At 35.8% G+C, this 576716-nt stretch overlaps 2 protein-coding genes across 2 annotated transcripts in view; one reads left to right on the forward strand and one right to left on the reverse strand.

The window, feature by feature from the left end:
- Positions 1–30220, forward strand: part of CLVS2 (clavesin 2) — a 63915-nt gene extending 33695 nt beyond the window's left edge. Inside the window, exons 3-5 of the mRNA XM_008691141.1 lie at positions 16524–16634; positions 22777–22997; positions 30133–30220. Coding sequence (XP_008689363.1) covers positions 16524–16634; positions 22777–22997; positions 30133–30220 — 420 coding nt within the window. The remainder of the gene's footprint in view (positions 1–16523; positions 16635–22776; positions 22998–30132) is intronic.
- A 153828-nt stretch (positions 30221–184048) lies between these two features.
- TRDN (triadin) lies at positions 184049–460885 on the reverse strand. The gene is given in 31 exon segments (XM_040627484.1): positions 184049–184403; positions 184405–184447; positions 184449–184512; positions 186273–186302; positions 190082–190111; positions 190600–190626; positions 216516–216554; positions 233601–233651; positions 239332–239382; positions 257293–257340; positions 267323–267370; positions 275597–275623; positions 277940–277966; positions 278084–278116; positions 281830–281847; positions 282574–282603; positions 291503–291532; positions 295646–295699; positions 343568–343627; positions 344466–344519; positions 353517–353521; positions 365175–365256; positions 389359–389418; positions 395374–395544; positions 402453–402512; positions 404695–404748; positions 418202–418261; positions 437670–437702; positions 438773–438937; positions 460396–460605; positions 460849–460885. Coding segments are annotated over 31 exon segments (1785 nt in total). The 3' UTR covers positions 184049–184319.
- Positions 460886–576716: the final 115831 nt, after the last annotated feature.

Below are 576716 nucleotides of genomic sequence, written 5' to 3' on the forward strand. Positions count from 1 at the left end.
ACACACACAGAGACACACACACGAACATGAATACAGATAAGACCCATATTGAAGGAATGGGAAGCAGATGGTAGGAAAAAAGGATTATCATCAAGATCTGATCTAATGGCAAACTATATAGATGGGATTGGGGGAGTATTGAAGATAAGATGTAACCGTGTGTTTTGCCTAAAAATTTCTAGAATCCACCTAAATTATAACTCACAGGTGAACCACGGTCTATTTTAAAAAGTAGAGTGAATTTTTAGAAAATTATATAAATCAACATAGCAGCCTAAATATGTCACATACTTCAATGTCTACAATGACAGGCTTTGCCCTAGCCAGATTCACATGCTATGTAAAACAGATATTTACCAGCTTTGTCACTAATTCAGAATTGTTGTGTTCACTTAGGTTTCAAGGATGGGTGAAGGCAAGGAATGTAATCTCTTGCTTATACTCATGATTGCAGGGAGGAGGTCAAAGCTAGGGAGCTCTCTCAATCACACAAGCCCGCATCCACACACAGCAATAGTTGGAAATATCTCTTTATTCAGAAAAATCTGTGTTTCTTTGAGATCTTATGCAACTTTATGGGGCTGGGCTGGAAATTTTGTTTTTATATTTACACTCCATTACTGAGATTATGGAAAGAAAGATCGCAGATGTGTGTGGTTGCTCTGATGTGAATGCTTGATCAGATGGAGATGCTCACACATCTTGTTTTACAAATTGGCAGACCAGAAACTAACATGAACTCTCCAATTACATTGCAAGATTCCAGAATGAATGGAGACCTTAAGTGCACAGTACTACTATGGGGAGACAGTAAAGGCTAATCTTTGACATTGCTATTCCAGTGAAGTACACCATGGGTCAAGGACTTGTTGAACATTACTTCCTAAGGAACTTTATTTGTAGGAAGACTTTACAGTAATGGGAAGGAAAACTTCTAAGGAATAGCTCTGGATCATTATTATTTGCCAATAAAGTAACAGAGGATAAAGCAAAAGGAAAAATAATCTTTCGGAGGCCACATGAATTTCCTGGTGGTTTAATGAAAATATTCTCAAATTAACCAAAATTGCTAAGTAGCCATAGAATTTTGTGATCAACACAATAAGAGCAAAGCGAAATCCTTGAAGCACTGACTTAAAAGTTCTTTTTGTAGTTAGAGTTACACTCATTAAGTATTTTTGAATTTTGGAGAGGGGATGATGATCCGGATCTGAACACTTGCTTCCTTCCTGTTGTAAAACTAACAAATAAGAGAAGGTAAATATTCCAAGATTAGCTAAACTGAGACATCATCTTCCTTACCCCCGGCCTTGCAGGAGGTATTCAGAGACTGAATGGGAATTCCTCATTAGCAGTCACGCAGAGGCATGAGCCCTAGTCGTGCTGTTTTTCATGTGTGCTTCTTTGAAGGACACGTGCCTGAAACATCTTTAGACTCTCTCAAGCTGTCTTTATAATCCACTGCCTCACAATCCATATGGACATCACACAGTCTTGGAAGGCACTGGTAGAGCTAAAAGTGTTCTGGCAAATGACTGGAAAACATCATTCTGGCTTCAGTGACCTCTTCTCTCCAGCTCCTTACCCAAGCCAGCTCCATGGTATTGGTCAGGAACTTAAATTAGGGAGAAAAATCTGTATTGTTTTTATTTTAATAGTATACAGATTACTGTAGCCTTTAAATGTAGTCAGGTATCTTAATTCTTTTGCTGTTTCTGCTTTTCTATATCTTTACTTCAGTGTGAGCTGTCCAAGCTTCAGGATATCTTCACATGTACGGCTACTAACACTGAAATCTCAATATATCAGACTTCCTCTTAAATCTGATCCTTTTCTTCTATCTGTTTCTAATACAATTAGTGGTGAACGAACCAAGATTAAAAAGTAGCAACCTACTTTCAGCCATTCTGTGGTAGGTCCTCTCTGCTTCTAACCGTTTGTTAAACTGTATCTTCCCCATATTTTAAAAATGTATAACTTGTTTTCCTTTTATTGTTTCAGACCTTGATAGGACTCAAATTCAGGCTCTAGTTACCTATATATTGCTAATAGATTTGACTGCATGTCTCCATCTTCCTGAAATCAGGTAAACCAGGCCATTTTGCAAACGTTCATCAAACAAACTGGGCAAGTCAAAACATCAAATCACCATTTTCTATTTTAAGAAATATGCATCAGAGACACCCATAACCCTTATTCCATCTTTATCTCTAACAGTTCCCTAGTCGAACTCCAGCCCTATCCCATCCTTAACCCTCACCGCCTCCTCCCTGCTGCCCCGTGGTACATAGCTCTGATGAAGGACCCGGAAGATGGTGGCTCACACATTACTTGGTCATTTAAAAACTAATTAAACTAAAACTCTGGCTGTTTTATTATTATTATTTTTAACCTGAGATAAAATGTCTCCACAACAAAGTGGTTGCACTAAAACATAAATATTAAAATGTCAGATTTGCATAACAAACTACACACCACGGCTAGACTAATGTTCTGACAGCGCAACTGTAACATACCACTCTGTTCTCAGGAATGCCCAGTACAAGCCCTTTGGCAAGACAACCTGGACAGTCCAAGTAGACTCCACAACTGTCTTCTTAGGCATGCTGCCAACATTTCCTCACACTTACCCTCAACTCCTGACAAACGCTCCTGGCAACTGTATCTTAAAGGTGGCCCAATCTTCCCATCTCTGGTCCTACTGCTCCTTCTCCCCAGGACACTCTTAGACTTGCCCCATTGCCTCATCCACAACTACCAGATTCTCTTTGACACCCCAAAGTCTATTCCATAGACTACTTCTTTTGGGAGTACTTTCATCATCATTCTAATTTTTCTCTTTGGTCTCTGGCATCGTTTCTCTCCTTTAAACCTAAACACACCTTGTGGAAATTATTTCTTCTTGATTTATGTTACTTATTCTCTTTACCAGTAGTATATAAATTCCTTCAAGTTAAGGCCTCTGCTTCGTTCACATCCCCCGTACGCTTCCCAGGCTAGAGTACTGTTCAATAAATATTAGCTAAATTCAGTAGATGCTTAGAGGGTTATATTGTCCTTATGCTCATATTTTTTAAGTATATGATGTTTTCACCATTAGACATACTTACAAGTATGTGAGTGTGTGTGTATTCGTGTGTGGTACGTGGTCATATAAGAACATTTGAAAAATATAAAATTTACAAAGCATAAAATAAAAGTCATCTATTATACAATTACACAGAATTAACCAGGCTAATATTTTGATGTGTGTTTCTAAATCTTTCGTATTCCTTTTTAAAATAAATTAATGCTTTTTCCAGATTTATTAACCTAGTATCATATTTTTATTATTTTCTGTCATTTAGAATTCTTTGAAAATGTCATTTTAATTGCTCTTGAACATTATATATTATAAACACATTCTTCATTTATTCACTGTTTTGTCAAAGTAACTTTAAATTGATCCCAATGTTTTCCCCATTACAAAATATGTATAAAACATTGTTGTACATAAAATTTTACTCTAATTAACGATGATTTCCTTATAATTGGTTTCTAGAACTGGGACTAGGGGACAAAAGGAGTGTATTTTGAGGTTTCTTTCAAGAATGTTTTACCAATTTATATTCCCTCAAAAGAATCTGGTGGCTCCTGTCTTGCCAAACCCTTGCAGCATTGAGTTTCATCATTAAAAGCAATCTGGTCTAGTTTCACATGCCTGATGTAGGCAGGAGTGTCCTGAAATATCCACTTAAGGACTTCTGCCTAATTCTTTTTATAATTTGCTCTTCTCAATTCCTCTAGCCGAAGTTCTGCAGCTTAACTTCCCTTTGGCAATTTTGAATATGAGAATGTCAGCACTTCTGAATGTGTGTTACTAAAGTAGTTTAAAAGTCTAGGGAGAGACCTAATCCATTATTAATATACTGGCTGGGGTAATAGTAAGGTCTGTTGCAGTTGACTTATAGATTGGAGCCAGAGGCCTCAAGATACGGGTCACAGAAAATTACTACATATTCTATTTTGATCAGAAATGGCACAATTATTTGTTACCCTTGCTACGCATTCACTTTTAATAGACAAGCCTGACTTAGGAACATGGTGATGTAACAATTTTATAAGTTGGTAATTTTTACTTTGGGCTCTCTCCTGCTGTTAGACTTGATTGAAATTGGTATTTCACGGATTGGGAAAAGGTGTGAGAATGGCTTTGTGTCATGTTCTCCCGGCTGTCTTGCCTCCTGCGTGTACCAGGCACACATCAGCAGCGACTAACTTAAATAAGCCTTGTGTCTTCATGTTAAGGCTCTGTGGCTGTGATTCGCTTCAATCTGTTATCAATCTTCTCCGACAGAAAAAGTAACTGGGGAGAATACCACACTTACTTTGCTCACAAAAGAAAGTTCTTCCCTCCCATTCAGTTATACGATGACTAAACATGGTCCAATTAGTTTTCTGTGTTGGTTTTACTTTAAGAAATAGTTTGAGGTAGGAAGAGCTCTTTTGAGGAGGAGTATTTTATATAATACCCCACTAAGTTGCCTCTAGACTCAGATATTCCTCTCTCCATGCAAAGTTGATGCCACTGAGTCATGAGTGTCATTTGAGAGTTTTATACAGGTGTAGGGATTTATCTAAACTGATAAACCAGCATTTGTGTTCCAGGGACCCTTGCAGGGTAAGGAGGGTCGTGTTTGAAGCAAAGTTAGCCACCACCAACTGATTAATGGTGGGCGCAGGAAAAAAAAATAACAAAATGATTTGTTTAGAATTAGAGTACACTTAAGATTTTGAGATAGATTAGTCAGTTCTAGCCCACAAATTTCAGAGGCCCTGACCATATAGTCATAGTGAACTCTAAGAGACTTTCTCTCCATAATAGTCCCTCTGTTCTATTTAGTAATTCTGTATATGTGGCAGGGATTCTTTTGCTGACAGAGGCGCATTTATCTTATGGGTAAGTAGGTTTATCACTGGAAACTAGAAGCCAAGAATGTATGGATTACTTCAATACATGTGTTCAAAACTAGCAGGAAAAGAAAGAAAAAATGGAATTACATTGTGTTTTGTCTGTGGCAGCAGTGTTTAACAAGTTATTATGTTGTTATTTACAATATATTTGTATGTTGTTTACAAGTGATTGTTATATTTACTTGTTATTTACAAATGATAATTTACTGGTCAAAAAGGAATTGGGGAAATTAAAAATTTAGAAATGATTGTCCACATTAAGATTACGGCAATGACAAGGACATCACAAAACACTCATTTTCACTTGAGCAGATGATAATCATATGCTATCCTGGACGAGGAAAGGGTAACTCCTTGCTTTTCTCTGGGCCTGTGGCTTTGTAAACTGGAGAAGCCCTTGACCAGTCACCACTGTGTTCTGAGTGACCTGAGAAGATTCCTCCTGGTATTTTTGAGTGAAAGTTAAAAGACTCTCTTAGTCCAAACAATAAATTCTGAATGTAGAATCATGAAAGCAATGCAATAAAATCCTTCTGCATTCAAAATGTTGATGTGAGACCTGAGCTTCCTACAGCATATATCCACTCACAATTAAAGGTCGTGATTATTCAACACCTTAGAATCCTATGGCAGGTTTCCTAGTAATTTGCGTTGAGAACATACAGCCCTTCAGTAAGTCCCTCTATGCTTTCTTTTATGCACCCTATGAAGGAGAATATCAGGCAACATCATTGTACACGGGCATCATTCCTAATTAAAAAATTAAGTCAGAGAACACCCTCAGACAAAACTGAAAAAGAGCAAATCTAGCACATCTCTATAATAGGAACTGAATTTCATAAAAGGAGAGTGACAGAGTAAAAGAGACTTATTAGGAGTCACAGAGTCTGAAATCTTCATTAGCTAAATATTGATGTATATAGGATGGGGGAAAACGGCTCTTTTTTAAAAAGAAATGTCAGAAATGATGTGTATTTGCCTTGGGTAGAGCACATTCTGTTGACCACCCTTAAGAGAAATACATGTTGACACACACATATTCATGATACACAATTTAAACAATAGCTGACATTTTGCCAAAGGTCTTAGAACAAACAGATATTGTGTGAAGTGTGCAAATGTAAATCTAGGGACATTAAATTTAAAAATTGAATCTATAAAGTTATCTATATTTTAGTGCATATTTAGATTAGGATTTTAATATTTGGGAGGGCAAAGTCATTTCAAAATACATTCATATCTTAAAAATTTTTGATTCTAAAAAGAATTTTTACCTCCAACACCACATATTAATGGGACATTAATGTATACTATTAATTACTCTCTTCGATGACCCCTCATGGTTAATCTATGTTTCTTAAAACACTTATTAAAATTAAGGCATTGTTTTTTCTGAGGAATCATTAAAATTTAAGTCTGTAATTTATGTGCATTTTGTTTCAAAGATTGCTCATCAAATAGAAAATCTTGCTAAGTGCTTATTTTGAAATACAATGCGATATATCTTTGAAGGCTGACTTGCTTCCTCTAACAAGAATTGACTACTCATTTTTCAACCATTTAATTATTTTTTTCTCTTTTCTCAAACTCCCAAGTGTTAAGTAAACTTTAGAAAATGTTAATAATTATTGTTNNNNTACATGTGGGAAAAATTACCTATTTTGGTGAACTTTTGTTTCTACACAATTCTTTGCATCTAATCCAGTTCCTCCACTGTCTGCTTATCTGGATAGCATGAGGTTATAACAGGATGTTAGAAGTTAAGAGGTTGCAGGTGAAGCATCCTCCTGCATTTGTACAACCCCAGTTTAAAAACTTATCTCTGTACCAGGTCGAGAGCCTTTGTTTTCAATCTGTTAGTTGCATCCATTTACACATGGCTCATTACCAGTTATGAGGCAGGCATAGAAAAAGACATTCCAATTAGCTGGTCATTAAATAGTTTCCTGGCTGTTTTCTCTCAATTTGGCAAAATACACTAGTTAGAACATTTTGGTAAAAATCCTTGTTTTCCTCCTGAAAGCAGTGGAATGACTTGCCTAGATCTGCCGGTCCAGTATTAATGAGACTACATAGATGTGATTACAGCTGTAGCTCCATTCTGTTTAGTTCCAAACACTGCACAGAATACTAGAGGTGGGCAATGGAAGCAGAGCTTTGGAACTAGGACAAACATGATTTCCTTCAGAAATCTTAATCTTTTAGAAGATGGGTAAGGTGCGTATACAAATAGCTTACACAACATTCGAAAAGATAGATATGAGTATACAAATGCTATTATACCAGCTAGGAAGAATAACTCCAAAAGACATATTTAGGAAAATATGGTGTGGTTAATATGTCAAGACACATCAGTTTTTTCTTTTCCTTTTTTTTCTTTCTCTTTTTTTGTCATGTCCGAATTTTATTAGATTGACTAAGAGAACTCTTTAATAAGATTTTCTGAATTCTCTATTAACAGAACTCTTAAATGAGGCTTTCCTACAACCATCCAGAATATTAAATCTGTATTCTCCACATTGGCAACACTTCACTAGGTTTTCTTGCATTTCCACTCCATTCTCTTCAGTGTTCTGGACTCCATTTTAGATCTGCCCTTCCGAGGGATGACTTCCCCATCTTCCTTCCCTTCTTCCTAACACTTCTTTGTAAAGCAGACCAATCTTAAGTTTAATCATATCTGAAGGAAACTAATATTGATGCAATCTACGGAACTAGTAGTACCAACTGCTGTAATAGTCACCTTCTACTTTCTATACATAGGCATACTTTTAGAGAGCATATTATTACATATGCTTTATACCTATGAAGCATTGGAAAAATTATTCTCATAATTCTGAACTTTTATATAGAATTTCATGTCATCTATATAAAACTTAACTGAAAAAAAAATTAGAAGCATCCCCTAAGATTGCTTTTGTCTCTGTTGGTAAGGTTATGAGTAACTTTTTTGTGTTATTTTTTTTTTTTGATGTTCAAAATTTCTACAATAATCATGTCCAATAACTATACTAAAATCATCATAAAAGAATAGTGCAATATTTTTAATCTTAGTATAATTTTAGGGATAGAGCTATGAAATTAAAAGTATAATTTCTAGGTGTTGTATGCTATGACTTATCATTATATGCCCTTTGCCATAGTGCATATAATAGTTGAAATTATATGCTTCAAAAAAGTGCAGTCAAGGTATAAAAGAAAAACAAACATTAAAAAAAGGCTAACAGGGGTATCACTGTGGTGCAATCACTTAACCGTCTGACTCTTGGTTTCAGCTCAGGTTGTGATCCCAGGGTCATGAGGTTGAGCCCTGCATTGGGCTCTGAGCTCAGTGGGGAGTCTGCTTGGGAGTCTCTCTCCCTCTCCCTCTGCCCTCCCTTTCTCTCTAGAATAAATAAATGAATAAATCTTTAAAAAGGCCAATGAATTTAATTTGAATGAGTGAGTTACACATACAATTTTTGCCTATGTTTATGCTGAGGTCACTTCTTAACACTCTTGATCATTTTAGGAACCCTAGACAGTCTTGTGAAACAAGACCAAAGTTGTGTTTTTAATTCTCATAAAAAACTTCATTTTGTTCATTTATGGCTGCAAAATTGTACCCCGATTGTACCAGAAATTATATTGATTTATGTTGTTCTCAAATCTGACAATTTACTTGTAATAGTATTATCCTAACACATAATTTTGGTATTTCACCAAAATCAATGAAAGAATTGAATGATATATTAATAATTCATTCTCCAATTTTTCTTCTTGAATAGCTAGACCTCTGAAACAAACAATTTTTTCTAGAAATATATGACTAACTTACCTATGTATATTTGATACAGATACATATATTTATCTCTCTATGGGGTGTCCATAATGCAATATCTATAGTGTCTTTACAGTTTTTATGCCAAGGAGGACAAGGTAGAGGTTTTGCTTTGATTGATAACATTTTGTAATTGTTGGCAATACCAATCAAGTTTTAAGGAAACTCATGTATTGCATAAAGGGAATACTTCCAAATCCATCTTCTCCCAAAGAAGGATATTCACTTGAGTATATGGTCAACAAAGGCTTGGAGAGATGTTGAATTCCACTAGAGCTTTGGCAGGCCAAGTTTCCATTAACTCAAGTGTTCAGTCAAGACAATCTGTACATCCAGCACAAAGTGTACCACTCAAGAAGAACACGAATCGAAGCAGGTGAATTGCCAGAAATTTTTAAAAGGTAGAAATTCTATTAACTTTCTTCCACCCGTCTTGGCTGTACTATCACTAATTGCAAGGTACATCGTACTTCATCGTCTCCAATGAAGAGCTTTGCGGACAGCGGAGTCAATGATCAGCATATTGCATGTTGTTATTCCCTTCCCTTCCCTTCCCTTCCCTTCCCTTCCCTTCCCTTCCCTTCCCTTCCCTTCCCTTCCCTTCCCTTCCCTTCCCTTCCCTTCCCTTCCCTTCCCTTCCCTTCCCTTCCCTTCCCTTCCCTTCCCTTCCCTTCCCTTCCCTTCCCTTCCCTTCCCTTCCCTTCCCTTCCCTTCCCTTCCCTGAGAGGGAGAGAGAGAAAGAGAGAGAGAAAGGAGAGAGAGAGAGAGTGCATGAGAGTGCACAGGAGCAGGGGGGAGGGGCAGAGGGAGAGGGAGAAGCAGAATCTCCACTGAGCAGGGCAGCCTGATGTGGGGCTTGATTCCAGGACCCCGAGATCATGACCTGAGCCAAAGGCAGATGCTTATATGACTGAGCCACCCAGGCACCCCTGTAAGCTGTTATTTTAATTATTATTTTGTACTATGTAGTGTTTTAGGACCAAACAACTTCCCATTAAACCACGTTATAAAATTACCTCCATGGTCATTTCCATATGTGTAAAGTAAAAATTGATATTTGATATGGTAGCCCAGTACTTAGGAGGTGTGCTTAATGACTAACAGCTATGGTTGGCCATTAACAGTTCTATTAAATGTTTCCATTTTGCAGATAAGGAAATTGTGGCTCAGTTTACTTAAATAGTTTACTTAAGTGATAAATATCAGAATCTATTCTATTCAAGAAACATTCACCTGGCTCTGCTCTGGAACGTACACACACACACACACACACACACACACACACACACACAAGTTTTCAAAATGTTGAGAATGTGAAGATGAATCACACACAGTCTGGCTCTGAGTTCAGTGCACAAAACAGAAATCTCTCTGGATAGTTCAAGGACAAATGGATTTAAATACAGAGAGCTCCTGCTTTAAAACCTCATTGGAAACATAGGAAGAATTACAATGTCATTAGGGGACTGTGTCTGTTTTCTTGATTTTGAGTTTCCAAACCTGCAGATGTGATCCAGAGGTCAAGAAAATGCTGTCTCCACCCTCTCACTACTGCCATCCCAGCAGCCTCTCACTTAGTGATACCTAGAAAGTAGAAGGTAGTATTCAGACACTGCCACAAACAGTTGCCCCCCTGGAGTTTGCCTAGCAGCTGCCACTGCAGCAAAAAAAATGTGACTGTGGCCTTCAGTTGGTCCTTTAAATCTTGCGCACATGTCTCTCATTGACAGAACTCTCTTATTTAGAATCCCAGCTGTAAGATTCTTATGATTAGCCTTCCATCCCCTGCCCTATCGGGTGGAGCATGAAGTGGGTGGAAACGGTTGCAGGGCCAGCACCAATAGACCATATAAAACACACAATCAAGCACTCAAAGAGCTCACAGTTTAATTGTGGAGGCAAACAAATGCAGAGACAATTTCAGGATCATATGGCAAGTGCGGTGAGAGACTTAGGCACTGTGTTCATGATGGCAGAAAGTGGACTTTCAAGGGAGAGCAAGGCATGGAAAAGTGAGAGAAGGGATCAAGAAGAGTTTCCTGGAGATGGTGTCACCTGAGCTAGGTCTTAAAAGATCAACTTGAGAAGACAGTGCGAAAAGGGAGCAGAAGCCATGCAGGCGCATGGGAGAGAACAAAGTCAACAAGCCATGAAACTGCACGTGGACATCAACAGACATGAAGAGGGTGCAGGGAAGTGACGTGGTGCCAAGCAGGGGAGTGGACACAGTGCATCTGGTGTTTTCCCGGGATCGTGAGGGTGAATATAAAAATAGGAATCTATACAGAACTGAGGATCTAAATATTGCAGGGCTTGGGGCATGATTGGAGGTGAGAGGATCAGACTTCTGGTTTCTAGTTCTGCTTGGAAGAAGCTTGGAAGACGCCACTTTGTCCTAACAACAGATAAACAACTGGACAGACTGAAAAATCAACAACTCTTCTTAGATTCACAGAGAGGTGAGGTAACAAAGACAACGACTGTCACCAAGACTGGAGGGACAGACAGATGAACACAGGGAGTCTTGGCTTACTGAAGCCGAGATTCATAAGGGGAAACAAAGCATGGTGGGAACAAATGTCAGGGCAGGACATCGTGAAGGTTAAATGACAAATTGCTGGAGGCTCATTGGGAATGAGGCTGAGAGTTAAAAATTCCAGGGGTCCCAGTCATAGGGGGCCCTCCACACTTTTGTGAGATTTACTTCCAGGAGCTGGACCAGGTTTTCAGTAAATATTAGAGAAAAATCCCCTTGTGTTTCTGTCAGAGGGAAAGGAAAAGAAGCCATTTTGAAATATGCCAGAGCATTCTGTTGTTGTTGTTGTTGTTGTTGTTGTTGTTGTTTTTCTTCAAGTTTTTACTTAAATTCCACTTAGTTCACATACAGTGTATTATTAGTTTCAGGTATAGAATTTAGTAATTCAACAGTTACATACAACACCTGGTGCTCATCACAAGTGCCCTCCTCTGTTCTTAACAGGGCCTGCTCACAGAGGAAACTAGTAACCAGAGCCTAATCTCCTGGGGTATTATTAGAACCTAACTGGCCTAGAGGTAGGAAGATACTCAACTCTAGCCTTCCACATGGGAGAAGGGAAATACCCAATTCTAGGCTACCTGTCCCACCCAAGGGAAGAAAAAAAACTGAGAAACACTTGGGTGTTCACAGTCCAGAGGCACAGACTCACGAAAAGACCAAGACCTAATCATGGGACTGTGGAACACTTCCCCCCACCACACCTCACCACCGCATTACAGTTGGCCGATTTACAGCAGTTCCTTTTATCTGGTACATCAAGTCTGGCTATCAAGAAACAAATTATAAAGCATACTAAAAAGTAAAAAAACACAAACCGAAGAGACAGAGCGAGCATCAGAACCAGACATGGCAGGGATGTTAGAATTATCAGACTGGGGATTTTAAACAACTTTAATTGATATGCTAACCTCTCTAATGGATAAAGTAGACAACATGTAAAAACAGATGGACAGTATAAACAGAGAGATGGAAAGTCTAAGAAAGAAAAAGAAGATATCTAGAGATCAGAAACACTGTAACGGAAATGAATGCCTTTGATGGACTTAGTAGACTGGACATGACTAAAGAAAGAATCTCTGAGCTTGAGAATATATGAATAGAAACCTCCAAAACTGAAAAGCAAAAAGAAAGAACACTGAACAAAAAGCTGGAACAGAGTATCCAAGGACTGGAGGACAGCTTCAGAAGACATAACATGCGAGTCATTGTAATACCACAAGGAGAAGAGAAAGGAAGGAAACATGGGCATCACAGTGAGGAAAAGGAAGGAATCAAAGATTATATTGTCCTTGTTTTGGACTTTGATGCCTGAGAGGTGGCCCTGAATCTGAATTTTAACCTAGATGAATTTCATTGCAAAGTTGGTGCTTTCCCTTCTCTTTCCTCCTGTCTCCACTGTGATTTGGTGCCGATCAAGTCATTCTTTACATAGAGATATAGCCAAGAAAGCCCATGAACTCCTGTGTAAGTTTTGTGTGTATATGTGCATATTCATTTTTTAATAGAAGATGCATGGTCTTCACGTGATTGTCAGTTTAAAAGTCACTGAGCTAGGACATTTAGCTTCACAACTTGATAGCTGATGTTTGTTCAGTTTTCTTCTGGAGATTAAATGCCCATTAGGGAGTGTTTTTTAAAAGCATTCCAAGTAGTTCTGCTTCAGGTAGCACACAAGATCTTCTTGAAGATCTTCCTGCCATGAAACACAGAGGTGTTAGATAAATCACAACAAAAATATTTTCAGATTCTTTGCTGAACTCCAGGCCACATGAGAGAAGTCACCACCCCTCACCTGCCCTTGAACCGTGAGGCAAGAACACAAAGCCTTCTGGAAAAACAAAACAAAACAAAAAACAGGAGAATAAGTGAAGCCTAAGTGGTTTTGGAGGCAAGTGTTGACTGTGGGAACCTACAGCTTCAGAGGGTAATGATTGCCTGGGGTCTGGGGTGGGCAGAAGCCAAGACCGGGTTTGCATACATTGAGGGCAAATGGGGGACTAAATTGAGACTGCAATCCTCCAGGTGCTACACCCTTAGGAAAGGTTTGTGCTAAGAAAATCCCTGCTGGCTAGGAAAACTTTAAATAAATCTTTCTGCCTCTGCCATAAGCAGGTAGAAAAATAATAGTAACAATAAGATTATTATTAATAATAATGATAATAGTCTCCTCTGATAATCTGATACCATAATTGTCTCCTATGAGTTTGAGATTTGAATACGCACTGTACAATCAGAGAAATCCCAAAATGGGAAATTAAAGCCAAACCAGGTTGATAGCACCTAGTAGGAGCTGGTACACACCTTCTCTGGAGAAAGTCATCCTCAAGCCAGCTACTTCACGATTCCCAATGATTAATGTTAGCCAAATATGAGTTAACCATAAACAGGATACCATAAACAATGTCAGCAGAGACAGCAACCAAATTCAGGTGCTCAAGGACTAAGAAACAAAACACCTATGTATTAAATGGTTGTGTTATTAAATAATGTTTCTAATGATGGAATTAAAATAAGCAAAGACCAATTAACTAGAGAATTAAAGTTACATGATAGGGGCGCCTGGGTGGCACAGCGGTTAAGCGTCTGCCTTCGGCTCAGGGCGTGATCCCGGCGTTATGGGATCGAGCCCCACATCAGGCTCCTCCGCTATGAGCCTGCTTCTTCCTCTCCCACTCCCCTGCTTGTGTTCCCTCTCTCGCTGGCTGTCTCTATCTCTGTCAAATAAATAAATAAAATCTTAAAAATAAATAAATAAATAAATATAAATAAAGTTACATGATAATCTATCTCATAACCCATAAATTGGCAAAAATTAAACAGATTGACAATACCAAGTGTGGTATGTGGAACCAATACCAAGTGTGGTATATGCTGGAACTTTCCTTATTGCTGGGGGAAGGAGGGGTATAAGTTGATATAATTGCATTACCAATCATGTAAAGTTGAAGTATTACACTCTGTGACTCAACGTTAACACGTTAGCTGTATACCCCCCCACACACACACTTGAACATGCCCAAGAGAAACGTCCAAGAATGAAGTCTGCAGAACAGCAGTGCCGGTGATGGGAAAGCAGACAAAATATTTGGAAAACAATATGCTCTGACAAGAGAAAATAAATTATGATGTACCGTACAATAGTAGACTACACAACATTGACAATGAGCTACATCGACACATGTATAAAACTCAAACAGGAGGAACCTCAAAGACAATATAATGTGACAACAGAAGAATACATTCAGTATGATGACATATTTATAAAGTTCAAGTACTTAGAAAACCTAACAGCATATTTTAGGGGTGTATGTAAATATATTCAGAAAAAATATAAACTATAAAAATGAATAAAACATACAAACTATAAAGAAATAACAAGTAAAATATATTTATACATTTATAATATTTATAAAATAAAAGCAAGAGGATTACGATATGAAATTTTAAAATGTGGGAGAGAGTCAGAGAATATGAATACAGTTAACTCCAAGTTTACCAACCGTGTTCTATTCCTTAAGTTGAGTGGAGGGCACATGGATGTTTATCTTAGCATTCTCTTTATTGAATATACACTATTTTCTTTTTTATATATACACTATTTTTTATGTATAAAAATGTCATGACTTAAAAAATACTATGTCTGCATTTCTATCTGATTCATTTCTATTATTCTAATAACCTCTGGAGGAATGAAAAATACATGTTTATGAATGAAGCAAGGCACTGACATAAAAGGAGACATATTTTTCCATTAATTAATTAATTAATTAATTTTTTAAGTACTGTTGTTTTTTTGTGGTGTGTTACTCTCCGAGGTAGAAATTGCTTTGCAAAAACAAAAGTGCTTATTGGCTCTGAAAATCAACATAGAAAACCATGACTTAATCATTAATGCTCCTAAGTGTTCCCCCAAATCTAAAACATTTTAATGGGGTTATGCCATGCATGTTTTTGACTAGGCAATCTTATATAAGAAAAAGTTGAAATTTAAAAAATGCATCTGTGATTATCACAGTTCCTTTACTTCTCCTTTGTTCCCATTCATGCTCGAAATAGAATCCAGAAGAGTGCCAGTTATCATGATACCTCTTGAGAGACACCTCTAGTGGTGGAGTTTGTTTATTTTATTTTGTTTTGAAATAAGGCTTTCGTAGTCAGTTCAATGTGGGATTTTGAACTAGTAGGAACAATCAGGCCATGCATGTGGATTCCGTAGCGTACTCAAGTGATGTCAGATGTTGGAATTCATTCAGAAGGATTTCCTTCATAGTAGGGAGTGAAGTGGGAGGCACCTGTTCAGTCGCAGGCAGGAGGAAAACGCCTCTCTACATCACGTCAGATGCAAACCTTACACAAGTGAGTCCTTGCTGAAGAGGAAGCCGGCTTTACGGTAGGCCCGTTTTCTTCCTGTGGGGTGAGCTCAGAGGGTTTTGACTTAATTTAACCTAGCAAAATGCATCCCCACATTTCTTACACTACAACACGAAGCTGTTATTTTGCTTACGCATGTTTTCCCCCACCTCCTTTTTTATGGCTGAAATAAGGGAAGGACTTCATTATAATGAAGTCGATAAAATAAGGTAGAATAAAGTGAGGGTTTTTTTAAAGATTTTATTTATTCATTTTGAGAGAGAGAGACAGAGAGCCCTCTGAGCCTAGAGCTCAATTGCGGGGCTCGATTCCAGAACCCTGGGATCATGACCTGAGCTGAAGGCAGATGCTTAATCATCTGAGCCACTCAGGCGCCCCTACAGTGAGTTTTGATATATGACAGTGCTCACATTGTGGATGACTATAGTGAGATTTTAAAAAATATTTTAATTTAAATACACTTTAATATAAATAATTTAAATAAAACTCTTACCTAACATAGATTCGGTATTTGACAGATCCCTAATGTCTTTTCTTGGCCTATAATGACTGTTAACATTTTGTAGGCTAAAAATGTGGCACTTCCTAAAAATGCTGAGTTCTTATCAACAAACTGCTCTTCAGAAGGACTTGCTTTATTACATATTGTTTCAGTTTAGGTCTGAAAGTTACAATGTTTCATGCGGTAAGTTTCTTCCTTCTTTCTTAGTCATTTTAGCTATACAAATCTTTTCATTTAAGTGTGTGGAATAACAAATGTATATCCCATGTGACCTTCCTCAAGCCTTCTCAATATACTAAAGCATGTGTTGATTTTCTCCCCACTCCGTGTTCCTCTAGGATAGTTTCCCAGCGCGATTTGGAGGAATTCATTTTGTCAATCAACCATGGTATATCCACGCCTTGTACACCGTGATCCGGCCTTTTCTAAAGGAGAAGACTCGGAAAAGGGTATTTGTTTGTTTCTTTGTGTTTTATTCTTTCTCCTCCCACATTCAATGAATTATACTGCTTAATGTGTATATAATATTGGCTGTGGTCAAATGTGCCTCTCTATTGCATATAAATATTCAACATACAAGACATTTAAAAATTCTCAAAGACCTTATGATTAATTCTGATCGGTGTATGTGTGAAAGAATACTTAAAATCCTGCTCGTCTACTTTCCCATAAATTGGGAGAACATTTCAGTATATTCATTATATATTAAAGCCTCAATTTAAAAGTAAAAAAAAAAAATCATGCCATGTTACTAGATTGTTATTAGTACACTTAATTCCAAGTAATACCTAGAGAAAAGTTATAACTCTATAAGCTGATATATGAATGCTAGTTATTTCACGATATGTATCACATTGAATATAGTGAATTTTGTAATATCTAATAGAACTTTGTAGTGATTGTCATGATCAGTCACACATTTCAGAAAGAATGCTGCTGTGTAGAAATATTAATATTTCTTTAAATGGCGAGTCATTTGAGTTCTAAGATTGATATTCATCTAACAATGAGGATATTCAAAGCACATACAACAAAATAATCATTTTTTTCTGTGAACAAGGCAATTTATATAAAGCATTTAGCACAGTGCATGGTACGTGGCAAATGCTGAACACAGTTATCGTTGTTATTAGGAATATGGATTTTAAAATGCATTTTAATGCCCTTTATTTCATTTTATCCTCCAAAAGGCTCTGAAGCGTAAATTTAGTAAGCCTTATCTCTTATTTCAGAGCTGAGAAAACTAAGTCTTAAGATGGGTAAGGAACTTGCTTACTCATTTACACAGCTGTAGAGTTGTAGAGCTAATGTATGAATCCAAATATCTCCAGATTTAGAGTTATTTTTACCACCGTGCTGTGACCAATTTCCAAATGATTAGTTCCAAAGTAAAATATACTTTACTTCTAAATGTGTATTGAAGGTAATTTTCCATGTTTCTCAATGAATGAGAAGGCACTTCAGGTATTTCTGAGCAATGCTGTAGAGGCCTCATTGTGAGCATAGAGGAGAAGTAATTGTTAAGTATGTGTTTATATCAAACATTGAACAGAAGGTCTTCTGAATATGAATGTGTTGAAAATGTTCCGGTAGTATAGGAGGAAGGTTTCTGTAAACAATTGCAATTTGTATCAGGAATTGTTTCTACTGGTGAGAATCAAATTAATTTACATGTTAGAATTCAGGAAACTATTGATGTACTTCACAAAATAACACTTTCAAACTTTATGAGATGATCAGGTGATCCGAAACACCTGCTGGGGATTTTAGTACATATCATACTAGGGAAGGCTTCTGTAGTATTCACTCTAAGCCACATGCTGGTCTAAGTGCTTTACATATGTTAACTCATTTAATCCTTACAAGGATGGCTCTAGGGGAAGCATTGTTATTTTTCTCCTTCTATAGGTGGGAAAATGAGGCACAGAAGGTTAAGCAAATTGCTCTAAATCACAGCTAGGAGGTTGTAGAGCTGAATATGTGGATTTATTGGGAAGACAGTTTCAGACAGAGGACATAGCAAAGACAAAGGCCCTCAGGTAGAAACATGGTAAACAGGTAGTAGTAACTTGGCAAACAGCAAGAAGGTGCAGAAAGCTGGAGCAGAATGAGCTGCTGAGGAGGGTAATAGACGACAGGATACAAGGGAAGATGGTGTCCCAGATCACAGGGGGCCTTGTATTCCATTGCAAGGGTCTGGGCTTTTAGTCAGAGTGAAATGAGATATACTTGAAAGACTGAATACAGGGGTGACTTGTTCTGAGAACAGTGTTCCGCTCTGTTGAAAAAGACGAAGGAGGATCAAGTCTAACCCCGAGCTCCAGGTCTGGGGTTATTTGATTGAATTGAATAATTTTGACAATGCCTAGAAAAATTCATGGCTAGCATTATTCTAGATGGAAGTGAGGTGTCTGAGGTTTACCATTTTAATTAAAACTATATGACTTGTAAATATTGTAAAAAAATCTTGTAAAAATCTTGTAAAAAAAAAAGAGAAAGCAGTTATAGGTTAAAACACTTTTGATTTCTATTTATATAATCAATATAAAGTGCAAAGCTATTATGTTTCTTTACAGGTATTCCAAGTGATTCAGCATCATAATATTACTCAAACACTGTATACCTCAGATACTATAAATCTGTGCTCTGAAAAACTGGCAAAAGAATAATTGTGAATCTTCCATCACAAAAAGGAAACACCTGGTTCTCTCTTTATTTTATTATTTTTTTTAATTAAATGAAATCTGACTTTGAGTCTCCAACATACTGGACTGATGGAAATATCAACTCTGGGTGGTATAGGTGTCCCTTCTTCTCAAAATCTCATCAGTATCTGGAATCTTTAATGCAGAGCCAAACTTCCCATCCAGTATGGCCACTTCTGACATCCTCACTATTCAAGCTAGTATTAGTTCCTTGAATTAAGGTCTCTTTCTGCTTCCAAGTTGTCTGTGAAAAAAATAGCATCTTTGCTAAAGCTGGAACCCAATGCCTAGGCTTCAACCTCCACGCACTCTTAAGGTATTTCAGGGTTGTGGTCTTGCCACTCTCAAGAGCTGACAAGAAACAGGCTTCCCCACTGATTGGTTCAACTTTCTACCTGTTCCTCAATATGGTGGACTCTCTCTTCCATTCCTTGCTAATTCCCAAACATATTTCACTTTTCTCCCTTCCACTCAAGTCACCTATCATTATCTCTTTAATGGGACAGTGTAGAGAAATAAAATAAAAGTATTATTTAGGCTAATTCTTAGAATAGTAAGGTACTCTGAGGCAAGGGAGCCCACAAGGACAAGACTTCTTGCATGAAATGGTGGAAGGGAAAAAATGTAAGGAGAAAAGAACAGCAAAACTTTAATAAATGGAAGGCTTACAGAATATGGGAGGATAAACCATGGGAATATCTAAAGGCAAAAATCTTCAGACAGAAGAAACGTCCACTGCAAAAGTCCTGAGACAAATGTGTGCATGGTGTGCTTCAACGGGGAGGAAGTAGTAGATGTGTTCAAAGAAGGAGTTTATGGAGGACCTTACAGGATTTACTCTAAGAAAAAGGAGAAGCCAATGGGGAATTGTGAGCAGAATAACATGAGCTGACTAATGTTGTGACATGGTCATTCTGGCTTCTGTGTGGAGAACAGAGTGTAGGTGGCAAGAGTGGAAGTGGGGAGAGCAGTTAGAAAGTTAGTGTAGTAATACAGTTTGTAGGATGACGGTTTGACTTAGGGTTGTAGGGGTGGAATTCATCAGATGTTCAAATTCATGATATATTTTGAATGAAGAACCAGAAGGATTTACTGACAACTTAGAGAGGAATTAAGGATGAGTCAAAGGTTTTAGCCTGAGAAACTAGAATCAGTCATACCAATAACTGACGTTGAAAACAGGGAGAAGCTGATTTGGGGAAGAAAGCTGTGAGTTCAGTTTTGGACATATTAAGTTCCAAGGTGCCCATTGATGTCTAAAGTGGAGATGTCAAGTAGAAAGAGGAAATAGCAATCTGAAGTTTAAAGGAATGGTTTGGATGCAAAATCTAAATGTTCAGGGTGTGAACAATATTTAGGGCCCTGGACTGAATGAGATCACCAAGGACTAAGTACACTTAGAGAAGAGAATAAATCCAAGAACTGAAGCCTGGAGCTCTGTGACATTAAGATGTTGGGGTGATGAGGAATCATCAGCAAAAGAGACTGAAAGGAAGCATCCGTCAAAGTAGGAGAAAATCAAGAGATGCTGGGAATAAATGTTGCAAGGACGAGAGTCATTTATATCCAATGCTGCTGAGAGTTCAAGAAAAATGAGTGCTGAGAATTGGACACTGAATTTAGCAACGAGAAAGAGTCTGAGAAGAACTATCTTAATACTATAGTGGGAAGCAAAGCCTGTTTGGACTGGATTCAGGGAAAATGGGACTAGAGTATTTGGACAGTGAAACAACTCTTTTGATGAGTTTTGTAATAAAGGGAAGGAGAGAAATAGGATAATAACTGGAAGTAGAAGTCTGGCCGAGAGAGGTTTTGTGCATCTGTTTGAGGGGGGATGGAAAGAGAGAGGTTGGCGAATTTGTCCTCTGTTGGGAAAGTTCCCCAGCCAGAGGAAATTTGATGATGTGAGAGAGACAGAAGAGAATTGCTTGAGCAATATAACCGAGCAGAGGAGAGAGGATGGCTTCTAGTGCACAGGTGGAGAGGTTGGCCTTTGTAGAGTTTATCTTTCCATTGTACTAGGAGCAGAGGCACAGCATATGGACACAGATGCTGGTGGGTGGGTCTCATCTGGTTGCCCTATTTTTCAGTGGAAGAGGAAACAAGGCCAAAGCTGAAAGTGATGTTGAGGGAGGAGGTAGCAGAATGTTAGCAAAGAGAGAGGAAGTAGTGTGCTAGGATTTCATTTGCTTCTCTAAGGATTTATTATAATAACTTGTGCATGACTTGAGGAGGTTTCTTACATGAAGAAACACATCTAATGAAATAAGGTTGTGTAACTAATAAAATAAGAGTTTCAGGTTCTAAAACTTACCCCCCCCCCCGCCAAATTATTTTGATTTCTTATGAGAAGAACTTAAGTGTGTGTTGAGGGGGGTATAGGGGGGCTGTTGTGCTCTGCGAAGAGGAGTGAGAAGGTATAAAGTTTGCAGTTAACCTAATGTGCTTTGGAGCAGACGGCACCTTCCGCCTCTGTCGGCTCCGTATCAGGTAGTTCAGGCAGCTGTTTGCTCTGCCTATTTTGGCCAGTGACCTGCTCTCATCTGTTTTTACTGGTCTATAATCTGTTGAAATTACTTGTTGATTTATAGTTCCCATCCCTATAATTTTGTTGGATGTCATAGACTAGTTTTTCTTTGTTTTCCTATATATTTACTTCAGTGGACTCTAAAATTACAGAAAGCAGAGGTACTTATGTTAGCCCGTTCATCATAAACCTGAAGTATGAGTCACTTAGAAACTATGAGTGACTAATTCTAAGTTACTTATAAACTGTAATCCTTAAACAAATATTATATAAATTATATCAGGTGGCACAAATGCTCTTTCAGAGAAGATCAATCTACAGTTTTGAGATTGAAATAAAAGAAAAGAGGTAGCAATTTATGGAGAAACAAATCTTGAGTATGTACCTTGACAATTTTTTCAGTTTAAAGATTTATTTATTTATGAGAGAGAGAGAGAGAGAGAGCAGGGGGAGGGGCAGAGGGAGAAGGAGAGAGTGAATCCCAAGCAAACTCCATGATGAGCGAGGAACCCAACATGGGGCTCAATCACATGACCCTAAAATCATGACCTAAGCCAAAAACAAGAGTCCAATGTTCAACCGATGGACCTACCCAGGTGCCCCAATAATTTTTTAGTTTAAAAAAATGTTCTAGGTAATACCAATAATTAATGTATACATACAGCTTTACATTTTCACTCCATATTCCATTTATATTTGAACAATAAGCATGGAATCCTCCAGTAGAGAAGATACTGGCAACATTATAGAACATAATTCCTTTGGGATGTGAACCTTCACTCAACCTTTCATTATGATGATGCTAGTCTACTTTTATTTACATCACACACTTTGCATTACAAAGCAGTGATTTGGTGGTTACAGTGCTCTTATTTTTATTAATGATAAAAGAGAAAGCCATACTGGTAACAGCTTTTGAGCTTAATAACTTGGATGGGCTCTATAGTTGATGAGTCCCTTATGAGAATGGTGTATTTTAACAGTATTCATTAGGCACATCATTAGCTTTGCACAACTAACATCAAGATGATGTATAGATCAATGTGCCCATTGGATTCTGCTCATGTCCTCAACTATAAAATAGGAAACCAAATTTCAGGTTCCAGCTCTTTAACCCAACCACTATCTGACTTTCTAGAAACTACTTAGGATTCCTATGCCTCAGGATTTTTATATGAAATATTAGGATAATAGTACATCCCTGTCTGTTTCACAGAGTTGATGAAAGACTTAAATATTTTAACAGACATGGAAAACTCTCATTTTTGCTTTTCCTAGCCTCACTCCCTCCTCCTAGCATTTGGATAGTATTTATTCTCCTGTGTGTGTTTCTCCTCACCCTTCTTCTTGCATTTGTAGATATTTTTGCATGGTAACAACCTGAACAGTCTACACCAACTAATTCATCCTGAGATCTTGCCTTCCGAGTTTGGAGGAATGCTGCCCCCTTATGACATGGGAACATGGGCAAGAACACTGCTAGACCACGAGTATGATGATGACAGTGAATACAACGTAGACTCCTACAGCATGCCCGTGAAGGAGGTGGAAAAGGAACTCTCCCCCAAGTCCATGAAGAGGTATGCCGGAGGTGGGTGGGAAGTGGGCTGCAGCCAGTGTGGGGATGCCCCCAGTGAATTCCAGAGCTTATACTTTTGGGGAGTATATATTCAGTGGGATTTTAAATCCTTTTATGCCCCCATGATTAGACATCTGGGAATTTTGAGTCAAAGATAAAGTCATTCAAGGCAATGTCAACTCAGTTTTGTTCCATGGTCACAGACAATCCAACAAGGCTGTTAGGGGACCCTAAATCCAGAACTTTTTCAAACTATACCCCCAGAGTTCTGGGGGAGTACCTTAGGCCGAGCAGGTGGGGTGGGGAGAGTGCCCATCTCCACAATGAGAACAACTCTCCTTCTATCTAAGCAATTTACTGGACTTTTGTAAAAGATTTCATTTGAAGAAAGGAATCCATGACAAAGTCACGCACACACGCACGTGCGTGTGCTCACAGATACATTTCAAATATTACATTTAAAACTTATATTCTCTCTTTAGTATCTCTGTCCTGTTTCTGATTTAAAGGTCTTCCTGGGACAAAACATTCTATTTTCCTACAGCTTTACTCTTTATAAAGTTCATTCTTGAGTGAGATTCTGATTCCTTGCTTTGACTCTCATGGTATTTTATGCCTATTTTCTTTCAGTCAGTGCAGGTTTATTGAAACATGCTCTGTAATAGGCACTTTCCTAGGTGTTTTGGATTCACTGTGAATATACACACGTCCAGCCATAGTTTAGTGGTGATGGAGGATGGGGAGTTGCTGAACATGCCCAAATACATAGCTGCCTCTGAGTTTGCCTTCTGCTGCAAACCAGAAGATACCTAATTCTCAGGCTTCCCCAGGCCACAGCAACCCAGAGTTCACTTAGATAATAGTAATGAATATTATTTCTCTGCGCATTTCCCATCACAGAAATATAAGAACCACAGCCCCTGCAAGTCTTTTCACCTAGCTCAGGGAGGACCAAGGCACTGCCCCTGTCATCCCTCACACCATCTTTCATCTTTCTCTGAGGAAAACCTATGGTCCTTTGGTCATAGTTATGTTCACACAGGGGTATCGATGTTCTCAGAGGCGGGTCTTCTTGTGCTGCTGCTGCTGTTGTTGCTACTATTGTTGGTGTGTGTGATGTCCTCCTATCCCCAGGCTGCTCAACAATGCCTTGGAGAGAAAGGAAAGGCTGGAGACACCTCCAGCTTTAATTTCTCCACCAATCAACAAGCTTAGGTGTCAGCCAAGTCTGGGCTTCTCAACTCCTTTCTCTTAAAACAGGGTTTCTTACTGTGATTCTATGCTCCCCTATCAAATCGGTCCACGGATGGGCTCTCAGAGGTGTCTGTTAAGTGCTAAACGTTATATTCAAAATTATATGTGTATGTGTGTCTAGGCATAGATATTTTGTGCATTTTTCTGGAGGAAAGGCATATATTTCATCAAATTCTCAAAAAAGTTTTCTAAAACAAGCAAACAAAAAATTAAAAGCCAGTTGTCTAAGAATAACTTCCTTCTTCTTTTTCTTTCTTTTTTTTTTTTTTTAAGATTTTTATTTATTTATTTGACAGAGAGGGAGAGAGAAAGAAAGCACGGGGAGGGGCAGAGGGAAAAGCAGGCTCCCCACCAAGCAGGGAGCCTGATGTGGGACGTGATCCCAGGATCCTGGGATCATGACCTGAGCTGAAAGCAGGCACTTAACCGACTGAGCCACCCAGGTGCCCCAGAATAACTTCCTTCTAATAAAAATAATAATTCTAACTGTTGTTGCAATCTGCCATTTACTATGTACTTATCATGAGTCAGGCCTTTTCTAGGTATCTTTTTTGTAACATTAATATATTTTATCCTCACAGCAACCCTGTTAAACAGATGTTCTATCCTCAAAGTCACATAGTCTATATGTAGTGGACTGGGGTTCCAGTCCATGAGGTATAGAGTCTAACATGTTGTTGACATAAACCTTCCTTGTCTACCCTCTGAGATAGCATGATGTAGGGCTGTCACTCTGGAATTGAGTTACACAAGGATTTGGAAACAGCTGTCATAGGTGATCCCTGGTCTTTGCCTTTACCAGCTAATGATGCTAATATCCTTCAACCACTTCTGTGACATGTTCTCTAATGTGGTGCCCTCCTTGGAGCACATATCTCTCCATATCCTCCACATTCTGGGTGTATCCTATCACCTGCAGTCTGCGTGTCCGTACTCTTCCCAAACTTCCTACCTGGTGTCTTTGCCTCTACCCTAACCCTGCTCCCCGGGCTCCCATTTATTATCCACATGGCAATCTAAAAGATCTTTTAAAATCTAAGTCAGATCATTTCACTTCTATGCTTTAAATTTTTTAATGACTGCTGATTATATGGTGAATAAAATCAATTCTGTAACGTGGCTTACAAGTGCTGTATGATCTGATCCTGCCCCCCTCACCCTTCTAAGTGTATCCCACCTTCTCTTTCCTCCCTCTCTTTCAGCCACAATATCCTTCTTTCTGCTCCTGCAGCCTCCTTCTCCAGCTTGTTCCTTTCTAAAGTCCTTTCCACTTGTCACTGCTGCTTTGGATGCTCTTTTCCTGCATCTCCTAATCGAAGGTCATCTCCCTAAGGGAGTGGTTAGGTCTTTATCAACCACTAGGTCTTAATCAACTCTACTTCCTCCTCATTCTGGTCACTCCCTATCAGTCACCTCCTTTATTTTCTGCTTGTCAAATAAATGACTCATTTTATTTAACGTTATGTCCCCTCCCCAAATTTAAGCTTCATGAAGACTTCAGTGGCTTTGTCTATCCTGTTCTCTGAATCTCCAGCACCTGGAGTAGGGCATGGAACAAACATGGAGGGTGCTCACTGGGGACCAGTGGAGTGAATGTGCTCTGCTGTCAGTGGTCCCTTTCAAGTGCCGTGTTCAGAACTGAATAGGTGACTCTGATGCTATTACTACTTGCATCTAAGTTCCAGAACCCTAGCTTTGCCCTCACTGGCTTCCTTTGGTTTCTGTTGTTGACTCTGTTGCTGTGGTTCAGGCAGCCAAGGCGCATTGCTGATTCATATTGAGCTCCCTAGCACTAGAAGGCTCTTGACTTACAGATCCATATCCTCATAATTCTCTCTTTTCGTGTTTAGCTTTTTCCTCCAAGCAGATAATTTTAATTGATTAACACCATCTTGTTAGATTTGGCTCAGTCTGTCCACCTTTTGAAGTCTTTTTGGATCCTGATTTTCTTCCCCAATTAATTAGGCCATTCTGTCCTCTGCAGACTTGGCTCACAGCACGTCGACCTCCCCAACCCTGAGTTTCTTGCTTCTGACGTGGATTGATTAGAATTTCAGACATCCTTTGTTTGGTGTAGGTTTTGTATCATGTGAAGATTTTGGGGTTCTATCTGAAAACTTAGAAGAATGAGCTTAAGAAAGTTATTTCAGGGCGCCTGGGTGGCGCAGTCGTTAAACGTCTGCCTTCGGCTCAGGGCGTGATCCCGGCGTTCTGGGATCAAGTCCCACATCGGGCTCCTCGGCTGGGAGCCTGTTTCTTCCTCTCTCTCTCCCCCTGCTGTGTTCCCTCTCTCCCTGGCTGTTTCTCTGTCACATAAATAAATAAAATCTTAAAAAAGAAAAAAAGAAAGTTATTTCATTTGATTCTCACCTTCTGTGTGTCAGGGAGTGGCAGTTCCCCATCAAGGATGGGAGACAATTGTTCCTAGAATCCCCCCTGCTCTCCTCTCCCCCATTTTTTTTTCCAGTTTTGTAATATCATTAGACTGAGAGGAAAAAAATCATACCTTCATCAGAGACTTGTAGATATTTCCTCCTTCAGGGGAGTTTAGCTAGATGTATAGGAAGAAGACTTTGTTTTCCTATGTTGATTTGTGGAGGAATAGCATGGTCACGTGAAAAGATACAAAGTTCAGTAGATTGTGGGGGCCTTATACTAGGGGCACATCTTTTACCTTATATCTCTAGTACCCAGGATAGTGCCCAGGATAGGCACATAACAGCTGCAGTGAGCAGCAATATTAACATTGCCAATGTAATATGATCTCCAATTTTATCAAATAATATTCAACATCTATTGTTACTACCTGTCAAACTCCATCTAATGCTTTGTATATATCGACTCCTTTGCTTCTGTCAACAAATAATCAGGTAGTGCTATGCCCCTTTCATTGGTGAGGAGACCCAGATACAGAGGAGGTAACTTCCACATGTCACTGCTAGTGTTGGAAAACAGGCCATAGGATACCATAAGTCATCTCCCTAACTGCTACCATTTGCTATCTGCCAGAATTTGTGCTGTGATTTATGCATGCATTATTGAATTTGATCCTCAGTACATCTGTAGGGGTAGGTGTTATTATTCTCCATCCTACAGTTAAAAGAACAAAATCCAGGAAGTTTAAATAGCCTCCTTCTGGTCATAAGAGCTAGCAAATAGCAGAACTGGAATCAGAATCCCCTTCTGTTCAAAATCTATCCTCTTAAACACTAAGGTACAGCACCATATTGTGGATGCACAATAAATGATACCTGAATAATTAAACGTAAATGATTGGGTTTCATGAAAAAAAAATACAAGTTATTCATTGCAAAGACAGCAGAGGCTATGTGGCGACTGCTGAGATATGCTATGAGTTAATGATAAACAACTCCTTTCATTGCAGTGGAAACAGACCAATGCACTAACAAGTCGTGGTCCTGCACAAATACCCCTGTAGTTTTGGATGGGACAGAAAAAAAAAACCTATACTAAAATAACAGTACATTTAGGACAATCCCAAAAACAAAAAAAAATCGTAATCAGAAATCATTTCTGCATGGCTTGTTTTATTGAGGAATTATTCTACATATGGAGCCAGCATTCATCATCCAACACTTCTGATACCGGTTGTGCATAATAAAAGCAAACTAGGAATTTAATCGCAGGTTGTAGTGCACTGTAATTTAAAATATTTCATCAAAATCACCATACCCTCTAATCATTTTTTTTTAATAGTCAAGGAACATAAGGATTTAAAAGATTATGTGTGGGGGTGTGTGCCTATGTGTGTGCATGATATATGTTTTAATAGAACCTTATGGCAAATGCTTAAATTGTGCACCTTGTGCTGTCTAAAAAGCTTTGTTGTGTTCTGATTGATATTATTAGGATATGCATCAGCATTTATAGAATAAACCTAACTTTGTGAGATTTTTAAAATGTGTTTTCTGTTAAGAATTTCTTTTTTATAGGATAAATTGCTTTATCTTTATTATTCTTGGTTTTAAATGCTTAATACCAAACTTCTTTTAGTACAGAAATTATTTCTTGGGTAGAATAAAGACACTGAGATTCGGTTATATAGCAGACTGTAATACACGTTGTGTTCACTGAAAGGAGAGAAACTGATGAAGTCCCTGCTCGTGGAAATTGTAGTTAAGTGGGTACCAGTTGTCAAGTTAATACTTCAGTACAGGACGTTAAATGAACTTTTTTTGTGTTTTAACATGGATTTTTCTTAGGAAACAATTTTTTTTTTAGTTGAACCTAAGTAAAATAGTGGTAAACGTCTAATTCCTAAGTGTTTTGTGCAATTGTCTGCTGTGTTAAAATGTATTTTATTCACAAGATAAATGATTTTTCCTATGATAAATTATTACTACATTTAAAAGTGATACGAAATCTTTTATTCCCTCTTCTCTTCTTTCCCTCCCCCACTTCTCTCTCTCTCACTCACTCTCACTCATTTGCTAATTCAACTTTAGTTGATCTCCTTTCTGACATAGCCATATATAACCTATTATTGAGATAAAATAGTGAAAATGACTGAGGAAATAAAACATTCCTGTTTTAATGCCCTCACCTTCCTTTTTGTTCCCCCTTTAGAAAAGAATTTAAGTTTATTTAAATGAATGAGTCAATTAATCAGTTAATCCTATAATTATTTTTGCTTTGATAATTAGTTCCATTGCTGTTCTTTTTCATTAGCATGTGCAGTTGTATTTTAGCTTATAGTCTTTCTTTTTTGAGAGTTAATGAGGTTTGCTAAGAGGCATATTGCCACAGCAATAGCCAATTGGCTGGAATGCAGCAGCAGGGAGAAAATTCATTACCGAGGAGAATTTTAAAAGGGCAGCTGCTTCTTTAATGCCATAGCTATTAAGAATGCAGTTTCCTGCCATAACAGTAGCATGTTTCATTGACTTTCCTCCTTCCCAGTTTCATGTTGTTTCCTAATGATGAATTGAGATATAATTCCCACCTACTATCAAAAGCGGGTGTAAGGAGTTCAAATTCCTTGCTCTCCTAATCAGAAAGTAGTGCCTCTGCCTATACAAGAAGGTCTTTTTTTTTTTAAAGTCTTAAGTTGTTTCATGAAACTTTCCAAAGTAAGACTGATTTTATTCAGATGTTCTAGTGGGAAATTTAACAAAAACTCTCAAATTTTGATTTTTTTTTCTAATGTGGTCATTGGGAATAAAAAATGATGGTTAAAAAAATGCACGTTCATGTTAAATTTGTTTCATCAAGATTTTTTTAAAAAGATTGATTTATTTATTTGAGAGAGATAGAGCTTGCACAAGAGCTGGGGGAGGGGCAGAGTGAGAGGGAGAGAGAGAGAGAGAATCTCAAGCAGGCTCCATATCCAGCGTGGAACCCAGCTCGGGGCTCGATCTCATCAACCTGCAATCATGACCTGAGCCAAAATCAAGAGTCCTGGCTTAACCAATTGAGTCATTCAGGCACTCCTCACAGAACTCTTTAAGACAGGAATCAAGGCTCCTATCATTTCTATTTCATTTCTCATAACAATAGTTTCACTGTAATAATTTCCCATTTGGACATGTTCTATTATCACACATCTGTCCTATAAATTCTCATTCTCAAAGAAAAGACTCTTGATCAATTGTGAAGAGGAGAACTTAAGCCTATTATGGTACATTTAGAATCCTTTGCTGCTCGTTATTCTATTTAGAGCTCAAAGGGGATTGTTTTCTCCCTCTGATACAAAACCCACTGTAAGCATGTCCTTCTCTAAATGTGAGCATTCTCAGTTCATAAATCCCTTGATGTAGGGAAGATAATCCGCATCCACGAGAGAAGGAATAATGGAGAAAAGACAGAGAAGGGAACGGGATTATTTGGTAATAACTCACTGACATTGGCCTTTTCATTTCCAGATCCCAATCGGTAGTGGATCCTACAGTATTAAAACGCATGGATAAAAATGAGGAAGAAAACATGCAACCTTTGCTCTCTCTGGACTGATAACTTCTCTGCACTCCCCATGGATTAGAAACGGAAGGTACTGTTTTCAGCAACAGGGACAGCACTGTGGAGGAATGACCAGCTGGAAACTTATTTATTCATGTTAATGTAGCATAATATAAAATAAGGCATTGGGCTTTCCCATTCGCTTGAACCATGGGTGCCCTGGTCTGGAGTTAAAGAAAAAAGTCAATAATTTATTCTGTAAGTGCCAAGTTCTTTGTAAATATAATGTAATCTTCACATCAAGTTTGTAAACTTTGGTAGTAACTGAAATTGGAAAAGATTGGCTCATGAGTCCATGCCAGTGATATGAACTATAACAAAAACCAGAAAAGACACATACACAATGGAAGCTAATTAAATGTAGCCCTGTTTCCTATGAAGCCATATTTCAGCTCTCATAGTGATTGTTTCAATGTTTTTCTCTGAAATTGTCATATTCCAATGTACTTTTAATGGACACAGGTAACTAGATGATTCTAGGAAATGAATATGATAAATGTATTTTCCTGTCTAGTGATTTTCATTTCACAGAAAATGTGTCCTAGTGACTATCACTGGCCTCGAATTTTGGAGACAAGGAATGGCAGAGGAGCTGGTAAACTAAACACTTGAACTCTTCTATGTTGTTTAATTCCCGGAGTCTTGTGAAAAGATATGTTTTCCAAATTAAGATGTGGAATTCTGAAAGAGAGTGGATTTTTTTTTAAACTGCTGTTTTCACATTGTGTCTTTTATTTGAGATCCCCTTGTATCCATGTCTGATGTACTTTAAGAACAATTTCCCCCAAAAACTCTTTGACCAAGAGAAAGAGAACTCATACATGAATAGTGTTTTGACAACTAATTTTGGACATAAATTTGCCGTGTACAGATAAGGGGCTAATTTCTAATTCTTGTTCACTGGTTGGATATATATATATATATATATATACACACACATATATATATATATTCACATGCACACATATATTTTTATTGAGCTCTAATAAATCCTTGATGTGACAGGCTTATAAAATAAATCATACATATTCAATGGTCTTAGAGATGTTATAAATGATTACATGAAATGCTAACTCCGGAAAACTACTTCCACTAAAGTTAATGAAAATGAGATATAGTGAAACAGACTTTTAGTGAACCTGCTTTAAGGAAATTCTAATTTAATTTGTAATGCAATCTTGAATCTGTGCCATTTTAGTGAAATATATTTTTCCTTCACAAAACAACAAGTCTCAACATAATGTAGGCAGTATCAGGTGACCAAGAGTAATAAAATTTCTCTCAAATTCAAGTTAATTATCTTAATGATCCTATAACTACAGATTTTCTTTTCAGAAAAGATTGAAAGAACATATTGCATCCATAAGACATAATGAAAGCATCTGAGATAGCATATTATATTTTAAATCTAGTTGTGAAATCCTTATGTTATTTAGTTTTATTTCATAAAAATTCTGTAATTATAACACATTTTAAAAATCTTACTTTAAATTTCAAATTTCAATGTGAAAAAGCAAGATTTTTACCACCTTTCAGAGTGGTAATTTTTGAGATTGAAAATTTACCACTAAAATATTCTTTTGAACAAAAAATATCTCAAGGAACTCTTGGAAACCAACTGAAATAAAGACATGGAGCAGCCTTCATATTCTTTTTAGTTGAAAGCTTCAAAAATTCCACTTACAATTCTATACCAAAAGTCTTAAAATCCAGATCAGTACACCAATCTGCAGTATCACGAATGGACTATCCAGTGTTTGTAAAAATACATAAATATACATAAATAATATGATTGAAATATACCTTAAAAATGCCAACCTCAAATCAAGTCTGGAAGAATAAAAACTGTCAGGTCCTCTGCTCTACCCATAAATATTATAGAGATTGGAATGAATTGGGGATAAAAAGCCACAGCAACTCTTATCTTTGTAAGAACCTAACCACAGGATTCTTATATTTTTGCCTACCTGACATACATTTTATAATCTTGGACCTTATATACTGTAGAAGCAAGTGTTAGCAAGATGATGCATTAGGATAAAATAGAAACAAAGTACAGAAGGATGGTCAAGTTTTCATTCTCATGTGTTTCTCTTGATATACACTGTTTATTGCCAGTTGTTAGAATTCTGCCGGCTTCAGATGTCAACTAGCATAGCCAGCTTCTTTCCCCTCTCATAAGGCTAGTGTCATATATAAGAAATAACCAGAAGGGCATATTGTACGTGAATTATACCTATCTAATTATAAGTAAGATTCCCCCTCTCCCCCTTACCCAGCATTGGAAACTGCACCCTATTGCTGTGCGTCTGCTCTTCTTCAAATGAGCAATTGAGAGTTGGCTGCATTGTGTAAAATATGTTTAAATGAATGAACAAATTACAACAATGATGCCTTTTGAAATTGCTTTATCTAGTTCAATCGATGAGTAAACTCATTGTCCAGGAATGTTTTGGGAGCTGCTTAGTCAAGGGATATTTGGTCAACTTTATAAATTTTCCTTTTAGCATCCGCTAACTAGCACCATTTAGGGATTTTTTCCCCCTAATGTAATTTCCTGTAGTGTAGCTACGTCTGTTGTCACATAACTTAGTAAATAAGCACTCCTATATGTCAATTTAATTGTGATTGTGCTCTCTCTCTCTTTTGTGCGTGCATATGTGCGCGCGTGCACGCACACACACACGCACACACACACACACACCTGGCTGTTTGCCCTAATGAATTTGCCTATTTTGAAATCTATGCTTTCCTTTTGTAGCTTGTCTTGTTACCGAAAATATGTAGACATCAAAGGATTACCACGTTTGGCTTGGAGCAGGCCAGTAGTTCCTGCTTCTCTCACCCTGCCTGTTCCGTCAGCTCTTTCTTATATCCTTTCTTTCTTCCATTGTTTCAGGGGCAGCTGCTTCCAAAGCTGGTTTAAAAATAAATAACTTTCCTTTTATTGTCAGTGATATTTGCACACATTTTTGCCTGATATCGTAAAAGGAAGAGATTATCGTGAAAATACACTCTAGGAAATATGAAGAAGTGCCTCTTTAAAAATAAGATAAAGCAGTGATACTAGAATATGGATTCTATTTGTAGTCTCTTCTGAAAAGTAAATACACGCATTTAGATCATAAGGGTGAAATAGGAATAGCATTTGAAGAAGGGTAGTTGAGGCCTTGCTTTGAACGTTCCCGTACAGCATTAAGTCTTTATTTTGTCAATTCAATACCATAACTCGAACACATTATTTACAAATCTGGCATTACGCTAAAACAATATACGAGTCTTTGCAAGGAAGTTTTTGAAGTGGGCACACGTGATTTCTTTTATTTCAATAATAGTTTTCATAGTGTAGGCAGACATTCCTTAAGTCTTTTCACAGAAAATGCTTGTTTACTTTACAGGACTGAAAATTCATACATTCATAAGCAGGAAAGCCAAGCAGCTAGGTTCTCTTTAATATTGTTAACTAGGTCACATTATTAAATTAAACATTTGAAGTTTCTGTAATATTCCTGAGGGAGCAGAGGTCCCTCTAATGCATCAAGAAAATGGAGCACTGTTCTAGACCTCGGGGAACATGTTTATCACTCACAAAAAGAAACCCTTAGAGCCACGGCAGTTATCTTCAGAAACTGACTTCCTTTCCTTCGCCAAACAACCTAAAGGTTTATGGATATATCTATGGTCCTTTAGAGAAATTATATCAAGAAAACCTGCTGTGAGGCTATGTACTCTTCCAATGTTTTATCTAAATGTCTAACTGGTCTGGTTAATATCTTTTTTGATTACTTTGCGCGTATTTATTAATGGTTACTTGAAAAGTTGCTATCAGCCATGAGGACTTTTTAGAATGATTTTCAACACACAAAATAAAAGGAGCAGAGCTCTGGCATGATATTTGAATTTTCAGATATAGTATCCACATTTTTACATCAAAAAGCTCATAGGCATATATTCCATTTAAATATGCTATATAGATATATGGCCTAAAAAATAATGGTGCATTTTAAATTTATGAGGCCGTTAGATCATGTAAGAATCAGCAAGTTGTATAAAATATATTGGCACAAAAATAGAAGATTGACTAAATATTCAGGACATATAATTATCTTCAGTAGTGAAAAGGATTTGTTTTCTTCTTTGTTTTATTTGAAAAAAACTAATTTTCAGTAAGCAATTGGAACTATTTAGCACTACTTACTATTTAAAAGGTGAAAATTAGTAAAAACACAAAAGAAAGCTTGACTTTGAAACATATATTGTGATCTTAATGGCTTAGAGAACATAATTTTTCACAAATTCAAGTTTGGTAAACATCCATAGGTTAAGCCCACACATGAAGATACTGTTATGGAGTCTATTCTGTGATAAGTGTGGAAATTTATTCCTTTGGATTGTGGGGAAAAAATGTACAAGAGCAATTTTGTGGATTGAAATAGCCAAATGGTACTATTTTTCAAAGATGGAGGATGAAATGATACTGTTGAAATTAAGACAAAAAAATAAGCATAGATTATGCACTTTTATAGTAGATAGTGGACATTGTTACAATGAAGAAGGTGTTTGGTCAGTATTGGAGTTAGTTTCAAGTTTCGATACAAAAATTTGTGTCCTTAAAGATATCAATATCAATGCATTTATTCTGTCAAAATTTTTTTTGTGGTGAATGAGAGGGACCTAGATGAAAATTGAAATCAATGTTAATGGAACTTTTAAGAGTGAACCAATCTGCAATAATTTTTAAAAATTGCAATGGATAATAACTGGTTTACATACAACAGAGATTCAAAGCATTGTCTTATTTCTAATCCAGTTTTCAGTTTTCAAACTTATTTTAAAAAAGAAAAATAAAATTCCAAAACCAAGTAGTTTTTGTTTTCAAAACTGTTCAGAAAAAAACAAGATGTCTAAGAGGTAATTATACAAGTCCTTGATAAGAACCCTAAGCACACTGGTTACTATTTGAGGAAGCTATTTATTCCAATACAATAGTATAGTTGGTATGATATAATTTTTGAATATATACACATTTCTGCTTTTAAAAAAGCATTCATTTTGCATATGGTGAACGTTGAATTTGGTAGTATTGGCTCTGTTGCACCTATGAAATGTAAATTTCTAAAATGTCATCTAAAATGGACAATAACTTTATTTTTTAAAGAAATTTTAGTTAGCTATTTAGGTTAGAATATCTGAGATTTTCTGACACTTCTTTGTTTGGAGCTTTTAAAGGGGAAACAGAATTCATTCAATCAAAATGTAATTTTTAGTATTCTATAACTTTCAGAAAAGATTTCAAAGGATAGCTTGAATGAAGCAAATCAACATTTATGTTGCATATAACAATAGGAATGATCAGTATGTAACATTTCAGTCTTTGTGTAAAGAGTGGCATTAAAAAAAATTGAAGTTATGGCATTAGACATAAATTCAAAATTATAAAAAAAATTGATTTAAATAAGTTCTATTAAAAATACCCCATTTCAAAATGTTAAATAAAATGAAATTATTCAGTCTGGCTTGAAAAAAAATGATAAATACACATTTGTATCTTCTGTGATTTTCCCTCATTTAACCTACCTATAGATGAAAAGTCATCTAATGAAAGAAAAGAGACATTTACCTAGAACCCTCTTCAGTAGACTTTATGATTTTCTCTGGCTCAAATGCAGATGACTTCCCTGCATACAGCTTTTGAGGTTATCAAGAATCATTATTGCTGCCTCTTTGTGACACCATGTCAGGAGGAGGCCATGTTTCTAGCAGCTACTGAAGAAGCATCTTGATTGGGAATAAACCAGGGCTACCAAAGCATGCATAAAAAGCTGGAGATATGGAATTCTCCTCACTAAAAAGTGCATTCAAGTGTATTAAAGTGTACATGCAGAAAATGATTTCAAAATGCCAAGGGTTTCTGATAACAAGAGTTAAATACTTGGCCAATAAAAAGAGTCCATGAGGACACAATGGTCAGGGCTCTGATGTGTATTCTGTCTTCACACAGCAACAACATCAGAAACCCTGTCTCCGAATATCACTTCTCTCTGAAAATAAAGATGACTACGCTCTCTTCTTCCCCCTTTTTTTCTAACTGGAATCATAAAAGTATCAGACAGAAACCATAAACACTTTGTTGCCTTTTAAGAAAAAAACGTTGACATTATACACATATAAACATAATTCATTCAGTTGCATAGGATTGAATGTTTGCGTGTTGATCTATACATTTTTACCTAAACATTTTTCAAAACTATATTAAGATTTTAGTGCTGGAAAATTATGAAATATTTTTTGGATCTGCCATTCATGGAGAAGACCAGTAATATCTTTCCTTTGAATTCATGTATCTAAACATTTCTCTGTGGATGTCTAATAAACATCTCACATTTAATGTTTACAAAAAACCAAACTTCTCTTCTTTTGCCCTGAACCTGCTTCTCCTTTAACCTTTCCATCTCCCTAAGTGTCAACTCAACCTTCTGGGCTCCAGGGCTCAAAACTTTCCAATCATCCTCTTTCTGCTATCTCTCTCTCTCTCTCTCTCAAAACCACATCCAAAATCAGCTAGCTCATACTGTGGGCTCTCCTTCAAAATGTAATATCCACACTCTGACCACTTCTCTAACCATGACATCATTACCCCATTTCCAGACTTCAACATTTCCACCTGGAGTATTTTAATAATCTGAAAATTAATTTCTTTGCTTCTGCCCTTGACCCCTGGAGTGGATTTATAACACATTAGCAAGAGTGAGCTCAGGTCATTTCACTCTTCTAAAACCTGCAAGAATAAAAACCAATGTCCTTATAGTGAAGAATGAGGAGGGTTGACAGGAACTCTGTAAGCACCAGCAGAGCAGAAGAGCATATTTTCTGATTGGGTTGGGTTTTCACCCATATAATGCAAAAGTAATTGTTAAATACTTTAATTTCTTGCTTCTAAAGTTCTACATAATATACCCTCTCACCTCTGACCTTGACTTTTCTTAGAGATTTATTAAGAATATTTCTTCTACTTTTTCTTCTCTTGCCAAATTATCATCCTTGCTGTGCCAAGAGTTTGCCAAGCATTCCTCCAGCCCAGAACCTTTGCACTTTTGTTCCTTCTTGCCTCTTTCTACGCCCCCCCATATCCACATAGTTTAGTCCCTCATTTCCTTCATCTTTGCTAAAATGTCACCTTCTTAGAGAAAACTCTCTAAGTTTTCCTATTTAAAGTTAAAATTACATGGCCCTATGGTTCTTCTTACTTCCCTTTTCTGCTCTTTTTCTTCCTCATAGCTTTTATCACCTTGTAATACACCATATAGCTTATTTATTTTGTTTATTTTGTACTTTTTCCCAATAGAATATGAACACACAAGCAGGGAATGTGTCTGTCTTGTTTGCTATTGCATTACTGGTGCCTTAATAGTGCCTGGAATTTAGTAGCAAGTCCAAAAGGATTGCGTGAAGATCTTCATTTGTTTCAGCATGTTATGTTACGTAGTAGCTGGTAGTATGCATTTAAGGAGAGGTTTTTTTCTTTTTCTTAATAAGAAACATCATTTTGTTATTCATCTTCAAAAGAGGAATTTTCCCCTCTCTGATGATGATGGAAACATGAACCAATAATTATATCCCACTCTCCCTCAAATCTGGTCTCTACCCCAGGGCCCAAGTTTTATATTAGTGTTTGAACTTTGTCTTTGGAAGTTACTCTAAGTTCTTCGGACCCCTTATCTATAATATGCATGGCTTACCCTTACTTTTGGAGAGACTACAAGATAGCTCAGATGAAAAGTCATTTTGAACTCGAAACCATAGTAAATTGTTCTTTGTTGATTATCCTAGTTAGTTCCAATTTAAAATTTGCAGGAAGTTGAAAGACCATAACTCTTCCAATATTGGAAACCAGAGTAAGGGAAAACGCTAAGATTGTTACCATAGCTGGAAAGGAGAAAGAAGAGAAGAGGAGGAGGAAAAGAAATTATGATCACTCCTTCTCTGAAACAATTACAACATAAATAAAGTTTTTTGGTGTTTCTAAAGTCTTCCCATGATCTTAGAAATATATTTTACAACCATTTAGTCTGGGAACACTTTAACAGAAGTCATATCAGTTACGTTTTATATTTGATATCTCTGTATAGTTTTTTAAATAATGTTTTATTATGTTATGTTAGTCACCATACAGTATTGATATCTCTGTATATTTTTAACTTTGGAGGTTTATAGTTCTGATACCACATGACAGGAACTGCTCATGTTCATATATTCTGACTGGTTTTCTCCCTTCTCCTCTGCATTTTAATAACAGCTATTATTTTCTGAACCTTACGATCACATTTGTTATCCTTGACTATATCCATACTTTTCCCCCCTACAATTTGGACTGACTTCACCATAATTTTTATAACTGAATATCTTAGGTATTTGTTCTTGGTGTGATGGGTTGCTGATTTTTATCCTTTGCAATTTATCTTCTCATTCTTACCAAATCTATATTATTTCCTTCCCTCCACAACCCTGTGTGCCTTTCTCCATATTGTAATAATTCAAGCTTCCAGTTTTACCATCTCCTACCAGGTCTTCTATTAAGAAGACACTGAAAATAAACGTGGTGTTGAAGGTGAAATTGAAGAAGGAACTATAACCTGAAGAATAAGAATAGATGTTTGAAAATGGTTTCGGAAGACAATCAGTCTTTTAGTGGCTTTATAATGGGTACTGTGTAGCATATCGGTAATCAATGTAGATTATGTTTCTTGCCAATTACATAAATATATTGCAGTCAGGGTTAATGGGTAATTTGGAAAAACTTCTATAGAGAAGAGGCTAAATGGCCCATGCTCGGGAAAAAGACAGAATTTTCTTGTGTTTCTTACTTTTTGATCTTTAGCCATCTGGACAGTGGAAGGCATTGGCCTCTGTGACATCTTTTTGCCGGTCTTCAAGAATGTGTTTAGCATCACTTCAGAAATAAAGAGTTCAAGTTCAAGCACACGCAGTGCATGGAAGATACTGTAGTTCATGTCATCTTCTACCAAATTTTGTTGCGTTTTTTTAATGCATTATTTTTATGATGAAATCCTAGGAATATATTCATTGTTAAATTTTATTAATTCTGTCTAGAAATTTTACAAGTCCTCTATTCTTAAAACCATAGTATTGTTTCACATCATGTCGAGGTTATTTCATGTCCCTTTTGATCTCTGAGGATGAATGTTGTTCTGCTAAATAAAATGTCACTAAATGAAATTTTGGATTCAGGAATGTGAATGTGCATATATCCCTTTCAATCTTTTTATCATAAACTAAATTTCTGTAAATTTAGAAAATATATCATATTAAATAGCTATGAATAAATATGTCATTAAAATATGGAGACATGACAGTGGTGTTAGTATTTAGGAGTATATAATGCTTTCAAATGGATTTTAAACATGTGTGGGCATACTGTAATGTTATTTTGATTTGCTGATTTGATCCAATATATTTGATAAAACTGGTATAATTCGAAATCACTATAAAGTCACTTCTTGACTTCTAGAATGACAGGATGGAGATACAAGCCAGTGTTAGTTATAAAGTCTACCCCTTGAAACAGTGCAGTGGGTTGAATGATGATTTCAGTTTATTTCATTTCAACATTAACAAACATTTATTGAGCACTTGTTCCACCCCAGATACTGTTCTAAGTTCTAGGGGTATGGCAGTAAAACAAAGCCCCTGCTCTTCTGAAAGTCACATTCTAGTGGAAAAGACAAACAAACAGCTGATAAGCGAAGTTGTATACTGTCGCTTGGTGCTTTCAGTGCGATGAAAACTTGCCTAGTTTAATTTGTGTGACCTCTGGCACTCTGTTTCTTCATCTGTGAAATGGGGCAATAATTGTATCAACAGTGTGAGCTAATTTTTGATACCTGGCCCCATCCTTTTCATGGACAAATGCAATATCATCTTCTTGTATCCATGCTGTTTTGGGCATGACTACAGGGGTTTTTAGTTCCTTCCTTTCTGCTGGGGCTGGGCGTAGTTGCTAGGGCTGTTGACACTCAGGGGTAATGCAGCTCACAATCTGGCTTTGGGGGTGGTCCAGAGGTGCCAGCTCTTGTGCAATTTTGTCCCTTTTAAGGTAGATTCCTTATTGCTCTAACTCATTATAACTGAAAAACAAACATTGATTTTCATCAGAAAAGACAAAGAGGAACCAAAAATAAGCAAATTCTAATAGACTATATGATTTAATCTTTCCATTTCATCTGTTATTTTCCCCTATCCACAGAGAACCACAAACCCATTGTTTTCCGGGACAGGTTTGGGTATATTCTATGTACCACAGTTAAAGAAAGCTCTGACCATTGTACCTCCAGAGGTGCTAATTTAGGTAGTATTAAAAGGATTATTTCCTGCTGGTATGTGAAACTTAAAAGAAAAGTCATAGTATAAACTACCTACAGAAACTCAGCATGGGAAAGTTTCAAAATATGGGTAGAGTAGAAGACACCATGATTATTGATTATAATTCATCTGGGAGGAGCCGTGAGTAAATAAAAGTTTCTCTTATGAAATATAAGGGGGAAAAAAAGCAGCAAATGGCTTCCATCTTAAGGAAACAGGGAGCTTCTCTATTTCTGTTCATATAGAAAATCACTAAAGGGAAATGTCTATGTTAGGGTAGGCTAGATGGCATGTTAATCAATACACAGAAATACACAGAAAAACTGAGTTATTTCACATACTGACTTTTATAAAGAAATATTTAAGAACATCAACAATTGACTTATTACATTTATGAAGGAAAAGACAGTTTATTATTGTCATAATAAAGCATCTTGATTCTAGAAGCAAGAAGGTATAGACACCCTTCAGATGGCCTATTTTGGTGAACTTATTTGTTTATGAAGTCTCTGTAAATTTATTTCCCTCATAGATTATGTACTGAAGATTTTAGTTGGTCTCAGAAAAAAATAGTGATTTTTACACAAATTATTTACTAAATGGTAATTGAAAGCATTTTTCTAGAGCAAAGGATTTTAAACCTGATTTTGCCACAATTGCTCTTTTGTCATTTAATGGGCATTATAAACATGTGTTAACAAACTTTTCTCAAGAGTAGTAAACCAAACTGTATACTTCTAGATTTAAACAAACCTAAAAATATTTTAACTCGGAATAATTATGAGAATATTTACTAATTATATTTGATTAATGGAGACTGACAGATTATTATTAACACTTCAGTAAAAAAAAGCAAAAGAAGTTTTATTACTATCCCTCAGGTATGGCCCCCTCACCTCGACAAAAACTACCTCTGTTCTTACATTCCTTGAGAATAATAGATGCCACTACTGGAAGATCTGTTAGAGATGAAATAATCCAAATTGCTAATTTTATTAGTATATAAATGGAGACCTATAAATAGTCTGTCTTGCTAGAAGTCATACAACAAATTAGAGTAGAACCAAAGCTCAACCAGTCCAGTGATACCATTGTTGCTTTTAATAACTATCCCCTTGTTCTCCTAAACCTTTTTCTATTTAACTCTGTTCTGCCTGCGTATGAACCTGTTTCATTTTCTCCATCTTATTTACTGTGTTTGGGATTCTCCACCAGTATTACATTAGGTAAAATTTACCCATTCAAAGAGGGCAATACTCAGGGATTTTCAAATTCGAGACAAACTGTGCATATCCACTATTCCCAGCCTTTTAGGATCTTAGCAATCAATAACTTCAGGATAAGCCCAGTCCTACAGGAAGATGAAACTTTATCAGACTTATCTCTAAATGAAATGGTCATTTAATAAAGCCAACTATTGTGTTTAGAAGCATGTGTTCCTTGATTTTAAGAAGAAAATGGGATGTGCATCATCTCAGGACAGCTACTCCATTTAGCTCTTGACCATCTTGTCTACATTTGTCAGTGAGTTAAGGCAAATAGGACAGGATGTTGTTCCGTGATGGCTGCCAAGCCACTGTGCGGATACACAGGAGAGCTGTGGTACTGTTCAGGACAGCTTTCCATGAGTCGATTCAGGTGTTTCCCCTACTGTATTTATTTATGATGAGCAGTTCTCATAGGACTTACTACAGGGATTTTGTGGACTGGAGTATTTAACAGATTGGATTTTCTGAAATCCTTAAAAAAATGGAGAAAAGTGTGGATCTTAATAAATTGGCTAATCTAAGCATAAAAATATTTAAGTCAGTTCACTAAAAGGGAGTAAAAGAGCTCTGCATCAGATCTTACTTGAGATTATTTGAGCATTGCTACTGTTGAGTTTGGAAAGGGTGGCTTTGTAATTACTTGGCCACTATCATTTTATGTGACTTTTTAACTGCTTTTTTATGGCTTTTAAAGTAATGTGTGAAGACATTGTATTAGACGCACACTGAGAATATAAATGATACACAGAGTCATGCTCTCTTAAATAAATGTTTAAAATAAAGCATTTTAAAAAGATGTGCTTATGATACTATTGTATTCTAAGTTGAGAGTGATTTATTTTAGATATGATTTCTCTTTGGAAAAAGAAATTATGATTAAAAACACCATAGCTCCATACATCATATCATATGTTATGATAAATTTCAAATATATTAAAAATTTCAAATTAAAAAAAGGGAACCACAGAAGTATTGGTAGAAAGCATGGAAGAATGCCTTGATAATCTTGGAATAGGGGCCTTTATGCTATGATTCAAGTTCCAATAAGTTAAAAAAAAAAAAAGGATACGTTTGACTAAATGAAAAAAATGAAATTCAAAAATTTTTGAATGAAAAAATCATAAGCAAAGTCAAAAGGCAAATGAGAAAATGAAAATTTTCGACTTATATTGCAGACATAGAGTTAAGCTTTCTAATATAGTAAGAGGTTTCTAGAAATTGGTAAGAAAAGAAAAAGCCCAATAGAAAAATGGGCAGTTGATATGAACAGATGGTTCACAGAAAAGAAAATATAGTATCTTTTAAAATATGGAAAAATGCTATGCCATACTCAAAATGAGAGAAATAGAAATTCAAACTATAGAGTAGTTTGATAACATACTCTTTCTCAAGGAAGCGATGAAGAAATAAGCTCTCCTTATATTGCTTATAGGAAGGATGACAATTTGGCAATATCTATCAAAATTACAAATGGGACTATACTCTGATCCAGCTACTCTTTTGGGAATTTACCCTTCAGACATACTTGCACACATGAGAAATATTTCATAAGATATATTCAAATATATTTCCAAGGATAGATATCTCCAAAGATATTTATAGAATAATTGTCAAAAACTTGGGAAGAAAAAACTTAAAAATATATGATATATCCATGGAAAGGGTACTATGCAGATCTGATATAATCTGCTTAAATAAACAAGAACACTATACAAATCTAAAAAAAAATGAGAAAACACTTTATGCGCTGACATAGATCTCGAAATATATTGTTGAGAAAAAACAGCAAGGGACAGAATATTGTACAGAATGTATTATGGTTAACGTAAAAAAGTGGGGTGGAAATAAAACAGTCATGTTTGCTTGTATATTAAGAAAATGCAGAAGAACATAAGGGATTAATAATCTTTGTTGTATGTTGGGGGAGTTGGAAATTGGGTGGATTAAGACAAGGGCAAGAAGGAAAATTTTCATTTTTCAGCTTTCTACATTTTTTTTTATTGTTGAATTTTGTGAATGTATTCTTTATTGAGAAATCAAATAAAAAAGCTTAAGAATTTTTTATTGTCTTAAAGCATTTTGACATTACTGAGAGTTAAAAAGTTTGTAGTACAGTATACGAACAAGGTAACGGAAGAAACACCCATGGGTCAACTTCTCAGCCTAAGATACAGACCATTACTAAAAGTTTAAATCCTCCTCTATGTCTCTACATGATGCCCTCTGATTTCTGCTTAAAGGTAACTATCTCAAATTATATTGACTATTTACATTCTCTATAGTTTACCATTTATGTGTATATCTCTGAGAAACATTGTTTTACAAATAGTTGATGTAAGATTGGGTCATCTCTTATTTGAATGTCTGGCAGAATTTAGTCAAAATGATTTGGGACTGGTATTTTCCTCATGTAAATATTTCAACTCTTAATCCTATATCCTCAATGATTTTAGGACTATTGAAGTTTCCAGTTTATAGTTGTCAGTTTCAGTTACTGTATTTCTTTTTCTAGGCATTTGACCATTTTCAATGATATTTTCAAATTGATTTGCATAGATTTTATAATAATCTCTACTTTTTAACATACATAGGCGGTATTTATATTTATCTCCCCTTTCTACTCATCAGATTATTCATATATGCCTTTTTTAGTACTGTCATAAACCTTCTTTCTATAGCTTTATGAGTTTATGTAGCTCAGTTGAAACTATTGTACCTTTGCTTCCTATTTCATTAATTTCACCATATTCTTTTTTTTTTTTTGCCTTGTCCTTTGTGTTAAATTTTGTGAATCTTGTCTTTTTAATATAAATTCCTAATTTGGGTTTTAAACTAATATCTTTCCTATTATCTAATAAAAATTGTTAAAGCTATGGATTTTTCCTATAGGAAATTATTTTTTTCCTCTTTTTTTTTTCAAAATGTTTTACATATTTGCTTTTGACATTTAATCCTTAACCTCGGAGGTATTGATGCTTCCATGTAGTGAATGATGGAGATATTGTTCCCCCCATCAGGTGTCTAACAGTCTTAGGTAGTCCTACCTTCATTCGTTGTTCTGTGTTTCAAATGCTCCAGCCTTGTAAGGGTCCCCTTATTTATCTCCTATATCTTCAGTAACTATTCAAACCAAAACCTTTGGAGAAATAGGATTTGTAAAAGATCCCAGGTCAATGGTTATCATCAATCTTTGAAAGATATTTTTAAGTAATCTCTGTCATCAATCTTTGATACACTTCCTTGGATTCTCACACCTGTGTTTATCATCTGAGGATTTCCCTTATTTTATTGCCTGTTTAGCATTATTTTAAATAGTTTCTTTTTAGACATAGTCTTTCTATTTGTTCTCTAGAGGGAGGACTTGCCAGAGTATTTACATATCAATAGTGCAGTCTTTTAAATTGATTGCCATTTTAAGAACTTTGAACTCTAACAGAATAAGGTCATTGAAACAAAAGCCTAATCTAGGTTTTTAAGAAATGTACATTGTAGGAACTTTGTTATTCCCTTTGTGATGCGTTTTTTATCACTAACACTTTTGACATGTGCTTCAATGCAATGTGTTATTTATTATAATTAAAGAAAGAAAAGAAAATGCTACGGTCCTAGGAAGCTAAGTGCCTACTGATCTAATAATAAATGTTCTAGACGTTATTGATGCACATCAAGCAAGGTATTCCATATTGGTTGGAAGTGACAGTAAGTTTTCTTATAATAACAATTGCTTTGTCATTTATTTTTCTCTTGCAGATAATTTATGTATTAGCCTGGACAAAAAGCTCTCAGATTTTACCTGCAGCCTATGCACTTTTCCACAATGTTAGGCGGGATTTTTTGAGGTCATGGATACACAGAAAGTGTCTTTCAGAAAGCATTACTTCCCTTAGATTCCTTCTCTTGAAATAGTCATATAGCCAGACGAAATCCTTACAGGATTATGGGAGGAAATGTTATGGTAACCAAGATATCAAGTGGGATTCTATCTCTTTTTTAGTGTTTAAAACAGTTTTTAACAAAATCATTTTATACCTTTCAGAGTGGGTGATCCAGAATCAAGGGCAGTTTCTCTAAGATTCATCATTTGTGAACCAACGTGAAACCTGAAGTTTCTGAAGTTACTCAGAACCTAAGGTGACTTTTATTCCTAAATAGCTCTCTACAATTATATGCATAAATTAGAACAACACATACATATTTAGAAACTGGGAACAAAGAAAAATAACCATGTAAGCCATGATGCTCTAGAGTAGTGATTAGCACTGTGGTCTCTCAGGTCAGACTGTTTGAGTTTAAGTCCTTTGTAGTAGGTGACGAAGGCTGCCTTAACAAAATACCATAGATTGGGTAGCTTAAACAACACATTTATTTTCTTGCCATTCTGGAGGCAGAAGTCCGAGATCAAGATGTCGGCGTGTTTTGTTTCTTCATGAGGCCTCTCTCTTTGACTTGCAGGTAGTTGCCTTCTTGCTGTGACCTCACATGGTCTTTCCTCTGTGCACACATGCCCTGGTGTTTCTCTGTGTCCAAATTTCCTCCTCTTACAAGACAGGAGTCAGACTGGATTAGAACTCACCCTAAGAGTCTCATTTTTCACTTAATTACCACTTTAAAGGCACTATCTCCAAATGCAGTCACATTCTTTGGTACTGGGGATTAGGGTTTCAATATAAGAATTTGGGAGTGGGGGGGACATAATTCACACTATAACATCCTTGCTTATCATTCATCAGCTGTGAAACATCAGGATAATTTTTTAAAATCTTCTTCATACTTATTAGGATTGTTGTGGCTATTAAAAATAAGAAACATGCAAAACACTTAGGATAGTGCCTGGTAAATAGCAAATGTTAACAATTAGTATTTATTATACAATAGAAACTTTCTATTTTTACATCTAGGTAAAACATTATAAAATATGAAGTGTTCTGGGGTGCCTGGGTGGCGCAGTCGTTAAGCGTCTGCCTTCGGCTCAGGGCATGATCCCAGCGTTCTGGGATCGAGCCCCATGTCAGGCTTCACTAGGAGCCTGCTTCTTCCTCTCCCACTCCCTCTGCTTGTGTTCCCTCTCTCGCTGGCTGTCTCTCTCTGTCAAATAAATAAATAAAATCTTAAAAAAATATATCAAGTGTTTTGAAGGTATCAATTAAGTATAGTGGGTTTCTAGTGTTCGTGTATTCCATTTCCTGATTGATCTTCTGGTTAGTTGTTTTATCCATTATTGAAAATGTAATATTGAAGACTCCAATGATTATTGTTGAATTGTTTCTTCTATTACTTCCTTCAATTCTGTCAGTTTTTACTTCATGTATTTGGCACTCTACTCTTAGGTATTTAAAGGTTTATAACTGGCATGTCTTCTTGAAGGATTGACCATTTTATCATTGTAAACTGATCTTAGTATAAAGGAGAACATCTATAAAAGGAAATCATAAACTCAGTGCCTATTTTCCTCCAAATGCTTTTTTATCTTTTATATTTCTATATGTAGCAGCCCTTTTCCAGACCTCCAGACCCCTTCTGAAGAAAGATCAAACTGCTACAGTGCTTTTGACCAATGTTTCCTGCCTTATAGACCAACTATCCTTATGTGCTCTTACCACTAAGCAACTCATGCCCTATCAATGGAGAATGCAACCTACCAAGGGTGAATGGGGAGTTGGGAAATAGCAACAGTGTCATGAAACTGAACTGGAAGCCAGAGAACACCAAAGCTTTTCTGTTTGAGATGGGTATTATTAAACAACATTGAAAATTCTGACAAAGTCTCAAAATACTGATAAATGTTAGATAATGTTCATTAATCTGTTCATTATCAATATTATTTTTTAAAGTTTTTATTTAGATTCCACTTAGTTAACATAAAGTGTAATATTAGTTTTGGGTGTACGTATAGTGATTCAAAACTTCCATACATCACTTGGTGCTCATCACAAGTGCCCTCCTTAATACCTATCACCTATTTCACCACCCCCCAACTCATCTCCCTTCTGGTAACCATCAGTTTGTTCTTTACAGTTTAGAGTCTGTTTTTTGGTTTCTCTCTCTCTCTCTCTCTCTCTCCCCACACACCCTCTTTTTTCCCCTTTGCTCATTTTATTTCTTAAATTCCTTATGTGAGTGAAATCATATGGTATTTCTCTTTTTCTGACTTATTTCATTTAGCATAATACTGTCTAGTTCCATCCATGTTGTTGCAAATGGCAAGATTTCATTCTTTCTTAAGGCTGAGTAATATTCTATTGTGTGATATATATATATATCACCGCCTCTTTTTTATCCATTCATCAATTGATGGATACTGGGCAGTTTTCATAATTTGGCTATAGTAGATAATGCTGCTATAAACATCAGAGTGCATGTATTTCTTCGAATTAGTATTTTTTTTTCCTTTGGTAAATACTTAGCAGTGTGATTGCTGGATCATGGTTCTATTTTTAACTTTTTTATGAGGCTCCATACTGTTTTCCAGAGTGGCAGCACCAGTTTGCATTCCCACCAACAATGCAAGAGAGTTCCCCTTTCTCTACATTCTTGCCAACACCTGTTGTTTCTTGTGTTGTTGATTTTAGCCATTCTGACAGGTGTGAGGTGATATCTCATTGTAGTTTTGATTTGCATTTCCTTAATAACAAGTGATATTGAACATGTTTTCATGTGTGTGTTGGCCATCTGTATGCCTTCTTTGGGAAAAAAATGTCTATTCATGTTTTCTGCCCATTTTTAATTGGATTATTTGTTTTTGGAGTGTTGAGTTTTATAAGTTCTTTATATATTTCAGATACCAATCCTTTATCAGATATGTCATTTGCAACTATCTTCTCCCATTCTGTAGGTTGCCTTTTAGTTTTGTTGATTGTTTCTTTCACTGTGAGAGGCTTTTTATTTTGATGTAGTCCCAATAGTTTATTTTTGCTTTCAATATTATCAGCAGTACAGAAAATGAAATTAGACGAAAGGGACAGAATTATATTACTTTACCTTAACTATTATTTAATACATAGCTTATTCTACTTTTTAAGTGTTCTTGATAAACATGGAAGAAGAGAACATATTATGCGCCAAGTAGATTTTTAGTGGAAAGAAGATATTTTTAACCCATGCTTCACTTTGATGAAAGTAAAGATTTTTGTGAAGATGAGTTAAGAGTAGTAAGTAGAAGGAGCAGGATTCTAAAACATGGTCGTCTAGTGCAGAAGTTATTGCTTCTACAACTTTCTGCTATTTAAAGATATCTTGAAATTATCAGAAATTAATCAGGATATTCTGCCTTTTAAGGAGTTCTAATTAATAGAAATTTTGTAGCATAACCTGTTATAATGTGCAGCTTATCAGGCATGTCATAAGTAACAAGTATTATATAATACAAACAACTGGATGAATTGTTTAATTGCTATTGAAATTGATTTTTGTCATTTTATAGTAATAAAAAGCCCTTCTCTGTTATGTTTATTTAATGAAATGTGGTTTTCACTATTGGCATATTTGCTAAATGTGTCAATAAAAAGAAGATCCAAGATATACAGAAGATCTTATAAAACAATATTATCTATGTATATTGAAGTAATTTCCATGCAATGTAGTGACTGATGATGTGAAAGGTCTGGAGGGCAAATGTCACTATTTCTATGTCAAAGACAAAAGCCAATGGAAAAATATAAGTTGAAAATAAGAATGGACATTCTCAAAAAGAAGACTCATACTGGAAACATATTATCTAAAGCTACTTGGAAATGATCATCAGAAGTGGCTTCTAATGTTCCTGACAACTGAGAAAAAATGTGGCATGTATTACATGTTAGAGTTTTTTTAAAGACTTATTTTTAAGTCTTTTTATAAAAAGTCATTTTATAAAAGAAGAAAAATGTGAGAAACCTACTTTCTGATGACTTACTCTTCATGAACAAGTATGTTTGCTTAAGATATATTACAATCTCCATTGAATAGAAAATGGGGACACTGGAAGGGTCTCTTGCTCTCTTTCTTCACAGGACAGGTTTGTTGAATGAACATGAGAAGCACTTAAATGCTTATTCTTACCTTTTTTAAATTTTGGAAAATCTGTTATATTGGCTCTATTAGTCTGATCTTACCATATTACTCCTTAAAATGACATAGAAAAAAGAAAAGATGTTGAACAGATTTCTGGGAATACTAACAATCAAAGCAGAACTTTACTTTGTTAATTATATTAACCATATGGCATCTACCAGTCTTCCAAGAGCAAACAAGAACAGGAGTTTTGAAAAGAAAAAGCAGCAAAAATAGATGAGATAAGTAAAATAATTTTGGTTGATTTTTAATTTTTTTTTCCTGAATGGTCTCTCTCCAGAATGAGAAAGTGAGAAATTCCATAGACTGAATCCTTTGATTCTGGGTATAGCTAGATAAGTGATATTAGGAGCAAATCAGCTGGAAAAGTGCCTAGAAAGATGTACTGTATGGGACACCACAACATTACTGACATAAATTGAAAAAATTTAAATTGTCCCTGCTCCCAGTTTCAAGTGCTGGAGATAAGGAATATTTCTTGTTACACAATATGTCAGTTGGGCTTTATTTATTGTATTTATTTTGCAATTTGCATGACAGCAGAAATTTGGCAGCCAGGCATAGCCAGTTGAAATTCTGAAAATAAATAATTCATGATGCCGTACTGTTTATGGGAAATTAATCTGAATTTTAAACCCTTTGCTATACTTCCCAAGTGATTTCTGAATAGAAAAAAAAATGTATAAAAATGCTGAAAAGAAAATGGAAACTATAGAATTTATTTATTAAATTTTTTAGAATATAAATCCTGCTTTGCCCAATTAAAGTGAATCACTAAGTAGATCTATTTGATATACAATATTTATAAATAGAAAAACAGAACATTAACTTATAGCAACACTTAACAGCAACAAAATAACTAGAATGACCACAATATTTTTTTTATCCTTTTAAATGCATTAGCTGAACATGTAAGAAAACAAGGGAAATATTCAAGATCAGAAAGTAAAAGTACTGAAGCTTTAGAATCATACTGGGTGGTGGGTTTGTGGAATGGGGGAGGGGGTAAGAAGTGAGTGGAGGAGGTTTCTATTTTATTTTGCTCAGGTTTTTAAAAGTTGAATGAGGGTTGGGTCCACGAAAGAGATGGTAAATCAGAAATAAGATCCTACACTTGACTAGGCCCCCTAGAGGGATATACTCTCATTAAAAGAATACAATAGCTACCTAGTAGGGAAAGTTATCCTCATAAGGAAACTTAGAAGTATTACTCTGGGCCCAGATGGAAAATAAGTGTCTCTGCTGAAAATTCATAACCATGTGGAATTAGGGTTCTGATTTAAACTACATGAGTGGTCTAGAAAATCATAATCAGAAATAATATTTAAAAGGAAGTCTTAGGTATGGTACCTCTAGAATGCTTGGCAGAAGCAAAAGCACAACCACTCTGGAGGCATGTGCCAAACCTATGTTTCCCAAGACTTCCACTTACAAAGGAATCTTGAAAACAAGTCATAATACACATTTTAAAATCCATGAGGAACAAATTTACCATGAGCAACAATCATCAGATACAACAAACAGTAACAAGGATATCACCTCCCTTAAAGTTTCAGGTATTAGAACTATCAGATAAAGAGTGTAAGTATGCATGCCTACTTTTAAAATTTATTATTTAGTATTCTTAGTAGATTCACACACCTTTTTAAAAAATTTAGTAGACTAAGAATTTAAATGTGAAAATAAAGCTTCAATATTTCAGAAGAAAAATATAGATGAACATCTTGATGCTAGGGTCGGGAAGGATTTCTTAGCTCTCTCCCCCCAAATTTTAAAGAAAGATGTATATCTGATTATATTAAAATTTAAATTCTCTCTATAACAAAAGATAAACTTATTTAATAATAAGCCATAAATGAATTTATTTATGATGAGTTAGAGACTAACAAAACCTATTTGCAATCAATATATCCAACAAAGGATTTGAATCTAGAATATATGAACTCCTGAAAATCAATAAGAAAGGGCAGATAATGCCACTGAAAAATGAGCAAAGGATTTAAGAGAAACAGAAGAAACCTGGGAACCTAGAAACCTGGGAAAACTTTTTCCTCCCCTACAGTTTCTAGAGAGAGTTTTGAACATGCACACAAGATTAGATACAAAAATTGTCCTTCAAGTGTTACTTGTAACAACCAACAAATTGAAAACAATGTAAATGTCTATCAAGAAGAATAAATAGTTACACTGTGACACATTCTACCCTGAAATGCCATACAACAATTAAAATAGCAGCAGCTACAGGTATAAAAGAAATTTTGGGACTGATACCTATATTCTGATGCCACTTATATGAAATTTCATAATGAGAAAAAACAAGTCTATTCATATGAAGCAAAAGTATAAAAATATCATACAGGAGGGTGAAAATCACCAAATTCAAAATAATGATTACCTCTAAAAAGAAAAAAAGGGACTGTGATCAAGTAGGGATTCACAGGGTCTTCAAATATATCTGTAATATATTTCTTTAAAAAGAACTATGTTTCTTTTAAAAGAGTTATCTTAGAATTTCTTCTAAGTTTTAAGTTGGATGAGTGCGTTAAGTTCCATTTTATTGTTCTTTACATTTTCCTGTACATTTGAAATATTATTTCATTATAAAAAAGAAAAAAAGTGTTTTTTTAATCCAACTCACTAAATAAACATTGGTTTTATAATCAATTGATGTGTCTCAGCGTTTTCCAGGCCCTGTGTAATTTGATTACATTAGGCCCAGGTCTACCTTTGGGATGAATGTCATACTTCTTGGAAGCTACCTACAGAATAATGTCCAGCTATTTCAGTGTTCCACTAGACAAGGTCAGGGAGGTTGATCTTTATCAAATGACTAATCTGCAAGGCTGAAATGTATTCCTCCAGATTTCTTATGTTGAAGCCTTAACCCCTGATATAACTGTATTTGGAGATAAGACCTTCAAAGAAGTAATTAAGGTTAATAAATGAGATTGTAAATATGGGCATGTTAGGACTCGTGTCCTTATAAGAAGAGGAAAGACCACCAAAGAAGAGGCCGTGTGAGGACATTGCAAGAAGGAGGCTGTTTGCAAGCCAAGGTGGAAAGGCCTTAGAAAAAACCAAACATACGAGCACTTTGATCTGGGACATCCAGCCTCCAGGACTGTGAGAAGATTAATTTTTGTTGCTTAAGTCATGTGATCTGTAGTATTTTTGCTATGGCAGCCTTAGCAAACTAATACAGCTGTTAAAACATGGGAATATATGAGATTGTAAACCTGGAAATAGATTGAAGGCCAGAGGTAGAAAATTTAGTTAATCTCAGAAACTTAAAAGGCCAGAAGAATAGCAAGTGACCACTCCAGCAAAGTTGTTAGCAGTACTGGATTGGCTAAGATAGAGATCGACAGAGACATCCAGATGGGCCATGGCCTTGTTCAAGCATCAAGTGAACATGGCTGAAAACCCAAGTGTAAATGCCTTCTACAGGGAGAAATAGATTTTGTTTCAACTATTGTATGAATTGGGGCTTTCTTTGACTTTTGCACTGTATTTGTATAATTTCTAACATAATGCCCCATGAATTTCAGCATATTAATAAATATTCTGTGGTTTCGTACTCAATGACCTAATTTGGAGCCCATTCATATTTTTAGAAATCACCAACAAGAGCAAAAGACAAACGAATAAACAAAAGCAAACACCACGCCCAGATTTTAGATAGGACGTGGGTCCGGTTAACGTCAAAGAAGTTAGTGTTTGAGTTTTAAAGTAATATTTGTATTTTTCATTTACTGCCTCTTCTTAGACATGAGTAGTTTCTTGTCTTTATTCCTTTGGATGAGTGGATTGTTCTGAGGTGAAAGGGAAGATAAGGTGTAAAAGTTTGTGCTATGGAGAGTTAAGTCAAAGGAATGGCTAAATAAAAAGAAATAAATGATGCTAGCAATAGCTAAAAGAACATAGAATTATTATGGAAACAGACAACGTATAGAATATTCTTAATAATATTACTGGTTTTTGAACTCTCATCCTGTGCCTGGTTCTATGTTTTACCTTTTATATACTATATTCCATTTAATTCTTAAAACCACTCTATAGTGTAGATACTAAGATTAGACAAAATTCTCAGATGAGGAATCTGATTTTGTGACATTAATTAATGAGCCCAAGCACACTTACCTAGTAAGTGTCAGGATCTGAATCCAGTTCTGTCTGATACATAAACCGAAGTCTTTAATTACCACAAAACTGCTTCACAAAGGGCAGATATTACTTTTAAGGAATTACAATGTGAACCTTTATATTCTGAATCTCTTGTGCACTGTCAGCAGTCAGGAGAGAATGAACCCGAAGACTGACTCTGTTCTGCCCTGCATCACTGCAGGACAATTTGTACTCCAACTTCTGCTTGCTGATGACTCAGAGTGGCTGACATCTCCATAACACCCCAATTAGAGCAGAGCAGCAGGCTTCTCACCAGCTGACGCTGGTCCTCAAGGTAGTGTACACCAATCAGACCTATCCTCAGGGGACTCCAGAATCACATTTGGGGAGTCTGGAAGGAGGCCAGGCTTTCTATTCAGTAGGAGTGGGCTGAGATTCAGATGTAAATAGGAGAGAAAGTCTGCTGGAGCAGTGGAAAATAACTATGAAGCCCTGGATTGTCGATTTAGCATAAATGCTGCAATGATTCATCTCTGAGTTGATAAACATGTTTTCCAAAGTGAGAGGCAGACAGACAGGACGCAGTTCCCAGCTAGAAGGGCTTCATTACTGGAAGGTTTGTAGATAGAAGCCACTCTGCCCACACCTCCACCATGCTGGAAATGGATTGGTGCTAGGGGCACAGTTTTTCTTTTCAATGAAACACAGACAAGAGGAACTCTAGCAGGTTATTTTTCATAGAATAGTTTGAGGTGGGTCCTTAGACTTACTTTTCTTGTAGTTCATATAGTGACCTAGCTTCCGTGTCATATTAGGGCCTGCACTGATGATAGGCATTCAGGAAATGTTCACCAACTCACTGGCATGGTCACCAATGTATTCTCAACTCTCAAAGGAAAAAAAAGGACCATGGATTCTGAATTTGAAAATAGCGCTGGCATTGTTTACTCATGATCTACATGCACGAAGAAATTAGGCACCTAGCTGTCAGGTAGATATAGGGAAACTACCATACCTGAGTTGTTAACACATCAAGTTTACTCTACAGGTTCTCATTTATATGTTAGTGCAACCCAAGCTCACCACCACTACCACCCCCAGGCTTTCAAGAACTGCTTTGTAATTCATGGGGGAGAAAGAACCTTGTGCTCACAAGTAAATAAACTTACAAAGTGTCTTTGAAAGGGAAAGCTAGCAATATGCATTTGAAAGGTCAATTACATTTGAAAATAATGACAAGCAGAGTATTTTTCAGAGGAACAAAGAGTAGTATACATTGAAGAACTCTACAGGGGGCCTGATAGTGGTTCAGGGAAATAAAACAAATATTAAGAATATTTTGTTAATGTAGTTTTTAACTGTCAAATTTGTGACATGAAATTCTATTGATTATGCATGAGCTAATTGCTTTTTCATTACCTAACAATGACAGGCAGATTGAGGTGAATTGTTAAGTTAAATAAATAAATAATTTAATTGTGAAATATCCAAATGGCATATCATTTAGGCATTTGGCTATAGGTAAGGCTTAGAAGAGAGGTCAAGATATAAATGTGCTTTATATTCATGATATAAAAAAAATTGGAGGAGATGGGGTGCCTGGGTGGCTCAGTCAGTTAAGCATCTGCTTTCAGCTCAGATCATGAACCTAAGGTCCTGGAATCCAGCCCCACATTGGGTTTCCTACTCAGCAGAAGAGCCTGCTTCTACCTCTCTCTCTGCAGCTCCCCCACTCATGCTCTCTCTCTCTCTCTCTCTCTCTCAAATAAATAAATTTAAAAAAATAGGAGATATAAACACTCAAGGAATGAGGATAAATTCAATTATGTACATAGCCTAGATCTGAGCCTACAAAATTCTGACATTTAAAAGGTCTTGCAGCAGAGAAGGAGTGGATGAGTGCCACTAGAAGGGGCTGTCTGAGAAATAAGAGGAAAACTAGGAGAATGTCTTGTTAAGGAAGAAAAGAAAAGGGGGTGTTTCAAGAACTGTATGTTGGTGGTCAGCTTGTGGAATCCTAGGAAAGTCAAATAAGTTTTCCTGTGATTTAGCCATTTGGTGCCATTAGTTTCCTTCACAAGAGCAATTTTTTTCAGCTGTAGGGCCAGAAACCAGACTAAACTGAAGAGTGAGGTGAAGGTGAATAACTAAAGAAACATTTGCAGAAAGATTTGTTAAGAGAAAGTTTATAGTGAGGTTCATCCGGGGATGTGGTTCACTATACACTGAAAATGTGTAGCAAAAGACATTAGGACAGAAAGGCTGCCAGATATGGTAAAAATGGGTTACTGGGTTGCTGATCTAAGAGTTATATGAACAACTGCTTCAGGAGATAGAGGGAGTGCTTGGCAAGTAACTGGAAGAATGGAAGAACAGGATGTTTTGGTCAGAGTAACTGGAAGAATGGAAGAACAGGATGTTTTGGTCAGAGTGGGATATTTGAAATGGGTACTTTGAGAGTAATTTGAGTTTCTTGAGTTAGCAGAATTCGAGTTGTGATTGAGGGAATTGGTGGCTTCGGTGAAGCGGATGAGAGCTTACGAAGTTCAGTGAACACAGTCAAGATTGTTGAATGGTTCATCCATGTGGCTATTGTAGTCACTGGGATGATTACAGCAGCTAAGGTGAAGACGGAGATTGTGCACAGGAGTTGAAGTCATTAAGAAGGACCTGGAGTTTGGGGTTGGGGAGAGTGGTGAAGCTGGGTGATACAAATCACAAAGTTCTAGAACTTTGGATTTGGATGTTTCCTGATGAAAACCTGGAAGACACTAATCCCACTTCTTAGCCCAACACTTAAGCTTTGGGGGTGTGGGAGGGAAACAAACAAAAACACCTTGCCTGAGAAGGATAAAGAGGAAATTTTGTTTTCTGGGAATACCTAGGTTTCAGTTAAAGTAATTTTAAATAAGAAATAATTTAGGGGAATATCAGTAGTAAGTGTGAAAAGTTTAGGAAAGAATGTTAGAATGAGAAATTAGGTTAGGAGAAAATATGTTGACAGCATTGTGGAAATGAGAATTGAGGAAATGATTGAATGATCTGAGAGGTTTGGACTCTGGGCAATGACTCATATAAATAGGGAAGAGAGATATCATATGCTTGGTCCTGATCTTGATCTTATGAACTGATGGACTTAGCTGCAGTCTAGAAGTAAGCCTTGCAATCACTATGTAGTGCTGGCTGTTGTCAGTGCCCTGGGAATATCAGTGCTGGCAACAGTGGGCAGTGATGCTGGAGTCAAGTGAGTCTTCACTGGGGGAAAGTTTGGGGTTATAGTTGGCAGCAGGTTATAGTTGGCAGCAGGTCCAGCTAAATTTCTGCATTGTGTGAACATCCTCAAGGATTGGTCAGAATTTTCCATGGCTTTTGAATGGCTAGGGCCAAATATGCTTGAGACAGCCTGTGGGGTCCCACCTCATCTGGTTGTGGTGATTGTTTTCTGGCATTTCCAGCAGTGTGTGGGTCAACAAACACAGGCTTAGCACTATGATAAAGCAATACTTTAATTTTATATGCTGCAAATCATGATTTTTTGTTATATACTGGATAGAGGTTGCAGAGACTTTGTTTAATACCTAGAACATAAATTTTGTTTGAGTTTGAAATCTAGCTGCATTACTTATTTAGAGAATGACATGGAGAAAGTTACTATCTTTTCTCAGGTTCACTCTCCCTATCTTAAAACGAGAAAAAAAGAATTAACCTGCAGGGATGATCTAAGAAATCTACACATTTCTGTGCACGTACACATAAATATATATACACATACATATGCATGTATGCATAACCTTACACAACTTGTGATAAATATGGGACAAATATAAGTCTTATTTTAACAGGATACTATTTAGAGGTAATATTAAAATTATTTAACAATTAGTGAGGCAGAGGGAGAGAGGCTGCCTGACCAATGAGAATGCATATTGGCCAGTTTGTGGGGTCAAAGCCTATCATGATGAACATTGGTTCTGACACTAAGTGCATTGAAATAGCAAGAACAGCAGACAGCAGTCTATTCTGTCTTGGCCATGTGGTCTCGTGACTTTACTCAAAATGATCTGGCTTCTCATTTTCACCCACTGAATTAGTAATGACATAAAATGCAAGAGTCAGTTTTCTGTATTGAAAATTAGAGTCATTATTTCAAATGTATGTTGCAGTAGTATTTAAACAGTACTTCTTAAACTAGTCTTTGTAAGTGAGGAAATAGTACTTCACCTTCTACTAACAAGTTAAAATTACCTAAAACAAGTAATGATTAAAAGCAATTGCTTTCGATATCCTCTTTGGAGAGGTCAATATGTTGAAGCACAGATGACATGTATTTTCCTAAGATCTCTTTTAAAAATATACTTGTTTCAATTTATAACAATTTAGCTTTTTTCAATGAGTTAGTATTTGAACAGGTCTGTCAAACTACTGTGTTATTAAACTGAGAAGACAGTCCTTATTCAAAATTCAAATGTTATTGTGTTATGTTGTATTTATGTTATATTAAAATAAGAAATTCAGACAATTAAAAAAATCTAGGCCTCCCATTTGCCCCAAACTCAACTTTATCCAAAGAAAAGTACATAGAAAATTGAATTCAAAGGTCAGATTTAGACTTAGGTAAATCATTGGTTCTCCATAGCAGCTTGAGTATAAAAACAACACACATCTACATCATCCCTGGAAATATTGGAAGGATTTGAAAGAGTTTCTCTCCAGACTTTGGTAAAATTTTGTTAAGATTTATCCAGAGCATTATTTAATCAGAACATGATTTTCATTTATATTGTTCAAATAATTTGTCAAGAATGCCATAGAGAGGTATGTTGGTTTATCCTTTTGTATATGAATTCTCAGAGTTCATGATCCTTGACCTTGAAACATAGGAAATTTTTGTCTCCACCTCCCAATTCTCAAATCCATTCATTTTTCTATATCTTCTTCCTTAATCCTAGCTACATGGACTGCTTCAATAACCTTTTAATTGGTTTCCTGTATTTAACCCATTCTTTTAAAGTACAAAAGTGGATGAACTTGATCAGATTCAAATGTTATATAGAAAGCTTATGTATTTTAGTATATGTACAGAGAAGACATACATATGTGAATAATATATGTATGTATATGTGTATTTATGTATATATGTGTATCTATAACTATGTGTGTGTATATATACATACACACACACGCACACTTGTATATAGTCATATGTCAAAGGCTGATGTGTTTTGGTTAAGAGAAGAGAAACGCAAAAGTATATTTCATGGGCCTTGGCAGGGAAACTAGGGAGCAGGGAAAGGTATTTGCCAAAGGAGAATGAGGGAATAATGATATCATATACAGAGCCCCTTCTTTGCCTCCCACACAAAAAGTATGGAAAAGGAGCTACTCCCTATAACCAATAAATATTTTTAAAGGAAATGAAACCCAATTTGTTTCTAAGTGCTATATTCCATAAATGTTAACAGGAAGGGAAATCTTTATTGTGCATGAGGATGAATTAAATTCTGGGTTTTAGTACTATGCTTTTTCCAGGACTAGTTATAAGCATTATTTATAAACAGACAATTATAGATAGCTTATAATTTATTATTAAAGGGTGATAAAATGTAGATATAAAATAGAAAACCTGTGTCCTCCTTTAAGATAATGAATTTTTTGGTTAAAATGGTAAGATAAACCCACATTAGGAAAGAGAAAAAAAGCTACAGAAGCAGCCCTGCAGAAAGATCACTCCAGCATTTTATAAATACCCAATGTTATTTTCCTTATTTCATTTTTTAGGCTTCTATTTTGTCTACAATGAAAGCTATTTTATTTTGTTGTACATTAGAAGGAGACGAGAATGTGCTTAAGGGAATTTGATCCAATTAGTATTACATTGCTGACCTATAGTAAAGAATGCACAGAATGAATTCAGGAGTAGGATTGAAATGGATAGGTTATACACTGCATATATTCTAAGGGTTCTAAAGTGTAAAAAATCTTACTTTGTGATTACAAGCAACTGCATTATAAGATTTTATAATCTGAATTGTTCATAGCTGTAGGACATCATTTCAATAAACTATTCTTAGGGGAGAAATACAGTCAAATGAAGCTGAACCATGTAACAAAATTAACAATATGCATTTGGTAACTACTTCCTTCTAAATGTATTAATACCATCAAGCCTGATCTCCCCTTCCATCTGTAGAAGCAGTTAAAACCTAAAAGAGCAAATTACTTCCACAGTTCTCCAGTTTGCCTTATTACAAAACTTGTGAAATTATTTTATAAATCACTTCATAAGACATATCTTCATAGTCATTGTTACATTGCTATCTGGTGTATTTTTTTTAAATAAAATTTTAAGCGTAGAGTAAGCAAAAAAAAATCTGGCTGCAAAATAGAGCAAAATAAATTTCTACTTCCTATTTTTCTCAAGGTCATGACAATTCAATTTTTGTCACTTGGGAGTACTGCACTTGAACTAGGTCATGAAAAATAATTTTGAGTACCTCAAAAAAGGCAGATCTGGAATTAAGAGATGCAGAGTTTAACAAAAGTGGACTTTATTTTACCTAGTAAATGCATTTCCAAAATTATTTATGCAAATAGGGAATGATTTCTGCATGTAAGTGGTAGCTGAACTTTTCTAAGTGAATGATGTTGCCCAGGGAATAATCGTATTCATCCTCACTCCAACCAACGTGTCCAAATTAATCCCATAGTCAGTATAAGAAGATGTAACTACAATGGCCCTTGCTTTACTCTTAACGTCTTTCCATGTGTGCTATAGATCCTGGCGTCTATTGCTCTACTCAACAACTTCACTCCAACCGTTCTCTCTTCTTCTTGCTTCATCATCTTTGCCTCTTTACTGGATCATTAACATCAAAAACATATATGTTATAGTTTTCCCCATTTTTAAAAAAAAGATTTTATTTATTTATTTGAGAGAGAGATGATGAGGGAACCGAAGGCAAGCTGAGGACAAAGCAGAAGCCGACACCCCACAAACCACCCCCCATGGGATATATGTGACATTCCTCTTGCACCCCTGGCTGCCCAAAAGCTAAGGAGAGGAAAAACAAATAGTTAACTTATAGAGCTAGCAATCCTGCAAGACATGAGTCTCCCTCAGTTTACAAAAGTCTTACCAATTTACAAGAACAAAGCATTTCTATCAATAGCTTAGCTTCCAGAGGTAAATGAAGATAAAATTAAATGTCCTTATAACCTGTAGCCCATTGACAGATACTTCAAGGGGACAGAGCGTAAAGTTCATCCAGGAAGCTCCCAACCATCTGCATGTTAATGCCTTGCTAGAGGGAAAAACAAGTTAACACAATGGCAAGGCCAACGGTATTCTGTGAGTCTTCTTCAACAAAAGAAAATTCTTTTGAAAACCTCCCTTTTCCTTACCTCCCCCAATCCCATAGCATATAATCAGCCACCCCTCATAACCCCCGGGCAGCAGCCTGCTACCCCTCATAACCCTGGGGCAGTAGCTCTGCCCATGGGTCCTGTCCCCTGCTTTAATAAACCACCATTTTGCACGTCTCAAGAATTTTTTGGTCGTCAGCTCCAGACCTCACCCTACCAAAACTCACCTATATTCCAAAACCCTATCAGAGAGAGGGAGAGAGAGAAAGAGCTGGAGCAGGGGGAGGAGCAGAGGCAGAGGGAGAAGCTGACACCCCATTGAGCAGGGAGCCCCATGCAGGGCTTGATCCCAGGACCCTAGGATCATGACCTGTGCCGAAAGCACTTAACCAACTGAGCCACGCGGGCAGTTTTCCCCATTTTTATTTTTATTTTATTATTTTTTTTTAAAGATTTTATTTATTTATTCGACAGAGAGAGACAGCCAGCGAGAGAGGGAACGCAAGCAGGGGGAGTGGGAGAGGAAGAAGCAGGCTCATAGCGGAAGAGCCTGATGTGGGACTCGATCCCGCAACACCGGAATCACGCCCTGAGCCGAAGGCAGACGATTAACCGCTGTGCCACCCAGGCGTCCCAGTTTTCCCCATTTTTAAAACAAAACAAAAGAAAACAAAAGCAAAAAGCCTCCCTTGACCTCACGTTTCCCTTCCAGCTACTGCCCAATTCTTTGCTCTCTGTCTAGCAAATCCATACATTTCTTTGAAGTATTCTTTGTTTTAGTGGTTGCCACTTCTTTACCTCCATTATCTCTTGACCTTATTCCAGTTCTTCAGTCTTCACCTCTCTACAAAAACTGCTCTTATCTAGGTCGCCAATAACCTTCACAGTAATAAATCCCATATCCGACCTTCATCATTCTAGACTTGTCAGCAACATTTAAAGCAGTCTTCCTCTCTGTTTTTAAACACTGTCTTGTCTTCTGGAATACCATTCTTGCTTACTTTCAGTTATTTTTACCTGGATCTGATTCATCTTCCCCACAGCTAAACACGGCATGTTCCAGGTTCAGTTCCCAGTCATCTTCTTTTCTGTAGCTGCAAAGCCTCTTCATTCTTCCAGAGTCTTAATCTCATTTATATGCTGATGGCTCTCCCATTTTCATTTTCAGCCCTGATTTTCTCCTAATTTACATATTTGTGCCTGCAAATTCCAACTGGATATCTGCTTTAGAATGTGTAAGAATCATCCCAGATTAGTATATTTTAAAACAAAGTTTTTCTTTTTTTAAAAAAGATTTTATTTATTTATTTGACAGAGAGAGACAGCCAGCGAGAGAGGGAACACAAGCAGGGGGAGTGGGAGAGGAAGAAGAAGGCTCCCAGCAGAGGAGCCTGATACGAGGCTCGATCCCAGAAAGCTGGGATCACTCCCTGAGCCGAAGGCAGAGACTTAATGACTCCGCCACCCAGACACCCCTAAAACAAAGTTTTGATAATTCCCTTTTGAATCTATTCCTTCTTTATTCTAATACAGTGGGTCTCAACTGGAGGTCATTTTGTCCCCAAGAAGACATTTGGCAAAGTCTGGAAGCATTTTTGGATGTTCCAACTAGGGTATTTATGCTACTGGCATCTATAATGCTTGGATGGTCACACACAACAAAGAGTTGCTTAAAGTGTTTACCTTCATCTTTCCCCTCTTTCATTTTCATACCCAATCCATCAGCACACCTTGTCAACTCTGCTTTCAGAAAATATCTGCAACTTCTCCTCAATTCCTGTGCTTTTCTCCAGTTTACACAACCATCACCTTTCACCCAGAATAACTCACCTCCTGCACTAGTTCATCTCTTCTCTTCTGCTAATACAGATGAAAATTCTACACATCAGCTACAGTAATCCTTTTAAAACAAAGTTAGAGGCCTTTGAACACTTCTCTACCTTAGAATAAAATCCAAAGCTTTTACTTTTATTTGTAGTCTATTTATATTTGTTTCTCATTTATCTGTCTCACTCTGCTAAAGATAAGCTCTAAGAGAGTAGTCTGTTTTGTTTATTGCAGAATTCCAGAGCCAAGAGAGTATAGTGTACACAATAGTTGCATAATACATGTTTATGAATTGAGTGAATGACCACAAGTTTAGTCTTGATGACCCAACCAGCCAGTATGGATCTTTTAAGTATGACTGTGTGGACAATATTAACTGCAGAGTAGGTCATGATGTTGATGAGGTTGTGGGATATAGGTGAGGTTCAGTGGGGTGGAGTCCGGAGCCGACGACCAAGAAAGAATTCTTGAGATGTCTTTGGTGCAAAATGGTGGTTTATTAAAGCATGGAGGCAGGACCAGTGGGCAGAAAGAGCTGCTGCCCCGGGTTGTGAGAGGTGGCTGATTATATACTATGGGGTTGGGGGAGGTAAGGAAAAAGGGAGGTTGAGAAAGTACTTTCATATGTTAAAGACGACTCACAGGATGCCCGAGGTCTTGGGTGTCAAGTTAAGGTTGTTTACCCCTCTAGTAAGGCATTAACATGAAGATAGTCTGGAGCTTCCTTGATTGCTAGAAGTATCTGTCTATGGTCTGCAGGTTATAAAGACATTTAATTGCATTTGCATTCCCTTCTGGAAGCTAGGTTATTGATAGAAATGCTTTGTTCTTGTAAACTGCTAAGACATTTGTAATATGAGGGAAACTCAAGTCTTGCAGGATTGTGGTCTCTATAGGTTAACTATTTCTTTGTCCTTTAGGGCAGCCAGGAGTGCCTGAGAAATGTTACATACATCCCATGGGGGGAGGGATTGCAGGGTATCTGTTTCTGCTTTGTCCTCAGCCCACCTTCTGTTCCCTCATCAATGTTATATCAGAACATACTTTTTTTTTAAGGAGGCTCAATGCCAAACATGAAGCTCCCAACTCCTGACCTCGAGATCAAGAGTCACTTGCTCTACCAACTGAGCCAGACAAGTGCCCCCAGTACATACATTTAAAATGTCCTTTTTTAGCCCAATAGAATGTTGGTAGTCCTATGTTGTTCTCCAAAAAAAGAAGTCATGAGTGGCTTAATGAAATCAGATTCCCGTTTCCTTTCCCAGCGCACTGAATTAGGACCAAATTTTTTCCTGTCTGAGCTACTACAAGATCCCCTGACTCATCATAAGCTCCCGTCTTTTCTTATTCAGGTTCGCCTTTGCCTGCATAAAAATTATTTGAAGGTAACTCATTGTTTACCAAACTAAGGAAAAGTTTTTCTCTTCTTGGTATTTATGTCATTGACGATATAGGTTCAAATAATTTTTCCAGTTTTAGGTTTAACTTCTCCTTCATAGAGATTCTAAATTTCAGACCCTGAGCAATTCTACATTGGCTTTTTAGTCCATGTTTCTGCAACTCCCTGCTTTCACTTATCTTGTACTAGGTGGGATGGTAGGATTCCTTCCTCATTTGCCACAACATCCCACGCTTTGCTATTCTCCTCAGTCCTTGAGGCCCATCTCAAATGGCGCTCTCCCTCAGAAACACCCTCCTCTCCACCCTGAAAAGTAATTCCTCTTTCCCTTGGGTGCCATCAAGCTCTGTTAGTGCCTCTTTCATGCTCTTATCTTCTTCTACCAGGTGTTCAAATTATTTATATATTTGTCTTTTCTCTTCTCTTAGATGACAAATTCTTAAGGAAAATGATGAATTTTTTTTTAAAAAAATGTATAACTTTTATAAAACTTACCAATATATATTTTTTGTGGAAAAATAAGAATCAGACCGGTGAGAGACCAAGTGACACTCGGAGAAGTAGGAGAACTCGGATTTATTTTACACCAGCGGACCCAGATGAGCTCCTCCTCCAAATTCTGGGCCCCGAGTAGCGGTGTTACAGGGCTTTTATAGGGGACTGTGGGCAGTCAGCCTCCAAGGGCCATGCTGACTGCTGGTAGGTGGGTTTGAACTGGGGGCATGGGGACTGCTTTAGGTGGGAACAGTAGTTCAGGGAGCCTGTGGTGGGAAGTCTGTTTACAGAAGCAGAAAAGGCTGGTTACCTCTTGCTCCCAGTAGGGCTTCTGGTTATCTCTAGATTATTGTTAGTAACTTTCCATATTCTGGAGCCTCTTGCCTGAGCCTGCTCTGGGCAGTTTCCCTCTTATATTTAGACTTAACATAACCATATACAATGTGTGTAAGCTTTGTGTTTTTAATAGTATTTAAGTTCCTTGAGGTCTACAACTGTGTCTGTTTTCTATGGGGTGTTTTGCATTATATAAAATATATTTTGACTACCATCTTTCCTAGATCCATAATAAAAGCTCAAAAGTAGTTATTGAACAACACTTCATCTGAAAGTTTTTAAATGTATGATTAAAATAATTGTGCTACAAATATATGTTCTTAAATTATGCCGAAGTAAATTTTAAGCATTATTTTTAAAGAAAGACCTAGCAAATACATTAGCTTACTGTCTTTACATCTGAAAACAATTTAAAATAACATGCAATTTTGATAGTACTAGTTTTCCTTGTAATATAGCCAAACAAAACTCCTTCCTGGACTCAAAAGTTATCATTATCCTGATGAATATATATAGATTTTTATCCTTCTCATATCTTCCATTCCCCTCTACCTGCTGAGATAACTTCTATATGTTTTTAAGAACAATCTAAAATGTTCCCTGCGGGTAACTTTTCCTGACCTTCCCAGTGTAATTCTGATTGAAGACTTTTCCTACCTGTAATTACAATGATCATAAAATGCTGTGTTTTCTAATTTTTCTTTGTATCAAATCATCACTGAATTTCTTATATAACTGACAAAGTTAGCACATTACAAAACCAGCAGAAGTCACGGCTTAATTATATTTTACGTTTAAGATATTAAAACTGTGTATCTGGGGGGGGCACCTGGGTGGCTTAGTTGATTAAGCCTCTGACTCTTGGTTTTCAGCTCAGGTCACAATCTCATGGGTGGTGAGATGGAGCTCGAGATGGGCTCCACAGTCAGCGGGGAGTCTGCTTGAAGATTCTCTCCCTCTGCTCCTCCCCCCCTCCCCCCCCCACCCCGCACATGCTATATTAGCTTTTCTCTTTCTCAAATAAATAAATAAATCTTAAAAACAAAGCAAAAACAAAACAAAACAAAAAACCCTGTGTATCTGAGCTGTGAAAAAGTGTGCTGATTTCCTGTTCAAAAGCGGAGTAATCCTTATTCTCCAGTCTCAGGGTCTCATTCCTGCCTGAGGCGTCTGCTCCCATAACACATACCCTTACTCTGATATCACTAATCTTTCTCTTTACTAAATATTCTCTCCTGAATATGCATATGCCAAGTCTCTCCTATTTTAAGCAACATACTACTTTTATACACAATTGTCTTATAACCTTATTGTTCTTGCTTGCTTTCCCCTCTTTTCATAGCCAAACTTTCTGAAAGAATAGTTAAAACTTCCTGTTCTACTTCCCTAATGCTCCTCAAACCAAGACATTCTGACTTTGGTCTCTGTGATAATTAATTTTATTTGTCAATCTGGCTAAGCCTTCTGTAAAGGTATAATTTTTGAAGATCAGACTAACATTTGAGTAGTAGACTTTGAGTAAAGCAGATTATCCTCCATAATATAGATGCACCTCCAATCAGTTGATGACCTTAACTAAAAGAAAAAAAAAAAAAAAAAAAGACTGACCTCCTATCTGGGAGGGAAAAAAAAGGAACTCTGTCAGCAGACTGCCTTCAGACTCAAACAGCAACTCTTCCCTGGGTCTCCAGCTTGCCCGTCTACCCTGCAGATTTTGGACTTGCTAGCTTTTACAATTGTGTGAGCCAATTCCTTAAAATAAATCTCTCTAAATAGTTAGATTATAGGCAGACAGATAGATACAGAGATATGGATATACATACACACACATCCTATTGGTTCTATTTTTCTGGAAAACTCTGACTCACACAGACCTACCTTGTTCCTCAAATGGCTCTACTATGCCTACCAGTGATCTACTCTCTACCTAGTCCTTTCAGACTATTTTAAACTTCTCCTACCATTTAAGTGTTTCTAGACCTTGTTATCTTTTACTTTCCATGTTTTCCATCAAGTCTCATAACTTCAATTGATACGTGCACATGGACAATTCCAAGATTCATCTTAAATCTCTTTCCTCAAACATATGCATCTATTTATACGCCTTGTTGTCAAATTGAGCTCTTAATCTTTCTTCTCTTTGTGTCCTTTCTATTTAAAGAAATGCTCTCAACATCTATTTCAAAATTGAAGTGGGAAACCTGTTAGACACCCACAATTCTTCATCAACATCTACCTCCAGATACCAAATTCATTTGAGTGTGCGTATGTGAGTGTGTGTGTGTGTGTGTGTGTGTGTGCGCGTGTGTGTTAGGAGAATTCCAGGTTTATAGTTGTTTCCTCCCAGTACTCTAAAGATATCATTCCATTATTTTCTGGCTTCCATTATTTCTGTTGAGAGGTTAACTTCTATTCCTATTATTTCTATTGAAAATAGTTCAATAATTCTCAGGCTACTTTGAAGATTTTTTTCGTTGCCTTTGGCTTGAAGCAGTTTTCCTCAGATTCTTTTAAGTATAGGCTTTCTTCTGAACAAAACTACTGTCCCATTATCTGCCCCATTCTCTCTCTTTCTACAACCTATTAATATGGATCTTAGACATTTTCATGAAATCCCATCTATACCTTTTATAGGCTCTTTCCCACATGTTGTCACTGTTTCCTCTTCATGCTTCAGATTGAATATTGTCTATTGACCTGTATTTTCACTTATTATTCCCTACCTAGCAAGCTGTAACACCCATCTGCTGAATCCTTAATTTCTGTGATTGTATTTTTGCTGGTTTAGAATTTATTGCATCTTGATTCCAGGTTTCTGATGACATTTTCCATTTTATTCTCTAGTTACTTGAAAATATTAATCACATTCATTGTCAAGTTTGTGTCTGATGACTCTAAGTATTTTCCCTTGTGATTGTTGTTCTGTTGTCTGGTCTTTTCCCCTGTTTTTTTTTTTTTTTTTTAAATTGGTTTTCCTGATAGATTTTTATTGACTGCTAGTGACTGTGTGAAAAATTAGGGTCTCTGGATGATTTACAGATGATTTTCTTTTAATTCTGGCAGAAAGGTAGGGTCGATTACATTAATCCGATCTGAAGCTGAAGTGATTAAATTCTGGGTGGTTTGTTTTTGTGGAGATTGATCTAGTTCCAGTTTTCCCTTGCTCCCATAATTCATTTTTTTCAAGTGACCCTACTGATAGTTCAAGACTGCCCCCCGCCCCCCAGGAATCTCTTGAATTAAATTTTTACTTTTAACAAATTGGAAGAGTGGTGTTAGAAGATGTTTTTCAGAATAGTGAGTTGAGAATGACTGTAATGATTATTAATGCCTTCTTTGAAGACAGCCGTGAAAATAAGGAGCAAACAATCAAGTAGGGGCAGTAAATCAAAAGGTTTTTTATTTTCTCCTGAGAATAAGTAAGATTACGTGGGGTTGTGAGCAGAAGGCAAAGGACTCAGAGGAGATGCTTTGATGGATTATTTATTTATTTATTTATTTATTTATTTATTTATTTTTAAGATTTTTTATTTATTTATTTGACAGAGAGACAGCCAGCGAGAGAGGGAACACAGCAGGGAGAGTGAGAGAGGAAGAAGCAGGCTCCCAGCAGAGGAGCCTGATGTGGGACTCGATCCCGGAACGCCAGGATCACACCCTGAGCCGAAGGCAGACGCTTAACGACTGCGCTACCCAGGCGCCCCTTGATGGATAATTTAAATACAGGTTAAAGATAAAGATGATAACTTTCATGTTCAAATTTTGGATTACCACTATATTTCCCCCAAGATACCTTTTGAGACTTTTCTCTTCTTTTGATTGCCAGAACACTCCCAGGAAAACAAATTTCCTACACTGCATTATTTTAGAAGTAGTACAGAGATGTCTCCAGGTCTTGTAGAGCAAGTGACAGCTTGTTTATAGGGTATCTCTTTTTTAGACATGAGCCTATTATTCTGTCTTCTTTCATAAAAATGTGTGTGTGTTGTCTGTTTAGGATGTAAAGTAAGCTAAATATATGAAAAAAATGATACTATTAGACATGGCTTTATAGTATCTATATTGTATGATTTCAGTGATACTAAGAAAGTTTCTCTGCTCAAAAATACATACATAAGCATTCATGATAATGCTAACTTGCACTTCTAGAAATGTTTTTCTTTGGAAATTGAAGATCCTTTTGGTCAGCAAGAATCTTTATAATACTCCTGGGAGAGGTTACTATTGAACAGTTGACATTTTAAGGGGAATTATCTTACTTTCTCAATTAGTGACAGTAAAGAGAGCCTGTTCTACTGGGACTAGAAAGAAATATGCCTCAGGTAGAGAGTGGAATTATTAGGAAGGAGGGGAAAGTAGCAAAGATAACTTGATCTATTTCACAATTTTGCTTAGGGCTGCCTCTGAAGAATGGTCCGCTATTGACACATAATAATTCTTCAGCTTTAAAGTACAGTTCTGGAAAGAGGACTATCATACATCTAAGAAAGCACCATTCCTGTATTTACACAGCAGAGGTAGAGGGCGGGTTCTGTCCTTTCTTCTGTAAGAGTTTGGGCTCATCTTTCCCAACCCTCTGACTCTCAAATTCCTCATGCTTCTCACAAAAGGGGTGATTCCCTGGTAAAGGACCAGGGTGCCAAGAACCTTGCCATAATGTTCTCTACATTTTGTATAAAAAAAGAATATAAATATTAAAGTGACTGTGATAGACAACACTCTTCTTATATCCAGTAAATACAATCTCTTCTGTGATTTACTTAATATTTTTCTTAGATTTGATCTTAAGTTGTCTCAGTTTCTTTACATGGTCTCACCTTAAAAATTAAAGCCTTAGTGATTTCCATAAAATTATTGTGATAAGCCATATATAATAATATATAACTAGAGATAATTAAAATACATAACATATATAAACTAAGAAATGTTCTCCTATGAAAGCATAGAATATGTCATACTGTGTCCTTCAGCAAACATTGTGGTACAATAGAATACATTAAAATATTTTGAACTTCTTCATCCTTTAAACTTTTAGAAATTAACATTTTCTTTAAAATATGTGTTGCCCTTGACTGGTATTTATGGGTTACTTAGCTAAATTGAATTAGTAATTCAAACTGTGCATCCAAGCAATTGGAGTTTTTGGGAGTAACTGCAACCAATCTTCACCACCACTGCTTCCATCATTCTATTTAGCACAGTAAGCTAGATGCTGTGTCAAATGCTTCAAATACTTTATTAACATATTATTTTATCTACGCAATAATCCTACAGCCTAGGTCATATATCACCTATTTTAGGTGAGGAAATGAGTCCCAGAGAATTTCAGTAAATTGCCCAAAGTCATGCAAATAACCAAAAGCAGAGCAAAATTTCTACTCTAGATTTGTCTAATTTCAAAATTCATGCTCTTAACTATATTATCCTTTACACCGTAGAACTTAATGAATATCAGATAATTTGTTTTTATTTACTTGCAAGGAGTTTTCTTCTCATCACACAGAATAACCTCAAAATAATATGAAAAGTCTTCTCTCACAAACATAAAGTGATGAAAAGAATGTATTAAACATATGTTCTTAACCAGAAGTTTTTTTGTTTGCCTGACAGAATGAGCTAACATTCATACTCACTCACTTAGAAAAATAAAAGTGACTGAAGTAAAGAGAAACTTTGTAAAGTGGTATTATCACCAGGTGAAAATTCTCTTCAGCGCACTTAGTTATTTCTACTTAATTTTACTAAGAAAAGTAATTTCATGAATTTAGTACTCTATAATTAATGGCCAACATTTTTCTCAAGGTGCTAATTTCCTATTAATGAGCAACTGCTCTGCTTGACTTCTTTATAAACTGAAGTATAGTCTTTTAAATAATTAGCTAAAATATCTAATTACAATCCTACCAGAAGGTAACATTAGACACCCATCGTAATGATCCATAATTTTTGTACGAATCACCGAGTCATAGTATACATATCTTCTACTCAGTAGACAAAATCTGTGACTATAGGTGGCTTTTTGTTGCTAGGAACTCTCTTTGCAAATTAATAGATTTTTCAATGCGGAATTTAATGTAATGAGTCTGATTCTTGTATGTTTTTACAGACTGAAAACGATTTCAGGCCATTTTTTGAAAATATTTCTATATCATATTCAAGCTTTGGAAAGCATAAACCACAGCTATGAGCATATCTGCTCTATTAGAACACAAAGCAAAAGTAATTTCCTGATTTAACGTTTCCTTCCAGATGGAGCTCTTACACTGTCTGTCTTTAACTTTTCCATTTAGTATGGCTGAAATTAATAGTGACCAGATTGGAATCTTAGAGGTTATAAGAATCTCAGATTCATGCTTCAGTCCATGAAATATGGTTAATTCTCCTCTGCTTCAAGTCCCTCTTGATGTGGTGGTATTCGATTCTCAAAGGTTTCTTCTTCCCATATAGAATCATTACTGAAGACTGTAATGATCCATTGTAGGAACATCCCTTCTTATACGATGTTGGAATAAAGTAGAGATTGGTACTCCATATCCTTTTGGGGGAGGTTGGGGAAGGAAAATTCCCTATGTTGAGCTTCTCTATATGTAGAGTATCTCTGGGGCTTTCCCTGCCCAGGCTCACTAACTCCTCTCCTGTTAATATTACATCAATTTACTTGGTATTACTTGGGTAGGGTGAAGTCCCCGTTCCCACTTCCTCCACTTGAGAAGTGAGCACAGGCCGGGCCTAGAAAACAGATGTTTGGCAGATAAGCTCATAAATGGAGGATTCCACATTTGGAGGATTCCAGATCTCACAACTTTGACCATTGTCCACCCCAGGGGCCTAGACTTTAGTTACATGCCACCTTCAGAATATTCTCTGCAGTGAAATACCACCTGTTCTGCAACTCACTTGCTTTTCTAATTGATATTATTAAGCAAACTTTTTATTTTGAAATTATTTTAAATTCACATGCATTTATAAGAAATAATACAGAGATCCTGTGTACCCTTTACCCAGTTTTGCCCATGGTAACATATTGCAAAACTATAGTATAATATCACAACCGGGATTTTAACATTGAAACAATCCATCGATCTTATTCAGATTTCCTTGGTCTTACTTTTGTATGTGTATATGTATTTAGTTCTATGCAATTTAATCACACACATAAGTTTATATATCCACCCCCACAGTCAAGAGACAGAACATTTCCAAAATTATGAGGATCCTCTGTATTTCCTTTTTATAACCACCCTTACCTTCACCTTGCCTCTAAACCTTGACAGCCACTAATCTGTTCTCCATCCCTACAATTTTATCATTTTAAAATGTTACATAAATGGAATCATACAGTAGTACCTTTTGCAGTTGGCTTTTCTTTTCTCAGCCTAATTCTCTGGAGGTTCATCCAGGTTGATGCATGTACCAATAATTCATTCTTCTTATTGCTGAATAGTATTCCATGCCTTGGATATATTACAATTTATTTAACCATTCCCCCATTGAAAGACATCTGCCTTCCTGTGAGTAACTTGAACATTTTCAAGGTTTCATTATGATTTGTTTATGGTGTTTTTGATTGTATCATTTTGTATAGTTTTCTTAGTGGTTACTCTGAACATTATATGTATGTGATTTATCATAGTCTACTAGGTACCAACATTTTACAGTTTTGAGTAAAGTGTGGAAATCTTATTTCCATTTTTGTCCCATTAACTTAATCATTTTAAAATATTACTGTCTTTAGTATTAGAAGGTATTATAAATTTTAATCATCAAATATGATTTAGAAATTTCATGAAGGTAGTTTATTATATATCCTCATATTTCTGCTCTTTCTAGTCCTCTTTCTTCCTTCCTAATGCTCCAAGTTTTCTTCTTTTATCATTTCCTTTCTGTCTGAAGAAACTCCTCTAGCCATTCTTTAAAGTTTGGTCTGCTAATGACAAATTCTTTAATTTTCCTTTATCTGAGAATGCTTTTATTTTCCCTTCCTCTCTGATGTATACTATGGCTGAGTATAGAATTAATGGTTGACAATACTCATCTTTCAGCACTTGAAAAAAGTGATACTTCCTTCTTGCCTCAATGCCTTCAGATGAGGAAATGCGCAGTCACTCAAATTAGTGTTTCCCTATATGTAATGTATCAGTTCTCTCTTCTTTTGTGATCTTTTCTTTGTCTTCAGGTTTCAGAAGTTTAATCATGATGTGTCTTAGTGCAGCTTTGTTTAGATTTATCCTGTTTGGATTTACTCAGCTCCTTGACCCTATATTTTCTGACAAATTTTTCCTGAAACTGGGAAATTTTCAGGCTTCATTTCTTTGGATATTCTTTTAACCCTTCTTTTTGGATTTTTAGTTATTGTGCCACAGGTTCCTGGGGTTCTGTTCACTATCTATCTATGATCTATCTATCTATCTATCTATCTATCTATCTATCTATCTATCATCTATCTATAGATATATAGATTGATATCTATAGATATATATATCTATAGATATATTTAAGATTTATTTATTTATTTTAGAGAGAGAGAGCATACACATGTGTGTGTGAGTTGGGGGGTTGGGGGAAGAGGCAAAGAGAGGAAGAGAGAGAATCTCAAGCAGACTCTCTGCTGAGTGGGGAGCCCAACATGGGGCTTGATCCCATGACCCTGAGATCATGACCTGAGCTGAAATCAAAAGTCAGCTGCTCAACCAGCTGAGCCACTCAGGTACCCCTCACTATATTTTTTCAATTTTTTTTTCTCTCTGTTTTTCAGATTGGTAAATTCTATTTGTCTTTCCTCAAGTTCACTGCTCCTATCCTCCATCATCTACATTCTACTACCAAACTCATTAAGCAGTTTCTTATTACAGTTACTGTGTTTTTCAGTTCCAAAATTTCAATTTAGGTATTTATTATATCTTCTATTTCTTTGTTGAGATTTATTACTTCTTTAATTTGTTTCAAGAGAATGCTTGTTGAAGTATTTTTATGATGACCAAAGCTTTGTCAGATAATTCCAACATCTGATTTGTCTTGGCATTGGCATCATTCTCACTCAGGTTGTGATTGTCCTGGTTCTTGGTATGATGGGTGATTCTCAGCTAAGTAGGTGAAAGGAGTCTCACAACTGGTAGGGAAGGAGACTATTTCCTTTGGCTACTTATTGTCAGTAGGTCTCCCAATTGATTCTCTCTTGCTGGTGTCATTTGTTGGTAGTGGTGGAATTCCAGTTTGAGCTGGAGGAAAATTTGCATACCTGAAATGCCTTCAGTTGCTATGTTGGAAGTCAAGAGACACTACCATTTTTTTCCCTCCAGTTTTGGAGTCTTCCTCCTTTCATCTTTGAGAATCCTCATGTGGTTGCTTCTTGTATTATTTCCAGGAGCTATAGTTGTACTTAGTGAGAAGTAGCAGGGAGAAACAAATCTATGCCATCTTTTCTGCACCAGAAATCTCTAATTTTATTTTAAATTAATTCAATTTATTTACACAGAATCATCCTGAGTTACACCCTCAGCGATTTCTATAAAATTATCAGTGTGTTATCATTGACATTATACATATGGTATCATATATATAATTTTATATACATAAAAAATGATAGAATAAGAATTGTAAACTGTAGTATGCATACCACATTAAGAAATATTGTGCTATAATATTATGCATCTAAAGTATTTTAGAACTTTCCTACTTTATATATTTAAGAGATTAATATCTCCTCTATAATATGTGCATTACTTTCCATTGATATTTACGAGATATTTTATTAAAAATCAATTAGTGTTTGAAATTGCCAAGGCAAGCAGTTAGGTCTTCTGGGTAAATACATACTAGTTGGGGATGCCTGGGTGGCTCAGTCAGTTAAGTGTCTGCCTTTGGCTCAGGTCATGATCCCAGGGTCCTGGGATCAAGTCCCACATTGGGCTCCTTGCTTAGCAGGGAGCCTGCTTCTCCATCTGCCTGCTTCTCCCTCTGCCTGCCTGCTTCTCCCTCTGCTTGTGCTCTCTCTCTCTCTTTCTGACAAATAGGTAAATAAAATCTTTTAAAAAATACATACTAGGTGGCTACAAGAAACAATTTTCTCATATGACATTGGACATATGAGACATTAGACATTTCTCATATGACATATGACATTGATTTTTGAAATATCTCAGAAGGAATCTTGGAGTTTAGATACAAAAGTTTGCCTTCAAGTACCTTTCCTTTTCAAAAGAAAAGCAAGTCACAGAATTTTAGAATTAGAATTTTCCCTGAAGATCATATAATTAGGAGATCTCCTGATATAGATGAGGAAAGTGAGAATAAGTTAGATAAAGTTACTAGACCAAAATAACATCTAGTAAGTTCAAATTACATTTTAACTGCAGTGCAGTTTTACACAAGCTTTAGATACTAGATACAAAATTAATGTTGTCATTTGCATAAAATTAAGATTTATTTGTCACAAACCTAGAAGTTTTGCTCATGTGTATCCATTTCTTTTTCTATGTCAGCTCAATGTATTGTACATTTTTAGTTCTAGATTTCTGATTTCCAAGTGCTAGTCCAAACGGTTATCCTTTTCATTTATTTGCAACTTGGTAATTATTGATCAGCCCATAAATGGTAACTTTGCAAAACATTAAAAAAACAAAACAAAACAAAACAAAACATTTCCCCTCTAGTCAAGAGTAGGGACAAGGTGTGGCTAGCAGAGAGTGACTGGATTTCAGCCCCTCTTTGCCTCCTCAGCCTGTTAGCCTTATACTGAGCATAGTTTTCACAATTCTATGTGACAATAGTGGGGTCAATTCTGTTTAGTTGACTTTGTCTTGTTTCCTACACATTTTAGTATGTAGCGTCTCTTTTTTTTTTTTTTACTAAATTCAATTCTAAGTATTTCAATTTTCATTGTGATCTTTGACTCGTCAGTTGCTAAACAGTAATAATTTTAAACTTCCAACTATATAAAGTTAATTTTTTTGTTAGCAAAGGTTTCTAACTTAATTAAATTGTGTCAGAGAACCTGCTTGGTATAATACTAATTCTTGAAAAGTAGTTTAGTTTTGAAATATTACAGTACATTCCATTCTCTTCCTTTTTTATGGTCAAATAATATTTGTGTGTCTGTATATACCACATTTCCTTTATCCATTCATCCATCAAAGGACACTTAGGTTGTTTCTGCATCTTAGCTATTATAAATATATTGCAATGAACATGAGGGTACATATATCTTTTTGAGTTAGTGTTTTTGTTTTCTTTGGATAAATACACAGAAGTGGCATATTTTTTTGAAGACTTCAACAGCTTATTAGAAAACACGTAGCCATTTAAAAAAATTTCCACCATTGAGATTTTCAAGCACTGGTATAAGCTGTTAAAAAAAAGATATAAGAGGGGGGTGCATGGGTGGCTCAGTCAATTAAGTGGCAGACTCTTGATTTTAGCTCAGGTCGTGATCTCAGGGTCATGACATCGAGCCCCATGTCAGGCTCCATGCTCAGCATGGAGTCTACTTGTCTATCTCCCTCAGATCTTCCCCTTGCTGTCTCTTTCTCTCACTTCCTCTCTCTCAAATGAATACATAAAGTCTTTAAAAAAGAAGAACTTAAAAAAATTAAAAATTAGGTACTGTATTACTGTTTTTTTCACTTACTTGCCATAGTGGCAGTGCAAACACAAATTTGGTTTAAATGAACATACTCTCAAGCAACAATGCATGGCCTTTCTTCATCCTCCATACTAAGATATAAAAAAGTTTAAGGGTCAAACAATACCAAATGATTAGGCTTCAAAAACTATCTGAGTTAAAGTATTCACTAATTTTAGCTAAGATATATCTGAAACACAGACTAGTGATCTCATTGTGCAATAATGTGAAGTACATTTTTTGAAAAATATAACTTTAGTGGAATAATCCTGAAGGATATAGAACAATAGGTTACCAGTTTAAAATATCAACCGATTTAGTTTAGCCATTAGTCCATGTTCTAGACTCTAAAATTTAGCAATTTTTCCCTAAGGCAAGAGCTTGTTATCTCTGAGAATGTTTTTAAATTTCAAATCCTTATATCTCCTATTTATTTCCCTTAGTTTATTGCATTAGCCAGTTCTTCTAGTTTGATGTGACGTTAAAAACAATGAATGCAGCTATCCTTTTTGTTGTTGTTCTTATTTAAAGAGAATTCTCACTTCTTTCACTAGGTATGCTGATTATTATTATTGTTATTCTGCAGATACTTTCCATTTCCTATTTGCAATGAGTTATTTAAAAAATGAATGGGTATTGAATTTTACTCACATTTTACTGCATATCTTTTTACCTATTGAGATAAACATATCCTTTTTACATCTGTTGATACATTTGATTACGTGAATAGATTTCAAGAAAAAGTTGTAGTTGTAGATGGTGGTGGTGGTGGTGGTGGCATGTGTGTGTGTTTTGATCTCGTTCTTTAATTCCACTGTATGGATTTCCTGTCAGTTATTTTCTATTTTCTATTAGTGATTGTTTGTTCTCTTTCATATTGTCTTATTTCCTTTTGTGTCTTTTATTTTATGCTGAACTTTTATCTTTTATTAAAAATTTGTTAAATTTATTATTTTATTATGCTGAATTTTCCTTGATAATTTGTATAAATTATTTGATGCTAGTATTATTTTTCTGCACTGAGGATTTTCTTTTCCTTCTACCAATTCTGACGGCCATTAGTAACCAAAGATCACCATAATTCAGTGTTAGGACCTGAGTTTATGGGGGCCACCCAGCTGACTCAAAACTCAACTGTGGTACATATGAAGCTGGGCAGCTTCCAGTTATTTTTCAATCCTTGGGATGCAGCCTTGCACTTTTAAATTAACCTTTAAAGTTCTTTTTAATATAATTAAAAACTTTTTTCCTTTAGAGAAATGAAGTTCATGATTTATACTCATTTTCTTTTTCTTTCTTTCTTTTTTTCTTTCTTTCTTTCTTTCTTTTCTTTCTTTCTTTCTTTCTTTCTTTCTTTCTTTCTTTCTTTCTTTCTTTCTTTCTTCCTTCCTTCCTTCCTTCCTTCCTTCCTTCCTTCCTTCCTTCCTTTCTTTCTTTCTTTCTTTTTTGCCATTTTGACATATAATACTTCCTTTTTTCTTACACAATATACATTTGACTTCAGGTAAAAAGAGAAAATTCATATTTAAATTGTGTTGATTGTAAATAGTTTGGAAATGTCAATTTGCAATTAATTGGAAAGAACATATACATCCTTAATGGTGTCAGGTTAATATGGATAGGAAAAAACTCTACTCAAATTGAAAGACAAAGGTAAGCTGTGGCAGCTCAAACACTTTCTAATAGTAATATATGTTGTAAAATTTTCCCTATTAACAGATTTCATTATGGTAAAAATTCTTAAAGTACTCATATCTAGTAAAAGTCACTTAAAAACTATATTTTGTTAAATGTTTGTATCCACACACAGAGCCCCTTGTTTCTTTCATGATATTTTTATAAAGAAGTTTTGTTTTTTTATTTAACACAAAATTTTGTGATGATTGTCATCATGTGTTGATGTTAATAGTTAAATTACATGTACTACCCTCTGTACTGACTTATTTGTTCACCATTGTTGCTGCACACAAAACTTTTCCTGGAGCCCTTTCTCTTACTGAGGTTAATCCTTTTCAGGAAGGGTAAACTCTCTCTGAAATTGTTTGTCTGAAATCGTCTCTAAGAACATGCCGTTATGTTATGTGAAAGCCAAGTACACACAGAAACAGCAAGTTGACACCCCGGTCAACAGCCTCAGCTAAGCCTGGATTTAGAGTCATTCCAGCTTGGGCATCAAGTAAGACAATGAGGAAGCTGCTAGCCCAAAGCCAGGGGAGGACCAAATCACTGTGGAGCAGACCCAAGCTACCTGAACTCTGCCCCATCTGAACTCCTGGCCCACAAATCTGTAAGCATAATAAAATGACCAGTTTTTATGCTACTGATATTGATGTAGCTTATTATACAGCAGATAACAGGAGGAGTAATGCTGTGCATTTGTATTCCTCTAATGATCTTGATGAGATTTAGGAAAAATGGTATGAATTATCCTTTAATTACATTTGGCTGTTGAACAGTGCTTTTGAAAGTTTTGTAGCTTGGAGGTTGCACCACTCAAACTGGATGTTAACGTAGAGAACTTGATTTTTAGCTCAGTTCAGCTAGCATTTTTTAGTGATAAGCATGTAAAAAGCATTCTCCAAGCACTCTAATCTTGATATTATCATCTATTTAAAGGGCAAGACTCTAGCCAAGCAATGTTATTCAAATAATGGTCCTTAAAAGGCTGCCTTTGAACTTTAAAAAATTTTAATTTCTACAAAAAAATGCTTTATGATCACACAGATATCCTTTTGATGCAAACTCATTTTCAAAGCCTGTGACAAATTATTGATGGAAGAATAATTCTAAATATATCTCAGAAATTTTTAACAACTTTGATCCTCCTCATTATGCATGGAAGTGTAATTTGTGAAAATATAAGTGACTATGAAAAAACACCTTGTATTTTCATCTGAATGCTAAGCTTTTATTAAAATATATTTGTGATATTAACAGCATTTTCCCATAGCTCTTTGACTTTATCGGCACACACTTTATTTCCCCACGGCTTGCTGTTTATACTTTCTAGCAGTTGGTCTTCTGCTCTCATTGAACTTCCAGAAGTGAACTTCCAGAGAACCTCCTTCATTGCCTTCTATAAGAAGGTTGTCATCCATGTCTAATGGAATTCTGATTGAGGAAGTTTGTCCTGATCATAAGCCTAAATTGGACTTTATTTTTGCAGAAACTCAGAGGGCATTTGGCATGTCACAATAAATTCTGAAAGTCCTGTTAAACCCAAGGGCCTCATAAATAAAATTTTCCAGTAGTATACTCAAAGAATAAATGGTATATTACTACATTTTAATATATCCCAACAGGCACATCAAGAACTAAATATGAAATCACTTTATTCTGCCTGAGAACATCAAGACGAATCAGGAACTAGTCTTATATGACCTTGGAGACTGTTAAAGAAAATTCTTTCTTCAAATGAAAACATACTTTTTATCTGTATTGTAAAGTCAAATATTCTATGGAATATAAGCTACTTTCAAATGATACTTAGAGAAATACAAAACTCCTTCATCAAGTAAATTTAGTTATTTCCTCCAAAGTTTGTGTAAAGCAAGTTATAACAACTCTGAAAGCAGGGTTCATGACATTACTTCAAGGGAGCTCAAAATCTTCCCCTCACATGGCACATAGTAAACATCAAATAATTTTTACCTTGAAATGAATTAAATTTCACATAGAATTAAATCCTGAGATCTACACATATCCCAATCCAATAACAATATTAATTAATAGAGGAGCCAAGATACTGCCCCAAATATAAATGAATAAATCCTTCTTTTACAAGAACTTATCAAACTATAAGCATCTGACTGAGTACCCATCAGTTTACATAGAAGAATCTACCTACACTGCAGTAGGAACTTGAAAGATCCCTAAAATTACACTGTTAATACAACTAATTTGGGAGAAGAAAAGAGACAGTCTTTTGAAAAGTTCATAGAGATCAGTACAAAACCAGTCTGATGTGAGTATGGCCCAGCATTTGTAGTCATGAGAGTGGCACTAACGGTTTCTGAGAATGGGACTAATAAGATAAAGACCTAGGGTCATCTATGCATCCATTCATTCACAAATATTTCTTTAAAAAAAAAAAGATTTTATTTATTTATTTTAGAGGGGGGTGGGGGAAGAGCAGAAGGAGAGGAACAAGCAGAATCTGTGTTGAGCGGGGACCCCAATTTGGGGCTCGATCTCATGATCCTGAGATCATGACCTGAGCTGAAATCAAGAGTTGTTTGCTTAACCACCTGAGCCACCCAGGTGTCCCCATTCACAAATATATCTTAACCATCTACTATATATCTATGTTGTACTGGGGTAGGGTGAGTAACATTGGAGATGTGGCCTGTCCCTCACAGGCTTGAAATCACAATTATGATCCGGTGGGGTAACAGATACCCTACAAACAAGGAAGCAAATAAATACAATAGTGAGGTGATTAAGACCTAAATTTTGGTAAGGGCACAAGGAAAGCCTCTGTGATAAAGGATAAGAAGTAGCTGATCATGGAGCATGCCATGAAGAGGAAACAGCATGTGCAAAGTGCTTGAGTACCTTTTAAAAGATTTAAAGATTTGGAAAAAGATTTCACAGCACAAGTTTTAAAGAAGGGTTAAAAATATAATACCTTAATAGAGTTTAGATTAGAATATAGTCTCTCTCTTTTTTACCACTGAAAGTTTTGATTATTATGCTTAGACAATCTCTTCTCAAATTATTCCCACCACATGGCATCATCAAATGCCAGTGAGCTGGGAGCCAGAAGACCCTATTTGTTCTTTTGTCTTATGTGAGTTGGTTTTTATGGAATACAGTCAATATTGTGAAAATAAATAGACCTAAAGAATTTATTCTGTGTAACTCATTTGGTGGGGGTTTTCAAATTACAATATATAGTATATCTGTATTCATATATATGAATATATTTGTAATTCTTGATATTAATTTAAATATATTTTGTGATACTCTTGAATAGTTTGAGAGTCTCTCAAGCAATAACATACCGCTATATTAAAGGGAGTTCAGAACTAAATTGTCTGTAACAAAAAGATAATGGTACTAAAAATGATGATACAAAACAAAGGAAAATTATGAAAAAAATGAACTGAAATAGAGGGAATGAATTAGACAAAGATACATTGGGATTTCAAATAAAATCTTAAAAGCCAAGTCCAGTTTACATTTCTCTGCTTTTCATTAGTATTTTCATTAACATTCTGTGTAGAGGGAATCTTTTAATGCTTTATAATTTCTTTTTTTTTAAATCAATGGAATTTTTTAAAGAGATTTTATTTACTTATTTGTCAGAGAAAGAGAGAGCACAGGCAGGGGGAGTGACAGGCAGAGGGAGAAGCAGACTCCCTGCTGAGCAGGGAGCCTGATGTGGGACTCTATCCCAGGACCTCAGGGTTATGACCTGAGCCGAACGCAGATGCTTAACCGACTGTGCCATCCAGGTGTCCCTGCCTTATAAATTCTTAGAGTTATTTCTACTGGGGAAATAGAAATGTGTGTGTGTGTGTGTGTGTGTGTTTGTGATCTCAGACAGTTGGTTATGTTCTCAGGTGGTACAGATGACAAAGATCATCAGGATTTGTACAATTTTGAATCAATTTCAGGAATCTTGGAGAGGGAGAAAAATAGAAACAAAAATTGCACTGTGAAAATTAGGGTTCAATATTAGAATTTAATAACATCATTATGTGTAACAATATGTAGCATGTTCAGTCATAAAATATTCCGAGCAGGAAAGATTATTTTGAAAATATCATATTAGATCAAGTAAAAAGAGAATTTTTAAAAGTAAAGGTCAAATGGAAACATCAACATGAACTCATGACCTTTACAATAAAAAAGGATTTCTCACTTCATTAATAAAGTAACTTAAGTTTTCCCTCCTCTAAGGTCACTTGCCTAACATCAGGAAATCTAGTTCCTAGATTTGGATCTCTAACACTCTCTTCTGACAGCCACTTGGAGAATAATTGGTCCCATGTCTTGGCACATGAAAAATAAAGATCATGCTGGAACATTTTGTTTTCAGAAACAGGGAGACTTTCAGTAATTTCTGGGTTAGAGTTAAAATGGACAATTTGGTCAACTTGAAAAAAGGGCTTTTAGTGGACAAATTTTGACCATTAGAACATCAAGAGAAAACAATGATTATTGCCAGTTGAAACGTTACCAGTACATAAAACAAGCTATATTGTTGAAACAAAAATGCAGATTTCCAAAGTATGAATGAAAAGTTATTTTGCCCATATAAGTTTCCAACATTGTCTCCCAAAGTCCATAAAAAGACCCATAAAGGTTATGAGTTCAAGAGTGGAGTTCTGGTTAACCACCTAGATATAAAAGATATAAAAATACAGCAGAAGAAGAGATGTAGATAGACATGTAGGGGAAGGCTGTGCAATATATCTTGCTTTGTTGTGTTTTCTCGACTGAAGCTGTGGTAGCTTCAGTAGGGAAATGGGATATGAGTAATGGGATATGGAATTGGATTAACAAGGAGTTAACTCATAAGGACAGAGAACTACCCATGAAAGAGATATCAGATTGATCACTTGGGCAGGAGAGCTTTGGAGGTGGAAGAAAGTATAGCAATTTGATTTGAAAAATGCTATGTGAAAGAACCCAGTAATCTGAGGGTTTCCTAAAATATAATAATTCCTTGATAATATATTATATTAAAGAATTACTAAAATGTTATATTGATAACTGGGCCTAAGTGGAGGTGGGACAAGATGCTACTTAGTTTGGAAGGCAATTATTAGGGAGATGTATCTGTCATTAAATTTTTCTTTAGGCTAGAGACAAATTCTTCCTTTAGCTCATCTATCAAGTGGGATGTTGACCCTAAAGAATAGATTTCAGGTGATTCCAAAAAGGGATCAATACTCCTAAAAACACATTATGAAAGCCCCTTGGTCTGAACGGGTGTATAAAGTAAGCTGCTTTGTCCTGTAATGCTTTGAATATGAACTGTGTTTCAAAGGAAGGAATGGGTAACAGGTATATTAAAAACATCATTCTGCTGATAGCATAGCTATATTTATGCAAGTCACAAAATATGCAAGTCACAAACTATGAGTAATATTTGCAACATTAAATTCAAAGAATTAATGTCCAAAATGAATTAAGACTTCTTTAAATCAACAAGTAAACCACAGACATTCCAACAGAAAAAGGAGAAGATAAAAACATAAGTTTGTGAAAGAAACACAAATGCCTGATAAAACATGAAAAATAATCAGGGAAATGCCAATTCAAAAGATATTTTTTTTCTCATAATGTTAGGAAAAAGAAGAGCTTGTTAGTACCTATTGACTGTTATGGTGCGAGAGAGGAAATTGGTAGGAATTTGTGTAGCTTTATTCAGGGTCAGTGGGTAGTATTACAACTGAAATGCGCCTATCTTTCAACCCAACATTTAACTTTAAGATACTGACCTCAAAGAAATGCATGGGAACCTATGGAAGCAGACACAAAGATGTTCGTTGCTAAAGTGAATATAAAGTTTAATATGTAGTCTCATCCTTGTGAGTTTATTTTGCTGGGGAGTTAAGACAGGTATCTAAGAAAGATGTAAAGCCAGCATAATTGAATGTTCTAATTCAAACAATGTGTAAAGGTTTAGAAGGAAAAAGATACGATCCAGGTTTCTCAAGAAAGAATTTATGGAGAAGGTAAACTTCTGGCTGATAAAATTGTGTCTCTAATTATTACTAAGAAGTGAGCATTTATTAAGTAGAACACAAGTTCTATGAAGGCAGTTTTTTGTTGGTTTTACTTATTGCTGTTCCCCAACACCCACAACAGTGACAAGCATAGAGGGTTCAATGAGTACATGTTCGTTAAAGAAATTAGTTTATATAAAACCAGGTAAAATAATAGGAAACTTCTGAATAAGAAGTTTCTAGATGTATAGCTGAATAGAATGACAATAAAAGTGGGAAGAAAATAGCCTCATCAGTCCCATTATAATATAGGCAGGCAAGGGTAATAATATCAGCTGAAAAATAACAGTATATCATTTTGTTTTATTTTAAGTGAAATATGCCACTAAAATAATTTAAAATGAGAGAATTTTGACATTCTAAAAACAACGAAACTCAAAATAATCCTCAAGAGATCCCTCAAGGTACTATGTCTATGCATTAAAATAATGTTCATCCCTCCACATTCTAAATTAAATTAATTATTTGCTCTTTTCATAAATAGCACTATCAAAGCTGTCAGTTTACTGAATGAAACACATAATCATTTTGATTATATCCAAAAATCAAACTTTGCTGGAAAATTTAAGTCCATTTTTGCTCTGTCAAAAGGTGGTTCAGATTTCTTTTCTGTGTTTGTAAAAGTATAGATTAAAGATCTAGTATGCGCTGAATAGAAAGAGCATTAATGAATTCAAATATTGAAGTCCTTATAAATTGTTTACTCCTCCCCATTTTTATTTATCTTATAAATGGGGAAGCTGAGGTCTAGCAAGGATGATTCACAGAGACTTTCAATGAACCAAGGCTTGTCTATGAACTAGCTCTGAACATTAACTCTTGGAACCTGCAGAAGTTTATAACTTCTCTGGGCCTCAGTTTTCCCAACAGTAATTAGCTTTCCCTCAGTAATGTTAATTACTATGGTTTGTAGCAGCGATGGTCAAGGTGACACACCTTGAATTGAGTGACTAGTACAGTTGGAGGTTGAGCCTGAGTTAACAACCCAGCAACATTTAGTCCACTCATTTCTTCAGTGATTAATGATATTAACAAAATATTTATAAATGGAATAAATGCTTATTGTCCCAGGATAAATATTAATAATACCTCCTATTAGTCTCAAAGTTTCCAGATTAAATAATGAACTGTAGAGTCATTTTAAGTTTAAAGCAAATATATACTCTCTGACATATAAGTTTTTATTTTATTTTATTTTTAAAATTTCTATTCAGAAGCATGTCACAAGGAAGAAGGTGCATTAATACAGCCTTAGGATGAGCTATCAAATTTTGTCTACTATGTTAGCCCACTTTCAAAGCCAAATCTCCATTGAATGGAAAAAGTCTGAGAAAATGTAACAAGTCATTTACAACAAACTATGGGAAATTTACTAATGACAGAACACCCCGAACCATCAAAGCTTAAGTGATATTCTTGAATAAAAAGAACTCTTTAAAATCAGATGGTTCATTGCTATGTAGACACCATGTGCCCAAATGTCAACTGAACAAGGATTTTTATTTCCTGTTAGAATGGGAGTTTACTGGTTGCATAGTAATATTGCTGAAAGCTATAGAAATTGCCTAAACATACCTTAGGGATATACATTTTTAAATGAGATGCTGTCAAACCAAGATAACCTGCCATTATCAAGTTGGCTTTCTTAAATAAATATTGCTTCTATATGTCAGTGGTCAGGGAGATAAAACCATTTTTTTTTTCTGAGAAATTAGAGCCCCGTGTCCTGCCAGGCACAAGTTCATAACTTTGAACAAGTTTCAGTGGTCTTCTGTATGTGGAAAAGTGAATACATATTTGTAGAAGGTCTTTGAAGGGATTTTGTGGTAATTATTCTGTTAGTAGTCTAGATTTTTAAAATCATCTAAAGAAAACTTTCACCTTTAACCTTCAAAAAGCCATTTTTCAAAAGCAACTTTGTCCTGTTAGATTTTTTCTTCTTCATTCTCAAGTTCATACTCTGCTATATGGGTAATGAATAATGACATACACAAAAGTCAAAAGACAAATGAAGACAAGCAGAAGTTTTAAATTTTCTACAAATTAGATCCCTGTGAAATCAGGTGGTAATAGAATAAACAGTAGAATGACATATTTTACATACAGAAAAAAGTCAAGAGAAATAGTGTAGAAAATAGATTGGTGATCTTTTTCTTTCTTTTTCAAAGCAAAGCAAATTTCAGGGTTATAGAGTTAATAATAATAATAATAATAATTATTATTATTATTACAATAACTAATACCACAGGTTAGATGCTGGAACAACATTGCATTATTGAAGAGGTTTTCATAGTCAATAGTCATTTCTTACAAACTCTTAAGCAATAGGTCAGCTTTCAGAATTTAATTTCCTAGCAGAGGCTGAAGCTCACAGGCACAGAGCAATAAAGGTGGAGACTAATAACACAACTCTTGGTTCGTATGGGGCTCACTGGATATCCACAGTGAAGGTATTTCCTCATTCTCTTCCCAGAACTGGCTAGAATAAGCCTATTTTTTTGCACACAAGGATTGTGCAGCTACATTTCCAACCTCTTTGCAAAATGTCAAAGCTCTCTGTGTCTGTAAGCTTCTTAGTCCCCTTCATTTATTTAGGATTCTATGCCTCTCAGCAGAGCTGTCAGAAGAAGTTAGTTGTTAAAAGACGACACAGAAATGAAAAAGCAAGAAGCCAAAACAATCAAGTTACCATCAGTTTTTATGCAACCACGTGAGGTAGTGATATCGCTAAGGATCTTAAAATGCATTGACTAGAAAAAGAGAGAGAAAAGCATTAGAATCTGCTGAATCATTAAAAAAGGAGGCATTACCCCCTTATTCCAGCTAAGGGATTCATCTACACATATTTTATAACTAAAACTTGTTTTGCATTGACAGATTTTTAATGGTAGTGTAATTAAATAATGCACATTATTTAAATAATGACTGAAATAAGTATGCATGCATAACCTGGGAATTCTCTTAATAAATCCTATGTGGTAAGGGTCAACTGTGAACACTGTAGTTGTAAATCTTTTGTGTTCCTCTCTTCTTTAATTGTCACTCCCATCTTTGGAATCTCTGTTCTTTTTCACAAATCTCATTTTTCTCTGGTCGGAGCCATGTCCTAATCAGAGGAAGGGTCGGCAAGTCCAACTCACATTTAAGGGATGCCCTTGAAGTGTCAAAGAGGGTTGATGAGAGAATTTCAGCCAACTCCCCTGAGGAGAACAGGCAGCAGGCAAGCCTTTTCTTTTTGAAGTCTTCTCTGACTTCCCCAGCTTCCTTCAGGTGATTGTTCTCGAAGCCTTCCAGGACATATTTCTGTCCTGTACTTCTTGGGTAATATTGTAGTTGTTGGGTTATCCATCCCTCTTCCTATTAGATTTGTGGTCCACGAGGGTAAAGACTGTATATTTTCTTCACTAGAATATTTGAAATCCTGGTACCTATTTGTGTGTAACACATATTTGATCTCTACAAATATTTGTTGAGGTATAAAAATACTAATGAATCAACTCACTAATAAACTATTGAAGATGGAACCTCTGGTACTTTTATTCTCTCCTGAAGTATAATTAGGGACCAGTTGAAACTATTACTGGATGATTTTATTTGCTCATTAACATTTCAAGGTATAACATTCTACTGTACGTTGATAAGAAAAGCTATTTATTGAGTGACTATCATGTATCAGGCTCCATTTTAGATACTGGAGAAAGAATAGTCAACAAAAATTCCCTAATGTCAGGGGCCTATGAAATGATAGGAAAAAAAGAAAATCAGGATAATAGTATGAGGGATGACAGAATATGCTATTTTGCATTGTGAGTGGAGAGGAGTTGTCTCAGAAAAGCTAACTACTAAGTAGGGCCTGAAATGAAGGAGCACACTGTGTGGCCATCTCAGGCAAGAGAGTTATTAGCTTTTATTCAGAGGATAAAATGGGGAATTGTAGAGTTTTAACTGAAGGCTACTGTAATATGACTTCCAGTTAAATGCTATGGAGAATAGAACAAGAGAGGGACCAGGAAGACCAAAAAGGGCTACTATAGTCCTTCAGAAGAAATCTGATGGTGGCTAGAGGAAGGTGGCAGTGGTGAAGGTAGCAAAATATTGTCAGAGTTAAAATGTATTTTGAGCGTAGAACTAACAGAATGGACTGGATATGCAGTGTGAAAAAAAAGTGAAGAGTTAATAATGCCTCTAGTCCCCACCACTGCGGAGGATTTGGGTAGATTTTATCACAGTTTTATTGTGATGACCAGTGCTGAGGAGATAGGAGTTTGGTTACTTTCTGCTTACGTTCAAGGTGCAGATTAGACATCATAGCAAAGATGTTGAATAGGAAGTTGATTATGAGGCTTGAGTTAAAAATTTAAAAATTTGGTCTGAAGATATAATTCCTGGTATCATCGGTATGCTAGTATTATTGGACCAGAAAGATCAGCACCTAGGAAATGAGTGGATAGAAGGAAAAAGTCAAAGCACTGAAGACTGAAGTCATACGCATGGCAATAGAAACATCATTTCCCCTGGTCATTTCTGGCCTCCTATTAAATGCTCTGTTTTGTCTTTGGATATTTTCAATTCTTTTTCTTAGCACTGCTTTCCAAATCCTACTTACTTAATCACAGCCTAAATATCAATTCCTCATGGAGGCTTTCCATGACCCTTTAGAGAGATCAAACATCATCACTATAAACTCCAGGACCACTCTTGTTACTACTTAGTCCTTGTAATACACATAATATTTCTAGAATTTGATAAATGGTATTATATTGCATGACGATGAGGTCATATTTGTCTTATTTTTAGCGCACCCAATTCCCAATCCAGTGCAAGCATATAATGGATTCTCAATATCTTATTTGTTAAACTCTATTGAAATGTTAACCAGAAACCAATCTTTTCTGACTTCTGAGTAAGTGGTCCATTATGACACTAGATTATCATCAAATAGCGGTAATTGCAGATCTTATGTGTGAATCTTTAACAGAAACTGCAGTTGTCACATTCACACTTCCATTCTATTGCCATTCCATTCCATTGCCATCCTGATTGAACAGTGCAATTACGTAGAGTGTTAATTGTCTGCTAATAGGAGGAATAATGATAAAATTACATAGTACATTCATGTAATAACACTCAAATTACTGTTTTAGATTCCTTCCCAATTTATAACCAAGTAAAGTGATGCTGATCTAATTTTTCACAAGCACATTAGCAAATAGTGCTGGTAAAAATATTGTATTCAAATGGTGAATTTAAAATATAGTTAGAATTCAGCAAAGTAACAGGATACCAAGTTAACACACAAAAGTCAGTTGCAAAACGAGGCAGTTCAAGATGGCAGTGCAGGAAGATGCGGAAGTCACTTCCTCATAACAACGCAGCTACAGCTACATGTGAAGTAATTCCCTTGAAAAAAGACCTGAAAACTAGCTGGCCAGCTCCTTCCCAGTGATGGATAAAAGGGCAATGTGGGGACAGGTGGGACAGGCAAGACATAGTCCAGCTAAAAGCCCCATACCCCCCCACAGCACAAGTATGGAGTTTCTCTTGGAGGAGTGAGGGGTTTGTGCCCCGCATCAGGCATATCAACCCTTAGGACCTGCACCAGAGAGACAAGCCTCCAAAATGTCTGGCTTTGAAAAACAATGGGGCTTCCATCCAGGAGAACCAAGAGGCGTAGGGAACTGAGATTCCACTCTTAAAGGGCTCGCGCACAGGACTGACTTGCCTCCCAGGACTCAGCACATAAGCAGCAGTTTGAAAAGTGCCTGGACAATCCGTGAAGAGATTCCTGTGCAAATCTTAAAGTATCTGCAGGAAGGGAGGAGCCTGTTAGTACTCTCCTTCCAAGGGGGCTGGTGACACAGGCAGTTGCCACTTTTGCACTATCCCTCTAACTCGCATGTCCCACCCTTATACCTCACAGTGGTCTTGCTTGTTGAGCGCCTGGCTCTGGTGGCCAGGGAGGATTACATTTCCGGACTCCACAGATCTGAAAAAAACTGGAGAGAAAGCTCTTGGTAGGCTACCGCCCCCAGGGTATTGCAAAGACAGGTGACCAAAACACACCCCCATTCGGTGAAAAGGCCTATTTACTTGTCTAGTGTTTTAGCCTGAGGGGCATGCTTCGGAATTTTCACACAGATAGAGGCTATGGAGGTGCTCTCAGGGAATGTAGATGTAGAGATGCCATCTTTGTGCTCTCCCTTGCTCTGGCTCCTTGGAATCTCACAGAGTAAAGATCATACACTCATTTGCAGCCCCAATTTTGCAGCTGTTGCCAAAAGTCTCTGAAAGGCAGCAGGGTTTACTACTGTGGTCCCACAGGACGGTGTCCATCTGCTTCTTTAAAAGTCGCTGCCTGACGGTCTACGCGCCCATCAGCCTCAAACCAGGGGCTGACTGAGATTCTTTGGAACATTCACAGGATTTGGCAATCCCTCAACAACCAGGACCTATCAAGAATAAATAAAGCTGTTTAGACCATCACAAAGGTGAGAGAAACAACAAAAAGGTAAGGGAAAGTGAAACAAGTTTCATCTTCTTCATAATTCCAGGCCTTCAAGACTGGGAAAGACAGCTCTTTTGCTTAATGCCCAGAAACACAATCAAGCAAAATTAAGAAATAGAGGATATACAAAATACACTCCTCTATTTCCATGTGTGACAAGCCCACCAATAACATACTCAGTGGTACAAAGCTGAGCTTTTCCTTTAAGATCAAGAAAAAAAAACAAAAACAAAGATGCCACTCTCACCACTATTATTCAGCATAGTATTGGAAGTCCTAGGCAGAGCAATTAGGCTGAAAATAGAAATAAAAGTCATCCAAATTGGATAGGAGGAAGTAAAACTGTATATTGTTTGTAGATAGCATGATTTTATATATAGAACACCCTAAAGACTCCATCAAAAAAAGTCTGTTAAAACTAATAAAATCAATAAACCCTAAAGTACTATTAAAAGTTTTTATGTGGTTGTCGTGTGTAAAAAGAGAAATGAAGCAAGCAGATCTCGAATCTCCTATTGAAATTGCAGATGTGCTGTGCCCAAACATTACGATAAAGAGTTGAAGGTGAACTAAGGACAACCATTTTCTTCCAAGCCCCCAAACTTTGGAAAATGATGTTCTATTTATTTCAACTGCTAAATGACACCAGCTTTTCAAATACCACATTCTTTTTGCGCTTATTCTGATGCTGTTTCTGAATCCTGCAATTCCTGTTTTGGCAAACTCACTAATAAAGTCAACAAAAAATGGAATATAAAGAGAAATGCAGTGCAAGAAAAAAATGATGAAATATTAAAGTTCAAAACATGTGTTTGCCTGAGGGCAGGAAAGCTTAAATATGTAAAATCCAAACCTGCTCTAAGGTTCAACTGTATTTTGTAACATCACAAATCGATAACTCTGATTTGCATTACGCATTTTCTGCCATACTCTTAAAAAGTAGCATAATTCACCAATAGATGATCGATCTTATCTTGGAAACAGAAGAAACCTATCATTTACTTATAGTAAAACTAGGGACTTTGTGAAGTCATTTAACCCCTCCTCTGCTTTCTGGCAGAAAATGCCTGAGTATATTATACTCAAAGTATAATTATTTATTTACTCACAGGTGTTTCCATTTCTACTTCAAAATATTCCCATAGGTGTGCATTCCATAGTCTTCCCCTGTAATTTATATGCTGAGGTCGTTAAAAATGTAAGGGGCTACTTTGATTATTTTTGTCTTCTTTAATTAAGTTTACGATTGTGATTGTTAACACATTGATACATTGGTGTAATAGAAACCAAATTTGTTTTATCTCTTCACATAATTACCAATGATTTCATTACATTATATAATTTTTAATATTTAATATATTTAATATTTAATAGAAATATCAAATAATTATATAATATATGGTGTAGTTTTATGCTTAAAATTATACTGTATATAGTCAAATTAAAATGCCATCAGTATAGGAATAAACAACATAAGTCAGTTGCTAAATATTCACATTTGAAACCAATTTGATAAAAAGTTCTTTAAATAAAAGATAATATTTAATGTTTATTTTGTGTAATGTAGCCACATACACTCTAAGATTTACAAATACCTGTCACGGTCTTCAGATTGTGAGCCCCTTGAGGTTGAATGCTGTCTCATTCATTTTGGGGTTTTTCCTGCCTCACCATGCCTGGCACATAGCAGGTGCCAAATGAATGTATGGTAAATAGATGAAGGAATCTTAAATGTTGTAGCAAACCTTCCTGTACAATAGGCGTTGCAATCAGAACTTAATTTTTTCTGAATGCCATTTTTCCCTACACTTGATCTAAATCGAATTTGGCTATAGATTTTCCCTTCTGACACTGATTGCTTTACTGCTGTTCCCGTCAGTAAGTTACGAAGGAGACTCTACTGGGATTCTTTGAGGGGAGATTTTCTTTCCTAATGAAAGAGATAGCCATATAAGCAGACTGCAATTTGTTCCACTTGGTTCTTCCTTGAGCTTGGGGAAATGACAGGTGAAAATGTTAAACTTGGGGCGCCAGGGTGGCTCAGCCAGATAATCAGCTGCCTGTGGCTCAGGTCATGATCCTGGAGTCCTGGCAGCGAGCTCCACATGGCGCTCCCTGCTCAGAGGGAAGCCTGCTTCTCCCTCTTCCTCTGCTTCTCCCCCTGCTCATGCTCACTCTCTCTCTCTCTCAAATAAATAAATAAAATCTTTAAAAAAAGAAAAGAAAAGAAAAGGTGAAACTTACAACTCTGGTGACCCAGAGGCCGCGAGCTCCCTGATTCTCTGAGGATGACAGAGGAGCAAGCAGATAGGGTGTTTGAGACAGTAAACTGAGTCACTCCATGACCACTTCACCTTCCTGCACAGGCTGGGTCTTAGGAATGAATGGTGAAGAAACTACAGACTGAATTGCTCTGGAGAGATTTAAGAGACTTACCTCATTTGCTCACATTTTAGGATAATAAAACCCAGGGACACTACCCTCCCCTTCCTAGGGAAGGTGTGCTTCTCTCCTGATGCAAACCGTCACTGTGCACACTGGTGGCAGCAGGTCTCACTGTGTTGCCTCGTGAGGAACTGGGACACGGGGAGCTCATGACAGATGCTCTGTGAGTCAGCAGTGTGTTGTCTCATCCAGAACGCCCACATTTCCTGTAAGGATAAATAAATGTATATAGACATAGAACGCCTAATACTGGCTCTTTGAGAATATTGCTAGTATATACCAGGATTGGCATACCAAGGCTGGAGTCTCTTATGTGAGAGATGCCTTTATTTTAAAGACATTTTTAGAAGGTGTTCTGTTACTTTCAGTTAAAGACATTCTAACTAAAACAATAAATCTACTTCTCACTTAGAGTCATACGGCAGGGCGGTTTTCTTAAACTCTTCCTGTAGTTACTTTAAAAGGACTTCTACCTAATTTATACCTTGTTTCAATAGTTAGAAAATCCATAATATTCAGCCAAACTGTACCCTGTTTATCCTGCCTTTGGCATAATGTTTACAAGTGTAAGGTTTGTATTCAGATAGCTCCAAGTTTTCATTCTAATTCTAGAATTTATTGGCTGTAAGATATTAAATCTTTTCTAAGCTTCAGCGCCACCATTTGCAAAGTGAGCAAAACAATACGTACATTGTAGGGTTTTATGATGAAATGAGATAATTTACGTGAAGTGCTCAGCAGAATGCTTGGCATAGAATAAGCTCTTAAAACAGATAATCTTAGTGAGTGAAATAGAAATTACACCACCACTATAATCACTGAGAACAATGTGTCAGGGTGTAATTTAGTTGTGTTTTTCCAACTATAAATGCTTAGGCCCACCCCAATTGTGCCAACAAGCAGAGATTCTAAAGGAATCCTTCAGGTGGTAATTTCCACCAACAGAAGTCTCGGTAACTGGTGGAAATGTGACATCCAGCTTAGATATCCTGGGCCAAGACACAAGGGAAAGAATCACAGCATTAGGAAGTCTACTTATTATTTCTAGTTCTTCTTCAGCATGATGACCTTTAGCTATGTGGTAATAACTGTCATGCTCCCATGAGGTCATTCTTGTCATGTTTCTTCTTCCAGTACCTCTCCCGTTTGACTTCGTTTCTAGACTTTTCAGTTTTCCTGTAATCTAACTGTGGTGCATCCAGTTTGTTAATATACTTTCAAAATATAGTAGAGAACTAAAACCAACAATTCTTCTCCAGGCATCATAAACAGTGAAGATCATAAAACTTAGAATTTTTCTTCATCTGAATGTCATGTTTTTGGAAATATGCCTACAACTTTAGGCACTCTTTTAATACACTGTATAGACACCACTGGCTCATACTATGGTTGTATATATGCCTTGTTTAAGACAAGATCCCATAAAGCACTTTAGGAATAAATGTAGGAATTTACTTTTATTTTTATTATGATTAATATTACTAGTCATTATCCTATCTTATTGAGGTATCTTGTTATGTTTCTTTTTCAAAAACATATCTCTGATTACATAGATAATTCTTGTGTAGTAGAAAATTTGTGGGAAATACAAATATAGTAAAGTAAGAAAATGTATTTTTTCTCAGAATACAGTGATGAAACACACATTGCTTTGTACATCTTTCCCTGTTTTATGCTCATATATGTATATGCAATTGACTTAAAAGGTCACATAATTTTATTATTTTCTCTTTTTAACATAACTTTTAAAATACTTTTTGGTACTAAGTATGGTTATGTTCCAGCTCTGTATTAAATCAGCCCTTGCTTTAAAGGCAAACCATCCTTAATTTATCACGTTCAAAGTTAAGAAATGTTGAGAAAACAGAATCACATACAGTGACTATAACACACACTAGATTCCTCTCTTCCAAGGTGACATTACTCTATTAATCAACACTGTTTGAACACAGGTGTGCTTTCACATAATTAAGCTATCTTTCAACATGTACATCTCCATCATGTCCACAAGAGAGGTTTTTTGTCCAATCTCTTATTTGTTGATTAAATTGGTTTATCAAAATGGAATCTAAGAAAAGTCTATGTATAATGTGAGGCATTGTACTCAGGTCCCCAAATACTAATTTAATAAACAACATTCTATACCTTGCAACCTCACAGTCCACTGAGAAAGAGGGATATTTAAACAAATATCTCTGTTGTATACTAAATTCTGAATGTACAAAAAGTTAGGGGGATTAAGAGAAAAGAAAATTATTATTCCTAAAAGGAATCAAATTTCAGACTGAATTCTGGATATAACTTGGGAGCAAAGCAATGGCTAAGTATACTATTTTTAACTATTATCTTTGATGCCAACTGAAAGCAAAAAGAAAATGAAACATAAAGTTTAAAAACTCTACCTTTTTTTTTAAAAGATTTTATTTATTTATTTAACAGAGATAAAGACAGCCAGCGAGAGAGGGAACACAAGGAGGGGGAGTGGGAGAGGAAGAAGCAGGCTCCTAGCGGAGGAGCCTGATGTGGGGCTCGATCCCATAATGCCGGGATCACGCCCTGAGCTGAAGGCGACGCTTAACGACTGCACCACCCAGGCGCCCCTAAAAACTCTATCTTTAATGTAACTTTAACCCTAACCTTTGAAGAATCGTTGCTTTAAAAAAATCAGATTTGGTTCAAATTGAGGACACTGCAATCTGCATGTATCTGACTCTATCTCTGCAAATTTTGGTCAACAGAGAGAGGTTTCCAAAATCAAGTAGCAAGCTCTAGCTGGCCAGACCAATGACGACTGACTTACAATGTCCAGGTCTGGGCTATAGGTAGGCTAAAAAGAACATCTGAACTCTTTTAGCTGCCCAGGCAGGGCTGAAAAATAGCAACATGGTTATACCATTTTGCAAAATGTGGGCCTTTATTTACACAGGGTGAAAGATACATGGGATTTAAAATTTCCTTCGCAGATGTTGATCACTATTAGTGAAAGAGACGTTTCTGCTAATTTATGCAGACTTCCGTTAGGAATCTAGTAGACTTTCTGGTACCCTGGAAATGAAATATACCTACATGTTAGAATTTTGTTAAGGAGGTCTGAGATAAAACAATTACAACTAAGCTGACGAGACTCTCTAATACCCCACAGTTTAGCAATGAAGAGTCTAAAAAAGAATTGCCTTCATTCAAACATAATCAGCAGAAAGCAGATAAAACAGATATTTACAAAAGTATTTCAAGAAAAAAAAAAGTAGAACTCAACTTTAAAACCAGAGCAAAAGGGACATGAGGAAACTTCTGGAGGCGTAGAAATGTTCTGAATCTTGTTTGTAGTGTTGATGGCTTCGGGTGGGTATACATATGTCAAAACCATTTCCTACTTACACAGAGTGTCAAAGTCAGTCAGTAGTAAGAGTTAGGGTCTTATTTTTGGAGCTCACGACCCTGGACATGTGCCCAGGCCTACACCTGTTTGTGGCTGTCAGGGCTTAACCAAAGAAACGTAACTAGTAGGAAATACACATATATATCATATATATGCATACATATATACACACATATATATGAATAGAACATGTACCACTCCCTATGTTGAGTGATTCACTTACATTACTTTATATAATTCTCACTACAGCATAGTGAAAACTCACTCTTGAGGAAACTAACATGTATAGTGATGAAGTTACTTGCCCATTGCTACATAGCTACTAAGAAACAGATTTGGGATCTAAAGCCAGCCTCTCTGATGATGGCAAGTACCCCCTATACATGACACCCTGTCCTACTTAACAGCCACATTGTAACTAGAAACAGTCTAAACTCACTGAGGAAAGAAACAACGTAAGCCTTGGTCATATCTAGTTTGCTTTCTGACAAAAAAGAAATACTTACACAGTTATTATTTTCTCTGATGTTATAGTTGAGAACTCTTGTGAAGATTAATTCTTGGTTTTATCTCTAGGGACCTAGGCTGTTTGGACATTCTTAAGAATAATCTTCCTCAAAAGATATTCTAGAAGCCTGAGAGTCATATATAATACATTTGTCATTTCTAGAGCTTTCACTGCATGGTCCTTCTCTGCTAAAATATTTGCAGCTCAGTTGCAATTCCAAATGGACTCTTAGGCAAACAGAACGTGCTGAATGTCACCATAAATCTCACTGCTTGGCACTGTCATGGGACTGGGGGATATGCCAAGATTGTTAAATGCATTTCTTTTTCTTTTTTTTGAAGAGAATGTGTGGTCTTTGATCAATTGTGGTAGGAATAGAAGAGAAAACAACAGGGTTTAGAAAAGGAAAGAGCTGTAATCCTCTCCTTTGGGAAAGGTGACTAAGCTTGTGGGAAGGAGGGGTTTAGACTGGGACCCCAGGAAAAACCAGCTGCTTTTAACATTCAGCGCTTTTGGCAATGGTGACCGTAGACTGCTCTGCAGACAAAATAATCAAATTTGATCAGCTCTCTTGTGACAGGACTAGATCAGATAGGTGACAACAAATAGCAGACTTGTCTTTAGCAGAAAGTACCTTGGTGTTTCAATAAGCAAGGAACCCAGCACCGGAAGACATGGGTTCAAACCTAGTTCTCCTGATTTAGCAGCCTTGTGGCCTTGAAATGGAAGCGTGCTTGCTCTGAGCCTCAGTGTGGTCCTCTGAGCAATGATACTACTTTCCTACCTCACATGATCTAATGAGATGAGGTATGTGAGAACACAAGGCTGTAAATGACGGCATAAATTCTAATTGTCAATATGCTTATGAAGGGTATCTATTTGGAATGCTAATACATCTCTAGCTCTCTCCTAGATCTACAACATGAAACTTGGATGTTGGATTCCAGATCAGTATTCAAAGTTACAAGCTGAAGGCCAGACTTTATTCTATAATATACTTTTTTCATCCGATTTAAAATTTTATAAAATTGCATCAAATAACTGCATATTTCATAGCTTGTGAAAATAGTTTAATGACTGGACTAGAGGTTTTTTTTTTTCCTACTCATTATTACAACAAATAAATTAAAACTTGCTAATGGTCTTTGGATTCTGTATGGAGAAGGACACTGAGGACCAGTCAAAGATCAGCTTTGTTGTATGATTAAAGCTCAATCGTACACTGAAGATGACAAAAGCTGCTTTCCTTTCTCAGGGAAATTTATGTACAACATCTGAGAATGAGTCACGGACAGATGCCTTGATGAAAACTTGGACCCATTTGCTCATTACTTAAAGATCGACTAATTGTTTCCTATGTAACAGGCCTTAGAAATTTCCTTGATTATTAAAAAGTTGGTTTCATCGATGGTCACTAATAGATTTTACAATTAATTTTCCTTTCCCTCAGGAATTGTGAGGCCCCCAAACCGTGTGGAATCTGAGCTACTTAGTTTTGCCGAAGTCAGTCTGTAAAATAGCACTACAAATCAAAGTCCTGTACGTTTAGATCTCGTGTCCTGATCTGTTACCAGCAATAATAATAATGATAAATAGCAATTGTAGCTTTTAGAAACCTATGAATTCTTCAAAGTATGTGGAATCATGATGCATAAATTAGGAAATTCAGTTTATGATTCTATTTGTACTGAGATTGCTTGTATCTTCTATGAAGATAGGAAAAAAGACAAGCTACGAGTGCTCCGGTAAATGTAGTTGATTGCACTACACCTGTCAGGGCTTCTCTCCCAGCGGGTGTCCTGCGTGGCCAGGTGCGTGCACAGGATACATGTGTCAGATACTGAGGAAATAGTGTCTGCCAGAAACTCCTCGAGGTACTAAGAATGCAGCAAAAACCCGTCAAAATGGTTCTGATGCTTAAGGGAATTATATTTTGGGGGATTAACAGACAATAAACTAATTCCAACAGCTGGTTCAGATTTCAATTATTTAGGAAAATCAGCTAGTTTTGGGAGGGACAGTTATTACATGAACAGTAATGATATGCAAACACTTTTTTTTCCCCCTGCCTGGAAATTTCTCAGTGGCTATATAATTTCGAAAGTCTTTGTCTATTTATCTTTTGTCTTTTATTCTCTGCTTTCTTGGTTTCTTTCCCACTACATTTCCCTCTCATATTTTTCAGAACATCTAGAAGCTATGAGCTATTTCTGGAGTAGGAAGAGGACAGAGAACTTGCTCAAGTCAACACAAACACATCCATGTTTCGTGTCTTAGCTGGTGCTCTAATGTCAGGTGAGTGCAAACCTAAAAGGGCGACCAGAGATCTGTGTGGTGTAAGGTAGAAGAGAAATCTTTCCTCCCACACGGGGAAGATTCAGTGCTCCATGGTCCTGAGGCCCCCGTGCACACCACTAATGCCTTGATAAAGTGTAGTGAATACATAAGTCCGCGTAGAATGAACAGACCTCCACTAAGAAAAATGAAATGAAACAAAAAACTCAGTAAAATCAGTGAATACATTTCAAGGAGAGAAGTAACACGATTATTGAATTATAGGAACACTGAGACACTGATAACCCCGCCCTTTAACTGTAGAATGTTTTCTGAGATATCTCTGTGTAATTCTGGTGAATACAGAAAATCACTGGCTCCATTGCTGAAGTGGTGATAGTCGAGGAGAAATCAGTCCTTCCTTTGCTTTGTGGACTTGGTAAACACTCAAAGGCAGACTGAAAAAAAAAAAAAGTCGACACCAGATGGCTCCTAGCAGAGATGTTCCTAATCATTGAATTGTCTCAAGGAGAAACCCAAGGAGAAACACTGTTGAAGGAGATTGTTACTGAGATTCCAACACCCCATCTGTTCTCTGAGTCTTTATATGACACAAGCTTCATGACTTCAGTTATAATAGCTAGAACCTAGAAATCTGTAGTCCAGCTCAGCATCTTGGTTCTATCACAGTCAAGTTTAAGGCTGTGCCTTAAGAGTGTATATGTGTGTGTGTACGGTGTGTGCACTCTACATTACCTATGGGAGAGGAGAATAAATGAAGCAGCTTGTATGCATGAACATATGAAATGCCGGGTTATGGGTGATAGTTGTAGTCTTATTATCTCTGCAACAAGATCATTTCTTAGTATAAGAAAATCCTGAGTCAGGCAGATCTGTAGCAGCAAACAATAATTGCTTTTTAGCAGTTTACTCTGCTGCTTTAGGAGAATTCTGTCTAAAAGTGACCCAGAAACTTTAAAGATGAGTAATAGCAAATATTTATTTCAAACTATAGGGATGCCTATTTATATTCAGTCCCCAAATTAAAAATGTCACTCAAGAAGCACTCAAAATATGCAGCAAGGACGAAAACTATCTAATTTAATATCGTCCTGCGGTCTAATGTCACATGTCTGCATGAGATGGTGTGGTTGGCCCACTGGAGCATGGCCAAAACATGCTGAACAAACGGCCCTGATTCTTGCCAGTTTTAGGGGAGGGTGGCCTACATGTACTATAAAGTAGCAGTGTCCTCAGTAACATGAGGAACTGCAAACTTTGTAATGAATTAACCTTGGCGGTAATAATGAAAATAAATCTGAACCTCACTAATTATTTACTCTGCCAGGGCTATGCTAGAGATTTACACCCATTTTTAAATGTAATCCCAACAATAACCCCATAAAATGGCTTTTGTTGTTATCCACATGTTTAGATGAGGAAATTGAGAATGAAACTAAGCACCTTCCTCTTAGCTACACAGCTGGCAAGTGGCATGATAACATAGCTCCTGAGCAAATGCCCGAACCATTGCCAAACTGCTCCATCAGTTAGCATATTGATCATCTCAAGTGCTGGTCAATTTATTCACGTGTATTTAATCCTATTATTTTTTAAATGTTAGACATTAGTTTTTAAGAAGGAACTTTGAATCAGAGTTATACCCTACCTCTAACGTACACCCACTCTCCTACAGTTCATGTAACTGTAAAGCAACACACAGCATAGCTTCTTTGTGTAATATATATATATATTTTTTAACTTTTGGAACAAATGACTTTGTTGTGTTTTCATTCAAGAAAATTTTATTGAGTGCCTATTCTGTGTATGGAAATATAGGATGAAAAGATGAACTAGACACAGATCAGCTCTGCAGAATCTTTTGATCCAACAATGGAGCTAACACAAACACAAAACAATTTAGAAAGCAGGTGTAAAAGAGAAGTACCAATAAAGTGCCATAGGGTTTTAGAAGATGAAGAAATTCCTTTCATAGGAGGGATTTAGAGATCAGCTGATGAGGAAAGAAGGCATTTGGATTAAGATTAATAGTGGATCAGATTTAAAGAGACAATGATGGGGAGAGTCTTTCTATGCAACACTAACATAGGCAAAAATATAGAGGCTGAAAGGTAGGACTCTTTTATGGGTTTATCAATGTTAGCAATAGTCATCACTCACGAGTACTTCTGTGATACAGACCATGCTATTCACTATATACACTCATTGCTCCTAAACCACACCTTGTAAGATAGATATTAAGGATGTGGAATTAGAGTTTAGGTTGCTTAAGAGATTTCCCCATGGTAGTAGTATTCAGCCTTAGTCTGGATTCCAATCCAACTCTGATTGGCCTGCTATATTACACTGTTTTCCACAAATTACAAATAAGTAATTTCACTATTGTGGATAGAATAGTTGAAGGGGAATAATGAAACACATTTTTGAAAAGGTACATTAGGTCCAGGAAATCATAGCAAGTATTTATATGCTAAGAATTGCTGGGAGCTCTTTCCTCATTTAATAACTCTAAGAAGTAGATATTATTATGGCTATTATGACAATCGCATTTCCAGATGAGAATTCTGAAGTTATCATGGAGAGAGTAAATAAATTTTTCAAGGTTTCAGAGCTAGGATTCAAACCTAGGACTCTAGAATCAATGTTTTAGCTCTTAACTACTAAGATTAGCTGCCTCTTCAATGATGGAGCATAGAAAATGCTGAAAGGCTGAGTAAGGAATTGTATTTCCTTTCAAAATTATAGGAAGCCCGTAAAGACGTTTGACAAGAAAGGTAACAAAGTCAAAATTTATGCTTCAGATAAGTTAATCTATTATCTCTCTCTATATATAAAGTGATTGAATGTTGAATTACAATGGAGTTTTTGCATGAAAAGAAATTAATTTGAAGGACTATTTATATATAAAATAATTTCAATATAATACATATTTATACATTTTATATGATTTATATATATATTATGTGATTTTATATTTTTATAAATATGCCTATGATCTTTTTTTATTGTTATGTTAGTTACCATACAGTACATCATTAGTTCTTGATATAGTGTTCCATGATATATGCCCATGATCTATCTCATAGGTATGTATCTATATATCTATCTAGAAAGAGACTTTACCCAAATATGATCCAGGGAAATACCATATCCAATATTATTGCTATGTTTCCACACTGCTGTATTAGCCACCTAGCAAAAACTAGATACCACGAGTAAGTCAGAATAATATAAAAACCTAGAATCTGCTGTGAGGCAAAATCATATTCAGTAACGATAAAGCAAATGCATGTTAGTTGATTAAGAGGACATGAAGCATATTAGAAATAAGACCAGAATTTCCAGTGACCCAGAGACTGAGAATTCTTAATAGATGATGTGACTACCCGGAAGGCCGCACAAACCTTGAGATGATACCTGGGGCCCAAAGAAGAAATGCCCTTCTAATTCATGGCAGAGAAACCATGGCACAACTCAAGGGATTAAGGTCACTGCTGATACTTGCTAGATTTTTTTTTTTTTTTTTTTACCTATTTCACATTAACACAATGATGATTTAAATTTATAACACTACAATTTTACAGTCACTGTAAACTCAAGGAATGCATAGTGGCATAAAAAAATAAAACTGGCAAAATATGTTAGAAGAAAATGCAGTAAAGAATATACTCATTAATCATTTCTGCTCCACACATGAAATTAACTAGAATGAAACAATCACCCATCAAGAATTCTTAAAAATTCTAATGCATTTATCTTGGACTTATGAGTATAGTACAGAAATAACCCAGAGAACAGAATGCTAAGTATTAAGAATGACCACAAAATACCCTGGGCTTCGTGCTGATAAATTCTGAGTACTTTATTCCCTCTAATTACTTTCTTTCCATGCAATAAGTGCACTCTAATTCACTATTCAACATGCAGAGCAGAAGTGATGAAAAAAGTAGACTCTGCATGCCTTATGTTCTACTAACCCAGTTGGAAATAATCTTTTGTTTGAATTTCTAAACAGACAAAAATAAATGAATTGAAAAATGGCAAGAGAAAGAGAAAGAGAAAGCAAAGGTGGGACTGAATTATGCAAACCAGAATGTAGTTATATACAAAACACAAGCCATGAAGTCTGTGTTCCTGTTAAGGATAGTTACCAAATTTAATTACAAGTTTTTCAACAGTCAATGTGAAGAGAGAAATACTACCAGCTATGCAATGCATGGTGACCAAAAGATAAAAAGTATCCTATTGCTTCAGAGAAGTATAACCAAAACTTATACAACGTCCAGAGGAATTTCTCATAGGAATCATCACACAAAAGGTATCGGATAGACTAACATAAAAACCTTAACATCATCTTTATAAGTGGAAATATATTACAAACTCTCCTTGTCACATTTCAAGTCAAGGAACGTAGGAATCATATTAGATAAAGCCTTTTATTGGCCTGCCTCAAAGATATTTAATATACTAGAAGCCGCTTAAAACATTTACCAAGAAAGCAAATATAAGGTTATTGTGAAACATGTAACCTTTAAAACCCTGAAATCTCACAGCTGAGACAGATGTCACAGCTCTGGGATATCTGCAGCAAGGCCAACACAGGGCACTTGATTTTTTTTTAATGAAAATACAATTTCATGACAATGACAATCACTGTTGGTGAAAATGCCTTTGTTTAGTCCTCTTCAGCAGTGACAGAATCTAGGGTGCCAAATGTAGAGACTCAAAAGAAATTTTTTTTTTAACACAGCAGGGTTTACTACTTTATTGCTATATAGTAAAATGAAATAAAGGAGCGGACTGTCTAGTATTTTATTCATGCAGGCTGCTTGGTTCCAAGTTGTCCTCTCTCCCTTTCTCCCTCTTTCTCTCCCTCCCTTCCTTCCTCCTTTCCTTCCTCCCTTCTTCTCTTCCTCACTTCCTCCCTTTCTCCCTTCTTCCCTTCCTCACTTCTTTCCTTCCTTCCTTCCTCCCTTGTCACATCATTCAACTAACATGATTTGAATGTTTAGCTTGTTTCAAGTAAGTCTTAAGCAAAGTAACCCATCAGAATATCATGTGTTATATGCCGAAAAAAAACTACATTTTGTAAAAGGAAGGAAAGTGGGATTTTCTAGCTTTTTCTGGGGCCATCAAGGAAAACATGACAGATGCATCTTCAAAGATAAATAATGGCTCACCAGGATAATCAGATGGAAGAAGAAACAGGATGTGATAACTCAAGAGGTTTGAAAGAGCGCAGGATGTACTGGGAACTGCAAGTATTTTCAGTGTCTGGAGAAAAAGAGGCATATGCGTGATTGCAAATGATGAAACATCATTTACATATTACTGACCTTCAAATTTGGTTTGTTAATAATAGAGGGTGATTAAAATGCTTAAAGCAGGGTATTGACATAATTATATTTGTGTTTTCGATGGTGGGAAAGTGTAGGGCAATTAGAGGGATCACATCTGGAGCGGGTAAATTCAGATAACAAGCAAACATAGAAATGGCTTGTGATGGAATGGAAGGAGCTTGGGCGTTAAAGCAGATGCTTAATTATAAATCCAGCAGATAAAAATAATAATGAAGGTTGCTATGGCACTTCAGAAATTATGAAATATTTTACATATATTATCTTACTTAATTAAATTATTCAACTATATTTAAGAGGTTCTCAGCATCTATGGGATGTGCTACGATCCAGCTATTACCTTCAATATACTGTAAAAGTCTATGTTCCAGCCAGACAAGATCCTTTAGAAGAATTTTTTATTTCTTAATAGTTCAACCAGGAAAGGGTATTAGCTTTGTTTTCTTGGACAAGAATAAAAATATCAATCTGATGAATAAAAGTTAATGTATTGATTTCCTTTTAATATACAGTATAAATACATGAGAAATAACAAATGTAGAGTTTAGCCTTTTTATGATACTTGAAGATCTTTGTATTCTCCCTAGAACCTTAGTTAACTCTTGAAAGTAAGTACATCTTTAGAAACCTCATATATTAGTATAGGAGTTCTACAAGGGAAGATAACTTATACCAAAAGTTTCCTTAGTGAGCAAAGAACAAAATCAAGGAAAACTTGTATGCTTCAATTTCTTTATGCTGTTGTATAAAAGTAATCTGCTAAATCCTTCTTTAAAAGAGAGACTCACCCAACACTGGGCTAAAATATGTGCTTTCTTATGATTTTATTTTCATGTAAATTAAGATTTGGCTTTTCATGAGACTTACAGAATAGGTTTTAGAATACATAGTTTGTGGGGAAAAGATTTTAAGGATTTGAAGTTAAAATGAGGGTCTCCCATGACCGTAAAATTTTAGAACTGACCTATTTATTCAGCGAGGAGTGACTTTGTTGTTAAAGAACAAGAGATCTGGATTTCAGGTTCCAACTAAGGTGGAAGAAGCCCATGGCAGCCTGTTGCTCTTCCTGATTGCAATTTAAGATTCTGAAAGAAAAAAAAAAGTTCTGAGAATTTGGAAAAGTGAGTAATAGCAGGCAGATTAGGGCATGAAGGCAAAACTTTAAGAATAACCCATATAGCAGCAAACAGTTTCCTGTTTTTTTATTTTTCCACTTTTTTTTATCCCCCTGCTTTAATGCAGGAAAGGGCAAGCTGAGGAATTGCTTAGCAGGGGGGCGCCTGGGTGGCACAGTCGTTAAGTGTCTGCCTTTGGCTCAGGGCGTTATCCTGGTGTTCTGGGATCAAGCCTGGCATCAGGCTCCACTGCTGGGAGCCTGCTTCTCCCTCTCCCACAACCCCTGCTTGTGTTCCCTCTCTCGCTGGCTGTCGCTCTCTGTCAAATAAATAAATAAAATATTAAAAGAAAAAAAAAAAGAATTGTTTAACAGGTGCACAGAGCAAACTCCAAGAGAAATTTTCTTTCTGGCTGAAGGTCTAGGGGATAGAGGGCTGCTGTGAACTAGAGAATGTGGGGGAGAATTCTTGTTTTTTCTCCACTTTTTTTTTTTTTTTTTTTTTTTTTTTTTTGCAGCCCTGCCCGGAGGTCAGCCTCACTTGTGGAACAATCATGCTGTGTTGCTGTGTGAAAGATGAAGGCAAAACCCTGAAGAAAACCCTTCCCCCTTCAGAGAGAAACTTGGAAAAGTGATCCCTGTTGTGCAGAACATGAGGGACCCACATTAATTATTTTCTTTTTCACTCATTGCTGCACTCCAAAGGCTGACTCATTTCTACACAATTGTCTTACAAAGTGGGAGGGCTGAGAAAAACCTATATATCTGGCCACTGGAACTAGCAAGGAGGTCTCTCCCTAGGAGCCAGAGAGCAGGGGGGAGATTGTGTGTGATCTGATACAAGTCCTGGGCTCACTTGCAGGCTGTGCTACGGAACACACGCAAGGAGTCACAGTACAAAATTTGGAAATGAACTAAAACGTAAATTACTGTCCAACAAGAATTGAGTTGCAAGGCAAGATCCAAATAGCATAGTAAAGGTTTCAAAAACTGATTTGACATTGGAAGCACTGCCCTTAGGAAGTGCAACAGAATTGGGTGTCTGTATATCACTGGGTTGATTGCCTGCTAAACAAACAGATGATCTATGTTCTACAGATGTTTCAACGGGATCCAAAGTTCTATTAGTATATTATTCAAAATGTCTAGTATAAAGTTTCTCAATACACACAAAAGTATGAAAATATGACCAATCCTCAAGAGAAAAGTCAATCAAAATACACTAACCTCAAAATAAGCAGATGTTCAAATGATTAAATAAACACCTTAAAGCATCTATTATTACTATGCTCCAGGATGTAGAAAACTATAAAAAAGAACCCAATGGGGATTTTAAAGCTGAAAAAATATGAAATAAAAAGTTTACTAGCTAGGTTCAATGGCAGAATAGAGATGAATGAGGAAAAAGTCAGTGACCTTGAAGGTGGATCAATAGAATTTATCAAATTTGAAGACCAGAAAGAAAAAAAGAATAATAATGAAAAGAGCTTCAGGGACCTGTGGGAAATAGTAAAATGTTTAACATTTGTGTCATTTGATTCTCTGAAGGACAAGATAGAGAAGTGGATGCAGAAAATATAATTGAAGAAACAATAGCTAGAGGTACCTTGAATTTGGTAAAAAAACAAACAAACAAACTACACTTATAGATTCAAGAAGCTTAGTGAATATAAAATAGGATAAACTCAAAACCATATCCATATACATGATAATCAAATTTCTGAAAACTAAAATGAAAAAAAAAATCTTAGAAGCAGCCAGAGGATAATGACACATTATGTACCAGGGAACAACATATAGAATTGATGGGTATTTTTCACCAGAAGCCATGAAGATCAGAATATAGTAAAAAAATATAGTGCTGGAAAACATAATTTTCAATCTGTATCCTATATCCATTGAAAATATCCTTCAGAAATAAAAGAGAAATGAACTTATTCTTAGACTAAGGAAAACCAAACAAGTCTGTCATCAGTATACTTTCTTTAAAAGAAATACTAAAGGAAATTTTTATGCTGATGGTAAATATTCCCAGAGGGAACTTGGAGCATTAGAAATAAAGAAAGAGTAACAGGATTGGTAAATATCTGGGTAAATGTAATGGGGAATTTTTCTCTCTTGAATTTTTAAACATATCAATGACTGTTGAAAATAAAACTTACAGCATTGTCTGGGTCATTTATAAAAATATAGATGTAATACATATAACAAATATAACACAAATGAAGGAGGGTAAAGGCAGAGATGACATTAAATAAAAAACAGAGAATTTGCACCCCAGTAGCTATAGATGTTTAAGAACAAATTGCAATTAGTGCAGCTTTAAATTCAACCAATTATGATGGGTATTAAGCAGGGTACTTGTGATAAGCACTGAGTATTATATGTAAGGGATGAATCACTAAATTCTACACTCGAAACCAATTTCACCATGTATGTTAACTAACTAGAATATAAATAAAAACTTGAAATAAGAAAAAGCCAAAAAATACATAAATAAATTCAACCAATTAAATTGTGCAGAATATCTGCATATCTCTGGGGGGACATGGATGCTAAGCCACTAGAATTTGGTTTTGGTTAGACTATACTGACTGGTTATGTGGACATTTTATGTTTTTGGCTATAAACTAGATATCTTAATATTTGAAAGCGCAGTGACTGTGTAACTGAATGTAATTATTCCTAATCCATAATATTTTAAACATTTCCTCTGTGTGAATAATTATTCCCTCATTGTCATTTCTAGTGTTTATGCCCATACTCTCTCCTTCTTTTCCCCTTTGATAAGTCGCTATTGGTTTGTCCCTAATTGTTAAATAGCATTTTGATTTACTTATTAGTTCTGTTTTCTGCTTGATGTCTGCTTTTAACTTTGTTTCTTTTGTTCTGCTTTCCTTTACTGTTCTTTTTCTAGTTTTGAGTTTGAATACAAATGGTTATTTTAAGTCTTTCTTTTTTAATTGATAGAAACGTTTGAGGACTAGAACACTTCTTCGATCATTGCTTTGCTATATCCCACAAATAGTGTCTTCTTTTCTTTTTTATCATTTTGAGACTGAAATACTCTATATTTTCTCTGTAGTTAAACTTTTTAAAAGAATTTTTGTTAATTTAGGAAGAGCCTTTCCAGATATTTTTATTGTTAATTTCTAATTTTATTGTACCGTGATTAGAGAATGCTGTTATTATTTCTGCTTCATGAAACATAGAGGTTTTTTTGTCAATTTAATATATAGCCAATTTTCTGAATGTTCCAGGTGCACCTGAAAATAAAAGGTATTCTCTATTTTTAGTGTAACAGTTTGATATATATTTGTAAGATCTACCTGAATTATTATGTTTATGTTTTCCACATTTCATAGTATTATGTTCTCTTTTCCTAAATGACCTGTCTTAAATTGAGAGTCATGTGTTAATATCTCCCATTTTACGTGGGTACCTGTCTAGTTCTTGGACTTCCCAAATTTCTGCTTCATGAAGGTGACTGCTATGTTACTTTATAGATATGTATTCATAACAAATATGACTTTATTGCAAATTATCAAGTGTTCCTGATTCTGCCCTGTTAAATAATTTTAGTCCTGAATTCTACTTTTCCTCTACTGGGGACATTTTAAAGGATTGCTACTCCGACTTTCTTGTTATTGAACTGGTATAGCCTCCTTGTCTCTATTTTTAACCCTTCTGAATCACTTTGTTTTAGGTCTGCCTCATATATACAGAACTGAGTTCAAGTTTATTTTGTGAGCCAGTCTGAAAATGTTTCTTTGACTAGTGAGTTATACCTGTATATATTTATTGATATAATAACGGCTAGCTTTAATTCTCATATTAACTTGTTATATTTACTGCATTACATTATGTTTAGTGTTTTTTCCTCCACATGGTCTTTAATTATTTGATTTTTCCTTACTGTTTGATTTGTTAACTTTATATTGTTAGACATCTACCTTTGTGCAATGATCAAAGTGGTTATTCTATTGTTTCCTTTCTGTTTTTCTCCAGTTGAGTTATATTATTTTTACTTATCAGAACACATACTATATACTATTTGTCTGCCCATGTTCTATTTTTTTAAGCTGTATTTCTACCTTAAAATATATTAAATTTAAGCTGTATTTCTACCTTAAAATATATTCAAGGCTTACTTTTTTTTGGCTTAATTTTTTGCCATCATTTCTTGATCAGAGCCTGTCCATTCAGAAAGCACTCAAGAGTACTGTATTCCCTAACTATTTTTCCGTAGTCTTTATTCCTCAAATACAGTTTGTCTAGATATAAAAGTTTTCCCTTGTGCTGTTTTCCTGGAGTTTCTTTTAGATAATATTATATTATTTTCTTGCCATCTTGTTTAGTCTGATGCCAATCAACCTGATTTTTCTTTATTTGTAACTGAGTTTATCTTTTCATTTCAAGTCCCAGAGGATTATTTGCATTTTTAAAGTCAGTCAGTTTTCCTAGGATAAGTCTTAGAGTTGATTATTCTGAATCAATTAACTAAGGTATATGGCAAGTCTTTCAATTAGTAGATTCTGGTTTTCTTTTATTTCCAGAAAATTTTCTTAGTGTATAATACTAAGATAGCTGTGTTTCATTGTTTTATTTTAAATTTTCAAAACTCTACATGGACATTAGATCTTTGCCTGCTTCTCTATATATCAATTGCTCCCTGATAATATTGCCTCTTACATTTTCTTTCTTTTTATCCCCTGTGGGTTCTTTTTCCTTTTTTTTTTTTTAATAAAAGAACTTTAATAGTTTTTTTATTTTGTCATTTTCCTTGGGCATTTTATAATTGAGTCTTCATTTCTAAAATAATGTTTCATGTCCTTTAGTCTCCTTTATGAGTTCACTCTAGTCTTATTTAAAAATTTTTATTCTGATTTTTGAATTTTTGATTTAAACTTATTTTCATATTTTCCAATGTCTGCTTAAGGGTATTTATTTCAGATTAAATTGTGGTATTATAGTTTCTTGTACTTTATGATTGTTTTGGGGAAGGCAATTTTCAGCAACTGAAAATTCGATTTTTTTGTTTGTTTTCTTCTTTTAGTAACTATGAGTGGATGTTATATGTCGTTTTCTGTTTTCTATTTTCCTGTACTAGCTATAATAGATGACGTACACAGAAGAGAAGTGTTTGGTTGGCTTACCAGGTGCCCTCGTTCATGAGTACACATTTGGTCTGTATATAGCAGCGCAATTTCTTTACTTGACAGGGTTTGTTTGTTTGCAGAGTAAAGGTTTGGCGTGTTTTCTGATATTGTGATTCTGGTTTTTGCCTCTTAAATTTTACACTTTCCCCTGTCAAGCTAGTGCTAAGGGATGCCTTCTCTTCCTAACTCACACCTCTTTCCTCCAGGGGCAGTGCCTTCGAGAGCAGTGTCTTGTCTAGTTCCACATACTTTTATTCATGTCTTTTCAATTCTCCAGTAACTGGTTCTCTGGTTTACCAAGTGTCAGACATGTTCTCAATAGCTAGGCCATTAGGGTGGAACTTTCTCTTTCTGGGTGACTGATATGTGTTCCAGCACTTTTGTGGCCACCTCTTCTCTCTTGTTTTCTCTGCAATATTATCCTGACTCTCTACTCTGATGTGGTTAAGAGACTGGCTCTACTCCCTTCTGATACTTACTTCTAAATTTTCACACAATTTGGCTTTGTGCCATTTTCTGTCTCCTGGTTATTCCAGTGTGAAGATTAAGGTTGGTTTTATTTCTTCCACTTATTTATGTATTTGATTTATTTTTTTGGAAGATGTGTAGAGAATCCACTTAGACAGTTGCTATTATATTATAAAGGTGCTGTTTGTGTAGTGATGTTTTTAACATCTTTAAAACTCAGTAATTTTCTCTTACATAAAAGAGTGCTAAAACTGTAAATCTGGAGGAAAAGAATGAAGAGTACAAATGGAATATTTGCATTTCATTCACTTCTTCATTCCTTTAAATTTCTTGGAGAAAATATTTTTCACTGGGTGTACTAAGTTTTTGTGATGTGTGAACATTACTACTACTGTACTGAGGTCATGACTTTTTTTTTTTTTTTTTTCTGAGAGATGAAAAACTCCCTGTGTCTTCTTTATTAAGCCTCAAATCCCTTTGATATATTTGGAGTTAAAGAAATTGCAAAACAGATGACAAATGGGGCAGAGGTCAATGTTAATAGAAAAGTATTTTTCTAAAGCTAATGACTGGAGGAGGAACAAATGGCATGGCTTATTCAGAACTATTGTGGATGGAATTCCATAATTAACTGATAGGAGGGAACATGAATATCTGCCTTGAATTTTGAAAACTTTACCAACAATTTCATTCACTGTTACTATATTTGTGAGTATACGCACTGAGTATAGCAAATCAAAACTAATAGAGATATAATGATTATAGAAGCAAAGAGGAAACTGTATATAAGACCACTACCTGCCTTCAAACTTATCGGATTTTTTTAAAGCTTTCATAGTAAGTTTATTTCAAATGCAAATCTAAATTAAAGTAACACTTTTATCTCATATCAGTCATTCATTTCTGCAAATAAAGGATTAAGAGTTTAATAGTAAAGAGATGAAAACATCAGGTTCCTGGGGGATGGGAAGAGAGAAGCATTGGTAGTTAATAACATCACTCTTATTCTCATGAAGGTCAAAGAGCTCTCAGAACAAAGCCTGCATTTAACTTAGAACAAACTACCCAGATGAAAAGTGAAATGTTCCATTAGTCATCCAGTTATTTTGTCAACATCACAATCATATAGGCCATGTAAGATTATGGAAAAATTATGAGTTTAATTTTTCTTCTAGATATTTGACAGTATGTAATGGTAGCCATAAACACAATAATCTTTACCATAGGAAGCTAGAACACATCAGTGTTATTAATTAAAGTTTTAGGGGCACCTCGGTGGCTCAGTTGGTTAAACATCTGCCTTCGGCTCAGGCCATGATCCCAGGTCCTGGGATCCCTGTATTGGGTTCCCTGCTCAATGGGGAGCCTGCTTCTCCCTCCCCTGCTCTCCCTGCTTGTTCTCTGTCTCTCTCTGTCAAATAAATAAGTAAAATCTTTAAAATTTAAAAAAAATAGAAATCATGTTAATATAAAGTTGATGTTATATTTGTAGGTTAAGAGCACATTATCATATACATTCAATTTAAGACCTACATCCTCATTAAACTACAACAAATCCTTTAATTTTTTTTGTTTGTTTAAATATTAAGCCACAAGTAAAGAAGAAGAGAAACAACAACAGAATTTTAAAAGCTGGAAAGCAGATGAAGAAAGAGGAATTAACAAAACTGGGAAGAAAAATCCTAAGTAAGCAAGGGAAAGCTCAAAGTAAATTTAACATTTTTTTTCTGAAAAATTTTCAAAAGGCTCAGAAAATGCCAGTCCCAAATACCTCCAGAAATTGGAGCAGGAGGGACACTATTGTAAGGAAGATTTGGGTGAAGGCTATTTGAATAGTGGTAGAGCTCTAAATCCCTCCTAGATTCCATGCATTGGGATGATTGATTCCCTCCAATGCTAACAAAATAAGGGAACAAACGTTATTTTTTAAAGACAAGAGAACATAAAATCTTTGTCCCAGACATCTGTGGAATAGTTAAAGTCATGGATTTCCTATTGACAACTGGGTCACTAAGTGCCCTTACACATACTCAGTGCTGCGTCTCAGCTGACCTCCCACTTTTCAACTCCCAGAAACCAGGCAGATAGAACTCTACCTTCCAGACAAGAGACGGAAGTAAGTCTCCAGAAAAATTGATAGCCTCAGACAAATACTGAAGAGACTGACTGTAACCACTTCCCCATAAATGTTTTCAGACCTGCAAGTTTCAAGATCTCTCTTGTACCCTTTGCCTATGAGTTACCAAAAAGTATCCTTTGACATTATACATAAGGCAGTGAACTAAGAGCCAGTGGGCTACAAAATATGAAACCAGGAGATCCAACAGAGCAGAGTAAGAAAATGGAATTTCAGACCAACAAAAAATGCTCATCTCTGACCCACACGTGAAGGCGACCAGTCTACGATGTGTGGTCTGACTCAAAGGACATGTATGTTGAAGGCTATCTATCACTAGGCCTTTTGCTGTTATGCCATTTTACAATCTAACAAAATTATTGGGGTATTTGATCCAGCAGAATTGGAGAATAAATGAAGAAAGGAAAAGACAAGAAATCCAGGAACCTGGGAATCCAACCTAGAAGAAAGGTAAAGAGAACTGCAAGGGTAAAACAAAGAACATTCTATGCTGGCACCTGGACAGCAGAGTGAAGAGTGGAGATCTCGTCAGGATACATGCACAAGAACATGGCAACCTTCATATGGCCTGATGTGATTGCCATTGTTGAAAACTGTACTAAGAGGCTACTGGAAGGTATAGGAAGAATTTGTAACAGATACAAATAGAACTAAGTGGGAAATGAAAGTAAAAAATATCATATAGTTATAGTAAAACACAACATTCAGTTATAAACATTTTCATGGATATCACAATGTAGACACTGCATAATGATTTTTTAAAATTTAAATTCAATTGGCCAACATATAGTACATCATTAGTTTCAGATCTAGTGTTCAATGATTCACCAGTTGTGTATCACACCCAGTACTCATCAGATCATTTGCCCTCCTTAACGCCCATCACCCAGTTACCCCAGCCCCTCACTCACCTTCCCTTCTGCAACACTCAGTTTGTTTCCCAGAGTCAAGAGTCTCTCATGGTGTTTTCTGTCTCTGATTTCTTTCCATTCCGTCTTCCCTCCCTTTTGCTATAATCCTCTGTACTATTTCTTTTATTCCACAGTTGAGTGAAGTCATATGAAAATTGTCTTTCTCTGATTGACTTATTTCACTTAGCATCATATCAACATCCATATCCAAATGGTAAGTATTCATCCTTTCTGATGGCTGAGTAATAGTCCGTTGTATATATAAACCACATCTTTTTTTTTTTAAAGATTTTATTTATTTATTTGACAGAGAGACAGCCAGCGAGAGAGGGAACACAAGCAGGGGGAGTGGGAGAGAAAGAAGCAGGCTCATAGCGGAGGAGCCTGATGTGGGGCTCGATGCCATAACGCCGGGATCATGCCCTGAGCTGAAGGCAGATGTTTAACCGCTGTGCCACCCAGGCGCCCCTATAAACCACATCTTTATCCATTCATCTGTTGAAGGACATTTTGGCACCTTCCACAGTTTGGCTCCTGTGGACATTGCATGATTTAACACAGAAAATATTTGTTGGAGAGATGGGGAAGGGATAGCAGAAAAGATAACAATGCTTATCAAATTTATAGCTTCCCAAAAAGCCATTTTCAAAACCTCCCTGTTACTTTGATTTGTTATTATTGTTACTATTAGTATTACTTTATTTCTTCTTCTTTTTTTTTAAAAGATTTATGTATTTATTTTGGAGGGGGTAGAGGGAGAGAGTCTTAAGTAGACTCTCCACTAAGTGTGGAGGCTGATGAGGGGGCTTGATCTCACGACCCTGAAATCATGACCCTGAGATCATGACCTGACTGGAACCAAGATTTGGAGGCTTACCCGAGTGCTACCCAGGCACCCCAGTATTACTTGTTTTCTAGGGAATTCTAATCATTTGTTTGTTTATTGCCTTTGCAATCAGCCTCATCATACCGCTATCAATAGCAAAAGAAGACAGCAGTATGTTGATATGCTTTGGTATGAGTCTGACACAATAATTAATGGATCAAACCATTCAAAGATTAATGGTGTGATCATAAATGTGTTTATTCATGTAACATCTTTATTGAGTGTCTACTATGGGCTGGGCCCTGTTCTAGATACTAGAGAGGAAAGAAAACAAGTATCTTGTTCTAAGGCAGCTTACATACATACAAGTGAAGAGAAGAAAGACAATAAATATAAGTCAAACATGAAGAGCAAATACAGGAGGAAGATAAAGGAGAATAATGCAAGATGGTGAGTATCACATTGTACCCGAAGTAATGTGAATACACATACCCCGAGGAAAAATAATTGATCATCAAAATAATCATGTATTTAAATAAATATACAGAATGTCTCAGAATAAGAATTGACAGGTAGGTGATTTCTTTATAAGACATGATCAAACTGTATTTACTCCGAAAATAAGATAAACTCTTAATGTGAGTTTGTTAGTTCCTCCAGGACCTCCAGGACTTCCATCATTCAAAAACAAATTGAAGCAGATGGCTTATTCTGTCTTAGGCAAGGCATCTATATTAGTTTGCTAAGTTGTCATAACAAAATACCACAGGTTGGGTGACTTAAGCAACAGAAGTTTATTGTCTCATGGCTCTGAAGGGTTGAAGTCTGAAATTAAGGTTGGCAGGGTTGGCTCCTTCTGAGGGGTGTTAAGGAAAATATCTCCTCCAGTCCTCACTTCTGGCTTACAGATGGCCTCCCTCATGTTCACATAGCATTCCCCCAATATGTGAGTCCCTGTGTCCAAGATTTCCCTTTTTTATATGGACACCAGTCATATTGGACAGAGATCACCGGAATTATTTCATTTTAACTTGAGTCCCTCTATAAAATCCTTGTCTCTAATTAAGGTCACATTTTAAGGTACTGGGGTTTAGGACTTCAGCACATCTTTTGTGAGGGAAACATAATCTAACCCATAACAGCATCTGAGACCTCACAAGTGATTAGTCCTGGAATTACTGTCATTGCTTGCGAAATCTTAAATTTTCTCTAACACCCATCCTCTAATAGTTGTTCCTTGCCAGTGCATTCCACATTACCCTCTGTGATATGACACCTCAGGAGAACCAGCCCAAACCAGATTCCACTTCTGGCACTCAGCAGCCCCTCTTTTAGGGACCTGGTTCCCATTTCCTGTATCAGTGAAATGGACTACAGCCCTCTAGTGAGAGAATTCAGATCTCAGTATTGCTATTGATTTCCTGATGCCAGTTATTTCTGGTCACCAGGATTTCTACAGCCACACCCCTCCCAGCAGACTGGATTGTCCTCGATACTGGTGCTCAAAACCACCCAACAGTCTTTTGACATGGACATGGCACCTAATATTCCATCCTCACCTGGCCTCGATTTCATACTCATTCCCAAATAGCTCAGGAAGCTGAGATCCATCAGTACCTTAGGCCACAGTCCATGTCTATGTAATAGAATGCATAATGCTGAGCTAATGCAAAATGCTACACAGAGATTCTAGATAATATTTATTTGTAATCACTTTTAAAAATCCAATTCAGAAAAAATATTAACTTGTAGATATATAAAGTATAGGATTATCTATGTTTATTTTCTGTTGGGTATAATAATAATTTTACTAAATACAGAAAAAATAAAATTCAAGTGAGGAAACTTACCTAATACTATCTAACCTCATCCCATAATTCAAGTTGGATTAGAATGTTCTTTCAGATATATGGAAAGAAGGCTTTCTGATTTTCTTTCCATCTGCACTGCGGCAAGCCTAATATTCTGTGTATGTGGAGAGGTTACATATTTATTTTATATTGAATGGATCTTATACTTAATGTATCTCATTTTCAGAGGATTCAGAGGATTTATCACCAATGCTCTTTCATTTCATCTTATACCACTGTTATAGGTTGCATTGTGTTTCTTCAAAATTCATTTTGAAGCCTTAAGCCCCAGGACCTTAGACTGTGAATGTATTTGGGGACAGGACCTCTAAACAGATAACTGAGGTTAAATGAGGCCATGAGGATGAGGTCTCAATCCAAGATGTCTCTTGTAAGAAGAGGAAGATGCACCAGTGATCTGTACCCACAGAGGAAAGGCCACATGAAGACGCAGCAAGGTGGCCATCTGCAAGCCAAGGAGAGAGGCTTTGGGAGAAGCCAAACCTGCTGACACCCTGATCTTACACTTTTAGCCTAGAGAACTGTAAGAAAATAAATTCCTGTTGTTTAAGCCGCCCGGTCTGTGCTATTTTGTTAGGGCGGCCCTAGCGAAATAAAATAAGACCCAAAGTCTGTTTATAAAGAAAATCACCTTTCTAAACAGATATCCTTTGGGTTTTGATTTTTCCCAACTTTAAAATTATATTCTGGGTATGAAAAAATTAATTAAAGACTGTTCTGGTCATATCCTGTTACTCAAACAGTTAAAATACATTTGTGAATGATTGAAGACATGAACAGAATTTCCTTTCACAGAGCTCAGTGATCATTAATCCAGTACTTCAGATCTGATTGTTCTTTTTTCTTTTATTTTACTAGGTCTCCTATCACTCAGTCTCTTAAAGCTCTCCAACCTTCTGCAGTATTAAATAGACATCTGAATTTCTATGGTTTAAGGTTTTTCATCTTGTGATGGAGTCATTGCTACAGTGGGATGGTGATCAGAGCACAGATAGAGAAGCTGTGATATAGTCCCTCTAACAAGCTGGCTTGGAGGACTCAGTCCACCACTGTCGCTCAGGAAAAATTCTTAGTTTTCTGCTTCTCAAACTTTAATATGATTATGAGTCATCTGGGGATCTTAGTTAAAATGCAAGTTCTACTTTACTAGGTCTGGGATGGGTCTGAGAGTCTGCGTTTCTAATGAGTTTCCTGAGTATGCCAGTGCTGTTGGCTTGTAGACCACACTTTGAGTAGCAAGAGATTAGGCGTTTCCTAGAGGCACAGACTCCACTTCAGTTCTCTGAGCTACCAATGAGTAAAACTCCACTGGCCCTAAAGGGTGGCCTGACAACCTGGCAGAATTAATGCAGCTTTTCTAAGTGAAAGGGTTACAGGTGGAATGCAACAGATTTCTGACATCATGTGGTGCCACCGTCTTTCTCTTACCTGACAAAAATTGAGAATAGTCGATTGGGACTATAAGAATATTCTCTCTCTACAACCTAGCTATGGGGTTAAAATTAGTGTTTGGGATGCTATGGTTGTCTAAAGCTCAAAATTTATTTAACTGTAAAAGAAACTTATGGTTCGGACAGATTTCCTATTTTTTTTCATAAGATACTGAATTTCAAAGGCCAGCACAGAAGCCTAGAATAATCATGGGAGTTGGTGGCCTCTGAGACACAGGAGAAAAATGATCAGGCAAAGGGTGGGGGTATGAACTTAAGTCAGGCTAGAAAGAGAAATAAACCTGGCTTCCAAAAAGTGGAACCTGCATTGTTTACAACTGAGAAGAGATAAGGGGAAACTGCTCAGAGCTATAAGAATTATTCAGGTTAGCAAGGGTTGTGATGACTTTGTCAAAGTCATATATTGTGAGCTAAAATAATTTTGAAAGCTGCAATATCTGGAATTTCACTGGTTTCCAAGATATCCAAAAATGTTTCTCCAACTTTCCCTCCAAAAATCAAGATATACTGTAAAACCTCATTTGAATGAGAGACCAGATTAGTAAAGAGGAATTTGGGGTTATGTCTGTGTGTAAAGGGTAAGTATGCTATGCCCAAATCCACTATTTAAAACTAATTAACAGTTATTTCATGAATGGATACACATATATATTGGGGCTATGCATCAATCACTATGGTAGGCACTGGAGATATATTTTAATGGGAAAGATATTGTTCTGGTCCTCAAAAATTCATAAGGGAGTAAGAGCAGTATATCCAGCAAGTTAAGTGCCATAGGTTGAGATAAAATTAACTATATTGAGGAGTCAATTTATTCATTTTGGGAGAAAAGGGAACGCTTCTTTGAGCATTTAACTATAGAACTTTTTCCTAAAGGATAAGTAGGAATTAAGCAAGGGAAGATCTGGTAAAGATATTATTGGTTGAAGGGTATGCTGGTGGAAGTGTCCTACTCTTGCAAAAACAGAGTAAGAGGGAATGGCCACAGGGAGTTGTGGCAGATGAGTCTGAAGAGAAAATCTGAACATGAACAGGGAAGGGTGGTGTATTCTATGATGAGTTTAGACTGTATTCTAGTGGCAATGGGAAGCCACCAACGGGAATGAAACAGCAGTAGAATGACATAATTAGACTTTTGGTGACAGTATGGGAAATGGACTGAAGGGATGACACTGGAAGAAGAGAGATCACATAGAACACTGCTATAGTTACCAGGTAATGGATGTATGTAATTTGAGCTAAGGAAATAGAAGTGAAGGTGGACAGAAGTGGATGGACACTGGGAAGATAGAGTTGTCAGAACTTGGTGTGGGAAGTTGTGGCTCGGGAGGAAAGAAAGGTGATAAGGAAGAACACGTGGACACAGACAGATTCCTGGCTTGAGAATCAATATCTGTGTAAATGCTGTTCTTTTAAAGACTTAGTTGAAACTATTAAGCCAGAAAATGGAAAAATCAAGGTTTTGAGCTATTCAGCTAAAAAACAGTGAATAGCCCAATAGTATTAGACAGCAGCATTGCTATATTATTACAGTCCATAAATATGTTTGAGAAGCCAGCATTTACATAAATTACACCTTAGTGGGGCTGCTTTCATTCATTTTTCCAAGTCAGTCCAGCTCTGGTTAGTAGAATAGGAGAACATTTGCATCCCCTGGAACAATTTCATGAGATATTATTTGAAAGAAATAAATGAAGACATAGTTCTTTGCAACGATCAGGAATTATGGAAGGAAACATCATCTGGAATCAAAAGCAACTAAATTGTGTTTGTTTCAGTGTGATGTGAGCTCTCATTTCATAAATTTAAGTCTTCAGTTTGGGTAATCAGGCAATAGATATCGCTGATTGGTTAAACATTTTGAATGATGCTATGTAGTCTTTTTAAAATTTATATGAAATATGTTCTCTGTTATGAATTTCATACTCCATTGCTAAAGGAGACACCTTGGTACCATCTATGCTTGTCTTGGTGTCCCCATTTCCTCACCGTCTACCCTATACTCCATACCATGTTTCTTGATCATCCTTAAAAAAATGTTATCAAAGTATGGACACTTTGATGCGACCTGGACTTTTTCACAACCCTGGACTTTTTCCCTTTCTCCAGAATTCTGACTTCTACCACCTTGCCTACCATTAGGTCTCTCTTTAAATGTTCCCAATCCTTCTTCTTATACCACATAGAATAGAATTTAACACATGCCCCCCAGGCTCCTGTCACAGTTTGTGTGACCATTTTGTAGGCTTCAGATCATTATTTTGCATTTGTTTGCAGATCTGTCTCTCCACCTGGACTTCAGAAGCTTGAGGGCAGGAACTACAGCTTACTCATTGGGGTGTTCTTAGCCCCTAGCAATTGTGCTGGGGACCGGCATACAATGCATGTTCACCAAATGTTATAAAATGAATTGATGTAAGATTGTTGCCTAAGATTCTTATTGGAAGACCAATATTATCACGTATAATCTCTGAATTTTATTCCCCAGGCAACTCAAAAATCATATAAGAAATGTGTAATGACATCTTTAAAAAGAGAAACACTGCTTGGCTTTTACAGATAAATGCAATAGGGCAGCTATTTTAGGACATAATTCTCATAGTTAAAGCTACCAGCTAGGGTTATAACTGTATAGCCTGCTAATTGAGAGACAGGCTGAATCACAAACTCTCTTATTATGCCAGCTTTCAATTTAGGGAAGTTGACTTCAACCAGTCAACCACTAATCCTTTTGATGGGACCTTTTTGGCACGAATGAAGTTTTCTCCAAAGAAGGGTAAAAAAAAAAAAAAAAAAAAAAAGGCCTTATCTCTTCTGTGCTGATAATGAATTTTCTTGTTAAGTTCAGAATGGTTGCAGAGTAATTGGCTGTGTTTGCTAATTTAATTTAAGTAAACCACTTATCTGCCTCATCGTTAGCATAATAGAGTTTCCCCACAGCTCTGTAGAAATTGAACTAAATGGGGAGAAAAAGGTGTTTTTAGGAGATGGCATCAGAGGCAATGAATTGCAAGAGAGCAGAAAATTACACACGCTGATTAAATTACATTTTCTTTAAAAAACATCAGTAGGGAAATGCTTGGCGATGACACCTGCTTCTTAAAAAGGGCAGAATAGACAAGAGAATGTAGCATCTCCTGGACTTAAAAGAAAAAGAAAGTTAAGGTGCAATACAGAGCTTCTAACACTGAAAGAGCAGATGGATGGGAATGGATTGATTCTCTCCGGGAAATCTTTTTTTTTTTTTTTTTTTTTGCCATTTTTTAAAATGTTTTTTTATTATATTATGTTAGTCACCATACAGTACATCCCCGGTTTCCGATGTAAAGTTTAATGATTCATTAGTTGCATATAACACCCAGTGCACCATGCAATACGTGCCCTCCTTACTACCCACCACCAGTCTATCCCATTCCCCCACCCCCTCCCCTCTGAAGCCCTCAGTTTGTTTCTCATAGTCCATAGTCTCTCATGCTTCATTCCCCCTTCTGATTACCCCCCCTTTCTTTATCCCTTTCTTCCCCTACCGTTCTTCCTAGTTCTTATGTTCCATAGATGAGAGAAATCATATGATAATTGTCTTTCTCTGCTTGACTTATTTCACTTAGCATTATCTCCTCCAGTGCCGTCCATGTTGTAGCAAATGCAGATTACTCAGCTATCAGAAAGAACGATTTCTCTCAGGGAATTCTTGAGCAGACTGGGAGTCTTGACTATAACCCAGACCTAAAGCTGATTACTATACACTGCTGTAAAAGTTAAAGTCCAAGTAGGAAAGCATTCGAGGACGACATTTTGGACTACTTAATCTTTGGAAAACAATCTAAAAGAGGCCTAATAAGGATGTGTTTTTGTTGCTCCCTCTCATGTTTCTGGTCACTCACATTAGGAGGCTGTGTCTACTGCCAAAGCTTAAACTCTCTTTGAGCACTGTATTGGGAAGGGTTGCTGAATTCTCTGACCTATCTCCTTGTTTTGTTTACAGATTTTATTTATTTATTTGAGAGAGAGAACGAGAGAAAGAGAGAGAGAGAGAGAGAGCTCGCATGTGCACGCAGGGGGAGGGGCACAGTGAGAGGGAGAAGCAGATTCCCCGCTGAGCAGGGAGCCTGGTGTGGGGCTTGATTCCAGGATTCCGGGATCATGACCTGAGCTGAAGGCAGATGCTTAACCAAATGAGCCACCCAGGCGCCCTTGACTTGATTCCTTCTGACAAGGCCACTTCCAGAGGAAACTGAGTAGGGATTGCCTGGGGAGTATTATTTCTGAACATAGGTAAGTTGCCTTCATTAAAATAATTCATTTTTCCTGGGCTTGATTTTTGGCAGAGCTCTTAATTCCTTACCTCTGGAGAAAAAAATACAGATAATCTCCAAGAGGATAATGTCCTTAGCATTTTCACCTTTCAAGACCACCAGAGCCCAAAGAATAATTGTGGAGGACAGAGGCAGGAAAGGAAGGTGGACTTAGCAGTATAAAGATGAGGCTGGGAGAGCAGAGGAGTGGGCAGGCACAAGCATTTGCCAGCCCTCAAGAGAACCTAAAAGGTGATGCTGAATGTTGGGAGTCTCTTGACCAGCTAAAGTCAAGGGTGATCATAAGAATCATATGACTAAAGAACATCAGTGAATCAAATAACTGGACTTAGACACTGAAAAACAAGGCAGGTGGGCAGGTGTTTTGTGCTGGTCTCAGCCTATCAAAAATCAGTGCTGTGGTTGGACTGGCCCTTGTGGTTCTTAAGTTTGCAGGATGCCCTTCGGCATCACTAAACTACACCTGGGACCAGACAAGGAGGTTATTGGGGTGGGAGGTGGGGTTTGTTAGGGTTTGCAAGGCTCACTCTTTATGGGTGAGTTTAAAACATAAGAGCAGGAATTTCAAGCATGTGAAGAAAAAGGACAAGTGGTTCAAATGGTCAGTTATGGCAATCAAGCAAGTTCCTTACAGCAAAGGAGTCCCAGTGCAAAAAGATAACCTGGCCCTTTAGTGTGGCTGGGACTGTGTTTATTTGAGATAGCTATTTGAAGCAGATGTGTCTTTGAAATGGATACCTCAGCAGTCAAAATTTAAACCAGGCACTTGGGCGGGGGGGAGGGGGGTGCGTGTGCCTGGGTGGCTCAGTTGGTTGGCCTTCTGCCTTCAGCTGGAGTCGAGATCCTGAGGTCCTGGTATTGAGCCCCACATCGAGCTCCACATGGGGCTCCCTGCTCAGTGGGGAGCCTGCTTCTCCCTCTCCCTCTGCCTGCCGCTCCCCCTGCTTGCATGCCCCCTCTCTCTCTGTTAAATAAATAAATGAATCTTAAAAAATAAATAAATAAACCAGGCATTTGTTTTGCAAAAAAAAAAAAAAAAGGAGAAACAACTATCAAGTGTTTGCCCTATAGCATGGAATTAGGATCAACAAGAAATGAAGGGTAGAGATGAAAGAAACTAGCCTTTACTGAATGCCTGTAATGTGCCATACATGCGTTCTCTCATTTAATCTTCCCTGTAACTCAATAAGTTATAAATATTACTAACATTCCTGTGTTATATAAGGAAACTGTTTTTCAAAGAGATTAAGTAAATTTCCCAAAGTCAAAAGGCTAATAAGATTCAGAACTAGGATTTCAACTTTGAAGGTGTATGACTTCAAAGCCAAGTGTTTTTTATTACTAGCTTTTCTGAAGTAATAGAGATACATATTTCTAAATGGAAGAAAAAGCCAGTGACTGGGGCATGGCCTATCTGAGGCCTACAAATGCAAATGGGTACATCCCACTAGAGGAAAAGAAAGCAGTGAGGGTAGATTAAACAATTATCATCTGCAGAGTAAATAAATGATACATTAGGTTGTTAGATCAAATGCTGGCAGAGGATAGAAAAGCATGAAGACATTGACCAAGCAAGATGGGGAAGACATGAAACACACATACACACACACAGAAAATACTTTGAAGTAGTAAACTGTCCACTTTTCCCAAAAAGTGATTGAAAAATTAGTGATTAAAAAACTATGCATTTTATACTTAATAAATTAGGAATGCTTTTAGAATAAACAAGTGTTCTGTGACTTCTGAAAGAGAAATCTCATAAAGAAGGACTTTGTGCCATATTAATCTGTAGATAGTTGAAATCAGAACAAACAGACAGTGATAGGACCCGGAGGAAGGTCAAGATGGAGGAATCCTTAGTTACTCTCTTACTGGTTAAGAACCAGACGTCTATGTTTACCTTAGGAAGCCCAGGCTGGTGACGCACCACAAGCCAGTGTGATGTAAGCTATTTTCTTCGCTAAATATACCCCAGAAGGATCTGTATGCTTAGATTCACAATCTTTTCCATCCTGGAGATGCTGGCCTATCGTCATGTTCAGATTGTAATCCAGTAAGTACTTCTGGATAGTTAGTCAAATCATTTTTTTCCTCAGCACCTTTATGTCTAGTATGAAACCATAAACTGTTTTATTACTTAATTTATTATCCCGGAGTTAAAATTGCAGTAAATGCATTAAAAAAATAACCACTTAGAAAGTTTTTTCACAAAATGTCATATTCAAACCAATTACTTTTAATTTCTATTACACATTAAATTATAATAAAACCCATTATACTTTCCTTTAGCATTCTAATTCCTATATGTTCTTGCTAATTAGGCTATTCCCATTAAGTGAATATTCTTTTAATGAACAGTAATTTCATCTCAGGGTACAGATAGTTACCCCCAAGTGACTTTATCTCTTAATTTCTTTTTTTTCCCCTATGAAACATATTTTATATGTTTACTTTGGTTTTGTCTCTAATCCCACTCTTAACTTACACTAAAACTTAGGGGTGTTGTATGAAGAAAATCCATTTTTACCCCTATTTCACTCATACCTTAATGACTTGCCTAGGCTCAGCCTGAAAAACAGGGTGCCTTGGCTACTTCCTTGGCCCTCATGTCTGATACCCAATTCTCATACCACTTCCTTTTTGTGACACTGTTAACCAAGTATTTCTCTTTATAGATGATTTTATTTATTTTATTTAGGCCTAGAGAGACTGGTTGTGCTGATGGACGTTCTGTAAAAATTCCACTTCAACATAGTGGTATCATACTTGCTCTTAAACCATAAACAACTAGAAAACTGATAAAAATATATGACATAGCTATCTTTGGAAATTGGAGAACAAGTTGAGCAGAACATCAACTAGAGAGAAAAGAAGCAAAATATATGAGAACACTGATCACTGCATCATTTTGCCTGGAGAGACGTTTCAAACAAATGATTCATGGAGAAGGAACTCAAGAAGAACACGGCAGACTTGCAGCATTAAGGAGAAGAGAGCAGGGTCAGGTAGACTGAAAAGACAGGACTTTGCACAGTAGAGTATTGGGAAGGAGGAGTTACAAAGAAAGACTTTCAATAAATATGCATGGAGTCAGTTGGTGAATACTAACCTATGCTTACTTAGAGTGGAATTCCATGATGCAAGACAAGTAACAACTGGAGCATTATAACTTGAGCAATTCCCTGAACATTATCTCAATGCATTCTAATCAGCCAGAGTAGAGACTCTTCACTAAATGCCCAGAACATTTAGTGGAGACTACAGAGGGTAAAAGACTGAAGTAATGGATAATGAAGGGTAAGGATAAGCCTCGAAAGAAAAACTAATCCATAAATAACTTGATTGATTTACAGAAACAACTTGAACATTTTTTTAAAGGAAGGTAACAATTCCATCATCCAATGATGTAAAAAATACACAGCATTAGTTAAATGTTACTAAAAATATAAAGAAATAGGAAAGCCTGGGTGGCTTAATCAGTGAAGCATCTGCTTTTGGCCCAGGTCATGATTCCAGGGTCCTGGGATGGAGTCTCGCACTGGGCTCCTTGCTCAGCAGGTGCTGTTCCCCTGCTTGTTTTTTTTTTTTTTAAAGATTTTATTTATTTGACAGAGAGAGACAGCCAGCGAGAGAGGGAACACAGCAGGGGGAGTGGGAGAGGAAGAAGCAGGCTCCTAGCAGAGGAGCCTGATGTGGGGCTCGATCCCAGAACGCTGGGATCACATCCTGAGCTGAAGGCAGACGCTTAACGACTGCGCTACCCAGGTGCCCCTGCTCCCCCTGCTTGTGCTCTCTCTCTCTGACAAATAAATAAATAAAATCTTTAAAAAAACTATATAAAGAAATAGAAAAACGTGCCCTATTTTAGAACATCGGTCAATAGAAACAGATCCAGAGATGACAATATGATGGAATTAGCAGAATAGGACTTTATAATAGCTATTATGAATATGCTAAATAATTTTTAAAAATCCATGAACATCATTAGGAAGAAAATGTGAAAAATAAAAAATAACAACAGCAACAAAAAAACACTTAAGAATTATAAAATATCTGAAGTGAAAAAATTCATTGGGTATGCTATCAGCAGATTACATATTGTAACAAATTTGTACACAGCAAATTTGTACACACAGCAACAGAAAAATTCCAAATGGAAGCATAGTGGGAAAAAGGACCTAGAAGTTATGAGCAGAACCACAGTGATGTGTAGGACAATATCAAGTGGTCTAACATATGTGTAATTAGAAACCCAGAAGGATGAAGGGCAGTAAAATATTTGAAGAAGTAATGACTAAAATTTTCAAAACTGATCAAAAGCATAAAGCTACAGATAAGTGTCCTCAATAAAACTGAAGCATGATAAAAACATTGACCATGATACAAAGTTATATGAAAAATCAAATTGTCAAAACAAATGATAGTCAAAGGCAGACAGAAAATACAAATTTTGTATGAGAAACAAAGATGAAGTTTGAAACCAGAAAACAGTGAAATGGCATATTTAAAATACTCAGAGAAAAAAATGCCAAACTATAATTCTATATTCAGCAATTAAATCCTTTATAAATTAAGACAGAGAAAAGATTTTTTTTTAAACAAATAAAACCTGTGAGAATTTGTTGCCAGCAAACCAGCACTTAAAATTCTTCAGACAGGAAAAATAATAAGAAATGAAAGCTTTGTTAGTATTTTTATAAAGATGAACTACACTTTACATATGACCCAGAAATTCCACATCTAAGTGTTTACTCAAGAGAAATGAAGACATGTCCACATATGACTTGCACATGAATGTTCTAATGATGTTCTTTATTCAATACAGCCAAAAACTTTAAACAACCCAAATGTACTTCAAAGGTGAATGGATAAACAAATTACAGTATAAACAATGAAATATTACAATAAAAAGGAAGGGACTGTTGATGATACATTATTGAAGAATCTCAAAAACCAAACCTTCCCAAACCTTCTGGTGTTACAGAGCTTTTATTGTCTGTCATTTTTTCATGGCCCTCAGATAAAAAAGAAAGAAAGAATTGATTATGCATTTAGGTCAAAATGATTCATAAGTATTTCAATGCTAATATACACTTAGTGGTTGTTTGGGAAATAATATATATTAGTTGAAAGAAAAATAACATTTTTATTTCACTCTATAAAAGAACACATTTATTTGCTAATTGGATTTGTGTACCTGTTGGGCACTGAATAGCTTCTCAAGATGGAATCAAATTGGAAATCACCACCCTAATTACCTCTTCCACGTCAATTCTCATGTAGTACTTACTCTTTTTTTTTTTTAATTGCTGTGAAAAACTCAGCTTCACAAAGATTTGGTGTCATCAAAAGGAATGTAACTCAATTTAATGTTGAAATTGTGTATTACTTCAAGCTAGTAGCCCACACAGCTTTTGGCAGATGTCACTATGTTTCTTTAAAAATCTAAAATACGTGATGTCCTTGTGAATTCTCCAGTGTCCTTGTGTGACTCTGCATAGTTTTAAAACTATGATAAAAAAAATTTTTTTGCCAAATGAAACAAAATAACCAAAAGAGTATGCAAGTATGCATTGTATGATTACATGTATATGAATATGTAGAAAAAGCAAAATTCAACTACAGTGACAGAAAGCTTTGCTAGGAACCAAAGATAGGCAGAGATTTTACAATGAAGATATTTGAAAGACACTTTGGATAATGTTGATGTTCTTTATCTTTTTTTTTTAATAATAATTTTTTATTATGTTATGTTAGTCACCATACAGTACATCCCTAGTTTTTGATGATTCATTACTTGCATATAACACCCAGTGCTCCATGCAATATGTACCCTCCTTAATACCCATCACCCGCCTATCCCAATCCCACAGTCTGAAGCCCTCAGTTTGTTTCCCAGAGTCCATAGTCTCTCATGGTTCATTCCCCCTTCTGTTTACCCCCCCCTTCTTCTTCCCTTTCTTCTCCTACTGATCTTCCTACTTCTTATGTTCCATAAATGATTATGTTCTTTTATCTTGATTATGGTGGTGGTTACACTGGTGTGTACATTTGAGCTCTTCTCTTAAAATGGGTGTGTTCTATTATATAGATACTATATCTCTAAAAGGGGTTTGATTTAGGGGAAAAAAGGCAGTCTTTTGAGAAAATACATAAAATGTCTATTGGAGGGCAATTTCTTTTAGAATAGCTAAAGATAGATTAGAAATCAGGATGACAGATAAAAATGAGGGATATACATATATGTATATATATATACACACACACATACACACACACACACACACACACACACACACACACACACACATATATATATAATCTTTTTTCCCGTTTATAAAAATAGGAGAGATAAAAGTAAAAGTAAAATTAAGATACTTATTTCTGGAGAAGGAGTTAGAGAAATTCATAATAGGAAGGTTTTCAGATTTTTTATGAGATCAAATAGTCATAAGCTCCGTTTAAGAGTGGTATATTTACCAACAATTTAGTGCATGCTCTATCAGAGTCCAAATGGAATCTTTTCTAAAATATGGAAGATATTGCTTTTGAAATTAGAAGTTGTTAATCAAGGAGATGGCTAAAATTATTTATTCAGCCAAGATTGGACATAAAGGTACTATATACAAGTCACACAACACTTTAATCCCGTGGCTAGATCTACAGACTAAAATATTACAACATAAACCAATATTTACTGAGCACTTTCTTTATTCTAGGCATTTACTATGTTTTTATTGGACTGTCATTTAAATCCTACAATTCTATGATATAGGTATTTTACTGCCATCTCCATTTTACACATGATGAAATTGAGTCATAATGAGTTTAAATAATTTGTTAGTGATCAAATGATATGTGACTTAAACCCAGGTAATCTGATCCCAAGACTCATTTTACTTACCAGTATGCCCAAAGCTTGTCAATGATCTGTACATGGTTCTAGAGCTATGATCAAAAAATTATGTCAGGGGTGCCTGGATGGCTCAGTCATTTAAGCATCTGTCTTTTTAAAAAAATATTTTATTTATTTATTTGAGAGAGAGAGAGAGAGATAGCAAGAGAGAGCATGAATGATGGGAGGGGCACAGGGAGAGAGAGAGAATTTGTCTGGCTCCACACTCAGTGGGGAGCCTGCCTCTCCCTCTCCCGTTGCCCCTCCCCCTACTCTCTCTCTTACTCTCTCTCTCTCTCTCTAAAGCAAACAAGTAATTAAATCTTCAAAAAATTATGTCAAATGAAAAAAAATAACCAAAAGAGTATGCATGTATGCACTGTATGATCCCATGTATATGAATTCAATCCGAAGACTTGATTCGTTCTAAAGATGGGTTGAGCTGTAGCACTGAGATGTGGACCTGATATCTAGCAGTAGATAATATGAAGCCCTTGGGATCTTTATCTTTCATGATTACAAACGACTTTTTCCTTTCATAGTTTTTTCTTAGGACCCTTCCTTTACTGTATAATCTTGGCAAGGAACCTGAAATGCATAAGAGTATAATGCTTATAATGTTTCTTAAAAGCAGAGCATGACCTTTACCAAAGCATTGAATGTCTACTTCAAGAAATCGTCAAACATAAGGTTATTAAGACATCTTTTTAAAAGATCATTTGGTGAACTATATAAATTCAAGGATAGGATTATTATTTTTAAAAAAGGAAAAATAACGGCAGATAATGTATGACAAAGGCTAATGGGATATATAAAGGACTAAGATTTATAGCATCAAGGATTGGGAAAAGCAAAATTTTTTCCTAGATTAGAAATATTGCCAAATAAAGAGAAGTAAGAGGAAGATACTTATTTGGAGAAGAGTTTTTTTAAAAGATGGAAAACCCCAGCAGGTAATGAAAATAGAGGTCAAACATGCTGTTTGAACTTCAGTACAGAGATTTTTTAAAAAAGAAGTCCAAATTCATTTTCCAGATCTTTCTTTTTATATAGGGTCACATGAACATTTTCACAGACTAGAGAAAGGGTTACACTTATTTAGGAAGAGTTATAATGGGAATGAACTATTTCTCTTCTTGTGAGATGTGATAATTAACATTTATATAACTTCATCCACTTGCTTGACTGGCTTACTTTTTTTTTTTTTAAGAAAAAGAAGAGTGAGCAAATATAAGATTAAAAAATAAAACCCTCTGATACTGAATTTCTAAAATCTTTTAACAGATATATTTGTTGTAAATGTACTTATCAGATTTAAAAATATATTCTGGACCATTTAACTCTTAATGGTCCCAACAGTATGCAATAATGGCTAAACCATTCCAATTGTACTTTATTATCAAGTTAAAGACTTAATAATCTGCTTCCAGAGAAATTGACTTATTTTCTTCTAATATATAACACATGCTGGACTAGCAATCATTTAACAAAAACATGAGGATTTTTGGTTTTATGCCTAGAATATACAAAGCTAGGGAGAATGATGCTCCCACCCTAATAATAAAAAAATGCCAGGAAGTCTATAGAATCGTGGCTTTCCTTGAACCACAAGAGAGCTGTGGTTAACCTGCAAAAACTAGCATGCAACATAAGGAAAGATGGTAAGGTATCTCCAAGTAGAGATGAGATGTAAATCCTAGCTCACTGGTGCTGTGAGGAAAATAGGGCCTCTCTCCCAGAGAAAAAACAGACATTGGTTACAATTGTAATGAACTGGCACCATGAATGAATAAATAGGGACTACCATTAAAGTATATAACACCTAGCAACCACAAACGCAAGGAGAATTCAAGTCCCCTCGCGGGCTCTCATTCATGGATCTTACCTGGTGCTCTTGAGAAAGATTGCAGCAGGTCAGGAGACTGGACAAAACCTCTTTTAGTGATGCAGTCCTAGGGGAGGGAAGGCAGGAAAGGTATAGAGTCTTACTTGGTTGTTTTGCCTCTGAGGAAAAAAAAAAAAGCCTTAAGACACAGGAAGGAAGGGCTGAAACTCTAATTTTCCCAGAGCAAAGATGAAGACAGACTGTGGTAGAGGAGATAAAGAAAAATGACAACAACAACAACAACAACAACAACAACAACAACAACAAAACCCAACTCACAATTCTACCCCTGAAGGAGGGACAGGATTTCTGAGAAAGCCCAACCCTGAAGCCCAGGAAAACAACTGAGTCAGGAAGAGGAAACTTTGTCCTCTTTCACCTCCGTGCTGGCTAGCAAACACCAAGTAAGAAGCAATAGCTGACTCTTGGTGGGGGAAGAACAAGGGCATAGAGAAAGCAGAAGCATTTGGAAAAGCCTCAATAAGGTATACATTGAACATCAAGATAACCTCTCATTTAATCAAAAATTGCACCAGGGGAATTTGAAGCTGATGATGCTCTGAAGGTAACCATAGTGATAAAAAAGCCCAAATCCGGTTCCACTATTGACTAGGATAGCTCAGTCCTCCATCCTAACAAGATCAGAACATGAAACATGCCCATTTCCAGGAAAAACTACTAGTATCTAAATGTTTAATACTTTATATAATGTGCTGACAACCAAAGATTAGAAGATATACAAGAAATAGACTGGAGAAAAAAATCACTGGTAGGAGACAAAGTAATTAACAGAATCAGACTCACAGATGAGCCAGATATTGGAAATATCCTACAGGGAATTTAAAATAAATCCAATTTATATGATAGAGAGTATAATGAAAAAGGTGGGCAACATGAATAAATAGCAGAGAGAAGAGAAAATATCAACAGAGACAAGGAAATTATAAGGGAGAGTCAAATAATAATGCTTGAATTCTTTTTTAAAGTAAATGTATAATATACAATAGGTAATAGAAAATAAGGAGCTTTTGAAGGTCTCCTCAGTAGATGCGCACATACTTGAAGAAAGAACTAATAAACCTGAAGATAAGGCAACAGAATTTATATAAATTGAAATACAAAACGAAAAAGAATAGGTAAAGAAAACCCAGAACAAAACACCCAAGGCCAGGAGGCAGTGTCAAATAGTTGAACCTGTATACAATCTTCCGAAGGAGAAGAGAGAAAAAATTGGGGAAAAAATATTTGAAGAGATAATGGCTGAAAATACACCAAAAATAATGACAAACTGCAAAATAAATCACAACTCAAGAAGTTCAGAAAACACCAAGCAGGATAAATACCAATAAACATTCCTAGACACACCACCTTCAAATGCTGAAAATCAAAGATTAAGAGTAATTCTTGAAGGCAGCCAGGGGAAAAAAATCACTTTACACACAGAGGGGGTAAAAAAAGAATTAAATCAGATTTCATTAAGTTTGAAAAACAGAACAATAACTATGTAAACTTTCAACCCAGAATTGTATATCCTGCAAAAATGTTTTTAAAATTAGAAGATAATAAATACTTTTAAAAACAAACAAGTTAAATATATTAGGTATTTTTTTAAAATTTATTTTTCTTTTTAAGTAGCCTCCACACCCAATGTGGGGCTTGAACTCACAATCCTGAGATCAAGGGATGAATGTTCTACCTACTGAGCCAGTCAGGCACCCCATACACTAGGTATGTTTTTCCTTTTAATTGCCCTGAAAAATAATGAACTCTTTCATGCAAAAAAAGTGAAAAAGAGTTTTGGTTTATGGATTATGTAAAGGCAAAATAAATAGCAATAGCATAAAATGTGAGAGGGAGGAATTGTAAGTATACTAGTCCAAGTTCTTACACTGGGGATGAAGTGGGAAATACCTTTTGAAGATAGGTTATGACTAATGAAAGATCTTTATTGTAACCCAGTTAAAAGATACTAAAATAATTTTTAAAAATATAAATTATAAGCCAATAGTGAAGATAAACTGAATCATAGGAAATACACAATTGCTATAAAAACAGGCAAAAAAGAGGAGAGGTAACAAAAATCAGCTGAAACAAATAGCAAACAACAATGAAAATGTAGCTTTTTTTTTTTTTTTGATCTAAGGACTAGTTTATTTTTTTATTTTATTTTTTTTTAATGATTTTTTATTATATTATGTTAGTCACCATACAGTACATCCCCGGTTTCCGATGTAAAGCTCGATGATTCATTAGTTGCGTATAACACCCAGTGCACCATGCAATACGTGCCCTCCTTACTACCCATCACCGGCCTATCCCATTCCCCCACCCCCCTCCCCTCTGAGGCCCTCAGTTTGTTTCTCATAGTCCATAGTCTCTCATGTTTCATTCCCCCTTCTGATTACCCCCCCTTTCTTTATCCCTTTCTTCCCCTACCGTTCTTCCTAGTTCTTATGTTCCATAGATGAGAGAAACCATATAATTGTCTTTCTCTGCTTGACTTATTTCACTTAGCATTATCTCCTCCAGTGCCGTCCATGTTGCAGCAAATGTTGAGAATTCGTTCTTTCTGATAGCTGAGTAATATTCCATTGTATATATGGACCACAACTTCTTAATCCAGTCATCTGTTGAAGGGCATCTCAGCTCAATTTATTAAATTTAAATGATGTAAACCTATCCATTAAAATACAGTGTCTTGATAACAAAGTAATGCCTTGATAACAAAGACAAAACCATATGCTTCTTGTGAGAAGTCCATTTTAAATATAAAGAAATTGATAAGTTAAAAGTAAAAAAAGAGAAATAAAAAATATATAGCACACAAATACCAATCAAAGGAATGATGTATCTATATGAATATTGGATAAAACAGTTTTTATCACAAGGAAAATTAGCAATGATAGAAACATTGCATAACGTTAAACGGGTCAGTTCAATCAGGAAGACATACATATCCTAAATGTGAATGCATCTAACAACAGAGTTTCAAAATATGAAGCATATGCTACTCCAGTGAACACGTGAATGGTAAGAAAGCAAAACAACCTCGTTGCTGTTACAGAAAAAGTTTAAGTGGTCTGGATAGAAGATCAAACCAGCCGTAACATTCCCTTATGCCAAAACACAGTCCAGAGCAAGGTCCTAACTATATTTAATTCTTTTATTTTAATTAAGTTTTTCATTTTAATTCCAGTATTCAACTGTACAGTATAGTGATTCAACAGTTCCATACATTACTCTGTACTCATCGTAAATGTATTCTTTTTTTTTATTAAGTTCAATTAGCCAATATGTGGTAGGTGCATCATTAGTTTTTGATGTAGTGTTCAATGATTCCTTAGTTATGTAACAGCCAGTGCTCATCAGCCTGCATGCTCTCCTTAATGCCCACCACCCAGTTACCCATCCCCCTACCTCTCAGTTTGTTTCCCAGAGTCCAGAGTCTCTCATAGTTTGTCTTCCTCTCTGATTTCTTCCTATTCAGTTTTCCCTCCCGTCCCACACTGGTCCTCTGTGCTATTCCTTATATTACACATATAAGTGAAACGATATGATAATAGTACTCTTTAATCCCCATCACCTATTTCAACCATCCTCCCACCAACCTCCCCTCTGGTAACCATCAGTTTGTTCTCTACAGTTAAGATTCTGTATCTTGGTTTGTCTCTCTCTCCTTTTTTTTTTCTTTGCTTTTTTTGTTTATTTGTTTGTTTCTTAAATTCCACAAACAAGTGAAATCATATGGTATTTGTCTTTCTCTGACTGGCTAGTTTCACTTAGCATTATACTCTCTAGCTCCATTCATGTTGTTGCAAATGGCAAGATTTCATTCTGTTTTATGGCTGAAAAATACTCCATTGTATATTTAGACCACATCTTCTTTAGGCATTCATTAATTGATGAACACTGGGACAGCTTCTATAATTTGGCTCTTGTAAATAAATGCTGCTATAAACATAGGGTGCATGCATCCCTTTGAATTAATGTTTTTGTATTTTTTTGGGGGGGTACATACCCATTAGTGTGATTACTGGGTCATAGGGTATTTCGATTTTGAAATTTTTGAGGAACCTCCCTCCTCTTTTCCGCAGTGGCAGCAGCAGTTTGCATTCTCGCCAACAGTGCATGGGGCTTCCTTTTTCTCCACATTTTGGCCAATACTTGTTGTTTCTTGTGTTTTTTATTTTAGCCGATTTTTATTTTAATTTTAACTCTCTTTAATTCTATGACAGTTGAGAGAGGTGAGGAAGCAACAGAAAAAAAGTTTGAAGCAAGCAGAGGTTGGTTCGTGAAGTTTAAGGAATGAAGCCATCTCTAAAACATAAAAGGGCAAAAGAAAGCAGCAAGTGCTGAGGTCGAAGCTACAGCAAGTTCTCCAAAAGATCCAGCTCAGAGAATGGAGGTGGCTCGACTATACAATAGACTTTCAGCGTAGATGAAAGAGCCTTATATTGGAAGAAGATGCCATCTAGGCATACCTGAGAGAAGTCAAATGCTTGGCTCCCAATCTTCAAAAGGCAGGCTGACACTCTTGTTAGGGGCTAATGCCGCTGATGACTTTAAGTTTAAGCCAACATTTATTTACCATTATGAAATCCTAGGGCCCTTCAAAATTATGCTAAATCTACTCTGCCTGCGCTCTATAAAGTCTGGATGACAGAACATCTGTCAAAATATCAATATCAACAGAAGTTTGGAAAAATTCATTCCAACCCTCGTGGGTGACTTTGAGAAGTTCAAAACTTCAGTGGAGGAAGTGAACACAGATGTGGTAAAAACAGCAAAAGAACTGGAATTAGAAGTGGAGCCCAAAGATGTGACTGAATTCTTAAATCTCATGATAAAACTTGAACCTAGGAGGAGGGGCTTCCTAAGAGTGAGCAAAAAAAGTGGTTTCTTGAGATGGAAACTACGTCTGGTGAAGATTCAGTGAAGATTGTTGAAATGACAAAAAGATTTAGATTATGACATAAACTTGGCTGATAAAGCGGCATCAGGTTTTGAAAAGATTAATTTCAATTTTGTAAGAAGTTCTACCATGAATAAAATGTTATCAAACAGCATAGCATACTGTAGAGAAATTGTTTGCAAAGGAAGACTCAACAATGTGGCAAACCTCATTGTTGTTTTATTTTAAGAAATTGCCACAGTCACCCCAACCTTCAACAACCACCCTGATGAGTCAGTAGCCATCAACATCGAGACAAGACCCTCCACCAGCAAAAAGATTTTGACTCTCTGAAAGCTCAGATGATCATTGGCATTTTTTGACAATAAAGTATTTTTAAATTAAGGCATGTATATTGTTTTTTATAATGCTATTGCATACTTAATACTACAGTATACTATAAACATAACTTTTATATGCACTACGGAGCCAAAAAGTCATTTGATTCATTTTATTGTGATATTCACTTTATTGCAGTGGTCTAGAACCGGAACCCACAACATCTCTAGGTATGCCTGTATAAAAGAAATTATGTCCTCATTAACTGTAAGCTAATAGAATTATACTTTGGATTATTAGTTTGATTACTAATATGTTCTAGTTGTTAGTCTACTATGGAATGATTCTGACATTTTTATTCTAACCTGGTTAAAGTTTTATTCTATTAGATACTCTAAAAATATCTTTGTACATCTAGGAGTTGGCCTAGTAACCAAAGGATAAGAATCTTTCTGTCTGTTTCAAAATTGTTTTCTCTATTTCAAAAGGTTTCCCATTTATTGAATAAAGGTAGTACCACTGAAATTAAATTACAGAAAATATAATGGTGTTGGGGGTCTTATATTCCATAGTAGATATTCCATTTCATGTAAAATATGCTATTTTTTGCCATGTCATTTACAATGTAAAGCACAATTTTTATATCATTTCTCAGAATGTGCTCTAAATAATCATCACACTAAATATGCTTTATTTATTTATTTTTGGTTTTAGTATTGTGTTACAGTAAAAAGTGATAGGAAGTAACCAATGAGACAAATAACATTTACCAATTCCCGCCCAACTAGCTAAGAGTTTGTAGCTAAAAGTAAAAAACATATTTTTAAACTGGACTTACAGTACCAAATTTCAGTAGGGTGGATATCAACAACATGGACCAAAGTCATTTTAAGTCTTTTCATTTTGAACAGCTTTTAGCATGGCTAAGCAGTCTAGTTAAGTCATTTAAGACATGCATATGATAAGTTTCCTTCTTACTAGACAGGGAGTATAAGCTCTAACAGAACTCAAAATAGAATGTGCATGGGATTTACCATATATTTCAGGCAGAGTCTTTTGAACTAAGGAGGACTAAAGACTATTTCACATCAAAGGTACAATTTTAAAGCTGAGGGTGTTAACAATGTGAATTGTGATCTTTTGATATTTAAAAAATATTTTTCATATAGCTTATAATGAGATTAAAAGTTGGCATTATTTCTAGAGATCTGAAACGTAGGCATCAGATTTTTGTTATTTAGAATGACCAATTAGAAAATCTTTACCTAATATTATCACATTTCTGTAAGTAACAGTTACAAATGAAAATTTCTTGCCCATTGCTCAAAAAAGTATGGTTAGCTTCCTAATCCACATTGAAACTTTCTTTGAAAAGAAATAAGTGGCTATTGTTGTAAAAGTCTGTGTATTTCAGTCATCCAAAACCTTACCAGTAGACTGATATGAACAAAGGAGTGCTGCCATTTAGAACTTTCAATTTAATTCAATTTATTTTCTAGTTTTAAAAATATTTAATTTTTTTTGAATGAATGCTATTCTGGTTCTAAGAGACATATAGCATCCAAATTTTTCTACTTCCTGGAAGCTACATAAGACAACAAAGAACCGAACAAATGAATAAATAAAAAAATCCAAAATTGTGTCTCTTCAATAAAATTTAGAAACAAACAAAAAACCATGAAAACTCAAAACTATACCTAAGTGCAACCAAAATAAGTGAGATCAAGAAAACCTATATGGGCAATTACAGTGCTCAGAATCAGACTGTGGAAGAGCCTAACATTGACAGAACTCAAAATCCAACAGTGAATATTCATTACCATAAAGAGACAGCCTCATCCTAAATGTTAACAACTCTGAGCAACTCTGAGCCCTCAGAAGTAGCAACAACCAGGGACAGGAAACAATCCCTCCTTTTCAAAATTATAGAGGCATATAGATGCATATTTTTTTGAATTGGAAATCCCTCTTCAATGAATTTAGCCCTCTCTCTCTCTCTCTCTCTCTGTGTGTGGGTATACATGTAGCAATATGTGTCAACACTATTCACTGCAACATTATTAATAATGGCAAAAAAATTGGATATAATTTGTACCTGTATAATAGGGGCTATTCAATAAAGGATGGTATATCTATACATTGAATGAAATACTATACAATTATAAAGAAAATATGAGGAGAATTCACTTCCAACCATGCTACAGTAATTTAATTAAACTAATTCTCTTTCTGAGAACAACCATAAAGGTTAGCTGAAAAAACGAATTAAAGAAATCAAAAAGCAAGTGCAGCAGCTAGGTATCAAGAAGTCAAAATCTTAGAGAAAGGGAAATACAACAGGAACGGCTCCATATTCACTTCTGCTTTGTACCTTCTGGGGGATTTGACAAGTCATATCATGAGGAATAGGAATAACGATGCATGACTATATACCCACTAGAAGTTAAAATGAATAAATCTGACAACGTCAAGTGTTAGCAAGAACTTGAGAATCCTGTACTGTTGTTGGAGTGCAAATTGTTACAAGCAGTTAGATAATTGTTTAGAATTATCCACTGAAGATGAATATTTGCATAATCTATAAGCCAATAATTCACCTCTGAGATATAAGGTCTTTACCTTCCCATGCACACATATATGCAGTATAAAAAACTAACAAGAATCTTTATAGCAGTGCTTTTGAAAGAAAAAAACTGGAGATAGTCCAAATATCTATCCACAAGAGAATATATATTCACTATATACATATATGAATACTATAAAACAATGAAAAAGAATAAAATTTTACATGCAACAAAATGAGTATGTCTCACCTGTGTAGCCTTAATTACACAGAATAGATATTGGAAACAAAAATACGTAATTTATGATTTCATTTACATGAAGGTCAAAACAGTCAAAATAATTATTTGGTAATAGAAGTCAGAGTAGTGGTGACCCGAGGGATATTGACGGGTAAGACGTGAATGAGACTTCTGGAGTGCTGTTCATGTTCTATATCTTGACCCAGATGATGTTTTCATAGATGCATCTACTCTCCACTTGAGATGTGTGCATGAGATATATCTGTCTATATAGATTTATGAATAAGGAAACTGCGTATGTCCTTGAATAAAGAAATAATCCAGGATACATTGTTAAGTGAAGAAAGGAAGGTACAGGATGATGTTTATGACATGTAGTATTTGTGTAAGAAAGTAACAACATGAGAATATATATTTGTTTTCATTTGAAATTGCATGGGATGGATACAAAAGAATCTATAAATGTGATTAGTTGTAGGAAGTAGAGAAGTGGATGGGGAACTGAGCCAACAAGGATGGGATGAGATGACACTTTCCGTGTATACCTTTAACACCATTTTGACTTTGAACAAGGTTAATATATTCCCAATTTTAAAAATATTTTTTCATACATACATGCTCCAAAGATGAAAACAGTTGAATTATTTATTAGCTACATTTGTTCCTCAAAATTGCTCAAATTCAGAGTTGTCTTTTCTTTTCTGTAAAGTATTGCCTTCTTTGGACAGAACGCACCTTCCATTCAGATTGTTCCAACACTGTCCCTAATGGCATCAAATATATACAAATTTGCCATTGAGTTCTGGACATGAGAGAGAGATGCTTCTTCCCTAAGCAAAGACGTATGTAAATGTTTTGAGATACAACACTTAGTATTTATTTTCACACTGCCTAACTTATATTGCTGGAACACTGTCATGCCTTCTATGGAATGTTCAATTCCATGGCCATGTTTCCGGTGGGGTTCATGAGTCACTTAGAGTTCCATCTCAGATTTCCATTCAGAGTACCGCTTTTCCACAGACATATTACAAGTGCTGTGTGTTCTGATTCAATCATTTGAAGGATAGTTTGTGGTCATTGACTTATAGTAACTGCATGAAAATGATGCAAAGTAGTGGAATTTTTCTAAAACAAAATTATTTTTGCCAGTGGCAATGTTTCCCTTTTTGTGGTTGGTTCATGTGGGTCTGACTTTCATCTGCTGCTTTGGCTTATGCAGCTTAGCAACACTCGGGCTTCAGGGTCTGATATACCCATTGGAACCATAATAACAAAATTGGACGGGAATTTGAAAGGTCTTAGCAATAATATCCCTTTACATGGTGCTTCCCCGTAACTTTCCTCACCAAAGATGAATGTCTTTGTGCTACAGGAACTTTATTTTTATTTAGAGATGAAGAATTGAGGAACGAGAAGATAAATTACCGGAAGTACTGCTAGAATTAGAATCTGACCTCAAGCTTGAGGTCCACTAGTCCCCTAGTCCAGCTCTACCCCAGCACATTTATTCTGAAAACACATCTGGCCTGGCTACTCTGCTCAGAGGCAGGAAGTATACATACCCCTGTTAAGTGTTTGGATGTGGTAGGGAAAAAAATAAAATGCACTACTGACTTGATGCAAGCAGTTAGTTCTTGCTGAAAGGTTACCACAGAGCATGGACATGGGAACTGACAATCTTGCAAGGTGTGCGTGACCAGGAGCTGAACGTGACTGTGTAAGAAACCAAGAATTTCCTTCTTTGCTATTATTATTTGCTAACATGTGCTTCTTACTGGAATTTGTATGACTTAAATATTAATAAGCACTAATTCACATCATTATTTATTCTGAGCTTTCCTTTAGAGTGTAAATGTGTTTTGGAAAGCATATGTTTTTATTTTAACTCACATCTTTGGATGAGTCATGATTAATTTAAAGAGAGTTGTTTTTTGTTTTCTTTTTATTTGGGGTAAATATTTGGGGTCTTCCAGTGACTCACAACAGTTAAATAGTATGGGAAAATGAAACTCTTTATTTTTGTACACAAGAGAAAACATCTACAGGAATGTCTTAATGTTTTATGGGCATACAGGATTAACAAGGGGAAAAGGTACAGGATAGCAGTAATATAAGCCTGAAAGGGGTAGAGTAGAGCAATGTCAGGAGGCCAATTTCTGGAAAGCTATGCTGAGTTTCCATGCTTTAATGAATTTGCAAATTACAGAGGGAAGCTTATAATGGTGGAGACATCATATGGATTCATGCAGAGTAAATATGCAGTGGATCAGAAAACAGAGCACTTGAGTTTTGGGTCGGGTTCTGCTACTTCTAGCAATGTGACTCTGGCATGTCGCCTAACCTCTCTGAGATTCCTTTTCTGTATCTCTAAAGCAAGTGAGTGTGAATCCCTCTTATGTTCCTTCTCAGCTCTCGTATAAGAAAAAGCAAGTCTTTCCACATAGGGTTACATATCCGACACTGATTATAATTCAAAACCTGGATTTTGAGATGCTGGAAAGATCTCACTGAGGATGTAGTTAAAGGCATTTAGGAGCAAGCAGACCAAGGTTCTAGGGTTTGAAGCAGGCAGTGACTTTGAGCAAATGTATGCATTTCTCTAGGGATTAGGTTTATTTTCTTGATGTGCCAGGCGAGCTAGATGGTCCCTGAGATTTCTATCAGAAATAACATTCATTATTCTCTTTGCCTTTTTCCAGTAAAATAACACCAGGAAATATAGTTTCAGTTTTCAAAAATTTCTATGAGGATTTTTTACAGGGATACAGGGGTTTTCCATGGGAATTATTCTGAAAAAGACCTGTCCCTTTTGAATGACGATTTATCAGACTTTACAAAAACTAAACATAAATAAAAACATTAGGTAGTTACTAATTTTCTACAGACCATCATCTATTAAGAGGAAGTGAAGTTTGAGGAAGAGCAGATGATTGGGATGGGTAGTGCATACTAATTGGACAAAATGGAGGACTGAAACAATTATTAAATGCTTACATATTCCAACAGGACATGAATTGTGAATGCCTTATTAAAGATAAAAACTTTTAACCCAACCATTTATCTTTTCCTTTTAAAATGTAAAGCACAGGGGCGCCTGGGTGGCACAGCGGTTAAGCGTCTGCCTTCAGCTCAGGGCGTGATCCCGGCGTTCTGGGATCGAGCCCCACATCAGGCTCTTCCGCTATGAGCCTGCTTCTTCCTCTCCCACTCCCCCTGCTTGTGTTCCCTCTCTCGCTGGCTGTCTCTATCTCTGTCAAATAAATAAATAAAATCTTTAAAAAAAAATAAAAATAAAATGTAAAGCACAAACTTGAAAGGACTAGAAATACTTTATTTGATGGAATCATTCAAACAGATGAGAGTTTAGTTAATGTTTTCCAAGTGCTAGCATCATTGTAACTTTGAGCGGATAAATCTTAACAATCATAATTAATGTTGTTTACATCTTAATTGGTTTGTTTAAATTCCAATTACAATAAATTGTCATTTTTACTTTTTATTAGTTTTTATAATGACAGTGAAACAAACAATGATACAATGAAGAAAAGCACTCAGAGGAAAAATTAGTGCCACATCCAAAAGTATTATTTCAGAAATTTATTTTGATGTCGTATTTGTATTAAGATACATTGTCCACAGTACATCTGTGAGGTATCAGGTTGTTTGTCTCGCTCCCTATTTCACACATAGGGAAACAAGCATAGTCCATTTAGGAAGTTTTCCAAGGGCACACATTGTGTCAGGACAGCATTGGGAATACAATACATTTCTGATATTTTTCTTACACAGTCCCATGCCTAACATAGTGCCCTAGACAGAGTAAGTACTCAATAAATATCCATTGAATGAAAGAATGGATAAACCATTCTCTGAGATCTAAACAACTGCCACATTTGCCCTTCTTCATTAAATTGGACAAGCTGTAGGAGCAGTTGAGCAGTAAACTTTATCCACTGTCCTACCCACGTGTTTCCATTGCTACATGAAGGAGCTTTGCAAGATGATACCATCTTGTCAGTCCTGAAGTTACACGCTGCAGGTCCCCCCAAAAGAGTGTCATTAATCTTGGTTCATTATAAAGTTGGCTTTTGTGGCGTGAGTTGGCACACACTAGCATGTGCCTGAGACCAACTCTTTTCACCAAAGTCACTGAAAATCCATTATTGATTCTGAATGTGTTACTGATGTTCTAGCATCATGTTTTAGTAAAACAGTGTTCTAAACTGGACTTAAAGAACTTAGTTGCAGTCCTTGAAAATAAATCAGTCACTTGACTAGTATTGGCTCTGGCTACACCACCAGACGGTAATTACAATTCCAGAAAGGATAACTTATTTCCTGAGTTAATTTGTCATAAGTTGAGTTGCAACTGTAAACATGATAAAGGTCACAGTGGCATAACTTTTAACATTGATAGAAAAATGTGGTAAAGAACATAAGTGTTCGTATCACCAGGAGACAAAAAGATGACAAAATCAAAATAGTCATTCCCAGTGATGTATCATCAAGTAAGTTAAAGATTGTCATTCATTTCATTGGCACTGATAACCACTCACCTAAAAAACAAGTAAGACATCTCATGAAGCATTTATGGTTAAAATGCATTTCTTTGATTTCGATGACATTCATTTATATATTTACATATACATGTATTTTTTTTTTTTTAGAAAGAAAACCTATTTAATTGCACAGAATGATCCTATTAAGGTGAAATGAAATACTTCTGCATCTGTCACCCAAATTTAGTGATTGATCTAAAATTTCACCCAGGTGATATTTTCATTAGGGCATAGTCTGGAGAAATCTGAAAATGCTACATCTCATTTGCTTTTATTTTAAACAAATGATTCACCAGACCTGCCTAATTGGATGGTATATTTCTACAGAAGTGAATGTCCTAATTGTAATTCAAGACAAATCTTAGAGATAACATTTCTACCCCATCTTACCATGTCCAAAGTTCAGAGATATTTTGAATTCTATCTGACAGAGCATCACAAGGAACTTAACAGCACTCTTTGGTGCAACTATTATCCATTCTTAGAGCATTACCACAACTAAAATTGAAAGAGACGTAAATAAAATTAAACTATTCAACATCAACTTAGTGGGCAGACTACGTTTACATGATAAAGAGGACTTTTGCATAAGCTCCTGTACTCTTTAAACTGAAAGCAGAGTCTGTGTTGTCATTTAGAAATGTACCTAACTGAAATCGGAATTCCATTTTGTCATTGTGTCAATTATGTTTAAAAGACCATTATTAAGTAAACTTTAAATTAACCTGTGAGTAACCCTACAGTGAGTAGAAATAGAAAAATATAAGCATCCACGCCTAGCAACAAACACAAATAACAGATTCTTGAATGCCAGATATTTCAACGTTTGCTTATCATTCAATCCCTTTGCCCACGCTTTCTCTCTAGACCAGGCAGAAGAGTAAAACATTTTTAGAGAAATTCCCCAGATTCATGATTTCAATTGTCTATGCCACTGCAGACAAACAGAAGATCCTATTTTCAAAGTCTTGAAGCACTTGTAAGGGCCCTGTGTGTGTGTCTACTGTCCTTGTTGCTTCTGTCCTGGAGAACTTGGTCGGTCAGAGCTCTCTCCAGGATGGTGTGCAGGAGTGACAGGAAACTGAAATCCATAGCCATTGTATCCATCCAAGTAGACACATTGGAAGAAACTGATGGGGCCTATGGAATAGAGCACGATAACTTGTTAAAACAAGCAGAATACAAACAGGAACAAAAGTGAAACACAGACAGATCGTACGATGTAGGTGGACATGGCTTCTTCAGCTACATAGCCTTGACGATAACTAGAAAGTTAATAAACCATTGTCTTGGATTCCTCACGAGTAAAATCAAAACAATAGCAAAAACTTCCTAGAAATGTTGTGGACATTAAATCAGTAAATAAATGTGAAGCACTTGAAATCTTTCCTGGCACATAATAAGCCCTTAGTAAGTGATAATAAAAATGATCTGGCACAGAAAGTCAAAGTACTTAGGTGATAGGAATCTATTGCTGTGCACCGCACTCAGAAAAACTGTTACATAGTAACCGATTTTAACACATGAGCTTATCAATATGCAAAGTAACTGACTTTTTGTTTTCTTTCAGTGTTTTAATAAAACCACAGAGAGCCTTGTGGTTCCTAGAGTCTTGAGGTTTTCCATTTGCCCTTACTCTGGAGGCAAGTGCTCTCCTGCGATGGCATAGTTACTTTTTCTCAATGCTTCCAGGTAGCAGCTCTGCAGCCAGAGCAGCAAGCACCCCAGAGGTGTTAAAGACAAGCAAGGCAGTGTATGTAGTGCCATGGGTATGAGCTTGAGCTGCCAACGCTCCTCGTGCTCCCAGGTAGCAGCTTTGTTAAGAGATGGTGACTTGAGCTTCTCCAAACAATCACGGGCACTTACTGACTCTTCAGTGTTTTCCATTTTATCTATTTGCCTTCTATTAACAAACCACTTTTTGCTGATGGCCAGGAAAGAGAATGACCATTGAAGCAACTGCTACGTGGATTATGGTGACGTTGGCCAAATCCATATGAGCCTAAGAGTTTATGAAGCAGAATAAAGCAAAGCATGGGTAGAAAGCAGCTGAAGGAAGCAACAAGGGATTATTTTGATTTCATCTCTCTGGGTGTCAACTGACTTGGAATCACTCGTTCTCAGTGATGAAAGTAGTTTGGAGAAATCTTGAATTTAGTTCTTTCCTTTCTACTTCAACTCATCCAGAATTATTATTATTATTATTATTATTACTATTATTATTTAGTGCTAGCTTCAGAGAGAGGCAGCAACACAACCTGCCCCCACCCCCGAGGTCATGAGTGCTTGGGGGTTTGATGGGCTACTGACAGGGATGGCAATAAAGCTGGGCTGCACCAAAAGGAATGGCAGCCCCAGGGCTAATAGCGGGAGTCCAGCAGAGACAGGCTACCTTCCAGCTGAACCCTACCAGACATGGGCACAGTTCTGACACATCTACTTAATTGATGTTGATAAGCTGTTAATGAAAATATCGCTATAGTTGCAAATCTTAGAGCTTATATAACAGATTCAGGAATATCAGACTATAGAACTACTTTATAGTAAGATGAAAATAGGAAATATTGTTTTTCTACAGTAAATCCCCCAATTGAACTTAAACATGTGATAATTTTTTTATTAAAAATATTGAATTGATTTATTCATTCATTTATTCTCATTTAAACTTTTAATTTTGAAATCACTACAGAGTTGCATGCAGTTGTAGGAAATAATACAGAGAGATTCCCATATATCCTTCACCCAGTTTCCCCGCAATGGTGACATCTTTGCAAAACTATAGTATGATATTCCAAACAGAAACTTGACATTGATATAATCCACCTATCTTTTTGTATGATGGTTTTTTTGAATTATGTTTTAATATTGATAAAATAAAAGACTTCAGCTGTTTATGTGACATAGCCACAAATTTATTACCAGTAGATTAACAATTAGGAAACTACAGTTTAAACCAGAAATATGCCCAGTTTAATTTTACAGGTTTTGCAATAATATTGAAAAGTGTTGTTAAGACTGCTTATTTCCCCACATTTCTCACAAGATGATGGTATGAGGGGTTATAATGACTATCTCCTTTGCCTGCTGCAATGGTCCCGGCATCTAACACAGACCTTGAAACATAGTAGGCACTTAATATTTGTTCAATGAATCAACTATTAATGCAGAACAGGAGGCATTTGCTATTGTAGTGGGCATTTTCATAATTTCCTGCAGAAATACATTAAGGAAATATTTAGAATCCAGAGAACGTTATTGATGTCATTTTCTCAGAAAATGTCCATTCTTTACTTTAAAATCATTTCTTAAATGATGGGTGGCTCAGTTGGTTAAGCACCTGCCTTTGGCTCAGGTCATGATCTCAGGGTCCCGGGATCTAGCCCACATAGGGCTCCCTGCTTAGCAGGGAGCCTGTTTCTCCCTCTCCCTCTGCCCCACCTCTCGTGTTCCCTTTCTCTCTCTCTCTCAAAAGAATAAATAAAATCTAAAAAAATTAAAAAACCAAAATCATTATGTGAAACAAACTTGTCATACCTATTTCAAACATTGCTTCCTTTGGTCTGCCCAGCAATGACTTTAATGCAAATGTGAATGTAAAATGGATTGCTTTACCATCTGAAGAAAAATGTCTAATTTGGAAGTACCAGAATAATGAGAATCTTGGATATTGAATTTTGTAACTGCAAATGAATGGTGATTGTATTCTAAAATCAACTATCCCGAAGATTGAATATGAAGAGCCTGCCATGTATCTGGAAAAACCAAAAAGGACTTTCGGTCTTAGAAGTGAGTTTCTACGCAACTGAATTGCTGAGTCCCATTTCTACATTTTTTTTCTTTTTGATATAAAAAGTTTAGCTTATCACTTCAGCTGTCTCATTACAAAGCAGACAGGAACACACATTTAAGCAGAGGTTTGGTGAGAGCGCTCAGGATCGGAGCCATGTGGAACATTTTGCCAAACTGCCGCCCCAGTCAGCACTTTGTAATTCGTCCAAATACGTGCTTCTTGCCTGACACAAAAAGTGGTGAACTTCTTTTCAAAATATAAATGACCTATTTTAATGTTATTCTTCGTGTCTGTGCTAAACATCTTTTTCTTCTAATACTGGTCTTAAGAGTCTTAAAGACTCAATTTATACTTAATACCTTTAAGATAGAATGATTGCATAGTTTTAATGTAATTACAAACTTACTTTTTTGCCTCTTAGTGGAAGACACATCTTCAGCTTCTAGTGGGTACAAAAACATGAAAGTAAGTAATGTGTGCAAATATGTAGGGAACTGAAAATGTCTAAACGGGTGCACGATATGAAAGAAACAGGAGTTAATGCCCTCCTTATAATATACACTAGGTTTTTATGCAGATTCTGCTCAATCTCTCACTATACCATTTTATAGGTAAGAACCAGTGGTGGAAGAGGAGCCAGTGGAAGAAAAGAATGTGTGTTTGACAGGCAACTGTTCAAATAGGAAAACTGGTCCTGATGTGCTGGATGTTAGTGGAGGAAAGCTAGTTGACACACATTCCTTTCTTGGAAGAGGTCTTTGATGTTCAGAGTTATAATAGGGTAAGAGTGAGCTGGCTACAGGATGAATATTTCAGTCAAAATCATTCTGAATTTTTGAGGGACTTAAGTTTTTAGTGATCACTCTTGCCAAGAAAGAATATCAGCAGACTGGTGTCCTGTATCCTTCCTTTTCTCGTCTGGCTCAAGGATTTTTCTGCTGTAGGGATACACACCATGTATTTATCTAGTGCTGGAGAAATTAAAGCTATCTATTTAGACTTCTTTCTCTAAGTTAGAAGTTCTTTTTTTTTTTTTAATAATAATTTTTTATTATGTTATGTTAGTCACCATAGAGTACATCCTTAGTTTTTGATCTAAGTTAGAAATTCTTAACTGGTGTCTATATTTGGGCTTTGGGAGGGGGTTTCCTGTAAAACCGTGAAATGTTACGGAGATGTGTGTGTGTATGTGTGTCTTTCATCCAAAGGTAGGTTTTAGATTTCATCAAGTTCTAAACGAGTTCAAGGACCTTTCTTCTCAAAGTGTGATCCACATACCAAGAGTTTCACTATTACTTGGAGACTGATACAAAGGTAGTTGTTAGGCTCCAACCCAGATTTATGCCATTCTAACAAGATTGTCAGAAGAATCATATATAAAATAGTTTGAGAATCTCAGCAATGGTCTAGAAGTCAAAAACATATTAAGAGTTGTTGTTTTTAATAATTCAACTTTTAAAAAAATCTAAAAATTCAGTATTCAAAAACGTATCTTAGGACAAGTATAAATCATTTCATAAGCCTCAGATGTCCATTCCCTTGTGTCTTTCCTCAAAGCACTGTTTTCTACACTGTTAATCAATTCTGGGCACTGCTATAGTACTTATATTTTCATGGCAAGAACAACTCTTAGGTAAGCTCTATTATGTACAAGAAAGTTTGGAAGCAGAATAGAAAATATCTATTATATAACAAGCCAAACTAGAGAGCCAGGAAACCCTTCAGGGAACACACACACACACACACACACACACACACACATCAAATTAGTTGAAACCTTTACAATACAGATAAAGAAATTTAGTCCTGAAAAGACTTGCTCAAGATTATGCATCTGGTTGTGGCATATTTTTCTGAGGCTCGTCTTGCCTTCCTCCCTCCCTCCCTTCCTTCCTTTCTCTATGTCATTGCTGTTAGTATAGGCAAATTCTTTCAAAATTTCTTAATCAAAATATGTCAGGGGTGCCTGGGTGGCCCAGTCAGTTAAGTGTCTGCCTTTGGTTCAGGTCATGATCTCAGGGTCCTGGGATCCAGCCCCATGTCAGGCTTCCTGCTGGGTGGGGAGTCTGCTTCTCCCTCTCCCTCTGCCCCTCCCCCTTGCTCATGCGAGTCTGCTCTCTCTCTTTCTCAGATAAATAAATAAAAACTTTCAAAAAAATACATCAACTTCATCTTTGAACACTTATGTGGTCCTCTTCCTGTCAAATAGCTTCCTCACAATTCTTGGTGAGATGATAATTTTGAAATATTGTTCCTGTAAGCAGACTGGACAATAAATGCATCTAATAATTACTTTTAAATAAACCCATGTCCAACGACTGCCTTCAGTATGTGCAGATATGCATATATATATATGTATTTTTTTTTCCCCAAATAATGTAAAACAGCTGTTTGTTTGAAAGACAGGCCTACCATCTAAACATTACTTAGGAAAAGCTGAGGACTAGATCAAGAATAGTTTAATAAAACAGACAAAACATTACATGTAGCCTTAAGAGAAAATTCGTAAATACACTGAAGATCACAAGCTCACCTTTAGCTTTCTTTGAAGCTGATACATCTTCCAAATCTTCTCCTAGAGAGTAAAGAAAGGACACATCAATCTACAGTCTATTTTCCAGATTTCCCAAAGAGGAAATTTCATATTTAAAGATTTTTGAGTCATAGGATATCTTACTCTATGAACTCAGCATCTAGTGTCACTATGAACAAAAACTTCCAGACAAACAAGGCAACATCTCTGACCGTGAGAAGGTGGGGAGGAAATGGATACCATGCCGGGCTGTGGTCAGCAGTCTGGCAAAGGCTGACTATGGAAAGAAGGGCCGGCAGTGACTCCCAAACACGCCTGTCCTCTCTGACTCCTAAATCTCCTTCCCCAAACCACTGGTGCTTCTGGAATTTAGGAAACTTGAGGTAAATAGCTTCATATCCACAAGCTGGATCCTGAGAAAAATATCCACCCACATATTTTATTAGTGGACTGATTAGATTTAGTCTTTTGACAATTATAGAGGCCATTAAAAGACATTAAAATTTGAACCAAAGCTCAATACATAAACAATGACTCTTAAGGTACATTATGTGAATTACTTGGTGTTTTGTGTACAGGCACATATAGAATAATGTGGAAGGAATCTTAAGTCAGAAATAATTCTAACACAATACAATTAAATGATCTTTAAATATTCACATGAACTTTTTAGCATTCGTAATGATCTGAAGAGGGTTGGTTTTCTACCATTTATCCAGATTTTGCATACCAGCTGCTCACTAATAAATAGAGAAGGGATAAAATAGGTCAGAATGCAAATTTTCTTTAGCAAGAAAGAAATGTGACCTTTAGGAAGAGATGTTATTATGTAAAAGAGCAAAATGGGGAAAAGAAATGAAATTACTAACATTTTTTTGCAGTGACTATTTTTAAACTATTTATTTAAAATTTTATTTTTTTAATTAACAACCTTGGGGAAAAAGTCACATCAGGACTCAGAGGCAAAGACAGAAACCCAAAAACAGCTTTTTTTTTTTCCTTGTCAGGCTGGAGCAGAGTTTAAACCGGGCAAGAACCACTCCAGCTCTGGCCACAGCTTCCTCTCTACATCTGGGTCACACGTATGTTGGTTGCAAACCGGCTTCACTTCATTCAGGAACCTAGTTCAGGGCATTCATAACCTCCTCAATCTAAGCATCCCTTGCTCCTGCCCTTGACAGTGTCACTTAACTGTGGACTGGACCATCCGCTTGGTTCACTGCAGCGAATTATTAAAATTTCAACCTGATTGGTTTAGAAATATTTCAATGTAAGCTTAACACAATTAAATATTGGATTAAATAACCATGGTCTTAAACTGCCCAGTTAGCAGCTATGAATAAAGAAAAGGTATAAATTGGGTACATGATATTTTGAAATAACTTTATAATGGTATTTTAAAAATGATGTCAGAGTTCTTAGAAGGGTCAAATGATACCTATATTTTCACCTTGTAGCGAGAATCTGCTAATTTCTATGGACAATGTTTATAAAAATAAAATAATGCCAGGTTCTTGTACACGAGAAATATAGATTTTATTTTTGTAGATTATAGCACACTTAAGACTAAGATACTTATTCTCTGGATCCATTTGTTATCCCTGGAGAAATAAATATGGGTAGAATAAAAACCTTAGCTTCTCTTTTCCAAATTCTGTATTCTGACCCAGCATAAACTAGCTACGAATGATGAAAGCTGGTAAGAAGTGAGTCACATGTCAATTCTCAGGCTAACAGGGAAAACAGAGACACAAGAAGGCAAACTGCAAGCCTGGGGCAGTTGCTATAGCGATGCAGTCTCTGTGAATGCAACTTCACAGCAACAGAAATTTACTGAACTAGGAGTAATGAATGTACTGTGATGGTCACTGCTTAGAATACAAAAAAGAAATAGCATACTTACAGTTCATTTACTTTTATAACTTGTGCATTGATTAGGTGAGTGGTGGTTTGAATAAAACAAATACTTGACTCTAAAAAGGTATAGTCATTACCACAAAAGAAGTATCAACATGTGCCAATGGAATTTTAAGGACTGACTTGCTTTTTTGGAAGGGACGATCAGGAAAAATATTTCATGAAAGAAGTCTAATTTATTTTTACTTTTTTCTTTTTTTTCCGTTGGAAGGTTTGCCTGAGGAAATATACTTGAGATGTGGAAAAAGTCAAGAAATATCGATATATGACAGCCACATCCAACTTTGGAGTTGAATAGGAGAGGTGTTTCAATCTTTTGTTAAATTTGCATAAGAATAAGGAACGTGATGTTTTACTTTCGTCAGCTTTTAGGGTCAGATCGGTGCAGATACCACACTTGAGTCTGAAAAATAAACATTCTAAGCCGCTAAAAGTGAATAATTTGATATTTGTTGCCTTAGAAGTCTCTGAGCTGGACAGTGTGGTCTCCAAGCCAAACAGGACTGACAAAGGTTCCTAAGCCTAAGGACAATGACCGGGAAGCAGAATCAGATGATGAATTAGAGGCCTTGGGGTTCTGTGATAAGCTGAGTGTACCCGCATCTTGTGAAAGGGAAGGGAAGGAAGAATTACCCATATCTTATCATTGAAACATCACAGCTATTAGGACACTGATTTTTTTAAAATGATTTGTATACCTTGTACAATTCTAGAGCACAATGAATTTTATTTTCTGCACATATCCCTTAATAAATGGTATCTTTTCATTTAAAAAGTATTCTTGAGGGAAATCATATTTTAATGTACTTTGTAAAAATAACAAGACCAAAATATGAGAGAATGGATTCAGAGAAAGAAATTGGGAATGTATTTTAATAATCAACATAGAAACAATGATTTCTGTGACTAGAAGTCACTGAAGAAGTTGAGTGTAAATGATGCTTTGTAGGTAGAGTTGAATGGGATGGAACACATGTGAATGCAAAAGCTTAATATAATAAGGGATAGCATCATGCATTTTTTGAGTTTGGAGGAAGACAGTGGTGCCCTTCCCAGCAACAAGGAAATTCCAGGAGGCACTCATTAGCTGGGGATCATGAAAAGTTTAATTTTCTAGGAGTTCAGTTGTGGCGTTGGCTGGTCATGAAATTGCGAATGTCTAATAGGAAGAAAGACAGAAGGCAGGATGTCTGGAAAAGTTTAGAAGTGACATGCATTGAGTTAATAGGCAAAACTGAGTGAGTTGAGAGGTCACTTTTAATGACAGCAATGATATTCAATATTTCTTAACACCATCTGTTGTGCCTTATTATTTCATGTGTGTTAGGACATTCAATTCTGACAACTCCTTTGTGAGGTAGGTGCTCTTGCTTTAAATCTCCTGTACAGATGGGGCAGAGAGGGGTTAAGTACTGTCCAAGGTCACAGAGTGAGTTAAGTGGCAGGACTGGACCAAACACTACAATCTACCTGGATCAGAGCCACTTGAATGAGGATTTACATTTTTTTCCCAAATAGTATACCTGGTATGTGCCAGCCACTGTTTTAAGCACTTTATGAATAATAACATATTTCACCTCCTTGGGAAATCTGCGAAGAAGATACTATTACTGGTCCCATTTTGTGGGTAGGACAATTGAAAGCTACAGACTCAGTTCCCAGAGCTAGTTAGTGGGGAAAACTGGGATTCAGACTCAGGCATTCTGGTTCTAGAGGTTGCGTTATGAATCACTGTGCCATTCTCCCCCTTGAGGATGGCCTCCTAAACCCAGTTCTCTCTGACCCTAGAACGTACGCATTACACTGCTGGCTGCACGGACCATGAACTTGTGCAGAGCAGAGATGAAGGACTGTCCCTCTTCCAACAATCCATTCTCCTTCAGAGCGTATGAATAGAAGAGTTACTTAGCTGTAGTTGAAAATGATAATGACAATGAAGAGGAAAATATATCTGTTCTGTTTGCCGAAACACTGTAATTTAGGCAATCAGATTCCAAACAATTAAGAATGAAAGTATTATCCTGACTTTCAAATTGTAGACTCCATCCTTTACTCATATAGAAACTTATATTAAAAATAAAAACTTAGATTCAAAAGGAATCACAAGTATTAATGAATCCATTCTCTTATCAAATTCAGACATCTCTCCTGTAACAGAGTCACATGGGAGGTCTTGTCTGCGTGGCTACCGTTTCAATCTTTTAAACATTTTGACGTCAAAGTCTGGCTTTTGTATAGCTCTTTTATACTTATTGAATTAAGGCTACAGACACAGGGGTTCTTAGAGAACTATTAGTTTATGAAAACAATAAAATTATCATGATAAAGAGGTCTAAATTTTGTATTTTCACGTAGTGCTTGGATCTTCTCATTAACTGAAGGGATTTCTTCTTTGTCTCAATTCCACAATGTGCCTCATTTCACCTAAGTGTCTGTTCCAATACTTAAATATATGTATATAAATTTATAAACATAAATGTGTATTCTGTGACTGAGTGTAATGCCCTGAAAAAAAAAATCAGAAATTCTCTTTTTCCTTTGCCTGAAAGTATTTGTTGAGCTCCAAGTCTGATCTCCAGCCATGCATCAAAAAGAGAGTCAGAGCAGGATGGGACCTTAGGAAAGTTCAGGAGATAAGTCTGTGTCTGCATGGAGTCGAGGGTAGCCTTGGTTCTAACAGGCTGAAAACAGATATAACTTAGACAGCCAATATGTTGGCATTAAGGAGACTCGTGTGTGTGTGTGTGTGTGTGTGTGTGTGTGTGTGTGTGTGTGTTTATATAACATACAAATATATATGGATATATATTAATATATGTGGGTATATATTTATATAGCATTGAAATGAACACTAATTAAAATTTGACTGAAGGGGAATACTAAGAACATGAAAAAATGTGGAGTCTAGTCTCAGTTCAATGATAGGTATGGTGTATAATTGCATGTATTTTCATTTTTTAAAAAGATTTTATTTATTTATTTGACAAGACAGAGAGAGAGCGAGAGAGCACAAGCAGGGGGAATAGCAGAGGGAGAGGGAGAAGCAGGCTCCCCCTGGAGCAGGGAGCCTGATGTGGGGCTCAATCCCAGGACTCTAGGATCATGACCTCAGCCAAAGGCAGACATCTAACCGACTGAGCCACCCAGGTGCCCTTACATATATTTTTAAATACATGGACTTGATATATGAATTAGCAAATTTTATACCAAAAATTATTGATTTATTATTCTCAACAAGCAATCTTATCTTGGTTCCATGTCTTATTCTCCATAATGGTAGTTCTCAAATTTTTGGTTACAGAAACCCTTTACAATCTTAAAGAATTAAGGACCCCAAAGAACATTTGTTTATGTGGGTTGTATCTATTGATAATTAATGTAATAGAAATTAAAATAGACATTTTTTTTTAAACACAAGGATCCTCAAGCAAACAACTCCTTAGTCATAAGAGCAATGATGGTCTCACGTGCCATTTAGCCTTTGGAGAATTCCACTGTATACTCGTGAAAAAAATGAGAGTAACAAAGGTAAGTAATGGCCAACTATTAATACGTAAAATGTTTCAGACCACCTGAGAGGATTTTGGGGATCTTAGAGACCCAAAGACTATTACATTGAGAAATGCTACTCTAGATGAAGAATTCTGTCTCTATGAAATAACCAACATATTACCAAAGGAAATAATTAAACATAAACCTGTCAAAAGGAAAGGTAATTATTAAAAAAAAAAAGTTCATTAGCCATATAAACCAATAACAAGTCAAAATATTTGAGAAAACAAGACAGTAAAAGTTATCTTTTGAGGAAAAAAAACTTATCTTATTTCTCTGACACAGAAACAAGTAAAACAATGCAAATATAAGCAGGATAGAGACAAACCAAAACTAGATTCTTCAAAATAAGAATTATTATAAAGGAAACAACTGATTGTATTTCCAGCTATTTTTTTATTTTATGGAAAAATTATTACATACAATAGCAACCATTTCTCAAATAACTAATGCTAATTTTGCATTAAAAGAAAAATTTTAAACTAATTTGAAATATACAGTGAATGTGAAATTTTTAGATTTAGGGTTAGATATCAATTTCTTGCTTGCTTGTTTTCTCTCCCTTTCTTCTTTTTTCTGTATTAAAACTATCCCTCCTAAATCTGGATAACCGGAATAAATTTAACATCATTATCACACATATGCATATTAATTAGAAAAATATATTTACAGTGGTTTTTAAAGGTTGTTGGAATCTCAGTTCCTTCTTCATATAGAAGGTTTAATTCATCATGCATGTTTTATGATGTATCTTATGTGTTTATAATATAAAAATATCTGAAACTGAATCAGTAATCAAAAAACTCCCAACAACCAAAAGTCCAGGACCAGACGGGCTCCACAGGTGAATTCTACCAAACATTTAAAAAAGAGGTAATCCCTAATCTTCTTGTACTATTCCAAAAAATAGAAGAGAAAAGGAAACTTTCAAATTCATTTTATGAATCCAGTATTACCCTGATACTACAGCCAGATAGACACAACACACACACACACACACACACACACACACACACACACACACACACGAGAACCACAGGCCAATATCTTTGGTGAAAATAGATGCAAAATACTCAAAAAAAAACTAGCAAAAAAACAAAAACAAAAACAAAAAATTAGCAAACCGAATCCAACAATACATTAAAAAAATTATTCACCACCATCAAGAGCGTACAACCTGGGGGGAGAGGCAGAGGGAGAAAGCAGACTCTGCTGAGCAGAGGGCCCAAAAATGGGGCTCGATCCCAGGACCCTGGGATGGTGACCTGAGCCAAAGGCAGACACTTAACTGATTGAGCCACCCAGGCGTCCCTAAGAAACTGACTCTTAACTATAGAGAACAAACTGATGGCTACCAGAGAGGAGGTGGGGCGATGGGTGAAATTGGTGATGGGAATTAAGAGTACACTTATCAAGATGTGGGGCACCTGGGTGGCTTGCGATCAAGCCCCACGTTGAGTCAGGTGTCACACTCAGTGGGGTGTCTGCTTGAAGATTTTCTCTCTCTGCCCCTTCCCCCACTCACATGTGTGCTCTCATTCCTTCTCTCTCAAATAAATACATGAATGTTTAAAAAAAAAAGAGTACACATATCATGATGAGCACTGAGTAATGTATAGAATTGTTGAATCACTATACTGTACACCTGAAATTAATATTACTCTGTGTGTTAACTACACTGGAAGTAAAATTCAAAACAAAATAAAAGACCAAAATACAAACATTTTCTAAGGGAACTTAAAGTAAATAAGAGCAATGTATGTAGCAGCAAAAAATAAAAAAATAAAAAAAATGCTTATCTTTAATTGAAAACAGCAAAGAGAAAGTAAACAGTTAAAGAAAAAATAATATAAAAATGTCAAAATTAAAAAATACTTTTAAAAAGATCAGTTTAGTTTTACAAAGTGTATATTACCTTAAAGTTTTCTTGTAGCTTATTCATTTAGGAAATTTCAGCAACAATGACTACAATGAGCTCTTTTTCTGTGCAGGTGCTCTACTAGGTACTTTACATATGTTTTCACTTAAGTCTCACAATACACGAAGAAATAGGCGGAATATCCTCATTTTCCAAGATAACACTGAGACTCAGGGAATTTAAAATGTGTTAAACAACGCATTTTTAAAGTAGTAAAAGAAGGTATAAAGCTAATTTTCTAGAACTTCTAGAACCTTACTCTTTCAACTAAACTTTCTATCTCTACTCTCAGAGCACTTTGTTATGTGCCCTGGAAAAACCAAAAGTACAATGCTACCTGGAAGTAATTTGCAGTCAAGCAGAGAAAAAGAACCAGTATCCAAACAGATAAAAGATATTACGGGTTGAAAGGCAGTATATGACAATCCTCAAAATAGTGTGAGATGTTTTCAATGGTGGAACGGTCACTTCCTCCTACAGAGATCAAAGAAATTTTCTGGAAGCTATCTTGTGGGAGGTGGGCCTTGAAGAATCATGATGACCTGGAGATGGACTGTGAAGGATCATATGACCAGGAATGGGAAGAAAAATCCAGGAAAAAGGAATGACAGGATCGAAGGATGGAGGAAAATCAGGAACATGGAAAGTTGAATTGGTTTGATAACTCCCAAAGGTGTAGACAATAATTACAGAAAAAAGATTTAAAATGTAGTTTAAGACTGGATCGTAGAGGCTTTAGACCCTCACGCTAAGAAATGTAGAATGTACTGTAAATTCATCATGAGGAAATATTGAACACTTATTGTATAAATGGCCCCATCAATTTGAAGTTTTGGAAAACTTAATCTATGTTGTAGACATGAAATGGGATGACAGAAATCAGAAAGGGACAGGCTGGAAAGTCACTGCAATGGTTCAGAGGAGCTAACATGACCTGAGAACTGAATTAGAGCCAGAGACAAAGAGTGGTGATTAGTCAAAGTGGAACTTGAAGTTTTAGGTCCAAGTGACTGAAGAATGGAAATCATATGGCTATTCCCTTTAGGATTTGCTGGGGTTGAGGGATAGGAGACAGAAGGAAGGTACGATAGGAAGGTCAGCCGTGAACCTGTGCAGACAAAAGGTGAAGCCGGGAGTTGAAAATGTGGAGCTAGAGCTGATAAGGCAGGTTAGGCTTCAGAACAATTTGGGGTCTTATCCACAAAGAGGTGGATAGCAAGGTGGGATGACCCGCTGAGAAAGAGTGTGAAGAGAAGGAAAGAGAGCTGAGAGGAAAGAATTAATCCTCTGGAAAAAGAAAAAGCAGCAGAAGCCCACACTAAACAAATATGAAAAGAAGAGTCCGATATTATGAAAACCAAGAGAGGAAAACATTTCAAAAAGGACGAGAGACCAACAACATTGAGTGCAACAGAGACTGGGGAGAAGTGAGAAAGGTAATTAAGCTCAACAATTACGATGTCTGGGTTGAGCTTTAAGCGTGTTACTTGAGGAAAATGTTGGAGGGCAATACTCAGGTTGCCTAAAGAATTGGTGGGAGACTTATTTCAGAAGCGTGATTGTGAATGAAAGCAAAAGTACTTCAGGAAGCAGAAGGCACAAGGAAAATTTCATATGAGAGAAGAGTTTGAAGATGTTTGCAGGTGATGGGAGGAGGGTTTCTTAGAGCAAGAACTGAAGATGCAGGATGGAGGGAGCCAACGTAGGGGGAGGCAAGAAGGGACGGGGTCAAGGAGAAACACGGAGTGATAAATCTCGGCTGAGAAGCAATGCTTCCCCTTCTGAGCATGGGAGCGTAAGGGTGGGTAAAATAATGGAAAAGGTTAAAAGACATTGTAATTTGGAGAGAAGAAAAATTTCAAGGAATCCACATTGATGGCGTAGATTGTGAATTTTATTTTTCTGGTTAAAGATAACATTTCCTGTGTAGTGGCCAGCCTGCTCTGTGTACTCTTAGCAAGCGTGATAAATAAATAAAAACTATCTAAATAATGCATGCATGTGTACCAGCGGTTACTGTGTGTTTATTTCTACTAGCAATCTATAGTGATTTGTGCAGATTTTCAAGAAATACTTACAGGTAAACAGCTGGGATCCTAGAGCATTGACACAAAGTAACTTTGCATGGATTTTTTTTTTTCATTTTTGCTCCTCTTATTTTATCTAATTCACTGCATCACTTTGTCTCTATAGAAATACCAAAAGCTTTAAATTATTTTCTCAATTGATTTGCTGAATTATGTGTAAATGGTTTGATGGAATATTACATTCTGAGAGCTAACATATCTTCAAGAAATCAGAAGAATCCATGGTAGTTCAAAGCAGCAGCTGATAGCCAGTTTATTTTCGTTTTCAGGTGTGAAAATCTCCTCTATACTATTTTTTTTAAAATGATCATGAGTTTTAAAGAAAGTTAACTGCTACACTGAGCAGTCTCCACAGAATTCTTGAGATTGACCTCAGGGGGTAATAAAGAATGCAGACAGTTCACATTGGGAAGTTTGCACACAGCGAAGCCGAGGGTGTTCAATAAACGTATGCAATCCTCTCTGAGTGTCTGTCCTGTCAGTCTGAGGATAAGACACAACTGTCTTGAGGGCAATGTCAGAGCAACTTAACATCATCAATAAATGAAGGAGGCCACGTTGCTGGTACCCAAAGACGAATAATCAACAGTGACAAACATTTCACCAAATGTGCCTTCTACACAGACTTTCTCTGACGTCCAGCAAAAGAAGTGATCAGAGGAGGTAAGCACAACAGCTTGTACCTAGTTCGAGGCTTGAGCCAAGTTACTGCTCCATTTTTTGTTTTCTCCTGAAGCAAAATTTCCACGAGCATAATCACCCTTGCTCTAAAAGGTGGGATTGTTTTAAATCCACCCCAAAATGAATAAGATGTTTTTTCTCACTATGATTTTATCTTATCGTGTTATCCAATTTGACACAAAAGCTTAGAAACCTGTTCCTAACTAGGAAAAGTAACACAGCCTGCCATAATCATTACAGTCACCATCATTATCATCATCGCCCTCATGGATGCCAATTAATAAATCACTTATTAGACACTGATTATTACTTATGCACCTACTATTTTATCTTATTTAATCTCCCCCAAATTTCTATGAGGTAATATTATTATTATCCACATTTTAAAAATTAGGCTACCAAGCACAGAGATGTTATGTAGCTTTCCCAAGTTTACACAGCTTATAAACCAGTTTCCCTGTTATCAGCCACTAACCTATGATGACTTCTGTATTTCTATCATGGATTTGGTGATAATTTATTTTTAACAAATACTGCATTGATGTTAGTATTCATCAGCATTCCATTCCAGCAAGTGATCTCCAGTAATATTCCACCCCAACAAGGGTCCCCCAGCAAAACAAAACAAAACAAAACAAAACAAAACAAAACAAAACAAAAGTCAGTCATTGTATAAAATGATCATTTTTAGGAAAAAATATATATGCTGAAATAAGCTTTAAACTAAATGCTATAAGAAGGTATATTTTTCTTTATCAAAGGTTTGTGCATTATATGTATTAACTGAGATGGATTTGTTTTAAAGAAGATGAAATTTAGGATTCTATGATTAAGGATTATCTAAAGTTTTAATAACAAATTCTATACAACTGCCAGAAACTAGGACATCGGAGTTTCACTTTTTAACTTAGACAAGTAAGGCACAAATCTTGTTAAAACAAGATTTGTGGATAACATTAAAAAAGCAACTAATGGACTCTAATTCTAACTGATAAAATGATGGACAATATTAGCTATAAAATCATACTTTTTGTTGCAGTGCTGGGCTCAGAGAAGGTAAAGGAACCCTCCAGAATCCTCCTATCTGCCCTGAGAGCAGGAAAAAGAAAGTCCGCTGATACATGAAAGGGTAGGTCACCCTGTGGACAAGTGCATATATTAAAACTGCAACTCAGAAACCAAGTGTGCAAGGAGCAAACTGGGGGCACAGAGGCTGTGAGCCTTTGCAAAGCCAAGGATGGTGGGATGAAAATATAACCGCCTCTGGGGATTCTGAAAAGACAGCAACAACGCGGTATTTAAATCTCTTCCAAATCCCCTTGTAAAAACAGAGAGTGAGACCCATGAACAATATTTATAACAATATGAAATGAACCCTAAAATGCACGTGGGTTGGAACAAACAAATAGTCAAAACCTACCAGGTATTAGTGTTTGTAGGACAGGAAGCAGAGGGAGACAATAGGGAGCCTGAGGGACACTCCAAACATGGAACCCCCAAACAGCCAGTAGGTATTTCCTGAAAAGTGAGTAATGACAACTTGAGATCATCAGCTGAAACTGGGAGGGGCTTTGCCCAGTTCAAGAGCAGGTGAGCATAAAGGGTTCACCATGAGGTCTGAGTGCAGGTACCGTCAAGTACCTGTGACCTTGGGACACCTACGAGCCAGGGCTCACTTCCAGGACAGGACCCCACAAATGGTAAGAAACTGCTAGGAGTGGAATAAAAGTTGAGCAGGACAGGGACAATAGAGACAAAGAAAGATTCATTTAAATGAAAATGAGTATGAGCTCATAATAAAAGTTCTAATCACAGAAAGAAAGAAAACCGTCTTGAGGGGGAGTCTGAAGAAATAATAAACAACTTTACATAACAAAGTACTTCAGATACTGAAATTTTTATGCTCAAACTTTAATATAGATATGAAATGTTTTAAATAAAATATGAATCAAAAATAAGACCAAGGGATAGGAGATTATGAAAATAACCAGTAAGACTTGAAAAGTAACTATTATAAATAAAAATACAAATTATATAAAATCTCACTGGATAAGTTAAATAAATACGATATAGAGCTGAAGAAATAGTGAACGTATGTTAAAACTGATCAAATTACACTAAATACAGCATAGAGAAATGAGGAGATGAAAAATTTGAAAGAGATCTTGAAAGAAGAAAAGGTGTGAATACCTAACATATTAATACTCAGCAGAAGGAAAAAATGAAGAGATAATATTTGAAGAGATAATGGCTATGAGTTCTCCAAACTGGTAAAAGGAAAAAAAGGACTCCATGTGTCCTGGAGGAATTTCACAGTAAAAAGAAGCTCTCACTCCATAAACTATAGTGAACCTGCAGTGGGTCAAAGGCAAAGAGAAAATATTTAAAGAAGACAGAGAAAAAGATAGATCACGTGGGAAGGAATGACAATTCGACTGGTAACAGAATTCCCCTGCCTTTGTGGAGAAAGAGAAATCGATACAGTGAAACAATACATCGAACGTGTGCAAAGTGCATAACCAGTGACCTAGATTCTGCGCCCAGCAACAGGTTTTCGGGAATGAGGATGATTTAAAGACATTGTCGGATAAATAAAAACTGAGAATGCTTTCCACCAATAGGTCTTTGCTCAAGACACTCTAAAGCGGGTGCTGCTGGAGAAGTATGAGGTCGAAACCAAGTCAGAGATGCAAGAGAGATCATAGTGTTAACTCTGAGAAACCTGCAGGGGAAGCTAGACACATATTCACGGAAGAAATACTACTGACACAATTTGACATTCAGATTCTTTGAAAGGTTAGAATTAAAATATTGAACAAAATTAGCATGAAAGTCAGCATTGGATGTAATGAAATTTAAATGTTTTAGCATCCTTCTCTTGTTGAGAAGAGGGTGTTTCATAGTAATTTTATTCTTCGTGCATAGTACAATGTCAAGGGTGACCACTAAAATAAGAGAAATAGAGTGTAGTCAATCCAGATAAGGAGAGACTAGAAAATGAAAAATAAAAACACATTTAGGGAAAAATGCTCAATTTGTAAAAGACAAGAAAGAATATAAAGAAGTGTTGAGAGGACATGAGAAATATAAAACAACAAGTAAGATGGTAAAAACTAGTTGAAATTCATCAGATTAAAAGTGAAAGTCATTGTACTGGGTAAAATAAAAAGTAAATTTTACCTTTATATTATTTACTAAAGATATATCTGAAACAAAAATGTCATGAAAAGACATAAAATAAAGGTTTGTAAAAAAAGTTCTGATAAAATACTAACCAAAAGAAAGCTGGGATAATTGTAATAATATCAGATATATGTCACTTAAAAAAAGGTCATTTTACTTACAAAAAGATCATTACATGGAATATAGAAGTTATCATGGGGAACCTGGGTGGCTCAGTCAGTTAAGTACCTGTCTTCAGCTCAGGTCATGATCCTAGAGTCCCGGGATTGAGCCCCAGGTCCGACTCCCTGCTCAGTGGGGAGTCTGCTTCTCCCTCTCCCTCTGCCCCTACCTCTGCTTGTGCACTCTCTCTCTGTCTCTCTAATAAATAAATAAAATCTTAAAAAAAAAGTTACCCTAAAAAGATAAATGTTCAATTCACCAGGAAGATATAACGAAGCTTGCATAGAACTTATAAAACAGCTCCTGATTTAAAAGTTGATAACACTACAGGGATAAACTGATAATTTTCCATCATAGTGGGAGATTTCAATATAATTTATTCAATTATTGATACTTCTAATATTCAAAAAATTAATGAAGATACAGGGTAATTGAAAAACAATGAAGCTTGACTCAATCAATATATAATCACACTTCCAACCATTAGAAAATACACATTATTCTCAATGACATATGGAATATGGAATATTTACTAAAACTGATAATATATTTGTTCATAAGATAGAGCTCAACACATTTTAAAGAGTAGAACATTTTCTCTGACCACTACACAATTAAATTAGAAGCTGGTTAAAAGAGGATGATCTTTATAATTCCCACAGGTTTGGAAATTTAAAAATAAGTTCTAAAACTTCCGTGTAAAATACTAAAGAATTTATTACAATGGAATTAAGATACACTTGCGACTAAATGAGAATGAAAATACTACATATAAAAGCTTGTGGGATGCAGTGGAAGTAGCATTTAAAGCTACTGCCTTATATGCTTATATTAGTAAAGGAGAAAGGTAGAGACTAATAAAATAAGCATCCATGTTAAGATGCCTAAAAATAAACCCAGAAAAATCTTAAATAAATTAGGAGGAAAGCAAATATCTACTGACAGTAGAATAGATTAAAATGTGTATATTCACAAAATAATATACTCTACAGCAGTAAGAATGAATAAGCTATAACTACACTAAAACACTGAAGAATCTGAGAACATAACATTAAGAGAAAAATATCAGAATATGTCCTATAATTTGATATATATGAGAGACCAACATGTGATAAAATTAGAAAAAAATCACCTTAATTAGTCTGAGATGACATAAATAAATTGATTTAGACATGAAGTAACCACTAGTTGAATTCAATCATTTTAGAAAAGATCATTAATTTAATTATTTATAAAAGGGAATTTTGGATAATTATGGATTCTTGTGTTTAAGAATTTATGAAAATTAGTTCTTTTTGCCACTAGATTATAATTTTATAATTCACAGACTCACTGATAGTTTGTCTTAAAAAGTGAAATATTCTTTCAGATAGGAAGTACATACTTATTAGTAAATTCTGGCTTCTTGAAATTCTTGAAAATTTTTCAGTGCAGGGACATATAATCAATGCAAAATAGGTCACACTTTTATTATGACAAATGATATACTTTAGTTATGTTTAATTATATTCTTTCAAAAGAAGTCTTTAACCTAAGTTATATCAAATGTGTACACTACGAAATGCTATGAAGCTGTACATCCTTGTTTAATTTTTACCTATTTCTTATTTTTTAGAAAGATTTATTTATTTATTTTGAGAGAGAGAGAGTATGCAGGTGGGTAGGGGCAGAGGGAGAAACAGTCTTAAGCAGACACCACACTGAGCATGGAGCCCGGACGCGGGGCTTGATCTCAGAACGCTGAGATCATGACCTAAGTGGAAACCAAGAGTCATAGGCTTAACCGACTGCACCACCCAGCTGTCCCTCCTTGTTTAATTTTTTTTCTAAGATTTTATTTATTTATCTGACAGAGAGAGAGACAGCCAGAGAGAGAGGGAACACAAGCAGGGGGAGTGGGAGAGGAAGAAGCAGGCTCCCAGCAGAGCAGGGAGCCCGATGCGGGGCTCGATCCCAGGACCCTGGGATCACGCCCTGAGCCAAAGGCAGATGCTTAAAGACTGAGCCGCCCACGTGCCCCCCTCCTTGTTTAATTTTTAAGCACCTTGTGCTTATTTAAATTTTCAGACAATTTTCCAAATAGCTTAATTCTGATATCTAAAATATTCACCAAACTTTAATATTGATGTAAATTACTTATTAATAAGCCATATTTATGCAAAAAGAGAAAAACGTAGAACCAAAAAATGAATAAGTGTTTTAAAAGTTAGAAAGCTTGACAAAGCAAATCACAAATATAAGTTATAAAGGAAGTTGTCTTAAACATGGAAATCCTCGCTACTCTTTTGCTGGGCTTGAGTTTCCTTAAAAAGTAATTAACTTCTAGAAAAGATTAAATTTTAAGTAAATCCTTAAAAAGTTAAATTCATTATCTTTGATATCAAAATTAGATCCCAGAGGCTTTACGATGATCCCCAACCTGTCTATGCAGATAATTTTGGTGAGTTGCTAATGGCAAAATGCTCACTATTCACATTCAGAGAAAAATGTTACAGAAAAAGATGCCAAAGTTAAATTTCCACATAGAGTCATCTCAAGAATGTTGTTACTATATCACTTCTTTCAAAATACTTATTTTAGGGGCATCTGGGTGGCTCCATCAGTTAAGCGTCTGACTTCGGCTCAGTCCTGGGATCAGCCGCACACTCAGTGCTCTCCCTCTACCCCTTCCCCTGCTTGTGCGTGCTCTCAATCTCTCAAATAAATAAATTAAATCTTAAAAAAAAATAAAATACTCGTTGTAAGGGGAAAGCCAACCTATCTTTACTTAAATGTTGACTACCAGACAATAAAAACAAAAGAACTATAGGTTTCTATAAAATTTTTTTCCTTGATACCCCACACCCATTGTTCTAAACACACTGTCAATGTCTCAGCTATGTCAAGAGCCTTGAATTACTCTAGGTGCTAGTCTTCCCTTGGCACCATTTGCCTTTTAATAATGTATGTTTTCATTCTTCTGTTTTATTTCATGTTTGCCTTTGGGCAACTTCCTGGGGAGTAATGTTTTTGGATGTACAGTTATTTCTTTTTTCAGAAAAAAGTTTTCAGAAGACTTAAAATATTAATATCAAATGGTCGTGCCATTTAAAATTCAAAAATGTGTTCATTTTGCTTTTAATTTTTAAGGTAATAGATCTTAAATATAATACAATCTAACATCCCTTTATGTCTTCCTCTGAATTCCATAGAAAGCAAGTTATTCATTAAATATTTACCACACCTATAAAAAATACAGAATAAAAATCAAATGGACATTTAGAATCAGAAAGCTACATCCATCAATTAAACTATAATCGTCTGTGAATTATGGAAAATTTGACTTCGCAATGTTACTTTCACTGATGCAATAAAAAGATGTTCATGTATTGCTGATTCTTATCAGTATCTTCTTTATCCCTACAATAAAACCCCAGACAGTTGAGAATCCAGTCCACCTGGATGGTTTCAAGCATCTCAATCAGAATGAACCAGAATTCAGGAAGTGATACCTTCGTTCTGTTTTATACTGATCCTTTTCCACATATTAACCTTCTCTTCCTTCCCAGCCAAAAAAATCTGGGAATGAAGGACAGTCTCTGCGCATCTAGTACCAAAGCAGAAAAACCAGTCTATCAGAGGTAGAGGACTTGGTCCCATCCAGAAGACAGGAGATGCGGGCACTGGAGTGGAGTTAGAGAATGTGGGTTGAAGGGAGCAGTGGCTCAAAGCAAAAGCTATTTTTGAATTCCTTTATGAAAGACAAATAAATGACTGAAAGATGAACAAAAAGTCTGACCAAAAATAAACACACATGTACATAATGTTGAAAAGGGTTCAAAAAAAGAACAATGGATCTTCAGCTTAAATTATCTTCAGTATATTTTATTTGATAAATATCTGGAGAAGGTTTTGATGATTGCCTCCAAAAAGGCATGATAAGGCTATAGAGAATATAATCTTCCTGTGGGCAGCAACCAATTTATTAAAGCATATCATCTCAAAAAAAATTTAAAAAAATTAAAAAAATAAAATGCATCATCTCATGATGTCCTTGGACATTTATCTCCTATAATCCATAAGAAAGAGTAGACATTTTTTTTTGGTCACACTTTTCTCTTTTCAGTTACTACTCTTATTTCTTATTTACTTCTTATTTACCCTTATTTCTTCCCAAAATTCCTTTTACTCCCTTCTATAAAGTAAACTACAGTTTTCTGTGGCAGTAAGTCTAAAGTCCTCTAGCCTGCAGGGTCTCTACCTCATAGAGCTGTTTCACCCTACATGTTCTTACCTCTACTGCCTTCTGACACTAGCCCTTAACTCCAGCCAACTCGTCTTTTGATGGCCTCTCCATATCATGCTTTTTTGGTTGCTGACTTTGAAATAATATAAAAAATATATATTGGCGTCTGCCCTTGGTTCCTGGCATAGAGTTTCTAAATCTCCTGGGTGATGGAAGGGTTTTTGTTCCAATGAGGAAATGCTTGGTGGGCTCCTGGATGGAGGCTGGTCACCAAAAAGACCATGCCATGATTAGAAGCTGGCAACTTTCAGTTATTCAAAGCTAACCATTCTTCAAAGTACAAATTCTGGAATCACCTGCTTCATGGGGCATGCCCTGACTACCTTTGGCTGTAGGGAAAGAGTGTGGAGCAGGATTGTTCCAGACGGCTTTCCTGAGGATCAAGTGGGAGCTTTGCCCTTGCATCAGTGAGACAATTCTGTGCCCTTGTAATTACTCTCCTTTTTTAAATTCCTGAAGCAAGTTCATGTGGGGTTCTATGATTTGTAGTCAAAGAGCTTTGAATGAGATATGTGGCAAGTACCACTTTTAATGATTGTCTTGTACCATCCTCAATAGTGGTGGGCACAGTGGAAGCACTCAATAAATACTGAGATCTGCTCTGTCCAATGCAGCAGTCACTCACCGCATGGGGTTTTGGGGTACTGAAATGTGACTAGTACCAACTGAAATGTGCTGTAAGTGTAAAACACGCACAATTTCAAAAAAAAAATAGTGTAAATTATCAATATATTTCTGTATTGATACATAGTGAAATAATAGTTATATAGAGTTAAATAAACATTAAAATTATTTTAACATTTTTTAACCCTCTTAATGTATCTATTAGAAAATTTAAAATCACATGTGTTGTTCACCTGATTTTACACGGATAGAACTGATTTAAAATGATGTTTTTTTAAATCAGGAAACATGGGAGGGAAGATTTCTATTTCCCAGAATTTTAGGAGCTTATAGGAAAGTTAAAGTTATCCTGTATATTTAGAATGCTTAGCTGCACCTAGATATTGATATTTTAGAGGGTGTTTTCTGAGAGTTTTGTCTGTTTACAACACACGAGGTTAGATCCATTCCTAACTATGTCATTCTTCTCGGATATACAATTATATTTAAGTTAACGAACATTGGAAAACATCAGCAAATAAAACATTGTTGCTCAGCTACATACGCTCCAGGGCAAATTTTTAGTGATTGAAGGTTTAAGGCAGAAACAGGATTAGGTTATTTCATTCTACTTCAATCGCTGAAAAAATTCATGTATTTGAATGCAAGTCACTTTAATCTTCAGGCTTGAGCACATGATAAAGTATTTCTGTTACAAGTCATCATTTCAAATAACATAATTTTTTAAGTTTCAACATAACTAAGTTTAAAAGTTAAATTCCTGTCGGAAGGTTTAGTATGAAATGACTCAATCTCTGAACACATTAAAAATATAAATATTTTATGAATTTCAGCTGGAAATTTATGCCGCGTGCCAAAGAGAATTTATCATCAATATAAGCAGTACTTACTTGATACTCTTGCAGGCTTTTCTGCTAAAAAAGAAAAGAAGAGAAAACAAGTTTTGTTTAACTCAGATAAAATGCAAAGACATTATACGTTGATGGACCACATGAAAGTATCTAACATCTTTTGACTTTCTTATTATTTAAGAGTTAATGAAAGAATATAACTATCGCCTGAGAACATGGATCTTTGAATATATTAATCGCTTTTATGTGAAAAATCAGAAAAGCTATTAATCATTGTAGATGTCACAACATATTTATGCTTTTTAAACACTCTTACTAAAATCAGCAGGATCTTTGTTAAATTAAGTGTCTTGGTTCAACTCTAATTATAGCTAACTTGAGTAAAATTACTTTGCATGACATAATTAATCTAAATATTTGTTTAAAGTTTCCAAATTCCATAAAATGCATTATTGAGAATTATTTTCCTTTCAAAGGTAATAAGGACAAGTAACTAAATCTTAAAAAGCAACATGCAAAATCAGTTTAATTTTTTCATAAAAATTTGTCTATTGGTTTTGATGAGAAACCATAATTCTTCAAAGTAGTATTTTTTTTTACATTAAAGTATATGTATGTAGGACAAAAATGTAGTGACATGATTATCCCAAATAAGATAACAGATATTCTAACTTCTTGAAAAATAGAAAAGATTGGTAACATCTTTCTACTAACATTAGTCTTTTTTCTTTTTTTTTGAGTATAATTGGCACGTAATGTTACATAAGTTTCAAGTGAATAATTGGTGATTTGACAAGTTTATACATTATGCAATGTTCACCGCAAGTGTAGCTACCGTCTCAACATTAGTCTAATTTAAAGGGCAAGACTTGAAAATATAAATTTTTAAATGAATCTGCATTACACGATTTACTTTAAGACTTGTATAGTTTCTAATATAAACACAAGAATTACAAATTTACAAAAATTCGTTACTGACAATAAAAATTTTTTTCATTTGAGATATTTATGGTTTTGGTGATAGTACAGTCACATGCCTCATGTAGAAAATTACAAAATAATATGTTATTTTTCCCTTAAAAATACTATCACTGGCTAAAAGACAGGAACTTAAAAAAGAATATAATAAACATTTATTGAAATACAATGAACCATCTGTTGAATGAAGGAATGAATAAGAATGTGCCTGTATTCTCAGCTGGCTAAGGGTTACTCTTGTGCTTTCATATATTATAATTTGTCCTGTGTATTCATAATATGAAGACCTTGGAAATGATGGACTCCAGATTGGTAAGAGGTACTGTCCAACCAATATCTAAATCCCTTGTACAGCCGTCTAGTTATAGTTTGAACAGACCACTCCCTTGGAGACCAAGTTCCATTTCCATTTCCATTTTACCTTTGGGCTGCTCTGATTAGTAGAAGGCTTCTTCTACGTGTTCCACGGTGTGATGGGGTAGTGAATTGTGATCGAATGAGTTCAGTTGTTAAGTTTTTGGCGTCATACTGGAGCCAAATCCTTTCTCTACCGTGTAAACATTCTGAGATGTTAGACTTCCTTCATCACACTTACCTCATCTTTAAATTGGGCATGATAATTGGGCCTGTGCTGAGGATTAAATGAACTAATTATAGGGAAAGATATATCAATGAGCTATTTAAGTAACTGGTATCTTCTCATTCTTCTGGCTGATTATCTTAAAAGATGCTAAGCAATATTTTAAAAGTTAAAAAAATAGAAATATAAAATTTATGCCCCTATATGCTTCTACAAATTTGGTTTGTTCTCATTCTAAATTTTACCTTCTAATATTACTGATAATTATATGTCTAAATTACTACGACTATGTGTCTAAAGTATATGTTTAGGTATGTCCTGCCATTTCAGGTATCCATAATACAGTAAGCAGAAAGAAGGAACCAGTGAAAAAACAAGACTCATTCCCCCTCCCCACACACTGGAGTTCTATACATTTACTATGAATGAAAACAGTTGCTCAATTATGGCACGTTTATTTAGCATCTAAAATTAAAACATTTAAATCTCATTACGTTTTGAATTAATTAGATTTGTTTAAAATTATGTCACCCAGACTACATAATTCAGTTATAACATCCATTTATAGTTTTTTGATACTCAATATCACCAAAATAGGTCATTCTCATTTTAGGTAAAGGACATCTTCCTGCCATGCACATGCTGGCATTTTCCCTCTACCCACCACTTTTTGCCTAGGTGGAATTAGTTTAAAGGGTCAACTTTAGATAATAAAAACTATATTTGTGATACTAGCTATATATTTATGTAATACATAAAATAATTCTCAGCTCTATCTGTTTTTACAACTGTATCATTTTTTTTTTACCTTATTATGGATATTATGAAAGTCCTTTGTAATAGAGAAATTTATCTTCTGGTATGTACTGGAATAATTTATTGATTGTTTATGTTGTTAATATTCTGATTTCTTCACATTTGCTAGTTTTCCATTGAAATGTAAATCTCCTGCTAGATTTCCTACCTGTCCACATCCTCTGCTATTAGCAGAAGTGTATAAACACCAGACTTCCTTGCTTTAAAAAATTTAGTGTTAATATTAAGTGCAAACATAATTTAGGCACCTCCATGCCATCTTAGCATTTGAATAGTTACAAAGTTGATTCAAGATTACCTTTTGTCACATTGTGTGATTGAAGACTTTCTTTTCTTGTTGAGCCTGTTGATAAGGAAAATGTAAATTAAGCTCTGAATTTTTAAAGGGAATTTTCATAAAAATTTTGGCTCACTTCAACTAAGCTTTGGGAATATGGGAATAATTTAAATATTGTAAATATTTTCTCAGGGTGATTTAAACAAATGTTCTCCTCTTCTGACACTTAACAAACATAAACGTCACCGGTAGAGATTGTTTTGTTTGCATAAACAGAGATTAACATGATTGCAGTGATTACAATATTTAAATTAAGGAGAATCCATGTATGATGGGTCATTCCAAGTAACTGAGTTCAGGGGTAAACCAAGAAGACCAACACAAACAAACAAACAAAACCAACCTGTCTTATTATTAATAATCTTTTTGATATGTCTAAGAATGCCTTCCTCTTGATGCAATAGAATATTTCTTTGATAAGTAAGGCCTTTTTAAGTTTTTCAGAGAACGACATTGAAAATCAGTGATTATCATATTATATTTTGTAGTTTACCAAATAAATACACCCAGTGTTAAGAAAACAAGCCACTTTGTGATGCAGCTTCTGAACCTGTTGTTCTCCAACCACACACAGATGCACACTGGCGGGGACTGGCCTGCCATCCGCTCTTCCTTTGNNNNGGCCATTACCACATATCCACTGGTTATTTTCCACATTTCTTCTTTTAATCACACTAGTGCTCATCATGTCCACAAATTAAAGTGTTTTGTTTTTTTTTAAGTGATATAAATAAGCCTCGACTCAACTAGTTTGGCTTCAGGACTTTGCATTATGCTTTTCCATCTTTTAAAAAATTACCTTTTTCTTCTTTAAGATGTTTCATTTCTGTTTTTTCTGTAGAGGAAAAAAAGGTAATTTTGAGTCACGTACCATTAATTCATAGGTTTTCCTAAGGTTTGGAAATAAATTTTGTGTAGTCAATATTCACAATTTAGGCATTATATGAAAAGAATTCTATGTTGTTAATTTAGAAAAAGCAGAATCTACATTTCTATTTTCTCTAGATATCTAACAAGGGATAGCTACACTCTTGCAAGGACAATCCTACAGCGAACTGCAATTCTGATACGCGCTTTAAAATCTCTATCCACATTTTCCAGAGTTGTTTTTAAATGATGTAATTTGTATAATATGTATTTTTTATTTCTGCATTTTTACTGTTAATTTGGTGTACATGTCATAAGTGTCATCCTTACCTTTACTTTCTTTTTCAGATTTTTCAATTTTCTTCTTCCCTAGGGGAGGAACTATAACAACAAGAAATCATCAGTTTAAAAACATGACTTTCTTCCTCAATCTTGAAGTAAACGGTTGGAGATGGGACTTAATCCCATAAGTGGAGGGGGTCAGGGCTCTGCATTTCAAGATGTGAAGAAAGCTCCTGTGTGTGAAAACACACGTATTTTTGTTATGCTTGGTTATTTGGCTTATACTCAATCACGTGGATGTCAGAGCCCCCTCGCCTTTACTTTTTGTCTTTGTTTTTATGCACTTTGAAGGAAAGCTAGAGCAGGCCATGCATTTATATTAAGTGTAAACTAGTAACAACAGGACAAACACCCAAATTTTCCATTGTTATCTTTAGGATATGAGAATTGAACTGGTGCTATGGATGCTCAATAAGCAAACTGGAATCAAAACAATGGCGGTCGTAAAATGTCTCCAAGTGAAATGCGAGCACATGCTTTTCAAAACAGTTTCAGTTGATTGATGATTTCTTCAACTGTAGTTATCAGACAAGAGTGAGAAGAAAACCAATACGTAATGAGTGACAACCACGTATGTAGTGGAAACGTGAACGTATGCTATCTTATTTAATACTCATAACGAGCCTTTTGGGAAGCCATTTTGTCTGTCCTACAGATGAGGAAACCAGCAATCTGAGCTGGTTAAGGGATTTTCCCAAATGTTACACAGCTAGATAGAGACTCAAATTTACATACAGATCTGTTTCCACAGTGTTACCTCCTTTGGGAAAGTAAATATTTACCTGATTCTGTGACTTCTGATGTTTCCTCTTTAGGAAAAAAAAAAAAGAAGAATATAGTAGAAAAAGAAAAGGAAAGGATAGTTTTGCATTTCAGTAACAGACAATTGAGCTTCATCTCCAGGTATTTCCTATTAAATTCCACTAGTAATGGCAATAAACACATATGCTCAAAATGGCAAAGAGACACACTAATAACCAATATCTCTGAAAACTGTAACTAGAAATCTATTTTGAAATTAGAACCACTCTACAAACCAATCTAAAATATTCTATGCATGTACAGTAGAATTAATCAAGTTGAAGTCCTTCGGTTGGCTTTCTTAATTACAAATTGCAAATTATAAATCTCTGCTTCACAAACTTTTAACTTGATCTTCATATATGCATGCATGCACTCATTCACTGAATATTTATTAAACAACTTCATGTATAAGATGTTATACTAAATGCAGTGGGTTGGGTTGTGGGATGAGGTTGAAAAATATCACAGAAATAAATTCAACTCACAAGTGACTACTGTCAGAGTAGTGAGGCAAGATATAAAATGCTACTTATCTTTAGTCTGTGGTATTACAAAACCACCCTCTCTTTTTGTTCTTTTAGTTAATGCATACACCAATAACATTTTAAAATATAACATGGCAGGTTTTTAAAAATATATTTTTCCTCACTGTTCAGTTCAAGTGAGAACATTTTTATAAACCTGATCCATTTAATTATTAGTCTTCTATAACTTCTCTGGAAGCTATATTCAAAATTCAGAAAAATTGATTAAAATATTTCATAATAATGAAGATGAAAAATGAATAACATTTCATAAACAAAACAGTAATTACAAGTGATTATGGTGATACTTCATATCAGCATTGTAGTTTTGACTTTCAACACTTAATTTTTGCAATACTCTTCATATCCGTAGCAATAATAAAAACTAAATGTATTAGAGATATTCTCCAACCCAAAGGCAACATTTAATATTTTAACATCAGATTCAATTTGAAGAAAATTGTAGCTGCATTTGTAAAGAATCTGTCATGATACTGTTAAGGAACCAGGTTATTCCTTGGCATTTAAAAACTTTAGATACAACTTCTAGATACACTTTTGATTGAAATGCACATACTTTTATCCCAGGTTAAATCTGGGCCATAATTTAACAGTATTAAATAATAATTTTGTTTTTATGAAATTACATAAAACTTCATAAATTTTCAAAAATTGTTGCATTTGTATTGCTGCTTGGAATGTCAAAATAAAACAGAGATTCTGATATGCTAAAAACACCTTACCTTCAGGCTTAGAAAAAGTAAGATAATAAAAGTCTAATGTGCTAAGATTCAATAATTGGAGGCAGGTATTATGTTTTCTAAATTTTTCTTAACCCAGCAGTGACTATTAGAGGAGTCTCCATACTGTGTTTACTCAATACATCCTAACAAACAAATGGGAAGTACATAAAAGAGAGATGAAACCACTTTTTTCCACAAGGGCATTAGTTATCTTGGTAAATGTATTAATTACACAGGCGTGAAAACAGGAAACATTTTTGGCATTCCCTCACATATCCTGGTACAGTGTAATATCTCTAATAGGTGCTCATAAATACATGTTCAAGGATTAATGAATACAATACTCAACATTCCTTATCAATCAGAATCCTTTACACAGGTGATGGCATACTGGCTATTGCATGAATAAACATACTGTCTTTTTTTGCCTGCAGATACAATGCAAAGAGATTATAAAATTAAAGTAATTAAAGAGCAAATTCTTAAAATTTTAAAGTGGTACACTTACTTGAAGTTGGTTTAGGCTTGTCTAAAAAGTAAAGAAGAAAAGAAAACCAGAGATCATTTCTACCTATAGGTAAAATATCAGTCCTTTATATTCCTGTTTCTATTTTAGTTAAAATAGGAATAGGCTAAGCATATTAAAATGAGCAATAGAAAATGCATTTTGAATAATTTTAAAGTTATATTCCTAATGAATTCCCTATAGAAGAAATGATAAAGCTTTCGAATATAGAATCTTTTTGGTCTCTTTAACCCTATGAAACCTTATCTTTGATTTAATGTAATATGAATGCTCACAATAATTTGAAAGCCTTACTGCTTCTGAACAGCATAAAATGCACATTCTGCCATCATCCTTTCTGAATACATGTTAATATTAACTATTTGGTCTCCCAACTCAGTATTTTAAATGAAGAAGTTGATTTTATAAACTCTCAGGAAGAATGAGGGCGCCTGGGTGGCCCAGTAGGTTAGGCATCTGACTCTTGGTTTGAGGTTCAGGTCATGATCACAGGGTCCTGAGATCTGGCGCTGCACTCAGCGGGGAATCTGCTTTCTCCCTCCCCCTCTGCCCCTCCCCGTGCTTGTGTGCTCTCTCTCTCAAATAAAATATATCTTTAAAAAAATATTTGGGGTGCCTGGGTGGCTCAGTCAGTTAAGCATCTGCCTTTGGCTCAGGTCATGATCCCAGGGTCCTGGGATAGAGCCCCACATCTCATTCCCTGCTCAGCGGGCAGTCTGCTTCTCCCTCTCCCTCTGTCCGCCACTCCCCCTGCTTGTGCTTTCTCTCAAATAAATAAACAAAAATCTTTTAAAAAATTTGAAAAAATTAAATAAAATAAAATCTCAGGAAGAATAAATGAGTGGTAGGTGAAAAGCACAAAACTATACTATCTAAGTACATGATCTCTTTCTCTGATATTCTTTGTCTTCCGAAATTACTAACAAAAACATTAATTACGTAGTCATACACCTAAAGACCCATTTATTCATAAAAAATGACAATATGTGGTCAAGTTTATGAAGAATTCAAATCATTCAAAACTGGGTCAAACTAATTCAAAATCATTAACAGTGGCAATATAAATTAATACAACTTATATCAGAGAACAACTAGAAATATTTATACAAATTACATTGGATATAACATTTCACTAAAAAATTTTACTTTAAGAAATTTTACTCCAAAGATAAATTCACAAAACTAGATTGGTAGATATATTTAGCTTTGAATATCATTACAGAAAGCTTATTAGACAACTTAAGCATGACAGTCAGAGATTAAAGTAATCTGTACAACTATACAATATAATACTATTAATGTGGAAATTCTTCATGTGCTGAGATTAAACAATTTTCAAAATACATTCTTAAATAGAAAAGTCCAGGGAAAGGGTAATTTATAGTACATCATGATTTGTGTAAATAAATAAAAGTGGGGATATATTTATATTTATTTGTATATATGTATGTGTACATGTGTATATATGTATATATGCTATGTATATATATTGCTAGAATGAGACAGTAAGAAATAACAGTAATTACGTATTGGATATTTTGGGAATGGGAACTGGTAGAATAGGGAAAAAGAGAAGGGAAGGAGGAATATTTTCACAGCCTCCTATAGTGTATGATTTAGTGTTTGAACTATGTCAAGTATATTTTTTAAAAATCAAATTGTATTTTTAAAAGAATTAAGCTAACATTTTTATATTTTATATTTAAGAAGAGATATTTAGTTGAAATTCATAGTTTTCAGTAAAATGTAATTTGTGTAATATGGCAAGATATTTTACAATACTACAGTGAATCAACTTAATCATTGACAAATGACATTAACATTGACAACAGTGAAAGGGGCTTATTAGTCATGAAAGCAATACTATTTTGTTAATATTGCTGTATTATAATGATAAGAGGCTCTTAACTATAGAGAACAAACTAAGGGTTGCTGGCAGGGAGGTGGGTGAGGGTATGGGCTAAATGGGTGATGAGTATTAAGGAAGGCTCTTGTGATGAGCACTGGGTGTTGTATGTAAGTGATGAATCACTGAATTCTACTCTTGAAACCTATATTACACTATATGTTTACTAACTAGAATTTAAATAAAAACTTGAAACAAAAAAAACCTGTACTGCTGTATTATATAGCATGTTTGGCAATCCTATACATATTGGTTATAATACTTAGCAAAATGTATTATTGTCAACAGTAACATAACCTTTTGTCAGATAAACTAGATTTTACTAGAAAACCACAAGACAAAACAGTACTAGGAAATAAGTTGAAAAGCACTTATATGCTTTGTTTTAATTTTTAATTTAATAAAAAGAGTGAATTAAGACAGAATGTAAATGCACCTGTTTTTATAGATGGAGATTCTTTTTCTTGGTGTTCAGCTTTTTCTAAAAAGAGAAATTAAAATTAATTGGCAATCTGTGGATTGTTTGTGTAGCAAGCATTTCTTATTTATGTGTTTGCAGGTGATCCTCAGTTTATGTGAGAAGCATGCCCTCAAAGTCATTTGCATGTTGGAACACAGAAAGCACATTGCCATAGAAATGCATTATAAGCAAGGTCAGGTTCATTCTCAGGGCATCCTGTAAGATAGTACAAAGGTTCTAGCCCTCTTGGGGCCATGTGGTATAAAAAGAAGAGGATAGAATACGACAAAGAGGAGAATAAAAAGAGGATTTTTTTTCTCTGCTGAAGGTAGGGTCATCCCTTGGGGATACTTTAAAGCAGACAACATTTGCCTTTGGCATTTTACAAGCACCCCTTTTTACCCCTCTGACTCTTTCTAGTTCCTTTCCTGCTAAGTCAGAAGCAATTTGTGCTGGACACTAGTTTCTTGTTGAAAATTTAACCTGGTCCCGCCCTATATCAGAAAGTATCATATTTTGTATTTTCATTTTCCTGGACCACCCTCTTTCCAGGTCCAGTTAGAACTCTCACAGATGAATCTCAACTGAGTCTAGGACAAGACAAATGGAATCAAATGTGTAACTGATATTCCTCTTAGCCCCCTGAAAAATATTTCAAATAAAAATAATAGGAGAGCTCTCTTTTGTCAAAAGTGGAATTTCAAATGAAGCCATTATAGGGTAGGATACTTGAATGGAGTGAGAATAGTAGGAAATAGAGCCAAACACTGCCAAGTATTAGTTCTTTCTAATCATCCTCAGGGTTAGTCCTCCTGAGCTATTATTGAAGTTTACCTGTCCTTTTCTTCCCTCACTCCTGAATTTGGAGATTCTAAGAGTACTACTATTCTCCCCCCACATCATGCACCAACGGTGAAGTAGGTGGGAAGATGCAGGACCTATGTTGTCATAAGACTAAACTGGATATTTGTAAATTAGGGCTTGACAGCATTTAAGAATAAAAGTTCCATGAACTCCGTCTGCATAAATGTTAATATTAAATAAGCATGCAAGACAAAATAAAGTTGAAAAGCTGATATTCAACTTATTAAACTGGCATAATAACAGCACTACAAAAATATAATGGATTACAGTAACAATAATAATATAAAATGCGTATTCAAAATACATGCAATAGGTTCTAGAATGTGAATATATTCTCTTAGGTTCCATACATTTGCACCTTATCTCCTGAAACCACTTACATGGTCTTCTAACTTATCTCACCAAATTCATCTTTGGACTGTGTCAATCCATTTTTCATATAGGATCTAAGGAATATTTGACCAACATGCTTTCATTGAAGTTGTGTTTCATAAAAACACAGCATTCAAGGACCAACATCACAATTTGGACACGATTTTGGACTTATTTACTACCTGTGTGACAATGAGCCCATGTTCATGCCTTTTTGAGTCCTTTAAACTCTCTGCCAGTGTAATCTCTGAATCATTCTTGAGCAGTAAAATGGAAGATCTTTGAAGTTCATACTCATGAGAAAAGTCCATGATTTTAAGGAACAAATGGCAATATGATTATAATCTCATGGATATCTAACTATCAAAGTCTACCTACAGTATAATTAATGCTACTTAAACAAACCAAAAGCGATATGTGGTTCATAACACTGATAATTGTATATCATTTCATTTTCCTTTTTTATTCACAATGTGCAATTTGAGAGATTGTCAATTCACTCTAACTTCTTAGTGGTATTTTATAGTCTACATGGACTCACTCTTTTAGTAATAGGAATAGTGATACAACTTACAAAGATTTCTTCTGTATAACTATAGCTAAGTATAAATTAGTAGTGAAAGGCAAAGATGTCAAATCAAAGCTAGAGCAAAACATTATTTTATCATCTATACAGGTAATTCAGATTAAGGCAACACTAAAATTAATAATTAAAGAAAAAAACAAGCAAATTTTTAAAGTTGAAATAGCCAAGCAATGCTTTTCAGACTTTACTCTTTTCATCTCTTACTTGTTGGTTTGGGCTTGACTGTGGGGAATGGAGAAAAGTAAATGGCATATTGATGAGTGCAAACCATTGAAAAACATAACTCTTTAGCTTCTGTATTTATTTCTTCTTAGTTTTAGGTTCTCTTCTTATATTAAGTTTATTCCATTCTCTCTGAGCACTATTATTTCACTCTCAGCAAATATATCAATCACACTGCTTGCTGAAAAATTATGACACACAAAGGGTATGCAAAATTTAAAACAATCTACATATTTGGCACACAAATACATTGGGCTAGCTTCTTGATAATCCCAAATACCCATATAACTAAATGAGATCCTCAGGGGGCCATATTAACACCTTAGGGTGCAAATTAGAGGAATGCTGAAATTATGAGTTTGACAGTGGCTTTAATACAGTACAAGGAACATGTGAGGTGATGTGTAAATGACCTTATAAGGTTTCTTTCTTTCTCATGTGTTAATAATCTATAATTTTATATATAATTAGTTCTTTCCTGAATTCTATTATATTTTCCTCTGAGAAACTATATTTAAATCTTGATTAGAATGATTATCTTAGTTAAAATGAAGAAATTACTTCATAGACTTTTTCCTTTGAAATGATATTTTTTATTAACTCTATTAACTGCCAGTTGCCCAGGTGGGTAGAATTTCTACCTTGGAATTCAATGGAAGAGATTCAGTGGTCTAGGATGTCAGTTGATAGGACATTCATTCATCTCTATAGGAAAGAACTTCAGGATGGCAAGAGTGTGTCCGTTCCTTTTTTCTCCTCACACAAAATACTGAGAGATGGACTGTTTTAATATTATATGTTCTGTATGTTCATACAACCACATAACTGTCTGTGGAGCTCTCGTGAAAGGTCATTATTCTATCTAATGCATAAACAGCAGATTTCATAGTTTCAGATTCTTGTGATTTTACATTTGGGGAAGGGCGGTTTACAATAAGATTAAACACCTAGCAGTATATGATAATCAGTGTATTACTTGGATTACCTTACGAGTTATATGTAAGTTAAGATCAATCACAAATAATTAAATTACATCGCTCTAGTATTCCACTGTTAATTTTATTGACTATCTTTCAGTTATTTACAAGAATACACAATCTTAGAATTTATGGCACTAAAACTCTACACACTTCAGTGAAGATGTGTGTATGTGTGTGTGTCGTGTGTGTACCCACATAACATAAAGCTGATACACAGAAGGAAAATATGAAATATCTTATTTACCTGTTTTTTCTATTGTGGTAGCTTTTACCTGCTTGACAACTTTTTCTTCTGTGATAGGAAAAAATGTTAACACAAGTAGAAAATTTAAATGCATCAGTATAAAACAGTGACATATGTGAACTTTGATATTTTGTATTTTCTTTGAAATAACACCAATACTGAGAAAAACTGAGCTGTTTTTTTTGTAAAGCAGCAAGTGATATCTTCTATTCAAATTGGTTGGAGCCAGAGAAAATGTGTCCAATTGCAGACATCCTTTGCAGTTATCCTGCCATAGAGTTTTCCTAATTGGAATCATCCCCTGACCTGCCAATACATACTCTACCCCTTGCCTGCACTGTTTTTCACTGTATTTATCTACACAGGGGTTGTTTTATAAAACGAGAATCCTTTTTTAATCATTGAATTAGAACAGGAAGAAGTAAGTTTTTAAATTTTTCCTGTGCAAGATTCCTCCCTGGGAACCCAGGATTAGCTTAGTGACCCAAGTTTTTTTATGATACAAAGCTGGGGAAGGGCAAAAGGGGTACATTGATGGGATGTCTTCTGTACTTTATGCTTTTATAGATGTGGTCAAAGAAATTTGGGTCAATGTAGACAGATTATTACAATGATCCTATGTAAAATTAAACTTTTCAATAATTCAGCAGTGGGAATGAGTGGATGAGAAAGTTTCCCTGGGAAGCAGAATTTAGAATATGAATATTACCACTAAAATAAAAGAAAGGTGTGGCTGGAGGACAGTGTACTTGCTGTACCCTCAGAGACTAAACTCTCTCACTCTCTGTACTTCAGCTCAAAATGACTGACATTTGGGACAGTCAGGAAAGTAACAGGGTTTTATTCATTCGATGAGGACATTCTAAAAGTTATTTCTAAAGTTCTGCTTACGTCAATGGAGACAGCTATTCTTGGTTCCTCACACTCCAAGTCGGCTTTTTCTATTCCTATTGGTGTCTCATATACTTTAAAGCATAAGCAAATGAAATCAAATGGACTCAAACCCATTTTAAACAGTTTTTCTACAGTAAAAATTTTGAAAGTGTAAGCGAAATGTTTCCGAAGATATGCTTAGAGAAAGTATGTTTTTAACTTATTAAAGATTCTGGCCTAGCCACATTCAAAACTTTGGGTAAATAATTCAGCCTGGGATGAAGGACAATTTTCTACAGAATAACTGAGGCTTAGGACTGCCTCCAAATTAAACTCATATTTAATTATTGTAAACAAAAACTTAAAAGTTTTTATTCTTAAATTTAAAAAATTGATAAATTTGTTTTGGTAAGTTCTGTATGTCTTTTAATGAGCAGAACACACTGGCTTACCTCTACTAGCTCCAAAATGTAATTATGACCAGGAATGAAAACCAAAGAAAATGAGGCAGAGATAGAAGAAGGAAGGAGGAAAGGAAACAGGGAGAAATGTTGATTTCCTTTTCTTGGGATTTTTGGAATCCAACATGATCATGTTTGAATGAGCCATTCTGAATTGTAAGTTTCCTGAGGATGTCTTGCCCCAAACAGGACAGAACAAAACAAAGTATAGAGCCCATTCACCTGAGTACTGGCAGAGATGATTTTCGTACTAAGCTAAATCTCTGATGGGAAGGGATAGACTAGGTGTCTAGTTACACTTGACAGGTCAAGTCCTCAGTTCAAAACACATTGTGAAGATGACTAAAATTGGAGATATTCCAGAAGTTGGATGACTTAAGACATGAATCATCCCTGAAAACTTTAGATTTCACATTAAGCTCTTCGTCCTGCTGATACCACGTGCAAAATACCTGGTTTCCCATGAGAAACAGTCTTTTCTGGTTTCGCTATGTCTTGTTCTGAAAATAATAAAAAAAAATCTTTTCAGATGTTTAGAAGCTTTATAAATTAACATATGGCGATTTTTTTTTTCTGTTTCATAGGCTAGTGATTTATTAAGCAGAAAATAACAGACAGATTTCAACAAATGGTCCATGGAGAAAAACTGTTTCTAAATTTTCATGTCTTTTTAATTTGTATGAAAAACTTAAAGGTTTCAATTGCATGAAACAATATACCAAGAATTCTTATATACGTTTAGGTACTTATAATTCCAAAGCATAGGCTGTAATAAAGCATAAATGCCAAAGTATAGATAGCAAATCTACATTACTGAAAACATTTAAAATTTTTTTGTCAAAATTTATTTTGGCAAGATATTTTGACAAGATGAAATTAATATATATACTATGTATTTGAGTTTTTTCAGATGAAGTTCAAAAGGAAACATTTATGTATGAAAAAAACTAGACTCAATTCAACTACCTGCAAAATTGTGGTATTTTATAATAATAACTAAAAGTTTTAAATGGCATTAGGCCTAACTAGAAGTTTTAAATGGTTTTGGGCTTCTGGTTTAAAAAAAAAAAATAAAGAAAATGCAAAATGTTTCCATCTGGTAACATTCATCTGCAGAAAAAAAAAAAAAAGTACAGTCAGGAAAATAAATCATAAGACAGTACTTAGGGAGTGCCTGGTTGGCTCATTCCAAAGAATGTATGAGTCTTGCTCTCCGGGTCATGAGTTCGAGCCTCATGTTGGCTGTAGACATTACTTAAATAAACAAAAAAACTTGAAAAAATAAATAAAAATAAAAATAAAATAAGACAATACTTAGGCATTTACAAGCCTTGATACATTAAAAATATGTTATTTATAAGAGCAACTAGAATCAAACATGATCAGTTGCTAGGTAAGCTTCGGTGAGAATTAAAGGAGCATCTAAACTTGGATTCTTGAATTTGTTAATATTGAGGAATACTGCTGTGTAATTTTTGTAGTGAAGAAATTGTTTCCATAGAGCCTGAGGGTTTTTTTTAACTTGCCCCAGGTCAGTAGCTAGGTGGTACCAGAGCTAGAACTTAAACACTAAATAGCAGTGTAAACTTGGAAAGGTCACCCTGATTTTAGGTCAATGTTACCTCTCAATAAAATGATCGTTAGTCTGGAACAATCTCTGAGTGGGAGTTTTGAGTAAATCAGACATGGGCAGAATCCTAGCTCCAACATTTATTAGCTTGAAAATCTTGGAAAAATAACTTATTTTCTGAAGTTAGTCTATTGAACTGTTCCCACAGACATTAAATAAGGATAGTAATTGTCCTGTTGCATGTCTTTCATAATGATATGTTGGAAATAAAAACTGTATGCTATTTCTAAGCTCATAATAATGTGTTTAATAAGTTCTTGTCTTTTTTTCTTCAAATCCCAGTAGTCTATGATTCTGTGATTTTATAACTCTACTATGTCATTGGAAATAAGCCTACAAATTAAATATGATCACACTAGGTAGGGTTTGAAGGACTCCAAGAGATGTCTCCTGAAACCTAGAGTGTCTGCTGCGGTCCATTTAAAAACATATTCTAGATGTTCTCACTTACAGAACATCCCCATTCTCAACTAATCCAGTCCTAAAAAGCATATAGAGCAACAGAAAAGGAAAAATAATGAGGCTCTGGGAGACTCTGTAAGTCTCCAATGGTGGGTGGTAAATCTCTTTCAGTTCTAAAATGAAGGCAATATCAGTTCTGTATCTACTTAAGAATAAAAATATTTTTACCTGGTTTTGCTTCCTTTTTAACTTGTGACCCTAAAGGGAAAACAAAAGGCAGAAATTTAATAATCTGAAAAAATAAACTAAAGCACAAATTTGTTTCTGGAAATTATTTTATTTTGTTTACCATAATTAAAAAGGCAGAATTTTACTAAAAATTATTTCGGTTTCCTGCTGGTTTGTTAGTGCTGGTCTATTAAACACACAGTAGTTAATATCATGCAATGTACTTATCTGCCATTAAGCTGTTGCTACTGCTAATTGATTTCAAGTCAAATTTTCTATGTTTTCTCGAGATGATTATTGTGGAGTATAGTTTCAGTGTCAATATAAGTGATTTGATGGCAGGAATAAGAAGAGTATCTTTAAAACATATTTAATTGAGTACTCATATGATTTAGAAATTTAGACAAACACTGTTATGGCTTGAATCATATCCCACAAAAAGATACGTTGAAGTCCTAACTCGTCATACCTCAGAATGTGATCTTATTTGGAAATAGCATTGTTGCAGACACAATTAACTAAGGTAGGATGAGGTCATACTGGAGCAGGGTGGGTCCTTAATTAATCCAATCTGACTGGTGTCCTTATAAGGACAGGAAAAGAGACACGGAAACAGAGACACACAGGGAAATAAGGCTATGTGAGAATGGAGACAGAGCTTGGAGTGATGGATATACAAGCCAGCAAACAGCAAGGATTGCTCACAAACACCAGAAGCAAGAAAAACTGGGAAAGAATCTCCACATATTTCAAAGAGGGCATGGCTCTGCTGACAACATGACTTTGGACTTTGAGCCTCTAGAACTGTGAGAGAGTAAACGTTTCTTGTTTTAAGCCACCCAGTTTGTGGCCCTTTATTCCAGGTACCGAGGGAAACTAATATCCAGGAGATGGGGGGCTGCTGTAACAAATATATATGAATGCGAAAGTAGCTTTGGAATTGGCTGATGAGTAGAGGCTGGAATATTTTTGAGACACTTGATAAAGAAAAAACAAACCCTACATTGCCTTGAAAAGGATATTGGCAGAAATATTGATGAAGTCTATTCTGCTAAGGACTTAAGAAAGAATTAAGGAGAGTTATAAAGAAAGCTTCTGACAATTTAGAAAATATGTATACCCTCATCAAATACAGACATCAACAAAATGTTGCTGGAAACAGGGATGGTAAAAGTGCTTCTGGTGAGGTCTCAGAAGGAAATGGGCAACATGTTATTGGGCTCTGCAGGAGTGATCTTTGTTATAAAGTGGCAGAGAACTTGGCTGAATTGAGTTCCTCAGTTGGGTGGCAGTGAAATCATGCTCCATGAGATCAATGAAGTTGAAACTAGCAGAAGCTTTAAAACTTGTTTTTCATAGAATGGTTTCCTTCTGGTTAGCTATTACGTTTTTTCAGACTCCACTAACAAATCCTCTAGCTGTCTCCATGGAGGCCTGGACTCAAGGTCCACTGATATGGTTCCAACCTATGAATAAACGAGGCTCTCAATTTCTTCCTGAAATAACAAGCTTAAGCCCCCATCCGGGTTATACCAGCCCTCAGAGCTTGCCCACAGCCTCTTCTCCTCATCCTAAGAGAAGCTCCTCATATCAGAGGCTGAACTTTGCCTTGATCTGGTGTTAAGTCTCCATCACAAAGTGAACATGAGATGGATGTTACATATATGTTTGCTTAGAGCACATGCTCCAGCTTCCCTCATGAATAATCATAACTTCCCCACCCTTTCCATCAATAAGTATGTAATCTACTACCCTGACTTTCCCCTTTAAAACCCCCTGCTTCTTAACTAGGAAATTGGGAGATGGTCTTTGGGCCTCAGTCTACCATCTCTCCAGGTTGCCAGCCTTTTGAACAAAGCAACCTTTCCTTTGCCATCGACATTTGTCTCTGCAGTATTGGCTTTCAAGCTGTGAGCAGCCGAACTTGGGTTTCAATAACAGAAGGTAGAATTTGTAAGTGAAGAACATGGATATCTAGCCGAAGAAATTTCCAAGTAAAGTGTGGAAAGTGCAGCCTGATTTCTCCTTGCTGCTTATAATACAATGTGAAAGGGAGGATAAATTGAGGAGTGAACTGCTAAGCAAAAGGAATCAGCCCTTGATGATTTGGAAAATTCTCCACCTATCGAGACAGTGCGCCCCGAAGACGGGGCCAAGAGAGTGGCTGGACAAACTTGCAGATCCGATCTACCACCTCAGCAGAGGGCAGGAATAGAGATGTAGTTACGGGGAAGGATCTGTGGAGGACCCTCTTGTCTAACGGCTTGGATCATCATGAATCGAATGTGGAACTGGTCATGTTTTTGAGAATTCCATTCAAGTAAAAACAATGCTGTCTGACAGAAATAGAGAACGAAATGAAAGAATAACAACTATAACAGCAGAGTCACAGACTCAAAAGCCTGGGTTGATGGGAATTCCTTGAGTGGAGAGGGCAGGGCTGCCACCCAGCAGCTACCAACCTACCAGGCCCAGAGGACAGTGTATTCAGCCAAAGAAGATAGTCTCAGCTCCTGACAGCTAATAGAATTTTCCCTGCTATGTTTTGCATTTACTCAGGACCAATACCCCTTCTCCTTTTTTTTTTCTTTCCCTCTTTTGAAATGGGAATGTTTATCCTAGCCTTTCCTACTGTTTTATTTTGGAAGCAGATAGTTTGTTTTCTGATTTTGCAGATGGAGAGAAATTTTCTTCAAGAAGAATCATACCCTGGGTTTCACCCATAAATGTTTAAGATAATGAGTTTGAGAATTTGAATTGATGAACTTTTGGACTTAGTTGTTGCTAAAATGGTTTGTGACTTTTAGGGATGTTGGAATGAGGTGTATGTGTTTTGTTACATGTAAAGGGCATGCATTTTGGGGGGACCAGAGGATGGGCCTTTGCGGGTTGAATTGTGTCCTCCCAAAAGATAGGCTGAAGTCCCAACCCCAGCACCTCAAAACATGACCTGATTTGGAAATAGGGTCTTTAAGGTGTAATTAGTTACGATGTAGTTGTATGGGAGTAGGCTGGGTCCTAAATCTAATATGACTGGTGTTCTTACAAGAAGAGGAGAAAAGGCAGAGATAAAGACACAAAGGAAGAAGATGTCTGTGGAATGATAGAGGCTGAGATTGGAACAACGCAATTTCAGGCTAAGGAAGACCAAGGATTGCTCGCAAACACCACAGGCCAAAGGAGGCAGGGAAGGGTTCTTCTCTCCAGGTTCAAGGGAATCATGGCCCTGCTGACACCTTGGTTTCAGACTTCTACCTTCCAGAACTGTGAGAGAATAAATTTCTGCTGTACTAAAATACCCAGTTTGTGGTATTTTATTTTATTACAGCAGCCCTGTAACACTAATAGTTGGGAAACATCAACCAAAATTTTAACTGTTTCGAGAATCAGATTTCTGTTCTTTTTTAAAAAGTTTCTGCTACATACTGCAGCCCTCAGAAATATTCATCTCACTCCGGCACGCCCCAAAAAAACAGAAAAATGAGAGGATGTGTTTTTCTGACAGGATGTCTGTGTCCTATAGTAATCAGCAAAAATAGGGGTTTTGTGGGACTCAACTCAATTAGTCAATTGCTTCTTCTGAATCAGATCAACTTCTCTCAGCAGTTTCTCTTTTGTAAGTAGAATTTTTTCTAGGAATAGGTGGCATAGATAAATGTGTATTATGTTCGTCTTATTTTAAAATAGTTGGTAAAGGATAACATTTTTGTATAATATTTACACTATGACACAACACTGGCAAAGAGGTAATATGCTACTCGTTATAAATATGAAATGCAAATATGAATCTCTATATGAAATATACATACCTGGTTTCTCTTCTTTTTTTACTTGTGTCTCTAAAAATACAGGTGAACATTAATAATGATGATTATGTAAAGATATTTTTTCTGTACTCATCCATATTTCTTTTACATGTTATTCACTATTTTTTAATCTGCCATATTATTTTCTCCTTTTTATAAATGCAGCAAACTGATACAAACAGACAAAGATTCCTCATTATCAATCGTAGTAAGAATTATTTTGAGATAAAATGAAAATGTGAATTAAGATTTTTATGAGAAGTTAATGAAAGGTATTGTTTTGTACCTTCAGTGAACAAAGGTTGAAGATAAATTTTAGCATAGCATATTCTCAGAAACACTAAGGATATTAGAATTACAAAGGATATTAGAAATATGAGGATTTTAAGCACATTGTCTACACAAAATAGTTAAGCCTTTGACTTTAAGCAAAATACTCAACTATGATATCAGAGGATGAGTAAAAGCATGTGTTTAAGATTTGTTTTATTTATTTATTTTTTGGCATGCACATAACATACGTGGAGGCTTAGGCTTGACTTCTTTGCCTAGAAAAAGTTTAAAAATGATTAAAGACTGGGTCAGTAAATTGTTATTGAATTGACATTGAATATGATAGAATGTTACATATTCGAAACTCAAAATAAAACAATAAACTCCGACTATGGTTCTTTATTTAAATTCTACAGGATATGTAATTTAATGTCCACACAAAATCACTAATTGAAAAAAAATCATTTTTAAATAATAAAGCTCTTGTTTCAATTTTATTGCACCATTAAAAATAATTTGCTCACAAACTCTTGTGTGCAATGTTAACTTTTAAGTCTAACATTAAGATAGAACACATAATCTTATTTTGAGAAATTACTTCTAACCCTTTATTATTGAAAATAAAAAATATAAGACACATTGTTTTCTTTTCCATTAATATTATTAATGTTATCTGTCCCAGGATAATATATTAAAAATGATTGCTACTGAATTTGAAACTCCAGATGACTAGAAATATATGCTTTTATTGCTTGTTGGATCCCTAGTAAGGATGGGCAATTTTTTAATGAAGGTCAGTTAGTGTATAGTTTTGACTTTAGGCCATATGATCTCTTTCACAACTATTCAACTCTGCTGTTGTAACACAGAAACAACCATCAACAATATGTAAATGAATAGGCATGGCTGTGGTCCAATAAAACTTTATTTATAGAAAAGACTTGTGGTCAGTCTTTAGGCTATTGTTTGTCAACCTCTGCCTTCTCCACAGTCAGTTTTAATTTTCTTTATTTTTTTATCTCAACAAGGATTTCAACAGTAAGCAAAAGCATCTTCCTTTGATTCTATATTCCCTTGTAACTATCATCCAGTACCTTTCCATCATTGTTCAGCTCGGCTTCTTGCGAATGTCATCTTTACTTGCTTTTTCTACTTCTGGACTCCCATTTAATCATTAATTCACTAAAATCTGGCTTCTATTTCCACCATTTTATTTATCAGGTCTCTCTGGTCACCAATTCCCCCCTCCACCCCACTTGCCAATACCAATAGATATAACTAATTGTATCAATCACTTTTTTCTTTTTAAATTCCTGTTCACTTGACTTCTGATTAGTCCTCACACTTAAAACTATAGAAAGCAGACAAAATATGTAAAACACTGGCTTTAAACATATTGAATATAGACATCAAAGGACAGCGATTTTTAAGTGATGGGATACAAATGAGGTGTGTCCTATGATTGTCCCAGCTTATGCCTTAAGAGAGTAATAAGGCCTTAGTGCAGGAATGGAGCTGAATTGATGAGATGGAGCTGGGAGTCTGGAAAGGCCAAGACAGCTAGAGATCACAGGTCAGAGTCATGCAAAGTAGAGAGCTGCAGGGAAAAGAAGAAAAGAGAGAGAAAAAGAGATAAAGAAAGTTCTGGGGATTTGTGGAAGGCCCCCTTAAATCTTCAGATGAGCACTAACCAGCATAGGCTTACAAGGAAACTACTTGAGGCCAGGGAAAGAAACAATGGAAACGATACTGTAGTTCTTTACAGTAAACATTGAAGTTGGGTAGTGTCAGTCTTTCAAGTTTGATCTTGAACTTCAGTATTGTGTTGGCTGCTGTGAGTTTTTGGGTTTTTTTTTTTTTTTCTATTCCACATAAATTTTAGAATCAGTTTGTCAACATTCATGAAATAACTTGCTGGGATTTTGATGGAAATTGCATCGAATCTATAGATCAAGTGGGTAGCAACTGACATCTTAACAACATTGAATCTTCTACTTCCCAAACATGCAATATTTTGTAATGATGTAGAGATTTTGATTTTTAATTTTTTTTTTATGGGAGCTTTGTTCCCTTCACTTTTTATTTGGTTACGTTCTATTTAGGGCTCAGCTCAACCAACTCTTCTTCAGAAAGCCTTTTATCTAAGGTGGTTGGGCTGCATGCCCCCTTTATTCACCACTTATTTTTTAGATCTTTTGATCATTGTTAATCACAATCTATTGTAAATATTAACTTGAACGAATACCTTCCCTTGTAGACTGAGATATCTGAAAACAGATAATGTTTATCCATCACTGAATCCAGGGACCTGGTATAATACCTAATACATGATTACATAGTATGCACTCAATTATAGTTTGTTCATTAAGTAAATAAATGAAATAATTAATGAGAACAAGAGAAGGTAAATAAATGGAGAAATCAGTCAAGAAAAATGAAGTTAGGAAAATGTATGAATTCAGGAATTACATTAGAACACAAAATGCATGTTAAAATTATTACATAGTTCCTTGGACTGGCATGATAATCCACCTCTCAGCTTTCTAGTCTCAGGCAAGGATAAAAAGTGCAATCAAACATAAAATTTACAATGTTTTAAGATATGAATAAGTTTTTAAAGAGAATTCCTAGCATAGCAATTCCTGGTACTGTTACCTGAAGTAAATTTGTTTTATGTGTTCTCAGGGGAATAAAGTAGTATAACGTAGTATAACGTAATAAATAACATCTTAAAAAAAATCCCTACCATAAATACATAACAGTTTTTACAGAATTCCACCCTCTGCTCTCACCATGGACCAAGTACACTATACCAAGCCCAGTCCAATGAGAGAAATGTTATTTTGGGCTCAGTCATTGTGGCTCAGGTATATCGCTATGAACTCTGCCTAAATGTAAGGATAAAAGCAAAGTTACAGAGACTCTCGGCAGTGACATTTGGAGTACTGAACGCTCATGTTTCCTTCTGAGAATCTAATAAGTCTATTGACATAAGCCTAAGAAACATGCATGAATACACATTAAAAACACAAACACACACAAGTTGTGTGCAAATATAAGGTTGTTCAATTACGCCCTTGAAGCCAAGCTAAATTAAGAAAATCTTGATTTGAAAGTTCTACTCATTCTTACAATCAGGTTGTGACAAATACTGGACAACTATTTATTTCCACGGAGCTGTTTAATTATGAAATCTGGGTTTCAGGGTTGTTTTTTAAAAATATTTTATTTATTTATTTGAGAGAGAGAGAGAGAGATCATGAGCAGGGGGAGGGGCAGAGGGAGACATAAACTCCCTGTTGAGCAGGGAGCTGCACCCGACTGGATCCTGGGCCTTGAGATCATGACATGAGCAGAAGGCAGACGCTTAACCGATTGAGCCACCCAGGCACCCTCGGGGTTGGTTTTTACATGCCCTCTCCCATATGTATTTATTTCCAAGTCAATTTCAGTTGCAGCCTACATTATCTCTCTAATTATTCTGCTCTTCTCTTTACATTCTGCCTTATGGATTTCATTGTGTTTCCCCAAAAGTTATTTTGAAGTCCTAAGGCTCAGTACCTTGTGAATATAACCTTATTTGAAAATAGGGTTTTTGCAGATAAAATTAAGATGAGGTCATTAGGTAGGGTGCATCCTAATCTAATATGACTGGAGTCCTTATAAGAGAAGGAGAAGAGACACAGAAATGGACATGCATAGAGAGAGGGACGATAATGTGAAGACATACAGGGAGAATACCATGTGATGACAGAGGTGGAGATTTGAATGATGTTTCCACAAGCCAAAGAATACCAAGGTCTGCTGGCAATTCCAGAAGTTAAGGGAAAGGTATGGAACAGATTCTCCTTCAAACCTTCATAGAGAGCATGGCCCTGCCTATATTTGGTTTTTGGACTTCTGTCTCTAGAATCATGAGAGAATAAATTTCTATTATTTCAAGCCACCCAGTTTGTGGTACTTGTTACCATAGCCCTAGGAAACAAATACACTATGCCAGTACTTTAGTCCAGCCCACCACTGCTTCTCCCCATAATTACCATGAACATCCAACCTGGTCATGAAAACATAGGCTTTCTTCCCTCACTCTTCTTTTTTTTTTTAAGATTTTATTTATTGATTTGACAGAGAGACAGCCAGCGAGAGAGGGAACACAAGCAGGAGGAGTGGGAGAGGAAGAAGCAGGCTCCTAGCAGAGAAGCCTGATGTGGCTCGATCGCAGAATGCTGGGATCACGCCCTGAGCCGAAGACAGAAACTTAACGACTTCGCCACCCAGGCGCCCCTCTCCCCTCACTCTTCTTTCAACTTTGTAGCCAGAGAGATTTTCCAGAATGCATGTGCAATCATTTCACATATCACATCTCACCGTAAAGCATGGACCATCTTTGTGAACTCCAACTGCCTCTGCCTGGTCTGTGAGGTTATTAATGAGTCAAATCGCTGCATCTCATTACCCTCTCCTCTCTCTTCACCATTTTGTACTCTATATTCAAGCCATACTGAAGTATTGTATTTCTAAACACTAACTTAAGGTGTCTTTTCTCTCTGGGCTTATATGTCTTATATGTTGATCTCCCTGTCTAGAACATTTATCCTCTTTTTAATCCGGCTGAAACTCATGTATTATTCAGATATTATCCAAAAAATAAGCTATTATAGATAGCTTTCCCTTAATCCCTCAGACTGAGTTGGGTACACCTTTCATATTCCAATAGTATTACCTCTCTTTATATATATTTATAATTAATAATACTGTATTGATGCATGTTTACTTATCTCCTCCAATATCCTGTAACTTTCATATAAGCAAGAATTGTAGTGCTTCTAAAGCTTAGCATGGTTCCTGACATATTGGAATTTATCAATAAATGTATGTTGACTAAATTAAATGAATACCTACTATGCACATATTCTCTACCAGCAACTGAGTGCTGTACTGGAAGCCTCTCATCAGAAGCCTGCTGGGGTACATGCCTCACTATAAGACAATGAGACCATTGCTGCTGTCAGGTTAGAGGCTGACTTAGGGAAGGACCAGTATTGTACTCCAAATGGGTAAATTAGCTTAAGGGAACAAAGTTATACTTTCTAGCAAAGATAACTTAAACTCAAAAAAAAGGGGGGGGAACCGGATATAACCAAATGTTCAGTCCCTAAAGTCCTAATAAATGAAATTACTAACTTTAAGTCACACCTCATTTGATTAACTTGTTACTTCTAACTAATTGAGGTGAATGCAGTAAAGGCTATTTACTGGTAATCCTATTAAATATTGTATGGGATGTGGATAATAAATCTTATATTATTCATGCAATGATTAGGTAACAGTTCCAATTGCTCCTGATAACCAACTCTAGGTCATGACCCTAGAACTATGTCATTTTCAGGAGTCACATATGTTTCCTACAATGAAGAACAAGTATGCCTTGCTCAATGGGTATCAGTTCTTTAAGATACAGGTAAAAACAAACAAAAATAAAGAAAAGAGAGCAATATACATCCCTGTGTTATGCCACTGGATATTATATTTTCTGATATATCTAATCATTTGATCAGAAATAAGTTATTTCTGACGTGGTAATATATTATTATCTAATATACCAATGAATTATTTGTACAGATTTTTCACTCTCAATGAAATATTAACAGTCAGGTTTTATGTATGCATCAATAGCCAAAGGTCTATATTGAGCATAGATCTATATAGCTTAGTGTAATAACAATTCTGGCCCAAGAAATTGTTAATGTGAGTAATATCAATAAAGGCTTTTAAATAATCTGCTTTATAACAAATTTCTCTCTTAGTTGATTGTTTAACATTGATCAATAATGGAATAATTTCATTTAATAATCTTCCTTTTTTTTAAAAAAGAAGATTTTATTTATTTATTTATTTGACAGAGGGGGAGAGAGAGAGAGGGAGAGAGCATAAGCTGGGGGAGTGGCAGGCAGAGGGAGAGGGACAAGCAGGCTCCCAGCCAAGCAGGGAGCCCAATGAGGGGCTCAATTCCAGGACCCTTGGGATCATTACCTTAGCCAAAGGCAGACGCTTAACCGACTGAGCCACCCAGGCACCCATTTAATGATCTAATTCACACATCCAAAAATACCTTTAACATATCTTAAACATATAGTTATCAAATTACTATCTTATTTCATTAATGAAGTAATTTTTTCTGTGTACTATGTTTATCTTAAACTCTCTAACCATCTCTACAATATGTTAGATATATAACAAAACCAATCAAAAGTATCCTAAAGCCTACTCATTTTGAGGTCATTCAGATTTTAATTTCAAAACTAAGAAAAATAAAATTCACAAGCAGTAGGAAACTGAACTTTTGTGAATTTATTCAAAAAATTCATGATTTGATTAATATCACACAAACTGCCTCATTATTGGATCTAATGAGCAAATTAGTTCCCTCCATATGGATTTATTATACTTTAATTTAGTCAAGACAATTCAGATGAATATCATAACATTTGAATTTTGTAAAATGCTTAAATGTAGCATTATTTTAGACATATAATATTTCTGAAGATCTTGGAAAATTTTTACTTAAATAATCTAATACAGTATCATTAAATAAGACCATTAAATTTCAATATAAGGTAAGAATCTGATATAAAACCAGTAGGAACTTATACATTTTACAACATATAATGTGAGAATTTTAAAATTGGAGGGATCTTAGAAATCATTTCAAACACTTTCTTGTTTTCCCAAATAAACACATAAAGCTTCATAAACTATCCAGGGTATATGTGTGTTATGTTTCTGTGCATTTTCCCTCTGAGGTATCCTTGTCAGTTTAGGTCCTAGAGGAGTGGTTCCCAAACTGGGGTTCCTGGAGCAGCAGCAGCAGCACTTGGGAACTTGTTAGAAATACAAATTCTTGGGCTTTATCCCACATGTACTGAATCAGAAACTTTGGGGGTGGGGCCCAGGAATTTGTCTTTTAACAGTTTTTCTCGGGTGATTTTAATGACCACTTAAGTGTGAGAACCATTGTCCTACAGGGATAAAATAAACATTTGCCAAGTTAGAGTGCATATGAGGCTGATTTTTTTTTTTTTTGAGAGAGAGAGACCGTGAGGATGCTCACATGCATATGTGCATGGTGGGGGAGGGGCAAAGGGCAAGGGAGAGAGAGAATCTCAAGCAGATTCCCCGCTGAGCCCCGAGCCCCACATGGGGCTTGATCTCAATCCTGAGATCATGAACTGAGCCAAAATCAAGTCGACCGCTTAACCAACTGAGCCACCCAGGGGCCTGGAGGCTGATTTTTTAATGACTTGTAATAATCAGTGGATACAAAGCACAGAAGGAATAGTGCTAAGAAGTCTTGATAGTTAAATCTCACCACTAAAATCTAAATGTTTTCCAGCGTTATTGAGATATAATTGATATACTACATACGTAAGTTTAAGGTGTACAACTTGAGAAGGATTTTCATTAAATCTTCTTTAAATGTTTGGTAGAATTTATCAGTGAAACCTATCTGATCCTGGGCTTTTCTTGGGAGGTTTTTGATTATTGATTCAACCTCGTTATTGTTCTGTTCAGATTCTCTATTTCTTCATGATTCAGCTTTGGTGGTTGTATGCATGTAGGTATTTATCTGCTTTTCCTAGGTTGTTCAATTTTTTGACATATAATTGTTCATAGTAGTCTTATAAGATTCTTTGTATTTCTGTGGTATCAGAATAATGTCTGCTCTTTCATTTATAATTTTATTTATTTGGGTCCTCTCCCTTTTTTCTTAGGAAAGATTTGTCAATTTTGTTTACCTTTTCAAAGAACCAACTCTTCGGTTTGTTCATTTCTTTTCTATTGTTTTCCTATTCTCTATTTCATTTATTTCTGCTCTAAACTTCATTACGTCCTTCCTTCTAGTAACTTTGGGCTTAGTTTATCCCTCTATTTCTAGTTGGAGGTTAAAGTTAGGTTGTTTACTTGTGACCCTTCTTTTTTCTTAATGTAGGTGTTTATGTCTATAAACGTCCCTCCTAGAACTGCTTTTGCTGCATCCCACACATTTTGGTACAAGTGTTGTGTTTCCCCTCATATGAACTTCCAGTTCATTTGTTTCAAGATTTTTTTTTAATTTCCTTTTTGATTTCTTCTTTGATCCATTGAAGAGTGTGTTGTTTAATTCCACACATCAGTGAATATTCCAGTTTTCCTCCTGTTGTTGCTTTCTAGTTTCATACCATTGTGATTGGAAAAGATACTTGGTATGATTTCAATCTTCTTACATTTGCTAAGACTTGTTTTTTGACCTAACCTGACCTATCATGGAGAATGAACTTGAGAAGATTGTGTAATCTGCTGCTGTTGAGTGGAATGTGTTCTGTATGTCTGTTAGGTGCATTTGGTTATGATAGATTCTACATTCAATGTCTTCTTATTGGTTTTCTCTCATGATGATCTATTCATTGTTGAAAGTGGAATATTGAAGTCCTCTACTAGTATTGCATTGTTGTCTATTTTTCCTTTCAGTTCTTTTAATATTTGTTTAATATATTTAGTTGCGCCGCCTATGCTGGATGCATTCATGTTTGCAATTGTTTTATTCCCTTTTCAGAAATGACACCTTTATCATTATATAATAGCTTTCTTGTCTTTCTTATAGCTTTTCTTAGTCTATTTTGCCTAAGCATACCTACCTTTGGTCTCTTTTGGTTTCCATTTGTTTGAAATATCTTTTTCCACTCCTACACTTTGAAGTTACCTGTGTCCTTAATGTTGAAGTGAGCCTCTAATGTTGGCAGGCAGCATAAAGCTGGGTTATGTTTGTTTGGGTTTTTTGGTTTTTTGTTTTTTGTTTTACCCATTCAGTTCCTCTATGCCTTTTGAATGACGAATATAATCCACCTTCATTTAAAGTAATTATTGATAGATAAGGACTTAGAAATGCCATCTCTCTGCTTTCTGTCTTTTTTGTACTTCCTGTGTTCTTTCCTTTCTTGCTTGCTGCCACTCTTTGTGAATTGATGATTTTCTGTAGTGGTATGCTTTGATTCTCTTCTATTTATCTTCTCAGGTATTTCCTGTAGTGTTTTGCTTTGTGGTTACCATGCAGCTTCCATAAAATATCTTATAAATATAACAGTCTTTTTAAAAGTGATAACAGCTTGCTTGCAGTTGCATATAAAAACTCTACCTTTTTATTCCCCATCGCCGTATTTTATGTGGGTGGGCAAGCCTTGTGTTTGGGTCCATTGGGAATAGGCAGGTGCATGGATTTGTGGGCGGGGTTGCTGACTATGTGCCAGGGACCACTGGGTGAGCCTGGCATCTGGGTCTTAGGAGATGGCCCAGTGCTGGGACAGTTTGGGAGTCTGGTTTCACAGAAGCCAGCCTAGAGGCTGGGGCCATGTGAGCTGGCCTGGTCCTGGGGCAAGACAGGAGCCTAGGTCTTTGGGAGCCAGTCCAAAACCTGGGATGTTAAAAAGCCACCGGATGACTTGGTACTGAGGCAGGGCAGGAGATTGGGTTCACAGGAGCCCAGTTGGAGCTGGGGCTATTGGAGTTTGCCTGGTTTGGGATTAGGCTAGGAGTCTTGGTCCATGGCAGATTGCTTAGAGCCTGAGGTTGCAGGTGGCAACCTGGTGCTAGGGCAGGCTTAGATCCTGGGGTCTGTGGGAGTTGGCTGGTGCTGGGATGGGCCAGCAGCAGATTCATGGGAACCTGCTAGGAATCTTGTGTCATGGTTGCTGCCCTGAGGCTGTGTGAGCTGGTCAGTGCCAGGGTGGGCTGGGAGCCTAGTACCTTGGGAGCCACCTAGGACCTTGAGAGTCAGCCTGGTGCTGGCACAGGCCAATGCTGGGGTCTGTAGTGAAGCTGGGTGCTCCCTTCACTCTCATTCTTCCACAGGGAGGGTGTCTCTTTCTGTGCTAAGCTGCCCAGGTATGGAAGAGGGGGTGGGGTGCTACATTCCTCACCTGGAATCCTTAGGTCTTGTGGAAGTATTTTTGTGTATAGTTTACAAATTGATGTTTTGAGGAAGGAATGGACACTAGAAATTTCTATACTGCTGTCTTACGGTTATTTCCACATGTTCTTTAGCTCTTTTACATTCTCAGTTTCATGATCTCATACATTCAGTTAAGAGACAATATTGCACCAGTTTAAAATCTGATGAAGCTTCATAGGAAAACACATCTGCAGATATCTGAATGAATAAAGTGCATATGTATGTCTGTTTATACATGGTCTAAGCCTATATCTTCCCTAAGGTCCATATTTAGACAATAGAAAGTGTAAGGACAGTGTAGATTGTTTGTTGGAGGAGAATTCTATAAGGCAGTGGTTCTCAAACAATAGCATAACCTGGGAACTTATTAGAAATGTGCATGCTGAACCCCACCCCTGACCTCCAGATTCATAAACTCTGGGGGTAAGCCCAGCCCTCCAGGTGTATCAGACACACGGTGAAATTTGAAAGTCACTGTTTAATAACTATGATTACATTTGTTAATAGTATTCATTTAACAAAATCTATGGCTATTTTTTTTTTTGCAATTTTGAGTCCCAGCTAATTGTATATGTCATATTTCAGCAAATAAGGCTTAATTAGAGTCAAAGAGAAAGGTTTCAATCTACTGAGACATAAATGGATAAAGCTAAAAAGCAGAACATGTTTATGATGATTCCGGTGTGTCAACTTTTCAATATAGATGACAGTAATATTCTCTTCAGATGTTTGTGATTCTATAAAGGTTGTGATATGAAATCAAATTCATATAATGCAAGAATTTTTTATTTTCACAAAGGAAAACAAATCATCGTAATTCTGGTTCTCATGGAGATAGTAACTGGCTCCATATCACAGAACATGTTTCAAAAAGTAAGAAGCAATATAACAGGTATATATATATATACATATATTTGCTTATTTTATTTACAGGAATTTGTCTTCTTATATTTTTATTCTTATATTCTTATATTTTTATTAGAGCTTTTATATTTTTTGTATTTTCTAAACTTGAATTTTATTAAAAACAAATGAAATTATCAATGTAATATTTCCCATTTCTACTTCTATTATGCATTGACTTAAAAAATGCTCATATTCAATGAATAAAAAAGGAAGTTAAAGGAAAAAATGAGTCAAAAATATTCTAAAATATTAGACACATGAATGATAGAAATCATAACAGTTTAAAATTACGTAAAAGAATAAATAGCATGTCTACATCTATTATATACTAAGGAAATTTTTAAAGTAACATCTAATGAAAAATAATAAAATCTTGACTTAGTATAATCAGAAACTATTAATGTGTAGTGTGCTGGGATAAGCAATAGGTAAGAGGTCTTAAGGGTTGAGTTTGGTTCTCTAAAACACTCATTTGCTGTGGAAACTTGACATGGCCATTTAACTTGCTTGTTTTTTCATTTTTTACAAAAAGAAAAGAAATGGAGGAAGTTAAATTAGATGGTTTCTAAGATTTCATCCAGGTGAAGTGATATAATTATGTTAAATGTTAATTTAAATCTAAATAGTAAATCATTTCCAAAGGAGACACAATTTATAATCAACCTGAAAAGTTGCAGCATTAATTTCTTTCGGGCTTATTGCTCTTTAATAAATCTGTTTGCTCAATTCCTAATAGATTTTCTGCTGTTGGAAGCATGTATAAGTCTAAAGGCAGAAGAACAAACCTTGTTTCTAAGACCAGTGAGTCTGTTGCAGATATAATATATCTATTTACACAGCTATTTAGTACAGAGCAGAAACTGGCTCTGCTGTAGATTTAAATCTTAACCAGAAAGAACTATCAGACAGGCACTTTACCTTTTAAGTTGACTTGAAGATTAATATCCCAACTTTGTAGCATATATATTGAATAAGCAAGCCATTTGGAGGAGGCAAGAAAATATCATAAGGACTTTTCTGGGATGCTTGAACCAGTTCAGAAACCTTATTATATTTTACTAGAAGCCATTATTGCTCAGCTACATGTTTTATGAGGTTTTATAATCTTTTAATTAACAAAATTAAAATGGAAGAAGTTTAAACGTTAATACATAAAATATATTATAAAACTCTAAAAGGAATTGCTGTTTGACTTGTATATGAATTTGAGTAAACATTCCTTTCTCTTCTTTTACCTGTGGACGTGTTTACATACAGAGGCAATCTTTTTTTATCAAATGTATTATATAAGGTTATTTGGTTGACAATACCATATTATCATTTATGCAACATTTACAAATATATTTTTAGAGATTTAATGTAAAATTATATGAAGATTAGCATCATATATGTAGTGGTATAAATCAGAAAAAGAAATTACAAATAATGCTTTGAAAAGTGACCTTTAATTTTCTCAAAGCCACTTGGTAAGCAAGAATTGCCTCTCACAATTGGAACTAAATTTCTGGAAGAATTTTTGGTTTACGTTAGGACCATTGCCTGAAATGCAGTCTGGTGGTAAGAAGTAAAAATATTTTTCATGGTGTCCTTTCATTTTAAAAGCAGCAATATTTGGCAGTATATTGAGATACAGTTTATATAGTTCTTTAAGGCTTACCATATTTTGATCTGTGGTAATATGGCCCCTAGATACATGAAGCCAGTGACATTCATATACAGAAATGACTTTTCCATCTTTATTGGCTTTGCATTGGGCTAAATTTTCTAGGTGCCAATTATTTTGCTAAATTTCTTGAGGCTGTACTACAATAAATTTCTATGGAAACTTTTTTGTTATTCAAGAAGCTACCCTTGACCACTCTGTTCACAAGCCCTCCATTATCTTTTATTTTGCCTTAAACAAGCGGTGAGGGTATCTTGGGGTCCTACTCCTTGATGTTTAAAGGGATTTAAAGTGATGTTAATTAAACTGTTCCTGGCAAATGTTTTGTTGGCACAATGATTAGGTGTGAGAGATGAGAGGAAGTTAATAGAGAACCAATGGAAAGAGGAAGTTAATCAGAACCATCACTTTGAAGTTTTTTTTATTTCTTGATAGGGAACTTAATATAACAGTGACAGCACACCATGATTATTCACTATTCAATCATTCATTTAGTAAGTGATCACCTAGCATTTAGTAAATGTTAAGCACTTGTCTCCTAAGAATATTTAGCCTATAAGGCTCACTTATTAATTGAAAAACTGAATTCTCAGGGATGAATTTAATTCTGGAGACAGTCATAATAATTATATTTGGCTGAAATGCCATGCTAGGTACCTCCCTTTAAGGGTATAGAAAGGATATCAATTCTGATATCATATATATACTTTGAACAGTTGGGAGAAAATAAAAGATATAAGGATAAATGGTTTTGCTCCACTATTGACTCACATATCACACTTTCTAAAGAAAAAACTTTTCCAAACACATTCCCTATATTGGTAAATGATATTACATTCCATCTACAGTTCCAATCAGGAGGCTGGAAATCATCCAACATTCTTCTCCATCCTTTGCTATCCCTATTCAGCTCTTAACAGAGCCCTGTTGATTCCATTTTCTAAATGTATCTTGAGTGTACTTCCACTTGTTTATTTCCTTCTCAGTTTCTGCCTGTATTAGAGACTCAACTATATCACTTTCCTTCCCCATCATATCACTCGATGTTTTTGCCTCTTCTTGCCTCTTTTCACCATACCATGCTCATTTGTCAAGTCTCGGATTAGCTGTTGTCTCCTTCTGGAAGCCTTTCCTGATCTCTTTCCAGGATGAGTTAGGTGCCCCTAATCTGTACTCTCAGCATCATATGAAAAACCATCATCTCTGTACTCTGTAATTATTTGCAATACTTTGTAATTATTTACTCATTTGTCTTCCACAAATAAATTGTGAAACTCACTAGGCAGGGACAGCAATGCAACTATCATCTTTGTATTCTTAGCGCTTGTGCATTGTTTCACAGTGTCAACAATAATTGTCTTTAATGAACAAGAGACAACTCTATATAAATGGAGGGTTACTCTATTGAGTAATGGATGCAACTAAACATACTCCCACTAATGACTCACTGAAGATGCTGCTAAAATATTTGAAAAGGACTTGCAAAAAAGAGAGAGTTCTTTTAACTCTGTGGCCCTTCACTGAAACATACCATCAGCAGAAATCTTCCGTTTTTTCTCTCTACAGAGGAGATTTTACAAATTTGTGTTGTAATCATCTTGCTTTGGGATATGTAAAAATAAAACATGTCAAAGTTTGTGTGTGGAATTTCTCATTAATGTTGGTTATGGTTATTTCACCTATGAAAAGGAGAAAATTATACCATGTTTAGGAGTGACTATTGAGTAGTTTTATATATAATATGTATTCCCAATCATTTTCAATTGATGAGCACCATCTGGCCCAAGCATGTTTTAATTATTAAGATTTACTAAACCATATTACCCTAAACCGCTCCATCACATCCTGATACTTTAAATGGGTCTTAGGAAAGAAATGAGACAATAAGAAATGAGCTCCCACCATGCTGAATCCCACCATGAGGTTCAGTTCTTATTTTAAAAGTCAAGGCATTGGTTAAAGTATGGGGTGGGGATGGAGGGTTTGTGAGAAGGAAAGCTCAGTAAAATGTCTAAACCTTGATGGGCTTGTCTAAAGTTGTCAGGCATGATCCCAAAGAAACCATTATTTTTGCCATGTCTGTTATTGGTCACATCAATCTCAGTTCCTGAGCTTGAGAATATTTTGTTCTGAAACCAGAAATGTGAGAATAAAAGAAATGATAGTTAATATTATTTCTTTTTCTTCTTCTACACTCAAATAAATAGTACCATATTTCTTTCTTTCTCAACTTGTTTTGTGTTATTGAGAGCTAAATTTGAATAGCATATGAAAGAAAAGAAAAGACCCCTCATGTTTGTCCACAAGAGGCAACTGAAACATTTTCCCCTGGAATATGATTCAATTATTAAATATGAACCCTCCTTCAAGTGTCTCACAAGTGTGAAACACTTCATCACAGTCTTGAGGAATATTCCCTTGTGTGAATGTTGTGTTGATCCACTAAATTGAAAGACCAAAAAGAATATTTGATTTAAGAACATAGTTTTGAAAACCGGAGGATATATTGTGTGTTACAAATAGTACATAAGCATGTTAAGTCATAGGAGAGAGAAAAAAAAAAGAGATTGAGATAGGCTCAAATAATCACTAAAACTAGCATATTTTACAATAGCAAAGAAGATATAAACCAAACAATACATTAACATGAGGGAACTGGATCTTGTAAATTTTGCAATATTTTGTCAGAGTAACTTACAAATTAGCTTGGAAACAGAAACCTTTCTAACAGAATTGACTTCTTAACAGGCAAGTGTCTAAGAGCATTCTGAGTTTTTCTTTTAATTTAAAAGAGACAGACCATCATCTTCTGTGGCAAGTTACAAAGCCTTCTCTAGTGAATTGCTTTTGCCTCCCTGAAACATCTCGATTCGAGTCTCATTACCACCTTCCTCAATTAGTTTCTAGATTGGGTTGAAATTGAGAAGGAGGATTTTCAGTGACAATTTTATAAAAAGGGCAAAAAAGAGCATTTTTTGATTCCCATAAACTACAGAAGGAAGAAAATAATTTTGGGCAAAGGCTGAAAGCTAAAAATTGACTTTTGGAGGATTCTAAAGTATATACTGTTGAAGAAATCCGTGAAGAAGATGACATATCTAAATAGTGGCTAATAACTCTTTGTTTACACTAATGCATAAGTACAGTTTAGCAATTTTAAATGAAACTTATTCTTTTTTTTTTTCTCTTAATAGAGAGAACTTACCCAGTATCCACACAGCATGTGTCATGTCCACTGAGAAAAACTGTACCTGGCATAGACTGATTCAGAAGCTACTAGTGGGACTATGTTTGATTGATTGAATTGACTAAGAAATATTACATCCCCAATCTTCAGAAGATAGAATTTTTTTAAAAATTCAAGATTGTAGTACTCAAGTCACCATTAGAAATAGAAAAAAAAAGAAAATTTTAGTATAGAAGTGGTTGATCAAAAGTTGAGCATGACAAAGGTTGTATCTTTTTTCCTACAGAACAAAAATTGCTTTCATTTTGGTAAGCCATATGGCCAATGATTGTGTCTCAGAAATTGAAAGACTGTACCACATTTTAATTTGGGAAAGTTGTTATCTCCTGTACTTTGGAGTCTAATTTAAGATAACATACTAAATATTTATTTTGTGCCCAGAACTATGCAAAACATTTAAAAAAATATTTAAACATTTATAGTAAACCTTATAAGGTCAATTTGTCCATTTAACAAATTAGGAAACAGGCTTCCAGATCCATTTGACTATATAACTAAAACTCTTACTCATTTGTTCATTCAAAAGCATTCACTGAGCTCTTATTATGTGCCAGGAACTGTTTGAGGCAGAGGAAATACATGAAACAAACCAGCAATAAACCAGCCCTAAGGATGTAGAGTGTACTGCCCTGCTTTATTAGTAGTGCCATCTAGAATTGTTATCTAAGCATGACTTTAGGCTTATATTTCAAAATAGGAGTCCTATCACTTCAAATGTTGTTTTTTGTTTTTTTGTTGTTGTTCTCCACCTACCTCCCTCTCCTGTTCCCCTCTATCATCTTTATTATTCTGAGAATAGGATGTAACAGTATATTCGAGCTTCTACATTTGGCAGTAAACTGTATCAAGGATATGCTGGCAAGAGGAAGGTACAATACATTTTAGGTTACCTAGAAGTCAAAGAGGACAATTTGAGGCATTGGAAGTCTTTTGTTCACTGCCTTAGAAATCAAGTTGAGTGTGTGAATGAGGTCGTTGATACATTGAAAGAAGCCAGGTTCTTCTTGGGGAAACATTTGATCTTTATATTAGCTTCCTTGCCCCTAACTTGGGCAAAATAACGGAACCTAAGTTACAAGATCATCATGAGATCAAATTATGTTATGTATGTATGTGAATAAATTAATTAATCGCTGCACCAATATTATTTTTTCATTTTCCAAGATTTGAATTAGAAGGCATTTAATAAATGTCCTTGAACTAACACAGTTAAAATCATTACCATTTTCTTGATTTATTGTTTCTTTTCAGTAATAAACCCTCTCAGCATATTATAATGACACATAACTGTTGACTACACAAAAAACATTAGTCTATGATAGAAATGGTGCTTGACTTGCTGTCTTATAGATTTACATGAGTCTGTAGGGATACTTATAAAGTATTTATCACCACTGTCACTTGCTGGTAACTACTCAATTTTCCATATTAGCATAATTTTAATACAATTTTTATCCTGTAAGAGAATGAGCACCCTTGCCCCCCAAAATTACATTAGAATTTTCTGTCTTTGAAATTTTGAGATAGCAATGTCTGGTTATAAATAAATTATACATGTTAGCATATCTTTATTGTTCTAATTGTGACATAACTGAACATTGTTTCCAGTCTTTCTCATTTTGTTTTTCTTTTCTTTTTAATACATGTTGTCACTCATTTTTTAAAAATTCTATTATCTTTGCTCTACTGCTTCCCCAAATCTTTTAAGTAAGTGTAAGACATAATTTCTCAGAGTGCATTCAGCTGAACACCGCTATTATATTACAGAAAAGATATCATGGTTGAATAAATTTGAAAAGTATGGGCAAAAAAAAGGCTCAGCTGGTTTCTTTACTATCAGAATTCCCTAATGTGTTCATATATATGATAAACTCTAAGAGCTTTTTCCGGACTTACTTAACCTCAAAATTCTTTCATGTGCCAATAATTATAACTAGTCTTCTCTGCAAAACATTGCCAAACACAAGTGCAAGAAATAGCTTACTTATATTGCAGGACATCCTTCCACCCTTTATGGTTACGAAGAAAAACTTCACGACAATAACGTTATTGAATTATACTCTTAGCTGAAGTGTATAAAATTATATGGTTTTTAAGGAAGAAGGACTTAGTTCAAGGTTTTAAAATTAAAAGTGGTACTACATGAACCACTGTGGTAATATTACACAAGTAAACAAGTAACAAATGTGAAGATCTATATTGGAAAGGAAATGTTTTGATCTCCATGGTAGATAATTAAACAAAATGAGATACTTTAAGGTGTTATATACACAAATTCTTATCTCTCAGGTCTTCAACAATTGAATGAGTGTATGCCTAAGTTTTTAGCATTTGCTCCATGCATTATTGAGTTTTACTGACACTGTAACCCTGTAAAGTTCTAAAGATGGTTACTGCTATGTCTCTGATAGATTAGGAAGCATTTAGGACAACAGTTTCTCTGATGTCACATCTTCCTCTCTTTTTACTTTACCATGCTGTTCTCCTAAGTAATACATACTTTCCCCTTTTTCAGACAAGTTTTTAAAATAATAACCTATAATTTATCCAAAGTATGCAATGTATATTTTCTGGCCCCAATTACTGGCCTCCAACTAAATGCCTCAAACTATAGTAATTTGGTTTTCCTCTTACTTAGTTCCACCAAAACTGCTTGTAAGATCATCAGTGACTTTATATCGTACATTCTAACGAATGTTTTTGTCTTTATCTTACTGTAAATTTCTGTTACATTTGACACTTTAACAGCTTCCTCCGTCTAAAAATTCTTTCCCCCTCTGAGACAATAACTTGAGCTTCTAACAGAATTCCTTCCTTTTTTTTTTTTTTTTTAACTCCTTCAAGGTCTTCTTCTCTATCGACTCAACTCCTTACAATATTAGTGTTCTTGGTTTGTTTCCTTGGTCCTTGGTCTTTCTTCCTCACTTTCCTTGGTAGATGATAATTCTCATTGTTCAGCCAGCACAACTTTGCCAGGACTTTCCATATCCACTACCATATTTTCTCCCCAGGTACCTGATAATCATACCTAACTGCATATCCCACAGGTACCTCTAAATCAACATTTCTTTCCCCCAAGGCTACCCTGACTAGATTATAAACTCTAGGAGGACAGGAACTTGACTATGTTTACCAGTACAACACAACACAACCTGACTGTGTTTACGTTTGTGCTTTACCATATTGCCTAGCATATAGTAACTGCTCAACAAAAATTTTGTATAAGAAATACGTCAAAAATTTACATACTATATGTAGTTTCCTTTTTTTAAAATCTGCCACTTCTTTTGGAAATTCCAACCACAGTAAATGACATTACTGTCCAGTTACTATTCCAAGATAGAAACCTGGGAGTTATCCTGAATTTTTCTCATCCCCCACCCTAAATAATGGCAATTTTACTTTAAATGCTTCTATAATAGATCTCCTCTTCTCCTTCCTACTAATGCTCTATCACGATCTTTTTAATAACTTTAGAGGTGTCAGTGCAAGATCTCATCACCCAGAAAACTGATTTCCTGAAACTATTGGCATCCTCTTTATCTTTAATTTCTGTGATTATTCAGAATCAGCTATTTGAAATTCTGCTTTAGGCTGTACCTCATTTTGCTTAAAGACTTTTAATTGTTCCCACCCAATTTTCTTTAAGAAAAAGGACACAACCCTTACTAGGGCAGCACGGTTTTCTGCTGCTGTTGCTCTTAAGCCTTACCTACTCCTGCTCTCCACTCACACTTTGTCCTGAAGTGAAGGTGAAATCTTTGTAGTTCTCAGTGCTCCCGACTGTTGTCCATCTAGTTGAGGCTTATGCGAATCTGTCTGTCTGGGCTGCCCTGCCCAGGCTTTCTTCACCTGGCTTATCTTTACCCACCTTCTGAGACTATTCATATATCCTCTCCTTTGGGAATATTTCCCTGAACCAATAGGCTGGAGAAATGCAACTTTCCACTGTATTCAGAAAGCACACTCTGCACAACTTTTTCCTGCTTGTTTGTTTGATTTTATATATTTATTTTTGATACTATTAGCTCTTTATTTAATGATCTCTGCCTTGGTATGAAATATTTCTAGAGAATGTATGTTATTCATCTTTATATCCTCAAAATCTAGCACACTTTCAAATACAAGATAGAAATTCAATAAGTATTTATTGAACTAAACTGAGACTTTGATCCTACCATAACTTAGTTTAGTTAATTAAATTGAGATTTAATTATTTCTGCAATTTATAGGAGCCCTGCATATGCTTTCTGGTTAACTTGAAGATGTATATACTATTTAAGTGGTGTGTGGGGTGGTTGGGAGGAGAAAGAGATGGAGAAAGAAAAGAGAGAGAAATACGTTTTCTCTTCTCAAAAGATCCAGTTAATAAGGTATATATGAATGTATATACACTTTTGTAGGACCACTATAGTAATTTTTAGATAGTTATTGCTATACATTAGTTTATATGATGACAGACATAAATTGAATAGAGTAACCAATTAGAAGCAAGTTCTTTGAGTGTTATGAGCCAAAGATACTTTGATGACTGATAGGTATGAAGACATACTGCTTTTCTTTGGCTAAATAATTCACCTATTGTGTCAATCTTAGCCAGTTGGTAAAATATACAGACAGCTTATTCTTGACATATATTCTGCTAACAAAATACAGCTTTATTTATTCCTTTTAAGCTCAAATAAATGCATAGATATGTCCAGTTTATCTTATGTGCTTATGCTGTGTCAGAAGAAAGAAATAGCTGTTTCCTCAATCATTTCTTGGATGACCAAAGCCCAGAAATCACACATCAAGTGAGACAGCAGCTGGTCAATGTCAACCAGTGCCCAGTAAGTGTGAGGACCTCACGGCCAGTCAGACAGCAACCATCCAAAAATATAACTCCATTCCAAAATAGCCAATTTTTTGGTATGAGAGAAGCTTAATGTTTTTCTTCCCTGGAGACAATGGCAGCAATAGCTGTCTATGAAATCTGTAATAGTACATCTCAAATTTTAATGTACATACTAGTGATTTTGTTAAAATCCAAATTCTTACTCAGCAGTTATTGATAAGACCCAAGAGTATATATTTCTAACAAGCAAGCAGGCGATGCTGCTGTTGTTTTGACGCTCACACTTGCAACAGCAAGGGCATAGATGATAAACTCGTATTTTACTGTTTTCATAGATTCAAAAGTACCTTCACATATATTATATCACACGAGTCTCACAATAAGTCTGTTAGGTTGGCATGAGGTGCATTGGTGGTGGTAACTCTATTTTAAAGGTGAAGAAAAAGAGATTCAGCACTTAAGAGATTTGTTGTCAATCACGCCACATCTATTGTCTTAGAGCGCCTCTTTCTAGACCGTCCTTCCACCGTTAGTCTTTTACGTTTAAAAAACTGCCTCTACATGTCCTATATCACAAACCAAGACGTATGTCAAAAATATATTTTTAAAAATATGAACCAATGCCTGATTTTGTCAACATGTGGTGGCTATGGTGGCTTTTGAATGATTTCCTGTTTCAGAAATTAGAGAAGACTAAACAGTTCCCAGCAGAGATAAGATCGGAGCTTAGATACAAAGTTAGAAGAAACCCCTTCAATAATTATGGATACCACACCATATGGTAGAGGAAAACGTATGTAAACAGACCAAGGCTGGGGAACTCACGGTATGTGTTTATAGACAGAATGGTGGCGGGTGGGAAAGTAAGCTGCCAAGATTGGAGGCAAGGTTTATAGGTAAGATGTTTTTAACCTGGACCTGAAGTGAAGGAAAAATATTCAAAGACAATTTTGGATAAACAAAATTCTGCAGATCTGGTCATCTTAAAATGTCTGTGTGGGTGCAGGTGGAGCAGTGGTAGTGGTGAGTAGACAAAAGGAGGAAATATGTGAGGGCAGTAAAATGTAGTGGCAGAGAATCTAGCTCTGTTCCCTGAAGATACTCATTTAGAAAAGATAACTAGCACAGGTGTGTGTTGTTGGGCCTGTCTGTGAAGAGGAGATGGAAATAAGAGGATTAAGTCACGGTTTGTTTATTCAGGCAAGAGATGACGAGAACTAAAACTATGGTCTTACCAGGAAAGAAAACAAAGGGGGGAGCACGCATTTGGGAGATACGTAACTTGATACCTAATTGGACACTGGGTTCTGAAAGACAAGAAGCTGCAAATGACTCAGAAGTTTAAGTCAATGTAACTGAATGGTGACACATGAGTTCCATTTCTTGAGATAAGGAACAACAGTAACAACAAAAAGACAATGGAGACGCTGTTGAGTTCAATCTTAAACAAAGTGACATGTAGGCAGAATAACCCAGTGGAAATGTTTGTTAGACAGTTAGAAATTCAGCTATAGGACTCCGAAGAGTTTGTTTATGAATATTAATAATCTTGATAAGTAAGAAAAATAATTTATTGCTTATTACTTATGCAAGCCTTTTTTGTTTTTAATTATATTGCTACTTATAATTAATATCCATTGCTTCCCTAAAAGAACACTTAGCTATTCTCCAATTACCTAATGAAATGCATGTCCCATTTGCCTTCATTTTCTTTGGCAGGTAAAAAACAAAGGAATTTCTTGACTAATAATATGCAATGTCAAAAATAAATCATTATAAATGTTGCTCCAGTATTTAAAAATGTAGTCATTTTTTGTTGTTGTTTTATTTTTAACAGTGTGGGTCAAATGGTTTAGTTTTTCCAAAGAAAGTTTTTTTGTTTTGTTTTTGGGGGTTTTTTTGGGTACAAGAGACAGTAAACATGGTCAAATATTGCGTAGGAGTCACTATAATATGAAGCAAGAAAACCATCCCCTGGTTTGGGCAACAAACATATTAATGGTCACCTTCACAGAGAGATTTTAGGAGAAAAGATCATTCTGTAGGAGTGTCCTCCTTCATGTACGCTCAACTTTAATTTCATCTCCCCTTTCATTTTTCCCTCAAAGCTCAGGGGCATTTTGTTCTTCCTCATAATTAAGCTAATTCCTTCCACCTGTAATATCCCAACATCTCTCAAATCTGGGACAGTTCTCTCCTAATCAGTATCTCCCTCTGGATTTCTTGCTCCTCCTCTCCCTGGAATATTCCGCCTGATTATCACCAACATGAGAACAAAAACAAGTTTCATCGATTCTACCTGCTGAAATAAAATATTTTGCCTCCCTTTAACAACAAAATCTTGGAAAAAGTAGTTTGTGCTCTGCCTCTGCTTACTGATAAGTCCCTTTGTTAATTCCTATAAACTGTTTCTACCTCCACCAGTCTACCAAAAATGCTCCCCCAAAGGTCATAAAATGACAGGTTTTTGTCAAATATAATGGCTTTTTCTCAGTCATCATGTCTCATGACCTTTCTGAGATGTCATACTGCTGAATTTTCCATGTGTTCTTGAAGGGGTCCTGCTTTGGGATGCTGAGACACTGTATTTCCGGGTCTTCCAGGTAACCCAATTTTACTTTTCCAAGAAGCTGTCTTTCATTCCCTTCATTCCCCTCTCTGTATTTTTTCTGGAACAACTCCTTTTCTCCTTTGCCTCTGAACTCTAAACTTCTAAACTCATGTATATCAAACCCAGTCTGAGGATCCCAAGTGAATGCTCCCAATTTCCAAGGGTTGCTAGGACATCTCTGCGTAGATATCCCACTAGCATCCACCCACCTGCGCTGCCTTTGCAACCTCTACGTTTGATCACCTTCTCATCCTTTCATGCTTGAGACCTTGGAGTCTGGTAGAGCTACAGTCATCAGTGCCTGTTCTTTTCCTATGAAACAGCTTGACAGTTACAAAAGCAGCAATAGCGCAGTACAGACAGTATGACTGCTCTTAAAGTGTTTGATTTCATGTAACTGAAAGAATATACAAGATGCTATTAGTATTTTCAGTGGGTTGCTAGGTTCCATGCTTTTTAAAAACTTAATTCCTAATAATTTCACACTGTAGTCATGGCTATAAATAATCTTGAAAATAAACAAAATTCACTTCCTCGTTGCTTCTTCTCTGTACCAATTTCTCCCATCTTTATTTATGATTTACTTTTATTTTTACTTTTACTTATTTTCTCCCATCTTTAATACTTAGATCACTGCAAAACACTCTTGAGTCAAATCTCTGATCGAAAATTCTTTCTATAGGATTTCACCCCACACACCATTATATGCCTTATGATATTACTTTCTTCTGATTCACATTCTAAGAATCCAAACTTTTCACTTTGGCCTCCTAATGCTCCCCCTCTGGATATCCAGAACCACTCTCCTTTGGCTACGTACCACGGCTGCAGTGTTGCCATCTTCTGCTCCTCATTCGGTGCCTAGCATCTGCTTTGGTCCTTGGTCCTCTCTTTGCAGCCCCCTGCTCACAGCACACTCATCCTGCCCCTAAGCTAACTCCTAGGCAGAGCTGCCACTTACTGAAGCTGAACCAAATGGCAAGCATCAAATTGATTTCCTTTAACGACTCTGCTGGCTTGTTCTGATGATCTTCATTTGATAGATAAAGAAATTGATGCTCAGAAATGTAAAGTAATTTAAGGAAAGTCACACCCCTAGCAAATGGCAAAGAGTCAAATTCATGTCTTTCTACTATAAAGCTAGCGCTGCTTCCACCATGCTGCATAATCATCCCTCTGTCTCAGCTGCTCTTGCATATTCCTAAAATCCTAGCTGAAATCCATCATCTCCCTGAGGTTTTCCCTGATTGATAAGACCACAGGGTGGCTCCTCCCTCGAGACTTCCAGAGCACTCACCACTAACATAATTGTCTTGTAGCCATCATTTGATAGCTCATGTCTATGTCCTTGTTTATACTCTCTTGGGACGGAAACAATATCTTATTACTTGTTTGTAAGTTTTGCATCACCAAGCACAATCCTGAACATATGGCAGTGATATTTAGCATAATATATGTTTTCAATAAATTGTTGATTGATTATATAACATATGCCATTAATGCTGATTTCTCTTTCCTTTTAGGAAGTTAAAAATAAATATAACATAAAAATAGACATAAATATTTAATGCAAACTAATAATAGGAAATTTATAGTGCATATTACTTTTCCCATTACATACCAACAGTAAAATAAAGCATCAAATACAGTGTTATGCTTACAAGAAGGAGTAATGTCATGTACCTTTTATTTGATCAGCATCTTTCACTGACACCAGTAAGAGTGCTAACAACAATAGAGCAATTTTTATATGTAGTTTCTCATTTTCTGTCAATATATCTAAAGCTCAGTTATAAGTTTTGATGCTAAGACTCACTATATCATATCTCTATTATTCATTTTTCTCACTGTGTAAAATTGGTCACTTTTTCCCATTTATCTTCCAGAGAATGCAGGCTTTCGGATTTTATAAAGTCACTCAAAACAGCTATGCTTTTTCACTAAAAAAACAATGAATTCCTTCTGCTACGTTAACAGTACTTTCAAAAGGAGTGACAATAATTCAAGTTATTATTTAATATATTTATAGAAAGGTAAAACAAGTATTACTTACATATAGGTTAAGCTTGGTAAAAATGAGTATATACAAATATTTTAAGACCAATGATATGTATGTCTGTGTGTACACAGAACTTTCATTGTATGGGGAGGTAGAGGTATAAATTTCTTTTGCATATGTAGAGATAGACATATAAATATCTTCATATAGATAGAAAATATTTGGGATAGGGTTACCCCTGGGAAGATTGTCATTACTAATTGGAATTTTTAGTTTTATTTTTCTGCACTGTATTCTATGATGTTTCTTCTCCTAACTGTTAACACCTGTCTTAAGACTGCCCAGCTAATCTCTTGTCTTCCTCCTTCACAGAACCTGTTTTCAGAAATTCTATTTTCAGAGTATTCCAATTTTCAAATCAATGACCAAGAAGGCAATGGATTACCATTTCAAAGAATATTTAGTTAGTGGGAAAGAAAGTGGTTGGATCTTTAGGTTGACTCATATGAAACCACTGCTTCTGAGGTAAAAAAAATGGTTGGATATAGGTGATTTCATAAGGTTCAATCGATATAAGAATAAGTTTCAGGCATTTGTCATGATCTGGCTGAAGCCAGATTGTCCCCTTAGCACTTTGTAAACAGTGCTCAATTGCCCATTAGACGAATAAGGACCAGCATATGCTAATAGTGCCAGTGCTTTGATGACCTTATCCAGAAAACATATAATCGATTTTAACTTTAACATAACTTCAAGTTTATTGCTTATTACATTTAAAATATATGGGATGGGTGCATCCATATCTTTTCAATGTTTTGAGCATCTCAAAGCCCTACCCATCCCTGATTATAATACTAGCCTTGTTCGTAACAAACAGAACATTTACTTATGTGTAAATCTTAAAAAGCGTCCTTACCTGCTTTGGGCATCTTTTCATCTTTTTTAATTTCAGATTCTGGAGTAAAACATATACATACACACATACAAACAAGGGGAAAAAAATCAGCATTTGAAAAAAACCATATGAATCAGTTTTAATAGATTTTTCTCATCTGTTCTCAACTTCAATTATAGTTACATACTTTTATCAATATGCAATGAAATGTGTGTTCTTAGTAAATTATAAAGTAACTTAAGCAAAAGGACTTTATTTTAAAATCCAGTTTGCTAAAAAGTTTCATACTAAACATACTAAGTAATTTGGCATCTTGTCTTTAATAAGTGCCCATTTCTTATGATTCAGAATCTCTCTAAGTAATACAAATAAAAAATTAATAAAAAACCGTTTGGGGGAAAAGTGTGGTAATTTTTCCTAATTTAACCAATTCAAGCCATTTAAGATTTCTGACTACATACGCTCAATTCCTGGAGCGCCACCTGGTGGTTAATTTAATAATTTCAAATTGGTATAATTCCTGTTTTTATGAGTATTTGTTATCTGTTTTATAAGATAAATTAAATTGACTTAAGCTTAGTATAATAATATAAAACTTTATCAGAATTAAGTATTTTGATTTCTTATTGTCCTAGGAAATGACTTTTGTCTAGAAACTGCATTCCAACTTACTATCAGTATAGGATAAATACATAGTTTTATAAACTATCCAAGTAATATTCATGATATCATCCCAACCAAGGTAATAGTTGACTATATTTTTATGTTTCCCAGTTTTTACTCTTGTTTAAACAATTTTGTCTAGGCCTTATAGTTCTCCTTTCTTGGCATAAAGTCTTGTTTTGATTAAGGTAAGGGTTCCAGTGTGTTACAAGTTTTCCTTCCAACAGCAGGAAAACTGATCTCGTAGTTGGGATACTTTTTAATTATAGTCTATGTTAACGGAGATAGTGCTACCTGGCTTTATTTGAGTTCCAGCCTAATAGAGTTTCATTTTCTGGAATTACAAAAACAAAAAACAAAAAAAACCCCTCATTTGTTTAACAGCAGAATTTTATATAGTGAGAGTTACATAGGCATTCACACCCTACTTCCTATAACACTTGAATGCATATCATGTAAAAAGTGATATCACTGCTATTATTGCACTTCAACACTCCCTAGCACATATTCCTCTCTTTTTAGTTAACACATTTGCTGAACTGCACAGGGCACACACTATTTTAATACTTCCCATGTGCCTTAATGTTATATAAAATTTTGTTACATAATTTTTTACTTAATTTTTATTTATTGTCTGTATCCCTTTTTAGATTTTAATTTCCATAAGAGCAATAACTGTGTCTTGTTCGCTACCCAAATATCAGCATTTGTTCACATATTTGACGTGTGGTATATGATCAATAAATATTGTGGGAAGAATGAGTAAATGAACAAAATGGTGACTATAGAAAGACCACATGCTCCGTCTGGTGCATCTGTAGTCCTAGAAGAAATTGATTCATCTCATGCTTCCAGAGCTAGAAACAAAATTTCAGTGTCCTATCTACTTGAAAGAGCTTTGCTTCCCACTCTACACATGGCTTTCTCCCCCTCAGTCACACTGTCATTGTAATCTTGAAATGGAATTATCTTAGTCTTAATGTTTGTCAAGAGATCTTCTGAAAAAAAAGATAAAAGTTGTTGAGAATATTTTTATGAGTACAATACAATCAGAACCAACTTTTATCGTGTACATAAAATTTTACAGGCACTCTTATGAACATGTGTTATCTATAACGCATGTGCCCGTGGACCCTCACACTATGATGGAACTATAGACTTCTGGTGTTCTGCAAACAGTGCTTACAGCGTGACCTCACACGGTATGAGTTCATGGGATGTGTAAAAAGAAGCTTTGGATCAGATAATCTGGCTTTAAGAGCAAGTGCACTTACTAAGTTTTGTGACCTTGGGTATTACTTAAAACCCTAAATCTCAATTTCGTCATTCCTACAATGGAGAAAATAATGTTGTAAAATTAATGAGAATTCTAAGTGATGTATAGCAAGATCTTAATTATTTTAGAATTATGCTCATAAACTTAAATTGCATGGTAATTTTCTTTTTTTTTTTCTTACAGAATCGGGTCTTTATCCTTGAAGATGCAAAGCAGGAACTGCTCTGTGAGATTATCATCAAAGGATTTTCTAAGGTGGGCATCACTTTCATTAGGGCTACTACTTGCTCATTCAGAGCTCAGTGCCATCATTTTGTAGGTGGTGTTACTACTGAAGGTCAAGACTTTAATTTTTGACTCACATGTGAATGCCTGTTCCTAGTCATATAAACATAATGTATATATTTATATTTAAGTTTAGTCAAAAGGCTTCTTTAAGAAGTTTCAGGATACTAAGGACAGTGGTTAGTGCTGGAGATTGGGATCTGGAGGCCAGAAAGAGGGAATGGGAATTTTTATTTTCATCCAAATTACTGCTTGAATTTTTTTTTTTTACCATTGACTATTATTGTATAATAATAAAATACCTGATTTTCATAAACATTTGTCACTTGAGCCCTTCATTTTGGGCTCCACATGCAAGCATTGTGGAGACATGCAAGCAAGAAATCACCACGTTGAGTTGCTGAGGCAGACGGCCTGTCATTTCATGTGCAGCACTGACTTTTCCAGGCTGTTGATTTCATTTATGAAATGTGAATTGCTGATGGGCCTGGGGAGGGGAGCTTCATTAATGATTTTTCAATGTCATCAGCACTATGCTCTCAAGTAAAGCAGGCCAACCAAAACTTCAGCATGTATGTGCTTGAGTCGGAGAAGGGCAGCAGTGGAGATCAACTGTGGTTAGGTGTCTCTGTTTTGTCTTCATGAAATTAAAAGAAAGAAATCTACACAATATATAAGTCCCCCAAATCAACATTCTTTTAAGACTGTCTCTATTTTAAGGGTCCCAGGGTGGCTCAGTCAAGCATCTGACTCTTGGTTTCTGATCTCAGGGTCGAGGGATTCAGCCCCCCGTCGGGGTCCCCTCCTGAGCAGAGTCTGCTCGGGATTCTCTCTTTCCCTCTCTTTCTGCCCCTCCCCCTGCTCTCTCTTTTAAATAAATAAATAAATAAACAAACAAATAAATAAATAAATAAATGCCTATCTTAAATATTTTTTAAGGAAAAGCTGAATATCATTGATTTTTCTTTTTCAACTTTATTTTGTTATCATTTTCACATTTACTTTTCAATACATAGAGGCCTTATATGTAAAATAAACAGTAATAATAATAATTAGCCCTTGCAGCCAATAATACTTTCCTCATGGCATTCACTACATAAGTGTACTATATGCATTATTTATATTTTATTTATGTAATAATAAAGGTTCATGTGTTTATTTGCTCTCTAACCTCAGAATACAAATTTCATGCATCTTGAGATGAATTTTTATTTTCTCTGCTGAATCATCATGCCTAGATCAGTGCTTTCTAGAACAAGGATCAGTAAATATTTGTTGCACAAATGAAGAAATTATCTTATGTAATCCTCACATACCTCTCCTACGAGGAAAATACCACTATTAAACCCACTTTAAAGATAACAATACTGAGGCTTCATAATTTGTCTAAGTACATTTTCCCTACTATGGGGCAAAACCAGTCTTTGAATACTGATTTTTTCCTGACTCAAGAGCCTTAAGCATTCATAAGCAAATAGCTATAACTGCTATTACTACAGATAGAATGAAGAGCTTTTAAACATTTCATACAAAAAAACTATACGGTAAGCTACCTTCCACGTCTTATAGGTAGGTTGTATTTACCTAGGTTATATTACGTAGACAAATTACCAACAGAGTATTAGTATTATCATTGGCACAAACCACATAGTCACCGAAGTTTCTATTTTCTTCAGTCATTAAATCATGTTGTATAAATGAGTTTCCTAAATCTAGCTGGTTAAACTAAATAAATCAATCGAGCATTGATAGAAAATTGCTGTCTCATACGCTCCTGGAATAGTATCCATATTTAATAGCATGGGAAGTTTTACATTTAAAAGCAAGTCACCAAATCTATTTTTGCAAAATATACGAAGGGATTTCAGCAGTCAGTGGTTTGCAGGTTTAGGTCTGAAGGAGTCTGAAAAGCATGGTGGCTGATGACACGAGGCCTACCACCAGGCATAGCATCCCAAACGCACCTCAGGTGCCGGTGTGACCTGGGCAAGCCACTTGCAGTGCTTCAATGTTCACATCAATAAAAAAAAGATGTTGTAAAAATGAAACTGAACACGACATGTGAAGCATTTAGCACCGCTTGAGGTACAAAGCAAATAGGGCCCGCCAGTCTCTTTACTGATATTTTAAATTCTGTTTCTTATATTTTTCTACCATACTGTTAAATAAAATATATTTTAAATTAAAAAATTTTTAAATAAAAAAAATTAAGGTTTTATTAAATATCTAATTAAAAAGTGACATTCATAAATTTATTCTAAGCCCACGATTTTCACATTATTTGAGTGTTCCTTTGCATTTTTGAAGAAAATCTGCTACTAGTACACACACATCACGTTTGGACAACGTCACTTTGATTCTAATTTATCACTTAAAAACAATTTATATGCAAAACACACCCACGCACACACCCACACACTTTCACATTTTGTTTTTTATATGAGGCTTTACTGGATGGGATGGAGAACTACTATCATTCCGAGTAGCTTGGCTTCAAACTTTGGGATTTTGGAAAACTCCCACTGAACTCATGTTTCTTCCTGTCTTGGGAGGAGTTGTTTTGCACACAATCTGTTTTGGTAGGTAGCGTTTGATTTCATCTGCTGTGGACATGTTACTCTGTGGTCCAGGTGAATACAATTGTGAGAAAGGAGAAATCTGACTATCTTCAGATTTGACTTGGAACTTCTTCAGTTCATAGACCTTCAAAAGAAAATACTGTTCCAAGTTTGGGGGATGTCGCATGGAGAACCAACCCCTTGGCATCATCTTCTCCATGACTTTTCATCTTACCTGTGCCTGCATTTCTCTACTTCAATATCCTATGGGCTATTTAATGTTTTCCTTCTTCTTTTTTAACCATGTCCATATGATTTTGAAACATTATGTATTCTCTATGCTTCCATTTTTCCTGCCTGAGTTTCTAAATCAGTATCATCCTTGTTTATAAATTGAGGAATCCTCCATGCATAATCAAGGGGCAAGGTGATGGCATTCTCAAGTAATTATGCAATCTCATCCAAATTAAGGGCTTGCAGAGATCATTTTGTACTGCAGTTGGACAAAAACAGACAGACATAAACTGACTGGACAAAAAATCGCTTGGTTTGAAATTTATTCCCTTCATTGATGAACCAAATGATTTAATGTGAGGCATCTGAAACTCTAAATTTTAGTTTTCTCACCGTATGAAGTGGAAAATGATAATTAGCTGATGTACTGGTGGCTAAGATTAGATCAAATAATTTAATAAATATTTCCTGAGCACTCATGTACTGAAATCTAAATAGCCGATGTCCATAGATTGGATAAAATATCTAATATGTCTGGTCTCAGGCACCACTGGAGACCACTTTAATCTTCCTCTTTTCCAGCCCTCTTTTTCAAGTACTGTGAGATTTTCTTGGACAGGGATTTTATCTTGTTCATCTTTGGAAACACCACACCTAAAATATCCCTAGACTAATTGTTATTGACACAAAACAATGTAAAAATGTTTCAAGATGCCAGGAACATCACATTTATAAGCTTCACTTTTAGGTGGTTTAGACCAAAATATGAGGTGAATCCCTGTCCCATTAACTAAAGCCTTACCTAGGTGGCAAAGCCCATTCGAACGGACTCGCCCATGTTCAACACTGTGCAATTATCTTTAGATTTTTATATTTAATTTGCCCTGGTCAGATATAATTATTCAGAGTAAGTGAATTAATTAGTTTATAGCTGGTTACTTTAACGCTAAGCTAGAGTTTCCAGCTACTGAGCGGGGCTTTTTCCATAACACGTATGCATACACACAAACCACGTGCCCCCAACACACATGTTCTCTCCGTGTCTGTGTCTGTCTGTCTCTCTCGCCTTTCATTCCCATTAGGTCGACAAGAAAAAACAAGTATGCTTTATAAGCTTCTGTAGGCATAGTTGTCCAATGGCTCCAGTTCGTAACGGGAGCACTTAATGCCTGACTCAATGCTTTATGTCTTAAGTCCTGATTCTGCAATCCTTTCCTGGCAAGATTCCCAAGCAGTTTGAAGACACTAAAGATACAAAATGAACCAAAGGGCATTCTCTCTTCGCAGCACAGAATCGACGCATACATTTTTCCTGCCTCATTCTGTCGTCATTTCATTTTCATGATCCTTTGTCTTTTATAGAAGCTAAATACGATGTACTACGTTTCTGATTGTCTCACTCGGCCTTTATCTTCTCTTTCTTTGATGCCTTCCTATGCACGCCTCATTATTCTTTCCTTCCTGGAGTTTCCATTGTGAAGAGTACACACTGAAATAAGGAAGGAATAATCGGAAGAGGCTGCACATATCAGGTGCACAAAGAACTATCAGTCAGAACAACGTCCTATGATGTTATTTGAAGATGGCAGGACGGCTGGTTGAATATATTGTAGGTAATGAGCCAGTTGACTTTAAACCATTCAGTGGGTTCAGAGAGTTGTGCAGCAACCAATTGCCAAGGTAAGTAAGTAGGCATTCTTTAGTTTCTCCTCATACAAAGGGACAGTCTGTCTTTGACTAGATTCTTCCTTGTTTCTCTGGGCACTAACATTCATTTTCTTTAACTTGAAGTGAGAATAATCAACGAAGTTAATAAAAGGTCATAGGTTTAATATGGATCATCTTATATCTCACTCGAATATGTAAAAATAATGCATGACCTTATATGAGAAGAGAATACATTTAGAATCTTTAAAATGAACAGGAAAAATGAAAAAAACTTACTGTGACATTTTAAAAAAATCCCCTCAAGGAGAGAAGCTTATTAGAACATTTGCATAAGGCAGCTTGGAATGACAACAAAAGTGGGTATGCAAAAGGACAGTGATTCATTTTCTCATGCAACTTTGCCCCTTCTAATGAGAGCTTAAATGGAAAGAATACCAAGGAAGGAATCTTGGGGCTTTACCTTTGTAACTGTTTGTATATTTCATATACATATAGTTGTATATATATTATCATTGTGCATTAATCTTTTGGAAGGAGAAAATAAAAATTCACAGTGCTTGGATACATTAATTTGTAAAGCCAATGATTACAATAGAGAAAACTCTGGCAACCTCAACTGCTCTTCTTACCAACACATAACCCCTTTCCATTCTATCAACTTGGCATCTCGGCACGATGGGCACAACAGGAAAAGTGTTAGTCTGTAAGTTTCTGCTTAGAGTGACACAGCTACCATCACTGGTTCAATTTTCACTTAAAGAATTCTTCAGGAACTGAGTTATCATGGATTTGTAAAGTCACCTATGGACACTTCATGCTTTTGAATCTGACTGTTCTTTTTTTAATCAACAAATTCTCTGTAACTTTTCTCCAATCCTACCAAATACAAAAAATGGTTACGGGGATAAAAACAACTTTGATACCACGTTAGGATAAGCCTTGCTAATATATTTCAATAAGGAAGAACAAAGGAAAGTAAGACTGTTTTTAGGTGCATTTAAGTCTGATACTAAGTAGGTAATCCAGTGTAGAAACCTTAGATAATCCTTTAATCTTTTTGCATCAATTTCCTCACTGTGAACATGATAATCATAATATTTTCTCCCTAAAATAACTCAAAGCAGAACTAAATCATGTCAACAATTAAATCAGAAACAAGGCACATAAAGAAAAACAGAAAAAAAATACCAAAAATTAAAATACTAATGTTGATTATGAAATCAAGTATTCTAGATCAACAGTTAGATTTTACAAACAGTAAGTTCTAATATTTCTTAGAGGATGACAATGTGATAAGTAAAGATGATATTTGTGAATTGCAGTGTTATTAGAAAAACTCTTTAAATTCAGAATGGTGAACAACTATATAGATGAGTCGCATTTGCTTATTAGAATGATCAGTTACGAAAGACAAAATCAATCCCTGTCATGTCAGTTTAGAAAATTAGAACAATAAATAACATTAAAACTAGAACTTTTCAGAAGAAAACTTGATTCTTTTTTTGTCAGTCATTGGACATCAGAATATCTGGGGTCACTAGATAATGCAGGAGTATAGGCACACTGGGTACATTCTGACGGACACATGTTTAGTTAACATATTCTAAAAGGTGCTCTTTGGGATAAATCTCTGAGACCAACTGCTTTTGATTCTTTCTCATAAAAGCAGAGTATATAACATCTACTCTTCAACAAACTGTCAAGCTTTTCCCTGCAGGTCTGTATGTGGATATATCAGTATTTAAATAATGTTTATAGAATCAACATTGGAAACTTCAGAATAAGACTTAAAAACTAGTGACAACTGAAAATGCATAAAATACCAACTTTCAGAAAATAAAAAGCAGGACAGATAGATTACTAGTATTGGCCCTCAAGATACAATGGTTGTATTCATGCTAAAAAGAACGTTCCTGGTTCCTCAAGATTCAGTTTCAAATGTACTCTTTACTAACTTTACTCAGAACTTTACTCTTCTCACTGTGACTCTTTCCATCACTCATCCACGTATGCCCACACCTTTAAACTCCATACACTGGCAAACATATCCCACAAGTGTATCTTCAACCTAATTGCCTTTTCTGAATCTCCTACTAAGATAGTCAGCTTCCAACTCTACATTTCTACTTGGAAGTCCTATAAGCACCCCATACTGAACATGTTGTAAGCCAGACTTATGATTTATCCTAAGCTTCTCCTTTTCTGGTGTCCCATCTCAGTGGTGTCATCGACCATTAAGTTGTATAAAGTAAAAATTTTTATTAAATATGATATTTGATATTAAATATTTGTCAAAAATGTCCTCTTCGCTCCATTCACCTGCAACCATCCTAGGTCAAGAAACCATAAGTCCCTAGATATTACCAGTAGTATCTTATTTGGTCTTCTTGAATCCCGTTCTGCCCTTCTCCAACCCACTGCCATAGTGACCATTACAGAACGCAACCCTCTTCCCCTGTACACTCAAACATGTATAAAATACTTTTGCGTATGTCCATTGCCTTTAAACTAAATACAAAAATCCTTAATATGGCTTATAGCAGGGGTTGGCAAACTTTTTTTTTGTAAAATACCAGAGAGTAAATATTTTAGTTTTATAGGCCATTTGATCTCTGTTGTGGCTACTCAACTCCGCTACGAGGGCACAAACAGCTACAGACAAAACACGAATGAATGAGCTTGTTTGTGTTCTAATAAAATATTGTTTATAGGTACTGAAATTTGAATTTCTTACATGTTTTAAGTGCCCCCAAATATGGTTCTTCTTTTGATTTTTTTCAACCATTTAAAAACGTACAAGCATTCTTATCTCATGTTCCAGATTTGGCCCATGAAACACAGTTTTCTTACTCCTGGTCTTCAAAATTCTGCTTATCTCTTATCTTTGTTTTGTGCCTCTCTTGTTAACACTTTCTACAACTCCATAACACTGTCCTCTTTCACAGGAAATTTGTGCTGAGACACCCCTCTACTCCTTGCTCTCTCCTTAGTCTCAATTTCTTCACTGGTTAAAATTCCTACTTATTCTTACGCCTCAGATCAAATGTTGTTCCATTGTGAAACATTCCTTGATTCCCCAACCTAAGTCAGATTTTTCTATGCCTATACTCAGCACTGTGCTCCTTCTGTTAAAGCATTCTCTCAGTTTTATAGGTGTTCATTTATTTGTATGATCTCCCCCCTTAATATTCATCACCTTCTGTTATACTTCTATGAAAACTGAAATCCGATGTTTGGTTACCATTATATTTTCTGTATACTAATATGAAAAAATCCAAGATATAATCTCAAGTGAAAAAATATTAAAGAACAATCTTGGCAGCACTCACAGGGGACTCTACTTTTATTATAACGTTCATATTTTAAAAAGAAATTATATTCATAGATTGCCTGTTGCAGCTGATGATGTAGGCTGGTTCGCTCAACATCTATTCTCACACTTCTTTCCCTCTCCTTCCTCTGATATAGAGGCTGGAAAATGAAGTGTAAGAATTCGCAAATCTTCTTGGAGTTGGATTGGCCACTGTGAAGCAGTTATGACCAGAAAGGTGTGGATAAAATTCCCTGAAATAGTCTTTCCTTCCAAAGAGACAAAGCTTTATGAGGAAAAGATTTTGAATCTCTGTCTCATTCCTGGTGAGAATACTAATAAGATACCTGGATGTTCTAGAGTCAACTTGCCACTCTTAGGAGCAAAGACACAAGCCAAAGTGGCAAAGTTGGAAGGAAGGAGAAGCCAGACCCTGGATTCTTGACAAAATCCTTGAACAATTTTGCACCTTAGTCTTCCTCCCGTTGGTCACCTTGTTGTCCAAAACAAACTCCTTATTTATTAAAAATCACTCTAATCAGGGGCGCCTGGGTGGCTCAGTCGTTAAGCGTCTGCCTTTGGCTCAGGGCGTGTTCCCGGGGTCCTGGGATCGAGCCCCACATCAGGCTCCTCTGCTGAGCCTGCTTCTTCCTCTCCCTCTCCCTCTGCTTGTGTTCCCTCTCTCACTGGCTGTCTCTCTCTGTGTGTCAAATAAATAAATAAAATCTTTAAAAAAAAATCACTCTAATCAGATTTTTTATTACCAAAGGAGGAAAACACACACAGACACAGATAAGAATCACCTATATAACTAAAAATTCATAGAACTTGTAGAATATAGTGGCAGAATTTGATTAATGAGAAAACTGGCGGCTCATGAGACTAGTACTAGTAACTTCCCCAAAATAGCTAAAGGCCACATCTTAAGACATCTTTATGTCATAGAGTAGTTTTTACAAACTATTAAGTTGACTGTTCTGTTCTTAATGGTATACCATTATATACCATATATTATCATTTAAACATATTGTTCTTTGACTCTTAAGCAAAATGACAAGTGTCCTGAAGGGAAAAACTGTACAGAAAGGCATGTTCCACTTTTTACATTTTATATTACAGTGTATCTCTGTTTAAATATGAGATATGCATTCTTTGCTTTAAAGTTGTTTTTTCTCCATAGTTTTATAGGACTGGGTATAATTCTTATTTCTTATTTCACTTATTCCAGTGGATTTAATTTTATTTTACTCCATTTTATTTTATTTTTATTTCAGCATTAGTATGGTATAAGTGACACATAAAATCCGTATTTAAAGTGTACATCATGGTGATTTAATATATATACACATTGTGAAAGGATTCCCTGCACCTGGATTTTATTTTGTATTTATATATCTTCCTCTAAGTTAATTCTGCAATTGGAGACTTTTATCATTTAGGATTTGTAGCACCAAGCACTGTGCTTAAAAAAGCCACCAACTGGCTAAGCAACTAACCAACCATCCAGTTTGTCAAACATAGTAGGGACTCCATAAATGTTTTGAGCAATATTGAAGAGTCATTAGTTGAGGAAAAACACAAAAGAAAAGTGCAGGTGAAAGTAAGTTGTCTGAAGTATTTCCCCTACTTTCTATTCCATTGTAAGCGATGAAAAGTTTATCAGCAAAAAAATAAATGTTTAAGTCATGTGAGAGGTTATCTGGGAGTCATTTCTTTAAATTTACTTTTCATTTCAATATTAATTTGCAACAGCTATTGAGAGTTTGCTAAAGCAACAGCAACAAATATTAAATGAACTTAACAACTTGCACATATTAAACACCAACTTAAAAATTATATGAGAGTGAATATCACAAAAGCTGACTTGGAAGATTAGACAAGATATTCTTGGTTCCATAGTGATTTCGGTGATTCAACAGAAGTTGTGGCAGAATAAAATTATTTACAGATTTACCATAAAGGTCTTTATTTGTTTCACTGTCTACTTTGCTATTTATGTTGAAGAAATATTACTTTGATTAATATAAATGATAAAATATGGATTTCTTATGGTACTGCTTTCTAAATGCTAAACTCTAATCTTATTTATTATTCTAAATACATTATTGTATATGACCCACATATTTGAAATTGTTTAATATGATCTATAAACTTCTTCAAGAAAAGAATCGTTAAGAGATAATACAGCAAAATTATGAGCTTGGCTTAATTTTGTAGGCAAAAAACTTAGAATTAAGTAGCCGACCACTTGATTTTTGTCTATGATTTGATGTTTAAATAATTTTAATTACCAGAGAATATTTTACTTTTTCATATCAAATTAAATGATTGACCCTTATCTTTGATGTCGCTTGAAGCTATCCTCCAAATTTTATGAGGCAGAAGTAGCTGAAAACTGTATTTTTTCATGCAAATATGAAGATTATTAATTCCTAATCTAAAAAATAAGTATGCAAAAAAGAAAGTTGGTGTTTTCAGTGTTTTCAGCTATTTTTATGATATCATGTTAAATTATGTCATGTTACATGGCAGCTGAAGTGAAAGAAAGAGATGGACAAAAGCTAAAACTTTCTGACTCTGCCTGATATAACCAAGGCTGTACTTATTGTTTATTTTGTTTTGTTTAGATCAAATATATACACCCAATCAGCTGGTCACAAAAATCAGAATCTTTATAGAAAGGTTAATGGGAAATGGGAAACCTCAAAGACAGATGTCCTCAGACCAGGCATTTCATCTGGAGTAGTTCTTCTAACAGGTTAAACCAGATTTAACACAACTGCTATGTACCAGTTCTTCCACTGGGCTGTGCTTGAACAAAATACTTTATGTTCTTTCAAAAATAGATGCACAGGAATTCTCATTTCCTGGCGGCCATTCTTTGTAACTAAGAAGCTTCCATAAAGAAAGCATTAAGGCACCCCTCCAAGCACCTACCTCACTACAAAAAAAGTCTTATGTGCAATGAAGAATATTCGGAATCAAATATGATATTCTGAAATAAGGACAGTCACTTTGCACTTTGTGAAAATAGCCCAAAAGGAGATATTCAAAAAGTTAGAGAAAAATCAGAAAATTAAAAACACAGAAGGGTGAATGAGCAAATAGAAAGGGTGAATGAGCAAATAGAAAGTGTAATGACTTTTGTCTTGGTTATTTTGGTGGAAAATATATGCTGAAGTGCTTGTGGAGTATGTAAACATGTAAAATATGTTTGGGTTTTTTTTTTTTCACTTTTTTTCTTTTTTAAAGATTTTATTTATTTATTCAACAGAGATAGAGACAGCCAGCGAGATAGGGAACACAAGCAGGGGGAGTGGGAGAGGAAGAATCAGGCTCCTAGCAGAGGAGCCTGATATGGGGCTCGATCCCATAACGCCGGGATCACGCCCTGAGCCGAAGGCAGACGCTTAACTGCTGTGCCACCCAGGCGCCCCTTTTTTTTCACTTTTAAAATGAGAACAATATTTTATCAACTACACACCATACAAGGCCATGAGGATCACAATCATTTGAAATAAAGAGTAAAGAGCAATGGTGATGTGAGCTATTATTGTCACTATTAGCAGTATAATTCATATTTTCAGATTCTAGTGCTGAATTTTTTATTCATATTCACTTGAGTGTTTCTTTAAGGCAAAATTCGTGTATGCTGCTTTTGTGCAATGTTTTTCTCTTCAATTTATACAATTTGATTTTGTCCCAAATTGAATTCCTTGTATTCATTTCTATCGAACCTAGCTTCCAATATATTGAAGTAATTTTGAATTGTATTGCTACCTTCTAAAATATTATCGAGTTGGGGCGCCTGGGAAGTGCAGTTGGTTAAGCGTCTAACTCTTGGTTTCAATTCAGATCGTGATCTTAGGGTAGTGAGACTGAGCCCCAACTTGAGCTCTGTGCTCAGTACAGTGTCTGTTTAAGACTCTCCATCTTCTTCTGTCCCTTATTCCCCTACCCCACATGCTGTCTCTCTCTAAAATAAATAAATCTTTAAAAATAAATTAAAATATTATCAAGTCCATGATATTGAATTCTGATTACAGTAATCTCCCAAGATTACTCAAATTATTTTATATACATTATCTTAGTACAAAAACGGGGTTTATATAAATATCCTATTAAAAAACTTCATAGAGTTGAGATAGATTCCAGCTATTATTTCTTTCTCAATTATATGACTTTCACTATATCATGGAAATAAGTTACATTAGTCAGTCCTGATTAAAAATTACAAATCTTACCCACATGTTTCAGTGATTATAAAATTATTTTTGGTTGTTTGTTCAATTAGCTATTCTTAAAATAAAAAAAGTTGACAAATTTGGCATTTCAGGTGTGTTTGCTCTATTTTTATTAATCTGTAGATTTAAAAAGTATAAGGTGTTTCTTTACGCTTTGTTCTTTATATGCATTGCAATACATTTTCCCAGTGTGAAATTTATGTTTTCTGCTCAGATCTGTTCTCTTTTTGTCTTAAATTCTACTCTAACTACATATGCACAATGGAATGTTACTCGGCCACAAAAAAGAATGAAATCTTGCTACTTGTAGCAACATGTATGGACCTAAAAAGTATTCTGCTAAGTGGAATAAGTCATAGAAAGACAAATACCATATAATTTCACTTATATGTGGAATCTAAAAAATAAAACAAACAAACAAGACAGAAATATTCTCACAGATACAGGAAACAAATCGTTGATTACCAGAGGTGGGGAAGGGCAAATTAGTGAAGAGGGTTAAGAGGTACAAGCTTCCAGTTATAAAATAAGTAAGTCATGGGGTTATACTGTACAGTATAGGGGATATGGTCAATAGTATTGTAATAACTTTGTATGGTGACAGACAGTAACTAGACTTATTGGGGGATCATTTATTAATGTATAAAAATATTGAATCACCATGATGTACATATGAAATTAGTAAGATATTGTGTCAGTTATACTTCAATAAAATAAAATAAAATAAAATAAAATAAAATAATAGTTTTGGTGACTGCATTTAACTGACTTTTTGTCTAAACTGTCCTTTGTCTATACAAACTTGTCATAAAAATTAGGAAGAAAATGGTACAATAGCAAAAATTCAGCATTCATGAAAAGGGGTATAATGTTAAAAAAAGTGTATCTTTTCCAAAATTCTTTCTTTTCCACCACCATTATCTGTGACTATGAACTGGCTTATGCTACACTGACCGTAGAGTACAGGATGATGAAAAAAGGGTACCTGGACTGAGGGGAAAAGAGAAAGGAAGCTCTTAAGTATATATGTCCAGGGATCAAAGACGGAAATGCACATGAAGTGTTTTTGTGGAAAGCTGAATTATTTTTCATTCATATGTGTACATTCCACATGCATTTCTTCTAGGGGAAATTTTTTTGAACTGAACTTCCTTAATAAAAAATGTGCAAATTTGTAATATGCTTGTCTGTTCCTCATTTTGTTTATATTTCTGTTTTAGATTGGCAAAGGAATAATAGCATCATTAAATGATTAAATTATTTAATGGCATCAAATCATTTCAATTTAGATTGTGATGGAATTGTCCATTCTAATCACCAATCAGATCACGCCAAAGAAATCTAGAGTTTCTTGAAAATAAATTAGTGTTTAGGTAAATATAGAGTAATGTCATTAGTCTTCAAAATTAATTCATTCTTTAAAATGTAGCTACATTTTGCTATCTACTGGACATTTAACATTATATGTAAGAATTCTCTTACAGGGCAAAGTATTCTAATTTACATATTATACCAGAATAGCATAAAGTTGTATGTAGCACCGAAATAAATACCATCCTAAGTGAGGATAAAGCTTTAGAGATGATAATACATTTCCAAAATGAAACATAAATTCCTTAATAGATTTGAAGTCTATGTTGCTTTAAAATACTTTTTAAAAAAATGAAGTACGCCTATGGGCTTAAAAAAAAATCATGTTGTGCTCTTATGTTTCATTAAATAGCAATTTTGTTTAATTTAAAATTAATTGCAAAGTTAGGAAAATATGACTTAAGGGTATGTTTTTTATACATTGCTACACTGACTAATGAAGACTCTCCATGTGCCCTTCATTTCTCTGACTGATTCCTCTGTCAGCTTTCCCTTCCCCCACCTCTCCCATAACTCTCCCAACTACAATACATATGTTACAAGTTCACCAAAAGTCTCTTTCCTTTTAATGAACTATTGCCAATAAGTTGGGATTTTTAACACTGTGTCCCTGTGCGTTAATTGGTTAATAGTTCCTGCAGATCTTCTCCTCGGGTAAATGTAGAAACGGGTTCTATTTCTAATATTTAATATAGTAGGTATACGTCATAGGTTTTATTGGTTCACTTATGTTTATCTTGACAAGGAATATTAGATAATTCTGAGTATGATACCATGAACGTCCTGGCTTAATTAGAAACTAAATACATTATGTTGGACTTAGCATACATACTTTTGTTTTAGGGGACATAACTTGGTGAAGAGCATGACAGAATCCACGTTACTTTGAGCCTAGTATAATGGGAATCACTAAGATTTAGCATTATTATAGCGCTTGGTTTAAAAGATCAAAATTTTAATGCTGGCTCCTACCACAAATTACAATAACTTTGAAAGCTTCTTGACTATCCCAGTTTTATTTATCTATAAGATGAAGGTATCGGACTATAGTTAGAGATCTCTAAGGTCCTCCTAGCTATAAAATCTGTTTAGTTTCATTGTACCTGAAGTTAACAGAATGGTAAGCTATCACTGAAAAATTTTAAGTATTTTGATCTAAAATCTTTGGTTTCCATAGCTATTCCTTATAAGATTTACCTTGAGCTATTTATAAAATGCAGATTTCCCACTACAGACTTGTGGTATCAGAATAAGCATTTTAAAAAGTTTTCACAGTATTTCTGACATAGTTACTCTTGTCTTTGTTGTTTCATAGTACAATTTAGAATTTTATGAAAGGAAATAGTCCTTTCTCCTTTGCTCAAAAAATATACAAGGGTGTATGAAAGTTATAGTTTTAAAAGCCTGAAAAATAAATGATACATTCATTTGTTGCAAATTAATGGAATATGCAGTAAGCAGGTGAATGTGTTTTTACATTTCATTTTACAATATTACCTTTTTCCTTTAGGGAAACTGGAACCTTCACTTCTTTCCCCTTAATAGGCTCTGGAAAGAAACATTGAGCATTTATTCGAAGCCAACATAAAAGGATTTGAGAACACATATAGAGTGGAGTCAGTAAGCTATCAGTGAGGTGAACCTGGGTGGGAAATTATATGATGTTTTCTTTCTAAAATGATTTTAATCACACAGAGACAAGGAAACAACAGTAGAGTACAACAAGCCATCCTCTGATCCCTTTCATTTAAAATAAATGTAAATTGTTGAATGAGTTACTATCTATTTGTTCATTTAAGAGAATGGGTTTTTGGAGGGATAAGAAATTATTTTAGCTGTAATTTTAAAAATCATACAGCTTCTAGAAGTCTCCCAAAACTGTTATAATCAGCATTAGCTTAGTTTATTTCTTTCGGGCTATGTGATTTAAAAAAATAAAATAAACAAATGTAAAACCCTGCATCCGCCATGGAAATGCAATGCTTTAGTTATCAGGCTCAAGTCAAATTAATTTCAAGAATAAGACTGAAATAAAATACAAGAGACAATTTTATCCATGAACTCCCAACATCTTAAAATGTGGTCCTTGGTTAAAACAAAATAAAACTTCATTTATTCTACCAGGTTCAAATACAAAGTGATTCTAATCATATCATGGGTTCCAGACATAAATGGGTGATGTCTTGAACAGCATCATGCCTTGTCCACAGCCTGTATAAAAGATAAACCAGTTTTCTTCCTCCTCTGTAACATATCTCAGTGTCCATTTCACTGACAAAAATGACTTTAAATGCAGTGAGAAAGGAAGGAAAGGGGAAAAAAACCTATCCGTCCAGTCCTCTGTTCTAGTCCATCAGAATTGGGGGAATACAGAATATGATTGTGGCACTTGTAAATGGATATCCCACTCAAGCAATCACTTAGAATTGAGTCCAGGTGACTTTGGACGGTGTCAAGAATGGAGTTAGGAGTTCTACTGAAAAGACTGTGTCCCTCAAAGCAACATTTTCTTGGTAGATAAGCTATGGCCTTAAATATCCATATGTATGCAGAACATTTTTAAATGGATTTGGTGGAAGGAAAAGTCCGTGTTGCCATTTAACGTGCTAAGTATAAGTAGGGCCTATTTTTTTTCTATATTTCAGCATCTGAAGATGAAATCAAGAGCCATGGATTGAATAAACAGACTGAGACGCTTCATTAACTTTTTTCAAGCTAATGGGGGTAATTTACTGCTTTTGCATTTCCTGGCTAAACCAAAAAAAATTAATGTATTGTGAAATGAGAAGTGATGGTGGGGACAGATTCCTAGTGGGGTGGGAGAGTATATGCTTCCAATCTTGAGAATTCAAGATACAACATGTTGTTTTAAATCAGTAAGTTTATACATTTGTGTGAGATTAAAGTAGTTATAAAATCCAAGGCCGAGGCAGAGGACCCACAAGACTGCTTTGGTATTGGTGGAGAAAGAAGGAAGAGGTGAAAAAACACATGTAATTTTATAATGTATTTGAAAATCATATCCTCATCACCTTAAATGTAGAGAAAGGTCTCAGAAAATAGAAGTGATTTTTAACACTCAATAAGGGGAAAATGCCTTCTGCCCCCAGGCTGGACCATCTCCTGCATGGACTTTCCTACAGTTCATTTCCTCTCAGTGTCCTTTTTGACTTCAAGGGGTTTTGATCTGATGTGAAGTCCACAGGCTGGACCAGAAAGTGAGCGGGATATCAAATCTGACCCAAACTGTGGAGAATGTTATATGGAAATTCCGTACTTCTATATTAGGAAGGATGGGTATACTGTTGGCTTGGGTCAGCTATTAAGGTATTTTTAAGTCATCTGTATTGTTTGTCAGGAGCAAAGCATTGGAGAGCACTTTTTTGTATGATTTTACAAACACGGTAGTTTCAATGTGTTTGTGTAAGCGCCTATAGGTAGGCTTCTGAATCTTGATCATGAAGATCTAGAACGTATTTAAAGCTGTGTGGATATAAATTAAAACTCTCAAAGTAGGGGCGCCTGGGTAGCGCAGTCGTTAAGCACCTGCCTTCGACTCAGGGCGTGATCCCGGCGTTCCGGGATCGAGCCCCACATCGGGCTCCTCGGCTGGGAGCCTGCTTCTTCCTCTCCCACTCCCCCTGCTGTGTTCCCTCTCTCGCTGGCTGTCTCTCTGTCACATAAATAAATAAAATCTTAAAAAAAAAAAACAAACTCTCAAAGTAATCTGAGCAAGGAGGTTTGATGGAGAAAAAAAAATCACAAAGGAATAGGAAAATGGTTTCAGGTTTTTAATCCCCCTACCTGGCCTCCAGACAAAGGCAGCAATAAGCTAGGGTGAGTGTCCACGATGAAGCATAAATCACTGGGAAGCAGTTTCAAAGTCCTCAGACAACTTAACTCATCCTTAGCTCTAGTTTGGCCAGGTGGGAGTGGCCAAGAAAAAGCACATTGAAGACAGAAATTGGGGGATCGTCTGGTGCATGGTCCTGAGCATCAGAAAATAAGGAAAAACCAGCTCTGCTGAGAATCCTCTGGCATTAGATCCAAACATACACAGGCCTGGGTCACAAAACTAGAAAATAATTCTAATGTCCATCATATTACTTCAATACCAGAGGAGCCTAAGAGTGCCACTGCTGCGTTCCAGTAGAGGAGAAATTAATTAATCTTTGTTGCCTTGTTTGGGTTCGGTCTGTAGGACCTCAGTCCATGGGTGAGTCTTACATCCTCAGATAAATCAGACCAGCTGTTAGAACAAGTGGCAATAAGATAGGGTGGATGCCACAAGGAATGCAACCAGTGACAGGAGTGGCTAACAAGATTGTCTGGTTCTGGGTGGTCAAGGTCATACGAGCAGGGCCCTGCTCTTGCAGGTGTGTCGGGAGGACTTAGGTGAGTCCATTAGCCAAGGGAAGTCAGTAGCTGAACCAGTAGCTGAACCAGTAGCAAAAGCCAGCAAGATGTGTCTTTCCCCTGCTCTTTTTGTTTGGAACAATCATCCCTAGACCTCTCTATACCTTCTTAAATCAAGACACAGCCTAATGATGTTTCTTTAAATGCCTAACTTACTCATGGTCATCACATTCCCAGTAAATGCGGCCCCAAATGATTTCTGTGTGATAATCCTGGTTTTATGAGTTGTAGCATGGCTTCACTATGGATTCTAACATGTACATGCAAGTGGAATCGGTGAGGGATTGGCAAATGTAGGCAACCTTTCGCTGCTTGATAGAAATAACTCACAAAGTGCAGTGACTCCAATGCAGTAAGTGGCTTTTTTGCAAGTGGGATTGCTTCATTCTGATTCTGCCACAGCTCGGCAGCAGGCTTCAAAGAGCCCCTCCAAAACCAGTAACAGGGCAGAGGCTTTTAATGTCCCTGACACTAAAATTTTTTCTTTGATTTGTTTGTAATGATAAATTATATTCAGAAAATAAAGGAAAGATGGCAGTAAAATTCTTCTAAAATAGTATCCAAGTAATAGATAACAAAGACATTTGATGATATTAACCTGTTGAACGAGAAAAGAGGCTCATTTGAAATAGTTCTAAATCAATAATCATATGCAGTGAACCTTTATATACACGATTTTCTAGTGACTGTGGAAACATCTTGCAAATAGTACAGAATTTAACATTGAAGGAAAATTATTCACTAGAAAATTGCCTGCATTGGGCATTAATAACAGTAACAACAAAAATAGAAATTACAGGAGTCTCCTTAGTGGTCGGTGTGAATTTAAATCTCCCAGATAATATTTTCCAAGACAGATTTTTACAACTACCATTTCCAACTAGTTTAAGCTTTGGCACAAGTGAGGTCTTTAAGTAGTAGTTTAAATTTTTGATAATCATCAATGCCTCTAAGGTAGCTTTGGAGGTAAGCTCCAATCTTTCCTTTGAGCTGCTTTTACTATGAACAATAATATATGGGCCAAATGTTCCTGTGGCATAACTGTGGATCAAAATAAATGTATCTCATACCACATTAGAAGAAGGGAAGGTTTACCTTGTACAAATTATGGTTTGCAAATCATATACATATACGTGTATATAAGGAGCCATATGCGTATTTGGATTTTCCTGGTAGTATCTTTCAATGATAACTTTAGTTCTCACACAATCGAAGACAGTGTTCTTGTTAATTTTCATATAAAATGAGAGAGGAGAATGAGAAGGAGTCTCTCTCAAAGTACAGATAATCACTAGAGAAATAATAGACTAAACTCTTCTGTGGGAATTAAGGGGAGACCCCCCAATAACAAAAGGACTCTTTTTCCATACAGCAGAGCCAATGTATCTGTGTCAAACAGATTTTTCGAACGTAGGTAATGAACTCTACACTCAAAGCAAAATTGCTTTGAAGAATACAAATATAAGAACCCTATTTTAAGGAGCAAGCAGTATCTGTGTTAAAATGAAAAGAAGAACTTTAGTTTATCTGAAGACTTTGATTCTTGCCTTCACCTGTTAGCCACGGTGGGATATGAGTAGCTTACATTATCTATCTATACCTCAGTTTCCTCGTTTAAAAAACAATTGAGATCTCAAGCACAACTTGCTGAAGCAAAATGTATAAAGTATCTACTTTATAAAGTATCAATGTGCCTGGCAAAGAGCAGATGCCCAGCTTCCGTGCTTCTCTCAAACAATTCTTACACCTGTGCCTGGCTAATTCCTCAACCTTCTTACTTGAATTTAAATTTCACTTCTTCAGGAAAGCCACCTCTGATTCCCCTGACTTGATTAGAATTCCCGATTACAGTCTCTTATAGCACCCTATCTCTTCCATAATTCTTATCGTTTTAATTAATTATGTAATTAACACTGTAAATTCCATGAGGGCATAGACCATGCCTTTCTTGTACTCCCAGTGTCTGGTGAGCACATGTTCTGATTACTGTATATTAGATGCCCAAAAAGTAATTGTCGAATGTGGTACTTATCAGTCCACAAAAAAAAATTAACATGAATAACTTAGCTTTTAATGCTTAAATAGGTGGCATCTCAACTAAGTAATACAAAACATATATGTATATGTATTATAAATACGTAAGTTTGTGAATTCAGATGAGAGGGTTCAGTGAAAGTTGAAGTAGTTTGAGAAGGCTTGATGTTTTATGTGCACATTAGTCTTAGAAAGAGGCCTGGGATTTAGATGGACAGAAAGGAAAGCCGGTGCATTCCAAAGACTGAGATCACAAATTTAAATAAGGATGTCATGCTCTTTCACAGCAACAAAGAGCCTAACAAGAATCAAGCAGACCAAACTTGACCAAGAGTCTTTGAAAAGAACCAGTCAGCACTCTAGTTCCCAAGTCTTCCTCCCTGTTGCTTGCTTTGCCATCTTTATTTCTCCAGAGATTAGCACTAAATGTATATTTTGTGAATGGACAGAAAAGGGAGATCAGAGTACATGGAGGCAAGTTTTCTCCATAGTTTCTGCTTCCTTTCTAACTTTGTTTGGTTTTTACTCTTTTCATTATTTCAGGAAAATCCTTTCTCTTTCTTTTGGAAATCGTAATCAGAGCACTTTTTAAGTCACAGTGAATTGGAAGAAAGTGTTCAAGGGATAAGTCAGTAAATACAAGTTTTCAAACATATGAGTGTGACCTGGGCAGTTTGGGCTCACACATCTGTGGAGGAGATGACTCTAATGTACTAAGGACTTTTCCAGATATTTTTGCTAATAAATTTCTAGCGTTATGTTAAGTTGACTCTATTACCTTTATCCTTCAGAACTGAAGAAGTCTTCCCGGATTTTTCTTTTCTAATTTCTGCAAGAGGAATCATGGGGAGAAAAATGTTACAAGGAATCACAGAGAAAAAAAGCAAAACAAAACCCTGCAAGTTTCATGTCTTTGTTTTTGTTTTTGTTTCTGAGGCTTAATGACTCAGAGTGGCTCTGAGTTGGTATTCAGGACAGACATGTCTACTGGTATAAGTTGCCTGTAAAACATTGGCTAAATATACAAAAGATACAGAATAAGCCCACGAATTATTATCACAATTGAAAGACTGTGAGAGACACACTAAAGGTACAAATAAAATGCTATGGGCTTTGAGAAAAAAGATATAACAATGGTAGCTAACATTGTCTATTCCATTATATGTCATAGGGAATGTTTCTACTACTTGGCCATTCAACATTCATGACAACCTTGTAAGGTAGGTAGATCCTGTTACTATTTCTGCTTTTCACATAAATATTAAATAACTTTTCCAAGGACACGTGGCTCAGACAGGAAGGCTGGGATTTGAACTAACATTTCTCTGAAGTCAACCACAGAGGCCCTGGCTCTCCTAGCTGAATGATGGGATCAGGAAAGGCTTTGGCAGGTGGTACTGAAGCAGATCTTGAAAATGGAAAAGGATTTAGATAGACATAGATGAAATGGAGAGAAAGACACATTTTAGAAGGACAGAAGCGAGAATGGGGAGGCTTGAGCTGGTCGTCTGTCAGTTTGGCTGTATGAGTCACCTGTAGCCAACAGAATGCAATGGAAGTTATGCTGCATGACTTCCTGGTCTAATCATGAAAGCCATGTAGTTTCCACCTGTTTCTCCAGTGACAACAGCTCTGAGGAACCTGACTGCCATGTAAGTACTCCAACTAATACCACCATGCTAGAAAAGCTACATACAGGCAGTCCAGTTAATAGCTCCAGCTGAGCCTTCCGCCAACAGCTGCTAGCCATCTACGTGAGTGAAGCATCTCGGACATCCAGGAGATGATTACTTTAGATGACTACAGCCTAAGCCTACATTTGACTACAATCACACGAGATACCCAAGTAAAAACTGCCTAGTGGCTCCCTCTTAAAACCTGACCCTCTAAATTATGAGCAAAGTAAAATTGGCTGTGTAAAGTGTACCACTATGATTTGGAGTGGTCTGTACACAGAAACAGCATTTGCAACCATCAGCTAATAAATAGCAAAATATTGCAGCGTGTGGTAAGTTCTCCAGTGGAGCTCTGTAGATAACAGAGAAATGATTAATAGCTCTATTTTATAATTGGGAAGGTTTCCACTGAGACGATGCTATTTGGGTTTAGGCTCCGAAGTTGAGCAGAATCTCACTAGTCAGGAAATGCCAATTTAACAGTATAACTGGATGTAGGATGTAAAACAGATTTAAAAAATGCTAAGGATAGCTTCTGGAGTTTGTACGTTTCACATGTACAAGATAATCTGCCATCAATGGAGATAGGAAATGTAAGAAATAGAAGCCTTTGGAGAAAGATATCATCTTTGTTTTGAATGTATTATGTTTCATGTGTCAACAAGATACCCAAAAAGGAAATGTCTAGCAAGTAGTTGGAAATACAGGTAAAGGCAGATTATATGCAAGTGTTGCAGAAGCAAAGCCACCTGCAGTCTCACTGATAAATGGAAACTAACAAGACAGTCAGTAACATGAATTCTGAATGCCCCAAACAAATCTTATTTACTTTGTTTACACATACTGACTTGACTTCATGAATAAACTAAGCATACAAAGACAAAATAAACCAGAATGTGAAAAATTATGTTCTCCATAATACATGCAAATTAAAAAAAGACTGATACTTGTATATTTCAAATCCAATCTTATATAATTTGCCTATACTGAAATATCATTCACATATTGGTAGTAATAAACTTAACCTTTACATTTATGTTAACTATTGCCAAATGTTTTAAAATCACCCAAACTGTGAACAAAATATCAAAGCAAGTCAAGTTTTAAATGATTCACTAGATAAAAATTAATTAATTTTCAGAGAAACATTTTCAATTTCAATAAGGCCAGGAGTTTTTAAAAATATTTATTTATTTATTCTAGAGAATGAGAGCACAAGCGGGAGAAGCAGAGGGAGAGAGAATCTCAAGCAGACTCCATGCCAAGCACAGAGCCAGATCTCATGACCCTGAGATCATAACCTGAGCCAAAACCAAGAGTCAGACGCTTAACTGACTGAGACACTCAGGCGCCCGAGGCCTGGATTTTTTTTTAAAGTTAAGGGCCTGAATGTATCTAATCAAGATTAACAAATAGAAAATAGCATTTGCTTTTTCTTCTAACATGGTCCTGTAGAAGATAAAATGTATCTATAACAACAGTGTTTTCTTCTAGAAAAAAAAATTTTTTTTGATGCCCATGGAACAGGCAAAACAAAAGACTGAAATAATGGATAATCTTATAACAGAGGAAATCAGCACTGGAGTTTTTCCCTAGCACAAACATAAATATTTTGAGCCCTAAGCAATGTGTTTAAAGGAAATAATACAATCTTTGATCTGACTGCTATTTATTTTTCATTGCTCTGAATGATCAAGTTCAATGTCAGGACATTAGGATATTAAAAATGTTACTGTTAGAGTATCCTGGTTTGATGTCAATATCACATATAGCTAAATTTTAAAAAGAAACTGAAACTGGAAGGTTTAAAAAGCCCAACAGAATCATTAGGCAATTTAAGCCTCCTGGCTGTGAAAAGCACCAAACTCAAAATTGTTAACCTTTCTTACCCAGCTAGCTTTAATGAGGTGTTCAGAAATGTCATTTTAAAAACTGCCTTTCTTACCTCTTTTGTAGATACAAGATGTCTGCTGATTTGAGATATTTTTTCATGAGCATAATGAATAAGATCAATGTATCAAACTTTTTGGATTTTTCTTCTGATGGAAAGAATAGTTCTAAAGAACCATATGGAGAGCTCTATTTATAAGTTTAATAATACTTGATAATTTCCTGAATATGACTATTAATATACATCACACAGCATCAAAAATATTAAAATTGTTTCATAACATTTCTATTGCTTCTTAAAGTGACACTATATTGCTCCTAAAATGATTTAATTGTGAATAATTGCATGATTTTTTAAATATTTAATATGTGAATGCTCTACATGCATCTGTTATTGTTTTCTGTTCATTTGGACAAAATTTTTGACAATCAGAGATATTTTAGAAAAGTCATTTTATAGAATTTAATATCTTTTCCAAACTCTAAAATATAAATCTTATGAATCAATATAGAGAAAAGCATTCTCAAGTTTTCTAAATAGTTTAAAATGCTGTGCTTGTAATTCCCATGAAGGAAAATATAATATATTGATGTTTATTTAATAATAATTTTGAATGCTCCTTAAAAGATGTTGTCAGAGTTTAATTTTACTGGGACACTGTCCATTAACTTTGTAATTAAGTATGACTTGGTCGGAAGCTATCTTTAACTTTCTCTTTGTCCTAATTATACATTTAATCATTCCCTATTCTATGGACCAAAGCACTTGACGGACACAATTGTAACATTTAAAAATGTTTTCCTCTAAGTATCTGTTTAAAAATCCTAATTAAAAATGTTTCCAATTCAATTATATTTACATGTTGGTATCTTTTTTGTTTTAACCTTGGAACCTTCATTGCATTTCTTTCTTGGCCTTTACATTTTATGTAAAAAGAATATAATTTTGTAACCGATATTATCATCTACCTCTAATCGGACAGCTGATTAAAAAGCATAATATAAAATTTGCTTGAATGACATCTGGAAAACGCTGTCAGGACTTGGAGACTATGGTGAGGTATTCCTTAAGATACTGTAAATAAGGCAAATTAGACTATTCTTTGAAAGTTAAGCTACATAATCAATAGGGTGGTAAGAGTTGGTGAGCTCAGAAAGCACCAACTATATAATACTATCAATACACCCCTAAAGAGCTTCCTTACATTACTCAAGCACTGTGGAGATCTAGGCAAGCTGGGCTGTGTTAGTATATTAAAACTGTGACATAGACCACAGCATAAGAATTCAAAACAAATAACAGATATAGAACTTGTTCAATACACATCTTGTAATCACAATGGGGGAGAAAGTCTTGTCCAATGGATTCAGTATTTTAGCCCTTTTGACAAGTTCTTCCCTATAATAGTATAGTTTTTCAAATAATCTTAGTTGAGGGACTCTCCTGAAATCATCTAAATACCCCTTCCCTTTAAATTCTGATTGAGCTTTGTAATTATGATGATTTTAGGCTGTGTAGCTTGGCTGCAGAGAGTGGACTCTGCACATGCCTTTATATTCTAGTCCTCGTTACACACTAATAATCAGAATACTGGTTGGAATTCTGGAGAGTACCTCAGTGGGGTGCATTTTAGTCATTTTAGTTCAACTCTGCCCAGCTCTTTTGGAAAGATCAGCAATATGCAATGATTTAAAAAAAAAGGAAAATAAGCACTTCTTTATATATTTGGGAGCCGAGATAAACTAGGACATTGTAGGCACAGAATTAGCTACTGAGCCCTAAATCTACTATAAATGATTTTGTTTTTATAGAAAACTTTATTAGCCATGAAATTTTTCTCATGTAATTATGTTCCAGCCAGGATTCCAAGATCCCATGTTTGTTTCAAGAAAAAATGTTATTACATGACTACAGCATGCTTGGTGGCAGGCAAAGCTAGGTCTTGGTCATTCCTGTATTCATATACAATGATAACGTGTTATTTTATATCCTTAGGCATTTTACATATGATCTTACTATGAAATGAATTTTTGTGTCCCTCCAAAATTCATATGTTGATGCCTAAAACCCAATGTGATGGTATTTGAAGGTGGGGCTCTGGAAAATGATTAGGTCATGAGGATGGAGCCCTCATGAATGGGATAGTAACCTTGTAAAAGAGATAAGAGATAGCTGAGTTCTGTCTCTATCTCTGTCTCTGTCTCTCTCTCTACTATATCAGGTATATAGAAAGAGAGCATCTGTCTGCAAACCAGGAAGAGGTCTCTTACCAGGAACCAAATTGGCTGGGACTTTGATCTTGGACTCCCCATCCTCCAGAACTGTGATAAATAAATTTCTGTTTAAGTCACCCTGTCTGTGCTACTTTTGTTACAGGAACCTCGAGCTAAGACAAATCTCTTTAATTTCTCATTCATTCCAGAGAGTTAGGTATTATCTACATTTTATGGATTGACAGCAGAAGCTAAGAGGCAATAACTTGCCCGAGGTCACAGCTACTAAACAGTAGTGGGAAACTTGAACCCAGACGATCAAACTACAAAGGTAGAGTTAAACTACTACACTATGCACTAAGAGAATAGCATATTATAAACTAGATAGCATGTCAGATGCCCCCTCAGAATAAACAGTGAACATGTTTGCATCACCACATCACATCAATTGTTCTCCATAACTACCAGTCTGCCATAGCCTTCCCAATACTTCTGAAGCAAGACCATGTCATCTGACACATACTAAGAATTCAATAACTAATTGTTGAATAAATTAATAAATTTGTCAATTTTGTGCTGACCACATTTTATTAGGAAAATTGTCCTTCAATATTTACATAAAAGCCTAATAATCATTATAATCACCTTTTGTGGTTAGTTATTGCCTGACTTTGCAATCCTAACCTAGCTAAGTTATCAAAGTAAAATGAAATTGCTGATATTTGACAGCTTTCGTGGTAAAAAAAACCATATATTTCAACCTAATATTTACCTAGCTTTTTTTTTTCCTGGAAGTTTAAATCTAGCATTTTACTTTTTGTTATCTAGGAAATTTTGGATAGTGAATTTCCAAAATTGGATAATCTCACACACCTATATGCATATACTTATTTCAATGTTTGTAATAATTGCTAATCATCTATTCATTTTAAATGTAATATATTCTATTTTAACTACAATTATCCATAGTCTATATTGTCTTTTGAACTTCTTTTCAGAATTAGAACTCCTCTTGTATAAACACATTTATGTGAGATCTTGGGAATTAGTCTCATTATAGTTTAAGCATTCAAACATAAAACTTATTTTATGAGAGAATACAGAGAAATTTTGAAGAAATATAATTGAATATAAGAAAAATGTTAACTTAAAAATTATTAATATAATAAAAAGTAAATAGGGATTTTTATGAATCTTCCCATTATTTATGGTATAGAATCTTAAAACATAATACTTTGAAATTTACCTAGTGGACTAATTCTTTCAGATTTATATACTTATTTAAAATCAATGAACTTCAATTATTTTTAGAGCAGATTAAGGTTTGTAGCAAAATAGGGCGGAAAGTACACAGGGTTCCCACATACTCCCACCCCTAACTCACACAGCCTCCCTTATCATCAACATCTCTCACTAGTGTGATACGTTTGTTACAATTGATAAACCAATATTGATACATCATTACCAACCAAAGTCCACAGTTTACATTAAGATTCACTGTTCATTTTAGTCTTTCTATTGATTTTGACAAATTAAATGACATCATCTCCTATTAGTATGATACAGAGTAGTTTCACTGACCTAAAAATTCCCTGTGCTCCACTGATTCATCCCTCCCTCCTCTGAAACCCCTGCAACCACTGAACCATACCAACTCCATAGTTTCACCTTTTCTAGAATATCATGTAATTGGGGTTATATAATAAGAACACTTTGAAAATTGGCTTTTTTCACTTAGAAATAGAATTTAAGTTCCCTCTATGTCTTTCTGTGACTTGATAGCCCATGCATTTTTAGTACTGTAAAAAGTAGCATTGTATGGATGTAACAGAGTTTACTTATCTATTCACCTATAGAAGAGTGTATTTGGTTTCAAATTTTAGCAACTATGAATAAAGCAGGTTTGTGCAGGTTTTGTGTGGACAAAAGTTTTTAAGTCATTTGGATATATAGTATTGCTGGATTGTATCGTAAGAGTACATTTAGTTTTATAAGAAACCACCAAACTGTCTTCCCAAGTGGCTGTACTATTTTGTATTCCCTGCAACAATGAATGAGAATTCCTGTTGCTCCACATACTACCCAACATTTGATGTTATTAGTGTTTTGGATTTTAGCCCTTCTAATAGGTTTGTAGTGGCATTTCATTGTTTTAATTTGCAATTTCCTAATGATGTATGAAGTTGAACATTTTTCATATGCTTTTTTTGTCATCTGTGTATCTTCTTTGGTAAAGTATCTGTTCAGATCTTGTGCCAATTTTTAAAAGGATTTGTTCATCTTCCTATTATTGAGTTTTAAGAGTTCTTCATGTTTTTTGGATATTATCCAAAGGACTATTAGTCCTTTATCAGATATGTATTTTGTAAACATTTTCTCTCATTCCGTGTCTTGTCTTCAAATTTTCATGATGGTATCTTCTGAAGAACGGAAGTGTTTAATTTTGATGAAGTCCAACGTATGAATTTTTCATTCATGGATTGTGCGTTTGGTGTTGTACTTAAAAAGCCATTGCCAAAAGCCAAGGCCACCTAGATTTTCTTATGTTATCCTCTAGGAGTTTTACCATTTTATGTTTAGATCTATGATCCACTTTGAGTTTATTTTTTGAGAAGGGTGTAGAATCTGTGTCTTTCTCCTTCTCCTTCACCTTCTCCTTCTCCTTCTTCTTCTTCTTCTTCTTCTTCTTCTTCTTCTTCTTCTTCTTCTTCTTCTTCTTCTTCTTCTTCTTCTTTGCTTGTGGGTGTCCAATTGTTCCAGCACTGTTTGTTGAGAAGATTATACTTTCTCTATTGAACTGTTTTTGCTTTTTGTCAAAGATTAGTTGAATATATTTTTGTGGGTCTATTGTTGGGTTATTCTGTTCCACTGGTCTATTAGTCTATTATTTCAACAACATCATGCTGATTGTTCTAGCTTTATATACAGTTGAAGTAGTAGTGTCAGTCCTCCAACTTTGTTCTTCTATTGTCTTAGCTATTTTGTGTTTTTTCGTTTTCCACATAAACTATATAATAAGTTTGTTGATAGCCACAATATCAATTTATCAATATCACTGTGATTTTTATTTATGATTGCATTGAATCTATAGATGAAGAACTGATATCTTAACAATCTTGAGTCTGCCCACTCAGAACATGGAATAATTCTCAATTATTTGGTTCTTTTATCTTTTTATTTGAGTTTTGTAGTTCTCCTCATATAAATCTTACAAATATCTTGTTATTATTACATCTAAATATTTCTTTTGTCATTCCTAATGCAAATGGTATTGCACTTTTAATTTTGTTCATTTCAATTTTTTATTGCTGCCATATAAAAGAGCAATTTACTTTTGTGCATTAGCCTTGCATCCAGAAGCCTTGCTATAATTACTAATTCCAGGAGGTTTTTCTTGATTCTTTGGGATTTTCTACACAGACACATATCATATGTGAACAAAAACAGTTTTATTTTATCCTTCTTAGTTGGTAAATTTTTATTTCCCTTTCTTGTCTTATTGCATTAACTAGTACTTCTAGTACAATGTTGAAGAGATCTAGTGAGAGGGGATATCCTTGCCATTTTTCTTATCTTGGGAAAGCGTCTAACTATTTGTCATCAAGTTTGATGTTAGCTGTAGGTTTTCTGTAGATACTCTTTATTGAGTTAAGGAAGTTCTGCTCTATTCGTAGTTTGCTGAGAGTTTTAATCATGAATGGATGTTAGATTTTGTCAAATGATTTTCTGTACCTATTGATAGGATCGTGTGTTTCTTCTTTAGCTTGTTGATGTGATGGATTATATTAATTGATTTTTCAAATGTTAAACCAGCTTTGCATACTAGAATAAATCCCACTTGTTCACAGTGTAATTTTTTTAATTCATTGTTTGATTTGATTTGATTATATTTTAGATTTCCTAGATATTTTTTAGAAAGTTCTCATCTAACAGTACTTTAAACTTTGTAACATATATGTACAAGTAAAAGAAAATTGAAGTCCTAGACTCTCAAAAGGGATTTAGATGAGGTAAAACAAAAGCAAATGCCATTTAAAAAAACTGTAAACTCTCCTTTCTACAGTGCTTATTAGTGTGACAAAGTGATCCCCTGCAAAACAAGGACTGTCATTTAGGTTCCTTCACTTGGGAAAAATATTTTAAAAGGAGGATTCATTTTTGTATTTTAAGAAGATAAACTCAATTTATTCTGCAAACATTTATTCAGTGTCTCTATTGTGCTGGGAGCTGGAAAAGCACAAATGGTTGCACTGAGTTCAGTTAATACCAGAACACATCTACATGGATGACAGAGACACACACACAGGGATCCAGGCCCATAGCATATGGATTGACAAATTCTACGTGATGGAATGAGAAAAGATTTCACAGAAGCACTGGCATTTGTAGTGGATTCTGAAACTGGATAAGAGGTTTGTCATCAAAGAAGAATTGGAAAGACATCTCCAACATAAGGAACAACATAAGCAAACCGTGGAGTGTGAAAAGTCATGTGGCTGGATTGCTGGATGTACAAAGTAGGGAAGAAGCAATGAGCAAAAGCTTGAAAGTCAAAATGAGAATTGGTGGTGAAGGGACCTATAGTATTCTACTAAAGAACTTAAATTTATATCCTTACAGTGATAGTCTCTGAAGATGCTAAATACAAATATTCTTTCTGGTATTATGTCAATATAATTAATAACGCTTTGTTCATAAAAGAATATTATACATACTAAACTGACTAGCAATACATAGAAAGTCATTGTCATCTTGTTTGTTAATAGTCCCAAACTGAAGCCTCCCACAGTTGTGTTATCCACGATCTCCTGTCTCCAGAGACAGCATCTTCTGTTTCATCTTTGATAGTTTCTTTTTTGCATGGGTGTTGAGGGCATAATTTCTACATCCTGTGTGCCATCATTACTGATACTTATGGTTAAATCATATTTAGAGAATCTTCATGTCATTTAATTAAATATCCAATAGCATGCTTTGCTTCGGAGATACACTTTTTGGTTCTTAAGTGTGATTTAACTGTATATTTTGAAATGTAAACAGAGTAGATACTTCAAATAATACAATTTCATTTAGTAGATTTAAATAACATTTTTAAATATTTTCATTTTAGAATCTGAATCTGACTTTCCTATATACACTTTTGTACAGATTGTACTTGCAATCAGAAAAATAAGTCTATCTTTAGAATTTGGGGCAAAGTGGAAATGCCTCAGACATAGGAGACAATTTTTACAAATGAGAATTAGACAATATTATGACTGGAAGCTCCTCTAGAGATTGCTTAGTGAAATCATCTTGGCTTATAAAAGAGGCTAGATAAGGCAGGTAAATAGCCTAATGTCACAGAATAAATTATGGGGAAGGAAGACTAAGATTTATGTGTTGTTTTGAGATAGCTCTATACTTGACTGTTCAAACAGGTTAATATTTTTAATTATCATTGGCTTTCATCAGTTTTTCTTTTCAAGAACCAACACTATAAGTGCTAACTCCAAGTAAAAAACTGTTCACCATGATTTTTATTGCCAAGAGTTTTAAGGACAATACAGATATTTTGTATTGCTTATCTGACTAGTAGTTTATTCTAGAATGATGTGAAATAAAACCCAGACTTTGCAAGTTATAATAATGAAAAAATTTTTTAACTTGATTTTGCCATTTTAGAATTCCAGAGAAGATCTGAATTAAATTTTTCTTTTTTTTTAAGAATCCTTTTCAATCAGTTTATATTACATCATCATTCGATGACAAATTGGGGCAGTAGTAGTCAACAAGACACAGGTAAATTTTATGTAGACTATTGATAAAATTTTCATGTTCATTCCTGAAATTATTTGACCTAAAATGTATAATTTCATTTACAGCAAGAAGAAAGTAACAATGCATGTGGGGCTAATGATTTCATATGGTTTCTTGCAATTTGATTTTTAGAGAATAGAGCTAACCTCCATTAATGTGTTATAGGATGTAGCATAACAATTGGGTTTTATACATTTTTATTCAAGGTAGGTATGCCAATTTTTTTCCCTAAACAGGTCTTTAATAGAAAATTGATTTATAAATGAAAGAAAAAAGTCAATAAAAAGAAAAAAAAAACCTGAGGAAACAACCTTTGTAACATAGCAGCTTATGATATACTTTCTATTAAAGATTTCCAAGGGAAAAAGGATCCAATCCATATGTGGCTTCAGGATAATAGCAGGAGTGGTACAAAATATCAAAAGAAAAAAAAGGCATAATTAGCAGCTTGATGTTCTTGAGCTCATAAGGAAGCATTTCTTGGTGTGTTGTATGGTAAACACTACGATGCATTTCCTCAATCCTTTATATAATCTAGCCTAGAATGAACAAAATTTTAATATTCAAGTATTTATGTTAAATAATTAAAAGTTGTTTTTACATGCCAAGTCCTGGTAATGGTAATTGAAATTGCATATGAGGAAAAATAGGATTTGTAAGAGAATTTCACTAGGAAGAGAATGGAAACAGACTCTTCCAGATCTAAGGATGTGTGTGTGTGTGTGTGTGTGTGTGTGTGTGTGTGTGTGTGTGTGTTTTGGGGGGAGGGGTTTAAGTGGAACCCAACATGGGTCTTGAACTCAATGCCGGGCTTGAACTCATGACCCTGAGATCCAGGCCTGAGCTGAGATCAAGAGTCAGGGGCTTAACGAACTGAGCCACCCAGGTGCCCCCATATTTAAGGATGTCTTAAAGAACTATCAACATAAGATTAAGATGTAGATAATTTAAAGAATCCATACTTCCATTATTTTAAAATTATGAAATTATATTAAGTATTGGCAAAAGAAATCTGAAGGTCATTGCCATTAAATTCAGATATCATAAGCCAACTTTCTTCATATTTACAATTAGATTTGACTGGGCTTTAAGAAATGGTTCATAATTGCATTCTATTATTTTTACATGAAGATTGTTGGAAGTTAAATCAAGACAACATTTGAGGATTATAAGTGAAGCAAGAGCACATATTTGATGTGAAAAGTGAGTTACTTTTAAGAACTTAAAAGACTGATAACATTCCCATTAAGAAACTACTTTGATAAATCATGGAAGGAGTAGAATGCAGACAGCGTAGGAGTGACACATTGTTCCTGGTATGGTGTCTTTTCAGGTAATTCAACCTATCTACCTACCAGTTTCTCTGACCTATAGTTGATAAGGTTACTTGGTGTTAAGGGTGGTGACCTCCCCCCCAACCAAAAAAAGAGTAGTGATCCCAATATGAAGTACAAGGGTATGTTCCTGGGGGCAATCTTATAGTTTTAGTTTGCTTCTCCATAAAATGGTCAGAATCTCTAAGAAAAGGAAGGAATTACAAATAGTCACAGAGACCAGATAGGCAGAGGAATGATTCATTTTCAGGATAATTAAAAGACAGAATATTTTCATGGAAACAAAAATTTAAAATTACATCCCTGTGTGACCTGTACTTGCCTCTAGTATATCCTACATAAAATAAGAGTGAACAAGTCACACATTAGTTTATTAGAAAAAAATGGATCATTAATGAAAAAGAACTTTAACTTTTGAGAGAAAGCTAGAACATGAATGGGTCTCGTAGCATCACCTCGAAATCTTGTCAACAGCATTGGCACGCTTTGCTCTTTTATTGGGCTGAAATTCTCTTTAGCATTGAATGGCATTCTTATCAATAAATGTGAACCAAATATTGCAATGGCAGAACATGGCCCCCTGTGGGAGATCCATGCAATAATACAAATTCGTTCTGAATAGGTGTTGTTCTGCTGTGTAAGTAGGATTTAGATCTATCTCATTATTAAAAGGATGAGAGGAGTGGGGAGGAACATAGTGAGAAGGAAATCAGAAAAGAATTTCATATACATAAGATAAAATAATCACGAGAACATTCTAAAGGTATTAAATAAAAGTAAGAAGTGAGATGTGCTATGTGAGCAAGTGAGACAGTGGAGAATTGCTAAAGGTTCTTTTGAAAATACATAAAATACATAAATAAGCAGAGTACACGCATTGTCATGTGTTGTAAAGCCCCGGATGTAAACCATCTTCTCTCTGAAGCCCACTTCATGTTCCTCACACCCATTCTCCAGCGCCTATTCTGTTGTGGGCGCTCAATAAATATTAAACAATCAAAGCACAAACTGTTGTCAAAAAGTTTGGAATTCACAGGAATCAATAGTATTGTTATCATTTAACATTTATTGAGGGTCAACAGCATGACTTAGTGCACATGTGCAAATAGGTTATTTTGTAATCACATATCAAGTAAATCGTTAAATACAATTCATATTAACTAAACTTCCGGTTTTACTCCATTGATCTGAAATGCAAAATTGCTTCTTTTTAAAATAATGTTGACACACCATGAAATATAAACATTAATTATTTAAATAAATAAGTTTCTCTCAGGGAAACCATTATTCTTAGATATTATTAACATTCACTCGAAAGTAGGAGATAAATCTACAATAAGTACACATCACATATTCTAAATAGACCAGTGCATGTACAGAGAATAAAAGAATCTGAAAAGGTGAAGGAGGACAGGGACAAATACACAAAGCTGTGATAGCATTTGGGTTTCCCTGCTGTTATGACAACTAAAAACACTAATACAATTACGTAGGGTACCGTTGTTTACAAAATAGAATCAAAGGCAAAGAAAGAAACTCTTCAGGTGAACACAAATGAACACAAATTCGCGTGCTTCTGAATTTAGAAACATTTCTTAATTTAAGGCAAGATAGAATTTTTTATTACAGGAAGTGAACTGTAGTTGATACATTTATGATCCACATGCTCCAGCTTTATCCTGAATCAAATGATTACTAATTGTGCTCAGATTTATTCTTGTGGCTGATAGGCACTTAAATTCTATTTAATCTTTTTTCGTGAATATTTTTCTGTCATGTTTCTACTTAACGATTTTGAAGTGATTTTTAATAGTTAAGAAGATGGAAAACTATACTTAATATTTCTGAGGTGAAACTTTCAGTTTAATTTTAGGATACTGAAGTATAAGTACTCAAGTTGATGGTATGTTTTTCCTTAGCACTTGAATCTCAAAAATTTTAGAAAAGAAAGTCCTTCTAGACTAGGCTTCCCCTAAAGAAAAATAGCCTTTATATCTTGATGTTAGGAACACACTGCTTAAAAACTTTGTTAAATAGAACATTTTTACATTTGGAAGGACTAAGAGATCATCAAATTCTGCTCCACAGTTGTAAAAATAAGAAAAACAGGGATAGGCCTAATGTTTCTATTTTTACATTCATATATTGGCTGAATTGGGCAATTGTTTAATTTTCTCTTCCATTTTAAGTATTTAAAAAAAATTCACAAGCGTTGCAATTACTAAAATTTAATATTTGAATGCTTATCCATATGAGGAATATTCACCACATGCAGTTTTGTCTGTGTAAGAACACCATCTACAAAGATCATAATAATATGGTGTCATTAACGAATAGTGTATATTTAATTATTATTTTTTCTCTACTAGTTCCACTGCAGAACTGAAGAATTTAATCACTTATGTCATGGTTTCTGAAATATGGCAACCTTTACTATTGGAAATCATATTTTGATTAACTAAAATGCCCTCTTAATTGAAGAGTATTTAGAGGCACAGTTCATTGAAATCTGGATCACTTTATAGTCTTTTCTTCAACAACCCCCCTGTTTTCATTCAAACCACAGATATTCATTGAACACATGCTGTATGCCAGCACTGTTACAGGCTTCTAGAACAGACTGTTAAAGAAGACCTTAAATGAACTCATGCATAGGTGTGAATGAAAGAAAAGGAAAGATGATTTGCAAGTGATCTAGTTTATTACTATTTACTTTTTCACTGTTGGATTTAAGTCACTTTGAAGGAAGAAAATTAAAAACAGGGAGATGTGGGGACTCCAATCTACAATTCAGGTCTTTTAAAGTTAATTGTCTTGACTGGTGTCCTTCCCTGCCCAAGTAAGTAATAAGCCCTTGGATGCTTCTTTAGGGTGACTCTTTTGCTCAGCGGGCTAGTTACAAACAAGTATTACTAAATGTTTTCTTCTGAAAGAAATCAAGATTGAAAAAGGGAAAGGTAAATGGGATATAGGAGGCAGGTCGATTTTGAAAGTGAATAACAAGGAGGAAATGTACACTATAAGAAATTAAATGTCAACAAATGAATAAATTAAGCTTAATGAAACATGATGCGCTCTTTCTAGAAGTAATATACAAATATCTATAGATGGATCCCCCTACGGTAGCACACAACACCTAGCAAGTGTCATAATGTTTTATCTTTGGCTTTCCTTAGTTCTCACTGTAAGGATAGCAACACTTAACTGTGTTAAACATTTTTATCTCTTGGTGATTCTCGCTACTTGCTTTCAAAACAAGGATGGTGTGTGTGTGTGTGTGTGCACTTTAAAGTGGAGGAATTCTTTATAAAATGTTTCTTAATATTCAAAATTCTAGTCCAGCCAATTTAAGATCTTCACAAAAAGAATAACTGAAAAATACTACTAACCATGAGTTAGAGATAAAATAGAGTTACACTTTTGGACTTTTGCAGAAGTTAGATTAACTAAATTTCTACTTCTTACCTGTTATGAGGTCTAGTTTACTAAATTACATTACCATAAAATTCATTCCATCTTTCACTACATGAATTTCCCATAATGTAAAGTTCAGCTTAATCAATGTTTCCTAAATACAATTATAATTCAGACTAACTCCAGAGGTTCGATATACACAATTTTATATAGATCACCAAGTATATTTTAAATCTAGTGAGAATTTTGAAAATCATATTTTCCCCCAGTACAAGTTCATGAGGCAAACTTAAATGAAAAAAAATGACTCTTTAAGAACTATTTCATTGTACCTCAATGCATTATAAACAGTTTTAGATTATTTATACTTCTCAAGATAACTGAACTGCATAAGGAAGAGAAGTACACAATAGATTTAGAGCCTCATTTTATGAATACATTTTAGAATATTCTGATGAAATCTGTAAAATGTCATTGACTTATTTTCACATTTTCTGATTTTTTAAATCAAAATATATTTTTCATATCAATTATTAGTCATACATACATCATCTCAAAAATATGCAATTTATCCAAATACTCTATTTCTTATGATATGTATAGTTGAAAAATATGAGGCCATTGTTTTACAATATTTAAAACTGAAATGATTTACTAAGTCAATATAAAAAGAGCCATTGAGAGAGCCTCATTTTTTATATAAGCTAAGAGCCTAAGCTTTTATGAAAAAAGGTATTTTTAATAAAAAAAAGAATTATAAAATTATCTGAAAAGTAAGTTCACATCTCTAAGAGCCATTTCTAGTCTCCTACGTACCTGAGGAAACATTATAGAATTAATGAAAGTGACACCAACATGCAGGTAAGAAGAAATAAACAATCTGTGTTTAAATTACTTATCGCTTAGGTACTATTACTAGTGTGGGCATTTTACATTCTAGCCAATCTTCTCTTAGTATGCTGTGGGTGTAAAAGCAAATCTACAAATGCCAAAGATGAGCAATCAACACCTTTATATAGAAAGGAAAAAACTGTGAAGCTTAGTGAGACCAAAGTGGTTTGATAGTTTATCTCACCTGTAGTAAAGCTGATTTGATAAGGAAATATGCCTAAGTAAGGACTATGCAATTATCTAGGAATTTATCATTCTTCATATTCTTTCCCATGTTTTCTCATTTGATCTCCACATCTTGTTGAATAGGCAGGTCAGATATAATTAACACCTTTTTATTTATTTATTTTTTTTCAGAAGAAATTTAGGCTCGGGGCCTTGCCTAAGTGAACAAGCTAAAGTTGGGATGTAGAGCTTCTATTCCTCTACTTTACATTTCAGAGACGGAAATACCCACATCAAAAAGGAGTTGATAGAAACATTCCACTGAATTGTAAAATTTCACAGAGCCCCCAGAAGCCAAAATTAATTTGAAAACTTTTTCAGTGCAATTGCAATCTGATTTTATTTGGAAAAGCCCATGAAATAAATTTTTAACCAATCATTTAACTTAATTGAATCCTTAACCTTAATTTACTTATCTGAAATATTCGAGATGTTAAAGGATTTTCTTGATATATTTATATCAAAAATAAATTTTTGCTATTAGGAATTTAATTACTCCCAAATTTAAAAAGAAAAATTATTTTGACTTCATTCCTGACAAAATTATTACAGTTCTGGTTTTATTACAATAAATAATAAATATTATAATAGATGAAAAGCCAAAGACTGGGGGAACCGTAATTAAAGTTATTAGCACTCTGAGCTCTAACAGAAGGCCCAACATCACTTTAAATGCTTTAACTCTACTGTACTCTTGCATTTTTCTCAAGCATACTCTAGAGTGATATACTTATTATATAACTACATAAATAAAAATAAAGTGCATTACTTGTAACATTCTGATTTTTAATATTGAGATTTCAGACCTCTTGGGAGAATTGCTGAAGTCATAGTATAAACGCAAATAATTTACTTTTGGTGTTTTTTCTTTAAGTTTTACATATTATTTTTTAAGCATGAGAAGTTATTTTTGCATAAATAGAATTATGTCATCTTTATTCTTTAAACTATGATCAACCAGGTGGTGTTAAAATCACAAATCAAACAGAAAAATGTCTACCAGTTACCCCGATCATTTCCTTATTCCCAATAATCTCCAGCATTTTCCCTGATATAATTAAGAAGTCTGTGGCGTTTTCCTGCTCTGAACTTATATTCAAAGTTTAGTTATACAAAAGGACAAAAACCCAATTGCTGCCTCACATTCTTCCTGGCACAGAAAAACATGCAAGGACAGTGATAGAGAGCAATAGATTTAACAGTTATTGTCTTCCTCCTGTCTGAATCCAGTGCTTTCCTCCTCATGTTGTTGTCTTTCTAAAGAAGATAATGTCAACCTCCTTCATTTTTTTTTACCTTGCTCCACTGTCTTGGTTGTTTTCTCTTCCTTCTTTCCAGGTACAGCTGCAAAGCAGAGATAAGGTTTAAATAAAAGTTCCAGATGGAAATGCTGCTTCTGCTCAAAAAAGCATTTTGTAACTCATTCATTGCCAGCTCTTTCCTCTAAACAAGCTATTTTAAAGCTTTTCAACATTTCTCATTTCTCTATAAACCAACTGAAACCTATTTTAAATCTAATGTTAAAGAATTAGAGAAAAAAAGAAATAATTCCTTTCCTTCTTCTGACTAGTTTTTCCATTCTTTTCTACCTCCTTCTTTTATATTCTGCATTGATAAATAAGCTCTACAAATAATTCTACTTGACAGGACTATGATTAATCGACTTACACTTCAGGTTATTGCTGGAGTCATTCAGTGTCTTGAAAATGTCAACTAAGATGTTCCTTTAAATTCAAGCTTAACTTAGTTTAACCAACTGAAAGAACAGTGTCATGCTTGAGATTCATTTAAATATTAGTCATCCCAAATCATAAGTAACCAAAAGAGAAATAAGATTATTATTTAGGTGCTGTTTAACCTGAACTATGCTATCTCTAAGAGTTATTGCTCTCAGTAGAGTACTCACTGTTTACCTATTTATACATCAAAACAGTAGAAATTATTCATACAAAATCAGTATTCTCCACTGAAATAACTGACTCAAGCAAGGATCTTCAGAGGACACTAGCAGCCATTTGATGAAAGATGAATGAGGGACTGAATACTACCATTACAACCAAGTATCACCCCACAGAGTTGCAAGGGGAAAAATGTAACTTTGAAACAAAGCAATGTGATTGTCACCAACTTAACCAATGATGAAACTTAGAACAATTCATTCAGAATGGGTTATCCAGACAGTATGGCTTCTTAATGATATGTACTGTGATATATAAAAATAATATTGCCCTCTGAAGTATTCTTGCCAGAGCATTGAACTATCCAACTGGAATCCAGTTAAGCCAAAGATTTAACTTTCAGTTTAATCAAATACAGGATGTAAAAAATATATTGAATAAAATTCTGAAGAAATCATCAAAGCAATCAAAATGTCTACAGTGTAACTGGCCATGATCTCTTAAAAACAAAAACAAAAACCAATGTCATGAACTAGAGAAGGGAGGGAAAGGTAGCATAACTTTTTCAGAAAACTTGCTAAATATACTCATTAATTATAATAGTTCAGCAGTAGATCCTTTTGATTGTTTCAAGTAGATAATAATTTCATTTGTGAATAATGAGTTTTATTTCTTACTTTTCTATTTTTGTACATATTATTTCTTTCTCTCACCTTATTACACTGGCTAAAAAAATCTAGTACAATGTGTAACAGAAGTGGTAATAACAGATGTCTTGTTCTAATTTTCAGATGGAAATTTTTTCATTTTCTCTGAGAATGATATTTGCAAATGGTTTTTATATATCTTTTCAGATTAAGGAAGTTTCTTTCTACTCTAGTGATTATATTAAATGGATCTACTAACAGAATGGATGTATGTATGTACATGAATGAATGAATGTAATTCATTTCCCTTTATTCTATTATTCTGGTTAATTACTTTTTTTTCCCAAATAAAACCAAATTTATTATGTTTTATCTTTCATGCACATTATCAGACTTGATCTCCTAATATTTTGTTAGGGTCTATGTCTCTATGTTCACAAAAGAAGTTTGCTTGTATGTTTTCTTTCTTTTTTAGTTCTTGTTGGGTTTTGGCATCAAGGTTATTCTAGCTCCATAAAATGACTGAATATTTCCTCTTTTTCTATTCCTGGAAGGTTCAGGGTAAGATTCGTGATAATTTTTCCTTATATGTTTGAAAGAATTCACCAGTGAAGCTACTTGGCTAGAATTTTCTTTGGGGAAGAATTATAGTTATGGATTCAAAATATGAATTTCATTTCAATTTTCAGATTTATTGGAAAATATTCCTATTTTTAATTTTCTGTAGGATCTGTAATGATGCCTCCTTTTAATTTTCTGACATTGATGTTTCATGCCTTCTCTCTTTTTTCTTAATAAGTTTTCATAAGAGTCTATATATTTTTTTAGGTTTTATGGCCAATCTAATTTTGACTTTTTTGCTTTCCCTATTGTACAACTTAATTTACTACTTCATTAACTTTTATTATTACATTTTAAAATTTCTCTTCCTTCTACTTTCTTTGGGTTTAATTTTCCATATAAAAAAAAATGGCTTTCTAGATATTCAATTTTCAGCCTTTCTTATTTTCTAATGAATATTTTTAAAGAGTATAAATTTTACCCTACCATTGTTTAGCTGCACCCCAAGTTTCAATATTGTGTTCATCATACAATAAATCAACATATTTCCAAATTTTACTGTCATTTTTTCTTTGATACATGAGATATTTAGACATGTATTGCTTACATTTTTACACTACCTAGTATTGTTTTAACATAGCAAGTGATTGATATATTTTTGCTTAGTGATTAAATGTATTAGTTGACAAATAATATGTCTTAATAAGAAATGTTCTGAATTGAGAGGGAAAATGGGTAAGCTTTGTTGTTGGTGATTTTCCAGGAATAGGATGGATTTTAGGTGTAGCCAATAAGATGTGAAGAAAGACAAAGGAGCAGGAAAGCCTCAGGTATGCCTAGAGGAAAGTGAACAAGTTTAGCTGAAGCAGAATGCTCCCACAGAGGAGATATGGAATAATTTAAAATAAAAGATGAGGCCAATTACAGAAAACCTTGAATTCCAAACTAGAGTCAGACTTCACTATGCATACTTTAAATAAAGGAGATAGTAAGATGTGTGGTACATTAATGGAAATGAAACACTGAAAATTTGTAATTATAATAGAGCCCATGAGTATATAGTCTTATTCATAATTATTTTATCCAGAAGAATCGTTATAAATATTGTATAGCAAATGTGTACTTTTCAGTTTGTTTTATTTTAATCCTCTGAAAAGTAAATGTCCCTTAGTAAACAATTTGAATGTGACTTACACATAAAGACCAAGTTTTCTTTTCAATGATGGGTTCCACATTCATATTAAATAGAGGAGGATAGTCCCCTAAAGCAGTTTTTTTATACTCAGAAAAGGTCACTGAAAATGCTGATTATCTGTACAGAAAAGAACACATTTTGCATGAAATGATGATCCTTTCATTTCTACTTCTGATGTAATATTCATCAAGCCTAATTCTATGGAGAGTAAACTTTAGAAATAAATAGCTCATGTAAGTAAGTGGATTTTCTAACTGCCTGGAATCAAAAGAAGACCTCAATCAATTTCTTTTTCTACGCTACAGGGTACCTGAAATCTCCTTTGGTGCTGAGAGAAATTCTCTTTGCTCTACATTTGGAAGGATTTACTTTGGGGGGGGGTAGAAGCAGATTTATATTGCACTCCTTCAGAGATCCCAACTAATATAAAGGAAACAAAATAACTAGCACTCTTAGAAAGTAATGCCTGGATTAGAGATAGTCCTGAGGTAAACTGTGAGACTGAGAAATTGGTTTCTGTAGTTCCAAGCTTTTATTTCATTATTCTTCCCCTCAATTTTCTTTAGGGACTCAATTCTCCAAAACAATTTAATCTTTCCTTTCTTGACCCTCATCACTCATGAAGACCCTGATGTGTTCCCATTAGGAATAGGGACTTGTACCTAGGCAGTGAGGCTTACTTGGAGATGGGGTATGTTAGAATCCTGGTAAAGAAGTGAGGAGTAAGAAAATATTTACAGTATGAATCGTCCCCCACATGATATTTATACATTACTTCTGGGGTGTAGACCTACAGCCTTAGAATGATAAACTATCATTTCCAAGGAAATAAGAATGTAATGTTATCTGCCCAAGGGTTGTTCAGATTTTAAGGGTACAGCCTGGGGATGGCAATGACTGAAACAATGGAATAAATCATTAACTGTGGAAGAAAAAGTCTTACATCTTGGATATAAAGATCCTTGGAATACATTATGGTGGAGAAACAGGAAAGAGAGACTTCTCATCAATTCTTAGATGATACTAACTAATCAATGTATTCATAAGACCATCCCTTCCTGCTACCATCTTTCCTGAATTTTACATTATATTTGTGAATTTGGAATAATGAGCAATATGATATTTATTGTAGCATTCAAAATGGGGAATGTCTGAAAATGAAGTTGAAAGGAATATAGGGATCAGATCTTGGGGGACTCATGTCATTTTAACAAGGTTGGATTTTATTTATTTTATGATGAACTTGGAAAAAGCGAGTTTTAAATTGTATGGCTTATTCAGTTTTATGACCTTGATAACTTACTATGATTGTGGGGAAACTCTGGTAAGATCAATATTAATGAAATAAAAATCAAGAACCTAAGGACAATAGTGAGTTCATTACAGTGGTTTAAGCATAATATAATGAAGGCTTAAATTAAGATGGAAGTCACAGTTATGAATAGGAGGAAATATATTCAAGAAATATTTAGGGGGTAAAATCAGCAGAACTTGGAGACACCTTGAATGATCAGGTGAAGGAAAGAAAGATAAAAAATCAAAGATCACCCCCAGTTTTCTAGTGAGATAAAGGTAGATGAGATTCACCAATAATAATGAAAAACATGCTGGGAAGGGGGACTGAGGTGTTTAGGTTAAGACAGGTTGTATTTGAAGATGTTTATTGGACATTTGAGCATACAAACTTGAAACTTCAGGGAAATGCCTTTTCACAGAGAAGTCCTGAAGTGGCAACATACAATTGGGAATCTTCAGGATATAGGTCAGAGTTTCAACCTTGAAAGTTGATATATCTCACAAAGAGACAGTATAAAATGAAAAGTTCAGAGCATTAATAATGGAATCTAGGAACACCAATAATTTAAGAGTCAGCAACAAAACAAAACAAAACAAAAGTTAGGAATAAAAGGTCAGGTGATATGGGGAGAACCAGGACACCATGTTGTCATGATAGGTCAACAAAAGAGAAGCTTAGGTAAGAGACAAAGTGGTAAATACGATTGAGAAACCTAGTAATGTGAGTACTGAATGGCTCTTTTGGTTTAGCACTGATAACATCATCAGCATTATCCAGAGCATCAGTGGCACAGTAGAGACAGAAGCCTCACCATCGGGGGGAGATGAGAAGCAGAACTAGCTTTCCAGTATCCAGAAAACCGGAAAAAATGTGGAGAAGAGAAAATGGTAGAGAGAGAAATAGTAATCAAGAAAAAGGAGTTTTGAAGTTGAGAATATTATTTCCAAAATGAGGAACAAAATCAGTAATAAGAAAGAGGATGATGCCACAAAGAGCACGATGCCTGATTAAGGAGGACACAATGGAGAAGCTGGTCTTGAAAAGAAGGATAAACACTTTACCTCTGAGATCAAAAGGGAGATGGCTCTAGATTAAACAAGAACACAAAGCTGCTAACCTGTCTCCTTTTATTCCAGGACATTTTCTCCAGCATAATTGCCTGTGTTTTTCACCTCTCCTTCCCTCAATCCATTTGTCATCCTTTAGCTTTCAAGTGTGTGATTCCCCTAATAATTATCCACTTGGCAATGACTTGGTGACCTCCACCTTGCCACTGAAATAGTTTCTTTTCCTGTGGTTACTATGACATTATAAAAATTACAACTACTTTTCTCTTAAACTCTTACCTTTCTAGTCATTTTTTTCCGTTTTTTTTCTTTGACTTTCTTTGCCCTCTTTCCTCCAAATACATGTTTCCTTGCATTCCACCCCAGCTCTGTTCTCTCTCTAGACCATCTCTTCATGACACGCTCATGGACTTTGACTGTTTCTACCATTAACCCCATGCAGAGGGCACCCACCTATACATTACAGTCTTGCCATTATCTGGAGCTCTAGTTTTACATTTAGAGCTACCTATGTGATATCGCTTGCGTGTACTACTGGCACTTTAACTTCGATATGTCTAAAATCTTGTCTTCCCTCTCAAACTACTTCTCATCTTCCTTCTTAATTTTTATAAGAATATCAACAATATTCTTCTAGCACCCAGTCTGAAAACTTATTATTGCCATGAAATCATTTCTTTTTTTTTTCCTTCCCAAAGATGATCAGTTGTCAAATTCTATTAATATCTTTCCTTTGCAATCTCGTAATTATTACCAGGTCCTAATACATGTCACCTACATTATTACACCCTAACTACCCTGCCTCCTCCTAAAGCAAATGTCTGAATATTATTCATATACTTAAAATTTTCATTAACTCCCTATTGTCCATGGAATAGAGTCCAATTTTAAAATCAGGACTTTTTGCAGCATTATTATCCCAGACTGTATTAATTCACACCATGTTCCTGAGACTCTTGTTCTTTCTCATATATATCCTGCAATTTCTCACCCCTTTGCCTGTGCCCAAGATACCCTTGCAGCTAATGATTACATAACAACATTATTTAAGTCTTAGCTCTAAAGTCACCTTATATAGTAAATCTTTGCTTTGCCCCAGGTAAGAATAATTTTTAAATTCCTATGGAAACATATCTGTATTTATCTCTTTACCTTGTTGGCTTTCAACCATGAACAATAATTACATAGAAGGGGCGCCTGGGTGGCACAGCGGTTAAGCGTCTGCCTTCGGCTCAGGGCGTGATCCCGGCGTTCTGGGATCGAGCTCCACGTCAGGCTCCTCCGCTATGAGCCTGCTTCTTCCTCTCCCACTCCCCCTGCTTGTGTTCCCTTTCTCGCTGGCTGTCTCTATCTCTGTCGAATAAATAAATAAAATCTTAAAAAAAAAAAAATTACATAGAAAACTTTTAGGTGGTAGCAAAACTTGAGGTCTAAACAACTTAGATTCCTATTTTTCAGTATTTTAAATTACTCAATAACAATATTAACATCTACATTTGCTCTTAATTCTGTACATAGTATGTGAACCATAAATATATGTTAAATGAAAGTGAAAATTATGTGAATGCTGCAAAACAAATTTAAGTTAAAAAGATGATATATTGATGATTAAATACTATATATCCCCAAAGAAAATATGACTAAAATGTAGCTTAAGATCAAGCAATTTATATTAGATATATAGATTGGTACATTGTAATTAATTTAAAATAGTAAGCTTTTTTTAACTATGAATATTTTGAAACAAGCACAAAATCAGTAATTTCCACTTAACATTGCATACATAGTTCCTAGTTCAAACCTCAATGTAGAAGAACAATTTACAATGTTTTGAAAACAAAAATAACCCTTAAATAATTTTCTTACTCTACTTATTTTTGAAAGACTAGAAGTCGAACATATTGTAAAGGATGCTAAGTGTTGTGGAGATTAGGGGCTGGCTACTAAATCCATGATGAAGCGATGTGTGATCAACTGTCAGTGAGCGGGTAGGGGACTGAAAAACTACCTGACAAATGAGAGAAGTCTCTTTCGACTTTTACTTGTAACTTATTGAATTGGTAAAGCGCTACCTGAATTTCAATCTATTTATGACAGCTTTGGAAGGAACACTTGTTTCTGTTCATGCTGTAGTTTCAGGCAAACCCAATATGCAGGTTCATATTTAAGAATCGAGGTATAAGATCTAAGACTAACTAGAAGCAAAGTAGTTAGTGCCAGTAGTTTATTTTCATTAAAAGATTTGTTCTCTTCTTTCACTCCACTCTAACAGTCAGCTCTATTTAACCCCAACCAAAATGTTTGGCCTTACTCTAAACTCAAGGACCGTTCTTGCTTGAAGATCCCCATGAGTTCACTAAGTGATGGTTCAATCTCAATTCAGTATCTTTGTTCACTCCAATTTGATCTGATTGGACTCTAAACTATGTGTGCTTGTTTTTCTACCCTAAATTCTGGGCTCCAAGTGATTCTCAGTCTGTGCAGGGCTCAGTCACTAGTAGTCAAATTTTTCCTCCCTAACTCTGTCTCCAGACTGTCTTTCATAATCAGGAATTCCCTAAGGCTCAGTAACTGAAATCTAATTCCATATGAGACCCAAACAACTGTTCTTTGGATACCCCACTGGCCTCGCCGTTGGCTACCAATTTTGAAACACAGCTTTGCCTCACTTTGGTTCTTGCTTTTAAAACATACCGATATCCTGGCCTCATATTCACTTACTGGACCATGTACACTTTATCCTTCCCTAGATTAATGACTTTCTCTGAATCTATATTTAGACCTTTAGCCTTTTCGTGATACCATGGCATTAACCTTTCTGAAACAACCAAGTTTTTCCCACAGTCTGCTTAATACCAAAAAGTAAAATTGATTTGAAAAAAAGACACCATGAAAGAATGAGATACATTAATGTGGACTTTGATGAATTTATGACTCTACCACTTAGGGCACGTTGATATCTAGCAAAAGATGTCAATGCAATACGTACTGTAATCACTTATCAAAAATGGCATCACAAATATTAGTTTATTAGGAAAAGATATGGTTAGGATTTAAGAGAGGGCACCCATTAATTTCAGTAACCTGAGCTTCTAATTATTACCTCACAAAAAAGTTTATATTTTTTCTTTAAATATTCTTTATCTAATTTTTGTCTTACCTTAGACATATATATACTAATTTATACATTAATTTATATATTAATGAAATTTATTAATTTATATTGTGTTAATTTATATACATGTATTTATATTCATATATGTACATGTGTAAATTGCTTGGTTTTAAGGATATGTATTATGTACATTTTTTTTTAGATTTTATTTATTTATTTGACAGAGAGACAGCCAGTGAGAGGGGGAACACAAGCAGGGGGAGTGGGAGAGGAAGAAGCAGGCTCCCAGAGGATGAGCCTGACGTGGGGCTCGATCCCAGAACACTGGGATCACGCCCTGAGCCAAAGGCAGATGCTTAACGACTGAGCCACCCAGGTGCCCCTGTATTATGTACATTTTATATCTCCCTTGAGTCCTGATATATATTCTCTTTATAAAGCATGTGCTATAAGAAAGTTTTTTAGGAGAAAACCATTATGGTGTTTTAGTGGTGTATGTGCGAAAAAGTACATGTGTAGATTTGTGTTTGTGTGTGTGTGAGTGTATGTTAAGTATAAGGTTGTTAAATTGTCCCTTGAGATACTTCTGGCAACACTGGATATATTACTGATCTCATTTCTGTGTATCAGTAAAACAGACTCACAAATTTTAGAATTGTTCCAGTTTATTTCGAATTGAGAATATGTAAAACTTTTCTTTTTTTTCTTTTTTTTAAAAATTATGTTAAGTTAGCCACCATACAGTACATTATTAGTTTTTGATGTGGTGTTCAATGATTCATTAGTTGTGTGTAACACCCAGTGCTCATTACAACACGTGCCCTCCTTAATACCCATCACCTGGCTACCCCATTCCTCCACTCCTCTCCCCTCTGAAACCATCAGTTTGTTTCCCAGAGTCCATAGTCTCATCATGATGATTATTTTTAATGTATATGAATGTTCTTAAAAATATCATTTAAAATGTCTCCTAAAGGGAGTCAATATTCACATAAGTAATTGCCTCTGATTAGACATGACAAGAGAAATAACTTTAAAAACTTAAATTCCAAACTTCCCAATATTTCTTAAAGCAAAATATCCCCAAGTGAGCACTTCGAGGAGCACATTTTCTAATTTAATATTATGCAAGCACAAGGTGACCATTGTTCACGTAAGGTCTCCTAGTCCAAGTTTCATTTGTTCAAGCCCTGCCTTCCTAAGGCAGTATATTGAACTTGAATGCTCTCCAGATGATTGGGATCCTGTTGAGCTTAAATAGCAGCATTTCTTCAATTTTTCAAACACTAACTTGCAATTGGACTATAATTACTAGTTTTAGTTTATCACCCTAAAGGAATGAAACCATTGGCACTAGAACACTGAAGACAAAGCCTTATGAACATGGATACCATAAATCTTGTGCAAAGTGGGTTTGCTAATGTATCAATGAAATAGTAAAATCATAAATAGAACTCTTCTATAAGCACTGAACAATACATTAAGTTAGAAACCTTAGCAGAAATAAGCTATAGCCATGACATCTTTTTCTTTAAGCTGCATTTACCTTTTTTAGTTGAGGCAGCACTAGTCTCTTCTTTGGCTCGTTCAGTTTCTGCAAATTCAAATATTAAAGAATGAGACATGGATATCAGAAATGCCGGGTCGCTGTCTTATGGTATTGTAAGTCAGACAAGACTAAAAGTGCCCTAAAGATAGATTGTGGCACCTGAGAGCAAAGCAAGCAGCAGAGAAAACCACTCTATAAAGTACCTATATATATATATTTTAAGTAATGACTCTCTTATCTCTCTAAGATACAACTCTGTGGCATTAAATTCTAATGCCTATGTAAGTAGTGGCCATTAGACAAGGTGGCTTATTTCACAAAATACACTGGAATACTAATTAGTTTATATTCAAATATAAAATGATGTATGAGCTGTGGGGAAGAGGACTTCAAAGGACTTCTTCATTTAGCCTTTAATTATGGGGATGGTAAGCAGTATTTGACCTCAATCAATTAGCTTTATATTATAAAAGATTCACCATAATAATACAGAAAATTCCATTTGAATATTTTTTTGGAGAGACAGAGAGAGAGAGAGAGAAATAAAAGACCCAAAGTGTGTTCTTGTAGTTTCTCTGAATATCTAGTGTGGAATATAAAAGAGCTGCCTTGAAGACATAATCTGAAATGCTGGTCCTAGTACAAAATTTTGGACCTCAAATCAAAGCTAATAAAAGTTTTCTCTAGTTCATAAGAAAATAAGAAAAATAACAATGAACCGGTGAATATTTACAAATCTTTATTTACTTATTTTATTAACTTTTTAGTTTTTGATGTTTTTCTCCTCAGTCCCCTGTATTTTTATGTTTATTTTTATTCTTATTAGTATCTGTACATATCCCCCTCACTCGTACACATCCCAGCCGAGGCTCTGGGAACAACCAAACTACAGGACTCTTCACGTTCCTTTGCCCTCCCTATGCCATAGACTTTGGGCTGTGAAAAAGATCCAATGTCAGAGGAGAATTTCACATCATGTTTAGGCTTTAATTCCATAATATTAGGTACCACAAGCTTTACAAGTTGAGCCTAGATAAGAAGTCATGTAAATATCCTCTTCTTCAGGCTGCCTTAAGACCCTGAGCTCCCAGACCCCTGGCTATCATATACCTTCCAGATGAAGACTTTACACCAATGGCTCTCAAACTTGAGCATGCATCTGAGTCACTCTGTGGGCTGTTAAAACACAGATGCTGAGCCCAGAGGTTTTGATACGGTGAGTCTGGAATATGTCTTTAGAATTTACATTCCTAATCCATTCCCAGGTGAGGCTTATGCTGCTGGTCCAGACCATTGTTTGAAAACTGATTACCAAACTTCCCCTAAGAGACAATCAGGACTAATTCTTCGGGGATCCCCATCCCTGTTTACCAAGGTTACCACCGCAAGTTTACGCTGCCAGCAGAAAACTGAGTTCACATTTCTTTTAAAAACAGACCCTTTCCAAAGTCCTTCCAAAGTCAACTCTCCACCACAGTACACATCCCTGCATCCTCAGCCTCTATTAGAACGCGTGCTTTGTTTTCTTCTTTTAACCCCATCCAAGCTTCTTAAGGACACTGCTTCCCTGCAAGCAGTCTTCTAAAATGGAGATGTTTGTTTTCCCATCCCCTGCATACCAAAGCTCCTGGAAGTGATGTATATATCCTCTTTACTTCTTATTACTTCTCAAAGGTTGTTACCTCCTCGCTTCCTCTAAATCCCAGTTCCTTTGTAATACACACTGTCCGGTTGCACCTGGCTCTATGCCTCTTGTTCGTTGCCATTAACCAACCTTATACTCTTGCCCCATCCCTCACTGAGTATTTTTGCACACAGTCATCATTCTCTCCACTACTACTGTGATTCTCATTAAAAACAAGTCTCAGTCACAGCCACACAGTAGAATAAGCTGGGGGGCTGTTAGAAGTCCATGACTTTGAGATGTTGTAGGCCTAGAGTGGGCTACAGAGCTTTGAAAGCTTCGCAATTCTGAGTTAGTGCGTCTGGGATGTGGCCTGGCTATTCATATATTTGGAAGCTAGTCTAATATTTAACCAGGATTGGGAGTCACTTACACACACAGTTCACATGCTCACTTCATCTCTGATTTCCTTAGCCTCCACACTTCTAAAAACTGTACTCCAGTTCTCTGCTCACTACTGCCCGCCAACATACTCTTGGACTTTTCCTCTTCTGCCAAAACTCTGATCCCCAAAAATCCTATTCTTTGGCACCATTGCACCATTCTTCCCTTTACATCTCATTTATTCAAGAACCTTTTCCAAATAGTATCCGACTCCGTCAATACTTTCATTCTTCTGATCTTACCCTTTTCTCACTGCTGCAGATCTTCCTCAGGTCCTCACTTTCACTCTTTCCAAGCTAATACATATATGAACCATGGTGTAATCACTCACTTCGTGTCTGCTTTTATTGTCTGCTTTTATAGTCATCAGCAGTAGTAGTCCCCCAGGCTGCTTTTAAACTGTTGGGTGGCTAAAGATATCAGAAATTTATTCTTTCACAGTTCTAGAGTCAAGAAATCCAAAATGAAGGTGTCGTCAGGCCATCCTCTGAAGTTATCTCTTAATTCTCCTGTAAAGAATCCTTCCTTGCCTCTGCTTAGCTTCTGGTGGTTGCTGGCGACCATTCACATACTGGTTTATAGCTGCATCACCCCAATTTCTCCTTTTGCTTTCACATGGTTCTCTTCCTTTTGTGTGTATGTGCGTGTCTCCAAATCTCCCTCTTCTTATAAAGGCACCAGTCACTGGATCCAGGGCCACTGTAATCCACTGTAATACTTGATTACTTCTGTAAAGACCCTATTTTGAAATAAGGTCACATTCATGGACACTGACTTAGGACTTTAACATATCCTTTGGGGGGCACAATTCAACACACTATACCCCGAAAACACCAAAACTACTTTATGCCTGCCACCTGAGCAGTCATCCAAGCTGGAGGAAGGCCCTCACCCTGCTGCAGATCTCGCTGGAAAGATCTCAGTTCAGTATTTAAGGGAGTGCTCAGCACCGACCCTCAATACTAGCGCAGACCGAGGGAACTTGCTTTCCCATGCTAGACAACGGACTCATGCATTCCCACCCCTCCTCAAGCTTCCAGTATCCTGCAGTGGAAAGGCAAGCGCTGCTGAGAGATTCATAGAGAAAACATAAGCAGACTATACTACCTCATATTTTCCCCACCTCACTGGCACATACCTGTGCCACTTGTTTTCCTTTCCATCCCAAAGGATGACCAATCCCTGCCCCATATTTAATACCAGTCTAGCCTGCATCGCATCTCCTTTTGCCAAGTCAAGGCCTTTTTCTTGCAAATATTACTTCTATCTGCTACCTCATCAGTTTTCCACTTCAGTGATACTTTCAGAAACATAATATGTCACTCTTGATAACTGCAGACAACCACATCCTTCACTGATATCTGCCCCCAACCCCAGCCACTCGTCTCTCTGTAGTCCATCACAGCTGCCAGGGAGCTGAGACTCCATGTAGCCCCTTCTGTCTTCTCATGCTCTGGGATTTTAAAGCCTGATTAATTATGAAAAATATTATAGAAATGAGAGGCATAAAGGCATATATCATACGTGCACATTTTAACAAATGGTAATCAAAAATATGCACACCTTTATAACATCCTGCGAGCTTAAAAAATAGAATACCACCAAAGCCTTTGAAATCTTCCACTACCTCATGCCTTTCCCTTCATTTTGGAATTATCATTGTCCTAAATTTTGTCCATATTTTTCAGTACAGTGTTTTTATTACATGTACTTATCTCTAAGCAAAGATAAGACAATTTCATATAGATCAAATTATATTGTTTACTGAAATAACTATAAAAATTGATTTCTATTGTTTAATTCTTGTGATTTGCTTCTTTCAAAGCATCACGTTGAGATGCAGTGTTAAAATGGTTAAAGAGGCTATTAGACTGGGGTAGCTCTAGTGAATTTGGTAGCTTATATGAACAAACCAAAGCCAGTCACCACGATTTTTATGAAATCTGAAAAACTAAAACTTAAGAACAACTATCATGACAGCCAAATAACTAAATTTTCCGAAAGAAGACAAACATTTTAGTTCTAGCCAATTAACTTATTTCTTTGCTTTGGTTCTGTGTCTTCTTAAACCTCTGCCCTAGCCCCTGCCCATGGAGTGCCTCTAACGACTTTTTCATTTTTGGCACTGTTTGATTCAAATTGTTGTTTGCTTAAATAAATTCAGTTTAACCTTTTACAGAAGCCATGTTGACATGAGTAGCTATAGCTGATTATCAATTTTAACTGTTGTATACTATTCCACTATAATATATACATTCTAATAATTATACATCCGTTCTCCTGCCAATGGACATTAGGCCATGTCTGATTTTGTGCTGTTACATATAATCCTGCTATGAACATTCACACACATGTCTCCTACTACACATGCGCAAGCGTTTTCTTAGAAGTGAAATTATTGGGTGATAGCATTTGCTCATATTTAAATTTTTCCAGATAAATGCCACAATGTTCCCTCAAATTTTACATTCATATGAACAGTGCATGTGAGAGTTTCTATTTCTTCATATCATTACCATTACCAGAATAATCATTTTTCTCTTTTTGGTCAATCTGGCATGGTTAATGGCACAACAGTATCTTATTGTGCTTTCAATTAAAATTCTATTATACTAAGAGATTGAACATCTTTTGATATGTTTATAAGCCATTTGGGAGGCTTTTTTTTTTTTGATGCTTACTTATATATTTTTGTCCATTTTTTTCTGCTCACTGTCTATCAAGTTCTTTGTCTTGTTTTTCATTTTTGAGGTTATTTATTTCTTTGCTACTTAACTCTTGTTACTTATATGTGCTACAAATATCTTTTCCAAGTGTGTAGCTTGTCTTTTCTTAGAATTATATCAGTACTATTTTGAATTCATTCAGTCAGCACTGTCTGTGATTTGGGTTGTGATCTTATAATTTATTATCCAAACTGAGCAAGGGAAAGGAGGTGCTAGTAATAATTACTCTGAAATGATATGAATATGAATATGAAGACTGTCTTAACCAACTGAGATTCATGGTCATACATGTCATGCAATCCGTGTTCTAGACACACTTCATTAATATCAGATCTATTGTTCAGGCTCATAGATATTCCCCCCCGTAACTTCCATGACAGAGTATGTAATTGAATCCCAGGGGCCATGCCACTTTTTTGACTAATATAAATTGTCCCCAAGTACTCTTCTAATATTATATAACTAATGAAATTCAAAAGGACTTTATTTTTTTTCTTTTTTAAAACAGTAATCTCCTCATCCAATATGGGGCTCAAACTCACAATCCCAAATCAACAGTCACATGCTCCACTGACTAAGCAAGCCAGGTGTCCCAAAGGAACTTTATTTTAAAATTCTGTATACTAACTTTTCCTAAAGAATCTTGACATGTGTTAATAGATCAAGTGATTGACATCTGACTCATCCATGTAGGTACTAAAACGTAGTTTAGGTGGTAAACATAGGCTTGTTGGCTGAGCATACCACAAATCTAATGCAGTGCTAATATCAAGGGAAGAAAAAATGCCTGACTATGGCCATTTCATATAAATTTGAACCCACAATTAAAAATGACTAGCCTTTGGTCCTGATCCGGTCTTTGGAGTCTTTTTTGCTCAAAATTCAAACTGACCAGAGGCTGGGAGAACATGCGCATGGAATACATGATCAGAGCCCTGTGGTCCTTGGAATGAAGAAGAAAGTAATGTATAGCAATATTTCCAAAGGTCTTGAGGCACTCTGTTCACTGAAGTGTCCTTGGGGGAAAAAAGGGTGTGATGTGTCAAATTTATTTGCTAACTGTTGTTTACTACATTCCCTCTTGAAGATTCACCAAGGAGAATGTTAAGGATCTGAAATGATCTAGGGCTTAAAATTCTGCTTGTTTTGTCCTCTTAAAACTTGCAAATGAAAAAATCGTAGCATCAACTCCTATGTTGCTATCCAGAGTGTGGGAAAGCAGGTACAGTGGACGGTGGAGAAGGGAATTGGGTGTGTTGAGGCACTTTCGTACATCCTATGATAAAGGAATTTGGGTTGACCTGCAGAAATTGTGATCTAGGTTTGGCATGCCTGCTTGATCCAACGGTCTTCCTCCATCCACATAATCTCTGACACATAACTTTGTATATAGATATATTAAGTGCCCCTCCATAGTACTACATCATTGAACCTGAAAGATTTCCCTTTTCTTCAAGTTCATAGTACATGATAACCATCACCCTGAACTGATACAGTTCCCAAGTATGTCTGTGTCCTCCAGTATTTTCCCTACAGTAATTTTGGTTTCCTCAGGATCTAGATGAAACAGTTCCACACAACAAACTTAATTGACATTCTAGTTATTTCCTTGAATGAAGTGCTAATGCCAAATTACCTTTTATTTTTTCCACAGACTGTCAATCTCACCTCTCCTCTTTAATTCAGTACCATGCAATTGTATCAGATAAATAATTTATCTTAATTAAGTAATACATCTCACTCTCATATGCTCTCATAATTTAAGCTAATGTAAAATCATATCCCAAATGTTTAGGTTAAATACTCAAAACTATGTGCACCATACCATATGGGTGATTTTAGGAATCTTCAGTAGTATTTTTAATGATATGCCATCTTTACATTAGGCAATAACTTTACAAATTGCTCACTGTATATAGCAGATGTGTAAAAATTCCTCTGTTGTGTGGTTTCAAGACTGAAAAGCAATTCTTAGTTGAAGAAATGTATGGTCATGCTGTTAATAGAGAATTTAAACAATTTATGAATTATCTCTAAATTTTTTTGAGGGACAATGCTCATGTTAAGTCTAAATCTCTCAACCAAATGGAGAGTTGAGTATTAATTCTTTTGAAACTTTTATATTGGGTCTAAGATGATTTAGCAACCTAATTTGCTAATTTCCTGCAAAAGATGCTGATCTCTTCAAAACTTGATTGGATAGTGTGCTTCATAGATAGCAGAACTTACAGAGTTGTTTTACTGCAAATCAACATTTTTATCTATATGTCACATTTTTCTAGGAAAAAATATTCGTTTTTAGCATAATCTTCAATCTAAAGTTCTCTACCAGTGCTGCAAAATTATCAGTTTTGTTTTATGTATTTTCTTGATTATGCACTTCTACAGACTAAGTATTAGCATACTGAAGATTCCATAATATAGAGTCCCAATCAGCTTTACATTCAACTAAAAATTTTCATGAAAATATAAATGGAATTTTAGATTCACGTTACAACTCTCAATCAAAGTCTATAATGTCTATGTAAACACTTCCAACTGTAATTTTTTAAAAGACATTCCCATCGAGTTACTCAAAATTACATTTTCTAATTTTTCTCTGATATATCCACCAATGATATACTCTATCTCAAAATCCTGGCACTAAATAAAACATGCATTTGTTTATATATTATATACAAATATATATATTATATACATAATATTAGTGCCATCATTAATACCTATGCAGCTCCAAACCAAATGAAAAATGTAATCATATTTACATCATGCATAAAACTGAGATTTGACCATGAATCTCAGAGAAGCTGAAAGTACTCTGAAAGTATATTTCTTCTAAAATCAAATACATGCCATTACAACTAAAATAATTTTCATTAGTGACAATTTGTTAGGTACTTCATCTAATTGAGAAAAACCATCAAAGAAACCAGCATTTGTCCCTAAGCATATTGTCAAAGCTAATATTGATGCAAATGCCATGGTATCAGTTATCAGTTAATATTCACAATCTGAAGATATAAACCTTAAAAGGAAATTATGACATTACACGAGCAGTAGTTAAAATTTTGGGGGCTTCATTTCATTAAAAACACAATGACTTTCACTGGTGGACAAATTATCTTGCCTCCTGGTTTGGTCAAGTGATTAATTTTTAGGAAAATTAAGTTTGATGTGCTTAAGAAACTGAAGAGATCATTTATTCTGCAAAATAAGAAACAAAAATACAAACTACTTAAAAAGGAGTTATGATCTGGACAAATTAACATTTGCAAATGAAAATAAATTTTAAAAGAGTAAATTCACAGAAAAGGGTGAATAATTATGTATGTTATTTCAACGCAATATTAATAGCAAGAAACATTTCGTAAGCCAGCCTCAAAAATTAGCATTAGCCCTGTCTATAGCAGAAAACTTAAATTAGTAAGCTGCTGAAATATGTTCTTTTCACTATTTTTAAAGTTTTATTCAACATACTTGCTTTTACTTGTTTTTCACTTGGAGCTGTTAAAGATAAGAAACAATAAAGTCTAAATTAATTACAGTCTCTAAAATAGTTTTAAAGTTATTTAAATTTTTTAAAAGACTGTATTATAACCTTGGAAACTAAGGAAAAACATAGATCTGACAGGAGAAAATACAACACCGGGCCATCTTCTTTGGTATACTATAAATATACGCCATGAACCATAGATTTTTTTGCATTTATATATCTTCTCCCAACACAGAATGCTCATTCACAATTTATCATTTTGCTTTGCCTTTTAAATTAGCTAAGAATCTGACTGTTTTTATGTACAAGCCAATGTATTTTCCTTAAAGTGGTATGAAAAGAACGAAGTGATTTGATAAAGTATCCAATGGTTTCAATTGTTAAAATACAGCTAATTACTGCAAGCTGCTACACAGTAATCATACCCTGAAATGAACAGATAATGATTTCAAGCAATTTAAGTTATTGTATTTTGTCAGGTTTAATATTAGACAATAATGGTTAACTATTAATATTCTTGAAACCGATCATAGCCATAGTCATTCTCCATGTTTCTCTGTGTTTATATGTTTCTATGATATATACTCTATTTTAGTTTTCTGCACATGTACATAAATAAGAATATGCATTTGGCCCACCTGTGGGAATGTTACTCACAAATGAACAAATACTCTGCTCCTTGTAAGGTGGAAAAAAACATTCCTTCCCAAAGGACAAATAATATCAATATTAATGTGAAATGGTGAAATATGATCATTTCCTCTTGGAAATTATTTAAAAGTCATTCCCATTTAAATTTTTTTTAACTGTGGTTATTCTCTTCGGTGTTTCTCCTTTCATTTAATCAAGCATTATCAAGTGCCTACTGTGTGCCTGCCATTATAATAAGCACTCTAATTTCTGACTATTTAAAATGGAAAAAAGAAAAAGTAATGTAATTATAACAGTATAATAAGTGATATTATAAAGGAAAGAGGATGATGTAATGGGAACTAGTTGGAGGAATAACTAAATGGATTTGAGTTGTCTGAGGAAGTTTTAAAACTTAGAAGAAGAGGGGCGCCTGGGTGGCACAGCAGTTAAGCATCTGCCTTCGGCTCAGGGCGTGATCCTGGCGTTATGGGATCGAGCCCCACATCAGGCTCCTCCGCTATGAGCCTGCTTCTTCCTCTCCCACTCCCCCTGCTTGTGTTCCCTCTCTCGCTGGATGTCTCTATCTCTGTCGAATAAATAAATAAAATCTTTAAAAAAAAATAAAATAAAACTTAGAAGAAGAATAAGAAATGTAGCTTTGAACCTGTGGTTTGCTCTGGTCTGTGGTGGGGGGCGGGCGGAGGGTGGGAAATAGTTGAGCTATATTTGTATGGTTGGTTATTTACATAACACTGAGTAAATGCAATTTCCATTTAAATACAATAAAATGGGAAGAACAACTAATGGACATTATATGATTAATGGAGGTTATATGAATCTATGACGACCTATACACGTACACACACGTACACACACACACACACGAAAACTCAGTGAAGTTCTTTGAGTAGAAATTTGAAGGCAAAATCAACATATAATATTTTAAAATGAAGTCAGTAAAATAAGACTTAGAAACTGGCATTTATTTTCATTTGAAACAACTAATAAGGCAGGCTTAATGCTAGAAACCTTTAAGATAACCATTTGGTATTTGTACCAACGGCATTTTTAGATGTGTTTGTTCGTATGTGTGTTTTAGTGATTGTCTGAATCTCAATTCAATTTCCCCCCCATTAGAATGTAAATATATTGAGGGCAAAATCTACCTCTACTTTCATTGCAGCTCCCCTGAGTACTCAAGAAATGTCATTAAGACATTTTGAATAGGGAGAGAATATTTGCGGAATTAAATACTCCGTATTTTACAAGTAAAGCAACACTGGCTGCATTTACAGAAAGTGTTTTTTTTTTTCTTGTTTTGTTTTATTTTTGTTATTTAACACTCAACAGTGCTTCTCAAACACTGCTCTGACAGATTCACTGGGGAACTTAGGAAGTTATGGATTCTGATTCAGTCAGTCTAGGCTGGAGCCAGAGACACTGCGTTTCTAACCAGCTGATGCTGGTGGCTTACAGAGCACTCATTGGGGAGCAAGAGCGTAACATATTATTTGGCTTCTGTTTTCTAAAACTGCACTGATGTTAACTCTATGTCAAGAACTTGAAATAAAGATCATGAATTAAAGGGATTCCCTGACCTCTCCTGGCATGGCCTTTACCACCTGTCTAAGCTGCAGCATTATTAAACATTGGACATCAGGTAGAAAGAACCCAGGAACATCAGTCAAACTCACCTGAATGTTCCTTCTTTGATGACTTCACTGTACCAAACAAAAAAAGAAAAAAGTCAACATTTTAAGCCATTCTATTGCAATTCAGTATTCAATCGCAAATTAAACAATAAAATGAAAGTCGATTAGAGGAATTTAAAAAGTTACCTGGTTCCACATGTTTTTCTTTCTTTTCCTGTTCTGAAACATATTATTATTGTTGTTATTATTATTATTCCAATTTTATATGTCACAGTTTAATTGTTTTACGCAGAGAAACGTGTATGTGCTAATGTTGGACTGTAACAACAAATAAACCAAATAAACTAATAAAACTCAAAAAACAAATCTTTTCTTCTCTTTCCCTCACTGAGTTCCATCACAGAACAGCATAAAAATATTCTATGTAAGAGGAACTGAAATTTTTCATGGATGATAAACCAAAAAAATTAAATAGAGTCTATAAAGAATGGAAAATAATTAATTTGCTATTTATTAGATCAACATGAAATACATTTGGGATGAAAAATGAACACAAAGGATAATTGTTACAGCTGTTTTAAAATAATTTCCAGATGAGGATGGACAGATTTCACATGGACTTCCTTTTTGAAGGTGAAATCTTATATTGAAAAGTTATTTGTTTAGCTAAGGCAAAGGCTTTGCTGAGGCAAACTGAAGACACTAAAATAGATAGAATTTTCAGTGGAAAACAAAACACACTTCCCTTATTTTAGGACAAACACTCTTTGTAGAGTCCTTATTAGATAGTATTTCTTTTTAAGAACCCATTTTTGCCAATATGGTATGAGACAAAGCATTATTCTAGCCTCGAGAGTAAGATGACACATATTATAATAAGAACTAATTTATACAAAGTGCAAGGACTAATTTTAGACTAAGTGCTATCCTGTGCAATCCTATTTTTTATGTTGCCTTGACAAGCTTGTCAAATTAATTTAAAAGGAGATTCTCAAGAAATGTTTTAACACAGGTACATTATTTTCAGATTTTTAAAGAAAAGGTATGGGGAGATTATTTTAAAGTTTCATTCAATGAATACACTTTGGAGACTAGAAGATGTTTATACTGAAGGAATTCTAAGCAGTGTATTTTAGAAACATAGAGGGCCATCAGATCTTCTACAGTCATCTCATCGTCTCTCGACTGTACAATTTTGTTTATCAAAAGTGTAGCCATGTAAGAATAACAAGCAATTTATCCAGTCCCACGGAGCATGCGGGCAGTAAAACAAACTTAAAAAAATCACTTGAGCAGTGTCACAGGTCAAAAAGAAGACACTTAGGTGACTTAACTAAAATTAAACACAGTGAGAACATTACCAGAAATTGTTTGAAAAACATGGAGTAGTTAAATGTGTTGCTTAACTTATTGCTGAACTGGAGCACCATTCATGTGACATTTCTAGGAAATTGCAAAGTGATGACAGTTGAAAAAATACTAGAAGTCGATCTGGGTATGCATTAAAGTTGAATTCCAGCTACACGTGATATTACAAAGCTAAAGTAAGGGCCTTCCAATCACATCAGAAAGCTATCATGTAAACAAAAAAAATACCTGTGCTAATTCGGAACAATGTGAAGGAAAAGGCTGTTGAGAGCACTTATTATGTAGGATAATTCAGGATGTCATTATTGAATTATCTTCAATAAATATACATTAAGTTACCCTTTAATTCGACAGGGACTGCCAAATCATATCTATGATTGATTTTCTTTTACTTTTTATTTTGAAAAAATTATAGTTCACAAGAATTTTCAAAAATATGTATTTGAAGGTCCCATGTACTCTTCACCCTGTTTCCCCACCATGATTTATTTTAAGCTAAAAAAACCCCAAAACTTCTTAATTGTGACAAGTAGAAAAGTAGAAGCAAAATAAGAATGTAGGGATGGCGATGTATAATTGAATGAAGCGATCTTAAAGCCAAAAATCCAAATCCAACAAATTCAAAGATACAACAATAACAATAAAAGCAAGTCTAGGGTCATTTGGGTGGCTCAGTCAGTTGAGCATCTCACTCTTGGTTTCAGCTCAGGTTATGATCTTGTGGCTCATGGGATCCAGCCCCAGGTCAGCCCCCACGCTCAGCGGGGACTCTATTTTTCCCTTTCTTTCCCTCTGCCCCCCCCCCCGCATATGAGTACACGTGCTCTCTCTCAAATAAATAAATCTTAAAGAAAAAAGCAACTCTAGATGAAAAACAAGAGAAAATAAGTTAATTTAAAAAGAATTATTAGCTGTTTAGAGGAAAATTCTTTTTCTTTTCACTATTACTGCCCAAGTCACAATCCACTGAACTTCTCCATGAGGGAAGCAGTTGGGATGTAAATGAATGCCTGGGAAGGCATTTTTTTCTTAAATGAAGTATACCAGTGCTCCAAAGATTGCCAAGGAGATGCTGTGTGTCTGTGAGATCTCTTCGATTATATAGCCTGCAATAAAGTGAGGGCCTTAAGGATATCTATCTATCTATCTATCTATCTATCTATCTATCTATCATCTATCTATCTATCTATCTATCTATCTATAATTTAACATCATTTTTCACATCTCGGTTGTCCTCCATTTTCCTGCTGGTGCAATGGTTTATAGAGTGTTTCTGTATCCGTGAGCCAGTCCCCATCAGCAGCTGTGCACGCACATAAATCTGCAACTGAAGGAACACATACTTCTCTATAGATAGATTGCTCCCCCTGGCTGAGTTGTACTCTAATTTCATGATTCATCCCACAGAATATTTTAGAGCATTTTTATGACATAGAATGCCTCAGTGTCCTAACCTTTTGCAGGACCAAAACATACATAGAATTTTCAAAAAGTGGTGTATATTTTAAAACAGAGTTTTTAAAAAATATCACTTGGTTCCTTAAAAGCTCTGCGTTTCTGGGAATGTAATGATTTTTAATGGCTGATTGAGTTGGGGTAAGTTGGGGGTTTTTTGTTTCCATTTGTTCACCATATCTTAATTTCTTCAGAGGAGAGCATGTATTTGCAAAAGATACAACCTCAAGGCATCTAGCTTTACTGTTAGCAAACAGCTTTAACACAATGTTAAAGCAACAGTGGATGCTGCCTAAGGTATGGATTCCAAGCAATGCTATTACGCAGAACTCATAGTGCTTGCAGGGGAAATCACATTAAGAACGAAATGTCACATATCATATGAACATGCCAAAATATTTATGGATTACAAGAAGAAAGATAATGGAAAAGTGGTTATGAAACCAGCCTGAAAAAGAACTTCTATTTGGTCTTTTTTAAGGACTGAGAACAAACCAGATTACAAGGACTAGATTTACATGAACAGTTTTGGGGAATGAAATGAAGTAGCATTTTTGGTTATGAGGCTGTGGATAATATTATTAGATGATTATACGAATTTGGAAAAGGACTTTAAGGATGACTGCCATGGTTTTCAGTCCCTCTGACCCTCAGGTTGCGTTTTTTTTATAATAATTTTTTATTATATTATGTTAGTCACCATACAGTACATCCCTAGTTTTTGATGTAAAGTTCCATGATTCATTACTTGCGTATAACACCCAGTGCACCATGCAATACATGCCCTCCTTAATACCCATCACCGGCCTATCCCAATTCCCCACTCCCCTCCCCTCTGAAGCCCTCAGTTTGTTTCCCAGAGTCCATAGTCTCTCATGGTTCATTCCTCCTTCTGTTTACCCCCCCCTTTCTTCTTCCTTTTCTTCTCCTACCGATCTTCCTACTTCTTATGTGTATTTTTTCATTCTAACAAAACAAGTAGAGCTCACATGCATAAAATATAAAAAAGAGATATTCAAAAATGCAAGTCTACATATACCAGCAGGCCAATAATAGTTGTAAAGAGAAAAAAACATATACACAAATATACTTTGCATGCATTTCCTTACTTTTTCCCTTGGGGTGTTCTGTTGAAAGAAAACAAAACAAACAAATGAAAAAAAAATTGCTCTTATGTTTTTAAAACCTTCAAAGATAAAATTAGTTCCCCAACATGTTGACTAGACTGTAATTTTTCCAACCCCTTCCCCCATTCTCTCTCCTCAAATTTCAGTGTTGCTTTGAGGTATTGCCGATTACTACTGTAGGTGTTTCCATAATTTGAGTGCAAAACATTGACAATGAATCAACCTAAGATTATACTGTTTAACCATTTGCAATGATTATACCTTCCAGTCTTCTTAAACACAGGTGAACACATAATCACATATAAGCAAATACAAAAGAAACAGGTATCCTTGCCAGATGAGTTATGATTCTATTCAAGACTTAAAGGAACAATTCAGTTCCTAATTGATGCTGATGTATCCAAGATTAATTGAATTTATGCTTTCTAGTAAAATAAATGCTTGATACTGAACATGGTTCAATTTCTTGTCAAGCAAACATTTCTTTGAAAACAATTATTGTGAAAGTTAACATATGCAATATTTATTTTTTATTTTGCTAAATATATCTCATAGCAATATTGTCGGTAAAGATTTGACTCTTTCCATCATATTCTCTCTCTCTCTTTTTCTTTCTTTCTCTCCCCTGTCCCATATATTGTTTTTTCTTCTTCAATAATCCTTTAAGAAGAAATACAATTTGGGATTCATCAAATATAAGACAGAAAAGGAAAATATTTCCAATACCTTCTACGGGTGCTTTTGTTTTCTTAGAATCTGAAAACACAAAGATAAATTATTGATAAAGCAGATATCATAAATCAACAACTGATTAGTTTACAATAAAATGCCAAATACTCTGAAATAATCTTCAATAAAGTGTACTGATCACATAATGTATTTCTAGAATAGTTTTTGAGAAGATGAGTGTTAGAGTGAGGCAGTACATAAGAAATTTTCTGAAATAGAAAGACTACAAAAAAGGACAGAGATGAAAGAAAATATCCACATACAGTTTGCACAGAGATTAGATTGTGCCTATCAAAGCTAATAACCTTTTTTTTATAATGATTTTTTATTATATTATGTTAGTCACAAAGCTAATAACCTTTTAATAGAAAGTCAAGCTGAGCCAATATATGGTCTGCTTCCATAAAGATGGGCTGAAGCCTGTGAATTTAGTCTGCGGTTTCTTCATTTGCTCAGTCTAAAGCCACCCAGATCACCTGCTTTGCACTCTCTGAATAATCAATATATTTACAATTACAAATATTTAATCATTTCTATTGTAATGGGAAAAAAAACAGGTTACTGATTAATGCATTATACTTAGTAGCTGCTATGGAGTAATATGTATTCAGGGGTCAGCAGACATCTATTTTATTTATAGTCTTTTGGGTTCTCAGCCTAGATCTGAAAATTTTATTATTTTTTAGTATTTAGGTCATGCAATTTTCTGTTCCTATCACTTGAAAATAAAATGAGAGGTTTTTGACCCCATTTATTTTAGAATAGAGGCATCTTAAGTTTCTGCTCAGAAATATTTTATTCATCTTCTGCGGTTTTTCCTTTACATCTTTTGTAACTTAACTTTGAAATTTTCTGGATATTACTGAAATTATAATTGTAATCATTTACTATAAATTGGTAATTGCAAAAGGTAGATAAATTGTTTTCTGGCTGATAATTATATGCTTGGAGGATTTGTGTGCCTTATAGGGGGGAAGTGGTTGGTACCGTGATTTTACTTTCATAATGAAGTAATAGAGCTAAAATATTTGAAGATGACCATGGGAGTTTATTCACAAAAGGCAGTTAGATGATCAACTGAGTGGTTTTACGAAAAAATGATAACCAGTGCCAGTAACAGTGAGGTAGAAGCACAACCTTACTTCCACAGAAAGAGCAGTTAGAAACACATTTGAGGAAAGCAACTTGAGAAAGAATCTTGAGAAAATCATTAAAATGCTTTTTAATATAGTAAGTCCACTACTAGAAATCCAAAGAGAAAAATGCTAAATTATCATAAAAATATATATAGGAAGAAGCTTTTTTCATGACATTGTTTCACATGTCTAAATAACGGCATTGTTAAATAGTACCTTCTGAACAGCAGTGGAATTGTTAAAGAATTCATAGACACCCACGTAATAGAAAAATACAGTCATTCAAGTGATATTTTTGCAATGTCTTCTCTGTGAATTTCTAATTTTTCTGTAATAGGAGTACATATCATGTGTAAGGGAAAAACAAACCTTATTTTGAAAAATAATAAATTCTTGGAACGAAACTTATTCACCCAACATTTATTAAGTGTTATTATGTCCAACGTGGCACTGTAAAAAGCATATTAGACTAGACTGCTCTTAATATCCTTCCTGCCATCCAAAAAAATATTTTTCTTGATATTTAGTTTCTCATCTGGAACTATAACTGAATAGGCTAAATTTGCTGTCTAAAATGTGCTTGGCAAGCAATTTTTCCTTCATGAGTAATTACCTTAAACAGATAAGCAAGTAATGCAAATATACAGAAAAATATGATATAAAACAATTTCATACAAGAATATGATAAATATCCTCTTGTTCATATGTCTTAATTAACAATGCAGACCCGGATTCTTATAGCACGACAGCTGCAATGATGAAGTAGGAAGTTCAACAATCTTTGTAATGTTCAATTCGCTTGGCTCCAGTACACTGAAGTAGGATTTCTGCCTGCCCAAAAGGTCATGTTACTCTCCTAGTGCACAGCCAATATGGAAAACACAGGAAGATTATGATGAGTACATGGCCATTCAGGAATACAACTGAAAATAAAGCTTGGGAAGACTGGTGGGACAGACAGAAGATAAAATGTGGTGGGTAAGGAGAAGACTATTTCCACCCCCACATCTCTCTTCTCGACTAGATGCTGGCGTGAGGTAGATATGGAAAGCTGAATACAGTATGTGTATCTGTGAAATGTCTGTTGTTTTAATCTGCTTTCCTTCTCCCTCATAATAAGGATTGGTAATACAGGAGTGCCTGGGGCTCAGTCCGTTAAACATCTGCCTGTGGCTCAGGTCATGATCCCAGGGTCCTGGGACTGAGTCCCGCACTGGGCTCCTTGCTCAGCAGAAAGTCTTCTCCCTCACCCTCTGCCTGCCTATCCCCCTGCTTGTGTTCTCTCTCAAATAAATAAATAAATAAAATATTTGAAGGGAAAAAAAGGAATTGGTAATATAATGTACCAGGTATCAGTTGCATTAAAATGAAAGAATAAAAAATGTGAAGTCCAGGATCAGGTAAAAGATAGAGCTTATTAAGATAAAGTAGACCATTTCATGAACAAGAAATGTAAAAAAATAACAAGCCATGTTCTCATCAAGTAGGTTTTAAAAATTCAATACATGTTTTCTAAAAATGGGAGCTCTAGTGAAATTAACTTAAAATGTCATTATAAAATCATGTCTTTGGGTTGAAGTCAACAGAGCAGCAGACTTACACAAGTAAAATACCTGAGCAACAAAAAACATAATGCTTAGAACTGAAAGATCATCTACTGACCCTGAAAAGCTATTAGTACTAGCCATTAACACTCAGGCTATTAAACTTCATTATACCCTCTCAGCACTATGCTGAAATGGCTTAGAAATATTATAAAGGCTTACTCGGTGAATATGCTTCCCTAAAGACCATATGCCCAATAATCTGAACAACAGTCTTTTATTAAGAACATTGAAGCTCACAGCAGCTGTGATTTAAAAGAAGTGATGTGTTCGCAATCTGTTCAACTCATCATTCATCATCTTTAGCAATGCACAGTAGTTTCCCTCATCCCGGGGCGGGGGTGGGGGCGGATATGTTCCAAGACCCCCAGTGGATGCCTGAAACCAAACCCTGTATATACTATGTTTTTTCCTATACATGCATACCTATGATAAAGTTTAATTTATAATTTAGGCACAGAAAGAGATTAGTAATAATAAATAATTATAAAATAGAAAAATTAAAACAACGTACTATAATAAAAGTCATGTGAATATGGTCTATCTCAAAATATCTTATGGTACTGTAGTCACCCTTCTTGTGATGATGTGAAATGATAAAATAAATGCCTGTGTGATGAGATAAAGTGGGGTGAATGACAGAGGCATTATGACTAATGTTAGGCTACTTTAGACCTTCTAACCATGTGTCAGAAGGAGGGCCATTTGCTTCCAGGTGGTGGTTGACCTCGGGTCACTGAAGGTGCCAAAAATGACACCGTGGATAAAGAGGGACTACTGGATCAGGTATGGTGTATTATAGTCCTAAGTGATGCCAGAGAAAAATGAAATACCGGTTGTATGGAAGGGAAAAAATAACTCTCGATAAAGTACTCCATTTCCTTGTATAAGTTGCCCCACTGACATCTTTATTCAGTTACAATAACAGATATTTTGCTTTGTTTTTTAGCATAATTTCTCTTCAGACCTCAATTCTGAAGCCCTAATTCACACATGCGTTCAACTGACTTGTTCTTGTTCTAGCTACAGCAAATGATAAATCTAATCTGGCTCATTCTCAATGGAAATGCATCCTTCAGAAGATAACTGTGTTGCAAAACTCAAAGGCTTTCCAGCCCCTAAGAATTCATAGATGAAGCTAAGTTTAAATGAATGGGATCTACCTAGATCTGCCAGTGCAACCCAAGTAGCAGCTAGTGGTCAAAATACACCTACGATGAAACTGTCAGTGTCTGGCTATGATTTCTCAAACCTAAAGAGGTCGCTGGAATATAACTTCCAATAATAATGACAATAATAAATTCTTCCTTGATTGGAATGTGGAAAATTGAGTACCTGCTCATATTTCTTGTGGATATTATATCGATCTTAAGAGTCCTAGATATTGTTGATTCATTCACAGAATAAATATTTGTTAAGCAATGTGCAAACCGAGGAAATGTGATAGTCCTCATAGGGGATAAAATTGAATTAGACATGGTCCCTTTAATCAAAAGTTTCAAAGTCAATTAGAGTAGAGGGAAAATGAATATCAGTAATATAAGTACAAGGTGGCAAGAAAAAATAAGCAATGGTAGGGACGTATAGATAAATTCTGATGGGAGATTATAAATGAAAAAGAAAGTATATTTAATTAAGAGGGTCAGACAGATGTCGTAGAGGAAGGAGAGTTTCTCTTGAGCCCTAAAAACACTGAATATTCATAGAAGGAAAAGGAAAGGATAAGCTCTATTATGGTAACAGCAGGAACAAAGGCAAGACAGCAAGTTGCATGTGTAAAATCGAGAATGGCTTGATATGGATGAAGTATGTGATACACACAGGAAGAAAGTGGGTAGAAGTATAGGTAAAGGCTCCAGCACGGTGTCATGGTGGCCTAGCACATATCCATATTGGCCTTGCTGTCCTAAACCACAGCTAATGTGAGTCTCAGCAGAATGCCTTTTGATCCTTCCAAAACATAGGAGGATGGGAGGCTATCATGAGACAGTTTCTTATCACCTCCTGAGTTCTCCTGCCTAGTTCTCCTGCCTAGAACACTTTGAAATAGAGTTGCAGACCATGAAACCATTTCTCTGTAGTCTAGAATTGGCTCCTCAACACGGAAATGTCCCTAACTTGTGTTGCATTATCTGGCCTCTTTTCTTTGGGTGTCATTGTTTTTTGGTATGTAGGACAAGAACCATGAAGTGCTGGCACCTTCAGCTACTCTTCCTTCTACTGACCATGGAGGTAATGAATTGTCTGTATCTCAAAAGGGCTCATTGTAGCTTGACTGGTAGAATTATTCAGGCCTTGGTTTTGTCTTTGCCTAGATGTGTACGTGACAGGAGGTCAGGAAACAGACTGTGGGGATTGGATTACAGGTTAAGGCCTGTAGACTATATCTGTGGTTGCTGTGGAGCCACTGAATATTTTAAACAGGTAACAATACAAGAAGTTTTTTGAAGCCAGTTCAATATTTTGAAGGACCCTATTTAGAGAAAATATTATAGGTAGGATTATTATTTAGGTTAGAGAGTCTCAAACTTTTTCATCTCAGGAATCCTTTAATTCTTTACAATTTTAAAAAACCCCAAACAGCTTTTATTTATGTAGTTTCTATCCATTGATGTTTATAATTTTAAAAATTAAAGTTGAGAAAAATTTAAAATATAAATTTGCTTATGCATTTATTTAAAAAGAATAAACCTGATACATGTTAACATAAATGATATATTTTTATGACAAATATATTTTCCAATACAGAAAAAATGGTGCGATGAGTGACTTTGTGAATCTCATTAATGTCTAGCTTAATGAGAAGACAGTTGGATTTGCATATCTGCTTAAGTATTCAATCTGTTGCAATATCGCAAATTATGTAGCCTCTGGAAAACTCCAGTGCACACTCATGGGAGGATGACAATGAACCAGGCAAACGATGACTTCATATTTTTACAAAAATAGTTTTGACCTTGAAGAACCGCTGACAGGGTCTCAGAGACCCTCAGGAGTCCTTGACATTTTGAGAACGTCTGATTTCAGAGATTGTTGCCCTGGTTCACATGAGAAGTTAGAAAACCAAGGTGAGGACACAAAGGGCAATGTGAGGTGAGAGCTAGAGGACCGGGAGCTGTGAATGAAGATTAGCCTTTCTAATTATTTTAGGAAAGATTAAACAAAAGAGAGTTCAGCCAAATTAAAAATTCTAGAAGACTAAATGCTAGGGGCAAAGGGGAGACAGAGGTTGAAGCTTATGCCAGAATTTGTGTCTCTGCGTCTACAAAGAGAGTGGGGCAATTACATAAGAAAAAATAAAGAATAAGCATATTTTATAGAGAAAAACAAAATTTGATGGGACTTTGAAACTAATGGAAAGTTAGAAAGAATGTGTGTTGACAGATGATGAGTAAAGTGCCTATATGGGGGAGAAAGACTGGCACACGGGAAATTTCAGTAGAAAAAGGCCTATAAAGGGAACCCAGTTGAATATTCAAAAATGTCCCTCCCCTTAAGCTAAGCTATGGTAAGAACAACAAAACTGATGGGCAAAGCTCAGTGGAACCAAGGGTCTCTCTTGTTAAGGTTTCTGAAAAGGACTTGATGGGACACAGGGAATAAGATCTTAACATGAAAAGCAAATCTTCAGAGTTTACTATGTAGGAAGCCCTTTGATCCTTGGTGCACAGATCATCTTTGATAATAAGGAAACTGCTATGTACTTTTGTTTCTGCATTTTAAAATTCACTAAGAAAAGAACTTCCCAGGGCGTTCTAGTTAAGCCGTAAAGCCCTCCTGATTTTTTTCTCTTCCAGGAAAGTTGTCAACCATTAGTATCTTTGAACTGTACCCCAAGAGTTTGAATGTGAGTAGAAATAAACTTTGTATAAAAGAAAATGTTGAAAATCCAAATTGTATCTGGTAATTTGTATTAAACATTCTTATTTGAATAGACATATTTCCGACAGAGGCAGGAAGCCTCTATGGAAAAGCAAGAGCCAAGACTCATGTCCGTATATCTCTCTGCTCTGCTCAACAGGAGAAAGGGAAATAGAAACTCATGAAACAAAATCAAATGACTGCCTAGAATAGCAGGACATTGAGTCTGTTCTCCTTTATACGCTGGAAACAATGAAAATTATTCTAGATAGCTGTCTTTTTTCTTAAACAGCATAATCTTCACAAATACAAAATTTTTCCAAATAAAAGATAAGAGATAATCTATGAAACTCTTTGGAAATAATAATAATAATAATAATATTATAATAAAAATAAATAAGGGTATATGTTTTATACATTTTACAGCTGGTGGTGGACACTGGATCGCTTGACTCTCTATGGCAAAGCTCTGCCCAAGCTCTCCAGGCTCTTCGAAGTATTATATAATGATTATAAACAATCTCTCAAAAAAAGAAAAAGAAAATGAGGCATCTAATCCAGGAAAAATAGAACAAAAAACCCTGGAAGCATAGCAATGAGAAAAAAAAAAAAAAACCCAGATATAAAGCCTAAAGCGATGCAGTTTGTAATTTGACTATTGTTTCATATACCCAAAAGTCTTCTAATACTTTGGTTTGATTACTAATGAATGGAAAAATAACTGTTCATATTACTCTTTTTCCTAAATCAAATGGTAAATTGTTCTTTATTCCTAAGAAGGAATGGTGGGGAAAGATGAACACTTTTGAGGACTGTCTATATCAAAAACTGTGCCAAGGACTTGCAACTTCTTTTTTCTTGTAACGTCTCTGTATCCTCACCACAGTATTGATCATGTAAATGATGTAAGTTCCAGAATACACCTAAAGATTTGTTATGCATACATGGGGAAATAAACACACTAATGTGTCTTAGTTGGCTTTATTATGATATCATGGTTTTGCTCTCACTGAACAAAGAATGGCCAGCTAAAATATTTTTTTCTGTCTTCTATCTATGGACTCTTAGATTCCTGTTTAATAGAAGTAGAATGTGAGTCCCAAGCTGCTACAATTATGTAAAATTCTGATGATACTAAATATAAAATATAACACTTGCTTTCTATTTTTCTCAGATTGTATGAACACTAATTAGAATATTATTGTCATTGTCAGAGTTAGAAATGATTGCTTATATCTTCACACTATTTTTACTAAGAAAATAAGCCTAGATTAATAAACAGTGGTGATATCTAGACCTTGTCTGAGTATTGTCAGGGTACAGAAGAAACATCTCTCTAAATAGAATCACAATGACTAAGATGGTCTTAATATTCCTCTTAGCTTGATGAAATTTTAGACAGGTGTCTTCCTGATTATAGGCCCACAACCTCCCTTGTATTAGTACATTTACTTTACAAAACTTGCAACTGTAAATTCTTTCTCTGTTCTTTTGAGATATAAATCTGCTACAACCAGAAATATCTTTCTCAGGACCTAGGAGACATCCTTTTGAAATGTAATCATCAACAGATATAGTGCTCCTATATCCCAGTCTCTATGGGAGGGTAGGAGCCTAACTTCGATAAGCAGCAATTAATAAACACAGATGGCCTAATCACAATGACGACCACCCCACACCCCAACCGCCCAATGTCCTCCAATACCTTCCACTAGCTCATCTCAGAGCTTAAAAATTCTCAGCTTTTCTGTTTCACTGGTGTTGGATTTTGCTTATATTGCGATGGACTTGAGATCTATTGCAATAGTCTTTAATAAAGTCTTCCTTACCTGTTACATCCCTTTGAGTGCATATTTTCTTTGACAGAAAGGAATATTTTACTCCATCTCAGGACATTCTGACAAAAGGAGATGGTATGCAGGGGATGCACTATGGTTTATTTGTTATTTGCAACTTAACAGAACAAAGTAGCATCAGATGCTGGTCGGTGTCAGAGATGTAAGTAGTTAGTAGAGAAACACAGTCTATATCTTTCACACTTTTGAAATTTGGTAAAACTTCTAATGGAATGGAAGATCTGGGATTTTGAGAGGTTATGTTTTTTCCCCTAGATCTTGAAAAGACAAGATTTATAATTGTTTTTTAAAAAGCAGTGCACCCTTTTATATGAAGTAAGGGAGAAAAATACATTCATGAGACATGTCTGCATAATATAGATCCAGTTATCCAAAGGAAACACAGGCGAGATGGCAAGCAAAACCCAACTCTGGATTTTGGTAAATTGTTTACACAAAAGGCATAGTGCAATTTTTGCATTAAACATACCTTCCTTCTTTTCATCTTTTTTAGCTGCTGCTGAAATAAAATAAAATAGTGTTAAAACATATTAAGTGATCGTTCTTCAGAATACTCCTGGGAATATGAGACTGTAGTCCATGTATTCATAAATTGAGTTGTTATCTATGCACAAATATATCCATCCAAATTCTGCAATAAGAGAATAACCAGAAAATATTATGTTATGTGAAGTTTTTTTAAAAAACTCAGATATAAGCATAAAACCAAAAAAAAAAAAGAATTAAAAATATATTTTTTACATAGATAAGTTAAATAAATAAGTACAGTATGTGTTTAGTATAAGTTCATTTTAGGTTAGAAATAGTTACATCTGAGAAAACCACAAACATCTCTAGGTCTATGCCAAAAATGGAGGTGATATTTCATAAATTATCTGTGCCTAGCTACTAAGAAATTATACACCAGTTTATTATATGCATTTATGACAGTAGTGTTTAAAATGTCCCATTTCAGCGAGGGGCAATGACAAGTCCACCCTCCTTTTAGCAAATGTATGCCATCTTTACACAGAGAGAAGGCACAGCACACTTTAATCACCTTTGAATTTTGACTTTCTCTGCGGTAGAATTCATCTAACCCTGGATCATGAGTCTAAATCTGGATACAAATTGTAACTTGTAACATTTCAGGGAGGCACTCAGTCAGTTTGGGATTGCTCCAGGCAAGATGACCCTTGGTTCTGTATAAAGTTCATTCAGGAGCCGAACCCACTCCAAGAAGTCTTAGACCACAGAAATTGAATCAAAGATCGTGCACATCCCCATAAGGTAATCCTGCCTGAGTGAGTTAGAATTTGCCGGGCCGCTTAGACCCAACATCTAGGACTACTTTGGGTGTTTAGTCTGTGCTACAATTACCAAAGCACTTCCATGTGCATCTTCTCGCTGGGGCTTCACCTAGACCCACCTAAGTCTTTACTGGCTACAGAAAATTCACTGCCTAGATGGCCCTCCATCTGCTCAACATACACCTGCCCGAAAATGAACCCTCACCTCCCCCCTTACGCCACTTTCTTTCCGTGGGACTTAGTTTTGACAATTATAATCATCTTATTCACCCAGGCCCAAAAGCTCAGCACCATTTTAAATTTTTCCTTTGTTTCATTCCTTATATTCTGTCAAATATTTCTTCCAAATGTCCATATTAGTTGCATTTTCCCCAAGTCATTGATAACTATCATAGTCGAGGTTGTCCCTTATCTTGATACTGACAATAGCCTTTCAGAATTATCACTATTTATTTAAGCCATCTACACTAGCAATGCTTTTTTTCTCTGCCAGTTTATTCTTTAGTCATGCTCCAAGCCCAAATGAAGTCATCTTCACCCATGAGGAATCCCCCAACCCCCAACTCTTATTAAAAATCACTTTGTCTTAACTATGACATTTATTATCTCTACAATTCAATTCAACACTACACGATATTCTATTTATGTTATTATTTAAATTTCTTAGATCTCCAAATTGTAATCTGTTGTATAGAGTCATTTATTTCATACTCTTCTCTGTCTCAAAACTCTGTTAAAATTTTTTAAAATGTACTTCCAAAGAAAGTGTGCTAAATCATAATAATAGGGTTAAATACGCACACATCTGCACACAGCTTATATAAAACTAGAGTCTAGGTATTTTCTTTGCCACAAAAGTAAAAATAAATAAATAAATGGACAGATATAGTCTAGTCTTTTATCACACTGCAAGTATCACTATCAATTTTTCATTTTATACTCCAAAATATCAGCCTTTGCTAGAGCAATACTGCCAATGGTGTTCAAGCTCTGTCTCCTAATGAAGTACATGCAAATATTAATTATTTCTACGCATTATTTAATTATGTGGCTGTGCTATTATAAAACCTAAGAAAGACCCATGGAAGATGTGCACAGCACAAGTGATATTTATCCCTGCTTGGTGTCCCTGCTTTGATGTGTCATTGCCATTTTAGTGAACAGCCCCAAACTCCTGCCTCGTGTACTATGTTTAATCAACACGTTCATATAATTTCCTTAGAAGAATGTTTCTAACAAGACTTTGAAACTCTAGGGTATTAATGACTCAACAATAAATCTTTGATTCCAAAAGAATAATTTCTGAGGCTGCCTTGTCTAGCCTAGCTGGAACGTAAAAATGAAGAGTCCCGGCCCCAAGCTCAAATTTGAAGCAAGTTTCCAGATATCTCTGCAATTTCCTCCCCCTTGAATTCCTCTGATATGACACAGAAGTAACATTAAAATCCTGTCTCGAGTCGTAGTTCCACAGCCACTAAAGCTCTCAGAAGCCTCAATCAAAGCAGAAGTGTCCTAGGGCAAGTGTGTTTTTATGAGAACATATATACATTAACCACAATGATTCTTTGAACTGGTAGCCCTTTGCTGGAGGTAATGACTCTGAGCTGCATTTTCATGAATAAAACCCCCAAAGTGATCATATTTGTTCTGCCTTCTACATCCCATAATATTTGTTATACTCTCCTAAAGAAGAATCTGTTTTCTTGAACAACCTGCTGATTCAATGAAAATTAAAAATTGGTATCATAGCTCCTAATCACCTAGTATATGCAGTGCTTATAAATAGCATCACTGAGTCAAATGGAAGACAGTCAACCCATTTTACCAATATTTAATACGATGATTCTGCATACGGTTGAGTCCAGGGTAAATGCAGCCATGTTATATGTTATACGCTGAAGAGTCTGCTACAAGGGTCTTCTGCCCAGAAACAAATGTAACACCATCTAAATGCATGTCTTTAATGCTAGATGTTGCATAATATAGCATAGGGAAGAAAGCAAAGGTTCTGTTAGGGGAGGAGTGCCAGGATGGGTTAAATAGGTGATGGGGATTAGGAGCACACTCGTTTGTCATCTTGGGTGTTGTACAGAAGTGTTGAATCACTATATTGTACTCCTGAAACTAATATAACACTAACACTGTATGTTAACTAACTGGAATTAAAATAAAAACTTAAAAAGCTAAAAAAATTTTCCTCTATTAAATATTTTACCTTTTATTCCCTAAATGTCATCTGTGACGTTTTCATAGATGACAAAAGTCAGAGCACTTCTGTCCTTCCCTTATGCCTTCATCGAATTACTTTTCATGGTTTAAGAATAAGGGTCATATCAATCATATTCTATTCTGTTCACTTGGAGATACACAGGAGTTGGAATAGCTTTCTCAAAGAATGTGATTTCAGATGCTGCTCTCCCTGCTTGTGCTCTCTGTGAAATAAATAAATAAAATCTTTAAAAAATTAAAAGTAAAAAATAAAAAACTTTGTAGGAAAATTATTTTAAAGAAGTACTTTTCCAAAAATGACGATTTAAAGTATAAATATTTTGGGATGCCTGGGTAGTTCAGTCAGTTAAGCATCCAACTCTTGGTTTCAACTCATGTCATGATCTCAGGGTCTTGGGATTGAGCCCTGAGTTGGGCTCCACGCTCAGTGGGGAGTCTGCGTGAGTTTCTCTCTCTCCCTTTCCCTCTGCCCCTCTTCTCTCTCTCTCTTTCCCTAAAATAAATTTTAAAAAATAAATGAAATAAATAATCAATATTTTTCTAAAGGTCTCTTAAAGAAACGACTTTGATGACCGAAAGATATTAGTAAGTGATGAAACTGATTTTCTCAGATGGCTTATACAAACTAGGGTGATTTCTTTGTAGTCATATCTGAAACCCAATTTCTGCAGTCTTAATATAGATGAAATAATATTAATTTAATAACATTCTGACAATTTTTCTAATATGATGCAAATTACAAGGTATAACTGAAAACACTGGAAAAATTGTATATTATTTATATCTCTATCAATCTTTCTACCTATCATCTATCAATCTATCTATGGCTTATTTTTAGAAATATAAGTAAAAGCTCAATGACTGAAACTTGAAGTCAACATACTAATTCTTGGGTCCTTCATGGTTCCTCCAACTAAAAAATAAATACTCAAAATGTGTATTTTCACGCAACCATATTTTCTGTAATAACCCAGCAGATGGCGCTATTCTGCAATAAACAAGCTTTTGCTTTTTTGTCAATAAAGTGTTCCGTACTTAAAAAAAAAAAAAGAAGAAAGAAAGAAATAGAATGTTTAAACTGTTTTATTGCTTACCTTGTGCCGGAACTTTTATAGTCCCTTGTTTGGTTTCAGGAGCTTTCCCTGGATCTTATAAAGAAAATAAATAAATGACCATGAAGTACCATTTCAGAAAGATAGTTAACGCCCTAAAAAGGGGGAGATTAGAAAATCAAAAACAAACGTAAAACACATTGCCCTTAGCACTCAGAATTTTTGTTAAGGAAGGTGCACAGTTGGTAGGGGGATCACTAAGAAATTAGGTTTATTGAGACCAAAAAAAGAAAGTTTCTCAAAACTGCCTTACTGTGACGTGACCATGGAGCACTTTGCATTTGTTGGGCACCTGAATTTGAAAATCTCAGAATTCTTGGTAAATAATTTCTGCATTACCAAACTTTTGAAATGGATGGAACATTTAGACATAAATAAAGTGGCTCATAGAAGCTCATTGAATGACTAATATGAGGATAAAGCCCAGGACAACTAATACCCAGAGGCTGGCGTGGACTCAAGACGCCATTCCCGGCCCTGCAGCGCAGTGAGCTTGGTCCTGGGCAGCGTGTGTGTCGCGACAGAATAACAAAACTTCGTTTTGAATCTCTCTTCCTTCTTGTCATAGGGTCTTTGTGTGTTTTTTTGTTTTTGTTTTGTTTTGTTTTGTTTTTAAAGATTTTACTTATTCGTTTGACAGAGATAGAGACAGCCAGCGAGAGAGGGAACACAAGCAGGGGGAGTGGGAGAGGAAGAAGCAGGCTCGCAGCAGAAGAGCCTGATGTGGGGCTCGATCCCAGAACGCCGGGATCACGACCTGAACTGAAGGCAGATGCTTAACCACTGAGCCACCCAGGCGCCCCAGGGTCTTTGTTTTTATTTTTTCAGAATTTTCTCTTTAAAGAAACAGGATACAAAAACACAGATGGTAACTACTTAAATGTATTATTTAATTAATTAGCATGAAAATAAAGGGGAAATAAAGATTTCAAAAAGCAATGCTTATCTCCCATTTCACTAAATAATAGTTCCTGATTATCTTCAGTAAGCTTTCAATAATTAAATTAACATTTAATAATATGGGAAGGAAGATTTGGTCATTTGTTATGGATGTTGACCTTTATTCATTCGTTCATCACATATTGATTTGGGACCTATTACCTGTATACACTAAGCTATGTGTAAATGTCGTAGCTGATACACATAAATACTCAATCTTTTGTTTAATTATCAAATGTTGATTATAGCTTATTTAATATTACACTTTTAGAGTTATAAAATAAGATCGCATCAGAATAACTTGCAAAGAATCAAAGTTTCCATGTTTTTTAGTCAAACGAAAGTTTTGTTTCTAATTTATGTCTTACCTCTTGTTGGTGAGTTAATTATTCATTTATATCATAATAAGGATTATGAAAATGTCAATTTTGCATTCTGCTTTTTATAAAAATTATTTGATTCATATGTGATTTTAATTATTACCCTATTTATTATTCAGAGAAATTATTTTTTGCCAAAATTAAGTTGATTTCATTTTACCTATGATCTCTTTATTATTTTTTTCCTTTCTTCAGGAGGAAAAATCCATGCCAGCTTCATGCTAGTGCTATCTTTGTCACTCCCAGAATAAACGGTCTCAATAATTAGTCAAGATTTATACACAAATATTGAATTTTTAACTAATGTATTTCTCAGTATTGCTCTAGCCCTATACCTACATGACTAGCATCTAGTGGTCACTTAATAAATATTGGTAAATGAAAAATTAGATGAAAGGATATGTCCAAAAGATCACCAGAAGGACCCTAGACTGCTCTGGTGTTTCAATCTTTAAAGATCTCAGAATATTAGAAAATTGTAAAGTAGTTCCTGATTTTTTAAAAAGAAGATTTGAAAATTGTAGTCAGTATAGTACCTTAGAATTTTAACAGCTGATTTTCCTATCTTCTCTTTCTTCTTTATGTTTTCTTAAATCATGGCTCCTAAAACAATCCCTCCATACCAAAGATTGTACCTCACCTCCCAGTACACCCAACTGTGAATTTGGGGGAACTTTACTTAGGGCCCTATTACTTCTCCCGTTGGTCATTCAGTTACTCTGTCAGCTGCTTTCTCCCTCAGTGATCAGGGGTCAGATCATGCTCCTGACTATTCAGCATTCCCCATTTGAGTATTCTGACAGGTGACAGACTTAGCTCTCAAGCGTCACATCTTCACTAACCCTACCCAGTATCTGTTTGGCTCTGTGCACGTTGAGTGGGCATGTTTTAAGGGCTCATACTCTATGGACTCTTTTTTCCTGCTATGTCATAACTCTCCACCCCTCTACCTCCCTCAAATCCACCCATCCACCAGGCACAGTGATACACTCTGGATACTGTTCCCAAGTAAAAGGTGTTATTTTAAAGGGGGCATTCTACAGACAGTGTCCACCCACAAAGGAATAACTTTAATGGAGCTAATTCTCAATTCTGTCACAGTAAAATATGGTTTTTCCTTCATAGTTCCATCTAGTCTTTCTCTGATCTCAAACTTTTAAGTAAAAATTAACAGTTTAAAACCAAATGCTTTCCAACAAATTTGCCAACTTGCATTCACCCAACATCAGTCTCAAATCTATTGAGGACACACGAAGAGGTGAGATTTGATATCTGCTTGTGTACAGCATTTCAGTTTTCAAAACTTTAAGGAAGGAGTTAACTCTGAGACCATAAATGAACAGCATTAAAGCCACACCAAAAATTGCAGAAGAGTGAAAATACATTCAAATCCACACAAATTTTTATTATAAATAATTGTTCTGTCTTTTATTACTGCCAACTACAAAAGAAACTAACTTTTTTATTAGGGAAATTTTCAAATATATATAAAACTAAAGAAGAAAGTATAATGATCTCCATGTACTTAACACCCATTTAATAATCAAGTGAGAGCCAGTCTTATTTTTCTGTGTATCACTCACTACCTCCTCTACTTGCATCCCAAATGAAAATTTTATTATGGCAAATGCAAATGATTTCACTGTTCCCAAGACTGATTTGATAATTTTCATAGTTACATTTTTGAAATAAAATACAACAATTTAAATAAAAGTGCAGGAAGATAAGAAAATTCAACTAAAGATTATAATAATTCTGAAATTAATAAATAATAATATGGACCACGAAATCAGAGACAGGATGGACCTAGATTAATATGTCAGCATAATTTTCTCGGGAATACTTTAGTAGAAAATTATCTGAGAAGTTAGTATTCTCAGGCTCCTGAAACATGTGTTTATATAAATTTTCAAGAATCAGATAAGCCAAATGGAACAGTCTGATTTACAAAATGGAAAAAATATTATGAGTCTGCAAATGTTTTGTTAAGGAATCAATTTTCACATACAGGTTTAAATATTCATTTAATATCATAAAGTTTTTCCTGTGGGGCTCTGTTTATATTGACTTCTTTTAACATGAAGGGTAAATCCATTGAGTTTTCAAATTTAAGTTTCACATAACTTTATTTTTTTAAGATTTTATGTTTAAGTAATCACTATACCCAATGCGTACATCTCGAGATCAAGAGTCACATGCTCTACCAGCTGAGCCAGCCAGGCGCCCCTTCACATAACTGTAACAACAAATGGACTGCCACACCGAGTTCAGTGGTGATCTTTGACTAACGGACAGTAGATGAAGAATAATTTTGTAGTGATCATACTTACATTTTAAGTATTTCTAAGCAATCCTCCAGTTTCCCTCAAAATAAATGATTACATTTATAATGTTTTTATTCTTTTTTTAAAAAGATTTTATTTATTTATTTGAGAGTGACCGAGAGAGAGAGAGAGAGAGAGAGAGAGAGAGAGAGAAAATGAGTTGGGGGGAGGAGTAGAGGGAGAGGGAGAAGCAGGCTCCCCACTGAGCAAGGATCCCGATGATGGGGGGGCTCTGTCCCAGGACCCTGGGACCATGACCTGAGCGGAAGGCAGATGCTTAACTGACTGAGCCACCCAGGCACCCCTAATATTTTTATTCTTTAAAGTAAGTTGAAGGGCGCCTGGGTGACTCAGCAGGTTGAGTGCTCCACTCTTGTTCTCAGCTCCAGTCGCGATCTCACGGTTGTGGGATCCAGCTCCGCGGTGCTCAGCGAGTCTGCTTGTCCCTCTCCCTCTGCTTCTCCCTGTACCCCTCCCCTCACCGCTTGAGCATGTGTGTGCTGTCTCTGTCTCTCTCTCTCTCAAAAATAAATTTAAAAACTCTTAAAAAAAATAAAGTTGGAAGCAATCATTTTCTCTTTCAAATGTAACAATCAATATCCCTAAATAACATTTAAATCCCTTCACAAAACAGCAAAATACGAAAGAAAGAGCAGAAGGAAAGAGAGGTGAGTGATCTGACAAAGGCAGGAGAATGAGCGGCAGCAGGTGGTCAAGTAGTTAATGGTTTCTGATGACCTGATCTTCCTCCTGGTCTTTTCTCCATAACAAGCCCAACGGACTCAGCAGTACAGATTTCTATTCAGTGTGCGATTATATTTTAATTATTTACTTACAAAACTATAGTTTCCTACTAATCTATAAATTCCCTGTGATCACTGATGAGTTATTTATTCAACTTCATAACTCTAGCACCTAGCAAAATACTGGGAAAACTGTCTTTCATAAACATGTAAGCAATTGATTGCATTAAAAAAACCTAATTACAAAAGGGTAAAAAAATCTAATTGACCAGTTTCAAATGAGTCATTAAATTTAGGACTCTTTCATTTTTAAGATGATAAAAACTAATTCAAACTCTTTTTCTCTTTGATCATTTATCATATGATACGCAGAAAATGTTTTAATTTTAAATTTCAGAACTTTATTTTCACTACAGTATAGTGTGACCCTGGTTGCAATTTGGAATTTTTTAGAATTTCACTATTTCAAACAAATTTACAACTTGCATGGATTTGGTAATCTAGGAATTCTGTTTAAAAGCATGACACGAACCAATGTTTCTTTAGGACTCAAATTACAAATCAATTTCATTCATTAATTTTCCAAAAAAAGAAACAGAAACAAGTCTCCAAAGCCATCTCTTGCTAGTTCTAGTAGTGGGAAGCATTTAGATTGTTCTTAGGTGAGAAAACTAAACATAGAAAAGTTGAATAACTTTTCCACAAACCAGGAAAGAAAGAAAGATTTACTGGTTCAGCAGCTAAACTTTGAACCAGCAATATGAAACCTTGATCCATCAAAATATATACATCCTTTTTTGGAATAAGATACTAGACTCTAAAGTCAAATCATCCGGCAATCTAATGAACTGCTAAATTAAGCCTTAAATCATTGTTTTTTATTCTTATAAAATCTAATTCACTATTTTTAGATGTAGATACTCTCGAAACAGAGAAAGGTTAACATTTAAGCTAAAAGTTATTATATGCTTAAAAGGTCTTAAGCTAAGCCTCTTGTACTTCATGGCTCCAGGAAAGCATATTTCAGAGGTGTTGCTTCATCTGAGTATGACAATTACCCTATTGAGATGAAATTAATCATGAAGCAGCCTTCGGCCATCCTGTCTGACCAAGGGGACTGAAGCCTGAAAGGAGGGCCTATTTGCTGCCAGATATGCAAATTGCAAAAGGTGCACAATGCAGAAACATGAATAATTTATCAAAATAATCTGTTATTGCTAGAGGTTAAAAATCTAAATAAACTGGCAGCATCATTTACAATAGGTAGCATAATTTAGCTTCTTTTATTCCCCCAGGAAATCTTTATTCCATCAAGCAATGTATTCTGTTTTAGGATCAAAGTAGTTTTTAACTTAATATCTTAGCATTATAGAGTGTAATTCAGAAGTAAAAATGATTATTTCATGTCTGCTAAAATAATCCCTTGATTTTTTAATCTTTAAGAAAACATACTATCATTTCAATCGAAACCATTCTAAGCATTTCTTAATTTGGAAAAAAAAAAGAACTTTGATGTTTTCATTAAATGTAAGTCAACATCTATTTATAGTTTCTACACATGGAATCAGCTTTTCCTTATATTATTTGGAGAGAATTAAGCATAGGGAAAAAAACCTTGAATTTCAGTCAGAATATTCATTGTTAGAAAAATGTACATTCCCCACTCATGGCACTGCCTGGTTGTCTGGATAGAATATGGTAAGAAGGGAGTTTAGAATTTAGAGTTGAAGACCAAGGTATCAATTTATTTAAATGACTAAAGGAAAGAAACTTTTTAAAAAAATTAATATACGTTATAAATGAGACACAGATCACTTGACCTTCTATCCGAAAATAAATGTGTCTAAATATGTGTGTGTGTATGTATGTGTATATACACAGGCATGTTAAGGAGAGGGCTGACTCCATTAGGTTAGGAAAAGCTTCCTGCCCTACAGCTAGTAAAACAACAAAATACAATGTCATCGTGGGAAGATAGGAGGTTGCAATCTTGGAGATGCCCGATGGAGAGACACCTGTCTTAGAGGAGTCCCACATGGATCTGCCTAAAGCAGAGGTAACCCTTTCTACCTTCCACAGCAACTTTCTAAAATCCATGACTATGAACACCAGTAAGAGTATTTGAAAATGTTACCTATATTATGTTTTGATACCAAATTTTTTTTATTATGTGTTTTCTTTTTATTATTGAGGCTTACTTGGGAGTTCTCCTTTACCATAGTTATGGTAAATTACAATAATTATTCCTTTGTTAATATTTTAAAAACAAGCATTCTGACCACCAACCTGGACCAATTCTCTTAGGAGAAACATACACTTCCTAGTACATTTAAGACTCAAGTAGCTAGGGTGCCTCGGTGGCTCAGTTGGTTAAGCATCTGCCTTTGGCTCAGGTCATGATCCCAGGGTCCTGGGATCCAGCCCTATATTAGGTTCCCTGCTCAGTGGGGAGCCTGCTTCTCCCTCTCCCCATGCTTGTGCTCTCTCTCTCTGTCAAATAAATACATAAAATCTTAAAAAAAAAAAAGGCTCAAGTAGCTATTTGATGCTTTCGTTGAAATAAATGTTACAGTTTAGAAAATTATTGCTTTCCCATTATAAATTATTTATTTCTTTAGCAAGGATTGCTTTTGATTCTTTATGCAAAATAAAACAAAAAAATTTTTAAAGAAAGTCAGGAGTTTACTTGAGAATAAAGAGTTTATTGAGAATATAAGCTAGTTTATTATACACACACAGACATACACACACGCACAATGAAAACAGAATTTGATTGTTCAGCCACAGTTTCCAGTTAAAATTTCAGTCTTAAAAATTAAGTGAGGTACTGTTGGTAGATCCTATAACTCACAGTTTACGCATAGAACGGGGAGTGGTTTCCTTATTAAATGACATCATAGAACAGAACGATCTTATTTCAGCCTTTCAAAAATACCAGTCGCTATTGTTCTAACATTAGTAAACAGTGTCTGTGAATATTATCATACTGTTTTTCACTTTTCTAGAAAATAAGAAATGCACACCCTTTTTATCTAATTACCCAATTTGGAAATGTTATATAAACAAACAGAATTGTAAGTGTGAATGTAACCCTACAAAAAAATAAAATAGTAAGGATAGTGAAGGAAAAAACTGAGAGCAAAGACTGTTTTATTCCTATTTGTATCGTCAGTCTCTAACAGAGTTCTTGGCACTGAGAACGCATTCAGTAAATGTTTTTGCATGAATAAATGAATAATGATTAGGAGACAAGGTGTTTGAAAAATCATTGTTATATACCTGAAAATTGTAAACCAAATGGGTAGCAATTATCTTCATAAAATTGCTCAGACTCATTGAGTCTTTTTTTTTCTCTCTATAGTACTGCAGATGTCAAAATCTGAAGATGTTATAATCAGCTTCAAAGAAAATCTAAGTTTCTTGTAAAAATAGCAAGGTTTATAAAATGCAGATTTATTACACTGATAAGTTAGAATGATTTCCAAAAAGAAGGAATCCTTAACAGAGGGTCCTAAATAAAGCAATCTGAGGAAGAATTCAGAGGTGTATTTTTAAGCGAACACTTTCTGCTAAATTTTGTTCTCAGGTTGAACAGAGTGTAGGGAATGAACAACACCCAATTTGGTATTAAACAAGAAAATATTTCTCCAAATAATTACTGAGGCCCATCACTCAGCCTTTCTTCAGTATTTAGTGCATGTGCGCTTCTTGTGAACAAAGCACCACGACACCTAAATATAAGAACTAGTTCCACTCCTTAGGGGCACGTCGTGAAAAATGCTAAATAAAGGGTATAGTAATGTGAGTTTCAGTACTGACAATCTTTAAGGAGGTAAGATATAGATAAGCCTTGAAGGAGAAATAGAGTATAGAGCAACAGAAGGGGTGAGGGAAAGAAAGGTGTAAAGTGGGATAATGGATCAATGTGGCTAGGGCAGAAGAATCTGGTTGGTGTTAGTGAGAAGTGAAAATAAAAATTTAAAAATTGTTTAAATGTAAATTATGGTCAAAATAATTCACTTTGAAATCTCAGCAAATGCCATGTGCTCGCTCTTTCTTCCTTTCTTCTTGTTTTTTTGAAGATTTTATTTACTTATTTATTTGAGAGAGAGAAAGAGAGGGAGGGCACAAGCAGGGGCAGAGGGAGAAGCAGATACCCCGCTGAGCAGGGAGCCCAGCACAGCTTGATCCCAGGACCCTGGGATCGTGACTTGGGCCAAAAGCAGATGCTCAACCATCTGAGCCACCCGGGAGCCCCTCAAGTTGCTTTTCCACTGAGAAGAATTTTAGTAATAAGGTATAAGAACAAGCCAAATAATGTTGGTTTCAACAAGGTCAAAGAAAGAGGATATTTTAAAAAGGAGGAAATAAACCTCAGAATTAAGAAAAGAGAGAAACAATTTCTTTTGTTATCGAGGTAGCCCCTGGCAACATTTGTGAACATGAATTGGGACGCAGACAAAAGAAAGCCTACTTTTTTTGATGTCAGTCTCAGCCTATCAATAACCAGTGTTGTGACTAGACTGGCCCTTGTGGTTCTTATTATGATGGCAAGACACCCTTAACAACAGCCATCAGGGAACTCGGGGAAAAAAACCCCAAAAACCGTTTGTTATTTGGAAGTTCTGGAAATTACATGGCCTATCCGGGGCCACACAGTGATGTTGCAGGGGAAAGAGAGAGAACGAGAGAGGGAGAGAGTGAGCAGGCAGGTCTGAGGTTCTTGCTTTTATTGGTGTCACCCTGGACGGACCTTGAGGAAATTATGCTCAGTTAAATAAGTAGACAGAAAAAGACAAATACTGCATCATTTCATGTATATGTGGAATCAAAAAAAAAAAAAACAAAATGAAAAAACAAAACAAAATTCATTGATACTGAGAGTGGAATACTGGTTGCTAGATGGGAGGGATATTAGGGGTTGCGAGCAACAGGTGAAGGGGGTCAAGGGGTACAGGCTTCAAACTACAAGATAAGTCATGGGGATGTAATGTACAGCATGGTGACTGTCGTCAACAATATCGCATTGCATACTTGAGTTGTGAAGAGAGTGAATCCTACGAGTTCTCATCACAAGACAAAAAACCTTTCTTTGTAATTTTGTATGGTGATGGCTGGTCACTAGACTTACTGTCATGTTCACTTTACACTGTATACAAATATCAAATCACCATGTTGTACTCCTGAAACTAATATAATGTTATACGGCAATTATATCTCAATAAAAAATCCATTAACCATAGGGTTTTGCAAGCACTCTTTTTTAAAAAATAGTACACAAGGGTTCCCTTTTCTCTACATCCCAGTCAAGACTTGTTAATCCTGTCTTTTTGATAATAGCTAGTCTAACAAGTGGGAGGTGAAATCTCGTTGCTTTGATTTGCATTTCCCTGATGGTTGGTGATGTTGAACATCTTTTCATTTGTCTGTTTTTAAGTCCACACTCCTTCCAAAACTCTAACTTTTTACTCTCTCATTTTATGCTTTTGTTTCCACATTTTACATATTTTTAATTTGTGTTTCTTTTAACTAAATATTGTATAGTTAGTTGTACTATTTTGGTCTTTTAACCTTCATGCTATCTTTGCAAGTGATTAATCTACTACCTTTACTATATATTTACCTTTACCCTTAAGATTTATACTATCATGTGATTTCTTTCCTTTGACTATATTGTGCCATTCCTCTAGTCTGCAAAGTTTCTGTTGAAAAATTTGCCAATAGAGTCTCATGGGAATTCCCTTATTCATAACAAGTTGATTTTGTCTTGCTGCTTTTAAGATTCTCTCTTTAACTTTTGTCATTTTAATTGTAATGATTCTTGGTGTGAATCTCTTTGGGTTCGTCTTACTTGGAACTCTCTAGGTTTCTTGGATCTGGACGTTTGTTTCCTTCCCAAAGTGAATCTTCATATATAGTGAAAACACTTTTCAAAGTGCTGTTTTTGTACTAAACGTGTCTGCACTGAAACTCTTGAAGAGTATTATCTCAGTTCTCAACAGTCTTTTGGTCTCCTGGATGCAAGTCCTATCGATTTTCTCTCTGATGAGGATACCAAGGGTTGAGGTGACTTATGTGAGCACAAACCCCTCACTTTTCAGGGAGAAACTCCACATTTGTGAGATTCCCTCCGATTGTGGTGGGTTTTTGGTGAGACCACATCTCTGCCTCTTCTATCCTTTTCAGTGTGGTCCTTTTATAGTCTGTTGTGAAGGAGCTGTTAGGCTAGTTTTCAAGTATTTTTCAGAGAGACTTGTTCCATATATAACTGTAGATTCAATGTGTGTGTGGTGGAGGTAGGTTCAGAATCTTCCTATGCCACATGTGGATCACCCCATTAATATATTTTAAGGATGAGGAAACTGAGGAAGAGAGCCAATGAATTATTTGCCAATGTCACACAACTACCAATTGGTTGGGATGGGATTTCAACCTAGACCATGTGTCTCTAGGGCTGATATTCTGAACCCTGATGTGATATGATGTTGCCACTTCCTGTCTGATTTTTGGTGGTGAGATCTTTGTGAAAATTTTATTATAAGTGTTTCTTATATTGTTATAATTTTCAAGTTCTAAAAGAATTTTAAACGAAACAATTACAAAAGGAAACAGTCTTACTTTTACCTTCCTTAAGATTCATTTCACCAAAAATTTAATATTTTACCATGCTTCTCCCCATGTTCTATTAGCCTTTAAAACAGCACACATTTTAATTTGATAGTTTTATTGTTTTAATTTATCATTCAGAGAGACAGAGAGAGAATGTACTGTGTATATCCATATAGAGGGAGTGACATGAAGGAAGAACAACGATACTTATAGAAATTCTATCCTCGTGGCATGTGTAGATTAGGGAGAGAGATAGAAACATTGTGAACAAAAGCCACCACAGAAGGGATAGATGCCTTAAGAAAAGTCCTGGTGAAGTGCTATGCAGGCTCAAAGGAGGAAGATAACACTTGCACTTTGGGAACAGGAAGTTTCCAGGAAATGATAGAATTTGAGGTTGGATGGGAAAGAGTGGTTGGATGTGAAGATAAAGAGAAAAGTAGATGAACACTAATAAGGGCCAGCTCTGTTCTGTGTCAGGAGTTACCAAAGCATACTGTATTCATATGGCTGTAAGCAGAAAGAAACTTTGTTCTTTCAATAACTACTGCAAATTCATTCTCTAGATTTACTTTTCCCCATCTCTTGGATAAAAATTAGGAAAAGACCCTATAGCTTTCCTGGTCATGTTAGATAACAAAACAGCAGTCTCTTTTCCTAAACATTTAAAACATCCAAATTTGGTGTAATATCAAAGCTCCCAACTTTTATCCCAATTAAAAATTGTACCACAGCTCAGCTTGAGCTTGCCTTGGGCTTGGAAGGCTGAAAGTGGGAAGGATGATGTGGGATTCCTGTCCCTTTTCCTCACTCTGTCCTCCACCCTCCCCATCTCCCCTCCAGGGTAGGAGCAAAGAGGAGGAAACAGGGATAAAGGACATAATCTTACTTGATCGGCTCAAGTGTAACTTGAGTATGGTGCCACTTGTCCATGTCAGATGCCCCAAACTGATGGATTCCACCTCTCCTATGGCACTATTTTGGATTCCTTGAAATCCTTCCACTGAAGCAATCTGACTCTTGTTTCATTGTGGTGGGAGGCCTCTTCTAGCTAGGTGCTATAGAACCCATCAGCTTCCTCAACCTGCTCCCATTACTACCATCTTTACTTTGCTGCTATGGATCACTCAAAGACAATTTCTCACTTTAGACTTTTCCAGGTGTGAGACAGGTACTAATGCATGAATCTGCCTCCCCCCAGTCCCCATTTTAGGGGACACATACCAAGTTTTCTGAAGCTCTCTAACTTGATTTAAGATAAAGGAGAAATATCATCATTCTCTTTCTCTCTCTCTGAGTATGCAGAAAATGCAGCTCAGCAACAACCCCAAACCAAAGTTTTCATCTTCCCAGTGAAGATTCATTCATAATATTGAACTTTTTAAAAATGTTTGTATAGCAGAATATATGATTTTTCAGAACCTTGAATATAATGCCCAGGAGTTTCTTAAGTCCATGTAGAATATGGTTATGTGTCGTAAGTGCCCTTTCATACTATTAAATATAATATTTGCTTTGATTGAGTAAACCATTTTTTTAAAGATTTTATTTATTTATTCATGAGAGACAGAGAGGCAGAGGGAGAAGCAGGCTCCCCAAGGAGCAGGACTCCATGCCAGGACCCTGGGATCATGACCTGGGCCGAAGGCAGATGTTTAACCATCTGAGTCACCCAGGAGTCCTGAGTAAACCATTTGTCTGCTGTGACTACCTAATGTCTATATTTGGTTTCTCATGTAAATAAGTATTTAAGACTAATTCTCTGATATCTCATTCATTAAAATACACAAATATAAATTATGTACTATTTATATAGAAGTTTGATTTTCTTAATGGAACATGTAATGTAAATTCATCCAGGAAAAGAATAATGTCTAAATACAGACTAAAATAATGATTGCCATCTTAATTGTTGGCCAAAATCTAGAAATTGTTACATCTATAAATCACTTCTAGTCCACTTAAAATGATAAAAGCATGAAAATCTATTTATTGTACATCTTATAATAAATCAGTTTTGATATTAACACATCTTATTTAATTAAAAATATGTTATTTTTGTGATTTATGTTGATTATTTAGTTATATATAAAAAGTAATATACCATTAACTTAAAATTTATTTTTGTAGTGAAAGACAACTATACACTTCTAAGTATGATGTATGTTGTATTTCAAATATATCAATAAATTTGAAAATGTACTATTATCTATAAATTTAGAAAGTTTAGAAATTCCTCATTTGGATTTTAAAAATAGATCTTTCATTGTCAGTTTTCTATATTTAAATTATATATTAGACAACTTAATTTTTTTAAGATTTCCCAAACTCATTAAATATTAACCTTACAAATCCAAATTTCCTTTTTTTAAAGAAGAGCTCTTCTCAATTTTCTATGAGATAAACTAGAAAAGGAAATTGAAAAGTACTATATTTTATGTAGTAAAATAACTACTAAGTAACTAAGTAACTAAAACTTGGTTTGTTTCTCCCAAGAGTCACCAAAAAAAAACTTACCCTAGGATTAACAATGATATACTACTGTTCATTTTTTAGTGTGTTGAAGGAGAACAACAGAAATGTGTTCACCCAGGGCAGTAGAACACGTAGTATTAATAATAGTAGTAGTAATATATGTAGTAGTATTAATAGATTTTGACCCCAGGCTCCAATTTCTTTGATCCAGAATTGAGACATATTTACTGTTTTCAATCATTAGTATCAAATACCTTTCTATGAACCATTTTGTATTTTTTCCAATTGCTGTCAGTTATATTACATATTCCTATGTAGAATATTTAAATTTTAGTTTTGCACATCAAAGATGATTATAGAGTATCACATTAACTAAGTAATTCTAATACTAAAATTTTTAGTATAAAATTTTAATGTCAGTGAAACAAATGCATGTTATTTGGTGGATTGTGTCTTTTTCATATTATATTTTGCATGTAAAGGAATACACAGATTTTTAACTTTAGGAGTATTTGCAGATATAGGGGTTAACTACCATCCCCAAACAATACATAATTTAATTTTTAGGAAAGAATGCCAATGACTGCTTGAATGAGATTGAGCATACCACACTTTAAATTCTACAAATATCAAATGTATGTATTAGTACCTTCAGATCTGTTTCATATCTAAACTGCTTGCTTCTCTAAGATCTTAATTTTAAAATCGTCCCAATTGTAGGTCGCAATTTGTATGCATAACACGCTATGTTCTTCATGCATTTCTTTATTATTTGTCATTTATTGAATTCAAAGTTACCATTGTTCTTATCAATACACAAGAGAAACTCATGCTCTGTTTTCAGATATTTCCTCACTGTTAGATCTCAAGAGAGACTCTTAAAGATTGTGTTTCTGTGTTTGAGCCTGGCAAGTTTCTTTTAGCTGGGAAAGTGGTTTATAACACTGAATGTAAATCACGTGAATGATTTTATTACACCAAATTAATTCGTTTGACTATTCTGACAATATTTTAACATACAACAAAATCTAGATTAAAAAAATTCTTTAAACGATACAATTCCAAAATTACTAAAATGCATTCTAGAATTTAAATAATTTTTTTAAAATTCTAGAAATAATTCAAGATCAAATTCATATAAAAACAATCAAATTCAATAAAAGCAAATGAATTATAAATCCTTAGTTAACTAAAAAAAGAGTAGAGCTAGATATTCTTCTTCTATTTTTGACTAAGATACATGTTGCCATTATTTGAATATTTTAATAGAGGTTGATATTTTAAATAGTTAAAGTTCTTTGGGTAAATATGTTTCTCTTATATCAATATCATTGCTTTTATTTATAATTAATATAATTTTATTAGTACTATTTCTATGGCAAATGAGATAAGTAGTTAAAGGAAAGCCTTGGAACACTTCTATTTTGGACTTCTTATGTGAAATAATGCAATTTCTTCTTGTTTAAGTCAAACAATATGAGATTTTCTATAAATTTGTTCTACAGAAATAAGCTGTTAATATTGTTGTTTTTTTTTTAATTTTTTTAAAGCCAGAATCATTTGTGTTAAAAGATTTGCCTATGTTTATATATGGCTAACAAAATGATTTATTGGAAACTTTTTAGAAATTATATTTTCTCTTCATTGTATATGCACCTAAAATAAAATACATAATAATACATAATGTAAAGTTTCAAACTTTACATTAAAATTTTTAGTTCAAAACTGTAAGAAAAAATGACATTATTTTTGAAAAGAGGTGATAAAACTTGGAAAGATGCTGGACCAGGAATCAGAACACCTGTGATTTAGTCCGGGCCTGGCTGCTTATCTGATAAGGTTATAACACAGATCAAGTGAAATAATTTATGTATCCATTTCAAAAAGGCATTCCATTTAAAGATAAATACTTCAAATAAACACATTGCCACCCATCTTTTGCCCCTCAAGTTTCCTTTATTTTAGAGTTCCAGATTGATTTCAATAACTGACCATTTGGGCCACTTGTTTATTCTCTTCCTGTGCTTTAAAGTCCTACTCCTATGTTTTAAATTCACCGATAAAGAGTGAGCCCACAGGCGCAGGCCAAGATGGTGGTATGCGAAGATCCTAACTTACCCCCTCCCACAGACACAACAAATCTACAGTACAAATCTACATATGGAACAATTTCCTTTGAAAAAGACCAGAAAACTAGCTGGACATCTCCTCCACAACAAAGGATAAAAGGGTCACCTGAGACAGGTAGGAGATGCAGAGATGCAGTCTCACCAAAAACCCTACCCCTGAGCAGGGTCCCATAATCGGGCGGGATCTCTCAAATCCAGACCTTCTCCCTTAAGAGTTTACCCCCACTAAACCAGCCTTACAAACAATGTGCAAGGGACTTATTTAAGCTCGAGAAAAGGACACTAATTAGTGACAAGAAAACATAAGAAAGTATAAATCTCACTGGTAAAGGTAAATGTATAGGAAAGGTAGTGGATTAATCACTTACACAGCTGACATGAAGATTAAAAAGACAGAAGTAGTAAAAATAACTATAACTATAGTAATTAGTTAAGAGATATACAAAATAAAAAGATATAAAATGTGACAACAAAAACAAAACATGGTGGGGGTATTAAAATGTTAAATTTTAGAATGTGTTCAATTATAAACTGCTATATTGCCTGAAAATAAATTGTTGTGTGTGTGTGTGTGTGTGTGTGTGTGTGTATATATATATATATATATATATATATATATATATTCTCTCTGAGCCTCAAGTGAAAACCCATGTATACACACAAAAGATAATGAGAAAGGAATCTGAACATAACGAACGTTAAGAAAGTCATCAAGCCACAAGAGAAGAAAGGAACAGAGAGAAATTACAAAACCAGAAAACAATTAACAAAATGGGAATAAGTGCAAGCCTATCAATAACTACTTGGAGTAAACAGACTGAATTTTCCAATCAAAAGGCATAAAATAACTGAATGTATAAAAAACAAAAAAGACTCATTTATATGCTGCCTACAAGAGAATTACTTCATACCTAGAGACATACACAGACTAAAAGTGAAGGGATGGAAAAAATATTCTATGCAATTGGAAACCAAAAGAAAGCTAGAGTAGCTATACTTACATGAGACAAAATAGACTCTAAAACAAAGACTGTAATAAAAGATAAAGAAGGACATTATATGATGATAAAGGGGTCAATCCAGGAAGAAGATATAACATTTGTAAATATTTATGCAACCAACATAGGTGCACTTAAACATATGAAGCAAGTATTATTAAAAACCTAAAAGGAGAAACTGACAGCAATACAATAATAGTAGGAGAATTTAATGCCCCCACTTACATCCAGATAGAAAATTAATAAGGAAATATCAGTCATAAATGACACATTAGACCACATGGATTTATTAGCTGTATAGAGAACATCCCATCCCAAAATAGCAGAGTACACATTCTTCCCAAGTGCACATGGAATATTCTCCAACATAGATCACATGACAGACCACAAAACGAGTCTCAATAAATTCAAAAAGATTGAAATCCTACCAAGCATCTTCTCCAACCACAACAGTGTAAACCTAGAAATCAATTACAAGCAGAAAACTGGAAAAATCACAAATACGTGAAGATTAAACAGTGTGCCACAGAACAACCAATGGGTCAACAAAAAAAAATCAGTGAAATTAAATATACCTTGAGACAAGTATATATAGAAATACAAAATACCAAAATATATGGGATGTAGCAAAAGCAGTTATAAAAGGCAAGTTTATAGCAATATAGGTCTACCTCAAAAACCAACCAAACAAAAACATCTCAAATAAATAATTTTTCACCTAAAGGAATTAGAAAAAAGAACCCACAAAACCTAAAGTTACTAACAAATAACAAAAATCAGAGCAGAAATAAATGAAATAGTGACTAAAAAGATGATGGAAAAGATTAATGAAACTAAGAGCAGGGCCTAAAAAAAAACAAAATTGACAAACCTTTAGCTAGTCTCAGCAAGAAAAGAAGAGAGGGCTCAAATGAATAGAATCAGAAATAGAAGAGGGCAAATTACAACTGATACCACAGTAATACAAAGGATCATAAGAAAGTACCATGAACAATTATATACCATCAAGTTGGACAACCTAGAATAAATGAGTAGATTCCTGGGAACAGACAATCATCAAAGACTGAATCATGAAGGAATAGAAAATCAGAATAGACAGACAACTCCTAAGGAGACTGAATCAATGATCAAAATACTCCCAGCAAACAAGAGCCCAGGATCAGACAGCTGCACTGATGAAATCTACCAAACACTCAAAGACTATTTAAAAATAATTTTTCTCAAACTCTTCCAAAAAAACTGAAGAAGAGAGAATGCTTCCAAAGTCCTTCTATGAGGAGCATTGCCCTGATACCAAAATCAGACACCACCACCACAGGGAGAAAAAAATTACAATATTTCTGGTGAATATAGATGCAAAAATCATCAACAAACTATTCGCGAACTTAATTCAACAATAAATTGAAAGAATCAAAAATCATGATCAAGTGGGATTTATTTCAGAGATTCAAGGATTGTTCAAAATTTGCAAATCAGTTGACATGATACACCACATTAAAAAGAAGGATAGAAACCATATGTTCATCTCTGGGAGACTGTGTGGCTCAGTCGGCTGAGCTCCGGAATCTTGGTTTTGGCTCGGGTCTTGATCTCAGGGTCGTGAGATCAAGCCCCACTTCAGGCTCTACACTCAGTGGGGAGTCTGCTTGAGAGTCTCCCTCTCCCTCAGCCCCTCCCCGTGTGCTCTCTTTTTCTCAAATAAATACATAAATCTTTTAAAAAATCATATGATCATCTCAATTGATTCAGAAAAAGCATTTGATAAAGTTCAACATCCATTTATGATTAAAAGAAATCTCAACAAAGTGAGTATAGAGGTAACATATTTCAACATAATAAATGCCATATATGTCAAGTTCACAACTAATACAATACTCAGTGGTGAAAAGCTGAAAGCTATTCCTCTAAGATAGGGAACAACACAAGGAAGTCCACTCTTGCTTCTTTTAGTCGGTTCAGTATTAGAAGTCCTAATCAGAACGCGTAGGCAACAAAAAGAAATAAGAGACATTGAAATTGAAAAAAGAAGAAATAAATCCATCCTCACTTGTGGACAACATGATTTTGTATATAGAAAACCCTAAAGACTCCACCCTAAAACTGTTAGAACTAATAAATTCAGTGGGACAACATCAAACTAAAAACTTTCTGCATGGCAATGTAAATGTTCAACAAAATGTTCAAAATTTTGTATATAGATTTTGTATATAGAAAGATTTTGTATATAGAAAACCCTAAAGACTCCACCCTAAAACTGTTAGAACTAATAAATTCAGTGGGACAACATCAAACTAAAAACTAACTGCATGGCAATGTAAATGTTCAACAAAATGTTCAAAAAAAAAACCTCTTCAATAGCAGAAAATTTTGCAAATCATTTATCCAATAAGGGGTTAATATCCAAAATATATGAAGAACTCATACAACTCAATAGCAAAAAACCAAACAATCCCAAATAAAAAATGGACAGAGGATCTGAACATTTTCCCAAAGAAGATATACAGATAACCAGAAGGCACATGAAAAGATGCTCAACATCACTGATCCTCAGGGAAATGCAAATCCAAACCACAATGAGCTATTACCTTACATCTTTCAGGATGGCTATTATCAAAAAGATGAGAAATAACAAGTGCTGGCAAAGATAGAGAAAAGTAGACTCTCATGCACTGTTAATGGGAATGTAAATTAGTGCAGCCACTATGGAAAACAGTATGGAGTTTCTTCAAAAGTTAAAAATAGAACTACCATATGATCCAGAAATTCCACTTCTGAGTCCCTAAAGAAAATAAAACAAATAATACATAACACTAATTTTAAAAGATATATGTGTCCCTATGTTCACTGAAGCTTTTATTTACAATAGCCATAATATGGAAATAACCTAAGTGCTCCTCAATGGATGAATGTGTATAGATATAAACTTGTGTATGTGTGTCTACACACACATACACACATACACATACACAATGAAATAGTACTCAGTCTTAAAGAAGAATGGAAGCTTGCCATTTTGGACACCTTGGATGGATCTTTAGAGTATTTTGCTAAGTGAAATAATTCAGACAAGAGAAAAACATCATATGATATTCCTCTATGTGGAATCTAAAAAACAGAACAAATGAAGAAAGAAAACAAAATGAAACAAAAACTTATAGATACGGAGAATAAACAGTGGTTGTCAGGGGGAAGGGGTTTGGGAGTAGGTGAAGGGGGTCAAAAGGTATAAACTTCTAACTACAAAATAATTCATAGGGATGTAATATACAGTATGGTAACTACAGTCTATAATACTGCATTGCATCCTGGGAAGTGGCAAAGAGTAAATCCTGAAATTCTCATCACTAGGAAAAAAACCTATTTTTTGTAACTTTGTATGGTGCAGATGGTAATTAGACTTATTGTGGTGTTCATTTCATAATATCTGCAAGTATCAAATCATTATGTTGTACACCTGAAGCTAATATAATGTTACATGTCAATTATACCTTAATAAAAAGAAAAATTACGTTAACAATGATACTTGGTTTCACATTGTTAATACATAAGTTAATACGTTGAAAATGCTTAGAATAGGACCTTGCAGATAGTGTTTGATAGCTGTTTGCTCAGTGTTATTTAGTTTGTTCATCACAACCTCACATGTACAATATTCAATCACCAAAGTCTCTGAGTATAATTGAAGCATCTCAGTATGAATAATAGTAAATAATCACTTGAATAAGAAGTCATATTTTATATCCTCTATTATAAAGTGGAAAACTCTGATTTCTGTGTCTTAGAAGAGTAACAATATTAATATGAGTTATTTTGCAACCCACATATGTAAATTAATTTCTATACTTTACAATTTCAGAAATAGCCATCCACACTCCTTGTTTGCATTTACATGCAGAATGCATTTTTTAAGAGTGATATTATTAAAAAAAGAGTAATATTCTCTGGTGAGTAAAATGATTTTTTTAAAGATTTATTTATTTATTTTAGAGAGAGAGAGAGAGCATGAGTGGTAGAGAGAATCTCAATGAAACTCCACACTGAGCATGGAGCCTGACACGGGCTCATTCTCACACCCCTGAGATCAGACCTGAGCTGAAACCAAGAGTCGGATTAACCTAATGCACCAAGAGTTGTGCTTAACCTAATTCACCACCCTGGCACCCCAAGTAAAATGATTTTACATGTGATTTATAACACTTTCAAGTAGGATCCATGCCACGCTAGTCCAACAGATACTCTTCTCCACAAAAAGAACTCAAGGTTCTAAGAACTCTGAGAAGCGCTGTATATAAGAAGTTACCTTTCTAGGATTACAACACGATTTCTTTGTTTTAGAGTCTATTTTAGAAATTCTATAGTAGTGAAACAATCTGTTAACTCATTGTTTCCTAAACATATTTGATGATAGAACTCTTCTTTGATATAATATGGATTAATGAGGAACATACATTAGGTGATGTTCCTCCTAAGAATGCGAAGAATATATATTCCTTGCTTTTCTCTGACACTAATTACAATAATAATACTATCCAGTCACTTGGTGGTTCGGTCAATAGATGCGTATTGAGTACCTATCATCACCTGTATCCGTGTTGAATATTTTCAGTGTACAAGGCTCTCTAACATATATTCTTCTATTCAGTCAACAAGATGGATAGTCGCCAGCAATTCAGCTTTCAGAGACCCTCAAAAGCAATGTGGATTGGTAAAAAGAACATAAATATTGTACTCAAAAAGGTCAAGCTTTGAATCCAGCTTTGCCATTTACTATTTTATACCCTTGAGCATGCTTATGTTTTCAAAGGCTCAAATTGCAGTGAGGATTAAATGAGGTGACATATGTAAAGTACCGAGCACAATACTTTGAACATAATAGGCACTTGCAAATGTATGCTTTCTTCACAGTCGCTTTTGAATACCAGCAGAGAAACAAATTCTGGGTATGGACAGTATTTAATTCACCTTAAATTTGAACAAAGGCATAATATTCACTTTGCATTGTGCCTAGCTGTGGCAGTTAAAACAGAGAGGTGGTTTAAAAAAAAGAAAAAGAAAAGAAAAGAAAAACAAAGCTCAGATCTAGTGAGAGACAATTAAATACCCAGTATGTGGGCTACATGCCATTACAGGGGATGAATACTTTATTATGGGAACTCATGGGGCCGGGGTTGGGGGTGGGGGAGGGATCTACCTACCCAGACATGCAGGAGGGATGAGATTTTATAAAAATAAGACCTAAATGTTTTCATGTGAATAGAAGTTATTCAAAAACGAACAGATGGAGAGGTGAAGATAAGGGTTCAAACAAAGAAAGAAGCGTCTGAAACACCCGAAAGCTTGAGAAAATGGGATGACTTAACTGACTGGATGTAATTCTGTGTAGGAAAGCGGTTATCAAGAGATGAAGCTAGAGACAGATCAAGAAAAGCACTGAAACCCTCACATTTGGAGTTCATCCTAAAGACAAAGTATTTAGACAAAGCTTTCGACAGGTGTCAGTAGACAGTGAAATATCCGGATGTGCGGTCAGCGAGACTGTCGCGCAGAGTATGTGCTTCACGTGAATTACAGACTGTGGGAGAGCAGCTGAGAAGAATAAAGCAGCGTTCCAGACGAGAAGTGACGGTGGCCTGGACTAGACCAGAAGCGGTGGAGACCCAGAGCAGACAGCAGGTGTGAGAGAGACTTGGTAAGACATGTCTCTCTGCCCAAGCGTATGCAGTAACACATGACACAAGGTGTTCCTTCTTCTGCCACAGCAGCTAGCATCAGGGCTATAAAAATACCGCTCGTGTACTTGCCAAAATTACCAAATAATTTGACACAGAAAATTAAAAGAATGATCAACAGAGAAACAAACTGAGCCAGAATACATTATTAAGCAGAACTACAACACTTACTGTATTTTCTGCTTATTATAGTTTCTCCTTCATTGAAACCAGAATATGTTACACATATTTACTGTCTACCAACAATATGCAGCTAGAGAATTTATTACAGTGACAATAACAATTAAATACAGGTCAATGGAAAGATATGTTTGCACTAATTAAAACTACAGTTATTTATGCATAATTTTGCTAAAATGAGAGTGGGTTACAGCATTGTTTATACATATCTGACGGTCGTAAATATCATAACTAAAAAGGTAGCTTTGGGGGGAATAGGATGTATAATTAAAAGGACTAGATGAAATAAAGAAAGGAAAAGGCTTAATCCTTCTGAAGTTTACACCCTTTATTCCTTTCCCTTATTGTTTCTAAATTTTGCTTTAACAATGTAATAAAATGATATCTATTGGCTGCTAACATATTTCAGCACTGTGCTAGACATTTTGACAACTGTTGCACTCCATTCTAATGTAGCAGAAGGCCAAATTTGATATTCAAACCAGAAGAGTGCCTGGCACATAGTTGGTATTCAATAAATATTGTTGAATTTACGAATAAATGCTTTATAACATAGGTTGATCCCAGTAAGTAAAGGGCCCTTCGCACAGCTTGATCTGTTGGAATATTAAGAGGAGCTTCTAAGAGTAGAGATGAGGGAATGGAATTACTCTTCATGACTTAGTGAGAACTTTGGGAATTCTGGGGGCCATCCAAAAGTGAAGAGGTGAGTGAGGACAAGTGAGGGAGGCAGAAAGGAGGAGAGTCAGAGAGATGACAGGTGGTTGGAGGCTACCTGAGAAAGGGCAGTGGAGACTGTCTAAAGGACATCAAACAGCAGGTAGTCGACATTTAATCTGTATTTGTTACTAATGTTACGCAGTGATCTCTGCCTCATCACACAGACACGCACCCTACCATCCATAAGCTCTTTTTAAAAATTCAACGCTTCACATACATAGTTTCTGTGCATGGATTTTGCAGAAATGAAAGAAAAGTGCTGGACAGCATGAGGAGGATTAAGAAGCCAGCCAACTAACTGAACAAATTAAGTACAAGCGGGGCTCACAGCCAGAGGTGAGCTTGAGCGTGTAAAGCTCTGGTGCTTTGAAGACAATGAGGGCAGGCTTGGGATTTTCATGGGGCATATAGGTACATTAGATCCAGTCTGTGGCAGCCTATAAGAGCCCAGTTATATTTTCAGAAATCTCTCCAGCGGATTGATTTCACATTGATAGCTTCATATTGGCCATGGTGGGGTTATTCACACCATGGAAATGAACAAATGCTAACTCAGTGCTATAGTTTTCTCCCAAAAAGCCAGATTAGCAGCACACTGTGGAAATTTACCCAACTCTTAGGAAGTACAGGAACCCTAACTGACTTCTGTGTTAACTGAAACTACAATTTATATTCTGTGTCTACGATCTCAGATTAATGAGGAGGTGGGGTGAGAGGCGAAGAAAGGGCATAGTGAATTTAAAGACGAGGCTGTGCTGGTCAATATGGCATCACTAGCCACATCTGGCTTTTCAAATATAAAACTAATTAAATTTAGGAATTCAGCTTCTCAATAGAACTGGTCCTATTTCAAATGTTATTAGGCACGGTAGCTAGTAGCTACCATTTTCAACAGTACAGATATGGAACATTTCTATCAACACAGAAAGTTTAATTGGGTAGGTGTTAATAGGTCAACTAATTTAAGAAATGTCACATTTTGGGGGGTGTTTCAGAATCTTCCAGTCATTTTGCCATAGCTTTCTGATGAAGTTGTAAACATCTTTCTTGGTCTCAATATTCTTTAAACAAGATACCTGATCATTACTAATTATATGTCTTTACCAAAGGTTATGTGACGGGTTCAGCCAAGAGCTTACAAAACTCTAACATGTATCTTTTAATAATTTTCATGAATGGATATTTTGTAATAAAGATGTTAGAAGTTTAAATAATATCAGTTTAAAAAAAATATATCAGAAAAATAAGAATTCACATAATGTAAGAAACTCATAAGAAGAAATAAATAAAGAAAACGACTGGGGCATTAGCAATTACCAAATCTAAAATTTGACAGCTTCCAGTAGGTTGGAATGCAAAAAAGTGTCTAAAACATTCAATAATTCTCTTTGTTCAAGCATTGCACTGTGTATTTACTTGATGGAGAGGTGGGGGCTGGCAATGAAAAATCACATTAGGTAGAAAATAGGATTTAAAAATAGCAATATAAGAAATCAAAAGATAATAAATAGTATTTAATGGTGAAACTGGATTTAAAAAAATAAAAGTCTTTAAAATGTTTAGAACCTGTGCAATGAGAGTCTGTGAAAACATCATTTAAAAGGTTTTATCACATAGTGCTCAACAAATTCTCAGTGCTGAGGGCAATGGGAGAAGTAATGGTAATCACATAAGCATTCCAGGCTCCCAGCTAGTGAGTCTTGGGAGTAAAACTGCTGACTGAAGGAGGGAACAGTTTGCTGAGCCAAAGCTTGAACACATCATCCTTATTCGCTCCTGAAGAGATTCTCAAAAATGCTTCAAGTGCAGAGATCTATATATACCTGTACTTTCTGACATCAAACCCTCAAATTATGGGCACCACTCTAATTGGGAGTATATCTGAAATAGTAACTTGGTGAAGCACCAGAAAATACTGATTATTAAAAAATGAGAATTTTTTTTTAACAGTATAGTATAGTACTATGACTCAAAGTTACTTAGGAGTGACTAAAGCACTCAAGGAGAGGCATTAATTCTTTCTGGTGAGATTGCATTGATGACTTCACAGCCTGAAAAAAACGTAAATTGTGTAAGAATAAGTAGGGCGTTGTAAGGAAAGCACTCAACAATGAGTGATGTTTGACATAGCCAGCTGGCAAGTGAATGTAGGTCCCAGCAAGCATTCTTTCCACATAAAGTTGCTTTAAATCTTATTGACTTTGAAGATGTGCTGGTCTATTATGATACCAAATGTGTCACAAACCACTGATGAATCGTGAACGGGCTTCCTACAAATAAAGATATATTCAATAGTGCCACAAGTCAATCTCTTTTTCAAGGATGATGAAATCCAGACTGTCAGGAAATGGTGAAGCCCCGTTTCACCATTAGAATCTCTTCCAGGTTGAATAAGTTAACTCAACACTGTTAGGCGTTGGTAAGTAGAGGTCCTCGGGATCACTAGTGGTCCCTTGTGTTCAGTCCATTCTCTCCCTTTTAATCACATATCACAAGGCACCTTTTCAAAAGTTCACTACACATGCACTGTGTACATGATTTTTCGGATCTTCCAGTTTACTACCTGATAAAGACTTTAGGATAATTTTTCAAGCCTTAATTTTGGTGAACCTATGCTAGGTCTTTGTGATTAGTACTTCCCCTAGGTCCCAATAAATCATCTTTTACTAATGCTTCCCAAAATATGGACTAAGGTTAACATTAAGATTACAAGATCCTTTTTATAGAGTTTTTAAAAATTCTAGAGACCACTGAAACATGACTAAAACACAAAATAGGTTTAGGGGGAAAAAATCTCTATACAGGATCTATAGGAATACCTGGAAAAATCTGTAAGTTAAAGAGTTAAAATATTTGAGTTAGAGTTAGCTGCTTGAATAGGAAATAAGGAGGTATTTATGCGAACTAAGTTTAAAATGATCTACAGTACATAATAAAGAAAAAGCCAATATATACACATTTAGTGATTTGTGTAATGGTTGTGCCAAAATTCATCTCTTTAGGGATCCCGCTCACAAGGAGTAATACGAGAATCTTTTCATTATTGCTGAGAAATGACTACCCTAGGATAGCATTACTACTGACATCATTCTCCTAGGTAAAAATATAATGACAATAATATAATTTTGAATATCGTTCCATTTTCCATATTTCTACATACAGAAACTTTAATTTAAATCAAATTTTTAAATAGTTACACAGCTAAGAGGTAAGCCCAGATGATTTCAATATTTTTCCATTCATTCATTCATTCATTCATTTATTCATTCAGCAAGTATTAATTGATTATCTACTCTGTGCCAGATGCCTCCCTGGGCTCTAGAAACACAATCACTGAACACCCAGGGGCTTACTGTCACAGTGTTTCAATACTTCTCAGGAATGCACGTGTTTGTGGAATATGCCAGAACAGCGCTTACGACAAAGGAGGTATTCAATCAAACGCCTCTTGGATAATCAGACTAAACCAACCTTACAAGCTGCTTGTTTTTTTCATAGGTAACTTTTCCACAAGGCATAATTTGACCTTCAGCATACCCAGCAGTATAAACAAAACCCATAATAATGATAAAAATAATGATCATGTGTTGACTGCTTATAAGACGCCAGATACTATGTGATACTATGTGACGCATCTTACCTACATTTTCTCATTAAATCTGCACAACACCCTCCCGAGCCCAGAACTGGTAGTGTCTCCCCACACGAGGATGCCAGTGTTCATCTACAAGCTTGTAGTGACGAAGCCAAAACTCAAAGCCAAGCGGCCGGAGTCCACAGCCCTTGAGATAAATGGCTATGTAACGTGAAAATGTAGTTATTTCTTTCCTAGTAATTCATTTACATTTATTAGGTGAACGCTATGTGAAAGAAGTCAGTGTGCTAGCCACATATCACACTCTAACAGTAATTTCCACCGTAAGAGAATCTCTCTGGATTCAAGCGGATTATAGTCATATACTTGAGAAAGGTAGATGGTACCTCACTGATGAATAGACATTAGATTCATTTCAACTGAACGAGAATTTATCTAATACTCACTACATGAATGGAATTACATATACAGACAAAAATAACTATTTGTTGGACTAAACTAAAAGATTGCTCAAAGCACAGAATAGCATCAGCCACATTTTTAGCAGAGTTCTAAAATTCATTCCTGTTCTATATGTACTCAAGACATAAACTCACCTAGGGCAATGAGTATCGCTGAAAGCTTTAGTACCCTTAGGCCTAAATGCTTTCATTTTTGCAAATACTCTAAGTTAGAGATGGTATTCTCAAGTGTGGCCATCAGATGGCACTAGCCTTTTCCTTTTCTGAAGATATTTTTATATGCAAAATTCAGTGACAGCAATGCCACTAGAGGTGAGGGGACTGCGCAAGATGCAATTTAAACAGCTTTTCTAACCCACAGAGGACATGAGGAATATTTATACCATTCCTTCTAATTTTTTTCCACTTTTGTAATTGCTTAAACTCATCTGTTCTCAGAAAGCTCCCCTTCTGATTTGGAATAAAACCCTTTATAATGCAGTTCTCCACAACTCCGTGTGACCTCGCCTCTTACCACTCTGACCTTGCTCATGCTGTTCCAGCCACACAGCTTCTTTCTCTGACCCTTGATCTTTGGGGCATTCACATTTCCTTTTTCCTTTACATGGACCTCTTTCTACTGAGGTGTGCACAGCTCACTCCCTCACTTTGTTCCAATCTCTGCTCAGAGAGGCCTTCCCAGACTGCCCTGTGGAAAACAGTGGCTTTCTTACTCTCTACTCCCTTACCCTCATAATTCCTCAGAGCACTTGTCACTCCCAGATATCATGTTACATTCCCTTTATTGTCTGTTTCCTTCACGAGATTGCGAAGTTCTATAAGGGCAAGGACTTGGTTTTTTTACCATTATTCTTAGCATCAAGAAGGGTGACTCTCATGGTAAGAGTAAGCATTCACATAAGCAAATTAATGAATAAGTGAATGAATAAATGAAAGACATCTAGGGAGAAGCAGGAAATCCCTAAATCATTTGCCGAGAATGCAGATTCATTTTCTCAGTGTTACATTTCTTCTTATACTTGTTTCATAAGATCTATTATGATATATCATAATTTAAAATTTTCTAGGGATGCCTGGGTGGCTCAGTTGGTTAAGCGTCCAACTCTTGATTTTGGCTCAGACCATGATCTCGGGGTTGTGAGATTGAAACCCACACTGGGCTCCACACTCAGAGGGGAATCTGTTGGAGATTCTCTCCCTCTCCCTCTGCCTCTCCCCCTTGTGCTCTGTCTGTCTCTCTCTCTCTTTCATGTTCTCTCTCTCTCTCTCTATCTCTAAAATAAATAAATAAATCTTTAAAAAATAATAAAACAAATTTTCTAAATTAACGAGGTAAGCATGTTAAGCACACCTTTCAAACTCAAATATTGTTGGCCTGAACTCTTATATACAAAATTAACATTTTATTATTACATATTTCTTTAGATATTAATGTTTTGTGACCCTATCACCAAAATCACAGAATGCTGTAAGATTTTACTTTCAACTAACTGAGATAACATTGGCTTTTAATGTTCAGGCTCAGGGATGCAAGTATTCTTTATATTCTAATGCATGAAGGCTAGGAGAAATGTATATAAATAACATCGTATGGGGAGTTATTTTTGTATTGTTTTGCAATTGGAAATATGGTCATAGAGGCTCCTTTAATGTCTATATAAAGCAGAACCAAAAAGGTCAACCAATGAGAAGAGAGAAGAATTTTTTTTCCTCATTCCCCCATGTATCTTTGCCCTTTAGTACTGTAAATTGCAGGGGCTGGCATTTAAATGCACAATGTCAAAGGCAAAGCACATTCAACCTATGCTAAAAGGCAGCTGGCAAGGGGCAAAAAGAAAAATACTACCCTAACACCTTCAAGGGCCAACTGCCTATTGCGCGTACCACCTCTCTGGTTTTTCCTAGTACAGTTCTTGCCCTGTGGACAAAGGAGAAGTAGCCCAACGAGCACTTTCCTTCCAATGGAGTAACAGTAACATTCCACCTCTGAGACCAATAACCCCTCCTAGCTGCCTTTGTTAAGCAAAGACACCAGAGATGATGATCTGAACCCTTTCATCCCTTAAATCACGTTCGTAACAGCAGCTATTTTTGTCCAAGGCTAATTCTACATTTTGCTTATTTGGCTCTCACAAGTAAAATTACTCATCCAGGACTGGGTAGGTGTAATGCACAAATGGAAGCAGGATTCAGACACTAATAAGGACATGCTGTAATAATTTCGACCAGAGGCAGCTTGTCATAATGGGCAGGGTAAGTGTGACAGTTATTTCCCTGGTGTAGGAATACAAGCCAGCTGGCAAGGAAGGGTGGATGTTCACACTATTGTCCTCCAGCAACTCAGTAGGAAAGAGACTAAAAAAACCAGTTTGTGCTCACATCATCAAATACGTCCTCAGCTGTTGTTTCACAGATTGTGTGTGTGTGTGTGTGTGTGTGTGTGTGTGTGTAGTTAAACTAAGCAGCAGACAGACAAGTTAGTTCATCAAGAAGTTGCTAAATCCAATCATAAAGTTTTTGAAAAGATGTTTACATTCAGAAAGAGAAAGTAAGGATCATTTACCCAAGTTTCCAACCTTTTCCCCCGTTCCATCATTAGCAACGGTGACGGGCATTCTCCCATCACCAACGTTGGCACCCTAAGGGCAGTGATCACCGCCTCTTCACACGTATCCAACTAGCATGGGAGAGCCTCCTGGAATGTCATGTAGTTTGACAAAGTCTCCTCTCCCAAGGAACTCCTTCCTCCCGCCTGGTCCCCAACCTCAACAGATAGCCTCTGATGCTACTGCAACCTCTCAGTTTATCAAGGAAAAGCCAAAGCCTGGAATGATGAGAGACTTGCTCCAGGTCATGTGGCTAGTGGTGGGATTGGACTTTGCATTCAGGCTTCTGACTCCCAGCACAGGATTCTGTTTCAGTGCTCCTGGCTACTTCCTTTATACACCTTAATGAGTTTTTTCTTTACCCCAAATTCATATGCTGAAGCCCTAACCCTCCATGTGCTGGTATTTGGAGATGGGGCCTTTGTGAGCATTACATGAGGATGTAAAAGTGGGGCCTGGTCTGACAGGATTAGTGCTCTTATAAGAAGAGACACCAGAAAGCTTTCTCTCTCCCTGGGCGCACACCAAAGAAAAGACGTGTGAGCACATAGAGAGAGAGTGTGGCTGCCTAAAGCCAGAAGGAGCCTCAGAATGAAACCTACCTTGCTGGGCACGTTGATCTTGCAAATGATAGCCTCCAGAAGTAGGAGAAATAAATTTCTGTCATTAAAGCCGTCCATTTTATTGTATTTTGTTATGTCAGCCCTAGCCGACTAATACACCTGCCAGCACGGGACCGTTTTAAAATGCAGATCTTCATAGGCCCCATAGGAAGCCAACCACATCATAATGTCTGAGGGGGTGATAGAGTCTGATGTTCAACATCATATATACATCTCTGGGAAACAATAATTTCAAAAGCTGGGATGCAAATGTCTACACTGGATATCTGTGAAAATGAAAGAGCGTGTGATTAATGATTATACCAGTACAACGGATGCCAACTGATATGTATGTCACCTTGACGGTGGATAATCTGAAGCTCCCCCTGCCTCCAAGCTGCTGCTGATCGCTGAAGCTTTGACCCTGGGTTTGGAATCAGAGAGAACGGAGTTCAAATAATGATTCATTCTCATATAAGCAGTAGGAACTTCTATTCTTGAAAACAAGTGAATATGTGATCCTGTCTGCTCATCTGTGAAATGTGGGTGGTGATTTCATCAGTTTATCTTCAGCACCTGAGTGATGGAAACATTGTAAGCAGAAATGAATGTCGACATGAATGATCAAATCTCATTTGAAGGGGAATCCTGAAGTTTTCAGGAGATAAAACAAGCAAAGTGCTGGGAATCTAACAGGTAGACAATTAATGTTAGATCTTTCCCCTTTGGCTTTAGTATATAAAATGACAACCATCTCAAGTGACCTAATTTCTATCTTTGCTGCCTTTGGATAGAATTCATTTTTTAAAGACTAATATTATAGTTGTAAGAAAATAAATGCTTTCCATAAAGTTTAGAAGTGACTCTCTTCTGTCATGTAATAATGGCCAAGGATGGCAGCCCAGATACAAGCATTCTTTTAAGTCCTTTTCCTGGTTCTACTGTTTTCTTGGAAGAGATGCCATGACTTTTCTAACAGCAAAACTGTCTATTATTATCTCAAAACAATTAACACAAAAACTTTTGAATTCAGTGAAGGTCAGGGGATTAATAGGTTTTATCTGCAATGTGTTTGAAAAGCTAATTAAGACTCCACATACAGCAGAAGAGACTGGGAATACAATATTTAGCTTTTCTCCACATGACCACAGTGAACAAAAGTGAACAGAGAAAGACAAAGCGAACGTGGAAACTTCACTGACAGGAGGCAAATCCTTTTTAAAGGCAATAAAATTGAAAATGCTTCTCCTTTGATGGAAGATGCTTCCTTTATTTATTCACAGAACACACTAAGCATCTGCTTTATACTGGCATTATTCTAGGTGCTAGACGTTCAGTGTAGAACAAAACTGATACGGTCTCTTACTTTTTGACTCCTTTTAACCTAGAGACAACCAGATTAACAAAGAAAAAACATTAAAAATTAATGAAACAAAACTTTAATTGTTGGTAAAAACAAAAAAATGGGAAGGGGGATATTCTTTGCCCCAACACATTCGTTAGCCTCACCTTAACCAGCCATCTTAAACGCTAGCAAGAAAACAAGTGTGTTACTAAAAGTCATCATGACAGGAAGAAATCCATTTTCCTCTGATACTTTTGCATCTATTTATTAACAACATTCTTCTAGTTAAAAAATGAGGAAACAGCAAAGATCTCAAAATTTTGGGGGGAATTTCTCTGCGAAAAACCCATTTAAATAAATACTAACCTCGCTCTCGCTCTGATCCATAAACTGTGTTAATTTCTTCCATAAAGTTTTGATTGGTTATCTCTTCCAAATACACCATGTTGGATCAGGTCCTCCTTACCTCTCACCCGCAGTATTTTAATAGATTTGAACTCTACAATATTTATTAAAATAGCTTTCTAACAAGTGTTACTCTTGTTCTTTGTCCACTGACAAAATATTGGAGGGTTAATATTTTTAAACATATATATGATCATGTCAATCTTTTGCATTTACACGTTCAATAGCTTCCACTATCATCCAAATTAACTAGGCGTGCCCTCAAAGGTCAGCCACCTATAGATCAGGACCTAGCTTCAAATTTCATTTCCCACTCTTCCCCATGCTGCTCTCTCTCCATGCTTTACCTGGACTTTTCTTCATCCTCTCCCACCTAATCTATGTAGCCTCTCAGGAGCAACAAAAGTAATCTTGCTACGGGGTATAGAGAGATTACATGAGAGTGTAGGTAAGAAATAAGTTGATGAGAGATGGGAAAAGAGAGATCAAAACGGGAAGCCACGATAATAACTTTTATTCCTCCCCATGGATTCCCAAGCAAGGTAACATAATAAATCCTTTTTTTTTTAATAACTCGTTTGAATTCATCATGATGAATCAAAGACCTAATATGTTCCCCACAAAGTAGTGGGCACTCCAAATATTTTTAAAAACAATTGGTGAAGTGTTCAGGATCTTCACATGAAGATTCTAATGGCAAATCAGTATTGTTCACAATTTTACAAGGAGTCATTCAAGATAAAATAGTTGAACAAAATTGTGCAAAGTTACGTAACAAGACTTAGACCTAATGAAGGAAGCATTTGATGTCTTTAGGGCTTAACCACCTAAGGTTAAGTTCTAAATTACAAACTCCTCTAATTATCCTCTGTTTATCACAATAATGACAATTATCATAAGTTTTAAAACCTCCTAGATTTCTAATAGATACTGCAATTTATAAGAGAGGATATGTATTTTCAAGGGGCTGTTAGGAAAAAAAATAGCAAAAAGGTGTAACAGGAATTAATTATGAATTATCATGTAACAGAAAGGAGAGTGAGTTCTTTCTAACTACAATAACTAGTGAAGCTAATAAATGTAACAGCATTATGGGATATTGTGTTATCTCCAATTTGTCTTGGGCTGACTCACCGTGTTTATTAATAGTTTGGAGAGATAAACATGTAGTTAATTTTATACTGCAGCTATAAAATGCCATCTTTTCAAATTGAACGTCAAAAAGAAAGGCAAATTTGAACTCAGAATAAATTTAAAAGAATCATTTGGGTTTTATTTTCTTCTTTATCTATAAAATAAAATAAATGAGAGTCACCCTGCTTTTAGTCATAAACTTTTTAAATTATAGTACCATAATATTTTCTGGCAACCAACTGCTGAATTGACAAATATAGTCTTACTTCTGAGTCTGATTAAATTAAAAAAATATATATATATAAATATAAATATATATATATATAAATATATATATATATATTCATTCTCTAAAGCAGGACACCATATAATAAGCATCTATGAATAAATATCAGAGGATTATTTTTCTCATAAGAATTTGTGTAGCAAGGTGAGATCCATCAAAATCCTGATATGATTTGTTATCTCCCCCCACAATTTAATAGTTTTTAAATTGCTACAGCTATTCTAAACCTGTATGGAGGTTTCATTTGGTAATGAGCATGTAGGTTGGAAATGATCGAATCCCCGCATACACTAACTTGAAAAAAACAGAGGAATTAATTAAATGATGTAACCTAACTGCAGGAGGTCAGGTGGATGGTGGTTTCCAGGGATACCTGCATCCTACGCTTGAAATCCCATTAAAATTCTGCCATCATCCTTTCCTCTGCTTCTACTTGTCAGCATTATTTTCAAGATTATCTGTTACAACAAGGGTATAAGTGTGACCAATACATTTCCTGGGCTCTCATTACTTAATCACCTAACAAGAAGAGACCATCTTCCTTTTGTCTTTTTTAAAAAGGTCTGTGGACAAGACTCCAGCCCAACTGGGGTCATTGGCAGGTGGATCAGTGATGAAGATTTGAACCTCCACTTGAGCAATGTGATTGGAGTTCAAGGGAAGAGCCTTACATCCAAATGAGAAGAACAGAGAAGTGCCAGAGGGGAGGATTTTAACTATCTACTGCCACTTTGTCAATACCGTCTTCCATCAGGCAAGAACATAGAGTTTTTAACTGATCATATGTATGTACTCAACCTACCTGAATTCAATGCCACACAAGGATACGTTATACCTAGTATTACTGATGCATCAAACTGAATGAAAACTGTCTCTTGAGCTGCAGTATTTAACTCCTTCCTGCCTTACCTCCCCTTCCCATTCCTAATTGGTTGTTCTGGTCTACTTCCTTTGTGCTGACTTTCACACATCCGATACTTCTGATGAAGGCTAAATTCTTTCCTAGCAACCATTTTATAACAAAGTTGAAATCCTGGCTTTTGATGTGTGTTATATTTTTACAAGCTCTCTACACACAAGGAGGAATAACTCATACATTAATTAGCTTTCTGCCTGTGGTTTTATTAAAACCACTTGCTAGCTAAAGACCTCACACATTGATTATAGCTGTCATTTTGATAAAATTTGAGTGAGGCTAAAATTCAGTTGGAACAGCAAATTAAAATTTGCACATACTTGTGAGACCCAAAAGCTGAAACTATGGGTTCTATTTGAAATGAAAGAAATTTGTTCAAACATGTTATTCGAAATGGCAAGGGCCTGTGGTTAGAGGCTTAGTTAATGAACTTGCTGCATGAGAAATGCCACCCTGGAGTTATCTTCAGCCAGTGGTTCCTGGACAGCCATTTCCAGCATTGTGAAGAACTTAGATTTTACTCTGAGTGAGACGGAAGCCTCTATAAGGTGGATGCAGGTGGAGGTGGGGTCTCTATCGGCCCAGGTCTCTGCATAGCTATGATGAGTAGAGCCCCTTTCTCAACACGTAGCACAAACGAAATAAACTTTGCCAAACTTGCTGGAATTTTTAGGGGTTTTGTTGTGGTTGTTTTTGCAGTGTAACCTTACATGTAGAGGCCAGAGATGATGATTCCCAAACTGGTGTGGTTCTTAAAGATTGTGAGAAAGGATCAGCTACCAAACATATTTCAAAAGTGAGGGTGACAGAACTTAATAATAGGTTGATGAGGAGAAATAAATGAGTCAAATGTGATTCTGAAGATTTGAGTCTAAGCAAAAAAAAAAATTATGTGATAACTTACTATTAAGAGCAAAAAGCTAAGTATAGGGAGCATATTCTTGTGTGTGTGTGTGTGTGTGTGTGTGTGTGTGTGTGTGTGTGTGTGCTTGTGAAGATTTGAGTTTGTATTTTAATGAAATGTGAAATTTTATGAAATGTGAAATAAGCAAAGAGATAGATAGGTGTGGAGTTTCGACAGACATCAGAGCTGGAGACATACATTTGGAGACATACATACATTTCCCTCATTATCACAAAGGTGCTATTAAAACCATGGGCCTATATGAGGTCACATAGGAAGTTAAGTACAGAGAAAGGAAGACACTTAGAATTGAGCCCTGAAGTGCTTCCATATTTTACATACCAGAAAGAAAGGGAGGAATCCAGCAAAAGAGACCAAGGAAAAGTGACCAGAGAGGTTAAAAGGAAGGAAAAACTATGGTCCAAGAGGCTAAGTGAATAGAGAGCAACTGTCAAACGCTCTTGAGAACTGAGGATTCACAATCAGATTTGGTAACGTGGAGGTCAGTAGTGACAACAGGGATTGTATGGGGACAAAAGCTTGAGTTCAGCAGGTACGTGAGATACTGGAAGGAGAGTGTAGACAGCTCAGGAAGAGTTTTGCTCTAAGCAGATCTTAGAGATGGGATGCACTAAGGGGGATGCACCATCAACAGGAGAACTTTTTTTTTTTAATACATAAGAGATGGGATAGCATGTTGTGTGCTGCTGAGAATGACCAAAGAAGTCAAAATGAATTTGCAAAGGACTAAAATGCTGGAGCAACCAATATTCCCGAGTTAGCAGAGGAGGACAGCATCTTATGCACCAGTGCAAAGGTTGTTCCTATATTGCATTCAGCCAAGAAAGCTAAGGATACAAAGAGACAGATGAAGTATGTTAGTAGATTCAACGGTCAGAGCTCATAAGAGCTCTCTTTTAATTGTTATTTTCTTAGAGAACTAGGAAGCAAGATATTCAGCTGATAGAGAAGAAGGGTAGATAGATGGAGGTTGAGAAAAGGGTAAAGGTTTGGAAAAAGTAGTTTCAGAAAGAAGAGAGTGAACTAATAGTAGAATTCCATTCATAAAAGGAAATAGAATCGCAGGGCAGCATCATTTCAAAAGACTCAGCATTGACTCAACACATGTCACCAAGCCCGTGCTGCCTGTGAGGCACAGCAGGAAGTAGTATAAATTCCTAAGAACTTCGGTGCATATACATATTTTTAGGGAGTAGAGGGCCCAAGTATTTCAACATATTCTCTTGGTAGACTTGTTTCACATGTTCAGTTCCTTTGCCCCTTTGTCCTCTGACTGCTGTAACTTGAGTATGTACCTGCCTTTACATCTGCACAGTGTCTTTCAGGACAACTGTTTTTATCTTCTCTGCTCTTGATGCGTTTTGGCATTAGCTTTTTCATTTGTTCATCTTTGTGACCTTATATTCTAAGATTTATATAGCTCATAGGATATGGGCAGTGACTAACATAATTGCTATACTTTTTCCTGAGACTGAAATTATGTTTTGGAAAACGAAAGAGTTCTTTTAATTAGGGAAGTATTACATATGCTCCCATGACCCCTTCAATTAAAGAGGAAAATTTCCTAACACGTAACCACAATTCTTATTTTCGAGCCTGAACACTTTTGTTGTCTGAAAGCTTTTTCCCCTGTCTTTTGCACCATAAGTAACTGTTACACTATCCCTCCTACCTTAAGTTTATTGTCACTGGAATTTTTCCACTGAGCTGTCTCAAGATATTCTTACCCTGAGGAAAATTAATCATCCTTTCATATATATAATATATTTTATTTCCTTTTTTCACAGTGTCAGGGGTTTATGCAGACATCGATAACACATTCTCTGACTAGATTTGGAATAATGTTTTAAGTTCTAGCAGACAATCAGGAAAGTGTGAATTCAGAATTCAGCTTATATGCAATGACCATTTGCTCTGATCTCACTTCCTGGAATCGACTCTTAACCAAACTTTTATTTGGTTATAACTAACCAATTAGGGGAGTTTGACAGATGGCCAAATTTTAAATCATGATAATAAAAACCTTCATTTACAAGGTTAAATAATCTAGACATCAGTTTCACTAAGCCTGATGTTTAATATTGGAAAAATTGAGTCTGATCAGTCTCCTTAAATTCAATATAATCATTCTTCTCACAGGATTTACTTTCACAAATCCCAGAGACACCCACTCCTCTTCTGCTTGAATATTTGAAATGGTAGACTTCACTGACTGAAAAGATTCTTTTTTTTTTTAAGTTTTTGTTTTATTTTATTTAGTAATCTCTACACCCATGGTAGGGCTTGAACTCACAGCTCCAAGATCAAGAGTCTCATGCTTTTCTGACTGAGCTAGCCAGGCAACTCAGAGAAGATTCTTTACATAATCTTGAATATCCCACATTGTCTCTCCCTATCTTCCATGATTGAGTCCTAATTCTTGGAGGTAATAAAGAGTAAGTCTACACCTAGATAAGAGAGTACATCAAAGTTTTTAATATGGCTTTGATGTTCTCCCTGGTTTCTTATATCCATTTCATAGTCCCAAAGTACTCTTTTCCTGAATATAATCAGATTTGTTTTAAAAGATCTTTCCTAAAATCAAAGATTCTTATCCAAAGTACAGAGGAAGGATTTCACTCTTTTCTCTAGGTATATTTTAGTGGAAGAAATCTGCAACTTCATTTGCTCTTGTTTTCCACACTATACTACCCTATGTTGAGTTACTTTTCTAAAATACTTAAGTATTCTCCCCATAGATGGCAACTAAAAAAGTTGTCCTTTATTCTATTCTATAAATAAATTTTAAAAATTAAAATCACCTACCTAGAAATAAATTCTTGAAGAGAACTCCTATGTTTTGTTTCATTTCGTTTTGTTTTGTTTTCCCATGTAGTGACGGCTCCATTTTATTGTGGTTTTATTATACTAATTTAGCTATCAGGGAATCAATCTCCCCTCTAATTTCAGTCCAAATATCTTGGACAAAGTTCATTTGTTCTGCTCAAGGGATAGAAACTAACCCTAACCTAAGACAGATTATTTCTTCATTCTCACCACAAAGGTTAGTTTAGAAATGGACCCATAGGACCAGTTTTACCCAAATCAGGTTTTCTGTTTGAGCTCTCTTTTTCCCACAGGACATAAACAAGAGAGGATGTAAGGCAGGCAGCACCTGATATGGCCAATTTGCAATCATTTGAGCCGATACCAAGAGAAATCACAGTCTAAAAAAATGGAGAGATAAATCTCATTTGGATGATATCATTTTACCCCTGGGTCAAGTTGACCTTGAAGAGAGTTTAATCTAGAACTGTAAATTGGATAAATAAATAAATTCCTTATTTTAAATGGCCTGCCACTTGTGAAAGCAAGTATCCTCAGTCATAAACTAGTTAAAATTTTATGTGCTCCAATCTCCATCCTGTTTAAAAATATGTTAAATGCATCTAGGTCATATGCCTAATGACATAAGTCTGTGGCATTCCTGTTCTAAATGTCTAATAGGCAACCTACCAGGAAAGAGACACAGTTTCCATACTTATGCCTTGCTCTCAGTGTGAGCTCTTGTATCCGCCCTATTGGGGCAGTGCTCACAGTACGTTATAAATGTCTATTTATTTTCCTCTTTTCCAAGGTCTTTAAGAACAAGTGCCATGTCTGTTATACCGATCTATCTCCAATATTTAGCAGATTTCCTTGCCAATATTATACTCTTAGTAAATATTTGCCGACTGAAAGAAGGAAGGAAAGCAGGATTTCTAAAAGAAAAAGAATTAGGCCCACAATATATTCTCTTTATTTCTTTCCTCGATGTTTATGCCTGTCTGTAATATGACCTCAAACTAATAAGAGAAAAAAGAAAAGAAAGAAAGGACAAAGACAAAGACACTAAAGCAATCTACAATCATCATTTCCTAGAGTTGGCAAAAAAATATTTGAGGGTTGCAAAAGACAATGGGATTTCTTTGGTGAACTCCTACTGCCTTTACTAACTGGTTACCATGGCCAAGTTACTTAACTGCTCCAATTTTGGGTTCTATAAAACGGGCATTATATTCCCCATCCCAAGAGTTGTTGCAAGGATTAAACGAGAAAACAGTGAATATATTTAACTGTCACTACTTTAAAAATGCTCCTGATAAAAAGACTACATATTGTCACAATTTGCTAAGCTATTTTGAAAGTTTGCTTTTGGTAAACTGGGAGAAGCTGAACTTGAAGGAAATATCATTTATAGTTTTTAGGCTTTGCTTTCACAGAATGAAAAATCTTATAGATTTTAGGACATATAATTTTTAAAAATTAGTAGATATTTCACAACTATATGCTTAAATGTGTATCTCAGATCACAAGGAAAACTCAGGCTATGTAATTCCCTAACAAACTAGTCAAAATACCTCCACGTTTTCTAATAAAAAATCTTATTTCTAATTGATATCTCACTTCTTGTACCACTTTGCAAATCATCTCATTAAAATTTAATTTATGATGTTTACAAGAGACCACTTTGTTTTGATGTTAAATTAAATTATTTTGTTTCTTATTTTTTTCAGAAAATAATTCATTCTGAATGTAAACTGTAGTTAAAAATAATTTATCTAATATGGGTACAGGAAATACTTAAAATATCGATATGCTCATGCAAACAAAGAAATACTTGCAGTCTACTTACTGATTCTTTCTCATATGTATCTTAATCCTCCCTCTTGAAAGTATTTCACAAAATGCAACACAACTCAAGTTTAGGGGTTATTTTCTTTCTGTCTTAATTGGGAGGGTAGTTCTGATTATAGTAAGTATTAAGAAGATTGAAAGTAGTCACTTGTGTACCAGTCCCTTTTTTTCCAGGCTTAATGTGTTTTAATAGAAACCTTTTTCCCTTTCTGAGGTTTAAGATGTATTTTAAATTCTTTTTTAAATTGAAATACCTTTGCTTCATGTTAGCATTGGGCCCAAACACACTTTTGCATTGTTCAAACCAAAAGCTAGAACACGGAGGGTTATCTCCAGAGATCCCACAGCATGGCATGATATTACTTCTCTCTCACCTTCTCCGAGGCAGTTGAGTTTCTATGTGGCTAATCCAGTTGTGATATAAGAGGTAATCAAAGCTATCATATTAAGTAACAAGTCAGCAGACATTCCTGTATTGTTCCATTACAAAATCCTTGCCCTCTAGAGAATAAGCAACTCTTGTCTTACATCTCTGTGATTACAAAACGCTTTAAAATATATTCTTTTGCCTTTAAGGCAATCCAAGCATTGTAAATGCTTTTAATATAGTCAAGCTGCCATCATCTGAACTCCAACTTGCAACCTAATCTATACGGGAGCAAAATGCTAACTTGAAAGGCATATACTGTTGCCTTATAATTACAGAGCACCCCTAAGTCAAAGCTAGAAATTATTAATTAGATCCGGTCTATTTGTGCCAGATTTCCCATTATTTACTTGCCTCAACAAATTTTTTAATAATTTCATTTAAAGCGTGCATTAATATAACTGCTCTGATACCACTCAAAAGTGTGTGAAGTATCCGTTTCTTTGTAACTTGATATTAACTGGTAGATTACTACAAAATTTGTAGAACTCTGGAAAAAAATTAATCTAGGTTTCAAAGTGTTTCACAAATAATACTTAGCTGATATATTTGTCAAATCCTTCCCAAATACATATGTGCAAAATACAATATTCAAATATAAGATAACTTTCTAAAACCAAGTACTTTTCAAATAGAGAGGAAGAGATAGAGTGAGCATAAAAACCTATAATAATCTTCTCAAAATATACGTCTGAAAATAGAAATTTGCTCTTTTACACTAAAACTTAGCAGCGAAAGCATATGAAAGATACTATGTATTGCCTTACCCAGTGATATCTGTACATATATTTCAAGGAAGTTACTTTTAATTACGTATAAATTTATTTTAGTGGTCTGTAATCTGCCATGTAAATTATTTGGAGCTCTAGTAGCTAGAACAATCTGTTACAAAAGATTCATAGAGTAAAATAGATGCTATTCTATGTCTGGTAGGCATAAAATTTAATGACGTATTCAAAGCTATATGGTTCTATAAAGTATTATTTACAATTTTTCAATGACAAAAGTAGACTTATATAGAGAAATGAAATCAAATAGTCAAAGATATTAGTTTGTGCAGAATTTAATTGTATTTGCCCCAGACAATAATTGAAAATATGCTATGGAAATAGATAGGGTTGCATTCTTTAAAACAGCATAAACCTTATGAGTTTTTGTGGGTTTTTTATGAATGAATAATTTTTTAAAAACAGTAAAGTACTTCTCACAAACTTACCTTTTACCAGTCAGTGAACATCAAGGACGTTTTGATACGTCTTTTTCTAAAACTGAGGTTTTCAACTCAGATTGTATTTACTGTTGGAGTTCTAGTTTTATCACCAGAGTTGCCTAATCTTACATTGTATATCTTGCAAATGCATGCTTCTTTTTATAAGGCAATCTAGAATGATTCTTCTTCATAACTTGAAAGCACCAACTTTTTACTACTGGACCATCTGTGGCATTATCTCCAAAAAAGCAGAATATTTTTTTCACCCATGTCCTCATCAAAAATGAATTCTAAATTATCTCTTAGACTTCCATTTATCCCCTGTCCCTTGGAGCACCAGTCTCTCACATTGTGTTTATGACCATAGGCTCTAAATTCACCTCCCAAAACAAAGCTAAACAAGACAAGAAAGAGTATTTACTTTTCCTATAGACACAATTAAAAAACCATCACTGCTTTCTTCTCCATTTTGCACTGCCCTGCAATCTGGCTTTCTTCTTGCACTCCAGAGGAGGTGCTCTCATCTTTCCTGTCCTCCTATCACAGCTTCTAAAAAACATTCCAAGGTTGATGACTTTGTGATTCTTGAACCATCCATTTCTGAAATGTCTCTAATACTGAACTCTTTTGCTTTTCCTTTAACCTCGCCAACAATTCCTTTCAGCCTCTTTTGCTTTATGTTCCATTATCTAATCTCTACATGTTGGAATTCCCCAGGCCTTGATTCTGTATCCCACTCTCTTTTTCTTTTGACAGTGTCTCTGGGTAATCTCATCTATTCCCAGGGCAATAACTATGATCTATATGGATTTCTGTATTTGTAGCTCTACTTCAGAATCCCCTCTGAGAGCCAGACCCATATATCTGACTGCCTCTTCATTGTATATGGGTTAAAATCCTGACCCTGACATTTACAAACTGTGTGACCCTGGGCAAGTTACTTAACCTCTCTGTGTCTTAGGTTGCTTAATTTATAATAGGATTATAACAGTTTGTTTATTCATTTACTATAAAGATTGAATGAGTTAGTATTGTAAAACAATTAAAATAGTTACTGATACAAACCATGAATGATATGTCACATACACTTGAAACTTAACATACTCAAGAGGAAACTCTAGATTGTTTCTATCACAGCTGTTCCCTATATAGGCTTCCCCATCTCAATAAATGATACCATCCTTTAACTAGCTTACCTCTTCCCTTTTCTCCCTCTTACCCATTATCAAAATGAGTGTATACTTGTATAAAACATAGATCAGAATGTTTTCCTACACTGCTAATACCCTTCAAGTGTTTCCTATCACACTTTCAATAAATACAAACACCTACATACGTCCCTGCATATTCTGACCCCTTATACTATTTCCTCTAAGACATATGCCCATATACATTGTCATACACATGTGCGCGCACGCACACACACACGTACACACACCATACTCACACATCACATAAAGATGCATATATCAATGGCTGGATCCTTCCAATTTATCAGATTCCAATTTAACTGTTTTCTCTTAGAAAAGTCTGCTCTAACAAGCTAATCTATTTAAATAGCTCCTCAGCTTTCTGTCATTACCCCAAATTTGTTTCCCCTATGGGCCTCACCCCAAGTTGTACTTATGGACGTTATGTTCACTAATTCACTGTGTGCCTCCCTTCTCAAATAGTTACCTCCATTAGGGCTTATGTTCATTTATCCACCGCTGTGTACTCAGCTCCTAGTACAACGGTGGGAGGTAGTAGGCATTAAGTGAATGTGTCCTGCAAGAATGCATGCAAGAATAAATGAATGAGTGAAGCTGCCATTTTCTAGCAACTATCCCAGAAAAATTAGTCCGGTTTTTCAGGATCTTGCTTGTAATTTATAGTCCTATTGAGATAATTCTTGGGGAAAAAAATCATGTTGCAAAGTGTGATAATGAAACATCATTTTAAGCCATTATCAGTTATCATGTCAAAATCATCTTCATAATTAATAGGCTCATAAACATTACAGGGTGGTAATGAATTTAACTCCAAAAAGTGTATAATAACTTATAACTCCAAAAAGGCCGATCTGAGAGAAATGAATCATAGTTTTGACCCACTTCTATGATGGTCTATGTGTTTTCTCCGGGTTAAAACTGTTTTCATTACAAGGAAAAGTAACTTTTAACTTTTTTTAATCATTATCATCTCATCAAGCACTAAGAAAATTATCTCTTCCAAAATGTTATTTTGTGAAATGAAGAGGAAGAATTTCCATGCTTGTTTGACCTACGGTTTAGGTAAAGAACAACACAAACTCCATTTAAGTATGTCTCGTGGGCCCTTCAAATTGCCGCGTTTGTATCACCCTGCTTGATTGAGCCATCTTCGTGCAATTCAGGCCTTCAAAAACCTTCTCTTATTATATGAGTTTTATCTTACAAAACATTACTGTGTCTTTATGATAGAGACCTTGGATAGCCTCTTTCAACTTCCATTTTACCCTCCTTCCGGGTGGAAAAAATGGAATGCCCAAACCCCACATCTTCCAGACTCACTTGCGGTAGCTGTAATTCTACCAACTAGATGCGTCTCCAGGAGACGGAAAAGCAGAGATGTTTTGATGAAGGTTACTTGGAGGTGAGTCAGTCGCCAAGGCTGGCCTCAGCATTTCCAGCATCTGATCTGCGGGTGTTAAGAGAAGCTTCGGGGACTGAAGCAGCTTTCAGACCAGCTGACTTGTGACCTGGTCTCAACAATCCAGGAGCAGCAGCCCCTTGACTGGAGGTCTTCCAATCACCCCCTCCCCTCCCCCCTCCGTGTACGCATCCACTCTCCTGCACGGAAGCCCTTCTGCTTGTCCTAACTTGAGTGGTGTGTTAATGTCTAACGCTCAAAGCTGACATAAGCATAGGGAGACGGTTTTTAAAAGTTTTTATTTCCTTTCTTCATTGCTTTTTGTCCTGCTACTCAGGCTGAGAAATACCTCCTAACACTGTAAAAATATCCTGGTGACTTTTTTCCCCATTTCATCCGGGGTTTTTTAAGTGGCAGCTCTTTGTTTTCACCAGGACAATTTGAACTATATACAAAACAAGAGATTATTATAACGAACCCTGATGCACCGATTACCCAGTTCCAACCATTATTAATTTGTGAACTGGCAATTTGATATCCTGCAAAATCCCAGCCACATTTTCCCTAGCATCGATCATTTGCCAAGTGCGATTTACCAGTTTCAGGCAGTACAGGATCATTTATCAGCGAATTTAAGTCTTAGGTTCATTTGCATCTACATAATTATAATATATAAACGTAATAAAATAAAATAACCATATAATATATGGGTAACTTTATATGTTATATAAATGTAAATAGTATGAAAGTCAATATAAATACAATAAAATATGATAAAACCCCTAAGTGTCTAGGCATATATCATGCCTTGTAAATTTTCTGCTCTTTAGGGCTAGAGTAGTGGCATCACACATTCTGCCATATTCCTCCAACTATTTTAGGAAGAAATGACATATGTGCCCCAGCTCTTCAAGATTTCAGGTTATTTTCAATTTCTCTCATTATCTCAGGAAATGACTACTTCCATGTTTTAAACTGGCTGTTTTTAAACCATATTGCCTCTCACATGAAAATACAGTTGGAGAATTATTAAGCTCTAAAAAGAAACAAGAGTTAAAACCAGTATTAATTGAACCTCTGTGTCTGTTTCTCTCTCTGTCTCTCTCTCACACACATTCACACACACACACACACACACACACACACACACACAATTTTGAGAGTTTAGGGGTTAAGAGCTTGTAAACAAACAATTTATACATATTTCCATTAGGAAGTTGAACTAATTTTTAAGAGCCAATAGTATTTTGTGCCATCAAAAGTAAAAATGACAAACACACACATGGAAAACTGGTTCCAAGAAGGACAAAGTTATTTTTCAACACTGGCTGAGCAGTCCTCCCCAAGTATGCTGAGCGACCACCCAGTTCGTTCTCTGTGTCAATGGTTGAGCACATGAGCCCTGGCCTTGTCGGGAGTGAACGAATGAACTCTGACCTTGTGGGAAGTGATATTGGCATAATCAGTTCTCTTGCCAGTGGTGTACAACCTCGCTTTGACATGACTGGTGAGTTAATAACACAGGTCTCCCAGTAACAGAGAAATATCGAATTTTCCCACCACTCACTGTACATAAAGGTGTGCTGCCTTTCTCCCAAAAATCTGATACCAAACCCAAACGACAACCACACACATCGCTGAGTTTTGGTGAAAGTATTTTTCTGATTTTGCATTTGCAAACATATAACAAATACTTTGAAGGTTACAATTTAAAACTTCCTTCTGCAAATACTTGGCGAAACTGATGGTCCAGAAAGGAGAACCTTGTTTCCCTTTAGCACCCAATCATGGCACAGACATTCTGACCCAAGCAACCAAGTTCTCAGTATCATCATATAGTCAGAATTGCATTTCCCCTGTCTTATGATAAGATACATATTTCACCAGGGACATGAGGAAAGTTTTAAATCAAACAAAATAAATGAGTGTTCGATAATAACCACAGACTCCACAATAATACATCCTTAATGATAAAAATGTGGATGCAAAGTATTTGGCAATGAGTTCTCAGACCCACAGAACACCTGGAGGTCTCTTCCTGAGCATTTTATGAGTCCTATACCATCATGCAACTCTTACTATTTTATGATTTTTTTTTTACCCTGGTTACAGCATGATGTCGAGGATTTCCTGCAATTCCTATTTGCTACTTTCTAGTACCTAGTTTAGCATCCTATGGTCTCCCTTTCCAGGATCCTTCACCATCACCTTTTCCCTCCTGACATAGGCTATATACTCCCTAAGAAGCAAAAGGTTTTCACTGATGCCATCCAGTCCTGCTCTCCCCACACAACTGCCTACTTTGAAGCTCTCTCTCCAACCTCTCCTTCACTGAAGCTTACCTGCTGCCTCATTTTCTAGGGCATTGTTTCCAGCCTATTATTACACAGAGAAGATCTGGAAATCTCATTCACTTTAAGTGTTAATAACTGAGAAGAATTAGTTTGCTACCCCAGACACACAAGCCCTAGGAGATTTGCATTTTAATAGAGGACAATTTCTTCATAACTCAAAGGAATGGAGTATCTCTAATGGTGGAATTTCAAGCATCGCTGACACCAGTGGAGGAAATATTTGGGGTGAGAACACTTAACACCAAACCATAATATTTCATGATATAAGACAACTATCTTTTTCACCTAGACTTAAGCTTAACCTGAATAGAAGCCGGTATTCATGTTTGAACAAGAATTAAAGCACAACTAAATAGAAAGCAAAAATCTAAGCTGTTGAACAATGTTATTTCTTAATGGGCTGCATTATTCTCTCTGAGCTTCTTAGCTTTGCAAAGTGGTGTTATTATGCTCTTCTCAATTTCATTATGTCTTCACCAGGATGGCCTTCAAGTTCTCTTCAGCTTCACTAAACTTTAGACAGACTTCTCTCTGACCGTAGGCTCCTACCCCCCCTTTCCTTGGAGTATTTACTTCAGAAGACTTGTAATTGTAAATTCTTTCTCTGCTCCTTTGAGATAAAGATCTTAAAAGGCTCTTTCCAGTTTTCTGACTGGAGAATATCTTTCTCAGGGATGCGGGAGCCATCCCTTTGAAATGTAATCATCAGGAACAATAGTACCTCAATCGCCCATTTTCTGTGGGATGTAAGACTCTCACTCCTTTGGTGCCTTGCTCCTAGTTGTAAGCTACACTCCTGTCATTAAGTTACTAGTTAAGAAAAAAGTTTACTTTTGCTTTGAGAAGGCCAATTAGCACCCACAGATGGCTTACTACCGTCCGCCCCTTTGCAGCTCTTAAAAGCCCTCCTGCTTTTTATTTCAGTGAAATTGAGTTCAGAATGAGTTGTGACCTCTCTCCTCTATTACAACAGCCTTGAATAGAGTCTTCCTTGCATGCTTCATTTTGTCTGGAGCAATGTTTGCTTTGACAGCTTGCACATGGAGAGATTTAAGTACCTATATCCAATTTATTTACGTTGCCCCAAGATCTTCTCATGAACAAGCAGCGTGAACATAATCCGACTAAGGGAACAAAGTACCATACCTTTTTTTTTCACATCAATGGCAGTGTCCTTATCCATTTTCTTTTTGACATCTTCTTTTTCTGGTAGTAAAATGAGAAAATTATAGGCATCTACCTGGTTAATTCTCATATGTCAGGGCACACATGACTGCCATTACGGCATCCAACACATCTTTTGTAGAATAATCCGAAATCAGTGCCGTAGTCATGTCAAATATGAGTAAACTAACACCTTCATTGCAGAATAGTGGCTCTGGTGTGTTTTGTCTTCAGGAAGCGACAAAATTTTTGCTAAACTCAAAAAAAATTTTTTTTTCTCATGACAATGGAAATATTAAATGCCATTATTAATTATGGCATAATTTAATAGTTTTTCTGAAAGACATTAAAAGGAATATATTGAAAGTTTGCTGGGCTATCAGGCTATCAGGCTTCTGACAGGAAGCATGTCAGAAGCTCAGAAATCTCTGGAGCTTACTTAGGACCTCAGATACACTATGTGAACAAAACCATCTAAAAAAGTAACAAAATACAGCAAACCAGTCAACTAGTTTTCTCCCCCTATACAGTTGTCCTTTTGATAGATACTTTTTGTTAAACTGAATGAATAGGAATTCTCACATTTGCATTTGCAGTCAAATGAAGTACTGAATTAGAGAGAATTGAGTACCACTCCCCAGGAAGAAAAAAATTTAATCAGCAACAATTTGTAAAAAGTGTTTAGGCATGACTTTTCTTTTAAAATATTTATCAATTTCAACTTTATTTGGAATATTTATAAATCTCAAGAATGTTTGTTAGTAACAATAACAACAAAATTATTAATTATTATTCATTCTTTCCTAGAAAACAAGAACTTTGCCAGTGGCATTGTAAAGGAATACTAATTGACTTTGGTGTTAGTTTTTAAATTGCTTACCTTTCTTTTTTGTTTCAGAAGTCACTTTCTTCTCAGCTTTCTTCTTTTCCTCTTCTTTTTCTAGAGAAGAAAATTTAGTAGGAACCAAGATTTGAATGAAGCCCTGCTGTTAAGTCTGTTCTGCCTCCAGATAGCTTTGTGACTTTGAGCAAGTGATTTAATCTCACTAAGCCTTATTTTCCTCATTTGTAAAATAATAGTACTTCCCTCAACGTGAGCTAATGTTTACAAAGTGCTCTGCACAGTGCCTGGCTCACAGTAAATGCACAAAATTGTAGGTTGCTAATATTGTTTATAAATAATGAACAAGATACTTTGAGCTCTCTGAACCAAGCAATTGTTTGATGCCTAAAGTAAGATAGTGTTATATGAAATTAAAATCTCATTTCTGAGGAAAGATACTGGAGGTAAGCTAAAAGAATTATTTTTTTTGTTTTGTTTTCTTTTCGTATGTTCAATTTCATTAGAAATAATACACCAAGGCCATTAATAATATCTATTTTTGATTTAACGGTTTTTCAAATCTGCTTCTCGTCAGCAGGCATTTGGAGCCTGGTGACATCTGTCTGGCAGTATGTTGGGGACATAACTTCCACAGCCCTTTCTGAGTGGTTGTATCAACAAGGATGCTCAGACTCTTTGCACCCAGAGGTTGCAATAATTTTGGGTGCCACAGAGAACGCATGTGGTGCCTCTAGACTTCTCCATGGAAGATTTCTTTTTTAGAGATCTGAGAAAGTCTTGGTCTGACAGCAGAGGGAACCTCAAATGCCTGGCCATAGCCATGTAACAACTGGACATCCCTGGACATGGTTCCGGTAAGCGTACTCATTTCAAAAATAAAGTCCTGTAGAAGTATACAGTTGTCGAAACGGAATATTCAGTGTTTTTAGGTTTGAGTACGGTTAATGATGGCAATCGACTAATTTTTATCCTCAATTAGTAGTGCTATTTATCTTATATTTGAAACACCTTTCTCTTTGTCACTTGTCTCTCATCACAAGTATAGATGCCAAGCTTTCAAAGATTTTCATTCCCCAGAACTATTATGAGATTGTTTCTATGCTGAAGAAATTCAACGCATAGTTCTAGTGTGAACGCTGAAGTTGTCTAATGATTGCTTCTTATTAAATATAGGAATTAATTCATTCCCTTAGGTATAGAGGTTTTTTTTTTTTTACCTACAAGATCAAAGACAACACTTTCAGTGTTAGAAGTATAATTAATAAAGAGCCCCTTCTCATGACTCCTAGAGATAAGCTCGTGTCGTAGGGAGAAATATATTCACACTCTGTCTAAATGTGTCTGTGGTGTACCATTAAGTTCTTCCAGTCAGAAGCAGGAAGTCAAGAAGTCCAGTTTTGATAGTTCCAGAGTTAGAAATAAACCAATTGAGTTCCACTTTGCCTTTTCCTAAAGGTTTATGCATATTAAATATGTAAATCGTGTTTCAAATTCTGAATAGAGGTACTTTTGATTTAAGTGTCATTACTTTCAGCTTATCTGGGAGAAATTTTACATAGCAGGGCCTTTTCCATCTTATCAAAAACAAAAATGCATATGCCAGACAATTGAATTGGCGTTTGTTAAATGTTTGTGCCAGAAAATGGGTTAATTAAAATACAGATTACTTGCAAATATGTCTTAGCCCAGATCAGACATCGACGCTGTAGTCACAATAAGATCACATCTCTGTATCTAAGTTTCTCGGTTTCATAATGTAGATGAATAAATATTTCATTTAAAGTTCCAATTAGTCAATCTTAACATTGAACTTCATAATGAAAGTAGATATTTGAGGTCATAAGATGGAAGACGTTCTTTTTATTTTTTTTTTAAGAGAATACTCTTGTGCAATAAATCCTACCCTTTAAATTAATAAAACTGGAATTTTATTGTGGCGATACAGTATTCTTGCCTTAGTTCAGATTGAAATAAAGCTTCCATTTACACTCTGCCTGTGATTACGGCCATACACTGAGAGTCATGAATAAAAGCAGAAGTCCACAAAAAGCAGGTATAAATAATGTGCTTTAATAACATTTTTATGAATTAGACCTTTAAGCTGTCATTATGGGGCTTACTTTATTCATGGTGAATTCATTTAAAACATCAACTTCTGAAGATTCTGCATTTCTCCAAGCACTATTGTCTCTATTCTATAGGTGATTTGGCAGCAGTGGAATTAATAGAATTATAAAAGACACAACGATTTAATTATATTCTGCTTGGAAATAAAAGTAACCCACGTTTCTTTTCTGAAAATTCTCCTTCCCCTGACTATTTTCTCCCTCAACAGTCAACAATACTCTTCCCTTTCCACCTGACTATGCACCCAAATATTTAATTTCCTCTTCACCCTCTCTTCCAAGTTGTTTGCTGTTTTGTTTGTGGCAGCTAGAGAAGAGTTAGAACATTTAATACCATTGGCTTTCAGAGGGGTAGCAATTAAATGTGTCTGTAGCATGTGAACTTATCAGTGTATTGCTTTTCTCTGGCGAAAGTGTCATACGCCCTGAAATGATGGCTCTGTCTGGCAGGGATCACAGGGAAGACTGGTTGCGAGAGAAATCCTCTCCACAATGAGCAGCTCTGAGCCACAAATATGTTATTAGCTTCTGCATAAATTAACATCAGATGAAAGAAAAATTAAATGACTTACTTTTTACTTTCTAAGCCCTTACAATGGGCTTTTCTCTTGCTTTAAAATGTTTTTATGCCATCTCAAAGCCAGAGAATGAACAATAGTTAATTATAATCGTGAAGCTTTCTAAGATGCCTGCTCCCAGCAAAACGGGAAAACAAATGCAAATGTTTAATTTTTCATCTTATGTTCCGTTAGTCCCCTCTTTTCCTTTCTGCTGTAGAGATTATCCAAATTTTACATGTCAGATGGGGGCTTCTCTTCTAACCCTCTCTGGCCAGGATTGATGTATTCTTGGTCCGGGTCAAGTAAATAAAGGCGTGTTTCTTCCAGAACAATGCGCTCCAACACATCTTGTCACTGTCACCTGATTTCTTTAGAGTGGCAGAGGTTGGCATGGAACCCCGCTCATACCGTGATCATGGGAAACTTCACACAAGCAGATAAGTTCAATGACACCAGTGATTATTATAGTTCTCCATTGTTATCTTACAGAGGTGCGAGGCAAGAGAGAAAGCATGGGTGCTAGTGGGGAGTGACCTTGGTCTAAATTCTGTCTTCTGACCCTTTCTGGTTGAGGAAAATTGAGCAATGCACTATGACACACTGAATTTCGTTATCCTCATTTGAAAAATGGGACTAATAAAATCTGCTTTGCTGGCTTGTTGTGAGGAATGGAGATACTGAGCTGAAGTGCCTAGACCAGAGGGGATGTTCATAAAATAATGTTAGCAGAGAGGAGCTATTATGATATTTTAGAAACAGTAAGAGTCTGACCACATATAATCTTTGGTAATTTCTCTAGATAGGACATTTATCATTCTATTTGAGTAAATGCGCACTAATTCTTTTTTTCTGTATGAAGGGAGGCTGTGTCTGGGATATTTTATGTTGAGAAAGTTCAGGAAACAAGTACATCAGTAGGATTTAACGTGTTATGAAGGGGTGCTGTGCTGGAATGAAGAAGCGGATTCCAGTGTCGGTTTCTCTATAATGAGTAGCCACTGCCCTGTGCGATGAGTAGCTCTTCGGGCTCCAGGCATAAAAGGCAGGGGAATGAGTAGAGTGCTTAGAGTCCTCTCCACCCATTTATTCCTTCCTTCTCCAAATGAAGCATGCATCTTCTTGCATTTATTTCTCAATTTTGCTGGGAGCAGCTAACTTAGAAAGCTCTAGCTTTGTAAATAGCTACTGTATGTTCTCTGGCTTTGCTATGGCTGAAAAATGTTAAATCCGGAGAAAAGTCCATTTTTAATGCTTTAAATAAGTATGTATGTGGTATATATCACAAAAATATGACTATGTGTACATGGTGTCAGGTGGTCATGAGGGTCAGGAAAAAAGAGCTTGTTTTAAAAGATTGGTGAGTGAGAGGGTGGAAGGCAGCATTGCTTTTTTTTTTTTTTTTTTAAAGGAAGAAGGATAAATTTTTCCCAATGGGTAAGATTTGAAGAGAGTCTTTAAAAAAAGCGGGAGAGCTTTGGGTTATCGAGAAGACGTTTGCAGCAGAGAAAAAATATCCACCAAGACCCTGAACATAGGTTTGGTTGTTCATGGTATGACTGTCCCATTTTACAGTAAGATAAGAGACCACTGAGAGGTTCCAAGCAGAGAAACTCTACTATGCTGAGCTCTGTTTTAAGAGGAAATCTGGCTGTTGCTGGGTGGTGTTAAGTGGGCTTTGTGATCATATGGTAAGGAGGAAAATTAAGAAACGAGAAAGAATTCAGTACAAATATTCTTTTTCTTTTCTCTTTGTTTTCTTCCTCTGAATTGTATTTGGGACTCTTGAAGGAATGTAACGTTATAGAATGGTGGTAGGAGTACCTCACTTTACATTGTAATTAGGTTGCTATGGCAGCAAAGCTTTCTAAATTAAGGACTTCACTCGAATTATCTGGCATAACTAAACTGGCCTGTCAGAACGCGAATCCATTGTCTTTGCCTGGGCTTTTCCTTTAGTGATAGCTGAATGATTCTCGGAAGCCAGCTCTTCTCATTATCAGCTATTAAAACAAACAATTCACAACCAGCAATTCTATAGCACTTTTCAGCGATTACCCGGAAACTCAAAATTACAATTTTCTCAATCAACAGATGTTTATTTTGCCTTACATCAAACCCCTGGCCAGGGTCTATGGTTTTAAAAGATTCCTTCCAGGAACACTGGGTATGGGAATAAGAAGTGGGAAGTTTACAGTTACAATAAGGACTTTGAAGGATATTAAAGGTAGAATGGAAGGGAACCATCACAGAGGCCCCAAACCAAGGCCAAGTGAAAGAGCAAAAGCTACTTCCGGGGGAAGTAAGCACAGACGGACTCGGAAATGGTCTGTGGAGCCTGGCTCTGACGGACTATGGCAGGTGTTACTACTACCAATGGCACCTGAAGGACCCCAGGGGCAGAGCGACGGCTCGGGTCCTGCAGATCCCGGCTGAGAAGTCTTAGAGATACAGTACCATTCACAACGGAAATGTCCCGAAGGACTCCAGCTCTGATCACTATAAATCCGAACTTTCTCAAGAGAGCCTAATACAGTTCATGAAGCCTCAAAAGGATTGTAGAGAAAGGATCTCAATAATTGTTTTATGTGGTCAGAGCAAGGCAAAAAAAAAAAGTAATTTTGGTTGAAATGTTACTTATTTCAAGGGGAAAGGAAATTACACTAACAGATGAAAGCACATGACCCTATGGGCATGAACATTTACTTGGTCCTCAGGTAAAAAGTCTCAGTGAAAAAATTGGCTCAGGGAAGAGTGACTTGCCCAACTTCCCAAATCCTAGAAATGACACGACAAGGGTTCCAAACTAAGCATAACCCCACACTCTGTTCTCCCTGCTGCAACCGGAAAATGAAGCTTGAGGTAGATGTATTCTGTCAGACACTTGCAAGTGAACAGACCCCAGGCAGAACAGAAGTTCTGCTTCTACCTCGTGTTGTCAAATCGCTCTCAGCCCCCTCCCAGCCCAAGTGCTCTGACAGAACCACAATTCTTTTCTGGTTTTGAATTTCGTAGGCAAAAGGGAATGCAAAAAGATAGATTCTTTGATACATTTCAAATTGCAAAAAAGTATCTTATGTTAATTAAACTTGATATTTAAAATGGATAAGATAGATTTCCCGTAAGGCTTTCAAAAATGATAAAAACGTTTTAGATAAGTGATTGCGTTACTTTTGAATGGGTTACATTTATATAGATGAAGGTTGCCATACCTGTTTTTTTTTTTTCACTTTCCTATCTAGAAGTGAAAGAGCAAAGGCAGCCTCAGCGTGTGTGCCGTGTGTGTGTGTGTGTGTGTGTGTATGTGTGTGTGTGTGTGTGTGTGTGTGAGAGAGAGAGAGAGACAGAGACAGAGACAGAGACAGAGGCAGAGACAGACAGAGACGTGAAACAGAAAAACTCTGGTTTTTATTTTCCCCTCAATCTTTTTACATTTCAGAAAGCAAGTGCTCAAAATCTGTTGACTTTCACTAGGTGAGAAGCTCTCCATCTCCACGCACTAATCTCTGGGCAGCTTCATATAGTATAATTGCAACTTTTGTTTTTTCCCTTGTGGTTTTCTTTTTGCTTTTGTTTTATTGGTTGTTTTTTGTTTGTGAGTTTTTGGTTTTTGGTTTTTTGGTGCTGCTGACATTTGGAGACTCTGGAAGAACTCTTTTAACACTTTAAAAGTTTATTTTTATGCGGAATCATTGCTTCCTTAAGATGTTTTATTGTAAACATTTCCAATATGTTTTTCTATAAAGGTAAGAAAAACATAAATATAAGATTCTTTTCTAATACCTTTTCATTTTCAATATAATACTATTTATAAAAGATTTCTTTTTCATATTTTCACCTTAGTGTTTTTCGTTGTTGTTCTTGGTTTTTTACATTTTTCTGTATTTGGAAATGGATTGTAAAAGTACTCCATTATGTCTGGAATGTCAAGAATGCCTAAAAACATCAGAAAATTGAATTTTTTCTTTTTGTGATGAAATCATCAATATTTAGAGAAAAACTGGTTATCATTCAAAATTGAAATATATATCACTTTATAGTGTCATTTCAAAGATAGCACTATTTTTATAGAGAAGTAGGACTTGATTTACTACATAAATTAAAAAGACTTAATAGTTATTAGCAAAAATAATTTGACTTGAAAATTACTAAATGTTAGGCGTATTGGGCACATGTATAAGTCTGATTTTCAATCAAAACCTTTCAATTTGAAAAAAATATGCCTAATGGGCATCAATACTAAAAAGGAACGAGTATCCCTTCAGAAAGTACAACTTTAAAGTTGTCATCATTTTAATAAGTTGAATTCAGGTTTATTTTATTTATTTTATTTTATTTTTATTTTAAAATCATGAATCTTGGAAGAATTTGTATCCAGAATACATAAGAAATCTTAAAACTCAGTAATAAAACACAGCAACTCAATTAAAAGAGTAGAATAAATCATTAAAGATGATACACAAATGTCTAATAAACATGAAAAAGATACTCAACATTATTAGCCATTAGGAAAATGCAAACTGTAACCAAAATGAGATATTTCTTTACTCTGGCAAACATTAATCCTTTTACTATCTCCATAGTTTGCCTTTTCCAGAATATGCCATATAATTGGAATCACACACAAATTTCCAGATCGCATTCTTTCACTAGGTAATATACATTTTTAAAACTTTTAAAAATTTCTACTCAATTAATTGTTAATTGATTATATGTTAATTAATTAACGTATAATGTATTATTGGCTTCAGAGGTCCAGGCCTGTGATTCATGAAGGAGAGCATGTGATGTAATGAGGACCGGGTAGTATGAACTCGGGTTTATTCTAACTCATGGGCTACATAAATTTCATCATCTCTCACAAACTATACCAAACAAGTAAAAAACCTTTTGTTTTCTCCTTCCACATATAAAGTCTGTTCTAGTAGGTCAAAATTTTTTTATGTTTTAATGTTAAAAACATTAAGAACAAAAAAAAGCATTAGAAACATTTAAAATCCACACCTAATTGAAGTGAGCAACCCTCACCCTTTATTATGTGAACAATTGCCAAGACCCTTTACTCCATTTGGCCAAGGCCGACCTGGCTTTAAAGACTCATTTTGTTCTAGAGAGGAAGAAAAACATCTTTTGGAATTGTAACAAGTTCATATAATAGGAAGAAACCTTTAGGTCAAGATGACACAAATAACACATAAATGTGTTATAAAGAAAAGCTGGTACATACGAATTAGAGCTTTGGAGGGACCCAGTTCTTTTTTATAAAATGCTTTAGGAGAAAAATTTGCTGGCATGAGAGGTTTCCAATCAGAATTCCATAGTAAGAAAGCTACTATTAGATCACATTCACTCACATTCACAACCCACCTCATCCTGGTCTCTGGTCCTTATAGATCGAAATACAGGGAAAAAAATTTTTGATACCATGATAAAAGTTATGAGAGAACCCTGAGACAACAAATAACAGATCCTAGTCAACAGATGGCTCCTTTTCTGTTTCCTGCTTGTGGGAGCCACTCCTGGGTCCGCAGAGTAAATACTGCTCCTGGAGAGTCAAATCAGACAGACACCCCTAGCTATATTGTCAGATGTGTACAGGGAGAAAAACCTTCTCTCGATAGGAAAAAGTTAATGGTTTTCACAAATAGTCTTTTTAATAATCAATAATGGGAAATCAAAACCAAATAAGGGAACAGTTCTAAGTTTAGAGATACAAGTTTCTTATGAAATACGTATAATGTCTACTAAAATGTATTTATAGTTCATGATCTATGGGAAACTCCCATTTCTTTCCATTCTTCTTTCCCTTTTTCTTGACCCTCTACCACCTGTTTGGTTTTGTGTGTGTGTTTTTTTTAAGATCTTTAGTATTATTTATTTGTTTGAGAGAGAGAGAGCAAGAGACAGAGAGCAAGAGAGAGAGAGAGAGAGCACGAGTGGGGTGAGGGGCAGAAGGAGAAGCAGACTCCCCACTGAGTAGGGGGCCAGATGGGGAGCTTCATCATGGGACTCTGGGATCATGACCTGAGCCAAAGACAGACACTTAACCGACTGAGCCACACAGGAGCCCCGGTTTTGTGTTTCTTTTTTAAAAAGTTTACTTGACAATCAGTTATTAAGACTTACCTATTTTTTCCACAATACTAAGGTGAATTACACTGGTTCTAACATATTAACGCAAATATAACTGCGCTTCCTCATGTTCAGCCCTAGCACAGTGTTGCAATCAAAAGAAACAAGAGTCTAAGACTCCAGGAAGGTTTTAAAAAATAAAAAATAAAATAAAATTCCAGGAAGGTTTGAAGATAAATGTAAATCTTTCCTAAAATCTTTCAAATAGCTAATGTTGTAGGACCCAAAGCAAGACAGTCTAAAGATTCACTCTTTTATTTAAGCTTCCCAACCCTCTCTCATGACAGATGTTCCCTCCTCTCCACCCCAAACCCTTCTCTCTCCCAAAAGCACACTAAAAACTTCCTCTAGCCCATGCTAGATCTCCTATTTGCTTCTCTTGACCTCTTTTCTCATTGTCCAAATCTTTTCTTTTCTTCTGGGGACTAACCCTTTCTGTTTCAACATGAATACATTTAATTCTTTGAATTCCTTCTGATTTTTCTGCTTTCCCAGCATATTCTGAAAAGAACACAAACACTTGGGACCTGACCAGCTAACCCTCGAATACTCCTTAGATGTTAAGGTGGGGGAGAAAAACTGAGAATATTTATGTTAATATTTGTGCATCCCTCACACATGTAAGTAGTCATTTTTTAAAGAATCTTTTTCAAGCCATTGGACGGTGAAAGTTGGATAAACAGTGTTGTACCAAAATTAATTTGTTCGTTTTCGTAGATGAACCACTATTATGGAAAATGTGAATATTAGAAGAAGCTTGTTGAAAGACACAAGAATCTCTGTATTACCTTTACAACTGTTTTATAAATCTAAAAAAATGTCAAAATACGAAGTTTAAATACGTTAACATTTTCCATAATCATGATTCACGTAAAAGATCCTTGATATACTACCGTACATTGCGAATGTGCAAGAATGGAACACAACACATGCTGACCAGAAGTGTTTTGTCACGAAAATTTTTTTCCTCCAAGAATGTCATGGAACTATGGACTTCAGAAAGTGCTGTGCAAGGATTAAGTTTATGAAACCAATATCTGTATCTCCTCATTTGTAAACTCCAGACTCCTATATTCAGTGGTCCACTGGAAGTGACCATTTGTATGAATGGAACCTAGCTCGCTGCCTGACATGTGGCATGGTCTTCTTTTTTAATCCAGATCCAGTCTCCACCCTGATCTTTATGGACTGTGTTAACTAAGCCCCTTGGGCTCTAAGATTTGTGTTGTTTTTGGCTTATGGGAGCAACATCAAGAGACAGAAGAGCAGGAAAAAAAGAGTTATTTTCCAACTCCCTCCCGGGCTCATTGAGGATATTACACATGTCATTGTACAGAGTGTTGGTGGTGTGTTCTCCTAATGAAGGACGTAGCTCTGACCGGGCATCTCTCTCTTAGAATTACAGAATTTTGGCTTTGTAAACCATTCCATTCCCCTACCTCTTCGGGCCTAGGACAGATTAAAGCTCCCTGTTTTTGCTAGCCCTGGGACGTTTCACCATAACTCTGCAAAAACCTTTATAAATACTACTTTCATGAAACCGTCTTAATCACCCATTTTGATGTGCCCAGGACCCAGATACACTCAGCAAGCCCCAAACTGAGCTCATTATCTCTCCCCATATCTGTTCTTACTCTTAATGCCATTCATTTACTCAGGTCAGATAAGACTTTAGCAATCACGCTCAGCCCTAAGACTTAATTGCTAGTCTAAGATAATGGAAACAGACTAAACCTGGATATGCGACACCTGGCTTCCGATTCCAATTACAGCTGCCCTTGAACAACACAGGTTTGAACTGCATGGGTCCATCTACATGTGAATTTCTTTTATAAATTCAGTATAGTACTGTAGATGTATTTTCTCTCGTGACTTCCTTAATAATATTTTTCTTTACTCTAGTTTAAGAATACAGTATATAATACATACAGAATATGCCTGATCAACTGTTGATGTGTCAGTAAGGCTTCCAGGCAACAGTAGGTTATTGGTTGTGAAGTTTTCACAGGGTCAAGTTGTACACAGATTTTCGAACGCAAGGGGGAGGTGCCGGCAGTGCCCCTGACCTCCACTTTTTTTAAAGGTCAACTGTATATCACTGTTATAGCTGTGTTCTCTTAGGTAATTTATTTGATTTCTCTGATCTTTTCTAAATTCTAAAATGATGTGAAATCATGTTCACTGCTTGGAGTTGTTTTGAGGGTTGTTTAAAAGAAAAGTAGCATGGCTTTTCCCCATGAGCAGTAGGCTCCTATAATTGTCTCATCTCCAGACCCCCAATCCTCACCGCTCAGCCATCCATTCTTTCTGTAGCTGACACGATAATCTAGAATGCGAATTCGATCATACTCCTCTTGCCCACTTGCTTTAGCGGGCTCATGCCGTCCACGAGGGCGTGTAAAATCTTTAGCTGTGTATACAAAACTCTTTGGAATATGACCTGAGGCCTGTATTAAGAAATTATCTAGTTTTCCATATACTAATGTCATGAATGTCATTACCTTACTATCTTCTGTAGAGACCAATTTAAAAGCTATCATAAAATTTAATGATTTATTATACATATTGCAGAACTTTCATGATTCAAAAGTGATAATAATAATAGCAACTAATGGTTGAGTACATAACTGTGCTAGAAAATGTGCTAAGTTGGGTGCCTGGGTGGCTCAGTTGGTTAAGCATCTGCCTTTGGCTCAGGTCATGATCTCATGGTCCTGGTATTGAGGCTCTGGTCTCCCTGTTCAGTAGGGAGTCTGCTTTTCCCTCTCCTTCTGCTCCTCCTCTTCCCCCGCTTGTGCTCTCTCTCTCTCTCTCAAATAAGTGAATAAATAAATAAAATCTTTAATAAAAAAAAAGAAAATCTTCTAAGCCATTGTATACATTATTTCATTCAGCTGTGTTAGCAACTTTCTAAGTTAAATAAGTAGTGAAAGTAGTTTGGTTTATATATTTTATCAAAATTTATAACTAAAGGTCAATTCCATTAAAAATTGTTGAAAGATATAAGTTTATTTCACCACAAAACAAAGGAAAATATTATGTCGTCCTAAAGTTCAATAAAATTTATTGTGTCATAGAGTTAATGGAATAAGAACCGGGGCCAAATTTCTATTTTATTATTTTATGCTCTTTGCTTCTCAGGATATATCTCACTGAAGAGCTAAGGTGATAAAGTTCTTGGTTTAATAGAATTGTAAATAAAACATTACTAGCTCCTGTAGAACATTGTCCTCAGATGCATCCTATGGTAAGAAATAATCTTATAATAAGTTTCTTATAATGTTCCTTTCTCCTCTACACAAATCCTACCAACTCAGTCTTTATGGCCCAATGCAAGTCTTGTGATTTCACTGCATGGCCTTGCCTCACTCATATCTCATCTTCCTCCTAACTTTTACAGCCTTTATGATCTGTACAACTCAATTTTGTACATCAGTAAATAATGCTTTATAGTATTATTCACTGCATAGGGGCAAGCCTGGTTGCCCCAACAAGTAGACATCGCTATCCAGACCACGACCATACTGTACATATCTATGGTAGCTATTTAATTACTATGCAAAGTCATGCAGTCTTCCTTTTGCTCTTAAGGCAGTTTATTACCAACCCACCAGGCTGAAAACAATAAGCTTGAAATCTCTGGGTGGGAGCAGAAAGGGACTTAAGAGACCATTCAAGTTCTGGGCCACACCTTACAGGTAAAAAATGGAGACCCATCTGTCAAGGATCATACAACTGATTAGTGTCAAAGCTGAGATTAGAAGCTGAGTCCTTGGTCTTCTCTCTAGAGTTCTTTCACCCACATATGGGTGATGGCATTTATGATATTATTTAAAATTGCCATACTAAGTACCAGTTGTATATTTACTCAAGAAGATGATACGGTATGCAGTATTTATTCACCTTATATTTGACTTTATTTATGCAAATTGTATGTTTATATTGGAATCTTAAAAATAATTCAAGGAGGTCACCCTGGGTGCCTTAGTTGGTTAGGTGTCTGACTCTTGGTTTCGGCGCCGGTCATGATCTCAGGGTCCTGGGATTACCTGTCGGGCTCCCAACTCAGTGGGGAGTCTGCTAGAGATTCTCTCTCCCTTTCCATCTCCCTCTGCCTCTCTCCCTACTCTCTGCTTGCTCTCTCTCTCTCTCAAGTAAGTAAATAAAAATCTTAAAAAAGTAAGTAATTTAAGGAGAAGATATATACTTAGCAAAGGATCACTTAACTTCTTCCATCCACGTATTTGCCATAAAAGAAAAGTTGTGGCAATTTTACACTAAACGTCCAGTAATTACATGTGGGTGGAAGCCTTCTGTTCTTCAGAGAACAATGACAACAATAAACATGATATTTTGGGGGGATGTCCATGTTGAGTAGGGGGAAAGAAAAAAATCTTTTCTCATTGTTAATTAAAAGTAATGGGATCTGGTAACTGTGCTTATGAAGCAGCTGTTCTTGGTGACGGGGTGAAGATGGCCAATGTTGCCTAAGCAATTTGTTTAGTCACTGAGGATTCTGTTTGAGAGCAGTGAGGGGCTAATCCTTCCTGTGAGATACAGTTCTGATAAACACTGGATGATAAAGTGGCTCTCATGCCAACAGTAAGAATAACCTGTAATGTTAATATAAAAGTTGCCATTTCATTCAGGGGAAGAACTCAATAGATCAGCTCCCTTAATGACGTAAGTGGTTAACTCTAGTGACTCTTTGAACTTGCAGGCTTTTCAACCCCAGTGGAGCTCCCAGTAGACATGGGAATTCTGTCACAGAAGGTAATACTTTTTTGAAAGAATGTGAGAATTAATATCATATTTAAGTTAGTCCCTTTTAAATTATGTCCATAATTAAATGCAAATTGACAACACCCAAAGTGATTACACGAGGTGTTGTTATATATCTGTTTTATGCGATTGTAGCCAATTTTCCATGGCCAAACATGTTCTAAAAACTACAGTAGAAGTCAAAGGAAACAAGTGATTGAATTACACAAGTAGTCGTCATACCCAAATATTTAAAGCAATAAAAACTTCATTATGCTGTGCAAACCATGTGATATGGGGAGAGGAGTGAAACTGAAGGAAAGCAAGATACAACTTCAAGGCATGAGACAAATAGCCTGAGATAAGAAGCACACCAACCTTTCCAAGGAGGCGTTGAGTGCCGTGGGAAACTCATTTTCTTTGTTTTAAGGACTATGAATGCACAAAGGAAGCTTTTGAGGGCCCCACAGATGTGAGTACTGTTTCACTCATAACAAGGTCCATGATTTTTTAAAATCTCATAAAATTGTAAATTGTTTCCAATGTCCTGTGAACACACTTAATAATCCAGTCTATACATAAGCTCTAGTTTTTGAAAACAAAACAAAAAAAATGCCAAATACGTTGAAGCTCCTACGTTTTGACCTGTTATATCTGCATTCCTCAAATAAAAAAGCACACTTAAGTGCCACAAGTTCCTTTTTTTCACTTAATGCCATTTTCTTGCAACTTGGTCCTTAGGAAGTTCCAGACTAAAATAGTGCATCAAGGACTGTGCATAATCAGCCTCACTAAAAACAGCTTGATTAATACTAAATATGTCCTAGCTCCTAATCAATTATGTTAATGAAGTCACAGGCAGCACATCTGCACGCCCTGACAAAGCCCATGAGCTCAGCACCGCCTGAGAACGTGGACTCCTTGGAAAGCCGCTCAGCGCCAGGGTCCGCAGTGTGAAAACTCCTTCTCTGGGAATTGAAGGGCGGTACTAGCAAAAGCCTTGTAATCCTGCGACATCGTTTTGCTATTCACTTAAACATTGTCCTGGGTTCCAGGATGAAATGTCAAATTAAATCGCTCTTTAAATATAACAATGGAAACCTAGGTGTCCCACTTTACAAATGACACATCCTTTTCCAAGTGACAGACAGGTAGGCAAAACATTTGCTACTTGGTGTTTTACGAACCTTTAGTAGGAGATAAACTGCAGTCAAACACTTGAATAATCTATCAAAATCTGCCTCAAAGTGGGGAACTGGAGTTGCTTGATTTATGTCTATCTTGCAACAACAACAACAGAATTAGAATCCAATGAAACTTAAGGTGACACTATTATTTATAAGCTCTCCCTTGTCCTATGAACACTGGGGCAGTGAGTCACTTGTCAGTTTTGTGTCAAATTATCTCCAGTAACATAAGCTCTTATAGTCCAAATGCCAAAGGAAATGTGAGTCTGATGTCTCCCTTTCTCTCTCTGTCTCTCTCAACTGGATTCTAAAAGTTTTTTCCTAATAATCCACTTACTAGCTAGGTAAATGATATATAATAGTTGCCAGTGATGACATTACTGCTTTTGTTTTATTATTTTCAGGATGAGTCAGTTATATTTGAGTCCAGTTAAAACATTTAAAAAAATATTTGACTCCTATCAATATCAAGCATATATAAAAGATGACGCAAGTTGGGAATTTATGCTGGTGTAAAACCACATATGATAGATACAAAAAACACAAATCATTGAGTACTCAAATATTTAAACAGTTCTAATTGTAGAGGTAAACCTTTAAGCTGCTTTAGTAATAACAAGGCTTAGAGGTTACCAAGTACTGTGGACTGAATTGTGTCTCCTCCAAATCCGTATGTTGAAACCCTAACCCCCATATGACTGTATTGGAGATTGGATAGGAGGTAATTAAGCTTAAATGAGGTCATAAGAGTGGAACCCTGATCTCATACAACAGTGTCATTCTAAGAAGAAGAAGAGCCACCAGCGCTGCCTCTTTGCCATGTGAACACAGCAAGAAGCAGACATCTGCAAGCCAGGAAGTGCGCTCTTTCCAGAACCTGACCATCATGGCACTCTGACCTCAGACTGTGAGAAAATAAGTTTCTGTTATTTAAGTCACCCAATCTGTGGTGTTTTGTCTTGGCAGCCCTTGCAGAGCAAGATATGAGGGGTTGATCAGGAATTTAAGAAATTGTTATATCAAAAGGAAACTGTCTTCACATAATTACCACAGAGAAATGGCATCTGGAGCCCAGTGAGTGAGTGGGTGAAGCAGGTGCATGGAAGTTGATGGAGACAGTAAGAAGCTCCCCTTATTCAAGATGACCACACTTAGTAAATAAAAAGTCTGTGTGGGCCAAATAAAATGTGTCTGTAGCAGTTTGGGATGGGAGGCAAAAGTTTCAAACCTTGGAGTAGTCCCGGACTGTTCTCTAAAAATTCAAGAAGCATTATTGATTTGGAGTCTTGGAGCAAGATTTTACATGTACTTTACATTAAATTGTAATCTTTAATGACCAAATGAATTCCTTTTTTAGACTGATTTTGATATAACACTGACTTATAGATGACATGCGATTTTTATTTAAAACTTGCAACTACTAATTCATTCCATTTGTGTAGCTGGCCATATCAAAATATTTTACATACTATACAATAGGTTATTATAATTTGCAAGTATAATGTAACCTTTCCCCCATTCCCACTGGCATTTCTCTTGCTCTCTTGTAAGCCTTTCTAGAATGCTTAGGTACTTGGCTTGAAAACTATTGTTCTTTCCCAGATAAATAGCAGTCAAGATTTCTCCATGAGTGATATTTTAGCCATTCGGAAGGACATCTGGCCGATTACAGGTCATTCAGCTGAGAAATACTAAATTAAAAGCATTTTTAGAAATATTCAATTGCTCTCCACCTCCCTCTAAATCACCTGGGGATTTGCTACTGAGATGTAGTCCTGGTCCAACAGCATCAGCAGTCCTTGGGAACTTGGTAAAAATGTAGAATCTCAGGCCCCACCCTTGACCTACCAAATCCGAATCTGCATTTTCACAAGGTTCCCAGGTGATTTGTGTGCACATTACATTCTGAGAAGCTTTGCTAGGGTACTCTATACTGAGATCAGAACGTGATGTTTCTATTGCAGAACTGCATGAAATCTACAGTACAAAACTCTATGTCTTCATCTTCCAAAACTTGTTGATGTCTCAGAAAACATGAATGTAGGATCCTGAAATGCTGATGTCTGCACAGTGATATACTAGAAAGACCCTTGGGCATAGAACTAGAAATTCAGGGCTGAAATCCCAGACCTGCGATTTACTAACTTAGCACGAATAAATAAACTCCAAGCCTACCTTTGTAAATTGTTAATAATGTCTACATTACAGGGTTTTGAAATATCAAATGTAAAATGCATATAAGTACAGAAAACACAATATTCTAAATAAATGTGAGTTGAAGAGAGCAGAGCTACAGGTGTGACTTGGTCAGGATCTGGCCAGAAAGTGCATAGAGCATGCTGCCGTCAGAACACTACCGAAGGAAAACATCGCCTGACCAGCTACCCAAATTGTTCCCTGGCCATTGACTGTGGAACATAAACATATAGTCAAAAGGATCATTGCGTCTGTGGTCAATTGGATAATGCATCTCTCACCAAGGCATTCAGATTAAATTTATTTATTTATAATTTTAAATTATTAATTATTAAATAAGTTATTTTATATATTAAATTAATTAATTAAAATTTATTTTAATTAATTAACTTAATTTAATATAGATAAAATGGAGAAAAGACTATTTGAAACAGGCTACGAAGTTCAGGTGTCTGGTGTAAAACAATTGGTTGGATCTGTAAGTCTTTTTTACACATGGACATAAACCAAAGGTTCTCAGAATTTAATGTGTACAAGACTCAACTGAACCCCTTGTTAAAAACAGAGATTTTTTTTTCCCTCTGAATTGCCAGAGAATCTGATTCAACTAGATCTAAGATGTGGGGGGAATATATATTTTTAACAAGCTTCACAGTTAATTTTGATGCTGGTGATCTGCAAACTATTGTTTGTGAAAAGTGGTGTTAAGTCAATAAAATGCAATAGAAGGAGAACTTCCTAAGTTCATTAATATCAAACACAGTAATAAAAACTGCAGTCATTTTAGTTTTATTCTGTCTTTACAATACCTCGCTATGATAGCTAATATGAGTATCAGTATTTTACCAATAAAGAGGCTGAAACTGTAGTTACCACATTTAAGTTCATCCAGGTAGAAAGCGGCAGAACCAGAATTTGGATCTAGGCATGTGTGATTCTAGAGCACAGCCTATAAATCAGTATACTGTTTTTATAGACACAGGGTTCCCACCATCTCTCTAAGTAGCAAGAAATAATCAATAATGCCTAGGTCCCCTTTGTAGGAGGGGTTTGGAGGATACATGAAATGAACTGAACTTCTCAGACATTTCCTCATTATTGGAGGTTCATCTGGGAATGGGGTTTGGGGCATAGAAGATACTTAGAGTATAGAGGGAAGGACAGGTTACATGAGTATATAATTCCAGATAACAGCCATATAATATTTTCTTGAGTTCCATATGCCAATTTAGAATAGCCTGCTCAGTAATTCTACCTGGATATCCCATGGGAAACCATCTGTCCTGCACCCATCACCTTCCTGCTTCTCCTCCCCAGGTCTGTTTTATTTCAATGGTTTCTTGTCTTAGTGAATGGCACCTCTATCTACCTGGATATCTAATTCAGAAAGCTGGAGTCATTCTTACCACTTGTTGGATTTCATTATTTATATTAATCAGATACCTTGACCAATTGATTGCCTTTCCATATACTTTTCTGATCTATCTGCTTTTCTCCATCCATTAGACCAGTGTTTAGTTCCTGCTTTGCAACTTGGTTGGACTATTTTCTCAGTGTCTGTGACCAATCTCATGTCACCTGTCTAGCCCAGCAGGATGGCAGTCAAATTGATCTTTTAAAATGAACATGCCTATCCCATCCACGGGGAATTCCTTGTCTTCTATAGAAAAAAAAAATTAAAATCTCTTAGCTGAGGAGGAAATATTTGTGCTTGTATATGCACAGAATCTCTCTGAAAGAAAAGAAATTGGTTTCCTATAAGGAGAACTGGCTAGTTGGTGCATAGGGCCAAGAGGGAGAATTTCTACCCTATATAATTTTTGTAACTTTTAAATTTTGAACATGTAAATGTATCAAAAATTTTAAAAGGAAATACAAATTCCTTAGCTGGGTGAAATAGCATGACGGCAGAGATTTGCAAAAGAAATAAAAACACAATGAGGAAAAAAAGGAAGAAAGGAAGGAAAGAAGAGAAAGGTTGGATAGGCAAGAATAGAAAATGTTGATAAATGTATCTGCAGGCTGAGTATATTGCAGGTTTACTTTACTATTCAATGTTCTATAATAAAAATTTAAAGATACAAATAAGTCCCAAGCTTAGCCTACAAGGCACGTCACAATCTGTCCTCTGCATGCCTTTCTATGAGCTGTCCCAGACTCTCTCCATGCCTTCTTCTTTCTCTCCATGCTGAACTACTTATGCTTCTCTGGACCAAATCCCTCTCTTCCTCATCTCCATGCCTTTGCATATGCCAATTCTTTATTGGTAATGTTCTTGCCTTCCTTGCTCAGTCTTCCCTATTCTTGGGACTTTAGCTTCACAGCCACCTCTGCAGACAAGCCTTTCCTGGGGTCCTCTTCACCTCTTCCAAGAAGAGCTATGCCCTCCCTTCTCTAAGTTCCATGGTATTCAGCACTGATTTAGTTTTTGTTTCGTATCACATTGTGTAATCAGTGCACCTCTTAGAAGCCAGCAACCAGGGCACTTCGTGCAGCTGTGTGCTTTACAGGGCTCTATGGGCCCTCCCCTGGCTACATCCTGCCCTAGGTCTAGGAGTCTGTGGGTGCGGCCCACAACAGGGTGCGGCCACCTGGGGTTTTTTTCTCTTACATTCCAAATCCTAGGACCCTGAATTATTTTCCCCAGACAGTTCTTTCTCTGCTGCCAGTGACTTCTTGGGCCTCTTGCTGAATGAATGTTCTAGTCTCAGGGGGTGACCAAAGTCAACAGGGTAGTTCTTGGACAGATGGGAATAGAACTTGGACAAGCAGGCTGATATCCCTTTCAGTGTTTGACAGAGCTAGGAGTGGAAGGGGTGCCATGAGGGTCTGAAGGAGACCTCGATCTGTACTCTTGCAAAAAACTAATGGTGCTCTTGGCTTTGGTTACTTGTGTTTTATATCTGGCTCCTCTTTCATTACTTTTATTTATTTATTTATTTTAATTTTTTTTCTTTCTTTTTTCTTTAATTACTTTTAATTTTAAATCTGTAAACTGAGTCTTGGTAGGACAGGAAGTATTTTCTATTAATCTCTGATTCCCCATTTCTTTGGGCAATACCTGATGTGATCCCGTGGTTGGGATTTAATAAATTGTAGTTGAATGAATAAATGAAGACAACTGATTTTGAATTTCTAACAAAATTAATTATGAAGACATTTGCCTCTTCTAATTTTGCCCATCCTGAAACATTGTGTTTTGATGAACTATTTATTAGTGGTAGTACTAGCTACTAATTTTATAAAGCACTCATAAATTCCTACATACACACACACACACACACACACACCATCTTATCCTCACAATAACTCAATGAGATGAATACTATTCTTGACCCACCTTATAGATGAGAAAACTCATGAAGAGTGAATTTAGGTAACTTCCAAAAATTTATGCAAATGGTAAGAGAGGAAACGCAGGTTCAAATGCAAAAATTCTGGCACTAGAGTCTTAAGACACTAATTTGGTCAAGTTGTAGTGAAACTTCAAGAATTGCAAGGCACGTCCTGTCCATTTGTCCCCGTACTTTCTGCCTTGATTTCCAGGGTACGAAGCTGGTCATCCTTCTGGAAACTGCTAGTTACCAATATAAAATCTTAAGAGGAAGTTTTTGGTTTTCCAAAAAGCACCAAGTTGTAATTTCAGGAACAGTAACCTGCAGCTTAGACATACTAAAACTACTTGCGAAAATACGAATTTTATTGTTTCAGCTGTTACTATTTTGTTTTATTTCTCTATATTCTATTTCATCTATAACAGAGAAGACCTTAGGAAAAATAAAATACTTGCCTTCAAGAGGAGGTGATGCCGGAGTGGGTCTGGAAGCTTGTTCTGTTGGTAATGGAGGCGGTAAGGCTGGGCTTTGTCCTGTCCACACAATGTAGGAGTAGGTATTGAAAAAAAGGAGTATTAACAAATTTAATATCCACGACTAAAATAGCTAGATCTGTCTCCAACATGCATAATTCATAAACCAAACTATAAATTCATATTATTATGCAATAAGAAAAGTGTTATTAGGTGAGATCTTTAAGTGGATACGTACACAGGTTTCGTTATCTTCAGAGCCATTTCTGAATATATTACTTTTCATAGATGTATATACAATGTTAAATATATCTACTGGACTTCATTAATGGAAAATCTACATGCAATCAAATAAAGCAATTTATTTTCAATATGCACTTTAAATTATGGAAACTAAAATCACAGAAGCTGAGAGGACTCCCAATATAGAGGAAAATCACCATTTTTTTTCATTTAACTAAAAATTCTCAAATGATATAATAGGGCAATAAAAGAAGGTTAAAATTCATGGGCCTTTTGATATAGAACAGGTACATTTTCTCCTGCCAAAATAAATGACCTGCAGTTAAGTAAATAATGGGCAAAAGGGAAAATATATTCAGTTTTATAGAGTCTTGAAAGGCTCCCTCAAGTCTCTGGGCTTATTATGAACTGTATAAAAACCCACAATCGTTTCTGAGTGCTTCCTTATCCCAAGTGATTTCTTTAATTAACCAAAACCATCCAGGCCATGAACTGTAAACATTAACTAACATATGATCCCATATGAAATGCTTGCAAAATGTTTTATCATTAATTTTCATTCCACAAATTTCTGCCGTGTGTTTCTTTTAAATCCAGGAATTGACGTGGGCATATGCACTTTCTAAAATCTCACTGACAACTAGATATTATCAAATGTCAGCAGACCTGCCTGCTTACTGGAAGTTTTCCTTTTTTAGAATTTGTCAAATTAGTTTGCTCTGGTGAGTTGTGGATTAGCAAGCAGAGCAACTGGAGTGGCACACTCCACGTTCTGTGTGGTGAGAAGGGGAGCAGCCCAGGCCCTCATGCCAAATAGAGGTTAGTCTCCACTCATTAGAGGATTTCCTAAGAGTTGTTAGACCCATTCAGGCTGCTTCTTGAGCATGTCCAAGTATGCATAAAAGCACATTGGTTCATAACATGCAGGCCATATACCTAGGAAAGTATCAATCCATATTATCATCAATTTTTTTTTCCTCCTGAGAGCAGAGATGTGATAGAAACGTATTGCAACATGCAAGTTCCTCTTTCAGTGTACAAAGATAAGGTGAGGCTGGGCACTTTAAAAAAAAGTTCAATCTTCCTTATTTTCCCCTAGCTAACATTTACATACTTCTTACTCTGGGCCTAGAACAATCCCAATCAGTTTTGATATACTAAGTTATTTAAACTTCACAAGATCCTTAGGATGTAGGTGTATTTTCACTTTACAGTTTGAAAACTAAAGTGAACAGGTTTTTAGGCCGTTCAGGAATAGGAAGTGGAGCTGAATTTCCATGTAGGCTCCGGATTAGAGGTGCTTAAAGCCTCTTTCAGACTGCCTACCGCCAGAGAGGGTCATCTTTTATAAGAGGGTCCATGACTGAAGTGGGACAGAAGCATGAAACTTCCATACTGAGTCTCCACCTTCTTTGTAAGTCAAAGGGAGATACACTTGTAAATACCCGTTCCCGAGTCTTGCTTGAGAGCTGTTCTTGAAAACTATTTCTAAGGTAGGTTGATATTTTGTAGCTCTTAAATCTAGGGATAATCTAGATTTAGGAAGAAGTTAACTAAATGATTAAAGCTTAAAATACAAGTGGCCATGACCATAAATCAATCGTTTCCAAATACTGAGGCTTTAAAAAATATCTTCATAGAATGGTTCCTATTCAATCTAAACCACTTTTTCCCTGTCATATACTTTCATGAACAGCGATGATGTAAAAATCACAATCTTTTAGAGTCTTGATAAGCTTTCTAGAAATCTATTTCAAAACAAAATTCTCTCCAGGGGAATTATTCATAATTTATACTCTAAAATATTTTTAGATTTTCCTGGAGAAACTATAAAGTCATTATTTTATCTTAAAAACATTTTAGTGAGCACTTATTATTTGCCAATACCAAAAACATTAAACTCCAGCCCTCCCTTCAAGAGGTATCCAATATACTGACTAAAACAGACTTGGATCATTCTAACAGATTGCTCTAATACAGTGTGATGATGAGAAATCATATATACAGAGGGGATGTTGCAGAAAGACCCCTGGAGGAGGTCACCTGTAACCGGCATTTAAAAACCTGAAATGAGTTTGCTGGGTAAAGAAATGAGGCGAGGAAGGGATATCACACAGAGAGAATCTGGTGAGAACAAGGCATGGATGCCGAAATATGGAGGACTCCTAAAACAAACAAACTGGTGTCTTCTGCGGCAGTAAGTGTAATATCCAGTTTATAAGAGAAATTCTCTACCACTGTAACCAACTATAGTATGCCCCCCACAATGGCTGACTGTATCCTTGTGAGGCAATGGACACAGCAGGGAAGTAGGATCAAAGAAAAAGAGAAAGATAAAGCCAGATATCTTCTTGCCTCCCTAGTGACAGCTGTTAAGTCACCCTGGCAGGGGAATTATTAGCTCAGAACAAATTTCTGTTGTGGTAGGGAGCACCAAAACAAATCAGATACGTCATCTTTGAGCATGACGCATGACTTAAAGTCTTCTTTTATGTTCAAATAATGTCAGAGAATATTGTTGAAATCAGAGACCGTTTTATATATGAATAAATATATTACATAATAAATTATGCTGATAGAATGTTATACTAATAATAGAATTTTATAGTAAAGAGTGTTGTTTAGTATGAAGACTTTATGTTTAAAGTCAAATGGTGAGAGTTTGTGTAAGTGAGAGTTTCAGCTTTATCACTTACAGTCTGGGTAAACTTGAACATCTCATGAAGTAGCCAATCCTCGGTGGAGGGTCTTTATAAAATGAGGAGAGTTTTTAGTGCTGTTATGGGGATTAAGTGATGCAGCATCTGACACGTAGTAAATACTCAAAATAATATTTTTTTCAATAATGAATTTATAATTTATATCCCATCTAATTACACGAGAGGACTTGAAACAGACTTTGAAGTACATAAACGAAGACATAACAACAGATAAAATTAAACATGACAGAAATAGCAAAACTCATTTACAGGAAAGAAGCTTATAATTTTATTAGGAATATATTCCTTTGGAATTCCTGAGGACTGTTACTCTCTCTGAAGGAACAATTTAGGTTGTTGAAATTTACTTTGGAACTCTAAAGGTGCCCTTCATTTTACAAGCTATTACCTGAAAATCCCTCTGACATTCGAACGTAGTGATTTGGCTTTATTTTTGTTTCTTGAGTGATTTGGGCTGGCTTATTTCCATAATACCTGAATGGCATGTTTGTAAGCTGCCAATATTTTATTGTTCTGAGTTTTTTCTCACACAAGTCAATTTGATTGTTTTTGGTTTAGTCAAATTCCACTGGGGCTAGTAGGCAGTGTGCATTCCTTCTAATGATCTAAGCTACCAATGTTTTCTTTGTACTGCTAGAAATGATGACTGGAATTACTCAGAATCTCAAGTCAAGTAGGAGGCTAGGAGCTGACTTCAGATAACATGAGGTAAAAAAACAACTCGCTATACTAAAATTTAATTCATCTGGTTTCTTTATGAAAGGAGATTCCCTACAACATTTCTATACAACTAAAGCCTAACCCCTAAATCTTGAAACAAATGTTGAGGAGATGTTTTTCTCTAATGCCTGATAGATATTTAATTCCCTAGGCCACTATTGCATTCTCCCGGAAGTACCAAGTATATCCAGAAGATCATAAACTCTTTGAAGGCCTCCGTACTGCTAACAATGAATGGTGATAGATTCTGGGATAGAGAAGGTGTCATTTTAATAAGTAACCATTGAGTTAAAATTCACTTACATTTTTTTAAAAAAATATGATGTATAAAATAAGTACAGATTCCTATTTGTTCTTTCAGTTTCATAAAAATCAGTTGTGAATCTATGACTAACAGTGAAGTGGCGAGATATGATTTTAGTAAGAAAATAATAGTTAAGTTTGCTAAAGCAATAACTTTGGTTGTATGCATTACACAAGATTCCTAGACTGAGTATTTTTATAATATGTAGAATAACATTTTTAAAGTTTGGAATTGAACAAATCATAAAATTAAATATGGCTTTTTATCTTAGGTTGAGATATGTGATTGTGCTAGTAGTATCCTTTATTAAAATAGGGACATTTTGATCTCCAAGTGTCCTTACTGAGTGTCTTTCCCTTGCCATATAGTTTTGGGAGGGGATCAGAAGGATTTGGAGTGTCAACTCTTCCTCCCTTTCCCACCCCATCTATTAAAACAAAAATTTTAGACCCTTCATATAATAAACCCAGGTTTGTGAATTTGCCCATGAAATGACAACCTTACCAGTAAACCACCTGAAGAGGTCCAGGAGTTCATATGAGGTGGGCGGACTAAGGAGGTGTTTACTCCCATGTAGGCATCTTTATACGTGCCAGGCATGAATCACTAAATTCTACACAGCTATTTGCATCCCCTGTACATGTTCTTGTGGAGGGGGCACTCAGTAAACAGGCAACTGTCACTTAACTTAGGTCTCAGTTGTTTTAAGGATTTAGAGAACAATGATCTCTGTTGTGAGTGTTCATGGCATCACAGGACAAATGAAATCACAGGGAGCACAAAGAAGACAGAGAAAGACTCTGTTGTTAAGGAGCTTATATTAGAGGTGGAGGGAGACAGGCGATAAACAAGACAGATGATTTCCGATCTCAGCAATGTAGGGACATCAAAAAGGAGTGGTGAGGCACACAAAGCCTTGGGGAAAGAGATCACGCTAAATTGGACAGAAAAGGAAGAGTAGGGTCACCATGAAACAGGATTCCACTAACCTATGAAGCTTTGTGCAAATTAGAAAAATGCGTCCTGAGTGTGTGTGGTCCACGGCGGCAAGGTTTGGCCAGGAAAACCTGCTTAATGCAAAATTAAGAGGCAGTTCTTTCCTGGGCAGTTGCAACTCCAGTCCAGGGCATGCTGTCTTGGGGTGGGGGAATCAGAATAAGGGTCTATGTGTAAGTACACAGACTGCACAAATGCATAATATAGTAAGTGGCCTTGCCTCCAAGGGGAACACATTCTAGCTCTGACTCAAATACAATGGAGCAAACCTCAGGAAGATTTCAGATAAAAGGATTCTTGACATGGTAAAGTAAGACAAAAAGCCTAAGCTAGGAACCAGCCTGGCTTGCTTAAAGGTCATTGGTGATGGAGAACAAAGACAAGCTCATATCAGTCTTCTAGGCTGTTCCAGTGAGTTTGGATTTGTCCAAAGGGCAATGGTAAGCTTTTGTAGGGTTTTAGCATGGCATGTAGGTTTTTAAAAGATTATTGGCTGCTGTGCGAACAAAAACAATGTAGAGAAAGGGATATGACAGGCAGCAAGAGATCAGGTGGAGACTATTGAAATAACCCAGGTGAGGAAGTGACATGGGCTTGGACTAGGTGGGTTGAGGTTCAATCATTCATGCAATAAGTATTTATTGAATGCCTACTGAGCACCAGGCACTTTCCTTGGATACGGAGTTATAGCAGTGAACAATAGAGACAAAATCACCGTTTCATGGGGCTGAGATTCTAGTGGACAGAGACAAAAAATAGCAAATAAGTTAGTAAGATGGAAATAAGTATCCTATTAAAAATGTAGCAAGAAAGAGTAATAAGGAATGCTATTCAGAGTAATGGGGGCATTTTTAAATATATGATCAATGAAAAACACAGAAGCTGTAGGTAAGTGGATGGATTCAGAGTACATTTTGACATAAACCCAATAGGACTATTATACGAATTTAATGTAGGAAGTGAGGGAAAGAAATCATTTGACTTGAACTTCTGGGAACAAATGAGAACACCCAGATAAGGGCAAGGAATTTTCCATTTACCCAGCTAGGTGCTGTTTATGGACTAACTGCTTAGTCACTGTTGTCACTTGTTTTATATAGTTTCCAATTTTGCCAGAGGTCTTCCGTAGAGGACACCGAAGTAGAAGCCGTAGTTACTTTACTGGGTTATTCCAATAATATAGCTCATTAGTAATTAATTTTCAAGTTTTTCTATGATTTTAGAAAAGTTTTAAGCAAATGGATTATTTAGTATAAATTGGCTACACAGCCCCACTGTAGGGTTTTAAAACACCAAAAGCTTCAACTTCTTAGATCAAAGAACCTCCTCCAGGCCAAAATGTTTCTACTGGAAAGGTTTCTTTGCATCCTGATAAAAAGCTTCCCTAATGTTTCCATGTGTTATATATTTGCATATTCACTTTGATGGAAAGCCTGGAATAGTAGCCAAATGCATATTTCATACATTCTTTTGATTAAAAATGATAAAGGTAATATTAGTGTTTTTTCCTCTTCATCTCCAATTTATGAAGTAGAAATAATTTTCCATGAAACAGTCAACTAAAGAAAGGAAATAAGAGTGATTCAAGATCATACCATTGTTCTATTTATCTTTATACCTTGATTATGATGGAATACCTGATGTTTGCGACCTAACGAAAACAGAGGCACAGAATCATGATCATAGATTTTTGGGGTGTAGGAGAGACCTTTGAAATCAACTATGCCAACACCCTGATTTTTCAGATGAAAACAAAAATGGTCCCTGCAAGGATAAATAGCTTAACAAAATCATGCACTGAGAGCAGATCCAATTTAAGATTAAGGTTTTTTTCCACTCCATTTTATTTTTCTGTTTATTTAATATCTATTTGGAAGGCCAAGATAAATGCCAATTATCTTATCTATTATCACCAATGATTCATAACCCTTTAAAGATCTGTACGTATTTACTTCATACTATAAAGAGTTTTATAGTTTTCTTCAGGGGTCATGCTTTATTTAGCCTTAATTAGATGCTGAAATGACCTCAGCTGGCCCATCAAAAAGGCTCACTTCTTAAATCAATCTTTTTGTTATCTGACTTCATTTCCACACTTCTAGACAGACTTCCAAGTAAGAGACTTTCAAAATTTTCAGAATTACTGTTTCTTCACTTTTCATAGTTTCTTGTAGTTATCTAAACCATATGTCTCTGAAACCCACAGCAAATCATATTTGCACACAAAGTCAACCAAGGGACAGAGAATAAAGATGGAAGAAGGAGGCAAATAGGTAAAACGAATTATACATTTTTCTTTTAGTGCAAAGGTCAAAGTTAGTAGGGAAAGAGACTAATGAGGCAAGTTAGATGGACTGCAGTCTCAATGAAAAGAAATAAAAATAAAAACTTAGAATGAACTCATGTCCTTGGAATGCAAATATCCTACTTGCTATTTAATCAAATATCTCTGGGATTATAAATTCTCACTGATGAAACTTCCTAGAACTGGGCTTATTCTAGTGAATCTTCAAAACTTGGCTATTTTATCACCTCCTTGATTCTCTTCCATATACATGCCTCACAGCTCCACATGTTCCCAGAGCAGCCAGGATGCACTTTATCTTCTGATCCTCAAAGTATATTGTTTGTTTATTTACAGGCTTGGGCTTTTCTTCCTCCCCATCCTCCCACCTTCCATTTTTTTCTGATCATCACTAGACTATGAGCAACTTAAGGACAGAATCTGGAACAGCAATATACACTTGGGAAAGGAAAATGAATAATTAAAGGAGAAAATGAATGATTAACTGAATGAGTGAATCCGTAAATGTTGCTAAATGCCACTCTGTCACATGGTTTCTAGAATGTTTCCATATGAACAGACTGAACTATAGTTTTTTTAGTTCTTGATTGAGTACAAAATACTTCCAGCAAAATAATGAAATTTTATTTATTTATTTATTTATTTATTTATTTGTTCATTTATTCCTTTTTAAATTATTTATAGCTCCAGACCAAAGCATTTTCTTTCTGTGAGAATATTTACCTATTTGTGAATGGAACAACGATCTTTCCATGCAAGTGAAACATTAATGTTTTTAACCATGGCTAGTGGGAAAAAAAGTGAGCTAATGCCCAAAGATGAGGAAAAGTAGCTTCATTAAATGGTTCAATCAAGATATAATACTTGCAATATATTCTGAATATCTACAGGTTCCCTCAAGTGGAAAGAAGACTATATAAATTATCCACTGAGGTATTTTTCAGCCGAAATAATTCTGCACCTTTTGATGTAACTTGAATGGTGTTTTAGTGCCAAACATCGAAATAAAAGAAGTTGAACGACTTGTTAAATTTACCCAAAGGACTTATGAATAAGGCCCATGTATGCAGATTGTCAGTGCTGCTAAAGAGCACTGCATGTTGTCTTTGTGTTTTGCATTTATTTTAGAACTAATACAGAGCCATAAGGAATGAACGACATATATAACAACATTAAGAATAATAGTGAGTGCTAAACAATTTCAGTTAATTACAGGCAATTATTATGTTGTTACATTATGCTTTAGAATTCTATAGTCAATGATATCATTTTATAATAATTAAACAGATCTTAAATTCAGTGCTCTATATTATAGTAAAGTGATATTATTAATGACATTTTAAATCTTGTTCCATTTGAAGATGACTTAAAGTACAAATAATGCATGTTTTTGACCATTGGTTATGTTAACTCAATATTCAAAGTTGTAATGAATTCAAGTTAGGACTTTGAGATGTTGTTTTCCAATGTCAAAAATATCTAACATTCTTTACCAAAATGGTGATGCCTATCTTCTAAGGCATTGAGTAGTAGGAGACGCTATCAGATAAAAATGGCTCGTCTTACTAGAAATCAACTTTTTGCCGTATAATTGATAATAGCCAACATATGAAAACTACCCAACTATCCATCAACAGATGAATGGATAAAGAAAATGTGATATATGTATATACTGAAATAGGAATCTATTTGTCTATCTAGCATCTATAGAAAGAGAGAGAATGGAATATTATTCAGCCATGAAAAGAAGAAAATTCTGCCAATTGTGGCAATATGGATCGAGCTTGAGGGTGTTGTGCTAAGTGGAATAAGACAGACAGAGAAAGAGAAATACCATATGAACTCACATATGGAATCTAACATTAGAGAACTTACAGATACAGAGAAAAATTGGTGATTGCCAGAGGTGGAGGGGATGAAGGATGGATGAAACGAGTGAAGATAACCTTAAGGTACAAGCTTCCAGTTATAAGATAAATAAGTCCTGGGAATGTAATATACAGCATGGTGACTATAGTATTGTTTATAAATTGCTAAGAGATTAGATATTAAGGGTTTTCATCATAAGAGAAAGAATTGTAACTGTGTGAGATAATGGATGTTAACTTATTGTGGTAATTATTTCATAATATATACATATAGCAAATCACCATGTTGTATACTTAATATAATATGTCAATTATCTCAGTAAAACTGAAAAAAAAATTAAAGGGATTGAAATAAACTATATGCCTTAGTTAATCTTAAAAAAAGAAATCAACTTTTTTCCATGGCAAGTATTTATAATGTAGTATTTATGTGTGAATTTTAAGTACATGATTGAGTAGAACTAAAAATGCATAGTTTTCAAGATAAATCACAACATCTCAATAAAATTTTGAGCTAAATCAAATTGAGTTTCGATCTCAGGTTTCATTTATATCCCTAGGCATGCCCTTCCTCCCTCACACATTAACATACTAACAAATAATGGGCTATTATTCATTTAATTTAATTGGCCATTGTTTTTAATATAAACGAATCAGTTCTGAGAAGGTTGTTGTTTACCAACCAGGTAATTATAGCATAGCCTATATCTAAATATGAGTACATTTAATGTGTCATAGCCCTCAAGTCAAAATGTCATAGTTCAGGCTTTATATTCGGTATTACTTTTCAGAGACTCAACACACTTTAGAGATTTACTCAAAGATGGAAAACCAAGTCACACCAAATTATTGATCATTGGGAATATAAGTAACCAGAAAGTTGAGGAAGTAAGAGAAAAGATGGCTCCCAAGACAAAATTATTACATTTGCAGATCATATTAAAATAATTTACAAGCAGAATAACAAATTCACTTCTTAAGAGATAGGAGGCTTGACATTTTTGTAAACTATCTAAACATGAAGAACAAATAATGGCTCCTTCTGTCTCCTGTCTTTTCTGGTTGTTTGACTTTAGGATTCTACCAAAGCGGTTATTGATAGAGAGCAGCTGGCACGGTTGATTGCTAAATCAATTCCTAAACTGCTCGAATCTGTTGTTTTCATTCTCAGTAACTTCAGGACCTACCAACAACCTTAGAGATAAATTTATCCTATGCTCTTCTCCATCTCGATTTGCTGTCACTCCAACCATTAAGAATAAAATATGCTTAAAAATCTGATCATGGAGCTGTGGGATATTTTATCAGGCCTACGGTAGTTTAATAGAGTCCCAGGAATTTAAAAGTAAACCATATCCAAGATTCCTTCAGTAATTTTGGTGACAAACCATTTGCGCTCTTGGGTATGAAGTCATGGTCCCCGCTGCCTGGGGATTCTATACCAGATTCCTTTCACTGACCAATCAACAAAGACATTTGAAAGTCACCAGCAGAGCACCTGCTTTCTTTGGCAGCTGTACTTACAACATTTAGGAGTGCTTGTCAAATTTACATTATATGAGAAACAGAGATTATGAGTTTTTCTTAAACTATAACACTTAGAAAACAGAGTGAAGAAAAAAAAAAAAAAGAAGACCTAAGAGGCAGTGACCCCTGTTTTAAAATATATTTATAATTCTCCCTGTTGCTGGAGACAATATCTAGCCATCCAAGCAAATTCTGAAACTTCCTTCTGGTTCAATTCCCTAATCTATGAGATGGAAAATTATAACCCAGCTCCTAGGGTTTGATAAGAGCCCAATGAGATGATCCATGTCCAGAGTGTAGCACAGCCCCTGGCCTGGCATACCTTTAGGATTTGGTAAATGGTAAATCTTTCCATTGTCTTCATCAATCTTGTTATCATCATCATCTCTGATCATCCTCAAAAATCCTTGAAGGGTAGGTAGCTGCAGGAAAGCGTGTGTATGACAGCTTTCCTTCAGCTCTAGGTAAGCCATGTTAACCAAGGCTCTTTGTGACTTTCCTTTCTCCTTATCCTCAAATGCAGAGAGATACTTTTTGAAGCTATTGCATGGCATTTGAAAAAAACAGTGTTGCTTTTCTTTTATACAGGGATCTCATTCATATAAAATAAAATCAATTCGGTACTTTTTAATCACCCTGTTTAGCTATTTCCACAACACAGGACTTGGCAAATGGAAGGGATGTTGCAACTGTCCTATCCTTTGTCTCCACCTGTGGGAAAATTTCTTTCTTTCTTTTTTTCTTTTTTTTGTTAATTGTCTCTGACACATGCAAATATTCCATGTACACAAGCAATTCGAAGAGATATGAAAAGCCTAAGGACGAATCATAGAGCCAATTAAAAAGAGACCTTCTGGTTTTGGAATTTATCTCAGGAGGAGACAAAGGATTTGTCGTTTTGTTTTAGCAGAAAATTCTCTACCAGCTGCTTTAAAAAAGATGATAAAAATCCATACCTTTTCAACTACAGGCATATAACATAAACTTATTTCAATACTTGCACTTGATAGATAAAGGATAAATGGTAACATGTTAATAATTACTGTTTAATAGGCTTAACACCACAATTAAATTCACAAATATATTCTCCCTTGAATGACACATTTGGAAGTCATCCAACTTCTCTTCCTGTTTTAAATTGTGTATAATTGATACTATTTTGTCATTTAAAACAATACACACTGCTTATCCAGTGTCTGCCAGGAGGCTATTTATAATTATACAAAAAAATAATATTCCTCTGGGAGAAAATCATCATTAATATAATCCCATCATGAATAATGGAAAACGGAAACCATTTACATCTTCTGCAACTGTCTTATAAAACAGTATTAAATCATCAGGTTGTTTTTTACAGGATGTTTCAATGTGACAATATTGATCCTTTTTCTATATCTATTTTCTCTCACCTTCTGTAAGAGATTCTAATTGTTACAAACAAGTCTTAGCCACTAAACACATGCTTATTACCTAAACACTGTGGATGGTTACAATAGAAAGTGATTTGTAGGTGGCAGTTTTTCTTTCAGGATAGTTCCATGTCAACCACAAAGAAGAAATATTGAATGAAATAGAGTAGTGGGGATTTAAGAGATATAATATAAATAATTAAGTATGAATGACAAAGGATAGACACTAAAGTATAAGAGGGTCTAATTTGAAAGGATGCACAGCAATGTAAATGCCTTCCATATGATGAGATATTACTTTGTTCAGTTTTTACCCTGTACTGATTTCTTACTTGGTATTCTTAATAAAGAGTACATATACCTATATGACTATTCTACACCTCTTAGAGTGAAAAACTTGACTACCTAAATAAGTAATAAATCCATTATAAGCAATTAGTAATAACAATCACAGTGAAGCTGAAGGTAAGCATTGAACAAATACCAGGACTATACCATTAGGAAGCCTATCCTGATCTCTGTGGCCCTCTCATCTTTAGACATTTATAGTGAGTATAATCTGCAGATATGATATAGTACTGAATTAGTATCTTCCCTTGTTTTTCTTCCCTAGCTGCTTTTTACTGTTCATCGCTTTCCTTGTAATAATCTGACTAGATTGTTATCTCCTCCTGCTTTGAAACTCCTGTTACAACCAAAAGTATTGAGTATATACCACGGATTTAGTAACTGTTGGGAGACTGATTAATAGAATGACTTTGAGCATATCAACTGGGATGTTGATGAGTACATAAATAGGCAAAATATATTATCTTCAAATGTGGTATAGTTATTACTACTATGTGGTAAGAACAGTACTATTTTGTCTTAACATAGACTATTTTAGAAAACCCAAGCATAAAATACACCAGAGGCTAGAAGAACAGTCATAGAACTGATCCGAAAATGCTGAGCAACTGTTGAACAGCAAAATGTTGAAATTGGTAACATTTATGTGAATATTGCAAAATTCATCATTGTCTTCACCTTGCACAAACATCCTGGTACAGGAAAAAAAGCTATGGATGAGGAAAATTTGTTCATCATCTAGGTCTCTCTGAAAGCAGTTACATCAAACTTAGTTCACAATTAGTTATATCAAAATAGGTATGGGGCCTACTCATTATTTCCATGTTTAAATTAAGGCCTGCTTTAGAAAAGTGATGAGAACTACATATTCATTTGAATGGTTAGAAAGTCACAGATTCTCCATTCTTTGTTGATTGGGCCACCCAAGTGAACCTTAGAATAGCAGGAGGGGAATGTATTCACATAATTACAGAAATGCTTCTTTAATCTGCACTCTTGCATGTGAACTGACAGATAAGATTATTACAAGACATGACACATTAATAAATAACACCTAATTAGTTTGATAATTCTTTGATTAAGCCTTAATTTTCCTTGCTTTTCATGCAGCAATTCAAATGACTCTGTATTGTTTGCTCCTTTTTCAGACTATTTTAGAACATGCTTTGAATAGTCTCAGTAGGTTACCTGAGGAGGAATTTATTTTTGTCTGACAGCAAGTCCATGCCGTTAACAGTGATAAGGCTAGACCAAAATGATACTTGAATCAAAGTTCGCTCACAGCAAAGATACTCCTCTAAAATCTAGCCCTGCATTTAAAAGGGTAGGAAAAAAGTGAGAAATGAGAATGTGAGAAAAATGAAACAGGCCTTCATTTTGTTCTCTTTAAATGGACACAGAGAAGTGAAGTCATATAACCTGGGATTAGGAGGACAGCAGTCTTTTTATTTACTAGCTTTCTCCAAAAACCTACAACCCCTTTATCACAATGAAGCTGCTTGAGAGAGAACAGCAGCATTAGAGGAATCACAGCCACTCAGAAGTGCTTGGGTCTATTTCTGGGCACATACCAGCTATTTATAGTGACGAGAATGTATCGTGGACTGATTGTGACAAATATGAAAATCTAATACATTTATCTTGAACAGCTTCCACTGACTTCAGATTATCAGATGCAGCCCTCATGGGGGTATGCCAAGTCCAGGAGCTACGCACGTCTGTAATTAAGTGTAGGATTTCTCCCCTTTTCTTCTACCACTTCATTCTAATTCTTTATGCTGCCTGCTGTTTACAGATGCATGCCACAAACCAGTCTTTGCTAATTCTGAGCCTCTGTCTCTTGAGATACTACCAATAACTCCTTCAAGAATCTTTACACGGGGCCTATTCGCAATGCTTAGAAACCTGCCATCGTTTTAAAGAACAAGATTATTTCGAGGAAGGAATAAAGAGGGATGCTCTGGGATGATCATCAATAATTTTTTTTTCATTGAGATAAATATTAGGCATCGTGAATTCAATTCAATAAACACATCATGGATCTGGCAAAGTATGAGACAGTAGGGATTTAAAAGCAAACGTGTCTGATGACTGGATTAAGAAGATGTGGTCCATATATACAATGGAATATTACTCAGCAATCAGAAAGAATGAGTTCTCAACATTTGCTACAACATGGACGGCACTGGAGGAGATAATGCTTAGTGAAATAAGTCAAGCAGAGAAAGACAACTATCATATGATTTCTCTCATCTATGGAACATAAGAACTAGAATGATCAGTAGGGGAAGAAAGGGATAAAGAAAGGGGGGGTAATCAGAAGAGGGAATGAAGCATGAGAGACTATGGACTATGAGAAACAAACTGAGGACTTCAAAGGGGAAGGGGGTGGGGGAATGGGATAGACTGGTGATGGGTAGTAAGGAGGGCACGTATTGCATGGTGCACTGGGTGTTATACACAACTAATGAATCATCGAGCTTTACATCGGAAACCGGGGATGTACTGTATGGTGACTAACATAATATAATAAAAAATCATTATTAATTAAAAAAAAATAAAAAAAAATAAAAGCAAACGTGTCTGAAAGGTGTATGTAAGGCAGAAAAGAAAGACTTGCTCGGGAGAGAATGATAATGACATATGATCATTAAATCAGAAAGATACAGGGAGTGGTAAGTTGAAAATCACAATTTTCTTATATTTGGACACAAGCACCACCCCCACCCCAGCTGTACACTTACATAGTGTTTCTTATGCTTGTCATAGTCAGGTATTCTTTTCAATGTTTGTATAGGTGCATGAATTAATCCATGTGTTAATCCTAAAAAGTAATGTCTATTATCCCACATTAAAGCAGAGGTCAGCACCGTGCATATTCAGTGCTGGATCTATAGAATCTAGCACAGTCCCTAGAACTCATCTAAAATACACTTAAATCAAACTCATTCTATGCATTTAATGCAAGATTTTTTGTATGATCCTCAACACAACACCGTAAATTATGTATTATTGCCCACATGATGTAGGTCGTAGAACTAAGGCCAGAAGACATCAGATGGCTACAATCGGCAAAATCGGTGTTTTATATTATGTGTTGATGTGGATCTGAAAAAATGTTTTCCTCTCCCTAACAAAATTCTGCTTGTAACAACTCATAGATAGGCGCTCAGTGACTAAAGAAAAACCGGCGCTCAGGGAGCCACAGACCCTTAAGAGCACTTTGACCATCTGCTAATGTATTCTGCCACAATCTTATCAGTCTCATTTGACAGAAGAGGAAATGAAGGCCTAAAGAGATTGATTAATTTGACTAAGTCATATTTCAGGCAAGTGGCAGGGCCTAGAATTGAAGCCACGCAGTCTGGCTCTGGAGTCTGTGCCTAACCACCTGACTCCATTGCCTGAAACATCCCGCATTGGATGGCTGGATGGCTACCTCTGAAGAAGCCAAATAAAATAATGCAAAATAACAAAAATCAGCCAAAGAAGGAAAGGAAATTATTGCTCCTTTCTAGGTTACTGAATAGGTCAGTTCTAACACTTTTCTTACTCCACTGTGTTTTTGGGAAATAGTCACACGTACTTCACTCTTCTCATTTATATCTAAACCTCATTTAAGTTTCTACCACATGTGTGAACTTCGTCAAAATAGTTTATGGCCTTTTGAATGGCAACGTTAATTTCTTAAGTTACTTACACACAGTTCCCATCACCACCTATAGGAACAACGACTTAGGAAATTTGCCCTTTCTTCCTTTAAAACCATGTTTTAGGTTCATCGGCTTTAGCAATAGCTCCTAAACTTTATCCCATTTCCAATCCCTTAAGCAAATGCTGCCTGACCACACTCTCTGAAATGCTGGTTTCGTGTCATTGTTCTACTTACAATTTTTCAGACTCTCTTCCATGCCAAGTTTCAGCTTCGCCTGATTGACCAAGCATCTCTAATGTCACCACAGACTTATCACCTCTTACTTTGCTGATGTTTTCTCATCTCCATTTATCTCGTTGTCAGTCTGATATCCTCATGGTCATACAAACACATCAATTTCACATGCACAGCCATGTCACATCCCTGTCCCTGTTTGTTTTCTCTTCCATTCATATCCAAAGCAAGGCCTGTGTATTCCTTAGCACTTAGTCAAATACTATCCATCTTTCAAGTTCTAGATGTCTTTTGTCTTCCCTGACATCAAGTATCACAGATGTCTCTCTGACACTTGTAACATTTAGTGTCAGTATTATGCACTCTAACTCCCAACATCAACCTTTTTCTATCATTTAGTAGTTCCTTTTTTCTCTTTCAAATATTCATCCACTCCACTTGTTAAAATTAGAGATCATCCTTCAGTGTTCTTACATCCCTTACTGTGTTTGGTGTGGGACTGCCGAGCATGCAGAAGCTATTCAGTTATTTCTATGCAGACTTACTTCATTCACTCTTTCGGCAACCTCATTTCCACCATGGCCCTCTCCCCGAAACGCCACACCTGGTTATCTAACTGCAGATAACTTCAGAAGTTGCTGTGAGAATTTAATGAGTAAAGTGTGTGAGAGTACCTGGGATGAACCTTGGTATTTAGCAGGTGCTTAACAAATGATGTTTGGATGGGAATCTTTGCATATTCACCTTTTGCAACTGAATACCATCTGCGGCCTTAAGAATAGAAAATGGGTTCTAGATCTCCTATGCCTCCAACCCACTCCTGTGAGTTTTGACCCACTCTCTTCCTTTCCTTTGTATTTAGGGTTTTTTTGTTTGTTTGTTTGTTTTGGTTTTTTAGGCCAACAACCTCCGAAAAATCTTACTGTCCTCTCCTTTGGTATTTGTGATGATAAATCCCATGATTCTACCTCTATGATATCTCTGAAATCCTCTCAATTCCCTTAATCACATCTCCCAAGATCAATCTTTACTTCCTCTCCTTGGACACATTCTAACTCGTCTTTCCACTCCATTCCATCCAATCCTTCTTGCACAAATATTTCCAATTCTGTTTCTCTTCCCAGGTTCCCTGAGTGTCAACCAAAGTGAACCACTTGCAGTTCCCCATCTATGCCTAAAACACCAGGGAGCTTTGGGCTTTAGAATTAGGCTGGGTTTGAATCCCCTGTCTCACTGTGTTTGACTTGGGCAAAACACTCAAATTCTCTCTACCTCAATTCTGTTCTGCAAAACAAGGATGATGACATACTCCTCCCAAGGTTTTATAAAGATTAAATAGGATTGTTTTAGGAAACTAGCAGAGAATAAATACTCAACAACTGGCAGTCACAAGAGAACATTTCAAGATAGTGTGATTCTGTGCCTAAAGTGTTATCCCTTCAGTTTTTATATCTTTATCCTTAAATTCATATAGACACAGTCTAACGATGTCTCAAGACCCATTTCAACTTTTTGTCTTCCACAAACTTTTCTCTAATTTTTCACACTAGAAGCATTCTCTTTTTTGCAGTAAATTTCCATAGTAAAAGAGAAAGCAAAAACATGGAGAGGACATGTGCCTATACTTTCTTATTTCATCACCTTAAAAACCTTAAGAAATACATTTTAATAAAAATTGAGACTCAAAAAAAATTTTAAACACAAGGAAAGTATTTAAATCCTGTGTGACCTTCACATTTACGTTCCTGCCATTGATTCTCGGTGTGCTATCAGGGTCAATTAGAGCAAATCATAGTTTTTGAGTTTTGGTTTGGTTTTGTTTTGAGCAATTGTAACTACTTATGGAGACTGATCTCTCTTGTCTTATTTTTTTTTATAGGTCTTCCAAGGAACAAAGAAAAAAATTACTTATTTTTTTCAACAATAAAATTATAAACAAAATTTATTTTTTATAAATAAAATTATAAAATTATTTTTAAAACTCATTCTAACTTGTAATTACCATGTGGTACCATTTGACATGGTCTTATTTTGTTCCCCTATCTTGAACATTTCTATTTTATCAACTTACAAATTATTTCATTATTACTAATTATTCCCAACAATGCTACAAATGACTAAAATAACAAGAAAAAATACAAAAATTATAGAGTTGCCTGGAAGGATGATGTAATTGCAAAATAAACCATCATTATCTCATCATCATTCAGTTTTCTTACTGTTGTGACTAAAGTAATTCATCATCACGTGAGAAGGTATAAAAAAGAAGCCTGGAAACATTCTTATGGTCTACCTTTAGTTTCACTGAACACAGTTTAGAATTTAGATGTTCTATTTTTCATCCATAACTGCAAAGAGAAGAAAATTGACAGAGGAACATAGTTCAGTTATTAGATGCAAAAAGAGAGATAACAGTATGCTAAACTTTAATGATTAAGGTGAAATTGAAATTGATCATTTAAGTGAAATCTCAGACCATGAATTTTCAGATAACAATGAATTTTTTCAAGAATCAATGAGTGAAAGATTCATTTCAAAGGACAAAAAAGAAATATGGTGTTCTCATCCAGTTAGTCCTTCAACCAGAAGGACTTTATCAGGCAGTATTTTGTGGCAAGAACCTAGCCTATCTCATTTTGTTAGAAGGGTATGTTATAGTACTTTTTCGTCTTTTATAAAAATCTATGTGCCAAAATTTGTGGCGTTTAAGTGGACAAATGCTAAAGAAAGGTAAAGGCAGGTATCAGAATGAAATCAATTATGTATACACAAAAAATCACTGGATTTGTCATTCTAAATGATGTTTATTAATCTAAAAAATGTCTCACAGTTATGGGATGGAGATGATATTATTTTTCAGTGAAATTATGAGCCTCAAAGATTTCAAAAACTCTACTGCTGCATTTTGATGTTGCAAATTCTAAAAGAACCAGGAGTAATATTATGCTAGAACCTATTAAAGATGTGTTTGAAATTTGGAATTAGTATCTATTAGATGCATATATTGCAGGTTTATGCATGATAATTGATGGGCAGTTAGTTCCTTTCTGAATATGTTTCCAATTTGGAGTATATACAGTTTCAAAATTAGAAAACTGATGAAGTAAACTTTTAGCTTTGCTATGTTTAAGTTCTTATCACAATTTTCATATCCCTTTATTCTTACTTCTATAAACCGTTTTTTAAATGATTTAAAATATTAAAAAACATTAACAGGTCCAAGTGGTAAGTGGAGATAACTATTGTTCCTAGTATATTGAGATTAGCATGTGCATTTCCTAAGCCTCTATTGCATACTTATCAACTTATCCTTGGTTATAAAGTTATTTATGCCATGTCTTATCTCTTTTCTGGACTATCAGCTTGCTGAGGGGATTCAACAAATATTTATGGAGTTAACATAAAAACTCCCAAAGCTTTTATTTTGTGAAAATAACTAGATGTTTGGAACTGAAGTGAGTATATTTTCGTGGAACAGTATTTTATAGAGAAAAGTAAAGCAAGGCTGAATCTTACCTAGTCTTTTCCATTATAGCCAATTGAGCTCGGAAATACATTAGATTAAACCATTAAATAACAGTGACTATGATGCAATTACATTTGACCTCTTCTCAGCAGGATCAAACCAAAAACGCAGTTGGCACAGCTGAAGTTCAAGAAAAGGATCTTAATAAAATGAGAGTACTAACTTATTCCTTGAGGCTCTTTCTGGCTGTGGACTTAAAACCCAGAGAACTGGAATACAAGCTGCCAAAGAGTACCTTATAATAGTCAGAGAAGATTTCGATAGGTGAATACCTTCAATTTTAAGAGAGTAAATGACACAGAAAGCAGAAGAAATTACCTTGACATAAATTCTTGGCTCAAGTAAAAGTCAGACAGCAGCTGGAATTTCAATGGTTGGGATAACTTCTAACCAATAAACTTTAACTTGTATTGAACTTTAATCATAATGGCTTTATGATTATGATTTTTTTTCATACAGAGATGAAAAGCTGAAGGAAAGTGTTAAGATGACTAAACAAAAGCATACGAGGCCTGGTTCCTGTATTGGACCTTTAACTTGATTTCCTTATCTGTAGTAAATACGAAGACGTCTGTGAGCCATGTGATTATTTTCCTTGCTGAAATTTGTCTCTTGCTTAACTCAGTTGACTTCGCCCAGCGATACATGCAATTCATTTGGCCCGGGGGGAACTTGATGAAGAGGAAATGTGAAAATGCCTACCAAGATCATGATGGTTCTTTTAGAGTCTACATTAAATGAATGAAATTATGGGTATGACTATCACTTAAGAAAAATGTGCTTTGCAGCAAAGTATTGAAAAGGATATTGGAGTTATTGGAAGGTTGATAAAGATAAATACATTAGCAGTTATTTATCTTGACTATAGGTACCATCAATTTCTAAAAGCAAAACCAAAAAAATATATGAAACACCATAAATTGAGTCTCTATATAGCTACCAATGTCTGCCTTGACCAGTTTTCATAATTCTCTCAAAAGAAAATGACAACTAGAGTACTTTAACCCTAAAAAGTGTGAATCATTAGCTTCAGGACAGCCACCTCAGGAGAACAGGATCCATCTCCCTCCCTTCCCTCCTCCCTCTCTCCTTCCCTCCGCTCTCTTCCCTAAGACAGATTAGAAACTATTCAAAACTTGTTCTATAACATTGACCATGTACGCAATCAAGAGATCTAATGACAGGGTGGTTATATCATTTAAGAGCAGCAGAGAGACTATTTCTAGAGAAGGGAGCACTTCAGTATTCGTAATACCCCTAAAGTTATACATTGTACATATACATCTACTCCAAGTGCCCACAGGGCCAGCCTTAGTAGCATATACTCACTTTCTAGGTTTAAATATAGTTTTCTTAATATTTCAACTTAATATAGAGCAAGTCAGTACAGGAGAATTTTAAATAGATACAATGAAATGATGTGATCCTTACACTTTACGCTGGCTTATTAAGATGGTCCCTATAATTGAGGTGGGGATTGTTACTGACCGTAGATAGTGCATATTCACTATAGAGATTCAAAAAGAGTAATTCAGTTCACTTTCAGGTATATCTTTGCTAAAAAATGTTAAAACTATCTTTGTTAGAAGTATTTTATTTAATGGGATAAAAAAGGAAAACTTGGGACTTGTCATGGTGTCAATACATTTCATTAATAAGGTTTTCCAAATGTCAACTGTGATTTGGGCTACTTTTGAGGGTGTGGCAACATTATATAAGGAAACTACTTCATCCCAAGGGAAAAATCAAATTATAGTTTAAAAAACTCATTACCAATAATTAATAATGAACCTTAGCTAAACAATAACAGGTGTTCTACTAATCCCAAACAGAAGCAGATGGAAGCACAAATGTTTTATAAATACTGGATACATGCAGAGCAATAAACTTGGCAGGAATTGTTTTATTCTCTAATTGTCAGTCAGAGTTGAAGTCTTATCACTTGCATTTTCTCTAAATTGATATGCCCAGATAAAATCTTGTTTCTCATTCCTTATGTTTCAAAACGCAGACCATATTTACTGTTTTCTTACTCCATCTTATGTATTGTCTCACCAAGAAGGGTAATGTAAATGTTCCTTCTGTACACCTATGAAGTTCAATAGAATTTGTTACATGAAACAATGGGCTTACCATACAGGTTTCCCTTCTCCAGCTTCTTTCCTTCCACCCCCTGAAATGCTGAAATACGGTATTTCTCCAGAAATGCTGATCTACATATTCTTTAATTTCTTAGACATTTTAGCAATAAGCCTGCAAAATCATGATTGTAGGTAGATGAAATAAATGAGGAAGGCAACTAGAAAGCTAATAAATGACATTAAGAAATCTAATCCTATAGCACCTGGGAATGATTTCCAGGAGGTAGAATATTAGATAGTGCTACAGATCTGAACTCACAACTGTTTAAAAAATGTTCACATAGGACCTTAGAGTAGATTTCCCTGCATGGTTAATAGCAGGATTCTCCTTAACTCATGCAGAGATGGTTTCACTGTTCCTCTGATCTTGACCTGTTGTTGAATTTTTGGAAAGAAATGGTTAGCTTTGTGACTACTGAACTCTTAGCATCCCTCATTGACTTTGACAATGTACAGTTCTCTCTGTCCTATGATTTTCTTAGGACTTGTATTTTATGATCAATTAGTAGCTCTATGAATAATTTGGGGGGCACAAAGAACACATTATTTTCCTCAAACAATGGAATTTAAAAACTCATGCTCATTAGGATGTAGATTCACGTTGCATATAAGTAAACAGTTGATCTCTTCAAAGCAAAGTATGTGTAGAATATAACTTTCTTAAACCATCACAGTTCAATAAATTGGTCAACAAATCTGTTAGCTAAAATTGGCTTAATGATGTATACAGACTGAGAGTCATCAGTGTTGTTTCTTTCATGTAGGGTGTTCACCCAGACAGGCTGTGCTATACTGAATGATTTTAAGAATAAAGGTATAATAGTATTTTGTGCATCTACTTAGATGCCTTGTCAACAAATTTGCAAGGTTGTTACTGTGACCTCAATGTGAGGACACTGATCATGTGGAGTTCAATGATTTGCTGAAGGGCCAGTGCTAGAAAAGGATGGGGTCAAGCATTATATCTGGATGCATGTCCAAAGCCCTCTGTTTTCACTATACTAAATTACTTTCCTGAATGTTTCCATCTAATTTTACTATGATACTATACACATACGTTAACAATCATTTTTACCAAGTGAGTCATCATCCAAATGTCACCATATTTTCCAGTGTTTTCCCTCTCATTTCAGTTTCTAACTCAGTAAGAAAGTAAAAAAAGAAGAGTAAAAAGATTAAGAAAATGAAGAAGAGGACGAGGGGTGGAAATGAACTTGAATAAATTACTAGAATTAATTAAATTTTCCAGAGAGCCAAAATTCTCATGATCTTCAAATTTTCTAGGACCTAGATGTATTATATACTTGTTTTAAATATGATATGCCCATTGGCCAATACATGCATAAATGTAATTATACATTTTAAAGAGATTTCCATAAAAATAGTTTAGAGCCAAAATATAGTTTGCTTTAAAAACTTAGCTTCAATTATTCTAATGTAAATTAGCTCCTTCCTTAACAATACCATCTTCTTAGAATTCTTTTCCCAAACATAACATAGTACTATCAGTCTTTAAATCTGCAAAAGGCCTAGTACAAGCAATCAAGTTATTCATTATTAATTAAGATATTAGTAAAGAATCCCTTGTCACACTCTGGACAACAATTAAAGATAGGAGAGATGATAGATAAATTGCTTTCAGTAAAAATATTTCTCCATTGTGTTGACTATTAACTCTAAGGTTGACTATCTTATTAATAGTAGATCTCTGGACTGGCTAACCCTGGTTCATGTGAGAAAAAAAACTTTTTTTGAAATAAATTAAATATCTGAATTGCGATGGATTTAATATGAATATTTTTCACTATTAAAAAAGGATACTTTCATTGTCATAGGTCTTATAAGTTTACCAGAAATAAAATAAGATGATTCACCTCTTCACTCCAAGATATTATTAAAGATATTAGCATTTTTTATATATAAAGATATTAGCATTTTTTTTAGCTTTCAACCAACTTCATTTGCAATAGGCCATGCAGTAATAGAACGTTAAATTAAAGGCCCTAATGCCAGTTATTACTTCTGCTTTTTACTGGTTTTATTCTAGATCTACACATGCATTATGCAATTTTTTAAAATGAAAATACAGTTTAGTACATAAAAAAGCCAACAATCTTAGAAACAAAGACTATTAAAACAGACAAGTACAAAAATTGTTTGGAATACCTGGTTTTAAATCCCCATGGACAAACATGTCAATCATATATCGACAGAATGCATACTGATCTGACAGAGTAGAAAGAAAAAGAGCAATGAAAAAATGTCATCAACACCTTTCTTTTTTCTAAGGAGAAATGGTTTAACAAAACAAACAAAATAGCACAATTCTATTTTAGTCACTATAATATTTTCTGTGAAGGAATAATTTGCACTCTTAGGAACACACAAGGGGAAAAAGACATAATAAATATAAAGTTTAAACATAATAAAAAAATGCTCAAAAAATAGGTTTTGATTTATTCCATACAAACTTAAAAAACTGAAACAGACTAGTTCAGGGTAATATCATATAGTTGTTTTTGTTTAATCAAAACTTTTTTCATCAAATTCATTATAAAAGTCATCATATTAAAGCAATTTTTCTCACTGTTCATATATACACTTCCAAAAATGAAACAGAAGTTTTACGAGAGGAAATTATTTCCAACTTGGAACATTTTACCATTATTCATTCCAAACCCTTCTGCTAATTGTTTAAATGGAGCTGCAGAACGTTTTCTTGAAAAGGCAAGCAGGAAGGCTAACTCCTTTGCAACGTGGTAGGGATTCTGCATGGAAATGCTGCTCAATTAGAAGAAATGTGCAGAACAGACTTCCAACGTCACATGACATCATTGTTAAGCTAATTAACTGAGTACTCTTTCGGTGAAGATACCTTATGATCTTCACTACTACAGTCCACGGAAAAAGTTTAAAAAAAAAGAAACAAAGGATTTGAGCATTTTGGGCAAACTTGGTCAAATGATTTCAGAGTTCTTTTTTTTTTTTTCTTTTCCCTCTAAATCAAAGACATCACAGTGAACTTTAAATTCTCACATAACTTCAGATTCTGTTGAGGTCATTCCAATCCAAATTTCAGCTGGTGAACTATTCCATAAGTTTTACCAGATTTTCTTTAAAGCTGGTATATTATGAAATTAATCTTGTTCAAGATGATTTACATTTTAATGTTTCTAAATAGGTATTTTATCAATCTAAAAAATCCAAAGGCAGCTTTAGGACCAAGAGTTTATTCAATTTGCACAACATGACACACCCTTAAGTGCTTGAAATTGTGTCTATCAAACATGCAAAACAATAAAACTTGTACTATATCATAAACACACGTATGACAATGATTTTTGTAAACCTTATTCTTTTTAGAGTATTAACAGTATTTTTAGAGTAATCCATTTTATTATGAAACTCTGCCAGGTTCTTGAAAAAAATAAATGCTGTTATTGCAGTAACTGTTAAAATATAATCTTTTTCATTAGTACCTAAATAAGAGTAAAGCCAAAAGTCATGAAGTTTCAAGAATTTGCATGTGTGTTGGTTCTTGAATGACAACACATTTTCCCACAGGTGGGGTGGGAAGTTGGAAGGAGACTAGTTCTCAGTTCAAGTCCAGGAATCTATTTGTTCCCGGATATACTAGGTAATAGCCAGGGTTTCTAAAACCAGGACACAGGGACGCTACGGCACAGGAGAGAATTAAGATTAGCATAAAGAGTATTTTCTCTTTTCTGGACATAACTGTTTTCCTGAGCAAAATTCTAGACTAGGATCAAAGATATGACAAAATGAAAAAGTATATTTCCTTTACATGGCAAATTTGAGGTTGAGCCAGGGAAGATTTCCTAAAACTTTTAAGCTTTCCCCTTTGTTTCAGTACCGTAAGTGACTATATTCTTTTTAGATTTGTCCTTCCTACAATTCAAATGTAGTTTCAAAGGTCAATTTAAATATCAAAAAGATGGGGAATGTGTTATAATTTCATGGGTCTAAATCCTAGAATATGCATTTTTAATAAATTCTTCAGAAGATCTAATTAGACTATCTTCTAGAACCATTGATCTAAAATCCCTCAATTTTTTATTTCTTTCACAATGATTCCTAGTGACACTATAGCCTTCAGCAACAGCAACAGAGAATATGTGCTTGTGAGAAACTGAGAATACAGAAACTACTTGGAATTTGAAGGGGTTGGGCAATCCCCCAAAATGAAATAATGCTCTCTGCCCCAAGTTCTGATGGCATATTTATACACATAACATGTGGAATAATATATTGAATTAACTAAAATCTTCATGCTTTGGAGTTCGTTTGTTTTTTTTTTTTTAACTGAATGCTGACAGTGTAATGAAATTCTTTAGCCTCTATGTTAGATTATTACCAAGGTAAAGTGCTTGCATTTATTATACCAATATTTTCTGGCTCCACAAGTCATTCATTTAATTAATGCACCAATAATCCTATGTTCTTTCAATTTAAGAAAGAAAATCTTTTATTAATTCAAAAAATGTTTAGTTTTTAAATCTAGATAATTGTTTGAGTTACAATTCTTGGGATGTTTCTGTTTTATTTGAGTGATGTTATGTTGTTGCATTCTAATGGCACCAATAAGAAAATGAGAGTATTTTTATAATATTTTAAATTAAGAATTTTCAAATATTTTAAATTAGTATGCCCATTTCCATCTGTCTTGAGTGTTGACCTTAACAATGTGCAAGAATTCTAGGCACGTGTATCTTGGGCAACCCCCAGTGTGTCTCCTTCACCTGTCTGAGCATAAAACAAAACCAAGGCTTCCTTATTTGGAAGATTAATTTCATAGAAATCCTTCTTTAAATGCAATTCAAACATTCAACTAGCAAAATTTTCCGAAAGAAAATATGAACTGTTCTATTATGCTAACTTTCATAGTTTTGTGATAATAATTCATATAATTTCATATTTGGTCACCACTTCTTAATTTTTTTCCCAAATGAATATCTTCTAGAAATAACACATGCTGACCATTTCTCTCCTCTTCAAGGAGCAGTGATGGATGTCATTCAGCTGCTGCCTTGTCCGTGTTCCCTGTGGAGTGGCAGCTGAGAGAAAATGCATTCTGGGTGCAGAATGTCAACAGAAGGGAAATTGTGAAAAACCTCTTCTGAGCATGGGGCATGTGTAGTCTGCTGCTCTATGGTAAATTCATATTAGCTATATTCTCTCTGCCTGCCACAAATATTTAGATAGTTATTGAAAAGAAGACGATGAAAAAGGAGGAGGAGGAGAAGGAAGAAGAGGAAGAGGAGAAAGAGGAGGAGGAGGAGGCAGTGGAGGGGTAAGAAAAGAAAGAATGAGCATAGCAGTGGGGAGGTTTTTTTTTCTTTCCCCATAGATTTGCCAGAGACCACAGAAAATCAACGAGCAATGCCTGATCATGCCAACCTTTATTACCCTACTTTAAACAGATTAGGATTGGTCCATAAAAACTAGATTATGTGGTATATGTGTGTTTAAGTTTATGGTAGGCGTGTACATACCTATGCACCTGATTCCCAACATTTTATGTGGAAATATATTGTTTATAAATATATAATATACATGTGAATATATTTTCATGTATACTATATAATTTAAAAATTGACAATAAGTATATGTGCTCCATGTAAAAATCTGTTTCCAGTGAAGGGCCTGTAGGCCCTACTTATTTACAAAAGCTATTTAGAAATCGATCTGAAAAGGACTCAAATTCATTAAGACTAACTTAAGCTAAGCAAATAAATAATCCCTTGCCCAAAGGAGAACTTACTCAACTATTTCACTAAATCATCAATACAGGAGTCTCAAAATCAGAGCCACCTCACAAATAGATTATTTAAAAAACACTGCATCTTTGTTTGTCCTGCTTTGTTGAAACCATAAAGTAATTCAGTTTTTTAAAAATAAATGTTCTTAAATCTTTGCTTAATTTAAAAAATAATATATTTATCTGTCTGACCAGCAATTAGAAGCAAAGTTTTGATAATTTACCTAATGATACAATTATTTAATTGATGGTAGCTCTCTTAATAGGGAGCCCTACTTTAGCAAATGCATTTACTTAGCTGATAAAATCACATTTGTGCTTTTGTTTCTAGCTTTAAGTGATATTTGAATGTCCTTTTAATAGATAAATAGTTCTTTATGTGGAAATGAAAACCGTAGATTGAAAACGAAAATGGTAATAGAAAGCTATCTTCAATAATTCTGATGACTGATATGAATGAAATACAATATATGTGACCTAGAAAATAAATATTATTCGAAAATGTTCCAGTGATGTGTCTTCATCAATGAAATGTGCTGCCCCTATAAAAAAACCAAGATACTAAAAACGGACATCAAAAAGTTTATTCATTTTCCTACTTGCTAGATAAGTATTTTGATACGCCAGTATATAAGTGGCATGGATTTTTATATACTGTATTTATGGACAAAAAATAAAAATATACTTGGTACATTTCAGCTGGTTTCATGTGATTATTTTCATCTTTAAAGAGCAATCTAAAATGCAAAGTATTTTAGGACCTTGATAATCATTTTAAATAGATATATCAGTGAGTCAGAAGATTAATTTTCCTGTTTTCTATCACAGTAAAATAGTCCATTCAAAATATTTTCTCTTTACTTACTATAGTTTTTTTTTTCTACCCAAAATATTTCAGAAATAACATATAGTTTTAAGAGAGGTAATAACATTATTTTTAATTTTTTCAAGGTGATATAATCTTTTTTAAAGTTGAAGAAAGGTTTTTAGGACTCCAAAATTTTAAAATCCCACTCTTTTTTTAGTGACCCACAGATTTTTAAATTTAGGTGATTTTCATTTATTTCATAATTTTGTGGGTCACAAAAAAAGAGAGAGAGAGAAGTTTGAAGTTTTTTCTTTCTTCTTTCCTTTTTAAAATACGCTTTCAGAAATATATATCTTTTGTCAAATAAATCAAAATTTATAAATATTACTTGTGAATTAAAGGGACAAAGTGATTCAAAGACAAAATACAAGAGAGGTTGCTAAGACTACTACCACGTGATCTCACTTGTATGTGGAATCTAAAAGAAAAAATGTGTGGATTGCAAATGTCATATCTTGTGTCTTATAATGGTGAAAATTATTTTCAGTTCCACTGTCCAAATAGCTTACTCAGTAATCAAGTTTTCATGATTTTTAATGAAAATCTCATAGAAACCATTCCTTAAGTTTAGTCCTCAAATATAACTATTCAAAATTACCAGAGTAAAGGAAAGTTTTATTTTGTAACACCCCTAAGAAACATTTGTAGGAATAGCCCCTCCAGAGTAGACCCCACATTCTGTCCGGGAAGCCTTAGGACTGTGCAGCAGCATAGCGCCGGGAATGGACTTCAGAACGAACAGATTCAACAAGGCGCAGAGATGTGGGACAAGCCCTCGGCTGCCCTCTGAAAACTCCATCCTGTTATGTTTCTATAACACCTTTCCATAAAGAATTTCAGGTTGATATTCCACCTCCGTTTAAATGCTCTATTTCTGCAAAGTAGGGATGTCAGGTTGACATCACTCTTACTGAAGAGCAGCACAAGGTCAGATATGGAGATTTCTGAAGTCATCAGTTTAGTCAGTGGAAGGTAGCAAAGAAACTTGAGAGTTCTTTTTCCTATCACTTCCTGCTCATTAAATTAACTGAATTTAATAATTCAATGTATTTTCTAAACTATGTGCTCTTACAGAGACAACAGGAATGTATGGATAGTTTTTATGATACTTATTCTATATAATTTGAACATATCCCACTTAAAAAACTCCTTGAAAATTGTTGTCATTTTTCCTGGACTGCTGTTCTCCAAAGGATAGGAAACATAAAATTGCTTTTCTACTGCTTAATAGAAATCCCGTGTCTCAAGAATTTAACACTCATCTTCAACCTTCAAATAACTTCAGATAACTAACTCAAATCCTCTTTTAGAAAGACTTCAAAATGCATCTTTAGGTATGTGAACACATTTTAGTCTGTCCATAAATGAATTTTAATTCCCACTTATTGCATCTCCTTTCAGGTATATTTAATATACAAGTCTTTTTCTCCCAGTTGAAGTCTGATCTCGGTCTTTCTGAGTTTTTAATTTCACTGTATTTGCTTCTTGCCCAATGCTCTCTTAGAACCTCTGGCCACTTCCTCTGAATGTTTACCTTTCTGTTCATGCTTGGACACAGCCACGGTCTCTTTCCCCTCCTTCTCTTTGGGTTTAGGTGGTGTTTTCTGTACTTCTTTGACTTTTGCAGCTGTTGGCTTCACTTTCTCTTGTTTCCCACCTTTCACTTCCTTTTTAATCTTCTCTTCAGCCTTGGCTTTCCTCTCTTCTGTATAGAGTTAAAGACAAGTTGCATTATTTTTGTTTATTTAGTAATACAGCATTTCATCTTTCAGTGGTTGCTAAGAACAATTTAAAAAAGAAAGAGAAAAGAAAGTGGAAAAAATAGGGTCCCTGATATACGTACTTGTAACTATTATTATCTAACTTTCATATTGTCTATGAAGTGACATGTTAGAGTATTTTTAAAAAGTAGCTCACTTGCAAGTTGGACACTTTCTTAATTTGTACATGAAAACATTACGTTTTAGGTAACTACCAGCTTAGCGTATCAACAAGGAGCCATTTGAAGTACACGGGGGATGTATATACAGGCGTGCTCAGTGAAAGGCAAGGCCCATACCAAAGAGCTTTTTTAAAAAGATATAATCATTTTGTTCCACAGCAGAAATATCTTAAAAGTCATTCAAGAAAATGAACGTAGTATTTTTTAAAAATAACTCTTGAGAATATAAATGTGAAATTACTTGCACTGGTAGTGACTAAGAGAAATTAAACAATAAAATCCATTAAAGAGTACCTCGGAAGCACTCAGGCTCTAATGACTTGATTTTAAAGGAGGAAGAAAGAGAACAGAAATTGAGATATTAGCTCCTGCTTATCTTAAGTCAGAAATAATAATTCTAATGACTTTAAATACTGACATATATCTTAGTGAACAGAAAGGGTTTTAAATTAGAAAATATATGTTAGTTACAACATATATGCACATATATTCTACACACACATATTCTTAATTTGATATTCTATTCATTTGGGAGGAAGGAACTAGAAATGTGAACTAATCCGGTTGTGAGTCTTTCAATTATTTTATGAAAAGCAATAATAATATAGGACACATTTTGTGGGACACTATTTATATAGATGCTACACACTGGACACTATTCAATCTATGGGACCACACACAATCACTAGACACCACGGTAAGTCTACTGCAATGTGGACTTTCTCATGTCATTTGTCAATGCAACGGATAGGCTTTATTGTCACTCATGTTGAAAAATTTCATGAAAATAATCAAGTTTCTTAACTTTAGTACACTAAGCAATAATTTGAGACTGATGCAAGATAATATCATGAGGTCCCATGAAGAGAAGAATGAAAATGATAATGGCTGATGCTTACAAAACCAAAATCATCTGTGGTACTGCATTTAATTGAACGGACCAAACTTCCTAGAGCACTGTTCCTCAGAAACTTTGCAGGAAGATGATGCTACTATGTTAGAAGTGTGGGGATATTCCTATGATCAAATAAACTTGGATCCGTTTTTTACTATGAAATTTCTCAAAGCTAAAGTCTATTGAGACCCTTCAAAGAGGGAGATTATCCTATGCACTGTTTTCCAAAGTTGCTTAGACATAAAACTCTTATACAGCAATCACCCAGTTACTCCACAAATTTCCAATGTCTCTGTGGCTTCTGTAACTATATTCAACTGGGGATTTTCTTCGACTTCCTTTAAACCATTTTTACATCTCCTTTGCTGGCTGCTGCTCTTTCCTACAGCAGATTCATAGATTTCTGTGACTGAAACCATCAGCCCTCTGCAAATGACTTTAAATCAACATAATTCCAGAACATCACACCAAATATTTATTAGTTTCTGGCTACAGAGGAAGTTCCCCTGAGACGCCAACAACACCTCAGACTCACACAACTCATCTATGTTCACCTAATGAGCTCGTCCAGAGAGCTTAGTGTGGTGTGGGCTCAGAGCGAGTTGCTGGAGCTCTGAAGATCAGCAGGATAAAAAAGGTCAGGATAGCATTTAAAACCCTTCGAGATCTGGTTTCGTCCTATCTCTCCTCTCATAGCATCTTTCCAAAGTTTCTTCCTCCACTAGACTTTCTTTTTCTTGAATATCTCATGTATTTTCTACATGTCAGACATTGCCAGGTTTCACTCTTTATGCTCTCTATGTTTTCCACGTATATAAATTTCTTTGCATTCAGTGCATATGCAACAAAGTGCACAGCCATTGGAATTAATCATGCCTTCACCTGAGCTTCAATTTGCCTCAACTTTAGTTAAAGCACACCTGCTTTTGCCTGTTATATACCTTGTATTACAAATGATTGTTCACACATCTCTCTTCCCTACCAGACAGAGCAACCTGAGAATAGGAACGAAATTATTCATTTTTGTGGCATCATAATGTCTAGCACAGTGCTTTTTTCGGGGAAAACAAAAAATAAATGTTTACGGAATTAGCACTTTTGATCAAGAAGAGAGAACAGTATATGTTTCTCTGTATATATAATACACATATAGCAATAAACAGATTGCATATGTAAATATGGGTTTAAAATGAACTTGACAAAACTTGAAAAATTTACCAACTGTTTTTTTGTTTATACTTTTTTGTGCGAAATCGTAATTTTTGTTACATTAAATGCGTACCCACTTGTAGGCAGCACTTGATTTAACCTTAACTTCACACCGTGGATTACCAATATATGAAATTCAGATCTACTTTTAATGCCGTAGTAATTTATAAATGAGAAAAGATAATTTTCTTCGAGTCAAGACCACATCTAAAATAAACTCATTTTTATCAATGGTTTTAAGTATAAAAATAACAAAATTTTCCTCACCTATTATAGACATTTGTCAGTGAGATTCATATTTGAAAGGAGTAAGTTTGCCTCACATGAAAATGGGTAAGAACTCAACAGTAATGTGGATATAATGGGGTAAATACCATGAAACTAAAGCAACACTCAACTGCTATTCATTTTTATTAAACTGGGTAGGTGTTCTTAAATTTTACGCCAAAATATTTTCCTTGTTTTTTTTTGTGTTTTTTTTTTAAGAATTTAAGTGACATTTGGATTAAGGAGCTCACTAAGGAATGAAAAAGCAAAAAGTATTGTCATGCTATATTCAAATCACCCAGTTCTATTTAGGAAGATATTTAATTTATGATTTTTGTTGAATAAAAAATAAATGGTCTAATCAAAAGGAAGACATCAGTATATTTAATTCGCTTGGGGATTAACCTTACCCGTTAGTGACTACTAGCATCAAAATGTCTAATGTCAAAATAGGGAAATCACATTATCCAATAAACCTACTAACATACTCTTCATTTTTGGAGTTAGGATATAACAAATTTCAGCTCTCATTCATTAAGGAACTGACAACTGCTTCATTTCTCTGTTCCTCAGTTTCTCTCAGTAAAAAAAAAAAAATATATATATAGATAGATAGATATATATATATACACACACACACACCACTGTTGCTATTTCTTCCTTTCAGGAAGTTGTGAAGATAAGTAAAATAATGTGAACAAAAGAATTTGGACACTGAAAAATAAGTACATAGGAATTTCTAATATTAAATCCTCATATCCTGCATTCCTAGAGGTCTTTGGAGTTTTCCTAGAACTTAGAGTTTGACGTATAGCAGGAATTACTATATTATACTCATTTTACAGATGAGAAATCTGGGAATGAAAAGCCATTTGCTCAACATGGTGCAACTAATAAGGCAAGAGTAGAAGCCATAGAACCAAAATGACTAACCCATTTCCCCATTACACTAAATTGCATAATATTATTCATATTAATCTCTGAGGTTGATACCAAAAATGTATTTTAAGACATATGAGGGGAGATATAAATATACACAAACCAGTGAGAACAATAGAAAGTCTTCTGAAAGTGATCAATAACTAGTAACCCCCCCTACTTCATCAAATACACAAATATCTAAGGATCATTTTCCAGCCAGTTCAACAGCCTGGCCTGGATTTGGCTTGCCCCACTTACTTCTTTTGCCATCATCTCTTCTTCTACTTCTTCCCTGTCTTTGTTATTTTTAATGAACTATAGGAATAGGCTAGTTATCACAATGGATATGAAGTCCTACACATGTACCAGGGAGGAAGTCGGAGTTGCTGTTCTTGGACAGGCTGTGCTTGAAACAGAGTATGAAACATGCTATGTTCCATGGGAGTGCCTCTGGTAATCAAAGTCTTCGGAGGAGATTTTACTTTAACTCTGCTCATACCTCTCAAATACAATAGGTTATCCTTGTTTCTAACTTAATTATCACATACTGTAATGAATACCTTTCAATCCTAGTCTGCTTTCCCCAAAATTACCCATTATGCAAAGAGCATTTCCTAGGTATTTCCTATATTCCTAACATAATGTATATATACATACATAAAATGAAAAGGAAACTTATATTTGTGTGTGTATACACACACAATTTATAGATATATAGGTTGCCTACATCTATCTCCCCCATAAGAATATAAGTATGTAAATAAAATATTCGTGATTTGTGGCAAGACAGGCTGACTCAAGATGGCCCACCCATGATCTCCACTTTCTGATATTCATATGCTTGTATATTCCTCTCCCCTTGAATAAGGGCTGGCCTATGCATTTGCTGCTAACCGATAATACATGACTTCCATGACTAGTCTACATAAGATTATTTCCGTTTTACTAGCTGATTCTCTCTCTTGCTAAGTTTGATGAAGCCAGCTACATATTAGTGAGACTCATGTGGCAAGGAACTGAGAATGACTTCCAGCCAACAGTCAGAAAGAATTGAGGCCCTGATTCAACAGGTCTTGAAGAACCGAATCTTGTCAACAATCATATAAATACCCTGGAAATTATCTTTCCCCAGTTGAGACTTCAGCTTTGTCTAATACATTGAATACAGTCTTGTAAGACATTGTGAAGCAGAGGACTGAGCTAAGCCATGCCCAGATTTTTGACCCACAAAAGCTGACATAATAAATGTGTGTCGACTTAAGTTTCTCAATTTGTGGTAACGTTTTCACAGCAAAAAATAACTAGTACAGTATTAATTAGATATTTGTTGAAGGAATAATTGATGTTTGAAGACCTTTATTTATCTTTGGAAAGAATACTAGACTTATACTCCGTTCACTTGAGGTTTTGTCTTAGTATAATTACATACTAGTTATATGATCTGGGCAAATTGTTTCTTCTCCCTGAAGGTCAGTTTGTTCACCTGTTAAGTTAGGTAATTAGGTGAGATGATCTCTAACATCCCTACCAGCTTTAAGATTTCATATATATATGAATTTATTTTCTTTCAAATCTATCAAACAGAAGATAACTAAATAGAATAAAATAATATATACTTAATTATAAATTTTATCTTAAGACTAAATTCATGCTACCTTCTAGGAAACAAAGTTTTAGTTTATAATCCATCTATCTTAATAAAATGATATTTGGTTATCTCATGAAAAAAAATTATTTAAAAAATCTGCCTGAAATATTTAATTATTTTGCATTGTGTAGACAAACACATTGAATTTTGAAAGTAGATTCCAATGTTTATTTGAATGATTAGTCCCTTAAAAATACTGAATTGGGATTTCTAAAATATACTGGTCACATAAAACCTATATTTTAAAGTAGGAAGAGGAAATTTAAATTTAGGAGATAAGGTTGAGCTATCAGTTAGAATCCATATTTTTTTAACATCAAACAACTGGCAAATAAATTTAGAATACTAAATTTGTAATTTAGTATTTATGTAATCCTCCAAAATACATAACATTACATTGATATTCTAATTGATTCTGGGGGTATATTATTAACATACTTTTGGTCTTCAATAGCTTAAAATATCAAAATCAATCAAGATATATGCATTATCCTTTTTTCTTGAAAAAAAAAATTCTGAATTTGAATCTTCTAAAATTAACCCAAAGTGTACTACTGGTCAAAAGCTGTAAACCAAATACCTCTATCTCTGTAGTTTCCTATCTCTGTAGTAGCAAATTACCACAAACTTAGCTGCTTAACACAATATCCATTTAATATCTCCCGGTTTCCAAAGTTTAAAAGCCTTGGCACAGTGTGCCTCAACTAAGTTTTCTGCTTAAGGTTCACAGGGCTGAAATCAAATTGCCAACAGGGCTGCATTTTTTACTGGAAGCTCTGGAGAATATTCAATTTAGTCAACATGCTGCCAAAATTCTTCTCACACTGTCCACATGCTCTCCTCAATTTTCAAGCCAGCAATGGGGGGCATATCCTTCTCACACTTCAAATCTCTCTTTCTCTTGTGTCACATCTCTATGCTTTAAAGGTTCATGAGATTACATTGAGTCTACCTGGATAATCCAGGATAAACTCTGTATGTTAGATCAACCTTAACTACTTTTACAAAGTATTATTTGCCATGTAATATAAGGTATCTATGGGGATGACAGCAAGTGGTAAAGGTCTTGGGATTCCAAATTCTTCCCACCATGTGTGGAAAAGTCTTTCATCTTCCTCTCACATTTTTAGAGGCTCTATTATTTTAAATATTTAGTTTTATTATTCTTTAAAATATTACATTTTATTTTTTAATTTTTTAGAAAGATTTTATTTATTTGAGAGAGAGAGTGAGAAAAACAGAGATCACAAGCAGGGGGAGGGGTAGAAGGAGAAGCAGACTCCCTGCTGAGCAGGGAGCCTGATGTGGGACTCAATCCCATGACCCTGAGATCATGACCTGAACCAAAGGCAGATGCCTAACTGACTAAATCACCCAGGGACCCTAAAATATTAAATTTTAAATGTAAGACCAAATTAATTTTTATGTAAAGGAAATGCTGAATGCTTATAATTATCCAGCTCTCTGACACCTAAAATGTAATCCTTTCAATAAAAAAAACTTAGTTATAGAAACAATAAAGTGGGGTGGTGCCTGGGTGGCTCATGGGGTTAAGTGTCCAACTAGGTCTCAGCTGAGGTCTTGATCTCAGCGTTGTGAGTTCGAGCCCTGTGTTGGTCTCCATGTTGGGTATGAAGCCGAAAGAAAGAAAGAAAGAAAGAAAGAAAGAAAGAAAGAAAGAAAGAAAGAAAGAAAGAGAGGGAGGGAGGAAAGAATAAAGGGAAAAGTTACCTTTTGCCACTGTCTTTGTTTCTGGTTTTTCTTTTTTCTCGATTTTTTCCTTGTGAGTTGCTTAAAGAGAAAATTTTATATTAGTACATATTTTTAGTAGATTTCAAGACCAAGTTTCTCTTTACCTCAATTTTTATAGCCACCAAAATCATGAACTATTTTAAAGATAGATGACATTAATAAGTCTGATTTAGAAATAAAAAGATACCAATGTAATAATAACTGTAAAAGCCCAATTTAAAAGACTCGGCATTAAGATTTAGAAAGCATTTTGAAAGCTAGTCTCACTCTCCTTTTTAAAGTTATTATTCTAAATAGATAAAGTTTTCAGGGAAGACAGAGCAAATTTATAACAATTTGTCAAAAGATGTTATTTTATCAGGAAGAAACACTCTATGATTAATTAAATATTTAAATCAGAATTAGAGCTTTGATTTAGAACACGTTCTCAACAAGAACATAATTCACATTTGGAGAAGAATTAATTTCTTACTATAAGGGACTGTCTTCTGCATTGAAAACATGCTTAGCATCTCTGGTCACTGCTTTACCAAATGTCTTCCACTATAATGAATATTTTTCCAAATAATCCCTAAGAAATAGCACTTCTGGTAGAGAACGGCCAATAAAGTATAATGTAATCACAAATGATTACTGATCAAGGGCAGCTTCTTAATTGAATAGCATTTGACATGATATCTGAAACATTATACCTTCTCATTGTTGTGTAATAAATTAATAAATCAATATGAATTTATTTCACTAACTTCTATTAAGTAAAGGAGCCCTGAGACGTGCAGAAGTATATGCAGGTTATCCATTGTTCCAATGTATTTAACTGTGTGTGGTTTGGTAGTTTCCCAAACCACCATACATTTTTCAACATTTATGTATTATTTATTGGAGAATAATGAGAATTAAAGAAATTATAGAAAATTATATGAAAAAATTAGGTATTTAATTAAACAGTTGGGTTAAGGAAAGAGCCAAATTATTAGAATAAAAAATTAGAGTCCCAATTATTTCCATTTCTCCAACTACATAATAAGAACATCAATGTCCATCAGCTTTACTTGTATTATAAAAGAAAAAATGTGCCTAAGTAAGTAAAAAACTATTCTTTCAACATACAGCTGATGAATAGTTTCCAGAATCTTGAAGGGATAAGGCAAACCTCAGAAAAAAGCACAATGCTCCATTAAAGGCCAAGTGACCCTGGCAATTGCAGGGCTAACAAAGATCATGTGCCTCGCCCTCCCTGCCCCAGTGTCAGCCTCTTAACCTCTCAGCCAGCCCCACAGCCATCTCCACTACTATTTGGGGTTACGGGTAGTAGCTTGGACAATGTTAGCTGAAGAAGCACTAAGCCAAACTAAGAAAGGCACAATTCACACAAGGTCATGAGGCCATGGTATAATAACTTTATAAAAAGCAAACTCCTTTAATTGGTATACAATGAATCAAAGGACGCTTGAAGCGTTTTGTTCTGCTTTCCAATTTGAAAATTTCCAGTAACTTTTATAATTTATGAGCAACAAATTCTCAACTACTTTTTAACGAAAAATATTTAGCCACTGTGAAAGTTGAAAAAATCATGAGAAATATCAGATTATTTCATTTAGTCAGAGTACATAGAACCTGATGCCCATAGTTCTGCATAACTTAGCAGAAGGGAAAGGGACACCTGTTTCTAGAACAAAGAATGTGGCTATATTGAAATTCGTGGGTATTATTACTAAGTAAACATTAATAGAGCAACAACTATTTAATTCAGAATTTTAAATGTGAATATAGAATAAGGAAGATTGAAACATGTTTCAACTGATCTGAGTGCTAAAATATTATAAAACACTCCAGCTAAGTGGAATGTTTCACAGAAGTTAGTGCGGCAGGCTATGCATACTGTGGCCCTATAAATCAGCTGAAATCTAGCACAAAGATCCTAGACATTATCCCCTCTAAAACAAAGGCAAAAAATTAGAGTTTTATTTCACAACGTACATCAAAATGGATTTTTGATGAATTAAAGTAAATGCAAAATATGAAACTAATTTTAAAAACTTGAGGAAATATTAGTAACTAATCAATCTTCGAATGAAGATTCAAAAGCAGAATCACCAAAAGAAAATATCAACATATCTAACCACATAAAAATTCAAGAATCTAAACACAGACACACGCATTCATACCCACCTATATGCACTCACACATATGTAAGAACAGAGTAAGAATAACTCCGTACCTTTCTTTTCAGATTTTTCTTTTTCTTTTACTTTTTCTTTTTCTCGCTGTGCAACTGGAAAGAAACAGACAATACTTTTTCACTTAAATAAAGGGAATAAATAATGAAATGTTTGCATGGCAATTTTTGATGTCAAAAACTTATCTGCTGCTTTTGAAAATTTTTTAACTGGAATGAGGTTTTAAAATAGTTAGATGTTTAAATATTAAGATAATTATAAATTTTTTATTTCTACTTTCATTTCATATCCAAGCACAAACTTGTACCCAAACCAGGTCTGATTGCAAAGGTAAGAATACACCTCAGCTTCTCCAAACCTTTAACTTCAATATCATGTGGTAGGAAACTTTAAAAATTTGTCATGCTATATGCCAAAGGAGCCCAGCTCAACACTGGAAGAACATCAAAATATAAAGACAGAAAAACAGAGAGATAATTTTCTGAATCTGATGCAAGATATAATCAATGTAAATTGTACGTGTTACTCTTCTACAGAAACATTCCACACTAAAAATTTTTGAAAATATATTGCGATGAGACTAGAATGACACCAAATCCTTTTAGAGGAAACTAAATTTAATTTACTATGAGCTGTGATCCAATTAGTTAATATAGTAAGGCTCAAATTTAAGTCAAATCTTTCCCCATAATTTAGTCATAACTCTTATTAATAGCGTGTCCAATTGTCAGGCTAAAAACATGGGAGGCATCCAGGATTCATCTTTTATTTCCACTTTTGTTCATTTGCCAACCTCTTTCAATCTACCTTTCAATATTCCTCTCATATATCTTTTTTTAAATCCAATATTACATTCTCCACCTGTCATTTATTTATACAAAAACGTACAAAGTACCTGCTATGTACTAAAGACTGTTAGGCAAGAGAGACTCTATCCCTGCCATTGTGATGTCAACAAGCTGATGAATAATGGAAGTTAGGCAAACAACTGCAAAGTAGTTCATTGCAGTTGGTATAACTGCCATGAAGAAAATATTCAGGGGGGCATTCAGAGACCTACACTAGTCTGCATTTGAGGAATGTCCCTTGGTAGGAATGACATTTAAGGATGTGAAAGGTGAGAAGAAATTAGTCTAGTAAGGGAACAGGAAGGTAAAAGGAAAAGAGACCATTTCAAAATTTGGAGTAGAATGCCCTTCTTGCTATATTATTATTGTAAATATTATCATAATGATATCCTAACCACTCTCTTGAACCTTTAGTTTAAGATTTTTCTCTCTCAGAGTAACCTTTCTAACAGGAAAATCTGATTAGGCTATTGACCTGTTAAGAATATTAGTATCTCCCTCATGGCCTAGCATGGTATCTATTACATAGTAGGTACTATACAAAATCTAAAAATATTTTATTGCTCTAATGGTTTGATATTTGCTCATCAGCGCAATCTTACCTCCATGAATTTCCCCTTGAACTTTACATGGCAGTTATATCAAAATGTTCGTAGCTCCACATGCACACCCTGTGGCCTCCCCTCCCCCTGCCTGTGCCTTCCACCTAGAATTCGTACTCCCACACTTTCTCTTGTCAATGCGCCCTTTCAGTCCTGACTCACTTGCCTCCTCCACTGTAAGATGTTCTTTGATCTCTACTCATTTCATAGACAACAGAACTACGTGCATAAATCCATTTTAACAATTAAGTAATAATACTGCCATTGTTCCTATATCTGACTCCCTAGTAGGTGAAATCTCTTTAAAGACTACACCATGTTATTTTATTTTTGTATCCGTGGCTCATCACATGATGTCTACCCAATAGCGGAGTTTTAATAGATTTTTCTTTGAGTGAGCCAAATTCTAAAATATTATAAGAAAAACTCCTTTCATCTTCTAATACAATTCTATTTATTAACGATATCGTATAGATATTAAAAGCACTGCTTGCTTCTGGACATTAAAAATTTTACGATTTATCAAGATTTCTTAAATAATTAAACCCCAGTGAGAAACAGAAGGAAAAAAAAAACACCATAGAACATCCAGGCATCCTTTTTCCTTACATTTAATAGTCCTTCTAGGTGTTTCTGAGTTACTAAGCTCGATATAAATATCTCACAAAATAAAGAGAGGACATCAGCATTCACACATGACCACAAGTAGCTTATTTTGGTTCTTTTGGATCACTATTAATTAAGCTAAAAACCAAAGGAGAATCTTGGCAAAAACAGAGTCTCTTTTAAAAGTTCTCTAGGGGGAACGAAGTTTGCAGGAGATAAGCTGTGCTTTTGGAACCTGATTGGCAGGATCCCCGGGAGAGCACCTAATCTGTTTCTTTGCTTCTGTAAAGGACCAGACCTCACCCACCTCGGACAGCTGCTTGTCCATTCCACTAAAGGATTTTCTGGCTGACGTGTGCACAGGCATAAATGGAGGAATTAATACAAAATCAAAAGGGCAAGGGGGCTGAATTCAGACTCAAATTAGCATATTAATGCCTCATTCCTGTTACCCTGGGGGAAAATCTGGTTCCTCACAGTCTAAATTTTGATTTACAGACACAATCCTGTATGCTGGAATTTCATTATCCCCCTCAGAAATGGTACCATAACATTGCTCAGCGAAACAGCTGGACCCATGGGCTCTAGGGAGCTGTTCAAAATGGCAGACAGCCACTAAAGCTTCTTGGATGGAAACTTCAAACTTTGGCAAGACTGTGCTCAGACACCAAGTTTTGAAAATTTCTTTTATCAAAACAATGCAACCATCAGTAACTGCCTTAACAATCACGCTAAAATAAAAAAAATAATAATAATAATTTGCCCAACAACCGCATTTGCTTGTGCATCTCCTCTTTGCTTAGAAATTACAACCAGTTTTCCTATGGAAGAAGAAAAAAGTACCTTCCTTGTCATCAGCTCTGTTTGGCAAGTTACGTCTTAGCTAGGACACTTTTAGCTCAGGACAAAATAAGCTTGTTGCACCTGCTAGAGCTTAATTTGTTTGTCATCCTTATTTACAAGAAACAAAAGTCCCTTCGGTATACTGATAATTAAAAACAAATGGAATCCACCAGTTGGAATGGCCCTGATGTTTGGCATCGGAGTTGGCAAGGCCCTGCTGTTCCTGCACTTGCCCAGACTCTGACCTTTCCCTGACCAGAACATTCAGCTCAACTTAACTCTGCTGCAGTCTCTCGCCCACCCCATGTGGTCCCTCTCCAACACTCTGCCAGCTGTGCTCTGTGCTTTTACAGAGCTTGGCCCTGGCAACCTGCCAGACAGGCCCTGTGGCCTTTCCTGAATGTACCAGAGCTCATAGTGCACCTGACCCTCAGGTTCTTATCAGGCAAACCTTCCCTAGGGGCCAAGCAGTAGGCATTCAGGGCCAGATTGGCTGAGCTCTTCGCTGATCTCTCTTCTGAGTTGGAAAAAATCAAAAGTTTGGTATCAAAAATTTTTCAGTACAAATTTGCAGCGGCTTTAGCCAACACTAAACAAAATGTCAGATGCGATCTTGGTTAGTATGTATGTTTCTGTGTGTTTTTATTGATTTATTTTTTGTAACTAATCTGCAGAATTTCCATTCTGTGCTAAGGGAAGATGATCCACACATTCTGAGTGATAATGATGAACTCAATAGAAAAGTGCTCGTGAGTAGAGAGACTTGTCAAAGATTATATTACTCATTCTTCCTAAAGGATTGTTTTATCATTTTTTGTTTAAAATAAGCACACAACTTTAGAGCTGATAGACACCTAAGAGATCCATTCGCCTGAACTTCTTTGTCCCTGGATAAGAAAACACTGCCTCAAAAGAGTCCACGGCAGAGAGGAATAAGAATATAGTGATCAGATTGCCAAACTAGGACTCTTCCTCCAAAACTGCCTGGTCCGCGCAGGTCCTGTGCAGACTAGAAACTTGTTCTTACGAGCCCAGTGTGCTGGCTGGATTCTCCAAGCATGTTATCCACAAGCCATCCTGTAATCATAGGCGCACTTCTTTTTCACAATAAAATCACATTTATTTATGTATTAAAATGCAGATTAGGCAAATTACCCAAAGATATAAAGCTCATCTGATAAATGCTCCCAGTCTCAAATCTGATTTAATTGTATGGGTAATTTCTCCTCCAACCGGGGCTCCCTAGCCACAGTCAGAGCTGTAATCACTTCTTCAAAAGTGAACAATCACTATGGAGGAGACGACGCATAGCCTGGCGTAGAGCCTTCTCGCCTCACTTTTCAGGTTTATCTTTTATAGCTGCCAGAGAGAAAAAGAAAATATATTTGGTACTTTAAAGAGTCAATTAAGTATGACTGAGAGAGGGCAAGAGTAAAAGTTTATACAATATAGGCAGACTAAATTAGTTTGTGGTCTTTGAGAGCATTTTTATAAGGGGCCCCAGGATATTTACATTTTAATGTCCTGTCCTCTTTGGCTTTCGCTCATCATCTTCAGCAAAATCCTTTGCCAGCTTTTGATTCCAGTCCTATAATTGTTTCCCAGAAACAACCTTAAACCAGTCAATCAGGATTATTATTCTAAATTACTCTTTTAAAAAAATGTTCTTCTGACTCCTGTGATACTGTTATGCATTGAATTGCATAGTCTCGAAAGATGTGTTGAGGTCCTAATCTCCAGTACCTCAGCATATGACCTTAGTTCTTGAAAATAGTCTTTAAGAGGTAATCAGGTTAAAGTGAAGTCATTACCGTGGTCTCTAATTCAATATGACTGGTGTCCTTACGAAAAGGGGAAATTTGGACACAGAGACAGATCTGCACAGAGGGAAGAAACAGAGATGCAGGGAGAAAACCATTTGAAGATGAAGGCAGAGATTAGAGCGGTTCATCTACAAGCCAAAGATTGCCAGCTAACCACCAGGAGCTAGGAGAAGCGTGGAACAGATTCTCCTGCACAGCTCTTTGAGGTAATCAATCCTGCTGATACCTTGACGTTGGAGACAATATATAAGCTACTATATTTTTCAACTGATGGTAGCAAATAAATTTAATTAACCTCTGTAACTGTGAGACAATACGTTTCTGTTATTTTAAGCCATCCGGTTTTTGATACTTTGTTACCAGAGCCCTAGGAAACTAATACCAATACTAATCTTTTGGGTTCTCTTGTGCTTTTCTAACCAAGTTCTCACCTGGTTTCTTGAAGACTGACGCTTGACCTAGCTCTCATGTCTTTCATTTTAGGTTCCAGAGGGCACATCTAAATCCTAAGCCACTCATTCCTCTAAGGCTTCATCAGAAAACTGCAGTCAGACCTACTCAGCAAACAGGCGGTGAGTTATGTTCTCCAGGACCTCTCTTTGTGGAATACTCAGCACATGAGGGCATAATTGTGATTTTGCTGTTTTAGATCTCTCATTGGACGGTCTTATTCATCATTGAATTTTTATTGCCCAGTATGCTGTTTGGCACAAATTAAGTACTGTGCATAACTTCATGTGTATTGTTGCCTAATGTCTGTGACCAGTTTTTCCGATCTACAATATCTCCTTGTGAGGATAACCCCATTTCCACTGATTGGACCACTTTGGTGTTGACCACATGCCATTCATCAGCAAACACTTCTGCCATGTGAACTTCTTCTCCACTCCTGTGGTCAGTTCTTCACCTGAACACTAAACAACGCAGGCTGATGTAGAAAATACCTATTGTTTTGAATGCCTAAAAAACTCTCCTTTTGTCTAAGAGACATCTTGGATAAAGTTCTCCCATCTATTTGTATGTTTACTAACCAGGTTCCAGCCTCTTCTTGTTTATTCTAGGAGTAAATTGACATGTTTAATAGTTAAATAAAAGCCTAAATGTTAACTGAAAAATAACAATAAAATTTGCAGTTGCAAAAATCCCAAGGCAATATGCAATAAATAAAACTAAATGGAAGAAAAAACTGGAGGAAAATAAAAAATATATTAGTCTTTATCTTTGGATAATTAGTTGTGGTTGTTTTTCTTTCTTTTTTGCATTTTCCAAATTGTCCAAATTAATCTGTATTACTTTAATCTATATTATTATGTTATAAATTTTATTGTGTTTCCTAATTACATGTTACAGATCGTCTTTGTTTTAATATGGAGCTTACTATCAAATTCTTCAACTGCTGCTGACCGAATAAATTTGACATTACAATAGCCCAATTAAAGCTGAATAATTATATATATTTGAAAATAAACATAGAAATGTCCAAGGAAAAAATTGTCAATAGGAGTCAAGTAGAGATTAACAAGACAGAGAAGATGAATGCTTCATTAATTACTGCATTCATTATTTCAATGTTTATTGAATGTGTTTCATGTGGTGGGTACTTTGCTAGATGTTAGAGTCATTTTTAATTTGACATAAGCACATGAATTCAGAGCTGGTAGGAATCTGAAAGACCATTGAGCTTGAATCTCTTTGTTTATAAATAAGAAAACATAGAATCACAGAAGAAAATATCAAAAATGACCTAGAACATACTTGAAGATAAACATAGTTCCTGCCCTTAACAACTTAGATCAATATACCCAAATCAAAAATTGGAGTCAAAATGCCTTATAGTGTGAAATCAGGGGTAGAGAAGTAGCATGGAGAAAATGCCTAAATGCCTCCAGAGTGAAGGACAGCAGAGAAGGCCCTTTTAAAGGAACCGACAGTCCATCTGAGAATCAAAGAAATGAACAGGAGACTTGCCAAGTGACTCCACAAGAAGGGCCTGCTGGCCAGAAAGAAGGGCGTGTACAGAAGCACAGAGCTGTGAGATGGCAGTGGAGCCTGCTTACGGAGCTTCTAACAGTGTGACCACCTAAGGCACAGGCAGAGCGGGTGGGTCTGGGCTGTCCTGGTGGGGGCAGCAGGGGCCGAGTTGAGAGTTGAGGGGGTTGAGGAGAAGGTTGCAGAGTAGAGGAGGTATGTGGGAAAGTACACAAAGCTGGACATTTGTATGGTTATCACTGATCATATGAGAGTCTTCTATGCCATGGTAGAAAATGTGGCTTTTATCTCTAAGGCACTGTAATGGCAACAGATGGATTGAAGCCTACGACTGTCATGATTAGCATGAATTTAAGGGGTAATTCAGGGAAATCAGTTAAGAAATGACTGTCTTAGGGGTGCCTGGGTAGCTCAGACTAATGAGCAGTCAATGTGTGATCTCAGTTCAGGTCCAGATCTCAGGGTCATGAGTTCAGGCCCCATGTTGGGCTTCATGCTAGGTATGGATCCTACTTAACGAGAAAGAAAGAAAGAAAGAAAGAAAGAAAGAAAGAAAGAAAGAAAGAGAAAGAAAGAAATAGACAAAGAGAGAAAGAAAGAGAGAGGAAGGAAGGAAGGAAGGAAGGAAGGAAGGAGAAAAGGAGGAAGGGAGAGAGGAAGGGAGGGAGGGAGGGAAGAAGGGCTGTCCTAATCTAATTGTGAAATGGTTGTGGAGGAGATAGCAGTGGAAGAGGAGGGGGTTAGAATGGATAAATTATAGTGAAGAGAGAGTATGACAAGGGACTGAGCAGGACCACTTTTTGTATTGAGGGAGACCAATGCTATGGCAGGACTGTAACTCAAATGCCTTCTGAAATGAGGCATATTAAATGTCTACTCCAGGAGTGATGAGAGAGAGTGGTGAAGACTATGGTAAACAGTAGGTGCGGGCCCCACCTAAACACATCCTGTTGTACATTCCGTGTCCTTCCGTGGCTGTACTTGAATTCTAGGCCATGAGTTTAATTGACAGTGATTCTAACCCTAGCTAATCATTTGAATCATTAGAAGAGTTTGACTCAAACCCTGGCCTCACCTCCCAAATATTAATGGTCCCAGAGTGGAGTCTGCAATGGGTGTGTGTATATATATATACACACTATCCAGATGATTCTAAAGTCCATCAAGTCCATACCATCACTGGCAATAATGACCCCTTCTTCTATGCTTGAATAGCCTGGGCAGATAGTGATATCTATTATTGTGACCAATAATACAGAGGGATGAAGACATTCTGTGCAATGAAACTTAATGCGGGCTTCAAATACACTGAGAGAAAGAAGTCTTTCAGTTATCTGTGTTAAGTCAGATGAGAGTTGTGTAGGAGGGTCTAGAGACTTTTCACATTCTACTTCTTCAGACTTTTCAAGTATCAAAATTAATTAACCACTTGGGCTCTTAAATTAATCAATGTTTTAAATGAAATGTGAAGAGATTATCCAATATAAAAATACTTGAGGTATTCAGGTCATTCTCAAGTTTTTGATTTAAAGTACATGAACACGGAGTATGAATTTTTAATGAGTTTATATTATAATATCTTAAGGAAATTATGGCACTGTCTTGGCCACACATAAATGTTATCTTACTTCTAATATGACTAAACTCTTCACATATCCTCATCAGGAAAAAACAAAAAGAAACAAACGAACAAATACCTAGCTTCCAAAAATAATACAATTATTCTGACTACTTCTGGTCCCCCAAACAATGAAACTTGAATGCTTCCTCCGAACCTGAATTCCCTAATAATAATTTTATACCTTACTTTTGCTATGCTGATGGCTAAAAGTTTTATAAAAACTCTTAGGACAGTGTTGCTACAGTAACTTTGGTAAACTTTGCCATTCTGTGATTCCTATCTTTAAATACTTATATTTTGTATTTAGCTCTCAGTCCTTTCTACTATCTGACTGGTGTGTACTCTTGTTAAAGAGTAGCTCAGTGGGGTGGTTTAAATAATGCCCCCCTTAAAATGCATCCATGTCTTAATCTCTGAAATCTGTGAATGTTGCCATACATGGCAAAAAAGGATTTAGCAATGTGATTAAATCAAGCATTTTGAGATAGGGAGATTATCCTGGATTATGTAGGTGAGCCCTAAATACAACCCCATGTACCCTCCTGATAGGGAGTGAGAGGGGGATTTGAAGACAGAAGAGAAGTCACTGTGAACACAGTGGCAGAGAGTGGAGCGATGCATCCACAAACCAAGAAGTAGAGCAGGCCTAGAAGCTGGGAGAGGCAAGGAAACATTCTCTCCTAGACCCCCTGAGGTAGTTTGGCCCCGATGACAACTTGATTTGGACCCAGTGAAACTGATTTTAAATTTCTGGCCTCTAGAACTGCAAGATAATTAATTTCTATTGTTTGAAGATATCACATTTTTGGCATTTTGTTACAGCAGCCACAGAAAACCAATACACCATGGCATGCCATTTGGCATTTCTACCAAAAGAATAAGGACTGTCAGTCTCATTTCTCATTTTGTTAAGTGGAGCATTAATGGTGAGGAGACCTAAATGTGGGTACAGTGTATTAAGTATACGATGCCTGCTATGCAGGGAAGCCATCAAGCAAGACAAGTCCAGGCTCTATGGATGTACAAGCATATCGGTGAAGTTGATCAGCAGATTACAAGGTCCTGACAGTGGGGGTTCAGAGAAAAATTCAAGATCCTCCAGCCGTGAGAAAATTCTAGTATAGAGGCTTAGACACAATGGAGCAAAAAAGAAGAAAGAAAATGGGATGGAGGGTATAGTGGGAAAGCCACGTGTTCTTAAGTTAGAGAAATGTGAGATTAAAATTTGGCTCTACAACTTAATAAACATTAGATATTGCAAAAAATCATTAAGTACAGATAAACCTCAATACTCTTAGTTTTAAATGGGATTATATCTACCATGTTGGATATATCTTCCATGAAGATTAAGTGAAACATTAGAAATCATAGATTCAGTACAGTATTTGTTTCATAGTAGATAAATGCTTGCATGAGATTTTTCAGGAAGGGAAGCACAAATACAGGGCTGAAGTGGCAATAAAGTTAGTTTAGTGTTGTGTTACACAATCTTAGGATGACAGATCTAAGTTCCTTCAGCCAATGATCAGATGGATATCTAGTGGTCCCAAATATAGGATGAGAAATAACACAGATAAGAAACCTGCAAGGGATTGTCACTGACCTAATCAGTGATTAAGTGGACTAGTTTGTGATTAAGAGGTAGTGATTAAGAGGACTAGTTAATCGACTGACAGTTACTGTTGAAATTAAAATTTGCCAAGAATTCTTTGAATAATTTCATATGTACGTTTCATAATCATTTAATCTTCATAACCGTATCATACCCATTTTACATATGAGAAAATAGAGGTAACAAAAATGAATTAACTTGTCCAAGGTTACATAAGCAGTAGTTCCTAGATTTGGATTCTGACTCAGATTGGTAATTCACGACATTTCTAAAAGTAGAAGAAAGTAATGGTGACATCCTTCTTTGTCAAAATCATACACTATGCTCTTAGCTCATTGAATAAACATGTCTGAGTGTTTACCATGAGCCAGGGAAATGGTCTTTAACAATCATGACTCGAACCTTTCATTTATGACAAGTAGCACTGGTTTCTATAATTCCCTACAATGATTGTATATCTTTTCTTTTAAGGCATATGTGTACATAGTTATTTATATCTAGGAAGGATACCCAAAGTGTGAACTGCCCTATGAGACTGACCAATATTTCTCATCATTTGACATGTGGCTCTGCATTCCACAATGATCATTCCTTCATCTGAATTACTCATGGGCTCTGGTCTCTAGACTGCCTTACTCATCTCCATCTGGAAGTTAGAGGTTGGAAAGAAATGTATTCTAAAATATTTGGCTATAAATATGAGTGTGTTCTGCAAGATCATTTTGACCTATACACTCTTCCATTAGAAACCATCACCTTGGAATGGAATCAGCATTCTTCAAGCTAACTTCTGCCATAGCCAAATCCTCAGTGCCTACAACTCCTCTGGCACGAGGGATTCTATCTGTTCACCAGGGCCATTTATAGCAGCAACAGTTTGGTGAATGGCATCTTGGTAATCCAAGAAAAGTTAAAATATGGTTGTAAGGTTCTTTTAAGCAAATGTAATAGTCCGCTGAATTACTGTATTAATTCAATATAAGGTCACAAGTACAGACATTACTGTGATCACATTTATAAAATAAATTACAACTTCTTTTATTTAGTAAAAAACAAGATTAATTAAAACGTAAACATTAACTAACGTGTCAGAGCTTATACCTTAAAACCAAAATAAGTACTTATTGCCAGATTAAGAATTAAGGGGTTTGCTCCTCAGTTCATTGAAACTGGTACATTTTCCCTAAGAAGAACATCTGACAAAATAAATACAGAAAAAAATCGGAATAAAAGTTAGCTTCATGAATTATAATCATTTAGATAAGGTGGATAACTATAAAATTTATGAAAAGAAGTGGGAATTGAAACAAATTCACTGACACTTTAAAAATGAACAAGCATATTTATACAGAATGATTTTGGAAATGTATGTTCTCTTGGACTATATATGCTATGGTTTTCTGCATTGCATTTGATGAGTAAATCATCGACATGTAGAGTTCCAGGTCTTTCCAAAAGACTTCACACCCCTAAAACTTTTTGAATACCATAAGAATACCCTAAAGGAAAAAAAAGAAGAGAGCGAGAGAGAGACAATGAGGTGTGATCTAGCTTTTATCACTACCAACATTTTTATCTCCCCCACCTTTACCACTACTCAAAGCTTTTTATTTTTTCTTATTTTTATTTTTTCTTGTTTTCTTATTTTTGCTAGCTTTTTAGATTCAGATATTTGCTGGCATGGCAATAAGTCTTTTCTTATAAGAGTTCAGATATTTTGATAAGAATTTAAATTCCTAACCATCCATCATATATAACCATGACTGATATGAAATGTGACATATAGAAAACATTTATCTACATATGTGAATGGTTATAAAACCACATTTATTTTCACTGAACTACCTGGAAATAAAAAGCCGGTACTATTCAACCTGGATGAGGATACCAAGCAGTAAAATGGACTCTTGCGTTCATACTGACACAGAAAACAAATGGAAAGAAGAAACTACCTCTAAAGCCCATTTAAGTCTTGAACAGTTGAAACTCCGTTATCTCTTTCTTGAGAAATATTCACTTTCCAAAATATATTTGGTCTATTCAGGGAATATATTCAGGTACTAATCTCTAACTCAGCCTTTGAGAAATTTATTTTAAACTTCAGCCAAATTCACTGTTTTAATTATGCAAGACTCACTAGTTTAATAAGCCCACTCTACAGCCCACTGCTCAAAGTCTTTAACAGCAGGATTCTAATAGAGCCAGGTCCAAAATGCAAATGGTGCCATCTGCATCACCACATCCACTCCAGCAGCACTGCTATTAAATTAATAGTACAGTCTGCAAGATACAACAGCAGAGACTCCAATCATGCGGAACCAGCTGAGTTTCTGTTTAACCTCCAGCAGATTGAAACACATAGCCAGTTCAGTCATGGCTAGCTTAGTTAATCCATACCCAACAGCTGTGTCCAATTTCCCTGACCAAAGGAATTAGGGACCAAAAAGGGAAAGGGAACAGTAAGAAGACATTAGTTCCCTAAGTATAAATATAAATAGGTTTCAATTGAGTAAGCGTCAATGTCCCTGATTGTATAAGGATTGGCTGACCAATCTGGAAAGAATTCAAACATTAGGATGAAAGACATAATATCTGCAGAATGATTTAAGCTCTTCACAAAAAGGAAGTACAGAAAGTACATTAAAAATGGCATTTTAATATAGGTTCACATATTGGTATAATTTAGGGTTAAGTAGAACTTCTATTATTTGAAACCTTACCATTTGCAACTTTGGTATTCACTCCAGGTAATTTTACATTAGCGGGTTTTGACATAATAAATATTAGACAAGATTCAATTTCTACCCGGAAAAAATTATTTCATTTTCTGTCCAGAACACATATTTGTGTGATATGGAATTACGAGATTTTAATTTTTGCCCCGACTCACTTAAAAAGCGTGCGAGGCTGATCACTGGGGAATCCTGAGCATATTTAGAAATATATCCCTTTGAAAGCTCTTGCTTCTTATAAGTTCCTTTAACGTTTTATGACTACAAGGGCCACTCCTAGAAAAGAGATGCTTGTAAAATGAGCAAGACAATGCTGGCCATTATTAATATGCCTCTAATGCAAGATTGCAGTTACTGGATTCAGTTGAGTTGAAAGGGATATTAATCATCATGCTGTCACTGTCCATGTACCCCTTGAGGCTGCATAAGAAAGCTTCAGGGCTGTAGCAGTCTGTAGCGAGGCAATATAATGACTGTATTTCTGTGCCAACGATTTTAAAGGTACTGCATGGCATAAAAAATGCAAGGTCAAAAAATTGAACTCTGACTTATTACAGTAACACATTCAAAGAAGAAAAAAAAATTTACTAGTAAGTCAACAATTGTATTTACAGTGCAATCTTAGAAGGCAAGATCAGTTGTAAATAATTTAAACATTGTCACGTTTTGAAATTACTTTGATTCCAACAATTAAATATTACTTATATATTTATACCTGAAGTTAACCGAGAAGTAAAGGTACTCATTTAAACACTAACAAAAATGTTAAAACAAGGGAACACTTCACATGAAAATTTTCCTTTCTTCCATGTGAATACACAAAATATATATCCTAAATAAAAATAAGAGTAAACACAAAATTAAACAGTTACCTTTAGTTAGTATTTTCCTTTCAGTTTTCTCCTGCTTTTCAGTCTTTTCTTTGTGTATTTCTAGGAAAACACAGAATTTATAATTTAAAACCTCTTTTTGAAAATGTACAAAATATAAACTATCGCTATGATCTAAACTTCAAAATTCTATCATGAAGTCTAAATTATTTCCAAATGGAAAAAGTCATTGTAACATATTGCTACATAAAGCACTCATTTATTGAAATAAGGAAAAACTTGAATTTACCTCAAAATTAGCGTTATTTGAAAAAGCTTAAAAACTTACATCAATGGGGATATGTGGTCACCATTTTCAGTGCTAAAACTGATCACAAACTATAATTATGTTTTATTTCAATTACTCTCAATACAATTAAGAATCCTTAGTAAGAATGTCATTTAGATTGAGGAAAATTTCATTTTTACATATTAAATTAAGAATTTGTGAAATGAACTGTAACTACCTAATAGGAAATATATCTCAGAAGTATTGACTCTAAGCTATGTTTATAATCAGAATTTGGCATTGCATTTAACCAATAATTACTGCATGCAGATATGAAGCATTTCATGGAATAAGTCAGTTGTTACATTTTTTTCTGAATATCTGGTTTTAACAAATATATTTAATTTTCTGCTAGCTTCAGTATACATACATTGCCAAGGCTTAGAAAATGAAGTTAATTCTGAATTTGCAGTTAATTTCAATAGACTTAAATTAGATATTAGAGTTTACAAATATGATTACTACCTCTGAAAAGTGACTTAATCCTAATAGCGTGTTTTTTCTTAGAAAAATGCTAATGAGTTTTACTTATTTATTTATCACAACCTTATTTCACAGATGATCTGAGATGGTGCTAATCACTGTATACATTTTAAATTCTCCATTTGTAAATGTGAATTTGCATTTTTGTAATTTTTCCAGAAGTCTAAAATCAAGACCGACCGCCAGAAATTCCTAATTATCTTCAGAAAAGACAGTGACTTTCACCTGTCAAGGAGGTAATCATCACTGTAAAAATCTCCCCCTTGTCTGCCCCATGAATCCACCATCACACTATTTACAGGGCTACTCCTTTACCCTTATCCCATCCCTGACTTTGATGTGGCAATAGATATACAAAAGAGTTAAGATATTTAATCATATCTCTGATAAAATTTCTCCAAGTTTCAAAGAAAGGTCTTCAAAGCCCATAGGAAACTTCCGTTTTCCTGCCTCTCTCAGCGTTTTTTTAAATCTCTTCTCTATAGGTCTCCAAATCCTACTCCAAGTGTGTGTGGGGGTGGGGGTGGGTATGTGTGTAGTCCAGATACTTCTGACCACTTATCTTCAATCCTTTTTGAGTTGGGTGAATCATTATTTGGGGGTGGAGTGGGGCTGTTCTGTCCAAGCTCTGGTAATTAGCAGCATCCCTGGCCTCTACCTGTTAAATGCACGTAGCTCCACCCCCTGTCATGACTGTGAGAAGTGTCTTTAGACATTGTCAAACGCCCCCTATATGGCAAAAACAAGCCCCCAAGAACATATTCAGATGGCTCAGGATGGTATTTCTTTTGCTTATCCTGTGCACTTGGTTTCTACATTATTTCTATAATTACGAAACAAGAATAGTGTTGCACTGTAAATTACCATATAGAGGTATATGTATGGAAAGTTTTTTATCTGTTTTTAAAGAAACAGGCCTTGTTTGCAAAGGCACAGTAAAGCTGCTTCTTACAGGCTATAGGCAATAAAGCTAACGTAAAGTTACACACAGAAACACAAAAAATTTCTATCTTTAGAACTGTCTAAAGATATCAGATAACCAGCCTAATCACTTACACTAGCTAGACCTACCCTGCTCTAGGCAGTAGCCACGGGACTTATATACATATTAAGGATATGATATGCAGTTAGTCCAAATTGAGAAGTACTGCAAGTATAACTATATACTGGATTATGAAGACTTAGTATAAAAAGATATAAAATACCTCACTAATGATTTTATATTAATAACATATTGGAATAATATTATTTTGGACATATTTAGTGCGATCATTTTATTTGTGTGTCAACTTGGTTAGACTACTATCCCAAGTCATTCAAATGAACACTAATCTAGGATTTGCTGTGGAGGTATTTTACAGAAATAATTAAAATCCCTAATCCATAGACTTTTAAATAAGCAGATGATGCTGGATCACGAGGTTTCCTAGATAGAGGGAAGAAATTCTGTCTGGGGATGACAGCTTTTGTCCCTGCCAGTGGATTCAACTTCGCCTGTGATTTTCCCTGCCTAACTGCTGTCCTATGGGTTCTGACTTGCTTAGCCAGTCCCCACAATCACATAGTCCAATTCCTTGTAATGAATTTCTTAATACATAAATGTATCTGCATAATCTTCTCCTGGTTCTGCTTTTCTGGTTGAGCCTTCACTGAGACCCTGATTAGGTTAAATAAGATACATGATTAAAATTAATTTCATATTATTCTTCTTACATTTTAAACATGTGGCTACTTGAAAATTTTAAGTTGCTTATGTGGCTCACATTATATTACCATCAGATGGTGCTGGTTTAGTCCTAGGAGTGGGCAGTTGACCTTTTTAAAGCCTTACTTAGGTCATCCACAGGGTTAAATCTTTTACAAGTGAAAAAGCAAATTCAAAATTCTCCCCTGTCATTACTCTCTTACTTCTTCCCTTCTATTGACCAACAGAGGCTGTAGAGAAGATTGGTGTCTGTAAAACTCGGGCCAGTAAAGCAAGTAAAACGCCAAAGATTTAGAGGAGTCTTTGGACATGCCAAGGGAGTCACTTTAAAGGGATAACTTCTTATTCCTAGTAAGGGTTGGTTTGAATGCAGAAATGGGATGAAATTTTCTAAATTAAAAGCTTACATGAAATGCTACATTCATTATGAGACAGGAAGGCCTTGAAATTGTCTTTCAGAATAATATTTTTCCTTTAGAGGTAGGCCATGTGTGTGCGTGTGTGTGTGTTATGCAGACATCTGTTGTCTGCTCAGAAGAATAAAGCAGAGGTTCTGTTGCCCCCACAGGAGGATCAGACCTGAGTTAGAACTTTCTGCAGGATCAGGTGCTAAAGACCATTCTGCCTGGGTAATTCTGTCCGAGCCTCCTAGCCTAACTTCTTCTTGGGAAATACACTGGCTAGGGTGGTGGTTGTGGGACTACACCACCCACGTTGGTCCACGGCTGCGTTTGCTGCAAGGCCGATGGAAGTTTGCACACCAGAGAACGGACAGAAGAAGCAGCAGCAGGAGCCACCCTGGCACCCCTGAGCTCTAGCTCTTTTGTACGCAGAAGCATCTTGTCAGAAGGGAATGAGCTCTAGATTGTGACTAGAATTGAAATGAACAGAAGTCCATCCTGGAGGGAAAAAAATAAAGTGAAAGAAGACAAATCTCAACGAGATTGGAATCAAGAACATCATTCATGAAAAGGCAGGGGGGATACGCATTGCTCCACCGTTTTCCAAACACATGGAAGGGAGATAACCTAAGGAGGAAGGTAAATCCCAGCACATCGGCTACACTTCACAATAAGTTTTCCTTAAGGAAAAATAAAAATAAATGAAACTAAAGGAGAATTAGACTGAAAAAATGGCAATGCATTTCTGAGTATTTGTTTTTTACTCTATGGTAAATGGAGCAGACACAACCCAGTTCTGTAACTCAGAAGAATCTCAAGGATAAGACCCTAATATTTTATTTCCCTGATTCTGTACTTCAGCCTTATACAAAGTACAGCCTTATTGCTCTGGGAAGATCTACTTAGATTTCCCACAAGTGGCAGCGGGGGTCAGGGATTAAAATACACACACATACACACATCCATAATAAAATCTTTACAGCTCACAGTGAAATATGATGACTTACACTGACATATTTCTGCAGGAACATCTTCAACTAATTTTATAACTGATGATCACTTGAAGACCATTAGTATTTCTATAGCGGCAAGTGTAGACTCGCACAGCTAACCTCGTGAAGGCATACACACACCTACATTTCTCTGCTTAGAGAAGACAAAAGAAATCTATTTCCTATGATTCAAACTTAAGGATAAATTCAATCTCTCTCTGCATGTTTTATTGCAACATCGCATTTTCTTTGGGGATTGGATTCTGTGACTAGCGTTACTGCCTGTGGCCATCAGATGTCTGAAGAATCCAATGAAGTTTCTGCACATGAGCCAGTTCCGTCTGCTTACACTTGAGCCAGGAAATGATAACCATTCAGGCGCCTGTCCAATTGAGTAACAACGTGCTACCGATTTAGACTTCAGAAGGATATTTTTCTCATAAGCAGATGATGTTTGATTTGTTCCTCTCAACTGCTCTTTCTAGCTAAGAACCGTTTGTGTAAGAATGTAAAATTAAATTTTAAAGATTCAAGTCACTAAAGGTAGAACTTTATTGCCCTATGGTTTTCAACAAACTTCCAAGAAAAATAAAAGTTCCTGTATTATATTAAAACTAGCTTTCGGTTGCTTAATATTTGCCATAGACTGGTGAATAACTCCATTTTTCGGTAATGTGACAACAATGTATAATTGCATAAAATTGCACTTAACAACATGACACTCTTTAAGAACAGTTCACTTAAACCTGCACAAGTCCTGGATACAAGGGACAAAGAAGGTCAAAGCAGGCATCGTTTACCTCCAGATACATGTGCATTGCAATTAGATTAGTGTCCAATGTCTCTAAAGACATAATAAGTCTCAGCACCAGATGCCAGTTGGAATCATAAGCCATTTTGGTAACTGGTAAACCTTAAAGACTGTTTTGCGGCTTAGAAGGCACAAAGGTCAAAGTATCTTGCTCCAGGTGTGAAACTGACCACAGGCCCTTAAGGACACAAGTTTATATTTGAATTTTGAGAATTGGAGATTGGAAAAATAACATGGAGAAAGAGTGACAATTATCTCAATGTGTCAGGAGGCAAAAAGAAATTCCTTTTTCTACTGAGTCACCAGTAACCTTGCCTAAGAAGAGTGAAGCATTACTCCACTGATGTTTACCGTCGGAAATGCGGTAAGGGCACTAAAAGATTTGCAAAACGGACAAGTTATTTCCACAGAATGTGGGAAGCATATTCCAACGTTTTTCACTACTTCCGATTTTCCTCTACCGCTTTTCTCCAGACGTACAGGGAAGTACGGGTGAATATGAGACGTGGAGAAAAAAATTAATGTCTCCCTTTTTAGATTCTTACTTTTATTCATCTCCCACTCTAAAACTAAAAACATTTGAAGTCATTAGAAAACTTGATCACACTATGCTTTAAGTGCATTTACAAATTTCTTTCATTTAAGGAACTCGGAGAATTTCAACCTTGGCTTTTATGCTTTATAATTCAATGAAGATAATAAGGAAATATATCCTCCTCAGCCAGCCTGTTTTTCTAAAGTCCAAAGCCAAACAAGCAATGAGGTTAGAGTCCCAATGTCTCTGAAGACTTTGAGAAGTGCTGGGAAACGAGAAGTACAGATACAATAATTTATTATGTTGCTGAAAATAAGTAAAAATTAGTAATATGTAGATTTTTCATTATTTCTGCATTGCAATGATCATTAAATGATTATTGTAATAATTATATGAAAAATGGCATGAGTGTATGGTATTCTAATATAATTAAAATACTCATTTTGTTAGGAGAATTAGACATAGATAACTTGTTAACAGATCTATACAGAAATATTGTTATCTCTGACATATTAAAATACAGCTTAGTGTTTAAGGTAATCGATGCTGGAATCCATCTGCCCAATTGAAATATGATTCCTTTACTTACTAACTGTGCAAATTTCATTTCTTCATCTGCAGAATGAGGTTCTTAATAGAACCTCCCACATAGATTTACAGAAGGATTAAAATAATTTAAAATGTAAAGAATTTAGGATAACACCCGAATATCAAGTAGCATCCTATAAGTATTGGCATTATTATTATTACTTGTGTCTCTCTCACTAAATTCTAAATTTGATGAGGGCAAGAATTATGTCTATTTTTTTCCACATTAAATGTTGAGTGCACAACAGTGGTGGGTATCTTATACTAACCACTTGATAAATATATAATAAATTTTAAAAATAAATATTTAGGTAGAATTATGAGTAATAAGCTCTTGCACAATGTAGAAAGTGGTGGTGGATCATATCTCACCTGTTCTTTCTGAACCTACTCTTGATTTAAATACTAAAATAAGTATAGTTGAAAATTTAGAGAAAGTAAAATGTTGCATTTCTAATCATTTTTATCTCTTATTAGAAATCCTGGGAAAAGCTACAGAATTTTACCATTTGTAGAAATAAAATAATGCATGTGAAAGTTATCATAAACAGCAAAACTTGTAGAAAAATTAGATTCTTTTCATAATGTCTTTCTGGAACACTGAAAAGCTGTATAATAATCAAAGTAAGGGTATTGACTATTTTCAATTTTTTTAAATACCAGTACTAATTAGTACTAGTACTAACACTAATTTTTAATACTAAAATAGTTTAATTCTTTGCCTTATTTCAAAACTTACTCATAGATGTTTATATACAAAGTTAAGTGAACTCTAAATTGCATATATTATGCTTGTAATAAAATGTTGACAATCAAATGTAGCTTAAAGGAAGGGGTCCAAAATTTCCATCCCCTTTGTTCTGCATGTTAGATACTATTACACCTCTCTAGCGTTCCTTATGGATGCTTATGGTATTTCAATGATAATCTGCGTTCTCCTTTGTCTGATGGCACTTGCCTATATACTTATGGTATTTTTTTATACAGAAATAATGAAATTTTGGCATCTGTTACACATATTTATGCTGGGCGTCTGAGAAGATAAGTATAGATTTTAGTGATCGTTTTGGTAGTCTAAAATGGAACTTTTAGGTGTGAGGGAGAATTTTCTGGTTCTCACATTGTGTTCTGCATGTCCCACGGGAATATATAATTATTGTATAGACAAAAATCTTTAAAACTTCTCCAAATTAGAAGTGAAGATTCATTTCATTGGCTTGATTCTCCTTCTTCATCTTTAGGCTGTTTAATTTTATCAATATGTAATCATCTAAGCTCTATGTCTCCCACAGTGCCAGTGGTAATCATAGATCAACAGTTTCCCCAAGACTCTGAGCTCAACTTCCAAATACAATTTGGGAAGACAGGCCATGGCACTTAAAAATGGGAGGGTTGCTAGCAGCAGTAATCAATGGGACCAAGTCAGTGAAAATAGGTTGTGCCAAATGATTCCTAAGAATGACCTTATTTTCTGGTGAAGTCTTTCTGAGTTATTTTGTATATTGCATGTATTTTGCTTATGATAAATAGTTTTTATCTACTTATAACAAAGCCTATTGTTGAATAGTTTATAATTTCATTTAAGATTTACACGGCCAATTTAAAGCATACAATTTTTCTCTATTAACATAACAAATTGTTAACAAATTAAAAATATTATCAATTCAAGATTTTAAAATGACAGACTCAAGAAGTTAAAAAGATAATCTCTGTCACCAAGGCAACCATCCTAATTCTTTTAGATAACAACCAAGTTTATTAAATTATTATGAGTGTTGTGGATTTCGATGAATGCTTTTTATCATTATGTTTTCTCTACATATCTCACAAGCAGTAGACAATATGAAATGCCTTCTTATAATTTTTCTTATTTTAATATTGAAAATTCAAATTATTCATTTGAACATAGAATCTAGATTTGTAAGATTTTGCCAATTGTGACTAGGACACAAAAGTCTAATTATGATGAATAGCGAAGCAAGTCTAGTTATCTATTTAGTGGCTAATTAAGGATCATTAAGGGAAAATATTATATTGAATTCTCAATATTTTAGAGAAACATTTTAAATTATGTGTAGGTATTTGTATTTTCTATGATTTTTCTGGTAATTTTTCTGTTACACTGATAAACAAAATTTTGAGGAAAGCACACTACTGACCATTAACGGAGAGTATAAAGAGGAATGTTTTCTTTCCCCCAAAGCTACCTAGTGTTTGTGATTAAGTTGGCATATGCTTCAGATACAGTGATAGACAAATAATTGAGAACAGTTTCCTTGAGTGATGTTGAATCTCATAAACATAAAAATGTTTTGGACCTTAATTTTGTAAGATTTGATTACTTGGTAAAATTTTGTAAAATAAGCTCAACTTTTTCAAAAAAAATAGTAGTCACAACACTGCATGCTCTTGACCCTTACAAAAAATTTTCAAAAATAAATATGATGATACCTGTCCAACCTCATTTTTGCCACTAACTCAGTAATCTTAGGTTAATCCATTTTTCTTCTTTGAATTGTATTTTCTACATCTATAAAGTGACATACTATATCCCATGTGTTCATAAGCCAGACAGAGGTGGAAATGATAACAAACAATACTCTTTATGCGATAATCACTGGTGGACTTTATGGATTTGGTTGACGTTTTGGCTGTGTTAGAATGTGTGTTTCATATTGACGCTATACTAGACAAAATCGATGTGGCTGTACATCAGAGCCATCCGGGGAGATATTAAAATGTATTCCTGAGCTACAGCCCAAACTTAATCAATTAGTCTCTGGTGGTGAGGAAACTTTTAGGAATCTCCAATTTAAATAAGCTCTCAGGTGGTTTCAGAACCACCGTCAGAAGTAGGAACCACTGTCTAGACCAACATTTCTCAAATTTTAATGTGCATTTGAGTCGCCTGGGGATCTTCCTAAAATGCAGATTTTGATTCATTTGGTCTAGATGAAGCCTGGTTATGCATTTCTAAATCTCTCCCAGATGCTGCTGATGCTGCTGTTCCTTGGAGCATACTTCGAGTTGCAAGCTCTAGTCCAGACAAAACTCTTGGCAAAAATATAATATATGATATCACAATTTAATCATAGAATCATAAAATATTATAGCTGGAAAGAACCTGGACATCAGTAAAAGCCAACCTCTTTGTTTTACGGATGTGAGAGCTGAGAGCCACTGGGGTTAAGTGACTTAATCATAGCAGGTGAACAGCAAAAGGGGAACCAATGCAAATATCTTCTCTTCATATTCCTTCAAGTCTATCTTAATCATGTTAAAATGTTGATGTGTTCAGCTGCTGAGCATCGATTGTCAATAGTTATTCCAATAGTCTAGGACAATGTGACAGTGATATTAATTTGGTTTGCATTTTATCATTCATGGTTTGGTATTTTTTTAATGGTAAATTTATATAGAAGAGCAGTCACTATGTTTAAACAAAACATGCAATTATCCACTTATCTCCGACTCTTTCCCTTCCTGGTGTCACAATGCATAAAATCACTCATTTTTAGAATTAATCATTTGGGTTGCAATGGTTCTCATGCTGGTTGTGAGTTAGAAACACATTGGGGAGGTTTTGAAAATACAACTGCTTACGACTTGACCCCTGGAGATTCTGGCTGGGTAAATCTGAAGTGGGAAGGGATCTGGGATTCCAAATTAAAAAGACATCTGTGGCTTTCCTGCTAGAATTCATTATTGTAACAGCATCCTTCCTCTAGTTTCAGGAACCAATTCTTTTCTAATCTAATATAAAGAATTTGGGTGATGCTAACCCCACTCTTTACTCCCAAGGGTGGGTCTATTCCTTAGGTCTTGACAAAATGCATACTGCAGGTCCCTGGCCAGCTGATTGGTTCTAAGAAGGATGTGTTACTCAATACAAATCAATGAGAGTCAACTACATTGTTTTTGCTGAAATAGTTGAGGAAAAGCATAGCCTCCTCTCCTGAGTTGCTCAAGTAAAATATCTCTTGGGCCTGAACCTTCTGGTCACCATAATTGCCACTAGGAGAAGAAAGTCTGGCTGAGAATTAAGCAGATGAAGGAAAGCAGGGTCAGGAGCAAAGAGAGAGGATTTACTAATCACTTTATTAAAAAACCTGAAGCCAGTTTTACTCTTGCATCTTTCAGTCATTCCAACCATTTAAGTATCCTTTCCATTAAGTCAGTTGCCTTATCCTGAATGGCCTAATGCCTATCCCCAATGGCCTAATCCTGAAGTCAATTTTGGTCTCTCGTCATTTGAATCTGATGCACAGAGTTGAGAATCACTGGGAAGTTTCTGTTTTGCTTTTTTTTAAAAAAATTTTTTTGTTTTATTTTTCAATAAACCATTCTAAATGAAAATACATAATCTGGACTATGTAATACTTCAAGCCATCTGTATTCGAACAACACCTCATTTCTTACGATTTTAAGAAAGGAAACCTACATAACTGGGGAGAAAAGAGTCTGGAATAACAGCTTCTCGCTCATACACTTCTCCATTACTTATCCACTCTGATTTGTAGGTAAGACTGAAGCAACCCTGATATCAGATTTTGGTGCCAGCGTCACGGCGAATAAGAAGGGTCTCTGAGACGACTCAGCTCCGGCCCAACCATTTTATGTTTTTTTTTCTCGTCAGAACAGGAATAATCTCAGTGCTTTCTTTGGCATGTTCCTTCAGGCTCTTGTTTCACCTACTATTATCTGCGGTAGTATTTACCTACTATTATCTGCGGTAGTATTTACCTACTATTATCTGCGGTAGTATTTACCTACTATTATTTACCTTCTATCATCCCGGTTCTGGTTTGCTCGCCTCGATAGGGGTGAGCTCTTTCTAGTAGCATAAGATACAGAAGTCACCAGGGGTGCCTGGGAGGCTCGGTCGGTTGAGTGTCTGACTTCGGCTCAGGTCATGATCTCAGTGGCCTGGGATCATGCCCTACATCGGGCTCCCTGCTCAGTGGGGAGTCTGCTTCTCCCTCTGTCCCTCCTCCTGCTCATGCGTTCTCTCTGTCTCTCAAATACATTTTTTTTTAAAGATTTTATTTATTTATTCGACAGAGATAGAGACAGCCAGCGAGAGAGGGAACACAAGCAGGGGGAGTGGGAGAGGAAGAAGCAGGCTCACAGCAGAGGAGCCTGATGTGGGGCTCGATCCCATAACGCCGGGATCACGCCCTGAGCCGAAGGCAAACGCTTAACCGCTGTGCCACCCAGGCGCCCCTCTCAAATACATTTTAAAAAATCTTTAAAAAAAAATAAAGATACAAAAGTTGCCTGACCCGGTGGATCCAGAGTTCACTACAGCTGCAACCCCATGGAGAAGTGAATCTCGGGGTCACGGACCTTCACCTCAGCCTCCTCAGACTTCTTTATTCTGAGTCTACCCCCAGGCCTGCTGCCTCTTCTCTCTGGGCCTTGTCTCCCTGCCATTGTGATTCTGATCAATAATCGGAACAACGGGCAGAAGGTAAAGCAGTGAGTTCCTTGTGGAGCCCAAGGGTACAATGCAGCACTGAAGTTACGGAGCTGAGTTTTGATCCAGACTTACTAAGGGAAGAGGTCCAAAGATAAATGCATCTACTTAACAAGGTTACTAGGGCCTACCTAGTAACCAATATTCTGAGCCTATGAATTTTAACAAGTTTAGTCATCTTTCCATTTCCTCTCCTTTTTTCATTCGCCATATTTTTCAGACACTTCATGTATAGCCTGGTGTATACCACCGAAGCTGCCAGCAAAGATGGATGGATTGAAATCTCTGGCATAGAAACGTGTCCATCTATCTTACTCCCGATGACGTGATACAACCTTCTCAATGGCCTAATCCTAAAGTCTTGAATATTTATGATGTGCAAATTTCTGGCTCTTCCTTATTCACCCTGACTGCAAAGAGCTGTTGTGGGTTTCAATCAAGTACGAAAAATACACAATGAAAGAAGGGAGTTTAAATTTACTGGGTTCTTTTCAGCCCAAGGAGCTTTAGGGAAATTTAAAAACACGACTACAAGGAGAATGTAATTTGTTTTGCTCTAAGTAGAGAAGAGCCTCTTCCTCTGCTGCTGACACGCATCAGGTACAACCTCACAGTACCTCAGCCTCCGTACTTGGGTCCTGTTCAAACCTGAGCACAGTCCTTGTTTCAACGAGCACGTAATTAGGAAGCAAGGAAATTCAGCGTGATGCAGTGAGGCATCCAGTTCTTTCCCATGAGGCAAGCAATGATTTAACACATAAGGCCACTATGCTCCTGAAACTGAAAAGCAGCTCTTCCTTCCCAAAACACTGAGTGTGCGTAGATCCAAATGACTAAAACGACTCTTCCGGAACTTTAAAGCTAGATGTCTGAAAATGACATTATAAAATGTAACTTCTTGTTAGGGGACTATTATTATCTTCTAAAATCACATATTCCAAAGGACGTAACTGGTGTAATGATTATTCTTATCTACAGAGTTACTACAGACCGAGGTTTAACTAAGAATAAACTGTAAAAAGGAGATAAGTATATTCATTATGTTGCCCTTGGAAATGTTACCACAAAAAATTTAAAAAGCTATATATCCACGAAAGAATTATACTCTCTGTAAATGTTTACCCAATCTGAAAAGTCAGCATCACATAAATACCAATAGAGAAATATGAAAGCAAAATCATACTAGGTTTGTGACAAACTGATACTTTATTTTTGAAAAAGAAATAGAAAAATATCAAGTCTTATTATGAATGGAGGTATATATTTTTTAACAATATTTTTGTATTATATTATGTTAGTCACCATACAGTACATCCCTAGTTTTTGATGTAAAGTTCCATGATTCATTACTTGCGTATAACACCCAGTGTGAATGGAGATATATTTTTATCTTTCCTTTAAGAATACTGGATTTTCTCTCTTTCTCTCTCTCTCCCTCTCTGGCTCCCTGTCTCTATCCCTCCCTCACTTTATCTCTCCCTTTCTGTATCTGTGTTGGCAAGCCTTTGATTAACTTTGACTTGGGAGTACTTATGAATAATTAAGAGAATTAAAATTATTTATGTGTTTTTTATTATATTTCTATTTTTGACTAAAATAGTTTATTTGCAATATAGTTATCATTATTCATATTTTCATCCTCTTTAAGTTTGGTTGTATATAATCACCTCATCGTGATCAAATATGCAATGCCCAAATTATTTTATCTTATTTACTATCTCAATTGCTCATCTATTTATTAAACTCTTCAATAGGGGTGCCTGGGTGGCTCAGTCATTAAGCGTCTGCCTTCGTCTCAGGGCCTGATCCCGGATTCCTGGGATCGAGCCCCACATCAGGCTCCTCCACTGGGAGCCTGCTTCTTCCTCTCCCACTCCTCCTGCTTGTGTTCCCTCTCTCGCTGGCTGTCTCTATCTCTGTCAAATAAATAAACAAAATCTTTAAAAAAAATAAATAAATAAACTCTTCGATAAGGTCTTTTCAGTACATTATACTAAATAAGATGATCTTTGACTCATTTGCAATTGCTTTGGCTATAGAATACAATGTTACATTGATCCTGCTATTAGTAAGGGATGATTTTCTTTTTAGGCATATGACATAAAAACTCCATTCATTACAGTCATTTTTTGTTTAAATTTTACTTATTTACTTGAGAGAGCACATGAGGGGCAGGCTGAGGGGCAGAGGGAGAAAGAGAAGCAGACTCTTTAGTGAGCAGGCAGCCCGATGATGCAGGGCTCAATCCCACGACCCTGGGATCATGACCTGAGCCAAAGGCAGACGCTTAAGTGAGTGAGCCACCCAGGTGCCCCTATTTATTATCTTATTTAACATACTTTCATCATCAGCATTAGGAATGCTGTGTGCAAAGACTTATATGTTCTCCTCGGCCTAAGATATTACTTGACACATAGAAAACACTTGAAAAAGATTTATTTAAAAACAAATTTACAGTGCTCTGAAATAGCGATTATTTAAGGACACACATTGTTGTCTATGGTGGAACCTTGGGCCTCCATGCTCTGTTCTCACTCAGAATCCTCAGGTCATCCAGAACACAAAATGTTCATTTTTATTACAGTGACTTAAATTTTTTTCCCTTGACATAGTCTTAGAAAACTTTGGGAAATTTCATCTCCTTCTATATTTTGAAGATAACTTCTAAATTTTTTATTGTAAGTTAAAGAGTTACAATTAATAGATTATTATAAATTTTGACTTCTAAAAATAAAATTGCTTCATCTCTTGAAAAATCAGGTTGATGGACTCCAAATACCATAATATTTTGAGATTCTTCATTATGGATTTAAAATAACAAACAAGCTTTTTTAACATCTGAAAATTGTATGTCTTTTCTTTTTTCTTTTTGAATTTGTATTTTCATTCCATTTCTCTCACAAAATTTTATTCAAGAACAATATATTTTTATCATTGGAAATTTTTTTCTTGACTATACTATCACACGTCTCTAGAAAAAAAAAGCTTATATATCAAAATTTAGAATTTCTTTCATATCCTGTGATTATAAGAATCTAAAGGTTAATATCTTACAAATTTTCATAAAGTATTAAATCTGAAAAGCAAAATTTTTTTGGAAAGGTCTCTATCTCTTTGTGAGATACATATAACTTTGATTAGTTCATGTATTTGTGGATATGATTTGCAGATGGAATTAGATAAGATTCAATGATAAATCTAACCCTGTTTTTACTTTTAAAGATTCAAATGTTGAGAAGCCTTGTGAACATGTATGCACACGTGCATAGATATGCCTTATGCATGTACACGTATGTAGACCTACACACACATGCACCCACACAAACACAGAGATGACAATTTTATTATGGTAATGCTATTTATTTTTTTAAATCTTCTTCCAAATAATGGTAAAATGACATAGGGAATCAACAAGGAATTTATTTTCAATGATCTCTCAGCTGAGTAACTGACTAATGCCTTCTTCAGTTATACTGGAAACAAAAATTTGAAAAACACATGACTTGCAAAAGGTTTGTTACTCTATTCTGAGAGTCATTCACTTTCTGAATTTCCTGGAAGTCAAATGATTTTATCAGACTTACCAAATGACTGCTAGATATTTCTACTACTCTTACTCAGGAGTACCTTGTGTAACCAACCAATATATTCAAAAAAGGTGAAGAAAAATCAAAATATTGTAAATGGTAACGACTTTGGACAAAATGATATTGTCTTATGTACCTTTACATATATGTCTCGCTTTAGGTGTATTTTATCTAGACCTTGGAGGCTGCTCACTTTATTTATAAAAAATGTTTGCCATGTTAGCTAATGGGCAAACCAGCCTTTGTTTTCAAACCTCTTACTCAAATCAAATTTACCTCTCTCAAAAAATATAATTTTGTTTTGCAGTTCAAAAAATTTTAGTTTGCATCTTGAGGAAATTATTAAGAAAGAATAAATTTTACAACACACCTGGAATATGTGTTATTAAAAGTAGATGAAAAGACTAAATTGAGGTAGATTTAATATAATAAATTTATTTTAAGAATAAGTTATAAAAACAAGACAAACCATATTCTATTGTCCATTATTTTATTTTTACTAATGTCATGTAATATGTAGGTAAAATTTTAAACTGTTCGTGAAACTAAGATATGATAAAGAGTTTGACATTTCAACAATATCTGTGTGAGGGGGATATCAAATTCAAATGTTTTACTTTGGGGACTAAATAAGTTTCAAATATAAAATAAATAAGTTTAATAATTTTGTTAGCTACCATAAAATTGTATAATTATCAAGCAAAAGAGAATATATATTAAGTATATACATTTACATATATATGCATACATATAAAACCAAGAGCTAAGATATAGTTTAATATTTTTTGTTAATAGGAGGTAAAAAATACATATAAATAACATATAATGAATAAATGGTGCATAATGTATTATGCATATATATATACACATGCTTTAATATATATGTGTGTATATATATATACATATATAGTAAACTGATTCTGCAAATAGCATATGACTTTTTTGTCAATAGGAGATACAAAATATTAAAGATCTTACATTAGATGAAATAAGATGAGGTCTGACTACAATTAAATTAAATGTTTCATAATATAATTACATAAAGTATGTTTAAAATTCTTTTTTGAACAATAGAGTATTAATCTAAAAGGTACCACTGAAATGTGACATCTATGGGTTTAGTCAATGCATCTTTAAAAGTTTGGTTGTCTCAGAAAATATCCCAGTTATATTTAAAAGAATCAGCATCACTAACCTACACTGCTTTGGTTGTTTCAAAGTGCTCTTTCAAGCCAATGGCACTTCCTAAGAGCAAGTATTGAGAATAAATGAAAAGAATTACTTACATTTAAATTTTTAAAAGGCATTTTTAGCTGTTAGTATTTCCTATTTATATTCTTTTTGCTTTGCTCTCATGGGAATCTCTCTCAAAAGCAATGCAATCTTTCTCATTATTTGGCTAAATAAAAGGCAAAGTCATTAAATGAAACTTATCATTGCTCCAGTCTCCTCCACTCCACCATATCTTTGGCGTCAGACCATCCCATTGTGAAAAAGAGCATTTGTGTATCAGCACCACGGTTCTCCTTTAGCCGATTCACGCAGGACAGGGCAGAAAGGCCTATTGGTCTTTTGCGTCAGCATTCCAGCAATTTTAGGATGGGGGAGGCTATTTCTTTATATTGTAAAGTAGAAGTACTATTATGAACTTAAATGTGTGTTCAGGCAAATCTGTTTTAGGAAACCATACAAATAGAATTTCATTCCATTAATGGGGGTACATTTGTGTACCCCTTGGAAAGTGGGGAGTTAACATCCATGATGTGCGCCCTCCTGTGAAGAAGCTACACAACAGGAGACGCGAGATAAACAAAGCACACCTACCACATAGAACACATAATTCTCTCAGGAACTATGATTTACGATGGTACTTATTTGTCCTGATTGTACGTTTTAAATAATTATATAATAAAAATATAATGTTTTATAATGATTCAGTGCCTTGGACTCTCATCGTGTAGTGTTTGGTAATAGAATTTACTATTTTAAAACTTTGACAAGCTGGGAAATAAAGATGCATAAAGACTCTAGGTACTACCTTTCATACTCTAAAGCTGTATATATATATAACAACATAAGCCACGGAATTGCAGAATCAAAAATTTCATCCATATTAATAATCTACTTAATAATCAATCCTGCAACCCTGAGATGATTTGACTAGACCACTTTTCCACATCAACTTAGAACTGCAAACTCCACCCATAAATAATAGGGTCTTTGAGTTTTTATTTTGATGAAAATAGCAACTGGACAAATGAAACTAACATGTTAAGTGCATTTAAATAAAATGCTTCATGAAGACATAGGACAGTTAAATAAACAATACCACAGCCTTATAATTTAGGTAATATAAAATGCCTAAATATTATTGAGTATATCTGAATGGGAGAGAGAGTATTCATGAGGAGATCAATAAAAAGTCATTTAAATGGATGAAAATCAAATGATCTAGGAGATTGTTATTCTAAATTACAAAAAAAATGTATATTGCTTAAACCACAATTTTAAAATATGAAAATGTATTAAAAATCCATCATAAAATAGGGATAAGCTCATAGCATCTCTTCTATAATAATATTTAAAATACGCTTTTTAAAACAGAGTATAATTAGAAATGTTCCACAAAATATTAGTTATTGCTTTAAAATTCTCATTGCCTCTATGACACTAAATGGAAAAGCTTATAAATAAAAAAATAATACTTATAATGAAATATATTTCCTTCAGTCCACTTTAACCAATGTCCATTATTACATAGCCTCTACACACAAGGTAGGATATATAAGCTGTTTCCTTAAATGTCCATTTTCTCATGCAACTTTGTGAATAGTATTATTAAGAGAATATATTCAGATAATTTTAAGTCAATTCTTCTTTTAGTAATCCTTCAAAACACTAGTGTATGGTTTTAAACACATATATCACTTAGACTGTTTTAACTAATGAGCATTACTGACATCTTTTACAAAAGTATCCCTAACAACTATTTAATAGTTTTTCTGTTGATTTTATAAAACAAGGCAATAATTTAAAGAATCATAATTAAGCAGCTTTGTGTGGATTTGCAATTTATGCTAATCATTACATGAAACAATTTTGAAATAATCCCACAGGGAAATTCAAATCAAAAGGAAAGAACAGATTCTTTATTAAATCCTAGATATTGATTTATGGAGAATATGATCTTATGATATTCCTGTGGAATTCAATTTGTAATAAGAAAATATTATTTGTTTTTCTCTCTTCTATTTCCAGTTGGAGCGCACATTACACATAAACTGTTGTTTCCCGATAATGACTAATGACTCAATAGCTTAAACTTTTACTATCTTCTAGGCACTTTACTTTGGAAGTCAGCTATAAAAAAACTGTTTCTACCCTCAAGGAGTTTGTAAACTAATCTAGAATCTCTAAACCTGGATTTGATGGCTGAACTACGGCTTTAGTTCTCATCCTGGATTTGTGATCAAGAAACCTGTCTTCTCCTCTCAATAACTTCATAAACACTTTCGTTTCTGGCTTTCCCACATTTGGGTTTCACTAGTTGAGCTCTCATTTGTTGGACAAGTTACAAATTCAAATTTTCCAAATTAACATACACTAAGTGGATTTTACCCCAGATAATGAGATAATCATCATCTGCTCAGACAAGGCTGAAGCTCCAAATTTGGATCCCACTGTTTGCATCTACAGTAGTTCTAGGCGGATAGCAACAGGAGCCAGCAAATTCTCCCCTGGAGTAAACACTCCCAAAAGCCTGTGGCTGAACATATCCAGCAATAACTAACATATCACAACTGTAACAAGTCTGGCTATGTGTTGGCTCTTTCTCTCTGGCACCAACCATACATCAGGATGGTATCCCTTCTCCCTATTGTCCCTTCTAGACAATTCTTACTCTTTCCTATAAAAATACTTGCTCCTGTGAGGCTCTTGCCCTGTAGTTATACCCCTTTTCCCTAGTCATATTGCTTCCATCTTTTGGATTTGTGATCATCCCAGTCAGTGATGGAAGAGCCTAGCAAGATATATTTCTGTAAGAAATCCTTCTATTCCACATCCAAGTACACCCAGGTAACGCTATTCCTTTGAAGTGATAGATGACACATACTGACTGGATAGGTCTTTGCCTCCAAGATTATTCTTTTCCATACTCTTTCACACACCCTGTCCCCTACTTCTCACCTAAAAATGAAGAATGTTCATAGTGACAATAAAATAAGGAGGAAATGAGTAAAAATTTAAAATCAATAAATCTGGCCACAGTGAGAATAAAGATCATGGGCATCATCATCTGCTGGGCCATTTCTGAGGCTATGGAATTCACTCCTCATTCCTGATTCCAAATCACATGGATCTGTATGTAGGTGGATTGGCGCACATCGATGATGAACGCATCAATTAAATAATCAACTGAAAAATAGTGGGATCAGTTTCATTGGAAAGAATCAAGTATTTCTCTACCTCACTATAAACCTCAATCTAATCATTAAACAAAAACTGCACATTAAAAATAAAGTAAGCTACAACTCACATAAAAAATATTTGAATCATGCTGAAAACCAACATTACCACATTTTTTAAAGGTGAAAACAACCAACCTTTTTGTTTCAAGGGAGGCTCCTCTATTTCTCCTATACCAAGACAAAAACAGTAAATTAGAAAAACTTTCAGCATAGCATAATCCTGCCTCTCTCTTTTCCCATTTTCTTTTGTTCATTAAAGAAGCCATCTATTAGTTTTGACATTAGTAGTCCTTATATTACTTTGCCTCCCAAATTCCAGTTTTTAAGTATAAACTTTGTTTATGTACATTTATGTGAGATAGTTTCACTTTTATGAGTTCAATGAAATTGTGGCAGCAATCCAAATTATACATTATAGTTCGTATATCATGTTCATTTCAGTTCTCTATTGTTCGTCTCGACCTCTCACTGGGGCCAAACAAATACAAATTCAGACAAAGTCATAGCGAGGACTACACTAATAAGAGCTTTCCTGGTAGTCAAGACTGAATACATGATTTGTGATGACTAAGGCTGACCCTAAAAAATGTCATGTAAAAGACAGAATCATAACGCTTTGTTCTTTTCACATCCATTCAATAGTAGTTTATGTATGGTTGGAGTTTATTTCCTTTTGTTTATTAATATATACAAGAGAGTACATAGGCTAGTTGCATAATTGTTGTGACATTTAGAATATGTCCTTCCATTCTCCAACTCCGTTTGTTTCAATAAATTTACTTTTGATTATGATTTCAGTGGAAATGCTTTCTATTTGATCATGAATATGACTTACATGTATAAAACGTATGTCTGTCAATCGTTGTTGTTATTTCAGTCTACCTAAGGATAAATTTGAGAAATAGCTACTATTTTTTCCCCAAAGAAGCATATAAATGGTAAGGTCTGATTGTGAGTTTATAGTAGTACACGGTAAGACCCTCTCTACTATAATGTTACCCAAATAGTAGCATTTAATTTTGACATCTTTGCCATAATGGCAGATGAGCTGTAAGATGAAAGCCAAATAGGGACCGATTTACTGAGTTTGGCAGCCTGTTGATAATGCTGTTAGAACTCAGAAGCGTATTCATTTTGGTTTAGCCTGACCTAAGTGCCCGTTTAACTTTAAGCAAACCACCATACTGCATAACTAATATTGTTCTGAGAAGTTAGGTGTGCTGCTATGCTCTTTGTACCTTTATCAGTGTCCTCATCCCCATCATCATCATCTTCTTCATCACCCTCAGACGAGATGATGTCAGACAACAAAGAAAAGAAGCCATAGACCCAGTCCGTGGTTTCTTCCACAGCATCATGTACAAGTTTTAGAGGATCTGAGCCAATCTTGGAAATAGAGCTTGCTAAAAGTAATTAAAAACAAGAGAAAAATTTTACAATCATTCCCCAAAAAACTAAGGAAAGCTGTTTATCCTAATTTGTGTCTTTGACACAAAATATGTTAATTTTATAAATGCAAATGTCTCTTGGCTACAATTTGGAGGGGGGCTCAGAAATAGAAACTATATTTTGTCATAGTATGCATGTGTATTCAATTAAAAAGAAAAGTTATTGAATACCTATGGTACCAAACACTACGGGGTTACCAAGAAAGAAGTTGTCCTTGAGAAGTTTATAATCTAAGTAAGAGTTTAATACAGGGCAAGATTAGGAATGGATTGAAATAATGTGCATCTATGTTATTCAAATTGCAATATACTCCCTACGTTATGGGTGTTCAGAAACAGAAGCTATCATCGGTGGCCCATATTATACTGGAAAGCATCATGGAGAAGATGGCTCTGTAAAGTTTTAGGCAAACAATAAGTGCCAAGTAGACGTAAGTAGCTGTGACTAAAGTAAGACTGATAGGTCCATTTATTATAGTTTGTGGTGCATCAGGAAAAATCTGGAATTGTCAAGGTAGTATTCATATCAGGTTCCAGCTAGATTCAATTTGTTTATCCTTGTTAGGCATCCCAGTACCTGAAAATAAAAAATATTTAAATTTCTACTAACTTTAGTAGATAGAATTAGGAAAAACTGAAGTCTATAAATCTTCCATTTTTTTATATCCTGGGAAATAGAAACTGTGAAATGAAAGATTAAAAAATAAAAATGCAAGCAAATAGACATAATAGATATTTCCAAAATGTTGTCCTTCTCCTTCTCATTTTAATTATATGAAAATTACTCTGAGGCTGCAAAGATAGCCTCTAATATCTGATTGAAGGGGTGATCTATCTAAAAATATGATATAAGTTGGAACTGACTTTTTTATCAATCTAAATTAAATTTTAGACTTATGTTTTCCTTAATTTTAAAAGTTATTTTAGCTTTTCAGAGATTTTTCTCCCTTTGATGTCTTAAAAGACTAGAATTATATCAACATATATTATTTAAAGGTTAAGGACTCTAAAATTAGGCTTTTATTCTGAAGGAGATAAGAAGTCACTGGAAGGTTAGAGCAAAGGAATGAAGTGATTGGACATACGTAACTTCATTCTCTTTGTTGAGGATTGAAAGAATGCCAGGTTGGAAACAGGGAGATCAGCCAAATGAAATAAGCAAGGGGAAACATGATGGTGATTTCTATCAGGGTGATAGGTGTGTGTGTGTGTGTGTGTGTGTGTGTGTGTGTGTGAACTGTGGTCATTTTCTGAATGTATTTAAAAGATAGAATTAATCATATAGGTTCACAGTTTGGCTCCTGGTGTGAGAGAAAGAGAAGGGTACAGGATAACTTCAAGGTTTTTAGCATGAAAAACTGGCATGATGGAAATGCCATTTGCTGAAATGGGGAGGTCTGGAAAGAAACAGGGTTTTTTAGGGGGAGTATATAAGTACCTGAGTTTTAGACTTGTCAGACTTAAGTTGCCTATTAGACACCTATGTGGAGATGTAGACGTTTGTACAACCCAATATGACCTACAAAAGAAAAGTCCTAGCCAAAGATAGAAACTTAGGAGTTCAATAGAGGATAGAAGGTTCCAGAATCATGATACTGAATGATATCACCAAGGAAGTGGACCCAGGAGCATACCAACATTTAGAAGACAAAGAGATAGTCAGAAAGGTGAACCAGCAATTGATTATGACAAGGAGAGATGAGAGAGAGACAGAGATATACACACACACATCAAGAGAGAGCATGAGAGAACCAGAAAAAGTATAATGTCTTAGATGTCAAGTGAGGAAATTGTCTTGAGGATGGTACAGTGATCAACTGGCAAAAGCTGCCAATAAGTCAAGTAAGATGAAGACTGAGAATAGACATTTAGATTTAACGATGAGGAGGTCATCGGTGACCTTCAAAGGGCTGTTACAGTGGAATGCATTCAGGACCAAATGGGAAGAATTTAGAGGTGGTAAGTAGATTTTACTATAAAGTAAATGACAGAGCTTGGGCAATGTTTAAAGAGTACTAGAATCATAGTGGGTTTTCAGTTGTTTGAACACTATTAAAATGGAAAGAATATTTCATTTTACGCTGATGGGTAAGATCCTACAGAAAGGGGGAAAGTGTGTGCTCCCTTAGACAGCACATATACTAGAAAGGGGGAAAGCGATATGAGAGAAAGGATTTCTGGGGAAATTTTAAATTTTATGTTCTATTTCAGGGGATTCACAGCCCATCCAAGGATGCCAAGTTACAAAACTTATCTTCATGATTCAGTGACAATGTAACTTTACTTTTTGGATCCTATTTTACTGCATTCTGGAGAGTTTTGCATGAGCAAGATATGGTAGTCTGAATGATGAGATTAAACCTTAGAGAAAGGAAATGAAATGGAATTTTATAATTGCAATTGAAAAATTTTAAAGAACTGTATGTAAGGAACTGGATTATAATGGCACCATTAAATGTATTTTTTAGCACTAGTATATTTTATATCTAATGGAAGAATATGGCAAATGGGATTTTTATGATCTGAATAGACTGAGACCATTTCCCCATTTCCCTTTTTTCTAAATGTTCACTGAGGAACTTAACAATAAAATCCAACAAATAGACATCAGTTTAATTATCCTTATGCCTAAATGCACTATATATATACACTCTGCAGACATGTATATTGCCTGGTCCTAAAATAGTCAAACCAGGATGTTTTCATGAAGTCAGTGTTGCTGGCTTGTGATCAGCCTCTGATTTTTAGTTATGTGGACAACAACTTTAAAAATATCAATATAGATGTACACATAGATAAAAGATACAAATTATAGATATATCTTAAATAAGATAGTAGTCCTCAAGTTGACTCTAACTCCCTCTCTTGGATATCACATCCAAATTCTATCAATGGGAATAATCCTATACAAGGCAACTAAACATTTTATTGATGTGGGTTTTTTTAAATTATATTTTCTTACCTCTCATGTTTCCATGAGTTAAATTAAATATATTACATTAGGATCATCATAAAAATAATAGTAGCTAACATTTAGAGAGTGTGTATTACCTGCCAGATACTACTCTAAGAACTTTATATTAACCCACATTTCCCTTTCAATAACCCAATGAGGTAGCTATATTATTTTATCTCTCTTTTAAATATAAGAAAACTGAGGTTTTGCTATATTGCTATCAACAAACAAACAAAAATGTGAATTCACAATTGGTTCTAGAGTCAGATACTGGATGAGAGATCCTGGGAGGGGTTTTCTTGCTGTTAAAAGGGGAAACAAGGACTTTATTGCATGGGTACATAAAGCCTGGAGCTGCTGTAGCCACCTTATAACCATAAAGACAGCAGCTGATTCACTGAGGAAGGCAAAGGTTAAAAATGAAAGAACTAGAGTCCATATGACATTGCTGAAGCATTGAATTATCCAATCTTGGAATAATCGCCCTACTTCCAGAGCTTCTGTTATGTGAGATAAGAAATGTTTCTCAGTGTTCAAGTCACTCTTAATTGTATCTTATATTTCTTACAGAAAAATATACCACCAGATGCAGGGAAACTGCTCTAGGATCCTTATGATCGATAATTGGATTCTTAGCACTGATAAAAGAGTGCCAAGAGAGGCAAGGAAAAGTTTAAAGTTAAATACGATTTCTATTGGCCCTCTGTCTTTGAAGTCAAAGTATACAGATACTTAAGTTTCTAAATGGGAACATACACTGGAAATTAAATTAGTCATTTTCTCTGCTTTCCTCCTAAAGAACCAAGTCCATGTTTTCGCCATTATCCTTGACCATCAGTCTTACATTCTTTAAGTTATATTAGACTCTTCTTGATCTTTCAAATCCTGACAAACATCAGCAAAGAACAGTTACAAGCTTGGGTCCTGAGCTCAGACTGACAGCGTTCAAGTTTAGGCCTCCCACCCAGTGCAATGCCAGCCCATATTGGAGGCAGAGACAGAAGGAGAAATCAGTAATAATAATCCTGTCTTTATTTAAAATTTTGATATTTGGTTCAGTGCAGATTTTTGCATTAATTTTGTAATTTTAACTATTGCATTAAAATATCATGCGTCCTAATTACTGAGTTTTTCGGGGTCCTTACATTTTGTACCCAACGTGAGTGCGTCACTCACCTCACTCTAGTCCTGGTGCTCCCCCCACGGATAGCTGTATGATGTTGAGAAGATCAACTTTTTCCACGTCTATAAAATTCATTGGTCTATGCTTTTCTAAAGTCACTATTCGAAAGTCACCCCTTCATACCTGTTATCTTTATGTTAAACCTTCTCATATTCCAATTTATAATATATCCAGTTCTGGCAAACTGTATTATATAGTGGGAAAAAATATTTTTTTCTGTGCTGCAGTTTGCTGAACTGTAAAATGACAATAAGAGTAATAATACTTACCTCACAAGGTTGTTATGATTATTATATGAGATAATACATTCGAAGCACACAGTATGGTACCTGGTAATTAATAAATGTCAATGTGGAGAAACAAGCAAGATTGCCTTTGAATCTTGAATGAGCCAGAGGTTCTTGTCAGTTTTCTAGCTGGGGCAGCGGCTGTCCCCTTAGTAACAAGCTCTGTGTATGATCTCACCTTCAACTCAGGTCTCCGAATGCTGCACTACAGTCATTTCCATATCCCCCTACACCTCTGAGGCCTAAATTCCCCTCGCATGGTGTCCATTCCCAAAGGAATTACCCTCCCAACGGTAGGCTGCCCTCATGCATATTTTATCAGTGGCAAGAGCATCTCAGCGGTGGAGGAGGTTTGCTTATCTGCATCCGTCTGAGCCACTCCAAGAGATGGTGATTGAACAGGAATCCCAGGCATCTTCTGCCCCTTTTGCCCATGAGTCTCTGCCTGCATTAGATGGTATTTACTGAACTTCACTCAAACTCACTGTATATAAACTCCTTGGTATAAAGCACCTAAAGCAGCGTAAAGGAAATAGTAAATGTTATTAATTGGACTCTCAGAGCCGTTTAACTCAAACATAGGGTGGTGCTCCATGAATGTAGACGTTATAAATATTGTCTTGTGATCATTCAGTCACTATGTTGTCACAGGCCACCTTGGCAGGGTCTGTGAAATCCAAACAATTACATGAAAGAACTAGTGATTGTTCCTTAACCCCCAGAAAATATTCACGTTTAAATATTTAGATCTAAACTGAGGTAAGCGCTTTTAAAAGTGTCACAAATGCTACCCCAACTAGAAAAAAATTCAAGTTGTATGTACGTTGATGTGTGTACCTTGCACATAGGAGCGCCTTGCACATGGGCTTGCTACACAGGTGTTTCTAATTTTGATATGTGAAGAGTACTGTCTGAAAATATATAGTGTATTTCCAGACCTAAAAAAATTCTAATTTTCAGTGACTGGTTTCTCCATTCTTATTGCAGTTAAGTGCTGGGATACTTTTGTTTCTGTTAGTGAAAATTTGATCGTGTTAAGAAGAATTTTAGCAAATTATGCATCATTTAATATACTCTGAGTTACATGACAATTCCTGCTTGAAGTACTGTGAAATTACTCTGGGTAAACAGAATTCCCTAGAACTTACCCAGTGCCAAACAGAGCTTCAGATGTGTTTCCCATTCCCATGCCACCCCCAGGATGGGAAGAAAGGAAACAAAAGTAGGAAAAACAAACAAAAAGATAAAAATATGTAAATGCTGTGTTAGTATATGCAGAAAGCAATGGTTGTCTCCTCTGTGTTTATGTTTCTTATACTCAGAAATGTCACTGAGAGAATGCAAATTCTTATTAAACATTTTGGACTTGAGGTTTGACATCATTTATAATAGTCAACAATTTCCTAAGAATGTAAGGTTGAAATACTAATTTAATTTAGCTTATTTTTAACCAGAACACATTTGAAATGAAAAGCACTCACAATGAACTTAATAGCCCTTTGAGTCTTTAGGCCCCGGAGTTTCCAGCATAGACAATGCTAAGTACGGATACTTAAAGAGTAACAAACAAAAATATGTGCTTTTATATCCACTTATTAAGGTCTGTGTCTTTATCAAAGGGACATTTACTCAAGACATTGTACTTTAAAGCATTTTAGGATCAGTCTGAAGTAACTTTCAAACAAACTCATGGGTTAGACCATTTAACTCGAATAAACTTGGTTGAACTCAATGATGTCAGAACTGCCATCTTTAATTTTTATCATCACAATAGAAGGGCTTTCAATTTCTTATACTCTCTTATATGCCTTTTTTCCTCCCATGAGTTTATTGTTTTCTTTTTCTCTGTTTCACTTCAAATTGAAAGTAAGGCCAATATGTGAAAAATATAACACATCAAAGAAAGTCAAGAATTCAGGAAATGTTTGAAGCAGCACCTTTATTCCTCCATAGTTATTCTAAGGTGTATTTATATCCTGCCAATGGAAGTTTGTAAAAAGCACACTAACTGGAATTCCAAATCATCCCATTATTGTCTCTTGACAAAATCCCTGGAAATAGCTATATTTTTGTAAGATTGCTTCAGTTTCAGAAACAACACTTGATATTTTGGTATCTGAGAAGCAACTTTTGTTGCACCAGAATAATAATAATCTGTAGCACCAACATAGCTTTTGCTTTTTTTTTTTTTAAGAGAGAGAGAGCAGGCGGGTTGGGGGTTGCAGAGGGAGAAAGAGTCTGAAGCAAACTCCACCCTGAGCATGGAGCCTGATGTGGGGCTCAATCCCACAACCCTGAAATCATGACCTGAGCCGAAATCAAGAGTCCAACACTCAAACAACTATACCACCCAGCTGCACCACCAACATAGATTTTTTTAAAGATAGCTTTTCCACCCAAGAAGAAAGGATTGTTTCTTAATATCTTCTCTTCAAATCCATGTATAGTAATCCTTTAGAATGAGTTTCACTGTTAAGTGGTTGCCTTCGACTCAAGTTGTGATGCCAGGTCCTGGGACTGAGCCCTCTTCGGTCTCTTTGTTCAGTGGGGAGCTTGCTTCTCCCTCTCTCTCTGCCTGCTGCTCCCCCTGCTTCTGCTCTCTCACTCTCTCTCTCTGTCAAATAAATAAATAAAATCTCAAAAACTAAAAAATAAAAAAATTAAATGATTTCCGCTAAAGAGATCATTGGAGTGGAACTGCCTAACAGAGATTTGGGAGGAACAAAGGTAAAAACCGTAGTAAAATGGAGAGGTGGAGACCAATGAAAATTAAATTCAGCTTCTACAGTATAGGCTTTGCATTGGGTAACTTCCATTGCAGCATATAATAACATTTTGAGGATCTCTGCATGGACAGAAATGTGGAACTCAAGCTATGTTGCAAAATTTCTTTGAAATTGAATATGTAGATCAAAATAATTTATTTATTTATTTAATTAACATTTTGTGATTTAGCAAAAATATAAATATTAAATCAGCTCATTTTAGACTGGATAATTAAGTTATGAAGTAAAAAGATATTTCTATAGAGCATCTCTCAGATGCTTCTATGAAGAAGAGTGTGATGAAAACTCACTTAGCTCTATTTAAATGAGTGTTTTCACAAATGAGTGATAACCATGCTATTGCTGTAGTCCATAATATATGTTATATTTTTTAAGTAAGATGTTTAAAAAGCTGTATATAATTACATGCCCTGAATTACATAAGTGATGTATCTTCAAAACCAACTTTCTCTGAGTAACTTTCCTCCAACTGGATTTTTAACACAGAGACGATGTACAGAGGTTGAAATTCCCTTAAATTTGCTGTCCTTACCCTCAATGAACAGGCCTCAAAAATGGTGAAATGGGAAGTTGGATTCATGAAATTCCCTTGGTACTTCCCTTTTTAAAAGATTTTATTTATTTATTTGAGAAAGAGAGAGAGAGCACATGCACAAGCAAGGGGGAGGGACAGAAGAAGAGGTACAAGCAGACTCCCCACTGATCAGGGAGCTGGATGCTGGGTTCCATCCCAGGACCCTGGGATCTTGTCCTGAGACAAAGGCAGATGCTTAAACGGCTGAGCCACCCAGGCACCCCTTCCCTTGGTACTTCTAATATTAACCACGCTATGGGAGAGTTTTACTTATGCAGGTGGAGTTGGGTTTTGAAAGCAGAAGAAGAGGCACTTGGGATGAAAATATGGGCATAAAGTAGAGAGAGCGAGGAAATCAGGAGCCTGCAAGGGATGCGATGAGATTCATGAGAACAAACTGGAAATTGCATCAGTCCTATGACCTCCAAAACTCCCTCTCCAAAGAGAAGATGCTATCACCCTTGTCATGCTAAATATGCACCTAGGCCGGGAGTGGAAGAAGCTGAAGAAGCATCTGTCGGGAGCTGGAGTTGCTGTAGGATCAGGGGCTGTCCCATGCCAACAAGGTGAGCCAAGGGATCAGGACAACATGCATACTCAAGTTTAAAGGAAGACATTTGAAATTTTAAATAGGGGAATAATAATAAAAAAAGATGTGCAACTTTCATTCTGGCCTCAGAATGAAAAGGAGGCAAAGGCAAGATTCTAGGCAAAAAAAATACATGGCTACTGCAACAATCTTGGGGAAACTAAAGCAGGAGTTCTAGAAATAAGTCACAGAGTACAGAACAGAGCCAAGAGATGTTTAAAAGTTAAATGAGTGTTTTTTGATCACTGAGTGTTTATGGGTCGTGGGGAAAGAGAAAAGCTTACAAGGAGTCCCACATTTCTGACTTAAAAAACTGGAAAATGAACTGGACTTAGAATCTAGGAGGCAGGCCTGGAAAGAAATATAACTAGTTCAGTTGGGAATCTTGAGTTTAATGCTCCAACCGAACATCCTTATGCAATTAGAAAAATTGGAGACAGATTGAGGTTAAGGATGGGGAAAATAAAAATGCTTATGAGATTAATTTTTCCTTCAAAATCAAAATAGTTTTACTGACTCCCATGGTGGAAAGTTTTTCTTAAAACTTATGATAAACTTTGATTGTTTAGAACTGTGTCTACTTTTATCCTCTAAATCTTACTATCTTGCCATTTTAGAAAATTGATCCTATTGGTAGATTGAGAGCCATATATTAAAGGTAAGTAGGCTAAATATGATGGCAGCTTGCTTATCACTTGTTTGGGTGATGCAAAGTCATTGCAACCAACACATGGAACAAGGCGATACTGTTTGACAAGGGCAAGAAGCCATCGATGCCAAAGAGACTTACAAAAGTCCTAAGAAGATAAGGTTTTAATAAGGAAGAGGCTGTCAATAGTTCTTATTCTGTAAGGTTTAACCAAGATGAATGGTACGTGTGCAAGTTGTTCACACTTAAGTTCACAATTTGTTCATTTGTTCAATGTGTTCAGGAAGAAGTCAAGTGTGTATCTGAGACATTTTAGCAGAGTGATAGAATACGCCAGATCATCTCTTAACAGAGGGCTTTAGAAACAAAGAGGGCTGTTGCCAAATGGCGATATAGGGAAGTGAGGGAAATTTGTTTTTCCAAGTTAAGAAAACCCATAAACACTCGTGGCAAAGGAGGGAATAGAGGAGGAGATCTCGAAGATCCTGGAAGGAGACGGCATTTTACATCTGGCAACATTTAAATGTACCAACATTGAAAAAGTACCTTCAAGGCTCTTCCCTTCTATACACACCCAGATACACACATTCCCTTAAAAGTAATGAGCCCGTTTGAAAGGCCAAATCTTCCTGGTGAGCATGGTTCCTCAGTGGGTTGGCTGCCTGACTCTTGATTTCGGGTCAGGTCATGATTTCATGGGTTTTGAGACTGAGCCCCAGAGTCTGTTGAAGATTCTCTCCCTCTGCCCCCACCCACTCCTGCTCTTTCTTTCTATCTCTCTCTTTCAAATAAATAAATAAATCTTTTAAAAAAAATCTTCCTGAAGCAATAACTCGTACTTTGGGTTACAAGGAGGTCATTAGACTGAAGTGCTTCGAATGCTTTAGCAGCCAATGAAAGCAAACCCAAACCTAAGACTGTAAATACCTCAAGGATAAGAAATCAAAACCTAAGGACAGCCAATCACAGTCAACCAGGCTTTGCCAAGTAAGGCGAACTCTTAGCCACAGCCCATCAATAATTGCCTTGCTCTGCTTCCACCTTCTACAGAAAGCTTCTAACTCCTGTAGGTGGAGCTTTCACAACCACTTTCTTTTTGGTGCTGCCTGGTTCCACTCAATTTTTCTTCAAACTCTTAACATTTTGAATATGCCCCAGTTTATCTTTTAACATCCCAGATAAATATATTTTCCCAAACCATTGTCATTTTCGCTCTCCATCTTCTTTTCTCTTCCTCTCTGTCTGGTCATCTTTTCTCTCCCCCCTCCCTCTGATCTCTGCATACTATCAGTATGAGATTACAATGGTCAGGCCCGCTCTCTTTTTTAGTGATAACCATGTAAGAAATAAAATAAAATAAAATAAAGGGCAGACACAAAGCTTTTGAAGTACATCGGATTCTAAAAGATAAAACTCATGTGATTTACCATTTTGAAAAAATAAAATACTTGCAGATGTTGGATACTTAGATGCTTTTAAACCAAAGAAAAACTAGGATCCTGATTTAAAAGCACTTTTGGTGAGCTAATTGTTTTATTGACTGCACAAGGAAATGACTGTCACTTTTCTAATCTACATTTGAATAGTCATAGTGTAGCTCCAATCCTTGCGATTCAAAATCTGAGGCATGGGCATTTTCCTTCTGCTTTTTAACATTTTTTCAATTCAAATTTTCTCATACTCATCTTAACTATTAACAGACTTCAGTATTTTAGAAATGTACACTTGTATGGAACCCTAATGAAATTAAAGACAAGCAACTTTAGTTAAAATTACATGGCTATTTCAACATTTAATAGTTTCATGGCAACGTTTCTAAGTCGTTCTTTGCTATTCCTCAACTGTAACTTTTTGAGGCAATGAGGAATGCTACTGAATGCAAATAGATGTACACTTCACCTCTTTTTCCCAATATGACCCCAATCAACCAATTTTTTGCTGGCAAAATCGTGTTGCAAATGTTTCAGCCTGGAATATTTCCAGCCTACTGGAGCTAGATCCATGTCAAATAAAGGGCATTTATATTCTGACACAAAATTGCAAACAACTTCTGGCTCCTTTTACCCATGTCAAGTATCTAAATAAAATGAGAGAATCTTATTATACTTTTATTAATGAGCATGGTGTAGCTGTTATTACATTAATAGAAAAACCTGCTTGCTTTCCTCTTTTTTTAAAAAAAAATCTTAAATATGAACACAATTCCAATGTTATAATATTAACAAGTAATGGAAAAGCAAGTTTTCTGTAGATTTATAGCTTTCGATAGATTTGTTTCCAAGCTAACATTCAATGGAATTAATTTTCTGGGAGCACAAGGATAGTCAAAATATCACAGTACTCCAATCGGATGATTTATTTGGATCATTATATTATAAACTTAACAGACCAGTGGAGAAGAGAGATAGTAGATTTGGGATTAATATAGTAATTAGCATATCTGGACTAATTATTTAATAAACATGCATTTGGTCAGTCAAGTTTTAGTCTTGGAAACTCTTGATTGTATTATATAGTCTCTTGAGCTATTCTTTTACTCAGTGTTAGCTGAGGAAATAATTTTGAAGTTCTTTTTACCACATTAAAATGTAGTATGTAGCGCCATGAATTATGTGCTTATTATATCATATAAGAGTAACAAACCATTTCAGAATGGCTAGAACATTTCCTCAATGTTAAAATAAAATAGAGCACTTTAATCACTGGATTTCTTTTGTGTAATTGCTAGAATCTATGTATATTCACATGATATTTAAAAACTGGAAATCAAGTGGTCAATTCATCTTTTTGAAATATGCCTATTCATCTTTTTGAAACATTGAAATACGCTTAAGGTCATGAAGAATAAATTAAAATAGTACTAACTACAATTTATCTAATAATGATGATGTGCCATTCAAAATTCCAAGTGTTTTGTATGTATTAACTTATTCAAGGTTCACAGGACCATATGAAACAGGTACTATTATTCCATAGAGAGAATGAAATTGAGGCACACAGAAGTAATTTCCCCAAGATTACACAGCAACGGATCGGTTGTCAGGAGTGATTGGTAAAGTCAGGATTCTAACCCCAAATTTTGTTATTACTGTTTTGTGTCTTTGCTTTTTTTTTTTCTTTGTTTGCTTGTTAGATATGCTTAGCAAATAACTTCTGTTTAGATCATACAAATTTTACTGAACAATATGTGTCAGGCAATAAACAGGGCAACAGGATTATTAAAATGAATAAGAAAATCCTTTCCTTTGAGATGCTTAAAGCGCAATCAAGGAAACAGACATTTAAAAAGTATTTTAAATGTGAATCCTAACATTATCAGTATCATCATACACTAATATTTTATGAAGAAATACTATGCTCATTACTCAGCATTCAGAGTGTAAAAAATGCTATCACCCTTTCCTTTATTTCCTTATCTGTTCATTCACTTTCACCTAAATGTTCATTCAAATGTTTGTTGAGGGGCGCCTGGGTGGCACAGCGGTTGAGCGTCTGCCTTCAGCTCAGGGCATGATCCCGGCGTTATGCGATCGAGCCCCACATCAGGTTCCTCCGCTATGAGCCTGCTTCTTCCTCTCCCACTCCCCCTGCTTGTGTTCCCTCTCTCGCTGGCTGTCTCTATCTCTGTCAAATAAATAAATAAAATCTTTTAAAAAAAAAAATGTTTGTTGAGCTCATACTTTGTGCTAAACACTTCTAAGCACTTGAAATATCAAGTAAATGAAATAAAGCCATTTCCTTACAAACCTAACAAATCAGTGGAGAAGAAACATTTTATTTTATTTATTTTTTTTAAAGATTTTTATTTATTTATTCGACAGAGATAGAGACAGCCAGTGAGAGAGGGAACACAAGCAGGGGGAGTGGGAGAGGAAGAAGCAGGCTCATAGCAGCGGAGCCTGATGTGGGGCTCGATCCCATAACGCTGGGATCACGCTCTGAGCCAAAGGCAGACGCTTAACCGCTGTGCCACCCAGGCGCCCCAGAAGAAACATTTTAAATAAATAATCACACCCTGGGGCACGTGGGTGGCTCAGTCAGTTAAGCCTCCAACTCTTGATTTTAGCTTAGGTTGTGGGATAGAGCCCCCCTCGAGCCCTGTGCTCAGTGCAGAGTCTGCTTGTCTCTCTCTTTCCCTGCTCCTCCCCCTGCTTGCTCTATCTCTAAAATAAATAAATAAAATCTTTTTTTTTTTTTAAAGATTTTATTTATTTATTCGACAGAGATAGAGACAGCCAGCGAGAGAGGGAACACAAGCAGGGGGAGCGGGAGAGGAAGAAGCAGGCTCATAGCAGAGGAGCCTGATGTGGGGCTCGATCCCATAACGCCGGGATCACGCCCTGAGCCGAAGGCAGATGCTTAACCGCTGTGCCACCCAGGCGCCCCAAATAAATAAAATCTTTAAAAAGATAGTCATACCCAATTAAATATATACAACTTGTAAATATATACTATGAGTGAAGAGTAAATAATATAATGAGGAAGTATGACAAAGTGACTTGATTTACATTGAAAGTTCAGGAAAGGTTTTTCTAAGGAAGTGAATTTAAGCATAGCACTGAAAGTTGTATAATAGCTGATCCATCAAAAATTTGGGTGTTAACAGATGGTATGATTTATAATTGTATCCATCTACATGGATACATTTATAAATGCAACATAAGGCCTCATTTGGTAAGGTTCAAACGAGTAGTATAGAGCACTGATTTCAAACTTTTGGATTTTTTGACCTTGAAATTCACCACCAGCAAAAACCTGGAACCCAACGTCAAATTGCCAACTTTTTATTTTATAGAAGAATGTCATTTATAAACAGTGACAGAAATAATATCTGCAGTTAACATCATTTCCAAAGAGAATTTTAAGACTAAAAATGTAGGCACCATAAAATTAAGAATACTCCTCTAAAATAAATAAATTTTTCTTTATCTTTTTCCTTATTTCATGAAGGAGCAACAAATTTTCATTAGGATCTGGAAATCATTGGACTATGGAAACTTCTGCTTCCTTGATGTGTTTATGAGCAGACTGGATTTGGGTAATGAAATGTATCCTTCTAGATGTAGTGACAAAGAGGACCAAACAGGCCTGGGACATTGAACGGAAAAGTAGGATTTTGATAAGACTTGAATCAGAATAAGAATCACATAAAATGTCAACTATACTTGAAAACTCAGTGCACATGAGAACTGATAAAGTCTAAAATGTTGCATTTAGTGTCTCGGTCTTCCAAGTCTCCTAAAATGTGATAACATATTCATACACAGACAGTCACACAGATCTCTCTCTACACTCACACACACACACACATGCATGCACATACATATACATATATACATAACCATTAAATGTTAAATTTATACATTCTGATTGGCTTTGGGTCTTCCCTGAATCATTTTACTCCTCTACACTCACAGCCTGACAAACAGTGCACCTGCTTAACTGGGCTAAGTGCCAGAAGAAAAAATCAGGGAAATTAATTTCCAAGAGCAGTAGATAAATGGCACACCTCATTAGAAAATCTATTTAAAAGGCACATCAGGAGATGTCTGCAAGACTTTCATAAGAAATTGATGCTTCCTACCATGATGTCCTTGCTGGCTTTCTTCTCAGATTACTGATCTTCCTTCCCGGTAATAAGATTCAAATGCAAGTTATGCTTAATGAGTGTCTCCTATGTGCCAGGCACGTATGTTTTACATAGATTATCTTATCTAATTCTTACAAAATTGTTTTGAAATAAGTATGTGAAATGCATGCAAAAATTACCAAATGTGCTTCTTTGAGACCTCCTGGTACACCCATATAAACATTTTTCCTTCTTATGGATAGGGATGTTAATAAATTATGACCCTTATTCTTTAGGCAAGAAAAGCCAAGAGTTAACTACAATTTATTCCTGTTCCTTCTGACCTAGAGGAAAATCATTAATATCTACTAATGCTTGAATTTGTAGTGATCTCTTTAGAAATCTTAGTTTTTGCATTTATTGTTTAGAGAGAAAAAGTTGTCTCTTTATGAATAAGACAGGCAAGTTTGTAAGGAATTTCAACCAAAGCCCACAAATTCTGATCCTGAGAGAGTTATTAAATCATCAGGGCAGCCTTCTGTTTTCCGAAAGAGCTTCCTGGCTGAGTCTGCAGAAGCTTGGGGGCAAGGTCTCCAGCAGCCTTTGTGATCCTCTTGTCTCAGTTAATAAAAAAGCAACATTGCCCTGCGCTAACCACTCACCACCCCCAGCACCCTCCCCAACCTGGCCTTTCTGAAGACTCTCATCTTCCCGGAGAAAAGTAAAGGCAAGATGGATAATATTTCAGTGATCAGAATCTTGGTTTCTGTCTGTTGTTCTAAGGTAAATATTAACTGCTCTCCATTTCACGCTCACAAGTGTCCTGTTTTAGAAAAGTTATATACGGTCATCCTACGCGATGGCTTTGTATGCTCTTAAATCACTAAACTGGAACTACATTTCCCAGAATTCCCTTACATGTAAGGTCTAGGTAACAGTTGGGCACAAGAGAAACTTGCATGAGCTTTAGAAAGCAAAACAGAAGTCTTAGCCATTATTTATTCTCTGCAGGTTGGTGTAGGGCAGGTGCTGTCGCAGCTCATGCACATTATCACCCATATGTTGGCTGACCTTGACAGGTGGCAGCAGCCGGCCGCATGTTCTCCATTTCCCACTGGACCGCCTCCTTCAGCATCTCCAAATCCTGGCCAGGTGCTTGTGCAATTCCGTAGTGGAAGGCGCCGATTTATCTTGAGCTCACCCACATCATTGTAATTTGAGGTGGTGAGAGTCAAATAAGGGTTCCAGTTTGTCCTTGTCCATTCCAGTTTGTCCTTCGTCTCCTCTATTCTATTTCCATCTGCCCTTTCTAGTGATGGGGTTCAGGACATGCTTCCCCAGATACGGCACCTTGGCATATTGAATGTTTTCAGCTGGAAGAGTTTGAGAAATGACATGTGCAAGAAGGACTTTCTGACCTTCCCCTGAAGCAGGTCATAAAACTTTCCTGAGGAAGGTGTCCTCCCTAAACCCAGAGGAAAGGAATATCCTTATTTCCAAGACGCCCAGAGGAATCTGAATGAACAGCCCTTGCTGTTTCCTCAATTTATGACACTTAGCTCATACTCTTTTTGTTCTGTCACATTTTCCCCCCACTTTCCCCTTTTCATCAAACCTAGCATAAAAATGCTTGGGCTTAACTGCTTCTTAAGGTCTTCCTTTCTTTATGAAGCCTCCCGTGTCTCATAAAACTTACATTAAATAAATCTGAATGCTTTTCTCTTGTTAATTTATCTTTTGTTGAAGGGCCCTGGCCAACATTTTAGAAAGAGAGAAGAAAAAGTATTTTTCCTTTCCTACACCAACTTCCACTCTACTGACCCATGATCTGGTGCCAGATACACTTCAACAGCCCTACCTAGACTGCTAATCAGTTCTCATGAATGCATAAGCCTTATACTAAATCTTCTATTCTATATCACTGTAGTGACTGCACTCTGATCCCCTGATAGATACACCATATTATTTTTGGAAAGTGTTTGAACTTTATTTTTAGGAAGAAATGAAGGGCAGGTGAACTCTCTTTTTTAGTATCTGGTTTTGGAGTGTGTTTGTTTGTCAATGTCTTAAAATTTGTCTCATTTGATCAGAAGAAGCAAAGTCTCAAATTTTGCTGACCAGAAAGCAAGGTGTTATTCCCATTTGACAGGCAGAGACACCAAGTTCCTAGTCATGTTAACTTGTAGGTTAGAGAGTTGTAGAGTGAACTCAAGTCTTCTGAAAGAAGCACATAAAAGCCAATTCCACATATGCCTCACAGGTAGATTATTTGAGTACATTAAATCAAATTCAGAAAATTAGGAAGTGTGAAGGTTGCTTAGAAGAGAATCATTCTTCTCCATCCAGTACAGTATTTACTTATGAAAATAGATTTTCATTTCTCTATGAACAATTTCTTAATGCCTTAAAAGTGTTTACCTACTTTTCTAAAGTGCTGGAGAGTAATTTAGAGCCCAGCAACAGCTGCCCTGTCTGGTCTTCAGAGTTATTCCCAGTATGCTTTCTTTTATCACTAGCCTTGTATTAACAATACATATTTCAAAGACATTATGTAGTACAAAAGACTTATTGTAATAATATTAATTCTTAGTAAATATTTGAAATGTATCAATTAAAAATAATATTATAACATAAGAGTACCATTTACATTTTGACACTCTTATTGAAGCAAATGATTTTTTTTCTGTGAAGAATCAACATAAAAAAGGCAGGTTAGAATTTACTAAATGGAGAAAAGAAATTAAAATTTTAATATGAGTGTATATATCCCATGTAACCAATGGTTAATATGAGTTACAGGTTTTATGCTGTAATTATACAGTCTTGGAACTTATATTATTTTCGTTTCGGAAAGTGTACATTCAAATCTGAATTAGCAAAAAGTATTTGAACTTCTTATTTGAAAAATTTATGTATTTGTTCTTTAGAATTTCAGCTTTGTGATTATTTTATTTTCATTTCAAATTCATTGGAGAATTTATCTTCCCAGATGTGGCCTCATAATGCCAATCATCCCTATACATCATCTTTCTTTTTGCACCTATTGTAATTACAATAACTTTTTGTCAGCTAGAGTATTGGACGGCATTTCCTTATATCTAAGCATTTATCTAAAGATGTATAGCTTATCAAAGTAATTTTCTGAAAGTAGAATACATGGTGGCCAGCCTTCAAGTTGGCCCCCAATGAGCATTGCCTGCCGATATTCACAATATCATGCAGTCTCTTAGGACAAAAAGAAGGGCTGACCTGCGTAACCAAAAGGATTTTGCAGAACTGACGGTATGTGATTTTCAAGTCTTGGTCATAAGAGGCTTTGTGGCTTCTGCCTTCTTCTCTCTTGGATCTGAGAGCAGTCAGTTGCCATGTTGTGAAGACACATCAGCATTAACTTGACAGCCAAATGAATGAGACATCTTGCCAATGGTTCTACTACCACACAAAATCTTTCAGATGTCTACAGCCCCAGCCAACTTCTTTATTGCAACCTCAAGATACACGCTAAGCCTTTCCCAAACTCCTGACCTGCAAAAAATGTGTGGCATAATAAATGTTTATTGATGTTTTAAACCACTTATTTTTGAAGTAATTTATTATGTAGCAATGGATGACCATTACAAAATATGACAAGTAACATTTCATCTTACAAACATATTTTATTATTTTTTAATTCTGATTTTATTAAATGTATTTATTAATTTTTAAAGTTGGTCAAAAAATGGATGAAATAAAAATTTTATGATAAATATTTTTTCTTCATAATGTAAGAAATTATTTCAAAATCAAAATGTCAACATTATGTATCCTATAAGAAATGGAGAACAGAAAACTTACTACATGACAGGCACTCATGTACAGAGATGAATAAGACAGTCCCTTCCTTGGATAAGTTTAAGTTTCGGAGTGAAACAGACAAGTAAAGAGATACTTACAAGACAGCATGTTAACTGCTGTTAATACAACCACCCCTAAGGTACTAAGGTAATGAAAGCACAGTTCAGTGAATTTTTCTTAGGAAATCTGAGAATGTTTCACCAAAAAATGGAGTAAGTCTTGAAGGATGTATTCATCCTTCAAGAAAATGATGGAATGAATCTCTACTAGTGATACTGACATTTATACTGCTTGTGATAAAGCAGGTTCTGTTCTAAGCACTTCAAATATATTCACTTATATAATTCTCTCTCTCTCTCTTTTAAATTATTTATTTATTTGACAGAGAGAGAGAGAGGCAGCAAGAGAGGGAACACAAGCAGGAGGAGTGGGAGAGGGAGAAACAGGCTTCCTGCCGAGCAGGGGGCCCGATGTGGGGCTTTATCCCAGAACACTGGGATCAAAACCTGAGCCTAAGGCCGATGCTTAACGACGTGGAGCCACCCAGGCGCCCCTAATTTTCTTAATTTTATTACATAGGTACTATTACTGTCCCCACTTTATAGATGATGAAACTGAGGCAAAGAGAGGCTAAATGACTTTTCCAATATCACACAGGTAGGAAGTTGTAAGATCTGGACTTAATACCAGAGAAATCCAGCACAGAGTTCACATTTTTAACTGCTTTACTACACTTTCGGCGGGGTGTTCCTAGGGATAGAAAGCAGCGAAAAGCAATAGTAAGGATGGCTGGAAAGGAGGTTGCATGAACTGAATTACAAGATGAAAAGAGAGAGTTAAGCCAAGGACTTAAATTTAATGCCAAGAAATTTGCACTTTGGCAATAGGAAATACTTGGTGAAATTTATGTTTTATGAAGATACCTTTGGAGCAACGGTAAAGCGGAGAGACTGGATGAGGGAGACAAGAAGAAATTGCATTAGTGCCCTCCACAGAGAATCAAGGTCTGAAATGTAATAATGGAAACAGTGGTAACCAGAGAAGGGAGGGGACTCATGAGACATATGAGAGTTAGCTGGCATGGAGCATGGTGATTGATCGTGTCCAGCAGATTTAAAAGATGACTTGCAGATTTCTTTTTGTGGGGAATGGATAGATGGTTAGGTCACTAACAAATATAGGAAACTGGGGGAGGAGGCCTCACACAGAAGATGTGCCTAATAAACACTCCTTGAAAGAAGAAATGAAGTAGCAGTAATACAGAGACTATTTTTTTCCCCTGTGAGATGAAATGCCAGTAACATAGGTATTATCAATAACACCTACTTACAGTAGTCCAAGGAAGCTGTACCATGGACTGTGTGTCTTGCATTTAAGTAATCTAATCTGAAAGTCTAATTACAGGTAGCTGCTCATTTTATAAAATAATTAAGAACAAATTCCTTACAACAGTAATTTCTGTGATGTACTTATTAAATTAATAACTTTATAAATATGAGATTTACAAGCAATTCTCAAAATATCTACTGTAAAACTTAAGAACTGTATTTTACGATCATATTTGGTTCCAAAATGTAAATGAATGAAATTCTAGAAAGGAAAGAATAGATGAAATATCACCATTGATATAAGTTTGAGGGAAATAAAATAATCTAGAGTCATATAAACAACTTTTCACTTAAAACTCTAGGTCATAATTTTATATGACAGGCATTTCAATTGTATATCCTTTTAAAAGCCTCTATTACACAGTATACCCAAAGTATGGCTTATATAGAGAAGAGGTTCACAGTTCTGGATGGTGTTTTTCTTTCATTGATATCATGGGACTCACCTCTACCTGTTAGATAATGCTCACGTTAGCACAGCTACTAATGGTACTACAGGAAGAATCGTCTCAATCACACCACCATGTCAATAAACCCAAATGATCCAGTTCTATGACTTTGCAATATTTATGCTTATATTTCTTTGCATGTAGCCATTGCTTGGCACATATATTACGTTCTTGATAAATAATTGCTGAGTGAGTATAATACCATAATAAGAAGTAGAGGATCCCTGACTGTACAGAATGCAACTTATAGTCTTTATAGTTTCTGGGTCCTACTGATTCCATTCCCATTGGAGAAAGAAAATGGGAGGTGAGGGTGAGGGTGAATGGTGCAAATATGTAGGAGCACATTAAGAACTGAATGAGATGGTTTTATTTGTGGTAAAAAGCATAAATTTATTCATCTATTTACTTAATATTTATTATACACCTGACTGAGTCCTTCCCTCAAGGAACTCATAGTCAATAGAGCATGTCAGATGTGGAAATGGACACATATCATTTTAAAAGTGTTAACATACCTTGAACAAAGAGATAAACAGTATACTCAAAGATTGAATAGGCCATAATGAAAATCCGTCTTTCCTCACTTGCATTATTCCTGTTGTACTCCAAACCCATAAGAACACATGGCCACTCAATATGTAGTATCTCATTACAAGTAATTCTGGGAAAATCCTTTTCACACTCTTTATTTTCAGGCACTCAAAATAGGGTGTTTTGATGGGAGGAGCAAAGAGAATGTCTGGAAAGGAAGCTTGGCGCCAGATGGTAGAGGCACTTAAAAGTGCTTTACACAATTTCCCACTTGTCCAAAAGTTTTTTATTTGGTTTGGTTTGGTTTTAAATTAAGTCCCTGTTCCCAAACCAAATCTCCACCAAACTTTTTAATCATTATCTTCATGAAACTGTAACATTCAGCTTGTGTTTGGCATTACAAATACGGAAATTTATTTCATTTGAAATCACTGACTACAACAGGCAAGGAAGAACAGGAAGGAAATGGGGAAGAAGGAAACCAGACTTCACTGACACTCAGGCACGTTGGTCGCGAGTTTTATTTCTCACACAAAGATGAGATGAAAAGAAACAAAGACAGGAGGGAAGAACATTGCTTCTTTTCATCTAAAACCCACATTTCACGGATCTTACCTGAGAAGTTTTTGTAATCCACTAGGTCAAACATAACAACAGCAACAGCTGACCATGTGATTATCAGAGCAATGACCAGAAGCCAGGCTGCTGGGGAGCTGAATGTTGTCACTATGTCTTCTGTGACTGTCCTCTTCAGCACTTTTCCAGGGGATTTGGGCACAGATCCGTTTTTACTGTCGATCACAGTTGTGGTGGTAGACGCGTTTCCTAATCAAACGTTCAGAAGGAAGAATTGCAATTTAGAACTTCATGTCAAATGTTGATGACCAAGAACCCACACAGATTATATAATTATATTAAAGTTGTTTGTACCATTTTCTACAGTAGAACATACCTCTTTGGTGGCAGGGCCACACTTCCTGCTCACTACCCCAGTGTTTACCCTCCACTCTGAAATCCACATGCCCTAGTGATTAGCATTCCTCCTCTCCTAAACGCTGTAAATAATACCATGGGAGCCACAAACTTTGTCATCCCCTTCAGTCATTTTTACTTCTCCCTTACCACCTCCTACATCCACTACCATCAAAGGCAATGGGTTTTTAGTCAAGTTGTTTTTTAACAGCTTTTACCTTTATTTAGGTTCATATGTCAGTTCTAACTGCAAGCAAAAATGTTTCCTCTGGAGGAGAAACAAAATCAATGATAAAGTAGTTCAAATGGATGAAATCCTTTTTGGGTATCCTGGTTTAACTGTATAATTGACCCTTCTGTTGAGACCATTCATTTTTATTTGTGAAGATGTTGGAAAATTTTATTACATCCAGTAAACTTGTTACTCCTGCTTTCAAAGGTCTACATGTTGATGGGAGAAAATTTTTTAAATATTTAAAAATAGCAAAATACATAAATAGATAATCATTTGTAATCTCATGACCCAGAAACGACCATTAACATGTTGTTCTACTTATATCTACTTTTCTGTACGTACATATAAATATATAAATATGTTTTATTTGTTTTTGAAGTGATCATCACTCTTTCCTTTATGCGTTGTACTAGGCAATATATAATAAACACGTTCTTTTGCCATATGTATTCCATAAAATACCACTTAAGTGGCTGCATGGCATGTCACTTCATGGCTATGCATAATTTAGTCAAAAAGCTTTCTACCTTGGGACATTGCAGAATTTTTCTCAGCACATTAATAATTTTTATGTTAGGAGAATTTCCTAAATATAGAATTTCTCAGACGAATAACATCACTTTTACATCTTATGAGAGTATATATATGTATTTGACAATTAGTATATTTTTGAAATTTTTACATGCCAGGAGTCTCTGTTTTCTTATCCTTATAATACTGGGTATGACCAGTGTTCAAACTATTTGCAATCATGTAGGAGGAAAATTCTGCTTCATTTGTACTTCTTTGATTACTAGAGATGAGCTTTTTGTATACTTATTTTCCCTTTATATATTTTATCTTGTGAAATTTTTTGTTTGCTTTTCTATAAACTACCTCCATTTGGTGGTTTAAAAAACTGTATACACATACACATGTACCCAATCATATGTATGTATATATTTTTATATATGTAGATGTGTATATACAAATACCTATGTGTATGCATGTATTTATACATTTATACTCATTCCAAGAATGTGTACATGGATGTATACACACAAACACACGCATATGATAGTAAAATTTTATCTGATCTTAAGTTGCAATTTTCCCCTCAACTGTTTACCTCTTTCTTCTCTTTTCTTTTTTTTTAAGATTTATTTATATGAGAGAGAGAAAGAGAGAGCGAGCCAGGGTCAGGGAGGGGCAGAGGAAGAGGGACAGAGAAACTTAAGCAGACTCCATGCTGAGTGTGGATCCTGACACAGGGCTCCATGTCACAACCCTGAGATCACGACCTGAGCTGAAACCAAAAGTTGGATGCTTAACTGACTGTGCCACCAAGATGCCCCTACCTCTTTCTTTTTGTGGTATTTTTATATAGAGAGCAACCACTTGAAAATTTTGTAACTCTTTCATTTTATTCCTACAAAGTTGCTGCCTTTGAAAGACTAGCAAGCCCCTCTCAATGGAGAGTAGGCACATCTGATTATATTGACAATCCTGGACTCATAGAAAGTCACCTCTAGGGGTAACTTAGAAGTCATCTGAAACAACTGTTTCATGTTAACTTTTTTTTTTAAAGATTTTATTTTTTTGACAGAGATAGAGACAGCCAGCGAGAGAGGGAACACAAGCAGGGGGAGTGGGAGAGGAAGAAGCAGGCTCACAGAGGAGGAGCCTGATGTGGGGCTCGATCCCATAATGCCGGGATCACGCCCTGAGCCGAAGGCAGATGCTCAACCGCTCTGCCACCCAGGCGCCCCTTATGTTAACATTTAAGAAGAATTCAAAACCAACCAGAATATTCAAGTGACTCTGATAGCATTTTCAATCCCAAATTACACAGATATGTTTGTATTGAATACTATAGAGAAAAAAATATCTCTAACAATTCCAATATTTTTGCCATATCACAGCTTAACAACATATTTCATGTATTTTAAATACAGGCCATATTATCAATAATAATTTAAGAATTACATTATCAAAAAGGAAATTTTTATTAATCTTCTATTATACACGATTAATTTTTTTTTTTTTTTGAGAGAAGGAGAGGAAGGGGGATCAGAGACAATGGGAGAGGGAGAGAAAGAATCTTAAACAGGTTCCATGCCCAGTACAAAGCCAGACTAGACGGGGCTCAATCTCACAACCCTGAGATCATGAACCAAAATCAAGAGTCTGACTCTTAACCTACTGAGCCACCCAGGCACCCCAAAAATTAACCACTTTCAATTTTAGTTTTTACCTCTAAATTACATTCTCAACTACAAAACAAACTCCAGAATTTCATATTCCTTTGACACTTTGAACAAAATAAATTTCACCTAACTGGAAAGATGACTTGTAGTTACTTTAAGAATGTGCTAAATAATAGCTGAAGGGTTTTAGTATTTTCAAACTGAAGGGAATTCTTTGTACTCCTTGAAGGCCTCAGAGTGGAATTAAAGTGTTCCTTTCAATCTTTCGACCTCATTCTCTACCTTGCACAGTTCTTCCTTTCAGTTAGGTCTAACTTTTTCATGGAAATAGTAAAGCAAAACAGGTCTGCCACAGATTTTATAGACAAGAGAGATTGGGATTAACTTCCTGGCTAGAAAGTCACTACAGCTCCTCACCTCTGAGTAAAAACCTCTATATCTGAGGAACGAGGTTGGTAAGACCCGACTTACAGGTTTATGATGGCCTAAAAATAACTCATGTCAATTGCTTGGCAAATTTCCTGCTATGTTGAATTATTCAATAAATGGCAATACAACAGCTACTAAACTGTATCTTCATTATTATCAATATCAACATCATCATTATTTTTACTGCCACCTCCACGGCTAGTACAACCATTACTAAAATGATAAAGAAAGGCCAGAAGGGCAAGATTAACCTCAGAAACAATGGTGGAAGTTGAAAGACTAATTCTTCAATAAACGCAGGCACTTGTTTTGATTTAATAAGCATGTACGTTAGGCTAAGATTTTTCAGGGAGTCAAAATGGGATGTTATAACTCCTTCAATGACTTTCTTAATCAACTAACTTCTTGTGATACACAAGAAGGACACATACTGTAATTTATTCATATTAATGGAGAATGTTTTGTCCCATTAACAAATCAAGAGACATGATCTAGGGGCGCCTGGGTGGCACAGCGGTTAAGCGTCTGCCTTCAGCTCAGGGCGTGATCCCGGCGTTATGGGATCGAGCCCCACATCAGGCTCCTCTGCTAGGAGCCTGCTTCTTCCTCTCCCACTCCCCCTGCTTGTGTTCCCTCTCTCGCTGGCTGTCTCTATCTCTGTCAAATAAATAAATAAAATCTTTAAAAAAAAGAGAGAGACATGATCTATAACAAAGTTATTTTGTTACAATACAAATGTTTACAGTGCCAAAGGATTTGTTAAACTAGAAAGACAAATTTTGAAATTTCTAACAGCTGTGTACACAGGGTGCTTAGAGTTGAATCCAGTTCATATGAAAATTTGTAGTTTGGGGGGAAGAAATGAAAATACTGCATGCAAAATTAAGCACTCTAGTTAATAAAGTGTTACTTTATAAATTTGTTCTTTTACCAATAAATAGTACTATCCTTAAGTGCCATAAAATCCTATCACTGACTAGGAAAAAGAAAAGAAAATACATTCAAGTGTGTATATTAGTAGGTATTAATGATAACCAAACATAACTAATACAACCATTCCTAGATGACAATAGTAATTTAGCCGCATATTTTTAAGATTAAAAAGCTGATGAAGAGATCAGTGGCAAAATGAATTAATGAAGATTTTGAAGTGATTTTAGGTAGAAATTAACAATAGCGACAACGAATCTCCTTTCTTTTCTGAAAAGCTATGTGAATATATATCCCAAGGTCATGAACTCAATTTAGTTGAAATGATAGCAAGATGGAAAAATACCTTTAAAAAACAGATTTCACAGACTGTGCTTGAGATGGATCTCAAAGAAGGACAAATTAGAACGAACTCATATCATATCCTTTCATTGATTTTTGTGCCAAATTCCCATCACTTCTAATGGCAGTTCTGAAAATGGATGAAGGATAGGAGTGCTTCAAAGTGCAATTTAAGATCCAAGTGGGGCTACAAGTGAATCGAACCTTTGGAATAATGATTTGCAGGGGAGTAAGTGAATTACAAGTGTTTAGGAGAGGCCACCTGAAAGTTGGTATGTTGCTAATCTCCAGTTTCTTAACCTCTGGAAGACTTCTTACTACTGCTATATGGAGAACACCGGAAGAATTGCTTTTGCACTTCAAATTCACTTCAGTGAACTGTGTATGAGACAGTATTTCTGTAGACAATACCATACACACCTGCTTGCTATCTTGAAACCAAAAGAACACATTTACTGGGATTTGATACAAATTAGTTGGGTCCTGGTCATATTTTCTTTTTTCCTGGTCACGTTTTTTAAAAAACAAAAAATTTTTAAAGAGACAAGAATTTCTATACATTTTTCTTTTTTTATCAGAAAAATGAGAAACCATATAAATTCAGAAAGCAATGCAAATTCAGCGTTTAAATGAGACCTTTCATATTTAGAAGAACTGATATTATTATGAATCCCAAATTTTATTTCACCTTATAGTCCTACCAAAACAATTATGGCACAATTTTTTAAATGGATGAAAATGTTAACACTAAATGATTTTTAAAATTTTTTTCCTATGTGTTTTTTCTTCACATCCTCAAAAAATCCACTTAGAAATTAATCAAGACTCAAAGATGTTGAAAATATATTCTGCATATCCAACTCAGAAGGCAAAACTATAAGCAAGTTGAAAGTAATCTGAGGGTTATACTGCTTACGGAAAATTATGTGTTTCCTTTGTTATGGAAACACACTAAATTGTATCTTTCATTTGCCATTCAAATTTACTGCAGAAGCCACACAGAGCCAAGAGGAATAAAATTGAGGGGAAATAAATTGCCTTCTCTGACAGCTGGTCAAGATAAATGTGAAGAACAGAGTGTGTAATCTGAGATTATTTAATGTTTGAGAAGTACTTTGAAGATGACAAGAGCTAGTTATTGATATGGTAGAAAAATGAGAGGTAAATATTACTGAGAAATTTGACATGGGCAATGCTCTTGGAAAGTTGGCATCTCAGAGCAGCTAAGATATGTGGCAGTATTCTCCATGCCTACTTTTTAATTCCATTCCTTCCAATTTCATACAAATTATTTCGATTGCCAGAAAGCTAGAATCAGCTTCAAAGGAAGTGAGGATCTGGCTGAAAGACCAAATGACTCTGCCCCATAAGTAAAATTAGGGCTGCTTATGTAGTGATTCCAAAGACCCAGCTTCACAGTCAGGTTACGCACTGAAGACAAAATCACAAGCCTCCTAAAAGAAGTTGCTTAACCTCATCATGCCTTATTAATCAGATCAAACTGCCAAGTACACTTGCCTATTATTATTCCTAAGGGAAACTGACAATGCAATCTCTTCCAGGACACTCAGGAAAGACACCTATATTCTAGAATGGTATAAATAAAATATTACATTCTCATTACATAAAAGCATTAATTATGAATTTTGCATTTTACTATGTGAGGGATGTGGTTTGTGGAGTACTCCAATGCTGTATTTTTCCTTTGAAAATCTGAGAACAAAGGACAGAGAAGGAGTATATGCTATCAATGGCATTACAAAAATATGTATTATTCCAAAATTATATTAAGAATGTAATTTCCAATTACAAGTAAGAATGACCTTTACTATATTTAAGTGCTCCAGAAAACACATGTAAGTAAGAATTTTGGAGAAACTTTGCTAAAAATATCTTTTGGTAAATAAAGTTGAAAAATGAAAAATCCATCTTTTATCAATCCTGGTGTCTGCAGAATGTCTATGTATCACAAACATAGACATCTGTGACAATTAAATCATGTTTTTCTGCAAGTATATATAAATTGAATGAAAATAGTTTTCAAGAGGCAAGATAAACCATAACAATGCACAAAAACAGTCATTGTCAAAATAATCCTAGAATGCTCTAATTGAGACATATGTATGTTTTATATATTTATGTATGTATGTAGTTGATAAACCATAATAAATATCCTTAGAGTAATTTTTAGAAGGCTTCAGATACTAGGCATTTAAAAAAAAAAACTGTTCGCTCTCTTTCAAGGTAAAAATAGCTTTGTCTCACACCAGAAAGAGATCTCCTGCCAATTTCAGTGAAAGCCCTAAATTACCACCTTTTCTCTGAGATTTTTGAGATATGATCATTGCAATATTTCAGAGGATGATTTGGCGATCTAATCTACCTGCAGAGGTGGCCAATATGTACTTACTTTTTACATTAACAAACAATCCTTCCTACCCACCCACTCCCTATACTCTTCCAGCAGATGAATTTCTTTTTCTAGTGGTGGAACTAGGAAGTGAACCCTCATCTAACCTCCAGCCATAGGACTGGTTCTTTAAAACAAGCCTGACCATTGAGAACACCCTCTTGCCCAAGACTGTAAAGGGGTGGGCTATCAGAATCCTCCACATTTTTGTGGAGCTCTTGAATGACACTCTATTTCTGCTGAAGTTGGCGAGCTGGTGGGTTCTACCAGTAGTCCTCTAGCCCACTAGTTGGACAGTCTGTGGCAAGATGGAAAGAGGCAGAATCCAGAATTCCACTGTGTAGGTTCACAGAGCCAGCTGTGTTTACGGCTAGATAGATCTCTGGACTTTCCAGTTATATGGGAATATATACACTCATTTGGTTATGTTTGCATTACTAGCCATCACAAGTTCTGAGTGATGCTCTGGGTCTTGCTATGGATGTAAATAATTCTTTTCCTTCAATGTTTGTGTTATGAGGAGTGATCAGTCAAAACAATCTAAATATCAGGTTCTTTTAAAATTATTTTCATTTTTGGGAAAAAAAAAAGTCTTAATTCTCAAGTGGGTTCATTGTCATGGTCCTAAATAGAAAGAGATATTTTGGTGTTTTCAAGGTCAAATTCAGATTTTGAGGTGCCCTTTCTAAGAAGAGCTCACTTGTGTTCTGGGTGAGTGAGAGGCAGGATATCTTTTCCTGGGTGGTGGTCCCTCACCATGACCCACCAATCCACTTTCCAGTTTAGTAGTCCTTACAGCAAATTAAAAAGATGTCTTTTCCCGTATTAACTCTGGTAAACTCAGTCTTCACCTACCTTTTGAACTTTTCATTTTCAACTTAGCAGTTACTATTTTTTCTACAAATAGTAAACTTAATTTAGAGATGAAGAGTAATGATGAGTACGTAACTAAAATTCATTTTTTGAAACAAAATCTGTTGAACTCCTAACACATTACCAGTAAAATGCGTTGTGTTTTACCAATCCAAAGTGGGTAAGGAATTCTGAGGCATTCCTTTTTTTCTATTTAAGAAAACCCAAAAAAACTCCACTCTTAAAATCCAACTTCTCTTTTAGGAATTTCAACTCCTTAGTAATATTTCTGTGTTCTTTTGAAATAAACATTATTGTTTTTACCTGTGATTATATAATTTTTTGATAAATACAATGACATAAAATTATCCTGACTTCTGTATAGTTCTTTTTTTGTTGTTCAACAAGGCTCTAGAATGAGAGTAAGTCATCTCTCTTTTCATAGCATGTAGTACTTCAGCACTTTTTACACTGTGAGGTCCGAATAAACAGTAAATGTGAAAAACTTCGTAAGTTTCGCTAAAGGGAATCAGCTTTTAAAAAGCAACGTATTAAATAACCACAATATTTCTGCATATAGAGGCTGTGCAGTACATATTGACTTCTAACTAGAGAAATAAATTAAATAAAAAGCAAAATATATTTTCATGGTAGATGAAAATGTTCAAATAAGAGATAGGTTACTGAAAGAAGTAAAAGCATATCTGTGCGTCTTATAAGTGGGAAATTTAGCCGGTCAAAATCATTCAGGCTCCAACAGAGAGAGAAAGACTAGTGGGATAGAGAAAAAGATGTGCACTTCTTTGACTGAGAAAAAACATATATTTACTAAATAATGTCAATAATTAAGCAGACACACTTTTTTTCTAATGAGGCAATTAGAACTAGCATCTGCAATGTTATTAGCATTGTCGTCTCCAAGAGGCGCAACATCTGGGAGAAGTTTCTACAACCCGATCAGGCACAGTAAAAGTACAGATGAATAAAAGTGCTGATGGTCACCTTACAACTGCCCGATGGTGTCTCATCTCAGTCAGTGGAGTCTCCCATAACAAAATACCACAGACTGGATGTCTTCAGAGAATTTTTTTTTTTTTTCTCACAGGTTGGAGGCCAGAAATTCTGGAAGATGGTGCCAGCATAGTCAGATTCTGGTGACGACTCTCTTCCTGGCTTGGAGATGGTTGCCTTCTCACTGTGTCCTCTCACAGCAGAGAGAAAATAAGCAAGCTCTCTACCATCTCCTGTTATAAGGAAACTAATCCCATCATTAGGGCTCCACCCTCATGACCTCATCTGAACCTAATTACCTCCCAAAGGCCCAGTCTCCAAATACCATGATGTTGGGGGTTAGAGCTTCAACATGTAAATCTGGGAGTGACATGATTCAGTCCATAGCAAGCGTGTTTCTATTTGATTATTTAAAAATTTGCTCAAATCGGGACGCCTGGGAGCTTCAGTCACTTAAGCGTCTGCCTTCGGCTCAGGTCATTGAGTCCCAGGGATTGAGTTTGGCCTCTGGCTCCTTGCTCAGCAAGGAGCCTGCTTCTCCCTCTGCTTGCTGTTCTCCCTATTTGTGCTCTCTCTCTCTCTCTTTCTCTCTGACAAATAAATAAATAAACTCTTGTAAAAAATTGCTCAAATCAATATTAATATATTTGAAGTATAGCTATTTTAATAGAGCTCTATCTTTCATGTTAAAATAATGGAAATAATGGCACCGTCCCTTCCTACCAGTACATGCCCAAGTGGCCCAAATCAAAATGTCAGAGGGTACTACATATTGTGAGGTAGTTTAGGGATGGAAACTAATCAACAAGACCCACGAGATCACTTTTTTATAGCAATGAATTTGACAGATTCCATCAGATTTATTTTAGGCAAATAATCCATCCTCACCTCATGAATGCAGGAAGTCTCATGAAAGAACAGAAGCCATCTTAGGGTCTGTCTGATTTTACAAGTTTAAAGTTTGAGGATAAATCTACAGAAAATCTCCCAAATTTTGTGAATTTGGTTTCAGGCAAACAGAAGTTAGACTCCGGTTCCTAGCGAATATGATCTGAACAGGACAGACATAAGATCCATAAATATATTCAAGTTCCTTTGAGAAATTAAGTTTCTAGCATTTTATGTTTGGGTTGACTCATTTTCTTCCTGGGCCAAATATGCATAATTGAAATGCTTTACCTAGCCCCAGCATTCCTCCTACTCAATTGCCCCATTGTCATTGAATCACAAACTCACTGAAATAGAAAAGGCTTGAGTAATGACATGCTATTTCAATTAAAAAAAAATACGAAACTCAGTGCTTCAAAATCATTAGCTTTTCATGATTTGTTGATTCTAATGTGTGTTTTTTACTCCCTTTTTCTTAAAGACATTTTCGTGGAAATCAACTATTCCTTAAGAATTAATCATCTCCTGCTGTTTTTACCCAACATGGAGTCATAATCCCACCATTGCAGTGTCACAAAGCTTCTACTTTATTTTCATTAAAAAAGTGTGACAGTCTCCCTCCTCACCCCACCCCAAAAAGGCACACAAGGTATTCATACTCTTCACATAAATGTATTCAGTAATAATAGTAATGACTTCATGTAAAGCTTTTTCTTAAAACTATACTCATAAAATAATGGGTTTCCTCACATTCCCATCAGCTACATTCAGGAAATTTAAGAAAATGCAAGAATTGAGATCTAAATTTCTTTCAAGTTTACTTCTCTGTGTGAGTTTTTGGGTTAATTGTTTCATGAATCAACCTGGCTCGTTTTTAGATATATGTAATTATATAAATAAAACTGAACATGTATTTTCTATTTATAAGGAAATTTCCATCCATTTTTTGGAAAAGCAATGATAATTTAATAATTTCATCTTTGTCATATGTACATGTAAATGAATAAGGATATTTTAGAGTATATAACCATTCATATAGCCAATTTGATATTAATATAACCAATAATAGAGTATATAACCACTAATTTTATTGAGTACCCCAGGGGCTTTTGAAATAAAAGTTGCAAGGAAGCATACTTATTTTTTTACAACTTTAATTATGAGTAATATAAATTGACAATTTCTACATTTACTCCAGATTTAATGCTGTTGTCGTAATTTGACTGAAAACAGATCCATAGAATTTTTTATATCATCAATGAAGCAAAATATTTAATAATTTTGGTGAGAAAAGACATATACTTAGAATTGAGCAACATTGTAATAGGATATTATTATATTTTGTTTAACTTGAACCCACATCATCACTAAGCTATTTGAAAAGTTTAGAACAGATCAGAGTAGCATAGCCAGAGCTTTCATCTTTCTGGACTGAGTCCACATACCCCATGAAGAAAATACCCATATTGCATGAAGAAAACACAGACGAAAAATCTAGAGAGAGATAAGATTTGCTGTGTTGTTTGAAATCATTTAATCTATAGGAAAAAAGCATCTTCCTGTGCCTTTCAAAGGACTTCTAAATGAGCTTGAAGCTCCTTTATGCATTTCTGAAGGGAACATTAAGGTATCCATGTTCACATTTTAAAAATGCAAGCAATTAGGTAAACACAAATAATACTTTATACAAATCTTTCTTTTAAGGAGTCCCTGGAGTTTTAGAAACAGCTGATAAAGCTGCACACATCTATAGAGTGGAGCAAGTATTCTCATCCTCTTTGATATGAAGGGAAACAAACAGGGGAGTTAAAGAGAACCAGTTTTCTGAAGTCTACTCATTACCAGAGTTTTCAAAGAATTCTTGTTGCTTAGCCCCTAATATTTAGTCTTCTGAATTGTTTGTCCAAATAGACGGAATGTTGATCTTAAATTTTATGTCTCCAAGATGCCACTCATTGTCAACTCATAAAAAAAGCTTTGTCCTTGACCAGTTACAGTTCTGAAATGAAACAATTTTAAAAAGCAAAGATAAAAAAAATGATGAATAACTGAACGTTTTCTAACTCCTTCACACCCTCAACATTTCAGCTTCAGTTTTACTAGGCAGAAGAGCAGTCATTTTACTGAGTGTTCTAGAGATAAAATTAGATCCTCAGCTCCTTGAAGAGTAAGAAATAAATGGAAAATTAGGACCCTGTCCTCTAAGAACCTACTTAGTATTTACTGTCAGGTGGACTCAACTTTGGTACTAATGCTGGGGTCTTGGCAAGGAGACACTTTCTTCAGTCAGTCCCGGGTCGATTCCAGGTGTTGAGACCATCAGTGTGACAGAGAACGGTGAAATCCCCTATCCCCTCATTTCAAATAGCTTATCTGAATTGGATTTTACTATTGAAAGACCAGTATTTCTGACACTTAGATCATTCAGAGAAGTTATTTCTACGGAGTGAGCATTTTTATAAGCTTTATTTGACTAAGCTTATTCAAGCATTACAGCTGCATTAGTACCACCAAGCCATAGCCGATCCTATAAAATAAGCTTTATAAAATTGTGGTTGCCCAATAGCATGCTCGTTTGGAAACTGCTAAGCAGCCTTCCCTCGAGTAACATAGCTCTAGAGCTATGCTTTACAAGATGTTTGAAATCCAATGTCTCCTTCTACCTTAGAAGAGGAGAAAAGAAATGGAAAACGGTTCGGGAATCTTTTTTTTTTTTTTCAATTAAAAAAATCACTTTTCCTTTTTAATTTTATAACAAAAGGGAAATGCATTAAATATTCACATTTGAATGTTAAACCCTTTGGTTCAGCATTAGAGGAAGTGCTTTAAAAATAGCATTGATTCTTTTCCACACCTTAATTTTGATTAAATGTGTCTCCTATAAAAGACTCTACTGATCGTAAAAAGAATCAGATCATAAAAAAGTTTTGTTAAGGCAGTTTTCAGGAGAAAATTATAATGGCTAATATTCTAGTCCCCAAACTGATCATAATTATATTTCTTTAGGCTTCTACAGCATCTCTGTTCCAGAGAAACTAAAAATCGTCACACAAGCCAGACTTTCTGGAGATATATATATATAATTTCCTGGGAAAAGCAGTCATTTCAGAAACCACAGTGACTCATAAAGAGCACTTGGTTAATAAGGGAAGGAGATCATATAAGTGAGGTTTGTCAAAACTTAATGTGGTAAAACGTTGATTTGTCATTTGGCAAGAAGTTAAACACTGTATCAGTTTGCTAGGGCTGTCGTAACAGAGAACCACAAATTGGGTGACTTAAACAACAGAAATTTTTGCCTCATGGTTCCAGAAGCCAAAAATCTAGAATCAAGGTGTTGTTTTTTGAGAATGCGGAGGGAAAAATCCTCCAGAACCTTCCTCTGGGCTTGTAAATGGCTGGTCTCATGTTCATACAGCATTCTCGCTGTATGCATATCTATCTCAAAATTTCCCCCTTTCTATATGGGCACCGATCAGATTGGCCTGGAGCCCATGCTGTTGACCTAATTTTAGCTTAATTACGTCTGTGAACACGCTATCTCCAAATAAGGTCACATTCTGAGGTACTGGGAAGCTAGGTCCTCAATTTACGAATGATGAGGAGAGGTGCACAATTCAACCCGTGACAAGTACTACATAGTCTCTTCACTCGATTATCCCCAAAAGTACCTTGTGAAAGATTAAGTTAAATCTATTCCAAGTCATTACCATTGATGACTTCTGTAAAATGAAGCCTTGAATTAATCAAATTGTCAAGAAAATTTGTAGTTCTTTCTCAAATTCCACAGGTAACTTGAAACTGAAATTATTCAAGTGATGGCCTTGGTAATAATGCTTCATTATTTTCCTTCTGTTATAGAAATGTTAAATTTTAAAAAATAAAGGTATGTATAAATGTCTGTTTTTTAAAATATGTATGTGCACAAAAATACACACACACACACACACACACACACACACACACACACACACAAACACTACAAGTTAGTCAGGCAAATGCCATCAACATATTTTAATGAAATAATGGAATACCAAAACCCAAAGTAACTGCAATTAGGTGAGATATTTAACACAGCTGCTTGTCCAAATTATTCATTTTTTCACTAAATTGAAATATTAGGTTCTTTTAACCAGGTATTTAATATCTAAGTAATCCTGTCCTTTATGCCTTAATCTATAAACTATAATGTAAATAAAGACCACATATTTTATTTTTTGCCAAAGGATTCAACATTTATGGATGTTATGTTTTCAGAGAAAACTTTATTATAAGTTGTAGACTTTATATGACTTAATTATAACATGTCATAAAACATAATGATTCCAAATCAAAATATTTACAATAAAAATATTTTTCCAAAGAATACAAGCTTCCTTCGTTTACCATAGAAATGGAAAAATTTGCCCTCATAATTAAGAAATGCCTAATGCATGAATATAATTAAACAGAATGAAATCTGGGCTATAATATTTGTTGACCGATCCTAAGAAAATTTACTCAACAAAATCTACTGTCCTCACACATTAATAACACTGGGAACTTTTCTGGGTTAATAAACAACTTAAAAGCCATAATGTGAAATGTCCAAAAAATAGATTTGGACATATTTTTTTAGTACTATTTAGATATGTCTTTAGTGTTAAAAAGGCAAGTTTTTCGATTTATCACCCAATCCTGAAAAATTCTCAGTAGCCAAATCATCAGATCTCATTCTCTAGCAAAAAGGCCAAATAACTGAAACAAAAACCAAGCACAAACAAGCAAAAATAAGTCTAGAATATGGTTCCAGCCCAGGATATGCCTCCATAATATGGAAACAGTGTTGTTACCCTGTCTGTGAGAATCACATTTCTTTACCCATAAAATAACAACAGCGTTTGAACCCATAGATTCCATACTGTGACTGGAAAGCACTGATAGCAAAATAGAAACATTTCCTGGTTTCCTGCAAATTGTTCCTCATGAAATTGAAACCGAGTATAATCTATAAAATCTAAGTCTTAATTATGTAAAGCAGAACATTTTAATGAAATCACTTATTAATTTATTCCATTGTTCATTTGTACTTTTCACAGACCTTATGAATAAAAGTCTTTTTTAAAATTCATTATGCTGGTTGTGCTCCCTTCTACACGATATTTTATTATTTTTCATATGGCACTTTCTGTAGTCACATTCTCCTCAGATTCTGAGACCTAAAGCAAGCTCTCAGTGAATGGGACAAAATCAATTTGCCCTGCAATGGATCCTGATGAAAGACTGAATAGCTGTTAAGTGGACTTTTCCATAAATAGATCTGCAAATCTAAATGAGAAATTAAAAAGCATTCAAGTATTCTATTTACCTTCTTTTAAAGATGGCTTTGGTTCTTCTGAAAGGAAAGAGTAATCAGAAAAAGCCTTGTCCAGTTATCTTAAAAAGACATTAAGAATATGCCACAGGTTAATAGCAAAAGTTTAGGGATGGAGCAATAAACTGGAGGCTGGGGGAGGGTGACTACGGGACCTCATGGGTATCACTTCACCCGTCTGCACCTACATTCGGTGCAAATGTAAATCCGGGATTGGCCCCTCCTTCCTGCCATGACCAAAACCAGTTGACAGTGAAAGCATGTGAAATTCTTCAAGGAAAACCATAGCTCTCTGGAAGTGCCATTAAGGGAATGTGACCTATAGCAAAGTCCTAGGTGCATTAGACATACTTTCACACGTGACACAAAACCAAGAAACTGTATAACTGCCATCTCCACCTCTGAGGCCCTGTTATTTCCTATCACTCATCCCTTCCAATTACACACTTCGGCAAATCCAAAATGTCCACGATTCCTGGCACACACTCTTCTGTGAATGTGAACGCTCTGCAGCCTAGGTCTGAAAAAACTTCACCTGATTGTCCGCCTTGCCGCTTACTCCTTCTTCAGGACTCCATTTTATTGACACACAACCATACCCATTCATTTACATATTGTCTTTTGTCTATTTTCTATGTTTTCCTGTAATGGTGTCAGAGTTGAGCAGTTGCAACTGAAATCATATGGCCCACCAAATCTAAAATGCTTATGATCTGGCTCTTTACAGAAAAAGCTTGCCAATTCCTGCTCTTTGAGTTTAGGAGGGTAACAGACAAAGCAGGCACTTAAAAATAGATATTTAATGGTTTTAAAATTGGGAAAAAATAATTTAAGCTAGCATTTATTAAATGCTAATCAGGCATACAGGAGGTATATGGCATGGTGATGTAAAAGGAGGGTTAAGATGGACAGGGCTGGAACCCTGGCTTTGCTCCTTTCTAGCAACTGGGCCTTAGCGTTCACCTGTAAAACTGAGGTCATTAAAATGACCTTGTTGCATTATCACAAGGAACGAGGCATTTAGCACAGTGTTAGGCGCAGAAACTATTAACTCCTTTCCCTCTCTTTTTAACTTTCCCTAGCTTAATTTACTATTGATAATAGTGATAAATATTCTTCCAAATAAATATGGCCCTTTTTTAGGATTGATTAATTTATTTTAGAGAGAGAGCATGAGTAGGAGGGGCAGAGGGAGAGGAAGAAAATCTCAAACGGACTCCACGCTCAGCGTGGAGCCCAACATGGGGTTCGACCTCAGGACACTGAGATCATGACCCAGAGAATACGACCTGAGCCAAAACCAAGAGTCCAGTGCTTAACTGACTACACCAACCAGGCACCCCTAAATATGGCCTTTTTAAATGTCTCTCTTAGGGGGAACATTACTTCAGCTCCATCCATTCTTTCTTTTTGCATGTATATGGATTTCTGAAGTACTGAGATTAAACTTCTTTTTCATGTATATAATAATTGAGGTTATATTACTGAGAATGTAAGTCCCGGAGGCTTGGAGGTTCATTTCTTTGAAGAGACTTTACATTAAAAAGTATGCAACTGATGTTCAGCTCACTCGTAACTACCATTATAGTAAAGCCAAGAAATGTAAACAATTCAGAAATGTATTTCTCCAACCAATGTTCAGAACCCATAATGGGTAAAATCATGCATTTTCATTCATATGAAAACCTCATAGTGTTTTTAATGTATTAGCCACCAATTACAAAAAGCAGAGCATTGCCATTTTTGTTAATCTCTTCTGCAGTTTGGTGCTATCCTTTATTCTAAACAGGCATTAGGTCCCAAAGAATTTTTTCATAAGGTAGTTATTTGGAGTACAAATGTATTTCCCCATTTTAATTAAAGAATGTTATGAAGGTTGGTTATGGTCTCAATATGCCCATCAAAACCTTTTTAATATTATGCAGCTGAATTGTTATACAAATAAAACTGTAGACATGCTCATGCTTTTTTATGTGTTTGTATATTATCTACCCTAGGGATGGGAACAAGTCCCAGCCAGCTCAAGCCCCAGCTCTTTTAGGCAGCCTTAGATATAAACCTCCAGGGTGAGTTAATTGTCCCTCCTGGATGCTTCCAGACCACCCTCTTTGTACATTTACCCTAGATCTAACATATTATATTGCAATTACCTGTTTATTTTTCTGAGTCTCCCACTGGAATGTAAGCTCCTCGAAGCTTCTTATATTCAGTTGTATACATCTGGTGCTCAGTGCAATGGCTGGCTCTAGGTAAATGTTACTGAATTGGCGTGGTGACCTGAATATAAATGCCTCATGGTGTTTTTTTATGTTGTAGATGCTCCAAACATGGGTGCTGCTTTAGAGAATGAACCCTCCTGTGCCCTTTGTATTATCAGTCCCAGGCAGTTGTTCCAAGGGCACGTTTGCATGTGGCCCTTTATCACCAGATTATCACAGTGTGTGAAGCCTTGTTAACATGTGAAGAAATGGTGCACTTCTTTCCCCCAAACCCCCAGAGGGTCTACAAGTGGAACATCACTGAATCTCAGCCACTGTCTTTAGCTCTCTAGGAGAAAGGAGCCAAGAACAGCAGAGTGCTCTTCTGGGAACGACACCTGGGATGGGTGTGTGAAGGGGAGGGACTTAGAATCACACAAGAACAGACAATGGGCAGAGAAAACCAACAATGGAGTCAACTGGTGAAGAATCCTGAGAGTGAGGGCTAAGGAGAAAGACCATAGGCTTTGCTATGGGAAAATGAAGGAAGGGTGGGAACAAAGTTTGGGGGACAGGAGCAGTAGTAGCTGTTCTCAGCTTTTTGGGGTCCTAAGTCTTGTCCAAAGATTGCCACATAGGGATGGAAAATAAATTCAGAGTTTTGTGTTAAGAAATACCCAACAACTCTGGTTATAAGTGGTGAAGGAAGAGAGCTGAGGAAGAAGAGCAACTGCCATCGTATTCACAGGTCATAATATGTATCTCTGGGAGGTGTTCGTAAGTACAGTAACTGTATTGTCCCTTTATGCTTCCTAAATGTGAGCTCTGAAGAGCAGGATTCTGCCTTAGTTCAGCACAATTGTATCTATTGAATAGCATTATATGCATGTATGCCTCTTTTTATAAGCCTTTATAAGTCTTTAAAGACTAAAATAATTTATTATTTATATTGTATTTATCAGTTAAATAGCTGAACACAAGTGAAAAGTTACAAATATGAAAAAACTTTTGTTTTTTTTACTGTATGCTGCATCCATCTGATTTCTTATCCTTTCTTCACTCCCTCAGCCAACCATACTTGACAGTGTATTTGTGTTAGTGTGAAGTCTGGCCAAGAATGGCTATTTGAAGTATAGAACAGTCAAATGGGAGATGATAAATATTAAATACTTGCATATAGATTTTTAATAAGGATCTTAGTACTAAAGTTTTGTATTCTCCTGGATATACAATGGAGACAGAATTTATAGGCAAAAAAATGTGTTGTCACTGGCAATTCTGACATCTAAGGGCCAAAACTGATCAACTTTTATGAACAACATAACGCTTTACCTTGAAATGGGTTAAAGAAACCTAGCCATCATTGACACCTTTTATTCACCCTTGCTGCATGTCTAGCCACAAGGACTTGAGAATAAATTTGCAGGCCTTTCTGTGCCTTGAAAAGCAGATTTCATCATGGCAAAGACTACATTTCTTCAACACTAAATCAACTATAACAGAAAATCAAAGAATGGTGGTCTTGCCCAAGGCCCCAGCTACTCCACATGTCTCATTTTTGCTTATTAGTAAGTGGTAATCCTTCTTCTAAGCAGTCACAACTGCTATACCAGACCTGAAGACTTGTTGAGTAGAGAACATGCTAGGTTTGCACACTTCATTGCTCTCAGGCACCTTTCTGCAGGATACAACCTATAATGTTCCCAGTCTTGATCTGTCTGGACCGGGGAACTGCTGGTTGGCAGGTAACAAATAACCAGTTCAAAAGGTTTTGTTTGTTTCCTTGTTGGGGTAACAACATCATGCACTTGTGTATCACCTCACAATTTGTGATGCCAAAGTACATAAATCATATCAACTGATCTTCCTGAAGGAGGCTGGGCAGCTAACTGCATTCTCACTTTAGAGAAGAGAAAACTGATCCTCAGCAAGACTACGTGATAAGTACTGGAAAATAGTGGTGCCAAGACTAGATCCAGATTTTTAGGCTTAGTCAATTCAATCAGCTGGAACTAGAGCATCGAGAATAATGGCAAATACCTACTGAGGTAACTATATGTCACACACTAGCCGGAGGGCTGGAAATATAGTCCCTACTCTTACGATGTCTATATTCTAAGGAGAAGAAATCATATTTCAATCTGTTTTCAAGATGAGTTTGAATAATAGGAGATTCAAATTTAAGTGAGCCTATTACCTTCCCCAATGCAACCTGTGCCAAGAGTTACCTTATCTCAATCTATTGCTGAATGAAGGAAAAGCAATGAACAATGCTGACAACATAGAGAAACTGAACTCCGTGAAAATCATGATGCTTACCATAAACTTTCCCCTCCCTGAACTTAGGGAAGTAGGTGTTAGAAAGGGCATCTTTCAAATGAAGACTCTCTTTATTTCCAAATGCCCTATGGACTGTCAAATGCAGCCCAGGATAAATCTCAAAACGGCCACAAAGACAAACCTTAATCATTATGCTATTCCCCCACAACAATGACTTCATACTATTTCTTTAGCCAAAAGACAATGATTATATTCAAAATAAGTATGCAATTTAGATTTATAAAAATTATGCAGCAATACAAAATTAAATTTTGGCATTGGGATTTATTATTCAACCCAGCATCAGTTCTTATTTAAATTTCAGATATTTAGAATTCAAGTATTTTGTTTTTCCAGAGGCTACTATAACATAATGGATAGGTCATAGGGCTATTGAAATCCAATCACAACCATAATACTATTCATTTTGACTTCTTTTTTTTCTTTTTTTCTGGTGGTTTGTAAATATAATCAGCACAAAAGAAATTAGAAAGCCATTATAGAAAGAAGCATGCTTGTGTTTCTGTCCAAGTTTGGTTTTTCATGAATTGTAAACATAATCTAAACTAAGATCACAAACACACAATTGGAACCTGGAAATGAACAGCCTGATTTAGTCCTATCTGGATGCTATTAGGAAAAATGTAAACACTTGATTTTTTCTTTTCAACCAAACTCAATCCATATCTTATCTTTATTGGAATTTTAGTACAATAAATTAGGTTTAGAATTATTTCTCTTCTTTCTAAAGTTTCTTTCTTTCTTTGTACCTGTTTTCTTTTTATATAGACATCTGTTATGACTTGCCAAGTCATCTTGCTTTGATACTGTATTTGATTTATTTCACCCTGTAGGTTAATATTATAATAAGAGTTCAATGTACTTATCCACTCATTCATCCATTTATTACCCCAACATTCACATATTTATTCATTCATTCCTTCGCTTATCTAATATTTACTGAGCACTTACTTATTCCAGGCATTTTCTGCTATGAGAGTGAAAAAAGATGGACCTAGATCTGCTCTCTGTAATTTTTAAAGATTTGAGATTCTTTATAGTTTTCTTACTGCCGCTGTCCACCTTCCACAGATCCTAACCTCTTGTTGAGATAATAACAGGAAACTCCCTCGTGTATCCACTTTGCAGCATTTTTTTTTTTTAATTTGGATCTTTGCAGAAATCTCAACCTTGAAGCATGCATTTCTAAAAATACCAGTGGGAATGAACTGAAGTTACAAATTCAAATGCTTCTAATACTACTTTTCTTAGATGCATCAATTGCAATAATGTACCCACCCCCACTGATATTGTCCTATATTTTGCTAAAGAAAATGAGACTAGAGTTAATATCGTTACCAACAGAAGTAACATCTATCTGAAGTAAATTCATGAGTTCTCAGAAGATTGCTGAACAAAGTTGACCATTGAGCGCTTATTCTAATTTGGCCTCTTTTCATTCATCAATAAATGTACATTGAACATTTTCCATGACAGTCAAGTATGGAAGATTAAAAATTAGACAAGATCGGGTTCTACCTTCCAGGAGTTTAGCAATTGTTAAGATAGACAAATGAAGCATAACCACAACATTGTTTGCTAATTGTGTGAAGATGTCATGCATAGACCACTGTGAGAATTTAATGTGAGGAACACTTTAAACCAGGTAGCAAGACAGCACATGTAAAAGCTTAGAGGATTAAAGAAGGCTGCATTTAAGAAACTGCAGGTCTAAGCATGTCGCTGGAGACAAGGTATTTGCGGCAAAGTGGAGAAAAAAGAGGAGAGAGATAGCTGAGAAGAAAAGACATCTCCAATATCTGTGAGTGCTAAAATGAGGAAATCGGGCTGTCTAACAAATAACATGGCAAGCTAGAGCTGAATTTTGCACGGAAGGATCTTGATCATATTTGTATTCTGAAAAGTTTAAGTAAGTAGCAGAGCACAGAAGTTGAGTCAGACTCAGAAACTCAATTAGAAAATTGTGCAGAAATATAGGTTTCTGTAATAAGAAGCTGAACTCTGGGGATGCCGTGAGGAATGGAGAGAAAAGAAAGGAATTCAGAAGTATTCAGGAAATAGTATCTGCAGGATTTGAATGATTTGATGATTAAGTTGTGGAGTGAAGAAAATTAGTGATGTCATGATTAGAGAGTGGGGAATGTCAATGACTTGATTATTAAGGTTCTAGCTCCAGAAAGTAGGTAGATGGTGTCATTCACCAGGACAATACTGAGGGAACGAAGCATGTTTGCTGGGGAAAATGATGCATTTGGTCACTAGAATAGCTTGATATGTACTTGAATAAAGTGATTACATCTTAGTTTTTAGCAACTTATCATTATTAATGCATATGCCAAATGTTTACACGTACACATACACACACATACGCATATTTCGCCCCATGCATAAGAGGATGTGATTTATGTTACCATTGTTGACCAGATTCAGGAAGATTTAGCTGTTTACAAAATAAGTTTTTAATTTGAGCAGCAGGATGCTATCATTGTGACTCTTGCAAACCAACTAGCTAGAAATAGAGAGTATTGCAAGAATTTAATGTATATATACTCTTTGGAAGGCTAAACAAAACTCCTCCAAACATATTGGGAAGGAATAAGCTGACATTTCAGAGAAGAACATGCAATGACTGACATTATACATTAGTCATATAATACTATTAATATGGTTCCAAACTATTTTCTAAAAAGCCTATTCAATAATAAAGAAAACAAAAAGATTCCATTCTAAAGAAATGGCTATTCATAAATTTTAACCGTAGTTTAAATTAACTTTTATGCTACAATATGCTTTAAGCCTCCTATTTTATTTTTGATGGTTAATGTCATTGAGTAAAACTTTCAGTTTTCACTTATAGTGGCATAGGTAGTTTGGGCTTATTATCAAAGATAAAGCCCAGCCAAAGTTCAGTATTGGAAAATAGATCTTTTCAAAGGTCATCATTGGTCAATTGAAGTTTATCTCCAAGTTTTCCAAGAATAAACAATTTGCTAAATACATTTATAGTGCAAGCAAATTAAAAAGGGGGACATTTAATGAAATTATAATGATCAAATGAAATAATTTAGTGGAGTAGAAAAAGAAATATTTTAATAATTCAAGTATAAGTTTTACCATTTCATACTTAACTAAATACTACTTACACTATTTTTATTACACAACTAAAAAATCTTTTAATTTTATAATCCATCCACATATAAACATGAATTTTACATAAATGCACATACATCTGGCCAAATATAGACTTTTTAAATTTTTATATCTAAAATATGTTTTTCTTTTTGTTTTTTGCTTTCCTCCTTGCTTTGTCTATGGTATTATTTATCATCTCACATATTTACATATTTATATGAATATGTCCACCTTTTATAAAAGTATAGATTCTAGATTTTCAGCCATAGTTAGGAAGTTCCTCATCACCAGCTTTTTTGTATAGTTTTCTAAGTTTTCAATCAAGACCTTTTTGTTTTATTTTTTTATATTTACATCTTAATTCATCTGGAATTTACTCTTGTATACAATATAAACAGAGATGGTATACAATATCAACATCATTGATACTCTCCTAGATGCATAACCATGTCCAGGTATTATACATTAAATAATCTATTTTATCTTAATTGAAGTATTATCTTTATTATATACTGTTATAGTATTATTGACGAAAATTTTTATTTGTGACATAAGTTTTGAAAAAATATACATCTGAATCTGTTTTTAAAAATTTTTACAAAAGAATTAATTATGCTGGGCAAAAATATGACCATTTCTGTATTTTTTTAAAGATTTTATTTATTTATTCATGAGCGACAGAGAGACAGGGAGGCAGAGGCAGAAGCAGGCTCCCTGTGGAGCTGGGAGCCCGATGTGGGACTTGATCCCAGGACTAGGATCACAATCTGAGCTGAAGGCAGACACTTACCCAACTGAACTACCCAGGCACCCCAAATGTATTGTTGATAATAATGAAAAAAAAAAAAAGCAGCAATATAAAGACCCAACATAAAAGTATTGGCTAAATAAACAATATCATGAACTATAATAGTAATACAAATGCTGATGAAAATTTATATTTACTGAAAGAAAAAGATGCTCAAGAAGTTTTTATGAAAAATCAAATTATAAAGTATTACTCAAAGGTAACCTCATGCAAAATTATATTATACTATTACATCAAATATATGAAACAAAGTTATAAAATCATAATATAATTATGATAAAAGTGATGAGATTGTATCTTTTTTCCTCATTATGCTTATTCATATTACTTTTATCCTTAAACATACTTGTATATTTAAAAAAGAAGAACTCTGTCTTGCCAATTTCAAAGTAACTGGTTGATGAACACCTTGAATTATTAGTTACATTAGAGGATTTTAAAAAGTTGATAAGACACAGATGAGGCAAAATTAAGAAATCAATCATTTTTCTTTTTGTTCTTTTCCAGCTGACTTGTGTTTCTTTAAGAATTCACTTAACCATCTCCTCTAAATGGAATCCCTTCCTGAGAACGTTCCCACTTTGGTCCCTGGGCCATGGCATGGGCTGGTATATTACTTGCGTACTATCATGATATGTACACAAATCCTAATTGTTCTTATATAACATACATATTTCTTACCATACTACATTGAATTTTCTGTCTGTTTGCCCCATGGTCTCCATCACTACCACTTTCTACTATATCTAGGTTAAAAAAGAGGCACTCATTTCATGATAGTTCAATGGCTGGATGCATTATAGGAAAATTTCCAAATTATTAGAACAAAATACTGGAAATCCTGAAAATAACTCCTCTCATAAGTTAAAGTTGCAAAATTAATTAATCAATGAATTAACATTGCAAACTGAAGAATCAAGTGTCAAACAGGAATTACAAATCATTTCACCAACAGCCTTAATTTTTATTTGTCCTGTTGATTTTGTCAACGAACAGAACGATCCCTCACATGTAATAGTTATTAAGGGTGCTCAAAAATATACTCAGTTCAACAAGTGGTAAATGCCAGGTATTCAAACGTTCAATAGGAAAGAGCTGAAAATAAGTACATGAAAGAGCGACCCAGCTAGGTCATAGTCATGTGCCATTCTCATTGTGAATTCTTTTCCCCTTAATACAGGTCCCGGCTTCAAACCAGGTTACCTCTGTTGCCTCACTTAGGTGGCCTGGGGTGAGCTCTGAGCTCCTGGTAACTCCCCTTCCATATGCCCGTATACGCATTTATTCCCTGTGGTTTATTGAGTGCCTACCAGGTGCCAAGCACTTTGCTACATTTTTGAGATCAAAAGGTGAGCAAATTTCTTTATAGTCTCTGCTTCCATTGGGCCAAGACTAATTAGTAGCAGAGATATCTATTATATAATTATACAAATGGACAATTGCAATTATGATAAATGTTACAAAGGAGATGCATCTGCCCTATGAAATCCTATATTAGGACCTTAACCATGGACTGTGACAATTGAGCTGGAATCTGAGGGAGGAGTAGCAGGTGCTCATCGCAAGGACACCAAGTTCTTCTTTTCCTTTTACTCAAGTACTGGGACTTTCTGGGAACAAGTTTAAATGAGTCTGCTCCCTAAGGCTTTTCATAGCATATGACAAAAGGAAAAACTGTATTAAGTGCCCCTGAGCACCTACGTGGGACCCCTGGAGTCTGAATACATGGAGGAAATCGGATCTGACCTTGAAAATGTGTTGAAATAAAAATGTGATGAAACGATGCATGAAAGATTTTCTGTGGTCTCCAGAAAAAGGAGAGCAGGAGAGCATTTTTCCTGGTTAATTCAGCCCTATCCGATGGTACAGAAACGTCCCATCCTCACAATTAGATCACTATAGAAGCTGATTTTTAGTGACATGAGTCCTGATCTATGATTATTATCTCCTATTTCCGGAGAGAACCCCCCCCTTGGGACCATGAAAATTCCTTTGCTCTATTTCTAGCTAAAGTTTCTTTTAATTAAATTATTCAAGCATTTAAATGCTGGAAGAGACTGAAATGAACTGAGTCCAAATATTTTGGTCCCTGGAAGGACAAAACCCTTTATAAATAAATAAAAACACATTTCATGTTTCAACCCAGGCTCATAGGATTTAGGTATTTAGACTAACCCTAATTAATAGATAAGTCCCTGACCTGCTCAGCTGAGATTAGATCCTGCACTAGAGAGGGCTGTGGCAGAAAGATTCTAAGATGGCCTCTGTAATATCGACCACCTGGTATTTATGCCTTGCGTAACCTTCTCCTCTTCAGTGTGAACGTGTCCTGAGACATGCTTCTAATGAATAAGATGCACCTAAGGGATGCGTACAGAATTACCTTAGATCATAACATCTGACTTGCCTCAGAGACTCTCCTGCTGGTGGTCATGTTGGGTGGTCATAGCAAGAAATTAGAGACAACCGTTAGGAATTGACAGCAACCTCCGGCCAACAGAGTCTTCCAGGGACCAGCAAGAAACTGAGGCTAGTTCTACCATCACAAGGAATTGAATTCTGTCAACAACCACAGGAGCTTGGAAGCAGATTTTTTCCCCATTACCCCTTAAATAAGACCTCACCCCAACTGACACCTTATTATTGCATGTTTGATAGACCTTGAAGTGGAAAATCCAGCTAAATCATGCTGGACTCCTGACACACAGAGACTGTGAGATACTACCCGCTATTGTAAGCTACTTATTTTGTGGTAATATTGTTACATAGTAACAGAAAATTTATATAAGGGGCCTGCTAATCTGAATTAACCCTGGAAAGACCCTCTTTCCCCTAGTCATTTGTACAAGTTCTTACAGCTGGAAGAAAGAATTAAATTATTTAGGACTTTCGTAATTGTGTAAAGTACTAAAATGAAATTAGTATGTGAAAGAAAATTAAAAAGTAAAAACTCATTGTTTTTAATAACAAGATTTTACTGTAAATTCTAAATCTGAAAAATGCAAATGCCAATAATTCAAGAATAACCAAGAGAACCAAACTGGGTAGAATAAGTTATACTTTATAAGACATGGGGGAAGTGGGGGAAGAACAATGAGACAATTGTCCCCTGCTATACTCTATGTAAGTTAGAACATTACAATCTTTACTATATGAGAAAACAAAAATAAAATAATTTTATATATTATTGATCATATGTATGTCTGATTCATACATACGGCCACACAGATGTAGGATTCCTCAGATCTCTCGCATCTTGTATTTGATCAATATAAGAGAGAAGAAGTGGGTTAATATTTATGTTCTCCTGGTATGTGTCAGGTAGTGTTCGGCACTTTCATATACACACCCTGTGACCTGTCATTATAAACTTTCTATTGTAGATAACAAAACTGCTTTTCAGAAAAGTCATGTAAGTCACATGGTGAGTGTAGGGGAGGGCAGCAGTTTAAATCTATGACTGTTTGATCTTACCTAGTTTTTTAACGGAACATTCCCAATACACAAAGCTGAGAGTTAGGCAGTAAGCATAAGCCCAGAATCAAGGATGGCATTCCTTCTCATTGGTTTGCTGGTCTTTTTGTTTTTGTTTTTGTTTTTTTTGGTCAGGTGGTGCCTTTGTTTTACCTGTTAATAAAGGTTTGAAATATCACATCTACATATTCTCAAAATACACTACCATTTGAAATTAGCAGGTTAGAAATTAATATGATTAAGAGGCTAAAAAAATAATGTAGAGCCTATGGAGAAGCATTTTCTTTTTCTTCTTGTCTCTTTCAACTTGTTAAATCAAAAGCTCTGACTGCTTAAGATTAGTGTTCTACAAAACAAAGGGTCACTATAAAGACAATGGTGACCTGCTATTTTCAAGCTTGAAAATAAAAGAGGAAACTGTGTTAAATCTTAACAGGAGAGATTTAGGAGAGGACATCTTGACATAAGTATTTTTAGGCACAAATAGCTTTCTAAGGAAAATGTTGAGTATCCTTGCATGGAAATATTTAACCATAAGAAAGATATTCATTTTCTTTGACATTTCTTACAGTAAAAGTGTATTTCTGCTCAGGGACAGGAGAAAGACTAGAAGTAGTTTCCAGGCACATAATTTTATAACATGAATAACTCTTGTATTTTAACGTGAAATTGCTTGAAATGACCTTGAAACCTGTTCCAACTCTATTTTCTTACAATGCTACTTCTTTTATTATCATGATATTTCTTTCTCATCATAAAAATAAAATCAATAACTGAACATAGCATAAAGGTAAAATTAGATGCACTAAATATCAAGGGAAAGTGGTGCATTTAGTGAATAATGACCAAAAATAAGTGTGAAAAGCAACTGCATCATCCTTCACTTACAAAGGTATTGGAAAATTTCATGCACTGACCAAATCTAAGGCTCATATGGCATGCTAGCGTGTGTACTAGGAAAGAGACTCGTGATTTGGAAATGGACAACTAATGCCCAACCAATGGTCAACTAATTTTCATGAGCTAAATCCCGACCTACATTTACACTAGGAAATATTTCTAGTTCCAACTGAAATAAACTTAGAGATTTGCCTGCAGTTGTTTGAATAAATGTATTTAAAAATATATTTGCAAGTTTTTATGCTTCCTAATTATATAAGGAATTCAAAATTTATCATCCTAAGGAGAAAAGAACATAACCTTTCTCAGCACTAATCAATCAATGTCATCAACATTATTAATCAACTATTTTATTCTGCTTAATAACTTCATTTACTCAGTTTGGTTGAAACTCTTTTAAGTTAAGCATTGAGATAGCTTGAAGTCTGTTATGGAGAGACATGTGTCTAATCATTTTGAAAGGGTCAAATCTAATATCAGATACCCAGTGATGTTCAATAAATACGAATTGATGATAACTGATCATTTTTAAGTGCAAAGAATCATCCAAAGGTCATACAATTTGTATTCATTTTAAAATCTAAGTCTTTATAAACAATCACAGAAATATCATTAAAGGGTGAAAAATTCTTATAAGGATTTTACAGAATTGGGAGTATTCGCCACTATATACATGTGATGAACTGGAGTCAGATGGCACACAATTAACCCAGCATCATGAACTCTTTTTCCTAAAAGGGCTCATACACACTGTTTAAAGGGACAAATAAAATGTAAATAATAATAAATTATTCCTTCTTTTGTTCTCTTTCACAGGATATCCATTGGTTTATTTATTTCAGTTGAAAAATTAGAGTCTAAAACCAAAAGCAGAATTTTTCTCTAAGCAGTTCTTAAATACCATAGTATATTCTTTAAGTGTGGTCCATGGACCAGCAGCATTCTCAGCACCTGAGAGCCTGTTAGAAATGCAGATTCTCAGCCCCCCACCCCAGACCTACTGAATTAGAACCTGCCTTTTAGCAAAATTCCCAGCTGATTCATAATGCACATCAAAGTTTGGAAGGGATTGGTCTAAGTGTGTATACCTCACTTCCTACCTCTAACTTTCCACCATTCATAGAACGTAAGTATTACTATAGGACAATACTTAGTTATGTTTTTTAATAACCTGATTGATCCTTTAATATTAATTCAAAGATATATGATGTATAAATTTAGAAAAATAAGACACATTTGCACAATTATTCTAGAATAAAAATGTCATTACTAGCGATGGACCTTAAACTATTGTATTTAAAATAAATGTTTAAAAAAATTATTTTAGTTGTATTTATCAAAAAAAAATTCTCCACAACAATATTATATCTTTTTGTGATATTCTGACCAAATAATTTCTCTTAATGCTTCGTGACAGAGTCTCATATGTTGTAGGAACTCAATATTTATTAAAATAAAAGCTCTATATTCATATCTTATTCTATGCGTTACAAGTCAAATTTATGTATACATCTTATTTGTTCGTATGCATTTATACTATATAAATGCTATACAAATATTACATATTTATGCGGTTTTTTTACTACTTATAATTTTGCTCTGTTATTATATTATTTTCTTTCTGAAAATTTCCCTTCATATTCGTCAACAAAGGTACGTCTACCCGCGCTCCTCCATGTAGAGGAAACTAATGTTTCCAGGTAGAACTAAGGCAACTTTGTTTTCCTTCAAATCTAATTTCAGGTTTACTTAATTCCAAGTTTCTCTTTTCTCGCTTTTATTACCTCAACAATTTTAATTAATCTCATTTGTCATATCTTCCTGTATTCCACACTCTGACCACTTTTTTTCTTTAATTGGCCTTATTAGGAAGAGGTGTAAGCATGTAGCTTGTGTCAGTAGCTTAAACTCTGCAGGAATTTCATGCAAGGATACTTTAGAAGTCCTAAATGAGAGAAAGAATATCTCAGAATCTGAATTTAAAAGGGAAACATATTTATTTTGTTTGAACAGCAAGCAAAGTGATGACACATTTTCACCACCTCAAACAGATCATGTTTAGCTGACATGCCTGTGGGTTCTATGAAATTAATCTCTGACCTGATTTTTTTTTTTAAATGCTGCAGTGTCAGTTTTCTATTAATAGGCTCTTATCCAGGGGAAAATGTGCATAGCTTCCTGGTGTGTGCAAACCTAGGAGGGTGAAGGATACCCATTCCAAAGAAGGACAAGATGTCCTGGGCTAAGAACTAAGGGAGCCTTTTAAAGAAGTTCCCTTTGTAATCATCTAGACAGCGTGGACAATATGTATTATATATTGTGTGTGGGTAACTAGATAAATATGCAAATGTTATTATCGAACAAGTCACAATTTGTGTTTCATAAATGCTCATAGTATCGAATGGAAGCAGAATCACTGTAGAGATATTTTTAAAAAGATTTTATTTATTTATTTATTTTTTTCTGAGAGAGAGCGAGCTCAAGCAGCGGGGAGGGGCAGAGGGAGAAGCAGACTCCCCGCTAAACAGGAGACCCTGGGATCATGACCGGAACCTAAGGCAGATGTTTAACGGACTGAGCCACTCAGACACTCCATTGTAGAGATAAGAAGGAATGTATACTGCACAAACTATAACCCTCTTTCCTAAGATATGCAATTATCCAAAATGAAGTGTCTAACTGCTGATTTTTAAGGGGAAAATGTTATTTACTAGAAAACTCAGTTTATTGGAAGAAAAATCAGCGTACATTTCTGCAAAGATAATAACCTAGTTAATTATTAATCTATTATTAATTGTCCCAATAATGAGCTCTGTGACCTTGAAAATGAGGCTCCTTTTTAGCCTCAGGTCACTCGTATAAAAGGGAGACTTATTTATTTTACTTAAAAAGTGATTTATATAAAAATATTTTGTGGAAAATAAATTTGCAATTCTTCTGTGTCAATTTTCTATGTGCCCTCTGAAAATGTGTCTCTTAGTGTAAAAGAAAGATTTACAATAATCAGATAGAGAGCACTATATTCGTTTTCTACTGCTGATGTAACAAATGAACACAAACTCAGTAGCTCAGTACAACACAAATTTATTTTCTTACAGTTCTGTGACTCAGAAGTCCAACACGAGTCTCAAGGGGCTAAAATCAAGGTGTCTGCAAGCTACATTCCTTTCTGGAGGCTGCAGGGGACAATCAGTCTCCTTACCCTTTCCAGGATCTACAGGCTACTGTGTTCCTTGGCTCACAGCCTCTTTCCCCCTTCTTAAAGTCACTAGTGGCCAGTCAAGTCCTGACATCACATCTCTCTCTAACCACCACCAAGAACGTTCTCCACTTTTAAAGACTCATGTGGTTAGATTAGGTCCACCCAGATAATCCAGGATAATCTCCCCCATCTCTAGGCGCTTAATTTAATCACACCTGCAAACTCCCTTTTGCCACGTAAGATAACATATTCACAGAATCTGGGGTTGAGGCATGGATATCCTACAGGGTCATTTTTCTGTATACCATAACTAATATTCTCTCTACTCTTTACCAATACACATTATGTGAGCACTTCTCTGTGCAAAGTGTTGCTTAAACCTCCTCAGGAGAACAAAGTATTATGTGGAGATCCTATACATTGAAATTACCTGGCCCACAACCAGGACACATTTTAAGCACACTAACCAAAAAAAAAAAAAAAGAAAAGAAAAGAAAAAAGAAAATGATCATTCACATTTGTAAAATCTCCAAGTGGGGTGTAATTGAGAATTTGCTTCAATGAGTCTTTTGACAGCAGGAATTTCTTCTTCCTCTCCCTCTTCTTTTTCTTTCTTCTCCGTCTTCTCTATTCTTTCCTTCCCTTTTCCTCCTCCCACACCCCTCCTCCTCCTTCTTTCTCTTCTTTTTTTTAAATGAGCATATCTCCAGTGACTAGAATACTTTTATAGTTGTCAACATTCCTTAAACATTTTTGAATAAATAAAGTATTGAATATGTGGATAAATGACTGATAAAGTTGTAGGGGTATAACGATTTTTCAATTGACTAACATCAACTGAACCTGGCTGAAGTAGCAGTACACTGAATGAGTTAACCATTAGTCAATGGGCTGTACAGTGTTATAGATTTAATTTAGTAATCATTTGGAAGATGGGTTAGAGGTTAGGAGATTACATGATGTTATGTAGCACTGTAACAGTTAGTATAACAGTTATGTGTTGCTGCATAACAAAACATCCCAAAATTTAGCAGCCTAAAACAACTATAATCACTTATTTTGCTCAGAAATATGCAATTTGTTTAGAGTTCAGCAGGCATTGCTTGTCTTTGCTCCACAAGTATCAGCTAGGGTGGCTCGCCTGGGAACTGCAAAGTCCATTTTCAAGATGGCTCACTCACATGGCTGAAAAGTTGGCACTGGCTGTTGACCGGGAGCTCAGCTGAGTTCATCAGCCAAGGACCTTGTTTCTCTTATTATGGGCCTCGCTACAGGGTGATTCAACTTTTTTGCAACATGGTTTCAAAAATAAATATCCCAAGACAGAAAGACAGACATGCCTGGAACTTTTATGATCTATCTTTGAAAATCATATTTGTATCATTTTCATTATATTTTATATGTTGAGGTAATCATCACATGGCTCTCTGGATTCAAGAGGAGGGAAAATAGACTTCACTTTTGAGTGGAAAAAGAGTCAAGGTCACATTATAAGAGAGCATGTGAGGTGGGAAATGTTGCTATTGTGTCACATATAGGGATCCAAATATGAAATGACTTGAACTTAAATTAAAGCAGGAACAGTGGGAGTAAAGAGGAAAATTTGGAATTGAGAAATGAGGAATCCAAACTTTAGAGACTGAACAAATGGGAAAAAGATAAAACTCTGTAGGGTCATAGGAATAGTTGAAAGGGAAAAAGGTAATGAGTTTCAGTATGCACATGCTGAACTCCTGGCCTCTATACACTTTCATTCAATAATATTTGTTGAACAATCTCTTTTTTATATTAGGTTATGCTGGATCTAAATATCAACATTTGAGTTGCTACCTATACAGTCTCAGGAGGATTACTTCTTTAACTCTGAGAAGTCTTTACTATTCTATTCATATCTCCCTGTTCTCCCAAATACCCATTTTATATATCTCGTGGGGATACATCAATTTCTTCCTTAAAACAAGCTAGGGCATTTCTGGTAGATTGCCACTGAGGTCACACTTTCTCCATGGTTTTTGACCAGATCTCAATGATAATATACATACTACCCAATCTGAGTGAGCAAGGCATCTTCTTCATGCTGAATTCACCTTTTTAACATAGAGCACCGTGCTATGCAATAAATACACATTGATGATAGAGCCATAGAATATCAAAGCTAAAAAGAAGAAAAATGATCATAGCTTTATTGTTCATTAGAGCCCTTCAATTTAAGAAAATTCAAATGCATAAACAAGTGATGACATTCATACAGTGCAAACTGTGCAGCAAGAATAGCATGAAATACAACTACATACAACAAAACAGGTGAGTCTTACAGAGTGTTGAATTAATGCAACAAGATACAGAATAATGCATGGTGTGTGGTTCCATTTATGTAAAGAACAAACTTGGCCAAACTAAACTGTATTGTTTATAGATGTGCAGGTCATAAAACTACAGAGCAAAGTAAGAAAATTGTTATAAAAGAAAGTCAGAATAGTTGTTCCCTGTGGAGAAAGGGTTGGAGAAGAAGGAATCTTGATTGGAAAGCAAAACCAAAATGAGAGTCACTGGGTGGGTGGCAGGTGGGAATATTCTTCAGAGGTGATGGAAACTGTTTCCTGGACGGGGTACTGGTTATGTGGATGTCAACTCCATTATTGTTTAGTAAATGATATACAAATCTATACGATTTATGCAGCTTTCACCTATATTTTACAAAAAGTTTTTTTTTACTATTTTAAAAACTGTGATGACTCATAACATTGTTTTAACTCTGAACTGATGAGCTGACTGGTCTCTTGAAAACCAAGTGGGGCAGTGTTATTAAAAAATTGCCACTGTTATCTAATTTTTTTTCACTTAGAGTTTTTGCGCATTTTGGCTTCCAGGTCAGTGTTAGCTAACAACTTAATTCTAAGTGAGTTCCTACAAGATTGGAAAACATATTTGTCATTTTGGTAGTGTTACAAGGAATTAAAGAAACATTGGAAGTACTTCAACAAGACATGTGGAGTTCATATGTCACAATACAGGGTGACTGTGAAGTAAGGAAATATAATCCACTCTCAGGTTTATTATTTAGCTTCTGTAAAACTATATGAAGCAATTTTCCAAAGTACTGTCTTTCAATTTACCTATCAGAGATGTTTCCACCTGTGTTTCTCTTCAAATTATGCTGTCACTTCTCAACTCATTAGCTCAAGGACACAGAAAATAAGCCATCACCTTTCACTGATTTTTCTCCAGGGGAAATTGTGTCATTCCATTTGGTTTGTGAATCACTTTGCCTCACACTTCTTTAAAATCATCTTTTTTCCCCTTTCCACTATAGAATTATAAGTGTAAATTAAGAAAGCCAAGTATAATTACAGTTCAGAAAGGATTTTATTCTATCCCAAATAACTTTTGAATCATTGAAATAGATGGTATATTTAGTATACTAACTCTTATTTGGTAACTTAGTTGGTAACTCTTAGTGGTAACTGATTTAGTATACTAAGTCTTAGTTGGTAACTGGTAACGTAGTTGGAAAATATTTAAAAAGACCTTCCCACTAATCCAAATCCTTTATGTTGACCTAAAAAACTCTTCCATGTAGAATTGGAAGATAAGTAAGCCAGCAGTTTCTCTCTCATTGTTGACTACTTTGATCCCACTTCCTTTGCAACCACTAACACCGATGTTCACCTTTATCTTAGGTTCTTGTGGGTTAACTGGAGTGTAGTTAGTATCGCCATAGGAAAGCCTTTGTGGTTGTTTATGAAGTCAAAATGATGTGAAGGGTGCTACTATGTGCTAATTATCCTGCAATGTCTTGGAAAGACCTTTGACCAATTCTCTTGCCCGAAATGCCAATAGAGATGCCTCCTCCAGCTTTGATCCTCTGGCATAGGGCGTGAGACCAAGATATTAAATTAGTAAAAAAATATCAAATAATTGTTTGCTAAATATATTAACCTGGAATTTTTAGGATCTAGGCATGTTAGTAAAAACTTAATTCTTTACTTTTCCTTTATGCCCCCATTCTTTCATTTAGAGATATCATTCAAGTTTTTATTTAAGTCCTACTCTTTTATAATAGTCCTTAATCAACCAAGTTCATCTATTCTTCTGCTTCTCAGATTTTCCTACCAATCATACCTCAAAACACTTGATTTGTTTATTTGTTACATATTAATTCATACTCTAGCTCTTTCATATGTGTAAATATTGTCTACTTTAAACTTGAGGGACGAGAAACCAAATAATCTATCTCACGATTTTTGTATATAATTTTGTCTGTTCTTCTTTTAGGCAACTTAGAACTAGCAGGCTGTATCATATAGTTATTAATACAATTAGAAATTTTTCCTTGAGGGCCAGATGAATATATATTTCACAGTCATCCTCAGATTTAGCACAGTTACTGGCCAAAGCAAATACTTGAAATATACTTGCTTATTAAGTGAACGAATATCTTTAAGGATGTCAACACTTTGGCCCCTTTTCATCCATAAGTGAATGGCAGAGTGAAGGGACAAAGATAAGAATACCATGTTCCAAAACACCTGGGTTTTGAGAGCCTACATCACTCAAAGACAGGGACCCGGGCTAGGTTATGGTTATAAGAAGTCAATTCTAGTCAAAACCTACAAGGTTTACGAATCCAGGGAGACTGGACAGAAACTGAATAGTAAACCTGGTCTATTTAATTCAAGAGATAAGCAAAACTTCTGGTAGCTGTCAAAACTAATATTTCTAATATAACCCTTTCAGTCACTATGAGCAAAATCTGTAGAGGGTTCTGCTGACAGTGCTTAAATCTAGCTATTTCTGCTACCCTACATACTTCCTCATGATGTCTTCTGAACCTTGGACTAAGGATCATGTCTCTTCATCTGTTCCTTAATAAAGGCCTTTCCCTAATATCTCGAAAACCCTCTTGCTTTGCTTCAATGCTTAATGTGGTGCTTTTATAGAACCCCAAGACCACTGGAATATAACACTAGTTCTCATAGTACTTAGAACAATGTTGACCACAAAACTAGTTTTTAACAGCTTATTTCTCAGTATTAACCTGAAGAAAGTTATTTAATGTGTACCTAACAGTATTATCTCATTATTTGTTCATGAATTGGAAATAGCATTCCAAAAATATAAACTCAGCTCAAAGTAGAGTATTTGGGGATCAAAAGCAGCAATGGACACACAAATACTAGGAGCATACTCACATAGGAGGGCCAGAAACTAGGGATTGTAATAAACTACAAGTTCAAAATAAGTCATGAATATAAGATATCCATCCTTTTCAATGACATAGCAGTAGGGTGCCTTTAAAAAACTAGAGTCTTTAAACTGGGATTTTTACCCAGTTTCTTAGCCTGGTAACTCTGTGCCTTGATCATCCTAGGGCCTCATCCCATACATCACTAAATCTCACCTTCCACCCAACTCTTCTTCCCTCATCTCTTCATTGATCAAACCCACTCTTGATCTCCTCCCTTTGGCCAGCCATTTCACCTTCTGACAACGGCCTGTGCACTGCAAATCATCAGAGTGAAGAATAGGACACTCTATCACTCTAAAGTTATTTTTTAAGCAAGTTTCAATGTGTCCTCAGTGACCATAAGATTTATGAACAATAGCATGACTTTGTCAACTAAATTAAACATTCATCATTCATAAATCCAAACTGGAGTTATATGTTTTTATATCTGTCTAGTCTTCCTCTAATGATTATTTTTTGCTCTTTCCTGCTTGTTTTTCGATCTACTATATTAGAATCAGGGACTTTGTATTATTCCTCTTCATGTCCCTATTGTCTGGTATTCAGCTTGGTGCATTACCGGTTCTAAAATATTGACTAAACTGAACCTCTGACATGACCTCCTGCTGTATAAATCTAATTGTAGGTTGATAACACCGCAGAGTCTATAATTTTGTTATGTTTCACATGGATGTATTTTGTTTGCTTGCTTCCCTCTAAATGCGATGCCTAATGCTTCTGCATATTTAAATTCAAAAGCTTGGCATTTTACCATACTTGGAACATACAGATTTTATACTGTGTTCTTTTCCCGCAAGCAAGTATACATAAGTTAAATAAGAATAACGATGGATAAAAATAATGGCTCCGGCACTGGAGGTCAAAGAAATGTCACTTTATAATTACCATTTTGTCTTGATGTTATATCAAGACACAAACAGAAAATTCTCTTAGTCATATGACCATGTTATTTTAACAGGCAACAATAAATTTTCCAGGGAAACCTTGCTAAGAATGTTTTGAAGGTCTAAACAAGTGGAAAATGATTCTCTCACATCCATAAGCTCATTAATGCCCTAAGTTATATTATATTAATTATATTAATCATATCATCTATATTATCCATATATTGTACTAGTAGCTCTTTTTTTCTTTTGTTTTTCTCAACATATCAGAAACCTGTGGGGGGGGAGGGGGAGGATGCAGCAAATGAGTAACAACGAGAAAACCTGTTTCTAACAGGAAGTTCTAGCCTCATGCTCCCCTGTAAAAAGCAGGTTGCTGAACGAACATAAATTATCTGTTCTTCTAGATTAAAAGACTGTATCTTCAATTTGTTTCAGTGAAGACCACATACCCCAGCCCTTGCCACAGCTACCGAACTAGGAAATATCTAAACCATACATATTTCAATGTAACATGAAGTACATCATAAGTGAGATGGACTCTGTGGTTTATGAGGAAACAGCTCATTTACATACCAAAGGACCTCTCAGAATCGTAAATTCCATGTGCTTTTGGCAGCTTGACTTCAGGCACAGAGACGTGGAGATGTTTGATGTTTAGAGAGCATAACTTGTACAGAGAGAAGCAGGACTTTCTTCATTACACATTTGCCAAGGAAATTCTTTTTAACTTCCTTTGAAGATAGAAAATACTATCTTTTTGGACCAGAAAGTTCATCTATCTCTGCTTAACCCTCACTCGGGGCAATACATGTTCATGTGACACCCAAATAAGCACTTCCTATCAGAAATTATTCATGGTACTCCAATTTTTCAGAGAAAATGGGAACTAGGGAAAGCTAAACTTAACTTTGCTGGATTTTCCTAGAACTCTGAGTTGAAGAGAAACAAAACTCCATATCTTGGAATTATTGTATTATGTTAATGCATGGTTTTCAGATGAAGGTTTTTCCCTAATTTGCTCTTTTTAAATGTGTTACTTTAAATAATCTGCATTTTAAAAATATATTAAACATTTCTCCAAAGGGTTTCTTTTTATTTGATGGAAGAAAAGAAAAGAATAATGATTTCAACTCCATAACTGGAAAACCAAAAGCTTAACTGGAAAATCTTAACCATATATGTACACATTCTCTTTTCAAATTGATATATTCCACCCAAAGGTCAATATAGACCACTTTAAAATTGCTTAGTTGCACCATTTTATGTTTCTCTCATATTAAATATTGTTAACTGATTAAAAATTAATGCAAACAGCATTGAAGGCTTTGAGTCTCTAAGGATTCCTAAGCCTTTAGAATAATAGCTGAATAGGCTCAATTCATTTTGCATTGTAAAAGTAGCATGGTTTTTAAATTATAGTCACAATGATGACCAAAAACAAATAGGAGAAAATTAAGCATTTAAGCTGACAAGCAGAACATCTTCCAAGGGTACTGTGTGCTGAAAACGTGGTAGGAGAAAAAAAAAGAATCACTATTACAAATAATAACAAAAGCTACAACAAAAAGCTTCTTAATGGAACCCAGCAAAGTTTGATACTAAAAAGATGCATTTTCTGTTCAGTTTCACTGTAGGTTTTGCAGCATGGATGCTTTGCACAATTTTTAAATATATACGTAAACATCATTTGCCAAGAAGCATGATCTTGTAAAAAGCCGAAAAAATTCTTCTGGCCTTATTACTTGGCCTCCTATGAGGCTCCTCATTCCAACCCCACCCCCAACCCCACCCCCACCCCAGACAATGTATGGGAAGTAGCGGAGCTGGGGCTTGAACCCAGATTTCTGGGTTCTAAACTCCACATACTTTGTACTCTATCATGCTGCCTTTAATTACTTTAATGCTGCCTTCTCTCAGCTCTACACTACCTTTCTGATTTTCAATGAATTATGTCACCCACTGGTTTTCACAGTCGGCTTTTCTTCTCTTTTTCTAAATTCAACTTGAGCAGGAAAGAAGATTGAGAAATTTTAGCATCAGACTGATCGGATTTCTGTGATATCTGTCTCTTAGCCTTTCAGAGTTTCTGTGATATTTTAAAAAGATATTCATGCAAGACTTGGTCCTTAATGCCCTGTCAATAAATATGATGTTCCTGGCCATAGCATTTTTTAGAACTATTTTCCTTGCTTCATATTGACTTCTTAGGTTTTTAATTTCTTTTCAGGTTTTCACATGGACAATCTCAAAAAATGATCTGTTACTAATTAAGATATCTAATTAATGTCATTAAAAATTTTGAAAAACGAAATGAAACTAACCTCCAAATCCCCACATTATAACAGATATATTTTTTTAATCATTATTTCCTTTTTGTTACAAATGTCATGCACATTTCTGGACCCTCTGTCTAATTCAAGCATATTTCATTTCCATTTCAATAACAGACTGTTAATTTAGACAGCATTTGCACTTACACATAAATTTGATGTCAGTGGATTCACTGACCCATATATATATCAAAAAAGTAAATATTTACTAAAAAATCAGCTCTGTTCTTTTTTCCCCCTAGTTCTTCATTAAGGAGAGTCTTGAATATTCACAAAAGTTGGCAGAATATTGTAACAAAACCCTGTGTACCCATCATCAGTCCCGGTATAATCAAGTCATGGCCAGTGCGATGCCACATATACCCCATTGATATTCCTCTGTAGTATATTACTTAGAAGCAAGTTTCAAACATTGTATCATCTCATCCATATATATTTGCGTATGTATCTTCAAATTATATAAGTAATTTTAAAACATAGCCGCCATATGGCCATCCCACTGAAGATAAAGTAATTCATTAATATCATCCATTGTGATGGGTTGCTCTATTTTTATATTTCTTTTAATCTATAGGTTTCCTTTTCATCTCTTTTTGTTTCCAGTACCTTCTTTGAAGGTACTGGGTTGTTTGTACCGTAGAGGTTCCCGTGGACTGGATTTTGCTGATTGCATGCTACGGTGTACTTTTTAGCATATTCTTCATCACTCTATTTCTTGACAACTAGAGACTGTTCCTTTCATTGCTTTTCTTTTGTTTCTGTTTATGTATTTTTCCTTTTTCTGTTTTTTGTTTTTGAATCAGAAGAGTTAGTTCTAGCTATCATTTTAATGCTTGGTTAGGCTTTGCATTATATTTTGCCAAGAGTTTGCCTTTTTGTGGCTTCCACACTGTTATCTATGAGTTTTCACTTTGTCCCCTAGTGCTGCATAGTAAAAAAATCCAATCTTCTCCTTAAACAACCTGTGCACAAGTCTTTTCATTTAACTGTGCCTCTTACAATCATGGTCCTTCTCCAAATACACTGTCTTGTCAATGTCAATTTTTAAAATGTGTTTGTGGAACTAAAAATAGTATTCTCCATGTGGTGTATTGCTTTTCTGGAACAGGAGAACATAATTTGGAAGTGATTGGGGCTTGAACCTAGTGCTTCATCCTCCCAACCCAACCCAAGTCGTCTCGACTTAGGCCAGAATAGCCACTCGGTTTTGGCAAGTTAGACACAAATATGTAGGCTGGATCTCCTCCTTCTCTTAATTTCACCATCTGTTGCTCTAGGTGACATAACTCGTGTGCATAATTAGTCTGGCTGTGAATCCTCGATCTTTTTTTCCTGAGAGCAACAATGGGTGCTCATGTGCTATCCAGTCTGTTGAAGCAGTGCATTGTATAACATAAATTACCATTTTTGCTCTACATTTTGAATATCAAATCCTTCCACGGGTTTGTTACAGAAGGAGTAAAACATGGTTGAGCTAATAGTGAGGAAACAATCCCATATATGGTATGATAAACCCTCTCCTGAATCCTGAAGTTATATAATAGTTTAGACGTTGAGAGTTTGACCTAATTTCTAATTTTTTTAAAAAGAATTTCCCTTAACTAAGTGTTCTAGTAAATTACAAGTTAATTATATATAGGATCTGTACCAACTTGAATGTATTATGTAGAAATTTGTACATCCCTATATTTTGAAAATCTTTGGACCCAGAGAACACAGTTACATAGATGTTATTGTAAAGCATAATTTGACTGCATATTACTTATCTTGGCAATTTGAAAAAATTACATATTTTATCAGTTTTTTAAAAAGTCTCTATCTTTTCAACAAAGCTATTAAGATTTAATTATACTTAAAAAAAAGAATTAACTATCGAAATTACTGCAAAGGTATTTTGAATAGTGCTGTATGCTGTCAAATAGATGCTGAATTTGGTCGTTGCAAGTTCACATGAAACTCGTAAGCGGAGCTAACTTTGGCACTTGTCTAGGAATAACAGCCTCTGGAAAGAAGGCAGAAGGCTATTTATAGTCCTAAACCCTAGCCCCTTTGAGTCTGATCCAGTCTGTGGCCTGATCAAACCTACTCAATCTAGCACCGGCCAAATCAGAACAGTGGCCTAACATGGGCCCCTGTCAACTCCGAAGTAAGGGCAGGCTATCAGTCACACAGCAAGGAGAAGAATCCAACATGACTCAGGTAGAGATCTGGATGTGCATCATAGCTATACTGTGTACAGCTCTGTGAATTCAGGCAAATCCCTAACCTCTCTAAACCTCAAGTTCATATTCTATAAATAGCAATGATAAAAGTATCTATCTCATTCAGTTGTCCTGATCATATAACAAACTTCATACAGTGCTTGGCATTTAATGTCTTCTCAATACATGTGAATTGTTATTATTATTACTTTATAGACTTCTTCTTTATTATGTTCCATTAACCAACATATAGTACATCATTAGTTTTTTATGTGAATTGTTATTATAATGTCATTATAATTATCTTCATAAATTCATCATGGCCAGAATCAAAGATGCAATTTCTCTAAAATCCTTTGACTTTCAACTTTGTCCTAGTTCTACCTCATCTATGGCTCTGTACCTGAACCACAATTCCATATTTAGCATTACTTCCTTTGTTCTATCAGATGAAGTAGTCCAGCTTGGAACATGCACTGGTAATCTCTGTAAAGAACTTGGTAAGTTTTATCAATGTGTCCTGCGTTATAGTTGAATAAGCACTGAGAGAAGCCACAGAAGACATGAATTATATCTTCAGACTTCCTCTAATTATCAATGACCATGGGAGAGTCATTTAATCCATATGAGCCTCAGTTTTCCAAAAATGGTGGTCAAAACAGTGGACTAGAGCTCTCTAAAGGACTACTCTAGCTCTGTCTTTCATAATTGCTATACTGCATTGGCTTGCTTTGTGACAAATGGATGGGAAGAGTCATTAGTAGATGTCACAGGCCACTGATGCAGTACTTACATTTTTGTAATGTGCCCTGAAGTGGTGGCAAAAGAAATACAGCAGATGAGAGGAAAGACTATTCCAGGCTAAGGGAATAACACGTACCAAAGTTCTGTACAAAATCCCACCCCTTATAAAAGACGAAAAGAAGGCTATTGTGGCTGGGACACAAAAAAGTGAGAATCATGAAGACAAAATAAAAAGTGTGTAGGAGAGAAGTATGCCAGAAGCTCTGGATAACCTCAGAGAATGACTGAGGTGTGAGCCTTAAAAACTCAGCTCTTAGTTCGCAGTATAATTTTTGTTTGAGAAATATGATTAATAAATCATTCCCGAAAAGGAAAAAAGCACATAATTGATGTTCAGATAACATAGATCCTATGAACTGCAAAGGCCAGGGAGCAGGAAATGACCCTTACTAGCTGGTGTTTTTACACTTTATTACTAATTCAGTGATTTTTATGGGAGACTCCAAGAGGTCTTCCGAGCATCTTTTAGATGCTCCATGGGGAGAAGATAGAAACAAAAGTTCTATTTCATAATCAAGAATTCTCCTGTAAAAAGTTTTATGAATCAAGTGCCAAGTTCTACAGAGAATAATCCACAGGCAAACCAAACATGATTTGGTCATGACGTCCTGGATCGGCCAGATGCCCACCCCCCCAACCCCCCACCCCACCCCCATCCACAGGGAGGGAAACACATTCATAGGTATCTTACTAACTTGTGCAGAGCTAAGCAAGCAGCTGTTATAGATAGCTCTCTTCAAGACAAACTAAAGGCACATGACACAGAATATCTAAGGAATAGGGAAAAATGCTATTTATATTTAGTTAGCAAATTCTCAACTAAAACTGGTGAAGAGTAAGCCTGATATCCTCTTATAGAAGAGAAATAACACAAACTAGATCTAAGGGAGCTGGCTTCTAATCTTGGGATTGCCATAGTCTTGAGCAAGTCACCGAACACCTGAGTTACAGTTTCTATTTGTGCAAAATGGAGATAATAATGCTGGCTTAATTGAATTGTATGAGGTTTAAATAAGTAAATAACACAAAGTCCTGAGCAAAATACCTGATACACAGAAACCTCTCAGTAATTGTTTTTATCAATTTGGGGTGCCAGACTAAATTTCTCAGTGGAAGGTACAAGTAAGACATTTCTTCTTATAAATATTGACTGAAAATCTCCAACTCCAAAATCACTGTGTCCATGCTAACGTCTATGCAAAGAGCCAAAACCACACGTTCTATTTTTCAGTTGTCTAATTAAAAACAAACCAGAGCAGCATTCAACTTGGAAGCTGATGAGAGCACCACCTGTCTGATTTTCTTACAGCTGTCAGAAGCAAATTTTAGATCCACCTCCCAGATTTTTACTCCAACTAGAACTGGATTGTGTCTGTATTCAAAATGCTTTAGTTGTTTAAAGGGTCTTTTCATTCTAAGAAATATATATACTTTTTATATTTACATATATTTTACATATTTATATACAGATGAAATGATTGCTATCATGATCAAATAATAAAACATTATGTTTTAGTTATGGCATAAACCTTTTCAGAAGAAGCACTGAAAAAAAATATTTACTTTAATAGAAAGAGTTCACCATATAGAGGTAAAAGAGGCATAGGTGTGTGAAAAGAATCAGAATTTGAATTGCTTTATTTTAAAATCTTGATCTCCATTTTGTGTATTTCCAACTGTGTCTCTGTATATCTACCAATAGTAAAATATAGACAAATTTTGTGGGAGCATTTACATCTTAAATCATATGTACATGTGTGTGCATATTTATACACCGAAGTTAGAAAGGAAAAACATATTTAAAATCTCCATTTTAAAATATCATAAGGCAAAAATGCTCAAAATCAGTTTCTACAATTAAACATTAAATGCAACATTTTTAGCTCATTGTGGTCTTTATCCTTGCAAGTCTTGTAATTTTTGCAAGGTAAGATATCAGCCATAACATTACATGACCATAGCTATTTATAGAGGTGCGGGTGACAACTGGTACCTACTGGGGCCTTTGGCATAGCACAGAAGAGTTTGCCCATGCAAAATTTCAGAGAAACCCCTTCACTCCCCCAACACACTGATCTGTCAGCCTCTATGCTCCCAAATCCACTTCTCCAATCCCATATACAATCATTGATCAAGACAAATATCTAAAAGCAACATTTAAGTCTACAACTTGACCGTCAATGTCACTGTCGATTTCCACCTTTTTTTCCTAATTGGTACTATTGGAAAATGGTAGCAGTACCTTCAGCAGTGATCTCAGTCATGGTGGTTGGAGAAAGGGAAAGGCAGGCGAAAAGTTCCGGTCCAGTGACACTTTGCAGAATACTTTAGAATTCGAGAACTCTGATAGGGGGCTCTGTGTGAAAAACGTGAGGGCTCTTCGTTTTCCTGGCTGTTTCTGGTGCCCCTTTGCTGTCCTGCTGAACTTCGTCTCTTCTCTGCAGAGTTCTCCCCCTGGAAACAACCTGAGCCCTTTCCAAGCTGCACTTGTGGCTCAGGCAGAAGTATCAGCTTTGAACAAAAATAGCCTCATCTCCCTAGGACTCTTCAGCACTTTTTTTTTTTTTTTGGCACTCTAGGGGAACACACACACACACACACACACATACACACACCCCAGCTCTCCAGACCCAAAGAAAGAAGGGGGAAAACAACAACAACAACAAAGTAAGTAAAAAGTGCTGTCTAAGCCCCCGCAGTTTCCCTAAGATAATTACAGATCTTGGGGTCTATGTCAGAAAACATGAAATAAAGAGTTGAAAGTAATCTTATCTGTGATAGCTCAGATTTATTCTTAGTGCCCTTAATGCTCAGAACATTCTTCTTCCCTTATTTGGTTTGGGGAGGGTCCTGTAATGTCGACCAGAGGCAAAGGGGAGGGTAGTCTTCAGTCATTTTCTCCAGGTTGATTCCTTTTTGGTCTAAATCCACTTAGCAAGTGTAGTTATTTATATAGGGCCACGACTTAAAGTTGCTACTATTAAATCCTGAGGCTTCCTTGTAGGGGATTATGATTTTCCAAACACTGGCCAATAAGAAATACATAATGTGAAGTTATAGTGACCCTTGAGAACTGATGAATTTCCAGATCTTTTTATTCTCTTTCATATCTGACTGAAAACAAAGTATTTGAATTTATCTATGCAGTAAAAGAGAGGGGAAGTGACATAAAGTTTAGAAATCTACAGCCAGCATTATAGTAAAAGATTTCAACTTTTCCCTACCTCAACTTCAAGAAAACAAAAGAAATGTTCATAGCAGCTACTGATTAACCAAAGGGCTGGGCTGATTAGCATTTCACCTTCCCACTCCCAGACAGGTGTTAATGAGCAGAGAAATATTCAATAGTTGGTGGGAGGAAGGGGAAGGAGAATCAAGGGCATTGAGAATCACAAACTACAGCCTATCTGAATAATCAAGGGGTGACTACACTTATCTTTCACTTTGTTCTCATAGTCAACCTAATAAATGCTCGTAGTTTCAAATTTAGCCTTAACTTGCTGCCTTCGGTTGTCACAATCTCTTTGATCTGTAGGGTACTTCAGAGATCACAAAGCAAAGTCATGTACGGTGTTTTAATTTGGGGACTCAGAAGAAAGTTACAACAGCTATTTCCATTGAAAATGACACACATCCCCCATGTCAGCACTTTTGTATTTGCTGCCTCAATTCCTCCCACCATAGGAAATGTTCATATACTTGCAGAATAAGGAAGTTAAGCAATCTTAATTCACAAAAGAGGAAATAATTCCAGGTAACACTCACGATTTTATACAAGATCCCACACCTAGGACGAGGCCTAGAGGCTTTTGACTCCAAGTCTGATACCTTTCCCAAGAGGTGAGAATTTGTGGCAGACTCTTACCATTTGCAGATAATGGGAACACTACAGATGAGGTCACCTGCAGATGAAAAGAGGCAGACTCCTGACAGCACCCTCCTGGAGCACTGGGTTGGTGCTTGCTTTCTAAGATGGAGAGGAGGGAGCCTAAAAGCAGAGTTCTCTTCACTTCGCCTCCAAAGGCATCTCATTCAATATCACCACAGTGCTTCCAAATTTAAGAAAACATAGTATTTCCCAACTCCAGTTGTCAATCAGTCTTTCTCACAGTCTCTCACTATGGTTAACTGAAAATAATAATAATAATAATAATAATAATAATAATAATAATAATCCTGTATGTAATTCACTAAGAATTTACATGGGTCAGGGTCTAAATAAAATTAACTAGCTTAGAGCAGGAATAAATCACAATTACACACTCTTACTTAATAAGAAGTTGAAATAAGTATATAGAGCAAGAATACTAAATTCCTAGTGATTGATGTTGCTCTTAAGTCTCCAATCACTAATTTTGTGTTATATATACTAGAAGGAGAAAGAAGAGTAAAAAAATATTCTAGCAAATAAACATGTTTGCAAGATAATAAGTTTTTAAAATTTATCTGTTGGATGAGTTGATGAATCTTATTAGACATTAGGAAACCAGTAGATTTCTCATTTTGAAAAGTTATTACAACTTTCAAATTAAGTGAAACTAAATTAATAATATGTATCTTTGAGTTTCAACTGGAACTCTCTGAAGCTTTCCAAAACCACGCAACTGACATTTTTCTAAAAGTATATACCCATTCTTCAGGACACTCAAAGAATAAAACATTACAAACAATATATTTGCCTTTCTTCAACTTATTTGCCTTTTTTCAACTTTTTTGCCTTTCTTCATTTGTAAGAGGCTTTCATTTTAAACAGATCTTACAGTTCATTAGGCTCTTTCCTTTTTTATTTTTTTACGATTTATTTATTTATTTGAGAGAGGGAAAGAGTGGGGGAGGGGCAGAGGGAGAGAGAATCCCGAAGCAGACTCCCCACTGAGTGCAGAGCCCAGATGCAGAGTGGATCTCAGGACCCTAAGATCATGACCTGAGCCAAAACCAAGAGTTGGCTGCTTAATGAACTGAGTCACCCCAATGCCCCTCATTGGGCTCTTTCAACATGACCTGAAAAGTGGTGGCTCTCTCTTCTCAGTAATAGCTTCCTGGATTGGCACAGGTAGACATGAGCACGGGAGTAACTGTCCTGATGCATTGTTAACTGACGGGTCTTTATAAGTCAATGGTAAACCGTGAAAGTTTGTTCTCCTATTAAATGTTCCATTTAGTCCAAGCTGCCTCTCCAACTTGATTATACTGGTCATTGACCCTTGTGATTTTCACTCAGTGTTCTAAATATTCAAGTTAGTAGATAAAAATATTCTTTTTTAGAGCTTTTTAAAAGCATTTTTTAAAAAGTCTGGCTTCTCTGTCAGCTCTTACCGTAAACTAACGATCAGTAACACCTATATTGCACTTGGCTATGAAGAAAATATTGTTTTTAAGATTTTTTTTTAATTTGAGAGAGAGAGAAAGCATAAGCAGGGGGAGCAGCAGGCAGAAGGAGAGCAGACTCCTCACTGAGCAGAGAGCCCAATGCAGGGCTTGATCCCAAGACCCTGGGATCATAACCTGAGCCAAAGGCAGATGTTTAACTGACTGAGCCACCTAGGTGTCCCAGAAGAAGGTATTTTTATCGAATTTCAGAATGCAAAAAGATTCAGGAGACAACCAGAGAAGTTTTGATGATTTTTGGTTTCCACCAAAAAAATCATAAAACAAAATGAAGTTTTTAAAAAATCATTTTAAGACCATACTACATTATGTTGTTATGTGCCAATGTTTGTGCATTTTATGAAGTAGTGAGAAGATGTGTAATTGGGAGAAAATAGTTATTTACTACCTATTTCTCAAGAGATGGAGATATTTATGAGAAGCACACTTTAGGGTTACTTCTCAAGATCTTCTATTTCTTAAGGGTGCCTGGGTGGCTCGGTTGGTTAAGTGTCTGCTTTTGGCTCAGGTCATGATTCTAAGGTCCTGGGATTGAGCCCCACGTTGGGCTGTCTGTTGAGCAGGGAGCCTGCTTCTCCCTCTCCCTCTGCTTGCGCTCTTGCTCTCTGTTAAATAAATAAATAAAATCTTAAAAAATAATCATCTATTTCTTAATTTATGGATACGAACGGCTTACAGGTGAATAAACTCTACATGAATTGGTGACAAACAAAAATAAGGTAATAACAAATTTTGTACAATATTGTACACTTTTTAAAATAATATCGTACAGTTAAAGCATAAGTAAATCTGTGGGAACCTAGCTGGGATCAAAGTGCTTTTTGCTCGGACCCTAACATAATAACAGGCATAACTTTATGTGAGCTTAAGTATTCGGGTTCATTTTAGTAAAAGACAAAGGTAAATAATGAACTAGAATGATTTTGAAAAAAAAAAGGAGGGGAGGTAGGGGACAGAGTGGTCATAATGTAAGAAAATTCGATATTTGTGCTAACAAAATGCAAGTTACTGTTTCACTGCCTCGGTTCAAGTAGCTTACCAGGGGAAATACACGAAAAAGAAGTGCTTTACTTTTAGCTTTGTAAGTGAAGAAAAAGTTGGCAAAAAACAACCTAGATATAGAAAGAATAAATGTTGGCTTTTTAAACCTTAGAAGGAAGAAATATAAAAGAAATTAGGAACGCTGAATGTGAACTTGAGAGCCATCTGATTGTATTTATTTTCATCTGACCTTGAAATACCATCACATGACCTAGAATTTCTCTGAAGCCCTCACTTGATAAACTTAATCTTCAGAATCACAAGAAAAGCCTCAATTAAACTATTAGTTCATTAATCTTACTTCATCTCAGCGCTACTGTTCACTTCATTTTAAATTATTTTGTGTTCTATTTGTGTCATGGAAAATCTCATTCCATCCTCATTATTTTCTCTAAACGGCCTGTGTTCATTTCTTTAACCAAAGGTTGAAAGTCCTTCCATAGGTTTGGCTTACCGTCTGATTATTTAGAACCTGTGTAATACAGATCGTTTCAAATGACAGAAGGCATTCCAGTGCAATTAAAAACTTTCCTCTCTTTAGCTCTGACTCATGAATAGCTGAGTCTCCAATATCAGGCTTCTTTCCTCACACACATTTGACATTGTCAAACATTCTCTCAGAAATTTGCCTACGTCAATTCAGTCTTCAATTAACAAAGGGAGCGGATGCCCCTTCCTTCTCGGGGATTCTAGTCCCTGAATTGCTTGCTTCTGTGCACTACCACTGTCCTCTTTATAAGGACCTGCCATATCCTGTAATAGGTGGTCCTGTGGAAGCCATAATTTGGATTACTGCTTTCTGCTCTGTGGGCTGTCACATATGACCTTCAGTCTGTAGTCCTAGTTGCTATTCAAAAACAAATTTTCATTTGTGCTTTTTAATTTTCTTACAGAAGCATAAATAACTTTTTTTAAAAAAAAGATAGTATCTGCTGACTAGTTCTTAGGTACAAATTTCTTTTCCTCTAAAAATAATTTAAATGAGCGTTTCTATTTGCTAACTTGGATAAAATTCACAACATCATCACTTGGTTTTTTTTTACATTTTGATGTTTTTGCATTATCAACAATGTAATCTGTTATATCTGGCTTATCATTACTGCACACTAACTAGAGTCACTAACTTTCTGAACTTGGCTATAAATAAGGAAATAACTTGTACCCATTTTTCCATTGTTTGATAAATACATATAATATCTCTTTACTGCCCTCAGCACTAAGCTAGTTTCTAGTGATAGATACCAAAATGAGTAAGATGAGGATTTTGTCTTCAAGGAGCGCAGAGTCTAATAAAAGCATGAAAAAGATACACCAAACATCATAATGCAACGTGATAAGATCTAGAGTGGAATAAACACTATGCATTGGCACAGAAAGGGAGCTTTAAGGCAATAGGAAAGGCTTTAAGAGGAAGGAAATACTGTCTTGAAGTGTAAGAAATCATTAAAAAAAATAGTAGGCTGGGGATATACATCTCAAGTAGAGGGACAACTAGAAAAACAACTCAAAAAAATTATAAAGGTTTACACATAATGAACTTGAAATAGTTCAATAAGATTTGGTCACAGAGTACTTGGATGGAAGCCACAGAAGGAGAAACTGAGAATAAAGAAGAGTCCGATATTTAAGTGTCTTACAAGCCATGCTAAGGTGTTTGGGCCTAAGTCTAATTTAGAATGACATTGAAGTGTTTTTTGAGTTTTTAAAAAAGATTTTACTCATTTATTTGAGTGAGAGAGACAGAGATTGCGACAGAGAGCACAAGGGGGGAGGAGAGGGAGAAGCAGAGCTCCCTGCTGAGCAGGGAGCCTGATGCGGATTCGATCCCAGGACCCTGGGATCATGACCTGAGCCAAAGACAGAGGCTTAACCAACTGAGCCACCCAGGTGCCCTGACACGGAAGTTCTTTAAGCAAAAATATGAAATGATCAAATTTACCATTTAGAAATACTGGATTCAGCAACAAAGTGATCATCACAGTTTCCTTAAGATAATTTCAGGGAGCCTTAGAAATAGAAGCCAGATTACAGAATGTGGGCAAATGAGAGATCATAAAATGAAATGAGAACCCAAAACATGCTTCAAGGAAGCTTAGTGAAAAGCAAAGGAGTGAGATGATTAACAATTAGAGGGAGATATGGGGTAAAGTAGGAGATATTTTTTAAAGATCAAAGAGTTTTGATCATGTTTATTCTTTAAGGGAAGGGATACAGGAACGAGGGAGGGAAGATTAATGATATAGGAGAGGGAAAGGACGAGGAACATAGAGAAAGCTTTAAGCAGATGGAAGGGTAAAATTAGAGCTCATGTGGAGAGTACTTTTACAGAGAAAACAAAATTTTAGTAAAGCAAAAAGAATTAAGATTGGGACAAACATAGACAATTTTTGATTTGTGAAAGGGGAGAATTAGAGGAATTCATGCCCAATGGCATTATTTTCTTTAGGAGTCAATGTCATCTGCTGAGGAACAAAGGGCTAGAGGTTGAAATGACATCTTAAAGAGAGTTCTAAAGGTTTCAAAAAGCTGAAGAGGCAAAGAGAGAGACAGCTTCTTAAAAATTCCAAAGTTCTACAGAGAATCCCGCTGGGCTTAAAGATCGTAGTTTACAGTAACAAATTCAGACATGTATTAGTTAGAGTCAAAAGAGGTAAAAGCAAAATGAAGTCCAAATACACTTCTTAAACAAAATAAAAACTTATCCCTATCAGGCTCACAGTCCAGGGAGGGGTTCCGGATTAGTGAACAGGTGTTCTTCATGGGGCCGTTTAGCAAACCAGGAAAATGGCAGGTCTGCTATCTTTACATGGCTCCCATAACCACGTCATTCTCGTCATTACCACTCTAGCCAACAAAAAGGCAAAAGGCTTCAGGGCTGTACAGGTCAAGCCTGGAAGTGACAGGGAACACTGCTGCTTCTCTTCCATGGGGAGAACTTAACTTGCAAGGGGTAGAGCTGGGGCTGGCAGTGACATCCTACTAAAACCTTCCTGCTAGGAATGAAATCTCTGCATAAGACTATTATTGAGTTCTCCATAGCCTTGTTAATAGACTGAGCATTGGGGGCGCCTGGGTAGCGCAGTCGTTAAGCGTCTGCCTTCGGCTCAGGGCGTGATCCCGGCGTTTCGGGATCAAGTCCCACATCGGGCTCCTCCGCTGGGAGCCTGCTTCTTCCTCTCTCACTCCCCCTGCTGTGTTCCCTCTCTCGCTGGCTGTCTCTGTCAAATAAATAAATAAAATCTTTAAAAAAAAAATAGACTGAGCTTTGGAGCAGAAAAGTAGATGGTTGGACCAAAAATCTCTAGGCAAGTGCGGTCTTCAAGAAAAGTTTATCTTTTCTTCAACCAATGCAAGGATATGGGAAGAGCAGTGCAGAGATGACTGTCTTAGAGAAAATGCATGATCTATAAGGCTTTTATTTTAAGTAGTGTCTAAGGAGTACAGTGCATATTTATAAATCAATCTTTTTGCATTCGGAATGTGGATTACCCTTAACTTCTAAACACGTAAAGAGTTGCAACATAGTATGAATATTTATGTGAACGAATAACAAAGACATACCTACCAAGAATTAAAGCATTTCAAGTGACTGGATATGAGGGTGTTTGACTTACATTTTTAAAGCAGGTTTAAGAATCTGTTTATCCAAATCTCCTCTCCATCTCTCTCTCTCTCTGTGTCTCCTTTTATTTGGGGAGGGGAGCGTACAGCCACCTGAATGTACCCCTGCAGAGTATTTCATCAATTCAAATTAAAGATGTATTTTACAGTTGTCACTGATATATGACTTTGAGAATATGAACTGCTGTATAAATGTTAAATGTTCCCATCCTCATGAAAATCACATTTCACCTCAGAGCTGTGTCTGGTTTTGCTATTCATTATTCATTTGAAGTCAGAGTTTTCCATTTTCAATATTATAATTAATTTGAATATTATTAAATGTTGTCACAACTGGCAGATTGTCACTTTCCTTGACCTCCTAACATGTATTCGCTCTCATTTTAAATACTTGATTTTTTTCTTAATCTCCTTCAAAACAAAACAGAACCATTTGCTCTATGTCTCTAAAAATTCCATTTAACAAAATAGATCTGTTCCTCTTTCCTCACTCCTTACCCTTTTATTTAACAGGAGTTATTTTCTGTCTTACACGCCCCCAGCAGTGTCAGCCTGACTACCTGAAAGCCAATGCATGTAGGATTTGCATTAGGAAAAAAGTATGTGTTTTGTCAACTTTACATCCCACACAGAAATCGTGGGCTCTAAGTTTAGAATAGAATTTCAGACCCATATAAGTGGCACTTCATGCCGGGAACAAATTGTAATAAGTAGAATAGATGGTTGGATATGAAGAATAATGTAGAAAGTGCCCTTGTCCCAAAATGTATCACCTAGTAGGGAAGCCTGTCGTATACAAATCAAAGGCTCAGTCCTATCATTTATAAATGGAACTTGAAAGTTTTTTTATTAAAAGGCAAATAACCTTTGAAATACAAGATTAAGTTAGTGATTGGATGGCACGTACCCATCAGAGTCACAAAAGTCATGTTTTCAAGGGTTGTGCCCTTTGCAGAAACTACATCATTATCACAGCATTCTCTCCCAAGAGCCTGGATACAGTCTTGAAACTCCAACACAACTTTTGGTGCAGGCACTACAGTTTATCCTAGTTGGCCCCGAGGATAAACTTCATTGTCATGAGCTTGAGAAGGGAGTCAGAAGGACAAACTGAAAGGGTTGCGATCCCACTGAAAGGACAAATTAGGGGTATTTCCACTTCCAAACTTGAAGAACCTCTAAATTCGGTGTAGGGACTGCTGTTCCTCTGTGTTCATAAGTGCTCAGCATGATAATCTGCAGAGACAATCAATTCTGACAATTCACTATTTCACTGGAACCGTGAAAATCAGCAGTTACTTCAGCTGGTTCAAATTAGAAGGATCTATCATTTTGTTTTTGCTTTGGAAATGTTGTGGACGACAGACATGTTTGATTTAGTCACTGATTACATTTACATTCTGCTGTAATGGATTAATCTAGCAGCATCATACTTTTTGTTTTTAACAGAAAGCTTAAAGGCAAAGGAAAAGACAAAAAATAAAATGTTATAAGAAAAAGATTATTAAGCACCTATTCATGGGTAGGACGATTATTTCAAAGTGGAGTTAGTTTAGAAGTTTCTAGGACATGTGCATTTATAGTTTTAAAGATCTCAAACATAGTTAAAGGCTAATTTTGTCATTTTACAGAGGACAGAACTGAGAGTCAAGAAGGTTGGGTGACTTGCTCACGGTTACATGAATTCTTATTAATTGAAGAGCCCAAACTCCAATCCAGCTGCTCTGACTCTTAGCCCACTGCTCTTTACATTGCTCCTTGGTGGTTTGCTTTTTTGTTGTTGTTTTTTTGTATTTTTTTTAATTTACCAAGTCTTTTGAGATTTGAACCAAAATCCCACTTATCATAAATTCCAATTTCCTTCTGTTATTCTGAATCCTGAAAAAGAGGTAGATGGTTTTACATATCTTGAAATCCACAACGTGAATAAATACTACCAGTACTTTCTCCATTTTCCAGCTCCATTTTTATCTATATATTTGCTTCATTATTTTCCACTTTATAAAGACATTGGTGCAAGTTACAAGCATGGTAATAGATAACCCCAAATTCATTCAGATTGATCAAGGTTATGACCTCAGAAGAAAGAGAGAGCTGTCTTTGGTCAATGTCTGTATGTAAAAATTAAAGAGATAGACCCTGATTGGTGCCCCTTATTACTTACATCACATGCACATCTCCCAATCAATCTCTGCAACCAGGAGAATAGGCCTATATTCACCTCTTCTTCAAAGGATGCAAACAAAAATCTTGTCACTTCATTTACCTCTGGATGAGGAGCAATACTCTTGATCTAGTCTAGATAGATAGATGATAGATAGAGATAGAGATGTATATTTATAATCCTGAGCCTAGAGCTAAGTAATAAATTTAAATAATCTATATTCATTTATATAATGGTGAGGAGAGAATAATCTCTTTTAAAAGAAAAAAAAGAAGTATCACATCATTATCCTGGTCCAGAACACCATAGCAGTTTGGGAAAGAACAAGGACTCATTTGTTATTTTCAGTTCTCTTGAAAAAAGTACACAGGAATGCCACTGTCCCATCTTGAAATTACAGTCTCTCATTGGCAAAACCCTTACCTTCTTCTCTGTATTTTCTTCACCTGTGTGCTTTCTTGGGGATTGGTCATACCTCGAGGAGCCATTTTGTCACCTAGTCTGTGAAGCAAAGGCAGCATTTTCTCTTGTACCTCAGGTCCTGAAGAAACCTTGGGACATCCTTCTGATTTCTTATTATTTTTCCCACAGGAGAAATCTCCCTTTTCCAAAATGCATGCATTTACTCTACTTCTTCTTCTCATTACCATCTTTTTATCTGCCAATAAGCCCCCTCATGTATTGGCAATCTTAGTACCTACATCAACGTGTTCTCCATTTCTATTTCTGTCATACATCCATGTAAGTGCTGAACAAAGCCATGGTGGAGACTGAGGCAAAAGAAAAATGTGTGCCCCTCAACACACTTATCAAAACATCCTCCTATATTTTGAACCAAGCAGTAAAAGGTAATAAAATTCTATAATCAAAAAACATGACTACGTATAGAGCTCCCTAATGCGTAGTCTGTTTGCACATCAATGCCTACTCCCATAAATTCACACAGTATGAAATGCAGGTCTACAGGGGCCTAGGAACTGCAGGCAGTTTGGAAATGATCGTGTGTATTAATAGAAACAGTGTTTGAACATGTGTTATATGCCAGGAACTGAGCTAAGCACTTTTCACAGATTACCTCATTTAATCCTAGGTATCTTCCCCACTTCTCTCTAAGCTTCACTAGAGCAAGGGCTTTGTAGATTTTGCTCACATAGTCGTGTTGTATCTCTAATACCTAGCATAGTGCCAGGCCCCTTATATAAGTTATAATACTAACAGTATAAATATTGAAATAGAACTAAAAATGAACTTGGATAAAAAACTTCAAATGACTTACCTCTTCCCCAATATTTGCTTGAACCCTTTAAGACTGGATAATTTTGAATGGTTTTATGTTTGTGAAGAGGCTTTCCTAATTGAATTAGAATATTTCTGTTGGACAAACATGTCTCAAGAAATTGGATTCGGTTTCAGTGGCTTTAAACAACATAGAGATTTTTCTTTATCTGGTATAATGGGTTTATACATGAAAAGTAATTTCACTTCTAGTAATGTCAGATGAGGTAATTAGTACCAATTCTCCCACCAAAGACAACAAGAAAAGCTGGACAAAATATTTTTAAAAGCCTGTATTTTAGAACTAATAAAACAATGAAGATTAGTAAGCTAATATCCAGTGCGGATGGGGCTCAGGTTATGGTTAAGGTTCTCTTAGGGTAAGGTTGTCTTTTTTGAGGTTATTTGTTATTTCAGAAGGGGAAACTGCAGGTTAGGCTTAGCTGCACTTTGGATAGTCTTCATGCACTAGGAAAACAGGGATTTGGAGTAAAATCTTCACACACACACACACACACACACAACGCACACGGAGTTGCTCAACACTGAAAGGCTATACCTAGCAATAAAGGGTGAATCCAGATAAGATCCCAAGGGACTGCACCTCAGCCTCATGTAATATTAAGTCCAAAAACTGTATTAACATAATTCTGAAAAGCTATTTCCCTGTGATATCTAGCCAAAATGATGATGATGATGATAATGATAATCCTCTTTGGAGGAAGATAATATCCTGGGTCACAGATTATTTCTACCAGGTATTTGCAAATATAGTCAGAAGATGTACTTAGGGCGCCTGGGTGGCCCATGGTTAAACAACCAACTCTTCATTTCGGCTCAGGTCATGACCTCAGGGTTGTGCGATTGAGCCGCATGTAGGCTCCATGCTGGAAGTGGAGCCTGCTTAAGATTCCCTCTCACTCTCTCCCTTTGCCTCTCCCCACAGCTCCCCCACAAAAAAGAAGAATAAAAAGACATACTTAAAAATACTCAGGCAGCAAAGACAGAAGATAACGTGAACCTACTATAAACAGACTCCAAAAGCCTTGGATATTAAGGATATCAGATACTGACTTTAAGATGAGTGTGCTTATAAGGAGATAAAAGACAGGAGTGAGAATTTGAGGAGAATAAAAACTTCGCCAAAAATGAAAATCCTAGAACTGAAAAACACAACAACTGAAATTAAGAACTCATTTGGTAAGTTTTATAGAGGATTAGTCACAGCCAGAGGTAAGTTAAAAGAATATATCCAGACTAAAACCCAGAGAAAGGGCTGGAAAATAAAACAATAGGGCACAAGACAAAGGTGGTTGAAAGACTGTTATTAGGCATACAGTTAGGGTCCTCAAAAGGCAGGTCATATTTTAAGAGATAATGATGGTAACTTTCCAAATTAAAAGATCGTCATCAAGTCATAGTTTCAAGAAGCATGAAGAACATCATGAAGAAATAATAAAAAGAAATATCCCCCACGGGGCGCCTGGGTGGTGCAGCGGTTAAGCGTCTGCCTTCGGCTCAGGGCGTGATCCTGGCATTCTGGGCTCCTCCACTGGAAGCCTGCTTCTTCCTCTCCCACTCCCCCTGCTTGCGTTCCCTCTCTCGCTGGCTGTCTCTATCTCTGTCAAATAAATAAATAAAATCTTAAAAAAAAAAAAAAGAAATATCCCCCAGACACATCAGTAAAACCACTGAAAACTAAAGATAAAAGAAAAAATATCTAAATACAGCAGGAGAAAACAAAAGAGGTTACCTTAAAAGAAGCATCTGCTGAGACTTACAGCTGACTTTTATATGGAAAATTTAAGCCAGAAAACAATAACATCTTTACAATGTTTAAAGAAAATAAGACAACTGTGAACTCTATTCCTACCTACAAATATCTTTCAAAAATGGAAATAAAATAAGGATATTTAATCATGAGTCTACCTGTGATCAAAAAAAATCTAGAAGCAACTGTTTAATCAGACAGAATGAAAAAACTTCAGAAAAAAATTGAGCAAGAAAATAACTAAGCATGTGAGAATATTAGAATGGATACTAATCATATAAAACTTTAACAATGATGCTTTTTAGACTTTCAAATAGAGGAAGGATGGGGACACCTGGGTGACTCAGTTAGTTGAGCGTCTGCCTTTGGCTCAGGTCCTGATCCCAGGGTCCATTGAGTCCCACACTGGGCTTTTTGCTCAGCAGGGAGCCTGCTTCTCCCTCTGCTGGCTGCTCCCCTGCCTATGTCTCTGACAAACAAATAAATAAATAAATAAAATCTTTAAAAAAATAATAAAATAAAATAGAGAAAGGATTAATTACGTTTTAAAAATGGCACGTATTCTAAAATCCTTGAGTCATTCAGAAGCAGAGTGAAAATAACAATTAGTGTGAGGCTTTGGTAAGTGAACAATATTGCTTTTTCTAAACACCACTAAAAGAATCTTAAGGATGCATATTATTCAAGCTAATAGAAGAAAAGGAATTTTTTTAAAAAACTCAATTTTTTTGAAGGACAAAAGCAGGAAGGACAAATAGAAATAACTAAGGTGGTAAAACTCAAAAATATTGGTAATTACATTAAATGCAAAGGAACTAACGTTCCATTTAAAAAATAAAGTCAGACTGGATTAAAGATACAAAGTTCAACTGTATGTTGTTCATAAAACACTCATTTGAAATATAACAATACAGAAAATGAAAAGGAAACAGATAAAAAAGATGTGCTTTGTAGTTCTCTTGTATCTGTCTGTGGTTTTTTTTTTTTTTTCCTTTCCTTATAAGGACATTTGTCATTCAATTTCAGGCCCACCCAGTTAATCCAGGATGGCCTCCTCTCAAAATCCTTCACCTAATTACATCTGCAAATCCATCTTTTCAAATAAGGTCATATTCACAGGTACTGGGGGTTAAAATTTGAACATATCTTTCTGAGAACCACAATTCCACCCACTACACAAAAAGTTTGAAAAATAATATGAAATGAATGAAGCTTTAGAAAAATACAAATGGTCAGGGGCGCCTGGGTAGTGCAGTCATTAGGCGTCTGCCTTCGGCTTAGGGCGTAATCCCTGCGTTATGGGATCGAGCCCCACATCAGGCTCCTCCGCTAGGAGCCTGCTTCTTCCTCTCCCACTCCCCCTGCTTGTGTTCCCTCTCTGGCTGGCTGTCTTTCTGTTAAATAGATGAATAAAATCTTAAAAAAAAATACAAATGATCAAAACTATCAAAGGAAGGTACAGAAAATATGAATAGACCAGAAAATAAATGAATCCATTATTTAAATTTTCTCAAAGAAAAAACTCTAACCCTAGGTATCTTCTCTGGTGAATTCTATCAAATGTTTAAGGATACATGAATGTCAGTGTTAACACAAAATCTTCCAGAGAATAGATGGAGAATTATCACTCAAAAATATGTTTTTTATATTCATGACAACCCTGATATCAAATCAAGCATGAACATCACAAGAAAAAAATTACAAGCTACCCAATTTCTTCATAAATACAGATATAAAATTCCTAAAGAAAAAATAGCAAACCATCCCAGTGATCTACAAAAGGATGAAATACCCTGACTTATTTGGATTGATCCAGGTTTAACATAAGCAAATCATTAATATAATTCATCACATTAACCAAACAAGGGACAAAAACCCTTGACCATCTCAATATATGTGGAAAAATTATTTGATACAATAATATATTTTCTCTTTTTAAAATATAGTTGACACAGAATGTTACATTAGTTTCAGGTGTACAACTTGGTGATTTAACAAGTTTATACATTATGCTGTGTTCACCACAAGCGTAACTACCATCTGTCCCATTACATTGCTATTACAATATCACTGACTGCATTCTTTATGGCGTGCCTTTTATCCCGTGATTTATTTTTTCCATAACTGGAAGCCTGTGTCTCCCTCTCCCCTTCATGCCTTTTGCCCAACTTCCTACCCTTGTCCCCTCCGGCAACCATCAGTTTGTTCTCTGTATTTATAGGTCTGATTGTGCTTTTTGTTTGTTTGTGTGTGTGTGTGTGTGTGTGTGTGTGTGTGTGTGTTTAGATTCCACTTATAGGTAGAATCATATGATATTTGTCTTTCTCAATTTGACTTATTTCACTTAGCACAATGCTCTCATTCTTTGATGTATATGTGGGTATTAATAATATTAAGGATCTTTCTTAATCTGACAAATGACCATTATCCAAAACCTCGAGCAAACAACCCAGCTAATCATGAAATGCTGAAAGTTCCTCTTGTAAAACTGGGAATGAAACACAGACATTTTCACTCAACATAGTACTGGAGGTGGTGGTCTTATTGCACTTAGGAAATAATAAAATGTTGAAAAATTTGAAAGGGAGAAATACAACCATCATAAATCACAGTTTTTAATCATACTAACCACACAATCACAGTTGACATGATTGTACACATAGAAAATACAAAATAATCTCCAAATAAACTATTAGAGTTAACAAGTCAGTTTAATAGGTAAAAACTGCTAAAACTACTTTTACCTTTGGTAAAACCAGCATAATACTAATTCTAGTCTCAAGGACATACCCAATATATATAAATACAAGCACATGTACCGTAAGTGTCCAAAGAGATTTGTTCAAGAGCAAAAATCTGAAAACAAACCCCATTCTCATGAACAGTAGGAATGATAAATTCTAGTATATTTATACAATGGGTTACTATTCAGGAAGGAAATTTAACAAACTACAGCTCTGTGCAACAACATGGATAAATCTCACAAGGCTAATGTTGAATAAATAAAGCCAGACATGAAAGAATACATAATGTATGGGCATCATTCCATTTGTATAAATTTTAAAGGCAGGCACATGGAAATTATAATATTTGAGAATACATGCTTAGATGGACAATGATCAAATAAATCAAGGAAGTAATTGCCACACATGTTAGGAAAGGAGTCAACCTTTTGGAAGTAGAATAAGATCATTATTGGGGGTGGTGTGTGAGATGCTGGTGATGTTCAATTTTTTTATCTGACTGGTGGTGCCACGAGCGTTTATTTGCTTTGTGTTAAATCAGCAACATATATAACTTTTTAAATATGTTTTCTATATATACTATACATTTCACAATTGTAATGATTAAAACAAAAAATGAATTTTTCAAATTTGATCAGGGGCATCAAGAAAGCTAGTAATGCAATAATTTATACACCGGACCAGGATTAGGATAAAATGAATGAGGTACTCACGTTGAATACAAAATCTAAGGGAGTGCCAAAGAATTCATTAATCAAAAGTGAATAATATTGTAACATAATAATTAATATTAATGCAAAAAAATTTATGCTGAACAACATATTAAAATAATAACAAATAATAAATATGAAGATAATATCAATATGGACCAGGAACTATTTTTTTTAAGTTTTTATTTATTTATTTATTTGAGAGAAAGAGAGAGAGCACAAGCAGGAGGGAGGGGTAGAGGGAGGAGAAGCAGACTCCCTGCTGAGCAGGGAGCCCAATGCAGGACTTGATCCCAGGCCCTGGGATCATGACCTGAGCCACAGGCAGACACTTAACCGACGGAGCCACCCGGGAGCCCGGACCAGGCACTGCTTTAAGTGCTTTTATGGATATTCACTGTTTTGATCTGTATAGAAGCCTATGAGGTAGGTGCTATAATTATCCCTTATTTTACTAATAAGGAAACTTTGAAACAGTGGAAAATGGCCATTTTCCCAACATCATCCAACTGTGCATGGCAACGTGAGAGATCAAAGCCCGTCCAAACTCTGGAAGCCAGGATCTTTGGGGCAGAACAGTAGTAGCAAATGTGGCCAGGTTGTGGCAGCTAGTGACGTCCCTTGATTCCTTCCATTGAACATACGCCCTCCACATCATATGTTTGTAAGTGATTACTATGTTGGGAGGGAGGATAAAATTGAAGGAAGAATATTAGGGAAATCGATATAATTTGGGATCTTATAAAATCTTCAAGAAGCCTCTCTTTCTTGATTAAGTATGATCCCCATGGTATGAGATATGCCAAGCAGCCAAGAAAAACCTCCCAGAGTTCTCCCAGGCGAAAGATTCTGTCTCACTTCCATAATTCACACTGCTCAGAGTTCCTGTGAGGATTACGTCCAGTAAACTTAATATTTGATAAATATATCAAAAAAATACAGATTTATATTGATTAATTCAAAAATTACATCACAGTACAATACTGCATGTTAAAAGCAACTTAGAAAACCATGAGAATTCTGATGTTATTTTCTTTAAGCATGAGGGCCTGGGTAGGGATTATATGGCCTCAGGGTTTATTTACCTTCTGAAATACTAACTCATTAACCAAACATCATCAATTAGACCGTTGTCTTCAGTTGCAGTCATCTCCATATGAGACAAAAAGAAAAAAAAAAAGTCAGAGAATAAGTTCGGTAAAAGTATACAAAGCAGCTGAAATTTCAAAGGTGGCTCAAAAATTAATGACTCGTAGTCCCCCTGAGGTGCAACAGTATGGAAAATAGAGAAAAACAGAAAAAAAAATTAGGGAACAAAACAATTCCAATGAATATTAATGACAGACGGGCACTTTTTCGGCAGAGCTTTGTAGGTAGGAAGGAAATAGAATTTGTGAGAGGGTAAATTTCAATAAACAGTTATTTATAGATATGGGGAAATGAGTTCTGCTGAATTTCAATCCTTCTTAAATGGTGACAATGTCCATTTTTTTCAAACAAGTCAAACTTTTTGAGAAATAAGGCTTGCTGTAGGCTGCCAATATATCTCAGTAGAACATGAAAAATTCCATTAGACAACCACTTTTAAAAATCTTTCCTAAATAGCCAGTTTGATGGTTTCACAGAGCCATAACTCTGAGTCTATTTCCTGAGTCTTAAAAAATGCCTTTAAGTATTTAGCCATCCTACTTTCTGTTTTTATGAAACTATGACATAAAGTATCACTGAAGACAAATGATAATTCCTCTGTAGGAATGCTCTGCAATGACAAGGGTGGGAGGAGGGCTGAGCAAGAGTACTGAGAAGCAGAGCTGGAACTCTCAGCCCTGATCTAGGAAGGTGCTGAGAGAGTTAAGGTAAGACTCCAAGTATTGGGGCACCTGGTGGCACAGTCAGTTAAGCATCTGAGTCCTAGTTTCAGCTCCGGCCGGGATCTTGGGGTTGTGAGTTCGAGCCCTGCATCTGGCTCTGCACTGAGCGTGGAGTCTGCTTGAGTTTCTATCGCCTTCTCCCTCTACCCTTCCTCACTGTGCTCTCTCTCTCTAAAATAAATAAATAAATCTTAAAAAAAAAAAAAAAGACTCCAAGTATCAATCACCGTAGGAAAAAATTAGAATTAAGTGTTTTAAACAACCATGGTGGAAAGGTCACCTTTTTCAATTCTCAACTTGAATTAGCAACCTGTGAACCATAGTTTTCTGAGGCTCATTTTGAAAATTTTAGAATGAAAATTAATAGACAAAATGTCAGGTCCAAAACTTTAGAATAATCTTTGTGATGCTCAGTTGGGTCCCAAAGCCTTTCAATTCATCTCCTCCTCATTATTTTTTGTAACAAAAGAAGTTATTTTTGACTGTTCGTGTTTCCATGCAACCATCTTTGACTGTTAAAGCCAGAGATGGATCTGTCAGAGCTGTCAATATCTCTCTGTGTTTGGGATTTCAGCCTTTCATCTGAACATATAAATGTAGAGCTTTTGTGCTTTGCAGTTTTGTTTTTTCATGAGCCCGAATGCAAAAGAAACTGAGCTAAGAATGGCAGCTACAACTCATCTGACAAAAAAAGATAATGTGAAAAGGGCCAATTTTTCAAAGATGGAAAATGTTTGGGGCATTACAGGTTTTGTGACTCTAGCAATATGTTTCTCTTTTCCGAATTGTTGCTCATTACTGTCAATCACTATCCTACCCTAGAACTCTAGATCCTGTCATTCGCACTTCCAAATGCAAATGAAAAAAACATATGCCTTTTCAATTCAATCTTCAAGTTCACTTTAATTAGTTTGGGTTTTTTCCCCTGCATTGGGATCTAAGTAAATGCAAGCAACCAGGAGCCCTCACCTAGTTGTGGCTCAAGGAATGGAAGCTCGAATCTTCCCAGAAGACATGGTACTTTGTCCTGAATGTCGGGAGATTGCAGTGAGCTGTGGACCACTCTTCCAGGGAATAGTGATGGCCGCCAGGGCATACATGTAGCCTCCATGCAGAACGGCCATCATGCAGAGAAGTTAGAATTCTCCCTTCCACCTCCACAGATTCTCCTTCCTTCAACAAACAGTACTTGAGTCTTACCCAGGTAGCCTACCAGGTCTGGCTACAACGGCAAACGAGTCACAATCCCCACTTTAAAGACGTTATGGCCGGTGAAGGAGCACCAGATGAAGACTGGGGAAATAGAGTGAGGTTGTCTATGCCATTACTCCCTGTTCACTCCCAGAAGGCAGAAAGTCTATTAACAAATGATATCGCAGAGTCAGTTTAGAGACACAATCAAAAATTTGCAAGTTTTGTCTTAGCCATTTCATTTTAAAGGCTCTAAAAGACCTAGAGCCATATCTACACACTGATTCCATGGAAGAGGTTAGGTTATGAGAACATGAGAGTCCTCTCACCTCACGAAAAGTCATGAACTGATGATCAGACTAGGTCACTGTCCACCTCAAACCCCTCAATGATTTCTCCCTGCATCCAGAATAAAATCCAAACTCTTTCCATGCCTAGGAGGCCCTGCATGACACGGCCCTGAATAACTCTCCAAACTGCTCTTTTTCATCCCTCTGACTAATGCTGCTGTTACGAGTGCCTCATTTCTGCCTTCAAATATGCCAAACTTATTTTCATGCCAATTTACTAGTGTGTTCTTTTGTCTTGGAATTCTCTTTCTCCAAATCATTGTATGGTTGCCTTCTCCTCACCAATCAGTCATGACTTCACAGTTCTCTAAAGTAAAAGGACACCGTCTTATCTTCCCTCCCTGGACTCCAGTTAGTCTGACAGATTTTCTTATTTGACTGCTTTTAGAATTTATCTGTACCTGAAATTACGTATATGTTTGTATGTTTAATGACTATCTCTAAATTTTGTAGGCATTCCATTTTCTTTACTTCTTCATTCCTGAAGACTCAGTTATTATCTGGCCTCATAGCGGGCCTTTAAAAAGATATCTGCTGATTGATGCATTGACCCATTTCAAGGATTTTTTGAAGTATTGACAGAAAGATGGGTAGGAGAGTTTCTGTGGGTACAAGTGTTAGGCAAAAACAAGAAACGTGTTAATATCAATATAACTTTATCTGCATATACATACTAAAAAACTAGTCATATATGAGTTATGTGGTTCAATATTGTAAGTGCTATAAAGAGAGTATAGTCAGAATTTAAGAAATGAGAAATACACGGAAAATAATGACATCTTAGCTAGAACCTTAAAGATAAGTAGGATAAAGCTAGATGCTGGGAGAATAAGAGATGAATGGGGAAGAGTGCTCCAAAAATTACATAGTATGTAACAAGCCCAGAGAGGTTTGAAATCTACCAAGAAAAAAAAGGCAGACATTGAAAAGTGTGAAACAACAAGTAATAGCATTATATTTGCATGATAGATAAATGGAAGGGCTGGGACTGAAAGCAGGGAACTGAGTTTAGAGAGCTATTGAAGAAATCCAGAAGAGAGATGATAGCTTTCTTGACCTGGCTGGATCCACAGGGGATGGATGGAATTGAATGAATCAAGAGATTTACAGATTTTATAGAATCAATGGGACTTGGTCAATTAGGTGAGAGAGTGAACAAAGGGAGTAATTTTTATCCAGTTTCCTTTAGTAGGCATTTAGATGCATGGTGGCTCCAGTCATTGACATAGAGGATCTCAGAGGAGAAGCAGGTTTCCGTGGACAAGATGATGTTCCTGTTGGGTTTAAATTGTCAGAGGAACAGCCCAGTGGAGATATTCAGGAAACTGTTGGATATACATGTCTGGGAAGGTACATGTGTGTGTTATCAGAATATAGATGATAATTAAAGTTTTGGGAGTAAATGAGGTCATACAGTAACAGAACACAAAGGGAGAAAAGAATAAAGTGTCAACAGAACTCTGTGAGTTAACTGCAGGTTACCAATACGTAACACATAAAAAAGGGGAAGAGAACCAGCTATGACATTTACTTAGAGCATCCAGAAAGAAAAGAAGAAAACAAGTAAGTGTGACATCACAAAAACCAACGAAGAAGAGCATTTCAGGAAGAGCATTCAACAGTGTCAAGTGCAGAGGGAAAAAATCAAATTAGATTAGATTTCCAAGGTGCCCCGATATTTAAGTAAAATTACTGGTTATTATCACAAGAAAGTTTTAATGGAGTGGGGAAATGAAAGTGGGTTCCAGACTATAGGAATAGGATAGGAAAACATGGGAGGGGGAAAAATATGGCCATAATGAGGGAAGCAATCCTCTTAAGAAATTTGGCCACTGTTCCAAGGTGAGTTAAAGATGAGAGCAGAAAGAGAGATGGGAAAACACTGTGTTTATGATGGAAAGTAACTGAGAATATTTAAATGCTGATGGAAAAGAGCCAGTGAGGAGGGTGGTTTTGAAGATACAGGAAAAGAGATAATTGATAGAGCAAGATGACTGCCGAAGTGGAAGGCTATATAAGAACGGGATAGATAAATTATAAGAAGGGACACTTTTTTCTCATGAGAGGATTATAAAAGGAAAGAATATGTGTAGACCAAGTAAATTATAGATGTGTGGAACAGAAGAGAGACAAATAACTAGGAGAACATAGGGAGAATGACAGATGGTATTGATGATGTGAATTTTTCAAGGCATTGGTCTATGTGCGTTTGTGATTTCCTTCAGCAGGGCTCAACCATCTGAATATAAAAATAAAAAGAAGGTAGTTATATTCGTCAAGAATTGGGGCTTTGTTGGGTATTCAAGTGAAATAGCAAGATAGCAAGGCAATTACAACTGATTGAAAACTCCAATCATATGATCTAGAATGGACAGTAAATGTACGGAATAAAGTCAATGTTAGAGTAAAGTAGCAGGGAGTTAACAGGCCGGCAGAATTCCAAGGAACTGAATATTCTGATTTATCTTACTTCTCATTCTCTCTTTTTAATACATTCGAATAAGGTTTCAGCCCCACCACTCCATAGAAATTTCTCCTGTGAAAAGGACTCATGATTTCCGTCTTGCTAAGTATCAATGAATAATTCTCAGTCCTCATCTTCCTAGATCCCTCAGCAGCGTATGACACATGTTCATCACTCTCTCTTTCTTGAAATTCCTTTTTTTCCCCTTGGGTTCCAGAACACCACACATCTTTGCATTTGCTTCTACCTTCCCAGATACTCTTTAATATATCACTGTCCTGCTCTATCACCTCCTTTTGAATGATAATTTTGAAGCATCCAGAGCTGAATCATTGAACTTCTTTCTTATTCCCTAAGTGATTTCACCAACTCTTCAGGCTTTATATATCATCTATTTTCTGATAGCTCCCAGATTTGTATCTTTAGCACCAATTTCTTCCTTTCTCACTCTTCTGACACTTAAAATTTATTTAGATGCCCAAAAAGTATCTCGAACTTAAACTTTGTCAAACAAATTCTCAATCCTCCACCAACCCTATTCCTCCTTCGGTTTTTCCCATTTAGTAAATGGCACAGCAATTAAAAGTTGCTCAAAGTAAATACTTGACACTCATCTTTGAGTCTTCTTTTTCTCTCACATCTCATATCCAAACCATCAGCATACAATATTGGTCTTTCAGCAATATGTATCAATAAATCTACTTCTTGTCACCTTTACCATTAACACCCTAATATGAGTCGTTTCCTGTTCTCCCACATATTTCCACAAAAATCCCTTAATTAAGTGTTCTCTTTCCATTTTTGTCCCCTTAAAGTCAATTTCTACTACAATGGCTACAATTTCTAGCCATATGTGATTGTTTAGTAACAGAAATTTGATCATGACTATTTCCTGCTCGGAACTTCCCAAAGGCTTTCCAATGAACTTAGAATAAAATCCAAATTTGTTTCCATGGACCTCAAGTTTACAATGACTTTAACTACCCTTCCAATCACTTACTCCACTTCTACCACACCAAATTGCTGTCCCTTTAACTCGTGCTGACGTCTAAGGTTTTATACTTGCTGTTCCTACTGCCTAGCATGTTTCACTCTCAGTTATTTACATTACTTGTTCATTCACCTAATTCAGGCATAGAATGGAACTTCAAAGAAATTTCCCCTTCCACTCAAACTGGTGGATTGAAAAATGGTCACAACTCTGCATTTCGTTGTATTAATTTTATACAGTTACAACTTTGCATGGCCATATGCTAAGCAGAGTGTATTTTTCTGCCCCTTGATTTGGGTCTGGCCCTGCAGCTTGCTTTGGCCAAGAGAATAGTTGCAGACTTGTCAAAAACAAAGGCTCAGAATGCGATTGCCCAATTGGTCTTTCTCTTGTACTTATACCTTCTGCAATGAAAAGTGCATGCATGGATAGCTGCTGATGTAAGGAGATTGAAAAACATGGAGAAGAACTGGATCTAACGTGAAGCATGGAACCCAGTCTAGCCACGCCCAACCTAGACCACTAAACTCCAGCCAGTGGGCAGATATTTGTGTTAAAAGCCACTGAAGTTTTGAAGTTTTTTTTTTTTTTTTGCAGCAATACTGTGGCAAGAACTATCTGTTACGCTCTATTTATAAGAACCACACAAATCCCATCTCTTTCTATATGCCATTATTCCACTAGATTTTTTGATATCACTCATTTCTACCCAAAATTATAATACATATTTATTTTTTATTTGCTTCCCTCTCTAAAATATGTCCTTGGGGGAAAGAGTATGCTTGCTTTGTTTTGTACTTATTCCCAGTGCCTGGAAGCAGGTATAGTACAGAGTAGACATTCGATAAATACTTGTTAATGAATGAATGATGATGTAGGAAGTTCAGGTACTGAAGGTTATGATGAAGTTGAAAAACTGTTGCTGAAATTAACCAAATGAGTGAGCTGGCATGTTGCAAGGCTAAAGTCTGCAAGGCTAATTTTGAATTTGATATCAAAGAGGTGCAACCCTTTCAGGGTTCTAGATCACATGACAGAGAGGAAGCGTGAGCGAAACTCCTGCTGTCTAGACAGAGGAATCCTCCTCCCTCCACACCTCTGTTATCCACCAAACAATCAAGCAGTAGTACTCTGTAAGTACTCTGTAAGTACTCTGTAAGTATTCTTTCAGTTCCCCTTTTGTAAAGAATCATAACAATTTCTAATCGCGACTAGGCAGAATTTTTTTTTCAAAATATTAAAGGCACCACAAATTAACATGATAGATACATGGGGAAATTCTTTTTATAGGAGAAGGGAGTGCTTGAAACTGTAAGAGTAGTCCTGAAATTATCTGAATTTGTCCATTAATGTTAATAAGTAACTTGAGCCTGAGAAAAACTTCCTCTTCCTACCTAATACCGTTTTACAAAGTTTCCACCTCAGAACATCTGTTTGCATAATGGTTTTTCCAGTGTTCTTGAACTAAAATGTCAATTGGCAGGTAACATTTAACATTTTTAAATGCCCTGAAACTTGGGATTTGTTAATTATTTCTCCATTTTTCTGTGTTGATGTTATTTTCTTCTATGAAGGGTTCGTTTTCCTGAAGGCTATCTAACTAATGGTCATTGAGTACGTGCTTAGCATTAGAGTGACACAAAGTCTATTAGTTCTGACAGCAACTCCTTGCCATTTTTATGCTAGTTCTATTGAAAGTCGCATTCTGAACTGATTTGGTTAGAAAGAAGGTGCTCCTACCCTTTCGAATATGCCCCTACTCTCCAATCAGGAGTTGAAGTCCTGGAACAGAGACGCCAATTGGCCAGGCTTTGGTCAGCTGCCCACCACGTGAGAAGAGAACAGAGCACAGAAGGCATGCAATGAAATAGAGAAAAACCCCCAAAATGAAGTGGGGCTGCTGCACCTGAGAGAAGGGAGGTGGCAGCTGCCATGACCCAAATCAATGAATGTTCACCATTCTCATAGAACTCACAGCTCAATGGCCACGACACAGCATTCCTCACAGGGTGCAGCTTATCGAGTTGTACTCAGTCTGGCCAACAGAATCTTAATTTTCTCATCAAGGCTGGTTTCAAGCAGTTCAACTCTCAGATATAACAAGGCATGGCATATTTCCTTAACTTGCAGTTTTCATGAGAATGACAAAGTAATGTCTTGAAAGTAAGTGAAACAAAACTCGGGCTTTATACGTTTTACCTTCTTTTTAAACAAAGGAAATTATGGAGCTGTGTGTGTGTATGTATAATACACACATATAATTCTGTATATGAATATTTTACAAATATGTATGAATATATTTATACACTTATAATTCTGTATATGAATATTTCACAAAGCTAGGCATCTATAAATCAGTATACATATTCTCTAATGGCACTCTGATACAAATGTCTTTTCTTCTTCACCGATAACTGGGTGACAGTTCTTCAGTAGAGCAGATCGGAGTTCTCTACTCTGGTTCAGTTTGGGGTCTAGTCTCTTTTCTTTACCTTAGTGGTCATTTTCAGTTAATCGCCAACATCGGGCCCCTTCTGTTTTGCAATTGGATTATCATTCTTTTCTGAGTCCAGTTGCTAAGCTTAGAGTCTTTCACCCACAATTTATTTTAAATGATGTATCTTTATGAAATGAAGTGCCTAGAAAGCTTTGCTTCTTTCCAGTCTCCCATGAATTTCTCTATGCTGGCTTTATATCTTCCTAGGAAAGAACCTGGGATGCTGCAGCGCTGTCTTTCTAGCCTGAGCAACCCATGGTCAATAATTCATCAAGCCTGATAACATAGTAAATCATTTTAAAGTATTCTTTTGGTAGAATATTCACTTCCACTTGAGTTCCAGGTTCAAAAGCAAATGTATCATAGTACTTGGGAATACCATATTACTTCCAACAAATAACGCCATCAATACTTTCCTGATCGTAGTACTCAGCCTTCATACTGGTCAATTAATCCATTCACAACATTAAGTGTCCTATATATAGTCTATCATCATCAAATTCTACTTAAATTATTTAAACTATAAAAATACATAAGGCATTTCTCAGATTCTTTCCAATTCTGCTCATGCAACTTTCCTTTTGACAGCTAATAAGCCTGTCGAAGCTGACCTACGTGACAATGAAATTCAGGATACTCAGTTTGTAACTACACGGTAAAATTTATTTAATTGAATCATCTTTTCCAAGAAACAAAGAGGTGGGAGTAAGGCATATTTAGACACTAGGAACCTAATATCAATTTAATTTCCGGGTGTAATAGTTTGTTTTCATGTACAGTCTCAATGTTTCATGTGTAAAATGGAACTGGCTAGATTAGATGTACTGCGATTTGCCATCTGTTTTAACCTATTTTTTAAGTAATCGTATCTCGACGAAAGATTCACTTTAATTGTAGCTCGTGGTTAATCTTATCTTTTACTTCACAAACATTAGAGTGTCTATTCTAGGATCTTGAAGCTTCCCTCAAAACTGTAGCATATGACAGCATTTGACACTTACTGGTAAGGGAATAAACATTTTACATTATAAAAGTAAGTAGAAACCCCTACCAAATTCTGCAAATGTTCAGTGTGTCATGATTTTCAAGAAAATATTAAACATAACAGTGGTCTAAAATAGACAAATTATTCTTAGGATTAGATGATGTAAGACAAAGGATTCTGATATACACATTCTAATTTTCAATAAAACAAATCTTACCAAAAAAAAAGAAAAAAACCACCCACAGTAAAAACCATTGAAAGCAAAGTATCTCATGTTGGTGGTTTTCCATGCACAATGATATTTATTGCAGCATTAATACTAGTTTTACAACAGATAAGTGTCCCAAACTAGTAGTATTTATAGAACTGAATCTTTAAGAACTTTTAATAATATACGTGGTTTGGAAAAATTGTAATATGAGAAACATTCATAAGTTTATTAACTGAAAAAAGCATGATTAAAACTATTTCTATACTACCAATATTTACTTAAGAGATTACAGATTAATATAGAAACAAAGGCTGATTGAAAATACATTAATTAAAAATGTCTATCGTTATGTCAAAGGGATATATATGTCTTTCATTTCATTCCTAATATTTCCCTAATTTTCTATGTGAATGTAATTGGCTGATATGAAAAAAAAAAAACAACTAGAGGGCATTATAAAGCAAATAAATCCTTTTAATTTTAATTCCTAAATGTTATACCTGTATAATGAGGTTTACGCAGAGTGCAATAAAAATATATTGGAATTACTTTTAAAATAAGCTTAGTCTAAAAACATTCTATTTTTATATCAGATTGAATTTCCCTTATGACACAAAACCATCCATTACATTCGAAAATAATATCAGTGTTAGCACTTCTAAATCCACCCCTTCCCAAAAAAACCTGGGTGAGAATACCATTCATTATCTGCTTTATACATATTAAAATGCACTAGAAACAAAACATATGCCTGTGACTTCCTTTAATGAGAACTAACCAATGGACAAACCCCCAAGTTATCTTTAGGCATATTATTTAATATTTTGCTAAAGCAATTTAAAACCAAATGTTGAGCTGCTTGAGATTGCTGGCAAGAGGGAATTATTTTAAAATTCTTTTTATAGTTTTTTAAAATAAACATTTCCTCTTCAAAATAAAATTGTTTTCAATCTGGGATCATTTAGATGCAAGCAACAAGAACCCCACACAGTTTGAAAGAGCAGTGTTTACCCTAAGGATTCCAAGCCACTTTGAGAGGCTAGACCACAAAATTAAGGCCGGCTTGGAGGAGGGGTGGGTGTTGGTAGTGCCAAATCTGTATCCCATTTTCTTCCCAAAAAGCCTTTGGTAGTGGGTTCTCCTCACCTCCTGATTTTTAATCCGTCAGCAGATTGATGGTATCTGTTTTTCTACGTCTGATAGCCCCAAAGGGCCCGACATGTTCTTAGATTTTAAATTCTCATGTATACTGAGTCCCCTCCCCAAATTCTTGGGCTGAGAAACTGATTTGCACAGTATGGGTAAGTTCCACCCAGGGATACACTCCTCTGCCAAGGTAGTTCTCAAAATAAACAAAAACAAAAACAGATGGAGCTTACAGGTATGCATGAAGAATATTTTATGACATACTATGAAATGATGACCGCTGGGAAAAAGCAGATACGAGAAATGTATAATGTGTGTGTTTACATATATATATAATATATATATAATATATATGTATTTATACTATTTCTTATTGACAAAACCAAGACATACTCTAATTTAATAGTTACATGCTTTACATGAAAACAAAGCACCAAAAATTAATATATACCACAAAGTTTCATAATTGAAAAAAAATTCTCCTAAAGTTTTAAAAAGATTTTATTTATTTGAGAGAGAAACAGCTAGAGACAAAGACAGCGAGCGGGGAGGAGAGGGAGCAGCAGACTCCCTGCTGAGCAGGGATTGTTTTTTTCCCCCCAACATGGGGCTCCATCCCAGGACCCTAAGCCAGAGGCAGAGCCAACTTAACCGACTGAGCCACCCAATTGCCCTGTATTCTCCTCAGTTTTCCTCTAAAATTGTACTTGCATGCTGGGAATAGCCAGCAACCCCTGTACCTACGGATGAAAGATTACTCCAAACTTCACCGTGAAACGGAGGAGAAGGCAAGGGGCTCAACGCTCAGAGGCGAAGACCTTTTGCTCTTCTTTGCTCCCGCTTTCACTGGTCCTTCGGGATAATCACAGATCCTTATCACCGTTTCTCAAGCACATGACTTTGACTGGGGTTTGTACTGAAAACTGGGAGACCTGTTTACGGGAAAAATACGATATGCTAATTTGGGCGTGTTCTATGCATTCTGCTAAACACAGCCTGGGGGACAATGCCTACATCTCCTAGGGTACAGGGCGACTGTTAGGAGCTAGGAAAGCTTCAGGAAGGCCACTCCCCACGGCATTCCAAGGGCAGAGTGGTCACGCAGGCCTCGGGGCCTACACCCTTCTGGGAAACCTTCCTTGCCCTCAGTGGCCTACGTGTTACATTGTAGCAAGCCAGGTATTATGGCTCATTTCATGCTCTACATTAACCCCAACACTTGCAAAGATTTCACAGTTAAGAAATAAGGGGATTTAAAGTATGGCTCTGGAATTGCAATGCCAGTTTTTGAATGCTGACTCTACCATTAATTAGCTATATACACTTTTAATAAACTACTCAATCTCTCTGCAGCTCAATTTTCTCATCTGCTAAATGAGGGTTATGACAGTCATAGGATTGTTCTGAGGATTAGACAAGTTACTATATGAAATAGGAGGACACTGGCATCTGGCACATAGTAATTTATTATGCTTTAATTATTTAAATGTTGCTGTATCCTTTGTTTTCAGATCACTGAGGCCCCAACTTTCTTTAGACAAGGACTACAAAAATATCCATTGTTTGTGGCTATAAAGTGGATTTCATGGAAGTCGTTTAATAAATTCTACAATAATCTTCCCTCTCAATATAGATATTAATTGTAATGCAAGTATAATTGTAGAAATCTGGGCACAAATCTCAACCATTAATCAAATGCTTTACTGATTTGTAATTTCTGACTCTAAAATACATATGAATTTTAGATAATTAGGGAAACAAATTAATATATAATTAAGGAGCCAAGCAGATCACTGATAAATCTCATACCTCAGCAAGAACTACTGCTAAATTTTCCATTTAGTCTTTTACCTATACATTTTGTAGTTTAGTTGAGATCATTCGTACATAAATTTTGTCTCTTGCTTTTTCATTTGATGTTAAATAGTGATTTAATAAAATAATGATTGATATAATCACTTTATAATCCTATTTTTCGTGGGTTTATAAACAAGCCAATTTATGAAGAGCTTACTACCTAGGCTTTTTAGGCTGCCATGGCTACTACGAAGTCATGAAAACACTGAAAATACTTATACACTTAAAGCAGCTATTTATTCAACACCTAATCTGGACACTTCATGCTACATGACTTAACTTGTTCACATTTTCAGATTCCCTGGGGACCTCTATGCACAATATTGGTCACCTTTTCTACCTGCTTCCTGACCTTCTGGGTCATTATTGTACATATTTTGTAATCAGAACACAGATTATCCTCTTCCATGGACTCTTGCTCAATGTTATTTTAAATACACTTAATGACCCTATGGCATTCCTGTGTGACATGATTTCACTCATATGTGGAAGCTACAGAACAAAACAGATGAATAAACAAGCAAACAAAAAGAATCAGACCTATAAATACAGACAAGAAACCGATGGTTGTCAGAGGGGCGCGGGTGGGGGATGGGCAAAATGAGTGAGTGGGAGTGAGAGATACAGGCTTCCAGTCATGAACAAGTAAGTCACAGGAATAAAAGGCACAGCATAGGGGATATAGCCGATGATACTGTAATGTGTTGTATGATGACAATGGTAGCTACACTTGAGGCAAACACAGCACAACATATAAAGAAGTTGAATCACTAGGTTGTACAGCTGAAACTAATGTCTGTTAACTATACTCAAATAAAAAAAAATTAACAAATAGAGATCTTCATATTAAAGATTTTACTGACGTGCCTGCGTGTCTGTCGTATTGGTTTTGCGTTGTTGCTGTAACCTTACTACAAACTTGGTGGTTAGAACAACAAAAATCTCTTACCTTACATTTCTGGGGGACAGAAGTCTGAAGTCAGTTCCATGGGGCTAAAGTCAAGATGTTGGTAAGGCTGGTTCTTTCAGGAAGGTCTGAGAGGAGAATCTGTTTTCTTGCCTTTTTCAGCTTCTAGAGGCTGTCGGTAGTCCTTGATTTATGAGTGGCCCTGCGTCCATCTTCAAAATACAACATTCTAATCACTGTTTCTATCATCACCTGTCCTTTCAGACTCTGACTCCTTTCCCACCCGTTATAGAGACTTCGTGATTAGACTGGTCTGCCTGCATAATCCAACATAATCCCTCCATTTCAAGATCCTTAATTTAATCACATCAGCAAAGTCCTCTTTGCCATAAAGTCACCTTTCCCAGGTACTAGGGATTAGGTTGTAGACATATTTGGGGGCCTTTATTTAACTCACCATGTATAGTTAGTGACTTATGCTCATTGCTAAGCCCTACAGTACGTTTATGTTCCTCTTCTGATATTATGTTGATTTCTCTTATGCTAATATCCATACCTTTACCTCAGTTATTCTTTTATTCTAACAAATGCAAATTTTAATTCATATACCATACCCAACAATCAATCAATCCACCAATGAATATCATACTTATTTTCCTGTTTTGGAACACATAAAGTTATTTCCAAATTTCTAATATTCAAATAATGCTGTGATGAATATCCTTGAGCAAAAAAGCATCTGCATTTTAAATTATTCTCTTAGGAAAGATTCTCAGAAGTAGAATTATTAGGTCAAAGGGTATAAATATTTTATTACTCTTAAGAATTATTGCCAAATAACTTTCTAAATATGTTGTTCTAAATGATATTCCCATAAGTAGAATTTGACAGGGTCTATCTCATGACATACTTGCTGTCGCTGAGTTTTTGCAATTAAAAAACAAAAATCAGGGGCGCCTGGGTGGCACAGCGGTTAAGCGGCTGCCTTCGGCTCAGGGCGTGATCCCGGCGTTATGGGATCGAGCCCCACATCAGGCTCCTCCGCTGGGAGCCTGCTTCTTCCTCTCCCACTCCCCCTGCTTGTGTTCCCTCTCTCGCTGGCTGTCTCTATCTCTGTCAAATAAATAAATAAAATCTTTAAAAAAAAAAAATCATAGCTAACTTGCTTGAAAAACTGAGATGTTGTTTTAATTTATATTTTCTTGAAGAGTAATTATAGTGATTATTCCTTTCATTTTTTAACTGTTTCTTTTTTTTTTTTTTAAGATTTTATTTATTTATTCGACAAAGATAGAGACAGCCAGCAAGAGAGGGAACACAAGCAGGGGGAGTTGGAGAGGAAGAAGCAGGCTCCTAGCGGAGGAGCCTGATGTGGGGCTCGATCCCATAACGCCCTGAGCCGAAGGCAGACGCTTAACAGCTGTGCTACCCAGGTACCCCTTAACTGTTTCTTTTTATCTTGAGTTATCTATTTTTGTTTTTTAATTGTTGTTGATTTTTTAATATTTTTTTCTCATTTGGAACAAAATCATTTGTGAATTCCAGTGAAAATATTTTGTTTGTATATAATTATTTTTGTTATAAACCAATTAATTTTATTTACTACTACGGTATTTAAAAGTTTCTGTAACTGTGGTTGCAATAAATATTCTGGTGTGCTACTGAATTTTTATATTCCTTTTCTCAGTCTAATAGTCCATATCAACCAATTCTTTTTCAATATATTACAACATGGTCTGAGCAAAAGCAAATATTTATATCCAAACTTCTTATGCCACTTGAGATTAGGTTTGATAAAAGCTGAACGGAATTTTATTCTAGTGTTTTAAATTCAGTTTCACAATTTTTCTCTAATATTTTTTCTTTAAAGTCAGTAGACTGCTTTCAAAAATTTGATTAGTAACAATATGACCTAATTATACATTTATTATACCAAATTTGATCGATGACAGGTATATTAGTTACCTGAGCTGTAGTAGCAAATGGCCACAAACTGAGTGGCATAAAACAACAGAAGCTTATTTTCTTACCATTCTGGAGGACAAAAGCCCAAAATCAGTTTCATTAGACTGAAACAAGTGTTGGCAGGGCAGGCTGTGTCGGGAGGCTCTCTGGGAGAATCTGCTCCGTGCTTCCTCCAGCTTCTGGTAGAAGCCCATACTCATTGGCCTATGGTAACCTCACTGCATTCTCTGCTCCAGCTTCATACCACCTTCTCTGTGTGTGTATCAACTCTTTCTCTGCCTCACTTTTTTGATACATGTGATGGCATTTAAGGCCTACCCAGATAATCCATGATAATCTCATCTCAGAATTCTTGACTTAACCACATCGGCAGAAACATCTGTTAACATATACGATCCAGGAACTGAGATCTAGGAATCTGTGGGGCTCATCTTTCAGCCCACTATAACAGTATCCCAAAAGGCCTTTCAATAGATGCAAATCTCTGATTACCCTTTGTGTCAAGGGAGAAAAATCTGACAAAAATTCTCTAAGGATCATGTGTTTTGGAGAGTAGGTCTGGTGAAAACCCCATGGGTGCTGCACAGAAAAAGGAAGGAAGAGAAAGAAAAATAGAGGTCTCTATGGAGATTTTTTTTTTTATCTTGAATTATTAGCAGCTTTCCAGTGTTAATCAGAGAAGGACTGGAAGAAGAAATGTTAGTACTTAAAATATTATATTTCCCGTGGACATGAGAAATGTTTGTTTCCGAAAAGGGAATATTCCAATGTGAAATAACCCCGTCAACAGCCAACTCTGGGAATTGTAATCTTCCTATCGTAGATTTAAACAAATACCGGGAAAGGCCAGCATTACTGTAGGTTATGTTTCAATCATTCATTTTACAATAACAAATAAATCTATCTCAAAAATGCTTTTCTATACTTGAAAATATATCATAAAATATAAAAACTTCTAAAACTAGCTTAACCTATGTTCCTACAATATCATGCTTTCTTAGGGCTCCTGGGTGGCTCAGTCAGTTAAGCAGCTGCTTTTGGCTCAGGTCATGATGTCAGGGTCCTGGCGTTGAGCCCTGAGTCCAGCTCCCTGTTCAGTGGGGGGGTCTGCTGCTCCCTCTTCTCCCTCTGTGCTCTCCCTCCTCCTCTCTCTCAAATAAATTTTAAAAAATCATGATTTCCTAATTTTGTTATTTTCAAAAAGCTTATAAAGTAATGTTTATTTTATATATTTATTTATTTATTTATTTTTGCACATATATATGGAATATTCTCCATATCTTTATTCAACATGTCATCCTGTTGTATTTTTTATTAGAAGAAATTCAAGTACCTCTGTCTCAAATGTCTATCCTTTGGGTATCTCTGAAGTCATAGTAGTTACGAAAGAGGTTGTTGAGATTTGTCAGGACCATTCTCAAACACCTCAGTCGTTTCCTTCTATAAAACTATGTCTAAAAAAATGACATTTTTTTTTAATACATGATAGCTTGTGTGTGAGATAAGAAGACCATGACATACTGACAGGCAGGGCAATCTGAAAAAGTAGGTATTCCTCCCCTATCTTTTCCTTCTTCTTCCAGATATACCGGCAGTGTCTCTAGAAGTGTGTTGAAAAAATTGATGGAGCATATGTGATGTAATACGTGGGCAAGGGAAAAATGTTTTCAGAAAAGTATCACACTTAAAATGTTCTTGAGGATGCCTCAGATTTGGGTCTTTATTTCTGCCAAATTCTCCAATGTCTGCGCATATTTTTAATCTAACAAAAGAACAAAGACCAATCATAGGTCTCTTTCTTGATACAGCTCTGGCAATTAATATTCATGTTCACCTTAGAGACATTTTCCCCACCACAGGCAGCCATTTGCTGACATTTTGATTCAGAGATTTGCAATTGCAGACAATTGGTATCTAAATGAGTTGTGACAGCTGGAAGGAAAACTACTGTTTTAAGATTTTCTTTCATATGTCAAATCATTTCATTACTTAATTTTCAATGACACATTTAATGGTGTTTTTCATCATGATAAAAGTAACACAATCCAGAAACTGGTCTTTTGACATGCAATGTATTTTGACATAAATCAAAAATCCTATTAAACTTTTAAATCACACCACATTGTGGGTCTCTAGTTCATTGTTTCTTTATTATTGGATATCTACAATACATGAGGTTTATTCAAAATATTTGAAAGCTCTCTGGCCTTTCTGTGCTGGTTATTTATTTTGTAAAGAGATTGAGAAAAGTTTATCTGCTAGAATTTCCTGGAAATGGATGGGAAATGTGGACATTTAAAAAATCTTTCTGGTTGCAAGTTTGTCTCTAGAAGTAACCCATTGCAGTGCACAAGCTTGATACAAATCCTAGTACTATGTAAAGCAAGTAGGGTTCCATATCAGGAGTGGGACTTTTAGATGGTTATGGGACTATCTAAATCATCAAGAGGAGACCTGCCAGGAAACTCAGAGTTAACTAGAGGAAAGAATCAACACACTTTGTAAGATGTTCTCCCTGCTACCACTTCCTGCAAATAAATATTCAATGAAACCATAAAATTCACAATGTGCTTGAGAAAGAGTTTCTGGCAAGGTTAGTCTAGAGGCAGATTAGTCTATTTGAATTCGGGGATGGAGACACCTGGGAAGCTAAGGAAGTAAAATGAAAGTGGAGGATTTAAGCAAGCCACCACATATCCTTGTGCAAATGGTACCTTGCAAAATGCGAGTGGCCTAGGGGTCAGCGAGGACTGAATTCAGGGGAAAGCCATATGCCCTGAATCAAGGCTGTGTCAGTCTGTGCAAGGAAGACCTTTTGGACTTTTGGCTTACTCATCTAGAATTTTTGAACTAACAACTAGAATTAGGAACTTAAATCACAACCTAAGTGCTATATCAAGAGTTCACCTTTCCTTTTATTGCATGCATAATCCTTGGACTGCTACATAGTTGTCAGAAAAGTTGTTGAAACTACTCTGAAAGTAGAATTACAGCCTTGGCAGGGACTGGATTACTTTATATCAAGTGGTTCAGAGAAATAAGGAAGTTTATTGTATGACTTACTGGAATGAATAAATCAATTGGCAAATTTCAAGCTAGAAGTTGGATATTAATCTATCCGGATGATCACAAACTTCCTCAAGAAATTGGAGTCTTTCTTCAAAGGGAAAAATTAGTACATCAAGGCAGACACTTTGAGCTGATAAAGAGTCTTATCCTTAATGTAAATTGGTGTAAACACATGGAAAATAGTATGAAACTTCCTCAAAAAGTTAAAAATAGAACTACCATATGATCTAGCAATCCCACTTCTGGGTATGTATCCAAAGGAAATGAAAACACTATCTTGCAAAGATATCTCTACCCTATGATTGTTGTAGCATTATTCACAAAAGCCAAGACATGGAAACAACCTAGGTGCCCACCAGGAATGAATGGATAAAGAAAATGTATAGACATACAATGGAATGTCATTCACCTACAAAAAAAGAAAAAAGGAAATCCTGTCTTTTGCAGCAACATGCAATGACTTTGAGGGCATTTTGTTAGGTCTAGTCAGCTAGAAATACAAGCACTGTATGTTCCCACTTACATGTAGAATCTAAAACAGTCAAGCTCATAGAGAAGAAATGGTGCTTATCCGAGGCTGGGGGTTGGGAGAAATGGGAAATGTTAGTCAAAGGGTACGAATTCCCAGCAAAGAGAAGTCCCAGAAATCTAATGTACAGCATTGTGACTCTAATTAATGATACTGAATTATATACTTAAAAATGGTTACGAGAGATTTTAAATGTTTATGCAAGGTGATGGAATTGTTAACTGACCTTATTGTGATAATCATTTTGTAATATATGTGTGTATCAAATCATCACATTGTACACCTTAAACTTACATGTGCTATATATCGATAATATCTCAATGAATCTGGGGCAGGGGTTAAAAAAAAAACACTTAACAAAATATAAATGACAAGCAAGAAGAAGAAACAAAGAACCCTGACCTACTTCACTTAAAGCAGTGGTCCCTTGAGGCTGAATAGCTAACAACTGGGCTCCAGAACCAATTCTCAGAGCTAAAAAACTCACAGAGGTTCTAGCAGGGAATCCAGTGGATGCACTTGAAAAGTGAGAATTGAGGGTCATAGTTGTAACAAACTCCTAAACTATTATGGGTGTGGTAGCCCTCAGAAACAGAGAAAAAAACAACAACAACAACTAATATTGGTGATCAACAGACAGCTCTGTGGATAAACAAAAGATCAATGAATTGTACACTTTAAATCGTTGACTTGTGTGGTATATGAATTATATCTTAATAAAGTTGTTTTAAAAATGGAGAAACGGGGGCGCCTGGGTGGCACAGCGGTTAAGCGTCTGCCTTCGGCTCAGGGCGTGATCCCAGCGTTACAGGATCGAGCCCCACATCAGGCTCCTCCGCTATGAGCCTGCTTCTTCCTCTCTTTATGTTTAAAATCTTTAAAAAATATAAATAAATAAATAAATAAATAAATAAATAAATAAATAAATAAAATGGAGAAACGATGACAATTACGAGAGAGTGGCAGAATCTGGCAGGAATATGTAAGTTTCAAAGCCTTGAAACATGGATACAAGTGACCCTCAAATGTAACATTGTTGAAAAATTAAGGCCAATGAGAGAAAAAAAAGGTTTCTTTGGAGAAATATAATTAAAAAATTAATGTTGAAACTCAGTCTCATGAAATAATAACACTTATATAGCACTTCTTATATGGCAGATGCTGTTCTAAGTGCTTTCTATGTAATAAATGATTTAATCCTCACAGCAGTGCTATGTAGTAGGTACCCATCATTATTTCTACTGTAATGATAAGAGAACTAAGGCACCAAAAGATTAAGATGTTTGCTCAAGAACGTAGGGACAGCATGTAGAACAGCCAAGACTTTAGTTCTAGCAGCCTAGTTCTAGAAACTTCTTTTAAGGGCTATGTGTATTATTTAAAGTAAACTACGCACCATATAGACAAATGTCAAAAACTTAGTAGGTTGACAAAATAGAAATGTATTTCTCACTCAGAAAATTCATTGTGGGTATTCTTGTTTCAAGGTAGCTTTCCTTCAAACAGTTGTTTAGGGACCCATGCCCCTATGTTGTGGGTCTGTAATCTTCAACATGTGAATTTCAAGGTGGCTTGATCATCTGCTTCAAGCCAGAGAATGGAAATAACCTGGAGAATGGTAAATGGCAGGTTTTCATGGACTGGTCCTGGAAGTGACATCACTTTCATTCACATTCTTTTGGTTGGAACTCAGTCACATAAGGACGTTTAATTGCAATGGAGACTGGAAAGTATGACCTAGTTGTGTCCCATAGGCACAGGTAATGCTCAAGTGCTCAATCTGCAGTCTCTGTCACTATGTTAAAACTTCATTTGAGACTAAAGGTCTATCTTGAAGTAATACACTTTTTCTCTGAGGCAATCTCTTTCCTTTGTTCCAAAATTAAGTTCAGGCAATACGGCAGAGGCCATAGCTCTAAGTGTTCTGGACTCAAAAGAAGCTGGATGGGCACAGCGTCACATTCACTTAGCAGAAGACAGAGAAAATAGGTAAGATATACACCTGATAATGTTTATTCTTAGTGTGAGACTCAGACATAGGGGTTGAGGCTCTGAATCTAATGTGACAAAAGTGTGTCCAAACACCCAAGCTGTGAATTCTGCCTGCCATCTAGATCTCTTCTGATGAGTTTGATACAGCAATAAATGCATATGCTCCAGTCCCCCTCAATCCTCGGTGAGTTTTATTGACAGAGGGACCTGCCATTGACCCACGTGGAGTGGAGATCCCTATAGGCTAGGCATGACAGCTCCCCATCTATAAACTACTAGAACACATTTTCTCCCAGAAAGCATCTCGTAGAAAATCCTTGCCCAACCACTACGGAGGAACATGAGTCAGAGAAAAGTCAAGTAAATACCATACTTTTTCTATGCCTCAGATAAAATTGTGTGCAACAAAACTCGCTAGGGAAATTGTGCTTTTATTTTTTACTCAGAGACAAAAAAAAAAAAAAAAATTCCCCTGAATCCCTGAATGTCTGGACAAGGTAGAATGCCTGAACTATGGTGTGTATATCAAGAATGTTTGCAAAACAGGAGTATTAGAATTTGGAATACCCTGGAATGAGAAATCTAGGGTGACCAACATTCTGGTTTGTCCTCCAGAGTGGAATTTTCAATTTTATAAATAGGATAGTTCACGAAAATCAGAACGAGCTAGTCATCTTGTATCATTTCCAAGTGAATAAAAGTAGGGTTGAGGCTAGTGTGTACTTCACAGCGTGACCCTCCTTGATGTGATTAGATTCCTGGTGGAAGCAAAAGACAAGGCTGAGTTTTGCCTTTGGATAGTGGATCTAGGTGTCTTGGATATACACAGAAATAAGGTCAGAAAGTTTGGTAATGGAGCCAGTTGTGAAACTGGCAAACCTCAACCTCTGAGGGCCAGAAAATACTTTTACAGCAAGTTTCTTATATTTCATGTATTTTTATAGTAAGCTGTAAACAAAACAAGAAGTAAACCTGTATACATATAATAAATGAAAATGAAATGACTATAATATAATACATGAGAAGTGAAGATTTCAAATATCCCACATCCTACCTCCTCATTTTAGGATAATTTTTTAATTAGTCATCCCAGAATTGAAATAATTGGTAAACCTTTAGGATTACAAAATCAATTAGTCTAACTAGCTTTGGGAAAATATAGCACCCACCTCCCTATTCATTGAAGTGTTTCTTCTGTGTGCCCTCAAAATGATGAATTTTGATTTCCCAGGTTATTAAATAAACTTCTTGTCATCAAGCCTCAATCAGTAAGGATTTATTGAGCATCTATACGTGACGTGTGTAATGTGCAACTTTTTAAAATAAAAACACAGCTAGACGTTTCTAATGATATCATTTTACAATTCATTTTGATAGTATTGTTTTAACCGAAATGTAATTCTCCTCTAATTCTTTCATTTCAACAGGTTACCAAGCAATACAATGGTAACATTTCAAGGTTCTGTCAGTACTGGAAACTATTAAGTACTCAAAAATATGTATTGAGCCATTTGTTTCCCAAATCTAAATCTTTTCATGGGCTTTTACCTTGAAAAACTTGAATTTTATTTTATCAAGTATAACTGGGTATATAACTATGACCTGAATGCACTGGGTTTTTTTAGACACCCCTGTGACTGCAAGGTAAAAGATGTTCTGAGGTATTAATATACCAATAAATTATTTTAAAGATTCATGTAAGGTTTTATGTGAAAACAAATGTACTTGCGGAGACCTTCCTGGAGCTGATTGGGTTTGACAGCCAAAGTCTTCCCATCTTTAGCCACCCCGAGAAAAGAGGATTCCAATATATTGTAAGTTTGTTAGGTTCTGGATATGAAATTTAATTTGCAGGTCCATCAGCATGATTCACTCTGATCCACAAAGAATCAGACTCTAGGTACATCAGTTTAGTAGTACCCAGTGGAGAAACCCAACCATATCTGACTAACAATTAATCTTGCCTTTCAAACCATATAAAGCTGTTGAACTTAAGAACCACAGAACATAAAAACCATAAAACGAAACAAGGTTTGCATTTCAGAACATTTTTTTCAAAAAGAAAGATTTAATGCACTATTTGGAAATGAAGAGGAAAAACCATAGACATGCCAAAATCCATCAGGTGCTTATGAGCAATTTTAGGAATTAACATGTTATAAATAGTTTGTGATACTCAGCCCTCTCAGCTACTCTGATATACTACTGAGGATTGAAAATTCCATATCTGAAAAATAAATTATAGTCACCTGAGATGCCCAGAAGTTCAGGAGTCAGACTTCCCTTTCATGATGGACTCGAAGCCATTTCCCATGTTCTATATCACTGCAGTTCTGTTGTTTTTACAAAATTATGAAAGCCAATAGCAAACCGGAATGAGCTTCATTCACCAGAGGGACTTCAGGAGAGTGAGGTCTTCTGAAAATGAATGGGGAGTTACTAGGTTTACTGTTTGCTGATAAGAGGATTGCCCTTTCCTTTGCTCTACTTGCATTTTGCTTAAGGTGCACTTGAAATATCCACAGCTGAGAATTTGTTGCTTTTGCATTCAAATAAGCCAGATGAACCATAGCTTCCTCATCCAGTGTTCATTCTATTCCTTTATTAACTCTTCTTTCTAAATAGCGGGCCACATTAATTTCTTTTCTCCTTACACAAAAGAAAGGCATTCAAGTGTCAGAAATTTACTGCTGATCCATAACCCCCGTGATCAGAAAACAGAGTCCCGGTAACTCTTCAGGGTTTTACACCTGCCTCTAATTTAATCACCTACTGTGACTGTTGCTCAACACCAAAATAACTCAAGTAGTCTTCATCTGCCAGGGAAAAAAACAGAATTTTTAAAAAGGAAGCTTACTAAGAGAATTTCAACTACTTTGGCATATCTCTAGGAAAAAAAAAAGAACTTACAAGCTATTTTTCAAGTGATTAACATTGATTAATTCACAACTAAAAAGATCATTTGCATAATTTTAGAATATATAATTAACTCCATGATTTGTCTGAATACTTCAGACATAGAGTTTAGTTTTTCGAGGTTTTCCCCCCTGAATCAGTTTGCTATTTATACCCAACCTTAAGATAGCAGAGTCAAGGTATTGGTGGTTTGAGTGATGTTGGGTGGAGGGACATCAGATCGTGGAAGTTAGATCAAGGAATTTGGGGTCACAGATCTGAGTTCCAATCTTGACTCTGCACCTATTATATGACCTTGGATGAGTCATTTAATCCCTCCAAGACTTTGTTTCATTCTCTATAAATTAGGAATCAATTTACAACCTCACAAGGCTTTGTAATTATCAAATAACATAGGTTGTACATTTAGCCCATGACAGCATCAATAATCAGTTTCTGGTATAATTATTGTCATGATGATAATGATAATGACTTTCAATGCATTTATCATCACTCTTATATGAATTTCAAGGTCATGCTACCTGTTTACAGAACACTTAATATTTCATTCGGTATCACAAAGACTGTAGAGGCAATGAGGAGTGAGATGGGAAAGGCACCTAGAGGAAGCGTCTGTCTAAAATGTCTTCTCACTCTTCCAAAGCACGTGCCTAATGATAGCAGGAATAAAAATTCACATATACTTTGCACTTCACATCTGACAAAGCCTTCTATATACATATCTCTTCTAAGTTAAACTTTAGGTAGGAAGCCTTACAGAGAATGTCAGGTAAACAAAGAATGAACAGAAGGTATCTGTTGTTGGCAAACAAGAAACAGAGAAGAGAGTAGCTGAGCAGTTGCGACTTCAGCACAGACAAGCTCCATGAATATTATAATAATTAGCAACAGTAAGTGGATGCTTGCAGTAGTAAGAGCTACATTTACGGTGTGACTAGCTGAGGTAGACTCAGGTTCAGTAAGGCCTAAAACTTACACGATTTGTAAGGCCATTCATAAGAAAAGGAATACAAAAGTATAAATACAAGTTTAGGTACAGAGCTTTGAAAGGTGTCCATGCAATTAAGGGGTCCTGAAATCCAGCTTTATTAGTTTCTTGGTAAATCCACTGCTGGTGCTTATTATGCCCAACCCTACACTAAGTCAACAAAAAAGATGCCATATCAAATAATATTGAACCAGACAGCCTCAGCCCACATCCTGGCTCTGCGCCATGCTCTATAGCAATCTAGTCAAGTTTCTGGTTTTTTTCTTTTCCTCTTTGAATTCAATTTTTTTTTTTTTTACAGTGTTACCCAGGTAACACTATACTGTTGTGAGACTGAAAATAGGTAAGTAAATAGAGAGATAGATGAATAAATAAATAAACAAATGTTAAGTGATAAGTAAACTTCATCCTTATGACTATCATTATTCATAGTTTTTATCATTTTGCCTACAAACAGTAGAAATTATGAAATGTGACCACCATCCATATAGAGAATACATAAAAGCAGACGTAGTCTCAAATTTGCCTGCAAAGTCCATGCTCCTCATTACAGATAATACTCTTTTTAGAACTCAGAGTGGAAGTGGATCTTCCAAAAATATCTAAAATAAAAAGTGTATAGTTATTTTAGCACTCTCCTTTGTTAATGTGTAAATACTTTCAAAGAAGAGCTAAACCCTAGAGAAGATAGTACCAATTTGCATTCCCAATTCATAACCTGAAGCCAATTCCAAATACCAAGAAAATATGACTATAGACATGCTTAGTGAAAATTCAGACCCTGCATTGCGATTGGGGAGTTTTTCTTGACTCTCTATGTATTCATAAATTTCAGGGTCCAGGGTAATTCTTTTTCAGCATTTTCCATTAAGGAAGATCACTTCAGTACTAAATAAGCTTTCTTAGAAGATGGGCAGTAATGTATTTTTTAAATTACAAGAATAGCAAAACTTTAAAAACATCTCCCATTTATGAGCAATGCAGAGAAAGTGTGAGGATGTATATAGCTGTAGTTAACAAAAGACATCTTACCCAAGTCAAATTCAATACAGAATTTTGTATTTGCAAGCTTTGGTATTGTCAAAGGGCCAAAGGTATATATCTGCTTGGAAAACATATGAGACCTGTTAGAAAGGAAAGAGTGAGATTCATGCAGCATGGGGGTCTCACAAAGCTTGTGATACTTATAACAACCTAACTCTAACCTTGAAATCTATAGGTTAAAACTGTTCAGAACCACATTTACATGACTTGTTACTCTATAAAAATTAGCCTTATTTTGAAATCAGATGAAATTGTTTAATACATACACCGCCAACAAAAAAATTACTGGGATACTAGTCAATAAAAGAACTGCCAGCAAATCTAAAGAAAAATCCAGCATGAGGCCTCTTACTGTCCAATCTGAAGAGGTGACCTCCCTGAAAAGGATAATATCATGGGGCTCTGGAACTATTTGAGTTCAAATCTGGACCTCACTCTCCTCAACACTCTTTCCCCCCCTTACTAGTTATGGAGATATATGGGATTATTTGATGACTGTCTGTACTTTGGTTTTCCAAAATGAACTTCTTAATAAATCGAACATATTGGGTTGTTTGGAGGATTGACTCAGTTACTTCACCCAAATGCTTAGAACAATATCTGCATGTGGAACTCGCACTCAATAACCACAAGCTATGGTACGTATCTTGCTATTTTAAATGTATTGTTCCTTCCATTTACCATCCCAACGTAAATAAATAAATAAATAAATACTCTAGGTATTTGGTTCCTTGCTTATCCTCTCTGTGGCTCCTTACTAATCTTGCTTCTTGATTCTCAGAACCTGTACCCCACTTCCATCCTCTTTGATAGCACATTTAGCTTCTGATCTTGGCTTCCAACAACTCTAGCTGTACATAATTTATCTAATCTTGTTTTTCTTCAAAGTTCCTTAAGGAATTCTGATAGCACAGACCACACGGTGATGTCCAAGGTGTTCTAACTCTTAATAAGTCTCTGTCCATCAATTGTACTTACCATCCTTAACCAGGACTTTAGCATGATTTTTATTGAAAAAAAAATCCAAGAACTATAAAAAGTTCTTTCCGCAAAAGCTCAATTTAAAGTTATGTGAGGAAGAGAAAAGAATGTTCCTTCCCCAAATATAGATCATATTAGAGGAAAGGAAAATCTCCTTAGATATGCAGTTCAAAATATTTTGAGCTCTACAATTATGAATAATGGATACTCTAAAGCTTATTACTTCCCAACAAGGAGAACATGGAACACAAGCCTAAAGCACATGAAGGACTAGTACAAAAAAAATATGCCCAAAGAAGAAAAACCTTGGAGGACTTTAATATAAAACTTTGAGGCTTAACATAAAGCTACCATAATCAAGACAATTTTCCATTGGCAAAAAGATAGATATATTGACCAACTGAACAAAATAGAGAGGGCAGAAATAGACCCACAGATGTGGTCGTTTAGATTATGGCAAAAGTGTCAAGATAATTCAATGGGGGAAAAGGAAAGTCTTTTCAGTAAATGATGTTTGATCAATTGAATGTCTGTGTAGAACAAATAAAAGACCATAAACCCACCTTCAAACCATATTTAGACCTAAAAATATTACTCAAAGAAAAAATAGGAGAAAATCATTGTGACCTTGGGATAGGAAATTTTCTTTAATAGAACAAGAGAGGCTTGAGTCATGAAAGAAAAAAAATAATATATTGGTTTTTACCAAAATTTAAAACTTTAGCTCTTTCAAAAACATCATTAAGGAAACAACAGTAGGGGCACCTGGGTGGCTCAGTCGTTAAGCGTCTGCCTTCGGCTCAGGGCCTGATCCCGGCTTTCCGGGATGGAGTCCCACATCGGGCTCCTCCGCTGGAAGCCTGCTTCTTCCTCTCCCACTCCCCTGCTGTGTTCCCTCTCTCGCTGGCTGTCTCTGTCACATAAATAAATAAAATCTTTAAAAAAAAAAAAAAAGTTACCAAAGTGTATAATGACTCTTTTTTAAAAATGTATTTATTTATTTGAGAAAGAGAGAGAGCACACAAGTGGGGGGAGGAGAAGAGGAAGAGAATTTCAAGCCAACTCCCCACTGAGGATAGAGCCTGACATGGGGCTCAATCTCATGACCCATAAGATCATGACCTGAGCCAAAATCACCCTTCAGACGTTTAACCAACTGAGCCACCCAGGTGCCCTGTATGATGACTTTTAATATGTGTGGTTTATTACGTGACAATTCTACCAAATAATTCATATCATATGACAATTATTTAACAATTCTACAATATTTACCAGATAAATTTATAAAAAATAAAAAATATCTTTAGGGAAACTTGGCCCATGTTTTATTTTCTCCTTCTGATGATGAATTAGAAAATAAGACTAAAACTACTAAAATCTATAATTTATGTATATGAAGAAGAAAGCCTGACAGAGTTTCCTTTTTGTCTTCTCCAAAGCATAAAGAAGGCTTTTGAATGGGTGGTGTGGGCTAGAAAGTTGGAAACAAATTGAGAGAATAATGTGATTTAAGGTAGCTCTTTGAGAAAATATTAAAACTCCATCTCTGCAGAGAAGCCTAAGACAAATTGGTTGTGGGAAGACCTGGAAAAGAAGTGAGCAGGAATCCAGAAGAAACTTGGATGAAGGGGACAGGAAAATGTGTAGGATTTTTATCATTTGGCCCCATCTCTGAAAGTCATCCTAAATTCAGTCAGTAGCCCAAAAAGTATCAGAGCTCATAGATCAGGAGAAAACTCTGTGCTGAGTCAATGTTCAAGTGGGTGGAACCATGACACTATTGAGCCTTGAAACTTCACTCAGCCATTGTGTAAGCAAATTACCTCCTGAGTGATTCTTTGGGTCCAAGAAGTCAGATTGTTAATCTAGCCCCAGGAAATATTTCCAGTCACATCCCAGGATGCTTAGGAATGCTTTAGGAATTACCAGGTATATAACAGGGTGGTGGCAGAGAAAGTTTAAATACTTGCATATCAGGCCTAAACTGGGACAACTAGAACATTCTAAACTTGGGACAGAGAGATCATGTACAGAATTAATATTTTACCCAAACTATATGTAAACTATACATAGTTTTTCAATCTGTAGTGTTACTTGGACGATTTCTAATTGCCATTTTTATTTTATAAAAATTAATTTAGGTAGATGTCCAGATCAGATGGACTTAGGCCACTGGCCAACTGAAATGAACAATCCAGTGCTCAGAATGGTCAGATTAGGCAAGCAGCACACCTTGCAGATTCCTGTCTGAAGTAGATTTACTGGCTAGTTCTAGCCCAGCTCAGCATTCACCACTGAACAGCTACAGAGCACTCATTCTTTTGAGTTCAGGTTATTTTCTAAGTCTTTGGAAGATTTCATTTTTGGTAGGATTGGACTAGGTTTCTCAGTTTACTATTCCTGCAGAGTTCTAGCTTTGCAATGAAAACACACATGCATAAAACAGAAGCCCCTCGATCAAACAAAATTCCATAAAACAGAATGACGAAATGAAGTATAGAAAAAAATAAGTCATGTGGAAAGAAAACATATATACCAGAGTGGATGAAAATGTAACAATAAAAAAAAATAGATCTCTTGATTAATGAATCACGAAGAAAGGTGGAACATGTATTGTTTCTGTGGCTTTTCCCTCTTCAGACTGACAGCTTCGTACTTTTACATCATTTGATGCTACTGTGGTTTTGTTTTGAAAGGACCATTCAAGCTTCTTATCACAAGGGTTAATATAAATGGGAAAACAAAAGAAAGGAATAACCCTATTTTTATAGGGTTTTATATTAAAGTTTTGTTGGCTTCAAAGCATTACTGAGGTATTACTTTACATCAGTTAAATACAGTATCCTTTAAGTATAATATTTGAAACTGGGCAAAGTGCTTTTGGCTCTTATAATTCACTAATAATATAGAACATTGTTTTGGAAAGTACATGGGGATTTGGATGTATATAAAAGCGGTCATCTTAACTCTGTAGTTCATCGTCTGTATGACCCTTGGCAAGTTCATAATCTTTTTGAATCTCATTCATAACATTGGGATGGTAATATTCACATTATGAGATTTATTGTGAGATTTCAAAATGATAACATACAAAACGTACAACAGTGTCACCTTCTTCTACACCCAAAATTCAGACTTCTGTTTTTAAAATATTTGTTGAGGGGTTTTCATGCTAGAAAATGAGAATAAATTTATTTTTAGAGACAAGTGGGAAGCCAGCGTGAATGGCTATCTATATTATCCATTACCAGAGGTCAAGGAGCATTTGGGGTATTTTCTCTTGTCTGCGAGATTAAGAGGCTATGTTGCTTCTATCCTTATCGTTGGAAAGGGTGTTAGAAATAGCAGTCCTTCTTCCACTATTTCTGAAACTGCACCGAGATGAGAAGGAATATTAGTGGGAAAGTGTGCAGCCTCTAGAGTTGGCTGCCTGAGATGTTAATTCTGTGTCCTTGGACAAGTTTCTCCACCTCAGTGCCTCAGTTTCTCCTTTTAAAATACATTATAGGATTGTTTGGGGTTGAATTAGTTAACATACACAAAGTATGAAGAACCATGCCAGCCAAAAAATCAGCATGCAAAACGTAATTGCTGTTATGATTTCTCTTGTAGTTTCCTTAGCCTCAAGCCAACAATTAGCTTTAACTTGGAAAAGAATGTAATATCCTATTTCTATTGCTGATATTAGAAATGTAGATGTAGATAGGACATGCTAAGTATGCAACCGTTCTGTCCTTAAGCTTCATTATTCATTTACTGTGGAAGAGGAGAGGCAAAATAGGCTTTCAAAATGAAAACACATTGACAAACACAAGTGGTTTTCTTTGTCATGATAGTATGAAAAGTATCTTTTTTTTATTTGCTTATTTTTTAGTTTTGAATTTCGCACTGTGATAGCCAAAAAATGAAATTAAGAAAACAGGCTATGGAACACAAAAAGATGCTCACTATCCCTAGTCATCAGGGAAATGCAAATCAAAACCGTAATGAGATATCTAACACCTATCAGAATGGCAAAAATCAAAAACACAAGAAATAATAAGTGTGGCAAAGATGTGGAGAAAAATGAACACTTGTGTACTTTTGGTGGGAATGTAAATTGATACAGCCACTGTGGAAAACAGTATGGAGGTCCCTCCAAAAATTAAAAATACAAAATACCATATGATCCAATAATTCCACTACCGGATAGTTACCCAAGGAAAATGAAAACACTAATTTGAAAAGATATATGCACCCCTATGTTTATCACAGCATTTTTTATAACAGCCAAGATATGGAGGCAACCCAAGTGTCCATTGATACACAAATGGGTAAGGAAGATGTGGTATATATATGCGCATACATGTGCACACGTGTTGCACACACACACACACACAAGTGTTACACAGCCATAAAAAAGAATCAGATCTTGCCATTTGCAACAACTTGGATGGACCTAGAGGGCAGTATTCCAAGTGAAATAAGTCAGACTGAGAAAGACAAATACCATATGATTTCACTTACATGTAGAATCTAAAAACCAAAACAAATAAATTAAAAAAAAAAAAAAGCAGAATCAGACCTATAAATACAGAGAACACACTGATGGCTGCCAGAGGGAAGGGAATGGGGATAGGCAGAATGAGTGAAGGGGGACGGAAGATACAGACGTCAGTTATGGAATGAATGCCGTGGGACTGAAAGGCCCAGCACAGGAAATACAGTCAGTGGTACTGTAATAGTGTTGTATGGTGACAGATGGTAGCTACACTTGTGGGGAGCACAGCATAATGTGTTGTACCCCTGAAACTAATGTAACATTGTGTGTCAGCTATACTCAAATAAAAAAAATTTAAGAAAACAGGTCATGTAACCAGTTAGAATGGAATTGAAAAGTGAGGAGGAGAGAAAGAAAGCTGTTGCTTGGTATTTATAACAAAACAATATTTCTGGAAAAAAAAAAAAACCTGAGAAGTGAGATGAATAGTTGTGATTCTTTTCTCATACACTCTATTTTCTACCCATCAGTATGTCCTGTCATCTCTTCTCTGAATATATTCCAAATATGCAGCTTCTCACTATCTTTGCTAATGTGTTTCTGGTCCAAACCTCTCTCATTGCTCTCTGGATTAGTAGGACCACGTCAACAATCTTCCTGGCTATTCCTGACCCCTGGCTATATCCACCACACAGCAGCCTGAATGATCTTTCTGAAGTGTAAATTGTATCACTTCTCTACCCTTTTAAAAACTGCGGTGACTACCAGTTACTCTTAAATCAGAGTTTGAACTCTGTGTCATGCCCTAAAAGGTCCTCTGTGATCTTCCCCTTGCCGTATTCCTGGCCTCATGTCCTTCCACCCTCTCCCTCGTGCACTTCTGTCCAGGCACTGGTCTGTTCCCTCAGCTTTGGGACACACCAGACTGTTTCCTGGATCAGGGCTTTTACATTCGCGGTTCTTCCTACAGATGTTTACACGGCTGCCCCTCTCCCATTATTCAGCTCTCGGCTGAAGTACACCTTGTCAGAAAGGCCTTTCCTGCTCATCCTACCGCAAGCACTACTCTCTACTATTATTTGTTCCTCTTCATAACACTTTTTAGCGCCTGAAATCATCTTATTTATTTTCAGGTTCCCTATCTGTTCCTTCAATTAGTTAAGCAGCTTGGAAAGAGTCCTCAGTCTGTTTTTTTTCTTCTTCTTTATCTCCAACACCTAGAAACAATACATGTTTGTAGCCTGACGGGCCCATCCCGGGGTACCAAGAGCCTGGGCCTTGTGGGAGCTCACTACCGGTGTATTACATCATTGCAGCTTACGTCCCTCCAGCCTTCACCGCCTCTTCTGATCTCATACATACTTTTTTTAAACCAAATAATTACTTTCAAAATGTATGCTGTGTGGCTTATAATATGAGACATGAAATACATTTTCCTAAAGTTGTACAAAAATCTATAACACAAACCAGATGGATCTCAGTAATTCTGTATCCCCGACCTAACTAGTCGCCTCCATGCTTGGCTAAAGGCTTATGTCAGAGGTATGAAACTCCCCGTAGAAAAATGCGTATAAGTTAAACCAGTTTTCAGAAATTACGAAAGAAAATTTTATGATACTACATTTTTCCCAAAGTATTTTTATTGCCTCCTTATCAACACACCATATCTGCTATGTTTAGCCAGGCCAACCTAAGCAGAAAATAGGAATAAACAGATACATGTATAATCTTTCTTTTACAATCTCATAAAATCACCAATCAGTGGGGGAATTTTAAGGGAGAGATACAGCTACATATGCATATTACTCTAACTGATTACGTTCCTGTGTACTTAAACTTACATGACGCGCTGGTACAAAACTAGTGAATCACTGAGCTGCTCCCCTTAAGCAAACCCTATCAAAGATAAAGTGATGTCAGTCCTGTTTCATAAAAAGATTTATAATTACTTGACTTTCAAAGCAGTGTTTCCAACTCATTAAGTTGCACTGGTTGTTTCCCTTATTTAGAATGTATGGATCGGAATCTCTGACAAATAGACCTATTAGTTGTATAAATTACTAATTACACTTCGAATTCGCATGTCCACAAAATCACTTCAGTATCCAGCCAGGAAATCCCAGACTCCTGTTTAGAGGTTAATGAACATAGTTAATTATTTCCCATGAAAGTTCGACAAGTTTGGATGTCATCTAAAGTGTTAAAACTAAAACTAAATCTCAAGAATTAAGTGTACAAAAATAATGTAGACTGTGTGGGAAAATACACTGTTAGAAAACAAGAAATTTCTCTGGGAAAAAGAAGAACAAAGGACCAATGGGAGGAAACTGATCTGGAGGAAAGCAGCTGCATCTTCCATCTGCATTCTCACAAGAGAAAACTCTGAATGTTACATAGCAGCAGATTTTTTTACCTCAATTGTGAACACAAGAAAAGCAAATCCTGCTTCTGTAGTTGGTTTATAAGAATCATTCTTCCTGATTTTAATGAGAGAATTTTAGGTAGGAAGGATCAGACATATAGTACATTTAGCACACTGAAGCAAGGACTCCTAGAAACAGAGGGGTCTTCTGCAAGTACCCATTGACATCTGCACTGAAGAGCAGACAGACCTTCCATAATAATCACCCTGGGATTTTAGATACATTTATTAGAATGAAGCAATAAAAGATAGATTTCCAATCACCATATGAGGAAAACACAAGTAAAATGGTATATAAAATGCTTTGAGGTAGAAATTTGGTATTTGTTATGCAAATATAACCTAATGGGCTTATGGATTGAATTGTAGAATTTATTGGAATTAAAAGTAAATAAATACAATGAGTAAGTAGCCTGGATTACTTAGATGTTTCTTTTTCTCCCAGGGATTACATCTCATTTTGGGTGGTGAGTTATTACATGAAACAAGGTTTCTAGGTTCTGGTTGGTAGCACCAAACTGATAGGCAAGAATGTTATGCTCTTGGTCAAAGTGAAAGAGAAGAGATCGAAACATGTGATGATACAAGAATAATGGGAATGAAAACAAAGTGAGGCAACAGTGAAGCATTTCTCTTAACTCACCAGAATTGCCCTAAGTCAGAAAGAAGTTTTGGTAGGAAAAGAGGTGGCTTATTATAGATATTTTTAGTGTGAGGTGTCAGTAGAGATTTCAAACTGTCCAGAAAAAGTTAGAAATTTAGAAATGTGCATCCATAGAAAAAAAATCAGCAAGTAAATATTTTTAATAAAGATGTTGGATTGCTTTTCATACATAGCTACCATATGTGGGCATAATGTAGTTGGGAAACTAATTTTGCACACTTCTTTTCATCATCACCACAAGCAAACTATAATTTAAATATTATCCCTATGTCACAGACCAACCTGGGACAGAGTAAAATGAAGAGTCCCTCCCTAAGTCATAAACTAACAAGTAACAGAACCTGGAGTTAAAATCCAGTCCACTTTCTTGATAATCCAGGACAAAGGATGAAGAGAAAGAAGAAAGGAAGGTCAAGGAAAACACGTGGATTTTTTCATGAGTCAAAATTGAGTTAGCATGAATTTTCAGTCAACATAGTTTTGAGAGTTTATCCAGCAAAGTCTAGCAACCTGGAAATAATATCTGAAACACAGATGGTAGAGTTATTCACTGTTGAAGATTGGCAAGCTGACACAATGCAAGGTTAAATATACAAGAGTTTTTTAAAGTGGTAATTAATGAGTCTTTCACTGGAAAGCTGGGTCATGTTTGAGGAAAGGAAAGTGAAGCCAAAGGTGATTCATGGACCAAGAGTTTGAAAAAGCCTTGACTGCCTCCCTCCTACCATTGATGCTCAAAATGACAGATTTTCATTCTCTCAGCCTCTTTTGATTCTAGAGCAAAGATGCATTGGAGATTTCTGAAACTGGTTCTGTAGGATTTAGGGCAATTTTGCAAACTTCTCTCAATAGGTTCCATTTCTGCTTAAGTTAATCAGATGTTTGTGGTTTTCTTTCTTTTTTTCATATTGTATAATGCAATATTTGATCAATTTTGGTTTCATTTCTCTGGCATCCCTCTCATTCTAAACCCTTAAAATTGTAGAAAGTATTTAAAAACAATAAAAGACAGGACCGACATTAAAGAAATTGGGGAAAAACTCTTAGAAGATGGAAAATAAATAACATTGGATTGACAGGAGTAGAAGAACCCATAAATTTAAAACATGTTCAGGAGGGAGCCATTAGAAAGTTTCATAGAAAGAGCAAATACAAATTTGTTCATAATTAAGTGTACAAATGGAAGGAAAACTGGTTTCCAAGTACAATCATCTGAGCAAGTAACGAACTGCATTTCCCACAGCAAAACTGGTAGGCCAAACGGGATTCTCTCTCCTTCTTCATATATGGAATACTAGTTATTAGGAGCTACAATCATTCCCAGGCTAAATGATCAGGCCCCAAAGAAAGTGAACTCCCTGTCTCGGGAAGGCTTCTTAAAAATTGTAGCAAGTTGAGATAGGAGCAAGACAGCTGGCAGAAAGTTGGATCTCCAGGGAGAGAGAAGCCCACCCATTCACCTGCACCTCTACACACCTACACATACACACACAGCATTTCTGCTTTATTAGAGACCACCCCTCAATGAATTTTTTTTTTCACGTTCAGTGTTTATTAGTGCCATAAGGTGGTTTTAAAAGAGCGATAACTTCTAGTGGGATTTGTCAACTCTTTTGTTGACCAGTATTATTGTTCTCAAACTTCATGAGGCATTGGATCATCTTGAAATGCTTCAAGCAAAGATTCCCAACCCATTCCCCCACCCCCAGAGTCTCCGATCATTCATATATAACAAGCAACCCCGCCTGATTTTATCACTTTGAGGAACACTTTTTTCCTCTCTCCTTAATTTCTCTCTTTGTGTCTCTCCGTCTACTCCTTCTGCCACTTATTTATCTTTTTTCCCTGGTTTTCTTCTCTGTTTCCCCCTGCCTTACCTAGCTCTCATCCAGTGACAGGAAATATGATGTGATTCATAATTGTCTTATCAATTTCGGGGGAGAGTATGGGGATTATTTGCAAATGCTGTATGGTTTTACCACCAGGAAAATAAAAAGCACTGCAAAGATATCCTCAATGAGTTCCCTTACTTGGAACAGGAAGGTAAGAGAACACAAACTGGCTAAAAGTAAGTAGATCAATTGTTCTCATTCCCCGCTGCACATTAAAATCACTTGAGAAGATCTTAAATTCACCCCACAATGCAGATTTATTTGGCTGGCTTCAGTATGAGAAATTGGTATGCTCTTTTAAGTTCCCAGATAATTCTCATGTCCAGGAAGAGTTGAGACCTCCCGAATTAGGTTCAGTAGAAACCTATGCAAAGCTAAATGACAGGGAAAGATATGCCTCGAGGACCTAAAAACAATGGAGGGAGAAAGAGACTTCAACAAAAAGAAGGAAGAAAAAGATAATTCTATGAAACTGATGAAGGGAAAAATAGAGAGAAAGAAGCCTTGTCAGGGGAAAGAGAGAAAGAAATCAGTGAAAATGAACAGTACTTCTTCAACATCTACTAAAAAATAAGGAGAGTTTAAGTGGAACTGAGGGTAAAGTATTTTAGGTGGATTACAAGCAGATGAGGTAAAAACAACAGTCAGTGCTCCCACTCCCAAGATAGCGGAGGGATTAGAGCCCATTCCTCTTTCCAAGTTAAATCCCAGAGAGAGAGAGCAAAAGTCATAGCATAACAAGAGATATTTTTGTGAATGCTTATGCAAAGAGTGAGGGAAGAGTGACTGGCACATAAATGAATAGTTTGAAATAATAAACCTGGAAGCTCAGAGGAGATAGGGACAAACTAAAGTCAGGAGCACAATTAAGGGTAAGAAAAATCACTGCCAGTAGTCTTAAGCCTGAGGGGCCTTTAGACAGGTCATAGATTGTTTACATTAAACATAATCAGAAACAAAACAAAGGAATAAATGAATAGAAAGGTTTGCATTCCAGAAAAATGGGGGATTAGAAACTATTGTCCTGGAAGAACATGCAAAAAGGACATTTCACAAAAATCCTGCTTCAACAATAGAGATATGCCTAAATTAGTTAAAGTTATTAAATATGAAAGATGGAGAAAGAGCAAGTATTGTTAAAACTCTGCCAAAAAAAAGTTAAAGAAAAGAAAACCTCATTCTTGAGAAAAATGCAGTTAGGAAGAGCCATCAATCCAGATAAATCAAATTATTTTATCTTATGCAGGAACGCAAGATGACTAATTTTAAATTCACTCATAAGAGAGGACACTGAAGACAAATATTGACTCTTCAGTACTGAAAAATCAACTCTTCTGAACAGGTCAATTTGAGATGACTCTCCTAAAATAGAAATTTTAATTCTAAAATCAATCATATTCCTTAAGGCACTGAAACAGTCACACACACACACACACACACACACACACACACACACACACACACATTTGGTCCCAGGTTAAAGCCTTCACCACCCCTTCCCCTATCTGCACAGTCCATACTGCTAGAGAGTATTTGTAACAACAAGAAATGTAATAAAACATTAAATCTGATAATACATTAAATCAGCTGAATAAATTATAATACAGAAAATACAGTTCTATTTGTTCTGTGGCTTTACCAATTTTTTTATCAAGCTGTAAATGTAAGAAAAAGAAAAGAAAAGAGTCCTGTCTTCTGAAGAAACATACCATTGCCATATACAGTTTAGCCTTCCACATATTATGCTTTGGCTTGAGACATCATAATATGGCATGGAAAGGATAAAGTCATGTGGAAGAGTACTTGATTTGAATTCCTCAATCAGTATAATATACCCTGTGGCTGGGGCTTTGTTTTCAATTTCTTCTGTTGTCTGGGTTTGGAAAATCCATTGGTTAATTTTATCTTTTACTTCATTCAATAACTATTGTACATCATTGACCACTCTATGCTTAAAACTTTTTCTTGTCTTTCATGGCAATTCTCTGCACTAAACTGACTTTTCTCCTCTATTAGGCCCTTTCCTGATTCTTGCAACTTTACATTCTGTGGACCATCTCATTTATATCAACAAATTTCAACACCACTAATAATCATCAAATCTGTATCTCTACCTTAGGCCTCTCTACTGATCTCCAGACCCATACATCCAGCTCTCTGTTGAACCTCAGCACCTGATGTGAAATTTAGTAAGATTTCTTTAAGTACATCCTCTTTCCTCCAGTCCTGGCTCCATTTAAAGCATATTTCAATCATGTTATTGAATGTAATCCAGTTGCCCAAGTTGGAAACCTTGAAATCACCCTATGCTAAAGTTGACCATATAATTTAATTTTCTGTTCAAACTAAGATATGTTTGATAATGAAATGGACATTCAATAAATATGCTGGTTGATGAGGATGTGCAGTTACACTAGATTTATCCCTTTCTTGCAACTAATTGGTCACTGAATCTGAAAAACTTCTTGACATTTTTTTCAAGCCCATTTCTTTTTATTCAAGTCCTCATTATTTCATCCCTAGATATTTCAAGCTTAATTGATCTTTCTGCTTCTAACAAGTGCCTTTAACACTGCTGTTGAAGTTATTTTTCTAAATCCCAAATCTGATTATGTTATTCCCTTGTTTGAAATACTTTGCAGGGCACCAGGGTGGCTCAGTCAGTTAAGCATCCAACTCTTGATTTTGGCTCAGTTCAGGATCTCGGAGTAGTGAGATTGAGCCCCGTGTCTGTCTCTGTGCTGGGCATGGAGCCTGCTTAAGATTTCTCTCCCTCCCCCTCTGTCCCTTCTACGCCCCACCCCCAACAGCTTGCACACACACTCTCTCACAAAAATAAATAAATAGATAGATAGACAAATAAATAAATAAATAAATAAATACTTAAATACATAATCCTTTGCTATCTTCTGGCTGTCTTTCAGGATAAAATTAAACTCTTTATTGGAATGCATATATGCAAGCCCTAATTTTTCTAATTCCCATCTACTTTGGGTATGTAATGGTTAAAAGCACAGCCAGGTTTCTGCCCAGGCTGGGGAAAGCTGACATAAGCATTGCTCCTTCCTAACAACAAGAAAATTAACTACAGGGGCGCCTGGGTGGCACAGCGGTTAAGCGTCTGCCTTCGGCTCAGGGCGTGATCCTGGTGTTCTGGGATCGAGCCCCACGTCAGGCTCCTCCGCTATGAGCCTGCTTCTTCCTCTCCCACTCCCCCTGCTTGTGTTCCCTCTCTCGCTGGCTGTCTCTATCTCTGTCAAATAAATAAATAAAATCTTTTAAAAAAATTAAAAAAAAAAAAGAAATCAATGAATTCCTAAAGTGTGGTCTAGGTGTGGCAATATGGAATCTCTAGAAACCATAGACTCAAGCAGAATATGTACACATCGTGGTCTCTTTTCCATGGATCTCACTTATTGCTTAAGAAAGATTGGGGAAGGGGCACCTGGGTGGCTCAGTCGGTTAAGTTGCCACGTTGATTTTAGCTCAGGTCATGATCTCAGGGTCCTAGATGCAGCCCCACATCAGGCCATCGGGGATTCCGCTTCAGGATTCTCTCTCTCCCTCTGCCCCCCCACCTTTCTCTCTCTCTCTTTCTCTCTCTCAAATTAATAAACAAGTCTTTTTTAAAAAATGAAAGAAAGATTGGGGGATAATATGGGAGACCAGAGAGAGCTCACAGCAGGCAGACATGGAGGAGAAAATTTACAACCACTGAGGGAGAGATATGCAATCCCACACCCCTGCCCTATCTTCCTCACCTTTGGAGCAAAAACCTAAAGCTGCTGGGGGGGGGGGGCGGGGGGAGCCAGCAAACCCTGCCATCTTCAGGTGAATGTATACTGATGCTGTGAAAAAGATAGAAGGAAAAACCCTTTACCACAGAGAGAGCGGCAGAAAAAGACCCAGCATCCCATCCTAATACCACTCGGAAAGGGGCAGAATACATTCCCCCATGTAAATTCTGCCACAGAAACAAGAGAGAGTGGGCTGCCACAGAGAGAAGGCGTATAAATCCTGAGAAACTCCCTCTCCTGAGGCTCAGGCACACAGGATCTGCTTAAGATTGAGGCTGGACCTGAGCAACATAGAATCTCTCTGCCCCCACCAGAAGCCTAAAAAGTCCCAAGTAGCATGCTACAAAGTCTGCCCTTGAGTTAGGGGGAAGGTGTGGGGAGAGAGAGAGAGCTCCCTTTGTGGCACAGGCATTCAGGGAGAGCTGAAAACTGAAGGTGGAGCAGAAACACTGAGGGGGGGGTGGAAATCCTGTGGTACTCTAACCCCCACCCTCATCACAAGACAATTCCAGAGGAAATTGGAGCCTGTGGTACACTGATGACTAGCAAAACCAACACAAAATTCAAATTTGGCTCAATGCCTGACTAGATTGACTCAGTGCCCCACACTAATGGCCTGAAAGAATAAGGTATAAATGTTATTTACTTGAGTTTCTACTGTTTGGCACATGGTGCCCAGCATGTAATAAATAATTATGGGATGCCCAAAGAAGCAAGGGGAAAAAAATGTAGCCATTGTCAAGAGATACAGTAATCAAAAGAACCAAACTCAGAGATGACCCGGATGTTGGAACTATCAGAAAGAGACTTCAACTTAATTTTATTCATAATCATCAAGAAGTAAAACAACCACTAAAATATCCACCAACTGATGAATAGATAAACTAATTATGTTCTCATGTAATGGAAGCTATTCGACAGTAGCAAGGAAAGAACTTCTGATATATGCCACCATATGGGTGAAGAGCAAAAGCACTTGTCAAAATTCCTAGACTGTCACATAGAAAGTGTGAATTTTACAATATGCACATTTTACCTAATAAAAAAAAACTGAATTTGAAAATAAAATCGGGGGAAAAAATGCAGGCTGCCTGCAGTTGAATCCTGGCTCTACCGTTTATTAGCTGAACAACCTGATCAACTTACTTAGCTTTTCTCTGCCTGCATTCCTACATCTATAAAATAGGAGCAACGTTAAAGGCAGTATACTGCCCTCATTAGAGTAGCTGTAAAGGGTTAAAATATGCAATATTCAGGGGCGCCTGAGTGGCTCAGTCCTTAAGTGTCTGCCGTTGGCTCGGGGCGTGATCCCAGAGTCCTGGGATCAAGACCCATATCAGGCTCCACCGCTGGGAGCCTGCTTCTTCCTCTCCCACTCCCCCTGCTTGTGTTCCCTCTCTCGCTGCCTCTCTCTCTCTGTCAAATAAACAAATAAAATCTTTAAAAAATATATGCAATATTCATAGAACAAATTATGACATGAATATTTGGTATTATTTTTAATTTTCCAACCTCACCTCCCACCAATGTTACACAGTAGCTTTGAACCAGCAATTCTGAGCTATTCTAATCCATTCTGCTGTTTCGTACCATATGTCTTTGTACTTGCTGCTTTATCTGCCTGCGCTGCCCTTTTGTACCTTATTCACAGCTACCAGTGGTAGGAAACTTCTCATCCTTAAAGATGGAATTTCTTTGTCTTATTTGTAGGCTTCCTCTACCATTTTGCACTCCTATCCTGGTGAAGGAGATTGATCCCTGCCCCCTTTATGTCTATGCACCTAATGAGTTCAAAGCATGACATATGACAAATGGCCAATAAATATTTGAATGAATGAATGGATAAAGGAATCTATTATGGTTCACTTCAATCTGGCTACTTGATAGCACCGGGAAAAAAATGCCCTTGGTTGATAACTATTAAAATACGAAGACTAAAGGAGCATCATAGAGAGAAGTTACCTGGCATAATGGAGAACATGAAGTCAGTCAGAACAATACGACTTGCTGCTCTTCGAAGCCAGAAGCTGCAAGAGGCAGGGGGGCCCAGAAAGGTCAATGATGGATCAGTGATCATAGAAGTGTCAGATGTCATAGCAGGTGGAAAGAAAGACCCACGACAGACAACTAATGATAGATAATTAAGCAGAATTTAGGATATCAGAATCAGGCTGCAAAAAGGCTTTGTGGGAGTCTGTTTCCATCGGCCTGCTGATAACCCAGGCCCCCAACCTTACTAGTTTTATTAACTTGGCCTAAATGAGACTTGGACAACTTAAGACCTGACAGCTTGATTTGTCTCCTTCTTGGAAAACTCTGGTTGGTTCTTATCCTGAATTTGTATAGGGCCCAGATCTGTTTTCACCTTTGTTTCATTCTCTTGGTGTGAGCTTGTTTTATATTTCTAAATCCTCACAGGAGGCTTAAGGAGGTTATTGGCAGTAGTGTAGCCAGTGATAGGTCCTCTGAGGACACGGCACATTACAATGATGCAGGTGCAAAACTGCGTAATTGGGAGAAGATGATGCGGCTAAGAGGCAGAGCACTTCAGGAGCTGCGTATTCGCAGCAGTGGTAGCGCTGAACACATGAAATCTATTATGTTATTTCATGTTCTCTCAGTAATTAATAAAACCCAGAAACAACTCTCAGAGGGTGTTTGTCACCCCTAGTGATATCTCTGCTGAGGACATGGCAGGGAAAGCCTTTGCTGGGATGAAGAAAGCAGCTCTCATGAAAACTCCCAAACATACCAAAATTCTGGTCCATTCGACCATTATTTGATGGTTTTCTCTCAAATAAACTGCAGTCCACAATAATTTGGAATTATATTTTTGTCCTGAAGAGTCATTCCCTAACAAGAAGTAGTTACTAGGGTGCCAGAACATTTTAGGTCAGTATTTTGCAGATACCCTCATCCGCATAAGCCTTTGACTCTCTGATATACATTAGAGTTCAAAGTAGCCTCAGTATTTGGACAGGTAGACTATGTATTCAGGAATTAAGGAAAATGCCCATTTTTAACATTTTTATAAATACAAATGTATATATAAATTGTGATCCAAACTCTTGCTATCTGATCTCAGGAACTAAATCTATTTAAAAAGCAAAAGATACTTGTATACATTATACTTTGGGCAGATTTCTTGTGTAGATTAATATGTAACTTTTGTTTATTCTTTAAAGTACAAAATATTTATATATCAAGTCTTTCGGAATTAAAGACGAATGAACTTTTTTTCTGTCAGTGCTGAGCTCATAGTCTAAGGTAAGAGGAGTTGACTAGCATGTTGAGGGGCAAGTGACAATATTACATAGTAATATATGGCTAGACCTAAGCCATCGAGATGTCACAAAGTGACCCTGATTTTAAACCAAGTTTATCTCCCAATAAGGTTTTTCTTGTCCCTGCTAAATTCATTCATACGTCAATGTGTCTGTGAGCTATGAGCTGTTAGCTACTAGAAGTTTAACAAAGAAAGAAATATGAGCTGTTAGCTACTAGAGTTTAACAAAGAGAGAAATATGTCCATAACGGTTTAGGTTACACAGGTCACAGCAGTTGTAGAAATTTTCCCGAAATGGAAACCTTATGATATGAGCAATTTTTTGTATATAAAATTTACTTCTAAAGAATTAAATAGAACAATAAAGAATTATTAAACTCTAGGTAATGATATGCATGCTAAAGTGTCATGTCTGCAGCTAACTTTGAAATGCATCCAAAAATAAGATGATTATTGGATATAGAGTCATGTCTGCAGCTAACTTTGAAATGCATCCAAAAATAAGATGAATTATTGGATATAGAGGGGCATGTATGTGGTAAGTCCAGGACAGTAAACTATTAACTGTAGAATCTCAATGGCAGAATGTCACTGTGTGTTTAAACTTTTAATAATAAAATTTTGGGGGAAAAATAACCAAGTCAAGATTGGGACCTAAGGAGAGCTATAATAAGATATAGCTCAATAAAATATAACACATAGTCTGAAGTCAGAAACCAGATTGACAAAAAGAGTTATTGTATCTGTAAGATGAATGTGAAAATCAGATGCTAAGATGAAATCTGGGTTTAAAGCCAACAAGAGTCAACTAAAAAACAAAGACCGAAGTTCATGGGAACACTCATGGACAGATGTTACTGTTCTTTCTTTTCTTTCTTTCTTTCTTTCTTTCTTTCTTTCTTCTTCTTTTTTTTTTTCTTAGACCTTGCCCCTGAGAGCATGTTTTTGTCAAATTTGAATGCTAGGTCTTCTAAACCTAGTATCTCGTGAGCATACTTGAACAGAATTTACCTAATTAACATATATTTTCTGATTGTATGTAATGCATTAAACAGGCAATCATGCTTCATGATAAGTTCCAATTGGATAAAACTCAAAATCACACTCTATCCTTAAAAGAAATCAGTTCAATTTGTTAATAAGTGCTCACAATAAGCGGCTTTCTATGATTGCAAAAAAAAAAAAAAGTTCTGATTGGGAAAATATGCTTACTATAGCAACCTCTGGGTAGCAGTTACATAAATTGTCCTTCATCTTTCATCTGACAATACATAAAATTGTTAGATTTCTATACTTTGTATGTGGTCGGGTGTCCTTCTCTAAACAGTCACATGACTTGGGTAATTCACAGCACAGATAAACAAAGGCAAAAATAGGAGCCGTGCTGAAAAATGGGCAGAATTATGCTCCTTAAGTCCCTCCTAGATATGAAAAAGCTCCAGAATGTTTGGGATTAAGTACAATGTTAGTTTCCTGAGGATAAATCCATGTTACTTTCATTTCTTCTTCCCCATTCCATGTCCGCTATAGAGTTGATTTCAGTAAATGTGGCTAAATGAATGACTGATATATATAACAAATAGAAAGTGAAAGCATTTAAAAGAAGGAGAAGAATCCAAGTTGAGAGAACAACAGTGCTAAGATTAATAAATATATTTGGTAATAGGAATAAAAGGTAAGAGAAAAATATGTGAAAAATAGCTATGGTAACACAGGAAGAGAGACGATTAAAACTGAACAAAGTTTAGCTTATTTCAAGAACTAATGTTAAAGGTTTAGAAGACTTAAATTCAATTCCAGCATGCTATTACTTCTTTTTTCCTCCCCAAATGCTGTTACCTACTTCTGCCACCCAACATCACACTGAACTGAACAAAGAAATGAGCAAAAATTTAAGATAATTATCTGCAGGAGCAGCAAAAACTAGAAAGATCTCTTCAAAAGGCCTGAAAATTTGATTAATTTCTGGGAGACAGGAGGCTTGTCAGCCTTATAAGATAAGAATGTTGTGCTGCCAGCTCATTATCCAACTTAAGCAAAAGCTGTTCAGTGAAAAAGTGGACAGGTTTCACTCAGTAAGTATGTGTGTTAGTCCAGGCCCTGTGAGAAGCAAGCTAGGAGGGAAAATGGGACAGGATCCAAGGGAGGCTAGGAAAGCCACCAGATCATGATTCAAATCTGACCCTGAGTGAAGGACAGAGGAAGGAGAAAAGCAAGGTTGGGTGCAAACATCACTGACTGAAGGTCAGGAAAGTTCCGCCAAAGTTGCTGCCAGAAACATCCTGCTTCTCCCAGGAACGGGCCTGCCTTTGAATCTCTGCCATAGTCCTTGGCAAGAGCAGCCTGTGGGAAGTGTGACTTCCATTAAAATGTGGCCATGGAAGTTAGGAAACAGCAGCTGGAGGGCTCACGGAGCTCGGCTCCCTGCAGTCTCAGCCCTGAGAGGAACATTCTCATGGCCGCCACAGACGACCCTTTGCTCCACTCCACATGGACACAAGGGAAAGTTCCTCCATAGTTCCCATGCACCTCTCTTCCTGAAAGAAATTTTGAATAACTTCAATAATTTGAATTTTGAAAAGGGAGGTTTATAAGCAGAACTATGGATAGCCGTAGTGTCTCTCGTTGATCTCCACCATTGTTCCTCATCCTTTCCCTCCTCCACTATTTGTTTCAAATTCCTCTCATCCCTTAGCTATCACCTTGGCATGTCATGGTGTTCCATGGTGGTATGAGTCAAATCTTCATTTCTGAGGGCAATGAGCTCTTGACAGTTAACCCCCAGGCCAGGGGTGCTGCACACGTCCATGCACAGTTCCAGTGGGTCAACAGAGCTCCAAGAGGTATCCGAGTGGATCACCTAGGTTCCACACTTATTCTTCACTGACTCCACCTGTGAGAGCCTTACCTCCTCCCGGGATCAGCATCAATCTCTATGCTGATAAGATGACTCCCTTTCTTGCCTGCTGGCTCTTGGCAACAAGGAGTCCCAAGTGCTGTGGCAGCAGCCACTGTCGTACCTCAATGGTACTCACAGTACATACTTGCACTGGCGATGCCTCCTAAAGGAACAGCAACTCCACCATCAGAATCCATTGCTTCTTGCTAGATGAGACAACAGTTTCTGTTGCCACGAGTATTACTTCAGGGATATGTCTCTAACTTTATCTTTGAAATTTGAATCTTGATGCCATAAAATCACTTACTAATGAACTGTCTCAGTTCCCTCCTCCCGATGCATACTCAGAGTGTTGAAAGAAATAAACAAAATAGCCCATGTAAAAGATTAATACAGTTCTTGGCACAAAGTAGGACTAAATAAATACTGAATCTTTATCCAAATCTTTCCCATTGATAAACTAGAATATGTTTATAATGAACAACTTACTTAATATTGCTATTGTAGCATCTGTTTTTCATTGAACACACAATAATTGAGGGCCAATCTGTGTCCTGCACAGCACTTGGTGTGGGCGTGAAAAAGACGGAGTTGCCTTTAAGACATTTGGAGTTGAGCCCCATGCTCTCATGTTCCTCTTTTATATGCAGGCTCTAAAAATGGCGTGGTGGTTTACATCTTACACAAATAACTTAGCCCTTACCGTTTAACAAAACATTAACATGTCCTTGAGCATTTAAACATATTATTATTATTGAAATATACATAATATTATTATTGAAAAAACGTTTGTTTTTTTCCAGGAGAAATTATAAAAAATGCATTATCTCGGTCACTTTCACGTATTACTTGCAGTTTAGTAAGTAACGCAGTTTTCAGTTAGTTCCTAACAGGTGTACGGATTTGAAATTTGCATCTAGATATTACTCACATTTGGGATATTTCATAAAGCAAACAAGTATTCATCTTCCTGACATTTTCTGTACCAATCTAGGACTTTTTTACTTGGCTTCAGTGGCTGGTTAAAACTTTTTTACTTTATATCCTCTGTGGTTTGCACTGTCTGATATTAATTAGCAAAAAGAATTCATTAAGAAATAGTGAATCCTATATCTCCATGAAAAATCAGTACCATTAGTAACACCAAATTTTCATTCCCCAGAGGGGGGAAAAACCCATTATATTCTTTCTGTGGTCTCTTCTTTTGTCCTGTCACAATATCTTGACTATTTTGCTGTGAATAATGTTCTCACCATAGCGTTCTGTACAATCACAGTAAAAGCTCTACACTTATCAAAAATATCAGCTTTGTAGCAGTGTTTAATTTACTGAAAAAAATAGACTATTTGAGCAATGAAAAATTTCCTTTAAACAATAATACCAGCTGAAGAAAAAATAACAAGTATATTAAATCTTTACAGTGAATCAGCAAGACAAGCAAAGAGAGTCAGAGGAATGAAGATAAAAGGATAGGCAAGAGAACAAACAATGAGAAAATCAAGAACATAATTATCATGAGATATACAATGTTAGGGATATTTTCAAAGAATTTTTAATCCATGTTAGAGTTCAATCTTAGCATATAAATAGCAAGTTCTAAAAATGGAATTCTAAACCATTTGCTCAATTATCAGTTTGGGGTTTTGAAGGGATGCAATTCTGAGTTTATTCCTTCTGACTAAACCATGGAAGATCCAACACAAAAGGTTTTTAAAGATTTACTCCAAAGTATTTTTAAACTTTTTTGTCACTTTCGAAATGGATAATTTCATTATCATTACTACCAACAATAATCCTCTCTAGTCTTCCAGAAACATCAGAAGAATAAATTCCTTTTATTTTGTGCAGCATTATTTTCAAGATAGAAAAACACGGCACATAATTTCCTGATCTATTTCATATTATAATGTATTGGAGTCACCTCTGGGGACAGAGGCAAAGGGGGCAGATTTTATGCGAAGCCCAAGATGAGAGGCTTACAAAATCTTACTTAAAGAATATATTGCCTACGTTAGCTGGCCAAGGGACCTACAATTCCCAATAGAGTCATTGTTAAAGTTAAGTTAATGATTCCAGAAGGTTTCAGTAATATTGCAAATGTTTTACCAGCAGTGAAAATATTAATCTATTATCATTAATTTTAAAAATTATAAGTAGCTCGCTGCCACTTCTTAAATTAGGGGAAATTACTGTAAGACTGATAGAAAAAGGCTGAAAGAAGGCAGAAAGAATGAATCATATCAGGTGTTGACTCAGGACGCTGAAGTTGTTAAGTTGAACCTCTGGGGCCACAAAAGTGCTATAAATTAGTGTTAGGCATTGCCATCTGGCACTCAATGGAATTTGTGGCTCCATTTTATGCTCCCACCGCTGTATCACAGGAGCTGTATGGCTAAAAACTACATTTCCCAGATACGCTTGCAGCTAGTTTCCTGGATAAGATTAATTTCTACCCTTGAGGTGCGCCCATTGGAGTTTGGAAAGTAGAAGAGGTGGGAGCCATTCTTCATTATTTTGTGGAGCCGGCTGATACGCCGGATGCAGCCGACATTCTATGTGTTGGAGCAGCCTCTCTGTCCGCACTAAAGAAATAAATGTGGGTGAGTGGCAGCTGTGAGTTTGGTGGTAGTATAGCACTTTCCTGACCACTGGGTGGCAGTAGCATTTCCTGACCTCTAACTTCTCCAGCACAGTTGGGGGTGGGGGGGAGGGTGTGTGTGTGTGTGTGTGTGTGTGTGTGTTTAAAGATTTTATTCACTTATTGGACAGAGAAAGGGAGAGCACAAGCAGTCAGAGTTGCAGGCAGAAGCAGGCTTCCAGCTGAGCAGAGAGCCCACATGGGGCTCCATCCCAGGACCTGAGCCAGAGGCAGACGGTTAACCGACTGAGCCACCCAGGTGCCCCTCCAACACAATTTTGTAAGCACCTTAATTCTGCTATTGAATTCCTTTCTGCTTAAAAACATTGAATGATTTCTATTTCCTGCCATGAAACAAACAAGGTCCAAAGAGTCAGGAATTAGGAATACTAAAGAACTAACAAAGGAAGAAAGGAAATAGATGCAAAGGACCTGTATCAATGGTAGCTAGATGAAAGAATTGCCTCAGCCAGGGAATCTGTGTGTGCCACTTAATAGGAAAGTAGCCCATCCCCATGAAATACAATGGACACAGGGAGGAGTGTAAGAGGGAGCTGCAAGTACAAGGAGTTTGGGAAAGACAGACTTGTCATAGGCCTAGATCTGAAGTGCTACCTAGGGGACTGGAACAGAGCAATAACCTTAGTAAAAGGAAAGAACAATGTGAGTGTAACTCACTCTCTCCAAATGAAGCTCCTAGCCTGCTTGTATAATTTGCTAAATATTAGAAAAGTCTGGTGTTGGTAAGATTTTTCATTCAGGTAAGTCTGCTTTGACAATTCAACATTTTATGGCACAAACTGATAACAACGGCAAGATTATCTTTCACACTTACAAATGATAAGAAGTTTTTTGTTAAGAAAAGAAAGAGGGAGGAAAACTTGATGAGAAATTGAGGCCTTAGATTGATTCCTGAACATCCTTGGTAAGTCTCTGGGGATGAGTTTTACCTGTTGGCCTTGAAAAAAATAGACTTAGTCCTAGGGGAATGAGCTAAGTGAATAGACAGAGAACTCTAAGCTGTTCTTGGCATCATTGTTGAAAACTAAATCTCCAGCCAGAAAATTGGAACAGAAGGAAATCAAACCAGTATTTTTTCCAACTACTGAAAGCCTTTTCATGTTCCTGTGGTCACCTGGGCAGATATATTCATTCACAAAGTAACTTGCTTATGATTATTGATCAACATAAAAAGCATTAGAAGGAGTCGAGAGCCATGGCCAGATGTCCAGCACATCTAGAGGGGAGTCTGTTAAAAAGCTGGGATGCTTTGTGAGAATTTTCACAAAGGCTTGATGAATCCCTGCTACACAGATCCTCAGAATAAATGGTTAGGGGATCCCATCACTAATTCTAGATAGTGCTGAATGGAAGGGATTATTTGGATCGATCACATGTCCTAGTATCTGCAAATATTTGTAAGAAGTCCCATCCAGATGTCAAGATGATTAACCTGATACCATGGCTGAGATGAAATTTGGCTGACTTACCCTGAGAACATAATCCCATACAGCCCCATTCTTTTTTTGACTAGAACCCTCCTTCTGAAGCATAGCAATATGTGGGTATAGGTGTTCTTAGTTTAGCTGTATGATTATCAAAAAGAGATACCTAACTTAATGTGAGTAACTCACCATGACAGAAAATGTGAGGAGGAGTTCTCCAGTTGCAGGCTCTTGGATGCCAAGAAATGATTCAGGTGATGGATCTGCTTTACTAGACCAAGTACCGTGCATCGTAGTAAATAATGAGAAAATTTGTGCTACCCAAAAGAAGGGTGGTATTAAGTAGGGTGGGGCAAGGATTAAAAAAGAAAAAAAGGGAACAATAGCCAGCTTTACTGGGTGGGCTTTATAGAAGGGAGTTGAAAAGTGGAAATAAAAGGAGGGAAATTGACAGGATCCTTACCAGAGAATTCATAACACACTGTCAACATTTGGGAGCTAAGAGAGCATCTTCAAAGCTAGTCTTGACCTTTGTGTTGGGTTTGGCCAGCAAACCCTGAGATGGCGAATGAAAAGATTACTCCAGATGCTTTTAGGAGGAGAAAGGAGAGGCCTGGGGACCTCTAGTGGCAAATGCTCTAGTGGCAAAAGGCCTTGAGCTAAGCTTTGTCTCCATTTTTATTCGGGTCATATCAATACATGAAGCACAAGCGTAAAACAAGGAGGCAAGGAGTTCGTGAAGTACGTCACCACCACAGGTGCCTGTTTTTCTTCAAAATTTAAATATTTACTCCCTAGATGAGAACCTTGAGCTGCAGTAAGAATCTGGCCACTTTCAGCCAAGAAACTTCAAAGGAGGCCCAGCGTTCCAGGCACTCCTCCTCTGCTTTTCAGTTAGTCCTATTCAGGGAGGCATATACAAGTCCGATTTTGTCTGTGCAGGCACTGTGAATTCCCAGAGCTTTGCACCTCAGAAAGGCCCTTTCAGATTCATTTCGTATATCCCAGCTTGAATAAAGTCAGATATGCCTATTCCGTGATCAAGTAAGAAGCAACAGTGTCTACCCATCGCTAGGTTTTAACTGGACATACTCGTTGGAACTTTGGTGTTGTTTGAGTCTTTCTTGGTCATGAATATCAGGCACTGTGGGGCTCTAAGAGGGCAGCAAGAGATTGCTGCTTTAAATAAGAAAACGTTTGAAACTAGAGTGCTGGTTCCCATTAACTCCTTTGTAAACAGCCCCATCTAACTTACAAGCTGAACAGTTTGTTCGTGGGACCAATATGGAGACAGACTAGCAGCATTAAATAAAGAATTCCCCTTTGGGTGAGATTCTGAGAAGAAAAAGCTAAAAGATTCATAAATACCTGTGTCCCAGGCATCACCCCTCAAATTTTACTGAAGGGTAAGATGCCCAAATGCTCAGCTGATTTTAAAAGTATCTGCAAATAGATCACATGTCATTTGGAATACATGGCAGAAATCAAATACTGCTCTACCTTGGACACTGCTGGAGTTTCAAATTTGAAAGCACCCTGATGCAGGTGTTTTCATGTCCTTTATAGAGGAACGTAGCTAGCTTGCTGCTGGGTCCCACCACAGAAGCACATTTGATAATTCTGAGACTAAAACGACCTATGGTGCCTTGGATAACATCAGAGAAACAATAAAGAGACAAAAAGAACAGAGCCCATTGATAAAATACAAATGGTATGTTTGAGGACATGCAATGTGGCTGATGTTCAGGGGGGAGTTCCTCAATTTCTCTGCCTAAGCAGGTCTCTTCACTGCCAGTGATAGAGCCCACTGAGGATCCCGCTACCCTCATCACTCCATGATCTGAATACTGTGATTCTCTCCCAACCAAGATGCAGAGGCTGCTTGGCTCACTGACCAGAGTTCCTCAATTAAAATTTACATTTTCTGTGTTCGTAACATCAAACGCCATGGGAATACCTAAGCAAGTCAAGATGGACCAGATGATGACATATTCCCTTTTGTACCTGCTGAAATCACTAGCATGGCAAAGAACTGTTCTTGATATCAAGAGGAAATAAATCATTGTAAAACGGCTCTTGGAAAAATTCCCTGAGGACAAAAATCTAAACATAGTTGAGAAGTGGCTTATATCAGCCCTTATGGTAACCCCAGGGGTCTATGAATTCATATTAAACAGAATTGACACCTGTGGTCAATGTGCCACCCAACTGCTCAGTGTTGTCTATAGGAATTGTCTCAGCTGCCTCACTGAAAGTGACACGCCTCCCAGAGAGACCCATCCACAGTGATGATCCACACTGGTATATGGATGCCCTGCCATTTCAACCCAGCGCAGGACAACTCTGACCGCCCATTTAAGCTCCAGAGCTCTCTGTGTGGTTGGTTGAAGCTCTTAATTGACAAGTATCACAGCTTGACTTTCTTTCTCTCCCAAGACCCGTTCCTTGCCCTCCCTTCTATAGGTATTGATTCTAAGGACACTACCTAATAAAAACCATGAACAGTAAACTGCATCTCAGAGTCGGCTTCCCAGAGAATGCTACCTATGACTGTTGGTACTGGAAGTGGGGCTTTAGAGCAGGATCAATCATCAACCGTATCCAGGCTGACAATAAGGGCCTCATCACTAATTGTAGTTGGAGAACTGATTAAAAGTGGAGGCAGCCTAATTGATAGAATTTTCATCTATCGTGAATTGGTATTGTATACTTCAGTAGGGAATTCACTAGCTGGCATCTATCAGATATTACACACGTGGAAAATTATAATTATAAGGAATTGTATGAATGTTGTCTAGCTCAATGAACATTCTCCAAAAAAGAGTGAAAAGCTTAGGGTGATTAACATGCAACTTAAAAACCACACCTGAAAGCCTGAGGGCCTGCCTGGTAGCCCACAAACATGTTCTCATCTCCTGCAGGAGGAAAGAAAAAGCTGAGGACTAGGCCCACCATCCCCAGCTTCCCTTAGCCTGCAGAAGTGGCCCATCCCTCTCTATTCAGACATAACACTTCCTTCTATCCCAACCCCTCCCCCTTAGTATCTGCTCATATCTGCCTTCCTAACCACTAGGCTTATCGCAAAAGATTAAGTCACAGCAAAACCAGGCAGAAGATGGTGGGCCTGATAAAAAAAGAAAGGGTCTGGACTCCAGCATGTATCAGTAGGAACCAGGAAAGTACACATGGGAGTAGATTCTGAGTATATTTGATCAAGGGGCTAGAAAGTGAGATTCAATAAGGACAATTTATCAATTTTGGTCCACCCTTCTGAAATACAGCATTCAATACTCTGACAAGGACCCCAAAGAGATGGTAAAAAATCCATACTAGGATAGTTCTTAGAGGTATGGAAGAAGATTTAGACCTTGCTAAGTGGGGATGAGATAACAGAATTGCAGAGAAAATGGGCAGGAAGGGGTTAAATGGCACAAGGAAGTAGATGCAGTATGTTAAGTTAGAAAAATCACCAAGTAATTATATTCTACTAGAAAGCTGAGGGGACATACCATCACTTACCAAGACTTTATTGCTGTCCTGATGAGAGGAGCACCAGTGTCACAAAAAAATCCAGTGAGGGCTTTCCTTTGTAGGTGAGCTGACAATTGGAGAA

This window comes from Ursus maritimus, unplaced genomic scaffold, assembly GCF_017311325.1.
Source record: "Ursus maritimus isolate PB19 unplaced genomic scaffold, ASM1731132v1 scaffold_13, whole genome shotgun sequence".
NCBI lineage: Eukaryota > Metazoa > Chordata > Mammalia > Carnivora > Ursidae > Ursus > Ursus maritimus.